General features: G+C 42.6%; 2 protein-coding genes and 2 long non-coding RNA genes across 8 annotated transcripts; 1 reads left to right on the plus strand and 3 right to left on the minus strand.

Moving 5' to 3' along the window:
• The first annotated feature begins 18,647 nt into the window (after positions 1-18,647).
• PRSS12 (serine protease 12) lies at positions 18,648-183,243 on the plus strand. Of its 5 annotated transcripts, none has more exons than XM_083174465.1 (14): positions 18,648-18,775; positions 19,947-20,577; positions 55,184-55,328; positions 85,174-85,346; positions 96,801-96,951; positions 109,691-109,869; positions 113,354-113,495; positions 116,057-116,253; positions 128,445-128,586; positions 140,612-140,817; positions 153,698-153,773; positions 156,186-156,308; positions 175,761-176,041; positions 178,022-183,238. In XM_083174465.1, the coding sequence occupies exons 2-14, from the start codon at positions 20,154-20,156 to the stop codon at positions 178,327-178,329; spliced, it is 2,547 nt and encodes an 848-aa protein (XP_083030591.1). In that variant the 5' UTR covers positions 18,648-18,775; positions 19,947-20,153; the 3' UTR covers positions 178,330-183,238. The 5 variants fall into 5 exon arrangements, with proteins under 5 accessions (XP_083030591.1, XP_083030592.1, XP_083030590.1 ...); XM_083174466.1 differs by lacking the exon at positions 18,648-18,775 and adding an exon at positions 18,816-19,016; XM_083174464.1 differs by lacking the exon at positions 18,648-18,775 and adding an exon at positions 18,816-18,999.
• Positions 41,335-52,342, minus strand: LOC146061466 (uncharacterized). Its single transcript, XR_014470962.1, has 3 exons — positions 52,145-52,342; positions 41,662-41,766; positions 41,335-41,562 (listed from the first exon to the last, which is right to left on the minus strand). It is a non-coding gene; the product is annotated as an uncharacterized LOC146061466 (long non-coding RNA).
• Positions 183,244-193,417: 10,174 nt separating the features above from the next.
• Positions 193,418-195,619, minus strand: LOC146026620 (uncharacterized). Its single transcript, XR_014454500.1, has 3 exons — positions 195,447-195,619; positions 193,904-194,016; positions 193,418-193,736 (listed from the first exon to the last, which is right to left on the minus strand). It is a non-coding gene; the product is annotated as an uncharacterized LOC146026620 (long non-coding RNA).
• A 42,890-nt stretch (positions 195,620-238,509) lies between these two features.
• Positions 238,510-478,386, minus strand: LOC146061508 (bifunctional heparan sulfate N-deacetylase/N-sulfotransferase 3-like). Its single transcript, XM_083174470.1, has 14 exons — positions 477,875-478,386; positions 430,602-431,716; positions 373,050-373,137; positions 369,322-369,476; positions 349,175-349,360; positions 340,833-340,961; positions 304,540-304,722; positions 298,672-298,768; positions 288,223-288,346; positions 284,042-284,216; positions 253,925-254,095; positions 249,035-249,144; positions 246,632-246,734; positions 238,510-240,226 (listed from the first exon to the last, which is right to left on the minus strand). Exons 2-14 carry the CDS (start codon positions 431,631-431,633, stop codon positions 240,107-240,109), a joined length of 2,673 nt encoding a protein of 890 aa, XP_083030596.1. The 5' UTR covers positions 431,634-431,716; positions 477,875-478,386; the 3' UTR covers positions 238,510-240,106.
• Positions 478,387-576,716: the final 98,330 nt, after the last annotated feature.

The raw sequence follows: 576,716 nt of genomic DNA on the forward strand, positions 1-576,716 counted from the left end.
ATCCACATGGCCGATGGTGTGGCTATTAAATAATTAGATTACTTGTAAAAAATAAGTCTTACTGTGTGAGGTAAAAGGGAGTTGGGGAACATTTACCTTGGACTACCCCAAAATGGTTTTGCAAGTTTCATTCCTGTCACACAGATAGTTTGCGTGTGTTATAAAAATGCTTAGCTCAAAAGTAGAGCAATATGCTAACTTAAGTAAACAAAGATTATGTTACAAATTGGACAAAACATTTTGTTAAATCGGACAAAAATGCCCACTGAATCTTTCCATATGCTAACCAATAGCAGTTCCGGAGGTGGGACAGCACTACAGTCCAAAATTCAAATGGGAGTCACACCAATTGCAAGTGAGTCCCAAATGCTGCTAACTATTGCTGTCCGGAGTGGCTACCCTATTTGAATTTTGGACTGCACTTCATCCCCACCTCTAGAACGGCCACTAGTTAGCATATGGAAATCAGGAAAATCAATAGGAAACTGTGAGGGTGACAAACATAATTAGTATCCCTGGAAGGCCTAACATATCAAAAACAAATAAAAATGTTGAAAAATTGTTGAAAATTGTTTGACATGACTATCAACTCTGAATGATAGCAGAAATGGTAAAAAAAATCGTCAAAGCGTAAGTAAAGTTTTGAATCAGGCTCTTAACATGAAAAAAGTTTCTGTTGAGATTGTTTCAAGTTGCTAAGATGGTTCCAGAAAGAACATCCATCCTCCATTAGGACAACGCATCCGCCTACGCAGTTCCCTCTTTGGGCAAAATTTAATAGGGTGCAAAACATTTTCTTTACTAAAAACCTACATCAGCCCCACTTGCAGTGCACATGGTTTTGTCCATTAAAGAAGGAATTTGCTTTTGCAAACCAACCTGGATCACCCCCATAATGAAGAGAAAAGAGGTGCAAGATAGAAATGTCCTTGGGCCCTCCAACCCTTATATTATATAAACAGGAAATGCATAGTTTAACAAACCAATCATTTCAGCGACACGGTCTGCCACACGACTGTGGCTGAAATGATTGGTGCCAATGCTCCAAAGAGTACATCATTTTTTTTAAAAAGAGGTGCAAGATGGAATTGTCCTTCTGAAAAAAGATGTTGGTGGTGGAGATTGCAGGCGCTAGGTAGGAGATACTGGGACAGATGTATGAACCAGCATTAAGTGGTTAACTGGGGGGATTACGATTTCCCTAATGTATTATTAGCGCACCTAACGTGCGCTAGTGATAGCCCGCCGAGTTACGCTCGGCGGGGCTGTCCCCTGCAATCCCTCCCAGTGTTTAGAAGCTGGGGCGATGTATTAACAGCCGCCCAGGCGTTAATTGGCCCCAGGCGCTTCGCCAACTCAGGTCTAGCTAGCCCTGCTTCTGGATTGGGCTGTGCTGGAGATATCACGGTTTTAGCGAGATTTCGCACATGCCCAGACAGCCGGCCGGGGGGAGGAAAGAGCATTGCGCATGCGCGGGATGCTGGGGGAGCCAATAAGGAGAGCCGTTCACGCTGGTATAACGGCTCTCCTTATCGGCTGGGATGGGGTTAATACATCTGCCAATAACGGGTGCCCGCGTCTCCACGTTATGCTGGAGAAGCGGGACCCGTTATTTACAAAATGTTATTTGGATATTGATACATCTGCCTCAGTGTCACTTTATTGTTGTAGGAGTTGGCAAATATGAGGAGGAGGAGCTGAGGAAAAATGGATGCTCATAGTAGGCTGAGCTGATAAGGAAGTACTGAAGTATTATACAAGCATGTGTGAAATTAGGTCACAGTGCCGTAGCATCATTGGTTTGTTTGGGCCCCCACAAAACAAGCCTACAGGTACAGTAAGTAAGTACTGTATGAGTGAATGTAGTATGAATGAAAGTTTTATTTTTCTAAGGTGTATATTATTGACTATTGGTTAAGTTGTAGAACTACAAGCACCAGTGAGCTGCTGGGTGGCAAGCCCCCATCCCCTAGGGTTGCAGGAAAAGATGCTGTGCGTGTGCGCACAGTCTATTCACAGAAACAGAGTGGGACTCCCAACTTCTCCCCCTGCCGCTGTACATTGCCGTCCGCGGGAGGGACGCAGGAACGTCCCAAAAAACCGGGACGTTCCCGAGATAATAAGGACAGTTGGGAGGTATGCCCAGGTCAGAGTTCACCAAAAGCTGCGAGCTGGCGGCAGGGAGGGGTGGGGTGAGGAGGTGCAGCGCTACTATGGATGATGTGTGCTGCTGGTCCCCTCCTCTCCCCTCCCCTGATTGAGGGTGCCAATGCTAGGTTCCAGCTGGGTCTCCTGCTGCTGGATCACTGGCTCCTCGGCTTCCTGCTGCCAACCACCCTCCTCATGGCCCGCTGGCAGTATCCCCGGAGCACAGGGTAAGCAGCAGGGGGGAGCAAAGACGGGGGGAGGCATGGAGAAAGGAGTAGGTATGGGGTTGGACAACGGGAAAGGAGCAGGCACAGGGTGTAAGGAGCAGGCACAGGGTAAGAAGCAAGCACATGGGGCACAGGGTAGACATCAGACACGGGGCACAGGGTAAGAAGCAAGCACAGGGGACTCAGAGTAGGCATCAGGCACAGGGGGCATAGGGTAAGGAGCAGGCACAGGGGACTCAGAGTAGGCATCAGGCACAGGGGGCATGGGGTAAGGAGCAGGCATGGGGGGGGGGGCGCGAAACATGCCCTTGCTCTGGGCACCGTGGCACCTATCTACACCACTGGGGGGGATCAATTTACTGGGGGGTCCCCATTCCCCAGGGTCCCGGGCCAGGCTAAGCAGTCTATCTAGACACTGTCTATCTAATAATCCACACCCAATACAGATGGAGACAGGTCTGGAGAGGATAGGTCATCCACGTACATATGCAGGGGTGTAACTAGAACTCTGTGGGCCCCAAAGCAAAGTCCCCCCCATGTGGTTGTCAATACAATTAGGGGACAGGAGAGTGAGAGACAAAGAGGGTGTTGGGGAGAGGAAACAGGGGGGCCAGGGAGAGAGAGGGTTTCCTGGCAAAAGAGAGAGAGAGGGAATCAGGGAGACAGGGGGTTAGTGACACCAGGTAGGTCATTTTTGCGGTGACATGATATTGTTAATAATGTTATCGGTGCCGCATATCGTTCAGTATGTACGGACCTATATATGTGTGGGGAGAACATAGGAGGGATACAGATATGTAAAGTGATAGGGACTGGAAGGAAGAGTGCAAACTATCACACAAAGGGAGGGTCACATGCACATGCAGCAGAATGAAGGGGTGGCAGGCTCACTTGTGGTGTGTGTGTGGGGAAGGGGGGTCACAAGCAAACACAGGAGAGAGAGGACAGCTGCAGCGCCCCCTAGACTGAAGCTCCACACAGCGGACCATACCCCAGCTCCGAGTCCTACCAGGCAGTGCCAGGCCCCTAAATGGGTGCAGTACAGCACCCTACGGCCTCATTTAAGAAAAAAAAAGGCAAACTATTTTCAATAGGGTACTGGCAGTGCCATGACGATAGAGGGTGCAGGGGGTGGCCAGTTGGGTCCTCGTGCGCCCCCAAGCGGCCGGGCCCCATAGCAGTTGCACCCTCTATAGTTACGCCACTGTACAGATGATACTGAAATCCGAAAGACATGATTAGTTTAAGATGTGGTGCAGATTGAGAAAACCTTATAATGTGCCAAAATCTTGAGTAGAAACCACATTGTATCACATGTACAACGGCCTACATACTGTACTTGAATAAATGCAAAGGACTTTCTCTTAAAATAGATAAACTCCTACCAGAGCATTCTACATTACTTACAATTTTTTGGCTTCATGGAATTTACAAATGTATTGTCTAACAGAACATTATATTTATACCACCTGTACAGTGTATTTATTGTCATTAAAACAATAAAATGACTTAAAAAAAGATACTGAACATACCTTACATTGCCCTGATCTCCGGATTACAGGAACACCTAGAGGCTAAGGCAGATAACATTTAAAGAAGGGGTAGCAATTTATATGCTAATATACATTCCAGAGTATCAGGCTGGACAAAACATTACTTTCCAAGTGAATTATTTATTGTTATACTGACTCTCAGATATTCAAGGTCATTTTTAGACCTATGAAACGTGGGAAAGTAACTTCTGAAGAAAACTTAAGTGATGCAGTAGAAAGGTTGAATTTAGATTGATGGAGCTGTCACTATTGGGAGGAACTTTAAACATATCTTATGTTTACTTTACTTTTACTTTGGTAATTACATTTGAAATCTAGATTATAACCAATGTTTTAGAACACATGTGAGGCTATTGTTTAGAAATAAAAAGAGTCATAGTTAATGTAAAGTAATTTATAAAGTATCTAATTTCTTTTATTTTATTGCCTGTTTTTAATTGTCTGTTTAGTTCTTCATTTTGTGATGTCATATGGCTACATCAATATATAACATTAAATAAATTGCATTGTTTCATAGTAACTGAATATCCTCAATAATCTGAGATTGTGTCTGATTATTGTGTCAAAATTATTCCTTTTGGGAACAACGATGAGTTGAAAAAAAATCACACGATTGTGGTCAGCTCTTCATGGGTAGCGTATGTATTGTTTATATATGTGCCTGTGTAACAACGACATCAGTACTATAGATGATTGTGTTACAGCTCGACATCAGTAGTATATTCGCCTATTATGGAAGGACACCAACAGTAATATATGCGCTGTGTTACGAATGGACACAACAGTAGTATATGGGTTGTATTACGGAAGGACACAACAGTAGTATATGCTCTGTGTTATGGAAGGACACAACAGTAGTATATGCGTTGTGTTACCGATGGACACAACAGTAGTAATTGCACCTGTTATGGAAGGACACAATAGTAGTATGTGCTCTGTGTTATGGAAGGACACAACATTAGTATATGCGTTTTGTTACCGATGAACACAACAGTAGTAATTGCACCTGTTATGGAAGGACACAACAGTAGTATGTGCTCTGTTACTGGAGGACACAATCAAAGAATATCAAAGGATATTTGGAAGTTCAGGCAGGTTCCTGTGATGTCATTAGGTCATGCGTTTGTCACTCAATGCTCCTCTGGGAACATTTTGGATGGCCAGGGTATCTTTATGGGGCCCCTTGGGACCTGCTGGGCTCTAGGCCAGTAGTTCCCAACCCTGGTCCTCAAGTACCCCCAACAGTGCACGTTTTCCAGGTCACCCAGCAGGTGCACTCATTATTCAGACACATTTTAAAAGATCCACAGGTGGAGCTAATTATGTCACGTGATTCTGTGTGGAGACCTGGAAAACATGCATTGTTGGGGGTACTTGAGGACCAGGGTAGGGAACTACTGCTCTAGGCAGACGACTACATTGCAGAGTGGAAAATCCTTCTCTGGACACAACACTAGTATATGGGTCATGTTATGGCACAACACAACACTAGTATATAGACCTGTGTTACAGAATGACACAACAGTAGTATGTGCTACTGTGTTATGGAAGGACACAACAGTAGTATATGGGCCATGTTAAGGGGGATACGGTCGTATTGTCGACCCAACTTAGGTCGACACCATTGTGTTGACAGGCAACAAGGTCGACAGGGTTCTAGGTCGACATGAATGAAAGTGGACAGGTGTCTAGGTCGACATGGGACAAGGTCGACATGGTTTTAGGTCGACAAATGCACTAGGTCGACAGGTCATGAGGTTGACATGGGATTTTTCACTGTTTTTTGAGCCGACATGTGCGGACAGGCGGTATTTCATGCCCTACCATCCACTAGGGCATGGCGGGAGAATAAAATAGTGTGCTGAGTGCAGCGAGACACCATGCCCGAAGCATTGCGAGCGATGCAAGGGGCTGCGGTTGACTTCCAACTGTGTCCATGTTGACTGTGTCGACATTCAGATAAAAAACAGTGAAAAAACCCATGTCGACCTCGCGACCTGTTGACCTAACACATGTCGACATAACACATTTGTCGACCTAAACACATGTCGACCTTGTCCCATGTCGACCTAGACACCTGTCGACCTTCACCCATGTCGAGCTAGAATCCTGTCGACCATGCTGCCTGTGGACCCAACGGTGTCGACCTAAATCGGGTCGACAATACAATCCCCACCCTGTTAAGGCAGGACACTACAGCAGTATATGTGATTGTGTTACGGAAGGACACAACAGTAGTATGGTATCCTTTACTACACAATGGTAGTAAAGGACAACCCTAATATACCTGGTTTATTTATCAGATAAACATACAGTATAGTGAAAATAATAAAAAGTCTGCTTGCTGTAACATTTCAAACCTAACAGCATAAAGACACAACTTCAGATTCAAATGTTGAATTAAATAACACCTGGGGTGACATTTAATAGGATGAGATATGTCGACTTTTACAATTTTTTGTAAAAAAAAGTCAGAATTTGCACGTTTTTCTGAAATCACCAATTTAATAGGGTCCGATTTGCAATTAAAATATCACACTTTTTGCTACGAAAATCGTACATTCTGACCTGCCGATTTTTTTCTCACACTTCAATTCCCATCCAAATGTTTTCCCATTAAAAAGTATACAACTCGCAAATTTAATAGGATGTGATTTTTGGAAAATATTACCAGAAATCGCAAAACAAACAAACCAAGTACAATATTTCGAGTTTGATAGAACCATGCACAGACCAGTGTGACCTGTGCATGGTTCTGTCCAAAAAGTAAAAGATAATTTTGTTTCTTAACCCCTTCCCGACAATTGACGTACATTTACGTCATGGTCGGGAAGTACTTCCCGACACATGGCGTAAATGTACGTCATGGCATTTAACTGTCACCGCGTCTATAGACGCGGTGACAGTTTCAACATGTCTGCTGTCCCTGACAGCAGACATGTCCGTGCATGCCCCGGGGGGGCTGCGATGCCGCCCCCCCGTCGGCGATCGCTGTGATTGGCTGTTCAGTGTGAACAGCCAATTACAGCGTTTTCTGTGTCACCGGCGAATAACGTTCGCCGGTGACACGCGATCGGAGGTGATTGGTGCTGTAAAGTACAGCACCAATCACCGCGGGGTGTAAGGGTGACACTGGTGTCACCCCACCTCACCCCGCCCGCCCCCAAAGGCCGTGATTGGTCCGTCGGACCGACGGACCAATCACAGCCATGGAGGGGGGTTTAAACTAACGGTGACTGCACTGCAGACGCCATTCCGGTCTGGAATTGCGTGCAGTGCGGTCACCGTGCCTAGCTGCCGCGATATACTGACCAGAACCTTGCAAAATACTTACCTGATCCTTGCAAATATCTTGGCTGCTTCATCTGTGCTTGTAGTGTGCTGGATGCTTCCTGGATCCTGTTACTTGTGACTTCCTGTGAACTTGTGCTGCTGCAGTGTAATAGCGTTAGTTAGATAGAGAGAGATAGAGAGAGATAGTGTCAGAGAGTGCTGTATTTTGTGCTGCTGCAGTGTGATATAGTTATAGAGAGAGATAGAGAGAGATAGAGAGAGATAGAGAGAGATAGAGAGATATAGAGAGAGATAGAGAGAGATAGAGAGAGAGAGATAGAGAGGCCTAGTGACAGAGAGTGCTATATTTTGTGCTGCTGCAGTGTGATAGTTATAGATAGATAGAGAGAGATAGAGAGAGATAGAGAGAGAGAGATAGAGATAGTGTCAGATTGTGCTATATATTTTTTATATAACTGACTGCTGCCCCCCCTTTTGTGCTGATCAGTATAAATTAACTGATCAGCAACTTTTTGGGGGCGCAGGGTATTTTTATATATATATATATACCTGTCACTGCTGCTGCTGCAGTGTCATAGAGTGTTAGATAGTGAGAGATAGAGAGATAGAGAGAGATAGTGACAGAGAGTGATAGAGAGTGCTAAATTTTGTGTCTGCTGCCCCCGCCTTTTGTGCTGATCACTATATCTGAGGTGATCAGCAACTTTTTAGGGGTGCAGAGGTTTTTTTTTTTTTTATATATACCTGCCAGTTGCACTGTCAGTTGCACCTGCTGCCCCTCACTGGTAATCAGTGTCGCATCACTGATCACCTTTTTTTTTTTTTGTGTGTGCTGTGGGGTCTTTTTTTAATTTTTTTTTTTACACACACTGTGATTTTGTGGGTGTCCTGTGGCCGCTGTGCGCTGATCAGTGACGTACATCACTGATCATCTTTTTCGGCACAGGGTTGATCTATTTATTTTTTTTTTTTGATCAAATTCCTGTTGCCTTTCAGCGCTGTTCAGTGACGGACGTTACTGACCAACATCTGTGCTCAATTTTTGGCGCAGGACCTTTTTTTTTTTTTTTTTTACCCCTTCAATTTTTTTTTTTTAACCCCTTCAATTTTTTTTTTTAACCCCTTCAATTTTTTTTTTTTTTTAACCCCTCCATTTTTTTTTTTTTGTATAAAGTATTTTTTTTTTCTGCACACTACATACACACTACACACTACATACCCCCCGGGTTGAAATAAAGTTTGTACCCCCCCCTACACTATACACGTGTTGAAACATTTCACTACCAGTAACACAAAAATAAAAATGGCATCCCAAATGTCATCCCAAATGTCATCCCAGTCATCCAGAAGAATGTATTCAGCAGGGGAGGCATATGCCCTGCTTGCTTCTGACTCTGACACAGCCAGTGATGCAAGCGGGGAATTTGAAGGATTCGCCTTAAGCTCCTCTTCCTCCTCTGGTGATGAGGGACCCCCTCAAAGACGCCCCCGTAGAGCAGCTGAGACCCCCCCCCCCAATAATTGATCTCGTATGGACCCCACCACCAGACAATTTTGAGCCCCAGGTTCCTGAGTTTTTGGCCATGCCAGGAATCCAATTTGATTCCACAGGTCTCAGAGAAATTGACTTTTTCAAATTATTTTTCTCTGATGATTTTATAAATTTAATGGTGGACCAAACTAATTTATATGCCCAGCAGTTTATTGCTCAAAACCCCACGTCATCATTTGCTAGGTGGACCCCTGTAGATGCAGTAGAGATGATGACGTTTTGGGGTCTGGTGTTTCATATGGGCATAGTAAAAAAGCCAGAAATTAGGCAATATTGGAGTACAGATGTTCTGTACAGCACCCCATTTTACCGTATGGCCATGCCCCGGGCTCGATTTGAGACGATCCTTAAATTTTTGCATTACAATGATAATGCACAGTGCCCACCCAGAGATGATCCCACCTTTGACCGGCTATTCAAAGTCAGGCCGGTCATTGATCATTTCAGTGCCAAATTTGAAGACATGTACATCCCAGATAAATTCATTTGCATAGACGAGTCCCTTATACATTTTAAAGGAAGGGTTAAATTCCGCCAGTACCTTCCCAGTAAGAGGGCAAGGTATGGCATAAAAATGTATAAGTTGTGTGAAAGCACCTCAGGGTACACCCACAGGTTTAGGGTATATGAAGGGAAGGATTCAAGAATTGAACCGCCAGAATGCCCCCCCTCCCTCGTAGGTGTTAGTGGAAAAATTGTCTGGGATTTAGTGCACCCCTTCCTGGATAAAGGTTATCACCTCTATGTGGATAACTTTTACACCAGCATCCCCCTGTTTAAGGCCCTTGGTTCAAGAGGTACAGCAGCTTGCGGTACTGTGCGCAAGAACCAAAGAGGCCTCCCAAAAACGCACATTGCCCAAGTAATGAGAAGGGGTGAAAGCAGGGGAATATGCACCGAAAATATGTTGTTGGTCAAATATAAGGACAAGAGGGATGTCCTTATACTGACAACAATTCACGGAGACAGTACCACCTCCGTCCCTGTACGAGGTACCAGTACCCACACCTCAAAACCTAATTGTATCCTGGATTACAATAGGTACATGGGCGGAGTGGATCTTTCAGATCAGGTACTGAAGCCGTACAGTGCCCTGCGGAAAACAAAAATCTGGTACAAGAAGCTGGCCGTGTATATCATCCAGATGGCACTGTATAACGCTTACGTGCTATTCCGTTCTACCGGCCAGAGGGGGACATTTATGCACTTTCAAGAGGAAGTCATAAAGGGCCTAATATTTGGGAACCAGCAGGCAGAGGGCCCCAGTACTTCTAGTACTGGCCCCCGTATTGTACCAGGGCAGCATTTTCCTGATGAAATCCCCTCCACTGGAAAAAAGGGCAGGACACAAAAAAGGTGCAAAGTTTGCTATAAAAAGGGAATAAGAAAGCAAACTATTTTCCAGTGTGACACTTGCCCCGACAAACCCGGCCTATGTATAAAGGAGTGTTTTAAAATATACCACACATCTATGGATTATTAGGTTCATCATTTCACCGTGCTTCGGGGGTCTTGCTAATGCCACATAGCACCCACCATTCATTCCACCAGAATCTGAGCTGCAAAATCCAAAAATCACTCCTTCCCTTCTGAGTCCTGCCATGCACCCAACTGGTATTTTTTGGTCACATATGAGGCATTGCCATACTCGGGAGAAATTGGGGCACAGATTTTGGGGTGCTTTGTCTCCTTCCTTCCTTGTGAAAATGAAAAATTTGGAGCCAGAACTGCATTTTTGTGTAAAAAATGTAATTTTTCATTTGCACAGCCCAGTTGTATCAAAATTGGTGAAACCCCTGGGGGTTTGAAATGTACACTATACCCCTAGATGAATTCCCTGAGGGGTGTAGTTTGCAAAATGGGGTCACTTGTGGGGGGGTTCCACTGTATTGGTGCTTCGGGGGTCTTGCTAATGCGACATAGCACCCACCAACATTCCACCAGAATCTGAGCTGCAAAATCCAAAAATCACTCCTTCCCTTCTGAGTCCTGCCATGCACCCAAATGGTATTTTTTGGTCACATGTGAGGCATTGCCGTACTCAGGAGAAATTGGGGCACAGATTTTGGGGTGCTTTGTCTCCTTCATTCCTTGTGAAAATGACAAATTTGGAGCCAGAACTGCATTTTTGTGTAAAAAAATTTAATTTTTCATTTTCACTGCCCAGTTGTATCAAAATTGGTGAAACCCCTGGGGGTTTGAAATGTACACTATACCCCTAGATGAATTCCCTGAGGGGTGTACTTTGCAAAATGGGGTGACTTGTGGGGGGGTTCCACTGTATTGGTGCTTGGGGGGTCTTGCTAATGCGACACAGCACCCACCAAAATTCCACCAGAATCTGAGCTGCAAAATCCAAAAATCACTCCTTCCCTTCTGAGTCCTGCCATGCACCCAACTGGTATTTTTTGGTCACATGTGAGGCATTGCCGTACTCGGGAGAAATTGGGGCACAGATTTTGGGGTGCTTTTTCTCCTTCATACCTTCTGAAAATGAAAAATTTTGAGCCAGAACTGCATTTTTGTGTAAAAAAATGTAATTTTTCATTTTCACTGCCCACTTGTATCAAAATTGGTGAAACCCCTGGGGGTTTGAAATGTACACTATACCCCTAGATGAATTCCCTGAGGGGTGTACTTTGCAAAATGGGGTGACTTGTGGGGGGGTTCCACTGTATTGGTGCTTGGGGGGTCTTGCTAATGCGACATAGCACCCACCAAAATTCCACCAGAATCTGAGCTGCAAAATCCAAAAATCACTCCTTCCCTTCTGAGTCCTGCCATGCACCCAACTGGTATTTTTTGGTCACATGTGAGGCATTGCCGTACTCGGGAGAAATTGGGGCACATATTTTGGGGTGCTTTTTCTCCTTCATACCTTCTGAAAATGAAAAATTTTGAGCCAGAACTGCATTTTTGTGTAAAAAAATGTAATTTTTCATTTTCACTGCCCACTTGTATAAAAATTGGTGAAACCCCTGGGGGTTTGAAATGTACACTATACCCCTAGATGAATTCCCTGAGGGGTGTACTTTGCAAAATGGGGTGACTTGTGGGGGGGTTCCACTGTATTGGTGCAACATAGCACCCACCATTCATTCCACCAAAATCTGTGCTGCAAAATCCAAAAATCACTCCTTCCCTTCTGAGTCCTGCCATGCACCCAACTGGTATTTTTTGGTCACATGTGAGGCATTGCCGTACTCGGGAGAAATTGGGGCACATATTTTGGGGTGCTTTTTCTCCTTCATACCTTCTGAAAATGAAAAATTTTGAGCCAGAACTGCATTTTTGTGTAAAAAAATGTAATTTTTCATTTTCACTGCCCACTTGTATCAAAATTGGTGAAACCCCTGGGGGTTTGAAATGTACACTATACCCCTAGATGAATTCCCTGAGGGGTGTAGTTTTCAAAATGGGGTCACTTGTGGGGGGGTTCCACTGTATTGGTGCTTTGGGGGTCTTGCTAATGCGACATAGCACCCACCAAAATTCCACCAGAATCTGAGCTGCAAAATCCAAAAATCACTCCTTCCCTTCTGAGTCCTGCCATGCACCCAACTGGTATTTTTTGGTCACATGTGAGGCATTGCCGTACTCGGGAGAAATTGGGGCACAGATTTTGGGGTGCTTTTTCTCCTTCATACCTTCTGAAAATGAAAAATTTTGAGCCAGAACTGCATTTTTGTGTAAAAAATGTAATTTTTCATTTTCACTGCCCACTTGTATCAAAATTGGTGAAACCCCTGGGGGTTTGAAATGTACACTATACCCCTAGATGAATTCCCTGAGGGGTGTAGTTTGCAAAATGGGGTCACTTGTGGGGGGGTTCCACTGTATTAGTGCTTGGGGGGTCTTGCTAATGCGACATAGCACCCACCAAAATTCCACCAGAATCTGAGCCGCAAAATCCAAAAATCACTCCTTCCGTTCTGAGTCCTGCCATGCACCCAACTGGTATTTTTTGGTCACATGTGAGGCATTGCCGTACTCGGGAGAAATTGGGGCACATATTTTGGGGTGCTTTTTCTCCTTCATACCTTCTGAAAATGAAAAATTTTGAGCCAGAACTGCATTTTTGTGTAAAAAAATGTAATTTTTCATTTTCACTGCCCACTTGTATCAAAATTGGTGAAACCCCTGGGGGTTTGAAATGTACACTATACCCCTAGATGAATTCCCTGAGGGGTGTACTTTGCAAAATGAGGTGACTTGTGGGGGGGTTCCACTGTATTGGTGCAACATAGCACCCACCATTCATTCCACCAGAATCTGTGCTGCAAAATCCAAAAATCACTCCTTCCCTTCTGAGTCCTGCCATGCACCCAACTGGTATTTTTTGGTCACATGTGAGGCATTGCCGTACTCGGGAGAAATTGGGGCACATATTTTGGGGTGCTTTTTCTCCTTCATACCTTCTGAAAATGAAAAATTTTGAGCCAGAACTGCATTTTTGTGTAAAAAAATGTAATTTTTCATTTTCACTGCCCACTTGTATCAAAATTGGTGAAACCCCTGGGGGTTTGAAATGTACACTATACCCCTAGATGAATTCCCTGAGGGGTGTAGTTTGCAAAATGGGGTCACTTGTGGGGGGGTTCCACTGTATTGGTGCTTTGGGGGTCTTGCTAATGCGACATAGCACCCACCAAAATTCCACCAGAATCTGAGCTGCAAAATCCAAAAATCACTCCTTCCCTTCTGAGTCCTGCCATGCACCCAAATGGTGTTTTTTGGTCACATGTGAGGCATTGCCGTACTCGGGAGAAATTGGGGCACAGATTTTGGGGTGCTTTGTCTCCTTCATACCTTCTGAAAATGACAAATTTGGAGCCAGAACTGCATTTTTGTGTAAAAAAAATAATTTTTCATTTTCACTGCCCAGTTCTACCACAATTGGTGAAACCCCTGGGGGTTTGAAATGTACACTATACCCCTAGATGAATTCCCTGAGGGGTGTAGTTTGCAAAATGGGGTCACTTGTGGGGGGGTTCCTAACTTTTAGCATCTTATGGTGCCTAGAAACCTACATGGTGCCTAAAAAATAATCTCATAAAAAGGAGGCTCCAAAATCAAGTAGGTGCTCCTTCTATTATGAAGCCTGTGGTTTGGTCACCGTGCACACTAGGGCCACATATAGGATATTTATGAAAACAAAAGAATTGGGGGAATCAATTTTTAGTCACATTTCTCTAGTAAAATGTACTGTGTTCCTTAGAAAAATGTATTAAAATTGCAAATCTGCAAAAAAAATGAAATTTTGAAATTTCACCTACACTTTGTTTTAATTCCTGTGAAACGCCTAAAGGGTTAACAAACTTCCAAAATGCTGTTTTGAATACTGTGAGGGGTGCAGTTTTTGAAATGGCATCATTTATGGGGGTGTCTCACATACAAGTCCCTCAAAGTCACATCAGAACTGAACTGGTCCCTAAAAAAATCAGTGTTTGAAATTTTCTTGAAAATTTGAGAATTTGCTATTCATATTTTAAGCCTCCTAGTGTCCCAAAAAATTAAAAGGAAGTTGAAATAATGATGTCAACATAAAGTAGACATATGGTCTATGTTAGTTATTCACTATTTTGAGTGGTAAGATTATTTGTCTCACAAGCAGAAAATTGAACATTTTGCAAATCGCAAAATTTTCCATTTTTTTCCGACATTTTGGTATTTTTCACAAAAAAACACAGACTGTATCGACGAAAATTTACCACTTACTTGAAGTACAATGTGTCACGAGAAAACAATCTCAAAATCACTGGGATAAGTAAAAGCAAAAAAAAGTTATCCCCACTTAAGTGAGACATGTCAGATTTGAAAAAAAGGGCTCTGTCAGGAACGCAAAAACTGGCTCTGTCAGGAAGGGGTTAAACCCGGCGTGGGTTCCCGATCCTGAGCATAACCGCCCCGGGCTCAAAGAACCGGTCCAAACAGCCAACAGGGTAATGACACAGCTGGGGGGGACTTTTTATGCAAGTTCCCACGTACAAAGCATTCAACCCCTTGGTTGGTCAGCCCGGCAGGGACCCTGGAGGAGTGAGGACCCCCAATAAAGGGAAGCCCCCTCCAGAGTTACCCCTGCCCAGGCTGAAGCCCAGGGCTGTCCCTGGTGCACCTGGGGTGGTGGGCACCAGGCTGATAAATGGTTAATATTAGATGAAACTATATTGTAATGTTGTGAAACACCGCATGCAGGGACTTGGAAAACCACAAGTCCTAGCATGGGGGGTATTAAAAGGAACTCTGGGTCTTGTAGTTCCACAACATGACAAATAGTGAAATAAAACACACATACAGTACAGTACACACAAAAACAGAATAACTTTATTACATACTACATTAATTCACACATACATTACCTATGGATTCTCTTGAAGGCCTGTCCTCTTCTCCATGTAGAATCCAAATGAGTACCTGTTGAGGAAAATTATACTCACCACATGCCTCCCAGATCGATGGATGCCTTCTCCGTCTGACAGTACCCCTACGAGAGAAGCCGAATGATGTTTACATTTGTAATTCCACAACGTTACACGATAGTTTAATCTAATATTAACCATTTATCAGCACGGTGCCCACCACCCCCCAGGGGCACCGGGGGACAGCCCAGGGCTTCAGCCTGGGCAGAGGTAACTCTGGAGGGGGGAACGTTTTATTTGGGGGGGGTCCCCCCACAGTGGCACACGCAGTTTCTGAGTACCCAGAACCCCCCCAGGAGTCTAAGGGCCCTAGGCTGAAAGCTGAGGGTCTTCTCTTTCCATGGGTACAAGAATTTAACAAATCGGCCCTTGGGAACCGGAGATATCTGACTTCAATGTATTGGTCCCCATCCAAGCCTGTTAATTGCTCTTCCCAGTCAGATATTTCAGGATCTTTTTGACTTTCAGAGTTTTTCTGTGGGTATCAGAGTTTTTCTGAGGGTATATTCCAAAAGCTGGGACTCTCCCTCTTTGATGTACACTAGAAGCTTTTGTCTACTGTTCCCAGAACCAGAGATATCAGCCTTTCAGCAGCTGGTTACTGCTCCAGCTCCACACACCTGGTATGTAGTTTTATATTCTCATTGGCAGATTGCTCTACCTCCTGAACTCTGATCACCTAGTCCCCAATACCATTTGGTAGGTGGGATTCTTTAATTGTTAATTCCATTAATATCTAAGAAATCTATTTCTGGGAACTGGAGATATCTGCAGTCAAGCAAGCTGTCCTCCCACCAGAAAATTATGAATAATAAGCCAACTCCACTATACACCCCATCCCCTGCATATTAAACATCCTCTACCACCCTGGAAGTTATGTATCAGGACCCCTTCATTCAGCCCAATGCCCCCTTCTCCCACCCCATCTCCAACCATCTGTGCAGTAAAGGGGGAATTAGTGGAAATTACTGATCCAGGCCCTACAAGCTGAGCGGTTGATAAAATAACCCCTACCACCCGCGGGAATATAAAGTTTCCCCCACCCCTACCGCTAGGGGCGGTAGGGGCCCCAATACATTGCTATGCCCAGGGGTCTACCCTGCTGTCGATGCCCCTGTATGTATATATATATATATATATATATATATTGCAGCAGGTAGATGGGTGGCACTCCAAAAAGAACAACTCAACAGCCAAAACTGTTGAACCAACGTTTCAAATGTATTGTAACATTTTTCATCAGGGGGTACAGTGTGAACATGTAAGACAGTATATATACCTTACCGCATCAGTGAAGAGGATTCCCGACACCTGTTCCTTCCGGAGAGCGTCAGGGGGAGGGAGCGCACATCTGTCTGCGGCGTATCAGCGTGTTGCGTCAGCGCGCCGGGACAGCAAGCTCGACAGCCGTTACCCAAGATTGAATATTTCCCTTAATCTGTTCAATCTGTTTGGTAGGAGACAACATACTGTATGTAGCTGTATGAGAGCGAAGGACAATGGACTATTTGCTCCCAAATGCTGAAAAGCAGACAACAGTCACTCAGGTAAGTTGGTTAAAGCTGTTTCATTTAATACATTTATTTATTTTCTAGAGTTTGGGAACAGGTGGTTGACTGTCATTCATTACCCGATTTTTGTACCCACCAGACTAATTGGACAGATCAATCTTTGTATCTGTGCCCATTGTACGTGTGTGTACGCATGTATCAGCACTATGGTCAGGACCTCTGATTGTAAAAGAATTTGAAAGTAAAATCATATTGAAGGTATGATTTATACAGGTGTGTACCTAGCTTAAGTCTGAACAATGTATTAAGGTATAGGATAAACTTTATATATGCAGTTGGGGAATTGTATATCATGTATGCACCAGTCAAACTGCCCATATTGTACTTTGGCCACAATTATATAATGCCTCCTTCTCCTGATCTACCTCTTTAACTGCAGGAAGCCACAAATGATGGTACCGTAAAGAGAAGATTATAATATTTATATAGCGCTCTTTCTCCAATGGGACTCAAGACGCGACTGACTGTTCATATAGATACAAACATAGTGTTTTGTATACAGGCACAAAATTAACATTCAGATTTTATTCAGCAATGTAAACTTTAATGTAAACAGCTCAGTATGATCCCCCTCACTGTGCTGTGCAAAGTGCCTCTATTGTTACCATGCAACAATGATCAGCTTGTTGTCTACCAGTTATTTTATTGCTGCATTTGTAATAGATTTAAAAAAATCTGTTCTATCTACCAATCAGCGTTTATGAATCATTAACATCAACTAACTTAAGTAACTTTGTTATTATACTGTAGATTAGTGTATAACAATGAACTCCCTCCCTTCTCCTCCAAACTGATTCATTTGGAAACGACATAGTTATTTGTTTGTAATGAATAAGAAATTTAACTTGAAGTTCTGCATTGAAAACTTACTGTTCAGTGCAACCCTGAATAGTAGATTCTCCCACCCACACCATGGTTATGGATCATTAGATCCCCACAATGTTGGTCGACAGTCATTAGGTCGACACCATTAAGTCAACATACATTTAGGTCGACATGCGTTAGGTCGACAGTCAAAAGGTCAACATGGGGTTTTTCACTTTTTTTTGTACTGAATCGACATAGACACTGAAATGTAGCACCGTGTCCACTCGCCATGCTTCAGGCACAGTGCCTCGCTACGCTCGGCATACTATTTTACTCTGCCACCATGCCCTAGTGGATGGTAGGGCATGAAATACCGCCTGTCGGCACATGTCGGCTCAAAAATAGTGAAAGACCCCATGTCGACTTTTTGACTATCGACCTAATGACCCTGTTGAACTAATGACCCTGTTGACCTAGACTCATGTCGACCTTCCTGCATGTCGACCTAGACTCATGTCGACCAAGATGCTGGTGACTCAATGACCGTATCCCAACACCACCAAGCTCAGTATTTCTATATTACACATTACCAGATTCCTAAACTTGTAGCTACAACATTTGCACTGATAATACGGACTCACATTGCTGTGTAGTTAGCAGCCTAAAAAGGAGATAAAACCTACTACGGCAATGTTCTAATGTAATACTGGTGATACTTATTGAGGAAAGAAACGCTGTAAAATATAATGGAAAGTACTTGGGACTGTTCTTACACTTTTCTATCAGGTCGTGATTTCTTTTTTATTATTATTTGTTTTTGTCCAAGTGATAAACATTTTTCCCATTTATTACTGTAATTATTACATAGTTGCCTGGAAATAACCGACACTGAAAACACACAAAGAAAACTGCTCCAAAATCCCATTTATACATTCCAGCGATACTCAAATAATGAAAGAAACAACATTCTTTACGCTAAGCTTTCTTTGATACCAGCTTTGCTTCAAGACACTGCAGCCAAGTCAGAGGTGAACTTTATTTTTATAAGTTGAAGCACATTAGGAGATGTCTGAAACTCTATCTGCATTGCTAGGAGCACGATCATCTGACTACTGGGGCTGCGTTTTGCCTGAATGCATGCTCTTTATAACAGCTGGAGAGAACAGGCTCTTTAGAAGAGGAACAGCCCATTGCTTTTATTCCAGTAAGTGAACTAAGAGCCTTTAAATCAATACAACTGGGCACAGCTAGGTCTTTGGGAATAGCAGTATACAACAGCAGAAGAAGAAGACAGAACAGCGGAGAGTGTAAAATCAGCTCCTTAACTGGACACTAACTTCCATTTCTAGCCTGCTGGCACCTATGAGACATCCTGACAGCTCTGCTTGCTTGCAGCTATTGCTTTTCACAGATCACCATCTGCAGGGAGTAAGTTATATGTGGCGGTATGAATGGGTAATGTGCATATCTTGCTTGTTACTTTGTAGGACATTTGCTGAGAGTGAAACCGCAATCCTGAATGATTGATGAAATTCCTTGGTAGATTCACATGTTGTTCTAGGACATTAATTCTCAACTTGTGTCCTCGCATACCCCTAACGGGTCATGTTTTCAGGATTTCTATCTCTGGAAACAGGTGGGACACTTACTGCGCCAGAAAAACAGATGATCTCACCTGCGCCTAATTAAAGAAATCCAGAAAACATGACCTGTTGAGTTTGGACAAATTTTTTAATTTTAATTTGATATCTCATTGTATGACTGTTTTTTAGTTTATTTAGTTAGAGAAATCAAAGATTTTTTTTTAACTTTTAGCAATCTACAGACTGCAGTCTTGTCCTGGAATATTAGTGCTTGTTTTAAAACGTCCTTTAAGTTTGCAATATTTACATAGAACTTTTCTTTTAAAAATGTAAACTCTCGTTCTATGATTGATGCCCAGTATTTCGTGAAGGTAACATATGTAATTTATTGGGCTGGAAATGTTTGGAGGCTGGGGAGAAAAGAAAGGAAAACTAAAATCTTTTGTACCATCTGTCTCTAATTCTTGTTCTGAATTGTTGACTTTGGAAAGTGCATTCAAGAAATGCTTGCATGTAGCTGCCTGGTTTCGCGAGTGCTGTAACCTTCAGACTCTGCAGACTGGCAGTCTTACCTCGGAGATGTCTTCCCCAAATACCAAATATAAAACTTGGCAGAGCGTATGTTTAGGAAGTTACAGACTGACATTACTGGTAATGTAGACACAAGAGAACACAGTTTTTGTCTTGCTAGGAATGTTATATTGCTTTTTTTCCACTACATAGAATTTGTTTCTCTTTCAATAAACTAACCTAGCCCACATATTTGTCTTCCACCTCCTCCTCCTTCCTCAGCTTCTCCCTCTCCAGAGCCGTGGATTGGCCTCTCTTTGTCAGCCCTGTTTTCCTCTGCTGAGTTTTGCTGTGAAGACCTGCATTTCATCCTGCATGAATATGAAATGGGCTGGATGGGATTAGGGGGAAGTGACAGCTCCACCTCCCCCATCAGATTCAGGACTAGATTAGTGGTGGAGATGGAACAAAACAGACAGCACTGGCAGCATGACAATAACCAGCTTTGTTGTGGCTCTAATTTTAGGGAGCATCCCTATAGTGGGTTGCTTTGATAAGTCTTCCACTTCTTCCATTTATCATCTTGTCCATCAACATCATCAGTCACTTCGCAAGCTTCTTCAACCTGCCCAACACCCAAAGCCTCAACACTCCCTACCTGCACACCATCAGTACACTGGTTGTCCAAAGTACAAAGGCAAAGAGGGCTCTATAGGTGACTACATCAATGTTACTGAATTTGGAGCAGAATGTTTAAACTGGGTGCAAATACCCACTTACTTGGAGCGGAAGCCAGGAAAAGGACTGGGAGACCATAACTTCTGCAGGAACCCAGATGGGAGGAGTAAACCTTGGTGCTTCTTCAGGAATAGCCATGGAAGAGTGGATTGGGGATACTGTGATTGTAAGCAAGGTAAGGGTTCCTGGGGTCATTACATTGCATAACTATCTGGACTTGGCTGTATTTAAATTCAAAATTTATTTTTGTGTCAATTAATGCCAGATTTTTTTTGTTTATAATGAACATTAGATAAAGTTCCATGTGAATTTGGCAGTAGTCAAGTTGTGAACTACATAGTAGACATTTAGGTGTAAATTTAGATTGGAGTTCTATTTCACATGGGATTGTGTCTATGGGCAACCAATCAGATACTATCTATTATCTTCTACAAGGCAGATTCTGATTGGTTGCCCACAGCAACATACCATTTTAGTGAATTTCCCCCTTAAACTGTAATTTGCAGTGTTGACAGTTGATCAACATAACACGTGCTGAAGTGTAAAGTCTTATGTCTTCCGCACTGGCAGGGAGATAGAGGATAAAAGGGAAATGCAAATTACTTCCTGTGATGTGTCTATTTTTATTAGAATGTTATATCATATTGCATCCATTATGGCATTATATATACTGTACATTATTTGTACTGTACTGGTGTTCAAAAGGCAGGTGTAAAATCATCTGGTGTAGTTACATAAAACAGGTGTCTGCTTTGTGCTTTAGAAGGTAAATGTTAACAAACAGTGAATGACAGAATAAAGGAAAACGTGATGCAGAAATCAAACAATGTAAATCAGGCAATAGGGTTCAAAAAGGAAGATCACAGCAGTATAAAACTGGAAATGTTCAATACGAAAATTTGAGTTTGCATTTAACAACAGCATCACCTAACTGAGAAACAAACCTACTGTATATATTATGTATGAGTACAAACATTGCCTAAAGATTCTGTCACCTGCACTGTTAATAGTTTCAGGGCTAATACATCATTTTGGTCAACAGCAAACAAACTTTACCATGTACTTTGCAGGTGTGATATTTTATTGATAGGCATCACACTTTGGATAAGTTGTGTAAAACCCCAGATAAATATTTGGAATTGTTTCAATTGTATGAACGAGTCGTAACGTACTGTTAAATATTGTATTAGGCTTGAACAAGAGGAGTGTTGGGATGTGGGAACATTTAGAAAACTGGGTAAATCGATTTATTTTGTATGAATAACTCAGAACTCAGAACTACTACTGTTTAAAAAAACTTTTATTTTTCTAAAGTTGATTCTGAGTTTTTAAAAGTTTCTACTAAATTTAAAATGAGCTTTTTCTTTCGATGTGACCTTTGCTAACTGACCCACAGGCTACGAAAATCTGCGGAACAAATTTGTCAAAATACTCTTTAGCTTTTCTTATTGCTTCTGCAAATGAAACAAAATAAACCTTCTATAAGCAAATACAGTATGCTTGGAATTAGTCTCAAGCTGTGTACACACTACACGATGGGGGAAATTTACTAACCAAAATACGCCACTATTTGGTGTATTCGTAGGCAGTCGCATGCGAATACAACTGTCTACATGTATTTTCAGCATTTGCTATGCCGAAAATATGTGAATTCGTATTTATGAATATGAATATATATGCCATTGAATGAGTAGGAACCTCCATTCATTCGAATGGTGATTCCTAATTTACTAAGTGACCGTATTTTACATAATTAGCAGGATAAGGCTGCTATTTGCCTGGTAAATGCAACTCATTTTCCTGGCATATTTGGCTTTGGCCTGCAGGGATCAGTCAGATCCTTGCAGGCTTCAGTGTAAAAAAAGTGAAAAGTAAATAAATAATTAAATAAATGGCGCGGGTCCCCCACCACCACCCAGTAGGGGCCCCCTGTATATCAAGAACCAGCACTGGGCCCAACCAGACAGCAGGGTAAGGCCACAGCCAGGGGGAGACTTTTTATAAAAAACCTCCCAGGCAAAGCATTTAACCCCTGACCGGTCAGCTTGGGCAGGGATCCTGGGGAAGTGGGGACTCCCCCTTCCCAATGAAGGGGTCTCTTGTTTTTTTGCCAAGTACATGGATGCCTACATGGATTGAAGAGGACGCGATCTATGCCATAGGACCTTCGTGAGTATGGTTTCCTTCCACAGGTACCCCATATGGATTCTATTGGACAAGGAGACTGAAGCTTTGGGGTAAGATACTGTAGGTAAGTATTTGTATGTATGGGCTCTGTGTGAAATATAGTTTTATTTTTCATGTGTGTGTGTGTGCTTATTTGGCTATTGGTTCTGCTGTGGAATTAATGGGCTGCATGCTGGTACTTCTGGTTCTCCAAGTCAGAGTATGCGGCCCAGGCTTGCTGGGACTCATAGTTCCACAGCAGAACCCATTAGTTTTATCTTTATTTTATACACACTTCAGCCCGATGCCCAAAAAACAGGGGCACCGGGGACATCCTGGGCAGGTGGGCCCCTTCATTGGAGGGGTCCCCACTTCCCCAGGATCCCTTCCAGGCTGACCAGTCAGGAGGTAAATGCTTTGGCCGGGGGAACTTATATAAATAGTCTCCCCCCGGCTGTGGCCTTATCCTGCTGGCTGATTGGCCCGGGTTCTGGTTCTCGAAATACGGGGGACCCCTACTCAATTTGTCCCCCTATTTTGGTAACCAGGACCAGCCCTTGAGCCTGGTGCTGGTTTTAAAAAAAATCCAGGGGACCCCTATTTTGTTTGTCCCATGATTTGTTGAAACCAGGAATAGCTATTTAAGCCTGTGGATGGTTATGGCCATGGGGGGGACCCCACGCCATTTTTTTAAATTATGATTATTATTTTTTTACACTGCAGCCTGCACAGATCTGATCTGTGACTGATCTGTGCAGGCTGCTGACTCGTATTTGTATTTGACTGTGTATACGGCCGCTAAATACAAATACGAATCCAGCGGAATACGCCTGCCTACTCCATTGGCCAAATAAGATTAGACTGAGTTGTATTCGTATTCTTAGTAAATTTTCCCCGATGTGTGTATCCAGCGAGATCATTGGCAATGAGACCCAGAGGGCAAGTGAATGCACTGCAGTACCAGAGTTGGGAACCATACCAGTGATGTCCTCATACATCTTGCAATGTACAGACATTGGAGGATGCCACTGATGACCCACAGGAGTGTGCATCGCCAGCAACATAGTGCATACACAATGGACAATTTGAACGGTTTGTTGTTCGGAACAGTCGGAATAAGATGGATATTCGAAATTTCATCTATTGTGTACCCAGCTTTACTGTGTTAACCTGTAATAACAATTTGGAAAAGTTGAATCTTTGATTTTGGAATGGTAACAATAAAAAATGTGTTCTGAAATTATACATTTATTAACTAACTCCAAAGCCATAGTGTAAGAAAGTCATTAGAAGGTAAGGATTGTGTGCATATTGTAGTTGTATGCTTCACAATGATGCTACATTTAGGAACATATTCGGAGATGTACACAAAGCTAATGGTTTCTGTACATCTATGTACATCTTTGATAATCTCTGATCATTTCAGATCTGGACATGTACAGACCTCTGTCTGTGGAAACATTCCCAGTGCATTCTAAACTGCAGGATTATTGACCTGATGTTAATATTTGGGGGGCGTTGGTACCTTCTTCTTGGCATTTCTAGGGCAGTGGGTGGGTGCTTTGACACAGCTTCACTGGTCCTGGTTGCATGAAAACACAAGACATCCTTTGTAAACTACACAGGTAGCTGAGATGTCCAATGTTTGAGCATAGTGATCCAATGCTGTGTCTTCCGCTAAAAAAGTGGATTACAAATGTCCAGCAGAAAATGTCTATTCACACAAAGGGGTAAATTTACTAAGATGGGAGTTCTATTGAAGATGGGATTGCCCATAGCAACTAATCAGATTCTGTTTATTTTCTTCTAGAAGGTGCTAAATAAATAACAAAATCAATGAATCTGATTGGTTGCTATGGGCAACGTCCCATCTTCAATACAACTCTCATTTTAGTAAATTAACCTCTTGCCTCTAACTGAATCACACCCTTTTAAATTATTAATGCCTTTAACAGGTGGGTTGTCCATGATACATTTAGAAGGTGATGTAGAGTGAGAACTACAGTATACCAGTATGAATAGCATGAGCTGTGCATAATCGCTCAATGGGCCTGATTCAGTTTTGCGAGAACTCCTGGCACCAGCATGTGGGGGGCAGCCCAGCCCAGGACACGGCTGCTCCGCATGCTGGGTCCCTCCCTATTATGCAATTTAAAAATCTTGCCATCGCATTGCTATTGTGCGAGCTTTGCACATTAAGGGTAGCCAGGCCACCATGTTTCATGTCACAGCAGGAGTGTGCGATGTCGCACAGCCACCATGGCCCATCCCGCAAATTGTCTGGACATGCAATTGTTAAGTCCATATTATTTATTGTTGTCTGAGGGCAGGTGCCAATACATAAGGACAATTGCAGTTGCACACAGCAGCTAATCAATTGTCACTGGCTGCTTACAAACTTATTGCTGATGTTTCAGCATGCTTCATTCCTCTAGCATATACAAAGTTCAGCAAGTTTCCGGCAGCACTGCTGCCTTCATACTGGTACTCTAGAGGGTAAGTATTAAAGAAAGGGTTTAGTGTGTGCGGTATAGGCCCCCTTGGGACTCTGGGTTTGTGATTGTACATGTCCCAGCATGCAGGGGAGGCTTGCTAGGCCTTGTAGTTCTACTACAGAACCCAATATCTATTTTTAACACTTTTTAAACTTTTTTTTTTTACATAATCCACCCATCGTCCACCGCTCAGGGACAATGGGGACAGCCTGGGCTGGAGATCCCCTATGGGTCCCCACTCCACCAGGAAGCCAGCCCGGGCTGACCACAGCAGTTATGTTTTGGCCACAGGACCTTATATAATAAGTGTCCCTTGGCTGTGGCATTACCTGATGGCTGTTTCAGCCCAGTGCTGGTTACCAAAATATGGGAGACCCCTTCTCCTTGAATTCCATACACATTCCTGTATTAACCTTTACTAATAGTGTAATTCAGCTTTGATTTAGTTTGAGTATATTTGCATAATTACTTATTTCATATTAAATTCGTCTCCACGTTCATTAGATACTTCTGTTTTATCATGTCCCTGATAATCCAGTCCCACTGCTGTCCTAATAACCTTAACTCTTTTTTACCATTTATTTTTGTCAGATCCCTTTAAACTCATTATTTTGCATCATAATCATACATGAAAGTGTAATAATTTACCTCCAGGTGACGATGATTTGCTTGAGCGATGATGATTTGCTTGAGCGAGCGCTTTCGGGCTAAGTAAGTCCTTCCTCAGAAGCCCTGGCTTCTGAGGAAGGGCTTACTTAGCCCGAAAGCGCGTTCAAGCAAATCATCATCACGAACGGACCAGGCGGGACTGCCGACCTTCAGGTGTCTTAGGTGAGCCATTGCCCCCGTTCAGGCGGACCAGTCGCGATCCGGGATCCATTACCCTTGATATGGGTGATATGCTTTTATTTTCTATGTCATTGTGAGTGCACCAATAAATTGTTATATGTTTTTATACTATACAGTATTGCACTATTCAGTCTTTTATCAAGTCCCTGTAGGTTACTTTGGAATAACCCAGGAAGAAGAGAATAAAGGCAAAATATATACAAAAGTAGCAGCGCTTGTCTACAATGAAATAATACTACACAATGAAAATAAGTTTTTATATAGGCATAAAGTAGAAGAGAATAAAGACCTGTTATATGCGCAGTTTGATCTCTCCTATGTGAGTGGCCTGTGTTAATTAAACAGCTTCCAAATGTCAGACAATATTGCACTATGGTCGTCTTTTTTTCTCTTTTCAGTTTTTCTGGGGCCTGAAGTGTCAGTGTGCCACTGTTCTGTGGCCTGAGGTGTCAGTGTGCCACTGTTCTGTGGCCTGAGGTGTCAGTGTGCTACTGTTCTGGGGCCTGATGTGTCCGTGTGCCACTGTTCTGGAGCCTGAGGTGTCAGTGTGCCACTGTTCTGGGACCTGACGTGTCAATGTGCCACTGTTCTGGGACCTGACTTGTCAGTGTGCCACTGTTCTGTGGCCTGAGGTGTCAGCGTGCCACTGTTTTGGGGCCTAAGGTGTCAGTGTGCCACAGTTGTGGAGCCTGAGGTGTCAGTGTGCCACTGTTCTGAGACTTTACGTGTCAGTGTGCCACTGTTCTGTGGCCTGAGGTGTCAGTGTGCCACTGTTCTGTGGCCTGAGGTGTCAGTGTGCCACTGTTCTGGGACCTGACGTGTCAGTGTGCCACTGTTCTGGGACCTGATGTGTCAATGTGCCACTGTTCTGGGGCCTGATGTGTTAGTGTGCCACTGCTTTGGGGCCTGACATGTTAGTGTGCCACTGTTTTGGGACCTGACGTGTCAGTGTGCCACAGTTCTGGGGCCTGACGTGTCAGTGTGCCACAGTTCTGGGGCCTGACGTGTCAATGTGCCACTGTTCTGGGGCCTGACGTGTCAATGTGCCACTGTTCTGGGGCCTGACATGTCAATGTGCCACTGTTCTGGGGCCTGACATGTCAATGTGCCACTGTTCTGGGGCCTGATATGTTAGTGTGCCACTACTTTTGGGCCTGATGTGTCAGTGTGCCACTGTTCTGAGGTCTGAGGTGTCAGTGTGCCACTGTTCTGAGGCCTGACTTGTCAGCATGCCACTGTTCTGGGACCTGACGTGTCAGTGTGCCACTGTTCTGGGGCCTGACCTGTCAATGTGCCACTGTTCTGGGGCCTGATGTGTTAGTGTGTCACTGCTTTGGGGCCTGATGTGTCAGTGTGCCACTGTTCTGAGGCCTGGCGTGTCAGTATGCCACTGTTTTGGGGGGTCCAAAGTATCAGTGTGCCATTTACTGGGACCACAAAAGAAGCACTATAGTATATATGGCATCAGTTACACCAAAAATAAATTTTGGTACCCACTTATTCTCTACACAGGTTGCATGAATGAGCATTAGATAATACATTAGCTGATAAGAGAAGGATTATTTAGTTTTATTGTAGGTATATTTCTGCATAACATATTTCTAAATAATAAAAGCTTCGGTACTTGTGAGTTATCCGGGCTCCCGATTTTTTGATTGTATGCCTTAAGTTAAGGCATACAATCAGATGCGATGCGATGCGATATCGCATCGCATCGCATCGCATCGCATCCGACCATCGGATGCGATGACCCGATTTTTCCATAGGAATCAATGTTAAAATGGACTGAGTCCATTTTAACATGGAATTCAATGGGAAAAAGGGGTCCTTTTCATACCCCTACTATCCAAGTGGGCATGGAGTTGGATATAAATCTGTGGCGAGCGTAGCGAGCCACCGAGCCCGAAGCGTGGCGAGCGAAGCGAGCCCCGCGAGGGGACGGTATTCCGTGTCCCCTCGCGGGGCTCGCTACGCTCGCCACGCTTCGGGCTCGGTGGCTCGCTACGCTCGCCACAGGTTTATATCCAACTCCATGCCCACTTGTATAGTAGGGGTATGAAAAGGACCCGATTTTCCCATTGAATTCCATGTTAAAATGGACTTAGTCCATTTTAACATTGATTCCTATGGAAAAATCGGGTCATCGCATCGCATCGCATCCGATGGTCGCATGCGATGCGATGCGATGTCCCGATCCGACCCGATTTAAAAATCGGACGCCCGGATAACTCATAAGTACCAAAGCTTCATATTGTCATTTTTTACCATCATTTTATTATAACCGGTAATTTCATTATAAAAAAATATCCCATGCCCAGCTCATACTATGAATATCCTTCCATGTATTTGTTTTTCAAAGAAGCCATCCAATGACTTGAAATCTCTATGTTTGCCTGATTCATGCATAAACTATAACAAATTATATTTTATTGCCTGGTTTTATGTGGAGAATGGTTGAGTAATCAACCGCTCAGTTGCCAATTTTGCAGCTTCACATCATTTAAATCTTCAGCTCCCCATTGTATCGTGATTAAAAAGGTCTTCATGTTTCTTCCTCTTTAAAAGCTTAGGGTGGGTGTAAAAAGTCCCATTTACGTCATTACTTCCACTCACATTCTTATCGCCCACATCTGCCTGCCACACTTTGAATGGGGAAAAGAGTCTGAGTACAATAAAACAAAATATATTCAAATCCATTAACTCAAACATAAACATTGAGGTCACGTTTACTGAATATTTACTTAAAGAAATTAGATTTGAGTAGATATTGATACTGTATGTGCATCTTCTGTGTATTTTTTTAAGATTAAAGTCATAATGTCGACATTAAGTAGACCGTATGTAGAAGATAGAGTGCGCTTATAAGTAAACCTCCACCACTCAAGTGAGTGTCATTTCTCAGTAAAATATTAACACACAATATTTATCGTAATATTTATTCAAATAGTATAAAACAATACAGAATTAGCAGCAGTTCTTTATGTAGTCAGTTCTTGATGGCTATGGAATAGAAACCAGATGCGTTTTGTCATAGCGACTTCATCAGGGCTGTAAACTCAAAGACCATCATTTATAGAAGTTTTGAAGTTCGTGGCAGTAAAATAGGTCCTTATCACTGGACTCTTTGTAATTTAGCTAGACCGTCCAAAAATGATCTTGGTATAGTAAAAATAATATGATCACAGAAACAGACTTGATGAAGCGTCTGAATATAGTATAATCCCAGAAAACACAGGATATCAACCAGAGTGTTTGGCTAGTGCTTGTGTATCCCTCCAGTGTCTGAGTGATCTTAAGTAGACCATGTTGCCAATAATTATCTAGACAGCAATGAAATGTTGACATTTTAGCACTGCCTTCCGGGTCTTGGTGGTCATGTGTCAGACTTCCGGTGTTACAGAAAAAAACAATGGGTTTGTTTGATTGATCATGCGCTGATAACTGAATGCAGCTGGAAATTTTGAAAGGAAGGTTTCACCACCTTCCAACACAATAGATACAACAAGAAAGTTCAAAATATCACTTAGCGCTTTCAGATAAACTTACACTAAACAAGAAGAATGGGTAAGTGTCCTTTAGATTCATGCAGGAATCATCCTTAAAACTGACATAAGGAATGTCTGCTGTTTAAACATAAAGTCCTCCAATGTATGGTGAAAAGTGTGTCCACAATCAAATGGAGGATATGTCCACAATAAGTGATCTCTACAACGAGAAAAAGAATAGTGCAATACCGCTTTGCTGGAAAGGGATAACAATATTTTATTCATGCACTCACAATTTTTAAAACTTATGTAAACATATAATCACCAGCCGGTGAAGTGATGGGGAGGTTACACCCAGTCTTTCTCCTTAAGGCTTCTGAGGAAGGACCCAAAGGTCCGAAATGCATTAAGCAGTGGTTCCCGTGGCTGTTCGAATTACCTGTTTACCTGGAGGAGAAAAAAGCTTGCTATACACCCCTGAATCTCCCTTTATGACTGAAGAGGTTCCGGAGCCTTGATGTCCATCTAAGGAGAAAGACTGGGTATAACCTCCCCATCACTTCACCGGCTGGTGATTATATGTTTACATAAGTTTTAAAAATTGTGAGTGCATGAATAAAATATTGTTATCCCTTTCCAGCAAAGCGGTATTGCACTATTCTTTTTCTCGTTGTAGAGATCACTTATTGTGGACATATCCTCCATTTGATTATGGACACACTTTTCACCATACATTGGAGGACTTTATGTTTAAACGGCAGACTTCCGGTGTTGAAAGAATTACTCTGCAATCCCTTAAACCTCAATCTAGTGCCTAACTGTAACATTCCTCACCCAGCAGCCTAAGCCTAATCCACCCACTGACAGTCTAATCCTAACTCACAGCCTATCCCTAATGTCAACATTATGATAATGGCAACATACTGTATAAACTTTTGCCACTTCTGTCAACATTTTAACAATGTCAGAATAACTGTTAACATTGTGATTTTGACGTTATGAATTTCCACAATGTTGTCGTTGATCTTTTGACTATATCCACTATAGTAGACAAAACAGTTTTGTTGTACTCTATCTAAAGGTCTCATTTATTAAAGGGTGAAAAGAGTGAATGTGATTTCTAGACTTTACCCTATGTATTAAACTGATTTATGCGTGCTTGCCAATATTTAATGATTCCCTACAGAAGTTGTCTAGTAGAGGAGATGGAGGGGACCTCTGAGGGGTAGGTATATGAAGCAGAGATAAGGGAGGAGAAGTGATAAAATGCCTGGTACTTTATCACCGGCCAATCAGTTCCTAACTGTCCCTTTTAAACCCAGCCTGTAACTTAACAGTCAGGAGCTGATTGGCCGGTGATAAAGTACCAGGCACTTTATAACTTCCCCTCCCTTATCACTGCTTCATACATCTACCCCAGAGAGTCATACCATGCCCTCCATTCAGTCCACTGCAAACTGGGTAAGATGTGGAAATTAGCTGTACTTTTCTAGAATTCTCTAGGGCTCCCCAAAAATTGTGAAGTTTCCCAGAAGGTGCTAGAGAGTTGTTAACTATTTTTTTGCAATAATTGTTTTAATAAAGAACTATTGTAAATTGACAATTATCCATAGTCCATTCATTTTGTTAGGAAACAAGAGGAAAAAAACAAATAAAAAAACAACAAATGAACAACAGTTTTGTTTAGACAGTACAGTACAGTGTAGCAGGGTCCTCCTCTTCTGAAAACATCCCTATCCTCCCAATTCCTCAACCAGCCCCAAAGATAGACAGTCTTAGCTGGTTCCCACTTTAAGAGGAAAACTACAAGCAAATAGTAATTGTGGAAACCCCCTTGAGAGACTTCCAGAGCTAAGCAGCCCTCCTGATCTGTGGGGAATAGGGTAATGGAAAGGTGATGGTCAATGGTTTCTACTCACCATCAGAAAATTATTGATTGTTCCTAATCACAAATATGCAGAAGAAAGGAGATTATGTTTGCTCATGTTTGGTGAATGTGAAGAATTGTGCACCATTGGACCACTGCCATTAGTGTTTAAACAATTGACCTTTGGAACAGGAGGATGAGAGAGGAGGGGACCCAAGTGCAGATTCCATGTACAGTAGGTTTTCTTCTCTCTTTGTGGCACATCTTCAAGTAGACTCAGGCACTATTAGTACCAGAGTCTACTGCACATGTTTGGGTCTTGTGCCAAGTATCCAGTGATGTCTGTACTGAGCATGCCCAAATCTCTTGAAAAATGGCATGGCGTTGCTTTGCCAGAGATTTGTATATACACGGAACAGAAATCACTGGGGAGATGGTGCAGACATGTTCCAGGAGACCCAGAAATGCACAGAAGACTGTGGCACAATATTTGAATTTGTGAACCACTGACACAGGACTTTGGAGAGTATGCAAGGTGTATGTATGTGGGCATGTGTGTATGTGAATGAAAGGTGTGTGTTCTGTGCTCCCTTTACCCAGGGGCCCATGTGCACTGCACACCCTGCACTTATTATAGATTTGCCACTGACTATCACCAGCAAACTATTGATGGTAACCACTAACAACCCATTGGCACCCATCCTTACTTACCAGCGTAATCGCGTCCTTTCCCAAACCCTTCCTTTTCTATTTCTTTTATAGCATAAATTTTCTTTCTTTGTTCCTGTTCCATCATAATCCAGTTGGAAATTCTTCTAGTTTTATCATCTACCAGAGTAGTACCTACAACTTAATGATTATCAAAGTAATCAAGGGTTATTATCTTCTCTGGAACTTGGTTGTAAAAAAGGTTTAATTTTTCTTTTGTTTGCTTAAGTGAATCAATGCAGAAAGGAAAGAAAAAAGGCCTGGTATTTCACCCCTTTCTGGCCACTTCATTTAGGAAGGTGGCACCTGATGAGGCATCTCTATGGAAACGCATAATTTTGGCCCAGCTCCTTTGTAAATCACAGCAATCTTCCTGGTAGAGGAAGGGGCCCAATGATGTGACTAGCCTGGCCCCATCCACCTGCATCTGCTTTACAGACTTGCCGAGAAAGAAAAGACAAGGTAGGCAAGTATGACCTACACTTCCTGGGGTCCGAGTCATTACCAAAAATTCACGAGTCTCCTGCACCTATTAGGAGAGTAGATATGATGTACTTTATAAATGTACACAGGGCCGGCGCTACCCACTCAGCAGCTCCTGCAAAGCAGGGAGGCGCCATGCTGAAAAGGCGCTGTCTCCCTCCCTGCTCTGCTAAAGCTGCCTCAGCCCTCACTGTCAGTATGGAGAGAGAGGCTGAGCAGCTCCCTGCACCGCACACACACTGTCCTCCTCCTGCGACCTGCCCCATCTTCCTCACGGACACTTGCGCTGAGGCATGTAGCGCTGTCTGTAAATGCCTGGATGACATGTCATGTCTGGATCCGCCCCCTACACATTGCTCCCTGCGCCTGTCAGCTGTCAATCAAATGATGAACAGGCAGCAGCGCCGCCTCCCCTTCCTTCCCTCTTCTCAGTGTGCTATGCCAGTGCCTCTGCCAGTCCTCAACACTCCGCCCCCTCTATCTCCTCCTCTCTTCTTCCATCTCCTCCTTCTCTCCCCTCCTTTCCCTCCTCAGTCACGAGTGCTGCACATACTTTTTGTACTGCTTTCGGATCGCATCGCACACACATTGCATGCATGCCGTGTGATGCGATGAGATCTAGCCCAGATTCTCACAGCGTGTATGGGCACCTTTAGTGCCTGCAACATTTTGCAGACACAGCACTGAGATGGTGTATGCATACATGTACATGCACCCGAGATCCTCCATAGGATCGCATGTTGCATACACTCCCACAATCGGGCTGCAGCTTGTTGCAATGGCAATGTGAAAGGGCGCAAAATGTATGGTTTGCAGGAGGGCGCCAGACACCCTAGCACCGGCCCTGAATGTACAGTATGCAAGTGGAACTTGGCTACTCCAGGTGCACAGTTACTTTTCTTTTTGCTTGCACCCAACTCTGAATCAGCTCCTGTAGTATCGACATATTATTGATTAAGCATTGGAAAAACAAGTGAGGCAGCAGGTAAAGCAAAAGAAAAATCGATTGTGTGCAGTTTGCAAACAAATTTTTATATAATTCTATATATTTCTGTATAGTACAAATGTGACTTATGCCACCTAATAATGAAACTTCTCAATAATGAAATGTCTCAATAATTTTCATAGTCAGTTTTTACGTTGTCAGACTCCTAGTCAATATACAGCAAGAAATGCCACAGCCTGTACAGTTCGTCCTTACAGAATATGCTCCCTTTCACCCCTACAGACCAAACCACCTTGATGCACTGACATATAAATGAGCTCATTTACATAAAAATAGTCATGTGACATAAAAACACTATTTGCAGTACTGTACAAGTCTGATTTAATCTGCTTTTAGACATGACCAATGGCGGCTCCAGAGGTGGGTCTACAGCATGTTTAAAATTCAAATAGGGGCTTTCCTATTTTACATTTTCTCAGTGGTGGAAGAGTGGAAAGCAACGGAATCACCAGGCTCCTTTTCCAAAGGGGGCACATCTCCTCCACCATGATAGCGGGGGCTAACGCTTGTGTGTCAGCTGCCCTTCTAGTCCCTATACATACCATCTTTATTTTAAACATGAATTTAGCAAGTGTGACACCCGGTATTAGAAGCCATCACCTTACTCATGGAATTAATTGCTGAATTCTAACTATTCTAACTTCTAGCTGTTAGTAACTCATATACTGTAGTTAGACTAGCAAATAACGCTACCAGCAAGGTGTCAGTCTCCACTCTAGTAGATCCTGGGTTCAGGGCCGGCGCCACCACTATGCAAATCTAGGCATTTGCCTAGGGCGCCGGCCACTGGAGGGCGGTATTTCGCCCCCCCTTGCCGCCCGGGTACCTGTCCTGTGGCGTATATGTGCGTAAAAGCTGGCGGCGGCGGGGGGGTCCCTGCAGTCAATAATAAATAACGAGCGCTATCCGCAGGGCTATGCGGAAGCGCTTCTGTTTTGGAAACACTGGCCGCACACTGATTGGCTGAGATTCAGCCAATCAGCGTGCGCCGTGCGGCCAGTGTTTCCAAAACAGAAGCGCTTCCGCATAGCCCAGCGGATAGCGCTTGTTATTTCTTATTGACTGCAGGGACCCGCCGCTGCCGCCAGCTTTACAGCGCCGCAAGACAGGTACCCGGGCGGCAGACACCGGGGTGCTCCCACCCCGACTTGCCTGGGGCGCTCTGGTGCCTTGCACCGGCCCTGCCTGGATTCTAATCCTGGGGGTGACTGCTAATAAATGTTAATGTTAAATAAATGTTAATGTACCCAATTGTGATGTTATGGAAGATAAGTGTCAAGAAATAAATTTTGGAGTGTTTATATATACACACATACACACTTTATTTATGAATGCCAGCTGGAAATGAACAACGGCAGGGGTGGGGGGTGGGCATGGGCTATACTGCAATCTGGCCACCGTTAATGATTTACTCCATTATCTGTGCATGCAGAGAAGATGGAAGGGGTAATTAATGACTGGCGAGAGCATGCACCGGCCGTTGGGTGCAGCATACACCCTGGGCGATACAATGAGCGATATCGCTCAGAAAGCTAAAATCAGTGATATCGCTCATTTTATCACGCAGTTTGTAGGGGGCTTAACAGATGCATTTGCCTGGATCTGATATTTGCTTGGATATAAAGTGATTTTTGTTTTGGGGATTCACTATGGTCTACTTATATTTTTGAGGAACACTAATTTCTAACTCACCGGAACCTCAGTTGTTTTTTTTTTTATCAATCATTGTTACAGATTTAAATAACCATTCTTTTATTCAGCTCAGGTTGATAAATGATAGTGTACCGGGAGAAATTGTTAGGGTTGGAAAGTCCGCTGTGTGTCAGCACAAACAGTCTAGACGTAACCTCTGACAACCTGTCTCGTACAACTCTAATCTCTCATTTCATCCTCTCACTCTGGAACTCTGCAAGTTTGAGGCATAAACACACTGTGCTCAATAGGAAGCATATTACTGCAGAGCGAAACAATTGATCTTTTTCAAGATAACTGACCTCGGAACTGATGTAAAATTTAGTTTATATCATCTAAATAAAGTCAGGCTGAGAGTGAGATGAGATAGCCTGGCAGCAAATGTTTATGCTATATAAAAGACAGTAGGACTTACTATTCTCTTTATGCAATCAGCGATGGAGGAATGTTCGGCGTTACTGCAGGATGCTTGTATAAAAACATAAAAATTCAGTTTGTTAGTAAATTGTTCGCCCTTGTTGCGAGCTTTCCTCAGGTGCCGTGCAAGCAGACTTGTTGAAACAGCTTTGCTGTCAGCTAAGATTGAGCCAGTGATGAAAAAGGAATTGTACGCAAATACTGACAGCAATAATGCCCCAAGCTGAGGGGAACAATTTATTATCTAGTCCTGCTTTGTGTGGGGGCAAAGGTCATACATTACTGAATTAATTTCTGACACTTAAATATACGGAAAATAAATATACAAATATATGGCCATACTAAACTTAGACAAAGAAGACATTTATCATTCCTATTTAAAATTAACCCTTTGTGGAGTTCATCCAGAACATTGCAAGTAATGCGATTTGCATGTGATGCGATGTAATTGTGCAGTTTCATGGCACCCCTGCCCGTGGATCACATCGCACGCAAAGTGCAGCCACCAAGCCCGAAGCGTGGCGAGAGCATGGCACCCCACATGGGGACACGTAAAACGAGCCCAAATCGTGGCAAGTGGACGCGGATTACTTGACGAGTATTCCGCGTCTGCTCGCCACGATTCGGGCTCGGTGGCTCGCTGCGCTTGCCACAATTTATAAACTCCATGCCGAAGAGGATAGTGGGGGTATGAACAGGTCGGGAGGACACGTACCACGAGCCCTCACCACGCTTTGGGGTGACGTGGATAGTGGGGGTTTGCTAAGTAATAGTGGGGGTGTGCCAAATCGCATTGCTTGGCACGTGATCAAAACGCATGCGATTGCATGCGATTTGCGTGCAATGCGATCCACGGGCAGGGGCAGGGGCGGGCTGGGCCGGGGGGCAGAGTGCCATATGCCCCCCGGGCCGCTTACCCACCCACTGGGTGCGGGCCGTGCTGCGGCTGGATCAGCTTCTCCAGCCCTCCTGCACTGGCCGCGGCTTACAGAACACGGCCGCGGCTACAGGAAAATGGCCGCCGGCCCCCTGCACTGAGGACATGTTCTCAGTGCAGGAGGCCGGCGGCCATTTTCCTGTAGCCGCGGCCGTGTTCTGGAAGCCGCGGCCAGCGCAGGAGGGCTGGAGAAGCTGATCCAGCCGCAGCACGGCCCGCAGCTAGCGAGTGGGTAAGCGCTCTCCCCCCCCCCTCCCTCACCCCAGCATATGTGTTTCTGTCACTGTGGGGGCATATCTGGCACTGTGTGGGGGCATATCTGGCACTGTGTGGGAGCATATCTGGCACTGTGTGGGGGCATATCTGGCACTGTGTGGGGGCATATGTGTATCTGGCACTGTGGGGGGCATATCTGGCACTGTGGGGGCATATATGTATTTGGCACTGTGGGGGCATATGTGTATCTGGCACAGTGGGGCATATGTGTATTTGGCACTGTGGGGGCATATGTGTATCTGGCACTGTGGGGGCATATGTGTATTTGGCACTGTGGGGGCATATGTGTATCTGGCACTGTGGGGCATATGTGCATTTGGCACTGTGGGGGCATATCTGGCACTGTGGGGGCATATGTGTATCTGGCACTGTGGGGGCATATCTGGCACTGTGGGGGCATATGTGTATCTGGCACTGTGGGGGCATATGTGTATCTGGCACTGTGGGGGCATATGTGTCTGGCACTGTGGGGGCATATGTGTATTTGGCACTGTGGGGGCATATGTGTCTCTGGCACTGTGGGGGCATATGTGTCTCTGGCACTGTGGGGGCATATCTGGCACTGTGGGGGCATATGTGTCTTTGGCACTGTGGGGGAATATGTGTCTCTGGCACTGAGGGGGCATATGTGTCTCTGGCACTGTGGGGGCATATGTGTCTCTGGCACTGTGGGGGCATATCTGGCACTGTGGGGGCATATGTGTCTTTGGCACTGTGGGGGAATATGTGTCTCTGGCACTGTGGGGGCATATTTGTCTCTGGCACTGTGGGGGCATATGTGTCTCTGGCACTCTGGGGGCATATCTGGCACTGTGGAGGAATATGCGTATTTGGCACTGTGGCAGAATATCTGGCACTGTGGCGGCATTTGTGTCTGGCACTGTGGGGGCATATGTGTATTTGGTACTGTGGCGGAATATCTTGCACTGTGGGGGCATATCTGGCACTGTGGACATCACATTGTGCGGTGTAATGGGCATCATGGTATGGGGCGTAATGGACATTACGGTGTGGGGAGCATTGGGTAATTGCCATCACAGTATGGGGTGTAATGGGCATCAAGGTGTGCAGCATAATGTGTAATTAGCATCACAGTGTTGGGCGTAATGTGTAACTGGCATCATGGTGTTCAGCATAATGTGTAATTGGCATTACGGCATGTGGCTTTATGTGTAATGGGTATTACAAGGTTCGCTAAAATGTGCAATCTGCAGGTTCACAATACAATCATGGTACAGGCAACGCCCCTTATGATAGGCCACGCCCCTAATTTTTCGGCGCGCCTACGGCGCGCAAAAGCATTCCTTCCGACGGTGACTTGGCTGATTATGGGCCAGTGCTCTGGACTTGCCCCCTAGGCTAAAAGTTGCCAGCCAGCCCCTGGGCAGGGGTACCGTGAAACTGCACAAGTACCATTGCATCGCACGCAAATCACATGCGATGCGATCCCAGTGCCGCAGTGAAACTACACAAGTACCTGCATTTTATTACAGTGTGACATGCATTTTGCTCTTCTGAATTGTCTCTTGCAGTCCTGTGTCACCAATGTTTTATTTTGTCATTCGGTGAACATATCAATTCCCATTGGTGCTGAGTATGAGTCATTACCATTGTCAGATAAAAGAGCAACATCCACTGGCAGAACTGAAATCATAGCTATTATTTCTGAAATGGTTTATGTCCTATAGAAGACTGTAACCCAGGGGGTCTGCGATCTTTAAACCCTGAGATGAGATATAGTATACATGCAGTAATTCTTCTCCACTATACCTGTCTCTAGTTACAAGGGGATAACAAGTCCCTTGAAGATTTTGGGACCTTTATTTTTATTATTGGTGAACTAAAAATATGACGGGGGCACCAATAAGCCTGTTGGCCCAATGATCTTATGTTTTTATTTAAAAAAGGCCAGTGCAGACCACATGTGAAATTATGTAGAAACTGTATCGGGGACATTTACTAAGATCAAATTGGTATGAATGCACCCATTTCGATCTTAAACACTGCCGGGAACCGACATCCAACAAATTTATAATCAGCCGAATTTGGCTGATGTGCTGCATTTACGAATGGCAATTTCAGCCGAATTTGGCTGTTCAAGTTACTAAACAATCGATTGAACTCGGCCATAAATGACCATAGAGTTCTATCAGATCGTCTTATTTACTATCATTTGTATGGCTGAATTCGCTCTTAAATTCAGTTCAAAATAAGTAAATAAAAAAATGTCTTTCATTTTTCTATTTTTTACAGAGAACAAGCATCGCACGGATCTGACTGGCTCATCCATATTTGGCTGCTGGGAAACATGGCAGCTAAATAAGAATGAGTTTGGCATAGGAAAATACGAATCCTGAGAACTCAGCTTAGTAAAGTTCTCAGGCCATATTTTGGGCCGATCATGACCGATCCCGTTCATACCTGTTCATTAGGAGATTTCCCCCCTTATGTCAGCTTAGTAGATCGGACCCCTAAGTCTCTATCATGGCCACAATTTTCCCAACATTTTGTACTTTCACATCTCTTTATACATTTTCTGGCTTATTTAATCCTTGTTGAAAGGTGGTGGCCAGGCTCTGATTTAGGCTGCATATCTTTATATACCTTGGCTAGATGCCTGTTATCAGCTTTCCCTTGGCTTAACTGGATAAAGTATTAGCTTTAAATATTATATGCATTGTAGTGGCTACGTCTAGATTTCTTCTCCTTTAACTTATTACAAGGGTGGTGGTGAACCTTCCGGCTTTTACAGAAGGCTGTACGGAAGTACAGTAAGCCCAGCCTTAGAAATGTGTGAGTGTGTGCTGGTGACATTGGTTCAAATCTCAACATTGATTCCTTGTAAACTAGATGAGTCACTGTGTGCACCTAGGCCCCAGGTATGCATTACTAGTAACTGTGCCTGAAAGCATATGGAGGAAGCATCCTAAGAATTGCACTGTATATAAGCTGAGTGATCTCATTTACCTTGCTAGGAAAACTTCTGCAGATTTCAATGCAGCCCTTAAGGGTAGAGTACTCTTTATATTGACCTTTTCACATTCTTGTTTTCAGATTGTTCAGTTTAAATCAAAAATGCATTATCCTCTATATATATATAGCATTTGCTTCGAGCTGGCTTACTAGTAGTATATAAAAAGTTTATACAAGGTGTATATATTTCCAGATGTACAGCACATATCTGACTATCTGGTTGTGAACTTTAGGGCCCATTTATCACCATCCTCATCTGAGGATGCGGATGTGCAATGATAACATTGGCTCAAATGGCAATGTGATAATTAACTACGTAGCACGGATGTATAACTTATCGCATGCAGGGACAAAGCTTGCGATAAAGTAGTGTCACTGCGATACTAATCAGTGTATTATTCATTAAATATACCCCAATTCTGTACTGCGCATGTGCCGCAATAGCCGCCGATGGCACCCCCTCCTCGTTGTGACAAGCCCCCGCCTGCTGTGACCCCCCCCCCTCTGCTGATTTATACTCACCAACCCCCATTATAAGTATGGGAAATGGTATCTGCTTACAAAAAAAATGGGTTTGGAGCAGTTTTTCACAAAACCAGCTCCAAAGGCCCTTTAGTACATTTATGTGAAACTAAAATTATGTGAAAACACCCCTTTTCCCATTATTTTAGTAAATATAATGTTCGTAAATGCGCCCCTTAACCTTTTGAGTACTAACCTTGCTGTGAAAGATCCTCAAAATATCTGCTAAAAATGCCACTGTCACTCACAGTAACTGCTCACAGAAGTTTTGGGTTTATCACTATACTGTACTTATAGCACTGCACAGTTCATACCCGGAAGACAAAAACATACATCCAAGACCAACGGATTGTAGACATATTTCTCTTATTTTACTAACAAATGCATCCTAATGCTGTCCCTGTTCAGACCATGAATGGATATATACTGTAGAAGTACTATTACTAGTCCTATGCGGAAAAAACAGCAAACTGTACTGTGGTGATAGTGACCAAAACTGGGCACACAGGGATATTATGGGGTCTTCGGGGTAAATTTACTAAGATGGGAGTTTTATTGAATATGGGATGTTGCCATGGCAACCAATCAGATTCTACTTATTATTATTTAGCATCTTATAGAAGATAATATATAGAATCTGATAGGTCGCTATAGGTAACATCCCATCTTCAGTAGAACTTCCATCTTAGTAAATTCAGAGGCCCGTATTCAATGCGGCTGGCGTGGGGGTTAAACGCCAGGGATCGCAGAAAACAAGTGATCCTCGCTGTTCAACCCCCGTGCCGGCCGCTCACTCTATTCAATGTTCCAGGGGAATCCTCCAAACAGCGAGGCTAGTGGTTAATGCAGGGAGCCCGCTGCATTTAGCCGGCAGACTTGCCGTTTTAGTGTCTGCATACACTGATTCCTCCTCGCTCCAAAAAAGGAGCAAGGGGGAATCAGCATGTGCAGGGGGTCAGTTGAATACTGACCGTGCTCGCTGTGACAACTCAACCACAGCATTGAACACTGGCCAGAATCATGGAACATGGTAATCAGGTCAAGAAGCTATTGAGGTAAATGCATAAAAATAGCTCAAGATAAGCTGATATAACTTGAGACATGTATTTAGGTTTCTTGGTGCCCTATTTTCCTATTAATCCATTTGTCCTCCCTTGAACTGTCCACAGTTTGTGTTCTTGTGGGATATTTTCACTTTAATACAGGACATTATTTTAAAGTGCCGTTTCGAGGATCTCATAAACCAAACAGCTATTCTTTGATGTGGAAATGGAATCACAAAACCTACAGTAAATAAGAAAAAAAAAAAACAGAAAGTTGGCAGCCATATGTATACATGTTTTACTTTGTGCCATCCTAGTTGATCGCTCCAAAAACTGTTACTTTTTTATATTCCTCTTTATTTGACTTTTCTCATGTTTGATGGCAGCCTGTTTCCAAATACCAGTGGCAGACAGCCATTCAGCAGCTTCCAAAGAAATATGGTCTCTGCAAATATAGATTTGGCAAGAAACATAAAGCTATAATGAGAACAAAATTTTTCCCCCTGCTTTGTCTCATCACTGTGGCACAAATTCTCTCTTGATGAAAACTTTTATCTGAGAGCTTTATTGTCAACTGAGTTTGCTTAGAGTTGTGACGTTTTAAACACAACACTTTTATAATTTTTTCAGAGTAGAGATGTGACGTAACAAGCAATATCAAGTTGAATTTATTCTTAACACCATGTTGTACATCAGTGATCAGTGATTTTTAACCTTTTGACCTCGCGGCACACTAAATAAGATTTTAAAATTGCCAAGGCACACCATGAGATCGCTACAGGGTAAACTAAACACATTGGCACCCACAGGAAAAAAAAAAACCTATTGGCCTCCATTTAAAAAACAATCACACTGGTCCCCACAGGTAGCACAAATAAAATACATTGGCCCTTTACATGAAAAGAAGAGACCAGTAAATAACAGTTGAACTGGTGGTGGCTGTAAACTGGTTTTTACATCTCTAGATCTGGGGGCACACTTGAGAACAGCTCAAGGCACACTAGTGTGCAACGGCACAGTGGTTGAAAAACACTGTTGTACATGATATTACTGGAATTTTTTGTTTTAAAAAACATACTTTTATCAGGTTATTAACGTGCAGTGGCATGCATTGGATAGATTGAATTCTAACACCTAAATGTGTTTTCTTGCTCAAATTCTGAGGAGCCATGTGGTCAATGTGGAGGCACTCAGGTTTATATATTATAGCAGCTGTCCTTTTCCACATTGTTATCTACCTAATTGGTGGAATGTAAAGCCGCCTGAGCACTAGTGTGCGCAGCACATTTTATTAGGGGGTGCACCGTCAAAGGGGTGTGCCTAGCACCACATATTGGGCATGTATAACACCGCCCATTGGGTGTGTCTAACAGCGCCAATCAGGCGTGTCTACCATCATCTATTGGTACTTGCTACAATATAAAATGGCTCTCAGTATAATAATACATCCAAATAAAGTGAACCCCCATATATGGATGATATGTAGTGATATGACAATGCTCTAGTACAAGTAACAATGCAAAACACACATCATTGATTGATGGGCGCTTCTTTCAATGGAATACAGTTCTAAAAAGCAAAAGTCTTACACCTATGCGCCTGAGTTCGGCGGCAGTGCGGGCTGCTGGCTGAACTCTGACATTTTTCTATTTAAGGGACAATCACTTACAAGGCAAAACTCGCTGCCTTTGATTGGATAACTCGTGCATGCGCACTGCATACCATGCACATGTGCAGTCATTCGAGAATTGCTGGGACTGCAAATTCGCAGCCTGGCAGGCGGGTCTGAATCAGACCCATAGGACGTGGGAGGAGAAGAATGTGTGGAATTGCCGTAAATGAGTTATAATGCATTTTGGAGGACATTACAAGTGAGTCCTAGGGTCCACCAGCTCAGAACAAAAAAGTGATGGCGGTAGAGCAGAGTGCTGTTGCTCTCCCAACAGTTACCACCAGATCTGGAAGGTTAACAGAGTTTAAGATCCTGAGAAAGCACCATTACAAGTATATGGAAATATTTTAGTAATTTTTTTTCTCCTTAATAAAGAAACTAAAGACCAAGACATCTGTAATAAATTGAGCAGTTAAGGGGTGATACTTTTTATAATACAGGTTGAGTATCCCTTATCCAAATATCCGTTATCCAAATTATTAAGAAAACCATACCTTCCACCCTCTGCCTCCCACCTGAAGTGGCACTACAGGGGGCATTATGTGTGTAACCGGGACTACACAGGGCATTATGTGTGGAAGTGGCACTAGTGGGGGCATTATGTGTGTAAGCGGCAGTACAGGCGGCATTATATGTCAGTGGCACTAAAAGGCCATGGGGGGTTTGTGCAAAATACCTAATTATGCTGTTGCATGTATAGTGTTACTCGGAAGTGCCGTGAGTATTGGCGTCGAAAGGAGAAGATGCAAAAAGCTGCATCTATTGCCTTGAAACCCCTGAAAATGAGTAATTAGATGCCTTACTGTGAGTCATCATTTGTAATTGTTTTTGTGTGTGGGACATAAAATGTTGTCAGCGGTTTAACTGTGCCATAATATGTAATACTGTGTGTGGCAAAATAGGTAATAGGCATCAGGCTGTGTGGCATAAATGTATAGTCATTATTGTGTGTTGTATAATAGGTACTACAGTGTGTGGTATAAAGTGAAATAAGCATAACAGTGTGGCATGATGTGTAATATGCATTACGGTGTGTAGCTTATGTTAGAGATGTGCAGGTTCAGATTTACCCAGATCTCAAAGCAGGATCTTATTGGCTATCGGCTGTCACATGTTTTGACTGCAAATCATGTGACAGCTGGATAGCCAATAAGATCCTGTTTTGAGATCCGGGTAAATCCGGGTAATTAAGCGGCATTAGTATAACAAAGAAAATGACCTGGGTGGGGGTTACCAAAACATAGCCTCGATCCAGGCACCATGTCACCTTGCTACACCCCTGTGACTAATGTACCATTCTGCTGCATTTCTATACATGCGCAGCCAGCTGTAGTTGTCAAAACATTGGGAGAAAACATACACCCGGTCCAGGACTGGTAAATAGTACCCCCTGTTTCATTGCCACTGAGGAAAAATGGGCGGCGCAGGTAATACTCATGCAGATGATGGGAAACTCACATAGATGTACGGATACTCCAACAGATGGACCAATGGAAACATTAGTATAAACTAGTAAGTACAGTAGGCTGCTGTCTCCCAATGCAAAATAATCCATGGATTCAGAAGGAGACACTATAAATATATTAAATTCCTCCCAATGAACATTTATTTATTTTATTATCAGTTATTTATATAGAGCTCACAAATTCCAAAGCATTTTATACATATTTGTCCTTTACAACAGTCTCTGCCCAAGTTGAGCTTACAATCTACAGTATGGGCGAAATGTATTAAGCCTTAACAAGTGATAAAGTGGATAATGATAAATAGTGATAAAGAATCAGCCAATCAGCTCCTAACTGACATGTTATGTCTGTATTTGAGAAATGACAGTTATGGGCTGATTGGCTGGTATCAATCTTTGTGACTCTGAAATTTAACTTAATACATTAGACCCTAAGGGTGAAATTTAATGACATGCGATTTTTAAGCATGTATAAAAATCGCACTTTTTAAAATCGCGTTATTAGGCCGATTTTCGCATATTTAATGAGATGCGATTTCGTGGCAAAATAGCGCAATAAAGTGCGATTTTGTGCGATTTTTAAGTCCTGAAAATGGGCGATTTTCAGCCCGGGGCTGGTTATGCTCAGGAGGGGGGACCGCACGCGGTTTTTATTTTTTTTTTTAACTATTTTTTTACAACAGAACCATGACAGACATTTTTAGTCTAACTAAAAATCGCACCTTTAAAAAATGCGAATTTTTCCGAAAATCGCAACATATAAAATATGAGATTTTCGGAAAATGTCCGAAAACGGCCGTTTTTGCGAAAAAATCGCAAAAATAAAAAAAAACGCACCCTATTAAATTTCGCCCTATGTTTCCTACCACATGTGTCCACATACCTACCAGTATATTTTTGGATTGTGGGAGCAAATTGGAGTATTCGGTGGGAACCAAAGCAAGCAAAGAGAGAATATACACCACACATTTAGGGTCATGGATGCAGTATTGCTAACCTTCACACCATTCATATTATAGGGTGCACATATAAACTATTTTACATAGTTTACACATCTAAGCACTGACATTTTGCACAGTGGGAACTGTAGGCATTACAATGTGACATTATATTAAAAAGGGGGATACAATATGGCATTGAATTACATGGGGCCACCTGCAATGTGGCATAATATGAACTGAAGGCACTACACTTCAGCATTATGAAATGAGGATACATCAATGTGACATAATATGTACTATTGTAACTTTATGACATAATGTGGTTTGGGGCACTGCGTGACATTACACATACTGTCAGCACTACCATCTAGTATATTGTGAATTATGGATCTACTATGGGGAATACAATGATCAAAGTGACTACTATGGGACATTAAAGGAACTAGGCCATACCTATGGGGCATAATATTAACTTGGATATTACTATGGGGCATAAAAGTAGGTAGTTGTAGATTATCACGGCTCCCATCGCATGCCATCGCATTCCATATATAGTGGCATGCGATGGCATGCGATTGGATGCGATTTAGCAGTTTATACCGCTTTTACAAAATCGCATGCGATCGCATTGCATGCGTTCGCATTGCATGCGTTCGCATGCGATCGCATTGCATGTGATTTGATCGCATGCGATCGCATGCGTTTTGATCGCATGCGATCGCATGCGTTTTGTAACAGAAAAGCATCCAAATGCATTGAAATTAGTATGAAACATGTTCAATGGCCCCCAAATGTCATTTTTGAGGCTGTAACACCCCCCACTATCAACGCAAACCCGAAGCGTGGCAAGCGCAGCGAGCCCGCGAGGGGCGGCGGTATGCATCCTACGACCTTTTCATACTCCCACTATCCACGTCGGCGTGGAGTTGAGAATAGAAAGTGTGGCGAGCGCAGCGAGCCACCGAGCCCGAAGCGTGGCGAGCACAGCGACCCCTGCGAGGGGACACGGACACCTGTGAAGCCCGTGAGGGGACGTGGATATCTGTGAAGGTATCCGTGTCCCCTCGCGGGGCTCGCTGCGCTCGCCACGCTTTGGGCTCGGTGGCTCGCTGCGCTCGCCACACTTTCTATTCTCAACTCCACGCCGACGTGGATAGTGGGAGTATGAAAAGGTCGTAGGACGCGTACCGCCGTCCCTCGCGGGCTCGCGGCCATTGAACATGTTTCATACTAATTTCAATGCATTTGGATGCTTTTCTGTTAAAAATCGCATGCGATCAAATCACATGCGATGCGATGCGATTTTTTCCCGTGCGATGGCCATCGTGGGAGCCGTGATACTCCACAAGTACCAAAAATTAACTAAGGCTTATCTATGGGGCAAAAGTGTCTCCGCAGAGGCCCCAAAATGTTGTTAAGTGAAGTTCTGTCTACTCCCCTGAGAACTAGCCAGTGCTAGCACCTTTTTGGAGTATATTTTAAATAATTGATTTTGACCAGGGTGAATGACAGGTACAACTATTTAGGATGTAATGCCCCTTCTTTCTTATCACTAGATGGGCCAAGTGGTTCTTTTCTGCCGTCAAATTCTATGTTTCTATGTTTCTATGTATTTTTTTAATGTTTCAAAATACTGATGTTTTATAGAAAGGCTGCTGAATTTACATCTGAATTGGTATACCCTCATTGCCGGATCTCTTTTTGATACTGTTGGTAGGAATTTTGTTTCATTCTTTGAAAATGATATTTATTTATTTATTTACAGTTTCTTATATAGCGCAGCAGATTCCGTTGCGCTTTACAATAGTAGACAGTGATACAACAACCTGGGTAACAACAGACAGACTTGGGGGTTAGAGGGCCCTGCTGCAAGCTTACAATCTATAGGGATATGATATAAATTGTCCTTTGCTTGAAAGATATTCATTATATTTATAGTCTCCTCCTACTGCAACTAACTTATGACACATTGTGCAAGATGTGATAGGGTAATTTTTAGATTATTTTCTTTCTTTCTTTTTGCCATGACCAAAATCTAGCACTTCTAAAATCACATCCAGATGTTTTCCCAATTAAAACATCAAAATCAAAATCGCAAATTAAAAGTTTGCTAATTTTTAACTCGCACCATAAAGATAACCACAAATCATAAAATAAATAGACCTGCTGCTGCATATGGCAGGCGAGACAGAAAGCTGCACAGATAAGTGAGATCTTTGCACGGTTCTGTCCAAAAAAGTGAATACAACTAAAAAAAAATCATTGTAGGGTCCCCATTTCCGAGCATAACCAGCCCCGGTCCTGGTTTCCCAAATACAGGGAAAAATATCGGTGGGGTTTCACTATATTTTAGAAACCAACATCGGGCTCTTAGACCAGTCCTGGTTCTAAAAATATGGGGACAAAAGAAAAGGCGTCCCCCCGTATTTTAGAACCAGCACCAGGCTCCAACAGCCAACAGGGTAATACCACAGCTGGAAGAGACGTTTTACATAAGCTCCCCTGACCAAAACATCATCCCCCTGGGTATTTTCACCTGGATGGGGTGCCTCGACTATGTGCAACATTTATTTATTAACAGTTTCTTATATAGCGCACATATATTCCGCAGCGCTTTACACAGTATAGTTGAACATTGACATCAGTCCCTGCTAGAGTGGAGCTTACAATCTATATTCCCTACCACATGTACCCACATTCATTTAAATTTTTTTTTTGGGAAGCCAATTAGCCTACCAGTATATTTTTGGATTGTAGGAGGAAACCGGAGTACCCAGAGGAAACCCACGCAAACATGGTGAGAATATACAAACTCCACACAGTTAGGGCCATGGTGGGAATTGAACCCATGAACTCAGCGCTCTGAGACAGTAATGCTAACCATTACACCGCCCGTGCTGCCCAACATCCCATCTTCATTATGTCTATCTTAGTAAATAAACCCTATTGTATCTGGCCAGATCAGTTTATAATTTCATGTATCCCATGCCGTCATTTCTTCTCCTCCAAAGTTCTGAAATACTTGATCTTCACTTTGTGGGTGTATGAAAATCAAAAATAATAAATAGTTAAATAGATTAAATACATAGCCCTGCATAGAAATGCACTTATTGCATAACTTTACTTTGTCAGTTGAACTGACAAAAAAGTTAAATGGATGCCTAGAGCTATAAAATTAAATGATTGTAAAAATAAAAAGTACATACATTGATCTGCAACAGTAATGCAGTTTTTTTTACAATTGATTTAAAATAACTTCTTATCTCTAAAGTTCAATCTCCTGCTTTAAAACACAACAATCAATAACGCCCAGTCCACATGATATGATTTGATGCCAGTATTAAAACTTTAGACATTTTCTTGTAAAAACTAAAAACAAAAGAAAGTTCTAGATATATACAAATGAAGTATTGCCAGATACAATATCCAAAATCATACAGTATTTCATACTGATGAATGATTTAAATGTACAGTTAACCTGATAAAAAAAAATAGATTTTATACCTGTTTGACTATAAACATGCAGCACATATGGTATAATGCAGGGGTGGGGAACCTTTTTTCTACCAAGGGCCATTTGGAAAATTTTAAAACCCTTCGGGGGCCATATAAAAATTATCAACTCAAAAAGTACACACGGGCAGCGGCATATACATGTGGGCATTATACACACGGGAAGCGTCATATACACGTGGGCAGAGACACCAGGGCTGGCTAATTAATGCATCAGCCGCCCGCCTACTTAATCATTAACAGAGGAGCAAGTATAAAAAATGGCTCAGTGGAAAAATGGGCATGGTCATATGACACAAGGGGGAGTGGCTACATGACAAAACTTTATGCCCCCAGTTCCAGATATGCCCCCCCACAGTGCTAGGTATGCCCCCAGTGCCCTGCATATATGCCTCACAGTGCCACACATATGCCCCCACAGTGCCACACATATGCCCCCAGTGCCAGATATGCCCCATAATGCCACACATATGCCCCCCACAGTGCTAGTTATGCCCCCAGTGCCAGATATGCCCCATAATGCCACACATATGCCCCCCACAGTGCTAGTTATGCCCCCAGTGCCAGATATGCCTACACAATGTCACACACGCCTCCACAGTGCCACACATACAGTATGCCCCCAGAGCCCACAGTGCCAGAAGCCAGCAGCAGCACAAATAACTCACCCTGCTGGTATCAGTGTCTCGTCTCGTCTCCTCCCCTGCTGCAGCTTCTTCTTCCGAGCGGGGAGCGGGACGCATCATGCGTCTCTTTCCCTGGCTTCACTGTGTCTGGGCCACCAGCCAATCATACCTCGTGGGCTGGCTCCTGATTGGCTGCCGGCCCACGAGCTATGATTGGCTGAGCCCAGTCACACAGGGAGGGGAAGGAGAGATGCATGATGCGCTCCCCTGCCCTCGGCTCTGGGCTCCCATAAATTATAATCAGCAATGTAAGCAGCTGGGCGGGTGGGGAGCCGGGCCAGACAAAGAGGGTGCGGGGGCCGTATCCGGCCCACGGGCCAGAGGTTCCCCACCCCTGGTATAATGGTTAGCATTACTGCCTCACAGCACTGAGGTCATGGGTTTGTTTCCCACCATGGCCCTAACTATGCAGAGTTTGTATATACTCCCCGTGTTTGAGTGGGTTTACTCCAGGCACTCTGGTTTCCCCCCACAATCCAAAAATACACTGGTAGGGTGATTAGATCCCAACAAAATTAACCCTAGAATGTCTGTGTGTGCGTATACATGTTGTATGGAATATAGATTGTAAGCTCCACTGATGTGAATACTCTATGTAAAGCACTGCGGAAAATGTGTGCGCTGTATAACTAACTGATAATAAATAAATAATAAAATAATGTAAGAAGAGAGTAACTGGTCCTAATGCATACCTAATTTTATTTGTATTTTGGTGTCCAGTGCCATTAGTAGAATTGGTGCCCCCCAATTTCATGGCTTCCTGGGGAAAGGGGTTGTGGACACAGAAAGGTACTTATGAGTTATCCGGGCGCCCGATTTCTAAATCGGGTCGGATCGGGCACATCGCATCGCATCGCATGCGACCATCGGATGCGATGCGATGACCCGATTTTTCCATAGGAATCAATGTTAAAATGGACAGAGTCCATTTTAACATGGAATTCAATGGGAAAAAGGGGTCCTTTTCATACCCCTACTATCCAAGTGGGCATGGAGTTGGATATAAACCTGTGGCGAGCGTAGCGAGCCACCGAGCCTGAAGCGTAGCGAGCCCCGCGAGGGGACATAGAATACCGTCCCCTCGCGGGGCTCGCTTCGCTCGCCACGCTTCAGGCTCGGTGGCTCGCTACGCTCGCCACAGGTTTATATCCAACTCCATGCCCACTTGGATAGTAGGGGTATGAAGAGGACCCCTTTTTCCCATTGAATTCCATGTTAAAATGGACTCTGTCCATTTTAACATTGATTCCTATGGAAAAATCGGGTCATCGCATCCAATGGTCGCATGCGATGCGATGCGATGCGATATCGCATCACATCGCATCTGATTGTATGCCTTAACTTAAGGCATACAATCAAAAAATCGGGCGCCCAGATAACTCATAAGTACCCACAGAAATCTACCAAATAACATTATACTGTACAGTAGTGTCTGTCATTTGCAATGAACCGAACTCAGCCCCTTCCCTTGCATTTGTGCACATGTGTAAACCCCAACTGCCATTCACAGCAGGGAGGAAGGGGGGCCGGAAAGGGCGGGGGTGGCGATGGGACATGGAAACACCCAGCGATAACGCGGGGCGTTCCCATGCAAATGCGGGTGAGACGAAGTGTGCCGGGGCAGGCGGCACCTGCAAATATAAGTCAGTCTCCACATATATGTGAGACCAGGAGAAATCATTTTATGGTTGCCAACATCCAATGGATGCTCTTGCTGCGGGCACATGCGAGGGGATGGCGGGGTGGGTTTTCAATGGGGCAGGCACTCGGTAAGCCACAATCTTCGCAGCTTGCAAAGCCCACCAGAATTAGGCCCATTCTGGCCACAGAGTAGTAATTCTCTTTAGGCCCACATACAGTTGTAGTACCCCTTACACATGTTATGTCCACAGAGTAGTGTCTGTGCAGTCTACCGCTGTGCTGCACCTGCTGCTGCTCCCCGCTAAAGTAATTCACCGCTGCTAACTGCTGCTGGCCCTCCCATTCCAACCTGGGCAGTCCTGGCTGACTCTGCTGCTGGGGGCTGGGTTGGCCTGTACTGTCTGACCTGTTTTGATCAAGTCCTGCTGGCTGCAGAGATCATTCCTTGCCCCACCCACATGTTACAGTTCCTTGTGGCGATGAGAACTGTGAGAGATGTCATCATGCCTCTGCCATGAGACCTTGCTGACGGAGCAGTCTTGGGCATGGGCATGGAATATGTAGGGTTAGGGGCCATGTTCAGTGGCGTGGAAAGACTACAAGGTGTGGTGGCCAGCTGCCACAGAGGTTTGGCTAAGAGAGTGCATGGTCTGTTCCCCTTCAGAAATATATATATATATATATATATATATATATATATTTGTTGTTCAGCCCGGCACTTGCTAATAAGTCCAGCCACCCTGGGTGCCCCTGGGGAGATTTGTAGATCTTAGCAGCGATACAGGCAGCGGCACTCCAAGGAATTTTCAAACTGTGCTTTTAATAATGCTCCGACGTTTCGGGGTAGCGTGACCCTTTTTTCAAGGCATAAAATAACAGTGAGTGTACATACAATGAGGTCGTACCTTAAATACACTTGGTAAGAGAGGTGCTTGTGAGGTCCGTCCGTGGTCCGCACGCAGCTGGCTTCCGGGCGGCGGGGTTTCCGGTGGGAGTGTATGGATGACGTGGTTTGTGTATGCGTTGCCTAGCAACGTCTCACCGCGTCTCTGCCCGCTTTCGTGTCTATCCCTTCAGTTGCTGGTTAGTGCCTGGCCACGGAGGGAGCTGTGAAAAACAGGGATAAATAAATAAACATGTAAAGCACAAACACTTAGTTGCTATGCTGAATAAACAAACCTGTGGGGATAAAACAATATATTAAATTATATTAAATGTGCATCGATGGATTCAGCCTGCCTCATTAGCATATCTGGCATATTTTATCAATGTTGATATGGCAAGATAACAAGTACCCTCACTAACGTTACAGTTCTCTGAGTAAATGAATAGGGGAGCATTAGGCTAAAGACTAAATAAAAATATTCCAGGTTAGTCTCTCGTTTAACCCCTTTGGGTTGCTAGAGTCCAAGAGGTAGATCCACTTCATTTCTCTCTGAAGCAGTAACCCGGCTCGGTCTCCTCCTCTTAGTGTCTGTGGTATATGGTCAATAATCATATGTTTGAAGTCCGTGATGGTGTGGCCTTTTTCCAAAAAATGTCGGGCAACTGGTTGATCCGATTTTTTTCTTTGTGACAGCAGCCTTTATGGCGGATCTGTGTTGGGCCATTCTCTCACGGACTTTATATATGGTTTTACCCACGTACATGAGTTTACATGGGGACGTTATTATGTAGACCACGTGTGTAGACAGACAGTTTAGGACATGTCGGATTTTGTATTCTTTGCTGCCTGATGAATGGTAGAACGTATTCCCCACCGTCATGTTGTTACACGTGGTGCACTTAAGGCACTTCTAGCACCCTGGTTTACGCATAAGAAATCCTGTGTATTCTGTTGGACTGGAAAAAACAGAAATATCGGTGTGCACTAAATGATCTTTGAGGTTCCTTCCTCTTGTGTGACAGACCATGGGCCTTTTGTTCTTCATGATGAGTAGTTCCCGATCAGATTTTACTATTGGCCACAATGCCTTCGATGCTCTTGGCAGAACGGCGCAGGATGTATTATATTGGGATACCCAGGGGATGGTGGTGTCACTGGGTTTGGTTTGATGTGTTAGTAGCACTTCTCTGTTTATACTTAATACCTCTGTTTTCTGGTCATCCAGTTGCCTTTTGTCGTACCCTCTTACAACAAATTTCTTTATTAATTTGTCCAGCTCATCAGGAAGTTTGTTACTATCACTGATGATCCTTGCCGTACGGATCATCTGAGATCTTGGCAGTCCATTTATGAGCGGTTTAGGGTGATGACTGTTGTGGCGGAGGAGGGTGTTTTTATCTGTAGGCTTGGTGTATATGGATGTTTGCACTTTGCCTTCATTGATGGTTACTGATACGTCTAGATAGTTTATCGATGTCTTGGAGTATTGGGATGTAACTCTTATTGGTGATTCACGTGTGTTAATGGATACAATAAGCTCTCGGAGTGCTTGTTCGCCCACAGTCCACAAGAAAAATAGGTCATCGATAAACCTACAGTATGCGTGAATATGTACTGCTGTCTCAGGTATTGCAAAAAACATCTGGTTCTCCTCACATAAAAGTATTGGCAAAGGATGGGGAAACATTACTTCCCATGGAACATCCATTTAACTGCAAAAATATTTTTAATGTGAGTTCCAATAACCTTAAGAATAACTATATGTCCAAGCCTGTGAAGTTCTCTTGAATGAGGAAGTCTTTCATGGTGCGTAAACCTGCAGCGTGTGGAATGGTGGTATATAGGCTGCATACGTCTAATACCACTAGAATTGCATCTTTGGGAATGTTTTCCATGGAATTTAATTTGTTAAGAAAATCTGTTGTATCCTGTATGTATGTCTTCTGTTTTTTGATTAGGGGCTGTAATAGCCCGTCCAGAAATATAGACACTGGTTGGTACAGGGAGTTTTGTGCCGATATTATCGGTCGTCCGGGTGTATATACTGTGTATAAATAGATATCTATATATATATATATATATATATATATATATAAAAATGGTGGGGCGGCACTCCGACCGGTGTACAGGCTGTATCTTCCAAATGATGCGGTGCCCCCCGTATGAAGTAGCCTGAGAGGAGCTCAGGATGTATGGGGCTGGGTTACGGCGGCACTCGTCACAACAGATAAATAAATGCCAGGAGCCTGGAAGAATTCCCAACGTTTCGAGGCGGTGTGCCTCTTTATCAAGGTGCAGAAAGTCTTTCTGCACCTTGATAAAGAGGCACACCGCCTCGAAACGTTGGGAATTCTTCCAGTCTCCTGGCATTTATTTATCTGTTGTGACGAGTGCCGCCGTAACCCAGCCCTATATATATATATATATATATATATATATATATATATATATATATATATATATATATCTATCTATATCTATATATGTATTCCCCCTGTATCCCCTGTGGGCCAGTTCAACCCTGATCCGGAGAGAATAGAGCTGGGAGGGAGCGGAGCATGCGGGTGGGCAGCAATACCCGCTGTGTAATATATGTAATGGTGCAATTTATAGTGGTGGGTAACTTAAGAAGCAGGATAATAGCAGCCCAGTGCGACCATGTGTCGCAGGATGGTAATCCTAGCCTACAGAGCATACGCACTGTGTGCAAGGACCCGCCTAGTTACTTCCCTGTTCTTGCTTTACGTAAAAGGATTAATATCTGTGTGCTATTTTCTACAATACAGAATACAACATGTCAGTTGCATCAGCCTAATGAGTCTGCATTAGAGTCATTTATCACAGCACATTCTTAGATTCATCCAGCTAACATTCTGTCTGAAATATTTTCCACGACCTTCAATTTGAGGTTTTTCCCTTCAAGGTATATATGTGGTAGAAAACCTATTTGCCCTCAACAGAGGTCAATACAAGAGGAATACATACTTGTCTAGACACAGGGGGATTCCATGTATGCAGCTATAGCATATCATCTAAATGCATTTCTAACAATTAACAGGGTCAGTGCGTCTGCGGGGGAGCCAGAAAAGTGACTCCGAGGGAAGTGTGGTCGAAGTGTACGTGAATGGTACCTGGGGGACCATCTGCATCAGTCAGTGGGATGATAATGATGCGTCAGTCATATGTCGGCAGCTCGAACTTGGGTAAGTGTTTCTGCAAGATTTCGTATTTTTTTTAAACTGCTGTAGGGGTCTATTTATTAAAGGGTAAAATGTCCTATCTCCAGCAAAAAGAGAAGTAATCAGTTAATGTATTTAGTATTGCTTCACCATTCAAAGCTTGGTGAAGTCTATTTTTTTAAACATAAATGTATCACCACCAGAGTACTTGCTCTGTTATCCCATATCAGGTATTTATCACTGGAAAATACTTTTAAAATATGTTTTTTTCTTTTTCAACTGCAGGCTACTCCATTGCCCTGTTGTATAATGATTGCCTTGCCATCTCACCGACGTGATTCAATATGATTCAGTGCACCTAAGTGTTGGCGATTAATCAGGGATTCTGCAAAATACAGCATGTTAAAGATCCCAAACCTTTCTATTACAATTATATTTTTGGTCAAAACTGTCCAGTCAAGAATTTTAAACATGGAATTTTTACAGATTCCCCAGCCCAGTCCATCAGTAGAATGGTAAATTGGCCTGATACACTCCTGATGTATGGGTCCCTATTATTTTGGTGACCAATTGCAATTATTGGAAATCCACCTTAGGGGGGGGGGGGGGGATTAACTAAGATGGGAGTTCTATTTCATATGGGATGTTGCTAGGGGCAACCAATCAAAATCCACTTCTTATTTATTGAACACCTTCTAGAAGATAATAGCTAGTATCCCATGTGAAATAGAACTCCCATCTTAGTAAATTTCCCCCACATTGTGAAATATAGAACCCTGAGGGGTGAATTTATGTAGCATGGAGAAGTGTTATCTATCCCCATAAAGAACGTTATGAGCAAGGTGATAATGGTTCAGCCAATCAGCTCTTACCTGTCAATTTACATATTGTAGCTGATTGGCTGAACCATTATCACCTTGCTCATAACGTTCTTTATGGGGATAGATAACACTTCTCCAAGCTTCATAAATTCACCCCTGAGTTACCCACATGCTTTTTACCACTTGACTGCACAGTCACATAACATGTTACCTACAGTGGACTGCTAGACATACCCTGGTGCTAGACATCCCCCTATGTGAATTGTTTTTATTAAAATTGTGTTACTTTTTTTATTGAGATTTATGAATCTTATGAAAATGAACAACTTGTAACAAAGTTTAGTAAAAAAAATATCAAGTTAAGTGGTTAAGTATGACCATATGTTACTATGAGTACATCTGCAAGGTAATGTACAGTATATTATAATGTGGGTGTTTTAAGATGCATCTTTGTAAAGGAGTATTTAAAAATGTGCATATAGCGTAAAATTTGAGTCATATTTTCTAAAACACATCTTTAGGATAAATCTGTATTTTTTTACTCAAGTGAATGGGCCCTTAATAATAATAGCTGTTATTAGGGATAATGACTATAATTAGGCTGCGATTGAGGAAAGTACAAGCTCTAATTACACCTTCCTAGTCACATACTGTAGGCCTTGGTTTCAGTGTGGACAGCTCACTCCTTGATGTGTGGGAATTTTGTCTCTTCTGATTCCCTCTGTTAACTGTTTCATGTGCACGTTTTCAAGGCTTCTGCAATCACACAGATTCATATCACTCAAGGGTTCATGGCTATTACAGTCTGTGCCCTACTCTGCAACACTGCATCCATTTCATGTAATGTTCTTCTCCAGATAACTCTCAGCCATCCTGCATATCCAATCTTATTTCCAGTCAAAACAACTGAGTTTTAAATAATCTGAAACATAACTGTTCCAATGTTTCATTTCCTGTAACAATGTTATGTGCTTCAGTCAGATATAAAAACAATATAAGAATTTGTATTACACAGTGCAACTCTGAATCTACTCTTACAAAATCTTAGGTCACAGGTCCTAACCCTGGGTACAGCATGACAGCGAAGCCATGTATTTCTTTCAAATAAATGTGGTGCAATGAACAGTAACAAGATAAAAATAAATATCTGCTGGATTGTACACACATGAATACATATATTATATAAGATGGTGTGTGTGTGTGTGTGTGTGTTATGTCACTGATGTACTAGCAGAATTTTATGTATATATTTATCATTGGGGCCAGACCATGCTCTTCTTATGGTTAGCAAAACCTCTTGCGTGGCGGACCACAGCCTTAATGATGGCCCTTAGCACTTTATTGCTCTGGGGGGCCCTTTACGTCTCATTCTGACACCATGCACATGTACAGTATGTCTCACACTTACTGTAGCCAGGGGCGAATTTAGGGGTCAGGCCGCCCCTAGGCACAACATTTTTGTCCCCCCCCCTCCTATTTTAAATTTTAATGTAATCATATATGTATATACAATATTATTTATATATTTCATTAAAATTTAACTGTAGCCCACCTTAATATTTTTTTAAGCACTCTGGACTGCTCACTGTACGGAGGACCCGGAGGGAGGGAGGCAATTATTAGTACAGTGTTTTACAGCACAGTGTGTCTCACTCTCCGTCAGTCTCTCTCACACTGTGACTGACTGAGCGCAGGGAGGATCTGCGCGCCACTCAGTCAGCTCAGCTGCTGGATACACAGCAGCCAATAGACTGTGTGTGTGTAGAGTAGCCAATGGGCGGGAGCCGGCGGCAGTGAGTCTGAGACATTTCTGGACGCGCAGGGGGACCGTCGGACCCAGCCACTAAGTGATGATGTAATGTGCATGGCACAGCAGGTGGGCAGTGGCGGGTGACGAGCGGCGCTACCGCCTACACATGAAAATCCATGTCTGCGGCGGCGGCGTTCGTCACTCGCTGCTGCCCACCCGCTGTGCCATGCTGCTATTTAACAGAATGCTAGCCTGCCTGCCGCCCTTAATTGGTGCCGCCCTGAGGCCGGTGCCTCACGTGCCTAGGCACAAATTCGGCCCTGACTGTAGCTCTGGACTTCCTGATATTTATTCGCATAATGGCCAGCACTCAGACAATAGAGAATATTTACAATAGGTGCCCCCACAAGCCGCCAGCGATAACCATTAATATAGCCAAATATATAAAACTAATATGTGGCACTCATGTCACCTCAAGAACACAACAACAGTCATAATTGTAATCAACGTTTCGGTACTTTTTAATACCGTCTTCAGGATATCCTGAAGACGGTATTAAAATGTACCGAAGCGTTGATTACAGTTATGACTGTCGTGTTCTTGAGGTGACGTGTGTGTGTGTGTGTATATATATATATATATATATATATATATATATATATATATATATCCATGAGGGTTATACAGCTGTCGGGATAACCAGGGATTGATTGAATTATGTCCATGCTTCTGACTGCATGATGGATAAGGATGAGTACACTGCTACTATGAACTGTTTGCTACTTCTACACTTTTTATGAATATATTATATAAGCTACTGATGAACTGGGCTATAATCAGAAAATATGGTGCCAGGGGAGAGGCGCTCAAGTACAAATGAAACATGCAGACCCCCCCCCCCTCTTGAACACCCAATGCTCTCCCACCTATCAATGTCAGATGGGTCCTTAGGTGTAACATGAAAATCCTGGCACTCAAAGAATGCAAATGTTATGATGCCCCCCCACGTAGGTGAAAAAAACTGGACTATTTCGCCATTGTTGTATTCAATCGTGGGCATTTTTGCTAAATTTTTTGCAATTTTTTACCCATTCCTTTAAATTATTTTTTGGGGTTAAAAAATATGTGTAAAAAAAGACTTAAAAACAGGCGAAAACTCCAGCAATTTCACCTGAACATTGGCAAAAACATGTGGATTCACTGATCCACATGTTTTACCCTGCTTGCCGAGTATCTTCAAGGGGGCACCAACAAAAATTTTGCCTAGGGCATCAAACTGAATCCTATGTTTTTTTCCTCCATTGGAATAATCTTTGATGTTAATATTCATGTAGTTTCTCTTTCCTGGTCATGTTTGCAGGTATTCAGAAACATATCTCACTACTACTTTACATCATGCAGATTCAATGTCTGTCATATATCCTGGACTGTCATATAAAATCTGTTCTAAGCTTTCATTTCAATCTCTTTAGTTCCCTCGACTCCCATCATTTCTTTCCTCGAATTTAACCCTTCACTTTTTCCATAACTTAACAGAAAATTCATGTCCTTTGTGTGGCATATGTAAAATCAATAGTATTTTGCTTTTCATTTTCCTCTAAGTGTTTCTTTCCCTTTCTTTAGTATTATTTATTATCCTTTATTTATATGGCACCACAAGGGATTCGCAAAGCCAAATTACATAAATTCCTCACAGTTGAATACTGTAGAGGACAAGTACAGTGTACATAACCATAGCAGTGGACACTGGAATAAGTATCAGCATGACAGAAAGCTGCAGAATTTGGTGCCATCAAACATGTTTTAAGTTAGAGAAGGAAAAGCACATTAGGGAAGAGGGCCTTGCTCGTGAGAGCTTACATTTTTAAGGGTTACATTTCACCCTTATAAATAGACAGTCATCTGCACACATCTTAACAACTTCAAAAATTCACCATTAACCCCTTCAGTGGTGTTTTTTTTAGGGAGCGCTCCCCACTGGGTGAGTTTTTTAGGGGGAAGGGCTTCCTAAAAATAAACCACCACACTGTCTCCCGGGGCAGGGCAGCGCTGCTGAACACTATGTCAGCCGATGCCCGGCCCAGCCCCCGGCAACCCGCCTCTGCCTCTGGCAACCCGGCTTGTCACAACCTGGCACCGCAGACTGTAACACAACAGCCGGGGGGGGGGGGGGGGGGGCGAGGAGGAGTAGCGGCCCAGCAGAGGGAGCCAGCTGATTTCAGTGATCAGCTCAGTGGCGCTGCCCGGCGCTAAGCAATGGTAATCCCAAGAATTTTCCGTGTTTGCCAGTCTGGGCACTGAAGCATAGCCCAGAAAGTTCTTGGGATTACCACTGAAAGGGTTAATCCTCATATTTTGCAATATAAATAATATCTATTCCTGGAGTGCTGTCTTTGGCACACAGGTAAACATATTTTTGAAATATATATTAATGAAAGTGATTCTTTATATTGATTACTTGTAAGCCAATCAGAAAAATCATATTTCCCGTTGTAATTTTTACATTTTAACCCTTTCAAAAAGTCACCTTTCTATGGTATTTCCTGCGCTCACCTGGCTTAGTCAATATATGGCTCCATTCTTCTTTGAGTGTTGCATAAACATTGGCCAGTCTACAATTAAACCATATATATTTATTAACCCTTTGAGTGCCAACAACATTACAGTTCATTATGATGAATAATAATGTTTACTTGGCAATTTTCACACCAACATTGACAAATTCACTTGGCACTCAAAGGTGCTCTATGGCCATATGCTCACTCACTACCAAACCTTTCCTCTCATTCCCATATACACAATCCCATGTCCGCTATAGTTACAGTATTCAGCAGAGGTTTGCTCATGCATAACCGAAGTACCCTCAGCCCTCTATCAAATACATACGATTTCATCGCCCTATTATCATTTAAACACTCTTAACTCCAGCGAGAGCACCTCCGTCTAAAGTTTTCCAGCTCAAGCACTCAATACAAGTAATTTGATTTGCTTAAATAATTCTTCATTTTCGTTCTACAGTATCATTATGTTCTATAGTCAATCTCTCAATTTGAATCTAGCACCACTTTCATGTAATTTATTTCTAGCACCTCGCCGACTCCTCATTTGATCCTAATACATTATTAACCCAGTATTACTTTGATTAGAGCACATTACTGGATTTTATGAACCCACCAATCACATGAGTACAGTACTGCTCCATACCTCATATGCCAATAAACAATCTGCTTCCTGACATTAATGCATTTTGAGTTCTAAAGCCTGTGCTCACTGGACCAGTTACGTCTGAGCAATTTTTTATTTTTTAGATTCACATACTACTTAATTCAGTTCACATTACTTGATTCTCTAGTCAATCTAGTCCACCCTAGGGGAGAATGTATATCGCTACTGTGGGTCATATATCTTTATCATATACAGTATATATATATATATATATATATACACAGTATTTTTGGCTTATCTTTTATAAGCCATATTCATTGAACTTTAATAGATAAAGAACAACATCAACAGTCATAGAAGACTGGTTAAAAAAGAGTCATTAACAAGCTTATTGGGGCATCAAACAGATATAGGGGCCGATTCTGGATCACACGCAGTGATCCTAATTCAACAACTGCCACGATGGTTGGGGTTTGCACAAGCACATTTTGGCACATGTGCAAACCCTGAAAGCAAACGGCTGTGGGCTGTTTGCTGCGGGGAGGGAGGGATGGGGGCGCTCAGCGACATGGACGGGGATTGCCCATGGGAATGCCCAGTATTTTATGTGCATCCCCATGAAAACGCTGAGTGTTCCCATGGGTGTGCAAGTGGGCCGATGCCTGCCGGGGTGGGCGGCTGACGTCACAGGATTATAGCCTCCCGGCTCGTCTTCGGCCAGGCACACACAAATAAAAGTCAGTCCAGACTGACTTTTATTTGTGAAGGCAGGAGAAATCATTTGATGGCCGAGACCATCGAATGATTTATTTTGCAGTGGCGCCATGAGAGGGGATGTGTCTTCTTTACACATTGAGGAGAAACGGCGGTGGAAGGATGGGTATTCGGCGTGACGGCCTTTCTGGCCATCCAGAATCAAGCCCATAGTTTTTGCAGAAAATTCCCCCATATTCCCCTTTTCTTATAATGGGGGAGTGACCAGGGTATGTATTGACAAAGGGCAGTGGCGAGTAAGGCCGGGCTCAGGTACTTTTCAGGGGACATGACCTAATTGTGAGAGGCATGACAATGCACCCTTAGAACAAAAACTGAAAAAATATATAATTTTTTAGCACTTGCCTGGCCACATTGCAGCCCAGCACACAGCAGCATGTGTTGGTTTCAGAAGAGCTGCTGCTTCTGCAAGATGACAGGGGCCCCAGTGGGCCCCACCATCAGACCTTGGCCTGGGTAAGTAGAACCCATTCTCCCCTCTTTTGGCACCACTGCACATTAGAACTGTTTTAAGCACCTCCTAAAGATCAGTTATATATTCTCCAATTAATTGCATAACAATTGATCCCCATACAGATATGTTTTCATACATGAAGGATATTCGCCACATGGTGCAAGGAACTCCTGCAGCCTATTGCTTTGCATCACATTTGCATATCATATGCAGCAAAACAGCACTCGGAGTGTGTTAGACAAGCTGGGCAGAAACGGGAACCGCTTAGGAATTATGTTTAAAAACAAATACAAAGTTGCAGATGAATCCCAATGGGACTGCAGATGCTGCATTGCAGCACTCAATACACAGATTCAAACTCATCATATATAGGTTACATCAAATTCATCAGTGCAATGTACGATTGAAAAAATGCGTTAAGCAGCTCTAGGACACTTACAATATAATTGTAACACCTCACATTTCTTCATAGAAAACCACCAAAAAAGCTTAGTGTGTCCCTGGGCGCTGATACAATACTCCTATGAAGTTGCAATTCACAACGCTTCCTTCCTTCCTTCATAATTGGATTTATTTCTGTTTCCTTTTTGGGTAACTACTTGGAGAAACTGTTGTGAATTGCAACTTCATAAAAGTATCAGCGCCCAGGGACAGACTAAGCTTAAAGTTCAGTTTTATAGAAGATGAGATGTTGCCCATAGCAACCAATCAGATTCTAGCTATTATCTTCTAGAACAGTGGTTCTCAACCTCAGTCCTCAAGACCCCCACACAGTTGACGTTTTCCAGGTCACCCGGCATGTGCACAGGTGCACTCATTACTCATTGACACATTTTAAAAGATCCACAGGTGGAGCTAATTATTTTACTTGTGATTCTGTGTGAAGACCTGGAAAACGTGAACTGGGGGGTACTGAAGACAGAGGTTGAGAACCACTGGGCTAGAAGGTGCTAAATAAATAAGAAGTAGAATCTGATTGTGCAACATCCCATCTATAACAGAACTCCCAACTTAGTAAAATGACCCCCGAAAGAGGTCTATATTTTTCTGCTCATGCCTGGGTCCATATGATTTCGGAGGTAACAAAGACAACACTCCTTTCCACTGCTGTCCCCACTGCCCGGCACCCCACCTTCCCACTGCTGCCATATACACACCAATAATTACATACCACTCCACCCCCTACCCACTGCTGTCCAGAGAGCCATATGCTATATACCATCCCTTACCCTACAAATATGATATTAATGAGCACTAAACATGTTTATATGAATTAAACATAAATATTCTCTGCCTCTCTCCTTACACGCATATTGTTTTATGATAGCCCTTCATTCTGGCTGGCACATCGCTGTAGAGGAGGGGGCCCAATCGGAGCCTCTCTTAAAGCAGCTCTGTGACACACACACATATGGGGAAGACACGGCGATACACAAACATACAAATGGTGCAGACAGGGTGAAACACACATACATGGTGGAGACAGGGTAAGACACACACACATGGTGCAGACAGGGTGAAACACACATACATGTTGGAGTCAGGGTAAGATACACACATGGTGCAGACAGGGTGAAACACATATACTCCACATGGTGGAGACAGGGTAAGATACACACACATACACATACAATGCAGCTTGAGTGAGACACACACATGGTGCAGACTGGGTGAGAGACACACACATATATTGGGCAGACAGAATGAAAGAAACATCTCTACCTGGTGCACACAGAGTGAGACAAATTTTTACTTTGCTGCCATTTGATGCAGGGCTTAGCCTCACCCATTTGGTTGGAAAGCAGACCTACCAGTCCCAATAGGACCACCTTGGAACTCCCAGGAGCCCCACCTGTCCAGTCCCCTCCTTTTTATCTGGATCTGCTGCTGCCTTTCATGTTGGAAAGCCAAGATTCCATCTCCACCTAGTGAAAGGAACAGCAGGCAGCATTGCAGGAGTTCCTAGCTCTGGCAGGACTGGGTGCAGGGGGAGTGCAGGCCCTGGAGTCAGTCCAAGCTGCATAGCAGCAGTGGGACAGCATGACAGTACTCCTCTCCTTCTAAAATGGGGACCATTTGGAAGAATAGAGACATATGAAGCAGCTCTTGGAGGTGGGGGGTTGGAACAGAAATGGGAAGGTGGGGAAAGATGGGAAAATAAAATAGATGGTGACCCAGTGAATGAGGGGCTCAAAATAATACTTTACCTTACTTTATCCTAGGTGCAAACAGATATTCAATTTAAAACAAGACTCTTTTACTACATTGCAAAGTAAAAAGGGGTGTTTCTTAGAAGTTGGCACTGTAGCAAGTTAGTGGTGGTCCTAAAGGGTTCACATTATTCCCTTCACCAGAAACACATAAACATGAAATGGGCACACTATTTAATTAAAGCTTGTATGTTCAATTACAGCTGATTCAGATTTTCCCCATTCCACAATCGGAACATATACAAGGGAGACAACAGAAAGATGCATATAATAACGTATAATTTGAATCACATGACTTCCAACAATAAAATGCCATCTTATTTACAGAAACAAATAAAACCAGCGTGGATAGGTAGGACAGGTAGCTATTACTGGTTTGTAAAAACTGTCATGCTACTAGTGCCTGATATTGGTTACCGGGGCATATCTCCAATGCAGTCCTCTACAATTGCCAGCACCGCTCCTGCCTCCTATTCACACCACGGACCAACTCCTTTTGATTCTTAATTGAACCTTTTAAGGGGGGGGGGGTGCGAATATGCAGTATTGCGAGTCAACCAGAATAAGTTCCATGTCCTCTCCTGTCAAAGTACGCATCCACAGGTTATAAAAAACAAATTGAATACCCGTATACCCGTACTTCCGGACTGAGGAGTGCAACTCCTCCGCGATACTTAAGGGGAATCCCACTGACGTCAGTCAATTGGACTCTCCTCAGCCAATTAGAAACCTATATTATCAAATTATGTAAATAACATGGGCTCCTATGATGGGAACCGGCCAATTAGGCTGACCGCAAAGCTAATTGAAAGGATTCCCTTTAATCAGCTTTGCCCGGGGCTGGTTATGCTTGTTGAGGGGGGATGGGGCATATTTTTTTCTTTAACTATTTAAACAAACACTTTTCCAGACAGAAGCATATACGGATCTCACTGATCTGTGCATGCTTCTGTCAAACTCGCCAGCCAGACCCAGGTTTATTTTTGGGCCATTTTTAGTCATGTTACTTATTTTATTTAATGTATTGCCTGTTATTTATATAGTGCACATGTTCCATGTACTGTAACAGGGCAGCCTCACCCACTGATCGTTGTCATGATGTCATGCTGTCATGCTGAAGGGTGGGGTTGTAAGCACATAGAAGAATTTAAAGACTTTATAACCATTAATTACAATGTATAGTAATGAACCCAGAGAGAAGACTGCCATTTTGGGGCATCAGGGATTCTGGTTTGAAACATATTGGTAGTTACTTCATCTGGGTCTTTACAAATATAAGCTGTGCACCACAGGAGATATAATATAGGTTGAACTTGATGAATTGATGTCATTTTTCAACCTCATCAACTACTGTATATTACTTTGTTACTTTTCCTATTGACGGTAACAATAATACCCTGCAAATTTGTGTGTACAATATGTTGCAAATAAAATAGAGGGGATTTGGTCATATTTTGATCAAAACATTTAAGTTTACAAGGGACCTCAATATTCTGAAAGTCCTTACACAAGCATATATGCACAGCACATAATTACATTGCAGTTACATGTACTCACCTCCCAGATACAGAGTGGACATCAATACAGGGCTGGCTTGTATGCCACACCCACCTACAGGCCTGTAGGCCTTTTATAGTCTTACCTAAAAGCAGCCATGGAAGCACAAGGCAAAACTTTTACACACAAAATAGAATTGAACTACTGTATGCCTGTGCTCGGTTTTACCCATATTATACATGGTACCAGTTGCAGGCAATATTAATGCCATACATGTATACAAAAGAGAAATGTGGTAGCTGCCCCTGTAAACGATTAGATGAGAGCGTACCTGAATCAGACGACGGCTATACACTCTGGAGTCTTCACGGCCCTTTCTTCTGATGAGGACGCACCTGTGGCAGGGGATGGAACACCCAGGAGAGAACCCACCAAAAAGCACAAAACAACCACAGCTGGCAGCAACTGATATTTATTAAATGGAAAAATAATGCACGGTTGCTGCGCTTTGCTCAATGAAATATAATAACATCACACTTACAGTAATAACGGCACAAATGAATGAATAAATAAATATCCCTGCAAAACAGACTAGGAACCAATGACCACCTCAGTCCGTATCAAAGGACAGACTGCCTTGGCCATGAGCAATTTTACATACGGTACCGTAAGGCTAAGGGATAACACATACAATAACAACAATAATGACAGTTAGAATAATGCGACAATAAGACTAGAATAAAGAAGGATATTACAAAAGGATGCTGAACTGCTTCAATAAAGAACGTCCACCAGAGGGCACCATATACCTTACATATACATTACAGTCCCGGATGTGAGTCAGTGTCCCTAAACTCAAATAAAGGTCCTCCGGGTGAACAACGGGCCTACCTAAGTGTACACACTATTAGAGGTGGGCCAGAACGTATTAACGGTCCCTTCGGTGAAGGGTACAGGCGAGTCCCCGTTACCTAGGGCAACTCCCTGCGAGGGTGAGGAAGAATAACTGTAAGGGGTGAGGTTTGGTGCAATACACCCTGCGGCAGGGTGACCGATTGCTGGGGGACATAGGCTAGTAGGGTGTGTGTCAGGCAAATGTGTCCCAGGGGGCTGCAGTGTCAGGGGTGCAGACAGGAGGATGTAAAGTACCTGTTACAGCTGCCGCTGCCAGCTCCTGCTGGTCTCGAATCAGGCCCCTCTGAGGCACCTCCGGCTGGCTCCTTCTTGGATAACTGCTGCTGCTCTGCCTGTAGTGCGGAGCATCTGGGTCCCTCCAGGCACTCTATGTGGGGCACTCTTCCTCCTCTCCGGGCCGCCAGGCGCCCACTGTCAATCACCGCCGGGTGGTGGGACACGCGCAGGGGTGTCAGGCGGGGGATGCGTTCTCTTCACTCCCGGCCGCCGGCTGTCAATCACCGCCGGGATCTCCGCTTCACGGCTGTTCACACGCGCCGGCTCTCTCTCCCCGCTACTCACCGCTGGAGACTTCACAACAGGGGCAGCTCCGCTCACCGCTGGTGCACGCTGCTCCGCTCTGCAGCCAGGTCAGCCACACTTTCCTCCTTCTTCTTTAGCACGCCTCCTGCGCTGTCACCAGGCTCTCTTCTCCGCTGGCCCCTCCACAGAACGCCCGCTGTGCAACGCTCTGCAGACCAGGTCAGTCTTCCTCCTGCACGCTTCCTTCTTCTACCCAGACCACGGGGGGCACCTTTTGACCTCTCCTCTTCGCGCCGCTGGGCCAGCCAATCAGGAGCAAGACAGGCTCCTTTCACGTGCACCAGAGCTGGGGCACTCACTGGGCTTGTTAACCCCCTCCACACCGGCTAGGCAGTAAAGGGGTTTTACAGGTAGCATGGGCCACCATTTGCTGGGTCCCCTGAGACCGAGGAGACACAAGGGGCACCATTGCAGTAGGGTGCCACACATCCCCCTGCTGGAACAATGCGTGTCCGCACGCACCAGGACAGGAACGTTGATTGTGCAACAAAGTATATTCAATGTCCATTGTAAATAATTAACGATAAATAAGAGAACACAAAGAAATACATACACTCAATGAACAGAATCAAGTTACTCTCGGTAGCGCGAGGGCAGAACGCCTCTGGTGCGGCGCTCTGACCTCCTGACACCGATTACATTTGGTACAGCCTCAACATGAGCAACGTTTGGGACCGGATTTTGCTCTTCAATAATGGGTTCATCTTCCAACGACCCTGGAGCGGCGCTCCCGACCCTGAGATTGGGAACAGCATTTCCCAAGAACATCATCAACTTAAAAGGGTCGTTAAGTGGTACACCCCCCCAGGAATCCCATCCCTCTGCCACAGAGCTCTCTGCTTCTTGTAGTGTGGGCTCCTGTTCTGCGGAGGTACATAATTTCAGCTGGTCACGAGGTACAGTGGCGATTCGGCCGTCTTTCGCTTGGATTTGATACGAATATGAATCACCAGACGGGACGGTCACAAGAGTATACGGCGTATCTTCCCACATCGCATCAAGCTTGCTGGTTCGACGACTTTTCCTCCTCCACACTCTGTCACCCACTTGCAACGGGACTGGCCTTGCATCGGAGTTGTAATCTCTCTCTTGGCGGGCATGCACAACCTCCAGGCGCTTTCCCACGATCTGGCGGGCTGTCTCAATGCGGTGTTGATGTTCTTGCACCCACTCGGTGTGTGGGGCACTGGCTTCGCCGAGTTCTGGGGTCAGCTCTAGATCTTTGGGGAGTTTACCCTGTCTCCCGAACATCAAGTAGAAGGGTGTGAACCCCGTTGAGCAATGTTCTGTGTTGTTATACAGATAGGCCATGTCTGGAAGAAGGCGGGGCCATTGGGCCCGATTCTCAGCGGAGAGGCTTCGCAACATCCCGATCACCGTCTGATTGGCCCGTTCGCACAGGCCATTCCCCTGCGGATGGTAGGCCGTAGTTCTGAGCTTGCGACATCCATACATTTGGCATAGTTCGTGAAAGAGTTGCGACTCGAATGCCGGGCCCTGGTCTGTTAGAACTCTGTTGGGGAAGCCGTAGTGATGGACAAAATGCTTGATGAAGAGCTCGGCTGTAGTTTTTGCAGTCAGGTCACGGGCTGGGACCACCACCAGAAGCGGCTGTAGTGGTCCATGATAGTGAGGGCATACTGGAAGCCGCTGGGACTGGGCTCTAGCTTGACGTGATCCAGCACTACAAGTTCACACGGTCGGCTGCTGGGGATCGGATGTAGAGGATCTTTCTGAGAAGACTCGACCGGGCGTTTCAGGCTGCACCTCACGCAATCTCTGCACCATCTCTCTATGTCTGGACGCATCCCAATCCAGAAGTACCGCTTCCTCAACGTGGCTTCTGTCTTCTGGGTGCCGAAGTGGCCCGACTGGTTGTGGTAGGCTGTGAGTAGAAAGTTGGCTCGTTCTCTTGGCACCACAATTTGGTAGACAGGCTGGGGTCCCAGGGTCAAGGCTGGTGCGCACAACGAGTCCTTGTTGGAGGCCTCAGACGGTCACGATGTCTCAGCAGTTTGACCAGTTCGGGGTCGGCCTCGACCCTCTGCGCCTTGGTGAGTCGCTTCTGTTGATGGAGGAGATCTTTCAGGCCTTTGATCACCGAACTCCCTTCCTGTATCTGCTCCCAATCGAATCCCAACTGGTCACTGGGGTCCGACTCAGGAGAGGCGTCCATAGCGGCCACTACGGGATCGGAGGTGACAACCGCTCTGCATTCCTTGGGTCGCCTGAACACTGGGGTCTCAACATCTTCGGACCGGTCTTGCTCCTCTTCCTCAACATCTTCAGTGGGCAGGCGGGATAGGGCATCTGCGTTGCCGTTGGATTTGCCACTTCGGTAGACCACGGTGTAGCGAAAGTTGGCTAGACGAGCCATCCATCTCTGTTCCAGTGCCCCCAGTCGGGCTGTCGACAGGTGGGCCAGGGGGTTGTTGTCGGTAACTATCTCGAAGGGAGTGGCAACCAGATAATTCTTAAACTTCTCTGTCACCGCCCAGATGAGAGCGAGCAGTTCGAGCTTGAAGGTGGAGTAGTTCTCGCTGTTCCACTCCGTCTTCCTGAGGCCCCTGCTGGCGTAGGCAATCACCCTCTCCCTACCGTCCTGGACTTGCGAGAGCACAGCTCCCAGGCCTCGGTGGCTGGCATCAGTGTAGACACGGAAGGGCTTCTCGTAGTCAGGATAGGCCAGGAGGGGCGCTTCAAGCAGGGCCTGCTTGAGCTGGGCAAAGGATGCCTGGTGTTCACCTGTCCAGGAGACCACGGACGTGCTCCTTTTCTCTTGACCCGACTTGCCACGGAGTAGTTCATGGAGGGGTGCGGCCACCTTGGCGAAGTGTTCGATGAAGCGTCGGTAATAGCCAACGAATCCCAAGAAGCTCCGCACGTCCTTGACAGTCCTGGGTGCTGGCCAGTCTTGAACCGCGCAGATCTTCTCTGGGATCCGGCTTCACTCCTTCAGCACTGACTATGTGTCCAAGGTACTGCACTTGAGGCTTCAGGAGGTGACACTTGGACGGTTTCAACTTTAGGCCACATCGCGTCAGCTGCACAAGATTCTTCAGATGGTCCTCATACGTCTTGGAAAAGATGATGACGTCATCCAGATACAGGAGGACCATCTCAAAATTCCTGTGGCCCAAACAGTGCTCCATGACCCTTTGAAATGTAGCAGGGGCATTGCAAAGCCAAAGGGCATCCGGTCAAATTCAAAGAGGCCCATGGGGATGGTGAATGCTGTCTTTTCCCGCTCTTCGGGGGCCATCGGGATTTGCCAGTACCCGCTGGTCAGATCCAAGGTGGAGAAGTAGACGGCAGTCTTCAGGGCCGTCAGCGACTCTTCGATCCTGGGCAGAGGGTACGCGTCCTTGTGGGTGACTGCGTTTAGCTTCCTGTAGTCGACACAGAAGCGAAGGCTGCCGTCCTTCTTCTTGACTATGACCAGCGGGGCGGCCCATGGGCTGTGACTCTCCTTGATCACACCGGCCTCCTGCATTTCCCCGAGCATGGTCCTCACTGGCTGGTACATGGCCGGTGGAAGCGGCCGGTGTCTTTCCTTAATGGGTGGGCTGGATCCGGTGGGAATATGGTGCTGCACCCCTTCTGCACGTCCGAAGTCGGCTGGGTGTTGGCTGAACGCGCTGGCATTCCGGCAGACGACCTGAAGGACGCCCTCACGCTGTTCTGTTGGGGTATTGGAGTCGCCAACCTGTATCTCCTTCCACCACGCGGTTTCAGTTGTGATCAGGCTCGACTGACCCACCACGGCTTCTGGTTGGGCTTTCGGCAGAGACTCTCCAAGGATATCCTGGAAATCAACCAGGACCACGTTCGCCACTGTGCAGTGTCGGAACAGCCGCACCGGATAGCTGTGCGGGTTCAGCACGCGGACGGGGACTCTCCCACGCTCTACTCTGGCTAACGTCCTGGCCACGGCAAAAGGCTGCTGTCCCTCGAGGTCACATGGTTCAATGACGGCATCATAGTCTCGCCCACCTGGGCCAATCCTGGCCTTGCACCAGATCACGTGTTCGGCATTGGGGCGCAGAAGGATGGGTTGTCGGTCGGTGATCCTCGCCCTGCCCACTTCCCCTTGTGAGTTGGTGAAGCGCTTGTGCCCTTCGATCAGGCGCACTGTCTGCTGCATGGCTCTTCGCTCCTTCGGGGCGGCAGCCCGCATCTCGATCCGGAGAGCTTCCACCAGCTCGTCTGGGCAATTCTTCAGGACGTTCATTCCAGGATGACCGGGGTAGATGTTCGTTGCAGGTGGACGTGACCAAGCAGCCCTGACGTTCTAGTCGGGCATTTCCAATGTTGAGATCTGCTTCCCAATAGCCGCTGAACTCAATTGGCTGTCCGTTACTGGCCAGCAGACTAAGCCACGGGGTCGGGGGTGACACTATCTCTTCCTCTCTCCAATAGCGTTGAAACGCATCCAGTTGTATCGTTGTCACCTGGGACCCGGTGTCCAAGAGAGCTGCCATTTCCACTCCGTTCACCTTGATCTTCAAGTGGGGGCACTTGCCAACGAACTGCGGCCACCACTCTTGGTTGGCGGACCTACTGGCGAGGTTCCTCCCGAGGGTCGGTCCCTGGCCTCGGGGTTGAGTCGTTTAAAGGCTGTTTGTCGCACTCACGTTCGACATGCCCGCTGAGTTTACATCGGCGGCAGATGGGCCTTCCTTGGGCATCAAACTGGTCTGTGGAGCGCCTGCCCGACCTTCGTGGGATGTCCCACTGTCGCCTGCCTCTTCCGCCTGAGTCACGTTGCCATCCTCCTTGACGGGTTTCATTCTGTTCCTTTCGCATGTCCGTAGCTCTCTCATCATTTCTGTGACTGCCGTGGTGAGGGTTTCCATTTGATTCGAAGTCGCCTGGGCTTGTTGTGTTACTGTGGGCTTGGTCTTTCTGGGTTCAAATCTTGGGAAGAACTGGGCTTGTTCCACCTCATCATCTTCCATTCCCGCTGACGCAGCTCCACCTTCTTCATCGACATTCTGATTTAACCCCAGGATGGTCAAGGTGGTTTCTTTAAACTCCGGGAAGGTGCAGTCGGGTTTCTGTCGCCTCCACATTCTCAGCTGTGACCTAATTGCCTCTCCTCGGGCTCCTTCAATGAAAATGTCGATCAGCGTCTCATCCACTGGAGTAACGTCTTGTGGGGTTCTCGCTTGAATGGCCCGCATCGCTTCCTGCAGTCCTATGGCGAAGTCCCGCAGGGTCTCTTGAGGCTGCTGTTTCCGAGCATACAGTCGCCGTTTCAATTCTGCAGCGGATTGTGCGTTGAAGATGCCGGCCAGCTTCTTCAGTATGCCGTCAGCTGACTTCCTTTCCTCCGCCGACCATGACCGGACCTCTCGTCGCGCCGCCCCTTTCAGCTGTCCAATTACCATTCCCGCCTTCTGTTCTTCGCTGGGGCTGTACATCAGGAATGTGTTCATTAACCCCTCCTTGAACTCTCTGAAGGAGCTGGTTCCAGGCGTGCGGGAGTCTCCGGAATATGTTGGCATCCACGGTGCCCCAAAGAAGTAGGGCATGGTGATTTGAGCCGCTGGAGCCATCGGTGTATCTGGCAGCCTTCTCCTGCCTTGTACTTGTTCTGCCGGCTGTTGCTGATTAGGTTGTTGCTGGTCGAGCTGTTGTTGGTCGACCTGCTGTTGGTCGACCTGCTGTTGGTCTCCTGCGTCCGCTGCGTTCTGTGGCTGCAACATCTCGCCGTTCACAGGGGTCTTTGCCAATCCTGTTCGTAGACGCCAAGTTGTGGTAGCTGCCCCTGTAAACGATTAGATGAGAGCGTACCTGAATCAGACGACGGCTATACACTCTGGAGTCTTCACGGCCCTTTCTTCTGATGAGGACGCACCTGTGGCAGGGGATGGAACACCCAGGAGAGTCCACCAAAAAGCACAAAACAACCACAGCTGGCAGCAACTGATATTTATTAAATGGAAAAATAATGCACGGTTGCTGCGCTTTGCTCAATGAAATATAATAACATCACACTTACAGTAATAACGGCACAAATGAATGAATAAATAAATATCCCTGCAAAACAGACTAGGAACCAATGACCACCTCAGTCCGTATCAAAGGACAGACTGCCTTGGCCATGAGCAATTTTACATACGGTACCGTAAGGCTAAGGGATAACACATACAATAACAACAATAATGACAGTTAGAATAATGCGACAATAAGACTAGAATAAAGAAGGATATTACAAAAGGATGCTGAACTGCTTCAATAAAGAACGTCCACCAGAGGGCACCATATACCTTACATATACATTACAGTCCCGGATGTGAGTCAGTGTCCCTAAACTCAAATAAAGGTCCCACGACGTTCAATCCTCCGGGTGAACAACGGGCCTACCTAAGTGTACACACTATTAGAGGTGGGCCAGAACGTATTAACGGTCCCTTCGGTGAAGGGTACAGGCGAGTCCCCGTTACCTAGGGCAACTCCCTGCGAGGGTGAGGAAGAATAACTGTAAGGGGTGAGGTTTGGTGCAATACACCCTGCGGCAGGGTGACCGATTGCTGGGGGACATAGGCTAGTAGGGTGTGTGTCAGGCAAATGTGTCCCAGGGGGCTGCAGTGTCAGGGGTGCAGACAGGAGGATGTAAAGTACCTGTTACAGCTGCCGCTGCCAGCTCCTGCTGGTCTCGAATCAGGCCCCTCTGAGGCACCTCCGGCTGGCTCCTTCTTGGATAACTGCTGCTGCTCTGCCTGTAGTGCGGAGCATCTGGGTCCCTCCAGGCACTCTATGTGGGGCACTCTTCCTCCTCTCCGGGCCGCCAGGCGCCCACTGTCAATCACCGCCGGGTGGTGGGACACGCGCAGGGGTGTCAGGCGGGGGATGCGTTCTCTTCACTCCCGGCCGCCGGCTGTCAATCACCGCCGGGATCTCCGCTTCACGGCTGTTCACACGCGCCGGCTCTCTCTCCCCGCTACTCACCGCTGGAGACTTCACAACAGGGGCAGCTCCGCTCACCGCTGGTGCACGCTGCTCCGCTCTGCAGCCAGGTCAGCCACACTTTCCTCCTTCTTCTTTAGCACGCCTCCTGCGCTGTCACCAGGCTCTCTTCTCCGCTGGCCCCTCCACAGAACGCCCGCTGTGCAACGCTCTGCAGACCAGGTCAGTCTTCCTCCTGCACGCTTCCTTCTTCTACCCAGACCACGGGGGGCACCTTTTGACCTCTCCTCTTCGCGCCGCTGGGCCAGCCAATCAGGAGCAAGACAGGCTCCTTTCACGTGCACCAGAGCTGGGGCACTCACTGGGCTTGTTAACCCCCTCCACACCGGCTAGGCAGTAAAGGGGTTTTACAGGTAGCATGGGCCACCATTTGCTGGGTCCCCTGAGACCGAGGAGACACAAGGGGCACCATTGCAGTAGGGTGCCACAGAAAGGTATTGGTGCTAAGAATAATATACTGCAAATCCACTGTATTTAGCAAATAAAGTAGAGGGCATTTTTGGTCGACAACCATTGAATGATTTCTCTCCCCTTCGGAAATAGAATTCAGTCTAAACTGACTTTTATTTCCACCGCAGTTTGCTGAATTTGGGGCTGGAGCTGACGTCATGTACCTTCATCCTCCCACCCTGAGCAGGCAACTACAGATGGGGCAGGTCTCATCCTTGCAGGGGATGGCGATGGCGATGCCAGCTGCCATCCCCCGCCAGCCGCCATCTGTACAGCGAGAAGGGGAAGCGCGCGCACGAGATGCGCACGCTTCCCCTTCCAAACGGCGCTTCCATCGCTTCCCCCGGGTCACCGCCGGCTTGTCGGCGGTCACCGCCGCCTCCCCGCACCCCCCCCCTAACCCTGTCCATCTCCCTGAAGCGGAGATGGACAGGGTTCCCGTTGCCCTGCCGACGGAAACTGAGACGCGCGTGAGACGCACGCGCGTCTCAGTCAGATGGCGAGCCGGGCTGCTGCAATTTGTACCGATATAAATATAATATTTATTATATATTTTTTATTGGTCATGTCATTCAATAAAATGTATTGTTTTTAAATTGTACAATCAGTCCAATCCTTATCACACACTATTCATTTTAGCAATAATGAATTTTAGTGGAGTAACCAGAGCTTTGTGGGCCCCATAGAAACATATTGAAGGGTCCCCACTCGCAATGCTTCTTGGGTGACTCTTCTCCACAGCAGTTATTAATGTTATTCCCCATAGTAATGCTGTAGTTCACTTTCTGAACCATAGTAGGGCCCTGGTTAATATTATGCCCCATAGTAGTTTCCTAGTTTGTGGGAGAATAAAATAGTACAGAGCGCAGCGAGGCACCGTGCCTGAAGCATGGCGAACGCAGTATACTTTGACTGTGTCCATATCCACATTCGGGACAAAAATGTGAACATTTTATGTCAACCTTTTTGACTTTCGACCTTCCCATTGTCGACCTTCCAACCTTGTCAACCTTAGCCATGTTGACTCAATGGCCCATACCCATTCTATTATAGGCCAATACTTCATATTGACTGTTGCATATGATCTATGCATGGTGCAGACAAGAGACACACATGGGGAAACCTACACACATGGTAGAGACAGGGTGAAAAACATGCACACACATAGGCCCTCGTTCTGATTGCCTCAGTACCTGGCGTGTTCACACGGGTGACCGATGTTTAAGCTCTGCCCATTCGCTTATTCTCATATGCGCATGTGCAGTGCTTCTGTGCGGTCACCTTCGCCGACTTACATGGGTGGGGCATAATGGAGGAGGGCATTTCCAGAGAGTACCCACTAAACAATGGGTACACCCAGGAGAACGCTGGGCATCCCCATGCAAATGCAGACAGACACCTGCCTGACGGGGTGGGTGGCTAAAGTGACAGGATGTTAGCCACCCGGCCAGTTCTTGGACTTGGAAGCCGCAAGTCTAATTCTGTCCAGACAGACTTAGATGTGAGAGCAGGGTAGAAATCATTCGATGCGACATCGAATGGTTTTGGCCCCGCATGCTACCCTGCAAATGGATATTTATGCAAAACTTCCATTCACAATGCGGCGGGGATAGTCGATTTGGGGCGGGCATTGCAACCCCCGGAGGGTGGCAATAGCAGGCATGCCAAGCAGCGAAAGTTACACACAGACACATGGAGGGGACAGGGTGAAAGGGTGTGGTATGGGGCTTCGACAGGGGGGATCCCGACGTCGGAATCCCGACTGCTGGTGCTCCGACGGGGGAGATCGCAAAGAATCCCCTTGCGGGCTTGCTGCTAATCTCGCCTCAAGTTCTATTCTCCCTCTATGGGGGTCGTGGACACCCACAAAGGAGAATAGCCCCTGTGAGTCTGGATCTCCCCTGTTGGAGCACCAGGAGTCGGGATTCTGACGCCGGGATACTGACTGTCGGGATTCCCCCTGTCAAAGCGTCACCCGGCCCCCAGGTGAAACACACACATATGGTGCAAATAGAGTGAGACACACACATCCTGTCCGAGTTTTTATTCTGCTGCTATTTGCTGGCTCCTTATGCTCCTTAAGGCATACAGTGGACGGCAGACTTGGCAATACCCATCTGGCATAAGGACAGTCCTACAAGGCTGATGCGACAACCAGGAACTTCCAGGAGCCCCACCCAGCCAGTCTGATCCTGCATATTTTCTGATCTTGCACAGGGAAGTACGGCACTAAAAAACTTTGACTATAGGCGCAAACAATAATGTCCTGCAAATCTGTGTGTAGGTAGCAAATACATTAAAATAGAGGGGATTTTGTCATATTTTGATCAAAATATTTTGCAGCCCACATCAAAGAATCCCAAGTTTTTCTGAACGTTTCTGAAAGTCTAGGACTTTCACTAGCATATATGATCAGCACACCATTACATTGCAGTTACATGTACTCACCTCCCAGATACAGAGGAGGACATCTATATAGGGCTGGCTTGTAAGCCACACCCATCTAGGCCTCTCATAGCCGTAACAATGTTGTCATGACATTTGTTTGAAACAAAACAAAATTGAAATATGCGTGTGCTCGGTTTTATCCATATTATAGATAGTAATAGTTGCAGCCAATATTAATGCCATACATGAATATAAAATAGACTTTTGATATTGGCTGTAAAGCTGTGTACACACGGTCCGATTTCCTTTCCGATGTTGACGATATAGTCAACATCGAATCGGCATCGGATCAACATCCGATGCAGATCGCAAGGGTTTTAACCCTTGCGATCCCGATCCGATCCCGATGCGCGTTCATTTATCGCAAGCCAGAAAGTCTTGGCTGCCTTGTCTATATAGTGCAGATCTGCACTATATAGTCAAGATAGGATGCAAATCGGATGTGCCTTAAGATCCTATCCACGATCCTATCTGTTCAGATCGTGGATAGGATCTTAAGGCACATCTAACGTGTGTACACACCATAAGAGTAATATAATGCAAATCTGTGTGTATGTATGTATGTATAAAATAGAGGGCATTTTTCCATATTTTGATCAAAACATTTAAGCTTGCAGCCCACGTCAAGGGACCCCAATTGTCTGCAAGTCCCTACCTCCCTACCCTAGCAAATATGCTCAGCACACCATTACTTTCCAGTTAGATGGGCTTACACTGGTAATGTGTGAGTATTGCGTCTGTGGAATACATTGTGCAGTGATGATCTAATCCGTCTTATTAGACTTTGCCATCCAAAGCAACTAGTCTGATCACGCAGACTGGATCTCAGTTTTTTCTTCTGGCGCTGTAGATCATTCAGTTCCACCTTTCTCTTTTTTATTTCGGCACTTAGTTCTTTCATGCGTTGTTCTGGTGCCTCTACAGTGTCTTCATTTGGGAGAGATTCAACCATTTCCACCAGGTGTTCATTAGTCTGGGCCCTCAGGCTGCCACTGTCTCCTTTTCTGTTGTCTTCCCTCAGGTCGCCATCAGGCTCACCAGTGGTGGTGGTGATGTATTTTTCTGCTGGCTCATCAAGTTTCCACATTGAAAGGTAGTACAACTGCATTGCTTGCCAGCCTTTATAAGGCACGTACCGATCATAATGACGTGTAGATGTAACGCCAAACATCGCAATATCTACCTTTCCATTCTCTGTGTTGACCCTCAGATATTCCTCTTCAGTTGCTTGAGCAGTCAATGGTCTCATCATATACTGATGTGCCAGGGTTTCTGAGTCTCCCATATATTCTGTCATAGATCCCATTTTCACACCAGCAGCAGCAGGTGGATCTTCCTCAGGATCTTCATACTGTAATTCCACATTTTCAATACTTTCTCCATCTTCTTCCATCTTTCCTCCTTCTCCTTCATACCATACAAGAATAGATTCCACTAAGGTGTTATTAGAGGATTCCATTTCAATTTGAACTTGAAGTAAATCAAGAGCAAACGTTAAGAGCTGCTAACTGTCAAAAGAGTCCACAGCAAAGACAGGGGCCTGTGCAGTGAGCAGAACTATATAGTGTAACAAACACTATTATGACATCATAATGACTGTCCATATTCTGTGCATATTTTATTTTTGTCAATAAAGTTTTAATATTTATAGGAATAGTTGAGGAATTAAAGTATTGTTGTGTATTTGATTTGATCATGTCTTGTATATGAACATATAATATTGTAACAAATATAATGGGCTTATTTAAAATGTAGTTATTTACCTGAGCTTAAGTTAACAGCAGGGGCGGAACTACCGCCGGTGCAGACGGTGCACTGCACCGGGGCCCAGGGGCTCAAAGGGGCCCGGTGCCACCGTCCGCCCGGCATGCCGCTGTTTCCGTTTAGTAAAAATGTGAGAGCATCAGCCGCCATCAGGGGGACACGGTGCGTGCGCAGCCCCCCCCCTCCCCCTCCCCGAACCTGCGGGGTTCGTGGCTTGCAGGTGCCAGGTTCACTTCATGTGCGCTGCGCCGCGGAGACGGAGAGTGACCGGAAGCAGTGCTTTTAAACACATTACATCAGATGCAGCAGCGCTGGAGACCGGCATCCTGTCCCTGCGTGCGCGCATGTCTGGAAATGGCAGGGGTGGAGGTGCACACCTAGGTCACAGCCGGCCACCGCTACGGATGGCCGTGCTGCTGTGCTGTGTGCGTACTTACTGCTTACTGGTGGAAGTCACCATCAGAAGGAGCTGGAGAGCCAGCAGCCGGGGCTCTGTTTCAATGAAGCTGGCCACGCCCACCACACAGAGCAGGCCCTGGCTCCGTGCATCAGGCCAGCCCTGCTCTCCCTGCTCCTCTCCCCGCTAAGCTGCCTCCCTCACCAAGAAGCCGGGTGACCTCCAAACAAGAAGCAACACAAAAAGGTATAGACTGGGGGAGGGAGGGTTCTGATTAATGTGAGGGGGGCTGTGTGTAATGTAGTGTGTATAGGCTGTAATATAGTGGAGGGCGTGGCTGCATGTACTTGTATAACATGGGGAGGGCTGTTTTTAAATGGTTTGTGTATAGTGGTGTGAGTAATATGGGGGCTATGTGTGCTATGTTATATAGTTTTGTGTGTGTGCTAAGAGTAATATGGGGGACTGTGTGTGTTGTAATGGGGGAGGGAGTGCTGTGTATAGTGTAATATAGTAGTGTGTGTACTGGGTGTAATATGAGGGGAATGTGTAATGTAATTTGTTGGGGAAGTGCACTGGGTGTAATATGGGGGCTGTGTATAGTGTAATATAGTGGTGTGTGCACTGGGTGTAATATGGGGGCTGTGTAACATAATATAGTGGTGTGTGCACTGGGTGTAATATGAGGTGTATAGTGTAATATAGTGGTCTGTACTGGGTGTAATATGAGGGGGCTGTGTAATATAGTGGTGTGTACTGGGTGTAATATGAGGGGGCTGTGTAATATAGTGGTCTGTACTGGGTGTAATATGAGGGGGCTGTGTAATATAGTGGTGTGTACTGGGTGTAATATGAGGGGGCTGTGTAATATAGTGGTGTGTACTGGGTGTAATATGAGGGGGCTGTGTAATATAGTGGTGTGTGCACTGGTTGTAATATGAGGGGGCTGTGTAATATAGTGGTGTGTAATATGAGGGGGCTGTGTAATATAGTGGTGTGTGCACTGGGTGTAATATGAGGTGTATAGTGTAATATAGTGGTGTGTACTGGGTGTAATATGAAGGGGCTGTGTAATATAGTGGTGTGTACTGGGTGTAATATGAGGGGGCTGTGTAATATAGCGGTGTGTGTACTGGGTGTAATATGAGGGGGCTGTGTAATGTAATATAGTGGTGTGTGCACTGGGTGTAATATGGGGGGGGGGGCTGTGTCTAATATGGTGGGTTGCCTACTCTACAGCATTCAGCGGGGAGGCTCACAATTTGTGAATGAACCACCTGTTGCCCCGCACCTTAGTTTTAGTGTATTGCTCCACTAAAATACGGACTTGTGGATGCACAAGTCCAGAATGCCCGGGGAGGGGTGCCTGCATGGGCAATGTCATGCGCTGGTGTCTTGACTGCCACCACTATGTTCTGGGTAGCTGTTGCCACGGCGTATGGGAGTGGAGTGGTTTGTGTGTGCAGAGTGCCTGGCAGACTGTCGGCGATTTTACCAGCAGCAGGAGGCCAGGTGCTGTGTTATGCTGAGCTGCTGCTTCATGTTGCTGATCTGTTTTCTCCTGCAGTGGACCCCTGCAGTGAATTGGAATCTGTCACAGCAATCTCCTCTTGCTGGCTATGTTCCGGAGACTGGCCTCAGATGCAGCCGCTGCCGTAGAACACAGATCAGCAGGACAGTAAGTGCTAGAACCCTTAAGCCCTGTGCACATGGATCTGTGGCACCCTGTACAAGAAGCAGGTGGGCAGCTGACATCTGCCGATGTCAGTTGCCCGCCCCCTGCACCCGCGAATTACCATGGGAACGCCCATGAAACACTGGGTGTTCCCACGGTCCACCACCCCATGTCCCCCACCCGCTGCGGAAAATTCTACCCACTCAAATCTCCCTGAAAATGATTTTCAAAAGTAGGCAAGTATGACACACGGGGAGTTGAGGAGGGGAGCCGTGCATACGGGGAAAGGAGGAGAGGAGCCGCACACACGAAGCGAGTGGAACCAAACACATGGAACCCCACGGTTGGCAGCTACTGTCAGGGCTGGGAATGGGTGGGGTGGCCTGCAGAGGGAGATGTCAGGGTATTTGTACATTGATAACACAGTCTGTGTGTGACTGCCCCTCTGCTCACCATTCCCCCACCCAGCCATCTGTCTGTCTATGCCCCCTCATCTGTCTGTCGAGGCAATGCCCATCAGACAACCTGGCTGGCTAACTATGCCTCTTTCCATCTGTTTATGAGCCCCCACACCATCTGCCCGTCTATGCACCCACATTCTATCTCTCTCCCCCTTTAGCACCCTGTCTCCACCTGTCTCTCCCTCTTTCTCTCCAACACTCTCTTGTTTCCCTCTTTCTCTCTCCCTCCCTCTCTAACCCTCTCTCACTTTTATACCCCTCCCTCTCTTGTATTGTAGTGACAATGGTGTGGGGGTGGTGGGGGTCTTTCTAGAGTTTTCTATAGGGCACACAAAGTTCTAGTTAGACCCTTGCTGGCAGGACCAAACCCAATCAAGCAGTGGCGCTACTGTACATTTAAAATGGCCTTAGGCCGGGGCAGCCAATCGTCATTGGGGGCTGACAGCCAAGGACAGAATAGGCTCGTTGCTGTCCGCCATTGATATTGCTGTCCATTTAATATGCCAGATGATCTAAGTGGGACTGACAGCTAACCTACACTATCGTGACCTGTAAATTACATGCTTCATTCCTCATAATCACACCTGTCAGCGTCCCATCAGCCACAGCCCCCATATAAATATGGAGCTGGGACCTGTGCACAGGTAACCATTGAAGGGAACTGTCAGCACTGGACTTGCTACTCCAAGCCAGGAGTCAGACCGACAGAAGTGGACACCAACCCCAGGGATACCGCAAGGAATAGACAGCTAGGGACTTCCTTATCTCTCCCCCTGCATGCCTCTCTCCTGTTCTCTCCCTGTCTATCTCCTCTGTGTGCCCCTCACCTGCTCTCTCCCTGACAGGGCAGACCCAACCATTATGCTGCCAGAATAGATGCCTCATGCCGGGCTGCAAAACATAGTGAGCATTACTGTAAGGGGCACTACTGGGGCATTATATGTAATGGACACTACTGGGGGCATTGTGTAAGGGGCAATAATTGGGGTATTAACCTTATAAGCAGGAGTACTGTGGGGAATTACATGTAGCATAATGTGTAATGGGCATTACGGTGTGTGAATGTGTAATTAGCATTACAGTGTGCTGCATAATGTGTATTGGGCTTTAAATTTGAAGGGAAAAAAAACTATGTGTTTTTCTGTGTGTGTTTGGGGGGCCCAGACAATATTTTTGCACCTGGGCCCATAACTCTCTTGTTCCGCCTCTGGTTAACAGTGTTGTGTGCTGAAAAGAATTAATTTATGGACAGTATAGTACTGATCTTATATGATTATCATTCATTATTGGAGGCACAAAACTCTGATCTCGCAAAAGAAACAAACACACTTGCTTGCTTATTATATATATGTATATGTGACCAAAAATTGCAGGAGCATAGAGATAACACGAACCTGCAAACTAATCTTGCATGTTAAAGGATATACATTTTGGGCAAATACTTTATATGGTTTGGGGCAGGGTTGGCCAAACCAGTCCTCTATAACTACCAATGGTCCACGTTTTCCAGGTTACCTAGCTGGTGCACAACTGTAGTCATTACTATCTGTCATGTTTTCAAACCTGCTGCATCATTCCTACTATAGATCCACAGGTTGCCTGAAAAACATGAACTGTTGGTAGATCTTGAGGACAGGTTTGGCTACTCCGGTTTGGTGGTTATTTTGAGTTGTTTTAATGAAGTAAGAAAAACTGAGCCAGCCAGTAAAGTGAAAGCAAAGACAAATGTCTTGCACTGAATGATTTAATAACCGGTGCACTACTTTCATCCTAGCCCAGCACATTGTCTAGCTGAGTTGCATCGCCTTTTCATTCCAATGGTGTTTTCATTGAGTTCTTTTTGTTTTCCTTAATTTACAAGGGAAGATGATTATTGCAAACTAACACTATATATATATATATATATATATATATATATAGCCGACTTTTTGGCTCAATAAAGAAGGGGGCGGGGCCAACACCGGGAGGGGAAAGGGGGCAGGGCAGAGCCACAGATTGGCTGCCCTATTAGGGGCGTGTCAATAGTGATCGCGTCATTTTAGCCCCGCCGTGCAGTATTTCAGGTGTCTGCCGGAGATAAATGGGATAATATGGGAGGGTTGCCCCCCTTTCTGGGGGGCCGGGAGGGGGACCCGAAGAAAAAATGCTGGGAGTGACTTGGATAATGTAGGAGTGCCAAAATCTGTTAGAGTTGGGTGTGTGACACAAGCTGCATTTTTTCATTGCAGCCGCCGAGTAAGGGGTATATTCAGTGCTTTTCACGATCTGTGGCAGGGAGCAGTGCTGTATTCAACTGACCCCTTCACAAGTCGTTTCCACGTCACTGGTTTTTAACTGCGATGTGCAAATGGCAAATGCAACACAGTGAGGCTGACTGCTAAATGTAGTGGGCTCCCTGCATTAGCCGCGAGCATACAGTGAGCGGCCGGCACGGGGGTTAAAAGGTGAGGATTGCTTGTTTTTCGTGATCCCCGCTGTTTAACCCCCTCACTGGCTGCATTGAATACTCTAAGCCAGTGATCACTGGTGCACAGTGTAAAAATCCATGTCATGTCTCCGTCCGCCGGATCGCCGTCCGTCAGAAACCTTCGGATGGCGGCCTGGCGGAAACAATGAGAGCAGCTCCATCTGTAGTAAAAGATATCACTCAGAAGGGAACTATATCTTTTAATTTCTCATATACTGTGTACACGCTCCCATGCATCGTTAATGACCCCTCCCTCGTCTGAAGTTATACAGACGAGGGAAGTTGTGCTGCTGCATGACAAGTGTGTATGCCGGCACCTGATATCGGCGTCGGCAGGGATCGCATAATGTGTATTGGGCTTAAGACTTTATTCCAAGGTTGCCTACCCTCCCAGAATGGGCAGGAGGCTACCGCAAATTGGGTCCCCCTCCCAGCCCCCCGGAAAGGTGGGCACCCCTCCCGGATACCACCAGACCCCCCATCTCCCCGGCGACAGCATTAAAATGACCGAGATTCTCTGCTTTTTGGGGGAGGGGGATGCGCTAAATATGCAAATCGTGGCCTTTTAGCTCTGCCCCCTTGTAAACCTGCAAATTGAGGGCTTTGCACTACAGGAGGCGGGGCTTGATGACATCTGCATCAGGCCCCGCCCCCAGAAGTGCTGCTAACAGTCTCCTCTCCGGGGTTTTCCTGGAGAGGACACTTTAAAAGTATGCAAGTATGCTTTATTCATGACAACATTTGCTGCAGCTGCTCATCTGTGTCACCAAACATGTTGGGGTTGGGTAAGCTCCCTTGTTGTATTTATTATTAATCATACACTGATAGCACATTGTAGGCTATCATCATATTGTTTTAGTAACAAATAAGAAATAATATAGTACTGTAAATGCATGTATTTTATAGCATGAAATGTTTCCGGACATAAACAGAGGCCCAACAATGCATCCTGTTTTGGAAATGTTGTGTCTATATTTAGCCATACCTATTAAAAATATATGATTATTTATATACGCTATATTCATATAGTGGCAAATTACATTTCTATTTTTTTATGTCTTCCACAGCAATAAGGGGGAAGCAAAGAAAATACCATTATCTGGAGTGATTCCATCTCTTTGGAATGATATACGTTGCCGTGGTGATGAAGAAAATATACTCCTGTGTGAAAAAAACATCTGGCAGGGTGGAGTGTGTCCACAGAAAGTAGCAGCTGCTGTCACATGTAGTTTTTCACATGGTAAATAAACATTTTTACAGCATTTATGGTATACATATTGTAACAAGATATGAATCAATTTATATTTTATAGTTATTTCAAAGGCCATTATCAGTTCATCTTAAAAAGTGATAACAAAATATGGTTTAGGTTTTCTGGCTAGCCTTAGAGAATAATACATCTTCAGGTTATTGGATGTGAACGCTGAGCAACTGAAAGGGTCCAGTTTGAGCCAGCAGAACCTGGTAAACAGGGTAAGCATGGCGGGGGAATGCCAATCTAGAGAGACGCTTCCCTCCCCTGTCTAGCCCCCACTGGCATTTAAATATAAATATAAACCAGGAGCTGGGACAAGTGGGCAGGGGAAATGGTGTACTGTGGAGGTGCAAATTCTCTGTCAGCATACAGACAGAGACCCTATGCCCCTCCAATAATGGCCATGTTCTTAGTGGAGACAGATGCTAGAGGTCCTCTGGCAGCTCTTACATCTGTCAGTGTGGATTTTGGGAACTCTGGTGTGAGCATGTAACGCCCCCCTTGGCAACAAGCAAGCGTAATAGGCATTACAGTGTGTGGCATAATATGTAATGGGCCTTATAGTGTGTGTTACAATGTGGAATGGGCATTACGTGCGTGTGGTATAATATGTAATAGGCATTAGAGTGTGTGGCATAATGTATAATGAGCATTACGGTGTGTGGTATAATGTATAATTGACATTACCGGGTGTGGTATAATATGTAATGGGCATTACGTTGTGTGGCATAATGTGCAATAAGCATTAGGGTGTGTTACATAATGTATAATGGGCATTATGGTGTGTGTCAATGTGTAATGGGCATTACAGTGTGTGTAATCCTGGCGCAGTGTGTTTAAGTGGCTCTACCTTGCACAGTGTGTCTAACTGGCTCTACCTGGGGCAGTGTACCTAATGAGCTCTAGCTGGCACAATGTGTTTAAGTGGCACTGCTGTGGGGTGTATTGTGAATAACGGACACTACTGTGTGGTGTAATGTGAATTGGTACTATTATCTGGCTATGCCCAATCCCCAAGAAGCCACACGCTAGGGCATGGAGCTGTGTGCCCAAAGCATGGCGAGCACAGCGAGCCTTGAGAGGGGACACTGCGGTACATTTCGGTGTCCATGTCAACACAGTGTCCATGACATCATGTGGCGTCAGCTGGCCACCCTTGGCAGGCATTGGCCTGCCTGCATTACCAGGGGAACGCCCAGCATTTTCATGTGGATGCCCATAAAATGCTGAGCGTTCCCCGATGCCTGCCCCCGCCCACCCCTTCCTCCCCTACCTGTGCGAACGCCTCACCGAGTGTTTTACTCGCCAGAGGCGTTTGCACAGGGGGGGGGCTGCACATGTGCATAATCGCGCATGCGCAGTCCCCTAAACAGTGAACCACCCTCAGAAATTCTAAAAACATGACCGTTTTATGGGATTTAGGATATTCCAACCCATATAAACAAGTAATTATGTGTTGTCATTCTTTTCTTTTCCTCCTCTCTATGCAGGTTTTTTTTAATCATTTATTTAATTTTTCTTTCTTTTTTTTACACAGAGGGGCATCGCACAAATCTGACTGATCCGTGCGATGCTTCAGGCTTGTCCGTATTTGGAAGCCGTAAAACTTGGTAGCCAAATATGAATGACTTCATCGTCGGAAAATGCGAATCCTGAGAATTCGTCAGCTTAGTAAATTTGCTGAATTTTCAAGCCGTATTTTTCGGCCGCTCCTGGTTGCACCCATTTGTACCGCAGTTGGCCGAGATCATCAATCTTAGTAAATTTCCCCCCAATATGTTCCAAGATTTTTGAATTTCACTTAAATCTTGATAAAATAGTAAGTAAATCAAACCAAATGTACTGAAATTGAATTTTGGAAGATACTCTGTGGTAGTTCTAAAGAAAACGTATATGCATAAAAAAATTAATTTAAGTGAATCTCGAGCCAGAGGGTCTTCTCAGTTATTTGAAATAGCCAGACTTATGTTCTGCTGAATAAATAGGTTTCCTTTCCTGTGAGAAATAACACTAAGCAAGCTAATCACCTGTAGTTAAGAGGATGCATTGGCAGCTGGTCAGGAGACCAGTACAGGAGACTTGCCCCATCTGACATATTAGAAGCTGATAAACACTTTGATCATCCGAAGTAAGGCCTCAAGTGACCTTCCTGTATTAGCTGGAAGCGATAAGACAGCATCTGTGACATAACATTTTCTTTCCTTTTCAAGCTTCCAAATTTTCCATGAAAAGACCTTATGAACATTTCTAATTAATCTAAAAACATTCTAGTGCCTGGTGACACATATAAATCTTGAGGTCCGGCACTGCCACTGTTTAAATCAATTGCTCGGAGGGTGCCCGCTTGCTTGAGCAGCATATAGAATTCCTATTATTAATCAGTACTCCATCCATTTGAAAAAGAAAAATTTTAATTCAAAACAGCAACGTTTCAATGCTCCACACACATTGGCCCTTATTCAGATCTGATCTCAGTACAAATTTGATCTCTAAATGGGCAAAACCAAGTTCACTGCAGGTGGGGCAGATATCAGAGAGAGTTAAATTAGGGTGGGGTGTGTTGAAAGGTGGGGCAGATGTAACATGTGCAGAGAGAATTCGATTTGGGTGGGGTTTTACTTCAAAGTGAAATCTAAATTGCAGTGTAAAAATAATGCTGCCAGTATTTACCCTTCACGGAAACAAAATAACTCACACAAATCTAACTCTCTCTATACATGTTACATCTGCCCCACCTGCAGTGCACATGGTTTTGCACATTTTGAGAACAAATTTTTACTAAGATCAGATCTGAATAAGGGCCATTGACTTTAGGTTCACAAAATCACAAAACCCTCCTCCTTAAGTACCCAGGTGTAAGATGCACATCAATCACTGGTCAAGCATTCACCTGGTGTTGCGCACACAGTGACATCATCATTTGAAATTATCGCGAGGGGACGTATACCCTTCAGCAAAATACAAAGTGTCAAAATCTCTTGATAAAGTGCGATGTGTATAAACCAGTGGTTCCCAAACTGTGTGCCGTGGCACCCTGAGGTGCCTCGGGACACTTGCAGGGGTGCCATGGATTTGTGGTTCAGGACCAATCCAATTTATTTATGGTCAGTGTAATCAAGAAAACCAGAGTTAGTGGCTTCCAATCATAACATATGTGGACAAACAGAAGCAAATCCTCACCACATAACTGACCCTTAGGATCACATAATTAAAACAATTTACCTACCATATATACTCGAGTATAAGCCTACTTTTTTAGAACATTTTTTATGCTGAAAAAGCCCCCCTCGGCTTATACTCGAGTGAGGGTACCACTTGAGTCAATAGGTTTTCCCAGTTTTTTTTAATAAAATTAGGTGCCTCGGCTTATATTTGGGTCGACTTATACTCGAGTATATACGGTAATTTAAGAAAATTTTGGCCTAGGGGTGCCATGAAAAAATTCTGCTACTGTAAGGCACCGTGATTCAAAAAAGTTTGGGAACCCCTGGCATAAATGAATTTAACAACACATAGTTATACAAATACACAGCGTACATACATATACCAGAAAACACATATACAAAAAAGGAGCAATGTTGATCAGTATAGAATTTTAAGTAATCATCTAAACTCATGATATCTGTTAAGCCAATGCTGCAGAAATTTGACTTATTCTAATATCGGTCACACCTCACATAGCTCATAAGCATAAAGGCAAGGAATTATTGAGCTTGTATTTTTTTATGTTAAACAGTTCAAACATGAGAACTCATCTTTGTCCGCACACTCATCTCCATCTTTGGCCACCAGCCCCTAGAAGTACGTTGATCACGTCCTCACTACTTACATCTAAGCTGTACTGTGTATTGAATTATGGTGCTCTTTTTACCTGTAATCTATTTTTGTTATTTACTTACTGTAATATTAAGTTTTGTCTCCCTGTACTGTTCCTTTATGCGGTGCTGCAAAACACTTGTGGTGCCTTATAAATAAAAATATGATAACAATAATAATAAAAAATAATAATAAACTCACCACTGCCCCGCTATGCACTCTAGCTTTCCCACATTTATCCCCAACCTCCTGATCGCCCCAAATACTGAGACCTGTGGGTAGACAGCAAGATAGTGAACCCTCAAGTATCTTGGTTCAGATTCGGTTTTGGGTTTGGTTTAAAAAACAAATGGCAATAATTGATAAAAATCATTAAAATGGATGGATGAAATGAATTCCTAACAGCAAGGATCTAAATGGGGAACCTATTCATATCAGATCTTCTTGGGATATCATGATTTGGTGCAGATCCACAAAATTCGGATGAGTTCAGGTTTCTGGAGGACTGAATACACATATATGTAATTGACTTTTATTTAGCATTATCTATTTGTGTCTGTTTAGAGTTGTATTTTGCATAGAAAGTATGACTTTTGTATCTACTAATAATATTGCTCAGGCAAATCATTACAGTAGTATTTTGTATAGAGCTTCCATGCTTTTGTTACTCCCGGTGTAAACCAAACATCCATGCTGTTGGTGGTGTAAACCAAGCGGCCATGCTATTGGTTTCTTGGTGCCTAAACCTTGTACATATATCACATTTGTTGCAGAACTGTAGATAGGGCCCTATTCAGACCTAACCAATAGAAATGTTTGGAGCCCAGCGATTAGGTAAACCCCACCAAGGTCTCTAAAAACTATTAGTAATCACTCACCATTTAATGGTTTTCCCCATCTTAACAGCGCTGAGTAAGTCTAGACTTACTCAGCGCTGTAATTGCTGTGGGGAGAAGGAGGCAGCCGCTGACGTCAGCAGTCGTCCCTCCCAACTGCTGGGCAACACCTGTGGTGTCCAAAGCATTCCCACAACACGCTGGTGTCCCGACGTTAATCACCTTGCAACCCTTGCCATCGCTAACTTCATTCGTAGGGGGACCCCGGGCATGTGCATTGTGTATCGTGTACATGCACAGTCGCTCGATAATCAGTTTGGCTGCAAATTTGCGTGTCTGAATCAGTAGACCCATAGTCTGATATGCATCTGACTCCTACATTCCCATGTAATTGCTTTTTTTTTTTTTTTGCCTTGTTTTGTGTATGGGAAAAATCAGACGATTATTGGCCAATAAGTCTAAAATCGGCTGATTGGTCAAAATCGCTATAGTGTGTGGGAACCTTAGCTGTACATAAGACCTAGATGTCACATATCTTGTCTCTTGTTAGATCTACTGTACTTATTGCAGATTGTGCAGTCTGACTTACAAATAATGGAGGGATCTTTATTTATTTACATCTTTAAAATAGAGAGAAAACATCCTTTTGCCTTTGTAAACTTTTCTTTATTGCAAGTTTCTATGTACTCCATTTAAATACGTATCACAGCTATTAACAGTCCCAGAGAATGACACAACGCTGTCAGAAAGGCTGATAAAAAGAAAGACATTTTGTCCCAGTAGGCGATTTTCTTGTGCATCAAACAGATCAATTAAGCCTAGTGAGGCAGCTGTGTCCATTACAAGAGCTACAGCAGTGATCTCATTTATAATTCAAGATCTGTACGATAAAACCAGTGGCAGGTTTGTACCATTAAGTAACATATCAAAAGAACACTAAAGGGTTTTCATCTGTAAAGTCTGTTGTAGAATCAAACAGGCTGATTATAGGCAGTGCTTTCTAACTCCCTGCCATGCACCTTCTGTAATGCCTACCACAGGTCTTTGTTCCCTTAAATGCCAACAGAATTGAAAAGGATGTGGTACACTTTTGTTGCCAGAGGTTATAGGAATTGTGAATGTGCATCAGCCAGGCGGAAAGTATAATTTCAGACCTCATGCTTCATTTCAGTTTGATTTTAGTGAAACAGAAATTAAATGAAATTAGTGAACACAAACATCACATTGGTACAGGCTTTGACAGACCTACAGTAGGAGGGAAATTTACTAAGATGGGAGATCTATTTCACATGGTATGGGCAGCCAATCAGATACTAAGTATTGTCTTCTAGAAGGTGTTAAATAACTAAGAACTAGATTCTGATTGGTTGCCCATAGCAACTAGAACTCCCATCTTAAAAAATCACTAACCCCCCCTAAAGTCTGCAGTGAGACAGAGGCACCCACAATAGTAGGGTCAGATTCTAACACAAGTCTGAAGCCTTTTCTGCAGACTTGTGTAAGGATTGTAATCACAATGTGGGCGGAGTTTGACTGATAGGAAGCCTGTGTTTAGGGGTAGGAAATCTGCTGTTTTCTGGGTGTGGCTGAAAAAACAAGGGTGTGTTCAGGCTTGTTGGAGAGGGTCTGTGATGTCAGCGATGACCACTTCCAGTCTGTGTTAGTTGCAGATTAGTGGAAGCCTCAGACTAATTCACAATTGCACAGATGGCAAAACTGTATCTCCCCGGATCACAATCTTTTGGAATAAGGTCATCCAACTCTCCTCTAAAATTCTGGGATTCTGAGCCCCCGATATCCTTGACTTTTGGCTGCTATCCCACACCACCATCCCTTCCACAAAATATAGACAATATTTTCTTAAACACCTTAATAACGCAGCGAGAGCGGTGATACCGGTCCCTTGGAGGACTACAGATCCCCCTGCCATCTGGGAATGGTTCCAGAGAATAGAGTTCTATAGAGCCTTGGAGGACATATACTAATCGGCCCTAGAAAAAATTACGTAGCCACATGGCTACCCTGGCTTGATTTTAAATCATCTACCACATATAAAAGCTATATACCATCTGACCCCCCTTAACTCTGGCCGCAAATATACTTTAGTACACAGATTGGGAAATACTGGATCTACCTGATACACTCAGCTCATATACTATTTTTGCACGACCACAATCCCCCACCTCCCCCCTTCTCTCCTAAACTCTACCCTTACCCTTTCTATATCCTTTGTCTTGTTAACTCTATGATTACTTTAATTAGAGTTTTATGATAATATGTGAAGGATAACTCACCAGACTGGACATTGTGGAGATGTTAATATTTACTATGCAAGGACAAGACATGACATAGTCTGTATAACTATATGTATTTAAAAAGTATGTAATGATTTCTTTACTCTTTGAAAAACTTAAATAAAGAATATATATATATATATATATATATATATATATATATATATATATATATAAAAACTGTATCTCAATTAGCGATCCATTTGCAATTCTCTCCCAATTTAGCAAGGGGCATCATCTCTTTATGTTTGGGTGGTTGCTTTCTCCTCACATTCCACTGTGAATTCTCAAATTAGTGGTCAGTAGGGATGCCACTAGGGTTGCTGTGCCGGACGCGAGGGCAGTGGAGGGTCAGGGGGTTTTTCATGCTAAGCTGTCTGGCAGCCCTGCCGTTGCGTATCTCCATGCTCATGGGAGATGATGATGATGTCATCTTGCGAGCATCCTGCAGGCACCACCGAGTCCTGCTGCCCTGATCATCAAGCTGGATGTGGATGAGAGAGGCACAGCTGCCGCTACTGCCAGCTGCTCTTTCTGTCCATGCACGACCACTGCACACACACGGACCATTCATCAAGCTGCTGCTGGATGCGGATGAGAGTGCCTGCCTGAGGCTCAGCCGTCGGCCGCGTGTCAAGGTTGCCTGTGAGTCAACCACACACGGTAAGACTACAGGCCTAGCCATTTTGAAAATCAGAATGGTAAAAATTATGTGTGCATTCAAACTGTATGGCAAAACAAATGCCACATTTTTTAGGTACTCCAAAAGTAGTGGGTTATCCAGACCTTGCATGCCAGGCTCTTCTTTTATATGGTATAATATGTAATAGGCATTACGTGTGTGGTATAAAGTGTAATGAGCATTATGGTGTGTGGTTTAATGTATACTGGGCATTACGGTGTGTGGTATAATGTATACTGGGCATTACGGTGTGTGGTATAATATATACTGGGCATTACGGTATGTGGTAAAATATGTAATGGGCATTAGGGTGTGTGGCATAATGTGTAGTATTTATTTTGGTGTGTGGTATAATGTGTAGTAGTTATTTCGGTGTGTGGAATAATGTGAAGTAGGCATTACAGTGTGTGGCATAATGTGTAATAGCGTAGGTATTACAGTGTACATTTTTGCCACGTGCCTCCGGCACTCACTGTTCCTGTTTCTAGTGTGTGTGCCGAGGTGGATGGTGGTTTTGCCAGATTTGTAGTGAGGAAGCTGGTACTTTCACGCCATGTTTTTTTTTGCCAGATTTGTAGTGAGGGAGCTGGTACTCTCACTCCATGTTTTTTGTTTTTTGGTCTGATCGAGATCATAGACCCGCACTCTTACTGAATTCGGCTCTACCCACTCGCTTGTTAAGGGGACGGTTGGGGGGAGAGGTGGATCTCCAGGAATCGATGATGCATAGGGTGGCAACCCTAGTGGTCAGGTCTGAATTAAGCCTATAGTGTGGCGGGCTGCTGGAAGGTGCAGCACAACATCTTTTATTAGCTTTAGGCTTGAACCAGAACCAGCCTGCAAAATTAATTATTATGTCACAAGCATTGCAGCATTAAAGCTGGACAGTTGGGATATTCATAGAATGGCAACCACTGCAATCCACACAGCATGTTTGTTTTACTGCCAAGGGCGTAACTACCATAGGTGCAGGGGGTGCAGCTGCTATGGGGCCCAGAGCTGAAGGGGGCCCATCTTTACTGTCTAAGTAATATGTTTTACATACTTTTATCACCAAAAGTTGCTAAATAGGGGGCCCTTAAAAACTTTTGCTATGGGGCCTATGAATATCTAGTTATGCCCCTGTTTACTGCAAATGTTGCTGGAGAATGTATACATAAAGGAGCTGATTCTGGTTGGTTTTCAAAAGCAATCTCCTTCGCTAATTGACAAAACCATGTGCACTGCAGGTGGGGCTAATGTAACATGTGCAGAGAGTTAGATTTGGGTGAGTTATTTTGTTTCTGTGCAGAGTAAATATTGGCTGCTTAATTCCTACACTGCTATTTAGATTTGAGTTTGGACAAACCCCACCCAAATGTAACTCTCTCTGCACGTTACCTCTGCCCCACCTGCAAGTGCACTTAGGGCTTTATTCTGGTTCATTCCTTCTGGCAAATTCCTTCTTAGATGGACAGAACCATGTGCACTGCAGGTGGTGCAGATGTAACATGTGCAGAGAGAATTAGATTTGGGTGAGTTATTTTGTTTCTGTGCAGGGTAAATACTGGCTGCATTATTTTTACACTGCAATATAGATCTCACTTTGAAGTAAAACCCCACCCAAATTTAACTCTCTCTGCACAAGTAACATCTACCCCACCTGCAGCGCACGTGGTTTTGTCCATCTAAGAAGGAATTTGCCAGAAGGAGTGAACCAAAATAACCCCCTTAGTTTTGTTCATTAAAGAAGAGTTATTTTGCAAATCAACCAGAATCACCCCCAAAGTCTCCCATGCATAAAGTCCCCTATACATGTATATTGGGAACTAGGACTGGCCCTTGAGCCTGGTGCTGATTTCAGAAATCCTGGGGATGCCCTATGTTTTTTGCCCCCTGAATTTCTAAAACCAGGACTAGTTATTTGAGCTCATGGCTGGTTATGCTCAAGGGGGGACCCCACGTTATTTTTTATTTCCAAAAACTGCACTATCGTGTCTAACAAATCTCACATGTGTATTAATTCGCACATTTTCATGACTAAAACTCACACTTTTTCGTGACCAAGATTCGCAGCACTAAATCGCATGACATTGCATTTTTCACACCACAATTTGCATTCCATTCCATTTGAGATTTTTTTTTTAAAATAGCAATTTCAAAAAATTAGATGTGCAATTTCAGAATCTTACTAAAAATCTCATCTTATTACATGTCACCCATGATAAAAGAGAAAGAGGGGTTTGAGCAGCGCTTGGTGAAAATTAAGAATGGTAATAAAAATCCTGTAAATTAAGGCGGAGTTTATGGAATGAGTGATTGGTTGATCTAGTACAAAAAAGGTTTATTTATCTAAAGGAATGCATATAGCCACTGAACAGTTGTAATATTAAAAACAATTCATAAAAAGTTCATATCTCACCACACCAAACTGGAATGTATATATGGCCCGGAGAGTCCCATGAGTCCTGTGTAGAACTGGGGTGTTTTAGAGTCCTGTAGAGAACTGAGATGGTGGGCCCAATTGGGGCAGTAGGGAGGGAGGACCAGATGTAAAGATGAGGAGCGGCTCAAGTTGACACGGATAGCCGACTCCCTCCGCTAGATGTGCTGGAGCGGGATGTGGCCCTCGACCTCAACCTTGCTGCAGGAATTTGTAATCCAGGTCGAACCAGAAATTGCAAGGAAATGACACCGGACTGCAGTCTGTAAACAGCCCGGAGGGACCCACGGGTCCTGGTGGGACTTGGTTTGTGTCCCCAATGAAGCAGATGGTGGGGAGGATAAAGCTGCCTGGAGCAGCGAAACCGGTCAGGACTCAGGATTTTTTATCTCCATCCAAACTCCAAACTGGTTATCTTCAAAGACCCCGGAAGTGCAGATTTGCGCACTTACCCATCACCCCTGTCCAATTGGACTACCAAGCCGCAGCAGCAAGGTTTAGGTCGAGGACTGTATCCCGCTATAATCGATTTAGCGGAGGGAGACGGTTATTTGTGCCATCTTGGGCCGCTCCTGATCAACACCTCCAAGTCCTCCCCACCATCTGCTTCATTGGGGACACAAACCAAGTCCCACCAGGACCCGTGGGTCCCTCCGGGCTGTTTACAGACTGCAGTCCAGTGTCATTTCCTTGCAATTTCTGGTTCGACCTAAATTACAAATTCCTGCAGCAAGGTTGAGGTCGAGGGCCACATCCCGCTCCAGCACATCTAGCGGAGGGAGTCGGCTATCCGTGTCAACTTGAGCCGCTCCTCATCTTTACATCTGGTCCTCCCTCCCTACTGCCCCAATTGGGCCCAACATCTCAGTTCTCTACAGGACTCTAAAACACCCCAGTTCTACACAGGACTCATGGGACTCTCCGGGCCATATATACATTCCAGTTTGGTGTGGTGAGATATGAACTTTTTATGAATTGTTTTTAATATTACAACTGTTCAGTGGCTATATGCATTCCTTTAGATAAATAAACCTTTTTTGTACTAGATCAACCAATCACTCATTCCATAAACTCCGCCTTAATTTACAGGATTTCTATTACCATTCTTAATTTTCACCAAGCGCTGCTCAAACCCCTCTTTCTCTTTTTTCTTGTTTACCCAGTACAGGACTAACTATCCTGTCACAGAGCAGCAGCTAGGGAAACACCGCTATAGCCAGGCGCACCTGCACCCAGACCCACCTAGTGAGGTCGGGGTTACGTCCACATCTTTTTAATGTCACCCATGATGTTAAATATAACATATAATATTTTGATCGTCTCCAAATCTTTTTAAAGGCAGCTTCAGTTGTGTTCATTCTGTGCAATTTTATCTTGTTGCATCCGCAGACTCTACTTTTATACCGGCTCGCCTGGTTGGTGGGAGCTCGGCATTTGAGGGACGGATAGAAGTCTTTCACTCTGGCCAGTGGGGAACAGTCTGTGATGATCAATGGGATGATGCTGATGCGGAGGTGGTTTGCAGGCAACTGGGGTTCGGGTGAGGATCTTTTCTTTTAACTGTTATTTTAGTACAAGGTATGTGATCATCAATGTTATTATAGTGACTACATGGCAATCATTGTAAACAATGAGTACATTTACATTGGAGAAGTTCCTTATAGGACTCAAAATTTAACATTTCAGTGGGACCAGATGAATAGATTCAAGAACACTTAAAGATCCGTAAAGAATATTCAGCTTCATCCCCCCCCCCCCCGCTTGCCCAAACATCAACATCCCATCTTCCATAGAACTCCCATCTTAGTAAATAAACCCCTATCTGTCTGGATACTTCCTTGGCCAAGTGCTGTACTCACATATCCATAATTCAAAGCATTATGTAGTGATGGTCCAGGACCTAATGACAATATGCACCCATCATCTACACTGCACTTTTCCTGTGGGAACTCTCGTGGACAGTAACATTTAAGGAAGTTTGATCCATCTTTCGCTCCATCCTTTAAACATAAGCTGGTACAAGCCAAATGCTGTGTGCTTTTTGCTGCAATATGTGTGAAAAATGAGCTTGGAAATAGCTCCAGATGAGCTCCATAACACCTATTATGGAATATAGTTCTGATACTCATACTATGGTTATGGTGAAAGTAATACAGTACAGTCATTTCTGTTATGAGAGTAAGCAGAATACATGGAACTAATTCAGCATGTACTGTATACACCAACCCTTTATTCTTTTCAGTTTATACAATAAATATATAGCCCTACTTATATACTCTAGATGACACAAATAATTTCTGCTGATTCCTATACAGCACACAGTACTAGGTATTTCACTCCAAACATTTTAATCACTGATTATTTTTGCTTTTCTCACATAGCGGCTTTTACCATGGTCAGTGTTACAAACACCTAGTGATGTGCTAAGTGGTAAGTGTCCTAGTTCACATGCTGCAGCCTTTTGTAACATTTTGGCACACATCGTTGCAGCATAGTATGCATTGTATAGACAGAAGATATTTGTGCATAATTAACGCTAATGTCTGGTCATTTATTTGCAGCAAATTTTTTTTCATTCATTTGGTTCTGATGTTTAAGAAAATAAATAAGAAATAATATGTTCTACTTTGTTTACTTTCTATGTTTTTTTATTTATTCATTCAATAATTAATTAACTGTACAGCAGATCTAATGTGGAACCCCTCCGGCCACACACATATAAACACATTGAGACTGCATCCTTTCCCACTACACAGACACACTTGAAATGCCAGCTGCCCTTCCCAGGGGCAATTGCAGTGTGCGTGACTGGCCACTTCCTATACTACTGACCTCCTAGGGCTGAGTGGTATGGACTGTACAGATGGATGCTCTACATAGCATTTGAGAAGCTGATGCAGCTGGACATGTGCAGCAGCCTCCAGTGAGTGGATGCAAAACTCTGTGTGCCACTAGTTAGTTTTCAAAGCACAACTTTGTGGGAAGAAAATAATATCCTAGTCTAAAGAGACCTTAGGAATTCTGTTCTAAAGGTGCTCAGGAAACTGGAAAGATATTCAACAAGTGAGTGGTGCCAAGAGCACTGTGTCACGGCTAAAGGGCTGGATGGAGTCGTGTGGTGCACAGGAACCGGAGACGGACCAGGAGGAGTAGGATTGAAACGTGCAGGTTTAATAACGGATTTCATAAATGATAAACTTCACTCAAATACTTCTTTAAGTGACAGTTGGAATAAATTAAATAGAGTCCAGCACAATACTAATAACGGGCAGGGAAATCTGGAAACGTATACTTGGTGAGCCAGAGTACATAGATGAGGATCCGGAAGGAGGTTGATTTGATGACAGAAGAAATGGATCCGGATGACTGAAAGATGATGGAATGAAAGAGTTGTATGAAGGAGGACAGCGGGAATCTGTGCAGGGTAATTCTGGGACACAAGCAGGAACAAGCACTAGGTAGGACTTGCAGCATTGGTGTCAGGAGAAAACTTCCTTGTAGCAAGATGCAGGGAGTAAGGCACCAGAGTCAGGAGAGAAAGAGCCAGGATCCGGGAATCAGCTAGGAGTTGTGAATGACTCCAAAGACTCATTGCACTGACACTGAACAGCCTAGGCAGATCCCCTATATCCCCAGGGGATGGCTGCCATTGGCTGTCAGCACAGGATGAGGAGGGAACCTCCACTCTGGGCCAATCTGTCTCCTGCCCTCAACCAAGATGGCGACGCCGGCCTCCCGGCACCACTACTGCTGCCATCCCTACCCAGAGCTGCCGCTACCCGCACACCGCAGACCGGAGCCTGCACACGCTAGCCGGCGGCGGGCGCGGACGGGTGAGTACTGTACCCGCCGCGCTCCGTCGCGGCTACGTGTGACAGTACCCCCCCTTTTCAGGGTGACCCCAGGGCGCCTATGGGCCTTGTGCGGATTTCTCTGGAGAAATTGCTTTACCAGTTTTGGAGCGTGCAAATCAATGGAATCCACCCAAGAGTTCTCTTCGGGACCAAACCCAACCCATTCCACCAGATACTGGGTACGAGAATTGCGGCAACGAGAGTCTATAATGCGTCTTACCTCGAAATCAGCCCCACTTTCGGAGTTAATCTTGGGCGGTTTGGGAATCTTCTTTTGATAAGAGTTCAACCTTAAAGGCTTGAGGAGGGACACATGGAAGGAATTCGAAATCCTTAAGGAAGGAGGAAGTTGAAGTCTATAAGCGACAGGATTAATGACTTGGATGATAGGGTATGGCCCAATGAACCGGGGAGCCAGCTTCATAGAGGGCAGATGGAGGCGTATATGGCGGGTAGACAGCCATACCCGGTCTCCGACTTTCAATCTGGGCGCTGCCCTTCTTTTCCTGTCTGCCATCCTCTTGTATCGGGCGGAAGATTTAAGAAGAGCGGTGTGGACATCCGACCAGATTTTAGCAAAGCGTTGTAATGAAGTGGTTGCTGCAGGAACTTCGGAAGAGGATAATTCTGAGAAATCCGGAGATCGTGGATGTTTGCCGAATACTGTAAAGAAGGGGGTGGTTCCGGAGGAAGAGTGATAGGAGTTGTTATGCATATATTCTGCCCACGGGAGAAGATCCACCCAGTCATCTTGGGAAGACGAGACAAACAGTCGGATAAAGGCCTCCAAGTCTTGATTCACCCGTTCTGTCTGGCCGTTGGTCTGGGGATGAAAGGCAGTGGAAAACTTGAGTTTGACCTGTACCGCGGCACAGAGAGCTCTCCAGAACTTTGCAACGAACTGTACTCCGCGGTCGGATACAATCTCTTTGGGCAGTCCGTGAAGTTTAAAAATGGTTGAGATGAATAGCTGAGCCAGTACTGGAGCAGAGGGGAGACCTTTTAGTGGGAAAAAATGGACCATTTTCGAGAATCGGTCGACCACTACCCAGATTGCGGTATGACCTTTTGAGGGAGGTAGTTCGCAAATGAAGTCCATTGACAGATGGGTCCATGGTTCTGTGGGAATGGTTAGAGGGCGGAGAGGACCAGCGGGAGTTGTTCTGGGCACTTTATGCTGAGCACATCTTACACAAGAGGCAACGAAGTTGGTTACGTCGTGGCGGATGGTTGGCCACCAATAAGAACGTGACAGGAACATCAAGGTCTTTTGTGCTCCTGCGTGCCCTGCGAAGCGGGAAGAATGTGCCCATGACAATATTTTCTTGCGAAGTTCGGGGGGAACGAACGTTTTACCTGGAGGAGGAGATGGCTGTACGGTTACTTGGGCGAAGACCAGCGGATCGAGGATTGGACGAGGAGGTGTCTCTAGGTCAGAGGTCGTCTCAAAGGAGCGGGATAGAGCGTCTGCCTTAGTATTCGTGGTTCCAGGTCGGAATTTAATTTGGAAATCAAAGCGTTCAAAAAACATGGCCCAACGGGCTTGGCGGGCAGTAAGGCACTGAGCCTGTTTAAGAAAGGACAGATTTTTGTGGTCTGAATACACGGTGATCTTATGTCGTGCCCCCTCCAGAAGGTATCGCCACTCCTCTAACGCAGTTTTGACTGCAAGCAACTCCTGTTCCCCGATGGGGTAATTCTTCTCTGCTGGGAGGAATTTTTTGGAGAGGAAGGCACAAGGGTGTAATTCTTGATCCTCACCTTTTTGTGACAAGATGGCCCCGATCCCTTCCGAGGATGCGTCCACCTCGAGAATGAAGGGCCTGTCGAGGTCTGGTTGGAGGAGGATTGGTGCCGTCATGAATGCTCTCTTTAACTGCTGGAAGGCAGAGGATGCTTCTGGCGACCATCGGCTTGGATCAGCTCCCTTGCAAGTGAGAGCAGTGAGGGGAGCAGCGATAGTAGAGAAGTTCCGGATAAATCGCCGGTAATAGTTTGAGAACCCTAGGAATCTCTGAATTCCTTTGAGTGTTGTGGGGGCTGCCCAGTCTTGGATGGCTCTCACCTTCTCTGGGTCCATTTCTATCCCAGTGGCGGAGAGAATGTGACCCAAGAATGGAATGGACGTGACCTCAAAAACGCACTTTTCCAACTTGCAGAACAGTTGATTTTGGCGAAGACGTCGTAGGACTTCGGACACTGTCTGTCTGTGAAGTTGGAGATTTGGAGAGAAGATGAGTATATCGTCTAGATAGACTACGATGGAGTGGTACAGCAAGTCCCGAAAGATATCATTTACAAACTGTTGGAAGACAGCGGGGGCGTTACAAAGGCCGAAGGGCATCACCAGGTATTCATAGTGGCCGTCGCGCGTGTTAAAAGCCGTCTTCCACTCGTCACCTGGACGGATCCGGATCAAATTGTAGGCCCCTCGCAGGTCCAATTTAGTAAAGATTGCTGCCCCTCTGATCTTGTCGAATAGTTCTGCGATAAGGGGTAAGGGATAGCGGTTTTTAATGGTGATGTCGTTCAGGCCCCTATAGTCGATACATGGCCGAAGACCGCCATCTTTCTTTTTCACAAAGAAAAACCCGGCCCCGGCCGGAGAAGTAGATGGTCGAATGAAACCTTTGTTTAAGTTCTCTTGAATGTACGAGGACATGGCCTCAGTCTCAGGTAGCGACAGGGGATAGATGCGGCCACGAGGAGGGAATTTCCCGGCCACCAGCTCTATCGGGCAGTCCCAAGGACGGTGAGGAGGCAGGGTGTCGGCACCACCTTTACTGAATACATCTGTAAATGAACGATATGGTGCGGGTATCGACAAGGGTGGAGCTGAAGAGGATGAAGGACAGTTACCCTCACGTTGTGGATGGGTCTGGTAGACCGGAAGGATCTGAGGAATGCAAGTAGACTGGCAATCTGTTCCCCAGGCCTTGACCTCCATATTGGTCCAATCGATGTGTGGGTTATGTTTGGAGAGCCAGGGAAGGCCCAGGACCATTTGGTGTGAGGACTGTGGAAGAATGAAGAATTCGAGGGTCTCTTGATGTAGAGCTCCTATGAGCAGTATCACCGGGGTGGTCTGATGGGTGATTTGTCCACTACGAATTCGACTCCCATCCACTGCAGTGAGGACCAGCGAGTGATCCAGGGGTTGCACAGGCAGGGCATGTTGGGTAACAAAAGAAGAAGAAAGGAAGTTTCCCGCTGCTCCAGAGTCCAATAGGGCCTGAACTCTTTTTCTCCCTTGGGGACACACAAGGGTAACCGGAATGGTGGAATCAGAAGAAGAGGGAGATGGAAGCAAGACTCCTAATCGGACCTCCCTCGGGGAGATTAGGAGCGGTCGTTTCCCGGCCGCAGCGGGCAGGAAGCCAATAAGTGAGCTGAGGAGCCACAGTACATGCATAGATTCTCTCGCCGTCTTCGGGACTTCTCTTCGAGAGAGAGACGGGAGCGGTTGATTTGCATGGGCTCATCTGTTGACACCGCAGGAGGCGGGGTTGGTTTGGAGGCTGGTGCGACATTGGAAGGAAATCGAGGGCGAAGGCGATCAGAGCGATTCCTCTCAAGTTGGCGTTCTTGGAGTCGCAGATCGACTTTGTTACATAATGAAATGAGTTCAGCCAGGGTGGAAGGAGAATCGCGAGTTGCTAACTCGTCCTTGATGCGCCCGGCTAGGCCGTTCCAGAAGGCAGAAACGAGAGCCTCTTCGTTCCATCTGAGTTCGGAAGCCAGGGTTTAAAATTGTACAACATATTGTCCCACTGGGCGACTGCCCTGACGAATCCTTAGGATCTCCGTGGCTGCGGAGGACACTCTGCCAGGCTCGTCGAAGATGCGACGGAAGGAGGCCACAAATTCTTCATAGTTATTGAGGATGGGATCCGCACGCTCCCAAAGGGGGGACACCCACTCCAGGGCTGGACCCGCCAGTAGGGACACGATGTAAGCCACCCGAGTCTTGGGAGAGGGGAAATTGGAAGGCTGGAGGGTAAAATGGACGTCACATTGATTCAGGAATCCTCGACACCCCCTCGGGGACCCGTCATATTTACTGGGGGTTGACAGGTGTAGCTGGTGAGGAGCAGCTGGCCCAGGGGGAGCAGCAGGGGCCGAAGCTCTGGAGGTTGGTGCTGCTGAAACTGAGGGAGCCGCCTGAGGTGATGACAAGGTCTGGAGAAATTGAGCCACTTGACGCTGGGTAGTCTCTACTTGTTCCAATCGAGCCATGATGCCTTGAAGAACATCCGTCATGGAGGCCTGTGCTTCACCCGATTCCATCGGGTCAGTGCAAACTGTCACGGCTAAAGGGCTGGATGGAGTCGTGTGGTGCACAGGAACCGGAGACGGACCAGGAGGAGTAGGATTGAAACGTGCAGGTTTAATAACGGATTTCATAAATGATAAACTTCACTCAAATACTTCTTTAAGTGACAGTTGGAATAAATTAAATAGAGTCCAGCACAATACTAATAACGGGCAGGGAAATCTGGAAACGTATACTTGGTGAGCCAGAGTACATAGATGAGGATCCGGAAGGAGGTTGATTTGATGACAGAAGAAATGGATCCGGATGACTGAAAGATGATGGAATGAAAGAGTTGTATGAAGGAGGACAGCGGGAATCTGTGCAGGGTAATTCTGGGACACAAGCAGGAACAAGCACTAGGTAGGACTTGCAGCATTGGTGTCAGGAGAAAACTTCCTTGTAGCAAGATGCAGGGAGTAAGGCACCAGAGTCAGGAGAGAAAGAGCCAGGATCCGGGAATCAGCTAGGAGTTGTGAATGACTCCAAAGACTCATTGCACTGACACTGAACAGCCTAGGCAGATCCCCTATATCCCCAGGGGATGGCTGCCATTGGCTGTCAGCACAGGATGAGGAGGGAACCTCCACTCTGGGCCAATCTGTCTCCTGCCCTCAACCAAGATGGCGACGCCGGCCTCCCGGCACCACTACTGCTGCCATCCCTACCCAGAGCTGCCGCTACCCGCACACCGCAGACCGGAGCCTGCACACGCTAGCCGGCGGCGGGCGCGGACGGGTGAGTACTGTACCCGCCGCGCTCCGTCGCGGCTACGTGTGACACACTGTCCCTTTACGATGAAAAGTAATCCAATCTTCTGTAAGTCTGGAATCCCTTCTGTGCGGTTTCCAACAATCTCGAGAGGTGAGCGATGAATAAATAATTCCGTTAATCCATTATATATATTCACCACTGCTTTGTAGCTATTTCCTCTAGGAACTCCCCTCACATAATTGAGAAACCTGCACATAAAGGTGTCTTATAACCACAGTGACTCTCTAAATACTGCTGAGTGGCTTGGAAGCAACAATACATTCAGGAGGCATTCCCTCATATAAATACACTCACTTAGAAAGAGGCGTAGATGTTCCACAAAAGGTTTCAATCACACCACCACCTCACTCTCATCCCCCTATACAGGATAGTGTCACCAAAAGATTTCCAAAGGAGTACAGTATGTTTATTTATTCCAAGCAGAATTATTATATGAGGGCACATGTGGGGCATCCACTACTGTAGTTGCCAGTATTGGGGAGATACATGCACTACAACATCACAGTTCCGTAACAGCTCCATGAGCCTTGGGACTTCCCATTAGTGCTGCTGGGGGAAGTAACTAACCCCCGGTGCACTTTGCTTTGGTGACTAGCGTCTGTAGTTTTAAGGTATATGCAAATGATGAGTCCCACACATCCACCGCGGTGAAGAGATTAAATGGCTGATTAGGTAACTTTTTTTTGCAGGCATCTGGTTTTCTACAAATCATTATCTCCATATGATTACCACCTGCCTCTAAGAAGTTGAAGATATAAGCTAAGATACTAAAGACTTTTAATGTTACTAAGGTGACAATAATCTTGACCTTGTTGGAAAATCTACTGATTTTATTATGCACAGCACACTACTATACTACCATCAGTGTCGTATAAGCCATGAAGTGACCAATGCAGGAATGCCAGTGGACAGGGCTCATACATAAGGGGTGAGGTTAGTTACCACAGGAGGTGTGGCCAGAACCCATAGAGACTTGGCCAGCCCTAGAGACCTTATAACAGTAACCCTATAATACAGTAACCATGCATAATTCTAATGCTCAGTCTGGAAACCTTGATTAAAGAAAGAAGTGTGGCTTAAATTATAAATGAGAATATTAATTGTTATATCTGTACATAAATGCAGAACACCAGGCTATGCACATAATAGTATTTCTACAAACCTGCCCAAAAAGCATGAGCATAACTCCACTTTCTGAAAGGATAACTTCCAAATTTACTGCACCAAATGTGACTTTTTTTTTTTACTACTGTTAGAGTGGTGAATGGAGAACTTGTGATTTGTTGTTCTCAGCTGTTTTACACTGACTTAAAATAATAATGTTGGAGAAATGATCTGTATTGTTATCAGGTAACGGACACTATCATTTATGCACAGCACTAGCCAGTTTCTGACTGCAATATAAGGGAAAGTAGTTCAGTCCATCTGTTGCTGTTTTATTTATGATGTGTGACTGGTGTATCTATACAGAAACAGGTGGGTCAATTTGCATAAAGTACAAGATGTCAAGTTAGATAGATGCAGTAGGGACTGTTACAGAAGTGGAGTAAAAGGGAAGGTTTTTTTTTTTCTTTTGAAAATTCCATATTCATGGATAAAGTTTTCTTTACTTTAAATAATAATGTGCTCATGATGAATTTAAAGTCTTTTCTGGGCAGTTCACAGAGTCCAAACTAATGTCTGTATTGTAAATCACAATTCTACTGTATTTGATAGTAAGTTTTGTTTGCCACATGAAAAAGTTGGTCAGTCTTTACTTAAGTAAGAATTTTTCAGTTCTCTATCTAACCTGCTTTAAGTATTTCAACCTCTGAGCAAAGTTAGGTATTTATATTAGATTATGAAGACTGGTGCATTGATTAAAAACATCTGATCCAAGCCCACTGAAACGGTATAAAACCCTTATGGGATGTACCATTCAACATCTTTGCCTTGTTTGAAAAAGTTCCCCTGTGCGCAGCAAAACGCGTTATTTGAAGACACTGTGGCAGATGTATTATGCCTGGCAAAGAGATAAACTGGAGATAAAGTCTAAGGATATAACACACCAGCCATCAACTTCCAACTGTCATATTTCAAACACTGCTGATTGGCTGGTGCATTATCTCCTTCCACTTTTTCTCCACTTTGTCTCCAGTTTATCTCTTCGCCAGGCTTAATACATCTGCCCCACTGTGCCATCCAGAATTGCCTACCGACCAAGCCCTATGCCCCAGCATCATCTCACAGAGGTGTAACATCAGCCGTGATACCTTATCAGCTGAGCCCACGAATATGCCAACAGCGGGTTCCCTCCAAGCAGCTACTTTGAGCCCGGGAAGCAACACCTAAAGGTAACGGGGTAGGGGTAAAAACCGGACTCAGACAAGACCACGGAATGCTGGACCAGACATCAAACTCTGTGCATTCTGGAGCTTGTAGTGTGAGGTTCGGGGGGTGGGAGTGGGGTGTTTTCCCATTGGGGGGGTTCCCGTTAGGGGGGTGCCTGTGACAACTGTCACTAGGGAGAGGAGGAGGGGGAGAATAAAGCCTCCCTGTATGGTCTGGGCATGTAGGAAAAAACAGAATGGTCCGGACCACATGGGGACGGTATAATCTCCCCTTCCCCATGTCCCAGATGGGACACCACCACACCCCCCGGCATTTTGGAGTCTTGTTCAGCAGGTCCAGTTTTTACTTAGTCCTCGGTAACGGAGCAGTAACGGAGCGGCACCACTGCGGTCAGCAGCGCCCTGTCAGCCAGATGAGCCTCTTATTGAGGGGAGCTACAGACCTCTGCTATAGACGGCTTATACCAGGATAACGTAAAAACATTTTAGGGCATCCACATTTACCATCGGTGCATATATATATATAAAAAACTTGGTATTGACTGTTTCATTCTTAAAGGATACCCTCGTGCACCTGAAAAGCATACACGTGTTTGCATTTACATACCTTTGAACTTCCTATCCTAATATTAAAGAAGTATTAAACAAAAACGTAAAACATCCTTAATAAAAATAAGGATATTCATACTGCATATTGCATGAAGATTTAGTACGCATTACTGTTCATGCTACTAGGAAAATATATTTGTATATGCTTTCATAACTTTTAATTGGATACCCCCAAGGAAGTTTTTCGTATTAATTTATATTTTATATATATGATTTATGGTGTATAATAAATTGTGAAAATCTTTTATATAAAATTGTTTCTTATTGAGCACCACACGATTTATGTATTTGTTGGCTGTAATTTTAGAGTTCGGCATACGTCTTTCATGATGGCTGCTGATATATAACACAAAACCACTTGCCCTAGTGCTTTAGACATTTTTTTTATCTATACCTTACTTAGATGAAATGCCTGTATATGAAAGGGAGGAATAAGCACGTTCTGACATTTCTCTATAATATTAGAATGTTTCCAGATTTAATTGTATGAGTATAAGTAATCTGTATAAACTACCTGTTCGCAGTGGCTCTCTTTTAGACCCTTACCCCAACATGCCATCACCCTGTTTATATTTGTACTACTGTTTACTTTCACCTTTAATCCAAAGAAAATAATTGCAAAATTGAATATGTAATATTTCCACAATACCTCTTGTTAAAAATAAGACGTCAGAGCTTTATTATCTAAAAAAATACTTTTATTTCTTGTCAAATTGTCATTTGTGGCACACAAGCATATGCTCATAGGTCTCGAACGTCATGATTTTGGGGCTCTTTCTCAGCCTCCAGCCATAAGAAGGTTTGTCCCAACATGTGTGTATAGCAGCAAAGCATGCAGCAGCGTAAGAACCACCGCCACTGCCTGACAAAACTTTAATTTTAAGGATATAGTATGCCATGATTTTAACTTAATGTTACATGGGATCTTTAGGGGCCACACAAGTGTGCCCATTCAGTCAATGGCTGTTAGTGCACGCTAAGACATGTGCAGGGTGCAGCATAATGATCTCCTACATTTGGCAGTGGCTCTGTACAGGTAGTAGTAGGGGAAGATGGACAGGGAAGGTCCATCATGATTTGGACCGGTGATAATTGTGGCTTTGTTGTTCAAGCATATTATGAAAACAACCATTCTGTGATAGCAACTGTTTAGTGTGCAGTTGCCGACTTTGGTGTGATCAGCCCATACTTTTTTGAGGAAGGTGGTTTAACAGTAACTGTGACCAGGCCATTAGAGTGAAATGTTGAAGACCTATCTGAACCCTAAACTGAACGATGTGGATACAGAACATGTATGGGTTCAACAGGACGGGGCCAGCACCGTTTGCTCAGATTGTTGAGGGAAATGTTCTCTGGGCATTTGATCTCTTTATGGGGAGATGTGGAGTGGCCTATGTGACATGATCCTTTTGGGATATCTAAAGGAAAAGGTTTTCCAACATCGTTCTCGATCTCTTGAGCATTTAAAGGAAAAGATTAGAGGGGAAATGAATGCCATTCTGTCTGAGATGATCCAGAGAGTCTTGGGGAACTTAAAGAAATGACTTCAGCAATGTGTTGCCAATGATCGCCTCCATTTGTCTGACATAATTTTAAAACCAATTTAAAAAAAAATGTTTATGTACTTTTCATAAACATCATTCTTTTTCCTAGATAGCCTGTTAATTTTCGTATGCCCCTTCAAAATATGGGAGATCTTTATGTTCCACCCTGTAGTTGAACAATATTATAAAATTAATTCCTTAAGTACCCTTAAGAGTTCATGGTTTCCAGGTCAACTGTGAATTTTTGAAATGTTTGACAGTTGGTGATACACAGTGCCCCTGCTGGGTAACCTTGAAAACGTGAACTGTTAGGGGTACTTGAAGATTGACGTTGGGAACCACTGTTCGTCTTTGTATTTAATAGGAAAATCACCTTTCTTTATAATCCTACAGTGCCTTGCAAAAGTATTCACCCCCCTTGGCTTTTTACCTATTTTGTGACATTACAACCCGCAATTTAAATGTTTTTTTTTTTTCTAATCTGAATTTTATGTGATGGATCTGCACAAATAGTCCAAGTCTTAAGGGAGACAGGCAGGGTTAGGCGGGGAGGCGGCGGGGACCGATGGGGACTGGCAGGGAGGCTGCGTGGACCGACGGGGAGCTCCGCCTGAAGGGAACGCGCAATTATCTTGTGCGTGCCCCCTTCCGGCGGCTGGCGGGGGCTGGCGGTTTGCGATCCGACCGCCAGACCCCTGCTAGATGAGAGGCACTACATCTGTATATATCAATTTATCCCTTCCTAACAAATCAGTGTTATAATATATGATTCAATATACATGATTTGTATGTATTACATTTTTTCATGTCAACTGACAATTCTGTATAATGCTCATTATATTCATTTTGCTGACAGGGGTGTTGCGAAGGCATGGAATCAAGCTCATTTTGGAGAAGGTATAGGTCCAATTCTTCTGGATGAAGTACAGTGCACAGGAAATGAGCTTTCTATAGAGGAGTGTCAGCGGAGCTCATGGGGTGAACACAACTGTGGGCACAAGGAAGATGCAGGAGTTTCCTGCACACCACTGGCAGGTATCCCATCTGGGTTGAAATGCAAGTAAATCTTCTCAGTGCTGTATAAGTACAGTTCCTATAATTTAATTTATCTGCAAACAATGTGGATCTGCAATGCTTAGTTAATCAAGTGCAACTGCAGTGCACTTCCTTCCTAGTCCTTGGAATTGACCCTAGAATATCTACGTACTGTAAGGTTAGATGTTCAAAAATCAAACAGCAAAAATACAACTTCCAATTTCAAAATAGTAATATTAAGGCCACCCCTTCATTTATTTAAACTTTCACATTTTCTCAATTTTTCAAACTTAGGGTGAAAGTTAATAGGATGAGAGATTCAGAAAGTAAGAGATTTGGAAAGAAATCTCCAGGTTTTTTAAGCAGCAATCATTTACACTGCAAAACCAGTTTGATTTACAAAAACTGTAGATTTCTTACCAAATCTCTCCCTTTCTGAATCTCTCATCCTATTAAATGTCACCCATTATATTATACTATTAGTCACAAATCAACATTGGATGGAAAATTGATGGCTCATCTGATAAAGTCTTGCAGCTAGCCTATCTGCTGATCAGATTTTCATTACTGAGTGCTGCCCGTATTAATCCCCCAAAAAAGGCCATCTGCTCTGTAAATGCTGTTTTACCCACATATACACGGACACACAGGCACGTCTTTATGTATACAACAGAATCACCAGTAGACATTAAGTTGCGGGATGCCGGCTGAACTTGGACTTTTTTAAAGGGGGAATCACTTACAAGGTAAAAGCAAGCCTTGTAAATGATTGTCCCTTTAAAAAAAGTCAGAGTTCAGCTGGCATCCTGCACTGCCACCGAACTCAGGGGGCATTACTTTCCGCCCCAAGTACGGTCTAATCTGGAATTTATTCAACTGGGTGATTGTATAAATTCTTTCATATGGCATACTACAGATGGAGCTGGCTGATAGAATCGCCATCCACCAGCAGCCGGAAGCGGGTGCGCACGCACGAGACGCTCGCGCGCCTGCTCCGATGGAGCAGTCCCTGAAGTGGAGTCGGGCAGGAAAAGCGCTACCCGCCACTGTGTTGAATGGGACGCATGCGCGTCCCCGTCAGATGGAGCACCTCTCTGCCAGCTCATCCCTTTACTTGTTTATGGTGTAGAGATTGCAAAATTCAATATGGTTTGCATCAATAATTTCCTGAAGCTAGGACCTGTACTATAAGAAATTGGTGGTGGTTTATTAATGCTATATAACTTACATTTAGAGGTTAGGCTACTGTAGGCCAAGGTTTACATATTGGCTTATTATGTTCTAATGCCCTGGTATTATAAGCTTACAGTTTAAGATCAGCATTTGAAGTTTTTTTCTAGCCTCTGCCAAATATATGCCAAACAATATCAGATGTGTACCCTCTGTGAATGGGATATGGTAATTTGGTCTACAGCATGTTGGTCGACAAGCATTTGGTCAACACCATTAGGTCAACATGGGGATAGGTCGACATGGTTCTAGGTTGACATGGGTCAAGGTTGATACTGTTCTAGGTCGACATGGCATTATGTTGACAGGTCATTAGGTCAACATAATCATTAGGTCGACAGTCAAAAGGTCGACATGGGGTTTTTCACTGTTTCTTGAGCCATGTGCCGACAGGCGGTATTTCATGCCCTACCATCCCCTAGGGCATGGTGGGAGAATAAAATAGTGTGCTGAGCATAGCGAGGCACCGTGCCCGAAGCTTCGCAAGCACAGCGAGAGATGCAAGGGGATGCGGTGCACTTCAAACTGTGTCCATGTTGACTTTGTCGACATTCGGGTAAAAAAAAACAGTGAAAAACCCCATGTCGACCTAATGCTTGTGTTGACCTTATGTCCTGTCGACCTAGAACCAGGTCGACCTTGACCCATGTCGACCTAATGGTGTCAACCTAATGCTTATCAACTAACATGCTGTAGCCCACATGATCTCAACCCCTGTGACTAAACCTGTGTGTCACTTCTTCCAGTTGTTGTTCAGTAATGCATGTAACAATAATGAGTTGGGTAAGCTGTTCCTTATTTATTTGGATGATGTTTTGTGATATGTGGGTTTATGAATAGAGGTGATGTTGCCCATAGCAACCAATCAGAGTCTATCATTTTGTAGTATGCAATAGAGAAATTACACACAGATCGTTTTGGTTGCTATGGGCAACACCACCTCTTTTCATTTTTAGAAGCATTAGTAAATGTAACCCTAAGTCTAATGACTCTTGGCATAAGCAATTTTATGTAGGCTATTTATTGCTCAAATATTTAAGACACCAAAGTTACCTGGCCATCGGAATTTTCAAGAAGGGATGACTACCAACCATCGATGATCCAAAATTATTGATGGCCTATGACAAATGAATATTTTTGCCATCGATGGTTGAGAACCAGATGGTTTCCCTCCATCAATGATGCACAAGCAAAGAATATATTTTTTAAAAAGCTTTTTTTTAGCTTACTGAATTGGAAAGCAGCGGTGACCATTGGTGGGTGAAACTATCAGTGGTTCCCTTGTAGATGGTTTCAACCCATCCAGGCTACCCACCGATGGTACCATCGATGGTGACTAATGATGCGTAACCCACTGATGACAATCCCCATTGTCAAGCTTTACATTTATTCATCACATGCCACAAATGTTAGGGTTCTAACTGTCATTATCATGCTCTAGCATAAAGTACGCCTATGTATTACCCCCCTATGCATAATGGAAGGTACTAAAATTTATGAAAGTGTGAAATAAACAATTTATTTGGTACAAAAGTAAACTTTATGTAATGGTGCAGATAACTTTAGTTACAGCTGGGGTTCACATATTATTGTATTTTCATTTACAGTTGTGGATATTAGCAGGTTATTTCAGATATGGTCATATGTCAATTTTCATATGTAGTGGATAGTACATATTGCACTTTTGATGTATTTACATTTTTAAAGTTAATGGACAGATTATACACTAAATCTATGAGCCTTAACAATGTCTTCGTGGCAAATGACCTATTTGCTATACATGCCTGGAAGGTGTACAGGCGAATGCTGATTGGACAGGGGCATGCTGATGAAATCAGCTTTATGATACGGTATGCCTTATCCAGTTCACTGGATGACATAAAGTCCCATTCCCATTGGTTATCTCTAATTGGACTTTATGGCTTTCATCATCGATGTGCAGCAAATGACATCATCAAGTCATACCCATCTCTTCCTTTCAAACTGTAAAAAAAACTTTTATTTTACTTAATAATGTATTCTCAGCACAACCACCTCGACAACCTTGGGTTGTCTACAAATACTACTGGGTATATTTACTAAAAGTATGGCATTATTATAGAAGTGGGGATATTCCCCAACCAGAATCTAGCTATTTTATTCTAGAAGGTTCTAGATAAATACGTAGAATCTGATCTATAATCTTGCACTGTAATAAATATCCCCCTGGGTCTGTTATTCTAAAGAGATGTGTTTGATATATTTATTCCTACAGATGGTTCCATTAGACTAGCAAGTGGTAAAGGCAGCCATGAAGGACGTCTGGAAGTATTCCACAAGTCACAGTGGGGAACAGTATGTGATGATGGGTGGACAGACCTGAACACACAAGTTGTGTGCCGCCAACTTGGATTTAAGTAAGGATATTCTTTTGTCATGTGTGATATTCTTGTGTATCATAAATCATGTTTGTCAACAAATATAAAAAAACACAAGCAAGGAAACAGTGGCAGTTAGGTTTCTACTAATGTATTTGGATTAAGTTGGAAAGAGAACACTTAACATGAAACTTAATGACTCAACCACTTTATATCTGGTGGTTGGTTGCTCCTTCACTATCATCAGATGTGCAAGCAAAGCAAATAATCACACATGTGGGCAAAACCATGTTGCGTTTCTGGTGGGGCAGGTGTAAAATGTGCAGAGAGATTAGATTTGGGTAGGGTGTGTCTAAATATAAATTGCAGTGTAAAAATCAAGCTGTGTAACATCTGTGGGTTACATGCAAAAGCAGCCAGCGTTTACTCTGCGCAAACATAAAAATGTTGTTCTTTCCCTGGCATAGCAAAATGGTTTGTTCTAGACCCAAAGTCCTTGTTTTTCCTGCATTGCTTCCAAATCCAAATTGGGCCCACTGTATTCACACCGGGACGATGTTTTCTCTTTGAGCATCTCTGCACATGTGCATGTGCTGGGTGCGTGCAGCCACGGCAAACAAACTATTCGCTGGGTGCACACACCCATCCTTGCGAGTGGAGGGCGGGGAGGGCAGGGGGTGGCCATTAGCATATGGGAATGCCCACACGATGACACGGGTGCGGGGGTGCTGACAGCTGACATTACCAGATGTCAGCTGCCCGCCCACTTCCCTTAGAATGTGCACGTAGTTCTAAGGTTGCTCTTTTGCTTTTTGAATGAGGTTACATTAGTGGAGCAGAAGAACTTTTTAGATGGCAAAGAGGTGTATATATTGTCAGTGCTGTTAGTTTGGGAATTCTGACAATTGTTGGATTACTCAAGAAATACTTTAGGCCAGTTTTTATATTTCAGGGTGGTAAAGAAGCTGATTTATGATCGACATAGAAATGTAAAAATGGAGATGGATTGTTAGAAGATAATATATCAATAACATCTGTTCTGTTTTAAAAGCAAAGTTAATGGGTTAAAAACTGTAGCAAATGTTCTTCTGGATACTGTTGTCTCATTAAAATATCATCTTCACTCAAATATTTATTGCTCTGGGGACTGACAATACAACATGTATTGTAACACAAAATACCAGTGCATGGCGAGGAGAATGATACTGGTGTAAAACAGAATGTAAAACATGAGGAATGGTCCTGACTGTAGAGCTCTTAGAACACATGTATTATATAGAACAACACCACCCACAATCACTGCTGCTATTCATCTACATACTGTAAGGTCATTACAAGGCTGACATCTGCTTCTTCTCTGTGTATCGTGTCTTTTCGATGTATAGACCTGTGTGTGTGAGAATGTGTTCATGTGTCTACATCACATACATTTGTTTTCATTTCTCCTTTGAAAATGAAATTCATTACTGGTGAATTGCTAGGAATACCCTGTAGACATATGGGAATTTTCAATATGTCTGTATTAAAGTGGCCTATCCAAAATAATCTACTGTATATAGGGGGTTATTCAAGTCCATTCAGTCTGCTGTGCATTGGCATGGAGGACCGATGGTGTGTTTCGATGGTGTGCAGACTAACTTTCGTTTCGCCGGGTACAAGCACCCATGTCAGTGTGCGGAGAAGGGGGGGGAGCGGGGCGCCGGGCCCAGCATTCCATTGGTGTTACCATGAGAACGCTTAGCATTCTCATGGTAATGAGGCGGTGACGCAGGAGCGGGGGTCTGGCAGCTGACATCACCGGATGTCAGCTGCCCGCCCAAATCCGTGCCAGCGTGCATGCATATGTAAGTAACTTAAAAGTCACTTTTATACTTGTGTACCTTCCACATCTTCCGCACTGTGAGAGGAGGGGCGGGGGGGGGGGGGGGGGGGGGGTTCATTCGCCAGGAGGGGTTTGGTGGATTTGCAAGGCTACAAATTCGCAGCCTTGCGAATCAACCAGAATAACCCCCATAATGTGGAGGCTCTGCATAAATGAAATATTTTTACTGTGATAATTAATAGCGTGCCGGACCCGTGCTGTGTGATTAGGTGTGATCATTTTCTCATCATTTTTATTACAATACTACAAAGCATGTGAGAATAGAACAACATGCAGCCAGATCTGACCATCAAAGGGGTATACGTATATACTAGAGCTTCAAAAAGGGAACAGCAGTGATATCGCCCATAGCAACCAATCAGATTCTGTCTATTATTTTTTAGGTCCATCGGCGAGGCGACGGGGACCGACGGGGAGCTCCGTCGGAATGGGGCGCGAACATTTCGTGCGTATGCGCCCTCTTCCGACAGGTTGCGGGGCGTGGCGGCTGTCAGGGGGGGGGGGGGCGCAAGCATGACAGCGGCTCCATCTGTAGGAAATGATTGGTTGCCTATAGTAACATCCCATGTTCAATAGAACTCCCATATTAGTAAATTAACCCCTTATTGTTACCCTGACCACACATGTTTATACAAGTAAAATAATGTGGTGTAAAAATTTACAATTAGTATCTTAATAGTGTTTTAGCTCAAACTTTCCTGTACATTTACTTTCTTAGGTATGGAAAGATCTCTCTGGAAAATGATTTTGAGGAGAGCAGTGCTGTCATCTGGTTGGATGATGTTTCCTGCAGCGGCAGGGAGTCCGTTCTCATTCATTGCACAAAGCAAGACTGGGGCAAGCATGACTGCAGTCACCAGGAGGATGTTCACATAACTTGTCATCCAGACACTGACCTGCACAGGCCTACCATAGGTATGTCAATGAAACAATGGCATATTTAATATATTTATGTACAGTGCACAGTTTCTTGAAAAAGGTTTCAGTTGTCATTCCTTAATTTCCCATTCAACATCTCACAACATGGGGATTTTGATTTATTAGGAACTCATTTACCTCAGCAGAGATAACAGTAAAGTATAAAGTAATAAAATGTAACAAACAAAACCAAAATGAAAGCCATCACCATTTGAACATTCACCACTCTTCACTGATACCAGGCATTTTTGCTGAACCATTAAAGGAAACAATTGTCAGACCACATCAATTTGGACTCTGACTGCATAATTAACTACAGACCCATATAAAACCATCCTTTTCTAAGAAAGGTTATTGAGAAAGTGGCTATAACTCAAATGCAAACCCACTTGTCAACCCATAATATGTATGATCCATTCCAGTCAGGATTATGGAGAAGACATATGGTATGTGTGCTGAATGATCTTCTGATAGCAAAAGACATAGGAGACTGTTCAGTATGATTCCTTCAGCATTTGGCACAGTGGACCATGGAATTATGTTTGTGTGCCCAAAGAATATTTGTGGACTGGATGGCACAGTCCTTAACTGGTTAAAATCATTTCTCACCAGCAGATCATAGAGAGTTTCTTCTGGACTATTAGGGGTTTATTTACTAAGATGAGAGTTCTATTGAAAATGGGATTTTGCTATGGGCAACCAATCAGATTATATCTATTTTATTCTAGAAGGTGCTAAATAAATAAGAAGTAGACTCTTATTGGTTGTTGTGACCCCATGGTGTTCTATTCAATTTCCCATGCTTTTTACAGCATACATGCAACCATGGGGTACAATAATTAGACGTCATGGCCTGGTCTACCACTGCTATGCAGATAATACACAACTGTACCTGTCCTTTGCTCCGGGGACTAAGAACCCAAGAACAACCAGAAATGGTTGTTTAGCTAGGGTGTGATATAGGGTTCCGACAGTCGGGATCCTGACAGTCATTAGCCCGACGTCGGGATCCCGACTGCCCGGACTCAGACAGCATGGTGAGCGCAACAAAGCCCCTTGCGGGCTCGCTGCGCTCGCCACGCTGCGGGCACAGTGGCTCACTACACGAGCCACCTATTCTATTCTCCCTCTATGGTGTCGTGGACCCCCACGAGGGGAAAATAGCAGGTGGCAGTCGGGCACCTGTCTGTCGATGTTTTGACAGTCAGGATCCCGACATTGGGTAAATGACTGTCAGGACCGCGTTTTTTCATCTGAAGAGAGGGAATCAAGCACTTAATCTCTTCAGGTCTGCCTAAAGTCATGCATGCATTTGTATCATCTCGATAAGACTACTGCAATACCTTCTATCCGGGTCTTCCAGCAAAAGAACTGCACCACTTGCAGATAATACAAAATGCAGCGGCCAGGCTGAAACCACTGGCTGCCTGTAAGATACTGGGACAATTTTCAAGATTGGTTTGCTCACTTTGACCAGGACCCAAGGTACCTGAAGCAGCTTCTGCTTCTATAGTGCCCTGCTTGATTACTGCGATCTGCAGGTGAAGGTCTATTAACAGTACCAAGAAACTCCCTGAATTCATGTGAGGCCTTCAGCTTTGTGGCTTCAATTCTATGGAACTTTCTTCCCTGCATAGTTCGAGAGGACTCCACTCTAGAATCCTTCAAAATAGATTTAAGACTTACCTATTTATGCACACATTCCACTAATATCCATTGTTACCCTTGTTTTGCGCTGTAAAGCCAATGCCTGATTAACCAATAGGCTAATTAGGCTGCAGTCTGGGGTGCAAGGACTGGAGGGGGGGGGGGGGTAACAGCAGGGTAATAAAATTAAGGCCTAATTTATTCCATACTTGACAGCTATCACCTGTACCAATGTACTGTTTGGCGTAAAGTTCTTAAGGTGACTGCCAGGTGGCTGTGCCAAGGTAACTTACTGATGGTACCATTACTTTATGTACATTGTGCTACAGCACCAGCTGGGCAGCCTAAAGCCAAAGTCTACATCCCACACCACAAGCATTATTTCCTACATGCCAGTTGTGTTACCTTTGTTACATGCGCATAGGCAGTATGAATGGTGAGTCCCTGAGCAACCATACACATGTGTATTAGCCGCCTCGTCCTCCTCCTCCGTTATGCAGTTCTTAATAGCATTGTTACTAAGCACTCTTCCTTTGAGTTATTTCCATCCGAGTTCTAATCAGTCAGTTACCATTTTGCTGTTCAGTCACAGTTAAAAACCATCTTCTACCAGTCCCTGGTCTCTGCCAGTGTAATCAGGGCATTATTAGTGCCACCAGCACCTATACTCAGGAGCCCAGGCTGAAGGCCACGGCCAGCATGTCAGAGGTCGCTAAGTCCAAACCCTCTAAAATCCTTATCATATAAGCATTTTGAAATGTAGTAATGGACAGTGTGACTGAATAATAAAGTTCATGAATGTTATATACTAAAGGTATCAGGTACAGAAGAGGTGGGGAAAGGAAACAGGCAGTGAGTAGAAGCCAGCCCAGGTTTCAAAGAGTATGGAAGCTATAATTGAAAGTAATTACAACAGATATACAGAAATGCCTTGTTATGGCCCTGGGTATGCCTAGCGCTTACATTGAAAATGAAAAGAAAAATAACATACTCCAACTTTCCTTGTGAACCCCCCCCCCCCCCCATACCCAATGACAGCTTGCACAGACCTCACCTTCCTCCACCACTGACCCAGTGACCCTGTTACAAACTCCATAGACAAGTGGATAGCTTGCACAGACAGCCACTGCCATCATCTCCCAAAAACAGTGACTATTTGCACAGACAGTAACCCCACACTTCTTGAGACCTGGTGACAGCTTGCACAGACTTCCACAAACCCCTTCCACCTCCCACCCCCTGCACCCAATGACAGCTTGTACAGGACCCCATCATCACTGTCCTGGTGACAGCTTGTACAGTTAACCCCAGAGCAGCACTCCTTGCACTGGTCTTCAGGACAAATCCAGCTGTTACACTGCCTGTATCCCAGAGTCGAGAGTGGCAATGGTGCAGAAGGTCCAGGGCAGGACAAACAAGGTTACATCCGTGTCTGTCTATGTGAAGAGTACTTAGCGTCGGTAACAGTAAGATGCAGTCTGATGTGAATGTTCAAATATTCTCTGTAAAGCGCTGCGAAATATGTATGCACAACATAAATGGTAGCTCAGGGAGCCTTGGTCAACAGCCAACCATCCAGCAGCTCTGTTTGAGTGCAAGACAGAAATGCCGGGAGCACGGGCTCATGTGCAACTACTCACTGGATCATCCTATGGCCACTCCACCACTGACCCAGTGACAAATGTTGGGCCCAGCTGTTGCAGCTTGCGGCCAGATCTTGGTCCTGATGAGTGTCCATAGAATGGAGTGTCATGCACTCTGAGCTGAGACGTGCAGTTCCCAAGACCCCCCCCCCCCCCACACACACTTCTCCTCTGGCCTGCTTCCGCTGGCAGACTGTTGCTAAAAGAGAATGGAGAAAAAAAAGCACACTGAAGTGGGGTTGCTTACTGGGCCAACTGGTCTATAAGTGGCTGAGCCCCATATCAAGTTGCATGCAAAATACTGTAGTTTTGCCCTGGGTCAGGGAGTCTAGAGGGGTTAAAGAAATACTAAACTTATGCATTGCAAAGCTGTGTTACTGTCACAGACATAATATTGGTCCTAACTAAAAATTGTTTAGAACCCCTTTTCTACTGCATGAGATTCCAATAAAAAAAAAAAAAAATGTTAGGATCCTGAATTATTTCTCTCTTACCATCTGGGGCTGGGTGATTATAAATCGTTACATATTACAGTTTCTGGTGAGCCTGGGAATATTAAAGTTGACATTTTAATGTTACATTCATTGTGTTGTTGGCTGGCTGCCATTTTGCACTGTAAAATGTAATTTAAAGTAGCACCAATTTCTTGGCCGTCACCGTGATATTGCTTCAGCATCAGTAGAAAAAGAATGAGGCACAAAGAGAACAAGGCATAGAAAGCTCTAACAATAATACTCTTTACACCAGTAGTAATTAAATGTATGCAGTAGAAAAACAAACATGTTTTACTCTAATGGAATTTTATTTAAAATTAATGAGAACTTCACAAAATTAATGAATTGTACAGCCCTAATTACCAATGTAAAGCTGTTTATAAGTGACTATATTCAGAAACATTGTGAAAGAATGTAATAAATTAGTAACAAAAAAAGTAATTAGATAAGATACATTGTAAGAATACAACGCACACACACATCCTCTGTGTGATGATGTAATAACAAGGAAAAAGGTAATTTTGCCTCAGAAACTGACAAGAAGATTAATTTTGTTACTTTATCCTCCCACGTACCATGGAAAAAAGCTTAACTGATCCCATGTTCCTGACCACATAAGTACAACACATGAACCAGCATGGATTCATTTTACTGTACAGTACATGCAAAAACAGATAGCAATAAAAGTTATCTGTTAATTAATTTTTTACTTTATAAAGTGTGTGTGCGGATTGTCGAATTCACGTACGTTTTTCAACAAACCGTGGCCGTTTTTGCTGATCCACTGACTTTCCGACACTCGACAGACGGTCGATCCCAGATTGAATACCCTTAAATGTTTTATGCATGCACTGAAATATGATTCACACCCTATGTTCCTGGGCAATGACTGTCATTGGTGGGAATGTGAGAGGTTGGGGACTGCATCAGCAGTCCTGAACCAGTGAACATTCTCAGCAACCATAAGGTTGTTCTAATGTCCGATGGTGCAGCAGATATTTATTTATTTATTTATTTGCAGTTTCTTATATAGCGCAGCAGATTCCGTTGCGCTTTACAATAGTAGACAGTGATAAAACAAACTGGGTAACAGACAGACTTGGTGGTTAGAGGGCCCTGTTGCAAGCTTACAATCTATTAGGTATATAGGAGGGAAACACAGGGACAGGCATCAGTAATAGCATAGCAGTCCCAACAAGTTACAAGTCCAGAAGGGAAGCTATATAATACATAAGTGCCTCAGAGGGTTATGCGTGTAGATATCTGATCACTTCTGTGATTTATTTGCGCTCATCGGAAAATTAGAGCTGTCGATGATGGGTGTCTCAGTAGGAAGCCCAAATTTGCAGCAGCAAGCACAGACCGTTTCAAAAATTATCATTCAAAAAGGTACTCTTTACCTAGAACGGCGCCCGCAATTGGAATCGCGGGCGTCGGGGGTAAAAAATCGCGGTCATCGCGGGCATCATGGGTAAATCGCGGGTACATAAAAATCGGGTGCCCGCGATGACCGCGATTTTCCCATAGGGAACAATGTTAAAAAGGCTGATTGACCGCGATTTTAATGTAAAATGCCTCAATGCCCGAGATTTGGACATAGGAATCAATGTTAAATGGGCTACAGAGCCCAAATAGGCACAATTAACCCTTAAATGTCCCCCCAATTTTTTAACGCCACCCCACGATCCACGTCAACCCGAAGCGTGGCGAGCGCAGCGGGCCCGCGAGGGGCGGCGGTACGCGTCCTCCGACCTTTTCATGCCCTACTATCCACGTCGGCGTGGAGTTGAGAATAGAATAGTGTGGCGAGCGCAGCGAGCCACCGAGGCCCAAAGCGTGGCGAGCGCAGCGAGCCCCGCGAGGGGACGCGGATACCTTCACAGGTAAACGCGTCCCTTCGCGGACTTCACAGGTGTCCGCGTCGCCACGGACACCTGTGAAGCCCGCGAGGGGACGCGTATAACTGTGAAGGTATCCGCGTCCCCTCGCGGGGCTCGCTGCGATCGCCACGCTTCGGGCCTCACTATTCTATTCTCAACTCCACGCCGACGTGGATAGTAGGGCATGAAAAGGTCGGAGGACGCGTACCGCCGCCCCTCGCGGGCTCGCTGCGCTCGCCACACTTCGGGTTGGCGTGGATCGTGGGGTGGCGTTAAAAATTTGGGGGGACATTTAAGGGTTAATTGTGCCTATTTGGGCTCTGTAGCCCATTTAACATTGATTACTATGTCCAAATCGCGGCCATTGAAGCATTGAATGTAAAATCGCGGTCACCACTAAATTTAACATTGACCCCTATGGGAAATCGCGGTGATCGCGGGCATCGCGTCGCGGCCGTTAATGTACTGCCCGCGATGCCCGCGATCACCGCGATGGGCGCCCTTCTAGGTAAAGAGTACCTTCAAAAATTATCTCTGGCCATCAAATTCCTTTTACTGTGCCCTATGGCTTACTAGCAGATCATTCTAATTCATATGCATCTTACACCAAGATAAATAATAATGAACTTGCACATTCTGGTTCAACTGTTCTGATTCATGAAATGACATTGTGCCCCAAATGACATCGTAGCTTGGTCCCCCATCGTACAGGGGGACCAAGCTAATTGCTGTAATTTGAAATATTGCAGAAATTAGTACATACAGCATCCACTTTTTAACAGTAAAGATGTAAGCAAAGAGTACGGCATATAGACCCGTGGCGTACTTTAGTGTGTTAATGGCTAGATTTTCCTTGCCGTAGAATAGTTTAACCTTAGTTCTGTGAGCATTTGGGACCCTATTTATTAGCATTATTATACTTTAAAATCATGAGGAAACGGGTATGGATCATGAGGTCTCCAGCAGTTAGGTCGACATGCAATGCATGTCATGCATTGAGTCAACACCATTATGTCGGCATGGGTCTAGGTCGACATGGGTGTAGATCGGCATGTCATTAGGTCGACACAAGCATTAGGTCAACATGGGCAAGGTCGACAGTCAAAATGTCGACATGGGGTTTTTCTGCATGACGACCCAATTCTTGTCGACCTAATGACCGTATCCTGAGGAAACAATAGTAGATCCTGATGTTAATTGAAAGAACTTAGAGCTACACACCATGGTTGCCAATATCCAATACATCCCATAGGCCACATCTATGTGAACATGCCCTCACTGAATTCTGTAGGAAAACATATTTACTCTTTCTATCCCAGGATGCACTGCTTTAAGTTTTTGCATGGATATGCAGGTTGGATGATAAAACATTGGTGAAAGACATTACTGAGAGGCGTCACAGTATAGTATGCTTATTGGCTAAAATATGTAGAAAACAAAATTGCGAAGCAGTGGTATAGTTTAACCAAATTTTGTTTAAATATATTTTTTCCTATACTTTTAATTGCTGTGCATTTTCCAGCACTATTCTTTGCTGACTGACATAGAACATCAATACATGTACATCTAATTACAAGCAAAATTAGAAGACAGTAGTATTAAAAATTTCACAATCATGTTGTGAAACAAGCCGTAAATCCGAGGATGAGTAGTTTAATAAAAGATGTTCTATTAAAGTAGTGAATGAAGGCATAGTATAGGACAGCTGGTCCAGGAATGAGGAATGATTGACACTCAGTCATCAGACCCAAGAGATTTGTAGGCTGCCAATTTCTTGCCTGAATGGCGATTTATCGTATCCTCCAATTACGTCAAGTATAACAAGCTCCAAAACTGCCACCAAATGGGACCTTGTCTATATAGTAATCATAGAAACAGCTCTATAAATATTTATTCTTTTATTAAATACTGTATGTATGTTATCATAGGTATTCTAAAATCACACCCTCATTTGACATTTATTAATGTTAAATGTATAATATGTTAAATGTACATAAATAATACTTGATTTATTCAAGATATAATTACTTCTTATTACAGTATATGATTACTTTTTCATTATATAGATAAGTAGGTCTGTTCCCCTTCAAAAGCAGCTGTGTTGATTTGATGGACTGAGATGGATTCATATCATACAGACCCTGCAGCTGGCTTCTCTAAATGAAATACGACGCCAGCAGCACATCTCCTCTATAGATAGCAATTGCAGATGTTTCATGCACTTCAAGTACATATTACCATGGGTTTGGCCACAGTGTAATTGGTTTTCCTTTCTCAGGGAATAACAAGGGCAATGATTAAGCGTGAGTTATGATAATAAAGTTGGCTTAAGTCTACTGTTTGTAACCCCAAAATGATAATAATAGGAACCAAAATATGCAAACTGTCTGTAAAGATATGCACCATCTGCACTGACCAAACCAACACATCACTGTTATATATTGTTACATGGATCATGCCAGATCATCCCAAAGTAATGAATCTGTGACATGGTCGTATTTCACACATATATTGCTTCTATATTGATGATTTTCGTATGAGTTCAGACATTATACTGTAAGTTTATTTTCCTTAACAATGCCTGAGCCAAAAACGCCCTAGTGGCAGAGTCAAATATACTCAACAACCTTAACCAACTTTAGACACAATACTAGTGTGTAGCATGTAAAATGGTCATGTTTTATTTATTTATTTATAAAATACATAGGGGTGTATTCAATCTGTGATGATATATCCCGACAGGGGAAATATCAGCACTCACCTATTCAATGCTGCCATTAACGACGGCATTGAAGGGTGCCAGAAGTCGGATCTGTTTTGTTGGAAGCGGCCGTGGATTGTCGAATTCACGGCCGTTTTTCATCAATCTGCTGCCATTTTCGAAGGATCCACACACTTTATCACACTCAACAGTCAGAACATTGAATTCCGACTGTCGAGCTACTGTTGGATCAGATGAAACCGGCCCTGGATTCTGACTGTTAGGACAATCCGACAGTCGGAATCCCGCATTGAATACCACCATAGTATCTGAGGATAGAATGGCCAACTGGCATCTGTCACGATCCGAGCTGTCAGACAGACTTTCTTACCGGCTAAGTGCCTCCGCAGGTTCAGCTTGCGGTCCAAGTGTCATCCCTGCCGGCGTCCTGTCTGCCGTGCGCCATCATTGCTGCCATCCTCCAGTCCTCTCAGCGCTGCTGAGTCCGCAGCTGCGCGGCGCACCGCTCTCCTGTCTCCCAGTGACAGTATCCAGTGCACGGCAATCCGTCTGTCCGCCGCCATTGCTCCCAGTATCCAGCATGGCGTGCACAAACATACTTTCCCGCCATAGCAGACATGGGGGCTGCCATGTTCTTCCCAGTCACATGTTTGCTCTGTCCAATCCTGAGGGTTCTGATCTCCCAGTCATACCTGCCCGGCCAATCCTGGCCACTCAGTGGGTATAAGTATGCTGGGAGCTCTCAGAACCTTTGCTAGTGCTTCAGTTGTCTCCAGTGTATGGTCAGCTGTCCTTGTCTCCGTGCAAGTGTATTTCCTGCTGGTGTTGTCTCCTATGCTGCAGTGTGTTCCAGGTTGTTCCATCTCCTGTGAAGTCCAGGTTATTCCATTGCCTGTGATCCTGCCTCTTCAGCCCAGCGATCAAGCCTAGCTCCGGGACTCTGGTCCTTCCGATGCTCCAGCATCACCCACCATCGATGTTCCATCATCGCCTGTAAAATCCGATACTCCGGATCTCCAGCTGTCAAGCTTCCGTCCGTCATTCCGGACCCACAGTTCCACATCCGATACTCCGGATCCGATGTTCCACCATCGATACATTTCATCAGTCATCTGTAAAGTATTGCTATCTGCATAGACTGTATCACCATTCCTGCATACTTTACTGCCTGTCATATTACAACCATCTGCTAAATAAACTCGGTTGTATTTTACTCTTGACTACTCATTGGCTCCGGGTGCACTGTCGCGCATTCCATGCGCAAGGGTCCTCTCCAACCTCCCCGGTTCAGGAACCCGGTCCAGGTCCCCACCAGAGGTCTCTGTCTCGTCGACTCAGACCCCTGGTGTGACAGCATCTTAGCAAAGGATGATCTCAACAACGACTTGCAAGGGCCAATTATTTGGCAAATATCTAACATTTATATTAGTCCATCAGAGTACAGCAGAGTAGTGCCTCTGACCCCAGTAGGTTACCCAGTATATTGAATGCCGAAAGATGGCCATGGTACTGCTATTCTTTCCCATCATGCAAGTTTCTAGAACTAGGCCTGCCACCATATCGTAACTACACTAAACCCATTAAAATCTCCAAAATGATATTCAAAAACAAAAAGACCCCTTCATACTGTATGTAAGGTGGATTATCTTCTCTCCTAAATAGATTGAAATCTTGAAATTAAAGGGTATTTAACAACTAAGCCACCAAAGTAGGTAATGATGTGTACTAAAACAGAATTAATATTCGTATGGGTCTTCCCAATGCAAACCACACCTTAGCTAGAACAGGAACACCAAGAATGATAAAATACCAACAACAATCTGGCAAAAATTTAACAATTGTCTCCATATCCATTGGAATTCCAAAGGTTAAGCCTTATTGTCTGGTATTCCTCCTAAATCCATAATGAAATGATATGAGGCCCAAATAGGGTAGCCCAGCACAAAGGACAAAGCATAAGGAAATCTCAGTACATACCATGAAAATCCACCACCTATTGAAGAACACCTTTTTATAAAAAAAGAAGGTTCAGAGATCAGAAAAATAAAGTAATAGCCTACAAGCCAAATGGTCCTGAAATTCAATTTCCTGCCTGTAAAAGCAAAGTAAAAGAATAATGGCCAAGGTGAAAACTTGAAAAACTTGCAATCAGGCTGCATTGCCATGGAAAATAGAGAACATAAGGTACTTCTTTACTTTCACGGCGCCAGCATGGCGCCGCGCGTACTTCCGGGTTACGCTCGCCACTAACTAAGTAAAATAAACTAAGTTAACGCCATGCCAACATGGATAGTTCATACCTCCACTATCCATGTTGGCATGGAGTTGATTTTAATTAGCGTGGCGAGCGTAGCGAGCCACCGAGCCCGCAGCGTGGGCGAGCGAAGCGAGCCCCGCAAGGGGACTCTGACGCGCGGCGCCATGCTGGCGCCATGAAAGTACAGAAGTACCGAACATAATTATTTAGGAAACATATGTATATGTAGTAATTATAAGAAACAGATTTCCAGTGCAGTTGGAACTGCACTTTAATCTCAGACACTGAAAATCCTGTCAACACAGCAAATGTACAGTAATGGCCCCAAGTGTGGGCACTGTACTCTGAGAGCACAGGTACACCATTGAAAATGAAAAATTGATCTTCAAAATTGGCACATTACTTGTGATCAGGATGTCATCGTCATGGACTAGCTTGAAATCCTGCAGAAGGACGGTATGGTACTTCATGTACAAAACCAAACAAATCCTTTCATCATAGAAAGGGCACAAGGACACCCACCACCTTAACCAAGTGAGCCAGTCTTTGAATGATGTATCCTGCACGAAAAGGGTATGAAGCAACTTCAAGGGTACTACCAATTCATCAATGCAAAGAGCCCAGTGAAACACCATCAAAAAGTTGGAATGAAACAACACAACTTGATAAAGGGAAGAAAATACTGAACAACAATGTGCAAAAGATTAGCGAATAAATCAGTTCAAATACGTTGCCTACAGTTATACAGTAGCGATGACTTGGGCTCTTTTGGATAATAAAAAGCTAAAAAGAGCCCTAATATAAATAAGAAATTAGATGATGCCCAGTTTGACATCTAAAACATCATGGATAGAGAACATGCTCCAATTGAGACCAGTTAATAGGTGCTCAACATCCCAAGGGCCACTGAAAGATGTGCTAAGGGGCAGAGGCATACCTAGATATTCGTAGGCCCCATAGCAAAAGTTTGTAAGGGCCCCTTATTTAGCAACTGATGGTAATAAATGTATGTAAAACATATTACTTAGACAGCCCTTTAGCTTTGGGCCCCATAGCAGCTGCACCCCTTGCACCTATGGTAGTTACGCCCTTGCTAAGGGGCACCGCAATGATGTTAAAAATAATACAAAGCCCCTAACTTGGTTTGACCCTTTGGCCATGAACTAGGATAGCAAAGATATTGTCAACTAGGCATCTTGAATGAGCACTGTACAGTACAGTAGATATCTTCTTATTTAGTTTAACATATTTCCAGGTTTTATTTTATATATTTACATCTATAATGTAAGTCTTTAAATGTGCTTCACAGCTTAACAACTTCATATATAAAGAACAGTAGAACTACTGCATTGCATTATTCATGAATAGTGTCCTATTGAGTAAAAGATTAACACTAAGAACTGTTATTTTTTCGCTAAAAGATGAATATAATGTTTAAAGAAAAAAATATATTTGCATTTTAAATAGCTCTTTTGTTTCATACCTTCCACACATTTATCCTGTATGCGTCCCTTTGTCTTTTTCTCACTATGGATGTTCTTCCAGGTCCTCCTCTGAGGTTGATGGATGGTGAAACAAAGAAAGAAGGGCGTGTGGAGATTTATCTCAATGGCCAGTGGGGCACAATCTGTGATGATGGATGGACCGATAAGGATGCGTCTGTTGTATGTCGGCAGCTTGGCTACAAGTAAGTCCAACGCCTTTTGCAGCTACATTCTGGGCATACAATATTTTTCAAAAGGACTAAATTAAACATTTTAAATCTTTGGAAAAATAAAGCATTAATATGAATAACTGCTTTATGTGACAATATATAATATATAAGAGTAGCAAATCATACTAATGAAACAAACATTGATTCTTAGGAAGCATCAAGTAATGATTCTTACTACAGATATTGCCAATCTTATAGTTGCGGCGATCCGGGCCGCAACGATACTTGTTTGATGTGCCAAATTTTCACCTGCTGTGCAGAATGGCCATGCTGAGATATAGCGAATGCATTTCTATGCTGCCGAAACTAAGGCCTTTGCGCCAGTCGCCAATCGCCATGGGAGTCGCACATGATGATCGGCGCAACAATGGTGAGCGTGGCTACATCTGTATGTAAGACATGGCTTTTTAGACTTCATGTACAACTTTCATGCATTACAAGATTTTACTATTGGTAAAACAGGGAAATATATTTTATTTACATTTTATTTGCACCCAAATTTGCACCCACATATTTCTAAACTTAGTGGTAGCAGTTTGATTCTAATTTACAGTGCTGGAAATGTATATTTATTGTATAGTTACAAAACCACCAGCCATACATTGCACATAACTGATTATTTTACTGTATCTATGCAATTAAATAAGGATGAAGCTCAGTTACTGCCATGTGCCCATAGCCAAATTAAGGGAAGCACCTTTCTAGAACACATTGACATCAATAGCTCTCCCTCTAGTGCAGCAACATAACCAGGCAGCCAGAATTTGAGCAGGGCTGCCACAAAATGGAGGTTCACACCCTTGCCAAGCCAGTTGCTTACCTATCTGTGCTGCACACAGCGACACATCCGGTTCCATCGGGCATCCTGCGCCAGCTGCCTAACTGCGGTGCCAGTCTGTGTAATCTCAGAGGCTGCAGCCTCTGCAGCTGCCGGAGATCCCACCTATTCCAGCCATGGACAGCACCATAACAGTCTCGGCCAGCTGACCGTTCAACTCCCAATCCACAGCCTGGTTACTGTCATGTGCCTTTCAGCACCAATCTGCTGGTAGCCTGGGATACATCCCCAGTGCTTTGTTGTCTGTTGTCTTCTGACCATCAGAGAGTTCCTGTGTTTCTCCTGTTTGGATATTTAGAGAAAGTGCAGTTTCCATCCATTGAACTCCCTGGCTCCAGAGGCTATCCTATGTAGCTGTCCTGGGATTCCTCCCAAGTATCCTTCTGTTTTCTGGTAACAGTTTATCGCAATTTCATTACTGGTACAGCATTCATTCCAGATATCTAGTATAGCTGGTACTTCAGGCTCTTCAGCTATTCGGCCTCTCTACCATTGCAGCCTTCCCAGCATTCCAGAAATTATGACTCTGCACTCATCCCAGTTTAACAGCATACCATTACCATACCTCCCAACTTTGCCCGAGTAGGATGCAGGACACTGTCGATGCGCGCCCTAGGCGCGCCCAAATTTTTTGGGGCGTGGCCTAATTTTGGGGCGTGGCCTATATGCGGAGCTCTCCCGAGAGGCCACGCCCCCATTTTGCCGCTATGGGGGCATGACCCAGAGGCTCTGTGAGCCTCTAGCCCTGCCCCCAGCCCCCTGCGTTTATTCCCCGCTGTTTAGCAGCCGACAGGGGGGACTCCCAACAGCCCCCCCTCACCACGGGACACTGCCGGCCGCGGGAGGAACAGCGGGACAGGTCTTGATAATCGGGACTGTCCCGCTAAATTCGGGGCTGTTGGGAGGTATGCATTACCAGCATAGCACACCTTTCTGTATAGCTGGTACTGCAGTCTCTCCGGCAATCCTGCCTCTTCGCCACTTCCAGCTTCACTGCATTCCATTACTGGCACAGCAAGCATTCCTGTAAAGCTGGTGCTGCAGTCTCTCTGGCAATCCTGTTACTTTGCCACTGCAGCCACTCTAGCAATCCTGAACTACCGGACCTGTGCTCATTACAGTTTCCCAGCCTATTATTACTGGAACAGCACATATCCTGAACATCCCACCAAACCATCAGAAAAACAGAAAAAGCAGAATGTCCCAAGGCGCAGCCCTGAAGTCCTTGCAGCATCAACTTTAATGGAGGATCACTGGAAGACCTCCTTTTGTAGAAATCTGTAGCTAAAAAATATCATTGATGGCGCTTGACTCCGTGTCAGTTCATTCAGAAAGTCAATGGATTAGTGGGGTATACAGGGGAGAGAGATTATAGCGTACCAAACTCACAAATGAATAAGTGAGATCCCGTGTTTCAAGGTATCTTGGGGAGAGAGATGAGGGAAAGGTGACCCTTAAAAAGATACCTTGATACACCGGATCTCATTAATTCATTTGTGAGTTTGGTACGCTATCATCTCTCTTCCCTGTATACCCCACTGATTCATTGAATTTCTGAATGAACTGACACATTGTCTTTTCTCCCCTATGATTACAACTCATCACAATACATCACACGGAGTCAAGCGCCATTAATGATATTTTTTTAGCTACAGATACCACCAAACCAGTCATCACTGTCCCGTCTGTGGAAAGATCTACCTTAAACCAGACACTTTCTGCCTAAAGACCCCAGGTCACAGCCCAGCAACTAGTCAAGTGTAACCACTTATCTAATGAGAGTGTTTGTATCTAAAGAGAAACACAAACACACACACACACACACACACAGAGTCCTCCTGAGTCCTGTCCCATTGTGTAACTAGTACAAAGGCTGCTTCTATTCTTATATTTCAACTACAAGACAACTTTATAAAATAGTTTTCTCTGAATTAGGTGAAGCTATACACAGTACCCAGATATTATTAAAATATTAGTTTAAATAGCATACACACCATTGGTTTAAATTTTATATAAACAATCCATACCTACCACCATGACCCATTCCAAGAAGGACAACATGTTCTCTAACTGGTCTTCCATCTTAATATACAGTAGGATTCACCTGTGATGAAAAGCCTTTCTTATCAATTGAATAGTTCAACACAGGTGACACCAATCATAAAATAAGAGGGAAGTCCAGGTAGAAAGCATTTTGTCCATCCTGGAAAGGGTCATGTTGGGAGGTATGCACGATCTAAGATACATTCCCCCTTCCCACTGACCCCCCCTGTCTTAAGTGCCCGTGCCCCATCAAGGCTTAATATGGTCCTACATGTGTCTATTTCTTGATTTGATCCCTTCTGAAGCCTCCTGTGTGGGGACGTAGTTTCTGGGACATCTGGATGTATACATTGCTCCTGTAGGGACCAGAAACTCAGAGGATGACCCATTATGATAGGCATTTTATGCTGTCCCAACTATGAAGTAGAGCGGTCTTACTGGTCTTTGTTCAAAAACAGCCATCCTAAAAGTATGTTTACCAATCTATTACATATAGTGAGCTGCCAAAGTTTCAGTTGTACAGTATATTTATTATTATTAATTTATTAACAGTTTATTATATAGTGCAGCATATTCCATTGCGCTTTACAGTAGGAGACAGTTATACAACAAACTGGGTATTTACAGACAGTCAAATGTATGAGGGCCCTGCTCGCAAGCTTACAATCTATAGGGAAATAGGCATTAGTTCCACCAGAATGCAAAGGTTCCTGGTGTGTTGTATGATACGGTGACCCAGAAGTTTGGCCATGGGTCAGTAGGATGAAAAATGTGAAAAAGAAAGAGAGTGGATATATGTGGTCTACAGTGGGGATGTGATTAGATAGGAATGGTATATGAAGGTTAGGTGGCTGGTTCTGGAATTTGGTAAGCTTGCCTGAAGAGTTGAGTTTTCAGGGAACGCTTGTAGGTTTGGAGACACAAGGAGAGTCTTATTGTGCATGGGAGAGCATTCCACAGAGTGGGTGCAGCCAGACAGAACTCCTGCAATCGGGAATGTTAGCGAGTAATGAGTGTGGATGAGAGACGCAGATCTTGTGAGGAGCGAAGAGGTCGGTTGGAAGATATTTTAAGATAAGAGATGTATTTTGGTAGTTTGGTTTATGGCTTTGTGTGTGAGTAAAAGAATTTTGTAATGAATACGGTAGAATATTATTAACATGATTTACATCTGCATATGTATTTTCAGCACATAACATATTCCTTTTAATGAAATATACAGCCCAGCAACAGATGTGTAATTAAATGTATTCTTTTATATGAAATATACAATTATAGGTTCATTCTGTTCTTTATATTCTAATTTCAGAAAACAATGTTTAAATCTAAATAATAGGTATATATACAAATACTTTACTGCGTAAGTCATAGTTTTGGTAAGAAAGCCATAAGTAAACAAAGATTATGTGTGTACTCCACATTTCTGTTTACAAATAGAAGTAGCTTGAGCATCAGTAATTTTGGGGTATAGCCTCATTATGTACCTTCATTCCTAATACTGTATTAGTACAGTGACTGAACAGCATTAGCATTATCTACAGATTGAATGATTATGGTCTTTACTGCAAATCGCTTTCTAATGGGCATTCCATGATTCTGAGCTGCTGAATGGAATTAACAAAAATGTTTTAAAAAAAACCCAGTATAAAATATAAGTTAATTGTAAACTAAAATATTTATCCTTTTGTACAAATATGTACAAAGGGAAATCTAAAAGGAGAATTATTAAAGTTCAGAGAGAAATAAAGTAGAGAGATAATGTATTAACCAATCAGCTTCTGTCATTTTTTCAAACATTGCCACATTGGTAAGTATTGCCTCTCTCTTCACTTTGAAAAAAATGTCTCCCTAAGGAGGTTATTCTGGTTCACTCGGAAAGGCACAATCACTCTCTAATGGACAAAACCATGCTGCACTGCACGTGGGGCTGATGTAACATGTGCAGAGAGAGTTAGATTTCAGTGATTTACAGTATTGTTTCTATGCAGGGTAAATACTGGCTGCTTTATTTTTACACTGCATTATAGATATCAGTGTAAAGTACACCCTCCACCCAAATTTAACTCTCTCTGCACAAGATACATCAGCCCCACCTGCAGTGGATTTGGTTTTGTCCATTAGAGAGTGATTGTGCCTTTCTGAGTGAATCAGAATAACCCCCTAAATGTTAACTTTTGTGTATGGTGACTTAGCTATCATCAATTTTTTTACTTTACCCAGCTTAATTTAACATCTCTGTTTTTTACCCTTTAATTTGAAGATGGTATATAAGCCTTGTATCTGCTGTAGGAACAATGCATTCACAATGTAACCTTTCCTAAAATGTTAGAATGTCTGAATAATGAAGTGTGAAAAGGAAGATTTCCTCAGCACTTCACCATTAATGGAAAACACAGACATTGGGGATTTTGATTGTAGATACAAATACGTTATAAGAATACAGTCTTCCCCAAGGCAGCATTGTAGCTTTCTATGCGTTTTCCATACACTTTTGATAATTACAACAAATAGGCGCTGTTAAAACAGACTTGTATCAAATAAGCTTTCTGAACTACAATGAAATGCTGCAGGGCTGGAAACGGCATTAACAAAGTCCTCCTCATCCATCCTATCTTGTGAGGGTTACTGGAAACCGCAGCTTTTTGCCTGCAAGCCAACAATGTCATTATGTGAGGCAGAGTAAAAGCGAACAGCCTGAATCCCATTAGAGGACTGTCTTCCAAATTAGAAAAGAGCCATTAAGACCCTAAATATATCAGGATATCTAATTGCAGTGCAGTCATGCATCACATGAGATCACACACATTATCAGTTGTATTACATAATGTCTGAAGACTGGCTACAGGATTAAACAACATGTAGCCAATTTAAGAGTGGAGTGGAATCAGGGGTGATATGTTTGACGTGTCTGACACGGAACTTAATAGATGTTATATCTGAAAGTCCTGTCTCCGAGAAGGAAATGCAATAAATGTCATTTTTTGTCATGCTGCGTGTAATTTACTGCTGCTATTTTTTTCTGTATGAGCCAGTGCAGGTATATATCATTAATATACTGAGCGACTTGGTAGATTTCATATTACTAAGAAACATATTACTATAGCAATGCTGTTATTTGTTTTTTTCTCCTATGAACATACCTGCACTTGTTACTAATAGGTTACAGCAACAGTTTATATAATATTGTTATTTTATGGTGAGTACACCACTACTTTCTTGCTCTGACCTCTTCACAAGGCGTATGAACTTACCCTTTCCACCTACGCTCTTTGGGCCTCATTTGCAAAGTTGAAGAATTTTGTTTTGCAGTGCATTATAATTGGTACCAAAGCACCACATTATTTATTTATTATTTATTACCAGTTATATATATAGTGCACACATATTCCACAGTGCTTTACAGAATATATGAACATTCACATCAGTCCCTGCCCCAGTGGAGTTTACAATCTATATTCCCTACCACATGTACACGCAAACAGACAGTCTAGGGTTCATTTTGTTGGGAGCCAATTTACCTACCAGTATATTTTTGGATTGTGGGACGAAACCGGAGTACTTGGAGGAAACCCACACAAGCACGGGGAGAACATACAAACTCAGCACGTTAGGGTCATGGTGTGAATAGAAGACATGACCTCAGCGCTGTGAGGCAGTAATGCTAACCACTACACCATCTGTGCTAAGCCTTAGGAGAATGCTCACATTCTGATACAAGGATCTGTCCCCAGGAAAGCATTATGTGCCTAATCTTGTGTAATTTACAGTATGTTCTGACTATGAATGTGCTTAATGATAAGAGTACAGATCTAGTAAATGTGACCTTGGAAATGTATTTGTGGTATCCTGTGGGTGGTTTTACTGCCGGCATAGAGGGATCAGGTGTTTTTGCCATATTAGTTGTATTCAATAGGGATTTTCTGTGGCATCATTATAATTTATTAAAATGTATAACAATATGTTTTTTTTTACTATTATTATAATCACTTTTATGGTGCTACAAGAGACCCACAGCACCAGTGGCATATTTTTACACCTCCCAAAAACTGGGTAAAAAAAATCAATCCTATTTTTTCTTCCCAAAATGTTTGGGAGTAATTGGTTTCTCCGCATAAAGTGCACATTAAAAAAGTAAAATTCTATTTATTGAAAATATGGGCATCAGCCTGACCCTGTCACCCCTGGGGACATGCAGGAAAGAAATTGCAGCCTGCTGCTGACATTCTGGGGAAATGTACTAAGATGGAAGTTCTGTTTCACATGGGATGCTGAACCAATCAGATACTATCTACTATATAACAGAAAAGAATGGGAAAGGTCACTTATCGGGCGCTTGAGGGACTTTGTTCTGCGCTGTGGTCTCCGAAATCTTGAATGTTCCTGTTTGCCGTATATGTCCGGCCGTCCTCGTTGTCCGGCGCTGCGAGGCTCGGTGGCACCTTCTTCCTCCAGCTGCCAAAGTGGGGAGTGCACTCCCCACTTTGGCAGCTGGAGGAAGAAGGTGCCACCGAGCCTCGCAGCGCCGGACAACGAGGACGGCCGGACATATACGGCAAACAGGAACATTCAAGATTTCGGAGACCACAGCGCAGAACAAACTCCCTCAAGCGCCCGATAAGTGACCTTTCCCATTCTTTTCTGTTATATGGTGTATTGGTGAAGGTTTATTTGAGGAACCTTAGTGGAAAGGGCACTAATTAGGCAGCTATATGCGCAACAGAACCGCTCTCTAAACTTCTGTTCACACAGATACTATCTACTGTATTATCTTCTACATGGTTCTAAATAGATAAGATGCTGATTGCTTGTCCATAGCAACATCTCATAGAGAGAAATAGAAATCGCATCTTGGTAAATGTTGGACTACTATCTGTCGCCTATCTGCTAAGTCTCTCATCCCACAAAAGAATACTAACTTTAGCATCTGGGTAAAATACTAGGCAGTACACAGTGCTAGCTAGATACAGGGGTGTCAAACACAAGGCCCGCGGGCCAAATCCGGCCCACCAGACCTCTTCATGAGGCCCGCGCAGCCGCCGCCGCCAGCCTTCACCTTTTATTCTCGATTTTTTTTTAAACAAGAAAGCCGCCTCTTCAGCGCATGCACGGCAGCCTACAAGCCAGAGAACGTCTGCCCTCTAGCGCAGTGCCGCCGGTCGTCAACCCCTCCTCCGCTCCCACCTGCTGTATAGGAGCCAGAGAGAGGAAAGAGCAGGTCCGTCGTGGTGAATGGTGCTGTAATAAATGGTATTTCTACACAAATTACATCGTAAAATGTAAGCTCACAAGCACATTACAAAGAAACTATACTATACTGTAATATATATTATTGAACATGTATGTTTCTTGACCAGCATCATGCTAATCACTTATCTTCATTTAAATGTGTTTATGGATCTCTATCCCACACTCAGTAATTGTTCCGCTCCTGCTCACTTCTCACACCTTCACTTAATACTGAACTTGACTCACTTGCTCCCAGGAATCTTTAACTCAATGTTTCCTGAAGTCTGGATACAGCTGCACAGGACTACTATTGGCTGGATATCATCTTAGACTTGGAACAATCTCTCACACTCTTCACATTGCCATGAATAAAAACCCAGTAGTGTTATTGTTTGCAATACATTTAAACTGGAGCTACAGGAGCAGCATTTAAAGTCATTAAAATATTTTATTTTGCCTGGATTACACACCACCATAATCCATTTATATATATTTTTATTTACAAAACCACAGATGCTTGGCTCTCACCATTGTCTAGTCTTATAGTTTTACATTATACTGTGATTTGGGGCAGTACGGATGGTGTACTGGTTAGCATTACAGCCTCACAGCACTGAGATCATGGGTTTGATTCCCTAACTCTCCCCGTACTTGCGTGGATTTCCTCCAGGCACTCTGGTTTGATTTCCTCTCACAGCCCCCCAAAATACTGGTAGGTTAATTGGCTCCCAATAAGATAAACAATAAAACAAATGTGTGCATGTACAGTACATGGAAGCTCCATGGAAGCTTCTGGTTCACTATCAAAGGCACAATCACTCTCTAATGGACAAAACCATGTGCACTGCAGATGGGGCAGATGTAACATGTGCAGAGAGAATTAGCTTTGGGTGGGGTTTGTACCTCAAACTGATATCTACAGTATATTGCAGTGGAAAAATAAAGCAGCCAGTATTTACCCTGCACAAAAACAATAAAACACCCAAATCTAACTCTCTCTGCACATGTTACATCAGCCCCACCTGCAGTGCATATGGTTTTGTCCATTAGAGAGTGATTGTGCCTTTGCGAGTGAACCAGAATAACCCCCCATGTACTGCAGGCATGTCCAAACTATGGGCGGTATTCAATGAGCCTGATTCGTCATGTTTTTATGGCGAATTTGTGCTGTTTGGCGAATTTTTGACAAAAACGGTGAATCACCCTATTCAATGACCACATGGCGAATACATTTGAAGGTTTTTTTCGCCATGATTCACCGAGTAGCAATCGCTATCTTTTTATGGAGAAGTGGAATGTGAACTTTTAAAATAAAGTGGTTTTTTTTTTACATTTGGTGTCTAAAAATCAGGAATTTTATTCTGAGGAGGGGCATGCTACTTTTATTTATGTGATGTAAGCACATGAATATATATTTAATTTAAAAAAAATATATATTTTTTTTTTTACACAGCAGCCAGCAGGGGGCGCCGGAGACGAGCCGCTCATTACATATTCATATATTCACTGCACCCGATTGTTACGATCGGGTATAGTTAATATACGCGGCCCCCTGCTGGCACCCCCGGGGGGCAGCCTGTGCTGCCTGGCACCCGGGGAGCCCACCTGCCCCCCACAAACGTTCAGGGGCAGGCAGAGAGACTTCCATCTCTCTGCCTGGCACCCTCCTCAGGCTCCCTGCGGCATTCGTCGCAGGAGCTCTTATTCGCCTGTCAGGGGCAGCGAGCCCCTGACACGTTGAATACCGGAGCCCGCCGGCTCCGGAACGTGGCGAATGTGCAGCGAATCCTAAAAAGGATTCGCTGCACCTCGCAGGTATTCACATTGAATACCGCCCTATGGCGCTCCAGCTGTTGTGAAACTACAAGTCCCATCATGCCTTGCCACAATTTTGCTATTATGGAATGCTAAAATGACAAGGCATGCTGGGATGTGTAGTTTCACAACAGGTGGAGGGCCACAGTTTGGACATGCCTGATGTACTGTATGTCCATTGGTCCTGGTCAGTACATGCATTGTTTGCAGCTTGCTTCTCTATTGCATAAGCATAATCTCTAGATCAGACAGTGTTAACACTGGTAAAGTGAGTGTTACCAGGCTTCTGCTGGTATAATTGAGTAAACGCACTGCTACAGTGATGTTGGCAAGTGCTCTGGTCTACTGTTATACATAACATGATGAATTTAGTGCATTTTTGCCAATCATTTCTGGAGAAGGTAATTACCTGGAAGTGCTGTAATTAATTGCCATTTACTTCCCATGGTTGTAGTGATCTTCATTAGAACACATCTTTCCCTATATAAGATTACCATCAGTTTAATAGAATGGGATATTTTCCAAGAGAAACATTTTATAAACATAAATATTGCACAAGGAATGACAATGAGACAGACACAAATGTGTTTTAGATTCATTGTTTGGTTCATTTCAATTATATAAAAAAATCTGATAAGAACCCACTTTGACAAAGAAGTGTTATTTCTGGGTTAAGGCACAGCTTACATAATGGGGTAATTCTGGTCCACACATGTTGCGAATGTCGCAGCGTTGCATGTGGACTAAACGCCGCCAGCCACTAGCAGGTTTGGCAAGACATCCATTTGCAGCCTATGGGGCGACATCCACATCATTCGATGGTCACCGACCGTCAAATGATGTGGAAGGTACAGGCATATATAAGTGACTCTAAGGTCCCTTAGATATGCATTCACCCTCAACAGGAACAGGGAGGGCAGCTGACATCCGTTGATGTCAGTTCCCGGCCCCCGGGATCTGACATCAACGTGTAGTATATCAAGTCTATTATCTTAATATTAGGAATGAAATGAATACAGTTGTGGAATCTTGTTTTATGATTGTGAATACCATGAATAAAAACATTGTTATCTTAAACCGACATTTTTATCCTTTATGAGGTGTAGCCCAATATAGGGCAGCTTATCGGTTCTAGGCGTTGAACAGCATTATCGCCATCTAAACCTTCTGTGTTTATCCTTTTCTTTCTTCCACTAGGAGGGGGGTCATCTAGAAGTGCTGCTTAGCTCTCAATAGCGCAAAATAGGGGTAATTTTTTGTATATATAATATATATATATATATATATATACTGTATGCCATTCTCTTCTATAGTAAGGTCCAGTGAGTTGTCAGCTGCAGCCATTACATTGGAGCTCTGAGTGAAGTTCAATTCAGTTCTTGGTAGATTTCTGACCTCTGGCACTCTGTGTTTTAACATCAAGCAGAGCTGCAATGTGATTTTGGAGCAGAGCTGTTATTTTGTCCCAAATATAAAACTATAATTGAGGAGGACTGCATCTGTCAAGTTTCATGTATAAAAATACTGGGCAGAACAGGTTGCTTTTAAAGGGTCAGTAAAATTGACCTTGATAAGAATTTCTGTGATAATACTGAGCAGAACACATCAAAGAATTACGGTACACTAGAAGTCAGTTGCTTTTCCAGGAATCAATACAAAAAAATTGAACAACTGTCAACATATTGATTACTGCACATCGTATTATAGCCATGTTTTTTTTAAAACAATTTGTTCAATTATTAAATTTCCCGCAGCTATTCCTGATAAGGGAAATAGTGACGGGGCCCTATTCAATGCTTTCATCCCGACAACTTTAAACAGGGATCTCGGCAGAACTTTCTGGTCGTTTCTTGATGATTTCTGGACGTTTCTCGCGGCCACGCCCCCTTTTTGGCGCTTGGTAGGTGGGACATTGAATCCCGCCTGCCGAGCTGACGTCAAGCCGGCCGAGAACGGGACCGGGTCACCAGATTGAATACCCCCCTTAGAGGTCATTGCTTCATAGGATTCACGTGTGATTTTTTTATGTGAACAACAAGGTTTCAGTAACTAATCATGGCATAACTGATATTTCAGGGGCCCAGCGAAGGCCAGGACCATGGCTTATTTTGGAGAAGGAAAGGGGCCTATTCATGTGGATAATGTTAAATGTACAGGAAATGAAAGATCTTTGGGAGACTGTATCAAGCAAGATATTGGAATGCACAACTGCCGCCACAGTGAAGATGCTGGAGTGATCTGTGATTACCTAAGCAAGAAGATGGCCATGGTTGGTCCTAAAGGTATAGTTTGACTTTCTGGATGTAAAAAGATCAGATAATATTAGTGTTTACTTTCCAGTGCTACTATATGTGTTATATGGGGCCACGACACTAATGTGTGTTGCAGTTTGACCACAAAGGAGACAAACCTGTTTCCTACAAAATGTAGTGACACAATAGTCCAATAATGTGTGGTGTAAGGCAGAATATAGTAGAATGTGAATTTACCACAGTTTATAAGGCACACTCACTGTAATTGGCAGCAATTTTTTTTTTCATTTTGGCCTCCAAATCAGCAGATACTGTTTCCGATTCAGTGATGGGAACAGTGGGAAATGGAGCTAGCGGCAGTGTGTGGCATATTTAGAATCCAGACATTGCTGGCAGCTTGGGCTATTCTATTGTGTTGTAAAATATAATAAAAAAGCCTACCTGATGAGATCTCATCCTACCCCTTTTCCCAGCAAATGGCTTCACTGCCATACTGGTTGTCTTTAAAGGCGAGAATGCCCTTACAAACCTTTGCCTTGGGGCCTACAAAGTATCTAGTTATGCCCCTGAACCTGCTCATTGTAATGTGGTATAAAATGATGCAGGGCATTATAATGTTACATAATATAAAGTAGGGAACTATTGTGTGGTATAATATGAAGTGGAGGCACTATAGTGTGGCATAATATGAACTAGGTCATAATGTGAATTGGGGATTTTGTGTTTTGACCATGAATACAAATACTGTACAGTCAGAACTTACAGTTTAAAAATAAAATGTACTAACCATTGGGTTTGATATGCCAGTGTTATTGATGGCGGGTTAAGTATTGAAGGCCAGAATCATGTTCGATGAAAATAGATGTTTTGACCATGAACCATTTTGGTTTCCAAACCCCTGAAAAACTGCAATTTAGTACTCTTGCCCTATATGCTACTGTATTGTGAGTTGGATGTAATGTATCTTGCAATTTTAATCTGGCAGGCATCCAAACCAAAGGTGTCACATCATTATTAAATGAAAAACATAATTTGTAACATTTACGTCTCTCAGCAACTCAAGAAAAGGTGCATTGGGAAGATGCCTGACTCATGTATGCATGCCCAATCTACACTAATTTCTATGCAGTCACACTGATCAACCTTTCAACATGTGCAATATACATGATATTGTTTAGCATAAACATCTATTCATAAGGGTGCATACGGAGGCTGGATCATTTCATGGTCTCCTACCATTGAATGATTTTTCCCCTGTTCAGAAATATATGTTAGTCTTGACTGACCTATATTGCGCCATCTGGTCCGAGAACGGGGCGGGTGGCAGCTGCCCGTCTGCGATTGCATGGGGATGCCCTGCGTTTTCCTGAGTGCACCCAGCTTTTTATAGGAACACCAGGAAATGGTGGGTGTCCCCATGCGCCATCCCCCTGCCCGCCTTAATCCAGCCCCACCCCCTTTGCAACTGCCTGTGCAAATTGCTGAAGGCATCCGCACAGCAGCCCTGCATATTTGCATATGCAAATAGTGTAAACATCGGTCCTCTGAGCGAGTACGCTGGGGACTGAACAGAATGACCCCCTAAGTATAAATGCACAGATGTAATATGCATTCACTAAAAAAACACAACTGAGTGCATATAAAGAGTTAAATGACTAAAAAAAAAGAATACAAGCAAGTTTCATGCAGCTCAGTAACGTTAGCGTCTTCCAATTTCTTAATACCGTAATTTGTTTTGTTATACTCAGTGCTATTGAGTATTTAAAAATTGGAATATTTCACTAATATATCATGTACAGTATAACTCTCCTTATGTATAGAAAACATATGCTCACAAAATCTTATAATAGTATAGGTCATCTCAGGTACTGCTTGGGGTTTTCCTTCTCTCTCTTTCTCTCTCTCTCTCTCTCCTCTTGTTTTGCTATTTCCTGCTCTCTCTACAGTACTCCTTCCACCCTGTTTATCCTCATCTTTTGATTCTCTCTCATCTATCTATATAATGGGGGAAATTTACTAAAGGAAATTTGTAAAAAAATAGGTGTATTTGTATCCAGAAATACACTTATTTTTGACATTTACTATCCCGAAAATTGAGTCGTATTGATAGCACATCAATACGACTACGAATTGCCATATTTTTGGGATAGTAAATGTCAATAATAAGTGTATTTCTGGATACAAATACACCTATTTTTTTTACAAATTTCCTTTAGTAAATTTCCCCCAATAAGTTGAAGAGTGTGTGTGTGCGTGTGTGTGTGTGCGTTTCTGTTGCATTGCGGGCACACCCTGGCACTCAGAGCCGCCAAATTTGGCAACAAGGTACCTCTGGACCTGGTGGTGTGCACCTCGAAGCCGTTTTTGGGAAATTTTACTTAGAAATGTAAAAAACACCAAGGTTCAATTTGCCTTAATTAATGCTATGGAAAAAAGATTGACGATCTGGGAAACCGAAGACAAAGGAACAACACCACACATGAGTTCATTGCTGTAATTTAGTATGAATGCAAACACATTCTAGCATTCTGGTGAAGACTTTCAACAATTGGGAATAATTGGGAAAAAACATAGACCACACATCACACACACACACACGTACAAATTGTACACACACACACCCACACAGTACACCATATACGCACACACAGCACACTACACACACACATATACTGTATACGTAGCACACCACACACACTTACACATTTGACCGATACACACACATACATAACACACCATAAGCAGTACAACACACACCCATATACACTACAACAAAAACAGTACAACACACACAAACACACAGAACACACACCTATACCCCTTTTACACCAAAAAAATGGATCCGACATGGCATTTGGAACACGGATCCAAGCCAAGTCGGATCCGGGATTTGCACGGTTTACACTGTGGTGCCTACCTGCAGTGTAGACGAAGGTGGCACTTGAAGATGACATAATCTCCAAGCTCTGGGACCGCAATCACCCCTGCCAGGACCGCCGATCATCGCCCTGGGGGCAAGCCCAGCACCAACACACCACACCACATTACACACACCCACATACACTACAACACACACAAAAACAGTACAATGCACACAAACACACAACAATAAATGCATCATAGGCGCTAAATCTCAGGAGTGGATGTGGAATTCATCAACACACAAGCTATCAAGTCAGGAGTGGTGCCTTTAAAACAACAACACCACACCTGATTTTATTGCTGGGATTGAGTATCAATCCAAACACATTCTAACATTATGGTGGACGTTTTAATAAATTACAATCTTGAGCCATAAATGTAGCATAAGACAACATTTGACAGCAATTTTGAAAAAAAAAAAAAAAAAGGTTGTCCCGGGCAACGCCGGGCGGGTCAGCTAGTTTATTTAATAAGCACTAGATTTTGCTATGTAGATTATCCTTAGCATTACCCATTTTCTATTCATCTTTACTATTGTACTTATTGGTCTGTCCTTGCTATTTTTCTGTACATTGTGTTTTTTTCTTTCTGCATGTACTGTAACAACCAGTACATACTTTAGTGCGTTTTCCATTTCGGCTATTTATTTATTTATGTACAGTTTCTTATATAACAGACAGACTTGGAGGTAAGAGGGCCCTGCTGCAAGCTTACAATCAGTGGCGTAACAATAGCCGCGCAGACCGCGCAGTGGCGGGCAGTGGCAAACGCAGGATTTTCAGAAGGGGGTTTCCAGAGGGGCGGAGCAAAGCACGGAGATGGACACTTAGGTGACCCAGTATATGCTGGGTCAGTTAAAGTATTATAGATAGACCAAATGTATATAAATAATAAAAAAATGTATTGGAGCCCCTGCCGATACTCCAGCGGTAGGGGTGGGGGAAGTTTTGATGTACCGCGGGTGGTAGGGGGTATTATATCAACCACTCAGCATGTAGGGCCTGGATCAGTAATTTCCACTAATTACCCCTTTACTGCACAGATGGTGGGAGATGGGGTGGGAGAAGGGGGCATTGGGCTGAATGAAGGGGCCCTGATACATAACTTCAAGGGTGGTAGAGAGTGGGCTTATTATTCATAATTTTCTGGTGGGAGGACAGCTTGCTTGACTGCAGATATCTCCAGTTCCCAGAAATAGATTTCTCTCATCTGTCGTCGGAGCCCGGGACCCGCAGAAGATTTTTCTGTGGTCCCTTCTCCTCTATCCCCTCCTGGCTTCTGCTTCTAATCTAAATGGACAATCACAAAATGTCCGCCCCCATACAGCAGAACACTGTCTGCTGTATGGGGGTGCACATTTTGTGATGGTCCTTTTTATTATACGCTGGAGCCAGGACGGAGCGGACAGGGGATCCGGGACCACAGACAAATCTTCTGCGGGTCCCGGGCTCTGACCACAGGTGAGATCCCGGCAGCGGCAAGACATCTTTAATGTGCAGACGGCGGGGGGGGGGGGGGGGGTGGGGGGGGGTGGGGTGTGTGTGTGTGTGTGTGTGTGATGGGGTTTGGGGAAACACAAGGACAGGCATCAGTAATAAAATAGCAGTCCACCAAGTTACAAGTCCAGAATAAAAGCTATATAATACATAAGTGCCTCAGAGGGTTATGTGTGTGTGTTACTTATATGATAGGCTTGCCTGAAGAAGTGAGTTTTCAGGGAACAATTGAAAGTTTGGAGGCTAGCGGAGAATCTTATTGTGCGTGGAAGGGCATTCCATAGGATGGGAGCAGCCCGATGAAAGTCAGCTATAATGTTATACATTTTTGGTTGCAAATTATGCAGTGTTAGAATTTGAAAGGGGAAGCTACGGGGGTAAGTAAATCCATATAATCAAGGCAAGAACAGCCCAAGTGGAAGACTATGTACAGTATAAACTATAGAATTTAATGCATGAAATATACATATATTTGTAAGTTTTGAAGGTTTACATTACTGGCCAGCCTGAGGTTAGGTCCATCTGATCATAAGTAAAAAGTTAACAAAAATAAATAATTGGAAAAGAAAAAGAACATTCACTGCATAAAGACATAATCACTAATATTTACTGATAGTTGCCACATGTGAATCAGGACAGATTTCATAGGACAAATAGCAACATAAAATATTGTGTTGGCCTTTTGTGCTGCACAGGAATATAGGAGCAGTGCCTATATATAGCACAGCAAAGTATTATAAATGTGACTTCTATTTTTGATGATGGAAAAAGTACCTTTAGTACATTTCTCAAGTCTCAAGCAAATGGAACTATTGTTATTAAAAAAAATGGCTCTGTATTTCTCCCTATAAGAAGCCACAGGCAAATGAGTGCACTGTGTCTAGAGGAAGGTCAGAAACTTCATTTACTTTGACGTCCTCCTTAGTCACAGTCACAGCTGTTTTGCTGAGTCCTGTGGTGTGAAGAAACAAGTAGGTGCGTTATTAACAGCCTCAGTTGGAGACAAGTAGGCAACTGCCAAGAGACAGTACCAATTAAGAGTTGGGGGGATGCTATGGGTGCTGTTGCTAGGCGACGCTCATATTTTCCTAGGATAAATGAAGTTTTGCAGATCATAGATTTCTGCAAACAATAGACAGCTTTGGACAGAACAATCCATTCACTTCACAGCATAAATAATTATCAGACATCACAATTTCATGGTTAGCCCTTATTACATGCAGGAAATTGGAGAAACCAGTTAATCTGGCATGGAAAAGGTTTATATGCCAATACTAATATAATATAGTATTGAAGTCATTCTTATTCAGCAACAGTTTTTATCCTTTTGCCATTTACACTTTCAAATAACGCAGTTACACAATTAATATTTTCATTATGACTGGAACTAATTTTGTAGGCATAATCCTGTACATTTTAAAAGACGAGAGAACATAAAATGTTATTTAATACAGTGAAATGAATACTGCCGGTATAACTCCCCTCTCTGTCTGCCCTTTTCCAGTTCCCTGCAGATCTAGAATGAATGACCTCTGCTGGAAAACTTTTTCCAGTTTAGAACCTTACTACAACCACTCCCCACAACTCTGGATATAGGAAAATAAAAATAGATATGAAATAATCTTTATTTAGGTGTTTGACATCACATTCAGCCAGCAGCAGTCTGAAATCTCCGTGCTTGATACATGGATTATACTATTTTATTTTACATTGCATGCTGTATTTATTTAATGTGTAACCATGGATGCTTCACTAAAGATTCATAGGACAATAAACAAGCTATGATATTTATTAAGGTATAGTTCTCATAAACATCGAAAAGTAATGATTTTAACAGTATTTTTGAAGATCCTTGAGTAGACCCCCACTAATCCACTATGCAGTGTGGTGTAATGGGAGCGTACAAAAAACTTTGATTTGCAGCCACGATTTAACTGTCAGAGCTGGTGTCTCTATTCGAGAGAACCCGTAAAAGAAAATTGCAGGTTTGAGGATTTAACAGTGATAAAATGAATGTACAATATATAGTATGAACTTTGTTCTGTGTAGAGGCACACTTGACTCTAACAATATTCACACTGCAGTGTAACCGTGTCTTCACATGATTAATCTATACTGTTGGGTGACCCTTCTGTTTTCTGCTCTGTCTTTGGCTATCTTCTTGCATTCATTCCCCTCCCCATGTAATACTACTTATTGGCAAATACTTGCATTTGCTAGGTGTCGACCTAATGACTGTAGTCCTAAATCGGGTCAACAATACGATTGTAGCTAGACAAAGCACTGTTTTCCACACAATCATAGACACACCCATCCCCATGTACTGTGGGGGTAAAGTTGTTAAGGTGACTGCCAGGTGGCTTTGCCAATGTAACTTACTGATGGAACTATTAATTTATGTACATTGTGCTTCAGCACCAGCCGGGCAGCCTAAAGCCAAAGTCTCCTTCACGTACCACAAGCATTAGATAATAGATGGCAGTTGTTACATGCACATGGGCAGCATGAATGGCGAGTCCCTGAGCGCCCATACACGTGTGTTTATCAGCATTACAAGGGGAGCTACATGTGCATTAGCCTAGGGTACCTGGAACATTTTATCAGGCCCTGATTGCTACAGTGATTTCTCATTTCCTATAAACACAACCTTATCTTTCTGTCCCTGAGCAGGATGTACTAAGGTAAAAATGCGCTAAAATCCCCATTTTCGGGGGTTTTACCACATTTTCAAATGTATTAAGACCAAGCTAATGCATTTTCGCCGGCCAGTGTATCACCACCTTTGGGTGGTGATACGGGTGTGGATCGTATTGTTGACCCAATTTAGGACTACAGTCATTAGGTTGACACCGTTGGGTCGACAGGCAGCAGGTCGAAAGTGTTCTAGGTCAACATGGGAGAAGGTCAACAGGTGTCTAGGTTGACATGGGACAAAGTCAACATGGGTTTAGGTCAACAAATGCGTTAGGTCAACATGGGTTAGGTTGACAGGTCGCAAGGTCGACATGGTTTTTTCACTGTTTTTTTACCCGAATGTCGACACAGTCAACCGCAGCCCCTTGCATTGCTTGCTTCGCTCGCAATGCTTCGGGCATGGTACCTCTCTGCGTTCGGCACACTATTTTATTCTCCCTTTATTTCATGTCCTACTAGTGAATAGTAGGGCATGAAATACCGCCTGTCGGCACATGTCGGCTCAAAAAACTGTGAAAAAACCCATGTTGACCTTGCAACCTGTCGACCTAACCCATATCGACCTAATGCATTTTTTTCGAGCTAAAACCATGTAGACATTATCCCATGTCGACCTAGACACCTGTCGACCTTCATCCATGTCGGCCTAGAACCCTGTTGACCTTGTTGTCTGTCGACCCAACGGTGTCGACCTAATGACTGTCGACCTATGTCCGGTCGACAATACGACGGTATCCCCGTGATACCCTATAGAAGCCTATTGGCTTCTTATCGCAGCCCGTTGCAACCCACCAACCCCCACCGCAGATGCTGACCCCCTGCCCCCTTGCTCACCTTCCTACAGGAAGCCTGAACCAGGAAGGTAAACTCCTCCTCCCCCTAGTAACACAGCTGGAGGTCCTTCCGGCTCCAGGGGGGAGGAGGAGGCATTGGGGACAACCTGCTTAGGCTTCCGGCCATGGGGGGAGTGAGGAGAGCCCAGGGAGACCCCCCTCCCATGCACACCACATAACAGGTATCCGTCACCGCATTGCAATGCTAATTGCTTATGTTTGTACATATGCGATAGCATCGCTGCGGTATAATACATCCCACCCTCTGTCCATACACAGTTTGGATCTGCCTCACCTTCCTGACTTACGCATTGAATTGGTTTCATTAACCAGTTAAAAACAAGTAAGCAATTAACCCATTTAACATTAGTTCAGCTGGGGGATTATGCTAAGTTGGTGTCTATGCTCACTGAGAGCTGCCTGATTCATAGGGCCTGATTCAGACCTGAATGCTAGGCTGCAAATCTTTAGAGCCCAGTGATCGGGTAAATGCGGGCTCCCCCAAAGTGACTCCCCGACGCCTTTGCATGGCTGCCAATGCGTTTTCAGCTGTGCACATAGGGGGAAAACCATTCAGAATCACTCACCATCAAATGTATTTCCCCCTGTTGCAAACACCAAGAAAGTCTAGACTTACTCGGTGCTGCGATGGCCCTGGGGAGATGGAGGTCACTGCTGACGTGAGTGGCCCTCCCAACGTCCGGGTGCTGCCTGCATTTTCAGGGCACTCCCAGAAACCACTGGGTTGCTGCTCCCACAAACGGCCGCCTGCTGTCAATCATCTTGCAAATGACCAGTGATGGCATGCCATCTCTGGCTTTGTTCACAGGGGACCATACACATGCGCATTGGGTACTGTGTACATGCATTTGCTGCCCTGCGAATAGGTCTGAAACAGGCCCATAGTGTCCATTACCAGATTGGGACTCAGACTCAACATGTGATACTGGGTTAGGTTATTTGCTGCTTCTACAGCCTTGTGGATATTCCAGCCTTATTGGGGTTTTATGACTTAATTTTACAATAATCTGATCAATGTTGGATGACCCGGGGGGGTAGAAGGATGCGATGAAACAGTTCACACTAAATTGTCTCGTAGCTCCACCCCTGCTTTACAATGCCTGTATTCTAAGTAGTGTAGAGTGGGGGCAGGGCTGCAATGACATGATCAATCCTGATACAAGTTTTGCTGACCTGGTTGCCAACTGCCAGATGGGTCAGCCAGAAAGGAGGTCCTATGTATGAAAGAGGAATACAAGGTGACAACACTTATTTCACTGCCACAAATATAATAATAATAATAATAATAGTAGTAGTAGTAGTAGTAGTAATAATAGTAGTAGTAGTAGTAGTAGTAGTAGTAGTAGTAATAGTAGTAGTAGTAGTAGTAATACAGGTTGAGTATCCCTTATCCAAATATCCGTTATACAAATTATTCCAAACACCATACATTCCAGAAAGTGAAAAAAAAAAAAAATTCTTGCTAAAAGCTCTACTGGGGACATCTGTAACTGGCACTACTGGGACATCTGTAACTGGCACTACTGGGGACAAGATATGTAGCTGCCACTAAATATGTGCAAGAAAATGATTGCTTGGCATTCAAATTCAGTATCTGAGATTGTACACAAACTTTGTTTCATGTTTTGAAACCTTGTTCTATGCACAAATAAAAATCTATGTGTGTTTTTCATGTGTTTGATGTGTTTGTACAACATAAATGCAAGATACCTCAAGATACATCATTGAAATATAAAAATATTCTGAAATATGGAATAATCCGCTCCCGAGCATTTTGGATTAGGGATACACAATCTGTAATAATAATGATAATAATTAAAGATACATCTTTTCAGGAGATTTTATTCCTGTGCTATTGTCAGAAACCAAAATGCCAGGACATCCCCAACTGTTGGTAGAGTAGATAAATGTCCCCCAAAAATCTTTCCAACCAATATCAAGAATTCTAACCCCGAAATCCAAATATTATTAATGTTTTGCTGTTTTTGCTACTTCTGCAATTTTAATAAGACACTTAAATGGTAATGGTGTTTTATTGTCCATAAAAGAGCACACTTTGTAAGGGGGGGGGTCAAGAAGTTTGTAAATGAAACACCCCAGGAGCATTATTAAATTGTGTATTTTGTTTCCCGTTTGAAATAGTTTATTAAAGTCTATGCAGTAATGGATGCAGAGAATATCATAGCAATTTTAACTAGACCAGCAGGTTTTCTACTTTATTTGGTAATTACATACACAGACGTCTCTCTCTACAGATGGAAAGTACTATTAAAATGAATAATACAAGACTGTTGAGAACAGGTTTGTTTGTACACTGGGTATTATTACAGAACCAAAATAGAGATGGGAAGAATGAGTGCGTTGCTGAAAAAAAAAATCTTTTACACCACATGCAGCAAATTGCCAACATGGGCCTAATCTCGCCATTATAATAAAACAGCAGTCCTACAGTATGCTTTTAATTATGAATTTTATTGTGTACTCATATTTACATGTACTGTAAATATCTGTTAAAGAAATGTCTGGATAAAGCTGAATATGAGGAATCTACCATTTACATTTTAGTTGGGAAAATAGTGGGAGTGAGATGAGCAGATAAAAGGGAAAAAGAGAAGTAATTTGCAATTCTTATGTTCAATTTAAGAGGGTAATTGAGGAGGAGGTGCAGAATTGCTGAGTGCTTTGTAGAGTAATGTTATAATATTTTACTGTATCCAGTGCATTTAAGGCATCTAATGTAGAAACAGTCATACAGTACTTGTAGAGGATTAAAGGTCTCAACCTGTTACGTATCCTGCAGATTAACTCTCTCTGTCAGTGGTAAACCACAGAGCAGGGTATTACAATAGTCTAGACAGGATATAGTTAGTGCATGGACAATTGTTTTACTTTTTTTTATGCATGAGAAAGGGATGGCTGGCCCCTAAGTAGCAAGCTTGGGGAGCTGCAGGAATTGGAATATGTTATATCGTTCAAGGGAAAAGAGGAACATAATCAATTTCATAATTTTTTTTGTATAGTGATGTCTAAAGTCCCATACACACTGGATGATTTTGAGCTGAAAGCCGCTCAAACTTGGTGTTTTGAGCGGCTTTCAGCTGAAAGCCACCCAGTGTGTACGGCCCGGCGGTGAGCGGTGATGCGCGCTCCTGCATCATCGCCGGGAAAGCCGTTCATCTGTTTGTATTACCAGCAGATGAGCGGCTTTGTGGATGGCTTTGCATATCGCTGTGCTATGGAAAGCCGTCCACCCCCTGCTGACAGCGCCGGGCAGGGGGAAAGCCATGCAGTTTGCATATACTGAGCGGCTTTCCCCCCAGCGATGACAGCATTCATTGCTGTCCATACACGCTGAGCATAATCACCTAGTGTGTATGGACCTTTAGGAGCAAGAGAACATAACAGAGGTGATTGCTTAATGCAGGCAGAGACATGAGCCATTAGAGCCAGGATTGCCTACCCTCCCAGAATTGCCAGGAGGGTCCTGGATATTGGGATCCCCCTCCCGGGCCCCTAGAAAGAGAGGTAAGTCTCCTGGAATGCTGGCAGTCTACCACAAAAGTGTGTGTGTGTGGTCCGTGGAACCAAATTGCATGAAATGCGTCATTGTAGCCCCATCCACCATTGTGCAATACCTGAAATACTGGCATTGCAAGGTTGGGTGCATGGCCACATTGACACGATCCATAGCTCCGCCCCCTCCCTTTTCCATCCCGTCAGCGGCCCCGTCCCCTGCCTTACAGAACTGGCTGCCGTTCCTGGAGAGGGCAGCCAGAAAGAAGGCAACCATGCATTAGAGCACAGAGATCCCGAGCATAGCAGATATCAGGGTCATCATTTAGAGAAATATGAGGTCTTCCAGGATAGTGCAAAATCCTTCCACAGACTTGGGCTGCATAGGCATAGAGCATTTCAATGTTTGATAAATAGAACCCTATTTCACTCATTCAGTGTTTCACTTCTAGAGATGTAAATCATTGAAAACCAATGGTAAGGGCAGTAGAGAGCCTGGTCGGACCTGATTACTTTTCAGGGAAGTGACCTAATTGCAGGAGGTGTGGCCATGCACCCTTCACCCTTAGAATAACAGAACAAATAGTACTTTAAGCAGCTCCCTGGCCACACTACAGCCCAGCACACAGCAGCATGTATCAGCCAATCAACTCCTAACTTTCACTTTCCAAACACACATTTAGGGGCTTTTGGCTTTTTGTGTGCCAAGTAAATTTGTCAAAATTGGGGTGACAATTGCCAAGCAAACATTTTTATTCATCATAATGACCTGTGATGTTTCTCTTATGTAGGAAATATAAGGTGTTTTTTTTTAAATGATATAACAAAAGTGTGCACCATTGGCATTTTTAGCCTATCGCTCATGTCTCCCTGTATTGTTCCTTTGTACGGCGCTGCGAAACACTTGTGGCGCCTTATAAATAAAATTATAATAATAATAGAGATGTTGACACTCAAAGGGTTCAAATGCAAAAAATACATATAAATAAACAAATAAATAGCCATTTATAGAATTAGCTGTATATTCATATAAAATTATATACATTTTTGTTTTGAATTCATGACAATTTGTTGTAGACAGTTAAGACTTATATTACATTGTATGTGTTAACTATCCGTATCATGTCCAAGCAATACTGGCACTGTAGGGTTTTGCCGTGGGGAAGCTGAGAAAACATGAATGGATGCCATGGTTCTCGGCTTACATGAATGTGATTATAAGCATGAACTGTCAGCTCTTTCCATAACCTTATACTCCTTGGAGTTTCTAATGGGGATTTCCTCATCTTAAAGTGATCTTTACACATGTTTCTATGCAGTATGTCATTCTATTTGAATATGTTTTAGTTATTAATTATCCTGATTTTGAAATGAATATATGAAACCAGACATATGTATTCTATATGATTAATACTTATGCTTCATTCATAGAATCATCCCTTGTTTGTGGCTTGCGGTTAGTAAATCGGCGCCCTAAACGTATTATTGGTGGCAGAAATTCCTTACGGTAAGTAAATTTGTAGATCAACTCAAGGATTTACTTCTGTGATGTAGACATACTGTAGCACCATTGTGTTTTATTTCCCTAATAATATACAAAGAACAGGCAAATATTTTACTGTAGTGAGTCCTTTGTGGGCAAAATGGACAAATTACACTAACATGCGCCTCACTGCATGTTCAATAGCACAATAATACCCAACTAATAGCAAATTACAAAATTGTTTACGTGAATTTCGCTTGAATTGTGGAATTGTCTTTTGGTCTATTGTCCTTTATGTAGTGTAGCATACTGTAGCATGCTGTAAACATAACATCTTATAATGACGTTTAGAGATCTATTTATTAAGCCATGGCAGCGCGCGAAACGGGCCAGTCTACACTGCTATGACCTGCTGCCACTACTTCATTTTAATTAAAACTCAGAGTACTGTACTGAGTCAAAATTCCACAATTTTTAACAAACCAATTTTTTGTAGAAGGGCTACAATTCTTAATGTTCAGGTGGAGAGATGACATAGCATTGACGTTGTGCGGCAGCTGTTGCCAGCAGAAACGGGAGTTCCAGTGCATCCTAAGAAAACTCCAGATTGTGTTACAGGGTGCCATTCCATGCACCCTGCAAGTCAGATGCACTTGACATGGGGTAGTGATAGTGGCACCCCCTGGGTACTGCACCATGGGCAGTGTCACAACTTGAAAACCAATATTTATGGCCCTGGTATGTCAGAGGAGACCTACTCTGCACAGAATTGTCTCTTAGGGCCTTATTCTAGTTCACTCTTTCTGACAAATTACTTCTTAGATAGACAAAACCATGTGCACTGCAGGTGGGGTGATGTTACTTGTGCAGAGAGAGTTGGATTTGGGTGGGGTTTTACTTCAAAGTGAGATATATATTGCAGTGGTTAAATAAAGCAGCCAGTATTTACCCTGCACAGAAACAAAATAACTCACCCAAATCTAATTCTCTCTGCACATTTTACATCTGCCCCCCTGCAGTGCACATGGTTTTGTCCATCTAAGAAGGATTTTGTCAGAAAGAGTGAACTAGAATAAGTCCCTTAGTCACAGTAGTGCTCCTTATACATATTACACCACACAGTCATGTCCCTTATACAAAATACACCATGCAGTAGTATCCCTTAAACACATTACAACACACCGTACAGCCCATTTATACACATTACACTGCACAGTAGAGCCACTTATACTGTACTGCCACCTTCACATTATCCTTCCCCTGATGCTTACCTTTGTTGTGGCCAGCAGCAGCAGCCAGCCACACAATGGTTCCTTTGCCCGGCGGAATTCCCTTTGGAGAGACTTCATGTCATCACTCCCAGACAGGCGATGAGGAGAAAGGGGGGCAGAGCACATGTGGGCTGCATCTCTGGTGCTACCTACTGTCATGTATATTAGCAGCGGTGCATCCAGGAAAGAAAAGGAGCAAAGTGCACCACACCTGTTATACATTACAGTGGGTGGCACTGCAGCAAGGCATATAGGTGGACAAACAGGTGGATGTGGCTGGTGCACCCACAGGGCAAATCCGCTGTGTACTGAGCACCATCCGTATCCCCCTAGAAATGGCCCTGATGACTTCTGCCAGTGACACTCTGCATTACTGATGACCGATGATTGCACTATTTCCATCCAGTAAACACAAATGTTTTTGCTGATTAGCAAATGTGCCCCATAATAATTCAGCCATGCTGTATAAGTACAGGTACAACTAAGAAGTCAAATACAGAGTATGTTGTATTGGTCAATGGAATAGAACCATTGAATAACTTTGTAAAGTAATTCCATGATGTAATAAAATAACAATTTCAAAGATGGTGGATAATTTTTAGAGCAAAGGTATGTAGACGTTCTTATATTGTGACAAGACTACATTTTTAGGCATATACTTACAGTATATGTATGTTGGCACAATAAATGTCAACAATCGGCATATTGACAATATGATTTGCCGTATACTTTGACCACACGCTGACCCTACACCTAACCTTAAAAATGTCTGGAGACTTTCACAATGTGGACATTCTAAATGTTGACTTCATAACTCCATACCCCGGCCCTTAACCCCATCCACTCCAAGCACCCATTATATTCCATGTGCATCATAGGCAGGGGCATGCACCCATTCACTCTTGCTTTATTCTACATATAGAATAGAAACATAACTTAATAAAACAAGCTTATACTCTAACATTCTCATTACTATAGGGAGCATTGCAGTGGGCCTAAATCAGGGATTAGAGATCCTCTAGGGAAGTATACACCTCTATACAACTGCACATATTTCTCACCTGTCTCCAAACTGTTGATTATATACAATCTTACCCACAGTCTGATCTTCCAGGACAGTATTTTCATCTAGTTTAATGAGATACCATTATTTCTTTCCACATAGAGGCGGTTGGCCCTGGCAGGTAGCTCTGCGGCTGAAATCTTCTCACAGTGACGGAAGGCTGTTATGTGGAGCTACTCTCATCAGCAGCTGCTGGGTGCTCACCGCTGCTCATTGCTTTAAGAGGTATGTTGACAAAAGGAAAATAGATCTGTGCAGCAATATTCACGACATAACTACACTGAAGGGAAGCAACACAGTCCAATAAATGTGTAGCGGTTCCCATTCACTCATTTCTATTATTGAAAAATGCACTTTATAGCTGTGCAATATAAGTTATTGTGGAAGGGAACATCCAAGAATCCCCAGGAAAACACAAAGTTTTCTGCTAATAAATAATTAAAAGTAATACAAAAGGGTTTACTTTACGTACAGCATGTACTATACCATTCACTGAAGTCCATGAGTGCAAGAAAACTACAAATTACACTACAAAGGTTATTTAAGAATAAGTCACTATTATTATTGTTATAATTATTATTGCAACCTCGTCTGATTCAGGCCCATGGTGCATTATTGGAAGTAGAATACAGAATGTATCATTCAGATGGTGCAAACTTATTTATTTATTATTCCTTATTTATAAGGCACCAAAAGGGATCGGCAGCACTCGATTATAGAGTACATAAACAAGCATCTTAGCATATGCAATACATGGTGAATCAGGCCCATCATCATAAGAAGTATTTGAACTAATGCTGGGCTTGAAGTTACTGTTTTGCATTGTTACCTACTGTATTTAAAACGTTGGCTATATTATTGTACACTAGCTAATATCTTGTCAAAATTATGGCTTAGTCCCTATCTGCTCCTACCTCCAATCTCTGTGTTCACAGCTCCCTCTCTCCATATCCTGCATATTTGAAACAGATCACTTTGCTTTCACTTTCTGTTAAGAAGTAATTTTGTCCACCGAGTGGCCTCTAATGGTTACTAGCGGTACTTCATCTCATAGAGGTGAGGAGTAGGTAGATTGTATATATAGTGTCCGCACTCAGTATAATTCAATCAAAACAGGGGGGTGCTCCAACAGATGAATTAACATCAAGACATATCGTGGGTGAAATGGGCACTCACCAAGGTCAAGGTATCAAAAAGTCAATTTATTTATATCAAGGAAGACATACCATCCACCGTGACGTGAAGTAACGTGACGTTTCGGTCTGTAGTAGACCATCATCAGGAATTATACAGCCATGATAACATATGTATCAGATAAGCAACCTGGCATCCATCCTCCAGTGGGGATATATATATATATATATATATATATATATATATATATATATACACACACACACACACACACACTCACATACACACAGTATATAAATACAAAGGATTCCTCCATTCATACCATCCGAACAAAGAAAAAGCATCAGTCCATGGGCTTATGCATCAAAGCAGGTGTATTAGAAGATACAGCATTAATGTAACAGTCTCATCAAGTCGACGTTCCATTTCAAGGGCAAAAGCCCTTTTCTTCTGTACCAACAGTTTGTGAAAAGTGCAAAATGCTGGTATAAGTGCAGCGTAAATTTAATATACATAATCCATGCAGCCCAACATGGCCCAATTCCAGGAGGGATAAAATCCTCTCTAACAGGACTTCCCTTTTAAAGCTAAGATTGCAATCACCCCATCCCCCTCCCCCTGTCTTAAATGCCACGGCCCCACCAAAGTTTAATCCAGCCCTGGGTATGGGGATGCTTGGAGGTATGTCTACCACATACGCAATAAGGTATGGAGGAAGCCAGCCTACTGCTCAAGTTACAGTATATCAGCCTGCAGTGTAACATGGTTTTATCATTTGTGGGCTTTTTTTTTTTTTTGCTTGCAACTCCGAATCCGGCCCATAGTGCACAAGATTCCCATGATCCCAGAATGTTTTTTTTCTACCTGAAAGTGCATAATTTCATAGATTGGAGACCTAGAAATGCGTAGAACACTGAGTGTAGGGATCACCCCAGCAAACAACATTAAAGCAGCAGTGTACTAAATTGGTGTGTGACCAATTATCTCACATGGCATATTTGGGCTTCCTAGACATGTTCATTTGTAGAAAAAGAGAAATACATGGGTAATTTACTAAGTTGGGAGTTCTATATCACATGGGATGTTGTAATGGGTAACCAATCAGAATCTTACTTCTTATTTATTTAGCACCTTCTAAAACAGGGCTGGGCAATTGCGGCCCTCCAGATGTTGAGGAACTACACATCCCAGCATGCCTTGCACCAGTTTCAGCATGGCCACATAGCAAAACTAATGCAAAGCATCCTGGGATGTGTAGTTCCTCAACATCTGGAGGGCCGCAATTGCCCAGCCCTGTTCTAGAAGATAATAGATAGTAACTGATTAGCAAAATCCCATGAGAAATAGAACTCCCCTTAGTAAATGTCCCCCCATGTATTTCTCTTTTCTCAGAATGAGTAAATGTTGGGCTTCACATCTCAATTTTCATTAAAATGAAAATATATACAGTACATTAAAAATATATTCAGAAAGAACCAAAAAGCCAACATAGAGGACGAATATAGCTTTTATTTATGCTAAATTTGCCATGTCCCACTGGTTATTATGATGATTATTACAGTATTTTTATTATATTTTTTAAAATAGACTTTTTTATTACTTCTCACCGACATTATACAAAATATCAAGTATCATGTATAATGGATTAAACAGCTATTTATGAGTTTTACTGTTTTTCATTTATTTTTGTAGTTCAGTAGTTCTCAAACTAAACTGTAGAATCAGTGCCATATGTTATATTAACATGTATCAATGTACTGTACTTTTACATTTATATAAATGATGGCAATGCAGGCCACTGAGAATACATTTTATTTGGATCATCACAGTAACTATAGCAGGAAGATAAAATACCTTCACCAAATTCTAATGTCAATAGGAAATGCAGGAAATTCTTTTAACATTTAGTAAAAGAGCATTGGCTGACTTTTTATGAGGTGAATATGAAACAGATGTGTTTGCTTTTGGTGGAAAATAAAAATCCCAATCCAGAAGAGTTTTCTTGCTAACGTCCCGCATTCAGTCTATATAATAAAGCCATTTACATTCCAATACTCACACTACAGTCTAAAACTATTTTCTTCTGTTAAGAGAGAACTGTTCGTAAACAAAATAAAGATCACCATTTCGTCTTTCAACAATTTCCTAATATATGTCATTTACATTACAGGATCAAGGCCACATCTGCTAGTGTAGACAATCTGCCATCCAATTAAAACAGCTAGACATGCTGCAATTATATATAGATGGTTTTCAATTATTTTAGCTTTAATTGTACTCTTCCTCTTTTATGATACATGAAATACACGAAAACAAGTCAGTACTTTAGAATTCTACCACCTCAAGGTTAAACGTAGGGTGTTGTAAGGCTAACAAGGAAATTATTTTTACTGGCTTGATTGCAAATACTGTTGTATTGATTAACCTTTATTTATATTAAAACGCAATGTCATTTTCTGAGGTGAACTAAAATCCATGGCCATGCAGTTAATCAGTTGATTAGGAACCAATGACATCACTAAAAATACAGTCTTGCAGTTCTGTAGACACTGAACTGATTATCTGCTCTCACAATATGACTGCTTGGAATTGTTTCTAAGGCAAAGTAATCCCTTATTAGATATGGTTATATTCCTTTAATAAAAAGGCCCCTAAATTACCTAAACTGAATGAATGAAATGGGAAGTGCAGTGTAAGTTGTGTAACAATAATTACATTTCTTGTATGGTTTGATATGGTAATGAGTGTTTATTCCAAGAAATTAAATGGTCTGACTCCTGATCAATGTAGGTATTCTAGAAAGGATTTAGCTATTTAGGTATTTAAGATATGGGAAGCTTTTTAGTATTATAAAGGAAATGTAGATTTTTGTTTTCTATTCACGAAGAGCAAGTGTGGTAGCTTGTTGGTCACAATGCCAATACAGTGCCATTAACTTTCCACATATAGGGGGGTATTCAATGATGTCTGTATTTTTTGGCTAGTTGAAAAACACGGACATACCTATTCAGTGCGGCCATTTTGTTAAAAAGTAAAATTTGCATCAGCGGAAAATAGTTGAAAATGGCCGCACTTTCTAAGGCACGTGGCAATTCTGCATACATTGAATACATGGGCATGTACAGACTGCCCCTGTAAGCTGTCCTATTTAGTATCTATATATGAGCTATTTACGTGTCATACAGTAGCTCATGGCTTATTTTAGTAGTATATTATATTAAACTGCCAATCAACAAATGAGACATAACCAAACAAATTAAGTGGAGGGGAGGCTATTACTGGTGTGCCTATGGGAACCATTACCACTAGATCGGCCCCTCACCCTATTTGTTAATAGTTTTTTGAGCTAGATTAGAGCTGCAATGTTTTTTGTCAACCTGTATGGAATATATTTTAGTTACTGAAAACTGTGGCATTAGAGTGCAACTTACTGTGTCTGTGTTTTGTTATAGGTTTTTATTACATCAGGTGAGGGTAGTTAAAGTGATTTTCATTATTGTATTGATCAATAATGGAAAACATTATCAAGTTATAGGAATCTTATATTCTGTGTTCCAACACTGTCTGACCTTTGACTATATACGAGCTTCACCTGTCTTGACCTTTGCTCTGTTCCTGACCTGGCCTATGTTTATTTTGCACAACCACTTTTAATCAGGTTCCCTACCCTGGTTCATTTGACCTTAAAATATTTTTTTATATATCATCCATACAAGTGTGTTAAGCCTTGAGGAAAATCAAGCACTAATAAGCACATTGAATTGCCTAGGCAATAAACAAAAGGATTTAGGGACTATCATAAATCATTTAGTAAATAAGTAGAAGAGCAAAGAATTTTTTTTTATATTTCCCTGAAATCTACCTTATAAAAAATAATATTCACTATTCTGAAATTTTCTCCATCTTACAGAGGATTTGATAGCAGAGTTACGTTGCAGTCAATGCCTTTAAATTTCTAATTAGCAAATTAATAAAATGTTTTGGTTATATTGCAGATAATTAGGTTGTAATGTGAATTTCAGATTTACATTGCTTCACATTACTGTAGTCATAATCAGATATATGGCTTATAAGACCTCTAAAATGTGATTTTATTTTTCAAAGGAGAAAGCCTGTTCATCAGTGACTATAAAATCTACTAGTCCCTCAGTCAGTTATCTGTGCCAATCCTTCTCCCTGCAGCCCTTGCAATGTTTACTCAAATGAGGTAACCATATGATGTATTGAGTGAAGCAAGAAGGAACTCACACTTGCTCAAAACATCTCCCATTAATAAATGTGCCTTATGCATCTTTTCTATTCCTGTACTTATGAGCAACATCCAACATTACAGGGAAGCACATATGTTTGTGGGCTAACATGGTAATGTCTGGGAAATGAAAACATCCCTGCCTGTAAAGCAATTTATTTGGTACTTTAAGTACATGGGGCAATGCCTGAACCAAGAACAAGGCACAGATGGGTTGATAATGAGGAAACATTTTGGATGCTCAGCGATTCCTAACTCCCCTCCTCCTCCATGAGGTGTAAGAGTGGAAAGTGAATAAAATGAAATGCCACACCTCAATCACAGCTTTTGGCATTAAAAGGAAACATTCCCCCTTCTGAGTCAACAATATTGGGATGGTGCCATTGGGGTTTCCATCTGTGGCACGTTCTGTTCGGAACCTGACCTGCTGAGTAACCTCTAGATAGATTTCCACATGTTACACAAAAAGGACATTGTATTTTGACCATTCTGTTTCTTATGAAAGTCCTTGTCATAATGATAGCAAGTCGACATCTTAAATTTAAGATGCAGCTCATGTATGAGGTGCATATAGCTAAGCAAATTAGTCTAAATAGCATGCCCCTCACCCAATTGCTATAAGTATGGAAGACTTTCTCACAATGCCCTTGGAGGCCTTGGCAGCATCTAAGCTGGCATTATTCTTCTAAGATTGTAAAAGGTTCACAAAACAACCCTTATATTGAACCACACCAGAGTCTGCACACATCTTGTGATTGTTGTAATAGCACAATCAAGTATGGTGTCGCCTAGTCCAAAATCCTAGCAGGTATCACAACTGGCCACAAGATTTTGTAGTCGCATTCGCTTCACTATACAGCATATTAAGGGTAGCCACCTGTCTGCACAGCAGTGGCGTAACTATGGTTTTTGCTCCCCCCCGCCGCACACGACCCCCCCCCCCCCCCACACACAACACCCCCCCACCAAGTAAAGCTCCCCCCTCCCCCCCAACCCTGCCTTACCCCTCCGCCGTGCGTGCGTCCCCCGACGGTCAGGTCTGCGGTCCCGGCCAGCGCTGCTCATATTCCTCTCCTCCTGGCTCCTGCAGCTGCTATTGAAAACTGACCCTCACAAAATGGCTGCCCCTAATAGCAGACCATTTTTAAGGATGCTATAGGAGGCCACTGAGTAAATCTGCGGTCACGGGCAAAGAGGCGGCAGGTTCCGGCAGCGGCGTAACGTAGATCCGCAGACCCCCGGCGCCCATATTTTCTCAGCGCCTCCCCGCGACCGCGGGGTCTGCGGTGCTATAGTTCCGCCACTGCTGCACAGCCTAACTGTGAAGCCAGCCCTTAGCCCAAAAAAAGGCTCACAAATATGGATGCATTTTAGTGAATGGAGCTGTGCACATATTTAAACTTAAAGTAATATGCACACTAATTATATTTGGGAAAATGTCAACATATACAAGGGATGCATAATATCCTTCACTGACAGATATGCATATATACACATAACTTATAAGTACAGTAAGGCATAGGGTTATTGGATTAGATCAACTGTTATGGTTTGTTTAAAGCATTAAACTACATGTCTGTATTAAATCAAGTTTCTGGAGCTATTAACTAAGAAAAAAAACACAACTGTCTTTTTGCAAAGATCAGTTAATCCAAATATCTTGGACTTGCTTGATGTGTTTTCCTTTCTTTTCTCTAAGCGAGCAAAGTAAACATACTGTACATTATTTGCATACTAATTATTTAAATTGTAGAATTCCTATGCTTCATTGGATGATTGTTTACAAAACTGTAACACACAGATATTGCTGACCTGACCTTTCAGCGCAAACATCTAATTTAATTAGGAAAGTTTTTCCTTTGCTTTTTCAATTATGTCATTATTTTGCTAAACCTTTATTCGTGACTGTTCTCTGCCAGTTCTTTTCATAGTAAAATAGATATATAAAGTTTAATCATTCTGTGTTTCACTATAAAATTAAATTAAAATACAAACCTACAATTGATTTGAAACAAAAAGACAAAAGATTCCATCATGTTGGGATTACTTTAATATGTATATTAAAGCAAATGAAACATAATGTACCCAATTTAAAATAACTTTTATATCCTTGCCCTGAAGCTCTTGTCTCTAGTTTTGCTGCTCTCTGACTTACCACACTGCTCTCACAGAACTCTGTATAATTAGCAAATTATTAGTGCACAAAGCAATCTGTTACACAATAGACTACCCTTATTGAATACTTTAATTCCAATATCTTTTGCAGAATGTCTTATGTGATGTCCTGAGGGACCAATTTATTGACTCACCTCATACTCTAAAAAAAAAAAGTCGTACCTACACAGCTGTATACATGGGACTATTCCAACGATCTTAGGACTAGTTATAAAAATAACCTCTGATAGTGTTCAATGCTTCCATAGTAATCCATAGTAATCCATTATACCAGTATCAGCCATTCCTAGTGGCATATATGAGGGCAGTGATCTGTAGTTTCACTGCAACTAAACACTACTTCCTTGCTGGAGTTCCTGTTGACTACCAGGTAGACTGAGCATGTATAAATCACAATCCATGCAAGACCGAGGATGTGCAAGTCAGATGTGAGACACAGGTTGTAAAAGTCCTGCCCACGAATGCAGGCAGTGTAGAGGGAGAACAGTTAAGACAAGAGGAGATGGAGGTAATAAAGGTTGTGTGGTAGGTTATGGTGAATAGCTGAGTTGTGCTGGAGAGTATGATGGAGTAGAGGTTTGGGAGAGTTCCATAATTTGGGGCAGAAATAGAGAGGTCTTGAAGGTAGGTGTGAGAAGTGGTTACCATTGGAGAGGAAAGGTTTAGGTTGGAAAGTAAGGAAAAGTGTAGGTTTTGAGAAAATGAGAGGGGATGAGGACAGAGATATAGAAGGGAGTTGGAGAGGAGATATAATTGGATTCTAGAGGAGTTAGGGAGCCAGTGAGGGGATTTAAGGATTGGAGTAGTACAGCTGGAGCAATGGAAGAGAGATTAATACATTTTGCTGTACATTCCTAAATAGTCGATTACTGACATCATTTCATAGAGGTATTATACTCAATAATTTAGTGTATATTCATAAACATTGTAATAGCAGATGTGTGACCTCAAGCATGTGTATGATAACAACCTTAAGCTTAACCACTTTAATCAGAAATAAAGACACAGAGACTTGGGTTTGGCAGAAATTGTCAGCTGATATTTATTTATAAATTTTTAAGCTAATTTTAGTTTAGTTTAATTAGTTAATTTATTTTAATGGTGGCCAGAAAGAACGGCTATGTACTAAACTCCACCCCAAAAAAGCATACGCTATTCGGTCTAACTCAGAAAAGCGGTATCCTCCCCACCTCCCCATTCACTGCCCACCCATCCGGGTGGGTTCGCTACCCCCGGGGCGGGTGGTCTAGCGAAAGGCCTAAGCCAATGAGAGGCGAGCGCACCGAAACAACACCAAATACGCTGCAAAATAACTTAGGGAAACATCTCAAAATGATCAACAAGCCGTTCTTTTCCGCCAATCAGCTAACGCAATTCAATAACCACCCATAGCCGAAAAACAGGGAAGGGAGGGTGGGAAACTTTCTGAGGAAAAAGAGGCAGACTCCTCCTTTTCCTGCTCTAATAATATCAACTGACAGAACATCTACCACTAACCCATAGGCTCCTTAAGTCACATGCTCTTGAATAGCCACACCCCTCCTATCATGTTTAATTCACTACATGGTCTATTCAGCCATTACGTTGTTCTATATTTCATAGATGTGAATTTATTTCATAGAAACCAGCTTTTAAAATCTGAACTTCATCCACCTATTCTAACCCACAGTGTTATTCTAATGTCACAGTGTTATAATGACATCAAATCGGTCTTAATACTGTATAATCCATATGCACATTTGTCTTTTTGTGCCTGCCTCGCTAGATGACAAAGATAAGGCGGGATAGATTCAATTTCATGAAGATTAAGTGTGGAACTCTTCCTGCTTTTATTAAGAGGAAATAAAACACATTTTCTTTGGCTTGTAGATAATGTTATTCTTGCTACAGTATTTTTCCAAAGTGTAATTTAATCTTTATAATTTGAATTCAATTGTCAAATAAAACTTGCAAGAGTTACTGTAGACATTAAGAAAAACAGAACTTAGCAACAGCAAGCAGCAGAATTTGAACTAGGGTCATGTACTCTGACTTCGACAGCTTTGTCTTTCAGTTGGGACACAAGGTCTGATCCCAAGTCTATATGGAAGCTTAATTAATTCTGCACAATGGTATTATTCTCTCCTTTCCTCACCATGCCATGACTTAATACTGGCTACCAGCCAGTTAGTAATGATTATATGAAATTACTGTTTCCAGGACTGGTTGGTGTTACCTGCTGACAGTAGTAATTTTTCATGGGCAGCAGCAGCCTGTGATTAATTATTTTGGTGTGCTTTTGTCTTCTCTGCCTTCCTTATCAATACCAGCGTTAAACCGATTGATTTTACTTATTTTTATGCAGTAGGGCGATGCTGCGGCAGCCAGCACTCGAGGAGGAATTAGGTTTTTAGTGGAGGAAATAAATATTCGTTGTAAATTATAAGTTGCACCGTGACCCAATGTCTGGTACGTTGGCGCTGGTTATTGCATAGTTAGGACACATTTCTTCCTCAGTGAGGATAAATGAACAATGTCAATGTGGTATATATATGATGACAAGACATAACATTTCTCTGCTAGAGATAGCATCTTGCCCCCCTCAACCTTTATCCCTGGAACACAGTTTTTCAAAATGATTACATTACTTTCCAGATCTGTGGCTTTCTGTATTGTGCCAATAAAAGAAGCAGCAGCAGCATGCCAAAAGCATAAAAGCAATTTCAGAGTGGAAACTGGCAACTGCTGGTGTAAAACCTCTGTAAAATCCCAAGTAAGCCACAGATAACAGCGTAAATGATTCTTGCCTTATGGTTTCGTAAACACAATAGACACATTTAATTAAGTAAGATGACTGTCATTGTCACTAACAGTGATGTAGTGTCTGTTCATGGGAATCCAGATGCAGGGAAGGAAATATTGAATTTTGGAAAATTAATTAGGTTAACGGTGGCTGGAGGATTGTGTATGTGACAAAATGTTTCAAGTGCCTGATAACACGATAGACAAACATGGTGCATAGACCTCTATCTGACTGTCTGTGTTATTCTGCTGTATCTCGGCAGAACAAGCCTGACTTTACAAGCAGTCGGGCTCGTTCTGCTGAGAAAGGCCAGGAATAAACGAGCTCCCGGCTGCAGTTTGCCGATTCCCGGCCACAGCTCAAGGCCACGCCCCCTTCTTATCCTGCGGCAGGTGGGACATTGAATCCCGTCTGCAAATTCTCGGTGGGACATTGAATCCCACCTGCAAATTCTCGGTAGAGCAGACTGAGAATGTGACAGAGTCACGACTGTCCATAAAAATGTGTAAAAAGTCAAAATTTAAAAAAAATAAATAATATGGCATGGGGTCCCCCCTCCTGAGCATAACCATAATGCTCCAATGTCACCTGGTTTTCATATTTCAGGGGACAAAAATCTTAGGAGAGCTCCAGAATTTCTAAACCAGCATCAGGCTCAAGGTCCGGTCCTGGTTCCCAAAATACCGGGGACAACTTGAGTAGGGTTCCCCCGTATTTTGGCAACCAGCACTGGGCCCGAACAGCCTACAGGGTAACCACAGCTGGGGGAAACTTTTTATGCAAGTTCCTCCGGCCAAAGCATTCATCTCTGTAGCTGGTCAGCCAATGCAGGGACCCTAGAGGAGTGGGGACCCCCCCCCAATAAAAGGGTTCCCCCCTCCAGAGTTACCCCTGCCTAGGCTGAAGCCAGGGGCTGTCCCCAGTGCCCCTGGGGTGGTGGGCACCAGGCTGATAAATGGTTAATAATAGATGAAACAAATGTGTAATGCTGTGCAACTACAAGTCCCAGCAAGCCTGTTGTGGAACCACAAGTCCCAGCATGTGGGGCATTAAAGGGCCCGCTGGGTCTTGTAGTTCTACAACATGACAAATAGTTAAATAAAACACATACACCCATGAACAGTATAACTTTATTACATACTACATTAATTTACACATACACATCTGCTAAAGATGCCTGAATGCTTGTCTACATTTGCGGCTCCTCCCACATGGCAGGGGTTAGTCCTGTCCACCAGCCAATAAGGAGTGGCCTTTGGCTGGTGTGCGGGACTAACTCTGTTACTTCCTCTTATACAGGGAAGGACATACTACAGGAAAAGTGCAATCCAAACCCTGAAAACGGATGTTTTTAGGTTTTGCCTGTATTTTACGTACATAACAAACTACAGAATGTGATTCATTCCAGGGCTTAGGTGCGGTTGGTAACACGCGCTTTTGCTGGCATTACCTTAGTCTATGGACTTCTTTTCACTTTTTATTTTTATCATCAGGCTCCAAGATGCTCTGTGTACACACGGAGGGACTCCTGGGGCTGAATCCCAGAATTCACAAGGACAGCTTTAATTGGGCGACATCCATTGCAATGCTAATCACATATGTCAATACATATGTGATTAGTATATCTAATGATTAGTACTGTATGTGTGTAGTAAGTGGCAGTCATAGGGGCCCTTTTAGTAATGATCGCATATATAATGTGATCCGGCAGGATCTTTCCAAGATTTGCATCACAGTATGTGATCCTAAAGGCAGGATGAGCACAGACAGGGAGAGGAACACCAAATGGAGGCCATCCCTGCAATGTGCTCAGCCTGGTGGTCTGTGCATTCGTGATCAGTGCTGACCCCTTGCTATTGCAATTCAATGCTGCCTTGCCAAAGCTGTGGTAAGCAGCCCATAGACTACAATGAGCTACCTCCATTTCAGAATGGCAGTAGCTTCGAGACCATTTATCCAGTATGTGAAGCATTCCGAATATTGGTACACTGGGCAGCATAGCATCCCCTATAAAAACCTATGTGGGATGCGGCTGCAGGCCGGACAGAAGAGATCTCAGCAGGTACAGTATTGGAGATTCCTGCTGAAGCACCCAGTCATACTGTATATTCTGGAGGTACTGAATATTTCCTCTAAATGGGGTTTTTGGGGAATTGGCCGCCAATTTTCAATGGTAAATGAGCCCATTAGTGTACTAAGTAAGGATCTACAAGATGGCTGCAGCCAAATGGCACAGTAGTACAGCACACTGCAGGACAGACTTTCCTGGGTCCTAGTACCCAGTTTGTATGCACAGTAGGGAGAGTTCTAATATTTCAAAGACAATATTTTAGTCATTCACATGAGTCCCTGCCAAAGTGGAGCTTACAATCTACACTTTATCACATGGACACTATGGTTAATTTATTGCCAGCAACCATTTGACCTTCCAGTTTGTTTATGGAGTGCAGGAGGAGAACACCGACAAACACAATGAGAACTTATAAACTGAACCCAAATTGGCCTAAGTGGGAATTGACCTCAAGGCCATCAGGAGGCAATGCTAGCCCCATGGTTCCCATTATAATCATGAAGGTGGGCCAGTCCGCCCCAAATTGTTACTGTCTCACCTAAAAAGGGGCATTTACGAGGTGTGTAAAGTATATTCTGGTACATTTTTAAAAAGTTTTCTGTTCATCAGTTGACATGAGCGCATCATTATTTTGTAATTTAAAAATATTATTTTGACATTTGAATACAACACCTATACACATTTAATTCAGCAACATATGGCAATAAATGATTAATGTTAATAACTGATAGATAAATGTTGTATTAGGAACTGCGTATGTTAAACTTTAAATTTTCACTGTATAGAGCTATTTTTTTTTTTCAAGTTTCATTCTTGGCATAAAATCAAAGCTCTTGCTAAATCATTCTTTTTCACATATGTAAACCACCCACGCTGGCATACAGCCCTGGCAGAGATTTGTTCTGAGATATCCTCCAGTGACAGGAAGTAGCTGGCATTCCATCACTTAGATAACTTTCCTGAATATAGTGTCATTGAATCTGTTACAAACACTGTCCTAACTTGTTGCCTACTGGAACCTTACTTGTATGGTTAATTTGGGGTTACATCATAAATTACAACATTATTATACAGTTATTATCAATATTGTATCTAATGCAGCAAATTCGGTTGTGCTTTATAATTGGAAACAACAATAAAACTGGGTCATTACAGACAGTCATAGAGGTAAGAAGTGTCACAACTTTCAAGTTTATAGAAACATAGGCCCTTATTCTGATCGGTGCGGCCGGATCCGAATATGCGGCCAGGACCTTGCGTGCGAAACCCCGCCTTCCATACGGATCGCCAACTCCGTCCGTACGCGGTAAGAAGCTGGCCGAACGGACCGCACGTGTATTTCTCATGGAATACGCCTCCTCCATCTCAGGGAACCTCCCTCATCATTCGATGGTCGCAGACCATCGAATGCTGGACCGAGTGGTCCACCAGCTCCCGCAACCTCAGAACACACGGACATTTTTCCATGCAAAAGCAGGGATCTGGGCGGGCAGCTGACATCCGGCGATGTCATATGTCCGCCCCCTACACGCGCGTCACGGCCGCATTACCATACGTGCGCCCAGCGTTTGCATGGGAACGCCCATGAAACGCGGGGCGTATGCATATGTTAATGAGCCCAAATACCCGTTCACGCCCCTCTCCACCCCCTGTTCGTAGTGTACACATTTCATGCGGAATTTGGACGTGCGTTCCGTTCGCACATGCGCAGAGACGCCTCTGCACATGCACAGACACAAAACATCGGCGGCACGAACGCACGCGGATATTACCGCACCAACCAGAATAAGGGCCATAGAAACATAGAATTTGACGGCAGATAAGAACCACTTGGCCCATCTAGTCTGCCCCTTTTTTTTAAACATGTTACCTCAAACCATATTTGATCCTTATTTTTTGTAAGGATATCAATATGCTTATCCCAAGCATGTTTAAATTGTACTACTGTATTTGCGTCTACCACCTCTGATGGTAGGCTATTCCACTTATCTACTACTCTTTCTGTGAATTAATTCTTCCTCACATTTCCCCTGAATCTTCCTCCCTCTAGTTTCAGTGCATGTCCTCGTGTTCTGTTGCTCCTCTTCCTGTGAAGAATGTCTCCCACCTGTACCTGTTAAAACCCTTGATATATTTGAAAGTTTCTATCATGTCCCCCCTTTCCCTTCTCTGCTCTAAAGTATACATATTAAGATATTTTAGTCTTTCCTGGTACGTTTTGTGATGTAGGCTTTGCACCATTTTAGTTGCTCTTCTTTGTACAGTCTCTAATGTATTTATATCCTTCTGGAGATATGGCCTCCAGAACTGAACACAATACTCTAGGTGAGGTCGTACCAATGACCTATACAGTGGCATTATTACTTCTTTCGTTCTACTGCTGATACCTCTCCCTATGCAACCAAGCATCTGACTTGCCTTCTTCATTGCTTTGTTACATTGCCTACCTGCTTTTAAGTCCCCTGAAATAGTGACACCTAGATCCCTCTCTTCCTCAGTAGTTTTCATTATAGTGCCATTTATACTATATTTAGTCTTTGGATTTCTGAGACCCAAGTGCATGATTTTGCATTTTTTGGCATTAAACTGTAGTTGCCATTCTCTTGACCATTTCTCTAATCTACCTACTGTAGATCCTCAATCATTTGTTTTACGCTTCCTGGTGTGTCTACCCTGTTGCATACCTTTGTGTCATCTGCAAAAAGGCACATTTTACCCTCAATTCCATTTGCAATATCACCAATAAAGATATTAAAAAGCACCGTTCCAAGTACAGATCCCTAGGGTACTCCACTTGTAACCTTTCCCTCCTTTGACTGTACTCTGTTTACTACAACTCTCTGTTTTCTGTGCACGCTCTTATCCATTCAACTATCTTAGAATCCAATCCCAAGCTTTCAAGTTTATTTAACAGTCTGCGATGTGGGACAGTGTCAAAAGCTTTACTAAAGTCTAGATAAGCTACATCTACAGCCCCACCTTGATCTATTACTTTAGTCACCCAGTCAAAAAAGTCAATAAGATTTGTTTGACATGATCTTCCCCCAGTAAACCCATGCTGTTTTGGATCCTGTAAATTGCTGGTTTTGAGATATTCTACAACTCTTTGTTTTAAGAGTGTTTCCATCAATTTCCCTACTACTGCTGTAAGGCTCACTGGTCGATAATTGCTTACCTCTTCCTTGCTTTCACTTTTGTGCAGTGGGACTACATTGTTTGGTGTCTTACCTGGTTTGTGATTTCTCCTGTCAGTTCAGCTTGGCTCCATGCTGCCAAGCAGTCTGTGTGGCCTGAGCATTGCTGATTGATTACAGCACCTGAGTGAGACATGCTCAGCTCTCACTGATTGAGGCAACGGTGAGACTCCAGTAATTAGCTCACTATATAAAGCAGTCCCTGCCAGTCAATCCCTGCCAGAGTATAGACTCACAACCTGCTCCAGCGGTCCTTGTGGTTTGTATTCTCCAGACTTCCAGTGATTGATCTCGGCTTTCCCATGACAACTCTCTGCCTACTAGTGTTTACCTGTGTATGACCTGGCTTGACCTTGACCCTGCTTTTTCCTCATTTCCTCGGTACCTGCTTTGCCCGCTTAATCTTGACCCGGCTATACGACCATGAATGTTCTATGCCCCTTGCTATATATATCAGCTCAAAAGGGGAACCTGACCAGGGGGCCGCAACCGGCGTGCCGGCTGCCGCTAAAGCCCAAATCCCACTTGGAGGGTCACTGGCACAAAACCCCACAGTACGGTAAGACTCCGCACCCTTGCATCAGGTCACGTCAAACCCCGAGTCAGTAGGCCTTAGCCCCAGTAGTTGGTGACAAGAAGGCCCTGCTCGCAATTTTAAAATGATATAGGGAAATAGACATTGATACACAAATATAGGTGTTATTTAATGCTTATTGGTTATTCAGATTGCATAGACTCTTGGTTGGCTGTATGATATGGTCACCAAGTTATGAGTCAGTATGGGAAAGTGCTAAAAGAGAAAATAAGTGAGGTTATGTTCAGACTGTACAATGGGGGATGTAATTGGACAGAAAAGATTATGTGGGTGGTTCCAGAATATGAAAATCTTTCCTGAAGGTGAGTTTTCAGGGAATGCTTGAAGATTTGGAAACTAGAGGATAGTCTTATTGTACATATGAGTGCATTCTACAAAGTGGGTGCAGCCTGAGGAATGTCTTGCAGTCGCGATTGGGATTGAAAAATTAGTGTGGATGAGAGACAGGTCTTGTTTAAAGCAGAGAGGTCAGTTTCGGAGATATTTTAAGATAAGCAAAGAGATCTGCATTGGCATAGTTTGGTATAGATCAGCAGTTCCTAAACTTTTTTAAATCACAGTACTCTAGAATATCAGAATGATTTTCACAGCACCCCAATCCCAAAAGTTTCTAATTGGGAAATTGATAGAAACACAATTTACTTAATTACATTTTATTTAATCATGTCATCATTATGTTTAATTATTTGTTGAGTGACAAGAGTTGCTTCTGTTTATCCACATATATCATGATGGCAACCATCAGCATTAGTTTTGCCAATTTAATTGACCCCACTTGACTTGGACCACCAATCCAAGGCTCCCTTGCAAGGTCCCAATGCACCCCAGGATGCCACAGCACACGGTTTCTGAACTACTGGTATAGATTAAGAAAAGCAGAGGACTTAAGACTGGGCCCTGTTGTACTCCAACTGATAGAGGTAGTGAAGAGGACGAGGATTCCGAGAAATGAACACTAAAAGAGGGATGACATAGGTAGGATGAGAACCAAGATAGGGCAGTGTCCTGCAGACCTAGGGATTGTAGTATTTGTACGAGAAGAGAGTGTTCAACAGTGTCAAAAGCAGTCAAGAGAGATCTAGAGGAATAAAAAGTGAGTAAATGCGTGTTCATGTCAAAATAACATAAATGGGTGCAAATACAAGAGGCTTATTTAAATGCCCCAGCTGTATGAGTCACAGGGCAAAATCATCCTATCTTGTTGTGCAGCCTAATTTGCAAACAAACTTTTTACCACCCATCGCTAACTATACACAGGATAATTCCTATCTCACTAAGAAAATTATACAAGCACTTTTTAACAGGCCAGCTCACTGGATATCCAAGCAGGTATCTTTCACAGAGGTTCCTCCGTAGTCACTCTTTCCCAAGCAGTGTGAGATCAGACTTACAGCCTTTAAACGCAAAAAAAGGGTGGGGGATGTATCACACTCCACTGGGGGAGGGATGGTAGATTGGTGCTCCAAATCCTGAGTCTGTCCAAGACCCAGAGGAATAGCTGTATAGGTTTGGTGGATTGCGCACTCGGGGGGGGGGGGGGGGGGTATTTATTTAAATGTTGGTAAAAAGTGGTGGTGTGGATACCTTGATAGAGGATGGGTGGGGGGTAGGAATAGTCACTGAGGCTCACAGGTTGGTAACCTCCTCTCTCTCACTGTGGGTGCACCCACAGTCCCAGCATGCGGGGCATTAAAGGGCCTGCTGGAACTTGCAATTCCACAGTAATAGAAATAGTTACAAAAACACACACTGACACCCAAGAAAAATAAAACTAAATTAACTGATATTAATAAATACTCTCTCTCTCTCTCTCTCTCTCTCTCTCTCTCTCTCTCTCTCTCTCGTAAACTTACTCACCTTAATGTATGCTTAAACAAATAAATAATTTATTAGGTAATAGATTGATCAATGCATTCTATCCCACTGTCAAGGGACCCTATTTCACACTGCAAGATGTACTCTAATGCCCCATACACACTATATCAGGGGTGGCCAATAAGCGGCCCTCCACCTGTTGATGAACTACACATCCCAGCATGCCTTGCCTTAGTTTTGCTATTTGGCCATGCTGAAACTGATGCAAGGCATGATGGGATGTGTAGTTCATCAATAGCTTATTGCCCACCCCTGCACTATATGATATGTGGCACTGCCGATACCATTAACAATATTGTCATGAAAAAAAGATGCAAAATTAATTATCTGTGGGTTAAACAATATTGTTTACAACAGTGGTGGGGAACCTTTTTGTTCCAAGGGCCATTTGTATGGGGAAAAAAATCCTTCGGGGGCCATATGGAAAAATGTCTCTTACAAATTGTCCAGCTGAAGCTGTCCCACGCCTCGGCAGCTGCTGCTGAATAGGACTGACAGTCTCTGGCTGCTGTTGATCAAGAGGAATCTTCATCATCTTGCGATAATTCCCCTGTACTTGACTCCCGGCAAAGCCGCCAAGCAGGTGGGAGGGCCACTCAGACCGGCTACGGGGGCCACATACGGCCCCCGGGCCTGAGGTTCCCCACCCCTGGTTTACAATATTGTTCAGTGACATCACTGGGACCCCCGCCTCACAGGCAATCACTGATGATATCACCAGGTTTACCTGCATGTTCAGATGATAGGGGTTATCGTAAATGATCTTTGGGAGTGTGTATGGTTATCGATACAGTAGGTACACAATGAATGATATGCACAATATCAAATATTATTCACCCTGAAAAACCACACCTCTAATAATATCTGGCTTTATAGAGCTGTTTTGTGTCTAACTTTCTCACTTGGACTCCAGTACATCAGCCGAGTTGTATGTTTAATGTGGACAAAACATCTGGATCTGACTTTTTAGTAGCCACTTTCAATCAGTGCTGAAATCATCCCACATTTAATGGACTTGGATGCTATTACATTCCCTGAATTTGTACAATGAGCAACTTTTGTGGAAAAATCTGAATTTTTTTATAAAATTGGACCAAAATCAGCTCCGATTACATCCTGGCCTATAAATTTTAAGGTGCTTTACAATTAGGTACAAAGGGTAACAAAATGATAGGTGCCCCAATGCCAGGTCAAGGTAGCGCAAGTTAAGCATTTTCACAGCTTGATAAATTGAAATAAGATTTTGTCCTCAGAGTTCTAAGGACAACTATGTAAAAATAAAGGATTAGTCAGAAAATTTTGATTTCTCCACCATTAACCCTTTGAAAAGTGGTGATAAAGACTTATTTTAAATAGTGCCCATAGGACAGTATACCATCTTGTAATGAATAGGCCAAACCTACAGTAGGCGGAATGTAAAAGTGTCTGAAAACAGCGGGCGTGTGGTGTGCCGGCCATGTTAATTATCACCCCTTTAAAAACACGTCAAGTTTCATCCTGTATCCCGCACGGCCACTGAGTCAGCCGCTATTACATCTGGTCCGATATGTACAGTGGTTTCCTGCAGGACATAATGCTGTAACTTGTTTCGCCACTCTCTAGGTATGGTAACAACACTCGCAGCTATGTGATCAGAGTGGGGGATTATCACACACTTGTCCCAGAGGAGTACGAAGAGGATTTGATGATCCAGCAGATTATAATACACAAAGACTACAAACCAGATGGAAGTGATTATGACATTGCTCTGTTAAGACTACATGGACCTTCCAACCAGTGTGTCCCACTCAGCTCCCATGTCCTACCAGCCTGCCTACCTCTGAAAAGGGAAAGGCCACAAAAAACAGCTAAAAACTGTTTTATCACCGGATGGGGTGACACAGGTAAAATGTGCTATTAATACTACTATTGAAGGCCTGATTCAGAGGTGCATGCAAATCCCAACAAGATCATGGTTCCATACTTCACAGTTCTGAGAAAAAATATACCTTTAGCATAGCCATCGGGATTTGTACAATGACACTTCACCAGCGGTTTCTTTATTCTGCTGATGAGTTGCCAGCGTTTGCTTGTTCAGATTGGCTGCAGGAACTAATGGACCCCATACATTAGGCCAACTTGTCCCCTGAGCTCCCCCGCGAGAGCTTGATAAGAGATGGCACTTGCTATTTTTTACATGCGATAAATCGGATGTGAATTATCACATGTAACCCAGGGGGGGGGGGGGGGGGCCTGCAGGCATCGGTTAAAAAATTGATAAAATGGAGAGTGATAAACAACCACCCAATCAGCTCCTAACTGCCATGTCACAGGCTGGATTTTAAAAATGACAGGTAGGAGCTGATTGGCTGGTTGCTCATCACTCTCCGTTTTATCAATTTTTAAGCTTGATACATCTGGCCCTCTGAGAGACTCTGAGAGAAAGAGGTAGTGGGGGCATGCCAGCAGCTCACAGAGCGCTGGCCATATCCCTATAGTGATGGCATATGGGGGTGTGGTTCATGGCCGCAAAATCCCTACAAGGCCACACCCCTTCAGAAATGTTGTGAGGTATGGCTTAACATTGGGTGAGACATTTGCAGTAAAAGAGTTGAGTACTTTATGACAGGAAGGCTTTATGAAGAACTCAAGCAAATGCAAATCTACAGTATGCTGCCTTCCACCTGTAACTAACAGCACTGCAGTCTAGGAAAATCTAACCACGGCCATATGCTCCACTGCTAGCAGCCAGGTGGTTGCACATAGATTTGTTGGACCAAATGTTTTGGTTTTTAAAGGCAATTTATTAAATGAAGTCACGTTATTCACTGCCAAATCTGAACTGGCATTGCCGATTTTTTGTACATGGAAAGTACAGAAAAGAGGCAGAAATCCCAGACATTGGGCCCAATTCAGACCTGCTTGCTGGGCTCTGAACACACACAGCCCAATCAGTTAGAGCCGCCCTACGGAACGCATGCCCTCCTGCTGTACAGGACTGCAAACGGATGTGTATGGGTACACATCCATTTGCTAGCACCCGCACAGAGGAAAAATCCTTTCATGATTACTTACCATCAAAGGATTTCTCCTCCTCTGGCCGGTGCTGGCAGCTGCTGCGTGACCCAGGAGTCCCTCAGTAGCTGCTTGCATGGACGCAACATCGGGGAGGGTGCCAACGTCATGGACGCACCCCAAGCAGGCAGGGGAATGCCTGTGTTCTGTGGGGCCCATCCTGTGTTTATATGGGCGCTTCCACCGTTTTTGTAGGCACGTCCATGAAATGCCAATGGCCCACCCCGGAACGACCCCTGTCTGTCACAGGTGCCCAGCATAACCAGCTCCGGGCTGGTTTTAGAAATTCAGGGGAAAGAAACATCCTCTATCCTATCAGAGAGAGATTTGTGTGTAACTTTTTACTACTGTACTAAAAGCAACATGTGCTGTTTGCATTTATGATCACAGTATCTTGAAAGAATTAACAATTGGTAACATATTAAGCTCTGCATATGAAACAATACATGGCAATGTCATGACTGGGAGGCAAGAAGATAAACCAGCAATGAAAAAATATAATAAAGAATAAATAAAATAAATATCCCTCATTGCATATCCCATGGCTGGATATTAGCCACTGTAAAATCTCCTTGGAAGCCGAGCTGTCAATCATACCAGTGTTTGTTGAAGACATGCCCGCTATACATCAGTCACTGACAGCTCTTCTTTGCCAAATGTTTTTCTACACTGTCCTCTTTGACCTCCTGCTGGGACTGAAATCCATAAAATAACATTACTAGACTCGCCAGCCTATCGCTAAAATAATTAGCATTTTTACTTAAATCTCTGAATAATAATTTGTTTGTATTTGATGCATTTGCCTTTAGGTCGAGCATATTCAAGGACTTTGCAACAAGCTGCAGTAACATTATTACCCAAGAGGATCTGTGAAGAGCGGTACAGGAGTCGCTTTACTGGGAGGATGCTCTGTGCAGGAAGTCCACATGAACAGAAGCATGTGGACAGCTGTCAAGGAGACAGTGGTGGTCCTCTGGTGTGTGAACGGAATGGGGGAAGCTGGGTTGTTTTCGGAGTAACCTCTTGGGGTTACGGTTGTGGAGTTAAAGACTCTCCTGGAGTATACACAAAAGTGTCTGCTTTAATACCATGGATAAAAAATATGACCAATTTATAAGCAGCAGAGAATCCAAATGTTTCCAAAGAAGCTAGACCAAATTGTCTTGTACATTGCACTGACAGCACTCAAGTGCTTTAACGTATAGACTTTTCCTTACTAATGAGGTTGCTCTAAGAAAACAAGGTCAAGATGGCAGTGGGCATGGTTGGATCTAAGATGAAGAGGAATATGTGTACAAGAAGAAATGGACACAGTGCATCTATTGTACTCCAGGAGTAACTGTCTTGTGCTGAGAGCCCTAATTCATTTTAATCAGTAATAATTACTGATAATGATCCGACAATGTACTTTTTTTTATTGTTATCAATAAGTAAAGCATACTATTTTTACACATAATAAACAAGATGTTGAAAACGTGTAGAAAATAATAATATTTAAACATAATTAATGGTTAGTGTGTGTAGCTTACTAAACTGGGCCATGAGGTTATAAACTCCTGTTCTAAAAAGCGTACACTCAAGTATTATTAACAGATAACTAGATCAGTACTAGACAGTATTTTTCCCACCCTTATGCAATACAATTGCATCTGAGCAGAGAGGAGAGCGCAGGACACAGCCACGTGCTTGTGCCACAAATTACATTTATTCATTTTTCACCAGAAACGACTGCAGCCCCCAGACTGCAGCATTGACTGTGTAGTGCAGAAGGGGATCACTAAGCACATATAAACATACGTGTGCTCAATGCTTAAAGTGGTCCTGGAGAGGTGGGGGAACTTCTTTCCCTCTGCCACCTAATTACCCCCTCCCCCTATTAAGCAGAGACATGGCCAGTGGTAGTGTTTTTATCACCCCCATGCAAACTATAATGCATTTCTGTTAGAATTTCTGTGCATGGCCAAGGTGGAGATTGAACTAGTTCCAACTCACCATTACAGGTGGAAATCAGTTCCACATCCTCACCCGTCCCCATTTTAACACCTGTATGTGCTGGATGGAACCCCAGGGATTAGCAGCGCTGTACACATTGGGCTTCTTAAGGCACCCAGCTCCTTATTGCTACTGATGTGTACAGCGCTGCCAATTTGCGCTTAGCCATCTCATGTCCTGGTTCTCTGTGCAGATGCTTTGCATGGCGATTTATATAATTCTGGTATGGGATAGGAATCTTCATGCTCACAAAACTAAAAATATGTTCATTCATTTACTTTTTTTTTAATTTTTTGGCTAAAAATATCACTGACACTTCTTTATATCAATATAAGTATAACTAATGGTATTTGTCTTTGAACAATACATTCTTTAGTATTGCCAGTATTTATGAATACTTACAAAACACTGTTGGCAAAGGGTTAATGTGAAATTATATATACATACTAGCTATACTGTACATGCATGCACATTGTTTAATGTGGCTTGGATCCAGCCATTGATTGGTATAGGTATTACCATCTCAAGATGGATGGCTATTATCTACCATCAAATTCTATTTTTCTATGTTTAAGATGGCAAAAGTTGCAAAAGGCTATGTGTTTTCAGTGTGCGGAGAAAGCCCATTGAAATGTATCACCCATGGAAATTTCAGCGAATCACAAGCTGGCAACTTCTGTAACAACATTTTTGAAATTAGCTGCAAAGAAATAAAAAACTGTTGTCAAGCTGTTCCTGCAGGAACTTCCATGAGTTGTCACATGCCCTGGGAGGCAGAAATTACTGGGACTTTTAATATGGCAACATTTATTTCTGAGCTTTCGTAAAAAATAAATATGCAGTGTATATTTACATAAATGAGCAATTTTAATTAGCAATGTGTTTCCATAGATTTTCTGTGACCATTGAAATACATTATCTATTGAAATGAATGGTAAACTCCTGTCACTAGTCACAGGCAGTCTCATGTGCCGGAAACCAGGAAGATTATTTTTGAGATCACCATTTTGCTGTGCTACTCCTCACAAAGCAGACATGAATAATTTCACTGATTGTGACATGTATGGCAATGTTATTTTCTGTAGGTTTTGAAAAATTGGATATTTATATGGTGATTGCCTGTAGTAGACTTGGATGAACTGCAAATCATTATTTAAAAGTTTGGCTTTGCTGTGTATCCCAAAGTCATTGAAGGTAAAGTTACATTTATTTGTGATTAGAGAACCCAAATGATGCATTTAATAAGCTCCTGCTTGTACTATGCAGAAATAGCAAATATTATCATTATTATTACAGGCACTGTCCGGATGCGCACAAAGCTTATGATACAGTATAAGGTCAGCAACACCTACTGAACATGTTTACAGTAATAATATTAAGGTAAGTAGTGTAGTTGGGAATGGCATAGTAGCTCTAAAATGTCTTGGTTGACCCCAAAAGGTCAACGTGGATAAGGTCAATGCGGGAAAATGGTCGACACAAGGAAATGGTCTAGACATGAAAAGGTTGACATGAGTGTTTCACTTTTTTTGGTGTTCATGTCAACAGCTGAGCACATGAACCCGTAATTAGTGTACCACTATGCCCGCCATGCTTCTGGTCAGGCGACCTTTTCATGTGTCGACCATTGCCATGTCGATCATATTGGCCATATATACCGTATGTTGAACATATGTTGGCGACCTATTGACTGTCAACCAAGACATTGTCTGTCAGCCATATGGATACCTAAAAGCACTTAGCAGCTTTGCCTTTCTGTAGTATAGTCAGTTTTATTACTTTTTTTCTCTCCCTCTATCTTTTTTTTATTAATAACTGGTGATAATAAAGATTTGGTGTTGCAGCAATAGAATCTTTTTCTGCCTATTTACTATGATTGATAGTGAGCTCTGCGGCAACTGTGGCTAGCAGCAATAATAGGTGTCTTTCTTTGTCACTGGACAGTTTTTTCCCCTCTCCACATGCCCAGTGCTGCCGAGAGGTCTGCCAGGGCCCGGTAAAATTTTGGGGCGTGGTCCAATTGCGGGAGGCATGGCCTAATCATGGGAGGTGTGGTTAGGCCCCCTTAGTGGAAATTTACAGCTGCCAATTACTGACTCCACACGAACCGCCTGCCAGGCGTTACTTTGCACTCACCACACGCTACCAACAGGGACTCTGCGCCCGAAGGTGAGAAAACTGTGGAGGGCAAAGAGCTTCCAGAGACTCCAGGTCCCAGGCTCTTCCTAACACCAAGGGCCCGTCCACCCAGCAGCCACCGGCCTGTCACCATGCCCTGGGCTCAGGGACACGTGCTCTCTGAAGTCAGTAGCGAGGTTTAAACACAAGCATTTTCCCGCTGGGGCCACATGTGGAGGGGACAGTGAGATAGGCTGCAGCTGTTGGAAGTGACATGTATGGAAGAGGCTGGAACCCCTGAGGCTGGAACTCCTGCAGCTGCTGCTGTTATGTCCGCGTCGTGCGGCTGGATGCGACCTCTGACCTGAGCATAATGTGCTTAGTACAGAGATGCAGGTAGCAGCACGGGGATATCTTTAGCAACTGCTGTGCTGACTAGGGATGGCCATAGGTGCAGACACCATCGATGGTTGCCATCGATGGTGATTCTGTGCACAGCAATCAATAGTGGTAAACTATTTGATGGATAACCATTGATAGTTTTAGCTATCGATAGTCATCCATTATAATTAACTGAACGGCCCATGGGCCAATCAGAACTTTGGGGGGCGGGACTTTCAGGTGTTGGGGGACGGAGCCATGCTTCGTGTCCCAGCACCTTGAAAAAAAAAAGAAAACATTGGTTCTCCTTTGCTATCGATGTAGGGAAACCATCTCGTTCTCCTACATCGAGGGCAAAAGTATTTAACATCTGCCATAAACCATCAATGATTTCAAATAATCGATGGTCGATGACCATCCCTAGTGCTGACAGCATTAGCTTCTCATAGAATCATACATGAGAGCTCATGCTGCTGCTGCTGCCCAGGATGGGCGGGGGGTTGGGTCCCTCCATCAAGTCCGGGCCTGGGAAATAAGTGCTTGATTCAATATTAGCTATACTATTTGATAAACAATATGGAAAATGACAGTATAACACATTTAAATTGAAGCTACAAGAGGCTCAAAGCATCTCTCCATTATGGAGTCCTCCTTAGACTATGTTTTATTTATTCCATTTTTAGGCCACTCAGCTAAAGGAGACATTGGGGTCAATCCTGTTAGGTCCGAAGGTTGCGAGGTGCCATTTTCATGTGTTTAAAAGCTGAAAACGGCACCCGACTAAGCCGAATTTGCTTAAAATTGCTTGCACCCCTATGTAGGTGCAAGCGCTTTCAAGTGATTCACACTCGCGACTCATCTGCGCGGAATAGGATTGACTCCATTGATGGAATGGTAACATTCATGCTGAGTATATGCTAGACCAGGCCTGGCCATCCTGGCTCTCTTCCTACCTCTATGACTGCTCCTTCTTAGTCTGTCCTCATGACTCTTCCACCCCTGCACTTCCACTAACAGTAGGTGTCCCCCAATGCTCTGTTCTTGGACCTGGTCTCTCTTTATATGTCCCCATTAAGTGAGCTAATTCACTCATTCTATGCTGATGATACTCAAATCTACCTCTCCTGATCTCGCTCTCCTACTCTCCACACTTGCATTTCCAACTGTCTCTCTGCTATCTCTTCTTGGATGTCCCAGCACTTTCTTAATTTTAACATATCTTAGACTGAGCTGATCATCTTTCCACCCTCCCACATAACCTAACCTCCAAAAATTGTACTATCTAACCCCCAAGTATGCTTCCTTGGTGCTATTCTTGAGTCTTCTCTCTCCTTTAAACAGCACATTCAGCACCTTACAGTCCTGCCGTTTCCACCTCAAAAAATATTTCCAGGATCAGATCCTTCTCACCCAGGATGCCACAAAGTAATATGTAATAAAAGTAATATGTGAAACATATTACTTAGACAGTAAAGATGGCCCCCCTTCAACTCTGGGCCCCATAGCAGCTGCACCCCCTGCACCTATGGTAGTAACGCCCTTGTCCTGTTAAAATGAGCCAGAATGGTTTGGAACTGCATTTTGTCAGTTGGATTTGGAGGTGGAACACATTATGCCACTGCCAGCCCACTTTACCTGATGTGCCCAGTTGTGGTAGGTGGTGCAGCAAAGCCACTGTCTAAGCCTGTTGCACCTTCCTTAGCCACTGCTAGCAGCAGAAATTAGACAGAGCATGAAGTGCCATCAGTGTGTGTCTGCCTCGCAAGGAGGAACTTCCGGCGAGAACTGAACATGGACAGGAGGTAATGATATCCCAGGGAAGGATAAGTGTTAAAATGGCAAGTAAGTGATAAAGAGTTCAATAGGGGAATGGGGGGACAGGACAGCTACTATGGACATTATTTGTATAAGGGGCACTTCAACTGTGGGTAGTATGTGTATGTTGCACTACTGTGTGGTGTAATGTGCAATGGGTCACTACTATGGGGATACGGTCATTGGGTCACCGGCAAGTTGCTAGACAGTCATTAGGTCAACACCATTAGGTTGACATGCATTTAGGTCGACATGTATCTAGGTAGACATGCAGGAAGGTCGACATGAGTCTAGGTCGACATGGGTTAGGTCGACAGGGTCATTAGGTTGAAGTGGGTTAGATCGACATGGGGTTTTTCACTGTTTTTTTGAGCCGACATGTGCCGATTTCATGCCCAACCATCCACTAGGGTGCGGTGGGAGAACAAAATAGTGTGCCGAGCGTAGCGAGGCACCAAGCCCGAAGCATGGCAAGCCATGCGAGGGGACGCGGTGCGGTGTGGCATAATTTGAGTTGGGGGTATTATTGTGTGACCCCGCACCTTCCTTGTGAGACCACATGCCTGTGCTGCATCTCTTCAGTGGAATGTGCTCCGTTGCTCCATTAGACTCTCACTGATCTTTCAAAGCTAAATGGCCACTGAAAACCCACCTATTCATCAAAGTGTACGGATGGAGCGCCTCTCATACTGTGCCAGGAATCGCCAGAATGCCCCCACTGCCGATCGCTGAGCAGAGAGGTGCTTTATCTGACTGGGATGCGTGAGTGTTTCACAAGCACACGCGTCCCAGTCACTGAAAACCCTGCCCATCTCTGCTTCAGGGAGACGGGCAGGGTTAGGGGGGATGCAGGGAGATGGTGGGGTCCAGTGGGGGGGCAAAGGGAGGCGGCGGAGAGCTCAATAGGCATGGGGTGTGCAAGCATCCCGTCTGCGCGCAACCCAATCTGGAGGCAGGGAAATGAGTTCCATCACATCTCCAGAACCACTTTAAGCGCCACCCTGATGCAATTATCTTTATTTAACATAAACTTGTAATAAATTGCCTTGTACTGTAAGCTGTTGTTTTCTTGTCTTTACTTATTTATGTATTCTGTTAGGTGCCGCAAAACCCTTGGGTCACCATCTAAATAAATAATAATAAATAAGGTAAAGTAAAGGACTCTGCAAATGAGAGTTTACTTTCTGAGATAAGTGATAATAAGAGATTGTAGGAGCCATTGCATCAGTGAACAGTTTAGTTTACAGGAGGGAGTGTGGTCGTGGTCTGTTAGAATGGTTTAGAGTATTCTTGTATTGTATTGGAAGACTGAGCTTCCAAATATAGGGGTATGTAAGTAGATAGATTAGGCCACAATTACTGCATAATTAGTGTCTGTTATTTAGTATGATTGGGCAGCATACAGAGCCAAGGACCTGAATGGAGAACACTGAGGAGGGGCAACAACCTGGTGGTTTGTAGAGCAGAGGCAGTAGGTGGACCTACCTGTAGATTGGTATTTGAAGACTTAGGCCCTTATTCTGATCGATGCGGATATTCCCGCTTGCGTACGGGCCGCCGATGTTTATCTTCTGCGCATGTGCAGAGGTCACTCTGCGCATGTGCAGGCGATTTCGCCGCAAGGATTCTCTATACGCCGCACAGGGGGCGTAGAGGGGCGTGAGGGGCTACTTATCCTCATTACCCTATGCATACGCCCCGCGTTTCATGGGCGTTCCCATGCAAACGCGTTGCGTATGCATGGTAATGAGGCCGTGACGCGTGGGTACGGGGCGGGCATCTGACATCGCCGGATGTCAGCTGCCCGCCCCCTTACAAGATTTCACACGGACAAGTGTCCGTGTGGTCTTGTGTTGCGGGACCTGGTGGAGCGTGCGGCCCTGCATTCGATGTTCGGCGACCATCGAATGCAGGGGCTGCTCCCACCATGGAGGAGGCGTATCCCCGTCCAATTTCATGCGGATCGCCACATATCCGCGTACGGACGGCCGTGGCGATCCGTATGGAAGGCGGGGATTCGCCTGCACGGTCGGAGCCGCATATGCGGCTCCGGCCGCACCAACCAGAATAAGGGCCTAAATTTGGCCCGGGGAGCAGCTGATTTGAGAGCTTTTACAGATGGTCTAGTCCAGTGGCCAGAAAGAAGTATGAATTTCATACTATAGGCTTGCTGTATATGAGTGTTAAGGAGCCCATACACGGTCCGTTCATCGGATCCGTTCTGTGCTTAAACAGCACACATCGTATCGGATCGCATCCCTTGTGCGTGCATTGTGCAAGCACTGCGATACGATGTTTACCTAGTATAAAAAGTATGTGCACCACATACTTTTTGTACCGTACTATGTGATGTGCGGGAGCGTGCATCGCATAGTACAGAACAGAGCCGGTCCGCAATGGACCGTGTATGGGCTCCTTTAGTACTTTCTACTGTCAGATCTGCATACCAGAATAAGATATCAGAATTATTTTGGAACTCTATACCCTCTTCTAGAATAATGCCACTAACATATAATGGCAAGGTGCCAAGCATTTGGCTGACCAGGAGCCACACAATGCATACACACATGTACAAAAATGAGGACCCACTGAACTGATCCATCTTGTTAGAGTTTCATGGGCATGTAGGCTGACTTCTGTTCTCGTTCACAGTGTTGGGACAAAGATGAGATGCCAGCATGGGGTGGAAGTAAATTCCAAATATATGGCTGGGTGGGAGGGAATTGTACAAGAAAACTCCTGGAAATTCATAATAAACTGAAGGATTCTTACTATAATATAATCTACTATTACCATGCTCCTATCCACATCACACAACTAAATGCGTTACCCAGCTCATGTCAAAAAATTATACATTTGGAAAAACCATCTCAAAACCAAAATTTGCACTAAATATTTCTGTCTTTTCATTAATATGTGTACAGGACACCGAGCCGGGCATTGCAAGATGATTATGTTCTTTGTGCAGCTAAATGTTTTATTTTTGTACATGGAACACCATTAGGATACTACAGAATGTCCCTCTACTGCACAGATATATAGCCAATATATTGACCTTAGAACACACTTACTTTGATGTATTCTTTATAATTGCCATGATTAAAGGTAATACACCATTTCCACATACTGATAGTTATATTACTGTGTAGAGTGAAGACATGGGTGAAGGGTGGTTAACCCTCCATCCACAGCTGGTGACAGATGGAGAGAGGCAATGTAGAAAATAGCGCATTCAGAAGCTGAGTTTGAAGGTGAGGGGAGCAATTACCATACACTACTGTGAATACTACATCATAGCCTCTTTCCCAGATGAGAAGGTGAACACAGAGCACAGTCTATCTGGTAACTGCATAGTGCACATCATCCCTCTTCAAGCTGCAGCCTCCCATTACAGAGAAACTATCATAAAAATGATGTGTATATCTGTGCTTACAGAGGCTATAGCTATTATCTATTCCATAGAGAGATAATACAGTGCAGATATTACAGCTGGATTCTTGGAATTTGTTCCATGCAGTACAGCTGATATCTGATTTTATTATATCTCTATGAGGCATTAATTCATTTAACTGTTATCACTATACTAACTATACTATATAGAGCATAAATATGTTCTCTCCGAGAAAACCCGGAAGACTCCTGAACCTTAGTTGGCTCTCCTAGATGCCTGGAATAGTAGGAAAGCTTCCTGAGACTGACCATTGCCCCTAGTGCCATCCAGTTTTCTTGGTACGTAAGTGCGCTGAATTCCATTATCATTGCCCCACCCCATTGCAACATTGTTTTAGGCAATGGGGCCATAATGAAGTGGGTGAGGCATCGTGCCCTTGCATTACCACCTGGCTGTTCCATGCTCCCGAGAATCTCCCGGAGGGGGCAGATGTGATCTACAGTCATGTTACATCGCAGGTTGGCTGTAGGTGGGCAGAGTGATCTTAGGGCCTTCATTGGACGGGACCTGATCACAAAGCTGTATTTTAGCAAAGCCATGATGCACTGCAGGTGGGGCAAATGTAACGTGCAGAGAGTTTTATTTGGGTGAGTTATTTTGTTTCTGTGCAAAAGAGTAGATACTGTCTGCTTTATTCTAAAGGTGCATAAACAAGGTGATATTTGACCTTCCAATTTGGACAGATGGAGTCGTTGTTATCGTTTTCATCCAGCACACCAGCTGCTGACATTTGGCGGTTGGGGCGCTGGCAAACATGGACGCTCAAGCGTCTCACACACTCGTCCATTGCCATGAATGGGAAGCGTCTCTGACCTGCGTGCTCCCCATTCACCTGCGCAGGCTGACGATCACCGAAATGGGAGCTGCTCAGTTGAGAGCAGCTCCATCTGTATGTAGTCAAATCTGGAAGAGAAGTTAGCACAAATTGTACAGTGTGTATACAGCTTGCAATGCCTATGTGCACCCCAGTGGGATTGGAATTGCAAGAAAAAATAAACATCAAGCAAGAGAAAAAAGGACTGTTATTTTGGGAGCGCACTTCAAGGAAAAAAGTATACATAAAATGTAACTTTTAATGTGTTATGTTCTAAAAAATCCCATTATAGGGTATGATGGGAGGCCGCAGTGAATTTTTAGGGGTTAAAACCACACATACAAACATATATACACGCAGATGGTGTTATAGTGAAAAATTAGAAGAGAAAAGTGATCTTAAAAAGATATGTAACTGAAAATGTCAATTTTATTTATTCCAGCAAGAAAAAATAGACTCCAGGCAAGCCAATTGTTACAATATTATATTCAGTGTATTGTTCTATTCTAGTCAAAATTGACCAGAGTCAAAATCTCAAGTAAATATAGTGAAGTTTGTATGGTTCAAGGTAAATCGCATAGTCAAAGTAGTACACAGCCAAAAGAGAGGACACATTTTGCTCCTTCCAATTCCTGTTCAGCAAAATAAGCCATTTATAGCTGAGCATTTAAACATCTACCACATGTAATGGCAATCCTAATGTCCACTCATCATAATCATGATCTACTCAACCCATTTGAGAGGCTAAAACAAGCAATTATTTTAGGAGAAACACGGAAAGATTTACTTTAATGAAATTTTTAAAACTTGGACCTACTATAGTTACTCTTTGATGATGCATTTACAGCTGTGCACACGGCACTTTTCACATTTTCTGCCACAGCAAGGAATACCTCTAGTTCACAGATGTAGTGAGTACATGTGTATGTGTAATGTGTAATGTGTAATGCCCAAGGAGCAGAGGACTAGTCAGGTTCACTAGTGCAAAAGCAGGCATACTACAATGGCCATGATAATTGGGGTCCATCATGTTTCTAAATATAGAACACACTACTGCTGTTAGAAAAAAGTAATATGGGTAATATAAAGGATTGGAAAACATAAATAGACCCCAAAATATTTATTTTAACTTTTATTAAATCCAAGCAATAACAAAATTATTTTCAGAATCTACTGTTCTGTACTAGACATGATAAATAATATCTGAACCAGTGGTCGAAGTGGGCCGGTGTGCAATGGTATGGCATACTGTTCAGAGGCAGCAGGAGTTGGGGGAGTGGCCAGCCGTGCAGGTAAAAGAGGTAACTCTGTTATACGCTGTGCATTTCTCTAGGGGCCAGATGCACTAAGCTTCAAAGGTGATAAAATGGAATCGGTACATCTGTCAGACCACACTTAGGTCTACAGTCATTAGGTCGAGCCCACTAGGTCGACTGGCAGGAAGGTCGACCTGACTTAAGGTCGACATGGGCCAAGGTCGACATGACTTAAGGTTGAATTTGCATAAAGGTCGACTGGCAGGAAGGTCGACTGTTAATAAGGTCGACATGGGTTTTTCGCTGGTTTTTGACCCGAATGTCGACACAGTCGACATGGACACAGTTGGCAATGAGAATCGGACCCTCACATCGCTCGCTTCGCTCGCAATGCTTCGGGCACGGTGGCTCGCTTCGCTCGCCACAGCTTTGATAACCTCCTCCACGCCCTAGTGGATGGTAGTGCATGAAATACCGCCTGTCGGCACATGTCGGCTCAAAAAACAGTGAAAAACCCATATCGACCTTATGACCAGTCGACCTTTATGCAAATTCGACCTTAAGTCATGTCGACCTTGGCCCATGTCGGCCTTAAGTCAGGTCGACCTTCCTGCCAGTCGACCTAGTGGGGTCGACCTAATGACTGTAGGCCTAAGTTCATTCTAATAGATGACCGCTTCCCGATAAAATGGAGAGTGATAAACAGCTAGCCAATCTGCTCCTACCTGCCATGTCACAAGCTGTGTTTGAAAAATGTCAGACAGGAGATGATTGGTTGTTTGTTTATCACTCTCCATTTTATCACTTTTGAAGCTTAGTGCATCTGGCCCTAGGTATTGATGCAAAGCCGCCTCCCTCCCATTTTCACTACCTGCCACTGCAGTGCCCGGCTCTCCTACCATTGTCCGTGTGGTCTCCACTGCGTGCACTTGCTTTAATAGCTCTGCCACTGTGGTCTATGCCGGCTTGCCTCATGCCTGTTGCTGTATCCCCTGCCACTATGTTCTCATTAGGTGTCCTCCAGGCGTAGCCTGTCTCTCTACCCTCATCCAGTCCACCGCTGTTTCCCCCGCCGGCTGGCCCAGAACTTTTGCTGCTGTCACTCTTTTCGGTAGTTGGGTGTCCATGGGGTGACCTGGCTCTCCACGCTCCACCCATCCACCACTGGATCCCAGCCTAACGTCTTGCCCCTGACTCTGCAGTCTGCATGAAGTAAGTGTCTGTGTCCCTAAATATCTTAAAATGTCATATGTGGACAATTATTTCAGCTAGCAATCAGCTGCTGTTTAATGCTTTGCATTTTAGGGAGAGGCTGGATATTAGGGGTTAATATTTATTAATGTAATTATCTGTTCTGCTTATATTTAATAAAGAAAAAACAACATACATTTGTGCAGCAATTGCAGATACTTTCTATTGCGCATATTTTACAGAAAGGCTGTTAGACACGCCACTACGATAATAAAAAGGGTTGTTCCTTAAGGACACACCCCCTTTGTATTCCCCTTTTCTGAGCACAGGATCCCTTTATACTGTATCTTCCATACCCCCACTTCAAAATTTCCACTTCGAGCACTGATCTGGACACTAGGTTTTTATAACACATAATAACCCCCACCTCTGTACCAACGAGCCAGTAATATGTTTTCATGGATGCCACCCTCTCACTGCCCCTAAAAAGCCACAGCCTGTCATACCAGTGCTATATGACACTCACACTGAACATTGGTATGTATGAGAGCAGATAATGTTGAGAAAGTCATAGGGAAGATTCCTGGTGGGCCGCTGTACTTATTGGGCTGGGAGAAGATAGACTGGTGGAGTTATTGTGTCAGCGGTAGAGGGTGGCAGGCTGGGAAATCATTCAGATGTTTTTAAAAAATGGTAACTGCACTTTTGTGGCTAATTGTATTTTTGGTACTTGTTTACTAGCACGGTGCCTACGATATTCAGTCGTATGGCATCTTATACATTGTATGGCATCGCATGCCATATACCCACATGCGATTTTAAAATTGTATAAGCACCCTAATGGGCCACGCCACCCCCACTGTCAACGTCAACCCGAAGCGTGGCGAGCGCAGCGAACCGTCGAGGGGCGGCGTTATGCGTCCTCCGACCTTTTCATACCCCCACTATACACGTCGCCGTGGAGTTGATTTTATATAGTGAGGCGAGCCACCGAGCCCGAAGCGTGGCGAGCGCAGAGAGCCCCGCGAGGGGACGCGTATTACTTTACATGTATTCCGCTTGCCACGCTTCGGGTTGGAGTTGATAGTAGGGGTGTCGTGGGGGTGCTTTTAACATTGTAAGCACCCATTACGGTGCTTATACAATTAATAATCTTATAGGGTCCATTTAACATTGAAAACACCCATTAGGGTGCTTATACAATATACCATCGCATTGTATGGCATTGTATGGCATGGTATACGATTTAAAAATTGTATAACATCGGGTACCATTGCGTCGCATCGCATACCATTGTAAGGCTTATGGTATACGATGCGATGGGCGCCGTGCTAGGAAACAAGTACCGTATTTTTTTACCACATATCACACAAATCATTATGTGTATCATTGGGCAGACATGCTTTTGTGGGTTTCCTCCAGGTACTCTAGTTATCTCCCACACTCCAAAATAAACTGGTAGGCCAATTTATAAACCCTAGTGTGTAAATGTGTTTATGCGCTGTGGATCTCACCCGGAACACCAGAGGATGTCTCTTCCCCTCTCTGTCAGTCAAGAAGTTAATGGGCGAGATTTAGTGGGTTTACCGTTTTTTTGATATCGCATTTTTTTACAGAAATCGTGTATTTAATGGCTGGCGTATTGCCGCATGAAAAGTGCGATATATGGCAATATACGGCGATATGGTGCGAATTGAGTCGATGTAATACGCCATAAAAGTGCCATTTCCGGGTTAGGTCATGTGCGTATTTGTGGCCAACCGGAATGCGATTTAGACCAATACACCTGATCAGCCCATACAACATGCTAACCTATTGGCCCACCTTAGTCCCTTGCAATACGCATCACACCCCCTATATAAAGGGGCGCAGACGCCATTTTACCCTTTGAAAGGGAGTAAGGCGTTTGAGATGGAGAGGAGAGGAGCAGTCATAAGGTGCAGAGAAGGCAGAGGGACAGCCAGCTTGGGCCCAAATACCCCAACCACTGGGAGAGGTAGGGGAGTGAGAGGCAGCACTGTCAGAGGCAGGACAGGGACAGCCAGCATGCTCCCAGCAAGAGCTGTGCCAGGGAGAGGCCACATGGTGGAAGCTGAGCAGGTGGCTATGGAGGATGAGGAGGAAGAAGGCACAAGCCATGCGATATAATGACATCAAGCGCCTCCTCAAAGCCAAGCTTGCCCAAGCTTGCCCTGGAGAAGAAAGAGGCCTGTCATACAGGAGGTGGACCTAGGCAGCAAGTCAGCTTTAAGGTCTATGAGAGGCTGCTACGCCGAATCATCCCACCGGAGGTGCTTCCCGGCATCCACATTGCTGACACAGATAGGCCCCCCACTCCACCGCCAACTAGTAAGTGTCCACACATGTCAACTTCACATTTTGCAATGTCATGTGCGCATGCAATAATGGTGGAATGCTTTATGTGTCCAATAGATTGCTGTGTGTGGAACTACATATCCCAGCCAAAACACATTTGGCTAGGTTTCATTGTTAAATAATGGACTGTGCATTTGCTGGGTTATGTAGTTCCACCGATCCAAATAATGGCCCTTATTCTGGTTGGTGCGGTCGAGCCGCATATGCGGCTGCGACCGCACCAGACGAATCCCCGCCCACCGTACGGATCGCCACGGCCGTCCGTACACGGACGGCTGGCGATCCGCATAAAAATGGTGGAGGCTACGCCTCCACCATGGTGGGAGCTGCCCCCTGCATTCGATGGTCGTCGACCATCGAAGGCAGGTCCGCACGCCGCGGCAGCTCCCGCAAGCTGAGACCACACGGACAATCGTCCGTGTGGTAGCTTGTATGGGGGCTGAAAGCTGACATCCGGCGACGTCAGCTTTCCGCCCCCATGAGTTGCGTCATGGCCTCATTACCATGCGTACGCCCCGCGTTTGCATGGGAACGCCCATGAAACGCGGGGCGTACACATAGGGAAATGAGGGCATGATGCCTCTCACGCCCCTATACGCCCCCTTTGCGGCGGACGAAATCCGTCTGCGGCGAAGGGGGCTGCACATGCGCAGATTGACCTCTGCGCATGTGCAGAGTAAAAACATCGGCGGTACGGCCGCACGCGGGCCGTACCGATCCGATTAGAATAAGGGCCAATGTGTGCTGTCCTAATCACTGTAGGGCTGCAGTGTTCTTGATTGTTAATCCATATCAATCCTCTGGGTAGTTGGGCAAGCACTTTACAGTCACTTTTACATGTGTAATCTGATGGTCTTTCCTGTTAGTAGCAAGTGGATGAAAAATATAGTTCACAGTCATAATACTGAAATAACCACTTCAGTTCAAAGTCATCAAATTCCTTATGTAATCATATCAGAGGAAAAATGTTTGATTTTGATAAAGTTTTTATCTGCATTTGTGAAAAAGTGCCAGTTAGGTGCAAATGTTCATAATGGAAAATGTCTTCTTCTTTCAAACAGCTCCCTCTCTGGAGTCCCAGCCTGCTGTTGATCGACATCAGCCAAATCCGATTGTTCACAATGTCCAGTCTGCAGGTGAGATATCACACTGTTACACAAACACATTGCACATTACACACATGGCTGGCCCCACTACAGTAGCCTGTGCCAATGCATGCATAATGCATGAGCAACACTTCACCATTCCAACTAAGGTATCATGACCCACCATACAGCAATCTGCATAGCATACTTACCACTGTTATCTCATTTGTAGGACCTTCACAACCGATGCCAAAACCCACGGATCCCATGCAAAATATGGACGACATGAGTGAAATCATCCTAGAGACGGTGCCATCGTTGGAACCTGCACAAAACCAATCACACCCAGTCAATGAGGCCCCCTATATGCAGTCACATAGGCAGCAGCCCCCAATCATTGCAGCCACCAACTCTCCCACTAGTGCGGAGTTGGCTCAATCCATCCATCTTTTCAAGGTGAAACAAATATCTTTTATGGAGGTGCAGACCACCCAACTAGAAACCATTAAGGGGTATGTGCGTAACATAGCTCTGCAAATGAGACGAATTTCCCAAAGTGTGCGTGCTAATGTAGGGGCACAAATTCGTCTTGTCTCCACATTAGACACACGCTTATCAGAAATTGGCCAAGCCATTCAGGGCCAAACTACTAATTTTAGAGCAATAAATGCCAATATGGTTGAACAGACCCAAGCTATTAATGGCCAAACAACTGCGTTGATGTCCCTACAAACGCAACTCAGCCTCAGTGCAACTAGTTTGTTAGGTCAGCACCAAACCACATCTACCCAAAGTAGTAGTGTGTCCTCCACACCCATGAGTGGGTCCCCCACTACTCCCCCACATCGTAGTATCCGTACTAGGGGTGGTGGTGCCACCAGTGGTAAGGGTGCTAATACCCGGGCGCTTGCCAAAAATGATTAATGTTGTGTGCATTTACATGTGTATCATGTGCTGTTTTTTTTCCTTCACTCATGCAGTGAATGTTCATGTGAAATTTTTATATGGTATGGCCTATGCCTAAATGTTTCAGCAAGTAAAAATTATTTGCATCCAGCAAACTTGTTGTCATTCTTTACAAATGATTACCCACGCTGTTCTTTTATGTAGTGTCAAATAGTGACATTTTAGCAGACACGGGGCTTTGGGTTGTGTGTGCTTATTTGTCATGGAATTGTCCGGAAATAGTGAAATTTGAGGGGGATAAGCATTGTGAATTGCATACTGTATGTAGGCGCCACTTGTTTTGGAAAATTTCAACCACATCAGATCAATGATCCATGTCACCTCCATCAATTAAGCCCATGTTAATTAGCATTTGCAAACATTTGTAGAAACAGAAAAGTACAGTACAGATGGAGCAGGGCTTGTTATTGCTGGCGGAGCGCCAGGACCGTGTCCCTGGCGATCCGCCAGCAATCTGGCGCTCTGGCTGAATGAGACGCTCGTGCGTCTCCCACGCACGAGCGTCTCAATAGCCGGGCGGCGAGGCGGCGCGGCGGGTGCAGTCCTGCCCGTCTCCAGCTTCAGGGAGACGGGCAGGGCTGCGGGGGGCTGCGGGGGGGCGGTGTGGACCGTCGGGGACCCGGGGAAGCCGGCGGGGACCCGGGCAAAAGCTCCGTCGGAACGGGACGCGCGTGCACCTCGTGCACGCGCGTCCCCTTCCGACATACAGATGGCGCGGGGCGGGGGATGGCGGGTGGCGAGTCCTCCGCCATCCCCAGCAAAGACAAGCCCTGCGCTATCTGTACATACTTGACATTGTTATAGGTGTTATCATGTTGCCAGGCATAAAGTATGCTGTGGTATTGCAGCTTGCAGGTGTTGCCCATTATTGTTGGTGTGCTTCTGGGCAATTAACATGGACAGGGAAAAATGTAATGTTAACAATGTATGTGTGTTACAGGTTCCCCTTTACTATTCATTGTACACAACAAAATTACCTGTGAAATGCTGAAGTATCATCTGTGTACGAACCATATCCCCCCTTCGTGTACTTCGCACTACAACATCAGTAGTTTGAGCTTCCTGCACGACTGCTGCAGTGGCCACATCTACATAATTTGGTTGACCCAAGGCTATGTTATGCAGCATGCAGCAAGCCTGGACAACCAAAACCACTTTGGCAGGGTGGTATAGCAGTGTACCTGCTGACCTGTCCAAACACCGAAATCTGCTTTTCAGCACCCCAAAGGTGTGTTCCACTACATTGCGGGTAGCAATATGTGCAGCATTGTAGCAGTGCTGTGCAGGGCTTTGTGGGTTCCGCAGAGGTGTCATGAGCCACAAATGACACCCATATCCTGAGTCACCTAACATGTAAAGGGATTTGTGTGCTCACATATCATGTGGGTAATTTGCACATAATAGTAGCAGCCTATACTATATTGTTTGGGCTGGTATAAACAATTACAACAGAAATGACTCTTTAATATAAGGTTACACACATGGATGTTAAAGGGAAAGACATAGGTTAGCAAACATCATGTAAACAGTGGTAAGTGACTTACCAAGTAGCCAGCCCTCTGGCATGGTGTGGTTGTGGAAACGGTCCCAGAGAGCTGAGTGCCGCAGGATATAGGCATCATGGCAGTTCCCGGGATAGCCTGCAACCACACTGAGAATTCTGAGGTTGGCATCGCAGACCACCTGCACATTGAGGGAATGTCTGCCCCTGCGATTCACATAGACATGCGCCCTCACGTGCGGGGCCCGAATCCCAATGTGGGTGCAGTCTATGGCTCCCAGCACATTTGGAAATGCTGAGAGCCGATAGAATGCCACTTTCAGGTCCTGCCACTCTGACTCACAACATGGGAATGTGATATATGTGCGCCACAGCTTCTTTAATGCATTTAACACTTGAGATAAATGTTTAGAGAAAGTGGCTTGTGACACCCCCAAGGCCCATGAGCTCACAGACTGAGTGGAGCCTGTGGCAAACAAGTGGAGGGCACACATTAATTTCTGCAGCCCAGACACTGCATAGTTGCCCCCCCCCCCCCCCCAGAAGGGTCCAAATCATCTCTCACCTGCTCATATAAGTTCAACAGGTTCTGTCGGTTCAACCTAAACATGTCCACCACCTGTTGATCAGAGAGGGAGTCCAGGTACACCCTAGCACGGTACTGACGAGAAACACGGAGTGGTCGGGGTACCTGGTTCTGGTGGGCAGCAGCATCCCTCCTGCGTAGCTCCTCCAAACGCCTCAGCTCACACACTAGCACCTCCAGTCCACACTGCAACATCTCCATCTCAAACACCCTCACAGGTGTCCATATCATGTGGGGGTATATGTAGGGGACTTAGTAATTGCTATGTGGGTCACCTGTGAGAGATTTAACCTTTTCTACGCTCAAACGCTGGCGATTTTGAGGAAATCGCCACCCTCTACTTGGTTTATTTTTTTTTTGGGGGGGGGGGGGGGAATCGCATTTTGTTGGCGATTTCCAAATGCGGCAGCCATTAAATTAGCTACATGTATTTGTATCTTTTTCAATGGGAAAACATCTGGATGCGATGTTGTAAATCGGCACTTCAGAAAGTGCGAATTAGCGGCAAAAAGTGCGATTTATGCCGCAAATCGCCACCCATTAAGTAGTCGATTTGGAAAAAAAATGCTATAACGGCTGTTTTTGCGATAAAAATCGCCAAAAACTTAACATCGATCTCTAATAAATGTCAACCAATATCTCTTAGTGCATTGCCTCAATAAGTGCTGTTATTCCTACAATAGTCCCTTGTTTATCATATCTATGTTCCATTCCTGTTTTTTCGATTATTTTGGAGAATTAGGTAGAATTGAGCAAATATTGGAAAACCTATAACTTATTTTTTAATAAGTAAATTAATGCAATATATTATGAATAAATGAGGTCTCAAAAAATATGTACATCATTAGCACTGCAGTTAATCATATAGAACACAATACGCTTTTTTTTTCACATGAAAAAAATGTAGTTGTAAAACATATTTTCCAGCAACCATTGTCACACCTATATAATTCAGTTATGTTCCATTTAGCTATTTGGGAGAATATTCTGTAAAGCTGGGAAAGATTACATTCAACTTAATTTACAAACCTGTCACGTAATTTCACCTTGATATTGTGGCACATAATGTCTTATGGTGCTCGAAGGTGACATGATTTATAGTCTGTAGTGACCTTCAGGCTATCACTTTGTGTCTTGTGTTTTCTGCAGCTATGCTTCTTTATTAAACAAAATAGAAAATGCTGCTTATAAAAACTTTTATGTTGCTTTTTACATTGTTATGTGGATTTTTAATACTGAACTGTGTAGAATTATTGGGTAACATAAAATATTTTTATGTGAATAAATAACTGTTTAAAAAAAATAATTGGATATTTCAGAAACATTATCTGTGACTCATTTCTTATTCCTGATTCCCCTATATGACCGCCATGTACTCGTTGTCTTTACTATATTACCGGCAATTTTTAGGACAAAATTGTTCATGCACAAAGTATTCTTCGATCTTTCCAAACTAAAAGAGACAAACTGGTGGGCCTGGGGAACATGAGTTTGTTTTTAGCAGAATATATACAGTAAGTATCATTGGTGCTATATAAATAACCAATATTAATAATGTGTTAGCATATGTTAAACTATTATTGTAACTTAGTTTTTTAGAATATACCAAAAATATACTAGATGGTTCTTTATTCATTAGGTCAGTGGTTCCCAAACTTTTTTGAACAAAGTCGTCATAGAGGATTCTGTTTTTCATGGCACCCAAAGTTTTTAAGTTTGTTATACTTATTAACAGTCCCGCTTGTTCCTATGGTTGTTTCCTTATTGATGATAGCGGTCCCCACTGATGACGTCCAGGAATGGAATGTGCTGGAATGAGAGGGTGTCCATATACCTGACTGGGTTGGCAGCCTGTGTTGTATTTTATAAGTTCTGGAACTATACTTTATAAACGGCTGTCCCAATAGATTGAGCAGGAGGTGGTTTCCCAAGATAATGTGGTTCCAAGTGCACCATAAAGGACTGTGGAGTCTGTAGAAAGAGCTGGTCCAAGTCTGGTTAGGTGGTAGTATATCCCAAGTATATCCCAAGCTCTCTCAGAGAGTGCATTTCGTTGTCTGCTGATAACTTTTTCCAAAGGTATGACACTCTGGATGGAGTCAGGGTTTATATACCATAGAACAGGAAATGCAGCATACATCATTAGCAGAATTACCCAATTGATCTTACATTATTAAAAAGAAATAACATTGTATATTGTTTATGCATCTATTGCAAAATAATCTACATAGGAGGCAGACCTAAATTTTATATTTAATATGAAAAAATGATAAAAACTGTAATTAGAAAGCGAGTTTGTAGATCAAATTGATATCCGCCCCACTTTCGTTCGTTGGAATGCAAACTGCGTCTAACTTCCGGTCTGTGGAACGCATCATGTGACTCATAAAACATGTGGTTAATTCATGTTACTGGTCAATGTAGTACAATGTGGAGGTATATTATATAGGTTTGGAGAGAGATGCTTAATAAAAGCTCAGGGGATGGGAGGTGTAGGGCGCTGCAAATAAAGGCCGTTGCTACCAAAGACAGGATTTCTGGTCTCTGGAGCGCACCACGAGTATGTGGACTTCCGGCTGCACACTTTTAGCTGGCGTCTTTTGGCCGGACTGCTCAATACCAGTTTGGGATCTGGACATGTGTCACAAAGAAATATCTCAGATATGCAGTTCATGCAAGACAGCCCAAGAATTTACAGGAACTAGAGACTTTTTGCCAAGAAGAATGGGCAGCTTTACCATCTGAGAAAATAAAGAGTCTCATCCACAACTACCACAAAAGACTTCAAGCTGTCATTGATGTTAAAGGGGCAATACATGGTATTAAGAACTGGGGTATGTAAACTTTTGATCAAGGTTATTCGGTAGTTTCTGTTGTCATTATGATTTAAAAAGAGTAAACACAGTTGTTTGCCAATAAATGGCTTCACCCAACCACTAACCATGAGTGAAAGAAAAGTTTGTAAGTTATTATTCATATTCTCTGACAAAAGGCCAGAAAATCACAAATTATGCTAGGGTTTGTAAACTTATGAGCACAACTGTATGTATGTTATGTATATTATTTTTAAAATAAAGAAACTGTAATGCCTATGGTCCTGCTGGGAGGGGGAGTCAGCCACGGAAGCGACACTGACAGCTTCCAATGAACTAATTAAAAACTTGCAAGGAAGGAGAGATGTCCCCTTTGCCCGTGCCATATTAAGCCTTCGGAGGGACCGGGGCACTTTAGACAGGGGGCCCCCTTGCACTTGTCATTACTGGCCGCAAACTGCATGGGAGAATATTACACAGAGTAAAGGCAGTATAAACTTTGTCAATGGGTAACTGCAGGGGGGAGATATATATACTGTGAAAAAAAAACAACACATGTTCATTTTAGCTATGATGTGTAAGCAGTGGCCAGGTTCCCATGAAAACCAGTTGTTAGTGTAGGACTTGCAGTGGAATGGGGTCCCTTGGCGATGAGCTGCAAGCTTAAATGCATTGATCAGTTCATTATTTATTTAATTGATTATTCGAATGTTAAGGTGAGTTAGTTTGTTGTAGTGAGTGCTGGGCCCCCTGTGTTTGTATATACTGTATATATATATATATATATATATATATATATATATATATATATATATATATAATCACATGGAAAGCCTTTGTTTGTCCCTCTGCACCTTACTCTGTAGGACTGTAGGAGAACTCACAGTCCCAGTGCTGCCTCTGATTAAAAACCCTCCCATGGCCAGGCTGCTGCTGCTGTCCTCCATGGGCTGAGAAGCATGTAATGAGCTGCAACAATCAGAGCTCAGCACACACCTCTCAGCCTCTGCCCTTATTGTGCAAAGTGTCTTGAGACTTAGTCAACTCCCAGTAATGCACTGCACACTTGTGCAGTCAGTGTGCCTTGGCTCCCGATGCACAGCACCATTAATCATTGTCACATTGGCAGATAGGTGAAGCTGCAGCACTACCCCTCTCCTATGCACAAAACCTCTAGTTAAAATAAAAAATATATTTTTTAAATACATGCCAACCACAGGGGGCCCCTAGCTAGAGGGGGGGGGGGGGGGGCAGGGTTACTGACCCCTTTTGCCCCTGCTTTAATCTGGCCCTGCCTCCCAGAGTTACGCCTCTGTAAACAATATTTAATTAGGTATTAGTTGGGATATAACAAATGTATAGTTTGCCTTAGATAATCAGTCTGGTTAGTTAGTCTTCTGTTATTAAAAGCTGAAATTCAGTTTTTATTATACATGAACATAATTCATATGTGGGTGCTTAACAGACAATGACATAACTATTATCTCAACATAGAATACAAAGGTATATTTCCAGCCCTAGGAACACATTAGGCCATACAAAATTATTTTGAATGTTTAAAATAATAAAAAAAAATCTTTTGACCTTTTAAAAGAGAAATCAGTGATAGAATATCATTATCGAAAGGTTGCAATTTGCATTTTTTGTATAAGTTGAGATCACTGGCGTAACTATAGCTCCGCAGCCCCCGCGGTGGCGGGGAGGCGCAGAGCAAGTTTGGGCGCCGGGGGTCTGCGGGGCTATAGTTACCCGCTGCCGTCTGCGGTACTTGCCTGCCTGCCTGCCGTGCTGTGTGACTGCTGTCACAGTCCCGTCTCTCCTAGCGCTGGCTCCTGCTTCTATAATGAAAACGGACACTTAGAAAATGGCTGCCCCCATACTGCAGACAGTTTTCTGTCTGCAGTATGGGGGCAGCCATTTTCTAAGAGTCACGTTTCATTATTAGCAGCAGGAGCCAGCGCTACGGGACCGGGCATACAGGTACCGCAGCCAGCAGCGGGTATAGGCATGGAGGGGGGGGGGGGGGGGGCGATTTTTTTTTAGCGGCGGGGGGGCGCATAAAAAGTAGCTACGCCACTGGTTGAGATGTTAAAATGTTTTTAGTAAGTTAGCTTGTATTTGGAAATATTCAGCTGTGGATGCTATTAACACGTGCATATCCCCCCTTTAAGTATTACCCCAGCAATGAAATGCATTGGGTCCAAAGCAGGGGCAGTTCCTTACATGTCTGGCTGGGGAGTATGCTGCTAATATCCTCTTCTGATATTTAGCTGATATCACCAGAAGGCAGGGCTTAAATCCAGCCAGGGTGGGATCTGCTAAGAAACAGCCTAGCTTCTATGGTGGATGGAATTAACTGCAGCCCATAGATGCGAGGGCTTCTGTGTAAGCAGGGAAGTAGCTTCCAATGGGAATCACTCTTTGCTATCAAAGTCCAGACTGCTAGTCACAAAAGACTGGCAGTCTGGTTTGCAGGAAACGCATCCTATGGAGAGTCACTGCTACTGCTATGTAGTCCCTGTGGATGGCAGATTTTACAGAGGATAAAATCCACCACCAGCCTAAAGTTCACGGAGGCACACTTTCCCAATGGGGATCTTGTGGACTAGTCGCCAACAGAAAAAAAGCTTAGTTTAAGCAAGAGTGTACACATTTTCAGAAGAGGTATTAAGTAATTATACAGCACAATTATTGGGTGTGGGTCCTTTTTTTTGGGTGCTATTGACGGTAAAATTGTTTTTACCCAGTTACATGTGGAAACATGGATAAGTTGTGATCTAGACTCAAAATCTGGATGAGAAGTACACTGCAAAGGTATTAAGAAACAGATACAAAGAGAACAATAGAATAAAAAAAGGATTCTGATAAGCATATACACAAGATTGGGAAATGTAAACTTAATTCTGTTTGATAGCAGTGTACAATATTAGTGCAAGCTTTGTGTTTTGCTTTGCATGTGATAATTTACTTTCGAGCATGTGTCATATATTAGATTAAGAAAGAGTTTTCCTTTTCTTATATCAAGGACAAATTAGTGGGAAACTGTTTCTATGTTGTTGGTTATATTTATTTTTATTCACAGAAAAGTGATTCTACCTTGGCCTTCCATTGTAACCATGTGGTAAGCTATGGTTAATGGCTATTATTCTGGTTCACTCGCAAAGGCAAATTCCTTCTCAAATGGACAAAACCTTGTGCACTGCAGGGGGGCAGATGTAACATGTGCAGAGAGAATTCGATTTAGGCAGGGGTTTGCTTCAAAGTGAGATCTATATTGCAGTGTAAAACTAAAGCAGTCAGTATTTTCCCTGCACAGAAACAAAATAACTCACCCAAATCTAATTCTCTCTGCACAAGTTACATCTGCCCCTCCTGCAGTGCACATGGTGCTATAAGTAATAATTAAAATGTGTTGGTAATTAAGCATGGATATACTTTAAGTTATGGATTGTCATGGGGAAGTTGGTATGCACTGAATAGAGGACAATGTAATGGGCTTGGATAGTATTAAAATAAGAGAAAAAGAACTGGGTTTACTCATATAGAAAGAATTACAAAATTAACCAGAGAATAATTTGACTACAATGGAAGACTAGGGCAGAGGTTCCCAAATGCAGTCCTCAAGGCACCCCAATGGTCCAGGTTTTAGGTATATCCATGGCTCAGCACAGATGGTTAAATCAGACTGACTGAGTTACTAATTAAGTCACCTGTGGCCAAGCATGGATATACTTAATACCTGGACCGTTGGGGTGCCTTGAAGACCGCATTTTGGAACCTCTGGACTAGGGAATTGAGAAATGTATTTGAATATTCTGACTATTGAAAACATGGTGAATCCAACGTCACGGAGCCCTATGGGAATACATATGTAAATGTGGGGAAATAATTACAGAAAAATACTGTACTTGGGTTGAATCATAATCATTACTATAATGCTGCATTTAATTGTCCAATACTTTACAGTAGGTATAACATACTGTATCAATTATATATAAAAACAAAGAAAGTATACTGTATAGTACAGTAAGTATACAATACTAATGAAAAATGTCTGGACATGAGACACAAGTTACAGTAGGTCCAGTTTGTCACTCTTAAAGGAGGAGGGTACTGCTGAGAAAATAGAACTTAGTTGGATTCCGAGTGGATGTTAGTATGATAGCTGGTAGTACCAAGAAGCAGTATAATTATTCTCGATGTGGTAGGATAGGGAAAGCTCAATAGATGAGTTTTAAGAGATTGCTTTATAGTTCATAGGGTGGAGTATTTATTGTCGGTGTGATAGGGAGTTCCAGTTTTGAGGAGCATTTGTATTAAAAGTCTCAATTATGGTATGTACAGAGGATACGAAGCCAGGTCCTCTGAAAATCTAAAAAGCATGATGAGTACAGACACACACACAACTGTTATGATAATCTCTCTGGAACCTGAGTGTTAGGTGACTGATACAAGAATCCAGAGAGATAGAGAGACAGAGAGAGGCTGAAATGGTACTGTCTACGGATGCTCCTGTTTTAACGCTGACTCCATTGGTTCACCAAGTCTCCAACTGGTACCTGCAGTGCTAGGCTTCACCTTTAACAGCCACATTTGAAAGGGCATATTAGGGCCACCCCCAACTCTGGTGCCACCAGGTCTTATGTGAGGATAAGGAACCAGTGGAGACTAAGGGCCTGATTCTGGTTCAGTTGCAAAAGCAAATTCTCTCTCTAGTTGACAAAACCATGTGCACTGCAGGTGGGGCAGATGTAACCATGAGAGAGAGTAAGATTTTGGTGTTATTTTGTTTCTGTGCAGGGTAAATACTGTCTGCTTTATTTTTACCCTGCAATATAGATATCAGTTTGAAGTTACATCTGCCCCACCTGCAGTGCACATGGTTTTGCCAATTATTTTATTTATTATTTATTTATTTGCAGTTTCTTATATAGCGCAGCAGATTCCGTTGCGCTTTACAATAGTAAACAGTGATAAAACAAACTGGGTAACAACAGACAGACATGGAGGTAGGAGGGCCCTGCTGCAAGCTTACAATCTATAGGGATATAGGAGGGAAACACAAGGACAGGCACCAGTAATAGCATAGCAGTCCCAACAAGTTACAAGTCCAGAAGGGAAGCTATATAATACATAAGTGCCTCAGAGGGTTATGCGTGTAGAACTTAAATATGATAGGCTTGCCTGAAGAGGTGAGTTTTCAGGGAACGCTTGAAAGTTTGGAGGCTAGCGGAGAGTCTAATTGTGCATGGAAGGGCATTCCATAGGATGGGAGCAGCCCGATGAAAGTCCTGTAATAGTGAATGGGAGCTAGTGATCCGCTCAGATGAGAGACGCAAATCTTGTGCAGAGCGGAGTGGTCGAGATGGGAGATATTGTGTGATAAGTGCAGAGATATATGCTGGTGCAGTATGGTTAATAGCTTTATATGCAAGTAGAAGTGTTTTATATTGAATACGGTAATATACAGGCAACCAATGGAGGGACTGGCAGAGCGGATCAGCAGACGATGAGCGTCTTGCAAGGAAGATCAGCCTAGCAGCAGCATTTAAAATGGATTGCAGTGGTGAGAGTCTGTTCTTGGGAAGTCCAGTTAGGAGACTATTGCAATAATCAATGCGGGATATAATGAGTGCATGGATAAGAGATTTAGTAGTGTCTTGTGTGAGATACAATTAGAGAGAGAATTTTCTTTTTCAAGTGTACCAGAATCAAGCTCTAAGAGAAGACAAGTGGAACACTACAACTTAACTTGAAACTCTGGAGCTAGGTACTGTATACCAGACAGGAATTAGCGGCATCGACACAATAATAAACGTACAACATAAACAGATGTGACCCTGTCACTAACAGAGATACAAGTGACCTTGTCGCAAAACATAATAATAATAATAATAATGAATGTGACCCCGTCACCACACAGACAGAATATATATATATCAGGCAAGAGTGCCTTGAATAATAATGTAATAGAACTGCAAGTGCAACAATACACAGAATGGAATAAGGTAAATGCCAATGCCACAACAGTAGCTACGGGTGCAACAATGAACAGGATGATAAGTTAAGCACAATATAATCAGACTGAAAATAGAGAGAGAACCTCTTCCAATACGAAGCTTAGGTAACAGGTAGGGAATGGACTCAGACTGCCCACTGACCAGACACAGGCTAGAACACAGGAATCGGGTTGCACAAGCTGATATGTCTGCTGGAAGCTAGAAGCTGCTGAAAGTTATAACCAGCCTCAGGGCCAGGGTCTGATGAGATGAGTTTTTTTTTAATTAGAGATTTGTCCAGCCCTGTTCAGAAAACTGTTTTATCACCTAAGATATATAATGCTTTGCCTGCAGGAAGGCCAGAGTATATGCCGCTAGGGTGCCACATTTTTTAACAGCTACATCATGTCATAATCAGATGCGTATCGTTATTGACCAACAATTAAAATTAGTCACACCACCTATTCTCCATATTGTGAATGGGTATGAGGCTTGTCCATTCTGAAACTCAGGGTAGTCAAAATAAAAGTGTTTTGTGGGAATTTAGCCCAGCTTTATGTCTAACCCAGTGGTTCCCAAACTGTGCGCCTAGGCTCCCTGGGGTGCATTGGAGCACTTGCAGGGGTGCCTCAGGTTGGTGGTCCAGATTCAATTCAAGTTATTTATGGCCAATGAAATGGCAAAATCAGTGCTTGTGGCTTTCAATTAAGAATATGTGGGTAAACAGAAGTGAATCATGTTTCTCACCACATAAGTGGACCTAAGGAAAACATTTAAATCACAACTTGTTTTATATTTTTCCTGAAATTAGTAACCAACTTTTGGCCTAGGGGTGCCGTGAAAAATATTCTGATACTTTAGGGTGCCATGATTCAAAAAGTTTGGAAACAACTGGTCTAACCCAATGCCAGGTTCTTTGAGATTCCATAGTAAAGGGTTATCTTGTATGTGTGTGGGGACTTCCTGATCGTGTTAGTGTAAAAATGAAACTAAGCTGCCTCCACCTAGTAGTTTCCAGAGAGGTGTTGGCATAGTTATCTTGTACAGAGAAACATGGTTTCCCTGCTCCCCCAGCGGTGACTACGCTAATAGCGTACCCGGGGAGAACTGTCATGGCGGCCGCGATGCGGAGAGCCGAGTGCTGGAAGCGCCGGGGACATCGTGGATGGTAAGTATAATGCACACTACACACACACACTACACACACACACACAACACCCACTAACACAATCATATCCACTCTACACACACACACACACAACACCCACTAACACAATCATATGGCCATTATCCACGTCATACCCCCAGTGTCTACGTGGGCGTGGAGTTAATTTTAGAAAGTGTGGCGAGCGCAGCGAGCCACTTAGCCCAAAGCGTGGCGAGCGCACGCACATAGGCTCTGTGATCTGAGCACATCTACTGAAGGTGAGAATTGCCTTGGAATATCCGAGACTCTATACTGAATTTACTGCTTTTTAATCTGATATAAGTTTTAACAGCTGGAATCTACCAGGAATTGAGCCCGGGCCAATTCATATCACACACGGGGCCTTCCCAGATGTATTGGAAACATTGTCCTTATTATAACCGCATATAGGTATGGCCACCTAAAGAGGTCTTATACACTAAACATAACGTGATGCACTTTTGTTACTAAAAGCACTTTAAAACAAGCCTCATGAGTGCCAAAGAATGGCACTCAGGAGGCAAACATCATCAGGTTTTAAAGGATGTGTATTATCTCAAGCTTTCGGGGTACTATTCCCTTCTTCAGGACACAATCCTATCCTTGTGTCCTGAGGAAGGGGATTGTACCCCGAAAGCTTGAGATAATACACATCCTTTAAAACCTGATGATGTTTGCCTCCTGAGTACCATTCTATGGATCTTTTGTATGTTGCTTTTTTTGGGGGGCATCGGGGCCAGTTGTATATATCGCATGGAGTGCCGGAAGTTTTGGATCTCTCTCTCTCTCTCTCTCTCTCTCTCTCTCACGCTCTCTCTCTCTCTCTATATATATATATATATATATATTAGATCTTTTAATGTAATATGTAAAGGAAGGGCCTGTATAAAATACATTAATCTTGGAAAATAAATCATTTTTATTAGGTTTAAGGGTCCTAAGTATGACAATGGTAGATTTTTCCGTGTTTCTTGTTTCTCCGAGATTTGTCTACATATGGGTGTATAATTAAGGTCATATAAGTTTGAGATTTGACAAGGAATCTTAACCATGGTGAAAGTTTTATAAATAAAGTTTGATTAGATTCTGATGAGCCAGTTTAGAGATCGGCTTAATGGTGCAGGGGCTGTGGATTGGCAAGAAAGGACGATGAGTAGCCTTGTGGCATTTAGGGCAGACTGAGGTGGGGATAGATAAAAAATAAAATAGGATAGAGCAACAATAGTCAAAGTGGAAGATATTGATAGTATAGGTTTTGGTAATGTCCATAGTAAGAAACGGGTGAATTTTGTCAAAATTTTAGAGAAGGATGTTGCATGAGGGCATAAATATCTGGATGTGTGGAGTAAAGCACAGAGGTAAGTAATGGGTAGGGCATCGGCATGGGTAGGGCACACTTGTCAAGGAAACTTTATATTGGTAGTGACACTGTGAAAAGGAAAAATCCTTAAAGTTTCAGAAATATTAAGACATCTGAGAGTAGAAGGAAGGGAGCAAATTAGACACTTGGAATCAAAGCTAATTGGAGTGTTCAGGAGGTAAATTATGGGATTGCATGCATAGAGAATGTAATAAGCCCAAAACAGATAAATATACAACATAGAGGGACAATATGTGCCCTAGATGGACTGAGTTGACCTACTGTAAAAGGCGAATCACAAAGCATTGGGGCTTCCTGTTCGAGGGCCTCCTTCAGAGGAGAATGCAATGCTGAGGTTTGTGCTGTTGAGTTATATTTTTTCACTTGCATGCACCAGTCGCACTGTGTATGCACAGTGATTAAATGGCGATGGGGGGTGCTATAACAATTTATTCACAAATGACAGGCAGTTAGCAATTGTTGCAGGTAAAGGGTGGGGGTGAGCCTGCATCAGCAAATTTATAAGCAGTTTTGAAAGTCCCAGTAGCTTTCTTGTGATGGACATTCTGAGCAACCATAAGGTTGCTAAGAGGTACAATGGTGCCATCAATGTGTGACTGATGTTGGGTAAGCAAACAATTACAGTACAGATCAGATACAGAGTTAGTGGGTGTCTATGCACAAATACCTGCAGGAGCATCATTATCATATTTATACAGATCTGCTGCATATAAGAACTCAGTTGCAAATACAACAGCCTATAGTTGGGGTTCAGATGGGGCTACATGCAAACTATTGCTATCCTTCCAGAAGGCTCTTCCCAAAACTCTTGAGCTGTCAGTACTTTGGCTCTTGGATTAGAAGCAAAGTAATGTAAAAAATGTTACACAATTAATGGTAATAAGGGTTTAAGAGTTCCTAAAACCCCATAGCTTCTGACCATTCTACAAAAAAAGAACATTTTGTAATACTGTAGGTCAGGCATTCCCAACCACGGTCCTCAAGGCACACCAACAGTGCAGGTTTTAGTGATTTCCAGGCTTCAGCACAGATGGTTTAATCAGAATCCCTCAGATACTAATTAAGTCACCTGTGCTCAAGCCTAGATAGCTACAAAACCTGCACTGTTGGTGTGCCTTGAGGATCGTGGTTGGGAATGCCTGCTGTAAGTTATGCAGTAATTTGTTTGTCCCAGCAAGATTTTGGAAAGATAACTGCTATATGTAAATCAGCCATTATCCAAAAGCAGATTGGTTTGCATATATATATATATAATTAAAATAATACAGATCTACATTGATAAATAAAAAAAATGTACATACATTTTTGTTGGTATCAGGATATACAAACATTTAATGATGGGGTTTGAACATTTGTGACTCACATTTTGTATATGATTTTAATTTTGTAGCATTTTTAAATGATTTGTTGTATTTGCATAGCTTTCTAAAAGGTTTTATTATACATTATAACAAAATAAATACAATCCATCATTACAGTCATGTTTATTTTTAAACACTTAAAGGGGTATTTATTCCCGGACATTGACTGCCGGAAAGTCCCGACAGTTTGAATCTGTGCCTTCCAACAGGAACTCGACAATGGGTATTCATTGTACCAGAATGTCCAAAACTGGCCACGGATTGATGAAAAACGGTCATGAATTCGACAATCCGCGGCTGTTTCCGACATAACAGATCCGACTTGTTTCAATGTCGGTTCTGTTTTGTTGGAAACAGCCTTCAATGTCATCGTAATAGCAGCATTGAGTACGCTATGGCCACTACTTCCGCTGGTGGAAATAGCAGCCGGGATTGAATACTGCCCTTAGTGGTAAAGTTACTGAGATGGGAGTTCTATTGAAGATTGGATGTTACCCATAGCAACCAATCAGATTCTACTTATTTATTAAACACCTTCTAGAACAGTGGTTCACAACCTGGGGTACTCTGCAGACCTGTTACGGGTACTTGAAAATAATATTGGTAATGGCCGAAGAAGAAAAAGAAGTCTCCCAATGGCGGAAGAGGTCTACTGTTGCCATGGAGACAAACCAGGCCGTTTGCACATTCAGCCCTTTAAAGGATCTGCAAACGCGAATCCCAGCCATTTATTTGTCGAAAACGTCCGGGATTGAATAGTCAAATTCCCTTATTTCTGAAAATCTGAAAAAGTGGAAACATTGAATACCCCCCTTAGTAGGCCTCAAATAATATTAATTTGTATTACCCTGTTTCTCCTGTTAATATTGTTACTGTTCATGTACTGTTTATGCTTTAGGGATAGCTGTATGGTCTAGAAATAAATGAGCAATACAAGTAGTGATCACTATAAGCTATTTAAAATCAATACTGGTAAATATATTTGTAATAGGATGACACAATTAAATATTACCTTATTTTAACCCCTTCCCGCCGCAGCCTGTTTTTGCCTTCCTGACAGAGCCCTTTTTTTCAAATCTGACATGTATCACTTAAGTGGGGATAACTTTTTTTTGCTTTTACTTATCCCAGTGATTTTGAGATTGTTTTCTCGTGCCACATTGTACTTCAAGTTAGTGGTAAATTTGGGTCGATACAGTCTGTGTTTTTTTGTGAAAAATACCAAAATGTCGTAAAAAAATGGAAAATTTAGCAATTTTCAAAATGTTAAATTTTCTGCTTGTGAGACAAATAATCATACCACTCAAAATAGTTAATAAATAACATAGACCATATGTCTACTTTATGTTTCCATCATTATTTCAACCTCCTTTTAATTTTTTTGGACACTAGGAGGCTTAAAATATGAATAGCAAATTCTCGAATTTTCAAGAAAATTTCAAACACTGATTTTTTTAGGGACCAGTTCAGTTCTGATGTGACTTTGAGGGACTTGTATGTGAGACACCCCCATAAATGATGCCATTTCAAAAACTGCACCCCTCACAGTATTCAAAACAGCATTTTGGAAGTTTGTTAACCCTTTAGGTGTTTCACAGGAATTAAAACAAAGTGTAGGTGAAATTTCAAAATTTCATTTTTTTTGCAGATTTTCAATTTTAATACATTTTTCGGTACTCTTTACTTAGTACGGCGCCCGTCGCGGGCATCGCGGGTACATTTATGTATGGCCGCGACGCGACCGACGCGATGCCCGCGATTTCCCATTGAAATCAATGTAAAACATGAAAATCGTGTCGGTCGCGTCGCGGCCGGCCATAAACGTACCCGCGATGCCCGTGACGCGATGCTCCCGATTTCCCATAGGAAGCAATGTTAAAAGCCGCGATGGACCCGATTTTAGTGTTAAATGCCTCAATCCACCCGATTTGGCCATAGGAATCAATGTTAAATGGGCTACAGAGCCCATTAACCCTTAAATGTCCCCCCAAATTTTTTACGCCACCCCACGATCCACGCCAACCCGAAGCGTGGCGAGCGCAGCGAGCCCGCGAGGGGCGGCGGTACGCGTCCTCCGACCTTTTCATGCCCTACTATCCACGTCGGCGTGGTGTGAGAATAGAATAGTGTGGCGAGCGCAGCGAGCCACCGAGCCCGAAGCGTGGCGAGCGCAGCGAGCCCCGCGAGGGGACGCGGATACCTTCACAGTTATACGCGTCCCCTCGCGGGCTTCACAGGTGTCCGTGGCGACCCGGACACCTGTGAAGCCCGCGAGGGGACGCGTCTACCTGTGAAGGTATCCGCGTACCCTCGCGGGGCTCGCTGCGCTCGCCACGCTTCGGGCTAGGTGGCTCGCTGCGCTCGCCACACTATTCTATTCTCACACCACGCCGACGTGGATAGTAGGGCATGAAAAGGTCGGAGGACGCGTACCGCCGCCCCTCGCGGGCTCGCTGCGCTCGCCACGCTTCGGGTTGGCGTGGATCGTGGGGTGGCGTCAAAAATTGGGGGGGACATTTAAGGGTTAATTGGGCCTAATTCAGGGTTAATATGGCCAAATCGGGTCAATTGAGCCATTTAACAGTGAAATCGCGGTCAATCAGCTTTTTTAACATTGATCCCTATGGGAAAATCGCGGTGATCGCGGTCATCGCGGGCATCGCGACCATCCAATTTTAACCGCGATGCCCGCGATGACCGCGATCACCGCGATTTTTACCCGCGATGACCACGATTTTGATCGTTGGCGCCCTTCTAGGTAAAGAGTACCCATTTTTCTAAGGAACACAGTAGATTTTACTAGAGAAATGTGACTAAAAATTGATTCCCCCAATTCTTTTGTTTTCATAAATATCCTATATGTGGCCCTAGTGTGCACGTTGACCAAACCACAGGCTTCATAATAGAAGGAGCACCTACTTGATTTTGGAGCCTCCTTTTTATGAGATTATTTTTTAGGCACCATGTAGGCTTCTAGGCACCATAAGATGCTAAAAGTTAGGAACCCCCCCACAAGTGACCCCATTTTGCAAACTACACCCCTCAGGGAATTCAACTAGGGGTAAAGTGTACATTTCAAACCCCCAGGGGTTTCACCAATTGTGGTACAACTGGGCAGTGAAAATGAAAAATTAAATTTTTTACACAAAAATGCAGTTCTGGCTCAAAATTTTTCATTTTCACAAGGAATGAAGGAGACAAAGCACCCCAAAATCTGTGCCCCAATTTCTCCCGAGTACGGAAATGCCTCACATGTGACCAAAAAATACCATTTGGGTGCATGGCAGGACTCAGAAGGGAAGGAGTGATATTTGGATTTTGCAGCACAGATTCTGGTGCAATGTTGGTGGGTGCTATGTCGCATTAGCAAGACCCCCGAAGCACCAATACAGTGGAACCCCCCACAAGTGACCCCATTTTGCAAACTACACCCCTCAGGGAATTCATCTAGGGCTATAGTGTACATTTCAAACCCCCAGGGGTTTCACCAATTGTGGTACAACTGGGCAGTGAAAATGAAAAATTACATTTTTTACACAAAAATGCAGTTCTGGCTCAACATTTTTCATTTTCACAAGGAATGAAGGAGACAAAGCACCCCAAAATCTGTGCCCCAATTTCTCCCGAGTACGGCAATGCCTCACATGTGACCAAAAAATACCATTTGGGTGCATGGCAGGACTCAGAAGGGAAGGAGTGATATTTGGATTTTGCAGCACAGATTCTGGTGGAATGTTGGTGGGTGCTATGTCGCATTAGCAAGACCCCCGAAGCACCAATACAGTGGAACCCCCCCACAAGTGACCCCATTTTGCAAACTACACCCCTCAGGGAATTCATCTAGGGCTATAGTGTACATTTCAAACACCCAGGGGTTTCACCAATTGTGGTACAACTGGGCAGTGAAAATGAAAAAATAAATTTTTTACACAAAAATGCAGTTCTGGCTCAAAATTTTTCATTTTCACAAGGAATGAAGGAGACAAAGCACCCCAAAATCTGTGCCCCAATTTCTCCCGAGTACGGCAATGCCTCACATGTGACCAAAAAATACCATTTGGGTGCATGGCAGGACTCAGAAGGGAAGGAGTGATATTTGGATTTTGCAGCACAGATTCTGGTGGAATGTTGGTGGGTGCTATGTCGCATTAACAAGACCCCCGAAGCACCAATACAGTGGAACCCCCCCACAAGTGACCCCATTTTGCAAACTAAACCCCTCAGGGAATTCATCTAGGGCTATAGTGTACATTTCAAACCCCCAGGGGTTTCACCAATTGTGGTACAACTGGGCAGTGAAAATGAAAAATTACATTTTTTACACAAAAATGCAGTTCTGGCTCAAAATTTTTCATTTTCACAAGGAATGAAGGAGACAAAGCACCCCAAAATCTGTGCCCCAATTTCTCCCGAGTACGGCAATGCCTCACATGTGACCAAAAAATACCATTTGGGTGCATGGCAGGACTCAGAAGGGAAGGAGTGATATTTGGATTTTGCAGCTCAGATTCTGGTGGAATGTTGGTGGGTGCTATGCTAATTTAACCCTTCCTTTAAAATGTATAAGGGACTCGTCGATACAAATAAATTTTTCAGGGATGTACAACTCTGCAAATTTGGCACTGAAATGATCAATGACCGGCCTGACTTTGAATAGCCGGTCAAAGGTGGGATCATCTCTGGGTGGGTACTGTGCATTATCGGTGTAATGTAAAAATTTAAGGATTATCTCAAAACGAGTCCGAGTCATGGCCATACGGTAAAGTGGGGTGCTGTACAGAACATCTGTACTCCAATATTGCCTAATTTCTGGCTTTTTAACTATGCCCATATGTAACACCAGACCCCAAAACGTCATCATCTCTACTGCATCTACAGGGGTCCACCTAGCAAATGATGACGTGGGGTTTTGAGCAATAAACTGCTGGGCATATAAATTACTTTGGTCCACCATTAAATTTATAAAATCATCAGAGAAAAATAATTTGAAAAAGTCAATTTCTCTGAGACCTGTTGAATCAAATTGGATTCCTGGGATGGCCAAAAACTCAGGAACCTGGGGCTCAAAATTGTCTGGTGGTGGGGTCCATACGGGATCAATCATTTGGGGGGGGGTCTCAGCTGCTCTACGGGGGCGTCTTTGAGGGGGTCCCTCATCACTAGAGGAGGAAGATGAGGTTAAGACGAATCCTTTAAATTCCCCGCTTGCATCACTGGCTGTGTCAGAGTCAGAGGCAAGCATGGCATATGCCTCCTCCGCTGAATACATTCTTCTGGATGACTGGGATGACATTTGGGATGACATTTGGGATGCCATTTTTATTTTTGTGTTTCTGTAAGTGTAATGTTTCAACACGTGTATAGTGTAGGGGGGGTACAAACTTTATTTCAACACGAGGGGTATGTAGTGTGTAGTGTGTATGTAGTGCAGAAAAAAAAAATACTTTATACAGGAATTTGATCCCAATAAAAAAAAAAAAATTATATCAACCCTGTGCCAAAAATGCTGTTCAGTGATGTACGTCACTGATCAGCGCTCAGCGGCCACAGGACACCCACAAAAGCAACGTGGGTGTAAAAACAATTTAAAAAAAATAAACCACAGCACTCTCCAAAAAAAAAACCAATTTAAAAAAACTGCAGAAAAAAAATTATATCAACCCTGTGCCAAAAATGCTGTTCAGTGATGTATGTCACTGATCAGCGCTCAGCGGCCACAGGACACCCACAAAAGCAACGTGGGTGTAAAAACAATTTAAAAAAAAATAAACCACAGCACTCTCCAAAAAAAAAACAGGTACTTGTGAGTTATCCGGGCGCCCGATTTCTAAATCGGGTCGGATCGGGCACATCGCATCGCATCGCATGCGACCATCGGATGCGATGCGATGCGATGCGATGACCCGATTTTTCCATAGGAATCAATGTTAAAATGGACAGAGTCCATTTTAACATGGAATTCAATGGGAAAAAGGGGTCCTCTTCATACCCCTACTATCCAAGTGGGCATGGAGTTGGATATAAACCTGTGGCGAGCGTAGCGAGCCACCGAGCCCGAAGCGTGGCGAGCGTAGCGAGCCCCGCGAGGGGACACGGAATACCGTCCCCTCGCGGGGCTCGCTTCGCTCGCCACGCTTCGGGCTCGGTGGCTCGCTACGCTCGCCACAGGTTTATATCCAACTCCATGCCCACTTGGATAGTAGGGGTATGAAGAGGACCCCTTTTTCCCATTGAATTCCATGTTAAAATGGACTCTGTCCATTTTAACATTGATTCCTATGGAAAAATCGGGTCATCGCATCCGATGGTCGCATGCGATGCGATGCGATGCGATGCGGTATCGTATCGCATCGCATCTGATTGTATGCCTTAACTTAAGGCATACAATCAAAAAATCGGGCGCCCGGATAACTCATAAGTACCAAAAAACTATTTAAAAAAACTGCAGAAAAAAAATTATATCAACCCTGTGCCAAAAATGCTGTTCAGTGATGTATGTCACTGATCAGCGCTCAGCGGTCACAGGACACCCACAAAAGCAACGTGGGTGTAAAAACAAAACCCCACTGCACTCTCCAAAAAAAAAACAATTTAAAAAACTGCAGAAAAAAAATTATATCAACCCTGTGCCAAAAATGCTGTTCAGTCATGTATGTCACTGATCAGCGCTCAGCGGCCACAGGACACCCACAAAAGCAACGTGGGTGTAAAAACAAAACCCCACTGCACTCTCCAAAAAATAAAAACTGCAGATCAGTGATGCAGTGATGCAACACTGATTAGCAGTGAGGGGCAGCAGGCACACAACTGTGGGTGCAACCTGACAGGGTATATATATAAAAAAAAAAAACCCTGGACCCCAAAAAAGGTGCTGATCACTTAGTTTATACTGATCAGCACAAAAGGGGGGGCAGCAGGGGGGGCAGCAGTCAGTTGCACAGGCAGCACAACCTTTGGTGCAACTGACAGGTATATATATAAAAAAAAAAAACCCTGCACCCCCAAAAAGTTGCTGATCAGCACAGATATACTGATCAGCACAAAAGGGGGGGCAGCAGACACAAAATTTAGCACTCTCTATCACTCTCTGTCACTATCTCTCACTATCTCTCACTATCTCTCACTATCTCTCACTATCTGTGACTCTATGACACTGCAGCAGAAGCACACAGGAAGTCACAAGATCCAGGAAGCATCCAGCTGCTGGCAGCACGCTACCAGCGGTGATCAGGTAAGTATCAGGCAAGGATCAGGTCAGTATCACGACAGATTGGCACGGTGACCGCTCTGCACGCAATTCCAGACCGGAATGGCGTCTGCAGCGCAGTCACCGTTAGTTTAAATCACGCGCCATGGCTGTGATTGGTCCGTCGGTCCGACGGACCAATCACAGCCTTGGGGGTAGGTGGGGTGAGGTGGGGTGAGGTGTGGTCATCACCGGTGACCCCCTCACGCCCCCTCCCACCCGGCGGTGATTGATCCCTGTGTTACCGAGCGTCTGATTCGCCGGTAACACAGGAAAACGCTGCGACTGGCTGTTCACATTGAACAGCCAATCACAGCGATCGCCGACGGGGGGGAGGCATCGCCGCACCCCCTGGGCATGCTGGGACATGTCTGCTGTCAGGGACAGCAGACATCGTCCCTCTGTCACCGCGTCCCTAGACGCGGTGACAGTTTAAAGTCATGACGTATATATACGTCATGTGTCGGGAAGTACATCCCGGCCATGACGTATATATACGTCAAATGTCGGGATGGGGTTAAAATAAGAACAAAATCAAGATAGATAAAGTCAGATGGAGAAGCAAACCAAATCAATATACACATATTGTGTACAATACATTAAGGAAATATTACACTATTGACAGGAGTAATAAAGAAAAATGTCTTAATAATAATAATAATAATAAGAAGAAGAAGAAGAAGAAGAAGAAGAAGAAGAAGAAGAAGAAGAAGAAGAAGAAGAATAGAAATTAACTTATGCTATGCAGAGTAGATTGTTTTTATTTGTTAGCTTATTATTAATGTGCTGTCAATAATAAATCTTATCAACTATAGCAGACATTCTTAACTCTAATTTTTGAGTAGATCCTACAGGTCATGTTTTCAAGATTTTTAGAGCATGAATGTCAGCATAATTATTTTATATTGATTTTGTTATGATTTTACTAGCATAATCCTTGTATTTATTGTTTTCACACAAACTGGCATTTTACTACACTGCATTTTATTTCTTTGTGCTAGTTTTACTCTTTTACATTTTCTGCATTTACATGAGTAAATTAAAGATAACTAGTTTGGTATTATTGAAAACCATAAACAAACCATAACTTTGTGGTTTTGAGTCAAACCAAATCCAGACATGTCACTATGGGGATAAAAACTGGATCTCACATATTGTTAATGGTATGTACAATAAGTCCCTCCCTTGTGATTTAAGGTGGCATTTCACACCAGAAGGAAAGAGATGGAGTGAGAGAGGGTGTCAGGGAGAGAAAGGGTTAAAAAAAGGGAGTGAGTGAGGGTGTCAGAGAAAGCAAGGACAGGAGTTACTGGACAAATCAGGTGTGAAAATTAAACAGGAGATATCCATGATTTCTTCTGCATTACTTTTTAATGAGCAGCAATGAAACTTCATACAAAAAGAAGGCATACTTGTTAATTTTTCACTGCTTTTGGATAAATTAAGGGATGATCAATAGACCCATTAACAGTAATGGCTCCAAAGGTAGTGATGCAGCACAGTCCAAAATTCAAATAAAGGAGCCACACCAGCTGCTGCTCCAAACACTGGCAAACATCACTGGTTGATGAGGAGCCCCTATTTTAATATTGGACTGCCATGCAGTACTACCTCTGTAATTGGCACTGCCCCTTAATATCAGGGTTGCCTACCCTCCCAGATTGGCCGGGAGGGTCCCAGAAATCGGATCCCCCTCCTGGCCCCCCGGAAAGGTGGGCAATCCTCCCGAATACTGCCTCAGCCTCCCGTTCTCCCCAGCAGTTGCTTGGCGGCATAGTTGAATCACCGCGATTCGCGGCTATTCGCCGGGAGGTGGGAGGGGGCTAAATATGAATATAGCATCGTTTAGCCCCACCCCTCCACGAGGCCCCGCAAATCAGGGGGATTTCCATTGCTGGGGGTGGGGCTTAATTATGTCTTCATCAGGACCCCGCCCCCACACGTGATGCTGACAGTCTCCTCTCCGGGCTTCTGCCGGAGAGGAGAATTTAAAAGTAGGCAAGTATGCTTAATATTTTTTTATAGTTTAGAAGTACTGTAGTTGTAATTAGCTGTTGCTGTTACTACCACATCGGAGAGAAATATCTGTTTTTTTGTCTATGTGTATTTAGGCCATGAGGGGGCTCTGGCAATAAAGAGCATTCACATTCCTTCTATTCAATCTTTTTAATTTTTTTGAAATCCACTTGAGTTTTTCTGCAGAAATGGTCACTTATTCGAAAATATAGGGTCTGTTTCCATTAAAGCAGATTCAGTTTTTGAAACAGCTGGATCTGCAGACGTGAATCACAGATGTTTCCCTGGCGAAAATGGCCAGGATTGAATACTCAAATACCATTAGTTCTAAAAATTGGAAATAATGGGAAACATTGAACAACCCCCCTCCTGGTTAAATGTGAAAAAAAAATAGGTACTTGTGTAGTTTCACGGTGGCACTGGGATAGCATCGCATTGCATGTGATTTGCGTGCGATGCGATGGTACGTGTGCTGTTTCATGGCACCTCTGCCCGCGGATCACATCGCATCACATGCAAATCGCATGCAATGCGATGCAATGCAATTTAGCACACCCCCACTATTACCTAGCACACCCCCACTATTCACGTCACCCCGAAGCGTGGTGAGTACAGCGGCCTATTTATACCCCCACTATACACGTCGGCGTGGAGTTGACTTTATAAAGTGTGGCAAGCGCAGCGAGCCACCGAGCCCGAAGAGTGGCGAGCAAAGCGCGCCCCATAAAGGGCCGCGGAAAACGAGCTCGAAGCGTGGCGAGAGCAGCCAGTTTACTTGACATTTCCGCTTCGCTCGCCACGCTTCGGGCTCGGTGGAATGCTGTGCTCGCCACACTTTATAAGATCAACTCCACACCAACGTGGATAGTGGGGGTATGAACAGGTCGGGAGCTGTGCTCGCCACGCTTCTGGGTGACGGGGATAGTGGGGGTGTGCTAAACGTGGATAGTGGGGGTGTGCTAAATTGCATCGCATCGCACACGATCAAATGTGATCGCATGCGATTTGCGTGTGATGCGATCCGTGGGCAGGGGTGCCATGAAAATGCACAAGTACCATCGCATCGCACGCAAATCACATGCGATCGCATGCAATGCCATGCGATCCCAGTGACACCATGAAACTACACAAGTACCAAAAAATATTGTGGATTTTCTAAACATGATACTCCAAGAAAAGAGATTGGATACTCCGGGTCTAAAGTAAATTGGCCAGCTCACACAATAAACAAAAATAAAGAAGAAGACAAAACTTAGAAGCATAGGGTGTGGACCTTTTGTATACCAGGTATCGTATGAGATCCCAGCAAGTCCTGATGGATCAGCCAAATCCTTGTGGCAGAACTTGTGATCTCCATCTCTGATCAAGATAAAACATATTCTCTATGAATTGACACTTTTCACCCAATTTCTCCATCCTATCCATCAAAATTGGGTGAAAAGGGACCAAATTGTACTAGTGTATGACCAGCTTAATGTGAGTATCCCACAGAACTTGTTATGTGTGTACCACACATAGGGGCAGATTTACTAAGCTTGGTGAAGTGATAAACTGTCTGTTTTTTATCACCGGCCAATCAGCTCCTACCTTCAAACCAAACCTGTAACTTCACAGTTAGGAGCTGATTGGCTGGTGATAAAAACCAGACACTTTATCACTTCATTGAGCTTAATAAATCTGCCCCATAGCTGCTTATGTCATTGAGCTGCCCTTTGCACTTGGAGTAGTAGTATATTTCAGAGCTGATTGTTAGTATTCCACAGATTCCCAGTGTCCTGCAGAGCTAGATAAACATCCCTTAATGCAGGGTGTTCTGCAGTGCTTAAAAAATAGAATATTGTATGCTGTATCATATGGGATATCGTATGTAGTGAAGCACATGACGTATGTAATGTAGTGGTGTAGTGATGTTGTACAGTGTGTAAGAGGATGTAATGGAATAGTGCAACGTATTGGAATACAGGGGTGTGTGTGGGGGAGTACTTAGAACATACTCCTAGGGGTAATGTGATAGGAATGGGGAGGCGACAAATTGCTGCCTTGCCCCGGGTGACAAATTTTTTTTGACCTGTCTATGGGTATGAAATTGTGGTCTATATATAAAATAATATAGTGTAATATACTGTAAGTTTCCCTTATTCCCATCAGGGCTCTCCACATAACCTTCAACTGCCATCAGACCCATCTACATGCTCCTTATGGGCCCTCAGAATGCTCTACATGTCCATTATAAATAAAAAATAAATATAATTATGTGCTATCAGATCCGCACTTACATCAAACCCAATAACATGCCACTTATGTACCATGAGACCCCTCCTCATGCCCCTAATGTGTAATTATGCCCATTCACATAACCCTTATGCCCCATCAGACCCCACCCCATGTTCCTTATATGCCATAAGACTCCTACTTACAGTACGTCTATTTTGTGCCACCAGACCTATTTACATGCTCATGTGCCCCAATATTAAGTATGCCGTTTTTGCACTGAAGAATGGAAGCATCGATCCCAGGCTTTCAAGGTAAAAAAAAAACACTTTCGGATAATTTGAAATAAAATCTGAAAACAGTAGCCTTGTAAGTGTTAATATTTAATAAAAAAATCCAGCATAGAGGCTGACTAATTAGAGTTGTTTGAAGGTAAGCTAGGTTTGCTTTTCATGTGTATAAACTCAAGGGTCAGGCAACATGGGTTTTAGCAATAGTTTGATATTTAAAAAAAAAAAAAAAAACCGACAAAAAAGCTCCATAAAATACAGTATACAACACTCACTCAGCAGTAATGTCACTAAAGGTTTGATCCATGAATTGTTCTCTTCGTGGGTGCTATTAATAGGATCCTGATTTAAACTATATGAAACAATTGATGTAGTACATATTTTTAGGTTTAACGATGCCAAACTGCACAGTCTCTGTATAATAATGCCATCCAACTTTTCAGCAATTTTCACAATAATTTAGCCACTAGGAGATACAGTGCTGTAGAGGCATTTGAATATTTAATAAGAACTCGGTAATAATCTTCAATAACAATACCAACGACTAAGCGTGACAGTTCCCACTACAGTTATTCTAGCAGCAGAAAAAGCTATTTTACATATTAATAGCTAATTAAATATTAAATAAAGTAAATTTAAACCCTGTTCACTACAACATTTATTTGCTCTCTAATATAAAGCATCCACCACTAACAGTATGAGAAAACAAAAAACTAACAAGCTAACAAAACCCTAACAATAAATAAATGGCTAAAATTAAACATTCTCTTACTTTAGTAAGCCATATGTTTCACAAAGTACTACGGGCCGAAAATGAACCGCTTCTGTGATTTTATGACCCTAAATCTCAATGTTGTATTACACCTAAAATAGAAAAATGGAGCAATTATACTTACAGCTCTTTAAGAGAACATCGGTTTTAAAAGCCATAGTAAATGTGCTATCTCGTAGTAATTAAGTAGTTAATTTGATCTGTACTGTATGCATGTTAGCAGACATTTTAATGAAGTATTGATAAAGCAATCTCTCAGTAATTGCATCATATAAATAAATGCTTTATGCTCGAGAGAAAAAAAACACATTAACATAAAAACATGTCATAAACCATACATGGAAGTACAGGTCGAGTATCCCGTATCCGAATATCCGTTATCCGAATTATTCCGAAATACGGACATTCCAGAAAGTGAAAAAATTTATTTTTTTTGCTAAAAACTCACTGGGGACATTTGTAACAGCATCACTGGGGACATGATATGTAACTGGCACTATATATGTGCAAGACAATGATTGCTTGGCATTCAAATTCAGTGCTGAGATAGTACACACATTTTGTTTCACGTTTTGAAACCTTGTTTTTTGAACAATTAAAATATGTTTGTGTGTATTTTATGTGGTAATAAAATATATTTGTGTGTATATTATGTGTTTATACAGCATAAATGCAAGATACTTCAAAATACATCATTGAAATATTAAAATATTCCGAAATACGGAATAATCCGTTATCCAAAATTCTCCTGGTCCCGAGCATTTTGGATACGGGATACTCAACCTGTACAATTGGATACAAACATTAAAAATATTGAGCTGCCTCTATTACTTTTCCAATGGTCTCCAGGGAAATATGAATTTGCTGACTATTGTTGTGGAAAGCGTGTGCTCAGTTTAGTATGACTAATGTCATATTAACAATAAAACAAAAATGTACATCTACACCCCTACCCTATAATTGAGCTGTCTAAAATAGGTATTGCTACCTGTTCTGGCAGCTTACACTATCTTTTCCTGCTCGTGTCCTAAATTCAGTAGTTCCTTGCCTGAATAATTGCATGTCAAAGCTACAGCATACCTCCCAACATGACCCTTTCCAGGATGGACACACTGCTCCTGCACTTCCCTCTTGATGTACTGTATGATTACCATCACCTGTATTGAAGCACCTTACTTATCAATTAACCTGTTCAACACAGGTGATGGCAATCATACATTAAGAGGAAAGTCCAGGAGCAGAGCAATGTGTCCCTCCTGGAGAGGGTCATATTGGGAGGTATGGCTACAGTATGTTTCAAAAAAGCATAGGCTGAACAAATATTGAATGTATATCAATGATTTAACACTCAAACCCCACAACCACCACTTCATTACAGCAAAAGCACCAAGGTTCCTTCCAACACATGAAATTATTAGTTTGGTAAATAGCTATTATTCTGTCCAGGAGCAGAGCAATGTGTCCCTCCTGGAGAGGGTCATATTGGGAGGTATGGCTACAGTATGTTTCAAAAAAGCATAGGCTGAACAAATATTGAATGTATATCAATGATTTAACACTCAAACCCCACAACCACCACTTCATTACAGCAAAAGCACCAAGGTTCCTTCCAACACATGAAATTATTAGTTTGGTAAATAGCTATTATTCTACCCCCAGGGTGAGTTGTAACTTTGCAACTTGTTTAATATTACAATACCCGGTGCTAGGTAGCTAGGTACAATGCATGCAGGGTCCTTCCCCATAACGTGCCCACAACATTTTGCGAGCACACCGCTATTGTGCTCACGCATAACCAGCTGCCCTATAACTGCTATGCCTAGCTGCCAAGCCAGAAGCAGGCCGGACATGTTTGGGATTCACAGTGGCAGTATGTGATGTCACTTAGCTGGCACCACCATATAGGTCCTTATTCTGATTGAGTCAGACGGTTGCGTATTTCAAATGGGCAGCGAGTGTTCTTAACCCCGCCTATCATACGGATAGCTCACACCGTCCAAATGCGGTAGGACACCAAGGGGATGGACAGTGAGTGGATGCTTCATGTGAACACCCACTCGCTGGCCTGTGGGAACCTCCCCTATCCTCCAATGGTCGGTGACCATAAGATGATGGACCAAGCGGTCAGGCAGCCACCAGTGCTCCAGACCACTTGGACAGTTGTCCATGCGAAGGCAGGGATATGGGCGGCCAGCTGACGTCCGGCTATGTCCCCCCCACGTGTGTCAGGACCACATTTCCATATGCCTGCCCAGCATATGGTAATGAGCCCAAACAGCCCTTCAAGCCCCTCTCCACCTCCTGCTCGGATGGTCCCGTTCAATCATTTTCCGCACGGAATTCACGCCGTGGTCGGATGTGCAAGGCGTACCCACATGCGCAGAAGCACCTCTGCACATGCGCACTTGCAAAACATCATCCGCACACGCAGCTGTATAACTCAATCAGAATAAGAGTCATAGTTTGGACATGGTTGTTCTGTCCAGACCGTGACACTATAACACTGCTTCACTGCCCCTTCAACGGTTCATTGCCATCAACTATTAATTCCTCATATACCCCATCGTGCCTTGGACTGAGGGCTTGTTGAATTAACTGCTCTATGTCAGAATAAATTGATAACGCTCTGTTGCTCAAAATAAACATATATTGGAAAGACACATCTGGGAAAGGTACGGACATCTCAGTGATTGAAAGTTTGCTGTCTCCTGGAGGATGAGGACAGTCTGGTAACTAGCTATATTTCCCAAAATGAAATGTGTTGCTGCCATTTAAGGGGAGAGAAGAGGCCAGTGATCTTCCTAGCCTCTGCATTGGTTGGCTTGCACTGCAAATGTAAATGTATGAAGACATGATAAGGGAATGAACCAGATGAGAAGTACTGTAGCCCAAGGCAACCAATCAGCACTGAAGTAACATCTTTAATTTGCATAACATAAAATTACAGATGCAGCGTCCTCCATCTAGCGGGGGGTTTGGCGGTCGGATCGCCAAACACCAGCCCCCGCCAGCCGCCACAACGGGACTCGCATGCACTAGACGCATGTGTGTCCCCTTACAATGGAGCTCCCCGTCACCTCACCGCTGGTCCCCGCCACTTGCCCCCACCTCCCCGCTCCCCCCCCATAACCCTGCCTGTATCCCTGAAGCGGGCAGGGTTCGCATCCCCCGCCGCCCGGAAACTGGGACGTGCGTGCATTTGTGGGATGCTCACGCATCCCAGTCAGATGGAGCGCCATCTCGACAGCAGGGGCATTCTGGCGAGCCCCAGTGTTGAACGAGAGGCGCTCCATCTGTATACAGAGCAGCGGATTGGTTGCCATGGGCCACTTCTCCTGTGGCTTACTTCTCCTCCCTTATCACTGCTTTATACATTTACCCCACAGTGTGACATTTACTCAACTGTTCTGTTTTTAAAATAACAGCCATCATCTGCAGTATATTAATTCAACATGTCACCTCATAAAGTACAATGGGATATGGTTGAATGGTCGACCTAATGATGGTCGACAGTCATTTGGTCGACACTGTTGGGTCGACATACAGCAAAGTGTCTAGGTCGTCATGGGACATGGTCGACACATGTGTTAGGTCGACATGGGTTAGGTCGACAGTCAAAAGTTCAACATGGGGTTTTTCACTGTTTTTTTGAGACGACATGTGCTGACAGGCGGTATTTCATGCCCTACCATCCACTAGGGTGTGGTGGGAGTATAAAATAGTGTGCCGAGCATAGCAAGATAACCGTGCCCGAAGCATGGAGAGCACAGCAAACCATACGAGGGGAAATGGTTCTCTTAAAACTGTGTCCATGTCGACTGTGTTGATATTTGGGTAAAAAACAGTGATGTTGACCTTTTGACTGTCGACCTAACCCATGTCGACCTAATGCACGTGTCGATATTGTCCCATGTCGACCTAGACACATGTCGACCTTGAGCCATGTCGACCTAGACACCTGTCAACATTTAGCCATGTCAACCCAACAGTGTCGACCTAATGACTGTCGACCCTCATTAGGTCGACCCAATGACCCCAACCCAGGACAATATATTTTGATCTACTGTACATCTATCTGAAGATACATAAAACGCAATACAGATAGGTAAGACTGTCATTTCTGCTACTTACGTTCAACCTCATCTAAATAAGGATCCTACTTTGTTATGTAATTAGAATTAAATTAGCTTTCTTATAATGATATTCTTAAGATAATAACTCAATGGGTTTATAATTGCTAAAAAGTCAGACACCATTATTGACACCTAGAAACTGCAGACACCATTATTGACACCTGGAAACTGAAGGGTTTATTTACTAAGATGGGAGTTCTATTGAAGATGGGATGTTGCTATTGGCAACCAATCAGATTCTATCTATTATCCAATTGTAAAGCGCAAGGGAATATGCTGTGCTATATAAGAAACTGTAAATGAATAAATAAATAAATAAATAGAAGGTTCTAAATAAAGAAGTAGATTCTGATTGGTTGTTATGGGCACTATAACTCCCATTTGGTTGCTATGGGCAATACAACTCCCATATTAGTAAATAAACCCCAGATACTCTGACTTTACCTATTACAGGGTAAATACTGTAAGCAGTAACCAGACAAGATAGAATCATGTGCTCATAGAAAATTAACCCATAAAGCTATTGTAAAATTACTAAATTTCCAATAGCTTCTAGCGTACAAAATGAAATTGTCAATGGCTCATGGTAAAAAAGACAAAGCCCTAATGGATTAAACGCTTGCTAGTTACATTTATGCTGAACTAAGGTGTTTCGGGCCATATTGTTTGAAGATTTTCTGCCCGTGAAGCACATTTGTTTTATCCTAGAAGATGCAATTAACTTATAATGAAGCTAGAAAAAAATCTATTCAGTAGAACTTACTATGCTGGTACAAAGGAAACCTTTCAAAGTACACATCATTATTTATGCAATCTAATTTTCCTGTAATATCACAAGAGTACAGACTATGTACAATAAATAAACCAATTGTTTCAATTGTAAAGAGAATATTACACTTCGCAATAAACTTACAAAGTACATCATAATACTTTACAATAACTTTTATATTATTTCATGTAAAAATGGAGTATACAAAAAAAGCTAAATGAACATTGGAGGTCATTCTGTTTGACTCGCAAAGCTGCTAGTTTCGCAGCTTTGCGCGCCAACTAAACACCGCCAACCACCCGCACAAATATCCGCCCCTCCCTTGGACAGCGAATATTCCCCACACACATGCAAATGGTTGTTTTGCATAAACATCTATTCATCGGCCTTGTTTGAGGGGCAGAAATCGGTCACCGACCATCAACTGATTTCTAAAGCATTCTCTCTGGCGACTCTGGAGCCTTGGTAAGTGAACAGGGCATGTCAGCTGCCCACCCCCAGTACCCGTGCCATGGCCGAATCACCACGGACATGCCCAGCGTTTTCATGGGGACGCACATAAAATGGTGGGCGTTCCCATCGGCGTGACCCATGCCCGTTGCCCCACGCCCCCTGCCCACACTGCTCTGTGCGAAAGGGCCAGCGACTATAGAAGTCACTGTGTCCGTTTGCAAACGGAGCCTGGAAATGCACATAAATGCTTATGTGCAGTACCAAAATATTGCTCCCCTGTGTGAAGACCAGAATGACCTCCATTGTATATTCTCTATGATATTATATTTTTTTATATTGTAGAAATGTGAAGCAGTTTGAAGTTTGTGGGGGATATGTACTAAGGGGTATATTCAATTGCAGTTAAAAACAGCTGTCTTGTCAGAAAAATGGTAGTTTCTGACTTAAATAGGTCGGAAGGGGTTCCGACCTATTCAATAAGGGCGTTTTTTTCCCAACATGTCAGAATGCTCCAATCTATCAGAAACCATGTGGATTGTCGTAATATCCGTGGATTTGGACACTGATTGAATAGAGCATGTCAGGTCCATTCCAGCCAATGCATGTTGGAATGGATCCGACTTTATTTGAATATACCCCTACAGTCTTGCAGAGTGATAAAATAGAGAGAAATAAAGAACCAACCAATTAGCTCCTGTCATTTCTCAAAGACAGACTGTAACATGGCAGTTAGGAGTTGATTAGCTGGTACTTTACCTCTCCACCATGAAATAGTGATAAGGGATTAGATAAATCGAATAAAAAAAAAAATAGCATCCACTCATCAGATTAAACATAAGCAGAGTTTAGAGAGTGAGTTCTCTATAAAAAAAACTAAATTATGGAATCCCAATAAAAACGCTTCTGTGATATGTCCTCATTTCATTAAATAGTTTAACATTGTACAAAAATAAAATAAATAAAATGTATATCTACAGTAAGAAGGCATCTTACTCCATTATAAACACAATTTTTATTCTAAAGTTTGTAAATGTCAATATATTAGTTCCATATACCACACTGCCGTTTCCTGTGACTTACAACACTGCTGACAGTCACAGTCCTCACCGTCACCATGTTGCAGGTATTTGTTCCACAGCAAACAGTACCAGTGGGAAATTAAGGCGACAGAACAAAAAGTGCTAATATGAAGAAATTATGGTCAGCATCTCCCACTGTTGTAATTCTGCTATCCTAGGTCAGAGTCTCTGAGGCCTCTGCACAAGACCAAGGGTACTATTTTTATTAGCTGAGTAATCTTTTTGTGCACAGTATTTGACATAGGTAAGATCATTTTATTGTATTCATTCTTCATCTTCTATATATCCAAGTAATCCTCTGTTTATTAAGCCACCAGATCATCTGAATGATCACAGCAGCTTGTACGAATGCATTTCGTGGGGGTATTTTTCATCTATCCAAACCATAGAGCTTGGAGAAAGACTGAGCAAGCCCAGGAAAAGTCAAAGCAAGAGGAAGATGCAAGTGTAACAGGCAATTACAGTACCTATTATCCTGATGAGAGAGGAACTATTGTACAACAGCATCAGCATGCAAAGCATCACCCTACAGCAGCTTGGCATCACAAGCATTAAAATGGTTTACATTCCCAAGCCAGAATATGGCTGATGATGTTTGACTGCTGTTAGGAGTCTTTGATTTACCCATTCCAAGTATGTATCTGTGTTGTTCCAACATGAAAACTATTACAGTCACTTACTGTCAACAGACCGCATTACTAACATTCTCGCGTCCAGCAATTCTCTAACCCAGTCATCAGTACACACTAACAGTGCATGTTTTCCATAGCTCCTTGTTAGAGCACAGCGCATACATTTTTGGCTACCGTATTTCAAATGATGCACTGCTAATGTGTCCGAAGATTGGGTTTGAGAAGCCTTATTCTAGTCTCGGAATACAATAGTGATTTGTAAAAATATATGTCTATCATAAAAAACTTTTAGCAATTTCTTGTGCATTGTAAAATTATCTATTCATTAAATTATTTAATTAATTATGTATTAGTCAGTAACTTCTCTTGATGCCGCTGAAAACCTGAAAGCAGCTGCCGCTGTAAAATAGTATTCAATATTGAATAGAAGAAGCAGTATGGCAACAATAATGTCCACACTTTATGCAAGAGCTACAGTGGCTGTACGTACTGCTAATTTGAAATGTGCTTTAATAAAGGATATCTGCGCTTGCTGAGTAAACCCATGATATAGAACCCACTCAGGCAGCTTTCTGTGTGACACTTTCCCTATTAAGGGCACTGTTTTATTGCCTACTAAGTCTGAGTTTTCATTTTTACTCAGAAGACTAATCAATCAAGGTATATTCAACAGAGAAAACTATTTTTGCAGAATTTATGTTTTACTGGACTTTTAGAGAACAAAAAATAATACAGATAAATGGGAATTATTTCCCTTATAATGTTGCACCAATCTCAGTATTTTTCGGTAGGTAAACAACTTACATTATTGCCTAGAATATGTACAGAATATGTAGTGCCCCTAAGTATCTTTTTAAAAAGAAAATTAACATTATTCTCATTGTGGCCATATGAGTTTATGGGCAATGGAGAATATGAAATTAACAGTAACCACCTTTCAATAATGGCTAGAGGTTATAAATTTAAGTAGAGTTGAATCCTTCCTGATGTTCTGACACTGAAGTTACAAGCTTGGAAAAAAAGAGTTACCCCATTTACACCGAGGCAAAAACCGGGGTTTTTGCCTCGTGGACTCGGGTAAGTATCGGTGTAAATGGCGAACTGAAAAAAAAGGGTGGAACACAGGGAGGGCCCGGGTAGTGGGGCAGTGTAAACAGGTAAACTAGGTCGATAAGACCCGGGAACTGTTCACTGCAATGGATAGCCGGGACTGGGAGATATTCTCATCTTCCAGTGCCGGCCCAGGACCCACCCCCGGTGACATGACCCCCCGGCATTATGCCAGGTCGGGAGGCAAGTAGAAAGGGGTCACAAGCCGGGTCACACTTGGCCTGGAGCAGGGTTAAAACTCCAGGGTGTGACCCATCTTGTGGGTATAAAAGGGGTATTTTTTGTCAAGAATACTATAGGATCTTGGGCCTGAATCACAGTTGATTGCTAATTAGAGAATTTGCAAAGTAAGCAATTTTTGAACGCCTGCACAACGATCAAATTGCTCATGCACGAGGGGAATTAGCATCAGAAAATGCGTATGGCTCGTAATCACACTACTATCGCAGTTTGATTGACAGAAAGCCAGCATCTAGGAGTGGAAACCTGCAATTTTCTGGGTGTGTCTGATAAAATCCTACTGCACCCTTTGAATATTTTTCTTTATTTTTTTATTTTTAATTAGTGCTGTCACTGGCTGGTTTGAGGTCCCATCAGTTTACTTATTGGGAGGGAGATGGAGCTACCCCCCAATGTGTGCACCAGAGCCGCTTGTTGTAGAGAACCCTGGTGCTGCATCTTCGGACATAGCAGATTATCAGAGAAGCCAGTAGAAGGCGTCTACAACAAAATGTTAGCACATTTTAGCATATTTTAGCACAGTGGCTGCGTACAAAGATACAGCAGCTGTGCTACTGGTCCATCACTGAAACAGGTCCTTAAGCCACATAATGGAAGTGACATTCTATTTTGTCACAGTATTTTCCAGTTACAATAGAAACCTTATGTTGCCATTGCAGTGCATGAAATGTATGTATTACTTTCAAAATACATACATTTTAAGTATTTTACCCTTTAACCCCTTCAGTGTTTTTAAAATAAAAACCCTCGGAGGGTGACTTTGAAATTGACATAGGTGCTGGGGGAGGAGTGCAGGGTGGATCGCCAGCACCGATCACCAGCAGGGATCCTCAGCATCAGCGCTGATTCCCGGCTGATTTGCAGCGCCCATGAATCAGTATAATGCATTACACAGTTAAGCCCACCCCCAGACTCCTATTGGCTGGGGAGGAGCTTAAGTATCTGGTTGTGTCTAGATCCACTTTTGTTTTGTGGGTAGGATGTGATGTTAGGTGAGGGCAGAAGTAGTTAGATGTCCTCACAACGTTTTTTCTTTTATTTGTATTTTATGTAGGTGTAGGTTATTTTATTTTTATTGAAGGTAGATTGTACCCTTGTGGGCTTGCTTTGCTGGCCACAGATTTATGTTCTCCCTCCTGGTATATGTGGACCCAGTGCATGATGGGAAAACTCAGCGCCACGATCAGCGCTGGCAGTCCCCAGGGAATCAAAAAGTGACGTAGCCTGGACATCTTCTTAAGATCACTTAAGACAGGGGTTCACAAACTTTGTGAAATCACGGCACCTCAGAGTATCAGAAAGCTTTTCATGGCACCCCTAGACCAAAAGAAAGTCAGAAAAAAATATTTAGTTAACAAAATTGTGTTTATAGCTCATCCTTAGGAGCAGTTATGTGGTAATTACCTGTTTGTCCGCAATTTGGCTATTACTTTGGCCATAAACTACTTAAAATAATCCAGGGCACCCCTGCAAGTCCCCCAAGGCACTTCAGGGTGCCACGGCACAGAGTTTGGAAACCACTGACTTAAGAGGTTAAAAACATAGCAATGATTTGTATGAGCTCAGGTTTTTCTTTTTTGAATATGAAAAAAGTAAACAACATGTATAATAAATCACTACACACTGGTATGGAGTACATTTTTTTTTAAACAAAATATGTCACTTTCAGTCAATCCAGAATTTAGAATGGCATAATTAGCAATGGCAATGGAGAGGTGTTTGCATGGGATAAGGGCTTCACAGAGACTGAGATTCTAGCTGCAAATGAGATGTCATTATGTAGCGTTATCTCACATAACCATTCTCTTTACAAGTCTTTAAATGAAATACCACATTTTTTTTAACAAGCATGCATTCGCCTTAGTATTCAGGAGAGCCTTGTATTCTCAATGGGCTTATTGTTGTTCTATTTTTAGTATAATGAGAATAATAACATCATTTTCTAAAAAAAATGTCAGCATTATTATAAGTACCACATAGTAATGTCTTATCCCCATTGTACTATGTCATAGATTTATTTAAGAATAATGTGCAACTCCTTCAGCTTTGTTATTATTAAAAAGAATGTCAACAACACTGTTGGGTTTTAGTGACCCAGAATATTTGGTTTCCTACAGTTAGACAGAATATCCATAAAGGAAGGTTTGAATATTATAGCTGGGTACTCAAGGTGCTAAAACACAGCAATTTTGAAATGAACCATCATTTTTATTTTGGAAACCCCTACCAAACTCATATTTGGTGCAGTTGTGATGAAAAATGTGTTTATTAGTTAAAACGAATGTCTTAATACTGTATTTGTAATGTACGTACGTAGTAATGGCGATTGAGGATTATTACTATCATGTTCTTGTTCCTGTTCTGTACAGCTGGTGCTGGCAGTGTTCTGTGCTTATAACATATATGTGTGGTATAGCACATTGACGGGATTCCGACAGTCATTAGCCCAACGTCAGAATCCCAACTGCCCGGACTCAGACAGCGGGGGAGTGCAGTGCGCTACGCTCGCCACCTATTCTATTCTCCCTCTATGGGGGTTGTGGACCCCCACAAGGGAGAATAGCCAGTGGCCGCCGGGATCCCGAGTGTCGGGGTTTTAACAGTCTAGATTCCGATGTCGGTGTAATGACTGTCGGAATCCCGAGTGTCTGTCAGTCATCCTGCACCCATAACATACATATAGGGCAGCAGGGAAGTCATGTTGATTCCCTCCATGGAAGTAACTTTACTTGCGTAGGTTAAATGCGTGCATATATACAGTGGCGGATTCAGGGGGGGGCACCCGGGCACGTGCCCCCCCTGTCATTTCATTTTATAGCTGAAGACCAGGGCTTTCCAACGAGCCCAGCCCCGTGTCTCTAGCCCCTCGGGAACCGTAGATATCGCCTGGCAAAGCTGTAATGTTTTTTCCCCAGAGGATAATATGGGACCCGTCAATTCCAACCCCCACCTGGTTCTGATGGCTGCCAGTTCCCCCCCTGGCATCACAGAAGCTTGTGGTTGATCTCATTCAATTCCAAATCGCTAGCACTTCAATATGGTACCAGGCTGCTCCATATCGGTCAATCGGTTCTAGAGATATTGTGTGTAAACCAATTTTTTTTTTACATGTAATTTCATGGCTATTCATGTTTTTTGAGGGCAGTTTACTCTTGAACCAAACATTCCAGTTTCACTGAACCAAAATCATTCAAAGCCCACTCAAAAGTTCTTCAATATGATACTTGTCTCATGTAAATGGGTCAGTTGGTTCCGAAGATATAGCCGGTTAAATGAGATAACTAGTTAAAGGGGGGGAGGGGTGGTTTTCTCTCCCCCTCACACCAGAAAATGCAGGGACTAGGCTGGTGTAAAAGGGACCAACCTGGTAATGCATTTTCAGGTGTGAAAGGGGTATTATTTCAAATAGCCGGGACCTGCAGTGCTCTGAATACAGCCAGGCTCTGCCACTGTCAGTGGCTATCACTTCTGCCTGGCGGCGGCTGTCCCCCATTTACCGCGACCATGTATTCCCCCTTGGCAATGAGCATGTAATCCCACATGGCAACGAGCATGGAACCTCTGGCAATGAGCATGGAACCCTTAGCAATAAGCATGTAGGTAAGCAGCACTTATGTAGCATAATTTTTAAAAGGCGTTTGGCATAATGCATAATGGACATAATGGCGTGTAACTTAACGTGTAATGGACATTATGGTGTAAATGTTTAATGCGCGCCTTTGGTGGACAATGTCCCTGTTTATGAAGCGTATTGTGAATTTTGTCTTAATCTGTGTGGCATTATGTGAATTCTAGCTCAATCCATGTGGCATTATGTGAATTTTGGCTCAATCCATGTGGCATTATGTGAATTTTATCTCAATCCGTGTGGCATTATGTGAATTTTGTCTCAATCCGTGTGGCATTATGTGAATTTTGGCTCAATCCGTGTGGCATTATGTGAATTTTGGCTCAATCCGTATGGTATTTTCTGAATTTGGCTCAATCCATGTGGCATTATGTGAATTTTGACACAATCCATGTGGCATTATGTGAATTTTGACACAATCCATGTGGCATTATGTGAATTTTGGCTCAATCCATTTGGCATTATGTGAATTTTTTCTCAATCCGTGTGTTATTATGTGATTTTTGACACAATCCATGTGGCATTATGTGAATTTTGACATAATCCATGTGGCATTATTTGAATTTTGGCTCAATCCATGTGGCATTATGTGAATTTTGGCTTATTCCATTTGGCATCATGTGCAAGTATAATTGGGTATTTTGTTGCATAATGTGTAGAAGTTGTATATGCTGTTGTACACTACACTCAAGGACATGCCCCTTGTTGAGTGGCCACACCCCCTTTTCTGGAGCGCGCCTTCGGCGCACGCACAACTACAGCCTTCACTTTTGTCGCCATGGTGGGCCTGCGTACTTTAAATGCCAAGGCCTATTTTTAATCCCATTACCACCCTCTCTCTGCCACTCTCTTAGCATGTACACTGGCACCACTAACACCGCCCCGCCCCCACCTAAACCCTCTTTTATCATGGTGCCCCCCCTGTCATTTTATCCTGGATCCGCCCCTGCATATATATGTTGTAGGGAATTTAGAGTGTAAGCACTACTGGGACAGCACCTGATGTAAATGGCCATGTGTGTGCTATATAAATAGCTGGTAATAAATAATATTAAATAATACATTTCTCCAAGATTAAAAAAATGAACCACAGGAAAAGGATCCATACTGTATGATGCACTGGGAAGACTTGGATCTTATCTGTTGCAACACAGTGGTCTAGATGGCTCAGGGGGAGAATCAGTTCTACATTCCCATCATTTCTGCTGTCAGATCAGACAACCAATCTCTCAATGCCAGGTCCCATGTGGATTTACTAGTGTCGGGCATCTATTTTTGTCAAAGCAAAGTGGCTAGGACACACCAGGAGATTGTGCTGATGGATTTTCCTATACTGTATACAGTATCTGTGTGCGATTGAGTTCTGTTGTGCTTTACATACAGACTCAGTCACACACAATGAATCAAATTAATCAGCACTGTCTCCTGGTGCATCCTAGTCACATTGTGTTGTGACTAAAACACATTTGTGGCAAAAAAGATGCAGAGTTCCATAGCACCGGACAGCTCACTTGTGCCAAAACTAGGAGAAACATTTATCAGCATTTATCAACCTGTCTAATAACATAGAAACATAGTTTGTGATATTGAAAAAAAACAAAAACCCTATCCTCCTATGAAAAAAACAAAAACAACAAGATCAACCTTTAACTGAGGTGTATATGACCAGGATGAGGTTACCGTCTATTCATTATGAGTCCCCGATGACCCAAAGTGTCTGTCCAATCTGAGTCCACTATAGTTCATTATAATTAATGATTATAACACTGGATACTATTTTCTGTTCAAAATTTATCAATTGAATCTACCATCACAACCTTCTCTGGCAGAGTTTCCAAATCTTAACAGCCTTTACTGTGAAGAAACCCGTTGCTACGATGGGTGAGAAACTTCCTTTCCTCTAACCTTAGGGGGTGGCCACATGTCCTGTGCACAGTCCTTGTGGTAAACAGATTGCTAGCTAGTCCACGGTATTGACTCTTTATGTATTTGTACTGTATATGCAGTATTAATCATATCCCCTCTTAGACGCCTCTTCTCCAATGTAAACATACCTAACCTGGCTAGCCTTTCCTTGAAACCCAATGAATCTAAACCCTTGGTTTTGTTGCTCTTCTATGAACCTTTTCAAGTTTCAAAATGTTAGTTTTATGGAGTGGTGACCAGAACTGTAAAATGGAAAAGCAGAACAGGGCTTGCAGCACTGTGCAAAATCCAAATAGGGGATTCACACCAACTGCAAGTGAGTCCCGGCAGATGATGTTTTTCAGCCTTCAGGTGGCAGTGGGTGTGGCTCCTCTATTTGAATTTTGGATGGTGCTGCAGCCCCACCTCTGGAGCCGCCCCTGATAGCAAATCTGATTCTTTATGTCATCTTAGAGACTATACTGAATACTGACAGCTAGAATCTGATTGGTTGCTATGAGCAACACCTCCACTTTTGGAGGTTTGATACATCTCTCATCAGTATAAGGATGGATTACTTTTTTTACTTTACAGTTTCATTTCCAAGCTCTGATTTGCCAATTCACATAGAGACAGAATTTGGCTTTATGGAGGAAGATAATACTTGTAGTGTAGGTTTAAAGATTGAAAAGGAACATTCATTCAAACCACAAATGCAGTACCTGACTCTTTCAGAGGAAGCCATTATGTTATATCTGCTCAAGTGATAGTGATTATGGGGGCTATTCAATCCCCTGCCACTATTCCCGACAGGGAAATAGCAGCGGGCCCTATTCAATGCTGTTTTTCCCAACAGCATTGAACAGGGATCTCGGCAGAATTGGCCCGACTTTAGAAGCAGTCGGGCCCGTTCTGCTGAGAATGGCCATGGATGACGATTCTTGCTCAAGCCGGCCAAGAACGGGACAGGGTCACGGCTGTCGGGCCAGCCTGACAGTTGTGACCCAGGATTGAATATCCCCCTATGTTTGTGACATTATTGTACTAAAACAAGTATAATCATTATGGATAATTGATGTCTTTCATAAACTAAATGAATCTGGATTAATAGCAGGCAGCTGTAAAACATTGTCAATTTAGCAATTCGTTTTACATCATCATCGTGGAAATGTTGTTACTGCTTGCATTTCACTGACTACTACAATTGTGCATATATACAGAGGTGGGGGAACTCATTTCTATATTACACCCAATAGTTCCCCTCCCCTCCCCCCATTAGGCAGAGACAGGGCCAGTGGTAGGTTTTTTGGCATCCCCCTGCAAACTGGAATGCTTTTCTGTGAGAATTATTGTTCGGGGCCAATGTGGAGGTTGAAATGTTCCACCTCCCCAGTAAAGGTGGTGGAACTTAGTTCCACCCCATCGTTCCCCCTCACTTTAACCACTGTATATATATATATATATATATATATATATATATATATATATATATATATATATATATATATATATATATATATATATATATATACAAAGTGTGATGTAATGGCACTATATATAAATACTAAGTGGAGGCTAAAATCATTGATAGTTTTTTGCACCATGATAAAAAATTATTAGATCAGAACACATATTGCAATTTGTTATCAATGTTAGCAATCACTATGGAAACCCATTTCACAGTTTGCGATGCAGTTTGGAAGCAGAGGAGAATACATGCACCACTTCACCAGGATTAAACAAAATTTCCGCTCTGATCCATAAACTCCTAAAGGCATAAAGACCACATTGTCCTTCTAAGGACACATTTTACCATTATTCCATCCAATCAAAATTGAATGAAAAAGCTTTTTACTAGATTGGAGAAAAACATCCTCAGTGTTCTAAAGATCATAAAAAGTGAGGTTTACACATCAAAGGTCTTCCAGTTATGGAAAAATTGAAGATAACATCCACTTAGTCGAACCCTAATATTTTGCTACAGGGATTGGGACCCAGTCTTAAAGGGCCCTTACTTATAAAAGCCTGAAAAGGAATACAAAGAAGGCAAGCCTATAAGGAAAGTGAACACCTATCTTGTTTATTGAAAGAACATTGTAAAAAATGTTACCCCTGATGAAGTCTTGTTAAAAGACGAAACGCGTTGGGTTTCTGAAATTCATCCATAAACAAAAGAATGTACCTCCATGTCAAGAACATGATATGAAGACACTGTTTTAAGAAAGTTGTGTTTTAATAAATATTTTATGTGTAAAATGATATGCATTGTTCATTCTAAATAAGGGAAAGACAGGAATAACCCTTTAACAGATCATAGGGCGCCAGCACTATTGGGTTAGTATATATATATATATATATATATATATATATATATATATATATATATATATATATATATATATATGTAAAACAAAAGGAATGGGAAGAGAGCGCTTCCTGGTGTATTAAAAGAGATTTATTTGGACACCAACACGGTAAAATCCCAGGTACAACAATAAAATGCCCGTACCTGCAATAAAGACACTGTGGGCTGGCTACCACACGGCTTTTTACAATGTAACCAAACGACAAGCTGCTCACACGGTCCGTGCTGTACGGTTCGCCGGGTCTCAGTAGAGTGCTGACGCTGGGTTGCGCCGCAGGGACACAGGACACCGGTGTCTGAAACAGACGTCCGGGGAGACACAGAGAGCAGGAACGTAGCAAGCCACTATTGCTAACGTTCATGCTCATTACATACTCCACAACTGCCAATCACAGTGCGGGGGCCCGACTCATCTAGGCAAATGAAAAACAGCTGCGAAATATACAGCCGGTTTAGCTAGTGTGAAGCCCGTCCAAAAGCTGAACGGGAGATGTTATAGTTTTAACTGTTTGCGTACAGGGTATTAAAATTTGAACCATCAGATGCCTCCACGGTTAATCACATGGAGCACGGGGCTTTTAATAATGAGGCTCATAAAACATATATTTATACAAAGTGTGATGTAATGGCACTATATATAAATACTGAGTGGAGGCTAAAATCATTGATAGTTTTTTTTGCACCATGATAAAAAATTACTGCAACTTGTTATCAATGTTAGCAATCACTATGGAAACCCATTTCACAGTTTGCGATGGTGTAAAATTGGAAAAGGTCAAACTACTGTACTTCCAAAAGGTGTAAAATTTAAAGTATTTCTGTTTTCAAGAGTCTTTTGTGTAACCTAGTATAAGAGAATGAGAAAAACTTTATTAAATAATGGCTACAATGCACGAATCTTACAACACAGATATATTTCATTGCTATAAATACAAAAGGTTTCATCAATAATTTATAAAGAGGTTGTATTTCTATACAACATTGATACCAAAGACCCTTTATAAAATAAAACCCATTTGGTATAAGAAGTACAATTGCGGCATACTATTTAATTATTTCTATATTTCCCTAGAACAATAGAAACAATGGAGGTTATTCTGGTTCACTTGGAAAGGCACAATCACTCTCTTAATGGACAAAACCGTGTGCACTGCAGGTGGGGCTGATGTAACATGTGAGAGGGAGATTTGGGTGTTTTATTGTTTCTGTTCAGGGTAAATACTGGCTACTTATTTTTACACTACAATATAGATCTCAGTTTGAAGTACAAACCCCACCCAAATCTAACTCTCTCTGCACATGTTACATCAGCCCCACCTGCCGTGCATATGGTTTTGTCCATCTGAGAGTGGTTGTGCCTTTGCGAGTGAACCAGAATAACCCTCAATGTTGTGTTCATCAGAGCTTGAATGATATACAAAAAGTAATTAAGCATTCTTTGAACATAAAAAAATATTTATTGTAAAATCAGATGACCAAATTACTTAACATTTTAAATGATTTGACATCACCAATGCTATTTATATTAAACATTATGCATTAATCAGTCATTATCCATCACATATCCATAACAGGCAGTAGGTGACAGGCAATGGATGAACACTGTTCTTTAGGAGACATTGATAGAATCCACATGCCAGCACATGGAAAGGGGTTTGTGTTGTATTCTCCCAAATAGGTGAATATTATAGTGACTGCTGCGTGAATGAAAGGGTTCTTGTTCTAGGCGAGTGAAGGTTCTCCTGGAAGATTCTGGAATATGTTGTCTTTGTGCTACCTGATTTTCTGGAGTTCTTGTCTCAGCCATGAGGGCAAAGGTTGGCCAAGTTTGTGCAAAAGTTTGGATAATTCCACATTGTGATCCTGGTAATAACTTGACAAGAAGGCTCTGCACTAATAAGAAAGTAAAAACAAAAATATTAGTTATGGATTATACTAAACAAAATCCAAATATTTTATTATTCAGTTCAAGATACAGGGGGAAATTTACTAAGATGGGAGTTTTATTTGACATGGGATGTTGTTACGGGCAACCAATCAGAATCTACTTTTTATTTAGCCCCTTCAAGAAGATAATAGATAATGGACCTTATTCTGGTCCATTTGCATCGGCCCCTTCGTTCGCACGGGGCTGATTTCTACGCATATGCAGACACAGGGTGTGTGCGGCCATGGCGAACAAACTGTTCACTGGGTATATGCACCCAACATTGTGGCTGGAGGACATGGAGGGGCATTGGGTGGCGGGCCGGGCTATTTACATATGGGAAAGCCCAGCATTTCATAGGCGTTCCCATGAGAGAGCTGGGCGTTCTCATGCAAATGCCCAAACAATGCAAGTGCATCACCGGATGTCAGCTGCCCACCAACTTCCTCCTGAGCGTCCACACATATGTAAGTGATTTGAGAGTCACTTTTATATGCATGCACCTTTGCCATCATTCGATGGATATGGGTGTTTCCCTGCAGCCTGTGAATGGATGTTTATGTTAAACATCCATTCACAACCAGTGTGTGCAATCACATGCTAGGGGGGGGGTGTTAGGGTTTGGTGGACTCACAAGGTTGCAAATTCGCAGCCGTGTGAATCATCCAGAATGACCCCCACTATCTGATTGGTTGCCCATAGCAAAATCCCATCTGAAATAGAACTCCCATCTTAGGAAATTTCCCCCAGTGTATCTCCACCAGTGGCAAGTGTATTGTATAATGGTGTTTTGAGACTGAAGCATACCTAAAAACATATTACTGTACTGCTGAGGTGTGCACTGTTGTCGATTATCAATGATCCCCACACATATAAACATCAGGGCCGTAACTACATGTGTGCGAAGTTGCCTTGCACACAATGCAGATCACCTGGGGGTCGGAAGGAAGTGGAGACACATAGGGCAGAGCCGAAGCTGCCTCTCCTCCCCTGCGGGTAGATAACTTTACTCTCCCCCCCTCCCTCCCTGTCCAAGCAAGGAAGCTGCCTAAAGCGATCACCACCCCTACCCCCCCCTGCGCTGATATCAGCACCTAGCCATGCCTCCCATCTCCTCACTGCCAAGCAGCTGCTCTCCCCAGCTACCTGCGGTAGTGCAGAGTGGTGAAGCTGCCTTGCCACTCCACTCCCCTCCTCCCCAATGATTAGCTGCTCCTCCCCCTGCCGGCAACAGTGCAGAGCGGGGAAGGTGTCTTACCTCTCCTCTTCTCCGCTGAGCAGCAGTTGCTCCCCCCCGCCCCCCACTGGTAGAAGTGCAGAGCGGGGAAACTGGGAAGTTGTGTGTGGCATAATATGTCATGGGCATTTTGGTGTGTGGTATAATGTGTAACAGGCATGACGGTGTGTTACAATGTGTAATAGCCATAACAGCGTGTGTAATCTTGGCGCAATGTGTCTCAAGGGCTCTACCTGGTGCAATCTGGCACTATTGTGTGATGTAATGTGAATTGGTAGGATTATGTGGCCAAGCCCCTTCCCCATGATGCCATGCCTAACATATTTGCATGTACATGGTGCGCATTGTTCAAATTTCCAGTATGGGGGGGTGGGGCACCAATTTGCTTTCTTACAGCACTGATAAACATAATGCTGTGGCATCCCAGACTTTAGCTGATCTGCAGACTCTGCAGGGGTTACTATAGTGACAAGCTTTACAAAAGCTATGCAGCCTTATCAGCCACTCATAAGGCTTTATACAGTAAGTACTAGTTCTTTTAGATCCTGCCACATGTAGAGGGGTCAGACAGGAAGTGAGGGGATTTTTTTTTAAGACAAAGGACATGCTAACAGTGTGAGCTGTGGAATGAGAATGCAAGGCCCAGGCTAGTAGCAGGGATTAGAGCCCATGCTAGGGCTGTGGAGAACAGGTAGAAGGATATTCCACAGCCAATGGCATTATGGAGACAGAGATCGCAGTGTAAGGGCAACAGTATGCAGAGATCAGTGGAAGGAACAAGGAGATCCCCACCTTCAGGTGTACCCTAGCAGCAGGATGAGAGGTGTGAATCTTCGGGGGAGGACAATCTGGGCGAGTGGTAGGAAACCATGTGATGCGAAAGGCCCCAGTGACAAGTTCATGAGAAATCTTGTTTAAATAGAATGCAGAGAGCCCCCAGCGAATACTGTAGGTGGGAGAACCAATAATGCTGGGGCATTACTGGTCCCAGGATACCCTGGTAATGTATTAATGTCCCATCATTGTTTCTGCATTGGGCAGCACGGACGTGTAATAGTTAGCATTACTGCCTCACAGCGCTGAGGTCATGGGTTCGATCCCCACCCACTGTTCGGAGTTTGTATATTTTCCCCGTGCTTGCGTGGGTTTACTCCGGGTACTCTGGTTTCCTTCCACAATCCAAAAATATACTGGTAGCCTAATTGGCTTCCAACAAAATTAAACTTGGAATGTCTGTGTGTGCGTGTACAAGTTAGGGAATATAGATTGTAAGCTCCACTGGGGCATGGACTGATGTGAATGTTCAAATATTCTCTGTAAAGCGCTGCGGAATATGTTTGCGCTATATAAGAAGCTGTTAATAAATTAATTATGCTGCTGTTGCCATTAAAGCAAATGAAAGGAAATGCTAACCTGATATACTGTAACCTATATGAATATTGTGCTGGAGAAGAGAAGAGCAAGTATATAAATGTGATTGTCATGAGAACTCTGTCTGAACTGTGAATAACTGCTTGCTGTTTGTGACGAGATGACCTGCTGTTAGCATTTTTTACCTCCACTCCCATACCCGGCACGGTCCCCGGCACAGGTATCACAATGCCAAATGTCACCAAGAAAAATCTTGTAAAGCACTTAGGGGTAGATTATTAAGCTCAGTGAAGTGATAAAGTGTCTGTTTTTTATCACCGGCCAATCAGCTCCTAACTGTGAAGTTACAGGCTTGGTTTAAAAAATGACAGGTAATGTAGGAGCTGATTGGCCGGTGATAAAAAACCAGACACTTTATCACTTCACCGAGCTTAATAAATCTACCTCTGAATTCTAGAAAGCTGGCTGTAATATAGTTGTTTGCAGTAGGAATGCTGCCATTATGTCAGTGATGTAGAGAATGCTGTTGTTCATTATTATATAGAAGTCCTCTGCTAACTTTACAATCATATTTATTATAATGTGTTAATAATGTAGATGATTAGTGCTATAAATACCTAGCACAATGTACTTAATCATGCATTTTATGCATAAAATCAGTTTTACATTTCGGAAAGTAAAAACTACGAGTTACTTTAGTATCATGCAGGAAGAATATATATATATATATATATTTTTATTGCGGAGCGCTTCATTAAAAATGTAGTTGTCTCGAATTACCTGAAGGCTTAGTGTAGTGTAGATAATTGTCATGACAGCATTATACATAACACACAGTTATAATTATAGAAATGTCTAGATTTTCAGCACCCACAGAGCAAGTAACATAGAACAAGACAATTATTATAACACCATGCTGCGTAGAAAGTTGTCCTGTTCTCTGATAATTATATGAACTATTGCTAGATGTCACGGTTAATACCCTGTCCATTCAAAAATACTTTGTTCTGCATGCAGTAGGTTGTTTGTCTCGTGTTATCTATATAAAGTAATATCAATGTTGCGTCAAACACTTATGTGACCAGGCTCAGGCTAATGTTCTTTCTATGGTTTAGTTGGCAGCTCTAATCTAGTGTCAGTCTCATCCCTTATTCAGAATATATAGAGTATGTATAAATGTCCACCATACATATTGCTGCCTATAGACAGTTGCAGCAGACCAGGCTACATAACTGCGCTGGCTAGCATTACCTTTCCACCTACAGACTGCTACAGAGCTGAAACATAAAGTGCAGGGCCGCCGACAGGGGGGTGCTGTGGGTACAGCTGTCCTGGGCCCGGGTCTCTGGAAAGGCCGGGCAGCTCATTTTGCCCATTGCAATGAGCTTGATGCACTGAACGAAGCACAGGCTTCTCCAATGCAGGATGCTTCGGGACCTGCTGTATTCATCAGCAGGAGGTGATGAGTGAGCAGGAGTTGGGCGGTAAGTGAAGGGAGGGGGGGGGGGGGATAAGTGGAAATCAGTCACGGGCCCCAAAATTCCTAGTGACAGCCCTGACAAAGTGAGCATGAAATATGCAGAATTCAGATCAGCAGAAAGCACCTACTATCCCCTTGCAATGAGTTCTCTGACGGTGAATACATTTGCAGAGTATAAAGTATTTAACCTCTCAACGCACATTGATGTCAGAAACTAAACCTTTAAAATGGCCTGCCTTACGGTGCCCATACATAGGGTGATGTACATGCAATTTGGTCCCTTTTTATGTGTTTGCGGAGATAAATCACATAAAAACTGTCCAAATTGCATTTATTTGACATCACGTCTGATGCGATGAGTTGTCCAGTGCGCATCGCATTGAAGACTGAGGATCACGCCACCAGCAGGATAGATGTGTCCCATCACAGCCAAGCCAAGCAGGCTGGACTGGGATCGCATACAGAACGATCCTTGTTACATGTACTGTACACCTAATACTTTGTGGAACTATGAAAGAACACTGCATGAACAGCACAATATACATTCATTGTACATCAGTGAATTTCATATTCTGCAACTCCCTACAGTATATGGCCTAGTTCCGCAGATGCCTACTGATTGCTCAGCTTCTATTTCCTAACTAACAGTATGTTTCAATAGCGGTGCTTCTAGTATGTAATTCTGAGTGCAGTCCCCAGTGGTTTTTGTGGTGTTAATGGATGCTACCACCACTGTTAAAACTATAGATAAGGTGAAAATACAACAGAGACTTTTCACTTCAAGTGATAACTATACAGTTTCCGGGTCTTATTGACAAAATTACAGCGTGTCTCTGCCGGTGTGAAATGCTACAAAATCAACAATTGTTTTTTTTATTGATGTCAGAGACAGTTCTTTGGAAAGTTCCTATTATTTTTCTTTGAATAGTTAACAGCTTGTTGCCATTTACCATGATTTAGGATAATAATATTACTTGCAGATTTATATGGATTTACATTTATTTATGATTTTTGATTTAAATTGCTGGTTTCAATTTGTATTATTTTCTGTGATCTAATAGTTTATTGTTTTTCAAAATGTGAGCATATTTACTATTTTAACATTGATTACACCGCCCAACAAAACAAAAATTGTTTGATGCCTGAAATGTTAGAACTGATTTTGGCTAAGATGCAACCTAAAATAATCACAACACACCAGCATTTTGCTGCCACTTTACTGTACCATTACCTCCCCCAAACGATGCCTGACTATCAAGTAGAAAACATTTAAAAAACTTGGAGGATACTGTCCTCAAAAAAAAAGCACTGCTCAGCTACTGTAATCTAGTGTTTTATTTCATTATGACAATAGTAAAAATATATAGTACAGTAATCATGTTTGCGTACATCTCTGAATCAGGCCCTACAAATAGGTATATTTATTTTTTAGGTAAATGTTGTATGATGGCACTTGATAACAATTAGGGGGTATTTATAAAAGACTGGGGGGGGGGGGGGGTCGGAGAGAAGAGAGATATGTGTGCCAAGATGTACTAAGCCTTGAAAATTGTTAAAGTAGAGACTGATGAGTACCAGCCAACAAGTTCCTTACTGCCATGTTACGGGCTGAGTTTGAAATATGATACAGTAGGAGCTGGTTGGTTGGTAGTTTATCTCACTCCCCTTTATAACTTTTTAAGGTTCATATGCATTAACCAATCAGCTTCTAACTCCCATTGTACAGGCTATGTTTAAAAGATATAGAACCGGTTTGGTTGTTATTATTATACTTTAATTATATGGCACCACAAAGGATCCACAGGGATCAATTACAGTGTACATAAATGAATAAGGCAAATTGGAAACAGTGACTTACATTTGAATACAATATAGTACAAGTACAGTGTACATAAACATAACTGATTCAGCAGACAACATACTGCAAGTATCAGTGTGGAAGAATGGTGCCATTGAAGATGGTTTAAGTAATACCCCTTTCAGACAAAGCGGAAGCGCGCACCTCAAAGCACACATCGGGACAGCACGCATAGCAGCGTGTATGGGCAGCATTATATCTCTCTTCAGCCAACACACCACATAATTTATCAATATACAGTACATTTATCCCAACATCATAGTTAAGAAGCAAGGCAGTAAGGCTCTGATTTGAATTGTATTTGAAGAACAGCAGTTTAAATATGTGTCTGTTACACATCTTTCTTACCATCTCTATGAGTATGTGTAGAATATATTACTGACAGAAAGGGTCTTGTAGAATACTGTACAACAGCAAGAACTTACCTCTGAATCCATCGGAGGATATCTTCTACCTTTGCTTTTCCCCAGGCATTTTGTTTTCCCCTCCTCCAATAACTGACACCAGAACCCTTTATGTGAATCAAACCTAAAATGGAAACATAATTTGATCTCTAAGTCACGGAACATCTTTTTTTTTCTGGTACAGGTTTGACAGTTTGGTGCCATGGGATGTTTGCTAGTAAAAACATTGCCTGGGTTTTACATTTAAGCACATGTGAAAACAAGCTGTTTCTTAGTATATAAGCCCCACACAATGAGGAACCATCTTTTCACCTGCTTGACAGCAGTGCATCCCTGCCCGGCCAAGCATCTTTTTAATTGTTGAAAATCAGCAGAAAGTTCCTAATCCAGTACTTGTTCCCTGAAATGTGTTGTGTGTTATTTTTCAGTTTTTCTGAACCTTAACTATATTTTTAACCTTTTGTGCCATTTCAAGTTATTCACTGGATGTGAACTGCATGAAATTTAAATAATAAATGGAAAAAGTAAATCCTACGATGGGTAGTATGTATGACAAAATGTACCATGTATGTGCAGAGTTTACCCTTCACAGTGCATCAAATCTGCAACAGAAAACATCTTTACATTGGGGGTTATTTTGGTTCACTCTCTGACAAATTCCTTCTTAGATGGACAAAACCATGTACACTGCAGGGGGGCAGATGTAAAAATATAATAATAATATGTTTGAGTTGGACTAAGGATATTCCCACCTTTCCTAAACCCGAAATCCTTCTCTTGCATCTTGACAATTCAATTAGACACCATCGAGCGGCAATGTTACAGGAAACCCATTATAGGGTTTTGAACAGAGCTTATATATCACAATCTCAGAGGAGACATATGGTGGAGGAAGAGTCAGGTTGCTGTCCTAAATGTCATGCGCTTGACTCATTTTACCATAACTTTTCGGAATGTGGCAAAATTCAGAGATTCTGCAATAAAATTGCTGTATTTATTAGTAAAATCTTTTTGCTATCTATACGTCCAGATCCTCTAGCAATGTTATGTCTTCATTACACTCACTAGAACTTAGGATCGAATCATAAGTCAATTATTCCTTTCTTATCTATTCTATTAACGGCAGCTAGAAAGCTTATTCTATTACAATGGACTAATGCATCCCCACCTCTCCTCACCTCTGTTCAACAATTGCTCTTAAAAATGCTATACTACTGTATGATAGATGGGCCTCACTACCAGATGGTGAAAAGGGGGTTCATATTTATAGACGGTGATGCTGGTATATTACAGAGACTAAAATTCAAATAGCACATATATTTGAGTCTAGACCCTGACACTTATGTTGATAGAGTTAAATTGTCAAATGTTTTCATTTCGATCAATACCATCATAAGTATTTATGGATGAATATTGGATATAGTATATATTTTTGAGAACAATCTAATTGGTACATTTATTAATACGGCAATATATCAATATTGTAATATATATTGTCAATCTTGAAAGGTTAAGTCCATCGAAAATTCCCCTCTCCCCCTTTCTTATTATTCCTTGTGTGTTTCCATTCCCTCCCTTATATCCCTTTGCAATGTCATCCCCCTTATATACAGTATCTGTTATTTTATATTGGTTTATTTGACTAGGTGTACTATGCTTAAGTGTGTGACATATTTGCCTATGTTGATCAGGATTTTGTTACTGAAAAAAAACATCACTAGGATATATACAGAGCTGAGCATTTAACGGCATAAGCCGACTTCTATTTTTCTTTGTTTATAAATGTATGTATGCCACCTCTATATACAGTATGTGTGTAGAATACTTTCTATTTGGGCGTAATGTACATCTATTTTGGTAAGTGGCTTTTGAATGTAATGTATTAGAAAATCGATAAACAGCAATTAATATTATACTCACCAGGGGAGAGGGAAGCTGGACACAGGGACAGGGGAGCCTGGGGTACAGGTGACAGGGGAGGGGAGAGTGGCGCTTCCAGCAGCTTAATCGACAGGGGCTGCTGTGATTGAACAGCAGCTGGATCTGCTGTCCAATCACAGCAGCCCCTTTCAATAAAGCACTTCTAGAAGTTCCGCTTTTGCCATTATTTTTAATGGGCTTTTTTAGCCCATGGCTTAGCCCCTTTCATCCCCTTACACTAGTTAGTGGGAGGCACACTTATCGGTGCCTCCCAAATTATTGCAAATATTACAAATGGCTAAAATAATATAAAGAAAATACTTATGACACAGAATTTGTGTCATAGGTATATTATTTGTATTATTTTTTTTTTTTAAATGACAGGAGAAGCACTGCCTCCTATGCCTCCCCTGACTGCACGTCCCTGACTTCATGTCACGTAATAATTATAATTTCCCTCCTTGGACATTGTCCAGTCTGAAATACCTTTTGAAATATACTCACGTTAGTGCTTCAGAGTAATTGTAATGAGGAGACACTCCTAGAAACTTCTGCACTTCATCCATCACATTAGCAGGGTCTGTTCGTAATTGCTGTCCATCAACAACAAGCAACTGCAAAACAAACATGGAAATTACCTGCATTGAAAGTTTGCTGCAGTCATCTATGTGATATGTATTTTTATTTTATTTATGGATATACAGGTATACAGGTATTTTTAAGCATGTCTTTTTAGTACCTGTATATTAAATTACCCTTAGGAAAGTGGGTGTTGTCTGTAGCAACCTATCAGATTCAGTAATAGTTTTAGTGATATCTCAAAATCAAAAAGTAAAGAGGTAAAACATTGAAAGAGATTTCAAATGTTGACAGATACAAAAAGCAGACAACTGTTGACATGGTAGAAAATGTTAACTGGTCTTCCCAAGAACTGACTCTCACCACTGCAATCCATTTTAAATGCTTATGCTAGGCTGATCCTCCTAGCAAGACGCTCATCGTCTGCTGATCAGCTCTGCCAGTCCCTCCATTGGTTGGCTGTATTTTACCGTATTCAATATAAAACACTTCTACTCGCATATAAAGCTATTAACCATACTGCACCAGCTTATATCTCTTTGTTTATCACAAATTTCTCCCATTTTGACCACTCCGCTCTGCGGAAGATCTGCGTCTCTCTTCTACACAGATCACTAGCTCCCATTCACTATTAAAGGACTTTCATTGGGCTGCTCCCACCCTATGGAATGCCCTTCCGCGCACAATAAGACTCTCTACTAGCCTCCAAACCTAAAAATAAAGGTATGTCTCAAAAAGACAAAGGAAGAACAAAAAGGGTTTTGGGGCACACCTTTATATACTTTTTGTATATAAAAGTGTGCCCCAAAACCCAGTTGTTGTGCTGAACTTACTTGGGAGCACCACCAACCCTGTACCTAGTTAGACTTGCTCTTTAAACATGGTCTCATGTTGGTTTCTTAAAATTACAAATTATTTCAATATTGTCTTACTGTGCCTATGACAAGCCATCCCTTTACTACAAATAGCCTCCAAACCTTCAAGCGTTCCCTGAAAACTCACCTCTTCAGGTAAGCCTATCATATTTAAGTACCACACATATAACCCTCTGAGGCACTTATGTGTTATATAGCTTTTCTTCTGGACTTGCAACTTGGTGGGACTGCTATACAATTACTGGTGCCTCTCCTTGTGTTTCCCTCCTATGTCTCTATAGATTGTAAGCTTGCAGCAGGGCCCTCTAACCTCCAAGTCTGTCTGTTGTTACCCAGTTTGTTTGTTCACTGTCTACAATTGCAAAGCGGAACGGAATCTGCTGCGCTATATAAGAAACTGTAAATAAATAAAATGTTAATAATCAATACAGTATGTCGGCAAGTACAGCCACATTTATTTTTGCCATGGATTTTGTTATGGGTTTATAGGGGGTTTCTATATACTGTAGACTTTACCATTCGCCTCATTCATAGTCAATAGTGATCTCTGCTCTTAGGTTGGTATGACAGATTACCCCAAGAAGTGCAATCTATCTGTCAAGTAAACATATTCAATACCCTTTGAATAACAAATATATAGAACTCACTGCTACACGTAAATTGAGCATACAAAACTAGGATTTGAGCACATCAAACAGTCGCCGGGTCTGCAGCTTACATATATAAACAAACAATGTTTAGCAATTTTTCTTGAATATATTTACATTTTTGGTAGTGACAGCAGCATGGTGTGACTTGCATAAAAGTGTCACCTAAGTGATTAGACAGATACGCCAGCTCAGGATAGAAATGTCTTGTTGACTTTACCATCTGTCCTCCAAAGTGTCTAACAGTGAGGATGATGTATTACCTCCCAGTGCTGTCTCTGACATTCCTCTGACAAGTGCTAGATATTTTTATGCCTTTTACCTTATTATTGTGAAATATCTATAAATTTCTAAGTAATGGAAGACACCGTGCCTATTTGAGCATTTCATATTTACAGATTTCAGAGCAAGGCAAGGTATTGTTATAGACCAGAATGACAACATCTGGAGGAAATATAGAGTTCTGCACAAGTTATAATTCTGTCTTTGTCATTTTGCTATAGACCACATTAATTATCATGACACACAGCATATATATTGTCACAATGCGCATCCACAGTAATAATCACACTATAATAATAGAATTGTCTCGCAATGTAAAATATGGGTATTTCAGTGGTATAATTAGCACACACAAATTAAATGTGATTTATAAAGGAAATAATAGTTATGTTTTCTTTTGACAAAGCAATAAGAAATGACAGTTATAGGTAACACGATTCAGTATGGAAATCATAGAAATATGTTTCCGTAGTTGCATTAGATTGGCTATACTGTATTTATTTTCTGATATAATGTATTATTTATTTATTTATAGGTAGATTGCATTGAACACTTACATATTTACATAGTTACATAGTATTTAAGGCTGAATAAAGACTCACGTCCATCCAGTTCAACCTTGGTGTATTAGCTTCCTCACTACAACACCAAGCAAGGTTGAACTGGATGGACATGAGTCTTTATTCAGCCTTAAATACTATGTAACTATGTAACTATTAATTAAGTATCAATCTTACTGCAGCACCACATCACTTATTAACAGGTACATTTTAACTGTTTTTTAGTCCTTGTCCATTTAGCTTGACATTATTAAAAAATGTATTGCATGGACTGTATTGTGATGACAGTTGCCAGTTAAATCTCATTATCCAACATGAAATATTCCATAAACAAAATGTTTTGGTATATGAGCTAGAATGCTTTATGTCCTCTTCTACTTTACCCAAGTCATCACTGGGATACATGGAAAACATGCAATGGGTCATAAAGGGTTATGAGCATTTTTCCACTGACTGAACAGCTCTTGACCTGTAACAGTTTAGAAATGTCTTGTTTCCTCAACAACAACAAAAAGACACCAACCCATTTGGATGTCTGAATTTTGTAATTAAATCCAAGTTCTATAAAACATTACATACTTTCCATCATTTTGCATAAGTTAAGACAAAATTGTGTTTTGCTGACTAGCTAGCATTGTACAAAAAAATCAGGACAACTGAAAATTGTGTTTGCGATTCTGCAGAAAGGTTCCGCATCATGGGAACGTTGAAGTCTGTATCCCCTACTGAGGCTTTGTCTATGGTCCTCATAGGGGACTTGGTCTCCCAATTTCTATTCATTGGCGTATTATAACTAATTGGTCCCTGGCATAAAATGACACTGCCTGTCCAGGCCACCATACAAATATGAATTATTATTAATGATTCAAAAACAATGTAATTGTATAATGTCAAAATAAATTTGACCTAAATTAATTCCAACTCCTGTTGTCTGGTGTCTTTTCATTTAGATTATTTAAAAGTAAACATGTCAAGTGTTTATTCTAAATTACTGCTAATTATATCCTGATTTAGGATAGAATATCTGGATTATCCTTTTGTATATAAGACACATTTGTGTATTTATACTTTTTTTTCATTAGGGTAGTTGTGCCTAGAAAGATGCTGTGCTTTAAAGTACAAATAATACTGTAGGTACACATTCCAACATTTTGATGAAGAACCTGCAGGGCTGCCTGTGGCCTGGAGAAAGGGCATTTCAGGGTGTAGAGGGTGGCATGTTAGTGTGGGTGTGTTATGGTGTTTTAATGCAGGCTGGCAATGTGGGCAAAATTTTGGATTTTTTTCCAGGGCCACTTTAAATTCCCAATCCGCATATGGTTAAAGTAGAGTAGGTCAAAACTATAATCAAAATCATAACAGACCAGTGCATAGATTTCAATTATATTTTTATCATTTTGGAAAGTATGAAATACAGTATGGCAGAAATATACATTTTAGTTGAAAACAAATACAATAATGTAATGCATTTGATCGGTCAGACCTTTTGGCCAAGACATCTGCTTGTTTGCCCCTGCTGTTTCAATGCCAGCTAAGGATCCTCCAGTAACCTGTATGCAGACATGGCCAATATGCCTTGTTTTACCAATTTCCTTTACAGTGCCTTGAGCACCTGTTCTGCCCCTGTACTGTACTGTACTGCTTTTCTACTAACAGAATACTGGAGGGCAGAATATATGTGAGCTCTCCAGTGTCCTGGAATACAGTTAAACCAGTACAAAATCAGGCATTTTGAGGTGTACATCCACATTGTTTTGTAACAGAAGTTTTGTTGGAATAAGATTGTTGGCAGATACAGATGGAGCGTGTGTCTTCTTTGCTTGACGCCCGCCAGATCCTTTACGCTGTCAAGCACCGGCAATGGAGACTGGGACGCACGTGCGTCTCACACGCACATGCGTCCCAGTCTCTCAATGGTGGTGCTGCGGGTCCCTGCCCATCTCCGCTTTAGGGAGACGGGCAGGGTTAGGGGGGACGGTGGGGAGGCGAGGGGCACCGGGGGAGGCAGCGGGGACCCTGGACAAGGTCTGTTGCCACGGGGCGCGCAAGCTTCTCATACGCGCGCGCCCCTGGCGGGAGCCAGGCGCAGCCGGGGGCTGGCAATAGAATCGCCAGCCCCTGCAAAGATTAGACAAGCTCCATCTGTAACCCCCATTATTTTGCAATACTACAATAAGATGCATAATAAATGTTCCTTTAGAACTGCAAGCTGTGCTGCTGATGTTGAGGAAGTTGAGCAATTATTTTTTTACTGTGCATACATCTAAGTCATACTGTGTATGTTTCTAGAGTCTGTACACAAAGGGTCACAAGTGTTACATAGACACACATTGAGACATAATGGTCTTGGCCATACTCAGAGTGCAGACTTACCCAATTAATGGTGGGATTATGAAATTCTAAATCAATATTCTTAGTTTATGTAAAAATGTCTCCTCTGATGTATATTACCTGTGCAGAGGAGAAGTGATCCAGCCACTTCTGCATATGTGTAGCATACCACCCTGGCATTAGGCACTTCTTTTGGAGTGACCGTAGATCTGAGGACGCCTGGCTGCCAGCTGTAATGACCTCATAAAAGCTGAACTTTAGAGCAGCTGGATCATGATGAGCACGTTGATGCTAAAGACAAAAGCAGTGTCAAATTATATAAATGAATTTATACAACTGAATTGACAATCAATTATTTAACACACAAATAAGAGCAGGTTCTTGATTTTGGTAAGTCTTAAAGTGCTATAAAGTTTTTTCCCCAAAATCATTAAAAATGCTAAATATTAATGCAGAAATAACACAGCCCTGCAAAAAAAATTATGTAGTTGTCCAGGAATGTTTAAACAAATGTAGGGTATTGCGGGTTTGATGAATTCAAAATTGAAAGTAGGTTTTTCAAATCAGCTGAGATCAAAAAATACCCTCAATTAATAGGAAAACTAATTATTTTGAATGCATGTGGGAATGTAGCGGAACATTTTAGAAAATGAGACACATGAATATTGTAGGTGTTCACTCGGTGGTCAATGTGGAATATACCTCTACTACAGTACGTGCAAGTGATTGGCCACTGTTAGGTTAATTGGCAGTTCAGCAGTTCATGTTGTCCATTGTCTTTTTCTTATTATAGAAATTATAGAAATGATAGAAATTTAGTAAAACCAATGTACAGTAGTATTCGGAATCATAACCACAGTTAGCCCCAAATCATTCTTATATAATTAGTGTTGCTCTGTGTAATGCGTTTTAACATGTACTAAAAATATGTATGATAAGGTGTTATGTACAGTATACTTTGTGATATACAGTACCTGGACATAAGATAGGATAACATATTGTAATGATTACATTACTTTCAGCAAGATATACAAACTCTCCTGACTGACTTCATAAAATGCTGCAAGTCAGGTGCATGTAGTATGAGAACCTGCCAGATTTCATCAAGGACTACATGATAGTCCTAAACTGGTGATTGTACCAGATCTTGGGCCAGATTCTCTAAGCTTCAAAAGTGATAAAATGGAGAGTAATAAACCACCAGCCAATCAGCTCCTGCCTAACATTTTTCAAACACAGTCAGTGACATGGCAGGTAGGAGCTGATTGGCTGGCTGTTTATCACTCTCCATTTTATCACTTTGGAAGCTTAGAGAATCTGGCCCCTTATATGGAATGCAAGTACTGAAAGAGTTGGTGGTGTGCTAGATCAAGAGGGTGGAAAGTAATTATAGATGACAGGTCTATCAGTGAATCCTTTTTCACCTAGATTGTGTCCACTATCTCCATATCTAAACATAGTTATTGATTTTTAGACTATTTTCACACACACCACTTCCCATTTTAATTGTGCATTTCATTTTGTTTGTGTAGCCTTTGCCTCATGAGCCACGGGCTTAAGCTGAAACCAATTCTTAAATGCATGAAGGATGTCTTTTCCAAGGCAGTATGGAACGTATTCCAATTCCAATTACCATCCCCGTACCTTAAGTGTGGTAGAGGAGATGAATGAAAATGGATGTTAATACTACTGTGTAAATGATATTATAGAATATTGATCTGTTAACTTCTCCAAATTCCTTTTTACAGCTTGAACCTAAGCCTACAAAATACAGCTCTCATGAAGGTAATTGTATTTGCATACTGACAATGGCACCTGAAACAATTAGTAATAAAACACACTGGACCTATAAAATAAAGAAGTATGCCTCATTTATGGGCCCATTTATCAAGAATAAGATTTGCAATGTGCTCTGAGTGTGATATTAGCAATTATTATGGCAGTCTGTAACAATAGTATTTTCAGGGAATAAGCAACACATATTTAATTATAAATAAACTAGTCAAAATGATGGCTTAGTCCGTATCTGCTCCTACCTCCAATTTCTATCTTTACTCCCTCTCCATATCCTGTAAGCTTGAAACAGATAATTTTGCTTTCACTTTCTGTTAATGAGTCATTTGGTCCATTGAGTGGCCTCTAGTGATCACTGGCGGTACTTCACCTCAGAGGTGAGGAGTATATAGCCTTTATTATATATAGATTATATATGGGCCCCTTACATATAGGCATAAATCCATGAGTAAGGTTAACTGTTGCATCTTGGGAAAACTAGGATGCTCTGCAGGGAACAAATCTAAAATGTGTGGACAGATATAGAATTGGGAGGTGGAAAGGTGTAAATCACACTTGCCTATCCTCCCAGAATGGCTGGGAGGCTCCTAAAAAGTGGGTACCATTACTGGCCCCTTCGTAAGGTGGGCAAGTCTCCTGCAGCAGCCCCCCCACTGCCCCTCTTGACTGCCCACTTAGAAAGCACAAGTGGGGGGTCTCTGGGGTGCCCAACAACATGATTAGGGCTTAATTACTTATCGTACCCCTGCCTCCTGCTATACAATGCCCGTAATGTTATCATTGCATGGAATAGGCGTGGCCACAATAATGAATCTGCCAGCACCACGCTCCTTGTGCAGACTCTTATCCTGAGCCCCACCTATACCCCTCTCCATATGCCACATCACCCCCACACCAACTGCTGTGCCAGCCTTGCTGCCATCTTCAGGAGGGGGCAGCTGGGATGTCAGCAACCCTCATCAAAAGGTGCTCAATTTAGCTGGCTTGGTTCCTACTGTAATATTACTGCATCATCTCTTTTTCCTCTTTAGCAGAGCGCCCTGGTATACTGACTAGTGGGCATTAATTGCAAGGTCATTAATTGCAGGGTTATTGTAGGAGTAACAGGTAATTATTAAAACTTCTGCAACATCCCTGGTGGTTGATAATATAAAAAAAAAAATGGAAGCGAGTCGATTTAATATCATGCTCATGCTCTGAATCCCAATGTCTTGTTTACCAGGAAGGATGCCCTGCATTACATTACAAGATTTATGAACATTAATGTCAGAATTGCAGGTCAAGCTCTCAAGTTGAGTTTAATGAGAAGGTGTAAATCTGTCTATGGAATGCTAGAGACATATAAAACCTCATTATGTACTGTTGTGTTGTGAAAAAGTAATATACATTTTCAATTTTGTGCTAAGCCAAGCATTGTAGGACAGCACAGTGATTTAGATCTACTTGCTAAGCAATCTTCAGCAATTCATTCTTGAAAATTACACATTAAAAGGTTCTTCCTCAGAAAATAGGCATTTCTCCATGTAGCACCTCTTACAATTGCTCCACTAAGTGCCACCTTTGGTTTATTTTAGATACTGTACAGTCAAGTTCAATAATTACAAAACAAGTGCAGCCTTCGTTGTAATCCGACATTTCTCTCAATCTGTCACAAAAACTATAATCAGTAGTAAGTAGCCAAAACAAGCTGGTTATTATGCCTTTATTTCATTGATATTGCTGTCATAGCACATATGTAAATGAGACAGCAGAGTTTTTCCTGCAATTTATCTACATTAAGTTTATATTGAGCTGCCCTATTTCAAACTTAATTTAATATACACCAATGTAGCAATATATTTAAGTCATAATTCCAGTACTTGAATGCAACGTAGACCTTTTAAATGTTTGCTTTTGTTATGCTTGCTTGTAGGAATAGCAGTGATCTATACATTTTTAATAAATGTTAGCGATCATGCAAAATGATAGTAAAAAGATAACAGATGGTGTCAGTACTATGTCTTGGGTAGTAGGTGATATGAGATGTTATGATAATGGTGCAAGTATTGTCCTTTGTAAAAAGAAACCCACTGCCAGCTTTTCAGGTCTGCCTGAAAACAAAGCACCAGCTTACTATCGCATCCACCGTGGCAAACATCGGACGTTTCAGAAACCGTAGAATGGCCATTGCAACTAAGCTGTGCAGTCGCCTCCAGCACATGTGCAATAAAGAAACCTTACACTTGACCCCATACACTTGAACTGTGCCCCAATTCACACACACTGTGACCCTATTCACATGCCCCGTGCCCCAATACACAAAGTGATCTCATACACATGTACTGTGCCCCAATACACACACACTGTGCCCCAATACACACTGACCACATACAGATGGAGCTGGGCTCCCTCTTGCTGGCGAATCGCCAGAACGTCACCGCTGGCAATCCGCTAGCAGCCCGGCGTCCATCTGACTGAGACGCGCGTGCGTCTCACGCGCACGCGCGTCTCAGTTTCCGGGTGGCGGGGCGACGGTAACCCTGTCCGTCTCCGCTTCAGGGAGACGGACAGGGTTAGGGGGGGGGGGTGCGGGGAGGCAGTGGGGACCCCGGGTGACTGCCGACAAGCCGTCGGGAACCCGGGGGAAGCCGTCAGAAGGGGACGCACGCGCATCTCGTGCGCACGCGTCCCCTCTCGCAGATACAGATGGCGGGTGGCGGGGGATGGCAGCTGGCGTCGCCATCGCCATCCCCTGCAAAGAAGAGACCCGCTGTACATATGCACTGTGCCCCAATACACATACACTGTTCTCTCATTCACATACTGTACACACACATTTTGCTCCCACACACACTGTCCTCCCTCAAATACATGCACTGTGTCCCCACTGCATACATTTACTGTACACACACACACACACACACTGTGTACATACAGTAGCTGGACTCACCACTCACCCCATTCAGTAGACGTTGCTCCCCACCGCTGCTCCCCACTGTTGGTCTGTCTTTGCCTCTTTACCCCTGCCGCTGCATAGCCCTGGAGCTCCCCTGCAGCTGGGATCTTAAAGCGTGGTCCCGTCCTCTACTCCGGCGGGAGAGTCGGCATGGTCTTGACCTCAGCGGGAGCAGGATCTTGGCCCTGGAGGGTGCAGGGTCCCCTGTCTTTTCCCCCTCTACAAGGGCACTGGCAGTCAATAAATCATGTCCACTCCGGCAGAAGCATGAAGAGAGAGCTGCACCGGCACCGGTAGTTCCGCCTCTGGTGAGGCCACTGCATGACCTCATCCCCTCCCCTCCCACACGCCGAGTAATGCCTTGTGCTGTTGGGGGTCCACCCTGCTACCTGCTGCTATGCTAAGCAGAGCAGTGGGGAATAGACTATTTCAGTGAGTCGGAGGGTCTGGGGCCATGGCCAGTAGTTTACAGGGCTCTGACCATGCCAAAAATGATGTATTTGGGGAGGCATGGCCACACCCATCTTGACAGGCCATGCCCCCTTACCAAAGCACCGCACAGGAATACCACTGCAGGGATTCAGAAAGTTGGGAGGTATGTAAAAGATTAAGAATCTTCAAATAAAATTAACTGAGTTTGAAGCCTCCACTAGCATGTCTGAAGATTTTTTCCAGTAAAAGAATAAAGAAATATTTCTGAGTTTTCCAGATCTCTCTTTAGCTTTAGCTCTCCCTCTCAATATCCATATTTATGCTTCTCAAATTGGAAATTCTAACATTCTTTATAATAGTCAATGATCTTTATTTCTGCTCACTTAGTGCCTGATTCGTGTTTGTACAGTAAGTAAAGTCAATAAAGCATGCAACTGGGAAAAACCATGTTGCAATGCAGATGGGGTAGATTTAGCATGGGCAGGGAGATTCAGATTTGGGTTTAGTGTGTTCAAAATAAAATCAATGTAAAAATAAAGCTGGGTGGTCTACTTGCAAGTTCCTAGGTTGCTCTCCATTACGCACAAATTGGCTGCCTACAAAACCCCAAACAACCAGCTTACACTCCATTATAGGGAAAATTAAGAAACACACTTTTAAGACGAAATTACTATACAAAGAATGATTACTGGTTAATTCAGCTAAGCTATGGAAACAGACTCAGGAGCAATGGCTTACTGATGTACCGACATTAACTACGAGTGATATACTATTTACATATTATGACACAACACTTTGTGTTCTGAGATCTTCTTTATTACAAGAAACACATCTCAAAACTTTATATCGTGCCTACATATCCCAGGCCCAAAGACGACATTTTGTCCAAGAAGAATCAGGTAGACTTTCATTCATAACATGTGGTCATGCGGACACATCAGGAAATTCTGGAACAAGATATTGTATTATATCAAGGCCATACAAGGTATATGTGTACCACTACTTCCTCTTATGTTCACTAACTTTGATGTATGGGGCCTCAACAGCCATCATTTATGTTTTATACCATTCCTGACTTTGCTGGTTAGAGCAGCGAGAAAACAGATCTTGAAGTGTTTGTTGTCTTGGAAACCCCCCCCCCCCCCTTGCTTTTTATATCGTACCATGAATTATGATAGATTGGATGTACAATTATACTCAGTGAACCCCGCCAGTTTTGAGAGACGCTGGGGTCCTTTTACTGGCAACCAGTATATTTAGCCTTCGCTTGAATCTGCATGGCTCCGACCCACACTTGCGCTTACTATGAATATCTGAATGTTGACCACCATGACTGTACCTACAGATAATTCTATTTATGTCTATACCTTGACTACACACAGACAACCATACTATGTGACATTTTTTCCCCTCCCCCAGCCTGTTTTACCTATCACTGCCCCTCTTCCTATCCCATTTTAATTTCATTGCAAGTGTTTATTTTGTTATAACTGTACAGTCCATGTGGGTTTCAGCCCTGGGACATGTGATTGATGACTATTCGATTGTGTGCACTTTACTAGATCAGATAATACCTATGATGTTGGTAAATGTATTGTATCATGCATGCTTTCATCCCATTTTGATGTTGCCTACTTGGATGTATTCTATGGTTGCACCCGTTGCACATTCCTTTTTCGTTTCATGCATTTGTAATGATTACAAAATTTAATAAACAAATTTTGAAAAAAATAAATAAAAAATAAAGCTGTCTAACATTTGTGGGCTGCATGCAAAAACACAAACAGTATTTACCCTCCACAGTTGCATTGCAACATGGTTTAATCTAGATACACATGTACTTGTTTTTTTTTTTTTGCTTTACTTGCAAACATGAATCAGGTCTTTAATAAGCTTTTTATGGGTATGATTCAGAGCTGGAAATGTTGCAAGGCTGCCCCTCTCGCCAGGTCTCACCCAGCTATGTCCCTGTAAAAATCTGCAGGCACACCGCTTTTGTGTGGGCTATTTGTAACACAGTGAAATATTAGCACTAGATCGGCAGCTCCCTGGATTAACAGCCTATCACAGGTCGTCCATGTTTTGATGTCGAATCTGCTGCTGGAGACATCATGCAGCACCTGTGGCCCAGCCCCGGAGTGGCATGCACACGATTACTTCTGGTTCTGAATAAGACCCTATGGTTCTTGAAAATAGGCACAACAGCCCGGAAGACACACAGAGTTATTTAATCAAAGCTGGATTTGCCTCTACCTTTCTTACTAAAAGGCTTTAAAAGGCAATCAAGTTTTGAGGCATAATAAATTATGAATTAAAAATTAGTTTAATAACTAGACAGTGTTTGTGGTAACATAAAATGTATTACTGCTGGTAAAATAATGAAGTAAAGTACTGTAGTTATTATTTGGAAATGTAAGTTTTACGGCACTAGAGAAGATATTTTTATTGACTACGGGCCAGATTCAGAGATGTATGGAAGATCAATACCACCGCTAAGCAGCATTGAATTCCTATCCGTTCTGAAGGAAGGTATACAGGAAACATCTCAGTAGAAGAATGTATGTGTAGCTGCTGTCCCAGCACTGCGACCGACATTGTAAGTTGGGATCCAACTTAATGACCATCAGTTGTGATGTTTCATCCAGGTTTGGGTTTATCAGTTTATATTATAACAGCTAGTAAGCATAGGCGAATCTAGGGGGTGGTCCGGGGGTGCACAGGACCATTCATTAGCCCATTTTGTAGCTGAGGGATGGGGCTTTCCAACGAGCCCAGCCCCGTGTCTCTAGCCCCCTGGAAACCAGAGATACTGCCAGGCAAACCTGGAACGTTTTCCCTGTAGGATAACATGGGACCCGCTAATTACGACCCCCACCCAGTTCAACGGCTGCCAGTTCCCCCTTCGGCATCACTGAAGCTCGGTGGTTGATCTCAGTCTAACCCAAATCGCTGGGCCTTCAATCTGATACCAGGCTGGATCCATATGGGTTAATTGGTTCCAGGGATATTAAGGTTAAACCGTTTTTTTTTTTTTTTTCATTTCTTAAATGTAATTTCATGACTGTTTATGTTCTTTGAGGGCAGATTTCTCTGGAACCAAACAGCCCAGTTTCACGGGACCAAAATCATTCGAAGCCAACTCAAAAGTTCTTCAATATGATACTGATCTCATGCAAATGGGTCAGTTGGTTCCGAAGATATAGCTGGTTGGTTAAAGGGGGGTAGGGAGAGGGGAGTGGTTTTCTCTCCCCCTCACACCAGAAAATGCAGGCTGGTGTATAAGGGGTCAGCCTGGGAATGTCCCTACATGATCCTGGGACCATATTCCTGGGTAAATCCCTGCATTTTCTGTTGTGAAAGGGGTATTATTTCAAACAGCCGTGACCTGCAGACAGTGCTCTGAATACAGCCGGGCAGCCCCCTGCTCTCTGCCCAGCTGTCAATGACTGTCAATTCTTCTCCCCGCTTTCACCTCAGCCCGCCCCCCCCCTTTAATCATGTGGTGCTGGCGCCCGGCGTGCTCCCCCGACGTCACGCACAACAACAGCGCGCACAATATTTCAAATGTCCACTCGGATAGAGGGGTCACCAGGAGGGGAGTGGGAGCATGCTCTGCGCTGTGCTCTGCTCCTCTCCCCAGCTGCACCGCTCTCCATCTCTCCCTGCAGCAGCAGCGAAGGCTCATATAAAAATTTACAGTAAGTGGCACTTTTGGGGGCATTGCTTAAGGGACACTACAAGTGGCGGTATGTGGGGGCATTACGTATAATGTGTGGTTTAATGTGCAATGGGCATTAAGGTGTGCAGCATCATGTGTAAGCGGCATTATGTGTGCAGCATCATGTGTAAGGGACATTATGTGTGCAGCATCATGTGTAATGGGTACTATGGTGCGCGGCATCATGTGTAATAGGTACTATGGTGCGCGGCATCATGTGTAATGGGTACTATGGTGCGCGGCATCATGTGTAATGGGTACTATGATGTGCAGCATCATGTGTAATGGGTACTATGGTGTGCGGCATTATGTGTAATGGGTACTATGGTGCCATTAAGCAAGAGCCCCCTAGCAATGAGCACGTAGGTAAGCAGCACTTATGTGGCAAATATGTAATGGGCATTACGGTTTGTTATATAGAATGTAATGGGCATCATGATGTGTGGCACAATGTGTAATGGGCATTATGGTGTGTGGCCTTATGTGTAATTGGCATTACGGCGTGTGGCCCCCTCCTGTTTTGTCTAGATCTGGGACCACCCATTACCATAATTCTAGATTCGCCTATGCTAGTAAGTACGCTCCAAGCAAATGCTTCTAAGTCTAGTCTGCTACCTTGTGATTGCCTCTGTGTTTGTGCATGTGTCAGAGAGAAAGAGATGCAGTTTCAGAGACACACAGATATATAGATAGATATATAGATAGATAGATAGATATATATAGATGATATTAGTTAGTTCAATCAAAACAAAAACATTCATTTTGTATCCAAATCTCAATAACTGGATCAAAACACCTGACATGCATTCTGTTCAATTCTGTACATAACCTATGCAGAGCAATAGAAGAAAATAAAGAAAAATAAGACACTAGATAACTTAAAACACAATTAAGACCCTGGGCTATGATTTCTTTTCCAGTCTTTGCTATTTCCACGATGTACGATGTATAATAACACAGGTGTTCGCTGTATTCTGCTGCTTATCCACATAGCTACATCTTGTTCTTTTCCTAGAAATTACTTTTGCAATAAGAAATTTCCTCCCTTGCTGTCTGTAACTCTTCAGTTGATTACATATCCCCTACTGTTCTGGGCTATCTCTGTGTTCCGGACATTGTAGACACTTTATGAAATTAGACCACAACACAATACTTTGTCTTAAGCGCCCTTAAAAATGAATTACCGTGGCACTGAATTTGTTCCTATCTCCTGAAAGTGTAATGACTTTTCTTTATGGAATGAAGATTCATATTTTGGAGTATATGAAATATGAATACATCTCTCATTCTGAAGCTTGGAAATGATGTCACATAAAGATATTATGATTTCAGCTATAGATCAATAGGCACTGATTATTATAAAAATATAGGCAATTCTCACATACTGTAGCAGTATATTATGCACAATTACAATGTGTTTATAATTTTTGTTTTTGTGTTTATAATATGTACACTATGTATATATAAGTGTAATTAGGCCTTTTCTTTTACAAGTGGCATAAATGTAACACCGGCAGGGAATATTTGTTTTTACATATGATTATTTATGTACAGTAATTATGCTATAACATGCAGTGGGACAAAGTGAAGTAGTGCTCTGTGTCACAATTGGATGATAGTCACATTTGTCAATGTCTGCCACACTGGGCTTTCTAGCTTATGCTGGTTTTTTGGGGTGTCGCACCCTGCACCTAGATATAGTGCTGGGGACCCCCAATATACAGAGAAGCCTTGACGTGGCTTGGGGGCATATCATATACCTGCGCAGGTATATGTACCTAATATCTCTGAATTCTATTACCATGTAGTGTTCAAGATTGGTTACTAATACCACTCAGTGTGCTGGGGGAACCAATGTCTTGTTTTACTTATTCAATATTAACCCCTCCCTTGCATGCACCTGAATGGTATTACTGAACTAATTGAGCATCTACCACTATCCATATGTATGTTGTGAGAGGCAGAAGGGAGCCCATATTAGGAGGAGATGTGGGTCCTGATATGCCACATGGAATAGTCTGGGGTTGCTCCAAGGTAGGTAGCTCTTAGTTTGGATATATCAAGCATGGAGCCATTATCATGTGGCTTCTTGCTTGTTAATCATAGACCCAATTTAGGGTAATGGTGGTGTAGGGTGCAGTACCCCTGGACTGGTTGGGCTGGGTAGCTCTAGTGCGGCACACCCTTACATTTTTTTAACACTTTTTTTTCCTCACTAACACTATTTATTTAATATTTTAATTACATTTCATTTTTTCCCTCTCTCTATACATCGCTTTGGCTTCTTACCACTAATATTTATTAACACTATAGTTTTTCACTGGTGTGCCGCACTGGGCTTTCAGGCTTATGCTAGTTTAGTTGGGGTGCCGCACCCTGCACCTAGATATAGTGCTAGGGACCCCCAATATACAGAGAAGCCTTGACGTGGCTTGGGGGCATATCATTCACCTGCGCAGGTATATGTAACCAATATCTCTGAATTCTATTATCATGTAGTGTTCAAGATTGGTTACTAATACCATTCAGTGAGCTCGGGGAAACAATGTCCTGTTTTACTTACTGACAGAATGGCTTAGTCAGGCCATCATTTTTGTCACTTGAAGTATTAGTATAAATACTTGCAAAGACACAGGTGGTAAATAGATTCAGATGTGTATAAAGTACAGCAGTTAGTGCCTAGTTGGAGTCACTAAAATGAATTGTATTGCTGAGGTGGGTGTGACTAATTTATTTATTTATTTATTAACATTTTCTTATATAGTGCATACATATTCCGCAGTGCTTTATAGAGACTATTTGAACATTCACATCAGTCCCTGCCCCAGTGGAGCTTACAATCTATATTCCCTACCTCATGTACACGAACACACATACATTCTAGAGTTAATTTGTTGGGAGCCAATTAGCCTACCAGTATATTTTTGGATTGTGAGAGGAAACCTGAGGGTACTTATATGTTAGTTGGGCGCCCACCATAGGCAAATCTAGGGGGTGGTCCAGGGGTGCACCCGTGTCTCTAGCCCCCTGGGAACCGGAGATACTGCCAGGCAATGGAACGTTTTCCCTATAGGATAACATGGGACCCGCTAATTCCGACTCCCACCCAGTTCAACGGCTGCCAGTTCCCCCTTCGGCATCACTGAAGCTCGAGGTTGATCTCAGTCGAACCCAAATCGATGGGCCTTCAATCTGATACAGGCTGGATACATATAGGTTAATTGGTTCCAGGGATATTGAGGTTAAACCGTTTTTTTTTTTTTTTCATTTCTTAAATGTAATTTCATGACTGTTTATGTTCTTTGAGGGCAGATTTCTCTGGAACCAAATGGCCCAGTTTCACGGGACCAAAATCGAAGCCAACTCAAAAGTTCTTTAATATGATACTGGTCTCATGTAAATGGGTCAGTTGGTTTCGAAGATATAGCTGGTTGGTTAAAGGGGGGTAGGGAGAGGGGAGTGGTTGTCTCTCCCCCTCACACCAGAAAATGCAGGGACTAGGCTGGTGTATAAGGGGTCAGCCTGGGAATGTCCCTGCATGATCCTGGGACCATATTCCTGTCACACTCAGCCGCGGTGGTGCGCGGCGGGCATATTACTCACCCGTCCGCGCCCGCCGTCGGCTAGCGTGTAGTGGTCTCCGGGTCAGCGGCAACGGGCAGCGACAGTCTAGTGGGCAGCAGGCAGCGTGGGACGCCGACAGGTGTAGCAGTGTGTGCTGTAATGGTGCCGGGAGGCCGGTGCCGCCATCTTGGTTAAGGGCAAAATAGCAGATTGGCCCAGGTCTGAGGTTTCCTCCCATACTGACCTGACAGCCAATGGCAGCCGCCCTCTTGGGATATAGGGGATCTGCCTAGGGCTGTTCAGCGTCAGTGCAAAGAGTCTCCAGAGGCGTTCACAGCTCCCAGCTGACTCCGGCTCTCTGACTCACCTCTCCTGACCTTGGTGCCTTGCTCGTGCTCTGTGTTGGTCTAGGTTACTGCTTAACCCCATCGCTGCCAGTTCTCTCCACAGTCTGGTCTCTGCCTGTATCCCTGAGCTTCCTGGCCTAGCCCTTCAAGTCTCCTGCTTCCAAGCAATTCTTCAATCTTCATTCATCATTCATCTTCTTCCAGTCTTCAAGGATCCTTCATTTACCATCAAGTACATTCTCTTTCCGGATCCTCTTATTCTTCAAGACCCCAGCCTGCCGTCCTATGCTATTTGAACTGTCATTATTCAAATGAACTTTCTTCTTCTAAAGTGCCTTGCTGGCTCAAGTATTTGTTTATCACTAACTGCCACTTTAAGAAAGTATTCAAGTGTGTATTGTTCCCATTTATGAATTCTATTATTAAACCTGCACGATTTAATCCTTCATCCTCTGGTCCGTCTCCAGTTGCTACACACCACACGACTTCATCCAGCCCTTCAGTTGTGACAGTTTGCACTGACCAGATGGAGTCGGGTGAAGTACAGGCTTCCATGACGGACGTCTTTCAAGGTATCGTGGCTCGTCTTGAACAAGTGGAAACTACCCAACGCCAAGTGGCTCAATTTCTTCAGGCCTTGTCCCCGCCCCAGGCGGCTCCCTCAGTGTCGGTGGCTCCAGCACCAGAGATTCCAGTTCCTGTTTCCACACCAGGATCCGTAGTTCCTCATCACATGCAACTCCCTACTCCCAGCAAGTATGATGGTTCGCCAAAGGCATGCCGTGGGTTCCTGAACCAATGTGATGTCCACTTCACCTTGCAGTCATCTCACTTCCCAACCTCCAAGGCAAAGGTGGCCTATATTGTGTCTCTCCTGGCAGGGTCAGCTCTGGACTGGGTGTCCCCTCTCTGGGAACGCTCTGACCCCCTGCTCAATGACTATGAAGCTTTTATTATCTCTTTTCGTCGCATCTTCGATGACCCTGGCAGAGTGTCCTCTGCCGCTACTGAAATCCTGAGGATTCGCCAGGGTAGCCGATCGGTGGGACAGTATGTTGTGCAGTTCCAGACCCTGGCCTCAGAATTAAAATGGAACGAAGAGGCTCTCCTCTCCGCCTTCTGGAATGGGCTGGCAGGTCGTATCAAGGATGAATTAGCTACTCGTGACTTCCCGGCTACCTTGGTCGAGCTCATCTCTCTGTGCAACAAAGTAGATCTACGGATGCAGGAACGCCAACTAGAGAGAAATCGCTCTGATCGCCTTCGCCCTCGCTTCACTCCAAATGCTGTTCCCGTTCCTAGACCAAGTCCTTCCACAACTACACCACCTGATGAACCTATGCAGATCAATCGTTCTCGGCTCTCACTGGAAGAAAAGTCCCGTAGACGACGGGAGAATCTCTGCATGTACTGCGGGTCTTCTGCCCATTTGCTGTCCTCCTGTCCATTGCGTCCGGGAAACGTCCGCTCCTAACCTCCCCGAGGGAGGCCCGGTTAGGAGTTTTGCTTTCATCTCCCTCCTCAACTGTTTCCACCATTCCAATTACCATTGTGTGCCCTCAAGGGGAAAATAAAGTCCAGGCCCTATTGGATTCCGGAGCGGCAGGAAACTTTCTTTCTTCATCTTTCGTCTTTCAACACTCCCTGGCAGTACAACCCTTGACCCATCCCCTGGTTCTCACTGCAGTGGATGGGAGTCGTATCTGTAGTGGGCAAATCACCCTTCAAACCAATCCAGTGACAGTGCTAGTGGGTGCTCTACATCAAGAGACTCTAGAGTTCTTAGTTCTTCCTCAGTCATCACACCAGGTGGTCCTGGGTCTACCATGGCTCGCTAAACACAATCCTCATATTGATTGGACCAGCATGGAGATCAAGGCCTGGGGTACGAACTGTTTAACCACTTGCATGACTCGTATCATTCCACTCAATCAAATGAATCCTCAAGAAGAGGGAGGTTCCAGTCTTCCGTCTTCACCAGCGTCACCCTTGTCTATACCCCCACCATACCATTCTTTTTCTGATGTCTTCAGCAAGGGAGGTGCCGATTCTCTGCCCCCTCATCGTCCTTGGGACTGTCCGATAGAGTTGGTACCCGGGAAATTTCCACCACGGGGTCGTATCTACCCCTTATCTCTACCCGAGACCAAGGCTATGTCTGACTACATTCGTGAAAACTTGAATAAAGGCTTCATTCGTCCATCCACCTCGCCAGCCGGAGCGGGGTTTTTCTTCGTTAAAAAAAAAGATGGGACTCTCCGGCCATGTATCGACTATAGGGGTCTCAACGATATCACAATCAAGAACCGCTACCCATTACCCCTCATCACCGAACTCTTCGATAAGATCAGAGGGGCGTCTATTTTTACCAAACTGGATCTGAGAGGGGCGTACAACTTGATCCGAATCCGTTCCGGTGACGAGTGGAAGACGGCTTTCAACACCCGGGATGGCCACTACGAATACCTGGTGATGCCATTTGGCCTTTGCAATGCCCCGGCCGTCTTCCAACAGTTTGTAAACGACATATTTCGGGACTTACTGTATCATTCCGTCGTGGTGTATCTCGATGATATCCTCATATTCTCTCCTAACCTTCATCTCCATCGTCAAACTGTATCTGAAGTCCTGCGCCGTCTACGCCAAAATCAATTGTTCTGCAAGCTAGACAAATGCGTCTTCGAGGTCACTTCCATTCCATTTCTTGGCCACATCCTCACCAGCACTGGGATAGAGATGGACCCAGAGAAAGTAAGAGCCATCCAAGACTGGACAGCGCCTACCACGCTCAAAGGTATCCAGAGGTTCCTGGGTTTCTCAAATTATTATCGTCGCTTCATCCGGGACTTCTCCACCCTTGCTGCACCCCTTACAGCTCTAACACGCAAGGGAGTAGATCCAAGTCAGTGGCCACCCGAAGCCTCGTTAGCTTTCCAACAACTAAAGAATGCATTCGTCTCTGCTCCAATTCTTCTTCAGCCGAACCTCGACAAACCCTTCATTATCGAGGTGGACGCATCCTCAGAGGGAGTCGGGGCAATCTTGTCACAGAAAGGGGAGGACCAGGAACTTCACCCCTGTGCTTTCTACTCTAAGAAGTTTCTTCCAGCGGAGAAAAATTACCCCATTGGGGAGCAAGAGTTACTAGCTGTCAAGTTAGCGTTGGAGGAGTGGCGGTACCTCCTGGAGGGGGCACGACATAAGATCACGGTATACTCTGACCATAAGAATCTCTCATTTCTCAAGCATGCCCAATGTCTTACTGCTCGTCAAGCCCGCTGGGCCATGTTCTTCGAACGATTCGATTTCCAGATCAGATTCAGACCCGGGTCGATGAATGCCAAGGCCGATGCCCTTTCACGCTCCTTCGAGACTCCGGCCGACCTAGAGACTCCTCCTCGACCAATCCTCGACCCTCTGGTTTTTGCTCAAGTTACGGTCCAACCTTCACCTCCTCCGGGCAAAACCTTTGTTCCCCTCAATCTTCGCAAAAGAGTGCTGTCCTGGGCACACGCTTCCCGTTTTGCAGGACATACTGGTGCACAGAAGACCCTAATGTTCCTGTTACGTTCATATTGGTGGCCCACCATTCGTCAAGATGTAACCAGCTTCGTCGCTTCCTGTGTAAAGTGCGCCCAGCATAAGTCCTCCAGAACATCTCCTGCCGGTCCTCTTCTACCTCTAGCCATTCCTACAGAACCATGGTCCCACTTGTCTATGGACTTTATCTGTGAACTTCCTCCCTCCAAAGGGCATACGGTAATCTGGGTGGTGGTTGACCGGTTCTCAAAAATGGCGCACTTCTTCCCATTGAAAGGTCTTCCATCCGCTCCAGTTCTGGCTCAGCTCTTCATCTCCACAATCTTCAAACTTCATGGGTTGCCCAAAGAGATTATATCTGACCGTGGAGTGCAATTCGTTGCGAAGTTTTGGAGGGCTCTCTGTTCCGCTGTACAAGTCAAACTCAAGTTCTCCACTGCATTCCACCCACAAACCAACGGGCAGACGGAACGGGTCAACCAAGACTTGGAAGCCTTCATTCGTTTATTCATCTCTTCTTCTCAAGACGACTGGGTGGATCTTCTGCCTTGGGCGGAATATGCGCACAATAATTCTTATCATTCATCCTCCGGCACCACTCCCTTTTTTACTGTTTTTGGCAAACATCCCCGATCTCCAGATTTCTCAGACTTATCTTCATCCGATGTTCCTGCAGCTGCTGCTTCTTTACAACGGTTTGCGAAAATCTGGTCAGATGTTCATACCGCTCTCCTCAAAGCATCCGCTCGATACAAAAGGATGGCGGAAGGTTGGAGATCGAGTGTGGCTGTCTACCCGCCACATACGCCTTCGGTTACCATCCATGAAGCTGGCTCCCCGATTCATCGGACCGTTCCCAATCACGCAAGTTATTAATCCTGTTGCATACAGACTACAGCTTCCTTCTTCCCTGAAGATCTCAAATTCTTTTCATGTGTCTCTTCTAAAGCCCTTGAGATTGAACTTATATCAAAAGAAGGTGCCCAAACCGCCCAAGATTGGTTCTGAAAGAGAGACTGAGTTCGAAGTGAGACGCATCATCGACTCACGTTGTCGCAATGCCCATCTGCAGTATCTGGTGGAGTGGCTTGGATTCGGTCCTGAGGAGAACTCCTGGGTTGATGCGGCAGATCTCCATGCTCCCCGTCTGGTGAGGCAATTCTTTCAAAGGAACCCACATAAGGTGCGTAGGTGTCCTGGGGTCACCCAGAAAAGGGGGGGTACTGTCACACTCAGCCGCGGTGGTGCGCGGCGGGCATATTACTCACCCGTCCGCGCCCGCCGTCGGCTAGCGTGTAGTGGTCTCCGGGTCAGCGGCAACGGGCAGCGACAGTCTAGTGGGCAGCAGGCAGCGTGGGACGCCGACAGGTGTAGCAGTGTGTGCTGTAATGGTGCCGGGAGGCCGGTGCCGCCATCTTGGTTAAGGGCAAAATAGCAGATTGGCCCAGGTCTGAGGTTTCCTCCCATACTGACCTGACAGCCAATGGCAGCCGCCCTCTTGGGATATAGGGGATCTGCCTAGGGCTGTTCAGCGTCAGTGCAAAGAGTCTCCAGAGGCGTTCACAGCTCCCAGCTGACTCCGGCTCTCTGACTCACCTCTCCTGACCTTGGTGCCTTGCTCGTGCTCTGTGTTGGTCTAGGTTACTGCTTAACCCCATCGCTGCCAGTTCTCTCCACAGTCTGGTCTCTGCCTGTATCCCTGAGCTTCCTGGCCTAGCCCTTCAAGTCTCCTGCTTCCAAGCAATTCTTCAATCTTCATTCATCATTCATCTTCTTCCAGTCTTCAAGGATCCTTCATTTACCATCAAGTACATTCTCTTTCCGGATCCTCTTATTCTTCAAGACCCCAGCCTGCCGTCCTATGCTATTTGAACTGTCATTATTCAAATGAACTTTCTTCTTCTAAAGTGCCTTGCTGGCTCAAGTATTGTTTATCACTAACTGCCACTTTAAGAAAGTATTCAAGTGTGTATTGTTCCCATTTATGAATTCTATTATTAAACCTGCACGATTTAATCCTTCATCCTCTGGTCCGTCTCCAGTTGCTACACACCACACGACTTCATCCAGCCCTTCAGTTGTGACAATTCCCGGGTAAATCCCTGCATTTTCTGTTGTGAAAGGGGTATTATTTCAAACAGCCGTGACCTGCAGTGCTCTGAATACAGCCGGGCAGCCCCCTGCTCTCTGCCCAGCTTTCAATGACTGTCACCCCTGCAGCTTCCGTTCCAATTCTTCTCCCCGCTTTCACCTCAGCCCACCCCCCCTTTAATCATGTGGTGCCGGCGCCCAGCGTGCTCCCCCGACATCACGCACAACAACAGCGAGCACAATAATTCAAATGTCCACTCGGCTAGAGGGGACACTAGGAGGGGAGTGGGAGTGTGCTCTGCGCTGTGCTCTGCTCCTCTCCCCATAGAAGCAGCTGCACTGCTCTCCATCTCTCCCTGCAGCAGCAGTGAAGGCTCATATAAAAATTTACATTAAGTGGCACTTTTGGGGGCATTGTTTAAGGGACGCTACAAGTGGCGGTATGTGGGGGCATTACGCATAATGTGTGGCTTAATGTGTAAGGGGCATTACGGTGTGCAGCATCATGTCTAAGGGGCATTATGTGTGCAGCATCATGTGTAAGGGGCATTATGTGTGCAGCATCATGTGTAAGGGACATTATGTGTGCAGCATCATGTGTAAGGGACATTATGTGTGCAGCATCATGTGTAATGGGTACTATGGTGCGCGGCATCATGTGTAATGGGTACTATGGTGTGCGGCATCATGTGTAATGGGTACTATGGTGTGCGGCATCATGTGTAATGGGTACTATGGTGTGCGGCATCATGTGTAATGAGCATCATGTGCAATGAGCACGCCGGTAAGCAGCACTTATGTGGCAAATATGTAATGGGCATTACGGTTTGTTATATAGAATGTAATGGGCATCATGATGTGTGGCACAATGTGTAATGGGCATTATGGTGTGTGGCCTTATGTGTAATTGGCATTACGGCGTGTGGCTTTATGTGTAATGGGTATTACGGAGTTTGCTAAAACGTGTAATGGGCATTACTGTGTATGGTCTAAAGTGTAATACCACACCCCTTTTTGTGATGCCACGCCTCCTTCACATGTGACCAAGCCCCCTTTTTGCTGCGCGGCTACGCCGCGCAAAGGTCCCCCTGCTGTTATGTGTGGATCTGGGACCACCATTACCATAATTCTAGATTCGCCTATGGCGCCCACTATGCTATTTGCTTAGTTTTTCGTGCCTGCTTGCCATGCTTCGGGCTCGGTGGCTTGCTGCGCTCGCCACACTATATAAAACCAACTCCATGCTGACATGGATAGTGAGCATACTAACTATAGTGGGCGCCCAACTAACATATAAGTACCAACTGGAGTACCCAGAAGAAACCCATGCAAGTATGGGGAAGTGTAGGAAGAGTGCCCGACTCCTGCTAGAGAAGTTGTTTTATGTGACAGTTATCTAGAAAACACCTGCTGCTCCAAGGCTGCAAATGCTAATTCCATGGGTGCATATTACTACTTGTGCCAACTGGCCAACATATATTAGGAAAAATTGCTATTTGTCAGTGGAGGTATGAACATGATCTGGAAAGAATCAGGCTTCAATCAAGAGCTGAATATGGTGATACCAGAATGTATTTGGGTCACTGAAATGGACAGGGCCCAGTATGTTGACTGCAATGGGATCTGAAAGTCCAAGCTCAGCTTGTTGACTTTAAAAAAGTCCTCAAGAAGGTTAAACGGTACTTGTTTCCTAGCACGGCCACAATCGGGAGTGGTCGCGGCTCTAATTTAGTGCACTTTAAGGGCCGCGATCACCCCCGACGGACGCGATTCTCTTGATTTTTTCTAATCCTGTGTATCGTGTACCATGCTTCAATTACCGCGACACGACCGACGCGATAATTGAAGATTTTCCGGAAATCGGGTGGATTACCAGATATCGGTCCCATCGGGAGCACTAAATGACAGCATTTATTGTCCCCGACGCGACCGACGCGATAATTGAAGAATTCAACGATATCGGGTGTTTTACCATATATCGGTCCCATCGGGAGCACTAAATGTCAGTATTCAATGCCCCCGACGCGACCGACGCGATTTTTTTTATTAAAAGCACCCATTTTATGGTTTTACATGGCTGCTTGCAATAGAACCCCACATTTACACCCACAATTACAAGTTGCACCCTATTTTTAACTACACCTCAACTATCGGTCCCATCGGGAGCACTGAATGTCAGTATTCAATGCCCCTGACGCAAGCGACGAAATGTTTTTTATTGCAAGCACCCATTTTATGGTTTTACATGCCTGCTTCCAATTGAAACCCACATTTACACCCACAATTACAGTTTACACCCTATTTATAACTACACCTGAACTATCGGTCCCATCGGGAGCACTGAATGTCAGTATTCAATGCCCCTGACGCGAGCGACGAAATTTTTTTTAGTGCAAGCACCCATTTACAATTTACACCCTATTTATAACTACACCTGAACTATCGTTCCCATCGGGAGCACTGAATGTCATTATTCAATGGCCCTGATGCGAGCGACGCAATATTTTCTATTGCAAGCACCCATCTCATGGTTTCACATGGCTGCTTCAAATTTAACCACACATTTACACCCGAAATAATAAATAACACGACACATGATAATAGATTTCAACACTTTTATTGAAAAGTTTTTTTTTTTTTACGTTTATTTTGTTTAAACGTATTGAAAATTTTTTTTTTTTTTTCCTTTATTTTTTTTGTTACGGAAACATATTTTAGAACATTACATACAAAAGAATCAATAAATAAAAATATTATGTTTTTTGTCTTTTTTATTTTTTGTTTTTTTTTGTCTTTTTTTAATTTTTTAATTTTTAACAATATAAATGTCATTTTTGTTATATTTTTTGTCATTTTACTTTTTGTTATTTTTTTTTCTTTTTTAACAATATGAATGTCATTTTTTTTTGTTTTTCACAATTTTTTACAGTTGACACACACAAAATACAAACTCAGAAGAAGTTGATCGATCAGTACAAAGAGAATAGATGCCTGGCTATCACAACCAGGCAAATTGAAATGAGGCGTGGGAAGATCACGGCACACTACAAAACAGTGCCCACTAATGCAAACAATCACATGAATCCGAAAGAAGTTACAAATATGCAGAACAGTGGTTAGTGAAGGAGCAAAACTAGTACAGCCATCGCAAAATTCAGGAAGACCGCACTGCAACGTTCACCAACCAAAATTGTAGTACATGACTAAAAACTCATTATTGTAGAGTACTCAGAAAGGAAGAGAAACAAGAACATTGCTGCCAAATTATAAATTAAAAGTCAAATTAGCCAAATTAATAATTTAAATAACGCTCTTCGCCTGGGGTGGAGGGCTGCACATTCCGCAATGCGGAGTACACAGCACCAGGCAAAGTCGAGGGATCAGTGGGAGGTGGCATAGGGGGTCCCGGCGCATAGTAAGGGGCAGGCGGAGGAGCAACCGGCGCACTGAACATGGGGGGGTGATGTGGGTGTGGGCGTGGTGGCTGTCTGTGCACATTGCGGCATGACGTTCCGTTGCAGTCAGCACAGATATCATCCTCTGCTGCCTGCAACATCAGGCCATACAGCACACGCTTAAAGTGGTGTTGTGTTGATCCCTTCCACTTTCGCATTTCTGCGCACACATGATTCGTAAACATTTTGCAGTCATCTGGGGGATTGTTTACTGCTTCCTCCTTGTATGGGCAGCAATATTCCTGGCCGGTAGCAGCAGGTCTTGTCGCCCGTCTCCTTCTACGCCTCCTGGGGGGAGCTGATGAGGTGCTCGCCACCACAGGAGGCGCCACCTCCGACAACGACTCACCCTGCTGCGACGACTCAGAGGGAACTGCTACGTCAGCACTCTCCTGTGCACTGGATGAAGAGTCTTCATCCGTAGCAGCTCCCTCTGCTTCCCTCCTTCCTTGCTCCTCCACAATAAAGAGCATACGGTCGTAGTACCACAACTTTGGCTGGTACACATCTGCAGGGTCAGTTCCTGAAGATCGCGACTGCTGGACCCGATTGTGCTCCTTCACCAGCACTGTCCGCATATTAGTGAACTTCTTTCGGACCCACGTGACGTCTGCATTAGGGACACGTCTCATAGCGTAGGCCGAGATCTTCCCAAAGGCCTCATTCCTCTTTGCCTGGTTGTGAAAATCTATGTGATCTTGTCGCCACAGACATCTATTCTCTTTGTAGAGATCGATCAACTTCTTCATGAGGTTTTTATCAACCTGACGGGCCATTCTGTAAAAAAAAAAAAACAATTAGGTTTACACTATTAAAATGAACGCACTGCACTGTTATTCATTAACACACTACAAAAAAACCACTAAGATTTACCTCAGTCAGTAGCAGGTGTAAAAAAAAAAGAGTTTTAAACTAATTCCCTTAAAGGGCCAAAAAATCACAATCAAACTGAAATAGAATCCGCAAAAAAAAAAAAACTTTTATCTGAGATATTGATAGCATATGATATAATAAATGCAATTTACACCACATTTGACAACAGAAGTAATTATATATTTGTGTCCCTCCACTATACACACGCACCCGAAGCGTTGCAAGCGCAGTGAGCCCCGCGAGGGGAAGCAAATACCTTCACAGGTAAGCGCGTCCCCTCGCGGGCTTCACAGGTGTCCGTGGTGATGTGGACACCTGTGAAGCCCGCGAAGGGACGCGCTTACCTGTGAAGGTATCCGCGTCCCCTCGCGGGGCTCGCTGCGCTCGCCACGCTTCGGGCTCGGTGGCTCGCTGCGCTCGCCACACTATTATATTCTCAACTCCACGCCGACGTGGATAGTAGGGCATGAAAAGGTCGGAGGACGCGTACCGCCGCCGCTCGCCACGCTTCGGGTTCACGTGGATAGTGGGGGTGGTGTTAACAATTGTGGGGGCCATTTCACACTTCGATTACCAACCACTTTACATGCACATTACTATAAAGTAGACACAGCATACTGCCTGCTGCACCATTTCAATAACAAGCACAACACACCTCAAACTGCTCTATTTAACAAATATGTACCAAGAAATCATTACAGTCTATGTCACCATGCATTACTATCAGAAACAACAGGACTATTCTGTATGTATTATAACACACAGTACATCATTTCCAGGCACATGATATTCTCTGCACATAAACCTGTGTTATCCATATTATCATTATTGCCATGACACTAAAGTCATACACTTCATAAACTACTGCACATAAACACTTTCTAGCTATTTAGATAAGCACTACCCCTTGAACATAAGCATTATCCACTCTATACAGCCAATGATAACCCCCTAATCCTCAAAAAAATGATATATGAAGGACACATGTATAACCACAGTAAGCGCCCCTACCCCTCCAAATCCCCCCCCCCCACCCCACCCCCACCCTCCTAAGCCTGTATATATTCTTCACAAACCCAAAGGCCCACCTATGCTCAGTAATTCTCTAAATCTACTTACTGTTTTGTGCAGGGGCAGGGAGACAGACACAGCTGCTGCGTATTGCTGACTGATTACCATCAAAATGGCTGCTGATGTCCTTCCCCAGAGTGCTTTTGGCGCGTTTTTTCCGGCAGGCAGAAATATCGCGTCGGTCGGGCGGTGATGTTACGCTCACGACAATGCATAAGACCGACCGACGCGATATTTCTTTGTATATTGACGGTGTAGCGCGTAATACGGGGAGTTACTTCGCAATTGATCGGTCGCGTCGGTCGGAGCCATTGTAAAATGCTCCCGACGCGACGGACATGTTAAGAACAGTATTAAGCACTGTATAGTGCTTATACTGATCGGTCGCGTCGGTCGGAGCCATTGTAAAATGCTCCCGACGCGACGGACATGTTAAGAACAGTATTAAGCACTGTATAGTGCTTAAACTGATCGGTTGCGTCGGTCGGAGCCATTGTAAAATGCTCCCGACGCGACGGACATGTTAAGAACAGTATTAAGCACTGTATAGTGCTTATACTGATCGATCGCGTCGGTCGGAGTCGTTGTAAAACGGCCCCGACGCGACGGACATGTTAAGATCAGTATTAAGCACTATATAGTGCTTAATCAAGTACATGTCACGTCGGTCGGCAGCATTGAGCTGTTAAGCTCACAGTACATTGCGGCCGACGCGATATGCTTTTAAACATGTCAACATGTGTATCATGTCGACATGTCGACTAAACATGTCAACTTCAAGTTGATCATGCTTAGTATGCTTAAAAAAAGTGGTTCTCTGTGTCCAAACCATGGTGAGGGCCCCAAGCCCCAGAAGCCTATGAAAATTATAATGTTAATAACCCACACACGCTTCTTGGGGTTTGCTGCGCTTACCACGATTTTGACTTAGTGCTCCACTACACTCACCGCACTCCAAAAATTATTTGGATAGTGGTGGTGTGACTCCATAGCATTCATCCATCACAAATCATTCACCTGAGACAAGAAACACAAGTGTTTTAAAAGCATTTTTGAAAATTTACTTTTCAAATGAAAATAGAAAAACTGTATATAATCAATGGCAAACAAAACATATGACATGTGCATTAATGGGGGAAACAGAAATGGGGTTAAATCTCAAGAGTCCTTGGGCAATAAAGTCAGGGCAATTAGTATGCGGGCAAAAGGGTTCTCTTGTCCCAGGCTCTTCCGCCACATGAATTCTTCAAGATAGCTCTGGAGCATATGCCTGGCGGTGCCCCTGTGGCGTTTATTCCGCCACTTACATGCCCCCCACATCCGTTCAACATTCTGGGTATGAACCCCTGTTGTAGGGTCTACAAAGTTATAACGGTGATTCACCTGGGCATGTTCATATCCTGCAGCATTCAGCTGGGCCGTACTGTAGGCTCTCCAGCAATCAGTGTACACATGAGAGCCCGGCTCCACAAACTGCAGGATAGCTTCCATGAGGGTGTTGGCGTCCCGAGTGGCAACCTTGGTGGCGAAACATTGGCCAGTTTCTCTGCATATGCCACCAAAGACCCATTGCTGAGGCAAAACTCGGCCAACATTTGCCTGCCTTTTGACGAAGAGGGTCTCATCCACCTCGACAATCATGCCGGGACCTCCAATCCGGCGCTGCGGCTGCGCCATGAGGTCCAGCAGGCAGGCCTCCCTCATGTACTTATTGTACAGGACAGCCGTCTTCTTAGAGAGGGACAAATTCTTCTCACAGTAGTCAATGCTGGTATATTCCTCCACCCAGGAAAATATGAAGCGGACCAGCGTTAAGAAAGGCAAACGACATCCAGGAAAGAACAGTCCTGCTCTCAGACTCCTCTTCAAACGGCAGTCCCTCACGTTACAGCGCCACATGGTCTCCTTCAAATTCAGCCACATCGGATGACCATTGTCGCACGTAGCCTCTGATGGCAGCAGATGATGGCGCTGCAGAAACGCCACTGCCTCCTCCTCACTTGTAGGCAGTGAGAACATATTCACCTCAGCCATCTCAGAGGTCTTGAAATCACCCACAGAGCACTCCACAGCAGACCAATCCACAGCTCAGGACTAAAGATCAGCACGGCTCAGGGTCAGAATCAGCAGAAATCAATCAGAAATCAATCGCAGAATAATCAGGATCAGCAATAATCCACTCGATGAACAGCAATCCGCAGCACAAGGCTCAGGATCAACAGCAAATGGTATTCAAAGCACAAGATCAATCAGGGAGATATCACCAGCAAAGGATCAATCGTCCAAGAAATCACCAGCAACTGAATACACGTCTCACTCCTACCGAGACAAACCCACAAAGGCAGTAGGGGAAAAAATAACAGAAGGGGCTGTCAAAGTAAGGGGCCGGACTATCACAGTAAATATTGACATTGACGCTGTAACTGAGCAGATTACAGAGGGAAGATTTCATATTGACATAGAAACAAACATTCCAACACATTAAAACATATGTTACTAGGTAGATTTTATAGGGGTTTGGACTATATAGATTAATTGGGCCTATTAAAAAGGGCCTAAACAGCGGGAAAATCGTTGGGCCAATGGGACAGCTGAAAATCGTGTGCATCGTGAGCATCGGGGGGTTTTCCTTAAACATGCGACGCGACCGACGCGATTTAATACAAAGATCGTGAGAAAATAAGTAGATCGGTAGTATCGCGTCGGTCGGGGGTACACAATTGAAAGGGCCCCGACTCAATCAACAAGATGCCGATATGAATACCGACGCGAAAAAAAAACATCGTGAGTACATAACTATATCGGGGGTATCTTATCGGTCGGGAGCATCGTTACCATACCAAAAAACCACCGATGCGACGCGATGCTCAAGACTCTCAAGATTGATATCGGTGTGGCCGTGCTAGGAAACAAGTACCGGTTAAACTCTGCACAGATGACAGAGATCCTGGCAATAGAGAATTAGATATGGAGTTTGGATAAGGAACTAGAAAAGTGAATGCTGCAGTCCAGCCTACAGTTGCTTGAAGACCTGGCCACTGTAATGGAGAGATATGATGCTTTGCAGCAGGTGTCTTTCCTGACATTGAGTCAACAAAAGCCTGCATTAAAGAAGATTGGGGCTAGGACATGTGCATAATATACTGGGAACAAAGAGGTAGTAAAAGCTTCGTAAGCTCCAGACAGCTAGGAAGGTGTTGAACTCGGCCATTTGTTGATGCAGTGTTCTATACTACAGGAGCTTATGGACTAGTCACTGAATTTGGCTTAACATAGATTCCTGAGCTGCTGTACAAAGAGTCCATCTGCTTGGAAGTCAGATCTGTTTCTGATGAATGTCCTTGTGGAGACCAAATAGTCCTAGCTCTAATAGACTCTGGAATTAACTCAACTTTGGCCTCAGGCTCAGTTGTGGCAAAATCTAAAGGCAATAGGTTGCTGAAAGTAAAGGTTTTTTGTATGAATGGACAATAAATTAACTTTACTTCCTGTCACCACTGTAGTTGTGACCATCATTCAAAAATCACCTCTCTGCTAATTCTTGCCAAAGACTACCCCTATTTAAAGGAATTCTCTAAAAATATTTCTGCTTGGACAGGTCAGCAAATTGAAGCACATCAAAAGTCACATCTTGAAAGACCTGCTTGAGAGCCATGAGGTTTTATACACCAAACTGACATCATTACCCTTCTTGAATGTGGTCTATGGGATCACCACAATGTCTTTCTGGAAGCTTCAGTGTGTTAAGTATCAAGCAAACAGCATCAGTTAATGAACCATCTCCCAGCATCTTTGACAGGTGAAGTCAAGGATAAAGATTCCCCAGCATCTGCTGCGGTTTGGGCAGGATTACCATTGCGATTTTCCATTGAAAGTCTTTAGACATAACATAAGGCATAACGAATGATATGGCCCAAAGTAAAAGAGACTGTGACAACCTTTACTGTATTAATCATTTGCCATATGGGAACTGCTGGATGCTTCCAAAGGCTTTAGCCCATTTGAGTTATTCTATGGTAGACAAAGGTTGGTATCAAGGTTACCCCTACAGACAAATGGAAACAGCAGTCTTAAAGAACCTAATGCAATCCAATCCATTCTAATTGTGTCTCATCTTTATGAGAGGGTGAGAAACAATAGTACAACAACATGGACAAGGTACAGGTATGTCAAACAAGGAAATAGAACTGCTGAAGCTGAAGTTTGATTGTTCTCTTTTCATTAAATGTGTGATCCCTACTTTGTGCCACTAGTGGGGGTGATATGTGGAAATGGTGCTCACCTGGATTTCTAGTGTTACAGTATGTGACAGGATGTGAAATGTGGATTAAGCTGATTACACACCTTAGCATTGTGCAAAGCCAGTGAGGTGGTGATGTAATGTAATGACATATAGCATTGCCATATACACTGCATGATGCACTGTGCAAATATGCAGTACACCATTACATTGTTCATGTAACTACACTGCATTGTATGCTGCATTGTTCCATCTGCTATACAGTCCATTGATAAGGTTTGACAACCCAATTAATCAAAAGTATTGAATTTGGGGGTACACACAATATGACGGTCATTGCCATCCACCTCAGGTCGCAAGATTGTCTAAAATATTGTATAGTGTGAACCCAGATTTAGAGATACAATTACTAAGCTAGTGGTTAGGTGGAGCTTGTTGCACTGTGGCAGTTAGTGTCCATGGTATAGTTAGCTGGTCTATGTCTTCTAACAGACATACACTTCTCCTGAGGAAGCCGCTGATCGTTTTAGGCGGAGAAACGCGTTGAGGGGACCACCAGGCTGCTATTGTACCCAGCAGATTGAAAATCATCTCGGATATGACCGCAGTGTGGGCGGTCTGAGAATTTCATCACTGATGTCACAAGCCACAATACCCCTGGATTACAATTAAGTATAAACCACATCTAATGTGCACATGTGTGGGGACTTGAACTCTCACTTATCCTAAAACCTACTAACTGGCTCAAAGTTGGAGCATATAAACTATGCAATTGCAAACCTAATAATTACTAACCAGTTCTAACCTTGATAAGGAGATTGCATGTTTTATGTGTGTATGTCTTGTGTGTATTATTAATTGTATTATTGCATTTTACTGTGAACACTTTTATTAAATATTTCTTATATTCAGTACAGCGCTGTACCTATTCCTTTTTCTGGTTCTCTACTACTACTAGGGGTTTATGGTAATCCCCCTATTGGCACAGCAGCAGCACTGAATAGCAATCAGCGCTCAGTATCATCCTGTGGAGTTTTTTCTAACAGACATGACCACTGGAATTTTTGATGTTTTGCTGTTAACGCTGAACAAATTTGCTGTCTGATTTGCCATCCTGCACTTGAAGGCATATTTCTGAAAATTATTTTGACAAAAAGTGTGTGCAAAAAGGGTATTTTCATACGCTTTTTACATTATTTTAGTATCACTTGAATTAATTAAACGGTTTCGGAGCAGTTTTCATAAAAAAAAAATATTTCTAGCACTTTAAATCACATATTTTAATTAAGCAGATCCCATTTCCCATTCTTGAAATTTCTAAAAGGAAGGGTGATAACAACGCTATCTGGAGATGGCTTTGAGCATGGTTATCCTCCTCCAGGTACCCCGTTCAAGGCTGACCAGCCACGGTACTCATGTTTCGGCCGGGGGACCTTATATAAAAAGTGTCCCCTGGCTGCTGTGGCATGACACCGCAGGCTGTTGGAGCCCGGTGCTGGTTTCAAAATACGGGGACCCCCAGATTTTTTGTCCTCCGTATTTTGGAACCAGGACTGGTCCAAGAGTCCAGGGCTGGTTTTAGAAATACGGGTGGACCCCTATGCTTTTTGTCCCCGTATTTTTGGAACCAGGTCCGGCTCAATGAGCCCGGGGCTGGTTATGCTCAGGAGGGGGGACCTCACGCCGTTTTTTATTTTTATTTTTATAAACACAAATTCGCACATTACCTTAAATTCGCACATTTTCATGCCTAAAAATCGCACATTTTTAGGCCAAATTTCGCACATTATCGCACTTAATCGCACAATTTTCCCCCCGGAATACAGACCTCATTAAATATGCGAATTCGCTGCAAAAAATGCGTTTTTAAAAAGTGCGATAATGGGTGAATATGAAAGTGCGAAAAAATCGCATTCTATTAAATTTCAGCCAGAGTTTTTTTCGTAAGCTATGTTCCTCGTGCAATAATTGATGCATCCTTGCAAATTATTAATTTATCCTAATGCGATATTGGTTGTATGTATCAAAACCCATCAGCATCTGGATGGGGATTGTCATAAATATGCCCATTGGTCTCTACATTCTGAGCTAATATGAAGAACAAATATTCTCATCACATGATTTCCCACCATTTTACTAATTATAGACCTTAGTTTTCTTTCTAGTGCAATTCTCACCTGATACCAGGAATATGCTCGATCTGAAGGGTCAATGAGAATGGTGATAATTTTTGCTTTAGGAATTAAAGCAGCAGCTCTTTTTGGAGCTTCTTCAGAATGAAAATAATTGGCGCTTTTTTCAAACAGGAAATCACTGGTAAGATTTGATGGGACTGGAAAGAAATCCATGTACCTGAAAAATATAGTATAATAATGTAAACTATAGCCATGTTTACACATTAAATCACTTTTATTAGTAGTGAAAGTGCCAGATAGCAATTTATTTTACTGTAATAAAAAATAGTTACAGTAAGAAAAGTAACATTTAGCATTAGCAAGATTTTAAAAAGGGTTAGGGTTAGGGGCACAGGGGAAAGGGATTTGGATCAGCTCAAAAACAATGTCTAGGTTGACAGTCAATAGGCTGACACCAAAAGGTTGACATGCACAAGGTCGACATTGACAAAAGGTCAACACAAAAGAGGTTAATATAGAATAGGTCGACATGAAAAGGTCAACATTAATTTTTGTAAAATTTGATGGTGTCAATGTCAACATCTTCACTCACCATGCTTCAGGCCAGGTGCCTTGCTCCACTTCTGTTGTGCTTGGCACACTTTAACATTTCCATTCGCATAGTCCACATAGATGGTAAAGTGTGAAAAAAGTCCAAAAATGGAAGCAATTGTCTGATATTCATGTTGACTTTTTAATGTGTTGACCCCTATCATGTCAACCGTTTGCTTGTGCAATAATTTTGTCAATGTCGACCTTGTGCAAGTCAACCTTTTGTCAATGTCAACATTGTGGATGTTGATCTTTTGGTGTCTACCGATTGACTGTCGACCTAGACATTGTTTTTCAGACATCTGGATCCTGGGGAAAGGGTAAGCATCCTTACTCAGCTCATGACAACCGGCATCCAATCCGCCGCTAACGTGAATGTATTATGATTTAATTTTCCTTAGAATATAACAGCTACATAATGGAGGTAAGGTATAATAGGGAGACAAGAAGATTGCAACGATTTGAAGTCTCCTTGACATTCAGAGTTGGCAAGTTTTCTATTTGTCCAAAACATTTTTAAAATAATTGTACTGGCAATATCTTACCTATTCTATGCCAGATATGTTTTTTCTTACATTCCACAGTACAAAAGCAATCACTCATACTATACTACAAAACAAAACCTTTAAAAGATATCCATATTTGGAATTGTATAAAATAAACTTTGAATACTGTTTGGATCTCCAGTATTGCAATTTAACTCCACATCTAAAAAGCTGACCGGGGAAAAACAAGTTATTAGATGTCAACTAAGAATAGCTGAGGTAATGATTAAAGTCCTGCTTGTAATTCAGCACAAGCCAGCAGCATCTTGCACTCATTTTACTTCCTATGGTTAGTGAAAGTTAGGTTTTATAGAGGAACAAAGTAATCAATGATCTACAGAAGTAAAATAAATTGACTTAATGGAATAAAGTTCAGACTTGTGAAAGTTGCTGAAAATGACTTATAAAAGAAAGCTATTGTACAATAAATATGGCTGATTTGTGAAGGAATATATACTGTAACATTAGAAAACAAGTATACAGTGATCACTTCCTTGCTATTCATTTTTTAGATAATACTGTATCTCTGCATTAGTTTTTTGAAACCGCACAGTCAGAATGGAGCCTGTCATATATTTCGTTTGTTTATCATCTACAGCAGTAATTTTCAACCTTTTTACCTTGCGGCACACTTAATAAGATTTTCAAATTGCCAAGGCACACCATGAGATCCCCACAGAGCAAAACACATTGACCCCACAGGAAAAAAAATCAAACCAATTGGCCCCCATATATAAAAAATCACACTGGTCCCCACAGGTAACAAAAATAAAAAACATTGGCCCTTTACATGAAAAGAAGAGGCCAGTAAATAATCGTTGAACTGGTGGTGGCTGTAAACTGTTTTTGCCATCTCTAGATCTGGGGGCACACTTGAGAACAGCTCAAGACACACTAGTGTGCCATGGCACAGTGGTTGAAAAACAACGATCTACAGTAACAAGAGAATGCAGGGGAAAAAGAAAACCGTTATATTACCTCAAACTCGAACCAAGTGTTCCCAGAAAACTAACCTCTTTGGGCAGCTTATGATATTATAGAACCGGTCACATAAACTTCATAAGGTTTCCTACCGAACTTACATCCCCACTGTACAGTCAACACATAACCTCATAGATGTTATCTTTATTTACTTTCCCATCCTCCTGATCCTGATCACAAGTCAACATTGCTGTGTAACTATATCATACAGATATATGCACGCATACAATAGTAACATCTGAAAATATTAGCAATGTAACAAGTACCTTAACAAGGTCCATAAGGAGATTTTATAACTGTTTATGTTGCAGTAAATTTGGGGTTAGTGATCTATTCTTTAATTTTCACCACTTCCTCACTTACCCCAGCAACTCCCTTCTCTCTACTATATTGGTTGTTGGATGCAGGGCAGCAAATATATAAAATTTTATTTAATAAAACAAATGATATGCATATTGCATGGCATAGTGGTTCAGTTAGCACTGCTGCCTCCCATTGTGCTGACCATGGGCTGCATTCTGACTTGGTCATTATTGCTGCATAGGTTGCATGTATTCTATGCAGTATGTTTGAATGGATTATCTCCATTCCTATTGGTCTGTCTTTGGATCCAGGTTTTCTTGATGTCAATATGTAAAGCTCATACTGACAAAAACTCCTCTAATAAAAGCATATGTACAATTGCTATGACCAGACCTCCACTTCCAATGGTCCTGGACACCTCTGTGGAAGCAAATGTAATATGCCTGACCAGGCTGATCCATTTAACACCAAAGGTTGAATTGCATAATCCACAGAAAGCACTATGGCTACTTGCAGATTCTAGACTTAACCCTTTGAGTGCCAACATCTCTGTAAGAGACGTTCAAAATACAGTATCCGCTTTGGGGGTATCCGTGAGGCACTGTATATGAAGAGACAGTGGGCTCACTATCTATTCCTAGCCCTACCTTAAACTTCTAGCCGCCCATGGTCTCCTGGAGCTTCTTCATATCGGCTTGCATTTTCTTCAGAAATTCCGGGAAGGAGGCCCGTAGCATTACTTCCGGTCGGTGGTGGTGTGAAATTTGCAAAACCAATGTGTTTCAAGCCATAGGCTCTGTGTCAAGAATACATTGTTGAGGTGCTAAATAAGTCACCTGTGACAAAGCATGGATAATCTTAAAACTTGAACCATTGGGGTGCCTTGAGGACCGTGTTTAAGAACATCTGCTCTATACATCAGAGAATTACCAACTGTGGTAATACTGCTGTAAAATCTGCCCCCTTGCCTTAATAAAGGCTTCTGATTACAAATTGCAGGATGATGGCTCCAGATTAAAATAATTTCAAAAAGCATTTTTTAATGTATAAAGATTTTCAAATATTTACATTTTTTCCATGTTATGTTATTTTTTTTTAATATATTTTTACTTTCTGCATTAATGGATCTGAAAGGCAAATGAGCACATTCAGTTAGTGTTAAATGTTGCAGCCGGACCTATAAAATAAATGGGCATAATCCCACTTGGGATTCCCTGAGGGTGGACTAAAATCGCAGTTTAATTTGCTAAGAGGACATATGTGCAAACAAAATGGCAAAATCAGGGTTGATACAAGGAAAAATTACATTGGTAGGAATCAGTGGAATTATATTACATGATAATCCTCAATTTAAAGCGCAGGTTAAAGGCTATTTAATTGAATAGTCTTTTTACACGCCACATGGATTTTAGGCGGCAATTAGTAACTATTTCAATATGCCTGAAAACCTTTAAAGTTTGGCACCCATTGCAACTTCTCTGGTCCATGTTACTGTGAACACTTTGGCACCCATTGCAACTTCTCTGTACATGTTACTGTGAACACATTGGCACCCACTGCAACTTCTCTGGTCCATGTTACTGTGAACCTGTGACCTGTCCTAATAATATTTTTGTCAGCAAAACATTCCAATAGGTAAGTGTTTTAAATTGATTGTTTATCACTGAATAATTATTGCTTTGGAGTTTCAATAGTTAATAACAATACTAATACTACTACTACTACTACTACTACTACTACTAATAATAATAATAATAATAATAATAATAATAATAATAATAAAAATCTTAGTTTGACACTTACCAATCCAACCCTTTGTGGTAGTTATTTCCATTAAAGAATTGCACCTCTTCAAATGTTTTGGGGTTTGGTGAATTGCTGATGATAGCAGGATGCATAACCAAGAATAAGTATAAAGCTGTAGTCCCTGCAATTGTCATACACAAGGTTACACAACGCAAACCATTATCAGTTAAAGGCAATAGAGAAATACATTGTTTAACCCGTTGAGTGCCAAATGAATTTGTCAAAATAGGTGTGAAAATTGGCAAGAAAATGTTGTTATTCATAATGACTTGTAATGTTACCTTATATAGGAAATATAATCTTTTTTTACACAACATTTTTTATTTGAATTTATGTAACACATGTGAGGGACGGTAGCATTTTTAGTGGATATTTTGATCATCTCACACAGAGATGTTGTCACTCAAAGTGTTAAACAAAATGATGACAGTGTTCTACCAGCTCCTTAATGTTAGCGACAAAAGTACATTTTTGGAAATTAGTTTGAACAAATTTAGAGACTGGAATAGCTTTTACAATGTTCAGCCAAGGTTAAACTAGTTTCAACATGATCAGTCTGAGATTAAATTGATATATTTTACATATTTTTTTTTCTTTTGTGAATTGCAAATATTTGTGTTCAGAGTTCACATTAAAAACATAAAAAGGTACTTGTGTATTATAGCGGCGCCCCCGATTTCCATCGCGCAATGTTTTAATCACGTCGCATCGCATGCCATGCACCCGATGGCATGCGATGCGATGCGACGCGATGCGATTTTTGGCCCCTATACGATGAAAGATTGTATAAGCACCCTAAAGGGTGCTTTTAAGCACCGTAATGGGTGCTTACAATGTTAAATGCACCCCAACCCCACCCCACCCCCCCACTATAAACGTGAACCCGAAGCGTGGCGAGCGCAGCGAGCCGGCGAGGGGCGGCGGTACGCGTCCTCCAACCTTTTCATACCCCCACTATCCACGTCGGCGTGGAGTTGAGAATAGAAAGTGTGGCGAGCGCAGCGAGCCACCGAGCCTGAAGTGTGGCGAGCGCACGCGGATACCTTCACAGGTATCGGAGTGCCCTCGCGGGCTTCACAGGTATCCGCATCCGCTCGCCACCCATTAGGGTGCTTATACAATGTTTAATCGCATTGCATCGCATTGTATGGCATTGTATGCCATATACAATGTCATACAATTTTAAAATTGTATGGCATTGTACAATATTGAGCGATATCGCGTTGCATCGCATACCATCGTATGCCTTATGCGTATGCGATGCGATGGGCGCCGCCAAAATACACAAGTACCCATAAAAATACTAGTAAATAATTAAAGTATTTTACTGACTTAAAAAAAACAAACATAAAAATAGGCTAATTTTAAAACAAAGGTCCAAATGTAATAGGGATTTTTCTGAAAGTTTTCCCATTTTTTTTAAAGCAGCAATCAATTACATATCAAAATCAACCTATTTTTTTTATATATAAATGATTGCCATTTTAAAAATGTTTAAAAACTCTCCCAAAATCTCTCAATTTCTGATTCTCACATCCTATTACATTAGCTCCAACAATGGACTGGAGTTGAATGCAAACCTCAAATGTGAACCTTAAAAAGCAAACTGAGTATACACATCATGCTGTACATTTTAAATGCCAGTATTTTAAACAAATTGTAGAGATGATTTCATCACAAACATGTTTGAGGCCATTTTTCAAGTTTAGAAATTTTCAGCATCTCTACCTGCAAACAAGTGATGTTGCTGGCAATGGTTTGAGTATGATATCCAATGGTCAGAATATCACAATATCAACAGCAGAATCCCGATAGCCAAAATTCCAATCAATTTTGTTGAGAATTCTAACCATAATCATATTCCACCCTTCCCACAGCCTAAAGGGGTGTACACACGGAGCAAATTTGTGCTATTTTCTAAGCAATCTGACTAGATTGCTGAGAAAGTAAGCACAGAACTCTCTGTGTGTATGCTCCGAGAGATTAAATATCTCTTGCTAACTAAGTCAGTGCATGCAGTCACAATCTAGTCAGATTGCTTAGTAAATGACTGCAAATATCTCTGTGTGTACAGAATGAGAGATACTGATCACAATCTCTCATTCTGAACCATTATCCTGACTTTTTTTGCTTAAGCAAAATTGCTTAGCAAAATCGCTTAGCAAAATCACTTAGCACAAATCTCTGCATGTGTATGTGCTCCCCATGGGAGATCATGACACCAGCAAAATTGCTTAGCAAAATAGTTTAGCAAAATTGCTTAGCACAGATCTCTACGTGTGTATGCCCCTTAACTCTAATTGTCCCCTTTGGCAGCCTGGGATGCGGTCATTTGGTCTACTGCATTATGGTCGACAGCCATTAGGTCGAATCCATTAGGTCGACATGCTAAAAGGTCGACATGACTCTAGGTCGACATGGGAAAAGGTCGACATGATTCTAGTTCGAAAGGTCATTAGTTCGACAGGTCATTAGTTCGACAAGGTCATTAGTTCGACATTGTCTATGTCGACATTCACAAGGTCGACATGGAGTTTTTCACTGTTTTTTGAGCCAACATGTGCCGACAGGCGGTATTTCATGCCCTACCATCCACTAGGGCGTGGTGGGAGAATAAAATAGTGTGCCGAGCTTAGCGAGGCACCGTGCCCGACGCATAGCGAGCGCAGCGAGCGATGCGAGGGGATGCAGTGCACTTTAAACTGTGTCCATGTCGACTGTGTTGACATTCAGGTAAAAAAACAGTGAAAAACCCCATGTCGACCTTGTGAATGTCGACATAGACAATGTCGAACTAATAACCTTGTCGAACTAATGACCTGTCGAACTAATGACCTTTCGATCTAGAATCATGTCGACCTTTTCCCATGTCGACCTAGAGTCATGTCGACCTTTTAGCATGTCGACCTAATGGATTCGACCTAATGACTTTCGACCATAATGCAATAGACCAAATGATCCCAACCCGGCAGCCTAACCCTAACAATCCTCTTATTTAGCCTAAATCTATCCATCCCCTCCTTGAGCAAAAACCTTTCTCCTAGTGCCTAACCCTAATCCTAATACTCAACATTGGGATTCATTGGTAATTTTTCCTTTTGGATTCTGTAGCCAGTATTGTGACTGTCTGTATGGTGACAGCGACCATCTTTGTAATTATACTAAAATAAAAGTCAGTATATGAAAAGTAGTGTGTGGAATTCACAGAAACATTTTTGTAGGTTGACAGAAAAAAACAAATACTGTACATTTCCCAAAGCTTTTCTGCCATCTGAGTACCCAGGTCAACATACTGCTTGATTGACACTTTGAATAAAATTGATATAAAAACGATAATTTGAAGGATAACGTGGCACTATTACGAATACAGGTTCGCCTGTCTGAGTTTTAAAGGATCTACCCCTAGATCCTTAAAAGAGAACTATCGAAATGCGTGGAAAATACTATGGACTTGGGCACTCCTTCTTTGGGCATACCATGTGATGTATTAAAAGGAGAAAGTAAAAATAGGATGCTCCCCTTTCCAACTTTATTGTGGACTCTCGGATATAGAGATTTTTTCCTTTCTTGGCATGATGATGATGTGTTGTATAACATATATCAAGGTTTCTTTTATCTTCATTCAAAAACCTTTATTCAGCAGTCGGCAGCACAATGACAATAGTTCGGATCTCGCTTAAGAATGGCTGTAGCAGCAGCATGCTAAGAGTGACATTCCCAGGACACCGGACGCATCTCACACTGCGTCTGCAGCTCCCAGCTGGTACTTTATATATCTCTACTTCATCACTCTTCAAGGTTGAGTACATCTCCCCTATTACTTTTTTCTTATTCAGATAGCGTATTATTTTCTTTTGCAATCACGTTCTCATTTTAGAAAATGCAATCGTTCTTTTAGAAGTTTTCTAGACCTGATAATGTGTCACCTTTTTTTATTTTCAAATTATTTCACAGCAATATATTTTTTTGTATGAGTTTAATTGTCAAGTGACAGTGATACAGTAGGTGATGACAGTTAGCAAGTTCTAAGATAATACCTGCTTTTAACTGATTTCCAATGAAATGTGAGTAACACATAATATTTTTTTTTATTCCAATTGCCTGGAAAAGTGTCTGAAAATACTTGTAGTAATTTGTTTTGTTGATATATATTTTTGTGTTTATATAACAGGGCCATAACTACAGGTTTGATGCCACTCACCAGGAGTACTGATTAAGGGGGAGCACCATATGGTTCATCTTGCCAACACATATGGGCAAGTCTACTACCCACATAACCCATTCTAACCCTTTTTTCATTACACCGTATTCATAACATTAAAACTACTGTACATCTACTAGCTTTGGAATCATTTGCTTTGAGCGGGCTTACAATGTCATCCATTGGCAGCAAGTGAAACTACATCTACTAGCTTTTGAAGCATTTGCTTCGAGCGGGCTTACTAGTTCTTGATAATCAGAGAGAGGGAATTCGGCATCCTATGCCAGTCTTGGACTGTATTCTGATAGCACATAGCAGATAGCACATTATGCTCTGTCAAAGTAATTTCCAGTCAATTTTGAACATCTTACAGCTCACAATCTAGTTTTCACCAATATTGACCAAAGTGACAGAGCAGCAGCAAAACACGCAGGAGTTTATAGCACATCTACATTGTCACACACAGGAAAAGAAAAGTAAGTACAGTGCAAGATGTAATTGTCCATGGGCCCTTCCACCCACACTTGGATATTAAAAAGTACATGCACAATTTAACAAAATAAAGCACTTCAGGGACAGGGACTAGCCTTTTACAGCCAACTGAATGCTGTTGTATGATGCGCTGAACTCTGCTGTATTTTCTCTGCTGAGACTCCAGAATCTCAAGTGGCTGTGCTGTATAGTGACTGTGTATAGGGCATGCTGAACACTGAAGTATGTTGCTCTGTACTATGCTGTAATGACTGTATTGTGCCCAAAGATTCCAGACTCACAAGTGGGTGTGCTCTGTATAGTGACTGGGTAGCTGCTGTGTGCTGCCCTGTACCAATTACAGTATATCTATTGTTTGTACTGTTTGGTGCAGTTTGTTCATGTGCATCTATAAACCCAGTTACTATACAAACAGTGATTCTGTGAACTGAAAAATGGATAACGACCAGTTTACAGAAGAGCCACCTAATACTAATGCAGCTGCTGCCATCAGTCATGAATGGATAATGATCTGCAATATTTTTGCAATTCAATGGTAAATTTACACAAGGTTTGGCACTCCTTTGATGACACTGTGGGGATTCCAGCCCGGATGGAAGATACTTTATCTAATTTTGCAAATTTATTGCAACTTGACTGGGAGAGGGCTTCATCCGACTGAAGGCATGCTGGTTTGCACTGTATGAAAAAGCCGAACTGACCTATTGTTTGCTGCTCTGATCTCATTTGACAGGAACTCTGTTTTCTTATAAGTGATAGTTGATTGATATTCTCCAGTATGCTCTATTAGTTTTAACTTATCCTCTACCATGTTCGACTTTCTCCACCATCTTTCAAGTCTACGACCCCTTTTCTTGAGTTCACTAACACTGTTGTCAAACCAAGGGACTTGACAGTGTGGTGTACAGGGTCGTATACGCACAGGGGCTATAATATCCATTGCAGCTGTCACATCCCTGTTAGAGTAACAGACTAGGGAACAAGGATCTTCACAGGCCCCCCATTACTGCAGAGAGATTCAGGATTGCTGCAGGAGCCTGGAAAGTCATACCCCTTCTTGGGCAATATCTGGCAACTCCATGGGTAAAGTTTTATTTCGAGTGGTTACAACCAAATTCTATCTCAGTTCCATTTTACCCAAAAAGCCATTCCTCGGCTGTACTGTACTTTAAAAAACCACTGCCCACTGTCCAACAGTGGCCTGTCCCAGTCATTTAAATTAAAGCTGAAATGACTGGGCAGCCCACTGGGTGGGTGAATTGTCATAAGCAGATACAGAATCAATCAAACAACAGGTAATTCAGAGGCAGGCTACTCTGTGTATCACTGGCTTCACTAAGAGACATTCCACTGACAACTTTTTAGAAAAACTAAGAAATGTCATGTGAACATGGCTTGGACTCATCAGGATTTGTGATTTCTGATAACACCACAAATATTGTGAAAGCTTTACAGCTGTGTGAATTCCAACATATCCACTGCTTGGTGGTACAGGTTTTTTTTTTTTTTTTTGAATGACTGGGGCGTTCAGGGGATGTTGGTCAAAAAATGTTATGGTTTCTTGAACTTTGTGTACCCTGGACCACTTTTAGTAGAGGTTGAAGTACAGTATCATTATGACTGGCAGCATCAACAGCACTATTATTGAGTTTCTGCTCTTTCCTCTTTTAGCCATATTTAAAAAAGGTTTACACACTGCAACTCATATATATTTTAGTAATGGCAGTGTACCTAATTAACACTATTTTTTTAAAAAAAGGGGGGTCGCAAGGATGACTACAAGAGAACATGCGTGAGTTTTTTTGGGGCACACTTGAAAGATAATGAAAAAAAGGTTTATGTTGGTAATAAACAAATATAAAACGTAACTTTTAATAAATTATGTGCTAAAATGAGTAAACCCGTCAATGGTGCATACAAGAGGTGATTGGTACGATCACCCGATGGTGAGAGTCCAAAACAATATCTGGTAAGCTGGCGCAATGCTGGGGTGGTATATAAATAAATGCTGCCTGTTGAGTGAAGTATAGAGCTCAATTAGCACAAATGGAACAGGTTAACATGGCAGATAGTAGAATTGTGACGCATGACACACAACAGTCAATACAGCCTCCGTCCAATAAATCCAGTAAAATATATACAATTAAGGAGCAGAGAGGGAAAAATGGAATTCGAAACTTGGGATAAACATAAGGTGTTTCTGCTTTCCTGAAAATGTTATTACAACACCGGATATTCCCATTCACTGCAGTGCTACACACTACAGCACTTCACAGTCTATCTGAAACATTCACAGTAGTGCCACAAGAATGCTGCAGCCCACGGAGGGAGGGGCATTTACAGAGTCCAAAACACTCAAAATGCGACATTGGGAAGATGACATTTTGCCTCACTACCTGGAAATACCAAATTCAGATGGGTTCCATTTTCAGAAAAATTAACCCACACATCTCTACAGAAAACATACAGTACATGTGTTACATAACATTACTATTATCACATGAACATGAACTCCTACTTATACACACAGCACGTATCCAGTAATAAATCTATTACGTCTCATTAATATTTAATAAATTTGCAAAACGCATTGAATTCTAAGAAGTGGGTTTGAAAACATAAAATGAATGGAGGTCAGTTTTCCTTTGAACATTAAGTATTCTGTGCTCTACACACTGTTTATCGTCTCTGATCCTCTGGGACCACTAACAGTAAACATTTCCAGGATATCCTTGTTTTAAATTAATCAGGAACACTAATTAAGCCAGCTGTTTTGAAACAGTGATGTACTGAAAACATGCACCCTGAATTATTTCACCTGCTTTAAAAAATACCCTATTAGAAGTCCCTGGGAATCCTAATTAAGGAACTCTACTTTTTGACACCCCCATCATAATAAATACACTGATTAATTAATTAACTATGAAATAAAAAAGTCTAGCTACTCACCAGAGGAAATAGATGATACAAACAATTTTCTTAGACAAAATAATATTATTTTTGCTTTAATTTTAATGCCAAATGTCTTACATTATAATTATTAAAGGCATAGCGGGGTATGTAATAATGTGTGAGTTTTAAGAAGCAGTGACATTTTAGCAATTTTGATTGCAGATTTAGGACCTCTTTCAGACCTGATTACTACTGTGCGAAGTTGCAGATGACTGCGAGTAAATGGACAGATAGAAATCCTGCCCCGTGTATATTTGCGAGAGAATTGTGAAACTATCGTGGATCGCTCTCCACTCACAACTCCATATACAATTCCTGAACCCTCAAAAGATTACTTTCTTAAAATTTGCGACTGTGAAATGCTGACCGTGGCCAGTGCTAACGTAAACCCCAACTCCAAACACCAACTTCCTGTCAGTGAATCTCCGGCAACATTGCATTTATCATTTGGGCTCCCACATGTGCAATAATAATATTCATTGTATTTCTATAGTGCATGTCCTCCAACAGGACTCAAGTCGTTTTACAGACATCAAAAACAATACACATAAAAAGAGGATTTAGGTAATACAGCAATAGACAAGCAACATAGACCAAAGAAAACCTTGAGCACACAGAACGCATACTGCAAGCATTTTCAATAATAACTTCTATGGGTTGTGTATTCCACCTTAACAAGGTACCAGGTGAGGAAGCCATCTTGGGCACACTGCGTAGGATTACTTTGGGTGGAATAGGTTAGCCCTAGCATAAAAGACACAAAATGGTGTGATTGCAGCATAGAGTAGGGTCCCAACAAAACAGTCATGTCCATGTATTCTACATCCCATTCACAAGTGTATCCGATGAGGCAGCCATGTTGTGTGCACTAAGAAGGTTACACTGTGAGCCATACAAGGACTTAACTTATAAATGGGAAATTGGACAATGTGTAGTAGTAGTATGATATAAGCCCCATACACACTAGAAAATAAAGTGAAAGATATCATTCAGTTTTCATGGCAGAGGAGAAGCCACATAATGACCCTGAATTTTGTGGTGTAATGCAGTCTACAATTATGTTGGTTTGTTGTTTGCTTTGTGTTTTGCTTCAGTTCAACACCATTATAACGCCACTGCTGATATTTTTTTTAACCAGACCTTTCATATATTCATATACAAAACTGGTGTCCAAAGCGATAATGAATAAATAAATAAGGGTACAGAACCATGTGTTCATCCTGATAACTTTCACCACTCAGTAAACCTCCCCCTACATCAAAACATGTTAATCAAATCTAACAAATGTAAGGTCAATAACACTATAGGCCCCCATACACTATTTGGGGCCGATTTCACATGATTCTGGAGGATCGGGCTGAAGATCCTCTTCAAAAGACTGGGCGGCCGCTGATTGGCTGATAGCTATCCCCAAGCTCATTTCCTTCGCACATGGTTTTAAGTTTGTTCTTACATAAAGGCACACCCCCTCCCCTTCTATTTTCACTGTCTTTTCTGAAAAGAGTACATCACTCCAATTTTAAACCCCAATCGTGTGACTTGTTGCACCATGTTTCTGTTATAACAATTATATAATAATCATTTCCTTGAGTAATTAGAGGCGAGCGCAGCGAGCCCCGTGAGGGGACGCGGATTCGTTAAAATGTATTCCGCATCCCCTCGCCACGCTTCGGGCTCGGTGGCTCGCTACGCTCGCCACGCTCGCCACACGTTTATATCCAACTCCATGCGTAGTTGGATAGTGGGGAAATGAAAAGGACCCTTTTTCCCATAGAATCCTATGTTAAAATAAACTCAGTCCATTTTAACATTGAATCCTATGGAAAAATCGGGTCCATCGCATCGATCGCATCGCATGCGATTTTGGTCGCATACGATGGACCCGATTTTTAAATCGGCAGCCCAGATACTACATAAGTACTATATATATATATATATATATATATATATATATATATATATTATCTTTGATGTCTGTATTTCATTGGTGTTACAGACTCATTTCAGTGATTATTACCAGCTGACTTTTTATATTGGATCAAGTTGTATTACAAGTCTAGTGAACCTTTACATTGGGTACATCTGGTTTTAAATCAACTAGTAATAGGAATGTCATTTGCAATTAACTGAAATGAGCAGTTGTAAGGGTATTTGGGTGTGTAAAACAGCTGTGAAAAGGTTAGGAAAGACTGAGCAAAATATTGTATGTGGAATTAAAGAGGGGAAACGATGATGTATACAAAGGGTGTTTTCAGTCCTAAACTTTTTTTTTCCTTTATCACATTAGAACAGTTTTGAGTGTCCCTCCCAATAGAGAGAATCGGGGTTAAAAGTAATAAAGCTTCTAAAAATTAAAATAGATTATGTTGCACATAAAGTAGCATCCAATCAGATTATGTTTATCATTATGTCATCAGTTTGATATCTCCCATTTATTTGGAAGTCAATAGTTGGTGTTTTAGCATAATTATCATCATAAATGGTTCTTCCTAATAGAGCTCAATTGTGTATTAATCGGCCTAGGCTGGCATCTTAATTGAGTGCTGGGTAGGAGATTTTAATTTGATGATTGTTTGTTTATAATGTGAATGACTGTATATGAATGACTGTGAAAGACATAGCAGAGAATGGGATTCCTTGCGACTCCACTTCACTGGCAATCAGCAACCATGAGGGAAACTCTTGTGATTAGCTGGCTATCTGGTACTAAACATTTTGGACTATATGGTATAGATTAAGCACCTAACCTTACTAAAACAGCATGCAATGTGCTTTGTAATTAAGTAAATATAAGTGCTCACCAGTTTTCTGTGGTCCCACAACCAGAAATTTTGGCAGGCGATCACAGGTTTTTTCTTTCGACCATATATCACGATGGCGCTTATCATCACAGGGATTCTAAAACATATGCAAGAGGCAAAATGACTGTTTTTATACTATTGTACACAAAATGAATTTCACTTTCATAATCAAAGCTGCCATAAAATGGTGAAGTACCATATATCTTTAGGTATTTTAAACAAACGGCAGTAGTGGTGTGATCATCATTTTCTTTCAATGTTCCATCTTATTCACATCACAGATGTAGAAAACAAACAGCTCAAAGTGTACTAGTCAATGAGCTGCAATTTTGACTGCACAGTAATTAGTCTTAAACACATTTAAAGTAGTAGACAGCTATGGATCAAGACAAAACTGATAGGAAGGGACCATGGCAGAAAAATAGAGGAAGGTGTGGCATCATATCAAGGGGATTGACCTCCAAGAGTATGCTTTATCCATCAGCCATGCCCTCATGTTCATCGCTCTACTGTACCCTCTCCATTTACGCCACCCTCCTTACACACTTCCCAGCTCATGCCAACCTTTGGCCCCCCAGTCCTAACCACCTGGTCCCTCTTCCTACACACAGAACTGCTCGCCTCCACACCTCAATCTCAGATTGTTTTTCTGAAGACAAGGAGATGATGTGCACTGGATGCGGGGAACACTATATGAATGGAGGTGGGGGGCACAGGACAGGATGAGAAAGGGCAGTGAGATCGGGATGTGAGGAGGAACACTTGGCTGAATGAGCAGGGATCACTGTGACTGGAGTGGCTAGGGGATCTAGATGTGAGTGCAGTGAAATGTGGTCAGTGAGACAGTGTTTTGACTGTTTGCTGTTTGTGGAGGGAAGGCAAGGAGACACTGTGCTGCCAGGATTGGAAACAATGTCCTGCCATTTTCCACCTGGCCAATCATACTTGATTTCACAGCAGACTCATGAGCAGCTCTTCCTGCATCTTCTACCATCACTTATCCCTTGCTCCTTCACATGTTCACTACCCACTGTGTTTTTCAACTGTGCCAAGACCTGGTGCATGCCATTAGCAAATCTTTCCCCCTGTCTCTGTCTTTGTCCTTGCACTTTGTCCCTGGCTTTTATATACAGACTTCAGTCACTTCTGGGGTAGCCCAGGGGAGCACTAACAAGCTGACAGGCTGCAGCCTCATTGCCAGTGTGGCCAGCATTTTACTGCTGCCATCAGTGCATTGTGAGCACACTATGGGTCTTATTCTGATTGACTCGGTCGGATGCGTATTTTTGGACAGCCACCGAGTGTTCTTAGCCCTGCCTACCATACGGATCGCTCACACCATCCGAATAAGGTAAAACGCAGAGCGAACGGACCACGAGAGGATGTTTCATGTGAACACCTCCACCATCTGTGGGAACCTCCCCCATCCTCCGATGGTCGCCGACCATCGAATGATGGACCGTGTGGTCAGACAGCACCGAGTGCTCCAGACCCACTCGGACATTTTTCCATATGAAAGCAGGGATATGGGTGGGCAGCTGACAACCTGCTATGTCAGCTGTCCGCTCCCCACACGTGCGTCACGGCCGCATTACCATACGTACGCCCAGCGTTTTCATGGGAACGGCCATGAAACGCTGGGCATACGCATATGGTAATGAACCAAAACATCCCTTCATGCCCCTCTCCACCCCCTGCTCGGATGGGTCCGACTGATCATTTTCTGCACGGAATTCACATTGTGTTCGGACGTGCGAGGCATTCACACATGCGCAAAAAAACCTCTGCACATGTGTGAACGCCTCGCTCGTCCGCAAACACCAAACATCGGCTGTCCGAACGCACACGCAGTGGACCGACTCAATCAGAATAAGGCCCAATATTCAGTGAAGAGTGCTTTATGAATAATAATAATAATAAAAAAATGAAACAACATGTGCTTTGACCCCTTCCTCTGAATCCGCCACCAGTTGCAGATTAGGCAAAATGAAACTTGATGTGGGAAAAAGCCAAGGCTTCTGCATCATAGTGCTTTGTATGAAATTGTTAAGGGCACATGTTCTAAACTCTGTCCTCAGGACCCCACATAGTTCATGATTTTCAGATATCTGCACAGAATCACAATGTAACAATTAGCTTCTCTTGAAGACTTTATAAAATGTGTAATGACTACACCTGTCTACTTGCTGTGTTATCCGGAAATCGTTGACTGTATGAGGTCCTTAGGACCAAGTTTGAGAATCTTTGGCTTTGTGTAATCTAGTCAGAGCCGGCCCTAGCCTAAATGACGCCCTAGGCAAGATTTTGGCTGGTGCCCCCTAGCACCGCCACTAGTTCCGCCTCTGACCCTGCTCCCCTTTCCCAGCACCATCAACCCTCATCATAGCAGTCATCATTTTGGTGCTCCTACCCGCAATATTTTAAATCGAAACAGTGCACACATTCGGTGTGCAGCCCAAATAGGGGTGTATTCTTGCTGGGAAGGGGCATAGCCACCCAATAGTACCCCCAATTCAAATTATGCCACACAGTAGTGCAACTTTATTCACATTATATCATGCAATGGTGTCCCTTATTCACATTACATCACACAGTAGTACCACTTTACCTTATGTACATTACTCCTCACATTATTCACATTATACCCTTAGAAAAAAATCCTGACAAAATATTGTATTTTAAGCACCTCCATGGCCACACTGCAACCCAGCACAAATCAGTGTGTGCTGGGCAGAGGAGAAGAGCTGCTTCTGCTGTCACTTAAGGGGAGGGGGCCCAGGGCCCCCACTGGGCCCTTCCATCAGACTTTGGCCTGGGTAATTTGCACCCCCTACCCCTTTCTCTCGGCACCCCTGATAATACCACACAATAATGCCCCTTACACATGACACACATTATTAATGTCCTTATAACCATAATGCCCCTTACACATTATGCCAACCTTTATTAATACCCTTCATACACATAATGACACACATAATGCCCCTTACACATATGTTGCACATTATTAATGCCCTTATACACATGACACACATAATGCCCATTACACATATGTTCCACATTATTAATGCCCTTATACACATGACACACATAATGCCTGTTACACATATGTCACACATTATTAATGCCCTTATACACATGACACACATAATGCCCCTTACACATATGCTGAACACTATTGCACAACCAACCCACCCACAGACAGCACTCACACAGTCGCTAACACTGTGACCTCTGCCTCCACTTGGATACAGATGTTTCCTCATACATCTTGCCTCAATAGGCCATGCAGCTCCCGGCCAGTTCTGCTAACGTTGGGTGCCTTTTCTGCTGAAAATTCATCTTATTTGCATTGTTATGTAACCAGGACACACAAGGAGCTTCCAATGATTAAAATTATATGTGGCATGAATATATTCTGTGTGCGACTGTGGCTGTACCTGCATACAGAATGCTATGTTACAGTGATTTACATGAATACACTATTTCAGATACAGCTTCACTCACACACAGAATATAGGCATGCTGCATATCATTTTAATCAGCAGAAGCTGCTGATGCCCCATGGCATCTCAAATGCCCTAGGCAATTGCCTAGTTTGCCTATGCCTAAGGCCGGCTCTGAATCTAGTAGTTAGTCACTTCCAGTATTGTCTTTGTATGAAAAAGAAGTACATTTACAGCAAAAAAGATGCTTTGTGTGGCTTGACAGTAATTGTCAGTTAATGCTAAAGCCAAATGATCCTATTTGTACACAATTAAATAATGTAATAGTGTTATAGATATATTGGAGAGGAGTGTTTTGATGAAATGCAAAATTCCCATATTGCATATAAAATGTAATAAGAAATATCTGCATTTTTCCAAGACATATCAGTGATCTTTAAAAATCTATTTACAAAAAGTTCTTGCAGCTAAAACATTACTGTCCAAAAATCTTTGAATAACATGGAGAGCCTTCAAACACAGTTTACAGAGAAATACTATGACACCAAAATAATACAAGGTGCTTCCATGCTAGAAAGGAACTATCATACAGCACCACTATTTGAATACAAACAAAAATCGGAATCCAACATGAATAACAGTATATATTTCATCATGCAATACTCAGACCAATCAGACCAACCAGATGTGCAAGATGATCCATAAACACTATCCCTCTGAAGAAACATTTGCAGACATTCTACCACCGAAACCCAAATACAGAGAAAAAAAGCCTTGAAATGCTGAGTGAACCATAGGCATCAATGTTAAATGGATATTATGGTCTAGTGCAGTACAAGACAACCCAGAAAACATGTATCCAAAGCTATGCAAACTGTACAGTATGGTACAATGAAAAAAATATTTATCAATTGAAAATATATTGCACAGTAGATACTTGTACAGGTGAAAAATAGAACATAGATGTCAGCTGTGACCTGTATTGGCGACCTGTACTGATGGGTTTAGTGCAGCGGTTCTCAAACCGTGGGTCCTGACCACAAAGTGGGTTCTGACCTTCTCAGCATGGGGTCGCGACTCCATGTTGCCGACCATCAGGCTGATGACTTTTCTAATCTCAGTCAGTGATTCAAGGAGTCTGAACAATCTGTTGAATTGTCTGTTATGTTAGACTCCTCCCATCATTTTGTGCCTCCACAATGCTGCCATGTATGTGCCGTCTGCTGACTACACATCTGATGTGATGACCTTCTGCAGCCGGGGTCCTATCATTATTTTTATTGTCTGATGGAGTCCCACAGCAAGATAGTTTGAGGACCCCTGGTTTAGTGTGATTCCCCTAAATTTAAAATAAAGACAGTCAAAATATCGACATGTTCAAAATGCCAACATTTATCATGCCAACATGGTCAAAATGCAGACACTGTCAATATGTTGACATTTAAAGTGAAGATATGTTGACATGGACACTGTATAAGTGTATGGTGTCCAATCGCTATGCTTCGTACTTGGTGCCTATTATACTCTATCTCTATGACCACTTGGATCGTGAACTAAGAACAAGTCAGTTTCAAAGAAATGAATCACGGAAAACGCATGTCAACTTTTTGCCATGTCGACAAATTAAATGTCGGTATTATGACTGTGGCAAAATATTGACCAGCATAAGGAAAGTCAGCATTTAGAACGTGTCAGTAATTTAACTGTCTGCCAATGGTTGTCGGTATTCTGACCATCTGTATTTTGACTGTCTGTAAATCGACTGCATCCCTTAGTGATACCATCCTTTTACATTTGGTTGTTGTATTCTATTTTTCAACTAAAATCTATAAACATACAACTATAGGTTAGTAAGGCATCAGTTAAAAGTGATTTTAAGTGAAATTATTGCTCCAGTCTTATAAGATAAAAATGTCAATGTGAAATGTGATAGAATTATTCCATGTACAAACTACTGCATAACCCATACAGTGAGACATTCCGGCAGCTTCTAGTCAGCTATCTATCTAGCTTATATATATAGCTTTAAAAACAAGTTTTGAAATGCATATACTTAAAGTAATGTGCAGCACTGTCTGCCAGTGATTTATATAGGAATCTTTCCCGGCTCAGCCCAAACCCTGAGGCTCTTTTGACAGAATTGAAAACTAAAAACACGTTACTTTATCTACTTAGGTTTTGCTTCTATTCCATGATTTCAGAAACTCACTAAATAAATTCATATTGAAGCATTTCAGTATTCCCCATATATTTCCTGAAAGAGTAGGATCCGGCTTTTTCGTTATGTATGTGTAGCTAGAGTAATTGGTATGAATTCTGTATAAAATACGTATTTGTAGGAGAAAAACTGCATAGAAGAAAAGTGGCTTATCTGAATTTCCATTCAGATCATATACAATATGGGTTTCATTTATACACTCACCTGCCATACAGGATCTCTCTGTTTGGGGAACAGCTGAAAGTATTTGTCAGCCAGTTGAACTGGAGGAAGAGTTTGCAACTTTAAATTAGTCCAGGTCTGTACAAACTTAGCCAGATTAACAAAGGTATATAAACCAAGTCTGTCATTGCCATAGTTGGATAAGTGGGTCATGAAGATGCTGATCTGCAATACAAAATAATAGAAAAATATTAGTTTGCAGTTATATTTTGTGCCACTAGGGGACACTACTGTTACACTTTTTTGTGTAAATCTTCATTTGATTCTATTTTTAAACCTTTTTTTTATTGAACTACATATCTTCAGGGCAGGTTAAATTACATATAAGTGTAATGGCTGTGAAACATATTAGGCTATTACAAACATTTTAATGTTTATTACAGTATCAGTTAATATCTTCTCTTTATCTTTTTACCCACAGCTAAAATACAGGATGAAGGCACTTATGTTTTGCCTGTTGCCTGGAAAACTCTATTATCATAAAAAAATAAAAATAAATATATTAAATTCTTCAGCGGAAGATACATACAACAATATGTATTTGATCTTCTCATTATACTGATGTTCAAATATATGCATGCTATTGGCTAAACTGTGTGCATGTATGTAATTAAATGCTGAATCAAATGATCTATATTACACCTACATCCACAATAACGCATAAAAAGGCAATCCAAAAGACATAAGCAGAAATCTCAGTATTTATAGGGTAATACATGCATATACTCTCCATGAGGTAGGCATATCATTACCCAAGTCTACCATACAGAGAATACTTCACAGATGCCAGAGCCAGAACCCCAATAATATATTTTTGGTAGCATTAGGCTGGGGTAGAGGGCGGTGGGGTGGTTAGGATGCTGAGTGGAGGGAATTGATAGGGTTAGGCTGCAGGGAAGAAGAGTTAGGTACTTACATCAGGAGGTTAGGGTTAGGCTGATGGGCATGGGGGGTTAGGATTAGGTGGTGGGGTACAGGGGCTAGGGATAGGCACTATTTGGGAGGGTTAGGCTGTGGCGGGGGGGGGGGAGTTAGAGTTAGGCTGTAGAGGTAGAGTTAGTGTTGGGGGGAGGGGAGGGGAAAAGAAAGTATACTTATGTGAGCCCTGTTGGGGTTCCCCCCATCAGGAAGCTGCCGTCGGTATTCTGACTGCGAACATACAGTACTATTTATTTCTAATGCTATGGAATATTCTGCATGTTCTATTAACTGCTGAATCCTAGTGAAGTCAGTCTACATTGTAGATGCACAGAGTGTGGTTTTCTATGAGGATTTAAAGCTTTTTTCCAAGTGAACCACGCAAGAGACTTCCTGTGCTTATAAAGACTCTATGACTTTGGGGAGGTCAGCAGAGCAGTACTTTAAAAGCACAAGACAGAAAGAAAAAATATTCTGTCCTATTTCTACTTGATAGACTTATAAAAGCTCCCTACAGGCAAGAAAATAGGATTTAGGAACAGATCTTTATCACCTGAACTGTAACCTTGTACATTAGATATTATTGATCTGTCATTGTTTGCAAACAGTAGAGAAACAGCAAAGAAATATGTGCACATTGTTTTTCATTGTTAGGTAAATAAGTAATGCAATAAAGACACAAATTGGTAAGTAAACAACTTATAGATAAGTCTACTTGCTAAAATTATTTTACGAGATTAGCAGACTCAATACATTTTGTTTGATATAGGAAGAAATGTTTAGGGGCTGATGTTCTAAGCCAGGAGTAGTAATCTCCAGTCCTCGATAGCTACCAACAGTTAATGTTTTCCAGGTCCCATCACAAAAGCGCAAGGGAATTAGCTCCACCTGTGGATCTTTTAAATTGTATCAGTGAGTAATGAGTGCACCTGTGCGCTAGCTACTGTAGGTAGTCTGGAAAAATGCAAACTGTTGGTAGCTCTCGAGGAGATGGCAACTCCTGCGCTAAGCCTTGTAGGGCATGATGTGCTACACTTGAAAAGTGATCAAATGGAGAGTAATAAAGCACCAGCCAAACAGCTCCTGTCATGTCACAAACAGTTTGAAAAATGACAATAAGGAGCTGATTGGTTGTTGGTATATCACTCTCCATTTTACTGCTTTTCAAGGTTCAGTATATCTCCATTGTAGGGTGATATAGTGGAGAGAGATACAATGCCAACCAATCAGCTCCTGTAATTTTTTAAACACAGCCTGTAACATCGCAGTTATGAGCTGGTTGGCTTGTACTTTATCTCTCTATACTTTATCATTTTGACTATATTATATCCAGTCTAGTGTTCTAGTATAGTCAAAATTGCACATAGTAAATATCTCTAGTAGATATAGTCAAAATCTCAAGAAAATATAGTCAAGATTGTATGATTCTGGGATCCGGGGAGTTCAAGGGAAATCGTACAGTCAAAATTGTCCATAGCCAAAATCGAACTGTGTGTATGCACCTTTAATAGGGAAGCCAATCCTGGGGCATTTTTTCAATCCCGGGATTCGGGATTGAAAAATGCTCAATCCCGGGATTCCCAGGATCCCGGGATTGGCTTTCCTAATAAAAAGACTGCCCCACAATCACTTACATTTTGAGGGTTTGCCTGGTGGGGGGACGGGTCGTCAATGACGCTGGGTGCGTACTGGCTGGGTGGGCGGGTGGATGCGCTGGCTGGCTGGGTAGGCACACTGGCTGGGCGGGCGGGTAGGCACACTGGCTGGGCGGGCAGGTAGGCACACTGGCTGGGCGGGTAGGCAGACGCTGCCCGCTGCCCGCGCATGCGCAGTCTAATCCCGAAATCCCGGGATTGGAAACTCCAATCCCGGGATTGAAATCCTGGTGTTTTGGGGGCCAAATCCCGGGATCCCGCCGATCCCGATCCCGGGATTGGCCACCCTAACCTTTACTAGAACTAGAATAGTGTAAACAAATCCACATTCAGTATACGTAGTGTTCAAATTTATTAAATTTCATAATTCAGTGATGAATACTCAGAATATTTTGAACTAAGATCTCTGGTACTTGTGCAGTAGCGCACGCAGGGGTAGTTTCCGAGTACCCAGGAACCCACCCAGGAATCTAAGGGCACCAGACTGAAAGCTGAGGGTCCCCTCTTTCCATGGGTACAAGAATTAAAAAAATCGGCCCTTGGGAACCAGAGATATATGACTTCAAAGCAGTGGTCCCCATCCAAGCCTGTAAATTGCTCTTCCCAGTCAGATATTTCAGGTTCTGTCTGACATAGAGGGTATATTCCAAAAGCTGGGACTCTCCCACTTTGAAGGACACTAGTAACTTGTCTCTGCTATTCCCAGAACCAGATATATCAGCCTTCAAGCAGCTGGTTACTGCTCCAGCTCCACACACCTGGGATGTAGTTTTATATTCTCGTTGGCAGATTGCTCTGCCTCCTGAATCTGATCCCCTAGTCCCCAATACCATTTGGTAGGTGGGATTCTCTAGTTTTTAATTCCATTAAAATCCAAGAAATCTATTCCCGGGAACTGGAGATATCTGCAGTCAAGCAAGCTGTCCTCCCACCAGAAAATTATGAATAATAAGCCGACTCCACTATACACCCCTCCTCTGCGTATTTAACATCCTCTACCACCCTGGAAGTTATGTATCATGGCCACTTCATTCAGCCCAATGCCCCCTTCTCCCACCATCTGTGCAGTAAAGGGGTAATTAGTGGAAATTACTGATCCAGGCCCTATATGTAGTTCCCTGTCACTGTCACACCAGGGGGCTTAGTCGACAAGACTGAGACCTCTGGTGGGGACCTGGACCGGTACCTGAACCGGGGAGGTTGGAGAGGACCCTTGCGCATGAACTGCGCGACAGTGCACCCAGAGCCAATAAGCAGTCAAAGGTAAAATACAACCAGATTTATTATGCAGAAGGTTGTAACGGTACAGGCAGTAAAGTATGCAGGAGTAATGACAGTTCATGCAGATTGCAATACTTTACAGATGTGATGAATGGTATCGATGGTGGAACATTGGATCCGGATATCGGATATGGAGATGACTGTGGGTCTGGAATGACGGACGGGAGATGACTGTGGGTCCGGAGTGACGGACGGGAGATGACTGTGGGTCCGGAATGACGGACGGAAGCAGGAGATCCGGAATATCGGATTAACGATGAGACATCGATGGTGGATGATGCTGGAGCATCGGAAGGACCAGAGTCCTGGAGCTAGGCTTGGTCGCTGGGCTGAGAGGCAGGATCACAGGCGGTGGAATAACCTGGACTTCACAGGAGATGGAACAACCTGGAACACACTGCAGCATGGAAGACAACACCAGCAGATAAATACACTTGCACGGAGACAAGGACAGCTGACCATACACTGGCGACAACTGAAGCACTAGCAATGGTTCTGAGAGCTCCCAGCATACTTATCCCCACTGGGTGGCCAGGATTGGCCGAGGAAGTATGACAGGGAGATCAGAACCAACAGGATTGGACAGCACAGACATGTGACTGGGAAGAACATGGCAGCCCCCATGTCTGCTATGGCGGGAAAGTGTGTTTGTGCACACCATGCTGGATACTGGGAGCAATGGCGGCGGACAGGTGGATTGCCGTGCACTGGGGACTGTCACTGGGAGACAGGAGGCCGGCAGAGATGACGTCTGGACCGCAAGCTGAACCTGCGGAGGCACTTAGCCGGTAAGAAAGTCTGTCTGACAGCTCGGATCGTGACAGCACCCCCCCCTTTAAGGGTGGCCCCAGGACACCTTTTAGGCTTGCGGGGAAACTTGGAGTGGAACGCCCGGATGAGTCTGGGAGCATGGACATCGATGGCATTGGTCCATGATCGCTCTTCGGGGCCGTAGCCCTTCCAATCGATCAGATATTGCAGACGACCATATCGGATGCGAGAGTCCAAGATTTTACTGACCTCATATTCTGTTCCACGCTGGGTGTAAACCTTAGGAGCCTTGGGGAGCTTGGAATGAAAGCGATTCAGAACCAGCGGCTTGAGCAGCGAAATGTGGAATGTAGCTGGCACTTTCAAATAGGGCGGCAACTTGAGCTTGTAAGCTACTGGATTGACGACTCGCTCAACTGGGAAAGGGCCAATATATCGGGGAGCGAACTTCATCGATGGCACTCTCAATCGAAGATTCTTGGTTGACAACCAGACACGATCTCCTGGACGGAGGGCTGGCACAGCTCTGCGTTTCCTGTCGGCAAATTTTTTGTACCTGCTTGAAGCCTTCAGAAGTGAAGAACGAATGAGCTTCCAGGATTTGACGAATTGCCGGATGGTCATGTCGACCGCTGAAACAGAGGACACAGGTTGCAGAGTGAAGTCAGGAACTCGAGGATGAAACCCATAGTTGGCAAGGAATGGAGTGACATTTGATGAAGAATGATATTGGTTATTATGGCAGAACTCTGCCCATGGAAGGAGTTGAGCCCAGTCATCTTGGGAAGAAGAGACATATGTGCGGAGAAATGCTTCAAGGTCCTGATTCACCCTCTCCGTTTGGCCATTGGTTTGAGGGTGGTAGGCTGTGGAAAACTTTAACTTGATTTGAAGCAGGGAGCACAGGCTTCGCCAGAATTTGGCTACGAATTGGACTCCTCTATCGGAGATGATTTCAAGAGGCAGTCCATGAAGCTTGAATATCTCTTTGATGAAGAGCTGGGACAGCTTGGAAGCTGACGGAAGGCCGGTGAGGGGAACGAAGTGAGCCATCTTGGTGAACCGGTCAACAATCACCCAGATGGTGGTGAATTTGTCAGACTCTGGAAGATCAGTTACAAAGTCCATAGAGATATGCGTCCAAGGACGATGTGGCACTGACAGTGGCATCAATTGCCCAGGAGGAGACTGACGACTGGTCTTGTGCTGAGCACATTTAGCACAAGAGGAAACAAAGTCCTGTACATCCTGTTTGAGGGACGGCCACCAGTAGGACCTGGTGATAAACTCGTAAGTTTTCTGAATGCCTGCATGGCCAGCGAATTTTGAAGAATGCACCCAACAGAGCAACTTCTTTCTTAGAGCTGGCTTTACATATCTTTTCCCTGTAGGGGGCGTGAGATTTGAAACTCTCGTTGCGGAGAAGGCCACTGGATCAATAATGAAATGTTGATGTGTGGACTTAGACTCACTTTCTTGCTCCCATGAGCGGGAAAGGGCATCAGCTTTTCGGTTTTGTGTCCCTGGACAGAACGACAGCTTGAAACGGAACCTGGAAAAGAAAAGTGTCCATCTGGCTTGACAGGGATTTAAACATTAAGCAGACTTGAGATACAGAAGATTCTTATGGTCTGTGATAATTGTGATCTCATGAACAGCGCCCTCTAGAAGATATCTCCATTCTTCTAATGCCAACTTGATGGCGAGGAGCTCTTGGTCACCGATGGCATAGTTACGCTCTGCAGGCAGGAACTTACGGGAGTAGAACCCACAGGGATGAAGACGACCATCGGGCGCTTTCTGCGAGAGGACTGCCCCAACACCCACGGAGGAGGCATCAACCTCGAGAATAAAGGGCAAGGTGGTATCAGGTTGTCTTAAAACAGGAGCGGAAGTGAACCTTTGTTTCAACAGATGGAAGGCTTCGATGGCTTCTGCCGGCCACTTCGCTGGATTAGACCCCTTTTTCGTTAAGGCAGTGATGGGAGCCACAATAGACGAGAAATTACGAATGAATTTTCTGTAATAATTGGCAAAACCCAGGAAACGTTGAATACCTTTCAGCGAAGAGGGAATTGGCCAATCTTGGATGGCCTGCAGTTTTCCTGGGTCCATTTGAAGACCGGAACCGGAGACAATGTACCCTAGGAAGGGTATAGACTTCACCTCGAAGACACACTTCTCCAGTTTACAGTAGAGATGATTAGCTCGCAGCCGGGACAGAACCTCTTTGACCCAATAACGATGTTCTGTGATGTTATTAGCGTAGATTAAAATGTCATCGAGATATACAACTACATGACGATACAGAATGTCCCGAAAAATCTCATTGACATAGTGCTGGAACATGGCTGGGGCATTGCTGAGCCCGAAAGGCATGACGAGGTACTCATAGTGGCCGTCTCTGGTATTAAACGCCGTCTTCCACTCGTCGCCCTCTCGTATGCGGATGAGATTGTATGCACCCCTCAGATCGAGTTTCGTAAAGATGGTTGCACCGCTGACACGGTCAAATAGCTCGGTGATGAGGGGCAATGGATATCGGTTCTTTACTGTAATGTCATTGAGGCCGCGATAATCAATGCAGGGACGTAGGCCTCCATCCTTCTTCTTGACGAAGAAGAATCCTGCGCCAGCAGGAGAAGTCGAAGGACGGATGAATCCCTTTGCCAGATTTTCCTTGATGTAATTGGTCATGGCTTGAGTCTCTGGAAGAGAGAGAGGATAGGTTCTACCTCTGGGTGGTTATTTGCCTGGGATAAGTTCGATAGGGCAATCCCACGGTCTGTGAGGAGGTAGGACATCAGCGCCAGACTTGCTGAATACATCTGAGTACTCTTGGTAGGGAAGAGGCGGAAGGTCTGCTGCATCGGCTGAAGAATGACGAGCTGGGAGTACCTTTTGGAGACAGGTACCGGAGCAGGAAGGATCCCAGGAAAGGATTTCCGATGTCTTCCAATCAAGACGAGGATTGTGAAGACGGAGCCAGGGTAAACCCAGAACCAGAGCATGAGTGGCTCGGGGTAAAACCAGGAAGGACAAAAGTTCAGTGTGCAGGACTCCCACTTTTACTGTAAGTGGCAAAGTTCTGCGGGAGACTGTTGCATCCGGAATCCTACTGCCATCCACAGCAGTAAGGAAGACAGTCTTGGAAAGACTTTCAGTGGGTAACCCCCACTTGCGGACCAGTTCTGCAGTAACGAAGTTGCCAGCGGCACCGGAATCAAGAAGTGCGGAGACAGTCTTGAAATGCTGACCAACTTGTAGGGAAACTAGAAAGGACACAATCAGTTGCTGATGGAGAGGACTTAATTACTCCTAGCCTACCCTCTCCTTGACGGGCTAGGAGGAGGAGTTTTCCTGACGCTTTGGGCATGCAGAAATTTGATGTGCAGGATCGGCACAATACAGGCAGAGCTGTGCCAACCGTCGACGTCGACGTTCTCCTGGAGACAAACGGAAATGGTTTATCTCCTTTGGTTCTTCTTTGGAATGGACCGCAGGAGCAGTGGGTAAAGAAGGCGGAGGAGTTGGCACTCTAACTGGAGCACTCTTGTGACGTTCTACAGCCCTTTCTCTGAAGCGTAGGTCTACTTTGATACACAATGAAATAAGGTCACTTAGACCTGAGGGTAAGTCTCTGGTAGCGAGTTCATCCTTAATACGATCGGATAGGCCATGCCAGAAAGCTGCGTATAAGGCCCCATCACACCAGGAGAGTTCAGACGCCAGAATCTGGAACTGGACCAGATATTGCCCGACGGAGCGGGATCCCTGTCTGAGACGGAGGAGTTCAGTGGAGGCAGATGCTGATCGCCCAGGCTCATCGAAGATACGCCGGAATGTTGACACAAAGTCCTTGTAATTGGACAGGATGGCATCAGATCTTTCCCATAAGGGAGACGCCCATTCTAACGCTGCTCCACACAGGAGGGAGATGATGTAGGCGATCTTGACCCTTTCAGTAGGGAAGTTGCTGGGTTGCAGCTCGAAGTGAATCTCACACTGATTGAGAAAACCTCGACAGGTCTTGGGGTTCCCATCATACTTGGTGGGGACAGACAGATGAAGGCGAGGTGCAGCAGCCATTACAGGAGGATGAACTGGACTTGGAAGTTCTCTGACAGGCTCAGGGCCACTGAGAGTGGTCTGTAGCTTATCCAGCCGGGAAGACAGATCTTGCAGACAATGAATCACTTGGTTCTGCGCAGCCTCTTGCTGATCCAAGCGAACAGCCAGTTGCTGTACAGGGCTGGGTGGAGATGCTTGGTTTGCGGCTGGATCCATTTGGCTAGTGCTTACTGTCACACCAGGGGGCTTAGTCGACAAGACTGAGACCTCTGGTGGGGACCTGGACCGGTACCTGAACCGGGGAGGTTGGAGAGGACCCTTGCGCATGAACTGCGCGACAGTGCACCCAGAGCCAATAAGCAGTCAAAGGTAAAATACAACCAGATTTATTATGCAGAAGGTTGTAATGGTACAGGCAGTAAAGTATGCAGGAGTAATGACAGTTCATGCAGATTGCAATACTTTACAGATGTGATGAATGGTATCGATGGTGGAACATCGGATCCGGATATCGGATATGGAGATGACTGTGGGTCCGGAATGACGGACGGGAGATGACTGTGGGTCCGGAGTGACGGACGGGAGATGACTGTGGGTCCAGAATGACGGACGGAAGCAGGAGATCCGGAATATCGGATTAACGATGAGACATCGATGGTGGATGATGCTGGAGCATCGGAAGGACCAGAGTCCCGGAGCTAGGCTTGGTCGCTGGGCTGAGAGGCAGGATCACAGGCGGTGGAATAACCTGGACTTCACAGGAGATGGAACAACCTGGAACACACTGCAGCATGGAAGACAACACCAGCAGATAAATACACTTGCACGGAGACAAGGACAGCTGACCATACACTGGAGACAACTGAAGCACTAGCAATGGTTCTGAGAGCTCCCAGCATACTTATCCCCACTGGGTGGCCAGGATTGGCCAAGGAAGTATGACAGGGAGATCAGAACCAACAGGATTGGACAGCACAGACATGTGACTGGGAAGAACATGGCAGCCCCCATGTCTGCTATGGCGGGAAAGTGTGTTTGTGCACACCATGCTGGATACTGGGAGCAATGGCGGCGGACAGGTGGATTGCCGTGCACTGGGGACTGTCACTGGGAGACAGGAGGCCGGCAGAGATGACGTCTGGACCGCAAGCTGAACCTGCGGAGGCACTTAGCCGGTAAGAAAGTCTGTCTGACAGCTCGGATCGTGACAGTCACAAGTGGAGGACTGGGTGGGTTCGTGTGGTATTCAGGAACCACTCTAGGACTCGCAGAGGTCGGGTTAAATCGCGCTGGTTTAATTATAGATGGTTTCATAAAGGTTACACAATAAGTTAGCATCTCTTAAAGGAACCAACGGCACTCAAATACTTCTTTGAGCTGAACGAAATTTAATAAAAGTAATTAACCAAATGTCCTTATCACAGAATGTCGCTCTTGCGAATTTAAGATTGGAAAGTCTCTGAAGAGCTGTGGCAGAATGACAGATGATTGAAGCTAAGAAAGAATGTACTTGCAGATGGATGGACTGGACTATGGTAATGAGGTGTCGGTGGTGTAGGTACTGAGGCGTCCAAACTTGTGAAACTGAAAGACGTGAAGGATGACTGGTATGATGAAGCTGAAAAAGTTTGACGGGAGTGGAATAGGAGGCTGATTGACCCGCTGCCAGTTGGTAGCAAGCCAGACTGGACACGCAGACAGGACAGGACTGGAGAGGCAGTGACCACGATGGGACGATCCCAAGACCGGCAAGGACCACCAGAAAAGGAAGCAGGAATGAGCTGTAGTAAGCCAGGAGTCTCTGTTGTGACTAGCTAGAAAGACTCTTTGCACTGATGCTGGTTTGCAATAGGCAGCCTCCCTAAATTCCTAGAGAGCAGCTGCCATTGGCTGACCAGCCTAGAGGGGCAGAAACTGAACTGGCTGGCCCAATGAGCAGTTTGCCCACATCCAAGATGGCGGCATCGGCCTCACGCCGACGCCAGAGTCACTGCTGCCGCCGGGACCTATGGCTCTCACTGAGCCTTGCTACTGTCGACCGCCAGCCACCCAGGACCCGCTGCACCACAGGAGAGCCGCCGGCGGGTACGGAGGCGTGAATAGAGCACCCGCTGTGTGCCGCCGCGGCTTCTCCTGACAGTTCCCCTGTTATTTTTTTTAATAAAACTTAACTTTTATTAATTCATTGTAAAATGTTTGTATAGACATTACACACACACACACACACACACACATAAAGACACACAAAACATATAATTTATGTACAATATTGGAGAATACCTCACTAGGTATGAACCTCTGTCCCCTTTCCTAAATAAGACAAGGTGTACAGGCTTAATTGTCAATTGAGTCATATAGGAAAGTGTATTGATTTCTACAGCAGATATTTCTGACACTGTAAGCAATAAGAAACATATAGCAATTTTGTTATGTGTCTGCACAGTCGCCTTGTGCATCCTAGCTGTATTGCATTGTGACTAAAATGTGTTTTTGGCCATTGTAACTCAGCAATCACCTGTCTTTATTGAGCTAGATACTGGCTCAGGAAGCTTTTTTATTTGTTTGCAAATAACAAATGATCCATGACACCAAGGATATTTTTTTTATTTTCCTATTCCCTCAGGAGATATTTTAGGAGCTTGCTACTCTACCCCAAACCCCAAATCTCAATTACCCATAAGTACCCTTAACACATCCACTATACATCCTATGATCACTTCTTTTATTTGGCAACCCCAATATAAATTGGTTACACAAATTGCAGATCATTTAAAATACAAATTCACCTCTATTTCTTACAAGCATAGAACAAGACGCAAGTAGCTCAAGAAACCTCTTATTTGGCTGTGGTAGTTACATTATCATCTTTAAAAGGATCTACAACTGTGTAATTCCAAGATGGGTAAATACAGATGGAGCCCCTCTCATTAATGTCCGGCTCTCGCCAGACCGCCCCCGCTGGCGGGAGCCGGCGGAAAGGGACTCCATTAAATTGGGATAAGTGTGCTTCTCACGCGCATGTGCGTCCCAGACTCTCTGCGGCTGTGCGACAGGCGGGGTTAAGGGGGGGGGGGTGGGGGTGGGGAGGTTGTGTGTTTGAGATGCAGCAATGGTCATAGCGGCTCTCCATGGGGGGGTCGGAGGCAGGAGATGCATTGTTCCATGGGGGGAGGGAGGCTGCTCCCAAGTGGCCGCCCTCCAGTGGCCGGCGCCCTAGGCAAATGCCTAAGGCTGCCTAGTGGTGGCGATGGCCCTGCCTCAACCTTCTTTTGTAGCATGTGAATAGCTTTTGCTTTAAGCAGATCATTTATGTGTGTTTAATTTTTCTCATGCAGACTCTAAGGATCATTGGATAAGAATCAAATATAGTCAGAGACGGCTACTATCCATATATTTTTTAGTGGGGCTACCATTAGCTTACGCTGTCCATCGCCGCAGCACGCTCTGTATGTTGCGCCACCAGTGCACCATCACCTGTTGGTGTTTTTTTTTCTTTAGAGCTATGTACAAAACTTATGAGAATACCCCATCCAGATTTTCAAAGCATTACAACCAAAAGCATTGAATGGAACTTGTTACATATCTGTAAAACACATCTAGCCGTTTTTGTCATAAGAAATATAATTGACTAGATGTTAATGGCATTTTAACATCACATATATTATCTAGGCTTTTTAAAGTAGATGGATCACGATAACTGCTGTTCTGTCTATTGTGTCTGCAGTCAGTTAAATTAATGTATTTCCTAAAGCATTTGCAACACTAAGAAAGAATAGTTAATATTCATTATTTGACAAAAAAAAAAATATTCCCCAACATAACTGAACAGCCTTTGCAGTCATCCAACCAGTGAATAGGAATGATTAATGTAATGTCTTTGGAGAGCTTATGATGAGGGTTTATGCCCGAGGGTACACTTTGTTCCCTTTTCCTCTCTGTCTGTACTGTACACATTTCAATAGCCTCCCAGGACACATCTGTCATGAGCAGGAAATTTCAGCGCCCTTTAACATTTTGGAACTGGGACCAAATTAAATTTGAAAGGATGCAAATAGAGTCTGCCACTTACTTTTAATATCGTTACGCTGAGCTATCAGATCTGCTGAATGATACAAATTACAGCACTAGCATCCACATTCCTCAGTAATTCAGATTTCATGAGCTCTGACATCCTTATTGCCATTGGCTCCACTGTATTTTGTTTCCTGCCTGCAGGATTCAGCTGTGAGGCTGTTACATCTGTACTGTATCTGTATTCAAACTTATTATTACACAATAGGAAAAAGTATCTTATTAATAATTATTTTCTTACATATGAATAATTGATGGTTAGTGACATGTTGTAACTCTTGTTGGAGGATAAAGAAGATTATATATGGCTAGCTCCTTTCATTACTTCCTACCTTTACACTAGCTTGCACAAATGTTTACAGGTCACTAGAACAAATATAACTCCCAGACCAACAAATGTCCAATTAATTTTCCATTGTGCACAATATACTGTATGCAGATCTTTGGAGCTATTTTTTCTTTTTAAATGTCCTGGAGGATTTCTATGTTTCAGCATTCAGATACATATAACGGCTGTTCATGCACTATTAGATTTATATGCTGGCTGATTAACTTATGATAATGAATACAGTTGTGATGTACAGTATTCGCTTCCCTTTAGGCCATATTAGCTTTTGAACTTTTGCATTGTTACAATATCCTCCATATATGCAAAATTGACTTTCATGTTGTGGAAGGAACTATATACATACTGTGTTATGGAAAAGGATTGTTAAAGGGTATTAGAGATCTAATGTTTCAATGTATTCTCATTGTTTGATATCGTTAGGAATTTCTCTGTTGAGTTAAAGACATAAATTATTAGGGATGCAAAAACCTTGGCATTACAAATCATACATAAATCAGTATTGCTTCAATTAACTACTGCCTATCACTTGGGCTAGTCTGATATAATTTATTGTGCGTTTAGCAATTAGCTTGATAATTCTGATTATTGTTGCCTAAATGTACTTTCCTTTAATACATCGGTACTTGTTTTTTAGCATGGTACCCAACTTTTTGATCGTAGTACATCTTATACAATATAGCGGCATGCGATGCGATTCGATTTTTAATTGTACAAGCACCCTGATGGGTGCTTTCAATGTTAAATGCACCCTCATTGGCAACGCCACCCCCACTATCAACGCCAACCCGAAGCGTGGCGAGCGCAGCGGCACGTGTCCTCCGACCTTTTCATACCCCCACTATCCAGGTTGGCGTGGAGTTGATTTTAGATAGTGTGGAAAGCGCAGTGAGCCACGCGAGGGGACACGGATTACTTTACATGTATTCTGCGGCCCCCCGCCACGATTCGTGCTCGTATTCCGCGTCCCCTCGTGGGGCTCGCTGCGCTCACCACACTTCGGGCTCAGGGGCTCGCTGCGCTCACCGCACTATCTAAAATCAACTCCACGCCGACGTGGATAGTGGGGGTATGAAAAGGTCGGAGGACACGTACCGTCCTCATGCTTCAGGTTGGTGTTGATAGTGGGGGTTGCGTTGACAATTGGGGTGCATTTAAAATTGTAAGCACCCATCAGGGTGCTTGTACAATGAACAATTGCATTGCATCGCATGCCATTTGCTGGCATGCAATGCTATGCGATATTTCATTGTACAAGCACTCCTGTTAATTTAACACCACTAAGTATGGTATGCGATGGGAGCCGTGCTAGGAAACAAGTACCATTAGATCACATACATATGATTGATTCTAAGTTGACTTTGCTGCCAGTCTTTATAAAGAAGACTCTAATAAATCAGGAGCATTCTTGGATATGTACAGATTTGTTTTTTTGTCACACCAGATATTTTTCCACAATACTCAATAATAACTAGTTCCCCATAGCATTTCTTGAATAGCTTTAATAGACTATAGGCCAGATGCACTAAGCTTCAAAAGTGATAAAATGGAGAGTGATAAACAACCAGCCAATCAGCTCCTGCCTGCCATGTCACAAAAAAATGTCAAGCAGGAGCTGATTGGCTGGCTGTTTATCACTCTCCATTTTATCACTTTTGAAGCTTAGTGCATCTGGCCCAATGCATGAAGCCAGGGGCAAATGCAGGTTTTATACAGGGAAGTGCCTTGCTGGTCAATTAGGTATGGGTGGAATCAAAAGGACGCAATTCTAAAGGAATAATTTCATATTCACTTGGCCCCTCCCCAATCATGGCATGTGAATCTCACCATTCTCCCGTGAGGGCCGGGCTAAATATGGTACCCACTATCACATCTGTCACGGTGGATTTCTGGACAATCCTAACCCCCCCCCCCAGCATGCACCACTGCATGAAGCTAATGTGTGGAGAACATATTCATGTAGAGATTAATTACATAATGAAGTGTAGATTGGCCCCAAGCTTGGCCCACCTTTCTACACAAAGCAGTTGCAGAGAAAGTGACTCATATATATATAAAATGTACTAAATTTTAGTACATGTTTATATGAGGCAATCTGAAGTGCAAAACCACATCATTTGTTAATTATTAACAAATTATTATCCCTTGCTCCTCTAATCTGAATTACCTGAGCGCAATCTGATTTCTCAGTGATATCGCTTTGTCATGGATTAAATCCCCCCTTAAACATATTTAAACAGTTATTTTAACTGAGTGCTCTAGAATAGTGTCACTGACCCTGTGTTCTGCCATTCTATTGATGTATATCTGGCATTCTATTAATTCACCATATATGTGTGAAATAGTTAGCTTAGTAACAGTAGCCTAGCTGACCTTCATCTATCCAGACATACAGCAAAATCATCCCTCCTGACCTTTGACCTGTTAAATAGAAAATAAAATGATTCTATTACATTTTCTGTGCTTTCAAATTTAGAGGTCAAAACTTGTATTTGCAAATACATTTGCTTTTACAACCAGCATCACTCTATTGCTTTCTCATTGTCGGCCTGCTTTATTTTACAATTCTAAACTTTTATTTGAATGTGGCATAAAAATAGAAGAAGGCGGCACGGAGGAAAAAGAGATTCCACCAAAGAAAGATATTTAATGGATTATAACCTTCCTTCAAAACTTTGTGAATAATGCACGTGTTTATTTAGGATGCCTGGGGCAATCATCTGAAATGCTGTAAGAACGTTGTGACCATCTGTATCCGGTTGCATTGGAGGAATGGTAACCGGGGGAAGTGTAAAAAATATTTAGTAACTTGAGGATTTAGAAAACCTCACATACTGTACATAGCCTTCTGCAATGTCACTTTCGGCAAACAGGAGATTACATGGAGCCAAATAAATGGCAAGGTGCATATTCATTAGACTGTATTTGCAACAACTTTATTTTCATTATGGCAAACTATATACTGTAGGTGCGATTTTTGATATTGGTATAAAATTAGTTGTAGTGGGAAGTTCGCAGTGTAATCGCTTATGCTGATTCCTGGGTGCGGCAGCATTGGAGAACTACAGGAGATTGTTCCAGCACATACACTGTATTACAAACATGTTGACATATATGTATATTTGTGTGTAGCTACCCCCCTTCCCCCCTGCACCTCATGGATGGCGCTGAAGCTTAGAAGTAAAAAAAGTACAGGCATAAACTTTGCTAAACTTGGCTGGTGCAATAGATAAAGTTTTCCATGTTTGTCTACAAGTAAGAAGAGGATAATGAGGAATATATTTTAGGGAAGAGTAAATGTATGACTTACCTGATCTGGAAAGGAAGTGAGTTCATGAGGATGTGTATTGTATGGCTCGTTGAGTTCACTCTGGTTATGTTTGTCATGCTGAGTTATCTCTAATATAACCAAACAACCAACATGTATAAAAAATACAAATACAGGTTGAGTATCCCGTATCCAAAATGCTCGGGACCAGGAGAATTTTGGATAACGGATTATTCCGTATTTCGGAATATTTTAATATTTCAATGATGTATTTTGAAGTATCTTGCATTTATGCTGTATAAACACATAATATACACACAAATATATTTTATTACCACATAAAATACACACAAACATATTTTAATTGTTCAAAAACAAGGTTTCAAAACGTGAAACAAAATGTGTGTACTATCTCAGCACTGAATTTGAATGCCAAGCAATCATTGTCTTGCACATATATAGTGCCAGTTACATATCATGTCCCCAGTGATGCTGTTACATATGTCCCCAGTGAGTTTTTAGCAAAAAAAAATTTTTTTTTTACTTTCTGGAATGTCCGTATTTCGGAATAATTCGGATAACGGATATTCGGATACGGGATACTCGACCTGTACTGTTGAAAGAAAACTCCAATTTGTGTATGTGAAAGTAGAGCAGTGTAATACTATGTTGGAAGAGAACTCCAGTTTGCACATTTGAATGTAGAGGGGTTAAAAGGTCAATACAACAACTTAAATTACAGACAACACGGAACAATTTTCTAGCTAAATCCTCCTTTGAAGGATAAGATGGGACACAGCACATCAACTATTGATTTTTGAATAAACTTGTTATTACATATAGATCCGTGGAGTTATGAACACATCCTTTATTACTAAAAATACACTTTTTACTCACATCCTCATAATATCTCTGGAATTGATTACTGGCTAATCACTAATACTGTAATATACCAAGTCATAAAATCGACCAAAGGAAACATACTGTACTGTAAGTACCACTGATCGTACCCCTTTTTATTTACACAAAAATTGACAAACCTGTTTTCTTCCTAAGTGTTGTTCCCTGTTATATACTTATACACCAAATACTTTCAGTTACTGTATATAAAATTAAACTGTATATTGAACTAATGTCTTTAAATTATCAGCAATAACTATAATTTAAACATATGACCTGTCATGTCTTTCGTCATAGGTTTTTGTCAAATTGATTTGTTTCTGAGTTAAATGATTTGTATAAGCAACCCTCCAGTGGTTGTGGCACATACAAATATCAAAGAGCTTGCATTTTACCATCTTAACCTGTTGTAGCTAGTCTAGCAATGCATTCTGGGCCAAAGAAGCTGCAAGCAGCCATTTCGATTCCACACATGGACTCAGATGGAAATATCTTACATGGTCCAGACAGATAAAGCATTCAATGGTGAGATTATGACTAACTCTGTCACCATAAACCTGTCAGTCATGTATGCTAGCTGTATCAATGGAACTGTAGCATATCCTTTGTACGTGTAATGCCATGTTTGTATGATTAATGCTCTATGTACAGCACATGTTTGCCTTCCTCTTTTCCATATATTGTACATCTTTTAAATGCAACTTCTCGTTATGTTTACAGTATTACCATTGCAATTTCACATCACCCAGCAATATCACCACTTTACCATATCATAATATATCAACATCACAGCTTATTACATCATCAAATCAATTATTGCATATATTCAATATTTATGGATCTAATTAGTTGTTTTTTTTTGGCTAATTGACTACCCACCCCTAGAGCTAGTTTAATCAAACCAATGCAATTTTTTTAATTACAATTTTTTTTTCAAATTTTTACCCAGTATCCTACCTTTGGTGGGTATTGGTCATAGGGTCGACAGAAATTAGGTCAACAGCCAATACGTCGACCACTAATGGTTGACAGGCAAAAAGGTCGACAAATTTAAAATGTTGACATTCAATAGGTTGATATGGCTAAAAGGTTGACATGAAAAAGGTCAACATACTTTTTGGGGTGTCTATGTCAACATAAGTCAATAATACGCTCAGCACACTATTATGATCTCACTCTGTGACCACTTGCATAGTAAAGTATGAAAAACAGCCTTTTTCTGAAAAAATAAATAAATAATTAATTTAAACTTTTTTTCCTGTTGACCTTTCCATGTCAGCCTATTGCTTTTGTCAACCTCTTGTCTTTGTCGACCTAATGTATGTTGACTTTTGTCATGTGCCAACCTTTTGCCTGTCGACCAATAGTGGTCAACCTATTGACTCTCGAACTAGACACTGTTGACCATTCCATGGGATACTCTTGTTAGGAGCATTAGATTTGTAACTACTGATTGGCTGACCTATCGTTTGCTTCCCCTTTTAGTATGATCATTAAATAAGGAAATCACAAATTCAACTTGGATTGACCTCTGGAGATAAGTGGATTGGTGTAATTTGCTATCTCTTTTGGAAATACTGTGTTTTGTGTTAGTGAAATATAGTAGTACAGTATGTGTTAGGTCAGCCAAATGTGTGATTTCAGCTCAAGACTCACTTTAGAACAGGGAACATAAAATGCAGAGACTCCTCTTGGTCAATGCCAGATACTGCTTTGATGCATTCAAAGCATATATATATGTGTGTGTGTGTGTGTGTGTGTGTGTGTGTGTGTGTGTGTGTGTGTATTTGTTACCACTGGTATATACTTTACCTATTCCATGCAGTTTTATTGTTAATTTTTTTCAATTACATAAGTTGTTCTATGTATTTACTTTTATTTTTCCTTGAAGGAAACTCATTTTTCAAAATTACTGTATGTCATATTATTATCTTATTTGGAATATTTATTAAGTTTTTGAGCATAGTATGTATTAATGTTGTGTGTCTGTGTTCTTATGTACAAGCCAATTTGGCTAACACTATAGGGCATTATATGGCTAATGATAACTGGGATTTAAAGTTTAGTAGTATTAGGTTAAGAAATACTTGTTGTTAGAGCACAGCTCTTGAGACAAGATAAAGGGTAACTGAAATTGGGAAATGATTGTGAGTACATGCAATAACAGAAATGTAAAAAAAAAATTCTGCAGAACAGACCATTGTTTATTATTAAACCTTTGTCAAGCCCATGTTTTACAGGAACAGTAATGTACACACTACACAATGGGGGAGATTCTAGTCCCTTCAGAACAGGGTGAATTCTGCCCCGTTCTGATGTTTGGGGGACTGCGCATGTGCATGGTCTTTTATGCGCATGTGCAGTTCCCCTTTGTGAACGAGCCATTTTGCAGGGAGGGAGGCGGGCTGCAGCGGACGGTAGCAGGGTCGGATGTCACTCATTGCAACGCCCAGCATAAAAATGCTGGGCATTGCCATGGGAATGTGTGCAAGTGGATGTGTGCCCCGGGGCAAATAAAATTCAGTCTCCACTGACTTTTAATGGCGAGCCCAGGAAAATAATTTGATGGTCAGCGACTTCTCTTACAGCGGACATATGCAAGGGGGTTTATCTTTGGAACACATTGCGGGGAATCGACAGTGGGGGGGGGTGTATTTTTGGCAGGACAGGCTCTCTGGCATTTAGTAAGCTGAGATGTTCGCAGCTTACCGAGTCAACCAGAGCCAGCCTCAATGTGTGCACACAGCAACCTCGTAAACCTTGAGACCTGGTGGGGTAGCTGGCATCAGCAAGTGTTTGTGTGTGTTTGTGTGTGGGGGAGGGTTGGCTAGGTTGAGGGGCCATGCTGCATTTGGCAGAATGGCATCATGAGCGACATCTTCTGATTGAGCTGCATGTACAGGCAACGACGGATGACGCTAGCAACCAAAGGGAGCATGCATTGCTAAAGATGTAATGGGTACACACTGAATAATTTTAAGAATTTGATGTAATGACAGTGATGATTTGTGACACCTGGAGGTGAGTCCAAAGAAATAAACATTCAAAAAGCAATATGAGTAGTATGCAAACATAATGGAATACATGTAGACAATCTATATATAAATAAATATAAAAAACATGAATAAATAAAGTAAACTTCAGAACAGTCTCACTACCCTGATATATTCAGCCCAAATGGATTAACAAAAGGCAGACATCCATTTCACAATACAACAAATGGAATAGCAATTAAGGTTCACATTCATTTACATAAAGAAAATACAGTGCAGCTTGGAAATCTCAATTGTGTGCCAAGGAGCAGCATCTCTGACTCACATAAATCCATTCATCAGATTGGAAATATAATAGTTATTGTGAGCTTGTAGAAAATTCAACCATATATTTTTACACAAACAAACCATAACATTATTAACAATGAACATACTGAATACTGAATCTTTTCTTTAGGCAGAGTAACAAGACAGGGATGCCTTTCTCCACTGTTTACTTTAACATTAGGCACTCCTATGAAACTGTGAGATAAATCAGATTTGAAGGGTACTGTAGGTTGTGAAGACAGAACTCAGAGTTTCATCATTTTAGACTCTGGATGGTAATTAATCCCGAATCCGACTGTCGGGTTGCTCCCGACAGAAAGATTCACGGCCATTTTCAACCTGTTCCGACTGTAATTCGACAGTCAGTATTCAATGTCAACTGTCTGATTTTAAAAAAGCAGAATCTGAAAGCCATCAATGCTGGTCAGAAATGACAATTCACAATATAATCTTCATTGGAGAAACTGTTACATTTAAAGACGAAACGCATTGGGTACATCTTCTTGTTTATTAGACATGTGCCATTCTGTGCCAGTCTGCATTTAAGAAGTTTGATTGAGATTTATACTTATCTTCTTGAACTATGGGAAAACATCTCTAAAGTTATAGTGCCCAATTCACAATTTTTGTGTATATTGCTGTTTATCTTTCCCTTCCTCCAGGGAAATTTATTGTATAGGCTGCTATACAAACTACAGGTTGGGTATCCCATATCCGTATATACAAAAACCGAAATATTCCAAAATCCGTGGTTTTTCAGAATATTTCATTTTTTTTTTCACACTTACCATATCCCCACAGTCCACAGTGGGCTTCAGGATCCTTTTCAGCAGCATCTCTGGTCACAGGGTTGTATTGCAAACTCATGCAATGCTCCCCTGGGAACGCTGAACAGGATCCTGGAGGCGGCCGTGGATAACGGGGGACACCATGGATGCCAGGGGACCATCGGGGCACCACCAGGGGACCAGGTAAGTATGTTAAAAATAAATATAAGGAAAAATGTGCACTGTTGGGGGTACTTGAGGACCAGGGTCAGAACCACTGCTGTTATCCAATTACTGCTTCTCCTTTATCTTTAAAGTTCACCTAGAAGCTTCATGAATACAACGTGCGCACCCTTGAAGCACATAAAGAAGGATTGGTGTACTTGCTAGGAGAGAAGATCCTGGACAGTCAACTGCTCTGTCAGGTTGGACAACTCTAAGGCCGTTCTCATGATATGACTGGCTAAAGCCCTGTTAATGTTCTCAAGCTATGAATGGCTACAGGTTAGAGGACTTACCATCTCACAAAGGAACTGCAGTAGGAGTTGGTTATTTGTGCCATCTTAGGCCACTACTGTCAAGATCTGCATCTCCTTTCTCCCTCCAGATGACCACTTGGGGACCCAACATACCATCTAAGATTCCAAAAATCGTACTCACAATTCCAGGGTTGGTGGGGACAATATTCATTGAATTTCAATTCACATTATATTTTAAATTCCTGATTTGCTGGCTACTCAGTCAATTTTTAGTGTATTAAATAAATTCAATTGTGATAGAACAACCAGTCTCTAATTGTTTTAAGCACTGCTTATTTTTGTGTTTTTCTTGTTTTACCACCCCAATTAAGCACCCCTGGTCCAATCTCCTCAGTGAGATTTGGTCCACACACTTTCTCCTTACTGCTCGGGACCAGACTGCCTTACTCCTCTTTTTGCTGCCACCGGCTGGTGAGAGGTACAGTAAAGACTCTGTATGCAACCGAGGCATGTGCACACCCATCAGCTGTGCATCCACATTCTTTCCTGGGGTACATATTTACATATTATCGATGGCACTCACATGATGAAGAACTGTAATGTAAATAAGTATAAAGCTACATTTGCTATATAATATGTACAGGAGACTGACTTCAAAGCTCATAAAACTGAACTGTTTTCTAAGAAAGACATAAAATATAAAATAAGAAACATTGTACAAAAGCGTAGCAATGCGATTAAGGGTGTGTGGAAAATATCAACGAGCCTTCTTTCTTCAAGCGAGCTTGAAGCAAAGCACTGGAAGGGTTTCTAATGGCTTTGTAACAGAGAAACCTTGCTTGATATAATCAAATAAGAGAAGACAAAACTATTTATTAGCCAATGACGGTTAGGAGGAACTGTTTGACACTTTTCCTGATTCTTGTGATCACATGTATAAAATGGAAGGCAAAACAAAAATGATGTATTTATTTATCAAGTAGGAGAGCAACTGAGGCTAAAATCCAACTATCTCCCCAATCAGTCAATAATCGGCTGATCAGGCAAATAATACCAGTGTGTACCTGCAACCAAACACTAATTATTGCTTATTCGGGCATGGGAAATCTTTCGATATGTCCAACTCATGCCATAATTTGTGTTCAGATCAAATAAGGGATATTCTAACCATCAGACACCATATCCAACATTGTATGGCAATGTCAGATAATTGGTCTGTCTGTCACAGAGATTTGTCTCAGTCTATTACCAACGTTAGCAAAAAGGAACTTAGTAGGATTTTACTCCATGAATTAATTCAGATCCAAATATCTTTGAAACACAGATTATGGAGGTCCAAAGATGTTGTGCAGAACCTGCTGCACTCACGTCTGACAACTATCTAGAGGTGCGAGAATGTGTAATTGAAAAATCAATGGCCAATAATTAAAGTAGTTCTACTAGTGTGAGAATTTTTCTCAGCCTGTCTTTTTGGTACCTTTTCTACACTGGAATCACCCATTTTGTGTAATTTCTTCTAGGAGTAACCTATTCCACCCAGGGTAATCCTACACAGTGCACATAAGATGGCTGCCTCACCTGGTAGCTTGTTAGGGTATAATACACCACTCGTGAAAGTTATTATCCAAAATGCCTGCACCAACACTACACTGGGGTGTATTCAATGCTTTCTGCAAGCTGTAACAGCAAGCAGTGCTGCCTGCTCACTGTCACAGCTCGTAGGGTCAGTATTTAGAACGAGGGAGAAATGGCATATGCAGCTGCTAAAACAGCGAGGCTCGCAGCTAAATGCTGCGGGCTTTCTGCATTAGCCGCAAGCCTTGCTGTTGGGGGAATCCTCGCTGTCCTCTGACAGTGAGGATTTTCCGGCGCGTTAAATACGGTGAGCAGCTGGCATAGGGGTTAAACAGCGATGATCGCTTGTTTTCGGTGATCCCCGTTGTTTAACCCCCTTGCCGGCAACATTGAATACATGCCATAATGTCTACTGTGCTCTCAAGGCTTTCATTCTGTGTGACTTATTGCTGTAATGCCCCATTATGTATGTATTATGTGCAGTGTTTTGATGTCTGTAAATCACCTTGAGTCCTGTTGGAGAAAGTCTGGGTACTTGTTTCCTAGAACGGCGCCCATCGCGGGCATCGCATGTACATCGCATGCCATTATAATGGCATGCGATGCGACCAATGCGATGCCCGCGATTTTACAAATAAATGCATGTTAAAATGTAAATCACGTCGGTCGCATCCCATGCGGGCAAAAAATCGCATGCGATGCGACCGACGCAATTACCGATTTTACATAGGGAATAATGTTAAATGGCCCAATTGACCCGATTTTACATAGGGAACAATGTTAAATGGCCCACAGGCCCCAAATACCCACCCTGAAGTGTGAAATGCCCCTCCCCCAATTGTTAACGCCACCCCACCATCAACGTCAACCCGAAGCGTGGCGAGCGCAGCTGCCTGCTCACTGTCACAGCTCGTAGGGTCAGTATTTAGAACGGGGGAGAAATGGCATATGCAGCTGCTAAAACAGCGAGGATCGCAGCTAAATGCTGCAGGCTTTCTGCATTAGCCGCAAGCCTTGCTGTTAGGGGGAATCCTCGCTGTCCTCTGACAGTGAGGATTTTCCGGCGCGTTTGTAATGAGCGACCTTTTCATACCCCCACTATCCACGTTGGCGTGGAGTTGAGAATAGAAAGTGTGGCGAGCGCAGCAAACCACCGAGCCCGAAGCGTGGCGAGCGCAGTGAGCCCAGCGAGGGGACGCGGAATACATGTTAAGTAATCCGTGTCCCCTCGCGGAGCTCGCTGCGTTCGCCACGCTTCGGGAGCATGTTCCGCGTCCCCTCGCGGGGCTCGCCACGCTTCGGTCTCGGTGGCTCGCTGCGCTTGCCACACTTTCTATTCTCAACTCCACGCCGACGTGGATAGTGGGGGTATGAAAAGGTCGGAGGACGCATACCGCCGCCCCTGGCGGGCTCGCTGCGCTCGCCACGCTTCGGGCGTTGATGGTGGGGTGGCGTTAACAATTGGGGGGGCCATTTCACACTTCAGGGTGGGTATTGGGGGTCTGTGGGCCATTTAACATTGTTTCCTATGTGAAATCGGGTCAATTGGGCCATTTAACATTGTTCCCTATGTAAAATCGCGGTAATCGCGTTGGTCGCATCGCATGCGATTTTTTGGCCGCATGCGATGCGACCGACGCGATTTTTTCCTTGTGATGCCTAAGATCAAAATCGTGGGTGCAGTTCTAGGAAACAAGTACCAAAGTCTGCTATATAAATAAAACGTACTTACTACCTACTTTACTTTTTTCAGTTTATAGGCATTATCCAATTAGCTGCAGTGATTTACTGAGGCTTATTTATTTGCCAAATATTAACCAATTAGCCACAATACCCAGTGCTTATCAGGGAATATACTTCACATAGCTCGGGAACACAAAGCATAACCCCCAAAAACCAGCCACAACAAACACATATGTTAGGGAACTCCAGTACGCTTGTGTAAGACCCCCTACAGCCCACGAGAGAGTCTTCTGCCTATTACAGCCACCTGCTGTTCTCTTATGGGTAAATTTTCTAAATTGCCAGATTTTAGAAGTGACATATGCTGCCCAGAGCAACCAATCAAATACTACTTATCATTTCTCTAGCACCTTCTAGAAGATAAAAGCTATAACCTCTTTGGTTGCTATGGACAACAAACTGGCACTTCAGTACATTTAACCCTTAGTGCTTGATTTGCACTCCCGTACTTAGGTGGCTGCAATGGTGCGATTGTATCTTTTAGTTGAAATCGCTTCATGTCTATTTCAAATCGCACATCTATATTTTCCCTTGCGATGTCATGCGCGCTTCCGCATAGTGAATATCACAAGGCAAAATAGTATGGGCAGGCAGGTATTTTTGTATTACATTGCATGCAATTGTACTACATACTGTTGAAGTGTAGTCAAAATCTGGTGTGTACAGCCCAAATCGCATAGCACACATTGTATAGGTTCAAACCACACCTACACATGGAGCCGCTGTCATCTGAGCGGATCCCGTCGAATGCCTTGGTGCACCTCGGCGTGAATGAGACGCATGTGCATGTAAGACTCTTGTGCACCCTATTTGCGGAAATGGACGAGCATGTGAGGTGTGTCCATTTCACGCTGAACAGCGTGTCGAGTCACTTTTCCTCGGGGCACGGAATGGAGGTGGCTCCATTGGCAGCATACACCTCACCCTATGTGGGCACCATTAAACCTACAGCAGAAGGGGATTACATAATTGACTGGAGACCAAAGGATCATTGGCTGTAGTAGTAGCTGTAGGTAACACAATATGGCAGCAAAGCAGTTAACAGGAATATAACCATAGGATACTGATGTATTCAGGACATTGGAGTGGAGTGTAGCTGGGATCTTTCAGTGTAATAGTATGAAGACTATGGATGTGGAGTTTTACTATAATAGAAATAAGAGCCCGGTAGTTCATGACAATACTTAAACCCAAGTGAAATGCAGTTGAGCAGTGAGATCATAGGTCTGAACCAGAGCTTGGATGCAGCACAAGAGTATAACCGAGTGTCGCCTGCTGTTTGTAATGAGCGTCCAGGACAATGGTGAAATACTCAGTACCTTAAATTAATCTGCAGGGTAAATGTATAAAAATCATATAAACCACAGTTGAAATCTACAAAATGGAATACAGAATGAACACAAAATTCCAATGGGAGTTTGCAGTGGTATTTATTTTGAGTTATCCACAGAGCTCAGATGGAGTCACAGTAATTAGCAAATAAACAGAGCACCCAGCATGAACTGAAGCAACTAGAGCTAGGTAAAACAGTGCAGGCACTTAGCGGAGGAAATCCTTTAGGAACTTGGCTTGCCAAAACAAGAGCTGTTACAGAACAGGGCCCAGCAGAACAGACCTTCACATGAACTAGAAACTTACACACAGGAAACAGGAAATATCACTGGAAGTGTGTAACAGGATTGGCTGCTTCCTTGCCAATAACAAAGAACGGTACTTGTTTCCTAGCAGGGTGCCCATCGCATACCATCGCATGCCTTAATTATGGTGGTATGCAATGGTATGCGATGGACCCGATTTTCGGGTCCTAAGAGCCGCACTGTATAATTTTCAAATGGCATGCGATGCAATCGATGCGATCAAAATGATGATTTAATTGTACATGCACCCTGATGGGTTATTAGTATGTTATATGCACCCCCATCGTTAACGCCACCGCCACTATTAACGCCAACCCGAAGTGTGGCGAGCGCAGCGAGCCCGCGAGGGGCGGCAGTACGCGTTCTACGAACTTTTCATACCTCCACTATCCACGTCGGCGTGGATTTGATTTTATATAGTGTGGCGAGCCCGAAGCGCGGCGAGCACAGCGAGCCCCGCGAGGGGGCGCGTAATACTTGTGAAGTTATCCACGTCCCCTGCGCTCGCCACACTATATAAAATCAACTCCAGGCCGCCGTGGATAGTGGGGGTATGAAAAGGTCTGAGGATGCGTACCGCCGCCGCGCGTGAGCTCGCTTCGCTCGCCACGCTTCGCTCGCCACGCTTCGGGTTGGCGTTAATAGTGGCGGAGGCATTAACGATGGATCCGATACGATTTGCCGGCGGTCGGGATCCCGGCGGTCGGAATCCCGACACTGGAATCCCGACCGCCGAAATCCCGACAAGGGGGGGACATGGATCGCCCTCCCTTGCGGGCTCGCTGCGCTCGCCACGCAGCGGGCCCGGTGCCTCGCTACGCTCGGCACGCTATTTTATTCTCCCTCTATGGGTGTCGTGGACACCCACGGAGGGAGAAAGTTTCGGGATTTCGGCGGTCGGGATTCCAGTGTCGGGATTCCGACCGCCGGGATCCCGACCGCCGGCAAATTAACTGCATCCCTTAACGATGGGTGTGCATATAACAAACTAATCACCCATCAGGGTGATTGTGCAATGAAATCATCATTTTGATCGCATTGATCGCATCAAAACTTTGTAACAAGATTAAAATTGTGGGCGCCGTACTTGGAAACAAGTACCCCAAAGAACAAAGCAGACCGGCCCCAATAATGATACACTGAAAGCAGCTTTACAGCGCAAGGCAACAGCATGGGCCAGGAAACAGAGCAGCCTTTTGGAGTCCCAGATATCCAGCAATTGCTAGGCACAGCAAACCCCTGTGGCTGACATGGCAAAGACCGTGACCCGCTACGAAGATGAATCGCAGCAGCGACTCATATCAACTTACTCCAGATACCATGAGTAAAATGTAATAGGATGAGAGATTCAGAAAGTGAAATATTTGGTAAGAAATCTTCAGGTTTTTTTAAAGCGGCAATCATTTATACTTACGATAATGAAAATGATGAAAAATTAAAATTTTAGGATATGGGTTCAGAGGATGATGTGCCATGATTGGCCAATTATCTTAATTAGCTGATTTTTGGACAGTCATGGCACATCCTCCTCTGAACCCATATATTACAAAGATCATTTTTCTTAATAACTGGTATCTAATTATGTTTTTAATGTACCTTTAGAGTTTGTTGCCTTCCATTACTATCCATGTATTATTATTTTATGCCTAAAAACCAACGAGGTGTTCAAAGCCACACATGTGCATTGCTTTCACTAATTAGACACTGGTAAAAAAAACCTCTACCCGACAAGCAGTTTCATACCTTTGAAAAAGCTATCCTGCATGACAGCGAAACGTGTCAGTGCCTGAGCACCCACCTGCCCATCACTGCCACCTTTGCACTTTGCACTTTATTTGGATCCCACCAGCAGCCGCATATTGGAGGACCTACCATCACTTGCCCCTGATTCCAGCGGGACACCTGTTTTTGCCATCACCATTAAAAGGAGGATATCGCTGCAATGCAATCCTAAATTGGATTAAAAATCCCCAGGTGAACTGCATCTGTAAATATATCTACCCTAACAGCTTGAACTCTGTTGGAAACTGTGCCAACCTATGTGATCTGAATGGTTTCTTCCTCGATCCTGCATTATCATATGGCAGTATACATAGGAGCGGATCCCACTCTGCTTCCTTAATGCTTGTGGCATGTTTTTGCAGCAATAATGTTTATTTTATTATATGTCTCTATGTCATTATATGTGCACCATTAAATGTACTCAAAGGGTTAAGCCCATTTTCACATAAAGGCAAGAAAATGCAGTTATTCAGCAACAGACACTGAAACTGCCCCCTCCATCACTGGCTGCTGTTGAACATCTGCTGTAGGACAGCAAGCACTCACAGCTGATCATGGATGCGCATCATGGGTATACACATAGAAATATAATTGATCTGCAGACATATATCTCTCGACGGATCATGCTGTGTGTTCTCCATATACACTGACCTATCAGTCATGAGTGACATTTATATGCACCCACCATGTTGAGCTAGCAATTAATGCCGCCCCCTGCAGCAGGGTGGTCGGCAGATCGCCTGTTCACACAGCATGATGTGACAATACACTGTATCTTTACATATCCTTAGCTATATCGGGCTTCGGCTGTTCTGCACAGCAGATGCGATATGTCTGTAAACAACGTCTTTCACAGACATATCACTGGTATGATATATTGGCCAGTGTATGCAGCATCAGTATTGCATGAGACCAGGGCTGGCTCTACCAGTAGGCAGCATTAGGCAGCTGCCTAGGGCGCTGGGATCTGTGGGGGGGGGGGATCTATGAGGATCCTTGTACTTAATGTAGGTGGCTGATGTTGAACTTCTAAGACCTCACCTCCATAAAGTACTTTCCCTTGATGCATACTTCTCTACGTTGCTGCCCCCACCTCTTTCTACTCGAGGGAAAGCAGGGGACTTGCCCACCTTTCTGGGGGCTGGGAGAAACACATGATTTTTGGGAGCCTACCTGCCATCCTGGAATGTTTGGAAAGCAGGTATTGGTGGCAGTAGGTTGAAGTTTTGCCTAGGATCCTGAAAAAGCCATACACTGGCCTTGCATGAGAACCACAACTGTGCAATCTCCCTACCTTTATTGAGACCTGGAAGGTTTGTTATTTCTTTCTTACAAAGCAACCTAGTTGTCTGTAGGGCCATGTGTGTCAGAAAGAGTCTCATAAAGAAATCCAGTCCATCCAATATATTCCCACAGGAGCGTTCCTCATAATGACCTGTCCACACTCCCAAAGTCCTGTTTGCCTTTTCAGTGATTATGCTATTGGATTTTAAAAGGGAATTAATATGAAAAAAAAATCACTAATTTGTTTGGTACTCTTTACCTAGCACGGCGTGGGCATCGTGAGGTAAAAAATCGTGTCGGTCGCGTCGTATGCGGGCTAAAGATGCCCGCACGCGACGCGATGTCCACGATTTCCCATTGAAAACCATGTTAAACATGGACATCGTGTCGGTCGCGTCGCGGCCGGCCATAAATGTGCACGCGATGCCCACGATTTGCCATAGGAATCAATGTTAAAAGGCCCGATGGACACGATTTTAATGTTAAATGGCTCAATGGACCCGATTTTACCATAGGAAACAATGTTAAATGGCCCTTAGAGCCCAAATACTTACCCTGAACTATGAAATGGCCCCCCCAATTGTTTACGCCACCCCACGATCAACGTCAACCCGAAGCGTGGCGAGCGCAGCGAGCCCGCGAGGGGCGGCGGTACGCGTCCTCCGACCTTTTCATACCCCCACTATCCACGTCGGCGTGGAGTTGAGAATAGAATAGTGTGGCGAGCGTAGCGAGCCACCGAGCCCGAAGCGTGGCGAGCGCAGCAAGCCCCGCGAGGGGACGCGGATACCTTCACAGCTATACGCGTCCCCTCGCGGGCTTCACAGGTGTCCGTGGCGACGCGGACACCTGTGAAGCCCGCGAGGGGAAGCGTTTACCTGTGAAGGTATCCGCGTCCCCTCGCGGGGCTCGCTGCGCTCGCCACGCTTCGGGCTCGGTGGCTCGCTGCGCTCGCCACACTATTCTATTCTCAACTCCACGCCGACGTGGATAGTGGGGGTATGAAAAGGTCGGAGGACGCGTACCGCCGCCCCTCGCGGGCTCGCTGCGCTCGCCACGCTTCGGGTTGACGTTGATCGTGGGGTGGCGTAAACAATTGGGGGGGCCATTTCAGAGTTCAGGGTAAGTATTTGGGCTCTAAGGCCCATTTAACATTGTTTGCTATGGTAAAATCGGGTCCATTGAGCCATTTACCATGAAAATCGTGTCCATCGGGCCTTTTAACATATATTCCTATGGCAAATCGTGGCCATCGTGTGCACATTTATGGCCGGCCGCGACGCGACCGACGCGATTTCCATGTTTAACATGGGTTTCAATGGGAAATCGCGGTCATCGCGTCGGTCGCGTCGCGGGCAGACATAAATGTACCCGCGATGCCCGCGATGGGCGCCGTGCTAGGTAAAGAGTACCATTTGTTTTTACCAAATGAGCAGCATGGTTTTAACTAGTTGACTGCATGCCATAGCAAGAATCCAATGCTTTAAACGCTTTAAAAATCGTTTTGTTCTACAGTATCTGTAGATTTGACATTTTCCCATTAGACCTAGCAAACTTTATCTGATGAATCAATTCCATTGAATGCACATTAACCATTATTAGAATTATATGGGCCCCATTCAGGGGCGGATCCAGGATAAAATGACAGGGGGGGGCACCATGATAAAAAAGGGTTTGGGTGGGGGAGGGGCGGTGTTAGTGGTGCCAGTGTACATGCTAAGAGAGCGGCAGGAGAGGGTGGGAATGGAATTAAAAATAGGCCCTGGCATTTAAAGTACGCAGGCCCACCATGGCGACAAGTGAAGGATGTAGGGTGTGTGGCCACTCAACAGGGGGCGTGTCAACACCATATACAACTTCTACACATTATGCAACAAAATACTAGACCCCATTATACTTGCCCCTTACACATGATGCCAAATGGAATGAGCCAAAATTGACATAATGCCACATGGATTGAGCCAAAATTCACATAATGCCACAGGGATTGAGTCAAAATTTACATAGTAACACACACGGATTGAGCCAAATTTCACATAATGCCACATGGATTGAGTCAAAATTTACATAATAACACACAAGGATTGAGCCAAAATTCACATAATGCCAAATGGATTGTGTCAAAATTTACATAATGCCACATGGATTGAGCCAAAATTTACATAATAACACACACGGATTGAGCCAAAATTCACATAATGCCAAATGGATTGTGTCAAAATTCACATAATGCCACATGGATTGAGCCAAAATTTACATAATAACACACACGGATTGAGCCAAATTTCACATAATTCCAAATGGATTGTGTCAAAATTCACATAATGCCACACGGATTGAGCCAAATGCATAAAATGCCAAACGGATTGAGCCAAAATTCACATAATGCCACATGGATTGAGCCAAAATTCACATAATGCCACACGGATTGAGCCAAAATTCACATAATGCCACACGGATTGAGCCAAAATTCCCATAATGCCACATGGATTGAGCCAAAATTCACATAATGCCACATGGATTGAGCCAGAATTCACATAATGCCACACAGATTAAGCCAAAATTCACAATACACTTCATAAACAGGGACATTGTCCACCAAAGGCTCGCATTAAACATTTACACCATAATGTCCATTACACGTTAAGTTACACGCCATTATGTCCATTATGTGTTATGCCAAACACCATAATGCCTATTAAAAATTATGCTACATAAGTGCTGCTTCTCTACATGCTCATTGCCAAGGGTTCCATGCTCATTGCCATGTGGGATTACTTGCTCATTGCCAAGGGGGAATACATGCTCGTGGTAAATGGGGGACAGCCGCCGCCAGGCAGAAGTGATAGCCACTGACAGTGGCAGAGCCTGGCTGTATTCAGAGCACTGCAGGTCCCGGCTATTTGAAATAATACCCCTTTCACACCAGAAAATGCATTCCCAGGTTGGCCCCTTTTACACCAGCCTAGTCCCTGCATTTTCTGGTGTGAGGGGGAGAGAAAACCACCCCTCCCCCCTTTAACCAGTTATCTCATTTAACCGGCTATATCTTCGGAACCAACTGACCCATCTACATGAGACAAGTATTATATTGAAGAACTTTTGGGTGGGTTTTGAATGATTTTGGGCCAGTGAAACTGGAATGTTTGGTTCCAGAGTAATCTGCCCTCAAAGAACATGAACAGCCATAAAATTACATTTCAAAAATAAAAAATTCAGTTTACACGCAATATCTCTGGAACCGATTGACCGATTTGGACCAGCCTGATATCATATTGAAGGCCCAGCGATTTGGAATTGAACGAAATCAACCACAAGCTTCTGTGATGCCAGGGCAGGAACTGACAGCCATCGGAACCGGGTGGGGGTCGGAATTGATGGGTCCCATATTATCCTATGGGGAAAAAACGTTACAGGTTTGCCAGGTGATATCTCCGGTTCCCGGGGGACTAGAGACACGGGGCTGGGCTCGTTGGAAAGCCCTGGTCCTCAGCTACAAAATAAACGACAGGGGGGCACGTGCCCAGGTGCCACCCCCCTGAATCCGCCACTGGGTCTACTGCAAATGACAGAGCAGGGGATACCGCTAAGTAAGGGGGTGTACATCGCTGGAACTCTCCGGTGGTGCGGTAAGTAATGTATTATATCAATGTTGTATGCATAAGCACTACTGCAATACTAAATACAATATGCTGTTGGCAGGGGCGTAGCGAGGGCGGAGCTCGAGCTCCAGGCGCCAGAAGATAACAGGGCGCCGGAACCATGCCTGCACCGCCAGCTCACCCGCTCCCCTGCCCGCTCGCGGCTGTGTCCGGGAGACGTGCTGCTATTATTTTCAATTCATGTCTCCTGCTGCGCCGCAATTGGTGGCTGCTGGACCACGAGCGCCTATTGCAAAGTGGTCCAGCAAGAGACTTGAATTGAAAATAGCAGCGGGGAGCGGGCTGCTTCAAAGTTCTGTCCTGCGCCGCCCACATGCCCTTCAGCCAATGTGTATTTCTGTGTGTCCTGGCTCTGTGCATCTGGCGGCCGGGAGACATAGGATGCTACCCGGCTGCTGAGCTTGATACCCCCCATGGCTGAAGTTGCTGTAGCTGCCAAATATAGAGCAGCTTCAGCAGCATAACTGACCGGCGCATCACTGCCGGCGCCACCCGACATGCGCCGCAGGGACATCCTCCTGCACACATCAGTAGACTTCTGAGTCCTGCACAATTGCACAAGTTACACCAAGGTGGGCAAGGATGGGGCAGGTTTTATTACTATACTTCCCTGCATGCTGCACTATGGTGGCGGGGGGGGGATGGGCTCTGGCAGGGGGATACTGCCTTGAGGTGATTTAAAAGGCAGCTCCAGGGAAGCATCAACTGTGACAGAGTGGGGAGGGGTATGAGGGGTTGTGCATGAGTCATGCTGTGCTGCTGGGGATAGAGGGAGGAAAGGCTGAGCGTGCTGCTTAATCTACCCCCCCATCTGCAGCCTTAACCTACCCCTCCTGCAGCCTTCATCTAACCTCCCTCCCCTCCCACAGCCTAACCCTCTCCTCTCATAGCCTACACCTTAATCGTTTCCTCCAGCAAAACCCAGACATTCAAGCCAGCAACCTAAGGCCTAATCTTCCCTTCTACGGCCTAAACCCTGACCCTCCCTCCTGCAGTCTAAACCCTGACCCTCCCTCCCGCAGCCTAAACCCTGACCCTCCATCCGCAGTTTAAACCCTGATCCTCCCTCCTGCAGCCTAAACCCTGACCTTCCCTCCCACAGCCTAAACCCTGACTCACCCTCCCGCAGCCTAAATCATGACCCTCCCTCCCGCAGCCTAAGCCCTGACCCTCCCTGACACTGTCTAAACCCTGACCTTCCCTCCTGCCGCTTAAACCCTGACCCTTCCTCTTTTGCAGCCTATCCTTCCCTCTTGCAGCCTTTTCACTAGGCAAAAGCCTCGGCTACTACAAATCGGGGGGGGGGGGGGGGCGCGAAAAAAAGCCCTTGCTCCGGGCGCCATGGCACGTAGCTACACCACTGGCTGTTGGTAATAAGCATCATTATTTTGTTTAGTCCCTTTATATAAGAACAAAGGGTACTTATGTAATATCCGGGCTTCCGTTTTTCTTATGAGACCGCATCCCCTAGCGGGGTTTGCTGCGCTCGCCACACTATATAAAATCAACTCCATGCGTAGTTGGATAGTAGGGGTATGAACAAATGGGGTGCATTTAACATGGGAGCCCAGATAATACATAAGTACCGAACAAAGCAGTTAAACAGTAGTAATGTAACATAAGTCGGAATATAATTTTTCTTAACTGATTAACAAAATATTTTACAATATTGATGATATTCAATTATATGTATACATTGCAGTAAAAAATATTGTATTGTTTTATTTCTATAACAGAAATAAATAACGCACCTGATATTTACTACCGTAAACCTGGAGCAAATCTTATGGTGTGTACACACAGTACTTTTTGCCTTCCGATGTTGACAATATAGTCAACATCGGATCGGAATCGGATGCAGATCGCAAGGGTTTTAACCCTTCAGATCCCGATCCTATTCCGATGCACGTTCACGCATCGCAAGGCAGAAAGTCTTGTCTGCCTTGACTATATAGTGCAGATCTTCACTATATAGTCAGACTTGTATGCAAATCGGATGTGCCTTCAGATACTATCCATGATCCGATCTGATCGGATCGTGGATAGTATCTGAAGGCACATCTTACTGTGTGTACACACCATAAGACAAAGGTTACAATTTCTGATGCCAATTTGGCAACTCTAACTTTATTTGTACAATGTGAATTCATATCTACCCTACCAAGCTACAATTACATCAGTCCTGCAGACCTTTCTGTGCTGGTGCACTACCACACCTTGTTACTTTGTCCTGTACATTGCTACCTGCTACTGGTGTCTATTTGCCAGACACAGCGGTGTCTGTACATTACAGAAGGACATTGCAGGAAGTCTCTATGGCCGCAGAGAACAAGACATCTATAAGCTTGTGGAGTGAATTCTATCCTAAGTTTCGTCTACTTTTTTCCCATATCTGATTTCTAATCCTCCACCTTCTGCAGGCCTTTGGGGCTCATTTTTTAAATATAGAAAATGTGTAATTTTCACTGAACCGTTTTCAGTTTGAGAATTGGGACATTCCTGTCAAAATAGGAAATGTTGGCCAGAATGCCTATAGGCTATATTGTTTTGCACAGAATGCACTGTATGACTGATTACATCTATTCAGATAAGCACAATGTGTCACATCACTATACCTACAATGACAAAATAAATGTAATACTGATAATGCTTTAAATGTAACAAAAAAGTGGCAACTAAATATGCAATGTATAATAGTTTAATTACAGTAACTTTATTAGTCATGAAACAAAAACAGATACTTACTGGATTGAGGACGAGTGTAAAAAATAGTTCCCCTCCTTGAATGCTTCTGTCAAGTTCAGTTGGACCTCCAGGATACTCCTTATAGAAAATGGTATGAGTGAACAGGCCACATGTTTGCCGAGGAAGAACCTAATCACAAACATAATAATTATATTTCAATAACTGCATATATTAATAACTGCACACACATATGGAATCAATAATCTGGAAGGATTTTACAGATATGAGTTTTCTCTTATTGGGTAGCACAATATCTAAAATATTAAATTACATACAAATATAACATTAACCACAGCATTGTCATTAAATTGTTAAGGACTCGTAGTGCCTCTTACAGAAATTGTAAGAAGAGAGGGCCTATGTATAGGATATAGTTACTGAAAAGCTGCATTTATTCTGTGATTTGAACGTTTATGAATAAAGGGCTTTTATGCAAAATATCCCATATATTTATACATAATATATTCAATTGTGTCTATACAGCTTAAATAAATAGCACTAGTGTTTATAAGTCTGAGCATTATGAAAAGTATGAAATGGTGGAGAAAGTTCTAAGAGCCAAAGTGAAAAAGTACACATTTGCAATTTTCTGTTTATTAACAGTCTATAAAGCTTTTCCACACATTATTATTTGTAAGTTTACCATTGAACTGTTTCATAAACGAATCATGTTTTTTATAGAGTTTACTTTTCCAGACATTTTATTTTTCATGCACCACAGAAAATCAATCTGTCAATTATGCACCAAGCGTAATTTGCCTACGAGCTTCCGTGCAGTTTGTATTGTGGTTTTAGTGGACTCCTGTCCCTAGGCTTGGTTGAAGCTTAAAAAATGCAACGTCCTATCAAACAGTGCTACACCATTAAATTCTGTGTGGGACTCAGAAAATGGGCTTTGTTGACGTTAGCCATGATCCACACAGTGCATTGCCGCCAATTGGAAGCTGCATCATGACAATGCACCAAGCCACACCTGCTTCATAGTAAATGATTACCTGGCCTGGAACGGCATCACAATGCTTCCCCAGCCCCCCTACAGTCCTGGTCTAGCCCCAGTTATCTTTTCCTGTTCCTGTTCCCCTGAGTGAAGACAGCCCTCAAAGGACACAGCCATTGGATCATAGCAGAGGTCAAAATGGCTTTGACGCGCTGTATGAAGAACGTTCTGGAAAAAGACTTCCAGGGTGCCTTCCAAGTGTGGACAACTCGTTGGCAGAAGTGTGTCGACACACAAGGGTCTTATTTTGAAGACTTTTAATTGCTTGCAGCGATAAAGATTTTTTTGAATTTGGTCTCATTCATTTTTATACAAACCCTGTATGAATAGGTAGACTTTCCGCTGTTTATATGTAGATAATTGCACTACATTTATTTATTTAAATACTGTAAAATGATGTATAAACATGAATCAGTATTTAAGTTTAAATAAGCCTAATGTTAATTGGAAAATAAAAGAAAGTAAAAATGTAAGTCCCCATTTAAAAGTAATACTATATATATATATATATATATATATATATACATACATACTGTATAATATAAATATATATACTGTATATATATATATATATATATATATATACATATATATGTACACATACATACAAAAACACACACACATGAACATATACATTTGTTTTTTTTTCCCTTAAGTGTCATCTTTTCCTATTTGGGGATTCTCTAATCTCAGAAGGATAAGAAAATAACAAAAGAGGGAGTTTAGGCTTCGTTTCATCCTCATAGGATTATGCCAGTGTAGGGAGGAAGATACAGTGACTTATTAAGGGTAGGATTACAAACAACCTGACATAAGAAACAGCATATGGCTGTTACTGTAACTTCAAATTCAAACAAAAGCAGAAGATAAGGCTGCAGGTGCAGAAGATGTTAACCTCTCCTTGTCTAACAAAAACTGCACATTTCATTGGATGAAGCTATCAAAGGCCGATATGTTTCATCTGTTACATTGTGCTCATGCTGTCATTTGCCTCACTGAATTGCTACAGATAAAATAGGAAAACAAATGAAGTATATCATATTCAACACATATTAAAATCTAATTTAATTAATGTAAGAAAACAACTAAATAAACATCATGGGGTAAATTTATCAAGATGCATTTTTCTTTAAGTTTCAAAGTGCTGGTGATTCTGTTTTTTTTTACTAAAACTAAAAAAAACTACATTTATTTGCCCATGAATTGCATGTGATTTATCTGACATTGCTTGTAGTTTAGTAGTAACCCAACCACCATTACTAGAGTATAAATGGGCCCCTTTAACTCTTGATTCAGCAATGCTAGCTAAGCAGCGGTTGTTTGTGGCTTAGCCCACTTGCTGCCTGGCCAAACGTCCGCCCCACCCCACTCCACCGTCGAATCCCCTTGGTAACATGCGTGGGGATGTACGTGAACATGCGGCCGAAGGGGATAGAAATCATTTGATGGTCGCCGATCATCGAATGATTTCTCTCCCCTTCAGAAATAAAAGTTAGTCTGAACTGACTTTTATTTCCTTTGGAGTCCACTGAAAAGGGGGAGGGCATTGATGTCACATGGGGTGTTTCCCTGCTCCAGCCCCATTTCTGCCCCCCCGTCCGACCCCGGCCCTCCCTCCCCACAACGAGCGGCCCGGCGGGGCTGGGGGCCAAATTCGGATCGATACGAGCAATTCTAAATCAGCCCCTATGTAAATTATTATCATTAGTCCCTGGCCCCTAGAAAAGTAACACTGGAGTTTATGGTTATCATGGAAAAAAGTATTGCTATAATATAAACTACTGGTTTAATATTATATAATGTATTGGCATTATAACCGATATAATATCTTCCCCATTTAGTTATATCATATTTATTTACAGTAGCTCCCATTAATGGTATCTGGATGGCTGATAGGCAATATCTAGGTCAGCATACACATGGTCAATACAAGCAATAAGTCAATGTTACACTTATTGGGGGACCACATACAAATTGTCACTCCCCCAAAAAGTGAAATAATCACGGCAACATGTTCACGTGTCACTATTATGCCTATGTCGACTTTTTACATTTTCAAGTGTCGACTTTGTGCACTGCAATTTTTTCAGGTCAACCTAATGGCTGCTGATTAACACATTTTTTGTGAACCATACCACACCATTCATTAATGTATTCAATATTCAATATTTATATTTTCCCCATATATATATATATATATGTGTATATATATATATATATATATAATATTTATCTTTATACAATCTTTCGATGTCCTGCAGGAAGTGTTCCGCAGGCTAAGAATGAATTGCACTAACCTTAGTTTTCTCCTATATCATGTATATGTACAGTAGCTTGTGAAAGGTTCATTCCTTTGCGATATCATAGTGGGGCATAGCCTTTAACGTCTGCATCCTGTAGAAAATAAGGCTTTGCTATGTGCTTGTATGTTTTATGTTCTATTCACATAGAAATGCAGATATATTCCTGAGCATGAACACATCTTTAATGCAGCATTACTTCATTCTGCCAAAGTGAGTGAAGTGGGTCAATAGGCAGTTCCATTGAACATTGCATTTAAAAGAGGCAGAATGGAGATGCTGTCTGTGGAATAATGAAGTTCACTGAGCAAGCTGCATCAAAGAAATCTCTCGTCATGCTCTGTCTGAGAAAATGAATAGCCTGCCTCCAGAGTTATAGATTATTATAACCTTTAGCCTTCCTTCACATGATTTGTTCCACCTTCCAAATATCGGGGTAAGGTTGCAGCACCGTGTGACCCTCCAGCTGCAACTACAAGTCCAAGCATGATATGTCAGTTTTTCCTGAATGGACTCTAGATTATTGGAGCCTTTCTAATTCCTGTAAGAAAATGCTGGAGTTTCTACAGTACAGTAGTTCTGCAAAATCTGTTCAGCTGCAGCTTGTTCTAGGACTAAAATAACAATATACTAGAGTCACACAATACTTTAGAATGTATTAAATTGTTTGTGTCTTATATATTTTTTTCACTTATTAGTTCATAATAGAGATTGGCTAATCAATTCACCAATCAGCTGAAGAGAGGAGGAGGCCTGTTTGCAGCCTCCTCAATTTGCCCCCCTCCTCTTTTCCAGCCGCAGTGCTCCAGCGTGCAGCGCAGTAGTGTCTGAGCACTAGAGAGCTCAGAATCTACTGTGCATACGCGGACCTCCAAAAAAGTGTAACAGCACCCATTTTTTCAGCGATTCCTGCAGCGCAGACAAGTAAATATTCAAAATTGGTGAATTGTGTGCAATGTGGGCCACCCCCCTGTGGCTCCGGGGCCCATGTGCAAATCAAACATTGGATCCATTATAAATATGGCACTCCAAAAAAACTATATTCAGAAGTAGTTTCTCTCTCCAAGTAAACTAAAACAAATGAAACACAAAAGGAAATTAATTGTGTGTGATGTACTAAGGGGGTATTCAGTGTTTAGGTCACAGCGATCGAGCTTGCTCAACCACCGTGACACTGTCCCATTCTCGGTCAGCTCGACCGAGAACATGCAGGCGGGATTCAACGTCCAGCTTGCCGGGGAGTGAGAAGTGGGCGTGGCCACGAGTTGCGGCCGGGAAGAGGCGAGCTGCAGCTGGCAGCTTGTCACTTCCCGGCCGTTTTCGGCAGAACTAGCCTGACAGCTAGTGAAGTTGGGCTTGTTCTGCCGAGAAACCCTGCTCAATGCTATCGGGGAAGACAGCATTGAATAAGGCCCGGCGGGCATCTCCCCAACAGGAGATGCTCACCGGTGATTGAATATTCCCCTAAGCCTTTGAAAGCAACAAATTGAAGAGAGATAAAATACCAACCAATCAACTCCTGTCATTTTTTCAAACACAGTTTGCTGATTGAGAGCTGATTGGCTGATAATTTGTCTCCACTTTATCATTCTCTAAGGCTTAGTAATGTCTCCCTATATTATTTACAGTTAAGAACTACATGGAAAAAATGTATTTAATATTACTGTATTGCTAATGCATATTGTAGTGTAAAATCATGACAAGGCTCTCTCAATTGATAATCCAAAAGTTTAGAGGACATGCCCAGAAAAATCTTCTTTGCACTGTTACTGTGATTAAAAGTTTAAAAGTTCCACATAACAGAATTTCTCTTTCAATGCGAGATGCACAGATATTATTATCCTTCCGATAGTCTTCTCTTCAAGTCATTGTTCTGACTTGGAGAGCTGATTAAATACTAGGGCATTTATATTTCAAAGACACAGAGGGCAGTAGTATAGGAAGGAAATTTTTTCCAGTAAAGCTTACATAATGAATTTATTATAAGCTTGTCTGCACAACTCGGCAGCTGCAGAAAATGAAAGCCTTTTCCAATGAAGATTTGGTAACTTAGGATTTCAAAGATAGAAGGTCTTAAAAATGCTTTTCCATAAATTGGTTTCCGACACTTCTGTCCTGTATCTTAGAGCTTATGATAAACCTTGCAAAATGCATAGCTTGAAAAGATGTATTTTACTGAAATTATAAAAGGAATATTTTACAGTGAACCTTATTAGAATTCAACCCATTCTTTGAGAATGTCTGGAAATCCGTTGGTTTAGTAATCGCAAACAATACCACAAAGTGTAGAGTTACTTTGATCTAGAAAGGGCAATGGATTAAATATGCAAATCCCATTGGCTAGTGTTTAACCTAAACCTTTTCTACACATGTATTGCATGAATATCCTTCATTCCTTATATAGTTAATTTATCTAACCAATCATTAAACAGAAATAAAACAAAACTTTATAAATCAAGGAATAGTGTGGCTGAACTGGTATTGTACAGAATAAAATCAGTTAATGTCATTAAGAAAACTATGCTGCTTTCTTGGACTTCCTTGTCCACAACCTTAAGTCTGGTTTTTATACCTAGCGGATCACAAACCACTTTCTAACGGGTGCCGGACGAGGTCCCGACAGTCATTTACCCGACGTCGGGATCGCAGACAGACAGGTGCCCGACGGCCACCCGCTATTTTCCCTCATGGGGGTCCACGACCCCCATAGAGGTAGAATAGAATAGGTGGCGAGTGTAGCGAACCACCGTGCCCGCAAGGGGCTTTGTTGCGCTCACCATGCTGTCTGAGTCGGGCTAATGACTGTCAGGATCCTGACTGTCGGAACCCTATACCACACCCCTTTCTAACTGGTATGTGAGTGAGCCTTGCCATTGTACAGTAAGCATTAGCTGACTTCTGCTTGCCTACCCAATAAGAATCAAATGACCATCGTTCGGAAAGGAAATGTCAAATACTTCTGAAATACTAAGCGTTTGTACGCAATCAACAATTCTCATGCAACAGAGCGTTTATCAGCAGACTGCATGTGCTGCATATCCAATGCGTACGTGTGATGTGCTGGATGCTCGCAATTTCATGGAAAAATGATTGACAGGAAGTAACTGTTTTGAGATGTCAACTGGGAGTTTACAGGGAGTGGTGTGTCATGGCTGCTTTTGGGGTGTGATCAGCTGCAAGCTTGTATGTACAATTACACGGCTCCTGCATCATCACTACAGCTTTGTTCAGTCTTCTCAGTCATAGGTCTACCTTTATTATTAATGTTCATCATAACTGCAATTTCATTTGCTTAGAGAAATTATTTAGGCCCACTGTCTTTCACTTCCCTTTTGAGTGCAGGTTGTACTCTCTTTGGCTTGGTAGTTTCCTTGTTTCAGCCACAGACTAACAGGCAATTTAAATTCTATTTATTGGCCAAAGCAAATGCATACACAATGAAATGAATGGCAGGACTTTCTCATTGTGAAGCTACATAAAGATGTGAATAGTGTGATACAGCATATATGTGTCTGCTATGTGTCTAAGGGTATATTGTAATGGGCAGGCAGTTGTCTCCGGGCACCAACTCTGAAGGGGTTCCCTGCTCAGTGTGCTGGACTTGGTGCTGCTGGTCATGGCCATAACATTACCCACTGATACTTTGAGACACAATGGCTCCTGGTGGAATCCACTGCTGCTGCTGTTAAGAGAAGCAGGACCTAGTATTCCCATGTTTCCTTCACAACATGAAACACATGTACAGAGCACCAGACAGAGGGATAGATTATCTAAGCTTCAAAAGTGATAAAATGGAGAGTGATAGTCACCCAATCAGCTCCAACCTGCCATGTCACAGACTGTGTTTGAAAAATGTCAGACAGGAGCTGATTGGCTGGCTGTTTATCACTCTTTATTGTATCACTTTTGAAGCTTAGAGAATCTGGCCCTGAGTCAGTTGAGTGAGACATTGGCTGGTGGGACAGATAGAGAGCGCTCTATGGGAGGTTAGGCTACCTACTGTGGGCTCCATACTGCACTGATTTGCTGAAAGTGACACTACTGCTGAGGGTAAATGATCATTCTAGAATGTTTAACAAATTCCCAAAAGATAAAAGCCTCCACACTTGGTCAGGTGCTAGCAACACAGTGTAAATCCCACTGCTATAACATTAATGACCTAAAAATCCTCATAGCCAACAATTAAAACTGGATTACCCTAACCCTCAGAATTTATGTCATCATTTGAGGATAGAATGGAGGTAATTGCGGAACACTAGACTGGTCATAAATCATAGTTCCCCACTGCTAGGACATCTCTCCTCCTGCAGTTGCTATAGTTTGTATCAAGTAGAATAAAGTGTTTCATAACCCGATGGCTCCCATCCATTCAGTGCTGTTATACTGCGTCTTTCCTGACTAGCTTTATCTGCTGTATCTTTTATGCCAGATCACTTTTTGCAAATCCTGATTTGCATTTAACCTAATAATTTCTGTTTAAATGATGATTGATTTTCTTGCTTTCTATAATCTTAATTATACCTAGTTCATAAAACCCTAAACCCAGAAAATGTCCTGACCCCGCTTGTCCCTGTATACTGCCCTCGTAATTGGCCTGCTCTGTGACTGTCCTCCGGTTTATCAGACAATTGTATTGTCACCAAGCACCATACTAACACTATATAAGTATCCATGTATTCAGTCTGGATCTGACAAACCTTCCAGAGGTGCAGAGTCAACTCATCTCCAGTCAAGTTCATTGCTTACCCAGATGGTATAGTGATAGCAATTAGTCCATACTTCAATGGGGAAGTTCCTAGAGATTACCTGCACTGTACTAAGCTCTGGGAGTTATGTCAAATCTGGACAGAATGCTCTGAGATGCATTGTCAGCAAATGTCATATTTATAGGTCACATGACAAGGGTAATTAGTAAGGGTTTCCTAATACAATCAAGGTCATGAGTATTATTTTTTCTTCATGAGTACAGCACTCATTTCCTTCATACAGGATTCAGCACCTGCAAACACAAAAGAATAAGCAAGTAGCTACACTTCAAAACTTACCATGATGTTTTTGTGTATAAATCCCTGTCTGTAACGTGCTGGTTTCAGATGCGGATACTCTTCTGTACTTGTGACTTTGATATTCCAGATCTTTTTCCAGGCATCGTAAAGTTGAATATGCACTGGGTAGACACCTGAGTGATGCGGAGCCACTGCATAACCCATGTCAGTGGGAATACCATGCTCCTATAAAATATAGTGATAGACATGAATAAAAGTGGAGTCTACTTTCAATTGAAGAAAAACTATTTTTCAATATTTTAACTATCGTTTATTGTTAACTATCGATGGCGTCTGCCATCTCTGTTCACTGGTTGGATGCACTGAGCTTAACTGGTATAGCTGTTATCTCTGTTCGGTTGATAGACCCACTGAACCAACTGGATATTGCATGATTTCTTTATGCAGTAGAAGTTGCCTTCATCAATTTCCCATAGAGTGCATACAATGGAGACACATAAAGCACAAACCAATTAGCTCCTAACTGCCATGTTACAGGCAGTTTTTTTTTTTAAAAATGACAGAAACTGTAGGAGCAGATTGGTTATTAATTAATTTATCTTTCTGCCCTACATCACTCCCATAGGCTTAGTAGGTCTGCCCCATTATGTTACACTTTCTTCACCAAAAGTGCAGAATCATTTTACAACAAAAACTACAACCAGGGAGATAACATAATGCAATTTTGAACTAGATTTGTGTTATGAATGTTGGCTTATGATTGTATCAGGAGCAAGGTGCTTCATACACATAACATAACAGTGAAAATCGGATGATGACAAAATGTCTGGTTCCTTTCAGTTGTATCACGCAATCAGTTATATTCATATTTTATTTGATATTTTAATGTATTATTTTGTGGATGAAATATTTTCTATGGACAACTTATATTTAGCATTTTAATAAAATGTTATTATTCTGTATTATTGGGTGCCTTTAATTAAAAAAGGTAAAATATGTATTTTTGCCTACATGCTTATGTAGCATAGATGTACATAAGAAAACCAATGTTTTAAATTAATGAATATGTGGCGCTAAAGTAGCAGTAATGTGCACTATGACGTCATGGGCAAGGTTTAATGTCACCCGAGTTCAGCGGCAGTGCAAGATGTCAGCTGAACAGGGACTTTTTTTAAAGGGAAATTAACTTACAAGTAGGGTGGCCAATCCCGGGATCGGGATCGGCGGGATCCCGGGATTTGGCCACAAAATGTCCGGGATTTCAATCCCGGGATTGGACTATCCAATCCCGGGATTTTGGGATTAGGCCGCGCATGCGCAGTCTAATGCCGTGCAGCGTCTGAGCAGTCGCTCAGACGCTGCCCGGCTGTTCCCGACCCTGTGTGTGGCCTGCGCAGCGTGATTCGGTCATAGGTCACGCTGCGCAGGCCGCAGCGTGGTATCCCCAGCATCCGGAAGACGCCTCCCACGTCATACCCGACGCGCCTCCCAGCCGCCGCGTCATTCCCGATGCCTGCCCCGCACCCCTGCCGCCTTCCTCCGCACCTTTGCCGCATGCCCCCGCACCACTGCTGTCAGCACCTCTGCCACCTGCCCCCCTCCACAGCTCAAAATGTAAGTAAATGAGGGGGTACAGCGGCAATATTCTTTTAGGGATGCCAATCCCGGGATCCCGGGAATCCCGGGATTGAGCATTTTTCAATCCCGATTCCCGGGATTGAAAAAATGCCCCGGGATTGGCATCCCTACTTACAAGGTATCGTTTTTGCCTTGTAAGTTAATTCTTCTGTAAAAAATGTCAGAGTTCGGCGGACATCTCGCACTGCCAATATGAATTGTCACACTTTCAACTGTGTACATTTCCACTATGCACATTTTCAGAACCACAATCACACAACATGTAAATTGATTTCTGATTGCAATAATACAGAGGGCATGTACGTCCCTGGGAAAATTCTAGATGGAGAATTAGCTTTATTGCAAGTGGATTCAAGCAACTTACAGTGGCAGTGTTATTTGCAGACTGTGCATTTTACCAAGCAGGCAGCTATCATCATTTGAAGACAAATTGATGTGTTAAATATTCAGTGAATCTGTAATGTGGTGCAAAGACTCTGACAAAGTCATATTTTATATAGTTTTTTTGTTGTTGCTTAAAACATGCCAAGTATTCAAATCAAGGCTTGCTTTGGGCTTACAGCAAAACCTTTCCAGTTGAAAATGAAGATCTCTATTTGGAGCTGGTAAATACAATAACTTTACCATGTTACCATGTTCGTGAAATTATTTCATGAAGATAAATGCTAACAAATAAGAAAAAATTAGTTACATAATAGATGAAAAAAATCATAATATTAAATATCTATCTACAATGATAAGTGTGCCTTTGCACAATTAATATTGTTTAAAGTTCATCAATGCAATTGAACCTCTACTGATGTGATTTTAAGATATAGTACAACTTTAAATTACTACAATAGATTCTTTTATAGGTTAAACTTGTGCTTTTTAGGTAGCAACACAAATTCTAGAGTTGTGGCATTTCAATTATAAACTGTAAAACACTTTATTGTGAATTGCATTCCAATTTGGGTATGACACCATTATGGGGGAAATTCAATTGATCAAGCTAAAAATGGGATTTTTAAAGATGTTTTCTCCATTTTTTTTCCTGGTAATTCAATTGAAGCCCTTTAGTCATAGTAAAAATGTACCCAAAAACACACAGGATCTAGAATAAATTATTGAAATCATGTGTTTTCACGATCCCAGCATTTATCAGGGAATTCGTCTCTTCTGCCTACGGTCAGGTGAAACAAAACACTGGAATTAATTACCGCAGTCAATCAAATTCTCCATAAGCATATATTACATAGTTTACACTAAATGTACAGCAGATAGATGCAAAATTATTAAAAAAAGGGCTTTTCTTACTTTAGTTTTTTTAGAGTAACTAGAAAATAATGAACATTATTTTGTTATAATAAAGCGCCTTCTGCAGAATAGCTTCATTTTGTTAATACAGTAGAATAACTTTTTATCCTCAAATGCTGTTCCTTCCATATTTTAGTGTAGAAATTATTTGGACCACTGCAAGACTATCAGTTTCTATCTAGTTCTCTAACTAAGTGCAGTCCATGTGATACAGTTAACACCAGCCTGATTAATCAGTAGGCTGATTAGGCTGTAGCCTAGGGCACCAGGACTAAGTGGGGGGCGCCTTGTAGGTGACAGTCAAGGAACAAACTTAAAGACTAATTTATTCCATGCTTGTTATCTATCACTCGTCCTGATGCACTGTGGGTGTAATGTTCTTAAGGTTACTGCCAGATGGCTTTGCCAATGTAACTTACTGGTGGAACCATTACTTTATGTACATTGTGCTACAGCACAAGCTGGGCAGCCTAAAGCCAAAGTTTCCTTCCCACGCCACAAGCATTAGATCCTACATGCCAGTGGTATAACCTTCATTACATGTACAGGGGCAGTATAAATGGCAAGTCCCTGAGCGCCCATACACATGTGTTTAGCAGCATCACAAGAGAAGCTACATGTGTATTAACCTACAGTAGGGCACCTGGAACCTTTAATCAGGCCCTGGCTGTTCCTAAAAAAAAAACAGGGGGACTAAGACAATGAGCACAGCAGAAGCTCTCAGGCATTAATACAATGCTGTATATTGTAGGTGTGTATGCAGGCTCATTGCAGGAGTGTTAGCTGGCAAATGGCTTATAACGCTCCAGTAAGGGTCAGGATTAGGAGGTTGCATCTTATTAGATATTTTAAATTTGATGGACCGACCTCTTGATCCCATAGAAGCCTGTAAACACTGAGCTGTCCCTGTGTAAGGGACTTGCAGTGAGTTAAGCTTGGGACACTGAATTCACATGATTGGGAACATTTAACCGATAGGCTTAAAAGCTTGCAATGAAAAAAAGTCACTCTACACAAATTTATCTTAAAACTATGGCCCATTATGTAGCCTTACTGTGTTTTTTAACCTCGCAACACTTTATTACTCCAGGACACAAAGGAGTAAATTTAATAAGATGGGCGTGCTATTGAAGATCCGATGTTGCCCATAGCAACCAATCAAACTGTACTTCATATTCATTTAGCACCTTCTAGAAGATAATAGATAGTATCTAATTGGTTGCTATCGGAAACATCGTATCTTCAATAGAACTCTCATCTTAGTAAATTTAGCCTCCGTTGTTTGGAGACATGGACAATAGCTTTGGAAGCCTGGGCTTCCACTCCATGAAGAAGATTAGTAGAAAAGCTCCTCAGCTGCTATGCTGTTCCCTTCCCCATGTCCAAGAGCCATTTCAACAGTTGTAAGCCTGTCAGCTCCTATGTGCATCTGTGCTATTGTTATCAAGCCTTGCAGGAAGATAAAGTAGAAAAATTGTCCATCGCAACCTATTATTTTTCAGGCACAGTTTCAAAATTGAGTTAGAAGCTGATTAGTTGCTACGGGTTATGGATAACTTCATTGTTTTTCTCTTAAATGTTTAATACATTTCCCCCTTTGTGAGCTTAGTTGAGTCGATTTAAGACCCCACACAATAATTTACAGTTCTTTACCTTTATTAGAGGTATACAATGCCACTGGTGATGGGGTTTGTACAGCGAGGATGGCTTTTCCTCGCCGAAAATAAGCCATCCTCGCCGTGAAACCCCCTCGTGATATTCAATGATGGGGCCGAATCCTCACTGTGAAAGGCCGGCTAGGATCCCCTTACAAGGCGAGGTTCACCGCAAATGCATATTAATGGCCACACTTGCCGCTGCCACCTTGCCTCAGGGAGCAGGCGAGGATTCATTGAATACCCTCACGGCAAGTTATCGGCACTTGCTAGCGCCGATAACTCGCCGTCAGGGCATTGATTACCCCTCTATAAGTGAATAAAAGAGACCAGCAAGAGGGAGATGCCTTACTTACAGTACCCATTCATTGCATAGCTGCTAAATCCTTTTAATTTTTCCCGTTCATTGTAATAAAGAGAAGTTATATTTAGGTTTTGCTGCTGATTTTAAGCTGTTTTCTTTAGTTTGCGTAATTTCTGCTGACAATTTGGAAATACTCACCATTTTATTGCAACTAAGGGGGACATTTACCAAAATGGATTCGTAGAAAAAAGGTGTATTCGTAGGGAGAAATACACCTTTTTTTTACGAATTTGTATTTACAATCCCAAAAATACAACAATTCGTAGTCCTAAAGATGGAACATTCGTATTTGTATTTACAAATACGAATGTACTACACCATCGATAGGATACGACAGAAATCACCATTCAAAAGAATGGTGGTTCCTGATGTACTAAGCAGCCGTACTGATAATACGGCTGCTTAGTGGTGTAAAACAGGCATGCAAATACGACAGGAAAATAGAACACCATTTTCCTGTTCTATTTGCTTTAAGTCTGCACGGATCAGTCAGATCCGTGCAGGCTTCAGTGTAAAAAAATAGAAAAATTAAATAAATTTAAAAAAAAAACGGCGTGGGGTCCCCCCCACAGCCGAAACCAGCACCAGGCTGAAGGAGCCGGGGCCGGTAATTAAAAATCAGGGAACCCGACAAATAGGGGTTCCCTGATTTTTAACAACCAGCCCCAGGCTCCAGGTCCGGGGCTGGTTCCCAAAATACGGGGGACAAAATGACTAGGGGTCCCCCGTATTTTAAGAACCAGCCCCAGGCACAACCAGCCAGCAGGGTAATGTCACAGCCGGGGGACACTTATAATATAAGGTCGCGGCCAAAACATTAACCCTACCGACCAGTCAGCCTGGCCAGGGGCCCTGGGGGAGTGGGTACCCCCCCAATGAAGGGGTCCCCCCCCTCCAGGACTTACCTGACCAGGCTGAAGCCTGGTACTGTCCCCGATGCCCCTGGGCGGTGGGCATCGGGCTGATTATGGTGTAAAAAAAAAGATAAAACTATTGTTTTTTACTGTGGCACTACAAGTGCCAGCAAGCCTCCCCAGCAAGCTGGGACTTGGAGAACCACAAGTCCCAGCCTGCTGGGCATTAAAGGGCCCGCTGGCACTTGTAGTTCCACAGTTAAAAAAATAGTGCACAAAACACACTGACACACATTTGAAATAAAAGTTTAATACACACATCACAAACACACTGATACTTACCTATCTTGATCCCGTCGGTAGGTTGCTGGCTCCGGTGTCGGCGGCTCTGGTGTCGGCGGCTCCAGTGTCGGCGGCTCCGGGTCGGCGGCTCCGAGGTCGGCGTCCTGTCTAAAGAAAATCCATGTTGGACCTGTGGAAGTAAATCCTACTCACCAGGTCCTCCATGGATGGTCTTCTGTCTTCTCTCTTCTTTTCCAGGACTTTATTCTTTCTCTTCTGTCTTCTGTCTTCTTCTTTGTTTACGCTGCCGGCTGTCGGGACTTTCAGAGCTGGAGAGATGTTGCCTCCTCGACGTCTGGACTAAGAATGAATTCTAGCCAATCAGGAGCCACCTAGTGGCCAATCAGGAGCCAGTAAAGTCGGCTCCTGATTGGCTAGAATTCATTCTTAGTCCAGACTAATTTATTTTTCTATTTTTTTTACACACTGCAGCCTGCACGGATCTGACTGATCCGTGCAGACTGCTAGAAATAATTCGTATTAGCAGCCGTATATACGGCCGCTAATACGAATTGTTACACCATCGGAGGGTTACAAAGCAGTCGTATCTGACTGCTTTGTAATTTCCCCTCTGGAACACGACTTTGCATACGACAGTCGTATGCAGCCGTAGGGGAAATACCAATACGAAAAACTAGGTTTTTCATATTGGTAAATTTCCCCCTAAATGTTGTAGTACAGGTTAAGTATCCCTTCTCCAAAATGCTCGGCACCAGAAGCATTTGCATAATGAATTAATCCGTATTTCTGAATACGTTTGAGGTATCTTGAGGACGGGACCCATGTGTGAACACAATATGCATATATGTTGTATAAACACATCAAACACATAAAATACACATATATTTCACATTTTTTCATGAAACAAGGTTTCAAAACATGAAACAAAAAACATGAAACAAAGTTTGTATACTATCTAAGGCACTGAATTTGGTTGCTAAGTAGTGCCAGTTACAGATGTCCCAGTAGTGCAAGTTACATATCATCTCCCCAGTAGTGCTTTTAGCATGAACAAAAAAAATAATAATTTGGATAACATATATCTGGATAAGGGATACTCAACCTGTATTTTACTGTTATTGACATGCTGAAAATAACTTCACTATACTAGGGTATACCAAGGTAGCTGGCAAAGCAATTATTTTGTTAGTTTTCTCCAACAACTTATTGCTTTTGGGTGGAAAGTTACATTGATTAATTTGGTCTCTACACACGGAGCGATGTAGAGGCATTTTCTAAGCGATCTAGTCAGATTGCTTAGAAAATGCCCCTTAATCTCTACGTGTGTGTAGGCCCCATTGGGGAGTTCTTAGTAACTTGAGACATACTGTATCTACTAAATATGTTGAAGAAAAAAATATCACCATTGTATAAAACGTCGGTGTAATATATCAGTTTGGTTGAAATTTACTTTTATTCCTTATATTTTACAAAGTTTTTCCTTTGCTGAAATGATCAATGTTGTAGTGTTCAAAAGCATTATCTGTTAGACATCAGAGACTCGCATAGTCCACCGTCCTTAAACCATGAAGACCTGCTTTTAGAGAGAGTTCACTGATAGTAAGAACATTCAACTAAATAGAAGTGTGGGTGGTTATAAAGCTATGGGGAACATCAGAAGGATGGGAAATAACTGTGAAAACGGAATATATGAACTGAAAAAAAAAATGATCTGTAGGCAGTAATTGAAGCAATACAACATCTATTTTGTGCATGCAGTATTTTATATAACTTCAGGATAGGAATGGATGTAATTTAAAATATATATGTTATTCAGAGATATGGTTCCCAGTTTGATACTTTTCTAAGCTTTCTATATTTCTATTTTTTTAGGCACTGATTTATGTTTTATCCATTGGCTTTCTGATATTTTACTTTGGTGAGCGGTTAATGTATGCTGCACAAAAGCATAACATTTATTCTGTATTTTATCACATTGAGAATTTCTTCTTTTGATCACACAGCTGAACGTATGTCGCCTCAACAAAGATAGTAAGAAAAGAAATACATTTAAATGGGTTTAAGGGAAATGAGGCATACACATTAACTTGGCTGTGCTATGCTTAAAAAGAAGTCATGATCTTCAGTACGTACAGTATGGGCTGCTTACTATGTTGCATGCAATATTCTTTTAATTGGTTTAAACCTATTTGCAGTAGTTTGGAGACGTTAAAGATAAAGGAACAAATAATAATAATAATAATAATAATAAAAATATCAATAATAATTAAGAGCTATTGCCATAACCATCCCCTATACACTGTGGAGACAGATTTTGAGGGTTGAACCAGCATGCATGGCAATATAGACCGAATCATCCAGTATTATTACCAAAACTGAAGCATGAAACATCACAATAGGTAGGCATTATTTAACACAGAGCAAGTCAAAATGAATAGACTGTGCCTCATTAATGATCAATTTCTTATGAATTAATAGACTGGCTACTGTTTTTGTATTTAAATAAATTCATTTTCAGTAGTCACTGGCCATTAATCTTACCTATTTGTCACAATTTTTGAAGGCAGCCATGTGTGTGGTCTAGTGCAGTTGTTCCCAACCTGGGGTACTCGTACCCCTGGGGGTACTCTGCAGATTCGTTCAGGGTGCTTGAAAATAATATTGGTAATGGTGGTGGAAGAAGTGTCCTATTGCTGTGGATATGAACCACGTTGTGTCACTTGGTTCTGTCTGCAACGTCATCAGTGTCTCCTCATGCTTTTACCCGTCCAGTATTCACTGGAAGCTACCCGCGGTGCCCTCAGATATCAGCAATCATCTGTCCTGCACACAGGTGGAGGAGACAGCGGTATCAATCCTACAGGTGTTACCGGGAACTCCGGAGACAGTACACAGCTAGCAGCCAGACACAGAGAACTCGATTACTAACCGTACACTACTTCTCTGCTTCTCCTTATTATAAGGACATGCATACCGCTCACTTCCGAACCACTCGTATGTGCTGTGGATTTTTCATATTTAGGGGAGGGGGTACTCATAAATGAAAAGCCTAATCAAGGGGTATGGGAGAGAAAAAAGGTTGGGAACTGCTGGTCTAAAGGAACAAATGTCACCGAGTGGATTAAAGTACTTTGGGCCTTATTCTGGTCGTTGCGTAAATTTCCGAATTCTTTCGGATGGCGTTTTTTAGCCGTCTGCGCATGCGTGGGCAACGCTATGCGCATGTGCCACGCACGGTCTCTGTACTCGTTCTCACTAATACCGTACAGAAATGTGCACCGCATTCACTCGGGAAATATGGGCGTAATATGGGCGTTATTCGGAACTACACAGGGGCATAGTTTCAAAGTGGGCTAAACTGGGCGTAAACATGGGTGTACACGAGGGAGTGCACTAATTCTGGTAGGCGCGCATTCGGACAGAACACCAACTGCAAACAAACCAACAGGCAGGAAATATGCGGTCTTCATAAGCAAGTTTCACTTTGCGGACACCACTCGGTCATGCGCTAGGCATTCGGATCGCCCAATTAGTGCGGCCGCACCTGAACCACTGTCAGCTGAACACAATACAATCCACTTCTCTACTCATTACTCATTAATTACACTCTTTTCATTGCTTCAGTTGGAACCATTGCAGCCTAAATGGACCATTACTAAACACACAAATATATGCTGAAAGCACGGCTGCATTTTTTACACACATTTACACTGCAATTGATGACCAATAAAAACAATCCCTTTTTAATAAGGTGGCCTAATTGCATAAGTGTGTCATGTGTGTGATGTATGAGTTCTGATGATAGTAGTATGTTTTGTGGAAATACACCGCATCGGTGCGTACGTGCAGCTTCACGTCCGTTCTGACGCTGTAAGACCGTGCAGAATCTTTGTGTGTCCACCGCACACGCAAGGTTTAAATGTAGTCCGGAAACACGCCCTCTTCTTAAAGTGTAAGTCCCTCCGAATGCGGAGGACCTGTGGGCGTTTCTTCTTACAATGTCTGCACAGCGTGACGTGTTGTCCGCTCCGAAAGAATTCGGAAATTTACGCACCAACCAGAATAACCTCCTTTGTGACATTTACTATCTAGATAATTTCGCATTGATAACACATTTTCTTTAAAGTTGCAAATAAGTTTGTACACTATAATAGAATTGACGAGAATCAAATGGTCACAGACCCTTAAATCTGACAATGGTGGATAGTATCTCAGCTGTGAGGTGGCAGAATTGTTAAGAAAATAAAGAATAGACAAACAATTGAGCATTTCCTGCATCTGAGTCTAACAGCGTCAGTGAATGGACCCACTGTACTCTAGTAGAGAGTGAAGCATATTATATATACTAAAGAACTCAGGCTTTTAAATGCAGTTCTAAGTGCAAGCCGTGTCCACAGCAGTTTATCTCAAGAACCATTCCCCTACAGCTGTCATAAAGGACATAACATTATAGGGCCCACATCAGAGTTAGATTTGGGTGAGTTATTTTGTTTCTGTGCAATGTAAATACTGGCTGCTTCTTTTTTTACACTGCAATTTAGATTTCAGTTTGAGCACACCCCACCCAAATCTAAATCTCCCTACACATGTTACATTTGCCCTACCTTCAGTGCAGCATGGTTTTATCCATTTGAGAAAAAATGTGCTTTGCGATAAAGTCTGAATTAGGCCCAAAGTGTGGTCAAAGAGAAAACCAAGTGTAAGACATCTCAGAACTTTTTGAAGTAAAGCTTATATGTACAGTATATCCTTAATCTAGTTTTAATACAACCTGTACTATACTGTATATTGAGTTGCCTGGAATGAATGAGCCAACAGGACCAATACATCTCTGTTATCATTGGATGTTTTTTTGGGGGCATTTTAGTTGCAATTTGATATGACTAGGAAGCATGAGGAATCTGGCCTGATTAATATGATATACTGTAGAACACTGGCGTATTGTGTGTGTCCTTAGGGAAAAAAAGCTCCCTCTGCTCATTGTAGCACTTCATATACAGACTCAGTTGCACACAGGTATACAAGTGCTATAAATTAATAAGCACAGCCTTCTTGTGCATCCTTGTCTCACCTTTTTGCAAATAAGATGTTTTTTTTTTTTATATAAATAAAAAAAGACAGATGCTAGACAATTCTCAGGGGACCTGGCATGCCAAGAGGGACCTATTAGCATGACTGCAGCAATGATGCTTTAGGGCTCATCTGTATACCAAAAGCAGTTAGTGAAGTACATTATGCTTCACTATTGCCATGAAAACAAAGGTTACAGATTGTAGAATCCAAATTCTAGTAAGATTGTCCAGTTCAGTGATGTTAGCTTCAAGGAAACAGCACAAGTTGTAGAAAATCTGGAAGTTGATATGTAGTTTTTCTATGTTCCTGGAATTGGAGATGAAACCGAGTCATATACTATCTGCATAGAAGTTAAGTCACAGAATAAATCTTCTGCGAGCGCAAATATTGGAATGCCACCTAAGAGGTATGAGGAAAAATATGCAAACATCACATTCAGAAGCCAATGTCAAGGTCATTTTGTGTAAGTCAATATCCAAGATAGGAAAATAAACTTTGCAAGATTTTAGATTCACAAGTGTTAAAGATGCCAAGCTTGGTAACAAAGACAGCAGTCCCAAGTTTGTGAGTCAATAGACAGTTTCCATGGTCTAAGATGTCAGCTAGGGGACTCATACTGATATGTTTATCAAGAAGACCAGACCAGTGTTGCATGATATGCTGATATTTTGCTATGTGTCTAACTTTACTTTTCAGTAGGATCTCGGTGAGAAAGCTGAAATTAAATGTCTGTGTAAATTGAAGAAGCTGGTAGAATATATGTTGGGCACTAGGACAATGCTACCAGCTGTCTTCAATTCTGATGTATTGCTGCAACCATCTTGCAGATCCCTAACTAGTGAGATATGATGTGGCAGGATAGAGACTCTCCTGCTTAGCACAAGAGAGACCTCAGTGAATACCTGCATGAAGCTGTTTCAGCATTCTCCTGATGAGCTTTATCGACCCCTGCTATGTTGAAACATCAATCCATCAGAACCAGTATGTTACAACAGTTAGTACCTGTTATACTTTAATAAACCACACCACTGGTTAAATAACTGGGCTGTTCATAATTTAAGTCATCTTCTGATGTATGCCTAAATGACTCAAAAACTAAATAACACCTGCACACACCTAATTACCACTTACAGTAGGTATTCTTGTTCAAATTGGAGTGGGTCAGAGGCAATAACTGAACAATTTTGGCACTTCTGTACAGCATACCCTCCAACATGACCCATTCCATTAGGTACAAAATGCTCTGTTCCTGGACTTCCCTGCCAGTGGCAGTTACAGAGGTTGGACTCCAGCAAAGTCAAAAATTCAAAGAGGGGGGTCACATCAACTGCCAGTGAGTCCAGGACAGAGATTTTTGAGGTGGCAGTAGGTGTAGCTCCCTTTTTGAATATTGGACTATGCTGCAGCCCCACCTCTGTAACTACCACTGGTAAGGAAGTCAAGGAACAGAGCATTTTGTACCTGATGGAATGGGTCATGTTAGAGGGTATGGTACAGTAGCATCAGGACTGTGATCACAAAAATCTCTGATGTAATGAGGGCAGAGCCTAATAACATATTCACAATTATTATTGTATCACTCTGACCATTATACCATAGACCTCTCTTGCTTGCCAACAATCATATAAACAAAAGGGGTCAAAGGTCTCGAAACACTATAACAATTATATAGTCTCTGTGATACAAGCTAGCATTCAGTTAGTTGATGTGCTCCTGATTCCAGTGTCTTCATGAAAATACTGTAGACAAATAGGAGCATAGTACATTTTTACCCCCAACTTCGCAATTAATCAAGTTATTAAGTTATTATAACACTTTTTGTGTCTGCTTCTTCACCAGTTTTAAGTTTTAATTTCATCTGCTTTGCCAAGTTTATCAGCATTGAGAAGTTCTATAACATCACATACTGTATATGTGCATTTATTACACTTATGAACCTGCATCCCTAGTTATTATGCCGCTTTCAGTAACTACTGTAATACAATTCTGTGACTTATGGCTTATACAATAAATGTTTAGCTTAGACACTCAATTTATTGTTTTTATATGTAAAATCATATGTTCACTTCAGTGGATGTCTTGCAAAAAAATAAATCCATATTATTTAAAGAAAACATTAAGCAACATGATAAAAAAATATTGGACCAATCCAATACCAGAAATTTGTTTTTAATTGACCTTACTTTTTTTAATAAAAAACAAAACAAAAGTTACTGTTCTATGATAATAGGACATTTATGACCACTGTATTGGATACATGTATTTGCTTTGTTAGTTTTGCAGCTTAATTTTTTAATACTATAAAATATTATAAGCCCTAAAGACTAATAAAAACATAAAAAATATATTGCATTAGGTTATCTTAATTCATGCATGAGAAGACTAATATAATCTATAAAATTAGTGCAAACAATGCTGCTCTGGCATTTGTGTTGGTTAAATACCTAATTTTTCATAAACCCTAATGTAAGTCATAGGTGCCGTCTAATCAAACCTAATCAACACTTAAACTTCAAAAGTAATTTCCTATGATTTCTGAATCTTCTAGCTATTGTAGTATTATCCGTTTTAAGTCTAGACAGATAACATACGGTATTGATCTTTGTTCCTGCTTAAAATCAGAGCACACCTTTTGGACAGACTGCTGTTTGAATACGAATGGATTGGTAATTCTGCAAAGACCTAAATATAACCAATCAAATCTAAATGTAGTAGAATGTTAAATCATGCTTATAAAAATAATTTAATTAAACATTTAAATGGTATACATTAAACCAATTTATTACACAATCCTTCTGATTATCTATAAAATGAACTCCAGTTTTGAATATACTTATGCACAGCATCAAGTGCTACAGAGTGTGTTGACAGTTATAGTGAAGATACTAAAATAGACCAATGCAGGTGTACAGGTGTCAAAAGATAATGAGAATTATAAGATACAGAAGATAAAAATAAACAAGCGTAAACATTGCGAAACGCAGGTCCGGGGTACACTTTGATAAGAACTTATTTACCTGTTATAGTTATAATCCATTTAGTATCTATCATGATCAGCATTGAGAGGAGCTCTCATTATATTGGAGCAATATTTTGGATACTTACAGTACCTTGTCTGAGTTTCAAAGATTTGGTGTATTTCTTAGATTTGTGGATACAACTACTTCTCCCTGCCACTGTTGAACTCTTATTGTATACTTCCCTTCTTATTTTTGCGGGACTCTCATTGTGTGAGGGTGGACACAGTTCCTGGCTATTCAGATGGCAATCACTACACGGCATCCCAGCCACATCCGGTCATCTTCCGCTGCCCAGTCATCCAGTGCTATTTGGATGCCAGTCACTGCCTGGCTTCCCAGCTGCATCTGGACTTCTTTCATCTGTCGCTGCTTGGCTGTCCAGCCAACCCTAGTTCGGTCACTACCAGTGAGTCACATGCTAACCAATAACAGTCATTGTGAGCGTACCACCTGGCTTCCAGATACCAGCTGCAATGAGTGTATCATCTCCTGTCCCGTTACTGTAGCTGTTTGTGGGTTATCCATCTAGATTCCATCTAGATTCCAGCAGCTATCAGTGAATCTTCCGCCATCCTTTTACCAGCCACTTCCAACTGGCCATCAGCTATCCGGACTTGGTCGTTATTAGCACATTATTTATTTATTATTACTTATTATTTATTAACAGTTTCTTATATAGTGTATACATATTCCGCAGCTCTTAACAAAGAATATTTGAACATTAACATCAGTTTTTGCCCCAGTGGAGCTTATAACCATCTATATTCCCTATCACATGTACACGCACACACAGACATTCTGGGTTAATTTTGTTTGGAGCCAATTAGCCTACCAGTATATTTTTGGATTGTGGGAGGAAACCGGAGTACCCGGAGGAAACCCATGCAAGCACAGGGAGAATATACAAACTCTGCACAGTTAGAGCCATGGTGGGGATCGAACCCATGCCCCAGCACTGTGAGGCAGTAATGCTAACCATTACATCATCCGTACTGCCCATTATCAGCAATATGGTTACCAGATTCCTTAAAAGTTATTTCCAGTGTCCATGGATCCTTTTATTTTGCCAAGTTAGCTATCCTGGTTGCCTTAAGTTATTTCCAATATCCCTGGATCCTTTTATGTTGTCGTCAGCCATATTGAGCTTTTATTATTCTGGCATCCACAGAATCCACTACTGGTCTGGTATCCCATTGAATACCTTAGAGCAGGGGTGGCCAAACCTGTCCTCAAGATCTACCAACGGTGCATGTTTTTCAGGCAACCTGTGGATCTATAGTAGGAATGACTGCAGCATGTTTTAAAATGTGATAGTTAGTAATGACTACAATGAGTTAAAAAAGAAGAATTGCTATTTATGCGCCAATACTTTTTTTGGGGGGGAGGGGAGCAGCTCTGATAAGGTAAAAATGGTAATTGGATAAAAATAAAATCAAAGCGCTGGGAGCAACTGGAGTAGAATGGATAAAAATAATAAAAATAAAAATAAAATTAAATAAAACAAAATAAAAAACAGAAAAAAACAATAAACAACAAGTAAAGAAGAGTTTAAAGTGAAAGGAGAGCGATAAGGTAAGTATGCAAAACCAATAAAATAAAAATTGATAAACAACGGCTTTTTATGTTTAAGCTCTTTTTTGAGAATGTGGCAAAGTCTTTTAGCGAGTGTCTCTGAGACCTTTCAGTACAGTGAATAGCTGACTAGCCCTAGCTAAGATACCGTGACGGGATGCGGCTTTCTCTCCACGTTCGGAGTCCCGTGCGGCGGCTTCCGGCTTCAGCGCTTGTACTTCCGGTGACAGATGGCAGACGTGTCTCGCTCCTGGCTTTGCTGGCTCCAATGCGTTTCGTGCTTGCGCACTTAGTCATGGATACCTGTGCTGGATCTCCACCCTCTATTTATGGGGTGTTTTTTTTTCTTTTTTCAAAAAACTTTATTTTGTAAAAAACGGAACTTGCGGCAGGAAGTTGTATAAAAATGGAGGCAATCACATGTTGGGCTCCATGTAAAATATGGGTATTGCAATTAGAGAAGTTTAGTAAGTAGATAAAAGTATAGAAGTAAAGATTGAAAAATGTATAAAAAGGAGACAAGATAAACGAATAAAAATAAATATATAAAGAAAAAGAAAAATAAAATAAAAATCAAAACGACTAAAAACAAAAAGTATGTACATGGCAAGAATTTTGGGGAATTTTTTTGTCCTAGTTATAAAAAACTCTTGATGTCAAAGTCTATATTTAAGCTCTGTTTCAGGACCCTCCCAGATGAAGAGGAGGTCATCTTCATCTGGGAGGGTCCTGAAACAGAGCTAGAAGAATTCCTACTGTACATGAACGAGAACCAACATGGTCTAGAGTTCACCTCGACCACCAGCAAAAACAAATATAAAGAGATTTATATTGAAGACAATTGCATCCAAACCAAAAACCATACCAAAGAAGTTAGTGGAAATAACGCCTTATCCATAAAAAGTAACCATCATCCACAATGGCTCAAAAATATTCCAACGGGACAGATAAGAAGGGTAAGAAGAAACTGCACAAAAAAAGAAACGTTCAGAGAAGAAAGCCAAAAAATGAGGACCAAATTTTCCCAAAAAGGCTACAAAAATAAACAGTTGCAGGAAGAACAAAAAAAGATCGAAAACATGGACAGAAAGGATCTCATAAAATACAAACCGATTGAAAACAAAGAATATGAACTAAATTTCATCACGCAATATAACAGCCAACATCAAGAAATAAACAAGATATTAAAGAAACACTGGTACATATTAAAATCAGATGACAACCTAAAATACATCTTACAAAATGAGCCTAAAATCATTTTAAAAAAAGCTAGAAACTTGAAGCAAGAACTAACGAAGAGTTTCATTTCACCAGAAAAAACTAAAATTCAAAAAAATGAAGGCTTCACACATTGCCTAAACTGTTTGGCCTGCAAAACCACCAGACAAATACACACGAAATCAAAAAAAGAATTCAAATCCAATCAAACAGCCAAAATCCATCAAATAAAAGACTCAATATCCTGTGAGACCGAAGGCCTTATATACCTATTGGAATGTCCATGTGGGCTCCAGTACATCGGCCAAACGAAGAGGAAACTGAAAATAAGGATAAGAGAACATCTGTACAACATCAAAAAAGGATTACAAACACACAGTGTCTCAAATCACTTCCGGGAACACCACAATAAAGATGCATCATTGATCAAATTCATGGGAATCCAAAAAATTTACAATCACTGGAGAGGTGGAGACCATATCGCATCTTTACTACAAAATGAAACACAATGGATCTACCATCTGAAAACCTTACACCCTCAAGGCTTAAATATAGACTTTGACATCAAGAGTTTTTTATAACTAGGACAAAAAAATTCCCCAAAATTCTTGCCATGTACATACTTTTTGTTTTTAGTCGTTTTGATTTTTATTTTATTTTTATTTTTACTTTTATTTTTTAATTTAATTTTTATTTATTTTTTTATTTATTTTTCTTTTTCTTTATATATTTATTTTTATTCGTTTATCTTGTCTCCTTTTTATACATTTTTCAATCTTTACTTCTATACTTTTATCTACTTACTAAACTTCTCTAATTGCAATACCCATATTTTACATGGAGCCCACCATGTGATTGCCTCCATTTTTATACAACTTCCTGCCGCAAGTTCCGTTTTTTACAAAATAAAGTTTTTTGGAAAAAGAAAAAAAAACACCCCATAAATAGAGGGTGGAGAACCAGCACAGGTATCCATGACTAAGTGCGCAAGCACGAAATGCGTTGGAGCCAGCAAAGCCAGGAGCGAGACACGTCTGCCATCCGTCACCGGAAGTACAAGCGCTGAAGCCGGAAGCCGCCACACGGGACTCCGAACGTGGAGAGAAAGCCGCATCCCGTCACGGTATCTTAGCTAGGGCTAGTCAGCTATTCACTGTACTGAAAGGTCTCAGAGACACTCGCTAAAAGACTTTGCCACATTCTCAAAAAAGAGCTTAAACATAAAAAGCCGTTGTTTATCAATTTTTATTTTATTGGTATTGCATACTTACCTTATCTCTCTCCTTTCACTTTAAACTCTTCTTTACTTGTTGTTTATTGTTTTTTCTGTTTTTATTTTGTTTTATTTAATTTTATTTTTATTTTTATTATTTTTATCCATTCTACTGCAGTTGCTCCCAGCGCTTTGATTTTATTTTTATCCTAGTAATGACTACAGCTGTGCACCACCTAAGTAACCTGGAAAACGAGGACCGTTGGTAGATCTCAAGGACCGGTTTGGCCATCCCTGCTTTAGAGACTTTCCGGCATCCCTGGATTCCTGTAATACTTAAGTATTCCAGGATTGAGTACTTCAGAGACCTTCCAGCATCCCTGGATTCCAGTACTACTCTGGTATCCCCAGAATGAGTACTCTAGAGACTTTCCAGGATAACCAGATTCCTGTCCCTGTCTGGTGTCCCCAGACTAAAGTGCCTCCAGTTCCATTCCGGCATCCCCTGATCCAGTCGGCCTCAATGTAAGTCCAACCCTATTCTCAGCCATTGTATCCACCACAGCCCACTATGCTCATGACCGAGTGCTCATATCCTCGTTTTTGACACAAAAGTCATTGAGGATCTCTCCTCTCACGGATTTCATATAAACTCCACCACACACAAATATACATTGATTACTATGAGTATTAATTTTACTGTATCAGAAAAAGAATGCTACTGTCTACAGGATACCTCAAGAACTGCTATTGTATAAATGTAACTTTTGTATAAATGTAATTTTGCCTGATCTTGTTCATTCTATATGCATTTTATCTGTGCATATTCATTAATGCAGCCAGGACAGAAATGTGATTTTTAGTATAGTTTGACTGATACATTTTTATCTTCATTACCTTTATTTATATTATTCTCATTATCTATTTGTCACCTGTATACTGTCCCTGGTGTATTTTTGTATCTGCACTATAGCACTGTAAATGTCAACACCTTCTGTAGCACTTACAACTATGCATATTTATATTTAAAACTGGAGTACTGTACATCTTACAGGTTTACAGAAGCAATGTCTAATAAATGGTTTTAATTTATACCAATTAAAACATGTTTGAATACATTTCTTCTTGTCTGTGTGTCCCATCAAAAATAGTCTTCTTTTCTGTCCTTTGATGCTGTATGAATACGCCTGCTGTTTGGGTGCCCAAAATGGATTTTATGTACAACATAACCAACTACACAATATCTACAGTATTTGCACACATGGGTGAAAGGGCTTTGTTTAACCATTTCCTGTCCACTTAACTGGTTTTATTGCTCACAGGAAACATCATGAATGTGTACACTATAATGAAACTGCCCTCTCCCCCTTTTCTCTGATTATGCTATAACTCCTATTTACATGTGTAGGCAGAATTATAAGAAAACATCATTCATTTACCTATAATCTCTGTAATACACATGCATACAGTATATAAGATCTTTTCCACTACATTTTACATTTTAGACTTGTGAAGTATATGTGTGCTTTGATGATGACGATAATGATGATGTAATAATGCATTCATGGGGTGATTCAGCAAGAAAGATGTGTACAATTTTACATATGGTTGAATATATGCCTTATTGTCTGTGCAAAAACTGCATTCAAATTTGCATCAGTTCTGATATGTGGAAAAGTAAAGTTCTTCAACTCATGTTTTCACTCAGAGCACAGTTTGTCAGAGGAAACATTATTAGTGACTTTGCCCAAGCGTCTTCAATAGCAATGACTAAATACACAGTCTAATTTAGTACTTTATGCATTTCTGTTGTTTAAAATACCAGAGGAAGATGCAGAAGATCAGTGGCTTTGACTACCAGCACCTTTGCATATCTACCCCCAAATGTATAAATAAAATACCAACAATCCATAAATGAATGCAAGTACGCTATGTATCGGACATGTTACAACACATTTCCATTACATGTTTTAGTTTTACCAGAGCAAATTTCTTGTTGAGAATCATTTGTTCCACTAGTGAAGACTCATTATGGAAAAGATGCGGCTGCATGTGACTCCACATGTGAGGGAACCACCAAAACTCATCCACTGACCCCAACAAGAGGTCATCTCCTTTATCCTCCTTCTCAGTGCCTGAAATCAGAATAAAGGGAAACATAATTATTAAGGTTCTAACCTAAAGCTTATTAATAGAAAACATTTTGCTTAATAGCATACGTTAAATAACTACAAATATTACTGTTAAAGTAAATTAATTTAGAAAAGAGAAATCCACAAATAATGTAAATTTCATTATATTTTTTGGGGTAAAAAAGGAAACCTTATTTTGAATTAATTCTTAATTGCAAGAGGTCATGACTTAACTATTTGCTGTAACCAAAATTAAAATCATTACAATAATCTCTTGATGATTGCTATTTTATATTGCTATTTTATAGTACTTTTTAAATTAATATAATCTCTCTTATAATTAATATATTTTTATGTTATTTTTGAATGATACATAAATATTGATAATCATTTTTTTTTATTAATAATGTATATAAAATGGTTCATACATCTGTATACAATTTTGTGTGTTCATACACAGTAAAATAAAATTGACTTAATTAACATAATGTGCTGCTTTCACGAGACAACAGAAGATTCTTTTAGCATATATGTAGCCAGGGGGGACAGGTTCACACTCAGTAAGATAAATCATTGCCCTCTTGGTGGCATCTTGCACAAGCTAGATAGCGGGATTTCTAATAAAATTGTCTGCTCCTGTGTTTTGTACCCTCTTCTAGCACTCTAGAAATCAACTTAGGGGGTGAGGAGCAGTGGTCCCTCTAAGCTGTGCGCGTGCATTACAGACATTACAGACAGAGCGCACAAAGCAGCAGTGGTCCCTTTTTGCAGTTGTGGACTCAATTAATGTTTGTTTCACCCATTAACTACATTGTGTGCTGTGTTTTGAATGTTTGAATGTTTTAATATAATTTTGAAGTAAAGTTAACACAAATGCTGAACGTCATTTTCCAGTTATATATAAGTGGCGCACAAAAATTTAAATTTCCTTCCAAAGTTGCACAGCCAAAATTTTTAGCCACACACAGCCTTCATAAAATTAGAGGGAACATTGGTGAGGAGGTTCAAATTACTGTGGCTTGGGCCTGGGCAGCATGATGGGGATGGAACAGATTACAATCAATAGAATGTAGTCAGCATCCCAATAGTCAAGATGTGATGGTCACAATACCACATCCTGACTGTCAATATTTTGACAGGTTTAAGCTGTAGTCGAGGGGAGGGTTGGGTTAGGCTGCAGGAGGGGTGCGTCAGGGGGAGTGTAAGGGTTGCAATTCATTCCAAAATGTGCCCGGAGTCTGACAGTCCAGATGCAGCTGTTCAAATAACATATATATTTATATATATATATATATATATATATATATATATATATATTTTTTAGTATATGAATTAATGTACATGACTGCAGGATTTTCTGATCAGAAATTAATAGAGTTCTAAATATTCACATGATGATGACATTGGGTTTTGGATTATAAGTTCGGCAGTGTCTAGGTTGACAGTGTCTACGTCGACTGTATTGGTCAACAGGTAATATGTCCACTTATGTTGACACATAAAAAAAAGATCAACATGGTCTAGGTTGGAAATGACAAAATGTTGACACATGTTTACGGTCGACATGGGAAGAAATCACAAAGGTTTTTTAGTTTAATTGTCAGACGACCATCAAATGATTTCTCTCCCCTTCGGCAGCATGGGAGGGAATGTGTTCGCGGACATCCCCTTGCATGGTACTGAGGGTTTCAGAGCCAGTGGGCGGGCGTTCGGATATGCAGCATGCAGCGTTTATGGGCTCACTAGGCAGCAAATATACGCTGCTTTGTGAGCCTTGCAAAATCAGGCCCATAGTGTACTGTTCAAATGGAACAATTGTTTGTACAGTAGACTCTCCCGACAATACTTCCATGGATAATATAATGGTGTGTTGCTAATATGTGCTGGTTGATGCTAATAGATATATATCTGCACTTGTAAGCGGCTTTACTCCTTAATAGTCTGCCATCTAACCCTATCATCAAGGCTCTCCTGAGCTCTCTAGGTATGCTGCTGCATTTAAACAGAAATCAGGTTTTATTTTTAAAGCAAGAACTGGCAAGAGGCCTCAGGAAAGTACACATCTACATAATGTTCTTACAGCACAACAAAACAAGGTTTTTGCACATTTACAAAGGGGTTCATGCACTTCGAAATGTCTGCCTGTATTGCACCAGCTTTGAATACACCTAGTGATATTTAACAAATCTCTGAGTGCCTCTGTTTTTCTCATGGATATCTACCTATACCTTACAAACATATATTATATATATATAGACAGCTTGACTGCTGCACTGTGGAATTGCTTGCCGTGGTCGTGTGTATGTGGTCGTATGTATTTTTCTCTTAGCACACTAGTTTATGATTATTGTATTAATGTTTACATGAGATGTATCATGTTCCATGCTGATTTGTACATGTTTTTAAATGTATGTGTTTTTCACTGTTATATAGATGTGTTGCCTGGCAACCTGTCTCCCGACTCCGGAAGTACTGCACCCCAGTCGCGCTTTTCGGACTGCACATTGTACAGTGGCCATAAGGCTACCTGGAGGAGGCATGGGGCCACTACATTGGAGTGTTGGAGTGCCGGCTCATCAATATAAATATATATATACAGTATATATATATATATACACAGATGGAGCCCCTCTTGTCTTCGCAGGGACTGGTGATACTATCACCAGCCCCCGCCAGCGGTCGGAAGGAGGCATGCGTGCACGAGAAACCTGCAGGCCCCGTTCTGACAGAGCTCCCTGCCACCATCCGCCGCCTCCCCTACCACCATTGCCGGTCCCCACCGCCACCCCGAACCCCCTTAACCCTGCCAGTCTCCCTGAAGCAGAGACGTGCAGGGCCCTGCCGCCCAGCCGCTGAGAGACTGGGAAGCGCATGAGACACACGCGTGTCCCAGTCTGATGGAATCCCGCTCGCCAGCAGGGACATTCTGGCGAGCGCCGGGCAAAGAAAAGGGGGCTCCATCTGTGTGTGTGTGTATATATATATATATATATATATATATATATATATATATATATATATATAATGGGTCCAGAAGGTGGCCGGCACTCCATAAAGCTTGGACAAAAACAAATCGGGTGCCCTCCCAGGAGAGGGGGGTTAGACTCGCTCCAATATACAGCAACACAGACTGGTGGCACTCCAGAAATAAATACAAAAGTCAAGGGATAAGGTGATCCAACGTTTCAAATGTTATTACAACATTTTTCACACCCTGATGAAATATGTTGTAATAACATTTGAAACATTGGATCACCTTATCCCTTGACTTTTGTATTTATTTCTGCAGTGCCACCCGTCTGTGTTGCTGAATATATATATACCGTATATACTCGAGTATAAGTCGACCCGAATATAAGCCGAGGCACCTAATTTTACAACAAAAAACTGGGAAAACTTATTGACTCAAGTGGGACCCTCACTCGAGTATAAGCCGAGGAGGGCTTTTTCAGCATAAAAAATGTTCTGAAAAAGTAGGCTTATACTCGAGTATATATGGTATATATATATATATATATATATATATATATATATAGTTGAAAAGTAAACATACTTTTTTTTGCTTAATGCACTTACCTGTATGGTAGAATTTTCCAGAAAATCCCAGATTAAAAGTGAAATTTAGAACTTTAGATCTAAGTAACTTTTGTGTGTCAAGAAGAGCCTGTAAAATATATAAAAAAAATTCAGGAAGTCATCAAAATCTAATTTTAGGTTATAGAAATTGCTATAATCCACAATCCAAATATCTTGAAATTTGACCCAGCAGGAAATTGTTAAACAGAACCAGAACTAGAGCTTAAAGTGGTCCTGGAGAGTTGGTGGAGCTCATTTCCCCTGGATGATGGAGCCGCCAAGACCTGAGAAAGGGGGAGGTAGCTGCAGCTTCTCAGTGACACTAGTGCTTCTCAGTGACACTAGTGCTGCCTGCATCCTCTATTGATGTGGTGGAGGGGCAATCTTTTCTGTTGGAGCTACTGTGCGAAGGTGGAATTAGTTCCCCCTATCATTACAGGTGTTGTCACCCTGTTACCCCTCACTTTAACCCTTGACCATAACTATCACAACAAAATTATGGGCCATATCCTATTAGCCTAGTTCATTTTCTGGGATGATTTTAGGGTTGATGGAGATCATTTATTTTGGAGGGCAAAAAAGCACACTTAGTGGAGCAATGACACATGGGATAACACATAGAATCCAGGGTAAATTCCTGGACTCATGTGTTTTTGTGGCTTTGAGAGCTGCTTATTGAGGATTATGCTTCATGTGCATGAGTTACACAAAGCATAATGGGCCAGATGCGCCAAGCTTCAAATAGTGATTAAATGGAGAGTGATAAACAGCCAACCAATCAGCTCCTACCTGCCATGTCACAGACTGTGTTTGAAAAATGTCAGGCAGAAGCTGATTGGATGGTTGTTTATAGTGATGAGCGGGTCCGGATCTCCGAGATCCGGATCCGCACGGACGTCCTGAATCCGAATCCGGATCCAGGACGTCCGCGGACTCCCGCGCAGGCCCGGAGCCGAAATCGAGGCCCGACGTCACATTGGTGACGTCGGATTCTCGCGAGATCCGGATTACATAAAAGCCGGGACCCGCCGCCGCCATCTTCATTCTGTGGGGCGACGCAGAGCAGGCAGCAGTGCTGCCAGAGAGGGGGGTTTTATTTATTACTCCGTGAGGGGGGTTTGCTGGAGCGTTGTGTGTGTCACTGTGCTGCTTGCTGCTAAAGAGCTGCAAGTACAGAGGGGGTTTAATCATTTTTATTGTGCTGCTGGAGAGTGATTTTTTTTTCTATATTGCTGTAGCCTGCTCATCTGTAATTTGTGTCACTGCTGCTGCTACAGAATACTACAGACAGAGGGGGGTTTATTGTACTGCCGCAGAGGGGGTTTTCTTTCTATATTGCTATAGCCTGCTCATCTCTAATTGTGTCACTGCTGCTGCTAGCCTGCTACAGAATACTACAGACAGAGGGGGGTTTAATAATTTTTATTGTGCTGCCAGAGAGGGTTTTTGTGCTGCCTGGCTACCTGTTATATGGTTGTAAACACCTACCAGGCAGTCACCTCTGTTGTTGCCAGTGCCACTACCTTGTACCTACCTCTCAGAGTATATAAAAAAAAATAAAAAAAAAATTAAAAATATATAAAAATATAAAAAATAATAATGAAGTTGTTGTTGTTGCTGACACCACTGGCTGCCGTTAGATATCGCAGACTCAGTAATTAAATTTTTAACTGTGGTTTGCTGACGCCACTTGTTGTGTTACCTACCAGTGTATCCACTTTTGTATCTTGCTGCTGTTGTCACTGGCTAGTGACAACAACCAGCTGATATCTGGGTATCCAGTTTGCTGCCACTGCTGCCGTTACATATATCGCAGTAAATAACTCCGGTTTGCTGACGCCACTTGTTGTGTTACCTACCAGTGTATCCACAAAATAAATATTGTATCTTGCTGCTGTTGTCACTGGCTAGTGACAACCAGCTGATATCTGGGTATCCAGTTTGCTGCCACCGCTGCCGTTACATATATCGCAGTAAATAACTCCGGTTTGCTGACGCCACTTGTTGTGTTACCTACCAGTGTAACTATCCACAAAATAAATATTGTATCTTGCTGCTGTTGTCACTGGCTAGTGACAACAACCAGCTGATATCTGGGTATCCAGTTTGCTGCCACCGCTGCCGTTACATATATCGCAGTAAATAACTCCGGTTTGCTGACGCCACTTGTTGTGTTACCTACCAGTGTAACTATCCACAAAATAAATATTGTATCTTGCTGCTGTTGTCACTGGCTAGTGACAACCAGCTGATATCTGGGTATCCAGTTTGCTGCCACTGCTGCCGTTACATATATCGCAGTAAATAACTCCGGTTTGCTGACGCCACTTGTTGTGTTACCTACCAGTGTAACTATCCACAAAATAAATATTGTATCTTGCTGCTGTTGTCACTGGCTAGTGACAACAACCAGCTGATATCTGGGTATCCAGTTTGCTGCCACTGCTGCCGTTACATATATCGCAGTAAATAACTCCGGTTTGCTGACGCCACTTGTTGTGTTACCTACCAGTGTATCCACTTTTGTATCTTGCTGCTGTTGTCACTGGCTAGTGACAACAACCAACTGATATCTGGGTATCCAGTTTGCTGCCACTGCTGCCGTTACATATATCGCAGTACATAACTCCGGTTTGCTGACGCCACTTGTTGTGTTACCTACCAGTGTATCCACAAAATAAATATTGTATCTTGCTGCTGTTGTCACTGGCTAGTGACAACAACCAGCTGATATCTGGGTATCCAGTTTGCTGCCACCGCTGCCGTTACATATATCGCAGTAAATAACTCCGGTTTGCTGATGCCACTTGTTGTGTTACCTACCAGTGTAACTATCCACAAAATAAATATTGTATCTTGCTGCTGTTGTCACTGGCTAGTGACAACAACCAGCTGATATCTGGGTATCCAGTTTGCTGCCACTGCTGCCGTTACATATATCGCAGTAAATAACTCCGGTTTGCTGACGCCACTTGTTGTGTTACCTACCAGTGTATCCACAAAATAAATATTGTATCTTGCTGCTGTTGTCACTGGCTAGTGACAACAACCAGCTGATATCTGGGTATCCAGTTTGCTGCCACCGCTGCCGTTACATATATCGCAGTAAATAACTCCGGTTTGCTGACGCCACTTGTTGTGTTACCTACCAGTGTAACTATCCACAAAATAAATATTGTATCTTGCTGCTGTTGTCACCGGCTAGTGACAACAACCAGCTGATATCTGGGTATCCAGTTTGCTGCCACTGCTGCCGTTACATATATCGCAGTAAATAACTCCGGTTTGCTGACGCCACTTGTTGTGTTACCTACCAGTGTAACTATCCACAAAATAAATATTGTATCTTGCTGCTGTTGTCACTGGCTAGTGACAACAACCAGCTGATATCTGGGTATCCAGTTTGCTGCCACCGCTGCCGTTACATATATCGCAGTAAATAACTCCGGTTTGCTGACGCCACTTGTTGTGTTACCTACCAGTGTAACTATCCACAAAATAAATATTGTATCTTGCTGCTGTTGTCACTGGCTAGTGACAACAACCAGCTGATATCTGGGTATCCAGTTTGCTGCCACTGCTGCCGTTACATATATCGCAGTAAATAACTCCGGTTTGCTGACGCCACTTGTTGTGTTACCTACCAGTGTAACTATCCACAAAATAAATATTGTATCTTGCTGCTGTTGTCACTGGCTAGTGACAACAACCAGCTGATATCTGGGTATCCAGTTTGCTGCCACCGCTGCCGTTACATATATCGCAGTAAATAACTCCGGTTTGCTGACGCCACCTGTTGTGTTACCTACCAGTGTAACTATCCACAAAATAAATATTGTATCTTGCTGCTGTTGTCACTGGCTAGTGACAACAACCAGCTGATATCTGGGTATCCAGTTTGCTGCCACTGCTGCCGTTACATATATCGCAGTAAATAACTCCGGTTTGCTGACGCCACTTGTTGTGTTACCTACCAGTGTATCCACTTTTGTATCTTGCTGCTGTTGTCACTGGCTAGTGACAACAACCAGCTGATATCTGGGTATCCAGTTTGCTGCCACTGCTGCCGTTACATATATCGCAGTAAATAACTCCGGTTTGCTGACGCCACTTGTTGTGTTACCTACCAGTGTATCCACAAAATAAATATTGTATCTTGCTGCTGTTGTCACTGGCTAGTGACAACAACCAGCTGATATCTGGGTATCCAGTTTGCTGCCACTGCTGCCGTTACATATATCGCAGTAAATAACTCCGGTTTGCTGACGCCACTTGTTGTGTTACCTACCAGTGTAACTATCCACAAAATAAATATTGTATCTTGCTGCTGTTGTCACTGGCTAGTGACAACAACCAGCTGATATCTGGGTATCCAGTTTGCTGCCACTGCTGCCGTTACATATATCGCAGTAAATAACTCCGGTTTGCTGACGCCACTTGTTGTGTTACCTACCAGTGTATCCACTTTTGTATCTTGCTGCTGTTGTCACTGGCTAGTGACAACAACCAGCTGATATCTGGGTATCCAGTTTGCTGCCACTGCTGCCGTTACATATATCGCAGTAAATAACTCCGGTTTGCTGACGCCACTTGTTGTGTTACCTACCAGTGTATCCACAAAATAAATATTGTATCTTGCTGCTGTTGTCACTGGCTAGTGACAACAACCAGCTGATATCTGGGTATCCAGTTTGCTGCCACCGCTGCCGTTACATATATCGCAGTAAATAACTCCGGTTTGCTGACGCCACTTGTTGTGTTACCTACCAGTGTAACTATCCACAAAATAAATATTGTATCTTGCTGCTGTTGTCACTGGCTAGTGACAACAACCAGCTGATATCTCGGTATCCAGTTTGCTGCCACCGCTGCCTACCGTTAGATATCGCAGTACATAACTCTGGTTTGCTGACGCCACTTGTTGTGTTACTGATATATATCCACTTTTGTATCTTGCTGCTGTTGTCACTGGATAGTGACAACAACCAGCTGATATCTCGGTATCCAGTTTGCTGACACCGCTGCCTACCGTTAGATATCCAAAATATGGAGGATAAAAAAAAAGGAAAAGATGAGGAGCCACTTCGTCGTGCTTCTGAAGCTGATGCCACTAGTCATCATGACATAGGCGATGAAATGCCATCGACGTCGTCTGCCAAGGCCGATGCCCAGTGTCAAAGTAGAGGGCATGTAAAATCCAAAAAGCCAAAGTTGAGTAAAAGGCCCTTAAAAAGAAAAAGCAAATCATTGGAGGAGAAACTTAAAGTTGCCAGTGTGCCATTTACAACGCGGAGTGGCAAGGAACGGCTACGGCCATGGCCTATGTTCATGACTAGTGGCTCAGCTTCACAAGATGATCAAAGTCCTCCTCCTCCTCCTCCTCCTCCTCCTTCTCCCACTTTAAAATTTAAGAGATTTAAGGTGTCACCAACAAAAATCCAGCAAACAACTCTGCCTTCCAAAGAAGACATGGTATCACAAATCCCAGTGGAGAGTCCAAGGGTGTTGGTGGTTGCGATGCCTGACCTTCCCATCACTGTACGGGAAGAGGATGCTCCTTTCAGCATTCGCAGCACACCCTCTGCATGTGCTGGAAGGATCACAGACAGTGCAGTTGCAGATGTCGATAATGAAGGTGTCAGTGTTGTACACCAGGAGGAGGATATTGATGAAGCTGGTGCTGAGGGAGAAATTGACGAGGAGGACGATGCTGATGCGGTTTGCTTAAATGAGGCACCGGGCAAGACAGTTGTTGTCCGTGAGATCCCAAAGGGCATCACCATGCCTGGACAGAAGACCAATAAATCCACCTCTTCGGTCTGGAATTATTTTTATCCCAAACCGTCCAACAATTGTTTTGCCATATGTAGCTTATGCAAAGCTCAAATAAGCAGGGGTAAGGACGTTTCCCACCTAGGGACATCCTCCCTTCTACGTCACTTGAAGAGCGTTCATAAGTTGCTGTTTAGTTCAGAAACTGTGGCTAAGAATGTACACAGTCCAGGGACAACTAAATCCCTTTGTCCTGTTGTGTCCACGTGCCCAACTACACCGCAAAGTCCCTCCTCGTCAATTTCTTCCTCAATGAGGATTGGGAGTAGTCCTATAGGCCATGTTACTTGCCTGACTGACTCCTCTCCTATCCGGGATTCTTCTGGAGGATCCTGCATTGCTACGCCTCCTACTGCTGCCGCTGCTGCTGTTGCTGCTGGGAGTCATTCATCATCCCGGAGGGGAAGTCGGAACACTTATTTCACTAAGCAATTGACTGTCCAACAGTCCTTTGCCATGAAGATGAAGTATGACAGCAGTCATCCAATGGCAAAGCGGGTAACTGAGGCCTTAGCAGATCTGATTGTATTAGATGTGCTTCCGGTGTCCATAACTGCTGGAGTAGGATTTAGACGATTGATGGACTTAGTGTGTCCCCGTTACAAAATACCGTCAAGATTCCACTTCGCTAGACAGGCGATACCGAAGCTGTACAGTAAAGTGCATAAAAGTGTTCTCAGTGCCCTGAAAAATGCGGTCATACCCACTGTCCACTTAACAACGGACATGTGGACAAGTGGAAAAGGGCAGACTAGGGATTACATGACCGTGACAGCCCACTGGGTAGATGAATCACCTTGTCCAGCAGCAACAACAGCAGCAGCACCAGTAGTAGGACCTGGGAAATGCCAGCTCCTTCCTAGGCAGGCTACGTTGTGTGTAACCGCTTTCCGTAAGAGGCACACCGCCGATAACCTCTTACAGAAACTGAGGGTAATCATTGGGCAATGGCTTACCCCTCTTAGACTCTCCTGGGGATTTGTGGTGTCAGACAATGCCTGCAATATCGTGCGGGCATTAAAGCAGGGCAAATTCCAGCATGTGCCCTGTTTTACTCACACGATAAATTTGGTGGTCCAGAGTTTTCTAAGAGACAACAGAGCTGTGCAGGGGACTCTTTCGGTGGCCCGAAAAATTTGTGGCCACTTTCGTCATTCGGCGGCTGCATGCCAAAGACTGGAGCGGCAGCAAACACTGTTGAACCTGCCCCTCCATCAGCTGAAGCAAGAGGTCGTAACGCGGTGGAACTCAACCCTCTATATGCTTCAGAGGATGGAGGAGCAGCAAAGGGCCATTCAAGCCTATACATCCACCTATGACATAGGCAAAGGAGGGGGTATGCACCTGACTCAAGCACAGTGGAGAATGATTTCAGTGTTGTGCAAGATTCTCCAACCCTTCGAACTTGCCACACGTGAAGTCAGTTCAGACACTGCCAGCTTGAGTCAGGTCATTCCCCTCATCAGGCTTTTGCAGAAACAGTTGGAGAAAGTGAAGGAGGAGCTGAGACGGAGCGAGTCCTCTAAGCATGTGGGACTTGTGGATGAAGTCCTTCATACGCTTTGCCAGGATTCGAGGGTGGTACAAATTTTGAAATCAGAGGAGTACATTTTGGCCACCGTGCTCGATCCTCGGTTTAAAGCCTACGTGGTGTCACTCTTTCCGGCGGACACAAGCCTGCAGAAGTGCAAAGAACTGCTGGTTAGAAAACTGTCATCTTCTGAAGTGGAAAGTGACTCAGCAGCACCTTCTCCTTCATTTTCTCCAGCAACTGGTTCTGCAAGGAAACAACTGCGATTTCCTAAACCCCCCGCTGGTGGTGATAAAGGACCAAGTTTGGACATTTGGTCTGGGCTGAAGGACCTTCCAACAATTTCTGACATGTCTACTTCCACTGCCTATGATGCTATCACCATTGACAGAATGGTGGAGGATTATATGGGTGACAGCACCCAAGTAGGCATGTCAGAGAGTCCTTACCAGTACTGGCAGAAAAAAAAGGAAATTTGGAAGCCCCTGTACAAACTGGCTCTATATTACCTCAGTTGCCCTTCCTCCAGTGTGTACTCCGAAAGAGTTTTTAGTGCAGCTGGGAACCTTGTCAGCAATAAGCGTAGGAGGTTGCTTCCAAAAAATGTGGAGAAGATGATGTTCATAAAAATGAATTATCAATTCTACGAGAAAGACCAGCGTCCACAAAGTACACAGGAACCTGTGGTGGTGGATTCCAGCGGGGACGAATTTATACTCTGTGAGGGTTAGGAAGAACAAGATACTGATGGTGGTGAGGAATCGCTGGATGAGGATGAGGACGACCTTTTGCCTCTGTAGAGCCAGTTTGTGCAGGGACATATTAAATGGCAGCTTGTGATGTGGGGGCCCAAACGAACCAATCATTTCAGCCACAGTCGTGTGGCAGACCCTGTGGCTGAAATGATTGGTTTGTTAAAGTGTGCGTGTCCTGTTTATACAACATAAGGGTGGGTGGGAGGGCCCAAGGACAATTCCATCTTGCACCTCTTTTTTGTCTTTTGAATAATGTGCTCTTTGGGGCCTAGTTTGGGTGGGAGTGCCGTAGGACAATTCCATCTTGCACCTCTTTTTTGTCTTTTGAATAATGTGCTCTTTGGGGCCTAGTTTGGGTGGGAGTGCCCTTGGACACTTCCATCTTGCACCTCTTTTTTGTCTTTTGAATAATGTGCTCTTTGGGGCCTAGTTTGGGTGGGAGTGCCGTAGGACAATTCCATCTTGCACCTCTTTTTTGTCTTTTGAATAATGTGCTCTTTGGGGCCTAGTTTGGGTGGGAGTGCCGTAGGACAATTCCATCTTGCACCTCTTTTTTGTCTTTTGAATAATGTGCTCTTTGGGGCCTAGTTTGGGTGGGAGTGCCCTTGGACACTTCCATCTTGCACCTCTTTTTTATCTTTTGAATAATGTGCTCTTTGGGGCCTAGTTTGGGTGGGAGTGCCGTAGGACAATTCCATCTTGCACCTCTTTTTTGTCTTTTGAATAATGTGCTCTTTGGGGCCTAGTTTGGGTGGGAGTGCCCTTGGACACTTCCATCTTGCACCTCTTTTTTGTCTTTTGAATAATGTGCTCTTTGGGGCCTAGTTTGGGTGGGAGTGCCCTTGGACACTTCCATCTTGCACCTCTTTTTTGTCTTTTGAATAATGTGCTCTTTGGGGCCTAGTTTGGGTGGGAGTGCCGTAGGACAATTCCATCTTGCACCTCTTTTTTGTCTTTTGAATGATGTGCTCTTTGGGGCCTAGTTTGGGTGGGAGGGCCCTTGGACAATTCCATCTTGCACCTCTTTTTTTCTTTTGAATAATGTGCTCTTTGGGGCCTAGTTTTTCTATCTGCCACTGCAGTGCCACTCCTAGATGGGCCACGTGTTTGTGCCGCCCATTTGTCTTGCTTATCATAGTCATCCAGCTACCTCGGTGCAACATTTTGGCCTAAAAACAATATTGTGAGGTGTGAGGTCTTCAGAATAGACTGTAAATGAGTGGAGAAGAAAGCTGATGGGGTTAATAATAGCATAGGAGCAAAAAAACACCTAAATTATGCAATGTTAACCATTTTTATGCTTTTTTCAAAAAAATCAGAACCCAAAACCCAAAACCCAAAACCCAAAACCTTTAGGGGGTGTTTTGGCAAAACCCATTAGAACCCAAAACCTGAAGGTAATCAGAACCCAAAACCCAAAACCCAAAACGCGAAAAAGTGTCCGGTGCACATCTCTAGTTGTTTATCACTCTCCATTTTATCACCTTTGAAGCTTAGTGTATTTGGCCCAATGTCTGATAAGTGCTGGCATCGGGGGATAAGCACACCAGAATCAGGTCTAATAGGATAGCACCTAGCGAGTCTCACAGACTGCATCTTGCTTCACGCAGTGGTAGATTTACCTGTGGGGGGCTGCCCTGCAAAACCGCCACTGCCACTGATTATGTTAATTTGTATTTTTATCATAAAAATAACTGGAACTAGTTACATAGTTTTAATTAAACTTCTTAACTTCTTGTATTAACAATTGCTATATAAATATATTTATTTGCTAGAGATTGTTAGCTGCTATTAAGTATTTGGAGATGTAACTTGGTGTATTTAATGAATCCAGTTCTATGTTTTAGACACATTATATTGCCTGTTACGTTTCTTTAAATGTGAGTAACATATAGGAAGTTTTTTTTTGGTACTTGTGTAATATCGTGGCGCCCACAAATTGCTAAGCGGACAATTCTGCATAAGAAAATCGCATCGCATGCGTTTTTTTTGCGTGCGATGCGATCGCATGTGATGCGATTTTCCTATGTAATTTATTCACTGCTCTTTTTTAGCCTAGGGCGGTGCGATCACATCGCATGCGATCGCTTCGCACCACAAAGCATGCAATTTTATAGGGTGCAATGCCATTTACTTTACTATACACTTATATGAGATGCAATGAGATTGAGGCACCCCCCCCCCCCCCACACTATCAACGCCACCCCGAAGCGTGGCGAGCGGCGGTGGAATGCGTACTCCTGACCTTTTTATCCATGTCGGTGTGGAGTTGATTTTATATAGTGTGGCGAGTGCAGCGAGCCACTGATCTCGAAGCATGGCGAGCGGACGCGGTATACATGTAACGTAATCCGCGTCCGCTTGCCACGCTTCGGGCTCGCCACACTATATATATACAACTCCACGCCGACGTGGATATTGGGGGTATGAAAAGGTCAGGAGGACACGTTCCACTGTGCTTGCCACGCTTCGGGGTGGCATGGATAGTGGGGGGGTGTCTCAATGTCATAGCATCTCATATAAGTGTAAAGTAAATGACATCGCACCTTATAAAATCGCATGTGATTTTGCGGTGCGTGCGATTTGCCTACAGTGCCGTACGTATGCTAATTGGGCGCCGTGATAATACACAAGTACCGTTTTTTTTAACCCCAAGTTTAATATAAAAACAATATTATTACCGTACCTTCTCTTACACTATACATTGCAACATTTACAAAGAAATTGCAGAGAACAGAAGTACAGTATCACAGACACTTCATAGAGAATGTCATTTCAAGCCTGAAGGTTTCTACATTTTCACGTGGATTCCCTTGACTTGATACAGAGACTAGATTCACAATTGTTCATTTTTGTTATGGATAATATCAGCACTTTTTCCCCTCTCCCCTTTTAAATTGATTTTTTTTTTTATTATTGCACAAAGAAGCATATTTATTATACCCATTTTGTGGGAAATCTGTTGTTTCCTGTGGATTCCCTCTTTTTGTTCACTGTCCATACTTATTTGCATCAGTATTTGTATCTGCAAGTGTTTGTGAGTCATTTTTATCAGGATTTTTATATCCCATAGGGAAGGTTTTGTCATCCAATGCAAAGGCTTCTTATCTAGTACTCTGAACAGCTCCAGTGACATTGGGGGTTATTCAGACTTGATAGCAAAGCATGTTTTTTATCAAATGGAATAAACCATGTTGTGCTGCATGTGGGGCAAATTTAACATATGTAGAGAGAGTAAGAGTTGGGTGAGTCATTTTGTTTCTGTGCAAGGTAAATATTGGCTGCTTTATTTTTACACTGCAATTTACATTTTAGTTTGAACACACACCACCCAAATCTAACTCTCTCTGCACATGTTAGATTTGCCCCAATTGCAGTGCAGCATGGTTTTAACCATTTTTATAAAAAAAAAAAAAAAAAAAGGTGCTGTGTGATCAGGTCTGAATAACCCCTATTAATGGGACAGACAGGACAGGAGGAGCACTGATTATAGAACAGTAGTACAGAGCTGGGGTCATCCAGCATGTTCTGTGTCCATGTTAATACTATTTAAAATATATCTTATATAGAAATTCTAGAATATATTTACCATACTATAATAAGTAGAGGTCTAACGATGCCCTTGCTTTTATACTGGACCTGAAGCTCATGACATTGAGCAGCAAGTTCCTAGCATCGAGCAAGAACCCTCTGTCAATGAGCATGTAGGTAAGTGGCACTTATGTGGCAAATGTGTGATGGGCATCACAGTGTGGCATAATGCGTAACGGGTATCATGGTGTGTATGTGTGGCACAATGAGTAATGGGAATTACATTGTGTGGCACAATGCGCAGTGTGTCTAAGGGGCTCCAGCTGGTGACGTGTGTCTAAGGGACACTACTGTATAATGTGAATTGGTATTATTATGGGGCTATGCCATGTGGCCATGCTTCCGGCGCACACTGTCCCTATTTTTACATATCAATTAATACTCCACCCACAACGAGGGTAGCAAAAATCTATGTTTGCTTACCAAAAAAACTAGGCTATGATACAGCAGAATCTGGTATCCAGATGGCTAATAGACAATACCTAGATGGACAGTCAGTAGGACGATACAATATTGTTGACACACTCATGATCGACAAGGTCAAAAGGTTGATACAAGCAAAAAGTTGCCATGGAAATGGTTGACACACTAAAAAAAATTGTGGATTTTTTTAATTTTATGAAGTATTTTATCTCGAACTTTTCATGTGTTGTCCTTTCCTGTATTGGCATTTTGCTTGTGTTGACCTTTTGCGTATTCACCTTTTGCGTATAGATTTTGACATTGCTGAACGAGACATTGTTGATCTTCTATACCACACTCTTACAGAATTTAGTGGGTTATCAGTTGTTACCAGAAGAAAAGAGACAATTCTGAGGATACTTGAAGCAATTACGTTATATTAGAGTTAAAGGAGAACAGATTAGAACACAAACTGCTAACTGAGGAGGATGTTGCACACAGTAAGGAAAAGTATCACCTACATCATATTTCTGAGTTTAAATTGAAGAGGATCAAATTGCAAATGGTAAAATATAAAACAAGTACAGCAAGTAGAGAAACTACACACTTTTAAGATATAGTTCTGCCTTACTAATTCCATTTATAATAATAATTCACAGTTCAAAGGTTCTACCCATTTGCCAGATCTGGTGCTTCAGGTACTGTAAGCCTATGATTTAGTACGCATATCATTTATTTTATCACTGCTGAACACATGTCTATATTAAGTAGCTCTTAGCTGTTTTATATGCATCCATTTAATTTGTTTCCTTTCCAATGAAGAATTTAAATCAATCTAAATCTTCTTAACTTTTTACTTTTTTTAATCAAAGGCTGGCACTTTATTACTGCAAAAGAAAACCCAGTTAAGAAAAGTTACAGCCTTAGCCAGCTGTGCACATGCTGACAATACTGCTTGAATTTGTATGTTCTCTTAATTATTTCACTTATGTATTATGTTTTCCTTTAGAGGTTCCACAGTATCAATATGTATTACCTGTATGTAGGCCACATGACATGATACATCATTTGAATAAATAGGTGCTAAGGAGGTGTTGGGGAGAGTTCTAAGGAGTAGTTGGGGAGGAGGGATATTTTGGGGAGGGGGAGAGGTAGGTGGCTGAAAACTGTAGACTGAAGGCTTCATTAGAAAACAGTGTAGTTGTTGTTGTGGTTGAGTTTGTTGACAACTGATTTGTAGTAGTGGGGCTCTTGCATGGCAAAAAGGGGATGCGGCCTGACATTACACCACACACCGTAATGCCAAATGCACATAAAGCTACATGCTGTAATGCCAATTACACATAAGGTCACACATGATGCCCATTACATACTATATAACAAACCATAATGCTTATTACACATCTGACACATAAGTGCCACTTACCTACATGCTCATTGCTAGGAACTTCATGCTCGATGCTAGGGGCTTCATGCCCGATGCCAAGGAGCTTCATGCTCGTTGCCAAGGGGGACTAAAATTGCTATTTGCCAAGGGGGACTAAAATTGCTCGTTGCCAAGGGGGACTAAAATTGCTCTTTGCCAAGGGAGGCTAAAGTTGCTCGTTGCCAAGGGAGGCTAAAGTTGCTCGTTGCCTAGGGGGTCTAGAATTGCTCATTGCCAAGGGGGGCTAAAGTTGCTTGTTGCCAAGGGGGACTAAAATTGCTCGTTGCCTAAGGGGATTAATATTGCTTGTTGCCAAAGGGGGACTAATATTGTTGCCAAGGTGGACTTGTTGCTTGTTGCCAAGGGGGACTAATATTGTTGCCAAGGGGGACTTGTTGCCAAGGGGGACTGAAATTGCTAGCAGGGAGGGAAGGTGGGAATAATAGTGCAGATCAGGGAGGGTGGGAGTGATAGTGCAGAGCAGGGACAGAGGGTGGGAGTGAGTAGTGTGGAACAGGGGGGAAGGGAGGGAGTAGTGTGGAACAGGGGGGAGGGTGGGAGTAGTAGTGTGGAGTGAGGGTGGGAGGGAGTAGTGTGGAACAGGGAGGGAGTAGTGTGGAACAGGGAGGGAGTAGTGTGGAGCCCCCCCCCCAGCTGTCAGGGGAAGTGTGCGGTCGGCACCCCCACCCGCTCCCGGCTCCCCTCTGTACCTGGGAGACGTGCACTGTGTGCTGCTATTTAAAATTCACATCTCCCACTGGACTGCGCTAGCCAATAGGCGCTCACGGTCCAGCAGCCACCAGTTGATTGGCTGCTGGACCGCAAGCGCCTATTGGCTAGTGGTCCAGCGGGAGACGTGAATTTTAAATAGCACCATGTCTCCCGTACACAGTGGGGAGCCGGGAGCTAGCAGGGGAGATGGAGTGGGCGGTGCCGCAGCAGACGAGAGTGCAAGTGAGCGGGCAAGCTGGCGGTGCCGGCATGGCTCCGGCACCATGATAGCTTCCAGCGCCCGGAGCTGGTGCTCCACCGGCACCGCCCTTGCTACGCCTCTGCCTGTTGGAGGGTAAGGATTACCTTCAAAATGTACAGTAATTGACCTAAAATGAGTGCAGGCACTTAAAGTTAGGATACCAGCACTCATTTACAGATTGCCACATGTTGCATTGAGGTAAGGCATGTGTATGTTGAATTGCACATATATAGAGACATGCCAAAATCAAAACACTGCAAAGTTTCAACATCAGGCATGCATAAAGTATACAAATGCATATACTTATGCCATGTGATTACAAAGTGATGCATTAACTTATTTGCACATAATATTATGTAATAAAGTAATATACACAAAAGAGAATACGTTTTTAACAGTACTACAAACAGCCACAAATAACCCTGGCTGCAGCAGCCATTAAACAGCTGGCTCACTGTCAGTAGGAGTTTTAAAACAGACATCAATGGATCTCAAGGCTTGCTGATTCTTTGTTAAAGGTATCTTCTTACACAACAACCAGTCAAGAACCTAAAGCATGGACTCCTACTTTTACTGAAATCCGGCATTTGCACTATACTTGGAGATCTAGAGACAGCTGTCTGACAGTGATTCACCTTTTTAATGCTGCTGCTGCTACACCTGCATTTTAAACTAAGAAGTCAACAAAGACCTTACTTGTTGTAAGCTCCCTATTGATAGTGAACTGATCTCCTCTTCAGTTTGACATTTCTCTGTGTTTTTAAAGCATTGCTGCCCAGATAACAATTAGTTCCCCACTGATCAGCCCCTAAATTAATTCAACCCGATGAGCAACCCTAAATCATGGTAACTTCATCTCAATGAATTGCCCCAGCCCCTAAGAATGTTTTCTCATAATTTTCAGTGGTGAGTGTCACCAGCGAGGTGAGTGTCACCAGCGGCCTCCTGTACCCCCCCGCCACCCCCCCAGCCCCGAAAAATGGCGCGGCGGCCTGCCGCCGCATCACACCGGGCATCACCCCCCCGCCCCGGAACACCGTGGCGGGCTGCCGGCGCAATCACCGGCACCCCCCTGTACAACGGCCGGGGGTGGGTGAGCATCGCAGCATCCCCCCCAGCGTCACGGCGGCCTGCCGCTGCAATCACCAGCGCACGGGGGGCGGGTGAGCACTGGAGTGTTACCACCGCCTGGGGCGCTCGGGTGCCTCGCACCGGCACTGGACATGTGGTATTGACAGTGCAGCAAAATAAGAAAAGATAAACTGTTGCCAGATTGTCCTGATAAATGACTGTATGTGGCTACCCCATAGACAGAGCAGACATATACAGTAAAATCAGGGAATCAGAATGTCTGGGAGTTATGCACCATGTGTACTGTATTTGTAGAAAAATACGAGTGCATGAAATTCATACTGTATGTATGCTACAAAGATGAGGCTAAGCCAACGTATTAAAAAAGTAACACATACTGTACTATATTAAGTTACATGTATATTTAGAAATGAATGTTCAGGTACAGTATACAGTATTCCAGGATATATACAGATGACCAGTGGTCGGGATGGTGGAGTTCAGAATACCGACACCAGCATCACGATGGAGGGAATCCTTATATTTACCCCACTCCCCCTAACCCTCCTTCCCAGCAGCCTAACCCTAACAACCCCCCCACAGCCCAACCTTAACCCTTCCCACTAGTGCCTTACCTTAACCCCCGTACCCTGTCACCTAAATGCAACCCCCCCTCCCACAGCTGAACCCACAGCAGCCTAACCCTTCCCCCTTTCTAAATACCTCACCCACCCTCCCAGCAGCTTTGCCCTAACCCCCTTCTACCCAGCCTAACGCTAACTCTCCCCTAATGCCTAAACTGTCCCCCTAGCCTAAGCCACCCCACATGCTTAAGTTTAAAATCCCAGCAGTCTAATTGACATCAGGATTCCAGTATTGGCATAGTGAATGCTGGTATCCTGATCTTCAGGATGCTGAATGCATACCCAAATATAGCACTTGCAAACTTTACTTAAATGTCCGAGACTTCCTGAAACAGTAAAGCAGGGTACACACTATGTAAAATTTGCAACCACTATGCACAATAATGATATTTATTATTTATTTATTAACAGTTTGTTATATAGTGCACACATATTCTGCAGCACTTTACAGAGAATCATTCATATCAGTCCCTGCCCCAGAGGAGCTTACAATCTATATTCCATACCATATGTACACGCACACACAGACACATTCAAGGGTTAATTGTTGGGAGCCAATTAGCCTACCAGTATATTTTTGGATTGTGGGAGGAAACCGGAGTACTCGGAGGGAACCCACGCAAGTATGGGGAGAATATACAAACTCTGTACAGTTAGACCCATGGTGGGAATCAAACCCATGACCTCAGTGCTGTGAGGTAGTAATGCTAACCATTACACCATCCGTACTGCCCCATATTATCCTGCATATCGACTAATGTATACCCACTATATCATTAAAAATGCTCGGTCCTATGGGTTGTTAATGACCCCACCTGTTGTCTAAACATGCAATCAAATTTGACTATATGATCAATGACTGCATGTTCAGCAGTTGGGTGACATCTATGAACAATATCGCTTACAATATTGTTCAGTGTTTTAGCGCAGCAATGATATCAGCAATGCCGCAAATTGTATAGTGTGCATCCAGCTTACCGATCTCCTGAATCCCTGTCCTAGAAATCTCCCTTATTGTACTTTATCCATATTATGTAACTGCTATACATTATACTTTGAAATAAATATACAGATGTGGCCTCATACATCGTGGCTCACAGCGCGCTTTTGAGGGCTCTGAGTCGTAGATTGCGTTATGTCCTGCGTTATGTACCACGCCATGTAATACATAGTTTAACCACTGGGTGACTAATGTTCCACGTTAAGACTACGGTGCTGAATACAACGATATTGGAGTTGACATTGAGAGTATGAGAAACTGGCCAATCAACGTTCTTCCCTTTATAAAAAAAAAAAAATCTACAGTACTGAACAGTATCTTCTACAAAACGCAGTCACGCAACTTCACACCACAGATTTTGTCCTTACTTTAGGGACAGAGTGCTTGTATTTTATTCGCAGAAGCAGATACGTACGGTTATTTATGTATTTGGTACAGATTGCTACTGTATGAACATGGAAGCCATGCTAACCTTTGCTAATGCTGGATGACTAAAGAAAACATTATTTGAGGACCTACAGTATCATACGGGGCATGTCATATGTACTGTACGGGGCATGTCTCGTATTGGACTTTATATAATACACCAATGGAGGGAATAAAATCCCAGGTAACAGTGGTCTAGCGGGTAGAGACATGGCTACACTGTGAGCAGCAACACTGGTTCGATCCACAGTTGGGTACAATATTTTTATTTTATTTTTTAAACATACTTTTTTTATTATTAAATCAATAGTTACAGTATTTGGTGCTTTGCAAATTCCTTCTGCCTTTTGCACACAAAAAAATTCACAATGGCAGGCTGCCATGTACATGATACAGTTATTGTCCTTACATACTACGCTACAAACAACAGTTGTACAGCATAATGATACTGTAGGTCCTCAAATAATGTTTTCTTTTGTCATCCAGCATTAGCAAAGGTTAGCATGACTTCAATGTTCATACAGTAGCAATCTGTAACCTTAAAGATCTGTAGATGCGCATTTTATCCTAAAACTCTGTCCTCAAAGCAAGGACTTTTACCTGAAGAGCAAAATTTATTGGTGCGAAAAACAACCGTTGTTTGTAGCGCAGTATGTAAGGACAATAACTGTATCGTGTACATGGCAGCCTGCCATTGTGATTTTTTTTTGTTGTGCAAAAGGCAGAAGGAATTTGCAAAGCACCAAATACTGTAACTATTGATTTAATAATAAAAAAGTATGTTTAAAAAAAAAAAAATATATATATATATATATATATATATATATATATTGTACCCAACTGTGGATCGAACCAGTGTTGCTGCTCACAGTGTAGCCATGCCTCTACCCGCTAGGCCACTGTTACCTGGGATTTTATTTGCTCCATTGGTGTATTATATAAAGTCCAATACAAGACATGCCCCGTACAGTACATATGACATGCTCCGTATGATACTGTAGGTCCTCAAATAATGTTTTCTTTAGTCATTCAGCATTAGCAAAGGTTAGCATGGCTTCCATGTTCATACAGTAGCAATCTGTACCAAATACATAAATAACCGTACGTATCTGCTGCTGCGAATAAAATACAAGCACTCTGTCCCTAAAGTACGGACAAAATCTGTAGTGTAAAGTTGCTTGGCAGCCTGACTGTTTTGTAGAAGAGATTTTTGCGCATGCGCTGTACTGTTTAGGAAAAGTGACATCTGGTGGTCAATGAGTATAATTGCAGGTTACATTTACAACATTACGTTACGTTGCGATTTATAACGGGACTATAGCGCAAGGAGCAGGCGCGATTCATGCACGATTCCCATAGCGCATGTTATGCGCTACGCAGCCACGATGTATGAGGACATATCTGTATACGGTATATACATCTAAATGGGATCAAAAGTGCCATTGGAAGCTACAGAGTTGGGGCTGCAGTGCAATCCAAAATTCAAATAGGGGAGCCACACTACTACTGCCCAGCAATTTTTGTCAGCATTTTGGTTAGCAATTGGTGTGGTTCCCCTATACGAATCTTGGACTGTGCAGCAGACTCATCTCTGAAGTTCCATTTTTGCTGCATTAGTTATAAGGACCAGTGATACCTACATCTACTTTCAGTTCAAATTAGGTTTCTCATAGCCACTTACAGTATAAGGAAGAATACATGAACAATACATGAACAAGCACTGAAACATACTAGTGTGTTTTCATGAACAAGCAGGTCCTAATGATCGACAAAGCTGAGCAGCACACTTTCAATTTAAAATTGCACTCCTGCGGTAAATCTTTTTCACTGAAAATCTGATTCACACTATTCAATGTTCACTGTTCGCCGAAAGCGAACAGTGAATGGCGGCCAGTTCTCCGTTTCATGCTCGCTGCAATTCGCTGTTGTTTTTTAATGGGATTTTCACTTACATTTGCTGAAATTCGCAGTGAGTGTATTCAATGCTTGGATGGTGAATTGCTTTCAACGTGATTTTCACCGTGTGTCACCGTTTAGCAATCACCATCTTTTTAAGGTGAACTGGAATGTGATCTTTTAAAATAAAGGTTTTTTTTTTTAAATTTGGTGTAAAAAAATCTGTAATTTTATTCTGTGAAGGGTAATGCTATTTTTATTAATGTGCTTGCTGCACATGAATATATGTTTCATTAAAAAAATATTTTTTTACACATATGCCAGCAGGGGTTGGGATCATTTGGTCTATTGCATTATGGTCGAAAGTCATTAGGTCGAATCCATTAGGTCGACATGCTAAAAGGTCGACATGACTCTAGGTCGACATGGGAAAAGGTCGACATGATTCTAGGTCGAAAGGTCATTAGTTCGACAGGTCATTAGTTCGACAAGGTCATTAGTTCGACATTGTCTATGTCGACATTCACAAGGTCGACATGGGGTTTTTCACTGTTTTTTTACCTGAATGTCAACACAGTCGACATGGACACAGTTTAGAGTGCACTGCATCCCCTCGCATCGCTCGCTGCGCTCGCTATGCGTCGGGCACGGTGCCTCGCTACGCTCGGCACACTATTTTATTCTCCCACCACGCCCTAGTGGATGGTAGGGCATGAAATACCGCCTGTCGGCAAATGTTGGCTCAAAAAACAGTGAAAAACTCCATGTCGACCTTGTGAATGTCGACATAGACAATGTCGAACTAATGACCTTGTCGAACTAATGACCTGTCGAACTAATGACCTTTCGAACTAGAATCATGTCGACCTTTTCCCATGTCGACCTAGAGTCATGTCGACCTTTTAGCATGTCGACCTAATGGATTCGACCTAATGACTGTCGACCATAATGCAGTAGACCAAATGACCGCATCCCGCCAGCAGGAGGCGGGGAGCTGCTCATTAATATTCACTGCACACTGGTTCCGCTCATTACATATGCACGAGCGGGACCAGCGCAGCGTCTCCCTCCACCGCATCCCCTGCCAGCTCTCCTGGGGGGCAGCTTCTGCTGCCTGTGTCCCTGGGACCCCTCCTTCTCCCACAGAAGTGTCAGGTGCAGGAAGGGAGGCTTCCATCTCCCTGCCTTGCACCATCCCCCTGGCTCCCTGCGGCATTCGCCTGGGGGTTAAAAATCGCTGTCAGGGGCAGCGAGCCCCTGTGGCATTGAATAGGGTGAGAGTGAGGGCTGGCATCGAATGCTCCAGCCCTCCAGAATGCAGCGAATGTGCAGCGAATCCTAAACAGGATTCGCTGCCCATGCCAAAAAAGTCACTGAATACTGCCCATAGATGTTGCTTACACATTTTCCCTGTCATGTTTTTTTCAAAAGTAGGCAAGTAGAGGTATGGCTTTTCAAATAGCAATATTTACATATCCTGTTAAGAAATCACAATTTTATGGCATACTGTGTCCTTAGATTTCCACACATTTTCTTTTATTATTCACAAAAGTTATGCTTTTCCTAGATTCATCAGTTTAATACGCATACAGACTAAATGTACCCTTTTGTCACATTCTATGTTTTCGTGTCTCTAACACTATCATCAGGTCAAAGAAACTGATTAACATAATGGTGGGATAAACAAAATGTGAAAAGTCTTTTGGCTAAAAAGCAAAAAAAAAATACTAGACTTACAAAACGGAAAGTTTCCCCTGTCACATTCATGCATGCAGTCTCAAGGCTAGTGCCAGGATTTTCATATTAATAAAAATTATATTTCCTGGCTATTAATCTTTCTACAATGAAATATAATTCCATTCCATATTGTAATTGTAGATTCACATTCCTCTAAATTCATGGCCTGAAAACTGGGATGATAGAGATTATCACCATTATGACCTTTTGCTTGTGTCAGCTTTTTTCCGTGTTGACATTTTTGGTGTCGAATATTTCGTGTAGACCTATTGATTGTGATCTAGGCACTGAGGACCTATCATCAGGATCCCATTACAAGGGGTGTTACATGATGTTTTAGTGATTATATTGTTTTCCATTTTCTTAAAGCTTGGCTTAGGCTTTCCCTCATTTTAGAGATTGCTAAACTTTCAACACATGAAACATGTACAGTAATAGAGTGTAGAGACTCCTGAAAATTTTTACACAGTGGGGTTAATACACACAGTCAGATTTCCACTATGATAGCTTCCATATATGGTGCCTTGGTGCTACAATACCATGTGATTAAATACCAAATCTATAGTACTGTTTTTATACAGCCTGCAAAAGGTAATCCAGAAGTTCATTGGTTAGTACGTTATCACTCGCAATTTTATCTCTCTCTGAGCTTTGATAAATACCACCCTTGATACCTAAGCAATTCAAACCTAGTTATTAATATCAAATCGTTTTTCATTTTAGTAATGTACAGTAATGATTTCTGCATGTACAGTACACACCCATCTTCTAATCATTTAGCTCTATCAAATCCCTGTTTCTTGTTTGACAGACATCTGCATGAGTTGGTACATTGTTGATTTCATTACAACTTTAAAAAATTGCGAACCATAACCCCTATTGCTGCTGTATTAATGAGATTGCCCAAGAACTTTAAAAGTGCATTAATAAATTTAGCATGATCAACTGGAAAACAAAGAATGGATTTGAAACAGCTGTGGAGGGTAACTACAGATACTACAGGTCATCGTTGCCGCAATTTTGCTTGTTTGTTACGCAAAAGTCATACCCACGGCACTGAATTGCCATGCTGCAACATCGCCAATTAATGCTTTTCTATGAGCTATGGGAGCGAATTAGACACACGTAGCAAGAGGAATTGCGGCAAATTGCCATGGAAGTCGCACATGGGGGTTTATTCTAGTTCATTCTTTCTGACAAAATCCTTCTTAGATGGACAAAACCATGTGCACTGCAGGGGGGCAGATGTAACATGTGCAGAGAGAATTAGATTTGGGTGAGTTATTTTGTTTCTGTGCAGGGAAAATACTGACTGCATGATTTTAAACTTCAATATAGATCTCACTTTGAAGAAAAACCCCACCCAAATCTAATTCTCTCTGCACAAGTTACATCTGCCCCACCCGCAGTGCACATGGTTTTGTCCATCTAAGAAGGATTTTGTCAGAAAGAATGGACTAGAATAACCCCCCTGGTGATTGGCATAGCAACAATGAGTGCGGCTCATATGTAATGCTATTGACTGGATTTGAGCAATGAAATGCAGGACATGATTGGCTTACAGTAAACACCTAATTTTGAAAAAAACTCTCCAGGAAAAGCAGGAGGGTCTACGGGTGGCGGAGAATAGCAGGTACGTCATCAGGTTCCACCTTCATGATGGTAAATAACACAAACTGTGGGTCCTTGAGGATCAGGCAGGGGTAATATGATATCGATTTGCATCATTTTAGCCTTGCCCCCTCCATGAGGACCTGCGATTCTCTGCTTTATCTCCATTTCCTGTTCGCTTCCCTGGGAAGTGGGTGGTATGCAGGAGGAGTACCCACTCTTCTGGGGTTTTAGGGGACTACCCCAAAAACTGTGAGAGTAGGTAAGTATAGTGTAGATTACAGTTATACTCATGCGTCCCAAACGTCTGTGTTATCAGTCTATAAAGGTCCATACACACTGGGCGATTATGTGTATGGTGCATGATGATGGGGAAAATAGCTGGGCTGAAAAATGCTCAGTACATACACACTGAGCAATTTTCCCCGGGGGGTAAACGGCTTTCTATAGCAGGACGCTTTGGAAAGCCATCCTCTCCGTTGCTCATCTGCTGGTAATACTAGCAGATGTGCGGCGGACGGCAGCGATGATGCGAGACCATGCAGCAGTGCTCACCGCTCATCGCTGCCACGTACACAATGGGAGACTTTCATGCTGAAAGCTGCTCAGACGAGAAAACTGGGCGGCTTTCACATGCGTCACCCAGTGTGTACGGGGCTTTACTCTGCGCTAACCTCACTAAGTATAATAAAGACCAATAACTATGGGAAGCTGACATTTTCTGTGTTATACTTTAATCTCTGTTTGAAAACACATAACTGCTGCACAAGTATGTAATGAAACCACCTATCTGCCATTGACCCATGGAAGTAATTGAGTTGTTTAAAAGTCCTAGTAAGTATTTATGGAGCATCAGAATAACTGAGCCTCAGCAGTAAGAAGCAAAACAGTTAAAATGATATAGTACAGTTCTATGTTACAGTCGAGCTGTGTAATTTAGATCTGTTTCCTTTTCTCATGCAAACTGAGCTAACATTTAGGATGCAATACCTGTTATTTCTCTACATGACCTGACATTTTACTTAGCATTTAAGATTTCACAACAAGATGCTGAGCACACTAAAGATCTATTACAGCAGATGGCAAGTATTTTTCTAGTTCAAATGGGTGTAGAATAGAAAAGAGAATGTCACAAATAAATTAGGCATTATTTTAAGCTAAGGTAACAGTAACATTTTCAATAAGTTACTTTACTATGTGCAAAAACAGTTCATTATTTTCTTCAACATTATTAACTTTGTTAGGTTATTGTTTTGGATTGCTATACTGACCAGATGTTGTTGAATTATGCTTTATAAATGAATCTACGGCATTCTTCTTATAGCTTAACCCTTTGAGTGCCGAGTGAATTTGTCAAAATAGGTGTGAAAATTGGCAAGTAAACATTTTTATTTATCATAATGACCTGTTCCCTTAACCCTTTGAGGTCCGCACCAAAAAAAGCAAAGGAAAAAAAAAATGTCTTTGCATTTTTTATTCACTGAGGATAATATTAACAACAATCTTTTTTAGTATTTTGCAACTAAACCAAATGGCAGAGATGGCTCATTCAGGTTGAGTTAAGACGATCAACGCATTTTTAAATGAAATATAGGGGGAAATTTACCAATATGAAAAACCTAGTTTTTCGTATTAGTATTTCCCCCTACGACTGTTCCGGAGGGGAATGTACAAAGCAGTCATATACGACTGCTTTGTAACCCTCCGATGTCGTAGGAATTTGTATTAGCTGGCCATATATACGGCCGCTAATACGAATTCGTACAGGCAGTCTGCACGGATCAGTCAGATCCGAGCAGGCTGCAGAGTGTAAAAAAAATAGAAAAATTAAATAAAAAAAATAAAAAAAAAACAGCGTTGTCCCCCCCCCACAGCTGTAACCAGCACCAGGCTGAAGGAGCCGGGCCGGTAATTAAAAATCAGGGAACCCGACAAATAGGGGTTCCCCAATTTTTAACAACCAGCTCCAGGTCCGGGGCTGGTTCCCAAAATACGGGGGACAAAATGACTAGGGGTCCCCCGTATTTTAAGAACCAGCCCCAGGCCAAACCAGCCAGCAGGGTAATGTCACAGCCGGGGGACACTTATGATATAAGGTCCCGCGACCAAAACATTAACCCTACCGACCAGTCAGCCTAGCCAGGGGCCCTGGGGCCCTGGGGGAGTGGGGACCCCCCCAATGAAGGGGTCCCCCCCCTCCAGGACTTACCTGACCAGGCTGAAGCCTGGTGCTGTCCCCGGTGACCCTGGGCTGTGGTCACCGGGCTGATAGTGGTGTAAAAAAAAAGAATAAACTATTGTTTAATACTGGTGAACTATGAGTCCAAGCAAGCCTCCCCCGCAAGCTGGGACTTGGAGAACCACAAGTCCCAGCCTGCCGGGCATTAAAGGGCCCGCTGGCACTTGTAGTTCCACAGTAAAAAAAATAGGAAAATAAAACACACTGACACACACTTAAAATAAAACTTTAATACATCCAAAGCCCTTACATACTGATACTTACCTATCTTCATCCCGTAGGTAGCCCTGGTCCTGATGTCCTGGTCTTCTGGTTCTGTGTCATCTTCTGGATCCATGTCGGCATCCCTGTCGGCGATGGCGTCGGCGTCCAGAGTCCGACGAAATCCATGGTGGAAGCTGTGGAAGGAAACCATACTCACCTGTCCCAGGGCGACGTAGTCCAGGTAAGGGGTCTTTGCAAAAAAACAAACCGAGTACGCGAACCAAGCGAACAGCTGAGCCGCACGGTGTTTGTGTACATCGTGCGGCTCCGCCTCCTGATTGGCCGCTAGGCCGCAAGGCGGCCAATAGCGGCATTCGGGAGGTGGAGCCGCACGATGTACACAAACACCGTGCGGCTCAGCTGTTCGCTTGGTTCGCGTACTCGGTTTGTTTTTTTGCAAAGACCCCTTACCTGGACTACGTCGCCCTGGGACAGGTGAGTATGGTTTCCTTCCACAGCTTCCACCATGGATTTCGTCGGACTCCGGACGCCAACGCCATCGCCGACATGGATCCATAAGACGACACAGGACCAGAAGACCAGGACATCAGGACCAGGGCTACCTACGGGATGAAGATAGGTAAGTATCAGTATGTAAGGGCTTTGGATGTATTAAGTGTGTTTTATTTTCCTATTTTTTTTACTGTGGAACTACAAGTGCCAGCGGGCCCTTTAATGCCCGGCAGGCTGGGACTTGTGGTTCTCCAAGTCCCAGCTTGCGGGGGAGGCTTGCTGGGACTCATAGTTCACCAGTATTAAACAATAGTTTATTCTTTTTTTTTACACCACTATCAGCCCGGTGACCACAGCCCAGGGTCACCGGGGACAGCACCAGGCTTCAGCCTGGTCAGGTAAGTCCTGGAGGGGGGGGACCCCTTCATTGGGGGGGTCCCCACTCCCCCAGGGCCCCTGGCCAGGCTGACTGGTCGGTAGGGTTAATGTTTTGGTCGCGGGACCTTATATCATAAGTGTCCCCCGGCTGTGACATTACCCTGCTGGCTGGTTTGGTCTCGGGCTGGTTCTTAAAATACGGGGGACCCCTAGTCATTTTGTCCCCCGTATTTTGGGAACCAGCCCCGGACCTGGAGCCTGGGGCTGGTTGTTAAAAACCGGGGAACCCCTATTTGTCGGGTTCCCTGATTTTTAATTACCGGCCCCGGCTCCTTCAGCCTGGTGCTGGTTACAGCTGTGGGGGGGACCCCACGCTGTTTTTTTTTACATTTATTTAATTTTTCTATTTTTTTTACACTGCAGCCTGCACGAATCTGACTGATCCGTGCAGGCTAAAGCCAAATACGACAGGAACATCAGTGTGTATTTTCCTGTCGTATTTTGGTGCCTGTTTTACACCAAGTAGCAGCCGTATTATCAACACGGCTGCTTAGTAAATCAGGAACCACCATTCTTTTGAATGGTGATTTCTGTCGTATCCTATCGATGGTGTAGACATTCGTATTTGTAAAAACAAATACGAATGTCCCATCATTAGGAATACGAATTGTTGTATTTTCGGGATTGTAAATCCCGAAAATACAAATGTGTAAGAAATAGGTGTATTTCTGCCTACGAATACACCTATTTTATACGAATCCATTTTGATTAATTTCCCCCATAGTGACTTAAAGTGTCGTCAACCAAATAGTCGAGCAGGACCTTAAAGGGTTAAAGAGGAAATATCTTTTATTTTTTTATATAACAATTTTTATTTATATAACAAAAGTGAGCGACGCTGGCATTTTTAGAGGATATTTTGCACATCTCTCACAGAGATGTTGGCACTCAAAGGGTTACGCCGCATTTAAGGGCACACAGGAGTAGAGGGGGGACCTTTCCAGTGAGCCAAACTGCTTGGGTGGTCCCCCAGATTTCCTCTAGGGATCAGGTTCTAGACTAATTATACATTATGCATATGTTGCATTGTACTGCATTGGACTATTGTGTATTTTCTAAAGAGCATTCCTGGATTTAATGTGGTAAATTATTATGTATAAATTAGCAGTATTTACTATATGTATATTTCTAAAGGGGCTCAGACCATGCACTCACTAATGATTTGCCAAGCTTTTGTGGTGACTGTCCACACCCTCCATAAAACTGTCCACACCCATATGCATCTGCCTCAACCACTGCATTCCTAAGTGGACCCAGGGCCGTATATTCGTATGGGCTTAATGGGCACTTGCCCAGGGGCCCCAGGTGTATAAGGGCCTGATAGCTGAGGATCCCCTTTTTCCAGGGATACCAGAATTTTGAAAATCCGCCCTGGGAAACTGGAGATATCCAATTTCAAAGCAGCAGTCCACATCCAACCTGTTAATTGCACTTCCCAATCAGATTTCTCAGGTTCTGCCTGACGTAGTGTTTTTCTGAGAGTATATTCCAAAAGCTGGGACTCTCCCCTATCTGTGACACTAGCGGCTTGTCTCTATCTTTCCCAGAACCAGAGATATCAGCCTTCCAGCAGCCGGTCCCTGCTCCAGCTCCAAACGTCTGGTGTACAGTTTTATATTTTTGTCAGTAGATTGCTCTGGCTCCTGATCTCTGATCCCCAAGTTCCCAGCACCACCTGAAAGTTGGGACTCTAGGTTTTCATACTATTGAAGGCTAAGAAATCTTTTTTCCAGATAATGGAAATATCTGCAGTCAAACAAGCTGCCCTTCCACCGGAAAATGACGAATATTAAGCCCACTCCATTATCCAACCCTCCACTGCATATAAAACACCCCCTACCTCCCTGGAAGTCATTTACAAGGGACCCTTCATTCAGCTCAGTTCCCCTTCCACACGTTAGTGTTCACCCTCCCACCAGTAAATTAAGTAATTAGAGTAATTAGCAGAAGTTACTGCTCCAGGTACTACATGTTGAATGGAAGATAGAGCACCCCCTGCCACCGGTGGGACATCAAAGCTGCTGCTGATAGCACCCCCCACCCCTAGGAGGGGAGAATGGGTAAGGGCCCCAGGGCATTGCTTTACCCAGGGGCCCACACTGCTGTTAAGATGGCCCTGAGTGGACCCTACATGCCCTGACACTGTGTACATCCTATTCTGAGTTGGAAGGATTCTTGTCTTTCTGTGAAATAAAAGATTCATGGTAGGAAATGGAAGGTGATAATACAATCACATGAACTGTCCTAACTTGTGGGAGTGTCATGGACATGTAACTCCAGCTCTGTGCAAATATGAGTCATGAATGGAGCCTGGTGCAAGTGTAGAAACGAATGTTATTGTTGCAGTAGCTGATGTGAATCAGTGGGTGGTCAGCTTCATGCATGCAGATGCACAATGTCTAGCATTAGCAAAAGGTAGCAAATGTAGATTCTGCAGAGAAATATAGTAATTTTGTGTGCATATCTACATACAAAATTCCCAAAAATCAGGACACTCACCACAGTTCTCTTGCAAACAAAGCGTTTTTTAATAATTAGGGTAACTGCATGACAGCCGATGTTTCAGTCCTGGCACGGACCTTATTCATGATATTGTTCACCACATAACTCCCAGACAGTGACATCTATCTATCTATCTATCTATCTATCTATCTATCTATCTATCTATCTATCTATCTATCTATCTACTGTATCTATCTATATATACAATATATAAACAATATATACAAGTATGCCTGCTTGAAGCAAATGCTTAGAAACTTAGTCTGCTACCTTGTGATTGCCTCTTTGTTTGTGCATGTGTGAGAGAGAAAGAGATGCAGTTTCACTCACTGCCAACAGATGGCAGTGTTTCATAGATACACAAAAGGACACAAGATATATATAGAGAAAGGATATATATATATATATATATATATATATATATATATATATATATAAAATAAATTGATGAAGAGGAGTCAGGGCTGGTCCGGTCACTTGTGACATAGGTTGGAAAGGTGGTTGTCCAATCCAGTAGGTTGGCAAGAAGACTTTTAACGAGTTTTATTGCTTGTTACTGTGCAGCTTTTTAAAAAAAATTATTTGATTCATTGCTATCCTTGTAATAGAATTTGCTTCTACTTGGCTGTTGCATCTCATCTTAGCTGAAAGTGTTGGTAATTCTTTAAGGAGAAAAAGGGAATGCCATCCCCCTACAGCCTCTGCAATTACAGTCCATCATAAAGTGCCTGAGATCACATCATTGGCCTACTACACTGGGGACATTTACTATCATGTCATCACAAGAACAGACTCAGGCCCTCATTCTAGTTGGCTCGCAAAGCAGCATTATTTTGCTGCTTTGCGAGCCTTATAGCACCGCCCGCCGTTCACATAAACACCTGCCCCTGCTATTTACATATTTTCCCCACAGCACTGCAAATGCATGATTTGCATATATAGCCATCCGCAACCATGTGTGGGTGCACAAAATCATTCAACGATCATGATTTTTGAAGTGCTCACTAATTTAAGTCACTCTTTGGTGCCTTAGATAAGGCCAGGCGACAGGGAGGGGTCAAAAAGAACAGCTGACCCTGGCCCGACGATCCGAGAGGCCCCAGAATCAGTCACTCATCCTTGCAGTCAGCCGCCTGGCACTCGATTGCTGTGGGCGGCTGGCACAAAAACCTCTACCCCTAACAAGAATTTTTGTGGCCGCGTCACCACGGGTACTCGGGAGGGGAGAAGAAGCTTACACACACTGACATGAGCACCGCAGCAGCACCAACTCATGTCAGTGTGTATAAGCGGCGTCCAGGAGCTGCATGTTCCGACAGGCCATCCCCAGGCAGCTTCCGCCACTGCAGATGGAGGTCTCCTCTCTTCTCCCCTCCCAAGTCCATGCAGTGCCGCGGGCCAGTACAGGGTCATTGATGGACATTGAAGGTGTGGGGGAGGATTTGTGTGTGTCGGGGTTTGACACAGGGAGACAGGTGTTTTTCATTTATGTATCGTTCTGCACTTTGTGACTGTATATAATATACATATATATGTATACTTATATATGTATGTATGTATGTATATATATAGCTTCTTGTGATGACCCACACATCTCTACACGGGAGTAAAGTGTATCACATTATACAATATATGAAATATATAACTTAATAAGACAGTATCATGGCTGCCAATTGGCCATCAACAACATCATTAGAAGAAAGAATTAGGATACCTACTCTAAAAGACCACAACTATGATAAGCTTCAAATATTTGCAAATGTATAAAAATATTTTTTAAGTAACTACACGCTGCTGTATAAGTATTTAGTGTTTCTGTACTGCACAAAGAACAGTACCTGGGATTTCAAAGAATTAGGCCCTTATTCTGATCGGTGCGGATATTCCCGCATTCTTACGGTGCGGTCCGCACGCCACGGTGTTCTGCCGCGTGCGGCCATCGTCCGTAGAAACGCCCACGGGTCCTCCGCATTCGGACGGACTCACTCTTTAAGAACAGGGCGTGTTTACGGACGACATACAAACCATGCGTGTGCGGGAGAAACACTCAGATTCTGCACGGTATTACAGAGTATTACAGAGTATGCTCGGGAATACCGCATCCGAACGGGAGCCAAGCGGTGCTACCGCACGTAAGCGGAGTATTTACGCCAAACAACCCACTATTATGTATCTTCTGCAATACATCACATGACCCACTTATTCAATTACCTATCCTCATAAAAAACTGCTTATTTGGAATTGTAATCAATTAGATGCCAATATATCCTTACAAGCATGCCTAACACATGCATTGCACACATTAACCCTTACAGCAATTGAAGTGCAATGGTTTCAATTAAAGCACTGACAAGCGTCCTATTATTGAGTAATGAGTAAAGGAGTCGATTCTATTGGGTTCAGGTGTTAATGCTTGTAGTCATTAGGCGTACGTTCGCCTACCGCATGAACGAGTGGTGTCCGCAAAGCAATAGTACACTTGTGGACACCGCACATTTCTTCCCTTTTTGATCGCGTGCATTCGGAGTGCTATCCGAATGTACGCCCCCCAACATAAGTGTACTCCCCCGTGTCCGCCCATGTTTCCGCCCCGTTTTGCCCACTTTGAAACTACGCCCATGTGTCATCCTGCATGACGCCCATAATACGCCCATATTTCCCGACTGATTGCGGGGAACAGTTTTGTACGGGATTTGGCCGAACAGGTACGGAGTCAAGGCGTGGCACATGCGCGTTGCGTTCTCCGCGCAGACGCCGTAAAGACGCGATCCGAAAGTATGCGGTAAAGTACGCGTCAATCAGAATAAGGGCCTTAGCTCTGAATAAACATGGAAATACATTATAGTCTCCCTCTGATGAAGCATGCAAAATCTAGATGAAACCTCACTCAATAAAAATGTACATGTCAGCTCAACAACTAGCAGTGTCATCCTCGCTGATGGTTATGAGAAATATGACATACAGATAATGCCATACTCATTGATGCTGCGACTGGTATTATGTGGGGCTATTTTGCAGCGTTGAGGGCACCTCAGCATGTGTGTGGATTTTAGTCACATACACGGGCATTATGATTAAATTAGCCCAGTGCGGGTCTGACTAGGTGCTCTGGGAGTGCCTGTGTGGCTGCATTAAAGCCATAATGGTTACATCTATACATGATACTCATTTTGAAATGAAAGTTTACCAAGTTAATAATTATTCCAAATTGAAAAGCAGCTTTTAAAACTAACCACAGAAACAGTGCCTGATGAGACCCTGTGGAGGACTATAAGCAGTCGAAATCCTAGAGCCCCCACTTACAAATCAACTCCTCCTGATACGCTTATAATTTTATGAATCAACAGTGTGCAATCTGGAAAATGTAATGTGAATATGATGTCTATGGTTTATGTACTTTGAGTTGTTAAAGAGTACATTACATTAATACAGTATTTCCTCTATAGTTTTGTTTCTTTGAGTTGATTATTTTATTCTATCTTTTGGAAACAATTTAAGTAATCTTGATTGTAATTTTTTTTCAAGATCAAATCAGTATGATTTTGATCCATTTTGCAGGGCCCAAAGGCCAGTACCTACTGTACTATGCCTATTATAAAAAATTTCAGCCGCATATTGGTGCTGCCTTACTTAAATTGTTTCATTATATCATACAACACCATACCCCTTTTCATCAAATTTTATTCCTCATGCCCTAACATGTCACCAACTTGGATTTGTTCATAACCCTACTCTGGTATGGTTAGTTTGTATTTCAAACTAACTTACTAGTATCACTTATCATGACTTTTCTTTTTTGGTGAAAATTGCTGGAACTAATACTGTACTAATGCTGTACTGTATGAGCATTTTTGTTTCTATGAATGTTTTGAAAAAAATATTCAGGAGTACAACCCATAATCACTATTTAGCCCAAAGTAAAAGGTTGAACTTGATGGACATAAGTCTTTTTTCAACCTCAACTACTATGTTACTATGTTGCTATATTGATATGTTACTACAGTATGAATAAGATTGCAACACAAGACTCTGGAGACGACACATGGTATAATCACTCGGGTTTTAACCCTTTGAGCGCCGAGAAAATTTGTCAAAATAGGTGTGAAACTTTACAAGAAAAATGTTTTTATTCGTCATAATGGCCTGTAATGTTTACATTATATAAGAAATATTTTTTTTAATAAATAAAACATATTTTATTTGAATTTATATAACAAATGTGAGTGACGTTGGTATTTTTAGTTGATATCTTGAACACCTCTTACAGAGATGTTGGCACTCGAAGGGTTATTGATCGAACAAACTGTAACACATGTCTTATTCGTAAAGCTTCAATAAAAACAAACAAAAAAATAATAGCTTTCAAAATAATAATTTTCAACTTTGTTTAATCTGTGTGATTGCTAATAATGAAGCAGAAAATCAGGTTTAAATCAAACGAACACGTATAAATACATCAATGCTATAAATACTGTTATATTAATTATGAGTCAGTTCAGATCAAGGTAGTAAAACTTGAGTTTTCATACACTGAAATAACAGATCTGAAATATTTGTGCAAATATTTATTGTTTTTATATATAGCATTGAGGCTCCATTAACAAATAAAAACAAATGTTGAATTGATATATTTCTGCTTCTTTTAGAATGTTTTCTAATATACAATGTTACAAACTACTGCCTGACATTTGTATGCTGTAATTCCACATTGCTTCAGTTATTTTCACACTGAGTTTTTGTTCACAGAGCTTCTGCTATTGTTGGACTGGACATTACTATATTCTACATCCTTGCAATCACTGAACTGTATGCTGGAGGAATAATTCCTAATACAGGTTGAGTATCCCTTATCCGAAATGCTCGGGACCACGAGCATTCCGGATAAGGGAAAATTCCGGTTTTTGGAATAATTTTTTTTTTGCCATACTTACCTGCCCCTGGTGGGTCCCCGATGGTCCCTCGGCGTCCATGGAGTCCTCCGGCGTCCACGGCAGGCCACCAGCATCCTCTCCGGCGTCTCCAGCGGTCCCAGGAGTGCTTTGCGCAAGTTTCCAGGCGCGCCGGTGACGTCACCGGCGCGCGCGCACTCGCGCAAAGCACTCCTGGGACCGCTGGAGACGCCGGAGAGGATGCTGAAGGCCTGCCGTGGACGCCGGAGGACTTGGTAAGTATTAAAAGAGGGTTAGGGGGGGGGGGGGGAATAAAAAAAAAAAATTGAATTATTCCAAAAAAACACGGTTTTTGGAATAATTCGGATACAGGATGCCCGGATACGAGATAACCGACCTGTACCACATTCAAAACTGGACTGCTGCAATTAAGTTTGTGCTGCATTTTCTATTTTACTCTGCAACCTGACCCAAGTTGATACATGATCCTGCCAATTGCCTACATCTCATTTTCATTTATATTTGTGTGATACAGTAGCTGTTAATTCTGGCCTCTAAACTACTTCATTATTTCAAGACATGCACCAATAATTTACCAGCCATTGCAATTTCATGACCGTATTATCCTGATTACTCAACTATGACCTGCACTTGCTCTACTTTACTGCACTCTCTACCTTGTTTGTATTTTATATCAATAACTTGACTTATTCTCCAATTTCCCCTGTGACATATTTCTCTAGAGTACACACAGAAAATACACAAGATGTGACAGTCCTATCTAGCAAATTCCTCTGTTCTTTTTAGGACAAGTTCACAGCTAGGAGTTCCAGATATACAATAGAATCATATAATCATTTTCTGCTGCAAGATATTTTTGTTAAATAATTCATAAGACTGATGCTTGGTGATGTTTTTGCATTGTAACATTATAGAGTCAATAGAGTAGTCAATACAAAATACTTCTATTCACATTCAAAGCTCCACACCAACCTATATCTCTTCACTTACTACAAAATATGTCCCAACTTGCTCTCTCCGCTCTGCACAAGATCTGCGTCTCTATTCTGCACGGATCACTAGCTCCAACTCACTGTTACAGGACTTTCATAGAGCTGCACCCACCCTATAGAATGCCCTTCCATGCATAATAAGACTCTCCACTAGCTTCTAAACTTTCAAGCGTTCCCTGAAAACTCACCTCTTCAGGCAAGCCTATCACATTTCACTATCACCCACCTAACCCTCTGAAGCACTTATGTATTATATAGCTTCCCTTCTGGACTTGCAACTTGGTGGGACTGCTATGCTATTACTGGTGCCTGTCCTTATGTTTCCCTCCTATATCCCTATATATTGTAAGCTTGCAGCAGCCTCCACCCTCTATGTCTGTCTGTTTTACCCAGTTTGTTATTTCAGTGTTGTCAACATTTGTAAAGTGCAACGGAATCTGCTGCGCTATATAAGAGACTGTAAATAAATAAATAAATAAATACATAAATAGAGTCCACCACCTCTTATAAGAATGTTTTGTATTCTTCATGTCCAATGTAGAACAACAGTAGAGCAGTAGTTTCCAACATGGGGTACTTGTACCCCTGGGGGTAAACTGCAGACCTGTTGGAGGTATCTGAAAATAATTTTGGTAATATCGGAAGAATTGTCCCATTGCCCTTGAGATGAACCACACCATGTCTTTGTGCTTTGACTGACCAGCAATCTAATGGGAGCTACTGGTGCTGCCCTCAGACATCAGCGTTCATCTGCCCATTGCTGACAGGGGTGGAGGAAGCAGCAGCATTAATCCTACAGGCATTAACAGAGTAGATACAGCCAGCATCCAGACACACTACTCCTCCATCTCTCCTTAATTTAAGGACACGCATACCACTCACTTCCTCTCCATTCATAAGTACTGTGGAAAATACCAATTGAGAGGAGGGGGTACTCATAAATAAGCCTAATCACAGGGTGTGGGAGAGAAAAAAGGTTGGGAACTGCTGAACTAGAGCAAAAGAAAAAGCTTCTTTCAAAATGTGCAACACAGCTATTGTTTCAAGGAACCATTTGGGAAGAAAAACTTTTTTATTAAGATGTGTCACAAGAGTGATCAGTAATGAGTCATTTCTGGCATACACCATTTGTAATGATTCTTAAAAACTGTACAATCTCTATTCAGCTTTGCATTCTGCAGCCTGAAACTTAAGACACAAAAATCTTGATAATTTTAAAAAAACAAAAAAACAGTAAAATAATACAAAATACAATCAATGGCGCTGAAAAGGGCAGCGCTTTCCTCCAGGAGTTACCTTCCTGGGAACAAATTAGCATGTACAAAAAATAAAACAGGAAAGAGCGCCCACTGGTGGGGAACAATGCTTACGTTCCAAGAATGTTATACAGTCACTGATTTCCTCGCCCACTTTCCTCCAATAGGGATATACTGTATGTAACAAAACACAATATAACAAAAAAAAAATGTGTAGTCCTGTTCATATAAAAGTTCAAAATTTCGGGGTTTCCAGAGCCTACACTATTTCTCCACTTCCCTTGTGTTTATGGAACTTTAGGGGTTCACCACGTGTCATCAAACACCAAAGGATGGACGTACATGTATGCTTACATATAATAGGAGGTTCTAAAAAAAACAGGTGGACACAATACAATCATAAAGGAAACCTAGAGTGCCTCAAAAAATTATGAATAATTTGTGTACATATCTAGTGTAATAACAAGTGGCTTTCAGGAGAGAATATGACAATGTTGTTTAATAGACAATAATGTGCTGATCTAACTAATTCTTTTTTTCTCCTCACACAGAAAATACCAGCATCAGTAGGGATGTGGAGTTATTACTAATTCCGAAGGGCATATGTACTAAAATTTGCATAAGTGGTTAATTTTTTTTATATTGTACATAACAGTGGGTATTATATCTATATTTTTACCTTTATATCCCCGCTATGTGGTAAATGTAACTCAAAAGAACAGCAGTAGCACTAACCATTGTCTCTGTGAGTTACATTCCCATGGTATCAGAGGAATTTGTGAAAGACTGACACTCCAAATGAGCAAAAAAATATTTGGAGGCTCCCATAAAGGGATTGTAAAATTCTCCTCCAGCAAGAATGCCTCCATAAGCATAACATGATTACTGCTATCTGAATATAGTGAAACCCAAAGGAGTGTTCCAATAGACTGCTACTGCTGCCTTTGTGCATTAGGCTGTTGCTACATAGCTGTGATACATAAAATGAGGCAGAAACTGTATTAATTGTATAATAAATAGGTCCCCAAGTACATTACACAATGATGTTATGGCCTTAGTTTCAATAACAGATGGTTTGTAGACTTCAGAGTGTAGAGGATCAAGCTAAAAAGTCAGTGGCACAAACCAAATGAAGACATGGAGACTAAACAGAGACTTAAGGTGCATACACACTGTACAATTTTTTTGACCAATTTGGTTGAAAGACATTTCCATTGAACCCAGTGTCCTGGACGAAAGATGTTGACAAAAGATATTGTCAACAAACAAACGATGAAAGATGATGCGCATACCTGCCAGTTGTTCATCAAGATTGTTTGTCAACTGTGCATGCAGCTCAATTTGAATATCTTTCAAAAAGAGCCTATAAACTGTAGCTAGATCTATCTTCTTTCGTCTGCCGTCAATATATTTCGTCAACATCTTTAGTCCAGGACACTGGGTTCAATGGAAATGTCTTTCAACCAAATTGGTCAAAAAAATTGTACAGTGTGTATGCACCCTTACAGATTTGCAGTCACTGAATGTGTCAATATGCTGAAAGATCCGCACTGATTACCAAAGCAATGCAGTTTGGCAGTTACCATATCCAAGTACATTTATTTATTTACAGTTTCTTATATAGTGCAGTAGATTCAACTGCATTTTACAGTTGTAAACAGAGATAAAACAAACTGGGTAACAACAGACAGACTTGGAGGTAGTACATAAAAAACAATAATGACCTCCCATTTATCCCCCCCCCCCCTTCCAATAATAATAATACTAATACTAATAATAATAATAATCTGATTGGAATTTCATTCAAAATCATTTGTGTATTTCTGACACTAAACTATGATTTAGAATTGAGAATTGTTGACTATATTAGATTAAAGTTTTCAGTAATTATCTGGTGGAACAGCATATACCTGATCGCAGGACTGCAATGTAGCAGAGCAGTGATCAAGTCTGAGTAACCCCCATAGTTAGTACCAATTTAATTTAACCAACTGTGCAGAGTCATAGGTATACAGTATTTATAACCTATACTGTTAGGATACCTGAGGACCACATTGGGGAACCTTTGCACTAAACACTTGTTTCATTGTCTAATGAACACTAGAGAGGCCAATGATCATTTCGGATTGGTTGGTTGGTATGGTCCAATGCAAATTTGCAACTAAATGGAAAAATCTTAAATGATCCTTTAGTGTATTTGATACAAGTTAAATCTTATTTGATGTTCAATTTTATTACATAGTCCCAAGTTATTTATTTGATCAATATTGTTATTATTTGATTGCTATTTCAAAATTATGATATGAATTACAGTATCTGGAAATTGCCATGTTATAAGCAAAATAATACCATACTTTATTTTAAAGGCTTTGTATATGTCAGTGATGGCACCCATAATTCTGCTAAAGCGTATGTATAGTATGTTATTTAATGATCATGCATGAGAATGATCACAGCATTGAGAAATATGTTGAGAAAGAACATCTATTTCAATGGAAACCAATTTCAAAAGTATTAATTGGTGTGGGTTTTCAAATTGTTCGAATGATTTACATACATGTCTTGTTACTGGTTTTATAACAAGGTAATATAATTAGATGTTTAATCCATGTGTGCTAAAACGTGGTGCTCTGCATCATTAGCTGTTGTTAAAACATTGCTTTGCTTAAAACCCAATTATTTCCACCAAGTGATTTCATTATTCTGCTGTTAGTGAAGATAAACTTGTTCACATCCTTTTATTCTTTAATTGCAGGTTACAAACCTGTAAACCAATTAAAAAAAAGCTAACTGGAAAAAACACCCTGAACATTTACATAATTTTAAATTGAGACAGCAGTTTTTATAACCAATGAATCAGAGATTTGTTTGGTAAGTTAGTATTGCAAGTAAATTGACATATTACAGAAAAAGGTTTTTAACTTTCTTTTCTGCCAAACAATGTGCAAAGGGTTTGGTGGTCCCTACATTCTCTACACTATATCAAAAATAAATGATTACCATAAAATACATACACTGGTAGTTATTTTTTTTGTTCAGGGTTGCAGTGAACAGTAGATTTCTGTCTTTTTAGATTAACTTTCAACAATGTTAGCTCATATTACAAAGTGCTGTCAAACCCACACAAGCACAGGGAGCATTTACCAACTCCACAGTTAGGTCAATGAGGGGAATCAACCCGATGACCTCAGTGCTGTAATGCAGTAATGCTACCATTACACCAGCCATGACAATAAAACCACTCATTTAGGGGCCTACTGTACATTATGCATAAAGAATTGTGGCTTTCACAGTAACTGTTGTTAAAAATAATTTTCCCAGCATTTTAAAGGAGTTTTCACATTTGTGAAGGACTCCTCCAGATCAGCCTCCTACTACTCATGCGTACAGTGTCAGTTTCTCTCCTGCTAGTATACCGTCATAAGTTTAAAACAGTTTACATCATCTCAAGATTGTGTAAACTAGCGGTGTCAAACTTGTGGCACTGTAGCTGTTTTCGAACTACCGCATTTTTGGCACCCTTGGTGTAAACTACTTGGGACGAGTTTCACTTTTTGGAGTTTTACACAGTAGTCAGATCATAGTCCCCATTGGTAATATTGTGGACTGCAATTAGCCATCTGCAGGAAATACTGTATATGTTTCTACATCATTTTCTGGGAAAAAAAAGGCCCCACAGTCAACAGACTTATGTCAAGTATAGCACATAGACATGTATATAAAAAATTATTAGAGCACATTAATTACTTGTTTACGATAAATGAAAAAACTTGAGTGACTGACTGAAATCTTTAAACATTTAGTATAACATATTCAGTCCATAAGGAGACTAAATTAGCTAAGTAAAAGTGTTTTTCCTTATTTAAAACAAAAATGGACCAATATTAATAAAAGCCACTGTTATTCATCTTAGGTATAGATAATTGTAAGACCAATTTGTAGAAAATAAATAACATTCTATATGGACTTTTTTCCTATTTTTGTAAATTGACTCTAAGGGTTCCAAGGATTCTTTAAGTGACTGCTTATCCGCTGTTGTGACCTCACAATTTAAAGTAGCACTAAAAAAAAATCATAACATGTTGGGCTTTAATATTTGTGCCATTTTATGGTTCAAACTCAAACCCATTGGTTCCTAAATATACCCCTAAGGCTCAAGTTTTCACATAAATGACCTGTATAGCAGCTACTGTAGCGAAGATAAACTGTTCCGGCATTTTTTTTCTTACATTCTGTATGAAATGCAATTCAAGAAGAGCTATAGGAATATACTAATAAAAACATACTAGGAAAATGGCTCTTCCTGCCTGCAGGTGTCTACTGTTTACATGGTGACAATCTAAACATACAGTAGGTCAGAGCTACACAAAACAATACGTTCATGACTTTCCAATGTTCTCCTGTGACCAGTGTATTAAACTGGCAAAAAAATGAAAAGCAGATGCCTGCAGGTATAGGGGTCAATAATCCCAGTGCTGGCAATATTTTATGTTCCACATGATAAAGCTGTAAACACGTACACTTGCAATATATTTTAATACAATGTTGCAGTCAAGATAGTTAAACATTTGAAATATTGTCATCTTGCCTCAAACATTCCAACCACAATTTTTGTACTTAGTGAATTTTGGAGGTGATTCTGGTTGGTTTGCAAAAGCAAACTCCTTCTTTAATGGACAAAACCATGTGCACTGCAGGTGGGGCTGATGTAACATGTGCAGAGAGTTACATTTTGGGTGAGTTATTTTGTATTCTGTGCAGCTTAAAAGCTTAAATACTGGCTGCTTTATTCTTACGCTGCAATTTAGATTTCAGTTTGAACACACCCCACCCAAATGTAACTCTCTCTGCACATGTAACATCTGCCCCACCTGCAGTGCACATGGTTTTGTCCATTAAAAAAAAGTTTGCTTTTGCAAACCAACCAGAATCACCCTCTTTATCTTCACATAATGGACTCTTTCCCCGTTTCATTTCTGCAGCAATGGTACCTTCTACAGCAGCTGTCAAAAGCCTGAAGTTTGTTGCACTCTCTGTCACTTGTGAGTCACATTGTGGAGATAACAAAAATCTTTAATGACATTATTATTGTAAATAGTTAAAGAAACATCTCACAAATGAATGAGCTTGAATTATTCAGCTTTTTACGATGTCATACAAATAATAAAGAATGTTCAATAAAAATGTGCAATATCAATAAACATATTATTTGTTCTTTATAATAATATTCTAATAATAATTTGTACATGAAACAAAGGAGGTGTCATCAATATTTAATTGTATTATTCATTTTGTCAATTGTATTGTTGTTTTTTAATTGAACATTTAAAGTACTTTCTTTGTATTGTTATTACATAATGCTTCAATAAAAATTTAATAAAATAAAAGTTTAATAAATTGTGCAATATGTTGTAATAATGAATATCATGTGATTAACTGTCCTATTTGCTATTATGCAAAAAGAACAAATATATTATTTTTCTGAATATTAATTTCATAATTTAAAATATTGTCAGAGCTACTGACCAGTGATACTGATGGGAGTATGTACGAAAAGTCTTAGGGGTATATATACTAAGGTCAGGGTTTTCAGATTCCAGAAGGTGTTAGATAAATAAGTTGGATCTGATTGAGTTCTATGGTCAACATCTCCACTTCAGTAAATCATGTTAGTACTACAACAATAAGTCTATGTGCATATGTTGCATGCTTAACCTGACTTACCCTGACATTGGCTTTCCATTCTGTTTGTTAATTTAAGAAAAATTATGGGACAGATTTAACGAGCGATATTCTTTTTATCACTCGTTAAATATGTAAAATTGTGTTCCAGCCAATCAGCTCCTGGTTTTCATTTTTCAAACACAAGATAGTTAGGAACAGATAGAATGGAGTGCCACTTAACATTCGTAACAAGTGTTAACAAGAATATCACTCATTGCTAAATCTTCCCCTATATATATTCTCCAGGTATATCGAATGTTTTACAGTACTGTATTTGAATAAAGTATTATTAAATGAAGTAACTTTTTTTTTTAAATAATGTTTCATGTTGTTGCCAATATCAATGATTTTTTTAAAAAAAATAGGAGATAGCTGGACAGTAGTCTCAGGTAGAAGACATATTCTCCCTTTTTCTGATAACTAAACCCTTTAGCCACAAAAAAGATATACTGTATATTTCTGCAATTTGCCCATCTTGTTTTACCCTTTTGTTTTAATTTGATTTTTAATTACTTTCACCATCTGATCTATTAGATGTCTAGAGCTTGCACAGTATGCTTTCTGCTGATCATAGCCTTGGGTATCAGCTATCTCACCCCAGATGTTAAATCTGTCATATTCATTTTTGATGTGATATAGGGAGGGACAGAACTGCTATTGAAGATGATACTTTCATTTGCTGAGCTGATTTATTTAATGTTTGGTCTAGTTTACATTAACTGATTCAGCAGATGTTGCTAATATCTAATCAACACATGCAATGAATGAGAGACCTGGCTCTATGAACAGATGCAGTGGGGAAGAGTGAGCGCGGCATGTTAGCGTTGTGGGCCAAGAATAAAATGTAACTGGAGCATACATATGAATGAAATGGACTGAGTTCCACCTTTGCTTCTAACACTTTTACTGCTGAGGCTTTTTCACACTTGTATTGGAATGATTTTGGCACTGTTGGGGCTTTTTACATTCCATTATCAATCTACCAGTATTTTCTGTCCAGTACAGTATGCAATACATACTTTTTTCTCCACTTTATATATTTTAAAACAAATACATTTTCATGTATGGCATGCACAGTTGTTTTAAGAATGTAAAATAGCTGAACAGCTATTTTTTTTATCTACCAAATAAAATAGTTTTAATGTTACTCTGCCTTACTAAATAGCTCAATAGTTCTTTTATGCATTTGATGCATTTTGGGTTTATATATATACTGTACTCTGTCTCTTCCTTTCTCTTCCTGAAGTGTACAGATTGTTTTGTCAGATAAAAAAATGGGGCAGAGGCAGAACTACCATTGGTGCAGCAGGTGATTTGCATTGGGCCCCTGATGACTAAAGTGCCCACTTCTGCCCAAACCCAGCAATGGGCTATCCCATGGCCTCTCGCACACTATGTGCAATGTTGAATGAATGTCCCAGTGCAGGAAGCAAGGTGGCCTACTGACTGAGGGACCTTGCCCTTATCTTAGGACGGCAGGGATGACCTTGTGTTCCGGACTGATATAAGAATCCTGCCACCTATGATGATCACAGTCACATACTACCTCTAATTAACAGACAGCTGTACATGTTCCTATGTACCTTTCTCCGCCATTGCCTCCAAGTTGCAGAAGGTATCAGTGGCGTAGCTTGTGTAAGGCAGCCCCCACTGCCGCTTTGGGGAGCAAGCGACAGCGGGGGTCTGTGTGGGCACCTGGTGCCAGCACCCGCCAACAGTCACCTGACTGTGATGACATGCTGCCACAGTGCCGCCTGCCACTGCCCGGGCGCTCGCTGAGCACCGGAGGCGAGTTGGCCGCAGCATGTCAGAGACAAACAAATTCCCACCTCACTAGGCTGTACACAGAGCCGGCTATTGGCTACTGTGTACAGGATGGGTGGGAGGTTGGTCGGATGGGTGTGCGGGCTGCGCCAGAGGGGGCACATCTCCTTCATTGTCTCCGGCTCTACTTTACTCAGCGGCCCCTGCTTCCCTCTCTCTGAGAGAAGAGGAGCTAGAGGGACCCGTCTTGTACCGGTGGTTACCTTTGCTGCAGCCTCCTGGACCCCGGGTGGACATGGCAGCACACAATAATCTGCAGTGCACTACTGGGTAAAAAATCCCAGGAGGCACTGCAGTGGAGTCAGAGGAGCATGTGCTGAGCTCTGATTGGAGGAGAGCCCGGCACTTGCTCCTCTGACCTCTGGAGATATATTCAGCATCAGCGGGAAATGGGACCCCTCCAGCCATCACACAGCACCCAGTGCTGTCCAATCCAGCAGTCAGCAGGCACAAGAGGAAAACCCACACTGTGAGCAGCTACCACCTGCTACAGCCAGGAGCTCCTTCCCCCATCACTTCCCCTGCATATGGCTCAGTAATGAACCTTATACAAAGCAGGGGAGGAGCAGGGAGTTGGCTAGAGCCAGAGACATATAACCTGCTACCCTTCTACAGCCTTACCCTAACCTTTCCCCTCCTGCAGACTTACCCTGACCTCTCTCCTAACCTTCCTTACTGCAGTTTTAGCCCAAATTATACCCTGCAGCAGCCTTACCATTACCTCTCCCCTAACCCTATCCTCCCCTTCTGCAGCCTTACCTAACCTCTCCCCTCCTGCAGCCTTACCCTATCCTCTCCCCTTACCTCCTCTCCTGCAGCATTACCCTAACCTCTCCCCTCCTGCAGCCTTATCTTAACCTCTCACCTATCCATAACCTCCTCTCCCTGTCTTATCCTAAACTCTCCCCTCCTGCTGCCTTACCCTAACCTCTCCTCGCCGTGAAACTACACCAGTACCAGCATGTCAAAACTGTGGCCCTCCAGCTGTTGTGATTCCACACATCCCAGAATGACTTGCCACAGTTGTAGCATTCCCTAATAGCAAATCTGTGGCAAAGCATTATGGGACTTGTAGTTTCACAACAGCTGGAGGTCTATAGTTTGGACATGCCTGCTATACATGCTCTGTACTCATTGGCATGCATTGCACATGTTTATGCTTTTACGGTGCGGCACAGTAAAGCTCTTTTGCTTTTAGCTATGAAAAGAGGAGGTGGTACCCACAATGACATGTTTATACAAGATTTATCCAATTACAGGTTTATTACAAGATTTATACAATTACAAGTTTATCCAAGATTTATCCAATTACAAGTTTATTACAAGATTTATACAATTACAAGTTTATCCAGGATTTATACAATTACAAGCGCAGATGCTTATTTTATAATAATTATAATAATAACAACGTACATGTGGCCAACTCAGCCTCACAGTGAGTAATATCGCTAAATGGAAAGGAAAGCAAAGTGGAACTTTTGTACTGCCATTTGCTGGGGTGAATTTTGCTTTTAATATAATTCCACAGAGAAATAAATGTATTTAATGTATATCATTGTACAGTCACTTCAGCAAAACAACACACACAGCAATAGTTTCTCAACCTATGCAAAGTGCAACCTTTGCAAATTCAAGAGGTCATTTTACTTAAATTAACCCCAAAATTTTATTTGTATTAGCCGTTTATACAATTTATGCACAATATATTGGAAGGGGCCGTTTTCAACATTTAAATAACTGGTTTCTTATAAAAAAATGTATACATATCAGTGGGGTTTGAAAAAGCTTTTCTGCCGGAATGGTTACACTAACACTGAAGAACTCCGAATTCAACTGCATCCCCTACTGATCTTTCCGATACTGAACTGTAGGCAGCTAATACATTACACAATTAAAACATAATTGCTAAAAATCATAAAAAAGAAGAATTACAGCTTATTAAAGAGGGCAAGCGACAAGGAAGGAATTATTTTCATTCTCTAGCAATTCTTTCCCCAGTGCTGCGTTATCTCTCTTAAGATATAAAATAATGAGGCCATTACAATGCTCTTCCACATAGTCTAATATATCTGTCGCCTGGCGAAGATTCCTCCCACTGAACATGATCTGTGTCTTGCTTTTATCTGCTCCATCAAGGCATAATATTTCATATTTACTTTATATAACACATTTTAAAATATAGTAATGTTAAAGTCATTTTCCCTGGCTTACAGCGTGTCTCCATTATTTGGTTATCAATGTCACTGCTGTTTTATGTTCTTGCAAAGGTTTGTATCAAATACTATATTCCATAAAGTGATTATACCCTTGTTAACAGAACGCTAATATAACTTAATTGAATATTAGATGATGCTTCACTGACTAGATGTCGCCAGTACTGTAGTGAATGCAAGCTGCATGCTAGCGTTTATTTCTGCCAACGGTTTTTTAATGCAAACACCAACAGCTCAAAAATACTTTTACTGTATATAGGCATTAAAATCATAGGTATTATAAATATGTTTATTCATTGTTTATAGTTTGTTATCTTTTTATGTCCTATTTTATTGGGTTTCCAAGCAAATTTTCAATGGGAGCAAGGGATACAAAAAGAAACAGGATGGATAGGCAATAAAGTTGTTTTTCACTGAACAATTTAAAGCCACGAGTCATGTACAGTATGAACTAGTCAATATTGTAATTCACATAAAGGAGCAGATGTACTAAGGCTTGGTGAGAACATGGAGAGAGACAAAGGGCTCTATATATACTAAGCTTCGAAAAGACATCATTTGGAGAGAGATAAAGTATCGACCAACCATCTGTCATTTTTCAAACACAGCCTGTAACAGGGCAGCAAGGAGCTGATTGGTTGGTGCTTTAATTGAGATACTTTAGAACTGGTAGACAGGTAAAATGTGTAACATGATGATGATGTTAGTCCACAGAACAGAGGGAGGGTGACTGCAATTTGGAGGTGCATTTGAGCTGGAATGTGAGAAAGAGATAATTAATAATTTATGTGCATGGGGGTAGAGTTTAGATACATTTATATGTAGTAGGTTTTCTGTCTCCCTAGGATTGCTGTCATTTTGGCACCACGGCGGTTCCTGATTGGCTGATGGTCGGCTCCATATGTGAAGTGCCTCCGGTGCTCCCTCTACCTGGCTGCTCTAGCTGCAATCAGTTGGTGGCTCCGATCCATCCCAGGCATATAAAGTACATACAAGCTGATGACCATATCCTCTTAAATTCAAGCATCTCCTTATTTTCCTACTCCAAGCTACACTTTCTTAACTGCCCATGTTTTATTAGCATTAGTTTTTGTTTACAAGGAAAATGCCTCTGAAGGTGGAGAGTTGGATTATCCCTAAGTTTTTTTTATTAGTGAAAAAGAGATGCCTGCTCAGTACTAGCAATAGGTACTTGATGGGAGATTGAAGTGATCAAAGAGCGGACAGAACTAGAAAATAAGTTAAAGGGTGTAATGCAACATAGGAATTAGAGATTTCTTATATTAAGTGTTGGACAGCACCTCAGCTAGTCTATGTAGATTTAATAGGTCATATATATATACATATATTCTTTATTTTCCCAGGGTTGCTTGCATTGATCAATATATAGCGCAAAAGATTATAATGTTATACAGATAAGATCAGATGTCCCAGTCCCATGGACATTTATTTTATTATTATTTATTTACAGTTTCTTATATAGCGAAGCAAATTTTGTTGTGCTTTGGAAGCAGCAGTGAAAAAACTGGCTAATAACAGACAGTTAAAGAAGTAGAAAGGCCCTTCACAAAAGTTTACAATCTATCGGGAAGCTTACAATCTATAAGGCAAAAACTACAGATGGGGCTGCTCTAACCAGATTCCCGGCAATGGACGCACGAGTGTGTGAGATGCTCGCGCGTCCATGTCTTGTCCCCATCCGTAGGATCGCCATCCACTAGAAACCTGCGGATGGCGTGCCGGCGGCCACAATGAGAATGGCCCCATCTGTATCCTACACAAGGAAAGGTGTTATCTATGGCATAATAGTCAAGACCGTCTTAACAGCAATGTAGGCCCTGGGCAGAGCAGTGCAATGGGGCCCTTTCCCACCCATTAACAGGATTTTTTTTAAGAACAAATCATAACACACCCCTCCTGTGGTCCAGCACCATCTCCACACTTGCTTCCATACAATGAATGGCTGTGAGAACTTTGATTGGTAGATAGAGTAGCTTTAGCAATCCACCAATCAGCATGCTCACAGCCATTTGGCTGATGGCCTTATGTGTAAGTAAGAGCATCTTATTATACTGAATACAGTAGAAAACAGGTAAAAAAAATATAGAGGAAATAACAGAGTGGATCTGCAGACGATAAACATCTATAGAGAAAGATTAGCCTTAGGAAGCAAGATGTTGCACATTGATAGTGGCTGGTGGGTTGGGTGAGGGAAGGTTGAGACTTAAGAGGTGATTTAAAAAGTTGTGTAGATTTAGAGGTTTTAGCAGAGATGAGGGTTTGGAAATATGTTGTTTGGCAGTGAACAGGAAATTACGATAAAAGTGGTAGATAGTCTCATATGTGAGGAAGTCACTTGGATTATGAGATTTACACCACTGATATTGTACTTTATGTGAGCGTTTTTGTGTGTCTTGTTAATTTAGAGAACCACAGTTGATATATAAGTCTATGTGGAGTGTGATGGGTAGCTAGAGCCACTTCACATAGGTCTTTTCCAAGTGTGATACAGCCATCTCAGGAGAAGTGAATGCAGATGGCAGTTGTTCCAGAGGTACAAAATTATTGAACATTAATATTTCTGCAGGTTTAAGAAGGATTGGAGGACTTCAGTGACATTGGGTTTGGAGTGATGGAGGAAACAAGGTTATATCAAATACAAAATACAGTCAACAACTGTGGTAAGCTAGACAGACATTTATTCCAGTATGTATTCAAGTTCTACCTCTTGTTTTTAAAACCACATACAAACTTAGCAAAAGACAGTCAGCCATCAAACACAATGGAGACATACAAATAAATCACATTGGATTTTGATAATACAAGCTAGCACCAATATTTCTTCATCATTAACAACTATGAAATCATACGGATCAGAATGGCATGGGCATTGCAGCAATAACTAATGAGATCCTCATGAGATGATTATGGAAATCTCAGCATTACGTGCTTGAAAAGACCACAATGAAAGTAAAGGTCCATACACACTGGGCGTTTTTGCCCAGCGTGTTTGGACAGTGATGATCACTATCATCGCTGGGGGGAAAGCCGCTCAGTGCATACACACTGAGCGGCTTTCCCCCCTGCCCAGTGCCATCAGAGGGGGGAGGACGGCTTTCCATAGTGCAGCGCTATGGAAAGCCATCTACAAATCAGCACATCTACTGGTAATACCAGCAGATGAACGGCTTTTCCTGTGATAATGCGGGAGCATGCATCACCGCTCATTGCTGGGCTGTACAGACTGGGCGGCTTTCATACTGGAAGCTGCTCAAACACGAAAACTGAGCTGCTTTCACGTGAAAGTCGCCCAGTGTGCATGGGTCTTTAGAAGGAGAAGCTAGTAGCAGAACTGCTATTGATGTAGCAGGTGCGGTGCACTGGGCCCCCTGAGAACTAAGTGGCCCACTGCTGCCCCTGTCACCCACTGGGCCTTACCTTGCTCTCCTTTTCTCAGCCTCAACCCTACCTCTCTGTCCGTGCTTCTCTCTGTCACCCTCTGCCTCTCCCTGTCACCCAATGCCATATTGAATATTGTCAACTTGTGTTAGGATGGAGGAGGGGGCCCAATTATATTTTTGCACCACACACAAGTTCCTCCACTGGCTAGTAGCATCACAAAATTACCTATTGCATCACAAGCTGCATCCACTGAAGCCACATGGTTGACAGTAACCGATTATTGCTGCCCAGCCTCTCTTTGTGCACCAGGCCCCATGTGCCTCTGATAGTGCTGGCCATCTTTATGTGTCTTTTTTATGCAATTGAGACTGAGGGGTAAATATACGAAGATGGGAGTTTTATTGAAGATGGGATGTTGCTCATAGCAACCAATCAGAATCTACTTCTTATTCATTCAGCACCTTCTCAAAGATAATAGATAGAATCTGATTGGTACCCGGAAGTAATAAGATCTGTCACTTTGGGGATTTTTCTGATTCACTCGGAAAGGCACAATCACTCTCTAATGGACAAAACCATGTGTACTGCAGGTGGGGCTGATGTAACATGTTCAGAGAGAGTTAGAATTGGGTGAGTTATTTTGTTTCTGTGAAGGGTAAGTACTAGCTGCTTTATTTTTACACTGCAATATAGATCTCATTTTGAAGTACACCCCCCACCCAAATCTAACTCTCTCTGCACATGTTACATCAGCCCCACCTGCAGTTCACATGGTTTTATCCATTAGAGAGTGATTGTGCCTTTCCGAGTGAATCAGAATACCCCCCTTTGTCTCTTCAGCCTTGAAAAAGACAGCCGGTGCTGTCGGGAAGCATTGAAAGACTGACTTCTTGCTTATGCTATCTATCACCTGTGAGGGAGGCTGCTTGGCCAATTTGGCCGCATCTCAGGTAATTGACACTATTTTATGGTTTGAAGTTTTTGTAATTATATCCATTAAACATTTTTCCTTGCATACATATCATTCCATGATATAGCTGGGACTTCTGAGGAGTTTTACAGGAACAGTTAGGAGCTGACTGGCTGGTGTGTTACCACTGACCACTTTATCACTTCACCAGGCTTAATAAATCTGCACCTGTTTTAACATACTGCTCAGTTCCAAACATCCCCAGATTATTTAAATTACCATCTGTGCTCGGGTGTTCTTTTTACCTGTCTACCCTGTTATTATGTGATTAACTACCTGTGTTTGCCTTTGCTTATCTGGACCCATCATCTGGCTTTCACTCTTGGCATCTACTGACCACTCTCCTGAATCATCCCTTTGGCAAATCTGCTACGGAATGATACCAATCATCTGTGCAACTTCAGGACATTTTCATTTATTTTCTGTTGATTATTCTGTCTGCAAATCATTGAATAACCAATGACTGTATGGTTGGTTACACCAGAATGTTCAACTATACTCTGTAAAGTGCTGCGGAATTTGTGTGCGCTATATAAGAAACTGTTAATAAATAAAATAAATTATAAATGTATCTTAGCTTAATCAGTCTGTATAGTGGACATCACGTGTCCAGCTCGCCTTGAGAATTGCCATGTACATTGAAGCTCTAATACACCTGCCTTTTTTACCTTTTACAACTGGTGATATTAGCTAAGTCTCACAAAGCAAATAGAAAATACCAGGGAATCCTGACAGCATGCAGCCGTGCAAATAGAATTCAGTGCAATAAAATATAGGCTTATGAATCTAGAAGATAGAGCTATAAGGAATAATTAAAAAATAATGACATGCAATAGACCATTAATACAAGAGCTAAATGAGTATGTTATGGCAATATTTTACAAAATGTTATAATAATCATCAGACAAATGTCTCCGAATAGATCCTATTCATACTCGAATCAAGACCAAGACCCAGACAATCAGAAAATATAAGCCTAGCTAATACAATAATATTTAAACTAGCTGATTTGTCTAGGCAAAGTTTTGTGGGCGGAACATTTGACCCCTTTTTACCCTCTAAGGAGTCAAGTCCACCAGACGCCGCCCTACAAATGCTGGGGCGGCAGTTCCCCATTCGCATATCAAGCTCGTTCGCCTGGCATGCGATTGGATGTTTTACATAAACATCCATTCGCAGGCCAGGGGGAAACTATTTACAGTTTCTTATATAGCGCAGTAGATTCCATTGCGCTTTACAATAGTAGACAGTGATAAAACAAACTGGGTAACAACAGACAGACTTGGAGGTTGGAGGGCCCTGCTGCAAGCTTACAGTCTATAGGGATAACTCACACATCTTTCCATGGATGCCGACCATCGAAAGATGTGGTGCGTGCACACATATCAAAGTGACTCTCAGGTCACTCAGGTATGCGTGCATATTCGGGAGGAAATGAGCAGGCAGCTGCCCCCGGTGCCCACATCACCAGGTGATTTCCATGGGAATGCCCAGCATTTTCATGGGAACGCCAATGAAACGCTGTGCATTCCCATAGGTGAGTATCCCAGCCCGCTGACCCCCGCCCGCAATGTTGGATGCATGCACCCAGTGAACAAGCTGAAAGTAGAGTAACAAAGGTAAACTTTAGATTGATAATATCACAATTTATAAAAGTGTACCTCCACAAAAGAAATCCCCTTTTTGTACAGCTGATTGAGCTTGGCAATTAACATAACATAATTAATATATTTTTGAGTACCTGATTATTCGATATCTGGAGGTACCTACAGCGCATTCAGATTTAAACCCTCTTAAGCGCATATACAAATCATGATTGCTGGTTTGGGATACTACAATAATGTAATTTAATATATTTTTGAACATCTGTATGGACACACGGGGCCTGAAGGAAAGCTGTAAGGAATTTTGGTATATTGTACATGGAGCCTAATGCATCAGAATCAGCTATATTTGGCCAGGTATACTTGTGTATATTGGGAATTAGTTTATGTTTGTATACTAATGAAACTGCAATTTTCTCAGCTATGGAACTACAAACTTCATTGTGTACATACAGTATTTGCAAACTATACACAAGAATGAGGAATGCAGACTGAACAACACAGTGACAATGAGGCATATACTTTATTTGTATGTATGAGATCACAGCTGCATGCATTTTGCCAACCCCTCCCTGTAATGTCCCAGTTGATACCTTGAAATGGTCACTTCCTGTCAATCAGTTTGCAATGCAAACGTCATTGGAAGCAGGATTGCAGAAGTATTTTTGATCTTCCACTTTGCAATCGCAGCACAAGCAAAGTCTGCCAATAATCACTGTTGTGTGATTATTGCCCATTGTCTACAAACATGAATAAGGTCCAAAGCTCAAAATATATTAATTTGCCCATATACAGAGTTTAACTTTATACATCTTGCATAAGCATAAGTGTGCCCAGTTGTGTGCCCAGGTACAAAAATATGCTTTTAGCCCCCCCCCCCCCCCCTCCACAAACACAAACGAAATTTGAACAGTGTTCACCAAAGACGAGCTGCAGTGTGTGTGTGTGTATGGTTAGGGTTACAGGCTGTGTGGTGTTTGTGTGGTTAGGGATATAGGCTGTGGGGTGTGTATGGTTGGGTCAGAGGCTGCTGGGTATGTGTGTGTATGGAAAAGGGTTATAGGATGCTGGGTGTGTGTATGGAAAAGGGTTATAGGCTGTGGGGTGTGTGTGGTTAGGTTACAGGCTGCGGGGTATGTGTGGTTAGGTATGTGCGCCCCCATTATATTTTTTATTTATTTCTTCGGCACCCCCCACCCCCATAATATATAAAAATGTTTCTGTGCCTCCAGCTCCCATTATATTTTATTTTAATAAGTTTTATGGGCCCTCCATATAATTTCCAATGTTTCAGCCGCGGCTCCTCCCTTAAAGTAACTTACCCCTGGCAGTGGCTGCCGTTGCTGCTTCCATCATGCTTCTCCACTCCTCCTCGAGTCCTCTGTGCTCTGCCTCAGAGCAGACATGAATTAACTTCCTGTGTGGCTATGAGACTGAGAGCAGCAACAGGCAGCCTTATGATTGGCTGCCTGTTGCTATGGCTGCCGAAGGAGGCCGGTCACCGGACGAAATGGATGCAGAAGAACAGGGCACTGCTGCCACTGCCTCTGCATCTATGTTTGTCCCACATGCACCTGCCACCCTGCCATGTACCGCTCCCCGCCCGCACTTGGCGCTGTACAATAAAAACAAAACAATGACCTTTGTCTTGCCGGGTGGACAGCAGCACTGAGCCCCTTTAACCCCTGGGCCCTAGTGCACTGCACCATCTGAACTAGTGGTAGTTCCGCCCCTAACACTGTGCACTTAAATCATACATGAAATGTATGTTACATTGTGCTGCACACACCCTTATTGTATTTTCTATAATGTAGCTGCTGTTTTTAATCTTGTACAACATAATGCATGCATTAGCAGTATTTACTATATATTCTGTATATTTATAAAGCAGCCTCACAGACATCACTGATATTTAAGTATTATCTTGTAGTTTTGCTCATCAAGGAAGCATTAAAAAGTAGACAATGATGACTTGTTCATATCGTAAGAATGCCTATTATGTTCATTGCACAGTGACTCATAAACCAGCTGCTACTGTATATCCCTCTACCTGAATTCACTATGTAAAAATGATTGCTAAAAGTGGAGTACGGATGTACAAATGTCATGTGCAAATAGAGAAGTAGAAGGTATATAAAATATAAAACAGAGGCTACATGTGGCAAAGACAAAGGAACATCTAATTGTTTAATTTCACTAATTATGTTATAATTCATTACAATTATAACTAATTAGATATGTATCAACAGGATAGTGTTCTATAGCATTTGAGTGCCGTAGCTAAACAAAACAGTTGGTCCCATAAAGCGATAACATTACCATAAATGTAAATGATCGTTTTAATTAGTTTGTCCATTCTGTCATGACTTATACATATTGTCTTTGCATCTGTTTTATATCATCCATCCATTTTAACTATCATCAGTGGTGGCATGTGTGGAAAGCCATGTAAGCTTCAGGACATTGCTGACATCTGTAACATTGGAGTAGATGTACTGTATGAAGCAGTGATAAGGCAGGAGAAGTAAGCCACAAGCCAAATGTCCCATGGCAACCAACCAGCTGCTCTGTATAATTTAATATTATGCAAATGATAGATGTTACTTCAGTGCTGATTGGTTGAAATGGGCCACTTCTCCTCGGGCTCACTTCTCCTCCCTTATCACTGCTTGATACATCTACCCCTTTATAACTGGGGAGAAATAATATGGTGCTCCCCATTTTGCAATAAGAATATTTGAGGGAGCATTGGAATTTAAGGATGTTATTCTAGTTCACACGCAAAGCCAGTCACCGCCACCCCACGCCCCCAGCTGGCACTGCTAGGTGCAAATGGGATGGCGAATAATCAATTTGACGCGTCCGCTTACACCAAGCGTGAGCACATGCGCAGACACTAAACATCCCTCCCCGTGCGATTGCGCGGGGGAGCTATCAAATCAGAATCACCCCCTTAGTGTCTAATTAAAAATGGTTATGATGAAATTCTATTTGCTCTGTTAAACAAATTACTGTCATTGTAAAAAATAAGTCCAGTAATATAACAAAACAGCATTAAACATGACAAAAAAACATTTCCTTAAAGGTATCTCTGTACATCTTTCCTAATTATTCAGCACAGAGTGCATTGTGGTTTTTTGTGGTCTGTTACTTACCGTAGTATTTATGTTTTTCTTTTATTTTGTGCATGGACAAAATACAATATCCCTTTTTTATTTGTGAGTATGGCTGGGACACTGCCCTTTTTATAGCATCATATTATCTGCAAACAGCTTTTCATCACTGGAGCTAGTACTAAATGCTTATCATAGAGCCAATAGCAGCTAGTATTTTCCATGCAGTCTACACTACATCCATGCAAAAGGTCAGATGTTCGCTGTGGGAGCCTTACAGACAGGGTAATCTTCAGTGCTCATAACACTTTGCTTCCAAAAACAACATAACACTACAAAAGCTCGAATATTGTTGTTTTCACTTTGACAAATATGGATCTTTTGTTTTGTATCTGCGTTGCCAATTTTGCTTTGGCTTTTAAATTGATTCAGACGGCAGGCTGAGAATAGCCTAGCAAAGACCATTTCTAACTACATAGATTAACATGAAAGGTCATTAACCAGATGTGAAGAAATGGAATCTATAAAGAAGATTTTGACAGTGCTAAATGGTTTCTAACAACTCTTTTTATTGTTGTTGTCTTGGCATGTAATTAGAAAGATATTGGGGCTAAATCAACTCATACAATTAAACTGTTTTGTGGGCTACATATATACAGTATATACTCCGAGAGCTGAGCACATCTTTAATAATATTATGTATGTATAAGGCAAATTTTTAAAATAATTCTTTAATCATTGCAATGGGGCTCATTTTTAGTTAAGTATTTACAGGCTCAGAATATACACAATCCAGGAATATACACGGATCCAGGAGAAAATGACAGGGGGGGGGGGGGGGGCATGATAGTGGAGGGGGAAAGGGGGTGTTAATGGAGCCAGTGTTCCCGCTCGGAGAGCGGAGAGGGACGGGAATGGGATTAAAAATAGGCCCTGGCATTTAAAGTACACAGGCCCACCTTGGCGTCAAAGGTGAATGATGCAGTTGTGCGCGCACCTGGAAAAGGGGGTTTGGTCACTCAAAAGGGGGTGTGTCCTTATCCCAGTATAGTGTACCACATCATATACCACTTCTACACATTATGCAACAATATAGTAGACCTCAATGCCACACGGATTGAGCAAAAATTCACATAATGCCACATGGATTAAGCCAAAATTCACAATAAACTCCATAAATAGGAATATGGCCCACTGATGGCGTGCGTCAAAAATGTACACCTTAATGCCCATTACATGTTAAGCCACACACCATAATGTCCATTACGTATTATGCCAAACACTGTAATGCCTAATACAAATTAAACATGAGCTGGTGCTGCTGCGGAAGGCTGGTCCAGCTGAAAAATAGCACTTTTTGCCCAGGTGTACATAAGATGTAGCAGGTATGTAAACTTATTGATGACCAGCAGCGGGGATGTGCACAATCAGAATATAAATGCCTGCATCCCAATGCAATGAATCCTGCCATGGGTCAGGTAAGTTTACTTATCTTCCCCCTGTCCCCCTAACCCTCTCTCCCTGCAGCTGTATGATCAGGAAGCTGTCACTCAGGATTCTGGCACCGGTATCCTCACTGATGTCAGGATTCCAGCATCGGTCTGTGGCCATTTGTTGGGATGATGGTTTTGGTATTCTGACTGCTGGCATCCCATACGCTGGGATGCCAAACACATCCAGTAACTGTATGTCTTTCTGTAATATTTGTATTAGAAAGGAAAAACCTCAGGAATACCATAAAGATATGGCTTCATAGTGTTAGGGGTAAAATACAGCCCCATTTATTTTGTCAAAGTCCAAATGAAAGTACAAATATCTAATAAGAATAGATGGCCACATGTGTATATAATTAACTGACCATTCTATAAAATAATTAAGCTGGAGAAGTCAATACTATTCAGAAGTATCTAGACAGCGATGCTGATCCTCATAATGACGAAACGTTGCACCAACCACCAGCACCATTTCCCTCAGGACAGGTATATCACCTACAGTATAACTGAGTTGGACTTGCGTGATAATGCCTTTCCTGTACAGTACCTGCCCTTCACTTGCCCATCCTTCCATCCCAATTTAGCCTCTAGAGGTATAAAGAGATGCATTTCACCAAAGTATATATATATATATATATATATATATATATATATATATATATATATATATGGATCATTAAAGTATAACAGTTTGTCTTTAGAAAACAATTTAGCCTGAAGAGGTTAAAATAAATCAATTTTGTCTATTTAAGAGCTCTGGCGATAACATCTATAGTTTTCACACAGCTAAAACTCTCATGCATGGGTCATTTTATGTCACTTTCACTACTGCATTGTCCTCCCTGAGCTTTTCCTTCTACAGTTACTATATTCAGCTTCTAGGATTACTTCGTACACTCTGCCACACTCTATATTTTTAGTTTGCTATATTCCTCTATATTACTTGTACTGAGCATTGGCACTTGAGTAAACTTCATATAAACATATATACAATATGAAGAAAATTTTACAATCGCTACAACTTCCTGATTTCGTTTGTTTTGATGTTGCAATATTAAATTAGAGCAAATTAATTATACAGCAGTGTACAGTGATGTATACATAATAGATGGGTCCCTTATGGGTCACTTACTGCTTTTGTGTAGGTGCATCTCTTTGTTAAATTAAATGCACATAAAAATATTTCTTGATAATTATATATTATATACATGATATATACTGGATATACTGGATATATCAAGGAGAATAACTAAGACTTACCTTAACATCATTGATGTTCATTCTGGTCCCTTCTTTACCTACAAAAATGTCATCAATGTCTACAAGGATGTACCTATCAAGAGTCAGAGTAAATTTCTTCTCCGAAAGGAAAGATATAGCATCCACAAAAATTAGCTTGTGCAGCCAAAAATTCAAGTTATTACCAAAGAAGATCCTTTGAATTCCATCATGAAGTCCCAAATCATGAATAACTGTGGCAAATAGGGACATTTTAGACAGCTGGGGTGGTGCACCAACAGGCATTTTTACTTTTGTAAACACGATGGGTTGGTAAGATGAGTGGTTTACCTCAAAAACATTCCATTCATTTGCAAGCAAAGCACCTTTTCCTGTTTTTGAAGGTTTCGTTATATGAAGTAACGGTGCTTTGGGATTAATACAAAGGTTTTTGACAGCCATATTACTGTGAAACATAAACGGGAAGCCCTTTAAGTGAAAATTTTGAATGTTGTTTTCCATGCCTTTAAGGAATCCAATTACATTAACTCCATACTGGAGACAGTATTTATCCAGAAGTTCCTTATTCCATGTGTCCAAGTTTACATATTTCATAAAGTTTTCGTATATAATAAGTGCATATTTTCCAATGTGATTTTCAGTTAATGGTGGGAGGTCTCCTTTTCCAGGAGCTATTTCTGCATGGAATTTAAATCTGCTTGATTCGAGAATCCCAATAATGTCTTGACCAAGTTGAGAATATTGACTCTCTATAAAAACCAAGATTATGGGTTCTGTTGATAAGGAAACCGATGGTTTTCCAGTTTTCTGTTCCAGCAGTTTATACGGTAAAGATTCAATATCGCCACACTCTATTTCCATTGATGCTTCGGAAATGTCATTGTCTTGCTTATAACCAGTGTACAAATAGTATGCAGAAATGACAATGCTTACCATGCAAAAAGTGGCAAGCAGGAGGATTGTTCTTTGAAAATGTCTGTGAAATTTCATGATATAATTCATGCTGGGCTGAATGTTGTAAAGAAGCGTCAGGGAACAAATAGGACTTAGCATCTCATTCCGGGCAAGCCAAATAATTTATGTAACCATTGCAGCACATCTGTCGCTTTTTCAAAACACTTCAGAGAATGTGAATACTAGAAGAGAGAGAGAAACACATTATTCTATTTACACCATACTTACATTTGATGTGTTTCTGGTGACATGATTCATTTTGAGAAACAGCTGCCAGCTTGTAAATATATGAAACATATAAGCTGTGGAACCTCACTGTAACAACCCATCACAGGAGGGAAGAGCAAGAGTAGTTAGAAGCATATGGATGTTAATTGTAGAAAGAAAATAATATATACTGTATTACATTATAATAGTTATTGCCCTGAATAGAATGCCATGTGTAAGTAGAGAAGTAAAAGGTACATAAAGCAGTTGCAACAGAAGCTACATGTGGCAAAGACAGAGGAAGATCCATTTGTTTTATTTAGCTAAAGAAATTGTATCAACGGGATACTAACAACTTGCATTTGGTGGCTCACGTAAAAAAGATACGATTTCCAAAAATGTAAAAGACAGTTTTATTGGCTTGTCAATTCTACCATGGCTGCATTAAATTTCATTTGCATCTGTTTTATGTTATCTACCCATTTTAGGGTTTCATGTAGGGAGAAGCACGTGTCAAATTTAAAGTGACATTTCTGACATCTGTAACAATATAACAAGGGAGAAAGAATATGGTGCTCCCCAATTTTCACTGAGAAAATTAAGGGCGCATAATTATCACTTAAGTTATAGTCTACCTAATGTAAAGTGTATTGTATATAAGTTACTTGTTTCCTAGAACGGCGCCCATCGCGGGCATCGCATGTACATCGCATGCCATTATAATGGCATGCGATGCGACCGATCAGATGGCCGTGATTTTACATAGAAATGCATGGTAAAATGTAAATTGCGTCGGTCACATTGCATGCGGCCAAAAAATTGCATGCGATGCGACCGACGCGATTACCGATTTTACATAGGGAACAATGTTAAATGGCCCAATTGACCCGATTTTACATAGAGAACAATGATAAATTGCCAACAGACCCCAAATAGCCACCCTGAAGTGTGAAATGCCCCCCCTCCCCAATTGTTAACGCCACCCCATGATCAACGTCAACCCGAAGCGAGCGCAGCAAGCCCGCGAGGGGCGGTGGTACGGGTCCTCCGACCTTTTCATACCACCACTATCCACGTCGGCGTGGAGTTGAGAATAGAAAGTGTGGCAAGCGCAGCGAGCCACCGAGCCTGAAGCATGGCGAGCACAGCGAACCCCACGAGGGGACGCGAACCCCACGAGGGGACGCGGAATACAAGCCCGAAGCGTGGCGAGCGCACGCCACGCTTCGGGAGTGTGTTCCGCGTCCCCTCGCGGGGCTCACTACGCTCGCCACGCTTCGGGCTCGGTGGCTCGCTGCACTCGCCACACTTTCTATTCTCAACTCCACACCGACGTGGATAGTGGGGGTATGAAAAGGGCGTAATCGCGTCGGTCGCATCACATGCAATTTTTTGGCCGCATGCGATGCGACCGACGCAATTTTTTTCCTTGCGATGCCTAAGATCAAAATCGTGGGCGCCGTTCTAGGAAACAAGTACCGTATATAATACTTCAGACACACTGTCTATGGCATAGGAAGAATGTGTAAAAGATAAACTTTATGTATCAAACATATTTATCTGAAACATATAGGCCCTTATTCACTCGCAAAGGCAAATTCCTACTCAAATGGACAAAACCATATGCACTGCAGGTGGGAAAGAAGTAACATGTCCAGATAGATTTAGATTTGGGTGAGTTATTTTGTTTCTGTGCAGGGAAAATACTGGCTGCTTTATTTTTACAATGCAATATAGATCTCACTTTGGGCGGGATGTATTAATATACATCGCCGCCCTTTGCCTGACAGCCGCAGCGATGCTGCCACATATGTACTAACATATGCGGCTAGCATCGGGTTGCATAGACGGAGACCCCCACGATACCTGTGATGTGGTCTGCGGGGGTCTCCGTCACATCCTGGCGGCTGTCAGTGTCCCCCTACGTCTCCTCCTCCCCCCTGCAGCCGGATGTCCTCCCGGCTGTGACACCTGCTGGGGGAGGAGGAGATCAAAGGAGGACGGGAGGGGGGGGCGGACGGAGGGCGGCGGTAGAAGCCCATAGGCTTCTATAGGGTATCGCCACCCAGACGGGGGCGGGTGGGGCGGATGGGTAATAGTACATAGGAAAATGCCGTAAAACCCTGTTTTACCGCATTTTCCCTTTAGTACATCCCGCCCTTTGAAGTAAAACCCCACCCAAATCTAATTCTCTCTGCACATGTTACATCTGCCCCCTGTAGGTTTTGTCCATTTGAGAAGAAATTTGCCTTTGTGAGTGAACCAGAATAAGGGCCATCATCCGTAGACAGGAAATGTTAAACATTCCATGGAGGGGGGGACATTTTCGGCCAGGTTGAATACTGGATGCTGATATTTCCAGCTGGCGGAAATATCGTCCAAGATTGAATACCCCCCATCATGTGTGTGTGTGTGTGTGTGTGTGTGTGTGTTTGTGTCTGTGTGTGTGGGGGGGGATTTGGGGGCACTCCTAATAGACTTAATTGCCCTTTGTCTTGTTTTTTTGATGGAATGGAAATTTAGAGAACTGAAGGTGGTTGACCAATCTTCAATTGCTTATAAACCGATTAAATTATAAAACAATTATCGTGACCTTTGTAAACTAAGAATTTATGATGATAAAAAATTTAAAATAAATATAGAAATATTTGTACATACTTCTGAGGCATATAACTATTTCACCCATTTGTTTAATATGTATGAATTGGTAGTGAATTCTCAAGAGTGTGTTTGCACCTCTCACAAACCTGCCATAAAACGTGACATTTTCAGTTTAAAAAATATTACCAGAATCTGACCCTTTCTTACCCAGGATGTTACTAAGGGGTAGTTGTATAAAGCAGTGTTAAGGGAGGAGAAGCGACAAAGTGCCTGGTACTTTATCACCGCCCATCAGCTCCTAACTGTCCCTTTTTAAACCCTGCCTGTTACTTACCAGTCAGGAGCTGATTGACCAGTGATAAAGATAAAGATTTTATACTGTATGTCCCAGTAACAGATATTGGGTAGAAAATTTGCACTCAGATAACACCCAGCAGTGTTTAGATGTTTTTATCCCATATGGAAAGTTTGGATATGTAAAACATTGTAATGTGGTTATATTAACGGGCTCAACACACTAGCGCAATTTTGGGGATTTTGTCTAGTATATATGATCTATATTTATGTCTACTGTCTGATTGTGTGTCTCCAAAACACTGCCATTGGTTGGCAGTGAGTGAAACTACATCTTTCTCTCTCACACATGCACAAACACAGAGGCAATCAAAAGGTAGCAGTCTCTCTTTAAAAGCATTTACTTGTACTTACTAGTACTTACTTGGCTTACTAGTAGGGATGCCAATCCCGGGGCATTTTTTCAATCTCGGAATTTGGGATTGAAAAATGCCCAATCTCAGGATTCCCGGGAACCCTGGATTGGCATCCCTAATACAAAAACCCTCCCTTGCATATTTACATACATGTGCGGTGCGGCCGGGTGGGTGGGCGATGGAGCCGGGCAGGCGAATCATGCAGCCAGGATGAGGTGGCTGTGTGGCCTGCGCAGCGTGACCTCTGATATAGTCATGCTGCGCAGAGCCGCACTGCCGGGGATGGGAGAAGCTGGGCAGCGTCTGAGCACTCGCTCAGATGCTGCCCGGCATTAGATTGCACATGCGCAGTCAAATCCCAAAATACCAGGATTGTAGTTTCCTGGTGTTTTAGGGACCAAATCCATGGAACCCGCCAATCCTGGGATTGGCCGTCCTACTTACTATTATATACATATACACACATATACATGATGTAAGCAGTAAGAGACAGTCCAAGCTTTCTGGTTCACTTGTTCTAGCTCAGTGGTGTCAAACTCATGGCCCTCCAGCTGTTGGGGAATTATATGTCCCAGCATGCCCTGACACAGATTTAGCAATTCATTATATAAAATATGTGGCAGGGCATGCTGGGAAATGAAAAAAAACAAACATTGTGTGTGTTTTTCTATGTCTGGGAAGCACTAAATTTCTTCAAAGTGCAATGTTGGTCACAATATTACACAGATCTGTCTTAAATATTTAAAACGTATTCTGCCCGTGACTCTTGTAACTGGTATGTGATAGATAATCTGGCATTCAAACATCCACTTTAGTGTTAGAAAAATGTCTGCAGCACTTGTAATTGCTCTCAAGGGCAAGTGGTAGATTGGTTTGCATGATGATTTGGGATCATTGGAATTGATGGGTGCTTCTGCTAAGTGTTACATTACTTCATTGTGTAAGTGAGATCCCTCTGCTGCCTTAATCAGTACAGTAACTTGATATTATTTCCTGCAGTAGAATCGCTTGGCCAGGTATATGATCATAAATATTTCCTTGTTTTTTATGTTTGTTGTTACAGAGGTAAAAATGATTTAAAAAAAATAATTGCATTCATTGGTGCTTCCGATGAATTATATTATTAATATCTAGAGAAATGTTTTGTTCCTATAGATACTGTATTATAGAGGGGGAATTGTGTGAATTGCCATTTCCACAGTGTTTTAAAGCCAGCAACAGCAGCCCTTCTGTAATGAACCGGAAAGTATATTAATTAACAGAGCCGGCCCTAGGCATAGGCAGACTAGGGGTATCCATGCCTAGCCTAGGGCTGGTTCAGCTTAACAGGAGCAGAGACAGTTCTGCAGGGACTCATCTGCTGCTGCCCGGGTCCCAAGCAGAGGTGTAACTACCGCCGGTGTAAACAGTCCACTGTACCGGGGCCCAAGGGTTTACAGGCGCCCATGCCGCTGTCTGCCCGGATTTTTTTTACATGTGCGCTGCGGACACGAGCAGGGGGGGTATAGGGTAGTAAGCAGACGGCCTTGGTAAGCAGTGTGTGTGTTGGTCGGACATGGAATGGATGGATGCAGCAGCACCCTGCACGTCTGCATCCATTCTGGCCAGGGACTGGTCTCCTCCAGTAGCCATAGCAACAGGCAGCCAATCATAAGGCTGCCTGTTGCTGCTCTGAGACTCTGAGTCAGACAGAAAGGGGAGGGGGGGCGGACACTAAATCACTTTAAAATGTAACGGGGGGGGGGGGGCATAAAATAAAAATATGAGTGGCACAAAAATTGTGCCTAGGGCATAAAATTGGCTAGGGCCGGCTCTGTTAATTAATTCCCTTTTCCTTTCCTCTGGCAGGTAAGTATATTAACTGTAGGAATGTCCATGGCAATGTTTCTTTCTTTTATATATCAGGTATTTTATTTTACAAGTTAAAACATTAAAAGGTATGTGCAATAAACATTGCATTAATACAGTAACAAAGATAGTTACGATTACGACGGACACAAAACACAGAACTATAAGACAAATTATATATAGATATTCAACATAGATATACTGTTACCATTTTCACATGAAATCAAAATGACAATATTATCACTATTCTATGCTAAAATACTACTTTTTTATTGCGCAATAATATACCTGCTGCAGCTGTAAACTGTTCCTTAGTCTCTCTATTTATTAGGTAGTCACTATAACTACAGTGGCTATTTTTGTTATGTAGATAGGAGTCCCACACTGAGTATCCTGACAGTGGGCTTATTTGTAATCCACAAGTGAAGGTGAATCAGGTAATAATTGCTGGCTTAATCACAATGTAACAACACTGTAACAACACTGTATACATCCTCTCTCCACTTCTCTTCACATCCTTGCCTAAGCGTGTAAGTCACTGTAGCATGAAGCCAACTGTATAAAGTCTTTACACCTTATTGCTTATTACAGTCACTATTTCTCCATTAAATAATATTAGTTAGGGAAAATGACTTCTTCTCTCCTTCTGATGAGGAACCAAATAAATGTCTGCCTGTTGTACAGTTATCATCTGAGGTAAACGCAGTCTCTGTGTTACTCCTGCATTAGGTTGTTAGCTTCTTTTAACCTTCCTGGGATAGTACATCTTTCAATATATACATTTGGGTGAGAGAAGAGCGTATTACATAGGGTGACCAACTCATCCCTTTAATCCAGGACACATATTAATTACACAGGTTCTGTGGCTTGCTTTCACCTGGTTTTAAACTGCCACACCTCAAGACTCCATTTCACCTGGTTTTAAACTGCCAGAGAACCTGTGTAATTAATATGTGTCCCGGATTAAAGGGATGAGTTGGTCACCCTAGTATTACAGCCTTTCTGAGGTAAAATGTCTCTTTTCTGTCTGGGGCTGTGCATAAATATAGCTGACTTTAGTTCTGAGGTAAAATGTCCTTTTCTGAGGTAAAATGTCTTTAAACTTTATACAGCTGTGTAGGTAAATATGAGAACACCTCTTTCCTGGGCTGGTACAGGTACTGTATGTATGTATTTTGGGGCTGGACTCACCACACCTCTCCTTCTATCATTTACAGTCCAATCGGTGACAGCAATAACTTGAGAGGGAATCCCGGCAACTGATGAGCTGTCTCCACATACCCCCAGTAAGTATAAGAGTCCTCCATGCTCCCTCTGGGGGAGATTCTCTAAGAATCTCCGCCTCCCTTCGCCGCCCATCGCATTTATAATTATCGCATATGTTCTAACATTTGCGATAATTATAGCACTCCCTCACCCGACGCTGCTGCTGCGTCGGGCTCTCGTCACAGGTCCGGGCAGCACAGCTCTGTGTTGCCCGGACACAGGTGAGGGGAAGATGCGGGGCGGCGGGGGTCCGTGCGTGGCGGCGGGGGGTCGTGGCGGTGCAGCGGTGGGATGTGATAGAAGCCCATAGGCTTCTATGGGGCATCGCCAGATTTTTCTGGAAATGACCCCCCCTCGCATCCCAAAATGCGGTAAAAACCCTGATAATGGGGTTTTTACCGCATTTTTAGCTTAGAGAATCTCCCCCTCTGTCTGCCACACTCTTTCTGCCTGGACCTCTCCTCACAGACTGCCCTGTCCAACTGCTCACCCTCCTTCTGACACAGGTCATGTGACATGCTACAGACTTTCTGTGCAGCTGCCGAGGATGCTGCGAATTATTCACCACTGTAAACAAATTCACCATAGTGTGCTTCATCATGACACACAATACATTGTATAGTAGGTTATTACACTTGTACATTGTACTGCTTCTGCACACACATATTACACTTCTAGCACCCCAGCTGTTTGTGCCCCAAGTCACTCAAAAGTGGTTTCTACCTTATTTTTATATTGTGGCATAATTGTAATTCCCCCTGACTGGAAATGCAGGGCTGTGGGTTTTCCTGTTTTAGTGATACAGGGCACTCATCTGATCTGATTAGTAGTAGGTCATGATCTGATTGGTTCCCGTATCCGCACCGGGGACTGGTGTTTGCGCTCTGCAGATGCATATGGTCTCATTGACCCCATATTATGCCCCACACAGCAATGCCCCATGCACCATATTATGCTCTACACAGTGATGTCTCTGAAACTACCTTATGCTCCATGCAGTAATGCCCCTTGCACCATATTATTCCCCATACAGTGATGTATCTGAAACCCTCTAATGATGAATGCAGTAATGCCCCTTGCACTATATTATAGAAACAAAGAATTTGATAGTAGATAAGACCAATTTGGCTCATCTAGTCTGCCTATCTATTATGCATCACACAGTAACGCAGTAACACAGTTGTATTATGACAACAGTGGGGGAAAATAAATCTAGGTGATTGAATTAGCTCAAATAATTTTTTTTTATTAAATATCATACGTTTCCATAGAAACTCATTATGTAAAATGCTATGAAATTGACCTTTTACAATGCTTTTCATTTGATAAACATCAATAAATTACCTATTCTGAGAATATGCATAATACAGGATTATTTATAAACATTAAGTTATGTAACAAATGTGCAAACAAAGGAAATGTAACAACATCAGATAAGTTCTGCAGTGTTTTGTAGGGTACTCTTTACCTAGAAGGGCGCCCATCGCGGGCATCGCATGTACATCGCATGCCATTATAATGGCATGCGATGCGACCGATGCGATGCCCGCGATTTTACATAGAAATACATGTTAAAATGTAAATCGCGTTGGTCGCATCGCATGTGATGCGACCAACGCGATTACCGCGATTTCCGCGATTTCCCATAGGGAACAATGTTAAATATCCCAATTGAACCGATTTTCCATAGGGAACAATGTTAAATGGCCCACAGAGGCCAAATAGGCACCCTGAAGTGTGAAATGGCCCCCCCAATTGTTAACGCCACCCAACGATCAACGTCAACCCAAAGCGTGGCGAGGGGCGGCGGTACGCGTCCTACGACCTTTTCATACCCCCACTATCCACGTCGGCGTGGAGTCGAGAATAGAAAGTGTGGCGAGCGCACGCGGATACCTTCATAGGTATCCGCGTCCCCTCGCGGGCTTCACAGGTGTCCGCGTCCCCTCGCGGGGCTCGCTGTGCTCGCCACGCTTCGGGCTCGGTGGCTCGCTGCGCTCGCCACACTTTCTATTCTCAACTCCACGCCGACGTGGATAGTGGGGGTATGACAAGGTCGTAGGACGCGTACCGCCGCCCCTCGCGGGCTCGCTGCGGTCGCCATGCTTCGGGTTCACGTTGATCGTGGGGTGGCGTTAACAATTGGGGGGGCCATTTCACACTTCAGGGTGCCTATTTGGCCTCTGTGGGCCATTTAACATTGTTCCCTATGGAAAATTGGGTCAATTGGGACATTTAACATTGTTCCCTATGGGAAATCGCGGTAATCGCTTCGGTCGCGTACTGAGGGGCAGATTTATTAAGCTTGGAGAAGAGATAAACTGGAGATAAAGCAGAGAAAAGGTAAAAGGAGATAAAGCATCAGCCAATCAGCTGTGTTTGAAAAAGACAGTTGGGAGTTGATTGGCTGGTGCTTTATCTCCTTTTACCTTTTCTCCACTTTATCTCCAGTTTATCTCTTCTCCAAGCTTAATAAATCTGCCCCTCAATGAGCTATTTGGGGAGGCACCAGTACTTACCTTGCCTCCGGGCAACTGGGATGAAATTACGCCACTGTAAAGAGGCATACCCATAGAGCAAATACACATACTGTATGTAGCAGAAACTGTTTGCATTCTGCATTATAGAAACTAAATATAGCTTGGTAAAAAAAAAAATTTGCAGCATTTCTCAACAGCTGACACTCTATGCTTAAAGTACATAGGCTTATTCAGATAATCACAGATAAGAAGAATGATTCTGTGCTGTTTCCATAGATACTTATGTGTCAACATTTTCTATTACAGTGAAAGATTGCCACTTCTTGATATCACTATAATTGCCTGGTGATGAAACTTTTACTTGTTTTTCAATTTAAAGGGTCATTTTCAATTTGGCAAAAAATATAGGCAAAAAGGATTCCTTTTTAAATAAAAAGGACATCAGTAGATGCACCTTGTTTTACTGCTAAGGAAAGTCAGTTTTCAGTTTTGTCTTCTTTACAGTCATAGGGCAGTATTCAATGCTCCCGGTTCACCGTTTTTTTTCGGCGAATTGGGCTGTTTTCACTCCTTGCAGTGAATCTTTTTCACTGAAAATCTGATTCAACCTATTCAATGTTCACCGAAAGCGAACAGTGAATGCCGGCCAGTTCTCCGTTTCAAGCTTGCTGCAATTCGCTGGTGTATTTCAATGGGGTTTTCACAGGGATTCGCAGAGAGTGTATTCAATGCTAGGGTGGAGAACTGCTTTTAGCATGATTTTCGCCATGATTCACTGTTTTGCATTCAACATCTTTTTAATGTGAACTGGAAAGTGATCTTTTAAAATAAAGGCTTTTTTTTTTTTTTGGTGTCCAATAATCAGATTATTTTTTTCTGTGAAGGGGCATGCTATTTTTATTTACGTGCTTGCAGCACATGAACATATATTTATTTTATAATTAATTAATTAATTTTTTTACACATTCGCCAGCAGGGGGCCGGGAGCCAGAGCCACTCATTAAATATTCATATATTCACTTCACACTGCTCCTGCTCATTACATATGCACAAGGGGGAGCAGTGCAGTGGCTCCCTACCCCTGTCCCCTGACAGCTCTCCCGGGGGGCAGCTTCTGCTGCCTCTTTCCCCGGGAGCCCTCCTTCCCCCAACACATTCTGGGCTCCCGTGGGCTCCACTGACAAAGTCCATGACGAAACGCGTCTGTCTTGTATTGTATTGCTAGTGCATGCACCCCCCCCCCATGCATGCACTAGCAATACAATACAAGAGTGCTTAAGGGTTCAGAAGTGATTCTGGGACTCAGAAGCCATAACGAGCTAGTCAGTCACAGCTGCGCATCTGGGGGCATTATGTCTATCTGTGTCTACATGATGATATTGACATGATAAATGTCGCCATTATGACTATATCGACATTATAACTATCAGCAAATTATACCACAAACATCATACTGTAGAATCCTTACATTGTATGTTTTCCAGATTAGCTAGCTGGAGGACAGGTGTTTAAACATCATAGTTCTACAGGTGGTACTAGTTATTCCTGAGGATACCTTCCTAACATGCAATGTTAGGGTTCCATGGGGCTAAATTGGCAAAACACTGATTTAAGACATATTTGTGTTTTAATTGAAAAACATAGAAACATTAAGAAAATTTGCAGCAGTACTCTTGAAGTTAAAGTATGCAGTACTTATTCTTTAAACTTTAAATTCTAAAATCCAACTAAGACACTGTTTAGCTTATCAAAACATTGCTGTAGGTTTGCCGTAATATGGAAATAAATTGACATCACGTAGGAACATCAGGGACATGTTTTGGTGAAATGGGCTGTTGGGTCTTATTTTTTTTTCCAGATTATTGTTTTTAAAATGTTTAGATCATGTAAATTTGGTATGTAACCAAGATCCTCTACTAGTAACATGCACAACCAGTCTCCTTGAAACACTCATTCAAGTTATGATCCTAATTTTGACAGATTTAACTTGTCTATTGTCGAATCTCAAACCACCTCTATAGCACTGTTGTTCCCCAGAGCACAGTTCTGTCTCTGTCAATCAATTTCTTCTAGACACACAAAAAAGTGGCAGTCATTTTACATATCTATTCTATTACATACATATAATTTGCAGACTTTTGTTTAAACTACCTTTAGTCAGCATGGTGGGTATTATATTGTAAATGTCATAATACAGATACTGTGGGTGAAATGTAATAGGATGGGAGATTCAGAAAGTGAGAGATTTGGTAAGAAATCTCCAGTTTTTTAAAAGCGGCAATCATTTACACTGCAAAACCAGTTTGATTTTGCAGTGTAAATGATTGCCGCTTTAAAAAAAAAACCTGGAGATTTCTTACCAAATCTTTCACTTTCTGAATTTCTCATCCTATTAAATGTCACCCATTGTATGCTTTTGGCTGTTGCAGAAATAAATGTAATCATATTAATCTAATAATGGAGCACATTATTTATATGTGGCTAGGAATCAGCAATACAATGTAAATAATGTATCTGTTATTTTACTCACTGTATGCCATTAAATGCCTAGTCAGACATAATCATAATAAAAATATACAATGGATGCATCTACAGTAGTTAGTTATTAACTATTTTCATACATTGTTTCATTGCAACCATCTACTACACTTTGAGTAACCCTTATCCAAAATGCTCTGGACCAGAAGAATTTTGGATAATGGATTATTCCGTATTTCAGAAAAATTTTATATTTCAATTAAGAATCTTTGGGTATCTTGCATTTATGTTGTACAAACACATCAAACACATGACATACACACACATATATATTTTATTTGTGCATAAAACAAGGTTTCAAAACATGAAACAAAGTTTGTGTATTATCTCAGATACTGAATGTGAATGCCAAGCAATCATTGTCTTCCATCCATATTATAATTCATTACTTTGTATGGATGTATCAATTATTGCATGCAGCTTGTGAGATAGCTCTGTCCCTATAAAGTCACTACGTTGTCCTATCACAAAAATTCAACTGAGAATTTTCTGCGCTGCCACCAACATCGCCGCAGCTACTGCCAGCACAGCATCCATTTACTCCACCAGGGGTCACGCAGCATCAAAGGGGGACCCAATGACAGTCAGCCTTCACCAAAGCAAGTAATTATAATACTTTATTTCTCACAGTGATCAGCCTGTGTATCCATTGGACACACATAGCTGATTACAGTGGGTGGAGCTCAGAACAGGTTTTTTTTTCTGTCAGCAGGCAGAGAAACCTGTGTAGGGGCAGGCATATCGCAGTAACCACTGTGATTATGCTACCCCAGGATCACATAATTATCACAGGGCTCAATGCAATGCTTTCGCACAATGTTGTTTTTATTGTTGTAAATTTGGAGTAAACGCATTTCCCAGAAGAAGTACTGTATGCAAAAAATGCAATTTAAAGGGTTTGGACCTGTTTTTCATGAAAACTATTCCAAAGGCCCTTTAATGCACTTAAGAGATACTAAAATAATGTGAACTGGTATGAAAACACCCTTTTTTCACATTATTTTAATAAAAATAATGTTAATAAATCAGCCCTTGAGCACTAAATATACACAATTTGGATTCATGTCAAGATGCATCAGATCACATCAGAAAACCAGTAGTGTTCTGAAAGTACATCAAGCGTACACGGACATACAAGAATCACCAGGCTTATAAGTATCGTCAGCTTACAAGTATATATTCTATTCTATTTATATTTACACTCAGGATAGCATGAAGACGCAATTTGTCAATGTTGGTAATAAATGCTAAAGCTGTATTATCCTATTGTTGTGCAGTATAATAATATTATGACATGTTATATACAGAAAGGAGAATAGTGCCTTTATAAATGCAAAAATGTTCAATATAAAATGTAATTAAATACAAACACCATATCACCTGTCATCAGTTTGGAATAGTTTTTCTGTCAGTAGTCCAAATGGAAATGTCAATTAAGTAATGCCAATAGACAGCACTAGTCATACATATCTCGTAAAAAAAAATAGCATACTACAGGTATATGCTGAAATGCACATTAGAACCATCCCCTTAGTTGAGCATTAAAAGATTTAAATGATTGTTACAGCCAATAGGGTAATAATCACAGGATGGAGATATATCAATGAGTTATGACATAACTTAAGGAGATGTATGGTAACTCAAAAACTATATTTCCTGGAATTTGGGCTCAAAATCATGATTTATACTGGAGAATCTGACTTTTACAGGTATGACCATTGAAGAGTGACTAATCTCAACACATTCTATTTGAGACATATTAGGCTAAGCTTAGAAAAAAGTACTGTGATTTTCCAAACAACTATTGCACTATTGCACCTAACTCGACCAGAATTCGCATTTCATAGTAAGGGTATGTACATTTAGGCCCTTCTGAAAGATATAGGTAAACATATCTTAGTGTGTATGTTACGAATGACGAACAAAGATGCGCGTACCCGCCGGTCATTCATCAAGGTTGTTCGTCGACTGTGCAGGCAGCTCAATTTGGATATTTAAAAAAAAAGCCTATACATTGTAGATAAATCGTTCATTTTTCGTCTTTCAGTGTATGCAACACATTTTTCATCCAGGACACTGGTACAGTTCAAAGGAAATTGGTTATCTATGTCTTTCAGTGCATACATCGTCCATTGTGTATGCACCTAATAGCTAATATTCTGGTCTTTGGAGTAACTTCTGTAAACTGAAGTGTGTGTGCACACATGCTTCACTTGCACATGCTGCCTCTCCCAGCTTGCAGAAGAAAGAGGAAAAGCGGCGTGTGATGCCCCCTCTCTCCTGGACCTCAGCGGCGCACATAGAGAGCTGCCGGACCCGCCGCAAGTTCAGTGGCTCTCTCTGTGTGCTGATCGCGAGGCGGAGCCTCCACCTTGCACAAAGAAATCGGCCCACCAGGCCATTGGCCCCTCTGGCATTTGCAAGATGGCCAGTCCTGCCCTGGTTTGAACCTTTAATAACATTAAGCTACAGTAATTGCATTGCATCTAAAAAAAGTGTACAGTATATTATGTAGTTAGGGGCACCTAAGTTTAGCAAATGTATAGCCGCACCAAGAGAGGCTGCTGCACAGTGTACCACCTAGGGTCACCAACCCCACATACAATACAATACAAAAAAAACAATAAAAAAACAGAAGATCTCAAGTGATCACTTCACCTCCGACTCCTCTGCTCACCCGGGTTTGGAGACAAGGTGAAAGCTCCGAGATGGAATACAGAGCTTTGAGGGTCAGTGATGCTGGTTGTTCCTCCTCAATACCGACGCGTTTCGGGCCTGAATTAGCCCTTTTTTAAGGGAATTCCATGTACGGGGCATCATCAAAAGGCAAAAGGTTAGTATTGCTAATTTACAATGCTGGGCCCATGGGTCTGACAGGCCAATAAAATCTAAATAGATTAACCAACATTAGATGTAATTTTTGTGGCAGAAAAATAAGACTGTAAGCCCCACTGGGACAAGGAGTGATGTAAATTATTAAAACTCTCTGGAAAATGCTGAATGATATGTTGGTACAATACAAGGAAAGTTTAGCAAGTATTATATGTTAAATATCTCATGAAATGTAATTTTCTTTCTTCCACATCAGTGTGTATTGTACAGGACTATATTTTTGTGGAGCACACTAATTATTGTTGAAAATCTAGTATGTGGAGTAAATGTGGATATAGCAGTTACCCTCTGCTTATTTAGCTTTATAAATGCCAGCATTTCCCCATTCGCAGGGTACCTGGCCGAACTTTTTGTTGACAATTCCACCAACAGTACTGAGCACGCATTCTGACAATACATTAGAACATGGTTAGAAATGCATTTACATGACACAATGTGATCACTCTGACCATTGGTATTGCTTCTATTGCCAATACAGCAGCAGATTACTATCAGGTGGAAGTACTATAGTGTAATTTATGTATGCTTCTGTTACCTTCTATCAATACATGGAGCACTGGGGGCTCTTCATCCTCTTTTTCAAATAAAAAAAAACTGCAGCTCTGTTCCCGTCAAGATAGATTTTTTAGGATTGTTAATAGATTTTCTCTTTCCCTGAAAGGAAATCTTGATGACACTATACTGAATTTCATTATTATATTCATTACCAGTGACAGGAGGCTGTGAACACACTGATCCATTCTTGTTTCTCCATACTGTATTTTCTTACTACGTATATGAATGAATGAAGTAATGCACAATCGTTTTCTCACTTTCGCAAACAAAAACCTGCCAATTGTATATGCTTAACTAATAAACCTGTTAATAATTGACTGTGTTATGGTGAACTTGTCCTAAAATTTAGGTTTTTTGGAAAAAAGTGGCAAATGTATTGAGTAAAGTGTTACTAACTAATGTAATTAGAGATCCATGGTCTTTCCTGTTGGGACATCCAATAGCTTACTTAGAACCACTTTCAGAAAAATTAGCAACCCAGATATTAAGTGCTGCAAGATGTCTAATTGCATCACATTGGAAAAGCCTGGATCCCCCTTCTTCTCAAACATTGTCAAATAGGATATGGTTTGTGGCTTCAATGGAGAAGATTTCAGCATTTTTACAAAATAGATCCATAAAATGTATTCAAATTTGGAACCCTATATGGTGGGAAAAAACGTGCCCAACTTGAGCAGTATATATTCTGATTTTTATTTATGTCCTCTTTTTATAAGGGAATAAGAGATAAGGGAAACACTTAACTGCCTTTTTTTATATATATAAATTCCCCCGGGCAATTATTATCTTTATATTTTATAATCTTTATTTATTTTTCATATTGTTTTTTTTTATTATTTATTTATTTATGTATTTTTTGTGTCATTCCACAATTTTAAGGTTTGTAATTAAGTTTAAGTTAAAAATAGAAATTCCCATGCTCAGAAAAGCGTGTTCTTTGCAAAATTTGAAAAGCTGAATATTTTGTTCTTAGTATATATGTATGTTTTTATTGATACTCTTGAACATTGTAAGCTGTATATTAAAAATTGAATAAAATATTTTGATTTAAAAAAAAAAATTGACTGTATTTATACATCTATGTATTTTTCCTAATAGAAAATAGTTTTGCATCAGTGAGGGTGTATAAATAGACAGGCTATTAGCAAATTGTATTACTACCTTAATATTGGAAAAAAAAAATGTTTAGAAACAAATACACTGGCTAAAAATGGGTTCATTAACTATTTAAACATTGAATATTTTTGTGGAAATTCAATTAACGGAACGATGTCCTGCATGGGCTGTCCCCTTGGGTAAAGTTCCAGGAGCCATTCAATTAGAAACTTACGATCAACCCACAAGCAGCCCAGAGGCAGGTGTTAACATTTATTTCTGCTTATACCCTCCAGAGGTGTGAGCACAAATACAAAACTGCTGCCTTAGGGCTGCTTGCAGGAATGTAATGGGACTCTAAATGAATACCTCTAGGTACTATAGACAGCAGGGGAGTATGTGTTTTGGCGATGTGTGTGTGTGTGTTTGTGTGTGTGTGTGTGTGTGTGTGTGTGTGGGGGGGGGGGTAACAAAGACCATGCAAGACTAAATTGAATCTCCCTATCGAACTAGAAATGTTTTCATTTTCAATTTTCATTTTTTTTTAAAGTAAAAAGCAATGTATGATGAACAGTCATGCCATATTAGTATTCTACTTATTCTACTTGTATTTGTTGGTAAGTACTATTAGAAAAAGTAGTTACTGTATCTATACAGTATGCATCACCATTTCTCCATATGTGCAATATTTTTCGATCTGTATGTTTCATTTTAAGTAAGGTGTTGCAAGACCCAATATGTGTATGTAATATTAATATCGCTATATAAAATATGAAGCTGAAATTAGTTTTTACGATATTAGATTTGATAGGAGAAAGAGAGATATATATATTCCTGTTGCATGTTTAGGTGCAGATGTATCAAGCTGCAAAAAAGTCATAAAATGTCAGTTGGGAGCTGATTGGCTGGTTATTTATCACTAGAGACAGGATTATATGCAACATAAAAAGCTTGAAATATGCATGCAAATATGCATGAAAAATACGTAAAATATGCACGAAAAGTGTTAAAATATGCTACATTAAATAATTTAAAAAAGTAATTTTTTTATTTATTTATTTAAAAATCAGCAAACAATTAGTTGCAAATAAACCTCCAAAATAGGCCCACAGCATCTGCAGATGTCTAGTGCTATACACAGGTTTTTTTTTTCTTCCTGGCTGCTACAGCAGACTGCAGCGTCCAAAGCTCTTCTTGTATCAACTACACGGACCCTCATCTCCAGCACCGATGGAACAAATGTCAGCATAGCGTGTGAGGGCGGCGCAGTGGAAGGCTTCATCCCTGCGCCGCATACTCACTGCGACATGGCATTTCCTCTGTGCCGAGTGATGTCACAACCCTTCTGCCCGCCTCCTCTGCTGCAGAAGTCTGTCTCTTGGTGTAAAGTCCCAGGCCAGGGGCAGGCAAAGGTTCAGGAGCTTCGTAATGGCATCCCATCCAACTGACTTTTATCAACATGGATTGGCAGCCTAGAGCAGTGTCAGACATAGTGTACATCCAAGGTTCCCCACACTGCGCACATATTGCCCCAGCCTGCACACTCTACCACTACATGGCCAGCAGCAGCAGGGCAAAAGCAGTGCTGTGACTCGCGGGTGGAAAGGGGGCAGGGCCTAAAATATGCACCATCACTAAATTTTAGGTGAAATATGCAATAACCAGTGAGAATGGGCAAAATATGCAAATGAATATGCAAATGCATATAATCCTGTCTCTATTTATCACTCTCCATTTTAGCACTTCTTGAAGCTTGATACATCTGGCCCTACGTGTTTATTTGAAAACCAGGAAAGGGAAAGATACTGTACAATATATAAAATTTATTTAATGCATGAAAATACGTATTTATATGTTCTGTATATGGTCCTTTTCCTAGAAACATTTGATGGTAGATAATAACTAATTAGCCCATCTAGTCTGCCCCTTTTTAAATAATATTGTTTCTTTAAACACTTATGGGGCATACACATGGGGAAATTTCAGCCCCATTTTTAAGCGATCTGTTTAGATCAGTGGTCTCCAACCTTTTTTGGGGCGAGAGCTACTCGAGACAAAATAACCGCCTGAAGAGCTAGTAAAATAAAAAATAAAAAAGACAGACACAATATGCCACACACTGCAATGTCCAATATGCTGCATACATACCTCTCAACACTGGAGGCAGAGAAGAAGGGACATCTGCGCGTGCCGAAGGCACACACCCGAAATTAGGGGGCATGACCTACTGGCATTCATGCGAAACTCAATGCCCCCCAGCACTGCCAGATAAACAATGTCCGCCGGATTGTGGTGCCATTCTAAATAAATACTCTGGCGGGGTGCGGCCAATGAAATTGGGGGTGTGATACACATATGCCCCAATAGTGCCAGATACACATATGCTCCCACGGTGACAGGTATTCCCCCATGGTGATAGGTATGCCCCCATAGTGCTAGGTATGCCCCACAGTGCCAGGTATGCCCCAACAGTGCCAGATACTTCTCTACAGTGCCAGGTATACCCCCACAGTGCCAGATACTTCCCTACAATGCCAGGTATGCCCCCACAGTGCCAGAAACAGGTATGCCCCCATGGTGGACAAGGTCTGGCTAGCTTGAAGAAGCACCTAATGCGAAACACGTGTCCTAGACCCGTGGCAGGCAGAATTGTAGGATGAAATTGTGTGTTTAAAATAATATGTTATGTCCACCGCTTATTAGATTGTAAACTTTATTGCTGAAACCATATGCTGGCGAGTTAAGGGAGCATCATCTGCCTCCACAGTCCACTTGTGCAGACCATAGCACAAGGACTGTCTCGCATGTTCAATATAGTTAAGGCAGAATATCTTACTACAGCAGTAACTACCGATTGCTCTGAACTCTCTGATATAAAATCTCACTGGCTATTTATGACCAGAGATACGTAATTAATAGAAACCACCAGTAGATGTCAGCAGCAATCAGTGGCAGCTCAAAAGCGTATCTTGTAATAAAAATGTATCGAATGAAAACATAAAGATACAAAGGATTGTATTACTACATGTATACAATTGTTTCCACCTTAAATACAGGAACAAGATACCAATAAGAAACAGCTATTCAGTAGCTACATAATCAAGTGAAGTAACCCTCTGTTCGTCAGAAGGAACGTTATGTCGCCCTAACTCATTTATTGTGAAAAGGAAAAATATGTGACAAACAATAATTATATTCATACAGCTAAAATAAATATATTAACGTGTGACATAGAGCCAAGAGAAGGCCAAACCACACAAAAATATACATAACAGACATAATCAAAACTGGACATAAAATACGAAATAAATTTCAATGTGACATAGAGCCAAATGAAAGGCCACATCACATGTCCAAATCCTGATCTCAAGGCTGATATAAACTGCTGAATGCAGGTTCACTATATATTTTAAAAAATATTTTCTTTTGGAGTACTGTATAAAAACTGTGACATAGTGCCAAACCTGTGGCCAAATCACACAAGAGGAACATTTATATTATCCCCCCGGGAAATAACACACATACCTGTGTAACAACAACAAAGTGTAATATAAGGCCAAATGTGAGGCAGATAATAACCACAGAGATATATAAAAACTGGGTATGAGATAGAGCCAAAATTAAGGCCATATCACAAACCTAAACTCATGATCGATGTGGAAAAATCTACAAAGTATACACTATAGGGCATACTTATTAAAGGCAAAATAACTGTGACATAGAGCCAATTTCCTGGCCAAATCACAGATAAAAGTGCCAATAAAAGTGTAACATAAGGCCAAATACAAGGCCATAAATGACCACAGAGACACAAAAACTGGATGTGAAATAGAGCCAAAGTTGGGGCCATATCACAAACCCAAACCCATCATCCAAGTGGAATAACTCACAGAATATACATTAAAGGGCCTACTTATCAGGGACAAATAACTGTGACATAGAGCCAACTTTCTGGCCAAATCACAGATAAAATTGCCAAAAAGCCTCCTGTGGGGACCTAACCACAAGTGTGACATAGAGCCGAACCTCCGGCCAAATCACACCAAGAAAAAAGTACATACCCACAACAGTGAGTCACGAGAAACCTGGCCAACACACAGGAATTTCAAACATCTGAAAGCTGTATGCATAATAATATATATGAACAAGATCAGTATTATAACTGAAATATTCAAGTATATCCTGACCTAAACCTAGGGCAGACAATTAAGCTGCCACCATCTATTTAAGCGGTGTGATATGGAACACAAATCAACACACATGATATAAGGGAATACTACCCAAACAATACCTAAGCCATAAGGGAATACCACCCAAAAAAGTATTGAAATCAATATCATCCTATTAGATTCTGCCTACACGTTTTAAATTCTTTCCAACACAAATCTTTACTCTTCCTCACTTTGTGTATGTCTGTATGTTGGGATATTTTAACTTCTTATTTTCGCAATTTTGTGGGTTAATCCCTTGTCAATGAACTAATTAAATAAAGACAGCAGGAACCCCCACGGTTTTATCTGAATGAAACAATTTATTGTAACTAATATTGATCCGTGAGGATCAGGAGTGCATCCACAAATAACTGACCTTTTTTCTTTCCCCCCCCATTTTTGATCACATGCCCCCATGGTGCCAGGTATACCCCCATATTGCTGGCCGCATGCCCTACAGTGCCAGGTATGCCCCCACAGTACCAGATACTTCCCCACAGTGCCAGATACTTCCCTACAGTGCCAGGTATGCCCCACAGTGTCAGGTATGCCCCTACAGTGCCAGATATGCCCCACACAGTGCCAGAAACAAGTATGCCCTACAGTGCCAGGTATGCCCCCACAGTGCCAGGTATGTCCCCCCACAGTGCCAGGTATGCCCCCCATAGTGCCAGAAACAAGTATGCCCTACAATGCCAGTTTCCCAGCAGCACACTCACCATTGTTGCTGCTGTTGCCGGGGAGAGGACAGTCCAGAGTCCCCCTGCAGTTCTCCTGTTGCTGCCACTGCTTCCCTTGGTATGCTGTGCTTCCCTCTCCTGGGGAGGAGAGCACAGCATACCACGTGCATCTCTCCTTCCCCTCACTTCCTTGTGACTGGGCCATCCGCCAATCAAAGCTCGTGATTGGCTGCCGGGCAAGCTTTGATTGGCGGACGGCCCAGTCCCAGGGATGCACAGTGAGGGGTAGGAGATACACGCGCCATGTGCTCTCCTTCCTTCAGAGAGAGAAGGGAAGCGGCGGGTACGGCGGATGGGGGGCAGAGTGGTAGAGCAAGAATATACAAAAAAAGGTGGATGTTCCCTTCACTGGCACTCGATAGAAAGGTATGTCCCTGAAGGGCGGGATACGCTCATCTTCTCCCAATAATAAATAGCAGGTGGTATATTAATGAATACTGTATGTCCCTCCTGTCACTGGGGCGTTCCTATTCTCCACCTCTATGTAACAGATTCAATGTCAAAACAGGGGTTCCCCGTGTCTAGACCTATGGTAGCAATGGTAGCCGATGATGATGACCCAAACAATGATGAGATTATATATAGTGTAACACCATTTATTAAAAACAAACATAGAGGCAGAGTGAATAATGGAAAGTTGAACAGGAAGAATGGCCTATTACCATAGGTGGTGGAGAACTTGGAAACAAATCCAGTCCTAAAATTTGCATAATGTAACGGAAATCCCGGGATTCACCATCAACCATCTGGAATCAACAGGTAATAGTTCCCAAACGTCCAGGTCACCCTCCTTAGAAGACCAAACTCTGTCGCGAGCTACCGGTAGCTCGCAAGTGACGGATTGGCGACCACTGGTCTAGATCAATTAGAAATGAAGAACAGATTGATCTGTGTGTATGGTCTCCCAGCAAAGCACAGTCCCGTGCACCACTATTACCTGACTAGATTTATACTGCATGCATTATAAATGTAGTCATATTCAATTGAGAACACTGGCCAATTCAGATTGCTCAGCACACACTCTGCTGGTACAGCTCTGTTTGCTGAGCGATCTGTGCTGAGTGATCTGTGCTTAACTAGATTTCTCAGCACATTGCACCTGTTGCACTCACACCATTCGTACAAGGCTTGCAAAAATGTAAATACAAAATGCCACATCTCTATTTTGTATTGTGGTAATGCAAGGGGGCACAACAAAAGAAGACCTCTAATGGAAGTAAATTGCATATTTATATTTCTTTTCTAATCAGAATTATTGACACATGGTACATTTAGTAGTTAAATATAATTTCATTAATATTCCGGTTGTCTCGCATTTCGTTATCAATATACTTAAGGGTATATATTATATTAATATAGTGTTACAATACATTACAAAACCCTGGCTCTGCTACCAGAGATTTGCCTTAAGATGACATGTTCATGTTAATTTCTATGACATAGCTTCATTGTACTGTATTTTACATATAGTAATTAAAAAATATAGAACATAAAAACACACTTTAAAGATATTACCATGTAAAATTTTTAAAAGTGGGAAATATAAATTGACAGAACATTCCCTTAACCATGGGTCTTCAAACTGTGGCCCTCCAGATGAAACTACAAATCCCAACATGCCTTGCCACAGTTTTAACACTCCCTTATAGCAAAACTGTGGCAAGGCATGCTTGCTATTAGACTTAAGAATTGAGTGCTATGCAATTTGCTAACTCTGTACTATTTACATACAGTTCATGCAATCTGCATTAGATTTGCACTATATAGTCAATGCTGCCCTGTCTATCTGAGTTTCGATTTGTGCGCGCATCGGGATCGCAAGGTTAAAAACCTTTGCAAACTGCATGCAATCAGCAGTTATCGAAATCTAATTTCAAATCTCACCGTCTGTACACAGCATAATGCAGATAGCATGAATCTTACATTGAACAGCAAAGAAATCTCACTGTGTTAAGCTCATTGTATTTATGTGCTAACTCCCACATTCTACAAATAGCAGTAGCAAAAAAAGACTACTTATAGAATAAGAACTTAGAATGTTATGTATGTCCTTATAATTAGCTGATCCTACATGTATAGAAGTTACATGATAGTTTATATCAGACTAAATGACTCATAATTCACATTTAAATGACAAAAAATGTTAAAATGTTGAAAGTTTTGCAAGTAGAACGCCACCCTTTTAAGATATGTATAATTCATCAGGCTTTATATGTAGCACTTGGCCATTACTTTTGTTTAAAAAAAAAAAAAAAATCTGCCCGGTGTGTCGCAGCATAAAATCAAATCTGCTTCACAGGCAAAACTGCTAATTTATTGCACAAACTCTTCATATTTATTATTCAATGACATGAAACATAAAGCCTTTTTACAAGCTCAATAAATGTATTTGAAGTAAAATGTGCACTTTTGTACAAGATACAGTATGATGTACACCACAATAATATGTTTCTAATGTATCCCAGATGCATTGAGTGTAAAAATAGGTTTTATTTACCCTTAAATAGACATTTTAGCATCATGTTATGTTGCTGAAATGTGCTTTAATTTCCCAACTGTTTTATAGCACAGACAGGGTCAGCAGAATATATAGTAGAGATAGATTTGTTCAAGTAGTCTTCAAAGTATGTAGGCTATTTATTTGATGGGCACTGCAGCATATATCAGTCTGAGCTGGTCCCTATTCTGATTGATTCGATTGGCACCGTGTGCGGTCGGACAGCCGATGTTTGGTGTTTGCGCATGTGCAGAGGCGTTTGTGCGCATGTGCGAACGCCTCGCACGTCTGAACACGGCGTGAGTTCCTTACAGAAAATGATTGGTCGGACCCCTCCGAGCAGGGGGTGGAGAGGGGCGTGAAGGGCTGTTTGGGCTCATTACCATATGCTTATGCCCCGCGTTTCATGGGTGTTCCCATGAAAACGCTGCCCGTACATATGGTAATGCGGCTGTGACGCACGTGTGGGGGGCAGACAGCTGACATAGCCGGATGTCTGCTGCCCGCCCATATCCCTGCTTTCATATGGAAAAATGCCAGAGTGGTCTGGGAGCATCGGAGGATGGGGGAGGTTTCCACAGATGGAGGAGGTGCTTACATGAAACATCCACTTGCGCTCTGTTCGCTCGGCGTCTTACCGCATTCGGACGGTGTGAACGATCCATACGGTAGGCGGGGCTAAGAATGGTCGGTTCTTGTCCGATATACGCATCCGTCCGATTCAACCAGAATAAGGCCCAGTGATTTCAGTTGCAAAAACCTCCCATGGTGACTGCAACAATGGCAAATATAAATTCTGAAATCTGAGCAAATAGAGTTTGGCCCTGTTAGTGAAAGCAATGTGTATGTCAGTGGTTCCCAAACTGTGTGCCTAGGCTCCCTGGGGTGCCTCGGGACACTTGCAGGGGTGCCTCGGGTTGGTCGTCCAGGACCAATTCAAATTATTTATGATCAATTATTTCTGGACAAAACCAGTGCTGGTGGCTGCCAATCATAAAATGTGTACAACCAGAACCAAATCCTGCCCTTTACCACATAAATGACCCTAAGTAAGTACATATAAACACAATCTACTTAATTTGATATATATTTTGGGGGCCTAGGGGTGCCTTGGAAAAATTCTGAAACTCTAGGGTGCCGTGATTAGAAAAAAGATTGGGAAACCCTGGTGTATGTGGTGCAAGATATTGTAGCCTATACAGTGGCGTACTGTAACCAGATGTTGACAGGGAGAGGGAAATTACAAAAATCTGTACCCAAAGTACAGTACTCACTACTGTGTTACATTTATGCATGGAAGAGTCCCAAACATCCTGATACCTGGCTGGGTGATACAGTGGATACTATGCTGTGGCACAAGAGTGAGAGAGCACACCCTCTACTGTCTCCACCTCTTCTGTTGATGTAGTGGCCAGCCACTCCAACTCTTATTAAGACATGTGGATCATTAGTTTGACAGTGTCTAGGTCGACAGTCAATAGGTTGACCACTATTGATCGACAGGCAGAATGTTGAGCCATGAAAAATGTCAACATGGTCTAGGTCAACATAGACAAAAGGTCAACACATGAAAAACGACGACATTGTACAGTTGACACAGAAAAAAGGTTTACACAAGTTTTTCAACTTTTTTGTGTCTAAGTCAAATTTGTTGGCATGGACAACATATTAGTGTACTGTGTCCCCTCGCATGGCTCTCTGCACTCACCATGCTACAGGGCTGCCTCTGTGCCCACTGGGCTTGTGAAGTAGGTTTAAAAAAAATCATGAAAAACTTGTAGTATTTTCCTGTGTCGACCATTGACATGTTCACATTTGCCTGTATCGACCTTTTGTCAATTTTGACCTAGACCATTTTGACCTTTTTCATGTGTCTGTCAACCAATAGTGGTCGACCTATTGACTCTCGACTTAGACACTGACGACCATTCGACCAGATACCATTTTTAGGAGCATCAAATTTGTGACTACTGAGGATTGGCTGAAGAACATCATGTAGTACCAGGTCTTTTTTCTATTGTTTTTCCTGCTGGTGCTCCTAATTTCAGGTAAAAATGCACTTTACATGTATGTCCTCATACATGCAGTATAGCCTTAATACAAATCGGCAAGGAGTGAAACACCCACCGTTAGTAAAAGTGGGCACACTAATACTGCATATTTCATCATTAGATGCCATCAACAGCCAAAACATGGGAAATCTGCAACACTTCAATGACAGATGCGGTTTCTCCATCTATATATGACCTCCAGGGTGAAAGATTGAATGTCTGTAAATGCAACTTTTTCAACATGCACACAACACCCCCATAACCTGCCATAGGATGGACCATCTCTATGCATCTATTTATCCACCTTTCACAGAGACTATCCAGCACTTTTCAAAGACATTTCTGTTATCATGCATGATCTCACCCATAACAGTGCCACTCTGTGTAACACATGAATCAGTAGACGTGGACATTGTGTGCACTGCAAAAACAAGTGTGGTGAGTTGTCTCTACAACCTGGTGAACAAAGCCATAAATAGGTGTGTGCCCGTGTTTTTTATTTGCCCACAGTACATATACACTTTGGGCACACGCCTAGTCTGCAAAGTGGGAAAGCGTCAGGCAGGATAGACGCTCTCCCACTATGCATCCTGCTGCTTGCTGCTAATGAGGGGATAGAGGCCGGTGGTGAGGAGCAGAGGTGTGGCGGTGGCCGGGAACAGGCAGCATCAGTCAATGGGTGCCTTCTGATTGACCAAGAGAGGCATCTGTCAAGGCTCTTAGCAAATCAGCGGTGTCCCACTGATTTCAAAGGGACTTTTAAATTCTCCTGCCCACCTGCAACTGCCACAGACTGTTCCCTGCTACCCCTCAGTACTATCCTAAATGTATCTATGGATCAATGTTTTGTTAAAGTGCACACAGGATTTAGGTGATCCTTAGGCCACTGGCCTGTGCTTACATCTGAACAAGTGAGGTTCATAGTTTATTTCTGCATCTGTCTGTGTGCACACAACTATCATTATTACTGATAGGTCAGCTCATTGTATATTTCGTAAATTTCTTAATGAGGTTCTTTTGTATGCTCTGACATCTGATTGTTCTTAACCATTCTGTCCATATTAACTGATTTTATACCAGTATTCGGCGGAAACAATGATATTGGTGGGGTGTTGCGGTAAGTGATATAAAAGGGGAAGGATGTTGTTCATAAACTATTATACTACTGATTTATTTGACAGTAATGAAAATATTTTTTACACACAGCTAGGACATAAATATAAAATAAAACAGTGATAAAAATAATAAAACCAACACAAGAAAAACTCTATAGAAACAGGTATATGCAGGGACATACAGTATGTAGGTATAGTAGATGCGTGTTGTATAGTTTATATTGTTCCTTGGAAAAAGAAAATAATACACACACAAACACACATATATTACAAAATATTTGACAAGCTGATAATTATAGTATTAATAAACAAAAAGACAGCTGCAAATTGTCCAAAATGATAGATTGAAATACGACTATATCAGGTACCGCTAATGGAAATGATCTTACACCACCTATCATTCAGCTTTGGACAAGTCCCTGCATTGAAAGATAATCTGCGCAGCAATTGTGTCTTGGAATAGAAATGATCAACTATCTGTCAGAACAACGTATGAGCGAAACATTACCCACACTAAACTTGTTAAACCCAGAGCTATGGGAATCCACTTAATAATAATCTTCAGGATGTGGTAGTCAACACACAAAGCTTATGAAGTCTGATATGGCTTGAATGAAGCTATGAATCTGATTATGGGCAGAAAAAGATGAAGACAGGTCTGTTAGATGTACGGTACTGAGGGTAATGTAAGGGTAATATTTTCTCAGGTGACACCCTGACACATAACAGAAAGCTGTTAATATACTGGTCAAATAATTCTGTTATTTCATGAGTGATGCAGCATTGTAAGCACCTATGTTTGAACGCTCCACTTTATGTTGCTGCCATAGCAAGGTCATAGACCCGAAGATTTAAGGCCAAATGGGAAATATTCAAAATATGACTAAAAGTTTGCAAAATGGAACTTCCAAAAATGCATTTATTATACAATATATGTGTTCGCTGTGGCATTTTACAATTGATATTTGAAGAGGGAATGCATTTTTCTTGACAGCCGAGCGAAAATGTCCCATATCCATTGTTACAGACTCACTATCGAATGATTTTTTCCACTGGACAGCATTCATCGCAACAAGAGCAAAAGGTTTGAAAATTTGCGCTTCCACTTGGATGCAGCAGGTTAACCCTGTAGTACCACCTACTACAATAACAATAGAAACAACAAGAAAAATGAGGGTAAACCCACGCTTCCTATTGGGATCTTAAAAAAAATTATGTTTTTCCTTTATATAAATGTCCTTTTCTTCAGAATATTCAGTCCATAACGTAATACCTCAAAGATAAAACAAAAAAATGTCATGGTGTAGATTTCCCAATGCAATTTAAAAAAATGAGATTTTCTAAAAGGCTGTGCCCGTACTGTATTTTGGCCTATCACCAGGCCAAGGATTAGCGCGTAGAAAGGGGGTCACTTCCAACAATTCAAGGATGTACGCTTTAAAATTCCTCCTGATTGTACCTCAAAAACACAAATGTGTGGGGAACAAGACTCATAGTGTAAAAAAGTATATTTATTCACACACAGACATTTGAACAAGGAACATATAATAAAAAAAGCCTGGTACCGTATCTGGCCTTATACAAAAGGCTATTCAAGAAGCTCAATGGGGGTCAGATGATACAACCCGGGTGGACCTCTGCATAAACGCCTCAATAGTAGTCCCAATGCCAAGCTCCAGATAGGGATCCCAGGTACCTCCAAACTTCTGACGAAGGACCAGAGCGTCCGAAACGCGTTAAGTGTGTTGGATCCCCCACTGTGGACTTCCGCTGCTGCATCCCCGTTGTTGTCGAGGTGTCCTGAGCCGGCTATCGGACCCTTTCAACCTGTCACCGCGGTACATCTTTGGTGGTGAGAAGAACTGTACGGGAAGCTAGCCCAGCTGTTGTTGCCTTGTGGGATTTGTTTACATGCCATTTATACCTCATATGTTTGTGAGTGTTTTTTAACCGAATAAATTGTTCATTTTTTGATACCAGACGTATTGCACCAAATTTGTCTGAACTGTCTCCATTCACCATACACCTCTTTATGAGGGTGGTTGGAGGCAATTTATATTGTTTCAGGTCTCTCCAGCATTTGAAGTCTCTGGATTTACACCTGACTGGGACACGTATTCCTTTATTTATTATTTTTTATGTACACCTATTGTGAATAGGAGGGAGCGCTAGTGGTTCTGTAATATTGTTTGTTCACTCTGTATTTTTTGGTGGTGGTTGTCAAAAACACCGTCATTACAGTAACCTGGCTGCATACCTTTTAATTTGCGCTCAGATCCATTAATCCACCTTTTCCCAGATTGCAATAATTTACTTGTCACTTGCTTATGTGAATGGACAACAGCACTGAAAGAAATCTAATTTGGAGGTAACTCATTAGTTACTAGAATATGTTTTCTATTAGTGAATGCACATGGTACTGTACTTTAGAAATCAGTTTGGGCAAGGTGATGTTCTGTCCGTCTCCAGAAGTTACTGTAATCACCATGATCTACAAAGTATTACGTTGTGAAGATTTAGAATTTTGCAAATCAAATTAATTTGTGTAAGATTTGCCACCTAAATTGATTAGCTAAATAATTCACAACACCGTAAAAAAAAAAAAACATTTTATTTCTTTATTGGCTGCTTCTCCATTGGGACTCCTGTTCAGGCTGTCTGGTGCATGGTTAGTATATGGGAAAGACAGGAATTTTTGTTTATATAGTTTATTTCTAAACAAAGTTCTGTATAGGGGAGCTCATTGTTACACCATGTATTACACATACTAAATAAGTCTACAAATACATATCTCTACTGAAGAAGTCCAATGAAATGGGTATTGGCCACTGGGTCGACCAACCCAATGGATACATCCATTGGGTCAACCACTGAAGTTGAACATGGCTTAGGTTGACACCTGAAATAGGTCGACATGCTTATGGTTGACATGGGTGGAAGGGCTACACAAGAATTAGGTCTACAATGACTAAGTCGACAGTCAAAACGTAGACATGAGTTTTTCACTTTATTTGTCCCAAATGTCATGCTTTGGGCACACTATTCTATTCTCCCTAATGCTCCTAGTGGATGGTAGAGCATGAAATACCGCCTGTCAGCACTTGTTGGCTCAAAAACCCACTTCATGACGATCTTAAGTGTGTTGACCTAACGACTGTATACAAATCGGTAAAAAAAGATGGGTGAGAGAATGATTGCGCTCAAAGCAGCTTAGGTAATAGGTGATAGGGAAAGGGAAAGTTACACCAACCCCCTAGGAAAATGCACTAAAATCCTTGAGACTGTATACAAATGATATATAAAATCCTTTGAACAGTGCAATGTCTGTGAGAATGGGACTGAAATTGTGCATGTAGGGAAGTAAATATGGAATCATTTGTATTTCAAATACCAGCAAAAATCTAAAAAATTCTGACTTTGTAGCCAGAATTCATCCAAATAGTGGCAATATTAGTGCATACATAATTCGAAAATCAATGAATCTACAACAGAAGACTTGGATACGGTGGTCAATGCCATCTGAAGATGGAAGCCTATAGAAGACTTGCTGCATCCTGCATATTATCTGAAGAAAAAAAATCTGAAGTATGTGCCTGACACCCAGTAGACTCCTACAGGTAAAGAACATTACAGAATAACTGATTACTACTCTGACAAAGGGGTCACAAGTATTATATGAGGTCATGATTTCTCAAGTTATTTGAAACCACAGATATGCAATCACAGGTATCCAATGGTGCAATCCCCATTACTAAATAATAAAATAAGAGATTATCTATTTAGTGCAGATTTTCATTAAAAATTAGTGATTTTATAAATAAATTATATACAGTACAACAGCAATGGTTACAAAGGTGCAAACTAAACATAAAATAAACAAAAGCAGAATATATAAAGTTGGTACTGTGCAACATGAAACAGTGAAGTATAGTACTTGTCAAAATCTCTTTTCATCAATTAATCATTTAAAGTCGGGTCCGTTCTGTGGAGATGCCACTTCAATGCTGTCGGGATTGAATGCCGCCCCAGTGTGTCTAATTAATGATGTACTGTATGTGTCTTTGTATATATGTGTTTGACTGGATCGCCAAGCGCATTGGACAAAATTTTGTGAACTGCATGTGGGGCAAAGGTAACATGCGCAGAGAGAGTTAGATTTGGGTGAGGTGTGTTCAAACTGAAATCTAAATTTTAGTCTAACAATAAAACAGTCAGTATGTATTCTCCACAGAAACAAAATAACACCCAAATCTAACTCTCTCTGCACGTTACATCAGCCCCACCTGCAGTGCAACAAGCTTTTGCCCTTTAGCAAAAAAATCTTGCTTTTGTTATCCATGCTGATTCAGGCCCTATGTACTGTATGATAAAAGTGTTATTTGCAAACCGCGTCTGTCATTATAAAGATAATTTAATAGAATGACCAAAAATGAAAGTCCACGATGATGTAATGTTTGATAGGATTTACTAAATTATCAACAAGTGATCCAATAATCAAATCTCAAAGCCAGTGATCAAGTATTCAAAACAAGACAAAGGTAAAATCTGAATTATGTACACTAATGATATATGCAGGATAATTGTCATCAAAGGTCACCAAACAAATTCAAATAAATGATACTGTCCCCACATTTCCTGCAGTGGGTTCCCTTTTACTATTGACTTTTACTACCTTCTACATCCATCTCTCTCTCTCTCCCCCTCTCTACCAATTCACCAATGCTGTGTGACGTCACATTTTAAAGGGGGGGTGTGGCATAACATGTATAAAGGGTACTATTAATTGCACTCCACACCCGGTTTTGCAATATCCTATTGTTTTCACTTGATGCATCTCTACTGTCAAATGTCATGTGTCAAAACAGTAGAAGATGTTACAGTACACAATATGACTGTATTACATTGATTTTATACTGGTGTCAGTTAACTGGTGGTTTTGACAATATGTACTAATTGTGGCAATTACCTTGATACACTAGAATTTTTCCCTTTTATTCATTATGTTTGACGTTTGATTACGGGGTTATTTCCATTGACTGCCAAGTAACTAGCAATTTTCTTTTTCAGGTCTGAAATGTAACTAATTGTTTTACTATTTCACAAATACTGTGAGCAAAATTGTGTTTGCTAAGCAAACAGCAAGTTTATTTTCAGGCATGAGATTTCATTAAATATTCTATGTTATCTATTTGCCAATTTGTGCTATATTGCCAGGATTGTCTTACATATATTCTTGGGTGGAGTAACCCCTATTGTGGGCAGAATGTTCCCCATTATAGGCTTTTATATCCCCCTTTGTGAATATACCCCATGTCAACAGGTGTCTTGCTTTTATAATATATATAAATGTTAAGTTTAATATACATATATTAGGCTTTTGTGCCCGACAAACAGAGATGACTTTTCTTTACCTTTTATTGTTCCACTTATATTACTCTTAGTGGTGACCTTTACATACACTAGGGTTGATTGCAGCCCGGATTAAGGCTCCAGGGGGCCTGTGGTACTTAAGAAAAGTGGGGGGCCCTAAGGACTAAATAAACACACACAATACATACACACAGCATTCATACATACATACATATACAAAGCATACATACACACATACTTACATACATACATACATACGCAGACAACATAAATACATATAAACCTACACAAGCTCAGCATACATACACACATACCTACATACATAACACACAATACATACATACAGACATACATACATTTACACACAAACATGGCAATCATACATGCACAGCACACTGCACACATACAAACATATACACACACACATGACACAGCACTAAACAGCAGATGACAGGGGCTCCACTGGGTCAGAGTGCCCCAAATTGTGAGTCGTTGGGGGGACGGCCTAATGCCTGGTTTTGCCCGCCCCATCAGTGTTCCTTGCTACTTCTGGAGTCAGGTAATACTCTGTCTCTCTCTCCACCCCATACCACCTCTCTCCTTTCCTCCATCCTGCTCTACATAAAAAATTGTTTACTGGTGCATTGTGTAACAAAGTTCTGCCTGGTGCATTAAGTATAATGAGGGCTCTGCCTGTAGCAGTACGTGTGATGGGGGCTCTGGCTCAGGGCCGGATTAAGGTCTGTGGGGGCCCTGGAAAACTAAATGTGTGGTGGCCTCCCCCCCCCGGACAGAGCAGGTTGCCCCCCTCCCCCTAGATGGAGGCAGGTCCCCCCTCTCCTGGTACCTGGCCAGCCCGTGGATCTGGGCAGCAGGGTCCATGCCGCACTGGGGAGGCTGCAGGGTCCCTCAGGAGGATGGGCAGTCAGCTGTGGGGTCCCTGCAGAGGATGGGAACTAGTAAAGCCGCTGACTTCGCATCCGTCACATGGACCCCAACACTGACTTCCCATGTGCCACAGGGACCCCGCCACCTCCCCAGCACTGCATGGACCCCGCTGCCTGGATCCCCGCACTGGCCAGGTACCAGGGGAGAGGGGTGACCGATGTGGGTGCCCTGGATGTGTGGGGGAACCGGGGCAACCTTTCCTGTTACCCCATGGATAATCAGGCACTGCTCTGCCTACCTTTACAATGATTTAAATAACATTACAACAGTGTTAACCATCACCCGTTGAAATAGTGCTGATAAAATACAGTAGTGACTGTTGACAGCATCCACCTCAACAAAAAGTATGTATCCCCTTTAAAAAAAGGTACTTATATGTTAGTTGGGCGCCCACTATAGTTAATATGCTCATACCTCCACTGTCCATGTTGGCATGGAGCTGATCTTATATAGTGTGGCGAGCGCAGCGAGCCACCGAGCCCGAATCGTGGCGAGCTTAGCGAGCCCTGCGAGGGGACGTGTAAAACTAAGCAAATAGCTTAGTGGGTGCCCAGCTAACATACAAGTACCAAAAAAATAACATTTCCATTTAAGAAAATATGGCAAAATCAGTTATTAATCGTTCAATATTCAAATATACCTACTAAGAAAGTAAGCATCAAATATTTGCAGTAAAAGGTATACGATTCTGAAAGTGTTGTTATTAGACTCACTACCTCCATTGTATCAGTACAATCTATCATAAATTAATACTACCGCTGTGTCATGTGTGAAATCTTATTTACATGTCTCATGCTTTTCACTGAGGCAGCAACAATTTGAATCATGAAGCATACTGTGCCCTGAGCAGCATGTGTGTAGGTCTTAATAAATTGCCTGTCATGATGCAAAATGAATCATTATGTTATACAACCTGTTCTGCAGCAACTTTACAACAATGGAGTAATTGTCCACTTGATGGTTTTATTCTTTAATATTCCTTGCAGTTCAGAGTTAAACAGTACTAGAATCAGATTTGGAAAATAATTTTCTTTTCATTATTATATTTAGAGTTTTCTTATATGCTCTCATAGATTGTATATGATTCTCCCACATAATGTGTCAGAAAAGCAGAAAGCTTTACCATGATAACACATATGGCATAGAACAAACATTCAGCTTCAGATTGTCAGTTAGATTTGCTCTTGGGAAGATGAAGGTCTTTTGATTAAACCAACCAGCCAAAAAATATGGAGACCTTGGAGAAAACTTTTGTGCTTCATTCTATCTCTCTTCATGCAGAAAATGAACCATGGAAGGAACAATACAGTAGTGTATATTGTAGCTTACGTTTGATATTTTTATCCAAGACTTCAATGAAGGATTTACACGGTAAAATAGATAATGCAGAATCAAAACCAAATATATCTTACTGATCAAATAATAGAGAGATATTTGATTGATTTTATAATGTGTTGAATATTATTAGTGCAGTGTTTTACATTTTTAACTACAGTAATTTGTAGAGTGTATTTTTTTTCAGGAGGTCAAACCAGCGTTTTTAGAACCTAAAATACTTACATACTTCAGTGTTCAACTTGTTCTAACAGACATTAACACATCTTATGTAGCTAGCCATCTCTAAACATTAACCGCTTTATGACCCAATCAAGTTCATTTTGGTACCATATCAGAATGAGAGTTATTTAGGGAAAAATAAAAGCAAAAGCTAAATTAGCAATATTGGGGCAGATTTATTAAGACTGGAGAAGGGATAAAGTGGAACAAAAAACGCACCAGCCATTCAGCTCCTTACTTATTTTTCAAATAACTTGACTATTAGGAGCTGATTGGCTAGTGCGTTAATACCGGCCACTTTATCACTTTACCAGGCTTAATACATTTGCCCCGTTGTTTTTACACAAATAGTGGTACTCATGATATATCACAGTGTAGTTGGGTAGTTGTACCCAAACATAGGCAGGGCTGCCGACAGGGGGAGTCTACGAGGACAAGTGTCCTGGGCCCGGCCACTCTGACAGGAGGGGAGGGCCCGGACCACTCCATCACCTGGCCACCACTCCATCACCTGGCCGCCAAACAACTCGCCCCCCTCCTCTCCTTGACTAACAGCCGCTGGTAATCCCCAGCCTGCGCCACCGCACACAGGCTGGGAGCCTGCCTGCTGCCACCCCCTGCCGGGCTGTCCGCCGCAGTGCTGCCTGCTGCAGCCACACTTCCTGCATTTGTGCACCTTGCAAAACGGAAGAGGTGGTCAGCTGTGTGTATTCCCCGGCCCAGGCCGAGTCCCTACACATCTGTCTGCTGTCTGTTTTTCGGCCAAGTTGCCTCCCCACCCTCCCGGGTGGGACGGGTGGGGTCTGGTAATCGGGACTGTTGGGAGGTATGGCTTGGGTGTTACATCTTATGACTGACATGATATATTATGTGGCTGCCCGGGGGAAGGGGGATATGTTTAAGAAATAGTACAAATATGTTTTCTTGCTCTTTGAGATGTATTTTGGGGGCAGTGGTGAATGGGGAGTGTAAGACTAAGAGCATAGTCTGGTTGTACAGATGTGTCCCATTATTATCTTGCTGTTTTTTACTGCAATAATATAACAGGACACATCTGTATGCTACATATTATAGCATCATAATTAACCTTTATGTAACACAGTGTTTTTACTATTGGGAGCAAACACATTAATAAAAGTCTGGATAGATGCTAGAGGGACATGCCCTACTTGTAAGACCAGATGTAAGTCTAATAGTGTTGCTTTCAGAGGAAACTCTAATAATCTGTTTAAATTGTTGTTAACGTGTGTAGCTATAGTGAGTGTGAGTGGTGCCAGGAGGCCAAAAGAACGTGCAACTGAGAGGAGTGAATAATGAATATTGTAATGCATACCTCCCAACTCTAGGTTTTTAGTCTAGTATTCATACATTTATACATACTACTGTACTGTACAAAACCATATGATAAATAGACATTTTTTGTATGTACTGTATATGGGCACTTCTGTACGTGTGTCTCATTACGCTATTTAAAACACATAGGAGCTTTGGGAATAGAGCAAGCATAAATTTGCCGTACTGTCCGTAGCAGGCCAGACTCATCTGCCAATATATATACAGTATGTCTGTTGTGAGAGGAAGAAAGGAGCCTACATTAGGAGGAGATGCAGGTTCTGATATGCTACGTGGAGTATTAAGAGGTTGCTCCAAGGTAGGTTGCTCACTCCATAGGTTCATGCTCAATGTCAATTTTGTTAACCTGCTCAGTACATGAGTCTGGCCTGCTCATACTGTTTGTCATTCATACTGTAGCGTAATACTGTGTTTAACTAGTTTAGCATAATGAGACACATGTACAGAAGCGCCCTTACACAAGTGTAACCTATGGCATTGATAGATCCATAGATGTGCGATCCCATGGAGCCCTGTCTGAAACCCGGTAGCCATTTTGTTAACCTGCTCAGTGCTCGAATCTGGTCTGCTTGTACTGTATGTCATTCCTACTGTAGCATAATTCTGTGTTTAACCAGTGCTGAGAAATGAGATGCACATAAAGCATTGCCCTTACACAAGTGGAACTTATACTGTTGCTAGCTCCATAGTTGTGGGCTCCCATGAAGCCCTGGATGACACCTGGTAGCCATTTTGTTAACCCCCTTGGTGCTCGAGTCTGGCCTGCTCGTACTGTATGACATGCATAGGGTAGCAAAAAATCCGTGGATCCGTGGTTGTCTTTGCTACTTTTACATTGGAGCAACCTGTCTCGGGGTGCCGTTTGCTGAGGATGTGGTACCTCACTCACATGCGCGCCCTATTCTCGGCAAAAGTACTGTTTACTCGCTTACTTATCCCCATAGACCATTATGAGTAGCGTAATGAGATGCCTATGCAATAGTATTTTCAGCAAAAAGTGTCTATCTAACATACTGAACAGTACAGCTATGTACAGTAAAGTAGTTATTTTGCTACAATGCATGTCAATGGATACTACACGCACACACATTCCGTATTCTTTCGCTACAGCTTTGCATTAGAAATCTTACACGTGCAGTGGTGATTTTAATAAGTGACATCTCGTGGATGATCGCTGGTTTTGCACTCATCCAGTAATGCCATATGCCAAGCTGTGCTACTTATTGCGCTGCTGTGTGACTAGGCGCTCTGTGGCGCGTTGGCGGGCCAAACACCATAGGCAGGCTAGATGAGCATCTGTACTCTTAAACTTGCTCAATAAACATTCCTTAGGTCCGGTCTGGATCAGCTTGACTCCCTGGTAAAGGATATTAGAGTTCTAGGAAGAGATCTTAAATGCACATTAGATTCCCTTCTTGACATCGCCAATAGCTGCGTGTGTGTGTCTATGGGACTGTGTGCTGTGTGTGCCTACATGGCAGTGTCTAATTTGTCAGTACTGGGCCCCATCATTTCTAATGGCAGCCTTGCCGCTAAGTATTCCCTAATTTGTGAGTCTTGGACAGAACACTAGACTAGTACAGTTTTTATGTAGAAAGTATTGAACATTGATATCACAGTGAAGCCTGAGTATAATATTCTGTAGCTGGTTCTAGTGTCATATTTTTACTGTTTTACATAATCCACAACACTTTATATTTTAAAACTGTAAGTTTATGCATAGAGGCAAAATATGAGCAAACAGCTGTTACTGTACATCCATAGTTGTTAATTTGTCAGCCAAAAGTGCAACAAGCTTTCTCAATGGGTACAACACAGAATCAGATTGTGTGATTCACTTCTCAAACAGTCTTCATGGAATCAGTCAAATGTGTTGTTTGACGTCATCTACAATTTTTTTTCCCTGCCTATATTTAACAAGGAGAGTGCAGAGTACTGGGTCAAACTATGCACTGTTATTTTACTGTAGCATGAAAAGCCACCTACAGAATGCTTATTCTACTTATTACACCACTTTTACACCTGATAGACTTTTCTTTTTCTATATCTTGCTATATAAATGTATTTATTTCTGTTTGAAGAGGTGTTTAACTTGTAATTACTGTAGATAGTAACAAACAGTAAACAGTCTTATGGGCCCATACACACAAGGTAATTACAGCCCCATTTCTAAGTGATCTGTCTAGATCACTTAAGGTGCCCATACACTGCTGCGACGTCTGGCAGCAGTGTTCGGACACCTGATAGCCTGCAAGCCGCCGGGACGCATGCAATCCGTTGTGATGGATCGCATGCATCCCTGATTCCTGCCCACCTCGCCGCCTGGAGGGAGGTCCCAGAATGGATGGTCGGACCGCCAGCCGGTCCAACCACCTGGTCGGGTCCGATGCGCACAGGACTGTGCATCGGACCCGACTGCATGTCAGGGAGAGGCGATTTGGTCCGATTTAACTGCCCGATTGGTCGCAATTGTGCGAAATCAAACCAAATCTCCTCAGTGTATGGGCACCTTTAGAAATGAAGCACGGATCGCTCTGTGCGTGTATGGCCCCTGGCGATAGCAATGCATGGTCCCAGGGGCGTAACTATAGCACCGCAGCCCCCGTGACCACGGGGGGGGGGGGGGGGGGGGCGCTGTGCATGTGCGGGCGCCGGGGGCTGCAGTGCTATAGTTATACCCCGCCGCCATCCCCCGCAGTCTTTACCTGTCAGTGTCTTCAGTACGCGCTTGTCCCGGCTCCCTTCTTCTGCTATGAGGACCACAACAAAATGTCCGCCCCCATGCAGCAGACAGTTCTCTGAAACTGTCTGCTGCATGGGGGCAGACATTTTGTGGTGGTCCTTATAGCAGAAGAAGGGAGCCGGGACCAGCGCGTACTGAGCGTAGGTAAGACTGCGGGGGATGGGGGGGATTGCATGGGCGGCGAGGCGGGGGTTGGTGCGGCGGGGCGGGCGAGGGTTGGTGCGGCGGGGCAGGCAGGCGGGGGTTGGTGCGGCGGGGTGCGTGGGTGGGCGCCCTCCCTTTAACGGCGGGGGGGGGGGGCGCCCAAAAGCTAGTTAAGCCACTGCATGGTCCTGTGTGGTGCCAATGTCTGACTAGATTTATACTGCTTGCATAATCATATGGAAAATCAGTACTATAAGTACTGGGCAAGGACAAGGTCTGCACTACATGCTCAGCAAGGACTGCCAAGCTCATAGCAGTACAAGGTGATATCAGACCAACCTCTTCTACCATGGCTGCCTTGGTTGGTAAGAGATTACCACCCCCCCCCCCCCTCCTTCTTGCAGCTGCAGCCTTCTCTTGTGGAGCTCATTCATATGTGGCATTGAGAGCCGAGATGGCGAGCTGGGTGACTGAGTTTTTCCTCAGTGGAGAAGAGCAGCTTTTGGCAGCAGCCCAAAGAAGCTAAATCAAAGTCCTGGCGCCTGTACATTGCAGATGACAGGCACCAGGACCAGGGCATGTGCATACGCCGGATTCTATGGGCTGCATCCAAAGCAGCCCATAGAGGCATCCCAGAGGGAGGGAACACCACCCAATGGGACTGCCTTGGGTTACTGGCAGGTCATACTTCCAATAGGAAGTCACTGCCAGTCACAGCGAAGCCAGTGTAGTCTTACATACTTCATCTGGCTTCACTTATTCAGCCCATAGGTAAAAAACTACCACTGGGCACTACTGTTAGCAATGTGTTTATGGGGTATTCTCCTGCAGCATAACATGTATAATTGTAGCGGCTATATGGTGTAACTTGTATAAGGTGTTACTATTGTGTGGTGTAAGATGTGTTATTGACACTAATATGTGTAGTATAAATCAGGGGGACTATGTACAATGTAATTTGTATTGTGTAATTGAATATGAGGTACTATTGTTTGTCCACTCCCCCTCTTTTTGAGATCACACACACATTTTGAGGCACACGCTGTCCATTTTTCAGTTATGGGATGGAGGAAAATAATAATTTGCAGAGAGCACTGAGAACCCAGCACCAGCCCTGGGCCAAGAGGCATGTTATTTCTTATGATTTATTAAATACATTTTATCCACTACAATCTACCCAAAATTCATCCAGAAGAATTGTTGTATTCTGCATCTATTACTGTTCTTTCCAATGCCATCATGTTAATAACACACATTTCTTCATATATTTCTAAATATAAACTAGATTTTCACTCTACAACACTCCCAGCAGGACCCTGTTCACACTTTCCAGTATTACTGAGGATTTTCACTCACTACTCCAATCTTCTGGAATACTTTCGTACTTGATAGAATCTCTGCTAAAGATGCCTGTAAGACATTGCACTAAAACTCTAGCACTGAATAATCTTTGTGCACTTGTTTTTAGAATGTTATCTGAACTATTAATATACAGTAGTAGCTCTTTTTTTCTACATGTTATCATTTAGATTATAAACTCTTTATTCCATGTTGAACTTTACAATAGTACAATTATAACCATATATTCTGCACTTCTGTCTGTTATTTGCAACTTTGTAAAGTGTTACATACACCAGTGATGTACATAGAGCCATACAGACATTACTAAATGAATAGTTTTGTGAGTTTTCACATAGCAGATCTAATAAATAACTGCATAAAGAGGAATCTGGAAGTACTGTAAAGTATAAACAAAGGGTACTTGTTTCCTAGAACGGCGCCCATCGCGGGCATCACATGCCATTATAATGGCATGCGATGCGACCGATGCGGTGTCCGCGATTTTACATAGAAATGCATGGTAAAATCCACGTCGGCGTGGAGTTGAGAATAGAAAGTGTGGCGAGCGCAGCGAGCCACCGAGCCCGAAGCGTGGCGAAAGGACGCGGATACCTGTGAAGCCCATGAGGGGACGCATATAGCTGTGAAGGTACTGTAGCCGGCTCGGTGGCTCGCTGCACTCGCCACACTTTCTATTCTCAACTTCACGCCGACGTGGATAGTGGGGGTATGAAAAGGTCGGAGGACGCGTACCGCCGCCCCTCGCGGGCTCGCTGCTCTCGCCACGCTTCGGGTTGACGTTGATCGTGGGGTGGCGTTAACAATTGGGGGGGGGCATTTCACACTTCAGGGTGGCTATTTGGGGTCTGTGGGCCATTTAACATTGTTCCCTATGTGAAATCGGGTCAATTGGGCCATTTAACATTGTTCCCTATGTAAAATCGCTGTAATCGCGTCGGTCGCATCGCATGTGATTTTTTGGTCACATGCGATGCGACCGACGAGATTTTTTTCCTTGCAATGCCTAAGATCAATATCGTGGGCGCCGTTCTAGGAAACAAGTACCAAACAAAGTAATGGTAAATACTGTACTGTTGGTCATTGCATGTACTGTAGCCAGTGACAGACTGGGGCATGAAGGGCCCATCGAGGTGGAAGCAGTGATAGGAGCCAATACTTAGAAGTGTGTCCAGTGTCCAGTGAAGCAGACTACACAGGGGCTTGTCGGACTGTGACATGAGAGTCCATCGGGGAACTGCAGTGGTGGACTCCCTTGCTTAGGGTGTGGAAAACCGTCAGAATGTGTGTGGCTAGCTACCATGGAGGCTTGGCCATCTATTAGTATGGCTAATAGAGGTTTGGCCAACTACTTATAAACAGTAAGTACTAAGTACCTGCATTATAATGTGTGTTTGATAACACTGTAGAACATACACAATAATAGAGTGCAGTATAATATAAAATATGCATAATACTGTATATCATTCAAGTGCCTAATCCATAGAGAATGGGGTGGGCCCTCAAGCAGTGAGGCCCACCAGTTTTGACCTGTACCCCTATGGTAGGGGTGGGGAACCTTTTTTTCATAGAAGGGCCATTTGTAATGTCTGAAATCCTTCTGGGGGCCGGACCAAAATTATCACTTTAAAAAGTATCCTGATTACCCCCCTCTGGCTGCCGCTTGTTAACTGCTGCTGGCACCCAGCTGCTGCTGCAGTGCTGATAGACGCCTGTGATCTCATACCCACCCGTGTCACTCGCAAACTGGCTACAGGGGCTGTTTACGGCCTGTGGGCCAGAGGTTCCCCACCCCTGCCCTATGGCCTAATCCAACCGTGACTGTACAGGAGTTCACAAATACTGGACAACTTTATTTCTACACTGTCAATTGCAACACTCTCCTCCCACCTATATATCTTCCTGTACACTTTGAATTGACCACAACTGCAGTGCAACATAGTTTTGCTAAAGTGCATTTTTGCTATTGTTTTTAGCTTGGCCTCTAGCTCTGCATCAGGCTCAAAGTATTTTCCTAGGAAGAAAAGTTATTTTACAAGGTACCATAAAAACAAGCTTCATTTATTTAAATGTAATTTGACAGAATAATTTTGATATACTAACTTTGATATACTAACAAAATGGTATTTCGTGTATGGTGCGCAAAGTAACCTCTGGTGCAGCTAACAAGCTTATGTTTGTTTTATCCTGATGAAAAAGCCGAATCGGCTTCGAAACGTTGATGCTGGAATAAACACCTTCTGCACTATTTGTGAAGCCCGTTGAGTGCCGCCTGGTTCCTGGTTAGGGAACACTCTGCACAATATATATATATATATATATATACACAGCATATATATACACAGCATATATATATATATATATATATATATATATATATATATATATATATATATATATATGGCTCAAATTTGAGAGCAAGAGATGCAGCCTAAAAACATCCAACATGAATTTTTATACATCAGATATTTAATTCAATCAATTAAATATTGCATGTACAGTAGTACAGTATGTTTCAAGTGCAAAACGGGGCACAGAAGTACAGATGAAAACTAGCATTACAGTAAACAGCAACTTTGACTGCAAAATATCTTTGAATGCAAAATTCAGTAGATAACATGTAAAGTGACCTCTCAATTGGTGTGCACCCCAGGACCGCACCCCTGAACATGTAAAGTGAACTAAAATAATTTATGATTATTGGTGATAATTCTAAATAGTAATAAAAGTAGAAAACAGAGAAATATACACACGTATTGACATTTAAAAATATATTAAGAATAAAACTTTAACTAAAGAAGACTTTATGGTGTAGACAAATAGTAATTAGACATGAGCAATTGGTCCCTACCCAACTCATTGGGCCTTATTCTAGTTCACTCTTTCTGACAAAATCCTTCTTAGATGGACAAAACCATGTGCACTGCAGGTGGGGCAGATGTTACTTGTGCAGAGAGAATTATATTTGGGTGGGGTTTTACTTCAAAGTGAGATCTATATTGCAGTGTAAAAATAAAGCAGTCAGTATTTTCCCTGCACAGAAACAAAATAGCTCAACCAAATCGAATTCTCTCTGCACATGTTACATCTGCCCCCCTGCAGTGCACATGGTTTTGTCCATCTAAGAAGGAATTTGTCAGAAAGAGTGAACTAGAATAAGGCCCATTGTAACATTGAGTAATGTAGGGTACACACCAGGACGACCTGCTCACGATGCACATCGTGAGCGGGTCGTCAGTGTCTCGTCCGACCCGCTCACGGTGACGCGGGGGGGCACGACCCGCTCACGATGTGCACCGTGAGCGGGTCCGATCCGATGGCGACCCGCACCCGGCTGTATGGTCGTCATTGAGATCCTACCTGCAGCAGGTAGGATCTCAATAACGACCGACCGACCCGCGGGACCGCGCATCGGATCGGTATCGGTCCACGCCAGGTCAGAAAAGGGCCCAATCAGCACACAATCTACATCCAATTGGATTTGGATCTAGATTGTGGGGATCGGGCCCTAGTCGTCCTGGTGTGTACCCAGCATAAGTCAGGCATATAACAAACAGCCCACTATAGACCTAAATATTAATACATAAAAAGTTTTCAAAGCGACAAATGATGGTAGCAATAAAAAGAATATTGCCCTGACATGTAAATCCTTGCCAACAAACCTAGAGGACGTTGGTGAGACACTTCACAAAAAAAAAAAAACATTTTAAATGCACTCTACAACACAATATATATGTATATATATATATATATATATATATATATATATATATATATATATATATACATATGTATATACTATCATTTTGAAAAGTCAGTGATACAGAAATATGTATTCATTCATAAAGAATACACACTTGTTTATCACAACCTTCGCATAGTCACACATATCACACAGGAAGTCAAATGGATGTCTAAAATTGCACATAAGTACCTAACCATCAATGCAAGCCAATCAACAATCATACAGTATCTTTGCTAGGACACGCCATATACCGGAAGTGGGCAATAAGCAGCCCTCCAGCTGTTGATGAACTACACATCCAAGCATGGCTTGCATCAATTTCAGCATGGCCAAATAGAAAACTACTATGTAGTGTGATGTTGTTGCTCTGGAGATAATATTTTATGGCAAGTTAATGACTTCATGAAAGCCCTCCCCCAAAATAAATGTATACGTTTATTATTTTATTACTTTCAGACAGGATACTGTAGCAGTATGCAGAATGGTACACAAGCATGCATTTAAAATCTGTCAGATATAACATATATAAATATATATATATATATATATATATATATATATACATTCTGCGTTTGTAAATGGTTATTTATTGCTTTATTGATGGTATTGTTCATGTTGAATATCTATTTTGACATCTATATCTCAAACAACACTATATACCAATAATGTGTGTGTCTGATTATGCTACAGTTGAACTACATAACTGCCATACTGTACCTTATTATTTATCTACGACTATGAGGAACTTACTGCAAGTGTCAATTTTGTTAATGAACTTACCGTACATACATGAAAGCCTATGACAAACACCTGCTTATTGATAAAGCTGATAAATCTCAAGATACCCCAAGTAGTAGTTACAGCTGCATTTGTGAATCACAAAGTGGTTTGTAGCAACCTCTTCTGGATTTATTATACTACATATGACAAATGGCAAATATAAACCAGGTGTCCAACATCTCTGACAACTAAATTATACTAAACTACACACATCTAGCTATAAACCTATTAAACTTATATGACAAACTTTAAAGGCATATTCTGTGATAACTTACTCCTTTACTGTGTTTTTATAATAGAACTCATTATGAAAGGAAATATATTCACACTAAAAATAGGAAGCTTGTTTTGACATTTGATAAATTGATTGATTTGTTTTTTTTACTAGCAATTGCAATGTGTCTGATGATCACAACACTTCACTAGCTTATATTGATCTTCCAGCATTCATTTCCACAGATATGTGGTACACTGGCAGAAATATCATCCTTAACACCAGTGAATGATTTTGTCTCCTGTGCAATTGCCTCCGAAATACAGCAATAAGAACTCAGCCTGCAATAAATCATTGTTATAATTATCAAGTGAAGAAAGCATTCTTAAGACAAGTGACATATTTTTGGCAACTGTAAATTCTGTCTCCCTCGGAGCAATACTTCTGAGAAGAGGAACCTAGAAAATCAATTGCCTGATTTATTTGCAATCTTTAAGACACACACATACAGTGCAAACACACACACACACACACACACACACACACACATATATTTTCACCAAGGCTGATGTCTCAATATTGAAACTTTCAGGTGTATATAAAAACATATGTTCTTAAACAGAGATGCATATCTGATGCTTTGAGTCATATATTAATTATCAGTACAATCAATCAAAATAATATGGATCATAAAACACAAGAGGGCATCCATGCTTCACATAAGATATTGAATCATGACAGTGGAAATACTAAGTACATTTACAGATACAGCATGATAATACTAATAATAATAATAATAATAATAATAATAATAATAATAATAATAGTCATCACTATCATCATGAAACCATGTCAGCAAAGTATTTCTTACAATGAGAGTATTGATTGCAAAAGCTCATTTCTTTAAAACTAGAGTAATTTATTGAAAACAATAGAAAATGTAAATACTATCATTGCAAAACTACATGTATGAATATGAATCACTGGTGCATTCGTTTAATAGTATGAACTTAAATTATAATAATAATAATAATAATAATAATAATCATAATGATAATAATAATAATAATAATAATAAATACTATGTATTGTAATCAGCCTACAATCAGGTATGTATTGTGCAATAAAAATATGTGTTTGTGTGTACTGTATAAATGTATATATATATATATATATACTGAATAATATAACATGCCTTAAAATAACAGCTAAACAGGTGGCAAGCTGCACTTTAATAACCAGCTGACATGAAACTTTCTTGGCATTAAGCTGGAGGTATATTCAAGTACAGAAGGTGAGATAAGCTGTAGGTAGGTAATACCTGGAAATTCTCTGTGACAACATGTCAAACTCGCCCTGGTGTCGGTGATGATGTACGTCTGCAGAGATGTGCTATAAGTGGTGTGGGTCGTCTCCAGTCTTCCTGGGACAGTCCGACCTGTATACAGAGCCCTCCAGTCAGCACCAGGGACAGCGGCTGCTAGTAAGAGTGGGGAGGGGCAGCTAGAGCGCTGCCTGCCTGACCCATGCTGCCTGGCCACATTCACAGCCTTCCTCTCACTTTAATGTACACAGTAGCAGTGAGCAAGATGAACCTGCAGCATCACATCAGTCATTAATGGTGATAGAAAATAACGTGATTTACAGTCATGGAATGACTGAGAAAACATTTAGAAGCTTCATGCCAAGATGACACCTCCCAGCTGCTGGACGTGGAAGACTGAGCTGTGTGTAAGACGGGGGACTGTGTGCTACTGCTGATTTCAGTCTGTGCATTGTACCTTCAGTATCCTCTCCTCCTCTGCCGCTCTCTCTCCTCCCTCTGTCAGGAGTCCGTGCAGAGGGGGAAGGGAGTAGCTGGATCCCACGCTGCAGCTCTGTTTGGCTGACTAGTAATGACAGACACTTTTTGTGTGTCTAGTCTATTCTTGCCAGCAGGCAGGGGGCCTGAGGAGAAGACTTGTGCTTTTCTTAGGCTCTGCCATACTGGTTACACTCTAGGTTTTGGCAATGAGTCAGTGAAAGCTAGCAATTCAGAGGAGCAACCTGAGGTCATTCATTTCGCTCCATTTAATGTGTCATTGTCTGGGGGAATGTGGTTGTAAAAAATGCTTCATGGATGTGCAATAACTTCACTATCTACTTTATTTCACCGAAGTGTGAGAAGTAAAGTCTCCAAATGGGCTTTCTGTACTACATAACATATATTATTATTATTATTATTATTATTATTATTATTATTATTATTATTAATAATACTAATAATAATTTGTAAAACCAATCATGTGTGAATTCAATTCTTCAAGGTTAAGTATTGTAATGTATGTTAATTATACAGTAGGTGCAGTCTGCTTATTGGAAAACTACTCAAGACCTCTGGTAATAGAACTGTAAACAATTCCCTATTAATTGCATGCAATTATTATTACAGATGTAAACTTGCTATTATTTTTAATGTACTAATACTACAGATCACACTGCAAATTGATAACTATCTTCTATGTTACAACTGTACAGGGTACTGTATGACAAAATGATGGTAAACCTTAAATGTCACTTTGCCCATGTTTCCAGTTCCTTATCCAGCCTCAATGCTTGAAAGCCTGGCCTAGATTCAGTACCTTCATAACAGGGAGATCTGAAGCTTATGATCCCTCTACCTTAATGGTAACTCTGGACTGATCTGCACATGGTTTATTCTGCTATGGAGGGGAATTCATTGCAGTTACTGCACCGCCACCATTATACCCTCCATGGTGTAAATATCTATGGGAAATATCCCAACACATACATAATTCTGTAATGTTGAAATAATAACAGTCAATGGCCCTTATTCTGGTTGACACGCAAAGGTAAATTCCTTCTCAAATGAACAATACCGACACAGTCTCAATCAATATATGTACATGGACACCATATAAGTGTACAGTGTCACTTTGCATGGCTCGCTGCACTTGCCATGCTTCGGGCACGGTGCCTTGCTGTACTTGGCACACTATTATATTCTCCATCTATGCCCACTGGGATGGTAGAGTATGAACAAGTCGGTTTTAAATAAGTCAGTTGTCGGGATATTGTGTCCGTCGGCATTGTGAGGTATTCAGTGTTATTTGTGTCATTATTTCGACTGTCGGTATTGTAATTGTTTCATGTTATCTACCTATCAGTGTTTTACTTGTTGGTATTTGGATGTTGTCGGTATATTGTTCATCAGCATTTGGTTCTGGGGATTCTGTCCATTTGTATTCCTTCCATCAGTAACTTAACTACATACCGCAGGAGGCAGAGAGGATATTTTAGAACATTCTACTCTTATGGGAGAGTGGGGGTGATACTTGTCAGATGTGGTATGGCAAGCCTTAGGCCTTATTTTCCAAAGTGAATACTTTAAAAAAAAGATAAAATGTATTGTTTTTAAACTGTAAAGATGTAACACCTTTGTTCTTTATTCAATGAATAAAGCATTTTTAAATTTTAATCCTACAAATAACAACTTTAAGACGTCTACAATTTGTATGGTAGATCCTTCTCTGGCAACCGCTGTGCGATTATACTACTGCAGTGGGTTTCACCAATTACCAGTTATAGAGGAACAAAGTATTTATATCAGGACCTGTCTCTTGCCTCGTCTGCTGAAGGGTCCACCACCTTCAGCAGACGAGGTGAAGGAATGTAAAGGATGATGAGAGTAGAAGTACAAAAAGGAGTGGTGGAAGAAAGTGCAGGGCAAAAGGAAAAGTGTCTTGGAAAAAGTCACAGAGGGTGGGGGGTGGTTGGGGGGAATATAGGTGGGGATACATATTATAAGATAAGTAAAGAGACACACAGACAAAAGAGGTAAAAAAAAGTCCAGACGCACATAGAGACTGTGGGGGGCAGATTTATTAGGCTCGGTGAGGTGATAAAGTGACTGTTTTTTATCACCAGCCAATCAGCTCCTAACTGTGAAGTTACAGGCTTGGTTTGAAAAATGACAGTTAGGAGCCGATTGGCCGGTGATAAAAAGCAGACACTTTATCACTTCACCGAGCTTAATAAATCTGCCCCTCAGATACATATGAATTTTTGGCACTGAGAGGAAAAAAAGATGCACAATGTAGCCTGTGTGCTGACAAGTAGGCATACACAAGGGAACCTTGATGGGAACATGGAGGCATACTGGGCCTTTAAGGGGGCATTATTATATACAGTGATGAACTAGAGAAAGTGGTAAGCACAGAGGTGCTCAGATAGTAAATGAACACATAGTGAGGGAAGAGCTGTGGAGAAGAGTCACAGCATATACCCAGAGAGTTGCCTTCCCTATGGAGACAGAGATTCATCCTCACAGTGGGCCAGATGTACTAAGCTTTTAAAGTGATAAAAAGTTGAGTGATAAACTGCCAGCCAATCAGCTCCGTACGTCCATGTAACAGGCTGTGTTTGAAAAATGACAAGTAGGAGCTGATTAGTTGGTGGTTTATCACTCTCCATTTTATCACTTTTCAAGGCTTAGTACATCTCACCTAGTGAGTGTAGATGCAATCAGTTTTGGGTGCTAAAGGTTGACTATTTCATTGGATACTCATGTCATTTCTACATTGTCCCACCTTCCCGATAGACAGCTTTAAGAAAGATGGTGTACAGAGACATGCAGGCACCGTACAGTGCGGCAATAATAATTGTTCTATAAAAAGGAATACCTTGTTTTTAACACACTCTGCTGGTAATTGATAGGTGGGCCCCTTAATACAACACATGTTTAGAAGTCCCAGTGTAATGGACCGGGATCCCTAAGACACCTGCACCTTATATATAAAAAAATATTTAAAAGAACACAAATTCAATGTAATAAAAACATTTTAAAACCATACACTGCCATTTCTCTTTAAGTTTGAAAAAAAAATCTTATTTGATTGGCTTACGAGTTACGACCCTCCAGCCATGATTACAAAGTTAAAAGGATTCATGCAAATACCAGAGGCGAACATAAAAGCGAATATCCATTTTTGGTTTGCTACACTAGGCAACTTGTGCCAACCTAATCACCAAGAAATAGTTTAACGGAATTAATTGTGCACGTAAAAGATACAAATGCCAAATGGGAAGTCTTAAAATTAATGTTCTGTTTGTATATGTTTATATCTTGTCATTTCATGAGTGACTGTGCTTTCCAAAGTAGATAAACAAACTTAAATAGCTCATTTTTATTTTGGGCTGTGGGCTTCCCTGTAATTTTCAATGTTGTACAATAAAAAAATAGATATTCAAACATTGCATATAACCAGGAGTGTTTTGTTTATAATAACTATGTTGTTCAGAGAGTTGAACAAAACTACAAACAGGAAAAAATGTAATTAGAGAGAATTCAAATTTTTTATAATAAGTGTTGTTTCAGTGATTTCTTATAAATTCTTGATGGGGAGGAGGAAATTTTTATGAGCCCGATAAGCTTTTTTTAAAGCTTTGTACACTGTAGCCAATATGACAAGAGTCATAGGAGAGTATCCGTTTACCCCCGATAAAACATAAAATGTCCTTTTTCCTCGATGATTCACTATTGTTTTTTATCAGGTTTTTTATTGGGTTTTTTCCAATTAGACCGCCTGATAAAAAAATCATTTTGATGTGAAAACAGGGTTTCTTTTGGGGAGTTTTTCACCTGCCTGAGGCAGGCATAGCAAAATTCCCAATAAGCATCATCACGGGCTGTCTATTTGGGACCAAATAGGGGCCCCCGGCGAGCCAATTACCAGTGATCAGCATTCGTGGATAATTGAGTACCACCCTTAGTGGCAGCTTACTATGCCACAGTTTTTTAAAGCTGCCAATCAGTGGCTTTGACCTATCGGTATTATAATCCACAGGGGACACCATCCCAAAGATAATGTACTGCTTCAATGGCATCAATTAATTATTGTCTGCAGTGTTAATGTACAGTATTTCAGAGAACCTTGGACCCTTTTTCAACATTGTGTGAAAAGCAGAGGAGAATTTATGTATGCTTTGGAAGCTGCATCTCTTTGTGGAGGTGGCCTGTGTGAATAATAACTACTGTGGCCTGTGTGAAATATAACACCGTATTAGTTAGAAGATGAATACTACAGCATCTACAGTATATTCACAAATTAAGCAGTGCACATCAGAATGAATCATCAAAACATATGAGTACAGGCCTTAAACTGGGATATCTGGAGGGACTGGCATAGATGTGAAAGTGAAGCATTGTTTCTGCCAATAATGCCCCTTTCAGACCGTACTTATTACCTGGTATTTTACCATTTCTTTAGCATTTCAAAACGCTAATATGTGTGATCTGAAAGGTCCAGAGTGAATTTACCGGTTTAAAATAACCGGTATTATAAAACGCTAAAAAAGCAGGGTCCTGCCCGTTTCAGACCCATTTTTTTGCAGTCTGAACGGGTCTGAAACGGTACCCAGGCAGCAGGGAGCACTATTGGTCCCACTCCGTGCATATGTAATGAGCGGGGACCCAGCGCAGTGCATATTTAATGAGCAGGACCTGCTAAACACATATGCACATATGTAATGAGCGGGACCTGCTCATTATATATTCACATATGTAATGAGCGGGACCCGCTCATTATATATGCACATATGTAATGAGCGGGACCTGCTCATTACATATGCACGGAGCGGGATAAGTGCATCAGGGATCTGTAGTGATAAGGGCAGCGTGCAGGTATTGCCACCTGCCTGTAGCCATGCCAGGGATGCTGCTTCCTGTCTGCTGTATTCTATCGCACTCCTCTCAGCCTGACCGTGCTGACACCAGCAGCCGGTCTCGTAGCTACTGTGTGTCCTGTTCTGAAGCTGCTTTCACACCGTAAACCCGCTTGAGACCCGATATTTACATGCGGTGTGAAAGGGGTTTTAACTTGCTGTGACCTGTTTTAAGAAACGTTTTAAATACCGGGTCAAGCAGGTATTGTAGTGTGAAAGCAGCATTAGTATACTGTATTTAAATTAGAAAGAAGTGATGTTACCCTTAGCAACCAATCATATTGTGTACAGTATATCATTTTCTAGGGTGCAAGAGAAATGATAGACAAATTCTGATTGGTTGCTAAAGGCAACATCACCATCACCTCTTTTCATTTTTAGAAGCTTAGTAAATATACCCATTTGAGTCTATCCATCTAAATGACTGCGGTTTATGAAAAGACTTCTGCGGACATAATATCATTTTTTAAAGGGAGGATTCCAATGGGTATAGTAAACAAAAATGGTGTATTCTATATAAAGTACTGTACATTTACATGTATATTTCTGTAAGGATCATTATAAGGATTTAGAATGATCTTTATAAGCAGTTATTGGTTATGTTTTATGTCTCCAAAATCTTATTTTCTGTTTTGTCAACTGTAAGTTATACTGTGTAATGAGTGCAGAATTTACTATGCTTAATTCTATGCAAAACTGATTTAGTATTAATTAGTTATTCACCTTTAAAATCCATTGATCAAAACAGTAAATCGCCATTGGCTTTAAAAAAAAAACATGGCATACTGCTGTATATCTACCCCATGGTAACTATTATTATTACTACTACAAGTTATTTTTATAGCACACACATAATCTGTACCACTTTACATGGAATATTTGGCCGTTCACATGCCCCAGTTGACACTCACATAAGCATGGGGAGATTATACAAGCTTCACACAGTTAGGGACATGCTGTGAGGCAGCTAACCAATACAGCGTCCGTGCTGCCTACAGACAGTGAGTGCATCAAAAGCACATTAAAAAAACAATATTCATGTGTCCAAGTCCAATTTGCATGCCATTCATTTAAGATTGGTCCAAATGTTCAATTTCCTAATGGCTCACTGGGCTGAAAGGATCATTGTAGAACCACATGTTGAAGGCATGAATAGAAGTAGGAGGAACTCCAAAAGGTGATTTGCATAGACTTCCAATCTATTTGGCATATTTATTTATTTTATTTATTAACAGTTTCTTATATAGCGCACACATATTACGCAGCGCTTTACAAAGCATAGTTATGAGCAAAAACACATAAGGAATTACAACTCAAGACAGGTTAGGACAAGTACATGGTTAATATGGATAGTTGCATCAGGGGACAGGACACTGAAGCAATCCTCAGGGTGGCAGAGGTTTATATATTCTAAGAAAGGCACACGAGGAGGGAGGGCCCTGCTTGTGAGAGCTTACATTCTAAATGGGATGGTTAGACAGACAGGGGTGACACAGAAGGGAAATAAGTGGGCATAAACAGTAGGTTAGGATGAGAGATGGTCAGGTTTCATGCAGGAGGGCCGGAAGAGCTCAGCTTAGCCTTTGATATTTTAAGTCTAAAAAAGCGCTGGATCGTCCAAGAGTAGACAGCAGAGAGACAGTTGGAGATATGAGTGTGGATAGAGGGAGAGAGATCAGGAAAGATCTATCAGCATAGATGTGATAGTGGAAGTCGAGTGAGCAAATAAGCTCACCCAGAGAGTACATGTAGAGATAGAGAAGAAAAGTGCCAATAATAAAATTTTGGGGGACACCTACTATCAATGGAAGAGCAGGAGAGGTGAAGTCATTAGAGGTACAGCTGGGCATTACCAAAACTGACAGTGCAAATACAAGCATTAACAGTGATAGTAAAAGTTGTTTGTAGATGTAAAAATGATGATATTTTGGTTGAATAGCCAGTTTAAGTAGCCAGAAGTAATATGTTGTGAGAATGAATTGAACTCACTCAAAGCAGTTTTTGGTTTTCTCAGTTGTTGTTTTCTGTCCTTCTGTTTCACTTCAGTGTAATGCCAGTATAACACTACAGTTATATTTAAATTATGCCGCACTTTAAAAATTATGCACTTCAAAACTATTATGCACTCAGCTAAACCATGCACACAGCCAATACGTAGTGATCTTTAAATGCATGTGCACTCATTAATTGGACTCTTCCCACCCAATTCCAACCCCCTACTACAATGAATGGTAATAAAAGTGGGTTACATAAACACCCAGGGCCGGCGCCACCACTAGGCAAACCTAGGCATTTGCCTAGGGCGCCGGCCACTGGAGGGCGGAAAATGCCGCCCGGGTACCTGTACCTGTCTATTTAAACCTGGCGGCGGAGGCAGCGGGGGTCCCTGCAGTCTATTAAAAAGCACGAGCGCTATCCGCCGGGCTATGCGGAAGCGCTTCTATTGTGAAAACTCTGGCAGCCAATCAGCGTGCTGCCAGTGTTTTCACACTAGAAGCGCTTCCGCATAGCCCGGCGGATAGCGCTCGTGCTTTTTAATAGACTGCAGGGACCCCCGCTGCCTCCGCCGCCAGGTTTGATTAGAGAGAGCGCCGAACGAAAGGTACCCCCCCCCCCCCGGCACCGGGGCGCCCCCAGCCCGACTCGCCTGGGGCGCTCCGGTGCCTTGCACCGGCCCTGTAAACACCCATGCATTTCAAGATAGCATGTGTCATTAAGAGTTATAAGATATTCCTCCCTTCACATAGGCAACAGAAATTTGCCTTTTAACTTGCAAAATTAAGTTTGTCAAAAACACATTTCTGATATCTAAAGCAGTGTGCAGAATGATCAATTACCAAAGCATTTAAATACATCCAGCACATGAGGTGGAATAATCTGCAGCCCAGCCAATATCAAATTAATCTAGGACAGAGGGTGGAATAATCTGCAGCCCAGCCAGACCAAGTATGTAGAATGTTGGTTACCTATGACAATATCAAACCAATCAAGGATAGAGGGTGGAATAATCTGCAGCCCAGCCAGACCAATTATGTCGAATGTTGGTTACCTATGACAATATCAAATCAATCTAGGACAGAGGGTGGAATAATCTGCAGCCCAGCCAGACCAGGTATGTCGAATGTTGGTTACCTTGATGAGAAGAGATGAGATACTGTATGTGTTGATCTATACAGGGGAATTCCAACATGATCTTGTGAGATGTATTTGAATAATTAGGAACTGAACTAACTCTTAATGGATAAAATATGGGTGTTTATCTCATTAGGGATGGGACTTCCATCAACCACGGACAAGAAAAAGGAGGAAGATGCAGGTGTAGGAAGTTTGAGATGAGGTGCAGGCACAGGAAAAAGAGTGGCAACAGCCCTGGGAGGGCTCAGAAAACTAGATTATTGTGGAACTGGTTCAGGAGCTAGGAATTTACAGTAGCAGGTCTGATATAGCTTTTATTCATAGGCTTGAGAATCTTTCTCTATAGCAGGCAGTTGAAGAAGACCCAGAACAGAGGGTGGTGTTAGCTGCTCCGAGAGTGCAGGTAATGGGCAACTGTCTGGGTCACCTGGTAGAACAGAGAATGGTTGGAAGACGAGGTAGCATGGAACCAGACTAGCCACACTGTATATACTTGAATACACGAAGACTGACCCAGACTAGCCAGACTGGATATCCTTAAAAAATGAGAACTGAACTGTATTGGCAGGACTGGATACACTTTACTAAACGAGAACTGAACCAGACTGGATACACTTGAATACATGAGAAATGCATTGCTTGCAGAAATTCCTTCAAATACAAGTTCCAGGAGCACAGAGCAACATTGGATTGGGACTACTGCATCCCAGGAGTCCCACTATATATCCTATAGTGGAATGTGATTGGATCCTGAGGTCACATGAGTACCAAAAGTACGATCCTGATTGGCCCATGACTCAAATCGGCAGTATCTGGATATATCTACACCACAGCCTCAACCATTACCTACGGTCAGCCTCAACCATTACCTACACCCATTAGGATGAATCTGCACCATCGGCCGGCTAAGCAGACAAGTATGCATACTCCCCATAGGTAAACATTGAGTTTTATGAGTGAAACCACGGCAGATTATGAAAAACATTTATGTGTGCCTAAAGTTACAAACAATATAATCATTAAATAATTACAAAGTAAAAATATATTTTTTTATATAAATTAGAATGTTTGTCTGATAGAACTGTCAAAAAATATGAAAGTTAGGTGCATCTCCTAGAATACATTTTTAAATCAAATTTTAACAGCAAATCCAAGCAAAGTTATCTTAGTTGGTGATTAAAACAATTATTGCATTAACCCCTTCCTGACAGAGCCAGTTTTTGCGTTCCTGACAGAGCCCTTTTTTTCAAATCTGACATGTCTCACTTAAGTGGGGATAACTTTTTTTTGCTTTTACTTATCCCAGTGATTTTGAGATTGTTTTTTCGTGACACATTGTACTTCAAATTAGTGGTAAATTTGGGTCGATACAGTCTGTGTTTTTTTGTAAAAAATACCAAAATGTCGGAAAAAAATGGAAAATTTAGCAATTTGCAAAATGTTAAATTTTCTGCTTGTGAGACAAATAATCATACCACTCAAAATAGTTAATAACTAACATAGACCATATGTCTACTTTATGTTTCCATCATTATTTCAACTTCCTTTTAATTTTTTTGGACACTAGGAGGCTTACAATATGAATAGCAAATTCTCAAATTTTCAAGAAAATTTCAAACACTGATTTTTTTAGGGACCAGTTCAGTTCTGATGTGACTTTGAGGGACTTGTATGTGAGACACCCCCATAAATGATACCATTTCAAAAACTGCACCCCTCACAGTATTCAAAACAGCATTTTGGAAGTTTGTTAATTCTTTAGGTGTTTCACAGGAATTAAAACAAAGTGTAGGTGAAATTTCAAAATTTCATTTTTTTTGCAGATTTGCAATTTTAATACATTTTTCTAAAAAATGCCAAATGGGAAGTCTTAAAATTAATGTTCTGTTTGTATATGTTTATATCTTGTCATTTCATGAGTGACTGTGCTTTCCAAAGTAGATAAACAAACTTAAATAGCTCATTTTTATTTTGGGCTGTGGGCTTCCCTGTAATTTTCAATGTTGTACAATAAAAAAATAGATATTCAAACATTGCATATAACCAGGAGTGTTTTGTTTATAATAACTATGTTGTTCAGAGAGTTGAACAAAACTACAAACAGGAAAAAATGTAATTAGAGAGAATTCAAATTTTTTATAATAAGTGTTGTTACAGTGATTTCTTATAAATTCTTGATGGGGAGGAGGAAATTTTTATGAGCCCGATAAGCTTTTTTTAAAGCTTTGTACACTGTAGCCAATATGACAAGAGTCATAGGAGAGTATCCGTTTACCCCCGATAAAACATAAAATGTCCTTTTTCCTCGATGATTCACTATTGTTTTTTATCAGGTTTTTTATTGGGTTTTTTCCAATTAGACCGCCTGATAAAAAAATCATTTCGATGTGAAAACAGGGTTTCTTTTGGGGAGTTTTTCACCTGCCTGAGGCAGGCATAGCAAAATTCCCAATAAGCATCATCACGGGCTGTCTATTTGGGACCAAATAGGGGCCCCCGGCGAGCCAATTACCAGTGATCAGCATTCGTGGATAATTGAGTACCACCCTTAGTGGCAGCTTACTATGCCACAGTTTTTTAAAGCTGCCAATCAGTGGCTTTGACCTATCGGTATTATAATCCACAGGGGACACCATCCCAAAGATAATGTACTGCTTCAATGGCATCAATTAATTATTGTCTGCAGTGTTAATGTACAGTATTTCAGAGAACCTTGGACCCTTTTTCAACATTGTGTGAAAAGCAGAGGAGAATTTATGTATGCTTTGGAAGCTGTATCTCTTTGTGGAGGTGGCCTGTGTGGATAATAACTACTGTGGCCTGTGTGAAATATAACACCGTATTAGTTAGAAGATGAATACTACAGCATCTACAGTATATTCACAAATTAAGCAGTGCACATCAGAATGAATCATCAAAACATATGAGTACAGGCCTTAAACTGGGATATCTGGAGGGACTGGCATAGATGTGAAAGTGAAGCATTGTTTCTGCCAATAATGCCCCTTTCAGACCGTACTTATTACCTGGTATTTTACCATTTCTTTAGCATTTCAAAACGCTAATATGTGTGATCTGAAAGGTCCAGAGTGAATTTACCGGTTTAAAATAACCGGTATTATAAAACGCTAAAAAAGCAGGGTCCTGCCCGTTTCAGACCCATTTTTTTGCAGTCTGAACGGGTCTGAAACGGTACCCAGGCAGCAGGGAGCACTATTGGTCCCACTCCGTGCATATGTAATGAGCGGGGACCCAGCGCAGTGCATATTTAATGAGCAGGACCTGCTAAACACATATGCACATATGTAATGAGCGGGACCTGCTCATTATATATTCACATATGTAATGAGCGGGACCCGCTCATTATATATGCACATATGTAATGAGCGGGACCTGCTCATTACATATGCACGGAGCGGGATAAGTGCATCAGGGATCTGTAGTGATAAGGGCAGCGTGCAGGTATTGCCACCTGCCTGTAGCCATGCCAGGGATGCTGCTTCCTATCTGCTGTATTCTATCGCACTCCTCTCAGCCTGACCGTGCTGACACCAGCAGCCGGTCTCGTAGCTACTGTGTGTCCTGTTCTGAAGCTGCTTTCACACCGTAAACCCGCTTGAGACCCGATATTTACATGCGGTGTGAAAGGGGTTTTAACTTGCTGTGACCTGTTTTAAGAAACGTTTTAAATACCGGGTCAAGCAGGTATTGTAGTGTGAAAGCAGCATTAGTATACTGTATTTAAATTAGAAAGAAGTGATGTTACCCTTAGCAACCAATCATATTGTGTACAGTATATCATTTTCTAGGGTGCAAGAGAAATGATAGACAAATTCTGATTGGTTGCTAAAGGCAACATCACCATCACCTCTTTTCATTTTTAGAAGCTTAGTAAATATACCCATTTGAGTCTATCCATCTAAATGACTGCGGTTTATGAAAAGACTTCTGCGGACATAATATCATTTTTTAAAGGGAGGATTCCAATGGGTATAGTAAACAAAAATGGTGTATTCTATATAAAGTACTGTACATTTACATGTATATTTCTGTAAGGATCATTATAAGGATTTAGAATGATCTTTATAAGCAGTTATTGGTTATGTTTTATGTCTCCAAAATCTTATTTTCTGTTTTGTCAACTGTAAGTTATACTGTGTAATGAGTGCAGAATTTACTATGCTTAATTCTATGCAAAACTGATTTAGTATTAATTAGTTATTCACCTTTAAAATCCATTGATCAAAACAGTAAATCGCCATTGGCTTTAAAAAAAAAACATGGCATACTGCTGTATATCTACCCCATGGTAACTATTATTATTACTACTACAAGTTATTTTTATAGCACACACATAATCTGTACCACTTTACATGGAATATTTGGCCGTTCACATGCCCCAGTTGACACTCACATAAGCATGGGGAGATTATACAAGCTTCACACAGTTAGGGACATGCTGTGAGGCAGCTAACCAATACAGCGTCCGTGCTGCCTACAGACAGTGAGTGCATCAAAAGCACATTAAAAAAACAATATTCATGTGTCCAAGTCCAATTTGCATGCCATTCATTTAAGATTGGTCCAAATGTTCAATTTCCTAATGGCTCACTGGGCTGAAAGGATCATTGTAGAACCACATGTTGAAGGCATGAATAGAAGTAGGAGGAACTCCAAAAGGTGATTTGCATAGACTTCCAATCTATTTGGCATATTTATTTATTTTATTTATTAACAGTTTCTTATATAGCGCACACATATTACGCAGCGCTTTACAAAGCATAGTTATGAGCAAAAACACATAAGGAATTACAACTCAAGACAGGTTAGGACAAGTACATGGTTAATATGGATAGTTGCATCAGGGGACAGGACACTGAAGCAATCCTCAGGGTGGCAGAGGTTTATATATTCTAAGAAAGGCACACGAGGAGGGAGGGCCCTGCTTGTGAGAGCTTACATTCTAAATGGGATGGTTAGACAGACAGGGGTGACACAGAAGGGAAATAAGTGGGCATAAACAGTAGGTTAGGATGAGAGATGGTCAGGTTTCATGCAGGAGGGCCGGAAGAGCTCAGCTTAGCCTTTGATATTTTAAGTCTAAAAAAGCGCTGGATCGTCCAAGAGTAGACAGCAGAGAGACAGTTGGAGATATGAGTGTGGATAGAGGGAGAGAGATCAGGAAAGATCTATCAGCATAGATGTGATAGTGGAAGTCGAGTGAGCAAATAAGCTCACCCAGAGAGTACATGTAGAGATAGAGAAGAAAAGTGCCAATAATAAAATTTTGGGGGACACCTACTATCAATGGAAGAGCAGGAGAGGTGAAGTCATTAGAGGTACAGCTGGGCATTACCAAAACTGACAGTGCAAATACAAGCATTAACAGTGATAGTAAAAGTTGTTTGTAGATGTAAAAATGATGATATTTTGGTTGAATAGCCAGTTTAAGTAGCCAGAAGTAATATGTTGTGAGAATGAATTGAACTCACTCAAAGCAGTTTTTGGTTTTCTCAGTTGTTGTTTTCTGTCCTTCTGTTTCACTTCAGTGTAATGCCAGTATAACACTACAGTTATATTTAAATTATGCCGCACTTTAAAAATTATGCACTTCAAAACTATTATGCACTCAGCTAAACCATGCACACAGCCAATACGTAGTGATCTTTAAATGCATGTGCACTCATTAATTGGACTCTTCCCACCCAATTCCAACCCCCTACTACAATGAATGGTAATAAAAGTGGGTTACATAAACACCCATGCATTTCAAGATAGCATGTGTCATTAAGAGTTATAAGATATTCCTCCCTTCACATAGGCAACAGAAATTTGCCTTTTAACTTGCAAAATTAAGTTTGTCAAAAACACATTTCTGATATCTAAAGCAGTGTGCAGAATGATCAATTACCAAAGCATTTAAATACATCCAGCACATGAGGTGGAATAATCTGCAGCCCAGCCAATATCAAATTAATCTAGGACAGAGGGTGGAATAATCTGCAGCCCAGCCAGACCAAGTATGTAGAATGTTGGTTACCTATGACAATATCAAACCAATCAAGGATAGAGGGTGGAATAATCTGCAGCCCAGCCAGACCAATTATGTCGAATGTTGGTTACCTATGACAATATCAAATCAATCTAGGACAGAGGGTGGAATAATCTGCAGCCCAGCCAGACCAGGTATGTCGAATGTTGGTTACCTTGATGAGAAGAGATGAGATACTGTATGTGTTGATCTATACAGGGGAATTCCAACATGATCTTGTGAGATGTATTTGAATAATTAGGAACTGAACTAACTCTTAATGGATAAAATATGGGTGTTTATCTCATTAGGGATGGGACTTCCATCAACCACGGACAAGAAAAAGGAGGAAGATGCAGGTGTAGGAAGTTTGAGATGAGGTGCAGGCACAGGAAAAAGAGTGGCAACAGCCCTGGGAGGGCTCAGAAAACTAGATTATTGTGGAACTGGTTCAGGAGCTAGGAATTTACAGTAGCAGGTCTGATATAGCTTTTATTCATAGGCTTGAGAATCTTTCTCTATAGCAGGCAGTTGAAGAAGACCCAGAACAGAGGGTGGTGTTAGCTGCTCCGAGAGTGCAGGTAATGGGCAACTGTCTGGGTCACCTGGTAGAACAGAGAATGGTTGGAAGACGAGGTAGCATGGAACCAGACTAGCCACACTGTATATACTTGAATACACGAAGACTGACCCAGACTAGCCAGACTGGATATCCTTAAAAAATGAGAACTGAACTGTATTGGCATGACTGGATACACTTTACTAAACGAGAACTGAACCAGACTGGATACACTTGAATACATGAGAAATGCATTGCTTGCAGAAATTCCTTCAAATACAAGTTCCAGGAGCACAGAGCAACATTGGATTGGGACTACTGCATCCCAGGAGTCCCACTATATATCCTATAGTGGAATGTGATTGGATCCTGAGGTCACATGAGTACCAAAAGTACGATCCAGATTGGCCCATGACTCAAATCGGCAGTATCTGGATATATCTACACCACAGCCTCAACCATTACCTACGGTCAACTCAGCACACCCATTAGGATGAATCTGCACCATCGGCCGGCTAAGCAGACAAGTATGCATACTCCCCATAGGTAAACATTGAGTTTTATGAGTGAAACCACGGCAGATTATGAAAAACATTTATGTGTGCCTAAAGTTACAAACAATATAATCATTAAATAATTACAAAGTAAAAATATATTTTTTTATATAAATTAGAATGTTTGTCTGATAGAACTGTCAAAATATATGAAAGTTAGGTGCATCTCCTAGAATACATTTTTAAATAAAATTTTAACAGCAAATCCAAGCAAAGTTATCTTAGTTGGTGATTAAAACAATTATTGCATTAACCCCTTCCTGACAGAGCCAGTTTTTGCGTTCCTGACAGAGCCCTTTTTTTCAAATCTGACATGTCTCACTTAAGTGGGGATAACTTTTTTTTGCTTTTACTTATCCCAGTGATTTTGAGATTGTTTTTTCGTGACACATTGTACTTCAAATTAGTGGTAAATTTGGGTCGATACAGTCTGTGTTTTTTTGTAAAAAATACCAAAATGTCGGAAAAAAATGGAAAATTTAGCAATTTGCAAAATGTTAAATTTTCTGCTTGTGAGACAAATAATCATACCACTCAAAATAGTTAATAACTAACATAGACCATATGTCTACTTTATGTTTCCATCATTATTTCAACTTCCTTTTAATTTTTTTGGACACTAGGAGGCTTACAATATGAATAGCAAATTCTCAAATTTTCAAGAAAATTTCAAACACTGATTTTTTTAGGGACCAGTTCAGTTCTGATGTGACTTTGAGGGACTTGTATGTGAGACACCCCCATAAATGATACCATTTCAAAAACTGCACCCCTCACAGTATTCAAAACAACATTTTGGAAGTTTGTTAATTCTTTAGGTGTTTCACAGGAATTAAAACAAAGTGTAGGTGAAATTTCAAAATTTCATTTTTTTTGCAGATTTGCAATTTTAATACATTTTTCTAAGGAACACAGTACATTTTACTAGAGAAATGTGACTAAAAATTGATTCCCCCAATTCTTTTGTTTTCATAAATATCCTATATGTGGCCCTAGTGTGCACGTTGACCAAACCACAGGCTTCATAATAGAAGGAGCACCTACTTGATTTTGGAGCCTCCTTTTTATGAGATTATTTTTTAGGCACCATGTAGGTTTCTAGGCACCATAAGATGCTAAAAGTTAGGAACCCCCCCACAAGTGACCCCATTTTGCAAACTACACCCCTCAGGGAATTCATCTAGGGGTATAGTGTACATTTCAAACCCCCAGGGGTTTCACCAATTGTGGTACAACTGGGCAGTGAAAATGAAAAATTATTTTTTTTACACAAAAATGCAGTTCTGGCTCCAAATTTGTCATTTTCAGAAGGTATGAAGGAGACAAAGCACCCCAAAATCTGTGCCCCAATTTCTCCCGAGTACGGCAATGCCTCACATGTGACCAAAAAATACCATTTGGGTGCATGGCAGGACTCAGAAGGGAAGGAGTGATTTTTGGATTTTGTAGCTCAGATTCTGGTGGAATTTTGGTGGGTGCTATGTCGCATTAGCAAGACCCCCCAAGCACCAATACAGTGGAACCCCCCCACAAGTGACCCCATTTTGCAAACTACACCCCTCAGGGAATTCATCTAGGGGTATAGTGTACATTTCAAACCCCCAGGGGTTTCACCAATTTTGATACAAGTGGGCAGTGAAAATGAAAAATTACATTTTTTTTACACAAAAATGCAGTTCTGGCTCAAAATTTTTCATTTTCACAAGGAATGAAGGAGAAAAAGCACCCCAAAATCTGTGCCCCAATTTCTCCCGAGTACGGCAATGCCTCACATGTGACCAAAAAATACCAGTTGGGTGCATGGCAGGACTCAGAAGGGAAGGAGTGATTTTTGGATTTTGCAGCACAGATTTTGGTGGAATGAATGGTGGGTGCTATGTTGCACCAATACAGTGGAACCCCCCCACAAGTCACCCCATTTTGCAAAGTACACCCCTCAGGGAATTCATCTAGGGGTATAGTGTACATTTCAAACCCCCAGGGGTTTCACCAATTTTGATACAAGTGGGCAGTGAAAATGAAAAATTACATTTTTTTACACAAAAATGCAGTTCTGGCTCAAAATTTTTCATTTTCAGAAGGTATGAAGGAGAAAAAGCACCCCAAAATATGTGCCCCAATTTCTCCCGAGTACGGCAATGCCTCACATGTGACCAAAAAATACCAGTTGGGTGCATGGCAGGACTCAGAAGGGAAGGAGTGATTTTTGGATTTTGCAGCTCAGATTCTGGTGGAATTTTGGTGGGTGCTATGTCGCATTAGCAAGACCCCCCAAGCACCAATACAGTGGAACCCCCCCCACAAGTGACCCCAATTTGCAAACTACACCCCTCAGGGAATTCATCTAGGGGTATAGTGTACATTTCAAACCCCCAGGGGTTTCACCAATTTTGATACAAGTGGGCAGTGAAAATGAAAAATTACATTTTTTACACAAAAATGCAGTTCTGGCTCAAAATTTTTCATTTTCAGAAGGTATGAAGGAGAAAAAGCACCCCAAAATCTGTGCCCCAATTTCTCCCGAGTACGGCAATGCCTCACATGTGACCAAAAAATACCATTTGGGTGCATGGCAGGACTCAGAAGGGAAGGAGTGATTTTTGGATTTTGCAGCTCAGATTCTGGTGGAATTTTGGTGGGTGCTATGTCGCATTAGCAAGACCCCCCAAGCACCAATACAGTGGAACCCCCCCACAAGTGACCCCATTTTGCAAACTACACCCCTCAGGGAATTCATCTAGGGGTATAGTGTACATTTCAAACCCCCAGGGGTTTCACCAATTTTGATACAAGTGGGCAGTGAAAATGAAAAATTACATTTTTTTACACAAAAATGCAGTTCTGGCTCAAAATTTTTCATTTTCAGAAGGTATGAAGGAGAAAAAGCACCCCAAAATCTGTGCCCCAATTTCTCCCGAGTACGGCAATGCCTCACATGTGACCAACAAATACCAGTTGGGTGCATGGCAGGACTCAGAAGGGAAGGAGTGATTTTTGGATTTTGCAGCACAGATTTTGGTGGAATGAATGGTGGGTGCTATGTTGCACCAATACAGTGGAACCCCCCCACAAGTCACCCCATTTTGCAAAGTACACCCCTCAGGGAATTCATCTAGGGGTATAGTGTACATTTCAAACCCCCAGGGGTTTCACCAATTTTGATACAAGTGGGCAGTGAAAATGAAAAATTACATTTTTTTACACAAAAATGCAGTTCTGGCTCAAAATTTTTCATTTTCAGAAGGTATGAAGGAGAAAAAGCACCCCAAAATATGTGCCCCAATTTCTCCCGAGTACGGCAATGCCTCACATGTGACCAAAAAATACCAGTTGGGTGCATGGCAGGACTCAGAAGGGAAGGAGTGATTTTTGGATTTTGCAGCTCAGATTCTGGTGGAATTTTGGTGGGTGCTATGTCGCATTAGCAAGACCCCCCAAGCACCAATACAGTGGAACCCCCCCACAAGTGACCCCATTTTGCAAACTACACCCCTCAGGGAATTCATCTAGGGGTATAGTGTACATTTCAAACCCCCAGGGGTTTCACCAATTTTGATACAAGTGGGCAGTGAAAATGAAAAATTACATTTTTTACACAAAAATGCAGTTCTGGCTCAACATTTTTCATTTTCAGAAGGTATGAAGGATAAAAAGCACCCCAAAATCTGTGCCCCAATTTCTCCCGAGTACGGCAATGCCTCACATGTGACCAAAAAATACCATTTGGGTGCATGGCAGGACTCAGAAGGGAAGGAGTGATTTTTGGATTTTGCAGCTCAGATTCTGGTGGAATTTTGGTGGGTGCTATGTCGCATTAGCAAGACCCCCCAAGCACCAATACAGTGGAACCCCCCCACAAGTGACCCCATTTTGCAAACTACACCCCTCAGGGAATTCATCTAGGGGTATAGTGTACATTTCAAACCCCCAGGGGTTTCACCAATTTTGATACAACTGGGCAGTGAAAATGAAAAATTACATTTTTTTACACAAAAATGCAGTTCTGGCTCAAAATTTTTCATTTTCAGAAGGTATGAAGGAGAAAAAGCACCCCAAAATCTGTGCCCCAATTTCTCCCGAGTACGGCAATGCCTCACATGTGACCAAAAAATACCAGTTGGGTGCATGGCAGGACTCAGAAGGGAAGGAGTGATTTTTGGATTTTGCAGCACAGATTTTGGTGGAATGAATGGTGGGTGCTATGTTGCACCTATACAGTGGAACCCCCCTACAAGTCACCCCATTTTGCAAAGTACACCCCTCAGGGAATTCATCTAGGGGTATAGTGTACATTTCAAACCCCCAGGGGTTTCACCAATTTTGATACAAGTGGGCAGTGAAAATGAAAAATTACATTTTTTTACACAAAAATGCAGTTCTGGCTCAAAATTTTTCATTTTCAGAAGGAATGAAGGAAACAAAGCACCCCAAAATCTGTGCCCCAATTTCTCCAGAGTACGGCAATGCCTCATGTGTGACCAAAAAGTGGCAGGACTCAGAAGGGAAGGAGTGATATTTGGATTTTGCAGCACACATTCTGGTGGAATGATGGTGGGTGCTATGTCGCATTAGCAAGACCCCCAAAGCACCAATACAGTGGAACCCCCCCACAAGTGACCCCATTTTGCAAACTACACCCCTCAGGGAATTCATCTAGGGGTATAGTGTACATTTCAAACCCCCAGGGGTTTCACCAATTTTGATACAAGTGGGCAGTGAAAATGAAAAATTACATTTTTTTAAACAAAAATGCAGTTCTGGCTCAAAATTTTTCATTTTCAGAAGGAATGAAGGAGACAAAGCACCCCAAAATCTGTGCCCCAATTTCTCCCGAGTACGGCAATGCCTCATGTGTGACCAAAAAGTGGCAGGACTCAGAAGGGAAGGAGTGATATTTGGATTTTGCAGCACACATTCTGGTGGAATGATGGTGGGTGCTATGTCGCATTAGCAAGACCCCCAAAGCACCAATACAGTGGAACCCCCCCACAAGTGACCCCATTTTGCAAACTACACCCCTCAGGGAATTCATCTAGGGGTATAGTGTACATTTCAAACCCCCAGGGGTTTCACCAATTTTGATACAAGTGGGCAGTGAAAATGAAAAATTACATTTTTTTAAACAAAAATGCAGTTCTGGCTCAAAATTTTTCATTTTCAGAAGGAATGAAGGAGACAAAGCACCCCAAAATCTGTGCCCCAATTTCTCCCGAGTACGGCAATGCCTCATGTGTGACCAAAAAGTGGCAGGACTCAGAAGGGAAGGAGTGATATTTGGATTTTGCAGCACAAATTCTGGTGGAATGATGGTGGGTGCTATGTCGCATTAGCAAGACCCCCAAAGCACCAATACAGTGGAACCCCCCACAAGTGACCCCATTTTGCAAACTACACCCCTCAGGGAATTCATCTAGGGGTATAGTGTACATTTCAAACCCCCAGGGGTTTCACCAATTTTGATACAAGTGGGCAGTGAAAATGAAAAATTAAATTTTTTACACAAAAATGCAGTTCTGGCTCAAAATTTTTCATTTTCAGAAGGTATGAAGGAGAAAAAGCACCCCAAAATCTGTGCCCCAATTTCTCCCGAGTACGGCAATGCCTCACATGTGACCAAAAAATACCATTTGGGTGCATGGCAGGACTCAGAAGGGAAGGAGTGATTTTTGGATTTTGCGGCTCAGATTCTGGTGGAATGAATGGTGGGTGCTATGTGGCATTAGCAAGACCCCCGAAGCACGGTGAAATTATGAACCTAAAAATCCATAGATGTGTGGTATATTTTAAAACACTCCTTTATACAGAGGCCGGGTTTGTCGGGGCAAGTGTCACACTGGAAAATAGTTTGCTTTCTTATTCCCTTTTTATAGCAAACTTTGCACCTTTTTTGTGTCCTGCCCTTTTTTCCAGTGGAGGGGATTTCATCAGGAAAATGCTGCCCTGGTACAATACGGGGGCCAGTACTAGAAGTACTGGGGCCCTCTGCCTGCTGGTTCCCAAATATTAGGCCCTTTATGACTTCCTCTTGAAAGTGCATAAATGTCCCCCTCTGGCCGGTAGAACGGAATAGCACGTAAGCGTTATACAGTGCCATCTGGATGATATACACGGCCAGCTTCTTGTACCAGATTTTTGTTTTCCGCAGGGCACTGTACGGCTTCAGTACCTGATCTGAAAGATCCACTCCGCCCATGTACCTATTGTAATCCAGGATACAATTAGGTTTTGAGGTGTGGGTACTGGTACCTCGTACAGGGACGGAGGTGGTACTGTCTCCGTGAATTGTTGTCAGTATAAGGACATCCCTCTTGTCCTTATATTTGACCAACAACATATTTTCGGTGCATATTCCCCTGCTTTCACCCCTTCTCATTACTTGGGCAATGTGCGTTTTTGGGAGGCCTCTTTGGTTCTTGCGCACAGTACCGCAAGCTGCTGTACCTCTTGAACCAAGGGCCTTAAACAGGGGGATGCTGGTGTAAAAGTTATCCACATATAGGTGATAACCTTTATCCAGGAAGGGGTGCACTAAATCCCAGACAATTTTTCCACTAACACCTACGAGGGAGGGGGGGCATTCTGGCGGTTCAATTCTTGAATCCTTCCCTTCATATACCCTAAACCTGTGAGTGTACCCTGAGGTGCTTTCACACAGCTTATACATTTTTATGCCATACCTTGCCCTCTTACTGGGAAGGTACTGGCGGAATTTAACCCTTCCTTTAAAATGTATAAGGGACTCGTCTATGCAAATGAATTTATCTGGGATGTACATGTCTTCAAATTTGGCACTGAAATGATCAATGACCGGCCTGACTTTGAATAGCCGGTCAAAGGTGGGATCATCTCTGGGTGGGCACTGTGCATTATCGTTGTAATGCAAAAATTTAAGGATCGTCTCAAATCGAGCCCGGGGCATGGCCATACGGTAAAATGGGGTGCTGTACAGAACATCTGTACTCCAATATTGCCTAATTTCTGGCTTTTTTACTATGCCCATATGAAACACCAGACCCCAAAACGTCATCATCTCTACTGCATCTACAGGGGTCCACCTAGCAAATGATGACGTGGGGTTTTGAGCAATAAACTGCTGGGCATATAAATTAGTTTGGTCCACCATTAAATTTATAAAATCATCAGAGAAAAATAATTTGAAAAAGTCAATTTCTCTGAGACCTGTGGAATCAAATTGGATTCCTGGCATGGCCAAAAACTCAGGAACCTGGGGCTCAAAATTGTCTGGTGGTGGGGTCCATACGAGATCAATTATTGGGGGGGGGTCTCAGCTGCTCTACGGGGGCGTCTTTGAGGGGGACCCTCATCACCAGAGGAGGAAGAGGAGCTTAAGGCGAATCCTTCAAATTCCCCGCTTGCATCACTGGCTGTGTCAGAGTCAGAAGCAAGCATGGCATATGCCTCCTCCGCTGAATAAATTCTTCTGGATGACTGGGATGACATTTGGGATGACATTTGGGATGCCATTTTTATTTTTGTGTTACTGGTAGTGAAATGTTTCAACACGTGTATAGTGTAGGGGGGGGGTACAAACTTTATTTCAACCCGGGGGGTATGTAGTGTGTAGTGTGTATGTAGTGCAGAAAAAAAAAAATACTTTATACAAAAAAAAAAAATTGAAGGGGTTAAAAAAAAAAAAAAATTGAAGGGGTTAAAAAAAAAAATTGAAGGGGTTAAAAAAAAAAATTGAAGGGGTTAAAAAAAAAAAAAAAAGGTCCTGCGCCAAAAATTGAGCACAGATGTTGGTCAGTAACGTCCGTCACTGAACAGCGCTCAAAGGCAACAGGAATTTGATCAAAAAAAAAAAAAATAGATCAACCCTGTGCCGAAAAAGATGATCAGTGATGTACGTCACTGATCAGCGCACAGCGGCCACAGGACACCCACAAAATCACAGTGTGTGTAAAAAAAAAATTAAAAAAAGACCCCACAGCACACACAAAAAAAAAAAAGGTGATCAGTGATGCGACACTGATTACCAGTGAGGGGCAGCAGGTGCACAACCTTTGGTGCAACTGACAGTGCAACTGGCAGGTATATATAAAAAAAAAAAAACCTCTGCACCCCCAAAAAGTTGCTGATCACCTCAGATATAGTGATCAGCACAAAAGGCGGGGGCAGCAGACACAAAATTTAGCACTCTCTATCACTCTCTGTCACTATCTCTCTCTATCTCTCTATCTCTCACTATCTAACACTCTATGACACTGCAGCGGCAGCAGTGACAGGTATATATATATATAAAAAAAAACCTGCGCCCCCAAAAAGTTGCTGATCAGTTAATTTATACTGATCAGCACAAAAGGGGGGGCAGCAGTCAGTTATATAAAAAATATATAGCACAATCTGTCACTATCTCTATCTCTCTCTCTCTATCTCTCTCTATCTCTCTCTATCTCTCTCTGTCTCTCTATCTATAACTATCACACTGCAGCAGCACAAAATATAGCACTCTCTGTCACTAGGCCTCTATCTCTCTCTCTCTATCTCTCTCTATCTCTCTCTATCTCTCTCTATCTCTCTCTATCTCTCTCTATCTCTCTCTCTATAACTATATCACACTGCAGCAGCACAAAATATAGCACTCTCTGACACTATCTCTCTCTATCTCTCTCTATCTAACTAACGCTATTACACTGCAGCAGCACAAGTTCACAACACAGGAAGTCACAAGTAACAGGATCCAGGAAGCATCCAGCACACTACAAGCAGTGATGAAGCAGGCAAGATATTTGCAAGGATCAGGTAAGTATTTTGCAAGGTTCTGGTCAGTATATCGCGGCAGCTAGGCACGGTGACCGCACTGCACGCAATTCCAGACCGGAATGGCGTCTGCAGTGCAGTCACCGTTAGTTTAAACCCCCCTCCATGGCTGTGATTGGTCCGTCGGTCCGACGGACCAATCACGGCCTTTGGGGGCGGGCGGGGTGAGGTGGGGTGACACCAGTGTCACCCTTACACCCCGCGGTGATTGGTGCTGTACTTTACAGCACCAATCACCTCCGATCGCGTGTCACCGGCGAACGTTATTCGCCGGTGACACAGAAAACGCTGTAATTGGCTGTTCACACTGAACAGCCAATCACAGCGATCGCCGACGGGGGGGCGGCATCGCAGCCCCCCCTGGGCATGCACGGACATGTCTGCTGTCAGGGACAGCAGACATGTTGAAACTGTCACCGCGTCTATAGACGCGGTGACAGTTAAATGCCATGACGTACATTTACGCCATGTGTCGGGAAGTACTTCCCGACCATGACGTAAATGTACGTCAATTGTCGGGAAGGGGTTAAATTAGAATGTATTGTAAAAAATTATTATGTGGTTCAATGATGTAAAAAAATAATTTTCAACAATTTGTGAGAACAATCTTTTTTGATGTTTGCATTCAATAGATGTATTGGTTTACAGCATGGGTTTTCAAACTGTGGCCCTCCAGATGTTGTGAAACTACAAATCCCAGCATGCCTTGCCACAGTTTTGCTATAAGGGAGTATTAAAACAGTGGAAAGGCATGCTGGGATTTGTAGTTTCACAACATCTGGAGGGCCACAGTTTGAAGACCCATGGTTTACAGTATGTGCTTATTCTCAACAGTTAGTGTATTAATCTTCACTTGGTGACTCTCTAGTGTTTACATTTTTGCTATAAAAAGCCATTTTTACCAGCTGCGAGACCTGCCCCTGGGCTACAGTGCCAACCAAAGATTGCTTGGGGGAGCCGGCCAGCATATATCAACATACTGTACATGTAAAGTTGTATGTGCGATATGTGCTGGTTGCTTTACCGCCACTGTGTAGGACACAGTATTACAGCACTCAGCTTGTCTATCATCAATAAGTCCACCTCCGGTCTCCTGCCCATTGGGGATAGGCTTTTTAAGGATAGACTGGCTGAGTACTATAAGCCTGTTTCCTGTGCTGCAGCAGTGGCTGCTTATCCTGGGTAAGGCAGCCTGCACATTTATTAGATAGAACTTTACATGTATGTTAATATATGCTGGTCAGCTCCCCGTGCAGTATATGGTCAACACTGCAGTCCTGGGCCAGCCACGTCCTCTGCACTTTACTAATCCCTGATTCCGTCTTCATTTATCTCCTTTTCTTCTTTCCAAAGTGATGTATTGGGCACAGTAATGTATTGTCTCCACTGCACTTTGGAAGAATAAAAGTGTTGATCCGTGTATGGGTCAGTGTGGCAGCATGTTTCTTGGGCGATTATTGCACATTTTAAACAATATGAAAATAGAGCTACTGAACGCAGTTGCTGTTTCCACAATGGCATGACAGCTTTATATTTACCCTGTTTTTGGTGCAGGATGACCCTCCAACCTCTCCAACTGGTCCATCCATGTAAGTGGCTGGGGCACCAGAGGCAATGGCAAAGTTCGGGTACCCCCTTCAAAACAGTCTCCATTGTCTCAGAAGATAGATGAATTAAACATTTAAGTATTTTGTATCAGTAAAATATTTGCTTGAAACATATCCTCTGTAATAAAACAACAATTTCTTTGAAATTAATTCCCTGCATTGTTATTTTGCACCTGCTCTGTAATAGGCCATATACCGTAAGATTATGTTGTTGATTTAAATGCTTTATTGCAATTTTTTTATATTAATTAGCAGAACCCTCTTAAGATATGTTAACACTTATAGTAGGAGGGCATTCAATAAGCCCACTGCTAATCGCTGGTGGCAATTTAGCATTGAATACTTTGGTTGCACATGGAGGAAAAAAAATGACTCAGAATAAATGGGATTCCACACTTGACTCCATATTTTCCATTATGGAATATATTTTATTTTATTGAACAGACTTGACCCATACTGTGAACATTTGTGCCAACAATTAGCCACAGGGTTAATTTAGTACCCCCTTAATTTTAATTTATTTTAGGAACACAGTGCAAAATCCTTTTTTATTTTTTTGCATGGGTACTTGTTTCCTAGCACGGCCACAAAGATCATGATCGTGGGCATTGTGAGGAAAAATCGGGGGCATCGCGGCCATCGCATGCACTAAAAAATCGGGTGCGATGGCCGCGACGCGATGCCCGCGATTTCCCCATAGGGAACAATGTTAAATACCTCAATTTAGCTGCGATGCCCCCGATTTCCCATAGGAAACAATGTTAAATGGGTCAATTTACCCAAATCATCATAGGGAACAATGGTAAATGGCCCAGAAACCCCCCAAAACACCCCTGAACAGTGAAATGTCCCCCCAAAAGTATTTTACGCCACCCCACGATCAACGCGAACCCGAAGCGTGGCGAGCGCAGCGAGCCCGCGAGGGGCGGCGGTACGCGTCGTCCGACCTTTTCATACCCCCACTATCCACGTCGGCGTGGAGTTGAGAATAGAATAGTGTGGCGAGCGCAGCGAGCCACCGAGCCCGAAGCGTGGCGAGCGCAGCGTGCCCCACGAGGGGACGCGGATACCTGTGAAGCCCGCGAAGGGAAGCGTTTACCTGTGAAGGTATCCGCGTCCCCTCGCGGGGCTCGCTGCGCTCGCCATGCTTCGGGCTCGGTGGCTCGCTGCGCTCGCCACACTATTCTATTCTCAACTCCACGCCGACGTGGATAGTGGGGGTATAAAAAGGTCGGAGGACGCGTACCGCCGCCCCTCGCGGGCTCGCTGCGCTCGCCACGCTTCGGGTTCGCGTTGATCGTGGGGTGGCGTAAACTACTTTTGGGGGTACATTTCACTGTTCTGGGGTGTTTTGGGGGCTTTCTGGCCCATTTACCATTGTTCCCTAAGATGATTTGGTGAAATTGAGGCATTTAACATTGTTTCCTATGGGAAATCGGGGGCATCACGGGTACATTGAGCCATTTAACATTGTTTCCTATGGGGAAATCGGGGGCATCGCGTCTGGACCATTTAAGCCTTTTTTAGCCGCATACCTTTGCATGACTTAATTTTCATTGGTTTAGAAAAAATCCTACATTTGCAGCAGCCTATGAAAGAGCTTGGAGATTCCTTGGAAAAAGCAGGAATTGCTCAGCTTTGTGCGGTACTTATCCACAGCAAAACATTTGTCTGGAAATCTGGATAAGGTGAAATCCATGATACAAGCTTGCACCTTAAATATTTGCTTGTAAAGTTAGATAGCTTGATGTATGTTCAAGTTCTTGGGGTTCATACAGTAGAGTACAGTATATCTCTAGATATTAATGATAGTAGTCTAATAATATAATCATCTTGTCAAAAATTATAATGTTAGCTATTGTTTATAAAGTAACCACATATATATATATATATATATATATATATATATATATATATATATATATATATAGTATTTAAACTGTACATTAACCTATTTTAAAATATATATATATATATGTGAAATTATGTAGATGTGATTGTTTTGCTAAGCGGTCAGTCCAATCTTAATAGAGACATCTGGAAAGTTTCCTATCATTCCATTCCTCTGAGCTATTCCTGTTTCTCCCGGCTCACATAACTAAATACTTTGCTAAATGCTAACAAGTTGACAGCCTGCCAGAGCCTAAGGGATAGTTTCTGAAAGTCCACATCTACGGATGCACAGTTACCTTATGCTTAATTCTTTATTCCCGTTCCGGAGTTGCAGACATGATATAATGATGTTTATGTGCATCAAAAATCAAGCAAGTATTTTTAAATTAGCTATAAAAGTAATTTTGGATAAATTTCATTAATTATTGAATTCAGATAAAATACAGAAACTAGCATTTGTGTGTCTAAAAATGATATAAAGTAGATGAAATATTACACACGTGAGCAGTATATAATTATAGTTGTCTGTGTGCTCTCTCAGTTGCCTATACATGCAGAATGACTTTTATTGCACTTAATCTTGTACCATCTGTGTATGCTTATGAATACAAAATATAAGGCCAATTGGAATCAACCAAAATGAGATATACACAAAATGGTGTTTTAAAAAAGAAATAATACCAGTCTAAAAAAGGCTAAATGGAATTGGTGAGGATTGTGTCCAAAGCTGTATTTATTTACAATTTATAAACATTTAAGTTTTATAAGTGAGTTAGGATAGCATTTTAGTTGTTAAAAAAAAAACTATTTAAGGATAAAATATTTAAGGCCCCATTTATGAATGAGACATAACCCTTTAGCACTATCAGTATTTAACCAACAGCTGTAGACTAAGAAACCTGTTTGCCAGTGTATTGATCTCGCCATCACAGTGATACAGTCACCATTGCCACCAATGAGGTCCAGTGCTGCTTTTCCAGCTTCAGCAAAGTATTCAAGGCATTGTCTGGTTCCTGCCAGGTGAAACAGTCAGACGCATGAGACAGAAGAAAGTCGCTGGCAGAAGGCTGCCAGTTGCAGAGCGGAGGACACTATATAATATAGGAACATCTCTAGACCTTGCTGGCGAGTTAAGTAATGTTGAATACCAATATTCAGGGGTATCATTGCAATATTAATCAAAATATGCCTGGTACCGCTCTGTCTGCTACTGCTGTTATCAGCATACTTTACTGTTTGCTAACATAGGGCCTCATTCTTGTTCACTCCTTCTGGCAAATTCCTTCTTAGATGGACAAAACCATGTGCACTGCAGGGGGGCAGACATAAAATGCACAGAGAGAATTAGATTTGGGTGAGTTATTTTGTTTCTGTGCAGTGTAAATACCGGCTGCTTTATTTTTACACTGCAATATAGATCTCACTTTAAAGTAAAACCCCACCCAAATCGAATTCTCTCTGCACAGAGAGTAACATATACCCCCACCTGCAGTGCACATGGTTTTGTCAAGCTAGGAAGGAATTTGCCAGAAGGAGTGAACCAGAATAAGGCCCATAGTCCATATGAAAGTATGAAAAAGTTCAAAAACATTACAAAAATCATGTCAACCATATGCTGTGTCAACCATTTGACCATGTCACCATTCATGTCGCCTTAAAGTCTGGACCACACTGATTCAATGAATAAATGTAAAAAAAAATATATATATTTTATATTAGTAAATTAATTAGACACTCGTGGGTTTATTTACTAAGATGAGAGTTCTATTGAATATGGGATGTTCAACCAATCAGAATCTACTTTGTATTTATTTAGCGCATACTTGCTTACCTGACCCTCTCCATGCGGGAGAAAATGCTCTGTTTCTGGACTTCCCTGGTAATGTATTATTGCCATCACCCGTAGGGAGCTAGGTAAAGGTGTTTCACCACAGGTGATGGCAATCATACATTACCAGGGACGTCCAGGAACAGAGCATTTTCTCCCGTATGGAGAGGGTCAGGTAGGCAAGTATGATTTAGCACCTTTTAGAAGATAATAGATAGAACCTGATTTGGTTGCCCATAGCAACAACTCATCTTCAATAGAAATCCCATCTTAGTAAATAACCCCATCAGAGACTGTGATGGAACTATACCAAACCTAATAAACTGGAAATTTGCCCATAACAACAAATGAGCTTCTAGCTATAATTTTATAGAATGTACTAGATAAATGAGAATGAGAAGCTGATTGGTAGCTATGGGGAATGTCTCCACTTGTTCTGTTTATGCATCTTCCCCTTGGGGCAATACCAGGAAGCAGTGAAACCTGTTTTTTTTCTTTTGCGTCAACATCAGTGGCGGTTTTTACCTATGGTAAAATCCGCCACTGTCTCTGCCTAAAGTGAAGCCAGATGCAGTCTGTGAGACTGCACTGGCTTCAACGTGACTGGCAGTCACTTCCTATTGGAAATCTGACCTGCCAGTTACTCAAGGCATCCCCTTGGGAGGTGTTCCCTTCCTCCGGGATGCCTCTCTCTGCGCAAATGCGCGGCAGCCCCCAAAACGGGTTCTGCGCATGCGCAGTATCGCGGACCATACTGCAAATGCGAAGGAACCCGGGAACCCGATCAAGCCCACGGAGGCTTGGGCCAGCGCATGCGCAGTATGTATGAAGGTACTGTGCATGCGCTGGCCCCATGCAGGGTACAGGAGTGTGCGCCTGCACAAACTTCCAGGGACTGCGGCGGTGGCTGGGGATGGCTACGGTGGCGGCAGTGGAGGGGGGGTCCGCATTGTGGCAGCCCCTCTCCTTTATAATGGTAAGAGCCGCCACTGGTCAACATATTTGTTCATTGCTATTACTAAAGCTATTTCATAAAAATTAATGTTTCAGCTACAGTAATACTATTGTTCACTCCATAAGTAAATTGAAGAGCAATTGATTTATGCACATATTGGATTGTTATATAGTAGAAAGTATACAGCTGATTGCCTTCTTTCTGTTCTTATTTTTGCCAAGATGAAGGTACAAGCAATATCCTAAAAGAACAATGAAATCAATGGTGCTGGTACACAGGGTCAAACGATGAGAAATCTATCACTTTTCTTTATAGATTTTCCATTAGCTTACTTCATACAATATAAAAAGAGAGAAGTGATACTATTACTATCCTTGATCTCATCTGTTGTTGCTCTGATTTGGCAGGACCATTCAAGATTTTGCAAAAGCAAAATACAATTGTTAAGAATACATATATAATTACTTGAAATGCTAAAATTAATTTGTAATTCATTTACTGTACAGTATTATTATTAATAGCTTGACACTATTAGGTACTTCCATTCAAATTTCACAGATTATTGTTTTGGCAGCTACTATATTTTTATTTGGGTTGCAATGTATTTGTTATATATTTGTTATATTTGTTATATATTTGATTGTCTATATTTGAAATTACTTAGGGCGGGATGTATTAACATACATCGCCTCCCCTCGCCATGCCCCCGCTGCGATGCTAGCACATATGTACTAACATGTGCGGTGTGGTGACGGAGGCCCCCCGTGATACCTGTGATGTGGTGTGCGGGTGGTCTCCACCACCTCCGGCATCTCCTCCTCCCCCCTGCAGCCAGAAGGACAACCCCAGCTGTGACATGCTGCTGGGGGAGGAGGAGCAGCATGTAGGAGGGGAGGGTGGTAGGAGTCTGCGGCAGACGGTGGGGGTTTTACCGCATTTTCATCTTAGTACATCTGCCATTAGTATGTTTTGTTGACATTCATAATGTTGATGGCTATAAAATGTTGTCACAAAAAATATTCAGAATGTTGACAACCACAATGTCTACATGGAAAATGGTGACACCCAAATAATAAGATTTGTTTGGTAGACATTTTGACAGTGGCATTATTATGATGTGGACCTTTTGACTGTCAGCATTGTTATTGGCCATGTGATGACTACATACCATTTAAATATTCTACATATAAGTAACATATACTGTAATCCATTGACAGCAGTCACTTTTCCATTTAAGTAATGTTAATATTGTTATTATAATTATAGTAAAACAGAGAAAGGCTTATGTGCTTAACCCTTTGAGTGCCAACATCTATGTGAGAGATGCGCAAACAATGTCATTTGTTTTTTTTAATTCAAATTAAAAATATTGTGTAAAAAAGATTATATTTCCTATATGAGGTGAACATTGCAGGTCATTATGATGAATAACAATGTTTGCCTGGCAATTTTCACACCAATTTTGCCAAATTCACTTAATTCACTCAAAAGGTTAAAATAGCTAATAAACCATACTATATGTATTCCAGTTTCTGTGCTGCAGTTCATTGATTGGGATTGGATGCAGTTATGATTCCGGTGGTCCAGATGCTGGTTGATGGAATCTTGGCACCGGAATCACGACTACCACCAGAACACTGGTGACTGAACTTTGAAGTGGATTACTTTTGAATCCCATCAGCTGGCATCCCAAATGTAAGTATGCCGGGCCAGGTTAGGGTTAGGCTGGGAAAGTAGGGGGGAAGGTTAGGGTGGTGTGGGGGGGGGGGGGGGGGCGTAAGGTTTAGGCAGCTGGGGTATGAGGTTAAAGATATTCACTAGCAGGGAAGGTTAGGGTTAGGTTTAGGCTGCAAGCAATGAGGGTTAGAGGGGGTAGGGGGAGAGGGTTAGGGCTCTTATAGGGCTTCTGCTTTGGAGTAGTCTTAAAACACATTAAAGAAAATAAAAAATGTATTGCAATACAATAATAATAATAATAATAATAATAATAATAATAATAATAATAATAATAATAATGAACTACATAAAATTAAGTAGTTCTATAATTATAATAGCAGTTTCATTTCCAAAACAGTTCTGGGAAGAATTGTAAATGTAGATCAATTTGGATGTCATATTACTGCACTGAATATATGGTACTTCTATACAGTTTCCAGCATAGAACGAAATCACTCATGATGAGGGCTTGGAATACACAGATCATGTGGTGCTTAATAATACAAAAAAGTGAGTGTTCATAAAAACTATATAAACAATTTATTAAACAAATTAAAAAGTCAGACAACCTGGGGATATTAATTAAGTAAAAATAAATGCATAAATCATACAGTAAAACAGATCCGCAGTGATGGAATTGAATTAAAGCTCTATATGCAATTCTCTTAGTATTTAAGCCTCTCTGCACATAAATGCCCTTATGCACTCTCAATGTGGAATATGTGCAGAAGAGGGTTTGAAGAATTGAATTACAGTATCACTCCTTAAACAGACAGTGGGTGTCCAAACAATAGTAATTGCATTTAATAGCCGTGGTCCTTAAGTATGCCCTGTTGTCATGCAATAGATAGATGACACAATTATGATGCTTGTAAACAAACAAATAAATCTTCTTTAAATACAGAGTAGTGTCCCCTTTTCAAACCTACCCTTTATAGGCCCGCAGCTCCTCACACAGCCTATAAGAAAGATTGCTCCCACAGTACGGGGAGAAAACACAATACCTTGATGTCTGCAGACCACAGCATCTGTTCTACAGCAGCCACCAGAGGTGTTCTAGCCGTTGGCGAAGCCGTATACTCAGCTGTCCATGTTAGCCGCCGATCACAACCTCTGTGGATGGGACGCGGCACCTTTAATCCCTTATCAGAACCTCTGTGTGTGTAACCTATAAAATATTTTTGAAATATTCATAATAAATAAGAAAGTTATATCAGGCCTCAGCATGTAGAAATATATATGAAACAGTGGCATATTTATAATGAGTGCAGTCCCATGGGGGCCCCCTCACATGCTGCACACATTATTTTTAATACAGTACTTACTGTACCCTCCTGAATTCCACAACGCTTGCATCTGTGCATGCACAGTAGGGTCTAAACACTATAATTTGGACAGTTAGAAGGTTTGCTCCTCCGCAGTGACAGGAGCGAGATGCTGCATTGTGACATTAACCTATAGCACCTGGCTCCCCTCACTGAGAAGTAGCCTGCAGTACTGTAAGAATCTTCAGGGCAGCCCAAAGTTATTGGAGGCTTCCCTTACTAAGCAATCCCCCCTTTAGTGATGTCATCGTGTTCTCCGAAGATTTGAACCAGGAAGCAGTGTAATAGAATAACGCTAAGAGCTTACATGCAATGGCAAGAACTGTTTTGTAATGCACACAATAATAAATAAAAAATACAAATTTCATGGGCAAGTTTTAGCTTTATTACAGATATTATTTAAATATGGAAATGTCCTATCCTTCAGTAGCTACTTGTGTCAGTATTGCTAACACCTGATCTGTCTTGGCAGTCATTGCCTGACACATGCTCAGTATGTTAATTATGGTTCAAGATGCTTTCACTCTGCCAACACTTCTGTGCCATTTTGGTGATGTTTATAACAGCACAGAATGTACAAAAATGTCTAGATGAATTCAGTGTTTTTCTCAGTAATACTGTTCTATTTTCTGTTACTGTATATACTTTTACTTTTTTTTTAACACGAATATGTAATATGCATTTCCCTTTTATCAAATTTAATAGTGTAGTTGTTACAGCAGTGTAATGAGCAGATTGGATCTTTTCCTTGGTAATTCTTGTTTCTTTTGACAGATATGCCATCTAAAGCACACATTAAGGTGATTAAGAAGGGAGCATCTCCTTCACACATTGCCTTTCTCTGTAAAAATACAATATTACAATAAACCAGGCAAGTGCAAGAGAGTTTTATCTTTCTGGAATGGGAAGTGAAGGCTGTAAAACAAAACCTTGTTGTGGGCATACGATATGCATGTTGGTGATAAGTGTCTCTCTATGAAAAATTCTCATTCATACATAAAAAGACACTCGTCAATGACTCTCGTCGTCTGATGTGGAGTTGGACACATGCATTTCCCTTTTGCATAAAGCAAGCATTTCCATACGATGCACGCTCACTAAAAAAGACTTATGGCACTATCAGTTTGTGTCAATGACTCCTTTCCCATGTACATGACACTGCTTGTCTGTGGTTTTATTGCAATATTTGTATTTATGCTTTGTACAGTAAAACTGTAGTGCAAACTGTTTATTCCTTGTTCCAAATAATAACAACCCTATATAATAGAAAGCTAACACTGCTACTGACCTTTACAGGGAGAATGCAAGTGTTTTGCGCACTGACAGCCACTAAATGGTGCCAGAAGGAGCAATTCTAATGTTGCTCGATTTTGACGCATCCAGCCGACAGCACTATCTTTACTGTCTCAGATGTATGATATGGCTGGTGTGAATGTGTTCCTAAAACACCCCCACTATCCACGCCACCCTGAAGTGTGGTGAGCGCAGCGGAACGCATCCCCCAACCTTTTCATACCCCCACTATCCACGTCGGCGCAGAGTTGATTTTGTATAGTGTGGCGAGCGCAGCGAGCCACCGAGCCCGAAGCGTGGCGAGCGGACACGCATTACTTTACATGTATTCCACATCTCCTCTTGGGGCTCGCTGCGGTCGCCACGCTTCGGGCTCGGTGGCTCGCTGCGCTCGCTGTGCTTGCCACACTATATAGAATCAGCTCCACGCCCACGTGGATAGTGGGGGAATGAGAAGGTCGGAGGGCTCGTTCCGCCACACTCGCCACTTCGGGGTGGCGTGGATACTGGGGGTGATGCAATGGCATAGTAAGCACCCATCACATCACATGGCATGGGTGCTCATACAATGAAATATCGCATCGCAACTCCTGTGCACTTAATATGGACATCATCGATGCGATTTTCCTACACAGAATAGCCCACTAAGCTATTTGCTTAGTGGGCGCCGTGCTAGGAAACAATTACCTGTATTTCACATGGGATGTGTAAATGTCCCCCCACTGTGTGATCTATTTGCCGATTATTTCTTTTGGAATGGCCCATACAAGTATAACCTGGTGCTCTATGTCAATATTAGGGGGGAAAGGGAAAAGTCTCCCTCTCAGCTATAGTACAGGCTACTCAGCGCACCCCTGTCAGTGCTAAGTGAGCAGTGGGGAAGAGAGGACAGCGCTGGAACAGGTCAGTATGTGTGAATGTTATTTAAGTGTAAAAAGGGTGTTTGATGCAATTTTACTGCTCTGGGTGTCTTGTGTCATTATTTGCACCTTTTTTTTAAATAATATATTTATTGAATTTTTTTAACATTTATGGGGGAAGGGATACAGAAAATGAAAAAGAAGAAGGGGGGAGGATGCAAATACATAGCAATTAAAGACAGGATGTGTTAAGATAAATAAAAAATATATATAAGTAACATTAAAGGTAACACGAAGAGAAACCAGTGTAATTTATGATCTCTGCACTAACATCATGTTCTATACATACATAATAGTACCGATAGAGTAACAGGATGGTCCGTAAGTGTTATGTAAAGTCCACACATTGCTGAAATTCTCCCAAGAGAGGTCAATATAACCTTAACTCTCAGATACTGGGGGGTTTAAGAGGCTAATATCCACAGTAGTACTATTCTCTACCATATGACCAGCGTCTTCTCTATATGTAATCCACCCCATCCACTTTACATGTATAGAGTGAGGGGAGGAAGAGTACTGAACCACGGCTGTCTCGAAATTGCAGTGTTTCTGAATTTTATTACATATCGAGTCAATATTAGGGATCCTCGCTGATCTCCATAACTGGGCAATAGCTGCTTTTGTAGCGATCAGAATGTATCCAGAGACATAAGATTCGTCTGTTGACAAGTGTCCTCTAAATAATTGGAGTAGGGCCGTTTCAGGGTTGGGATCAATCAATTTGCCTATTATCTTACTAATCATGCTAAATACTGACTTCCAAAGGGGCCTCAACAGGGGGCACTCCCAAAATATATGAAAGATGGTACCTATTCCCCCACAATTTCTCCAGCATGATTTAGGGATATCAAGCCAAATTTTATGTTGGCGGTCCGGAGTATAATACGCCCATTGGATTAATTTGAAAAACATCTCAGCATGGTTGATGCACCTCGATACCCTAAAGCATGACTTATATATCAGGTCTCATTCCTCATCTTGCAAGGTTCTCTGGAAGTCTCTCTCCCATAGGACCTGAGATTTAAGTTTTGTTATTCTGGTTGACCAGAAAGATATACCACCTGGATATTCCTCCTTTGTGGTTGGGGTTGCAGAGTAAATTATGGGTCAGTGGGGCAATATAAGGGGACATATTCAGTGAGGGAAGTGATTTTGAAATCCAGCTTCTCAACTTTAAATATTTATAGAAGTCACACCTAGGTATATCGTAGGTTTCTTGTAAATGAGTAAAGGAGGCTAGATGACCGTCAATATACAAGTCGCCTACCTTACTCAGGCCCCTCGATATCCAATTCAGCAGATTTAAATTACTGTAGGTATCAGGGACATTACAGACCTAAGGGTTAGAAGGGGGGCAGGAAGGGTAATGTCTCCTCTACCAGTCATACTCTCGTGCCAGATCTTCACTGTGGTCCCTATAGCCGAGTTATTTATATTCAGTGAATGGAAGGAAGAGGACGGCATCCACAGTAGATCATCTAGACTGGAAGGCACTACGTACGCCCTCTCCGAACAAACCCATGGTTTTGGGGACTCCTGAGTAAACCAATCTTTCATCTGACACAGGAGACATGCACGGTGATAAGTTCTTGTTCTAAGTCCGGGTAAGCCACTCCCCCAGTTAGTTTAGAACGTATTAAAATGTTTTTGGCTATTTTTGGTTTTAGGCCTTTCCAGACATATTTAATAAGGGCCCTATTAAACTTATTATACATGGATTTTGGGAGTAGTTTAGGGATTGCCCTGAACAGATATAAAAGTTTTGGCAGGAGTACCATCTTTATTGCGGCTACACGGCACAGCCAAGAAATTTCCTGTAGCAGCCAGTCTCTGGTTAGGCCTTCAAAAGCCTTTAGGAGGGGGCCGTAGTTGCAGTCTAATAAGTCTGCCTCGCTGGCTAGCTGGATTCCCAGGTATTTCCAGGATCTAGACTGCCAGGCGTATCTATATTCATCTTTTAGTCTAGACAATGTTTTGGGTGGGGTAAAAATGGGAGGACTTGTGTCTTGCTTGTATTCAACTTATAATAGGAGACGGAGGAATATTCCGTCAGGACGTCATGTAATGCTGGGAGAGAAGCTATTGGGTTCAAAATACATAGTAAAACATTGTCTGCAGATAAGCAAATCTTTTGAGACAAGCCTCCTAGTTCTGGACCGGAAATTGATGTTGTACTTCTAATTTTTGCCGCCAAGGGTTTGATCGCTAAGGCAAAGATGAGAGGGGAGAGAGGGCACCCCTGTCTTGTACCATTGGTAATGGAGAAACTTGAAGATAGACACCCATTTGCAAATACTTTTGCTGAAGGTGACGAATACAAGGCCAGAATGGAGTCTAGCATTCTACCTGTGAATCCAAACTGTAGCAGGATGGCTCTGAGGTAGCCCCAATGCAGCCTATCAAAGGCCTTTTCTGCGTCCAAAGATAGGAGAAGCATTGCTTCCTTCTTCTTAGAGCAGTGTTCTAATACATTAAACATACTACATGTGTTGTCGGGAGCTTGTCTACCAAGCACGAAGCCGACCTGGTCAGGGTCAATAATAGTTGGTAGTAAAGGACAGAGCCTGTTGGCCACAATTTTTGCAAATAACTTTATGTCAATATTGAGTAAGGCGATAGGCCTGTAGTTCTGCACCAAGGAGGGGGATTTCCCTGGTTTGGGGATGGTTATAATCTGCGCTGCTAACATTTCTTTGGGGAAGAAATTTAGGTCAGAAGCTTCATTAAAGACTGCTGTTAAGACTGGGGCTATTTCCGTTTTAAAGGTTTTATAGAAATTTGCCGGGAATCCGTCTGGGCCTGGAGCTTTATCTCGAGGCATGGAGTCTATTGCCTTTGAGACTTCCTCGAGAGACCAGGGTTCATTAGGGACTTACAGGCCTCAGGGGTCAGTCTGGGTAATTTCAGACCACTAAGGAATTTTTCAATTAATTCTGTTTTTGATTGGGGCGTGGAAGGGTCATTCTTGAGATTATATAAATTGGAGTAGTATGTGGCAAATACATTAGCAATCTCTACTGGATCTGTGACTTTCTGGCCCTTATCTGAGTTTATGTTGTGGATTTTTTCTTTGGCTTTCCTGCCCCTCAGTTTGCGTGCCAGCAGCCGGCCTGCTCTGTTCCCCATAATATAGTATTGCTGGTTAAGTTTTTTAATATTCTGCTGAACCTCTGCTAGGGAGAATTTGTTTAATTCCTCAAGGATTTAAGTAAAGCTCTATCTGCAGAGTTAGATTTATGGAGTCCCTCAAGTCTCTTTACTTCAGCTTCCGCTTCTACAAATCGTAACCTATACTCTCTTTTTAGTTTTGCAGCCGTCTGTATTGCCGTGCATCTGACTACCGATATAAGAGTGCACCAGTGATTGAATATAGAGGTCTCCAATTGAGAGTTTTCACTCAGGTAATTCTGAAGTGAATTGCTAATCTCTTGGTGCGCCGTTGGGTTCGTAAGGGTTTGTTTACCCAAACGCCATGGCCCGGGCTGGGCACTCTTCTTAGTGATGTCCCAAGCTATAAAGAGGGGGGAGTGGTCTGACCACATCATAGGAAGGATCTGAACTTTACTGAACGCTGGCAGTGACCATCTATCTGAAATAGCCAGGTCTATGCGAGAGTATGTATAGTGTACATGTGAGTAGTAGGTGTAATCCCTTACTGACGGATGTTTAGTTTGCCAGACATCATATAAATCGAATTCTGCTAGGAGCATTCTAAGGTTTTTATTGGATTCTGATTGGGGAGGATTAGGCAATACAACTGGTTTTCTAGTTCGATCTATAGTAGGGTCTAGAACTGTATTGAAGTCGCCTAACAATAGCAAGGCTCCTCTATTATGTTTTTGGGTAATTTCTAATATTTTACAACAAAATGCTAGCTGTTTGGAATTTGGAGCATAACAATTGACTATAGTGACTTCCACATTATCTAGTAGCCCTACCAATATTAGATATTGGCCTTCTGGGTCAGTAACTTGTTTAGATAGGGAGAATGTACAGTCTTGGCATATGAGAATAGGTACCTCAGCTTTTTTGGCCGGGCCGCACGCCATGTAACAGTGTGGGAATTTTGCGTTGGTAAAGAGTGGTGGTGACCACTTTTTAAAATGGGTCTCCTGTACTGCCACAACTTGCACTTTAAGCTTAGAAAAGTATCTCAAAGCTACTTTTCATTTGTGAGGGGAGTTTAGTCCCTTCACGTTCATAGAAATAATGTTAACCATATTTAAAGTGCAGTGTGAGCTGGATCATGAGCTGTGGACTTCCAACAACATGGAGATAGGGGAGGGTAATAAACAGAAGGTATAAAAAAATTGAAGAAAGAGAATTAGGGGAAACTGAAATGCTCCCTCTTGGGAGCACAATGAGGTGCCAAACCATGGAAAACTTAGCGGGGAGATGGTCAGGGGAAGAGAACCACCCTCCTGCACCCCGAAAAGTTAACAAACTTAACAAATGTCTGCCTAAGTGAGTCTTAACACCTACTAGAGTTGTGATTTACAACATTACCTCTGAAGTAGATTAAATACTTCCTATCGTGTAAACAATTCTAAACAGTAACCCACTATATGGAATAGAAAGAACAATGCTGAAGGAGTGTAAAATTTACATACTGTACTACACATATGAATAAGGCCTGTAACGTATAAAACAGTCATATTTACGGCAGAGAAGGTATGATGCTTGTGTGTTGATAGGAAAGTACACCGCTAGAACCAAGTAATTACTTCCTAGAGCCAACCACAGCCCAGTCCTGCTGAAGGCTGTGTTCAGTGGAGGTCGGAGGTGAAGACCCAGCGATGTTCCATTTAGATATGAGTTGCATTCCGTCCTCCAAAGAGGAGACCGCCATCGTGGAGCCATCTCGCGAAATCATCAATTTAGTAGGGAATCCCCATCTGTACTGGATATTTTCTTTTCGGAGGATAGACATAATTGGAGAGAAGGAGCGTCTCTTAGCTAGTGTGGCTTGGGACAGGTCTCCAAATACTTGTATGTGGCCCAGGGCGGCGTGAGATTCCTCCGAGGGTCTAGCGGCTTTCAGTATTGCCTCCTTTATGTGATAGTAGTGCATACATAGCAGTACGTCTCTAGAGGTGCCGTCCGGGGCATTTCTGGACCTAGGTAGTCTGTGTATTCGATCGATCAATAGGTCCGCAGCATTGGTGGATGGGAGGAGCTTTTTAAATAAATCAACTGCAAAGTCATTAAGACTGGAGTTTGAAATATTGTCAGGGACTCCTCGGAGTTTAATATTTTGACGTCTCGACCTATCTTCCAGATCCGCGACTTTATCTTTCAGGATCTCCATTTCAACCTGTAGCGAGTCGTGGTTGGAGATCAGATCATTGTGGGAGTTAACTACCTCGCCCATTTTGTTCTCGAGGTGATCTTTACATCCCCCGATATCGTCTATTGTCTGTTGAAAGGCTTGGAGAATAGAACGAAATTCCGCTGCTACCTCTGATTTAAACTGCTGTAATAGGAGCTTCATTGATCCCACTGTGAGCGCCTCGGGGTCACTCAGGGTGTCCTGTACGGGGGCCCCTTGTGCACCAGCTCGTGTATCCAAATTGGACGTGTGGTGTGCAATAGGGGGTCCCACTGCCATGGCACTGTCCGATTTTGGTTTAGAAGCTTTAGGTGAGGGCTTAAAGAAAGCTACAGGAGGAGCAGATTTGTCTTAGGCCTTTTGGGTGCCATATTGATAATGAAGAAAAAAAAAAGGAAGAGAAATCCTGTAGTGAGGGCTATAGGTTTGTATAGAGTGGCTCCACTAATAGCGAGAATGCTGAATCAACACATTAATTGCTTTGGGTGCGGGAAGGGGCAACTGGCTGGTGAGTCCACTTGGGTTAGTTCCGGGGAACTGCAGCAGAGTGAATGTGGGTATGATTAACAAGTCACTCACCATTGTAGAAATTTAGTGAAACAGGGAGCAGTAGTCGGGTTAAAATTAGTTGGTGCACAGGTGTCCCTTTTTTGTGTGTACACAGTCTCTTGTACACTCTGAGCTCACAGTGCAGTACAGTGCAGAGGGGCTTGCTTCTTAATGTTGGAGTGGAGGCAGTGCAGTGCTGCAATAGGCCAAAAAGAGTGAAATATAGAGGCAGTCTGGTGTAGATATAGAAAAGGCACAGTGTGCCACTTACTGCAGCTTGCTGGGGACAGCTGGGAGCCTGTGTGGAGCACCGCATTCTGGAGCAGAGCAGCAGGGGCCTCAGGCTGCAGCTCCAATTCCAAAATGGCCGCTGTATCACTGAGGCAGAGGGATTCAGTGCGGGGGACGCTGGCGGCTGCAGCTGCTCCACAGCCCGAGTCCAGCCACCGCCTGTCTCTGGAGTGTGCCTCACGAGCCGCTGGGGGTCTCCGCTTCGTTCCGGTCGCTCCAATCGCGCCTGTCCTGGCCTGGAGCGGTGCCATGGGCCGCCGCGAAACTCGAAGCCACGGCTTCCCTGTGGTGAGTAGGCCGCAACCCGCGGGGACTCCTGGAATGTCCCCTGGCTCCGTGGCTCCGTGTAATTATTATTTGCACTTTTTACAGGTGAACCACAAGGTTCACATTAATGCCATGCTGGGTCTTGTAGTTCTCCTGTAAAAATGCTATGTGATTTTATCTAATTTTTACATGCATTGGCCCAGCGTCTACCGCCCTGGGAGACTGGAGACAGCCCCGGGTTTCAGTCCTGGATGGGTTAAGTCTAGGGGACCCATTTATTGGGAGATGTCCCCACTCCCCCAGGTACCCTGTCTCATGTGATGGCTGGGGGACCTTGCATAAAAAGGCTGTTGGACTGCTGCTGGTTCCAAAATACAAGGGACACCTATATTTTGTCCACTGTATTTTTGGAACCAGCACGTCCAAGAGCCTGGTGCTGCTTTCTTAAACACAGGGGATCCCTATGATTTGTTTTGAAACCCAAGACTGGCTCAATGAGCCCGTGGCTGGCTATGCTGGGGGGGCACCCCATGCCTTTTTATTTTTTTGACTAATTATCGCACATTATCATGAATAAAAACCGCACATGTCTAAAAAATTGCACATTATCATGATAAAAAACGCATATGTCAAACTAATTGCATGTTTTCATTACTTAAAATCGCACTAAATGGAATGCGAATTCTGAAAATATCGCACCCTATTACATTAAATCTGACATGTGCGAACTGGTACACCCTATTACATTTCACTTTGTATCTGTAACAAACACTGAATATCCACATAAATACAATCCATTCAAAATCAGAGGCTGCAAAGATGATTTTAGTTTACTAAAACAATACTCTATATTAAGCAAACCGATTGGGAATAAACCCACTTTAATTTTTAAAAAGAAAACTAAGCTTACAACTCTGCTAGATCCAGGTATGTTCATAGAAATCAATTAAACCAAAGAGTTGACATGGTTGAATCAAAACCCCTGGCTCCTTTAGATGTCATAAGCCATTTGTTTAACGTGTTCATTTATGAAAAATAGCAATTCTACTATAAAATTCACCTCAGCGCTGACCATATTCAAACTGAAACAATGGATTAACTTTGAATGGGTTTTACTGTGTTTAGGCTGTGCCTTATAATATGCAGAAAGGATCAAATTATCAGTTAATTCTAGCTTTAGAATAAATAGAAGCAGGGCTTAACATGGTGCTGGAGAGGTGCCACCTAATTTCCTCCCCTCTCCCATTAGGTAGAGCCAGGGCCAGTGGTAGGGTTTTTAGAACCTCTCTGTAAACAATAATGCATTTCTGTTAGAATTACTGCACAGGGCCAAGGTGGTTGGACTAGTTCTACCTCACCAGTACAGGTGGAGTAACTAAGTTCCACCCCATTACCCCCACTTTAACCAATGATTAAATCATTCATTTTCTGAGGATAATTGTTTACCTGGATATTCTATATACTTTTTACTATTCGATTTTGATTGATTTGTATATAATTCAAACTGATTCAAAATCAATCTAATCATGTTTAAGGACAGTTTATTGGTTAGCATTAATGCCACACATCACTGTGGTCATGGGTTTGATTCCCACCATTGTCCTAACTGTGCATAGTTTGTATATTCTCCCAGTGCTTGCGTGGGTTTCCTCCGGGTACTCTGGTTTCCTCCCACTATCTAAGAATATACTGGTAGGTTAATTGGCTATTGGCTATCAACTATTCTCTGTAAAATGCTACGAAATATGTGAGCGCTATATAAATAACTGGTAATAATAATAATAATAAATATATTTTTTAAAATTTTCCTGCTGCCACTGCCACTGAGTACCCGCAACCCTGCAGCTCAGCCGCCAATGGAGTTCTGGACCCTCACCAACATTCATGGGGACCAGGACCCCCACCACCACCGATGGAGCCACGGACTACCTCCACCGCCGCTAGAGACCACCAGCCACCACCACCGACAATGAGGGGGACCTGGACTTTTTAATAATTAAATGACTAAAAAAAGATTCAAATATAAATAAAATGGAAAAATTTAATATATATATATATATATATATATTACATTTTTTCATTTTATTTATATTTGAATCTTTGTTTAGTCTTTTAATTTTTATATTGATAAAACACAACATGAACTTGAAAACTTCTATAATAATAATAACACCGCATTATAATTATCAACTAACAAAGAGATCTGTCTCTAACAGAATCTCACCTCAGGGAAGACCAAGGAGTTTAATGTCAAAATAAGAAATCTTTAATAAAAAAAGAAAACATAGAAACACAAATGTAAAAAAAAGGAATAAACCATCCCAACACCAGCACGGGGCTGGCGAAGAGAACAGAGCAGGCTTAACATGTGGGAAGGCAATAATACATTGCCTAAGACTTAAAAAGTTATTACTAAAACTAGGAGGACAGCACCAGAATAAAAAGCTCAGAGCTGCATCAGGCAGACATTAACATTGCGTTTCATACATTAAACAAGCTGATAAAATACACCTTTTATTAGCATTAGTGCAGAAAAAGCACTTATCGCTGCTTAATACATCTGTCCCACAGTCTGCTGCCATTGCGTTTGTGGCACCCCAACAACTTAGAAGAGTAATGGGGGTGATGCTAGCCTATATTCCTGTTGCATGAATTATTATTATTATTTCATATATATATATAAAGACTGTAGAAGAAGGGCACTCAGGGACTAATACGGCTGGTGAACGTAGGACAATTTTATTGCCTGGTAGGCAGTGGCAGAGTGGTGAAAGTGTCCAGCAATTTTGCGGTCCGCCGCAAGCATCTCCTGCACGCTCCTGTCAGTTTTTAGGAAGTGCTGCACTACTAAATTTATTGTGTGGGCAAAACATGGCACATGTTGGAAATTGCCCATATCTAATGCCCGCACAATGTTACTGGCGTTGTCCGACACCACAATTCCACAAAAGAGTCTAATTGGGGTAAGCCACAGCAAGATGATTTCCCTCAAATTCTTTAAGAGGTTGTCGGCGATTTGCCTCTAACTGAAATCGGTGATACACAGTGTAGCCTGCCTTGGAAGGAGCTGGCGTGAAGGAGATGCTGCTGCGGAAGGCGATGCATCTACTGAAGTGGCACAGTCAGAGATGATGAAAGAAATCTGATTCCTGCAAAACCACAGGGTGACTCCTGCTGTAGCGGTATGCCTATTACTGCTGCCACTGCTGCTGTTGCTGCTGGGAGTCGGTCATCGTCCCAGAGGGGAAGTCATAACACCGCTACGTCTTTCACTCCAGCTGTTGTTGCACATCCTCACTATCCAAGTCAGCCAAAAGCGTGGTGGACGGACGCGGTATGCATCCTCCTGACCTGTTCATACCCTCACTAACCACGTCGGCGTGGAGTTGATTCTACGAAGCGTGGCGAGCGCAGCAAGCCACCGAGCCCGAAGTGTGGCGAGAGCGCAGCAAGCCCCGCAAAGGGAAAAGGATTACTTGACATGTATTCCACGTCCGCTCACCATGCTTCGGGATCGTTTTCCGCCTTCCCTTAGCTCGCCATGCTTTATAAAATCAACTCCACGCCGACATGGATAGTGGGGGTATGAACAGGTTGGGAGGATGCGTACCGCGTCCGCTCGCCACGCTTCGGGCTGACTTGGATAGTGGGGGTCTGCAAGGATGGAATAGCATGCAAATCGCATGCAAATCGCGGAAATCGGCCGCAAATCGGATGCTAAATCGTATACGATATCGTATGCGATATCGTATGCGATATTGTATGTGATTTAGATTAAATCGGGCGCCGGGATAATACATAAGTACCAAAATAATTCCAGACCAAAGAGGTAGATTTTTTTGGTCTTCTGCCCAGGCATGGTGATGGCCTTTTTGCATCCCACAGACAACAACTGTCTCACCCAGTGCCTCATTTAAGCAAACCACATCACCATCAGCAGCATCCTCCTCCTCGTCAACTTCCTCCTCAGCGCCAGCTACATCAATTTCCTCCTCCTGGTGTACAACATTGACAACTTCAAAATCAGGAACTGGACTATAGGTAATCCTTCCAACATATGCAGATGGCATGCTGCAAATTGTGGAAGGAGCCACCTCACCCCGTACAGTGATGAGAATGTCAGGAATTGCAACTGCCAACACCCTTGGACTCTCCTTGGGGATTTGTGGTACCATGTCTTTAGAAGGCAGAGTTGTTTTCTGTGTTTTTGATGACAGCTTACCTCTCTTCACATTTCTAGGGGGGTGGATGAGGTGGAGGTCTGTGATCGTCGTGTGAAGCTGAACCACTAGTCAAGAACATAGACCAGGCCCTTAGCCGTTCCTTGACACTCTGGAGGTTATTCTGATCGGAGCGGCTAAACGTGCGTACGTACGCTATTAACGTACGCTAGCCGTACGCGGCCGTTAGGGTTAAGTCCACCCACAACTCAGCCGCTTACGTACGGGCAGAAACAACGTAGAAGGGGAGTGGCGTACAAATGAGCGTACGGCAACGTACGCGGACGGCCCAGTCCTTGCACTCCGACAACAGGCGTACAACTGAGCGTACGGCGCCGTTTACGGACGTCTTTCGTCCGTCTTCCCACCGACTTCTTGCGGAGATCTGAGCGTACGCCAGCTTGCACGGACGGGTCCCTATTGTTTTCAATGGAAAACTCAGCTTATGTCACCGCTCGTGAGAGTGAGCGTACGTCCGTGCACGCTGGCATACCCTTCACATATATGGACCTGCAAATCTTGCCTTTCAACTACAAATCAGACAATTAATTAATTATTCTAATTGTTATTCAATTATTGTTTTCTATTAACTCAATTGTCTACCTTAATAAAGACCCTAATAAAACAACATTTTAACCCTCATTACATGTATATTTGTTATGTTCTAATGTGGCATTTTAATCACTATCTATGTGTCCCCATATTGCTGTTACTTTTAAATCAAGTTATGTTGGTGTTTCTGTATATGTACTAAATTATGTCCATAATTACTTTGACCACAATGTGTAACATGTATACCTACCCTGATGTTATGTGTGATGTTTTAATCTAACAACATTAAACATTCATGCATTTTCACTATGTGTTATTTGACTCAAAAACACACACATTCACACATCAATCATTACCCCTCACCTCAAATTACAAGTATAACTTACAGTACACATCTGTATGTACCTACCCTTACAAGCCCTCTAACATATTTCTGATTAAAAACACAGGCAATTTCGGACTGTACATAAACTTTTATTTAGAACAAAAATAATAAGGGGGGGGGGGATAAAAAAAAATTAAATGCGGGCCTCCAGAAGGCCAAACAGGATCTGGAGGTACAGGAGGGTGAGGACAATCTCCCGCATTAGGGCTGCCACCTCCTCCTGCTGCTGTTCAGTGTCTGTAATGAAGGGATAAAACAAAAAATGTATATATAACATACACAAATGTTTGTTGTATTTGTACATAATAAAAAGTTCAGAGTTATGTGTGAAGGCCACATACATTTAGAAACTACATTGAAGATGAGTCTGCTGTAAACACAGTACTAAAAAATAATATGTTAACACACACATACTGTACATAGTAAATAACATTAATTCAATTACTCCTTCTTGAATGTATGTATGCTGAGACCCAATTGGTAGTTTGGTTTTGGGGGACTGTCCTCTAACCTCACAATTAGGCTGTGCTATTTAAGGGTTATGACATTGTTGTGGCTTAAGCACTCCTTACTATTTTAAATTTAGGACATTGCTGTACAAATTATAGGCCTACAGCTATGTTTGTAAAGCATGCATCCGCATGGCCTCACACACTATTAACAAAACAATCTCTACATTTATGTTGCACATCATGCTGGGAACTGGAGTTACCCAACACCTGGAGCCACATTACTACCACACCACTAATGTCGGATATCTCATTGGATGTACTGTTATGTCAATTATTCAAGGGGTGAGGCATGGCCACACTCAAAAAAACCACCAAGGGGACCCTTGTTCCTGGAGAAGGACAGGACACACCTCATGGTCGCCCTGCAGTGATATGTTGCAACTAATGTTGATGTTGGATACACATATGTGGTTGTTGTGATTGTTTATGTGTAGAAATGTGTAGGTAAACATTAGACACATTATTTACTTACGGCTACTTGAGCCATCCTGGTCGCCGCTGGTTGGCTGTGCGGTGGTTGGGGGGATCAGGAGCAAGGGGGATGGGATGGGAATTTGGATAGAGGTATTGGGTGTGAGTGGGGATTGGAGAGGTTTGGGGGTGGGTGGTGGAGAGGTGTAGGGGGGTAGGAAATGGGGTGGGGTGGGGGTTGGGGAGGGGGTGGGGGTGGGGGTGTGGGTGGGGGTAGGGGTGTGGGTGGGGGTGGGGGTTGGGGAGGGGGTGGGGGTTGGGGAGGGGGTAGGGGTGTGGGTGGGGGTGGGGGTTGGGGAGGGGGTGGGGGTGGGGGTTGGGGAGGGGGTGGGGGTAGGGGTGTGGGTGGGGGTGGGGGTTGGGGAGGGGGTGGGGGTGGGGGTTGGGGAGGGGGTGGGGGAAGGGGATGGGGAAATTGTGTGGGCCCCAGCTTGAGCCATTGTCTCGGCCTCCTCTTCCTCCTCCTCCTCTTCCTCCTTCTCCTCTTCCTCCTCCTCTTCTTCCTCCTCCTCCTCTTCCTCCTCCTCTTCCTCCTTCTCCTCTTCATCCTCCTCTTCTTCCTCCTCCTCCTCTTCCTCCTTCTCCTCTTCCTCCTCCTCTTCTTCCTCCTCCTCCTCTTCCTCCTCCAGGGCTGCCTGGTCCCGGGCTGCCTGCTCCCGGGCTTCCATGCGTGCCCTTGCCCGTGCTGAAATGTTCATGTTGATGACATCGAAATCGAAGATTGGGTTGCATAAAAAAGGGGGAAAGATTCACATTAGTCATGCTCATAACCTTCCAAATTATCATTGCTGTTATATTTCAGACATTTATCATGCAAACTAATTGATATGCTACACCCAAAAACTGAGCAACTACTTAAACCCCCCCCTATACACCCCCTATACACCCCCTATACACCCCCTATACACCCCCTATACACCCCCTATACACCCCCTATACACCCCCTATACACCCCATATACACCCCCTATACACCCCATATACACCCCATATACACCCCCTATACACCCACATACTCAGGAACATATTTATAAAAAGTACAGAAAACATTTGCAAAAAAACGCAGGCATACTAGTAAATAAAAACTTACATCGGGCAATATGGCGGCGAAGTGAGCATAGCAACACTGGCTGCCGCCGGCGCAGGTCAGACCAGCGCCGCTCAAGTTGTCCCAGGTTCCTATCCACGCCGGTCCGGGCGAAAATTAGCCGGCGGGCAGCATTATATGCCCGCCGCTTGTCACGATTTGACACATAAGGGCCCCTGGGCCCCAGGCGGCGGTCCATGACCTCAACCAAGGCCAATAGCTCCTGGGTAGAAAACGCCCTAGCCCTGGTTGAAGTCATGGTGGCAATGGCGCAGTTATTAATTGCAGGTACATATATCACTTTTGGTGCTTGCTGATTGGTGTAAAAAATTGTTTGTTTGGTATTAACTTTATTAATCCTTCTTACATTAACAAACTGGATGCGAATAGAAACTTACGCGGACCGTTCCGATATACACAGACCAAAACCAACAGCATGCATTCAATGTATAGAGAGGAACTGTATATACAGTGTGCGAAAAATAATACACGCAAGCGTCTACTTACAAATACGCTGCTTAAAGAGGGGGCACAATACACCGTTTTCCATGGAGAGACGTACTGTATATACAGTGTGCGGAAAATAATACACGCAAGCGTCTACTTACAAATACGCTGCTTAAAGGGGGGGCACAATACACCGTTTTCCATGGAGAGACGTACTGTATATACAGTGTGCGGAAAATAATACACGCAAGCGTCTACTTACAAATACGCTGCTTAAAGGGGCACAATGCAACATGTTGGTGTATGACAATTTCAGACTCATTACATATGTAAGGAAAGCATTATAACGTGATGTTTTGAAATGTGACTCACAAAGCATACACGAACTCCAACAGATACCAGCTGACAACACTCATCATTGGAATGACAGGTGCACACATTTCACGATGCAGAACACAATGCTCCACAACCTGTGTATGTGCATATACAGGTGATTGATCAGGTGCGCGGAGACCTGCGTAATTTAAGCGGCAGTTATCGGTGGGAAATATCGGCGTAAATTAGCAAGTCCATTGCGGGAAAAAATATACGCCCCCTTGTTCATGGCGGGAGATTAACATATAAATATTCAGTCAGATGCAGGCCACAATTGCTGCAAACATGTCTAGTTCAGACGATTCCGCAGCTGAGGACGCTCTCCAGAGAGCCAGAGCAGAATCCTTGCTGGAAAGGTTGAGGCAGAGGGAGCAGGAGAGGACAAGGAGGACCCAAGACCAAGCGGGCCCCTCAGTAACAGGCCCTGTTCAACCTCCACCAGCTCCACAAGGGCCAAGCAACCAGCCAGAACAAGAGGTTGCATCTCTCCAAACAGGTGTTACCCAGCAGGTGCATGGTGAGAGAACTGGGGCCACCAGAAAACAGGCTGCAACATCGAGGGTGAGGACTGAGCAGGATGCCACCACCAGAAAGAGAAACCCTGCATTTGTAGAGGCCGAATTAAGAATCTTAGTGCCCAGGGCACGCGAATGGATAGAATTGGCAACCAGGAAGCCGGGTGCCAGTGCAAGGAGAAAGCTTTGGGACAAGATCACAGAGGAAGTGAACCAGGTGTCACCAGTGGTCAGAGATTGGCTAGCGGTGAAGAAAAGGTTAGTGTGTTTGTCAGGGCTATTTTTCAGCAGGCTCCAGCAGGAACTGAGGCCCTTATTCTAGTTCACTCAGACAAAATATTTGTTAGATGGACAAAACCATGTGCACTGCAGGTGAGGCAGGTGTTACTTGTGCAGAGATAATCAGATTTGGGTGGGGTTTTACACCTGCCTCACCTGCAGTGCACATGGTTTTGACCATCTAAGAAATATGTGGTCAGAAAGAGTGACCTAGAATAAGGGCCTCAGTTGCTGCTGGAGCCTGCTGAAAAATAGCCCTGGTGTTTGTCCCCCTGATAATGTCATATGTGTGTACATATGTTACATGTATGTTTTGAGAATAATAGAAAGGTGTGTTTGTAGATAGTGCTACACTTCAATGTCACATGTGAACACAACCATGTCTAATAACCCACATTGATATATGAAACATGCACCATTGGTGTGATGTGAGGTTATGGGCACAGTTCTGCTCATGTGAAGTATGTGATGGGACAACAGAAAGTGTGTTTTTGAAAGAGTTGTTGTAACATGTTCCATATGATGCTACTGAAACAAGAATGAGCAAACTGTGCACATGTAGCTGGTGAGAAACTACACATCCCAGTATGCCATCCCATAGTTAAATTACTCCATAATAACCACATTGTCAAGCTATGGTGGAATGTGTAGTTTCACAACAGGTGGAGGTGCATAATTTGGCCATGGATGATGTCATTTCTGCATAGTGATGTATGTATGTGCATTTAGTGGCCTAATGAATGTGATGAGACACTGAAATGCCTCCTAATGGAGACATGAATGTGTGTGTGGGACACATATGGCTAAAAAACATAAGATCACCCACACTAGGAAATGTCACGTAGCTAGGGGTACCACCTAGTCCCTTTAATTCCGGACACATATTAATTACACAGGTTCTGTGGCTGGCTGACTTCAAGACTCCACTTCACCTAATTTTAAACTGTTACATGTGTCCGAAATTAAAGGGACTAGGTGGTAACCCTACACGTAGCACAGTGGTGCACATATCTCATGGTGATATTTGTATTTTTAAACTTGTAGGTGGACTGACTTCAAAACGGCAATGAAGAGGAAGATGACTGACCGGTACAACCACAGCATGTCCACCGGGAGAGGTCCTATGCCCGATCATTTGGAGTATACCCCCCTGGAGCAGGACGCCTTGGACGTGATTGTTATGGCCGAGGTCAGGGGGATCTCCAATATGGACAGTGAGCTCCCGGCGGAGGTCTTTGATGCTCCTTTTGATGGTAAGTCACAGTAATGCATTGTATTTTGAAAGAGATTTTTTTGTGCGTATGTGATGGTGACATTTTTTTCAATTATTATCCTAGCAGAAGCAGAAACCCAGGATGTACCGGCAGCATCTTCCTCTGCAGAGCCACAGGTGGAGCGAGTGGTCCAGCCTCCACCAAGAAGACACCCCCAGCCCCAGCCACAGGAGACATGGGAAGAGAGCATGATGGTGACGCTGGAGAGGATCGAGCAGCAAGGGGTGGATGCTGCGATCCGTCAACAGCAGATGGCGGAATTTCTGGCGGAGTGGAAGGCCACAAACAGGCTGCAGTGTGAGGCCTTGAACCGCATTAATGACACTCTGGCGGCTGGCATGCTAAGCATTGGCCAACACCTCAGCCGCCAGAATGAACTTCTTGCGGAGCAGCTGACCACCGCCAGGTCCCTAAGGGACAATCCCCCATCTGCTGGCCCACCCCAAGCTGCTCCCCAACCTTCCACCTCTGCTGACCCTCCTGTGGCCACTAGGGGAAGACGCCGCAAGCCAGCTGACCCAAAGGCCCCTGTCCCCAAGGCCCCATCTAAAAGGGGGAAAAAAGTAGAGATGTGCGGGCTCGGATTTCAGAGATCCGAGCCCCCACGGACGTCATCATTCCGAGCCCGATTCCGAGCAGCGCTCGGAGATTCCCGCCTGACTCGGTCCGTCCGCGTGATTAGAACGTCATCTCCCGGCGTCGGATTTCGCGAGGCTTTATAAGCAGCTGCCGCGCCCCGCCATCTTCACTCCAGTCAAGTAGTGGGTTGGGAGAGGGTGTGTTGGTGCTGCTGCTGGGGCTTAAACTTGAGCTTGAGCTTTTGCAATCGCTGGTGCTGTCTCTCAGTGCTGCTGTGTAGTAGTCTAACTGTGTACTTGTAGTACTACTGTCTCCTCTGTGCGGTCTACCTCTGGTGTGCTGTGCTGCCTGTAATTGATTATTTTATTTGCTGGGGCTGTCTCCCTCAGTGCTGCTGTGTACTCTGTTCTCAGCTTAGGACAACAGTCTAACTGTGTACTTGTAGTACTACTGTCTCCTCTGTGCGGTCTACCTCTGGTGAGCTGTGCTGTAATTAATTATTTTATTTGCTAAGGCTGTCTCCCTCAGTGCTGCTGTGTACTATACTATGTTCTCCTCTGCTTCGAAGAACAGTCTAACTGTGTACCTGCCTGTAGTACTACTGTCTCCTCTGTGCTGGGGCATACATCTGGTGCTGTGCTGTGCCATTATTATATATATAATTATTAATTATATTAAATATAAATATATATACAAAAAAACACAGTTTGAAAACACACTTCAGCGCTATCCTGATAAACTAAACAGCCTCTATACACAACAAAACAACTTGCTTGCAGAATTTCTGAGTCTGCTTGTGTCAAAAGATAGTGCTGCAGAATAATTGGGGCCTTCTACTGACCTCCGTAGGGGTCCCTATATGCCCGTAAAGGTATCTTTTTGTGTTCACACTCCACGGTGGTCTCCTCTATATTTCTGTGACCGCCCGCCGCTTATAAGCAGAATAAAGGATCACTGACCTGTGTTACAGGCCCTATGTGCATGTAACGGTATCTTTAAACCAGGATGACAATCTTCAACCATAAAACGACACCCCGTATTCAATCATGAAACATCATTCGTCTGGTGGAATAACACTCACCTCTATGTGAGGCCCTATATGCATAGAGCAGTTTCTTTAATGCGGTCCTGATACGAAAATTTCTCACATCCAAAATGCTCCGTATAAAAAGTATTTTATTCCACACGATATACAAATAAAAACAGACGATAAAAATGAATTAAAAAACAAGTACACATTGATGTGTGAGACCACACTACACCTCCACCTGTGTCCGGAACAGGGTGAGATGAGTTGCTAGATGGATTAAAGCAAAAAAAGTCTCACCATCAAATGTGCCCCCTTCTCCTCACCAACGCGTTTCGGGCTCAAGCTGCAGCCCTTTTTCAAGGTGTGAGGGGTCTTTAGTGTGGAGTGGTATTTATACCCATCTCCCAAACAATCATAAAAATGGTCCAAATTAAAAGCTGGGGTGGAGTGAGGGGATGGTACCATTACATCACAACACCTAAATACCTTCCTAATACAGCGTTTCATCCTTACTACACATCTACATAAAATACATACATATAATCCTGAAAGGAAGACACATACAGACAGCAGGTATATATAAAACCATCTCCCCATTGTGTGCTCCCCTTCCGTGGTCACCTCCGTTTTTTCGGAGCAACTTGTATTGCACCTGTGTAGTCTTTGATGCTAGCGTCGCGTCACTTCCGGTGACGCGATCGCTACTTCCGGTGTCCGGGAACAACAGTTCGCCTGGATGGGTGGTTCCATGCTGGCTTAGCAGTCGCACACATTCTGCTTCCGGATGTTGAAACGCAGACTTCCTGCCTTTGGAGTACAACTAGTGGCTCTGATGTTTAATGTATTGCGGCCGCCATTTTGTGTAAGGTATTCTCATAGAGATCAATGTTAACGTTTTTTGTCTTCCTTTATGGTGCCACCATATTGTGGCCATATGCGGAGTTTCTCAATAATAAAAGACAAAAACAACACAAAAAGGAAGATATTAGTATAAAGCATGTTATGATACCTTACAAAAAACACTTAATTTCAAATCCTACGTTCAGCCCATTAGGTTCAATAGTTTTATGAGAGTAGATTTTCCTCATCTCAGTACAGGCTAGACGTTTTTCTCTATCATTAACCCTCCAGTTCTCTTTAATGATATTAATGCCACAAAAAGACAATAGATTTTCTGTATTGCAATTATGCATGTTTTTAAAGTGCAAAGAAACATTGTGCGTCTCTGTGCCCTTCTTGATGTTTCTCACATGCTCGGCCATACGGGTTTTTAACATTCTTATGGTCTTACCAATGTATTGTTTATGGCATGTGCATTCAATAATATAGATACAGAATTTACTGTGGCAGGTAATAAAATCTTCAATGGTGTGCCATTCATTGGTTTGCACTGATTTGTATTGATTTATAACTCTGCTTTCACTTTTACAGACTCTACACATGGAGCAGGTACCACACCTGTAAAATCCTTTAGATTTTATAGGGTTTAAGGGGGATGGTTTATTTATGGCACTGGTTACCAATAAATTTTTTAAATTATTAGCCCTCCTGTAGATGACATGGGGGTTTTCATCAACGTATTGTTTAAGAATGGGGTCACTTTTTAAGATCCCCCAGTGTCTCTTAATAATCTTCTCCAATTGCTTGGACTGACTAGTATATTTTGTGATAAAATTAACACCCCTATTGCTGTTTTTTTCGGGTTTGGGGGCTGTTGGTGTATCTTTGATATAGGTTTGTACGTACTCTCTCCCCTTTTCTTTGGCCTTTGAGATAATGCCCTGTTGGTAACCTTTACTTTGGAACTGTTTTTCCATTTTGTTCGCATGGACCTCATATATCTCAACGTCAGTACAGTTCCTACCTATTCTCTGAAATTGACCGTTGGGTATACTGCGCAACCAATTTTCATGGTGATTGCTGTTATACCCAATAAACGAGTTACAATCCGTTTTTTTCTCATAATTTCGGGTTTTTACAGTATTTCCCTCCACATAAATATACAGATCCAGGAAATTAACATTAGTATTACTCTTATCAAAAGTTAACTTGATATTAATCTGATTTTGATTGAGTTCTTCACAGAAAGTGTTCAAAGATAGATCATCCCCCTTCCAAATAAACAAAATATCGTCGATGTACCGCTTCCAGGACACCAGGCTTGCACCGAGCTGCAAGTTGTTAAATATGCACTCCTCCTCCCACTTTGCCATAAATAAATTGGCGTAACTCGGTGCCAGCCTGGTGCCCATCGCGGTACCCGTTAACTGCAAATAAAAATCCCCATTAAACCAAAAGTTAGTTTAATTTGGACCATTTTTATGATTGTTTGGGAGATGGGTATAAATACCACTCCACACTAAAGACCCCTCACACCTTGAAAAAGGGCTGCAGCTTGAGCCCGAAACGCGTTGGTGAGGAGAAGGGGGCACATTTGATGGTGAGACTTTTTTTGCTTTAATCCATCTAGCAACTCATCTCACCCTGTTCCGGACACAGGTGGAGGTGTAGTGTGGTCTCACACATCAATGTGTACTTGTTTTTTAATTCATTTTTATCGTCTGTTTTTATTTGTATATCGTGTGGAATAAAATACTTTTTATACGGAGCATTTTGGATGTGAGAAATTTTCGTATCAGGACCGCATTAAAGAAACTGCTCTATGCATATAGGGCCTCACATAGAGGTGAGTGTTATTCCACCAGACGAATGATGTTTCATGATTGAATACGGGGTGTCGTTTTATGGTTGAAGATTGTCATCCTGGTTTAAAGATACCGTTACATGCACATAGGGCCTGTAACACAGGTCAGTGATCCTTTATTCTGCTTATAAGCGGCGGGCGGTCACAGAAATATAGAGGAGACCACCGTGGAGTGTGAACACAAAAAGATACCTTTACGGGCATATAGGGACCCCTACGGAGGTCAGTAGAAGGCCCCAATTATTCTGCAGCACTATCTTTTGACACAAGCAGACTCAGAAATTCTGCAAGCAAGTTGTTTTGTTGTGTATAGAGGCTGTTTAGTTTATCAGGATAGCGCTGAAGTGTGTTTTCAAACTGTGTTTTTTTGTGTATTCTAGTAGTGGGGTGTAGTGACCCACAGAAAACACACACAGCAGCAGTCCAGGGCGCATTTACCTCCTGTCGAATTCTTGTTTTCTATAAATATATATAGTCCACTGGTGCTGCACTGCTGCCTGCACTGAATCTGCCAGTCTGGCGGTCTGTGGTCTGGGGCTCACTGGCTATACTGCCGTATGTACCGTCTGGTCTGGGGCTCACTGGCTAATAAATAATTAAATACTGCCTGCCTAATAAATAATTAAATACTGCCGTATATCTCTACCTTTGTGGTCTGGGGCTCACTGGCTATACTGCCGTATGTACCGTCTGGTCTGGGGCTCACTGGCTAATAAATAATTAAATACTGCCTGCCTAATAAATAATTAAATACTGCCGTATATCTCTACCTTTGTGGTCTGGGGCTCACTGGCTATACTGCCGTATGTACCGTCTGGTCTGGGGCTCACTGGCTAATAAATAATTAAATACTGCCGTATATCTCTACCTTTGTGGTCTGGGGCTCACTGGCTATACTGCCGTATGTACCGTCTGGTCTGGGGCTCACTGGCTAATAAATAATTAAATACTGCCGTATATCTCTACCTTTGTGGTCTGGGGCTCACTGGCTATACTGCCGTATGTACCGTCTGGTCTGGGGCTCACTGGCTAATAATTAAATACTGCCTGCCTAATAAATAATTAAATACTGCCGTATATCTCTACCTTTGTGGTCTGGGGCTCACTGGCTATACTGCCGTATGTACCGTCTAGTCTGGGGCTCACTGGCTAATAAATAATTAAATACTGCCGTACAGTATATCTCTACCTTTGTGGTCTGGGGCTCACTGGCTATACTGCCGTATGTACCGTCTGGTCTGGGGCTCACTGGCTAATAAATAATTAAATACTGCCTGCCTAATAAATAATTAAATACTGCCGTATATCTCTACCTTTGTGGTCTGGGGCTCACTGGCTATACTGCCGTATGTACCGTCTGGTCTGGGGCTCACTGGCTAATAAATAATTAAATACTGCCGTATATCTCTACCTTTGTGGTCTGGGGCTCACTGGCTATACTGCCGTATGTACCGTCTGGTCTGGGGCTCACTGGCTAATAAATAATTAAATACTGCCTGCCTAATAAATAATTAAATACTGCCGTATATCTCTACCTTTGTGGTCTGGGGCTCACTGGCTATACTGCCGTATGTACCGTCTGGTCTGGGGCTCACTGGCTAATAAATAATTAAATACTGCCGTATATCTCTACCTTTGTGGTCTGGGGCTCACTGGCTATACTGCCGTATGTACCGTCTGGTCTGGGGCTCACTGGCTAATAAATAATTAAATACTGCCTGCCTAATAAATAATTAAATACTGCCGTATATCTCTACCTTTGTGGTCTGGGGCTCACTGGCTATACTGCCGTATGTACCGTCTGGTCTGGGGCTCACTGGCTAATAAATAATTAAATACTGCCTGCCTAATAAATAATTAAATACTGCCGTATATCTCTACCTTTGTGGTCTGGGGCTCACTGGCTATACTGCCGTATGTACCGTCTGGTCTGGGGCTCACTGGCTAATAAATAATTAAATACTGCCGTATATCTCTACCTTTGTGGTCTGGGGCTCACTGGCTATACTGCCGTATGTACCGTCTGCTCTGGGGCTCACTGGCTAATAAATAATTAAATACTGCCTGCCTAATAAATAATTAAATACTGCCGTATATCTCTACCTTTGTGGTCTGGGGCTCACTGGCTATACTGCCGTATGTACCGTCTGGTCTGGGGCTCTCTGCCTAATACTGCCGTACCTGTCTGGTGTGTGGCTCACTGCCCAATACTGCCGTATCTACCCTCTGGTCAGGGGCTCACTGCCTAAATACTGCCGTATACCATTATCTACCTGTCTGGTCTGGGGCTCTCTGCCTAATACTGCCGTACCTGTCTGGTGTGTGGCTCACTGCCCAATACTGCCGTATATACCCTCTGGTCAGGGGCTCACTGCCTAAATACTGCCGTATACCATTATCTACCTGTCTGGTCTGGGGCTCTCTGCCTAATACTGCAGTACCTGTCTGGTGTGTGGCTCACTGCCCAATACTGCCGTATCTACCCTCTGGTCAGGGGCTCACTGCCTAAATACTGCCGTATACCATTATCTACCTGTCTGGTCTGGGGCTCTCTGCCTAATACTGCAGTACCTGTCTGGTGTGTGGCTCACTGCCCAATACTGCCGTATCTACCCTCTGGTCTGGGGCTCACTGCCTAAATACTGCCGTATACCATTATCTACCTGTCTGGTCTGGGGCTCTCTGCCTAATACTGCCGTACCTGTCTGGTGTGTGGCTCACTGCCTAATACTGCTGTATCTGTATAACTGCCTGCTGGTGCATACTCACTGACATATATAATTGCACTCCAGTGGTTCTGTTCTGTGACATAACTCCACAATAATAATGGAGATCCAAAATATGGAGGTTAACAAACAAAGGAAAGATGAAGATGCACTTCCTCATAGTTCTGAAGCTGCTGCCACTAGTCATGACATAGACGATGAAATGCCAACAACGTCGTCTGCCACGGCCGATGCCCAGTGTGAAAGCAGAGGGCATGTACAATTAAAACCAAACTTCCGTAAAAGGAATAAAAATATTAAATGTAAATCGTTGGAAGAGAAACTTAAACTTGGCAATATGCCATTTACGACACGGAGTGGCAAGGAACGGCTAAGGCCATGGCCTAACTTCATGACTAGTGGTGCAGCTTCAGATGACGAGGAAAGTCCTCCTCCTCCGCTCTCCCCGCCCAATAGGAAATCAAAGAGATTGATACCCTAATCTATCTCTCCTCCCCCGACTTATCCCCATCACTTCTGTCCAAGGTCTCCGAATGCCTCACGGCCATCTCAGCCTGGATGACCCAACGCTTCCTGAAACTAAACATGGCTAAAACTGAACTTCTAATCTTCCATCCCCCGAACATCCCCTCTTCTCCCACTATCTCCATCAGCATTGGTGAAACCGAGATCACGTCCACCGACCAAACGCGCTGCCTCGGTGTCATCATTGACTCCTCCCTCTCTTTCACCCCCCACATTCGTGCTCTCTCACAGTCTTGCCGCTTTCACCTACGCAACATCTCACGCATCAGACCATTCCTCTCCACTGACGCGACCAAAATTCTCATTCACTCTCTTGTCATCTCCCGCCTTGACTACTGCAACATCCTTCTCTCTGGGCTACCTCTCACCCGCCTTGCACCTCTCCAATCCATTCTTAACGCTGCTGCTAGGCTCATCTTCCTCTCCCGCCGCTCTACCTCCGCCTCCCCCCTCTGTTTATCTCTTCACTGGCTCCCCATTCCTTTCCGAGTTCTCTTTAAACTCCTCACCACCACCTACAAGGCTCTCTCCTCCTCCACAGCTCCCTACCTCTCTTCACTGATCTCTATCCACACTCCCTCCCGTCCTCTTCGCTCCATCGCTGACCGCCGACTGACCTCTCACCTAATCACCTCCTCCCACTCCCGTGTCCAAGATTTCTCTCGCGCTGCCCCCCTGCACTGGAACAACCTCCCGCCACCCATCAGGCTATCTGATTCCCTTACCTCCTTCAAGCGCTCCCTCAAAACCCACTTTTTTCGACTAGCCTATCCCTCCTCCTAACCTCTTTTGATCCTCCTATCCTGCCTCCGTTCCCCTCCGTTCCTACTTATCCTATTGTGTTTCGTTCGTCCACCCACCTATTTTTAGTATGTTAACTCTTATGAGCAGGGCCCTCCTTCCTCACGTACTCACCCTACCTCATTGCCTCACCTGTGCTCCTGTCCTGTTCTTCCCTTCCTCTGCTTCATCTTCGGTCTCCTTGACTGTTTTGACACCTACTTCTGAACTGATGCTGATTTTAGTTCTACCAGCTATACCCCTATTTATACTGTATCTTTCTACACACCCTGTACGTTACCTTGTAATTTTTTTTTTTTTTTTGGTTTGCTATGTACGGCGCTGCGGACACTTTGTGGCGCCTTATAAATAAACGTACTACTACTACTACTACTACTAGAGTTAGGCTGACACCGACTCAAAAAAGTCTGAAAAAATTTCAGAAAAAAAAACAGAAAAAAATTCCGAAAATAAATCTGGAAAAAACTCATCCTTCTAAAGACATATCCCAAATCCCCACGGAGAGTTCGAGGGTGGCGGTGGTTGTGATGCCGGACCTTCCCATCACTGTACGTGAAGAGGTGGCTCCTTCCACCATTTGCAGTACGCCCTCTGCATATGCTGGAAGGATCACCCACAGTCTAGTTCCAGATTTTATCAGTGAAGGTGATGTTGTACACCAGGAAGAGGATATTGATGTAGCTGGCACTGAGGAGGAAGTTGTCGAGGAGGATGGAGACTTGGTTTGCTTAAATGACGCACCAGGGGGGAATGAGGCACCTTTGGGGGAAAAAGTTGTTGTCCATGGGATGAAAAAGTCCATCGTCATGCCTGGACAAAGGACCAATAAATCCACCTCTGCGGTCTGGAATTTTTTTTATCCGCATCCGGACAACAAAAGTATTGCCATTTGTAGCTTATGTAAAACTCCAATAAGCAGGGGTAAGGATCTTGCCCACCTAGGGACAACCTCCCTTCAACGTCACCTAAAGACACGTCATGGTTCAGTGTTTAGTCCAGAAAGTGCGGCTAGCAGTCCAGCGACACCTAAATCACTTGGTCCTCCTTTTGGAGCCAAATGCCTGAAAAGCACACCACCAACTCCCTCCTCGACAAATTCCTCCTCGATCCGGATAGGGGGGAGTCCTGCAGTCCATCTCACCTGCATGAATGACTCCATAGATTCCTCCGGAGGATCCTGCAGCACTACGCCTACTACTACTGCCGCTGCTGCTGCTGCTCCTGGAAGTCAGTCATCATCCCAGAGGGGAAGTCAGTCATCATCCCAGAGGGGAAGTCGTAAGACCGCTACGTCTTTCACTAAGCAATTGACCGTCCAACAGTCATTTTCCATGAGGATGAAATACGACAGCAGTCATCCTATGGCAAAGCGGATAACTGCGGCCTTGACAGCTATGTTGGTGTTAGACGTGCGTCCGGTGTCCGCCATCAATGGAGTGGGATTTAAACGGTTGATGCAGGTATTGTGTCCCCGGTACCAAATCCCTTCTAGATTCCACTTCACTAGGCAGGCGATACCCGCGATGTACAGTGAGGTCAGAAAAAGTGTCCTCAGTGCCCTGAAAAATGCGGCTGTACCCACTGTACACTTAACTACAGACATGTGGACAAGTGGATCAGGTCAAACTAAGGACTATATGACCGTGACAGCCCACTGGGTAGATGCATCACCTTCCGCAGCAGCAGCAGCAGCAGCAGCAGCATCTCCTGCATGCCATCTCCTTCTTAGGCAGGCTACGCTGTGTATCACCGGTTTCAAGAAGAGGCACAACGCCGACAACCTCTTAGAGAAACTGAGGGAAATCATCTCCCTGTGGCTTACCCCCCTTAGACTCTCCTGGGGATTTGTGGTGTCGGACAACGCCAGTAACATTGTGCGGGCATTAAACATGGGCAATTTCCAGCACGTGCCATGTTTTGCCCACACAATAAATTTGGTGGTGCAGCATTTCATAAAAAATGACAGGAGTGTGCAGGAGATGCTTGCGGTGGCACGCAAAATTTGCGGACACTTTCGGCATTCTGCCACAGCCTGCCGAAGGCTGGAGCGGGAGCAAAAACTCCGCAACCTGCCCTGCCATCAGCTGAAACAAGAGGTGGTGACGCGCTGGAACTCCACCCTCTATATGCTGCAGAGGATGGAGGAGCAGCAAAAGGCCATTCAAGCCTACACAGCCACCTACGACATAGGCAGAGGAGCGGGGCTGCACCTGACTCAAGCGCAGTGGAGGCTGATTTCCGTGTTGTGCAAGGTTCTCCAGCCGTTTGAAGTAGCCACACGTGAAGTCAGTTCCGACACTGCCTGCATTAGTCAGGTGATTCCTCTGATCAGGCTGTTACAAAAGCAGCTGGAGAAAGTGAGGGAGGAGCTAAAGCGGAGCGATTCTGCAAAGCATGTCGCTATTGTGGATGAAGCCCTCCATACGCTTTGCCAGGATACGAGGGTGGTCAGTCTGTTAAAGTCAGAGGAATACATTTTGGCCACAGTGCTCGATCCTCGGTTTAAAGCGTATGTTGTGTCTCTGTTTCCGGCGGACACAAGTCTACAAAGGTGCAAAGACCTGCTGGTCAGGAGATTGTCATCTGACGGGGACCGTGACATGGCCCCAGCTCCTCCTTCATTTTCTCCCACACCTGTGCCTGTGAGGAAACAGCTGCGATTTCCCACACAACCCGCTGGCGGGGATGCAGGGCAGGCAGGAGGGAGTTTGGACATCTGGTCCGGACTCAAGGACCTGCCAATGATTGCTGACATGTCTACTGTCGGTGCATTGGATGCTGTCAACATTGAAAAAATGGTGGATGATTACTTTGGTGACAGCATCCAAGTAGACATGTCAGACAGTCCTTACCTGTACTGGCAGGAAAAAAAGGCAGTTTGGAAACCCCTGTACAAACTGGCTCTATTTTACCTGAGTTGTCCCCCCTCCAGTGTGTACTCCGAAAGAGTATTCAGTGCAGCGGGGAACCTGGTCAGTGAGCGGCGAAGGAGGTTGCTCCCGAAAAATGTTGAGAAAATGATGTTTATAAAAATGAATTATCACTTATTCAATGAAGAGCAGGAATTGCCTCCAGAGATTATAACTGGACCTGTGATTGTGGAGTCCAGCGGGGACGAATTGATAATCTCTGAGAATGAGGAAGTACACACTGAAGGGGGCGAGGAATCAGAGGAGGAGGAGGATGATGATGATGATGATGAGTGACGATGACATCTTGTTACTGTAGAGCCAGTTTATACAGGGAGATATTATGAATTGTTTTATTTTTTGTGGGGGCCCAAACAAACCAAACATTTCAGCCACAGTTTTGTAGGCCCTGTCGCTGAAATGTTTGGTTTGTTAAAGTGTGCATGTCCTATTTTCGCAACATAAGGGTGGGTGGGAGGGCCCAAGGACAATTCCATCTTGCATCACCATTCATTATTCCTACTGCTGAGAGTCATTCATATGTGGGACTTGTCTTTTCAATGCATACAACTGTTTGCATTCCACTTGATTGCTGCACCTTCATGGGTGAGAATGTGATCTCCCTGACCTGGGGGACTCAGGGCTGGGGCAGGAAGGCTCAATTACACTTCTTTTTTTGGGCGGCTAACCTTTTTTTACCTGTCTGGTCTGGTGCCCACTGCTGAGAGTCATTTTTAATGAGGGAATTGTCTTTCAAATGCATATAGCTGTTTGCATTCCACCTCATTGCTGCACCTTCATGGGTGAGAATGTGATCTCCTTGACCTGGAGGAGTCAGGACTGTTGCCGGAAGGCTCAATTACACTTATTTTTGGCCGGCTACACTTTTTTTTACCTGTCTGGTCTGGTGCCCACTGCTGACAGTCATTTTTAATGAGGGTATTGTCTTTCAAATGCATATAGCTGTTTGCATTCCACCTCATTGCTGCACCTTCATGGGTGAGAATGTGATCTCCTTGACCTGGAGGAGTCAGGACTGTTGCCGGAAGGCTCAATTACACTTATTTTTGGCCGGCTACACTTTTTTTTACCTGTCTGGTCTGGTGCCCACTGCTGACAGTCATTTTTAATGAGGGTATTGTCTTTCAAATGCATATAGCTGTTTGCATTCCACTTGATTGCTGCACCTTCATGGGTGAGAATGTGATCTCCCTGACCTGGGGGACTCAGGGCTGGGGCAAGAAGGCTCAATTACACTTCTTTTTTTGGGCGGCTAACCTTTTTTTACCTGTCTGGTCTGGTGCCCACTGCTGAGAGTCATTTTTAATGCACATCAGGGTCAGGATCAGGATCAGGCACATCATAATTAATAATCAATCAATCATAATCAATCAATCATAATCAATCAATCTATCATAATCAATCAATCATAATCAGAATCAAGCCTGGGCGGCTGCAATTAAAGTTCTTTGTGGGCGGCTAAAGTTTTTTTTAGTTTTCCAGTTACTGCAGTTTTATACATAGCTTGGTTTTTGTAAGTTGAAGACTTGTCAGTGCAATTTTCTTTTACAATATCCTTTATCTTTGCATGGACTTTGTGTATTTGGTTAGCATTCTGAGGTGTACACTGACTGCCTTCACCTTGAGCATGATCAGTTTCTGAAGCGGCAAAAATCCTTTTGTTTTGAAGATAGTCACTTTCTTTGCCGTTAGTTGTACAGGCTGACCTACTAACAGACACAGTTGCTTCGGAACAAGTTGTTGGAAATTTTTTAGGAGATAAAGCTGTACAAACCTTCTGGCCCCCCTTTTCAATTTTTAATTGATTTGCAAACATTTTGTAGTATTTGTCATATGTGCATAGCCTTTTAGAGAGAACTGCTTTTTCCTCATCAGATAACCTTTGTAATGATTTGACCTTCGCATCTCTCTCCTTTTTATTTAATGACAAGAACGATGAATACTTCTTTAATTTCTTCATCAACTGTTCTTTATTCATGAAATGGTCTGATAAAGCCTTTCCTTAAAACTTAAGTAAAGTTATGTTTCCTTGATAATACTTTCACAGCTCACAAAATTCTCATCACTGGCTTCCTTTTCTTTGCCACTTGATACCTTGTTTTCACAATAAAGATTGATTTATTTTTGATGACCAGTTGGGTACAATTAGTTACACATCTTTTTGGGCGGCTAAACTTTTTTGGGGGAGGCTGCATTTAAACTTCTTTGGGGGCGGCTGCAATTAAACTTCTTTGGGGCACAGGGGCACAGGGGGTATCCTGTAGTGGGCTGCCACACATTTTTTTAAATATGGATCTTTCAGCACAGAGACAAACTGCACATCAGGGTCAGGATCAGCCAGGTTGTTAAACGGGGTTTCGACCACTGTTGGAGCACTCCTCTTAAAGTAATCTTTTCACGAGCGTCCATCACTTTGATAGGCTTGTCTCCTGCCATGATCTGTTGCTTATTCGAATTCAGCATTTCACGGGCGTCCTGCACTTTACCCCTTATGCGGAAGCGAGCATCTTTGGCCACCAACTTTTCACGGGCATCTTTTATCCCTAGTTTTTGGCGTGCATCAGTCACACCAATTTTCTGACGAGCATCAAATGTTCTCTGAAAACTGGTGGCAAGTGGACGATTGTTCACAGATGGTTGGAGTCTGGATCTCACGTTTCCTATACCTCCCCTGTTACTGACCCTGCGGTACATCCCGGTGCCCACGGACATTCCCCGTTTCCTGATCAGTTCATCCAGCGACACGTCGGCCATATTCCTACAACCACACAGCTGCTATATCTAATTTGATAAAAATAAAAATAATACTTGTGCTGTGTGGGACTGTAAAAAAGAATTCCATGCTGCTTGTGCACTGACGTCTGCCACTGAGTGCCACGGCCAAGCAGTACCTAATAAGAAAATTAATTATTATAAATTCTGCTGGTGCACAATACTAGTATTGCTGACGTATCTACCTGTCTTGTGCCTAGTACTACTGTCTTATCTACCTGTCTGGTGCCTAGTACTGCCATATCTACCGTCTGGTCTGGGGCTCACTGCCTAATACTGCCGTATCTACCTGTCTGATCTGGGGCTCACTGCCTAATACTGCTGTACCTGTCTGGTCAGGGGCTCACTGCCTAATTTTTTTTGGAGCCTTGAGACTTTTAGGGATGCTGTACTAGCCGACACCTTTAGGTGGACTCTGGTCTGTCTTGTATCAAGCACAGTGGTCTCATGTGCATGAGATTGTTCTCTGTCCTCTTTTAAAATTGTGTCACCATCTTCATGGGTGAGAATGTGATCTCCCTGACTTGGGGGAGTCAGGGCTGGGGCAGGAAGGGTACAGGCTGAGTGGGGGTAGGGCACCCTTGTACTCTGCTGCTTTTGCCGGCTCCGGCCGGTAGCGTCTCCCTGGTGTCACGGCTGGCACTCTGCAGGGCCTCCCTCTTGCCTTCCTCATGATGCTGGCTGCTGGCTCTCTCTGTGTGCGCTGCTGTCCATCACCGCCGGGTCTCCTGCACGGAAACGCTGCCCGGCTCTCTCCTCTCTAGCGGGTCTCACTTCTGCACGCTTCCAGGCTGCGCACTCTGCTGCTCTCCTCTCTGTGGATCTTTAGGGTGCCCAGCCTGTCTTCTCTCTCTAAGCACGTGTCATCCTCTCTCACGCTGCTGCAAACCCTCCTCCGGCACAGTTTCATTTCACCTCTGACCTCTCCTTTTGCGCTCCTGTGCCAGTGCCCCTCTAACGGTGTGGTGCAAAATAGTACCTGAATCTGGAGCTGATTACGGCGGCAGCTTCTGGATTCCTCACGGCTTCTTCGGGAGAACCTGTGGCAGGGAATGGCACAACCCAAGGAGAACCCACAAAAGACAAGGCTACTACGGCTAGCAGCAACAAATATTTATTTAAAGGAGGAAACGCTGCCCGGCTCTCTCCTCTCTAGCGGGTCTCACTTCTGCACGCTTCCAGGCTGCGCACTCTGCTGCTCTCCTCTCTGTGGATCTTTAGGGTGCCCAGCCTGTCTTCTCTCTCTAAGCACGTGTCATCCTCTCTCACGCTGCTGCAAACCCTCCTCCGGCACAGTTTCATTTCACCTCTGACCTCTCCTTTTGCGCTCCTGTGCCAGTGCCCCTGTAACGGTGTGGTGCAAAATAGTACCTGAATCTGGAGCTGATTACGGCGGCAGCTTCTGGATTCCTCACGGCTTCTTCCGGAGAACCTGTGGCAGGGAATGGCACAACCCAAGGAGAACCCACAAAAGACAAGGCTACTACGGCTAGCAGCAACAAATATTTATTTAAAGGAGATATGTAAATGGGTTGCTGCAATACACTCACGTACTTATGCAAAACAGTCACTTTATATCATTCAGTAATTAAAGCTATAACTAATCAATGACCAGATTAAAGAGAGAACGATTACGCAATAAATTACATCACAACAATAACAATATGACAGAATAATATTACGTCACAACATGTCCGCCAAGTGGCGCTATGCACCCTATATACACTGCGCGGTAGTCCCTGGTGCAAAACAACACAGTTCCTGAATTTGAATAACGGTCCCGCGAAGGAAATCCTCACAAGGTGATTAGGCCATAACTTAGTGTGCACACTACTTTTATGTATAACAAAAGTGATCAAAAATCCTCTCTAAGAGGGGCAGGCAGATTCCCATCCCTTAGGGCAATCTCCTGTATCATGTATCAGAGGCAAACAGGCAGTCCTGTTAGTGGGGGTATCCAACACCCCAGTACCTGAACAATCAGCTGCAGTTGCCAGCTCCTGCTGGTCACGACTCCTGGCTGGCCACTGCCTGTCTTGGGTGCTGTGTGGTCCTCTGGGTGACTCCCAGATGGGCGGCAATGTCCCTCTCTGCCTAGTTCCGTGCTGTAGGTCTCTGCAGTCACTCCTACTGGGCTCTATCTCCCTTCACATGCTGCTCACCCCTTCTTCTGGTCAGCAGTGCTGGCTGTCATTAACTGCTGGGTCCTTGCTCCCAGTGCCTGGTCTCAGATGTGTGCTTCTCTCTGCACAGCATCTCTGTCTGCATGCTTCCTGGCTCAGGATACAAGCTCTTCACCCCTCTGCACACTTTCTCTCTCTCTCACACACTGCTGCTGGGATCACCTCTGACCTCCCAGCTTCCTGTCTCATGTGCAGGGGAGCTGGGACACTAGGACACTAGCTGAGTCTGTTAACCCCTCACAGACCTGCAGCTTCCACAAGCAAAGGAGGTTTTCCTCTGAGCAGCATTGGCTGCAATTAAAATCTCTTTGGGGGCACAAGAGTACACCAGGGGTGGACTGCCACACTCCCTGGGCAGCCAATCAGGGGGGTGTCAGGCTCCCTGCACGTGGACTGAGCTGGGGCTGTTTAACCCCTCACATCCCTGCAGTTTTCCTCTGAGCAGCATTGGCTGCAATTAAACTTCTTTGGGGGCACTCCAGGGGCACAGGGGGTATCCTGTAGTGGGCTGCCACACAAGCCCATTCACATTTTTTGAAATATGGCTATCCACAGGTTGTTCAGTCTGCCATTTGAGATTGGGATCTTTCAGCACAGAGACAAACTGCACATCAGGGTCAGGATCAACCAGGTTGTTAAACGGGGTTTCGACCATGAATCAATCACATCAAAAAATTAATTAATAATCAATCAATCATAATCACAATCAAGCCAGATAGGGGTCTTGTTAAATATTAAACTGACCAAAACAGATACACACACAACTAATACTGCCTCATCTACCTGTCTGGTCTAGTGCCCACTGCCTAGTACTACCGTATCTACCGTCTGGTGCCTAGTACTTCCTAGTACTGCCTTATCTACCGGTCTTGTGCCTAGTACTGCAGTATCTACCGTGTGGTGTCTAGTACTGCTTCATCTACCTGTCTGGTCTGGTGCCCACTGCTGAGAGTCATTCGTATGAGGGACTTGTCTTTTAAATGCATACAACTGATTGCATTCCACTAATGAGAGTAATTGATTGCTGCACCAATCGCCCACTGCTCCTCGGCTGCACTGTGTAAACAGTGCACAATCAAGCCAGATAGGGGTCTTGGTGCTTGTTTTGAGGTTGTAGCAGGGGAGTGCAGCTACGAGTCGTAACACCTTGAGAGAAGATCAGTACTTCTCTTACGGCAAAGGACATCCTCCTCGACAGAGCGCACAGCTTCACGAGGGACGCATGTGAAGCAGTGAGCAAAGGGAACACCCGCCTAGCGAGCCAGATCACCTGAATCCACCCTAGCGATCAATAGAGTTACAGAAGTCGCAGCCAGATAGAACTCTTCCAGCTGCCACCTAGTCATTGATTAGCCCCCTCCACTCCACCCATTAGGCAATGATTGACGAGACGAATGGTAATAATAAATAATAAATTAATCACCAAATTAAAAATCAGATGAAATTAATTATAAAAATAATCATAATCACAATCAAGACAGATAGGGGTCTTATGAAATATTAAACTGACCAAAACAGATACACACTCTGCACCATCGAGCAGGTGATCACTGACATGCCAGGTGCAACGGTCTTTAGCACCCTGAATGCCAAGTGTGGGTTTTGGCAGATCCCTCTGGACAGAGCCTCTTCCATGCTTACTGCCTTCATGACCCCTATTGGGTGCTACGTCTTCCTACGCATGCCCTATGGCATCACCACGGGCAGCGAAGTTTTCCAGCGCTGCATGGAGCAACAGTTCGCTGGCTCTCCCTTTGACATCATCGCTGTCTGCATCCTCCTTATCTGCACAGCCGGGTCCATCAGTTACTGCCACTGCTGCAACCAATGCTAGTGATGGTTACGCATGCCCTATGGCATCACCACGGGCAGCGAAGTTTTCCAGCGCTGCATGGAGCAACAGTTCGCTGGCTCTCCCTTTGACATCATCGCTGTCAGCTTCCTCCTTATCTGCACAGCCGGGTCCGTTAGTTACTGCCACTGCTGCAACCAATGCTAGTGATGGTTTACATTACATTACATCTTCCATCTGCCACCTTAAAATTGATTAGCCCACTCCCCTACACCCATTAGGCAATGATTTAAGAGACGACTGGTAATAATAAATGAATAATAATCACAAAATTAAACAATCAGATTACATTATCACACAATCAAGCCAGATAGGGGTCTTGTTGGATGTTAAAGTGATCGAAACAGTTACACACTTGCAGACAAACTCTGTGCTGCACAAAATGCCCACCGCTCCTTGGCTGCACATGGTAAACAGTGCATGATCAAGCCAGATAGGTATCTTTTATGGGCCTATTTTTTTAAACTGCCATCATGTCTGCCGCTGCAGTGCCACTCTTACATGAGCCACGTGTTTGTGCCGCACACTTGTGTGGCTTAGCATAGTTATCCAGCTACCTCAGTGCAAACTTTGGCAATAAAAACAATATTGTGAGGTGTGAGGTGTTCAGAATACACTGGAAATGAGTGTAAATGAATGTTATTGAGGTCAATATAGTGTAGGAGCAAAAAAAACACAAAATTCTGCAATTTTTGCTGTTTTTAGGCTTTTTTAACAAAAAAATCAGAACCCAAAACCCAAATAAATCCAAACACAAAACACTTAGGAGGTGTTTTGCCAAAACCCATTAGAACCCAAAACCTCAAGGTAATCAGAACCCAAAACCCAAAACCCGAAAAGTGGCCGGTGCACATCTCTAGAAAAAAGGGCCCAAATAATGAGACCTGGTTCACTTCCTCTGTGGTTGGACCCCAAATGTTTAAATTGCACTGGACATCCACTTCCTGAGTTGTCCATCTATCCATTTGCGTGCCATGGGCATTAAAGTTCTTATTTTGACCTCTACAAATGCAGGATAAATTTTTGGTGGTGTGTATCTTGCTTAGTATTCACCCTGGTTGTTGCAGTATGTATTCTGGTGTCCCCATTTCTTTCACCATTGCATTTGCAGGGTAACACATGTTTGGAGATATGCAACCTCTTGTTCTGGCTGTTTTTTTATTTTTGTGTCTATTTGATTTGTTTATTTCATTTCTGACATTAAAGTGTTCACACTTTAAGCTGTGATGCTGAACAGCAAATAAATTTCTTTTAACAATTAAATCCAAATTGTTGTACAGTATGTGTAATTTCTTGTGTGAAACAAATACTAGATTTATGTGTACTTACTGACCAGGGTATTTTTGAACATTTGTTGAAGTGTGGTCGAAGTTTCCCATGTGTAACCCTCTCCATGGCCATTCCCATGTTCCTATCCAACTTTTCCCTGTTAATTAGTTTGTGTCAGCACATGTGCAGAGCAACTTAATAGGTGAGAAAGCAGTTTGTGTGCAGGTGAGGTAGCTCCTACAGTAGTAGGTAAAAGCAGGTCCAGAACAATGCTTTCCTCATGGAGTGGGTGAGGCAGACAAACAATGGTCAAAAGGTACATTTGTGTAGGAATGCATATGTGTCCTCCCTAAAAAAAGATGTGTGAATGGGCCAAACATGATAAAATTGCTTGTGAACAAACATGTATAAGTTTTTACATATATATGATTTGACAGTATCATAAGCAGATGTAGGAATCCTTTGTTAGAGAGATGTGAGTGCAATAATGTTATTGGTGGCATCTTACATCCAGAGTGTAGTCAAATCCAATTCATAGCAGATGAGATAGTGGTAGAGTTCTGTATTTTGGGTACTATACAAAGATTGTGTGCAAAATAGTGGTCATGGGCTTAAAACATTGCTGAAACATCCTTTGTAGGTGTTAGATGTGGTTTATGTTATTGTATCCTAAATACAAAACCTATGTTTGTATTAGAGTGAACACGTTGACACATGTCGACTTGTGTAGATTGAGTGTGCTACTGTGTAAAGTCTATGAAAGCACGTAGTGAATGTGTCTAACTGTTTAGCAAATAGCTACCTTAGCATATATAAGCAGGTCTTCAAAAGATTCTTACCTTAAATTAAACAAACCTTTAAATGTCGAGAAGTATATAAAGATAAGCTTCCAATGTGTTTGAGTGCTGTGTGTGGCTTGCAGGTTGTGAAATCATGGTTTGGACTTAATAGACTGCAGCATTGCTTATTACATTCAGGTGTATGTGTTTGAGTAGGAATCAGCGTTAATTAGCAAACTCAGGCGCACGCTGGCATGCGATATCTGTAGGGGTGGTTTGAGCTGGCGGTTGGCGGCCGCCTGTTTTGTGTCCGAAATGAACGGTGCCTTAGTCGATCGTGCGGTAGTAGCACCGCTCATTTTTGGTGCACACCCCCGTGTACGCCCATATTTACGCCCATTTTCCCTCATTATTTCGGCCGCTCCCCTCTTCACGCCCCTATGCCGCCCCCAATACCGTACACTCGCGTACAGGTTTTTTCGCACGTAGAGACCCGTCCGTAAGCGTTGGTGAGTGGTCGCGCCTGCGCATTGGCGAATGTACGCATGCGCAGATCATAAAAAATCCCGGGACGTACGCGTACGGCCCGGCCGCTCCAACCAGAATAAGGCCCTCTGTGTGGTAAAGGGCATATTGTCAATCTTACTTTTCTCCTCCAAGGATTTACATTTTTTTTTTCTTTAATGTACTGAACTTTGCCATTTTGGATTTGACATGCCCTCTACAATAAAATTGGGCATCAGACTTGGCAGATGACATTGATGGCAATTATGTTCTATGTCTTGACTAGTGTCAGCAGCTTCAGCTCTCAGAGGAAGTGGTTCTTGTTCTTTAACTATTATAACCTCCATTATATTTCTGGAGTTATAAAATATGCAGCACAGGAGAGTAGTGTACACCTAAATTACACACACAAGGCAGAGACAGAAAAGATTAAAGGGATTATTATTAACCCCTTTATTTGAAAAATATTATGTGGCCTGCACAGGAGAGTAGTGTACCCTTACACATACAGCAGAGACAGAAAAAATTAAGACTCATGCGACCTAGACTCATGTCGACCTTGATCCATGTCGACTTATCCCCATGTCGACCTAATGGTGTTGACCTAATGCTTGTCGACCATCATGCTATAGACCAAATGACCATATCCCCCCACAAGATAGCCAAACAATGCAGGATAAAGAAATACTGCACTGAGAAAACACTGGAGCTCTTATGGTTACTGGAACTGATGCAGGGGGCCGCAAAAGTCTCCTAGGACAAAAAGGCAGGACAGGTCAGGAAGAGTAGCTAGGCACAAGGTGACCGGCAGGACCTGCAGGGGAGCAAGAACTACAGGAATCTGGACCAGGACCACATGAACCAGGAGCAAGGAGCAAGCAAGGCAGGTAACTGACCCAAAATGAGAACCAGGACCAACAAAGGTGGGCCGCAGGAGACCTCTGGAACTAATAACTAGGAATCCAGGAACAGAGGATAACATTGTAAGCTGACAGGTGACCTGCAGGAAACAGGAAACAGGGGGGCAGTGCTGGGGAGAATGGCTTAAAAAGGGCTCAAGTGATCAATCACCTGGGAAAGATCCATCCCAGCTCCCCAGTCCTAATGCTGCCAGCTGAGGCTGAGATAACAAGGTCATAAAACCACAGCCTTGTGCATAGAGCAACTCACAGAAGATTGAGTTGCAAAGGCAGAGACTCACCACCGGAGCCCACCTGGGAGTCCATTACCGGAAACAGACTGGAAAGACCACAGAACTGACATGAAACTAATGAGCCACAACAATGGCTCATGACAGTACAACTATCACTTATCAGTAAAGACAATGCAAGAAATGAACATGCAATAGTCATATACTGTAGCTATGTCCATACTTGTTAACAATATCTTTTAGAAGTGTTCAGAAAATGTTATGGCTCTATATTCATGGTCTCACCATAAAAATACTTCCTCCATAGTGGTGACAGATGCTCCATAACTGGAAATGCCCAGCTCATTGTGGCCATGTTCCAGCTCTGAAAACAGTGGCTCAAATCTAAGGGATGGGAATAAAGGAATTTAAAGGTGGAGTCATTTCAGAACAGATAGGACCATATTTACCAATGTCGGAAAAAGGCATGGCGAAAAAAAAGTAAAAGATGGGTAGAAGAAGGGGGCATGTGCACCTGCCATACTTAAACAGTGTGGGGATTATGACAAACAGACTCTAATTCCATTAAAATTGAATCACTATAAAAATATAAACTTCATATTAATATTAAGAGATAACCACCAAAACAGAGGCTGGGACGAGCATCACAATCTACAGGTGAAAGCTTTGATCAGTATACAGGTACAGTTTAATTCTATACAGAATTAAAGCTCTATGCCTATATTATAAGGCCATGCCATAGGACACCTACCTGTGGGTACTCTATTTGGGCAAGATATAAGATAATTCTGCCCCGCGTTACTCTCCAGGGCAGCACAGGGTACCTACAGTAGCTGGTAATGATGTCTGTGATTTTCTCCACCTAGCAGTGTGGCTACTTGACCATCACCATATGGTACCCGGCACCTGAGTGAAAGGACGAAGGGACATTGATTGCGGTATTATCCAGTTACTTTCGTCACATTATGAACATTATTTGCCATGTGGATGATCACCATTTAATTTACATCTCTTGGTTGCAGCTCCAATAATTCTCTTGTATGTACAGGACAGCAGCGATGTCAGAGGAAATCTATCTTTTTTATTGGAGGAGATCAGTGACCACTATGCCAGTTCATCCCCCAATCTTCTGCTGACAGCATTGATGTTTCTATGTCCTGGGGCACAGAGCATGGCAAGGATCTAAATGCGTCCCCCCCCCCCCTCTCGCCTCACCATATTTGCTTTTGAGGAAAAGTGGAGATCCACAGCACTGCAACTGGCCCTGAGCCATTATGGCCATTCTGTCTCACAGCAGGTGGCCTCTTCCATGAAATGAGTGGTAAGGAGGAGGGTGCAGTTCTTTTTGTGCTGCCGAAGAAGTTCCCATGTAACCAGAGAACTTTGCCTACATAAGTGGAGAGTGCTGGCCATGAAAGGTTTCTCTACATCAGCAGAAATGCTATCCATATGTATCATAAGATATGGGGTCCCTAGTGTTGGATTAGAGAGGAAATATGTCAGGACGATGCCCGCTACTAGTAGGCATGTTCTTACAGAGCCTTTGTTATGCTAGGCCCTGCATGCTTCTTCTTTATCATTACTTACTGTTGACATATGACGATTGGGTGCTCTTAATTTGGACCTTCCTATTAAGGCAATCCCAATAGATAGTTTTTGGCAGGTTCCCCCAGTCAGCTGGCTGCTCAAAGCTGAACATTTCTCCTCACTCCTCAGGATTTGCAGGATTTTGTCCACCTCCTCAGGGCAGCGTCAGTGCGGACATCCTTTTAACTAAATAAACAAAATAAATATTCAGGAAGCACAAATAAAATATTATGTAGCAGCTATGCTATAGAGGACACTTACCTCTGCGTAGAAATAGATGTGCTCCTCAACTGCAAGACCCTGGAACAAGTCATCATGTTGTGGGCAAAGCCCCAGATTCCGTCTAAAGGTGCCCATACACACACCGATTTTACGGTGCGTATTGTGCTAAATCGCATTGGCATCTCATTGCATGCGTTGTGCATGCGATGTGCGTGCGATGCGATCAAGACAGTACAAAAAGTATGTGCAGCACATACTTTCTGTACTGTGCAATCAGATGCCGCAGGAGCGAGCATCTCATCGCATAGCATCGCACTGGTAATATCGGTGCGTGTATGGGCACCTTAAGAGGGGAAGCAGTGGTCTCCTGTGGCTTGGCACAATGTTTTTTGTATTATTGCAAACAAGGGAAAGTGATGTCTTTAGTTAACCCTTTTGAGAGCATCACATAGATACCTCTTGAGGGGGCTTTTTCCTCTCCCCTTCTCTTTTTATCTTCTGAAGTTGTAATACTTCTGTGTAAACCCTGTTTGGGAGTGATATAGATAAATATACTTCTATGTATGTGGACTACTATCTTTATATGTTTCTTGGAGACTATAATAGAATGTATTTGGTATGTCCCTCTCACAGAGAGAATATTATAAGCAGGACTTTTCGTAGAAAAGGCTTTATGGCTACCTATAAGTGAGAAAGAGGTGGTAGAAGGGAAACACCCCTTCATTCTCTACAGTGGATTGAAAAAGATTCTAAATCGAAACGCGTTGGCTGGCTTTCTGGATCTGCACAACCTCCTTTTTAAACTTTTGGACCATTCTATGCTGGACATTTAAACAAAGGTACCGGGTGTTTACTCACCATCATCTCTAAGCTTATCCGGAGAGTTTATTGGTGTCATCTAGTGTGAGTCTTAATCAACATCTATCACCCACCTTTGGAATATTTTACAGTGTACCTATGGTCTAAGTGTATTTTAAAAAAAATTTTTTGGCAATAAAATAAATTTTTTTCAAGCAAAAGAAACCCAGATGTGCTTTGAAAATTCCTGCCAATTGTGAGTTATTGGTACGCTTGCCTCAAAAAGAAACCTTTATATGTTTTATAACATCTTTATTTTGTGAGTGAAAACGTACGCCCAATCTATTTCCATTGAACACCAGGGTGGACTTGGTGAAGGCTATACTATCATTGAGAAAAAAGATACCTTTACGTATTTGAAATACACACTCCTATTGTGAGTGTGGTACGTTCTATTTCCATTTCCCTTGTATGTTTTGAAGTATAAATACAGTTCTACACATTGTGTTCTTTTCCTTTTTCCGCATATCGACTCACGGGGACGGGAGAATTGAAGAGAACACACACAGACAGCGCTTGAATATATCCTTATCCCTGTTTTATTTATCATTGTTTTCACTTGTTTTGGTTGAACAAGTCCTAGGTTATATTGAGCTGCTCTTCTGTTTTCTTTTGCGCCTTGGAAACCTCCAGTATTTTATACTACATATTCTACAGTGGATTCGTCTATACAAATGAAAGAGTTAAGGGAATGTGCCAATCTCTTTACAGTTGGGGGAGATATTTCAGAGCGAACTGATTGTACCCGAGAGAGAGTTAAATAAAGTTGGCGTGCGCATGGGCTGTAGTTCAGTTGCCCGCTGAAGAGGAGTTTATAAAAGGGGAAGCTGGGGAAGTTTCTGGAGCTTTCTCTCTGATGAGAGTGGTGAGAGAGAAGCACCCTGCTGCTGGGTGAAGTATTAACTGTTGCCGCGGGGATATTACATGGCTACCTCCGTGTGACACAGAGAAGCTGGGGAGCTGAGGAAAGTGTCAGCTTACCATAGAAAGGGGATGGTGAGTTCTGCTCCAGACCCTCCCATATTAGAAATTAAGGAAGGGACATCCCTCACCATATACACGGAGCAGGAGCATTATATATATTGCTGGCCATACTGTGACACTGAGTGAAAGGGAGAAATTGAGCACATCAGCTACATCTATCCTCCTGCAGATAGGTTCTCAGGTACACCCAGAAGCAGACTATTAAACTTCATCCTGCATATTATAAATATACATCTGAGTGAAGAGGCTAAAGCACCAGTGAAATAAGGATGGCACGACAGGCTGTATAATATGTATATATAGCTAAGAGAAGCAGAGGAAGCACATGTGACATAAATATTCGCACTATATATGCATTCTGTGAAATCACATTAAAGTCCCATCCTAGCAGGATATATTACACTGTAAAGTGGCAAAAGGTAGCGAAAGGTGTCAGAGGAGCCTGTCATATAGTACTGTAGGACTATCCTCTATCTGTGGAGAGCAAGGCTCAGTGGATACAAAGTATATAATCAATATTAAGTCTGTCACTCTACCTCACAGCAGAAGCATCTATCGCTGACTATATTGAGGAAAAGATTATTACCGGAAAGTGCTTAGGTCCCACGCTGAAAGTTATACATAACTATTCATTATCAATCAGGATACCTTTGTCACTATTTAGTATAATCCAGATACTGTCATTATTACTGCTGTGGGCGAATTTGTTCATGGATGTACTAACTCTGTGATAGACTGTGACAGATGGTTTATACTGTATATTCAGCAGCGACCGCCAGGATAATATAATAAGAAGAGAAGTATATGAGGCTGGATCCAAGTGCAGTTTGTTTACACCCTACAAGGTGCAGCGTCAGGGGAAGAGCTCAGTAACCGACATAGTTTGACCACAGGATTCCCAGGATAAATTCTTCTTTATAGTCTTGATGTGGATTACAAATACCTTATACTGATATATTGCACCCAGAGGCACTTTGTTTCCTCAGCACACTTACCTTACAGGACTCAGGTAATAAACTGTTGTTGGGGAGGAACATTAAATAAGTGGCTCCGCAAGGAATCCTAACAAAAGAAAACTAAACACATGCATGCGCTTACAGTTTGACTAGTTTTTCCAGTATATATATATTGTGCACAAGGTTGGTACATACATTATTGCGCAATAATAATTCTGAGCTGAACCCTGAAATTTTGGTGGGATTGTATGACAATAGAGGATGAAATGATGAGAGTTTACCTTTAAGTGTATTCAATGTATACTTTGGTTATTGGTTGCAGCCATATCTGTTAAAGTTGGATAACTATTTATTTTAGGAGTCATTCAGGAGGAATATGATATCCGTCTCCTGAAGTTCCTGATCCTGTAAAATAAAGCTGTGCTTATGATTGGAGATATATGTATATATGCTGTTATCAACCGTGAACCGGTATTGTAGGATATAACTTGTTGTGTGTATTAGCAACAGAGGTATAAATAAATTGTTCAATTGTTTAATCCTACAGATCATTATTTCGGGTGATTCCCCAAGCTCACCCAGATAGTTGTCACCAACTATATATATATTTAATTGCATTGTTACATAAGACACTGCTTGGGGTGGAGGCACTGTGTAAACTTATATTCCAAGACCAAGAATGAAACAGCGTTACATCTGTGTGTTATCGGGAGGTCTTAGTCTACCTTGATGATGTCATAGTCTTCGGAAAGACATTGGAAGAGCATAACCATCGGTTACTGAAAGTGCTAGAGCGGTTACACCAGAGGGGATTGAAGTTATCCATTGACAAATGTCGTTTATGTCAAACCACCGTCAAGTATTTGGGACATGTGGTGAGCAGAAATGGAATAGCCACTGACCCTGATAAGGTGGCAACAGTGCAAGAATGGCCTAGACCAGAGAAACTTAAGGACTTACGCTCTTTTCTAGGATTCAGTGGGTACTATCGAAGATTCATTCCACACTATTCCACCATAACACGACCCCTTACTGATCTGACCAAAGGCTACCCCCCGGTTGGTAGCAAGGGAAAACGTCGATATACTGCTGGAGAGTACTATCATCCACACGAAGAATTCGGAGAAAGATGGACAGATGCTTGTGAAACCGCCTTCAAAAAATTAAAATACCAGCTAACCCACTCTCCTGTGTTAGCCTATGCACACCCTGAGTTGCCTTACGAAGTGCATATTGATGCATCCTTGGATGGTATCGGAGGGGTGTTATATCAGTGGCAAGACAAAGTTCTGCGACCAATTGCCTATGTCAGTAGAAGCCTGTCTAGCAGTGAAAAGAACTATGCTGTCCACAAGCTGGAGTTTTTGGCCCTCAAATGGGCCATTGTGGAAAAATTCCACGACTACCTGTATGGAGTCAAATTCGTCGTGCATACCGATAATAATCCTTTGACTTACATCCATTCCTCAGCTAGGCTGGATGCCACCGGGCATAGGTGGCTGGCGGCCTTATCCAATTATAACTTCAGTTTAAAATACAAACCTGGCATCAATAACATTGATGCCGACGCATTGTCTAGATTACCCCGCCCTAGCACTACCAGTGAGAATGACGACTGGATTGAATTACCAGCTCCGGCATTGCAAGGGTTATGCCACCACGTATCGTGTATCAGTCAAACGATGTCGGAACAGGTCAGTGCACTGGGAGCATCGGGAAAGGCACTTCCACTGATGTATTGTTGGATTACAAATGAGGAAATGAGAGAATTACCCAAGATGTCCAAAGATCAGATCCGCAAAGCCCAGCAGAGTGACCCTGAGATAGGAGAAATGTTACGCCAGTTACAAACCACACAGTACATTCCAGGATCCTTACCATTGACTTTAAAGCTCAAAGTGTTGCAGCGACAATTAAAAAACTTAGTGGTTAAACAAGGGATTCTGTACCGTCTAACTAAAAATTCTAATGGAAGCTATAAAGAACAACTAGTGTTACCGGCTGAAATGGTACCTATGATGATGAGTGCACTGCATGATCAACATGGACATTTGGGGTATGACAAAACTCGACATTTAATAGCGGAACGAGTATATTGGCCATTGATGCATAGAGACATTGAAAAGCACTGTCAAGATTGTCGGAATTGTATTTTGCGGAAGACCTTACCCCAACATGCCGCTGGTCTGGTCAGTCTCCAGAGTTCTGGACCTATGGATCTTGTTTGCATAGACTTCCTTTCGTTGCAAGGTCCAAAGGGACAAGATCACCATATACTGGTCATCACTGATCATTTCACTCGCTACGCGCAAGCATTTGTGACACCAGATCAGAAAGCACTCACTGTAGCTAAAACCCTCTGGGAAAAATTCTTTGTACATTACGGTCTTCCTGCTCGCATCCACTCAGACCGTGGACCAGAGTTCGAGAGTCATCTAATCAAGGAGCTATGCCTGGTTTGTGGGATCAAGAAATCCAGAACCACTCCATATCATCCTCAAGGGGATCCACAACCCGAGCGTTTTAACCGAACTCTTTTAAATATGTTGGGAACCTTAGACCAAAAACAAAAAATGCAATGGAAAAAATATATCTGCCATCTAGTCCATGCCTACAATTGTACCCGGAATGAGGCCACGGGGTTTTCACCCTATCTGTTAATGTTTGGCCGAGAGGCACGACTCCCCATTGACATTAGCCTTGGCATCTCTCCCTCCACGGTCAAGGCACCCTCGCATTCTAAGTATGTATCCAATCTGAGAAAGGACCTGAATCAAGCCTATAATCTAGCCAAAGCATCCGCGCAGAAACAAAATGACAAAAATAAATGCATCTATGATAGAAAAGTGAAGGAACACGTGTTAATGCCTGGAGATCGTGTCCTTCTTAAGAGACTGGGATGTCCTCGCAAACAGAAACTCGAAAATCGATGGAGAGATACCCCTTATCTGGTAGTAAAGAAATTGCCCGATATACCCGTGTATCAGATCGTCCCTGAAAATGACAACGGACCGGTACTTACCTATCATCGCCAACATTTGTTACCCATTACTCAGGACATTGCGTTTCCATCCAGTGAGGATAAAGAGGGTCTTGAATCGGCCCCAACTTCTGTTAAAGAAAATAAACTTACCTTTTCCGAATGTCCGTTCGCTGAAGATGCCAAAGATGATGAACTTGACCCAGATATAGGATATTTCTACCGAGATGGAAATACACTGCCAGCAGCTAAGGGGGAATTGGACTCTAATAAACTGACCGATGCAGAAACTCCTTTGGCCATAACCAGAGAGACAGAATTCACTGAGCACAATGAATTCCCAGAAGAGAGTTGGGGGAGTGAAAATTCTGTAAATGATTATCTAAGTGAACCTCCTCTACCAGCCAGAGTGCGAAGACCTACACGAATGTTAACGTATGACCAATTAGGGTGTCCTACAGTTGTAGATAGAGTGATACACCCGAGCATTGTATACTCATGGCCCTATTTTGGAGGTATTGCAGTAAACTGTTGTTATATTCAAAGTTGGGAGTGCTTTAATATGTAATAATTCATAATGAAATTACATGTAAATGGAGATCAAGTGGTGGATTATGCCGACATTCACCAACTTGATCACCAGGGGGAGAAATGTAAACCCTGTTTGGGAGTGATATAGATAAATATACTTCTATGTATGTGGACTACTATCTTTATATGTTTCTTGGAGACTATAATAGAATGTATTTGGTATGTCCCTCTCACAGAGAGAATATTATAAGCAGGACTTTTCGTAGAAAAGGCTTTATGGCTACCTATAAGTGAGAAAGAGGTGGTAGAAGGGAAACACCCCTTCATTCTCTACAGTGGATTCGTCTATACAAATGAAAGAGTTAAGGGAATGTGCCAATCTCTTTACAGTTGGGGGAGATATTTCAGAGCGAACTGATTGTACCCGAGAGAGAGTTAAATAAAGTTGGCGTGCGCATGGGCTGTAGTTCAGTTGCCCGCTGAAGAGGAGTTTATAAAAGGGGAAGCTGGGGAAGTTTCTGGAGCTTTCTCTCTGATGAGAGTGGTGAGAGAGAAGCACCCTGCTGCTGGGTGAAGTATTAACTGTTGCCGCGGGGATATTACATGGCTACCTCCGTGTGACACAGAGAAGCTGGGGAGCTGAGGAAAGTGTCAGCTTACCATAGAAAGGGGATGGTGAGTTCTGCTCCAGACCCTCCCATATTAGAAATTAAGGAAGGGACATCCCTCACCATATACACGGAGCAGGAGCATTATATATATTGCTGGCCATACTGTGACACTGAGTGAAAGGGAGAAATTGAGCACATCAGCTACATCTATCCTCCTGCAGATAGGTTCTCAGGTACACCCAGAAGCAGACTATTAAACTTCATCCTGCATATTATAAATATACATCTGAGTGAAGAGGCTAAAGCACCAGTGAAATAAGGATGGCACGACAGGCTGTATAATATGTATATATAGCTAAGAGAAGCAGAGGAAGCACATGTGACATAAATATTCGCACTATATATGCATTCTGTGAAATCACATTAAAGTCCCATCCTAGCAGGATATATTACACTGTAAAGTGGCAAAAGGTAGCGAAAGGTGTCAGAGGAGCCTGTCATATAGTACTGTAGGACTATCCTCTATCTGTGGAGAGCAAGGCTCAGTGGATACAAAGTATATAATCAATATTAAGTCTGTCACTCTACCTCACAGCAGAAGCATCTATCGCTGACTATATTGAGGAAAAGATTATTACCGGAAAGTGCTTAGGTCCCACGCTGAAAGTTATACATAACTATTCATTATCAATCAGGATACCTTTGTCACTATTTAGTATAATCCAGATACTGTCATTATTACTGCTGTGGGCGAATTTGTTCATGGATGTACTAACTCTGTGATAGACTGTGACAGATGGTTTATACTGTATATTCAGCAGCGACCGCCAGGATAATATAATAAGAAGAGAAGTATATGAGGCTGGATCCAAGTGCAGTTTGTTTACACCCTACAAGGTGCAGCGTCAGGGGAAGAGCTCAGTAACCGACATAGTTTGACCACAGGATTCCCAGGATAAATTCTTCTTTATAGTCTTGATGTGGATTACAAATACCTTATACTGATATATTGCACCCAGAGGCACTTTGTTTCCTCAGCACACTTACCTTACAGGACTCAGGTAATAAACTGTTGTTGGGGAGGAACATTAAATAAGTGGCTCCGCAAGGAATCCTAACAAAAGAAAACTAAACACATGCATGCGCTTACAGTTTGACTAGTTTTTCCAGTATATATATATTGTGCACAAGGTTGGTACATACATTATTGCGCAATAATAATTCTGAGCTGAACCCTGAAATTTTGGTGGGATTGTATGACAATAGAGGATGAAATGATGAGAGTTTACCTTTAAGTGTATTCAATGTATACTTTGGTTATTGGTTGCAGCCATATCTGTTAAAGTTGGATAACTATTTATTTTAGGAGTCATTCAGGAGGAATATGATATCCGTCTCCTGAAGTTCCTGATCCTGTAAAATAAAGCTGTGCTTATGATTGGAGATATATGTATATATGCTGTTATCAACCGTGAACCGGTATTGTAGGATATAACTTGTTGTGTGTATTAGCAACAGAGGTATAAATAAATTGTTCAATTGTTTAATCCTACAGATCATTATTTCGGGTGATTCCCCAAGCTCACCCAGATAGTTGTCACCAACTATATATATATTTAATTGCATTGTTACATAAGACACTGCTTGGGGTGGAGGCACTGTGTAAACTTATATTCCAAGACCAAGAATGAAACAGCGTTACATCTGAATAAGTAATTTAAACACTATATGAAACATTTTTGTATCATTTTTTTAGCCCTGTAACACCGATGCACATCATTTAGAGATTAAGGGAAAAAAATGTGTGAAATTACATTTAAGTAATTTCTCTATAAACTCATTTTCAAGATACAGAGCTGCACACATTTCTGCTGAGTAAAGTCATTGCTTCTGGAGTAGATTGCCAGATTTAACTAGGAAAGTCTTGAATATGGAATTTGGGATTAATAATATACGCTGGCCATTACAGCAGGAATATTTGTGCAGGTACAATTTTCCTGCAGAAAAACACATTTCAGACAAAGTGGAAACAGATCAACATTACAAAATGTTATTAAGACCCTTTGTTCCTTATATTGATAATGCTTACATATTTTAAATAGTTTGGTATTTAATTATGTCAAGATATATCATACCTCCCAACTGTCCCATTTTTCATTGGACCGGCCCGGTATATTGGGGCTTTACCACCTTCTGCCTGGGGCCACCTGTGTCCAGCGACAGGTGGGGGCATTTGGAAGTCCCCGCCAGCTTAAAGGGAGTAGATGCTGTGCGCTTGTGCACAGTGTCTATTCAGCATCGCAGAAGGGCGGGAAAAAGGGGGCGGGGACCGAGGGTGCATCATGCCATGAGGCCACACCCCCTTTTCATAGGCTGCATCCCCCCTTTCAGTGCCCCTTTTTCAAGATGCCATATGTTGGGAGGTATGGTATATGTTGTCATTCCATAACAAGAAAGATCTGATTACAGTTGGCAAAAGTAAGCCTGTTCATGTGCATGGCACTATCGCTGGACACCAATAGTGGACACACAAATAACCAGGCAGAGGTGCTTTCACCTGAATGTGGAGGTGCTCAGCTATTTTTTTAGCAGAAAATGTTGAGATGGTTTGATCTGAGAGTAGGACCTACATTAGTTACTGGTAGACACAATACTTGTGCACTTGTTGTCCGACTTTCCAAAGTACAGTTTAATAAATAACCTCAGGTTTATTTTAAAGATTAGTACAACATTTGCTTAACATTATTAAGGTCTCTTCAGAGATTACACAAAAAGATAGTCTGCCTATTAGAAGGGTTTGAAAAAAAAAATTAATTTATCTAATTTTTTGAGGTTTGACATGTAATAGCATAGAACAGTTGCCAAGAAAACATGTAAAACATGTAAAGAAGTTCAGCTTGATCTGTTCATATCTTCTATAAGAAGTAAAAGCTTTCATAAAATAAACACAAAACCACTCTCCCATGTGATCTGCGATTGTGATGCGAGGGGCACGGGAATGCAACACTCATCACAATAGCAGGAAAGGGACCTGCGATATGACACTTTTCATGTGATCAGTCGCAACAGTGAATCGCATGAAAATTGCCCATATCACACTAATGATGATTAGCATACACACAAGGTGATTTTAGCCCCTTTTCTAAGCGATTTGATTCGATCGCTTAGAAAAGGAGCACGGAAGGCTTCATGTTTGCCCCGCAGCAATGCGTGGTCCCATCGGTGCTTGCACTGACTTTCCTCAGATCACTGGCTATTATAAAAATAGGCAAAGCCCTGCTCAGCACAAACGCTTAGCACACTGCATCGCAGTGTTCACCCTGTGTGTGAAAGCCGGGCCATCCCGTGTGTACTGGGGCTTAAGTTTGCCATGTGTGCAGCTCTTTACCCACTTTTTGCAAACAGTACTGTAACAAAGTTGCCCAAAACCCACCACGTGGAGGTGGTTGCAAGTTGAGTTCCATTTGTTTCCTTTTTTATTTATTTATATTTATTTTTACACATTTTCTATTATACCCTTTTTTCTTCTACAAGCTGGGTTGCACCCGGGATTTTGTACGCTGCTATAACCTGGGTGCGGCCTGGCGTGTGAACCCATTCACACTAGAGTCCTCATCCGGCATAATTCCGGGAAAGTGACATCATCAGGAGGTGGGGTCGGGGAGGCGCTGGGAGATGAGAGCATCTCCCAGCACAGGCTTTTGCATTGTAGTGAATGGGACTCGGGTCGCATCGACACCGGTTACCTGTTTACACTACACAGTGACCCAGGTTAAACCCGTGTTTAACCCTGCTCGCTACCTGGATGGAAATGCCGGGTCTTACGACCTGGGTTATTTCAACAGGGAGCATTTCCACATGCCTAAAATCCTGGGTTTTCCGCACTCCCGTGCAAAAACCCAGGATATTTAGGCTAGTGGAAAAGGGGTATTAGAAAAAATGAACCAGCTCTACTTATCACCCTAGCATCTAGCAATAATGGCCACTTGTTATCAAACATTACAACTATTTGTTGGGATAACAATGAGCAAAAAACGGAGCGAGGGGGAATTGGCGTATGAGGGGGGTTAGTTGAATACTGACAGCACTGCAGGAACCCCTGCTCGCTGTCGCTGCTCGCCCACGGCATTGAATACACCCCAATATGAGCAAAAATATTGTTACCCATATCGCATATTGTTTAATATATTGTCTAGTGTGTACGCATTTCAAGACATGCACTACAAAGACAGGGAAGACTTCAGTATTATATAGAGTTTTTATTTTTTAATAAAGGTATGGTTATTATTATTCTTTTATCCGATAATATTCAATTTTTCAAAATAGGGACACTATTTTTAACAGGTGAAATCACAACGTGTGAATTTTAATGAATGAATTAACGGCTATGTTTGTTTATTAGCTATCCCTTGTTTGAAGCCAAACATATCACTTTTATGAAGAGGGTATAGCTGTTGACCTTGGCAGTTTTTAATGTAGTGATTTTGTTTGCTTTATCAGACATCCGTGGCAGTGAGCCTTAAATAAGTATGAAATGCATTGAGATCAAAAATCTAAACCAATTTTCTGAGGCTAGGTACAGTACTGTAGATACACTTAAGGGAATGTTATGCTCTGCTTGTTTCAGTTCTGTCACTCTGCAACTTTACTTTCAGACTGAACAGTAGTACAGTAGCATTTCTCATTAAAGTTTTAGTTTAATGAAAATAAACAAAAAGATAGTAAAATATTATTAATCATGCACCATGCTGTGGGGTATCTATCCGCATAAAGAACAATGGGCCTTATTCTGGTCCACACACAACACTGTGAAATTCGCAGAATTGCGTGTGGATAAAACAGCACCCACCACTCACACAGCCATCCGCCCCCCTCTCATTCACAAATTCCTTCCCACGAATGGACATCCGCTGACGTCAGCTGCCTGCCTCGGGCACCCGCGCCACTGCTTAATTTCAATGGGAATGCCCAGTGTTTTCATGGCAATGCCCATGAAAAGATGAGCCGCCGCAACCCATCCGAATAGGATGGCGAACTAGCAGTTCACCGTGCCCGCTCGCACCCAGCGTATGCACATGCGCAGAAATGTGCATGTGCAGACAGAAAACATTGCTCACCTGTGTGAACACCTGGGGGAGCGCATCAATCAGAATAAGGCCCATTATGTGCAAGGTGATAATGCTCCAGCCAATCTAAACATTGCAGCTGATTGGCTGGTGCATTATCACCACCATGCACAGAACCTTATTTATGGGGATAGATACCACTTCTCCAAGCTTCACACATTTCCCCCTGTATATCTAAAAACCCTCACATTATATCCTAGTGTATTGGTGAACCTGCAGCACCACAAATGGCTCGCTAACGATTACACCCATCTGCGTGCACAATTACACCTATCCACAAATACTGCACCTGGCGGAGTGAGTCTGCAAAGCTTTAACAATAAATCTATTCAAACTGTGCAGATTTTCAGCAAGATTAAATATGCACTGAGAAATAAATGAGCAACTATGAAACCAGCTCCTGCTGACATTTACAAAATGAAATTAAGAGCGCATGTGACAACAATCATCAAGCAGAAGCTTTTTTTTTTTTTTTATATTACAGGTCGAGTATCCCGTATCCGAATATCCGTTATCTGAATTATTCCGAAATACGGACATTCCAGAAAGTGAAAAATTTTTTTTTTTTTTGCTAAAAACTCACTGGGGACATTTGTAACAGCATCACTGGGGACATGATATGTAACTGGCACTATATATGTGCAAGACAATGATTGCTTGGCATTCAAATTCAGTGCTGAGATAGTACATACATTTTGTTGCACGTTTTTGAAACCTTGTTTTTTGAACAATTAAAATATATTTGTGTGTATTTTATGTGGTAATAAAATATATTTGTGTGTATATTATGTGTTTATACAGCATAAATGCAAGATACTTCAAAATACATCATTGAAATATTAAAATATTCCGAAATACGGAATAATCCGTTATCCAAAATTCTCCTGGTCCCGAGCATTTTGGATAAGGGATACTCAACCTGTACAGACTTCAGTTCCATAGTTCACACAGGAGAAGGCGATTATCAGGTTTGCTAACATGAGAATGCAAATGTACACCTGATAGATTTACTCAGCAGAGGGTGCAAAGTGGTAGTCTGGGTTGCCAAGCCATCTCTTTAATTACCAACAACAGTAAATTATAGCATCCCCTGGGAAATTGAAATGCAAGTAAGATACATATTGATAGCTACTGTATTATCTACAGAATGTGTGTTTTTAGAGGATTACAGTGCAATGATTCCATGCAGGTGTTACTTTAAAAAAAAATCCAAACTGTATACTGTGTTTTTTACAGTTGTCCCATTGATACCCCTTTCACATTGCAGCTGTAACACGGTATATTGCCGTTTTTTTTAGTGCTTTAAAACGGTTCCAGCTGCAATGTGAAAGCTACATTGTCAATTTACCGGTTACAGAAAACCGGTATTTTGACATGTGTTAAAAGCAGGATCCTACACGTTTCTGAGCCGTTTTCCCTGCAGTCTGAACAGCTCAGAAACGGTATTTGCTACAGATGATACCCACACTTGATCCCCGCCCACAAGCAGGAAAAAAACATTTAAAAATACATTGTATGGCTTTCTATGGGTGAAACGGGTTGAATCTGAAAGGTACAAAACGGTATTTAAACTGCAATATACCTTTACATCATGCAATATGAAAGGGGTTTAACTGGCTTTTGACCAGTTTTAAGACACGTTTAGAAAATCGGGTTGAAAGCAGGTTTTTGCAATGTGAAAGCAGTATTAGTGAGTTAGACACAAATGGCAATGTGAAAGCAGTATTAGTGAGTTAGACACAAATGGCAATGTGAAAGCAGTATTAGTGAGTTAGACACAAATGGCAATGTGAAAGCAGTATTAGTGAGTTAGACACAAATGGCAATGTGAAAGCAGTATTAGTGAGTTAGACACAAATGGCTTCACAGGTTCAACATATGTCCAGTAAATGACATACTGTACTTTGTCATAATGGATCATCTCATTTAGAACTGGACACATTTATGCTCTGAACGTATGTCGGAAGAGATGCACATAATAAATTTGTTGTTAATCAAATGGGAAACGTCTTTCCTGCAGTAGTCTAAATGGAAATGTCAATTAATTATTGCAAATACATGGCTGTGCCTTGGTAAAATATAACCAGGACCGAAACCTGGATTTTTGTCACCTGGGGCAAGGAACCTGACTGCGTTCTATCGCCAACCCACCCAAGCTGCATGCACGTGTGGGTATTACATCACACACCCAGGGAAATGCAACCTCCTAGCCCCCTCCTAGTTGCGGCCCTGATGAATCAATAATTTAAGTACTATCAGCTGCAGGGGTAGCTATCAAAAGTGGGTTAATTCTGTGGATCATCACCATCTTTGTGTATTGTTACATCAACCTTCTTTTTATTATTTTATAGAACTTGATAAATGCTAGCTTATTCTTTAGTAAGTTTGTTTTATTTCCCCAAATCTTCCTAAAAGGCATTTCTGAGGGTTGGGATCGTTTGGTCTACAGCATGTTGGTCGAAAAGCATTATGTAGACACCACTAGGTTGACATGGGGAAGGTCGACATCGGTCTAGGTCAACATGGGGAAAGGTTGACATTGGTCTAGGTCTGCATGGGTTTAGGTCAACAGGTCATTAGGTCGACACAAGCATTAGGTCGAAAGTGTCTAGGTCAACAGTCAAAAGGTTGACATGGGGTTTTTCACTGTTTTTTGCCACGAATGTCGACAAAGTCGACATGGACACAGTTTGAAGTGCGCCGCATCACCTCGCATCACTCGCTTCACTCGCGATGCTTCGGACACTGTGCCTCGCTGACTCGGCACACTATTTTATTCTCCCACCACTCCCTAGTGGATGGTAGGGCATGAAATACTGCCTGTCGGCACATGTCGGCTCAAAAAACAGTGAAAAACCCCATGTCGACCTTTTGTTTGTTGACCTAGACACTGTCGACCTAATGATTGTGTTGACCTAATAACCTGTCGACCTAAAGTCATGTCGACCTAGACCCATGTTGACCTAATGGTGTCAACCTAATGCTTGTCGACCATCATGCTGTAGACAGGGCCGCCAAGAGAAATCCTGGGCCCCAGTACAACAACTTCCTGGGGCCCCCACGGACGGAGCTCCCGTACACACTCTACGGACCCGTTGTTACGCCACTGCTTCCAAGGTGGATACACGTACAACAGTTTACACTGTAATGCCTATTACACATGTCACACACCCATTACATATTATACCACATGCCATAATGCTCATTACACGTTATGCCACACACCGTAATGCTCATTGCATATTAAGGGGTTAACATGCTCTGCCAGGGGTTAACATGCTCTGCCAGGGGTTACATGCTCTTTGCAAAGGATTTACATATACCCTCCAACATGGCCCATTCCATTAGTTACAAAATGCTCTGTTCCTGGACTTCCCTGGCAGTGGCAGTTACAGATGTGAGCCTGCAGCACAGTCCAATATTCAAAAAAGGGGTGTCATATATACCAGGGTTGCCGACTTTCAGAAAATCCTCTCCGGGAGAAGCCCGGAGAGGAATCTTTCATTACGATTTTTGGGGGCGGGGCTTAACCGTGATGTCATTAAGCCCCGCCCCCATCACAGGAAATAGACTAAATAACTGATATCCATGGTGGGGCCGGGGCTAAAACGACACGATTGTGCCGTTTTAGCTCTGCCCCCTCCCCTGAGACCCGCGGATTGCGGCATATAAATGCCGCGATCGGGGGGCTCAGTAGGGGTCCCCCTGATTCCGGGAGGGTTGCCCACCCTTCCGGGGGCCGGGAGGAAGGACCCGATTTTCGGGAGACTCCCGCAAATTCCGGGAGGGTCGGCAACCCTGATATATACTGCCACCCCAAGCATCACTGTCCTGGACTCACTGGCAGTTGATATGACTGCCCCTCTTTGAATTTTGGACTGTGCTGGAGTCCAACCTCTGTAACTACCACTGGCAGAGATGTCCAGGAACAGAGCATTTTGTACATAATGGAATGGGTCATGTTGGGGGTACTTGCCACCAAATAGAAAAAAACCTGTGTCCAGACCAGGGCCCCCCTGACAGGCCTGGGCCCGGGTAAATTGTACCTGCTCCCCCCTCTCTCGGCACCCCTGGCTGTAGACCAAATGACCGTATCCCTTTTCTGAGGAGTAATCTACATCTAGCATACTGTAATTGTGTAATGTAATTCACTGCCCTTACTGCATACTACCTATACGTGCCATTACTTAATCATCCTTGGTCTGCCCCTGCAGGAGACACAAGCAATGATCGACAGTGTAGCCCTATATCTGGATGGATGTACAGTAGAGCTAGTGTTGACATCAGTGGCAGCTCTTATCTCTGTGGAGGAGGGAGGCTGCAACTGGCCAGGATGCAGGGCCTCCCCCTCCTCTGCTGGTCCTAACCCACATCACAGTCACATGACCGGCGCATGGCAGTAGCTTCTTCGGTACTGTTCATGCGCTGGCCCCCAGCCTCTATGCATGGGTCTTCAAACTGCGGCCCTCCAGATGTTGTGAAACTACAAATCCCAGTATGCCTTGCCACAGTTTTGCTAAAAGGGAGTGTTAAATCTGTGGCAAGGCATGCTGGGATTTGTAGCTTCACAACATCTGGAGGGCCACCGTTTGAAGACCCATGCTCTATGGGCTGCTTCGGCAGCAGTCCATAGAAACATATTCGAGTCCGACGCAAGTGTAGTATCATCCTCTGTACTGCGCATGCGCAGAACTGTTTTTTTTTGTGGCCCATAGAGGCATCCCGGAGGGTGGGAACACCTCCAAATGGGACTGCCTTGGTTGACTGGCAGGTCAGACTTCCAATAGGAAGTCACTGCCAGTCACAATAAAGCCAGTGCAGCCTTGCAGACTGCATCTGGCTTCACACAGGGGTGGATTTTACCTGGGGGGCTTCAGTCCTGCAGCCCATAGGTAAAAATTGCCACTGGTCAACATAATTTTTTTCCTCAATCTCTATTCTCGAAAAGAAACAATTTACTTTCTTGGGGGTGGGATGGAATTGGATTAATTAAAAGATTAGATGTTATTAAGCCAAGTTGAAATTAATTCTCCATTTAATAATGCACATGCATTTTAAAATGTGCTAATAATGTAATTAACATCAACTGTTTTATGTTAGAAAGATTACTACACTCTAAACAACGTGTAAACATTGCATAGAGGAACTACCTTACAGTAATACAAGCATGTTACAACATTTTTAATACTGTAGTATTAGCAAGGGAGTAAAAGTAACAAATTCAGGATGTTGTTTTTGCTTATCATTTATGCAAATATGATCTATTAGTTATTGTGATTTGATGTGTTAACTCGGTTGGTAACAGAGGCAAGTCCTGCATACTGCCCCCTCCAGGCAGTGACTGGAATGACTATGTCTACTGTATGAATAATTTGGGGAAATTGATAAAGTAATAAACATTTAACCCTTTGAGTGCCAGCACCACTCACAGCGACTGTTCTTTTAGTATGAATAAATACAAATACAGCCAAGTCAATGAATCAAAGCTTATTGCACCTAAAAAAAGAACAGTTGCTGTAAGCGGCGCTGGCATTTCCAGCGGATCTCTCCTTTGGCACTCAAAGAGTTAAGTGTAATTGCATGAGCCTTTTGTACTGTATGTAGAGTTTTCTATATCCTATTCTTGCATAATAACCCAAGAGTTTTACTGACATTTGACAAACCTTTGTATTGAATGTCATGCAAGGACTGCTTTATGAGTTTAGTAAAAGCTTGAATTTAGGGATTACAATATATTTTTGAAAAGAAGTGTTTCAGAGACAGGGTCATGCAGTGTTTCAGAGACAGGATCATGCTGTGTTTCAGAGACAGGATCATGCAGTGTTTCAGAGACAGGGTCATGCAGTGTTTCAGAGACAGGGTCATGCAATGTTTCAGAGACAGGGTCATGCAGTGTTTCAGAGACAAGATCATGCAGTGTTTCAGAGACAGGATCATGCAGTGTTTCAGAGACAGGGTCATGCAGTGTTTCAGAGACAAGATCATGCAGTGTTTCAGAGACAGGATCATGCAGTGTTTCAGAGACAGGATGATGCAGTGTTTCAGAGACAGGGTCATGCAGTGTTTCAGAGACAGGGTCATATGCTGTGTACACACGGGGGAGATATATTGCTCAGCCATATATTGCTGAGCAATATATGGCTGAGCAATATATTGCTCAGTTTCTCCTGTTCATCAGCGACCAGAGATGGTCGCTGATGAAAAAGAAACTGCCGGGGGGAGCCCGGCAGTGGTAATCAGCTGGTCGCAGGAGCATGTTCCTGCGACCAGCGATCACCACAGGGGCAAGAACGGAAGCGCGCGCACGATATATCGCCAGTGCACACTCCCATTGCGGGCAATATGGTCGCTGAGCAACCATATTTCCCGCGATTTTGGACAAAATCGCCCCCCGTGTGTACGCACCTATACAGTGTTTCAGAGACAGGGTCATGCAGTGTTTCAGAGACAGGGTCATGCAGTGTTTCAGAGACAGGGTCATGCAGTGTTTCAGAGACAGGGTCATGCAGTGTTTCAGAGACAAGATCATGCAGTGTTTCAGAGACAGGATCATACAGTGTTTCAGAGACAGGGTCATGCAGTGTTTCAGAGACAGGATCATGCAGTGTTTCAGAGACAGGGTCATACAGTGTTTCAGAGACAGGGTCATGTAATGTTTCAGAGACAGGATCATGCAGTGTTTCAGAGACAGGGTCATACAGTGTTTCAGAGACAGGGTCATGCAGTGTTTCAGAGAGAGGATCAGGCAGTGTTTCAGAGACAGGGTCATGCAGAAGAGTTGACTGAAAAATGTATATAATCTGAATACCCAAAAGTGCCATATAGAGCAGGGCCAGTCCTAAACACTGTAGGGCAGGCATGTCAAAACTATGGCCCTCCAGCTGTTGTGAAAATACAATTACCATCATGCTTTGCCACAGTTTTTCTGGGATATGTGGTTTCACAAAAGCTGAAGGGTCACACTTTGGACATGCCTTCTGTAGGGGATGTGAACTTATTATGAAGGTGAGCGCCCCCCTAATTCCAACTCTTACCTAGGGCTGGCTCAATTTTCTTTTTTTTCCTTGGTGCGGCCATGCCGCCTTCAAATTTATTTTTTTGTAGGCAGGTGCGCGGGCCGGGCTGCACTGTGTACTGCTCTTGCAGGTGGGCTGGCCGGGTGGTACTGTGTGCTGTTCACTGGTGGGTGAATGGGCCTGGTGGCACTGTGCACTAGAACACCAATACTGATGATGTAATTTTTCATCTGAACTTCATGAACGGTGTTCTGGACCGATCCAGCAGAAAAATAGCACTGGAAGCAAAGCAAACTTCCAAAGTCATCTTTGGTACTTGATTGCGCAGCCTAGTACTTGAGCCCTAGAGGAGGGGGTAGACCTTTAGGCAGGGGGGCCCACTGGGGGTGTTCTTGGTAAGCATGATATGTTCACACTTTTTCAACCAATTATTGTAATCGCCATCTTAATCAAATTAAATGAAAAGGGCAAACTTTTCTTTTTTGTCAATATATATTTTAAATCGAAGAACAATTTCAGTTAAAAGCAATTTCATCATAAATTGTAGGCAGAAAAACCATTCTGTTCTTTTCAGACATAAAAATAGCATTTAATATTCTTTCTCTAATGTTAGCGTATGCAATGCCCTTAAGAGTATAATGTAAAACTCTAATTGTTTCATGATTAATACAGTACATTTCCTTTTTACAAAATGCTTCTGCAGCTGCTGCTCATTGTAAAAGCTGGCTTGTCCCTTAGGCAGTGTAAAAGCATAAATGCTTTGTTTATGTTATTATTGCTAATAAGTAGCATGCATGTGAAAACAAAGCAGAATATTTGCATACAAAAGTAGGGCTCCCATAACATACTTATATTTCATTAGGCAGAGAAGAGATTTTCATTTGACAAATTCCTAGCTTTTTATAATAGATTCATAGGTTTTTTTTCCCCTGTGTTACCATAGCAGTCAGACGCTAATTCAAAATAATGTGGGTCCTTGTTATCCAACATAACATGGACCCACATGCCTACCTATGCCAGCCTTCCCTTGTCTTTTGTTTACCATGATATTCTGTGCACTCTTGATACTTTCATATTGCATTGTTATAAAACTATTTTATTGGGTTATATATGTTCTAAATAGAGAACATGATGACACAGGTAGAAAGACCTCAGGAGACAAACTTTCCTTCACATGAAATAGGGCTGATTTGTACAACTGGATGTTACAGGAAATGTAAACCCATGTATATGTGACTGTATCAACTCTCAGTTTAAACTCTGGTTATTTGAATTATGGTGCCCATACACTTTACAATTATTGTATACAATATCGTATACAATATCCCATCTCATCGCATCTCGGGTTTTGCGATGAGATGAGACGATATCTAGTACAAAAAGTATGTGCAGCATATACTTTTTGTACTAGATCTCATCTCATCGCAAAACCGAGATGCGATGCAGTGCCAGATTAAGCCTAGTGCACTTTAGACAGGGGGCCGCCCTTGCACTTCTCCTTACTGGCTGCAAACTGCATGGAAAAATATATCACTATCCCCTCTGCCCCTTGCTTCCACACAGAGTAAAGGCAGTATAAACTTGGTCAATGGGTAACTGTGGGGTGTGTGTGTGTGCGTGTGTGTATATATATATATATATATATATATATATATATACCACATAAAAAGCCTGGGGTTGTCCCTCTGCACCTTACTCTGTAGGACTGTAGGAGACCTCACAGGCTCAGTGCTGCCTCTGATTAAAAATGACTGATCCAATGACTAGGGTGCTGCTGCTGTCCTCCATGGGCCTGAGAAGCCTGTAATGAGCTCCACCAATCAGAGCTCAGCACAAACCTCTCAGCCTCTGCCCTCTTGTGCAATGTCATGGGACTTAGTCAACTCCCAGTAATGCACTGCACACTTGTGCAGTCAATGTGCCATGGCACACGATGCTCAGCACCATTAATCATTGTCACATTGGCATATAGATGAAGCTACAGCACTGCCCCACTCCCATGCACAAAAAGGGGACATGGTCAATTTGAGGGATGTGGCCAACGTGAGGGGCGTGACCACGCCCCTTTAAAAAGAAAAGTTAAAAACAATATATTGAAGGGGGTGCGGTTGTGTATGGGCATCAACTAGGGAGAGCGAGGACAGGCTCATCACATGACACTGAGCAATGTGTGCTGAGCTGGGAGGAGGGGCTGTACTGCTGCAGCAGCCTTTCCTCTCTACCCCACACTGCCCGGCTCCTTGCAATGGGGAGGGGGGAGCAGGACCCGGGCTCCTCCGGCAGAACCGGGCACAGGTAAAAAGTACCAGCTTCCCCCTCTCGACAGCACTGGTTGTATTAAATATGTTGCACCTGAATATGTTGCACCTGAAGGTATAGGTCATAGTGTCAACACTATGAGGGTCAACATACATTAAAGTCAACCACTAAAGGTTGACAAGTTTCTTTAGACACATGACAGAGGTCGATATGGCTAAGGTCAAAAGGGTCAAAAGGCCGACAGTAGCATTAGGTCGACAATGGAAAGGTTGAAAGTCAAAAGGCCGACATGAGTTTTTTACGTTTTCTTTGGCCAGAATTTTGGGGTAAGTTGACATGGACACTGTATCAGTGTACCACAGCATATGTCACAGCCAGATGTCCTTCCGGCTGTAGGGGGGAGTAGGAGGTGCTGGGGACAGCCGCACTGAGCCGAGGATATAATGGAGACCCACCCGCACACCACGTTACAGGTATCACGGGGGGCCTCCATCAACGCACTGCAATGCTAGCCGCATATGTTAATACATGTGTGTTTGCATTGCTGCAGCGGCGCTGCGAGGGGCGGCGGAGTACTTTAATACATCCCACCCTAAGAGAGGCGCAGGGCCATGTGCAGCCTCCTTTTTCCCAGTCCCCTCCTCTCTGCCAGGAGTAGCGCAGCGCAGTAGAGTCTGAGAGGTAAATTTACTAAAATGAGAGTTCTATTGAAGATGGGTTGTTGCCCATAGCAACCAATCAGATTCTATCTTATGTCTTGAAGGTGCTAAATAATTAAGAAGTAGAATATGATTGGTTGTTATGGTCAACAATAGTAATAGAACTCCCGTCTTGGTAAATTTACCCCCTGAATGTACAGCACACTCATCATGAACAAGGGGCCTGTTCATTATGCTGCATATACTTGCAGCCTAGCGGACAGTTCATTGCTGCCGCTGCCCTACCGAACATTTGCCCACGCCGCCACCCGCATCACCTTGCTTGCTAGAAAACACATCCCCTCGCATGCGGATGGAGGGGAGAGAAATCATTCGATGGTCAACGATTAGGGTCAGTCTAACCTGACTTTTATTGAGATGGATGAATAGGGGACGGCACTGATTTAATGTGATGTCAGCTGCCAGCCCAGAGCAGTCATCGACCCACCTGCGTTCCCAGGGGAACACTTGGCGTTTTAATGGGGACATAAAATGCTGGCTGTTCCTCTGCACCAGCCCATTGTCCACCCTGCCTGTCCCCTCTGGAGCAACATCTTGGCGAGTGTGAAACTGTTCGCTCCTAGGGTTTGCACATGCACATAAACATACATGTGCAAACCCCAAACAGTTCACGTTTTCCAGGTCTCCACACAGAATCC

Source organism: Crinia signifera, chromosome 1, assembly GCF_055691185.1.
Source record: "Crinia signifera chromosome 1, ASM5569118v1, whole genome shotgun sequence".
NCBI classification, from domain to species: Eukaryota; Metazoa; Chordata; class Amphibia; order Anura; family Myobatrachidae; genus Crinia; species Crinia signifera.

Bases quoted from the DNA above. Each gene is read 5' to 3' on its own strand.
- PRSS12 (XM_083174465.1), top strand. From the start codon at position 20,154: ATGACAATAACCAGCTTTGTTGTGGCTCTAATTTTAGGGAGCATCCCT. The intron at 109,870-113,353 runs GTATCCCATCTG...TTATTCCTACAG, and splicing joins TTCCTGCACACCACTGGCAG to ATGGTTCCATTAGACTAGCA. The intron at 116,254-128,444 runs GTATGTCAATGA...ATGTTCTTCCAG, and splicing joins CCTGCACAGGCCTACCATAG to GTCCTCCTCTGAGGTTGATG.
- LOC146061508 (XM_083174470.1), bottom strand. From the start codon at position 431,633: ATGCTAAGTCCTATTTGTTCCCTGACGCTTCTTTACAACATTCAGCCC. The intron at 288,347-298,671 runs GTGAGCACTTAT...TGACAATTGCAG, and splicing joins TGTGGGACCACAGAAAACTG to GGACTACAGCTTTATACTTA. The intron at 284,217-288,222 runs GTAAGTGTCAAA...TATATTTTTCAG, and splicing joins TACCACAAAGGGTTGGATTG to GTACATGGATTTCTTTCCAG.